Consider the following 511,178-nt stretch of genomic DNA (forward strand, 5'->3'; position numbering starts at 1 on the left):
CAAAGTTTTATTCGAGAAGCGAGCTCTTTGGAGAAGCGTGCGGCCAGATAAATGCCTAGCCCGGGAATGCAGCTTAGCTGGCTGCCCCCCTGGCCTGGACCCAATCTTGGTTTTGCCTTGGAAGTTAGTGGAGGAGGCGATTCAATTTTGCACTGGAAGGGACAGTGCAGTGTGCAAGTGGTACTTTCGGGGGGACGCTACAACTAATTTTTCCAGTTTATTATGTTCACATTTGTATGCCGCCCTTTCCTGAAGACTCACAGCAGTCTATAAAACGCATAATATTCAAAATGTGCATACATATAAATGCCTTGAAACATTTAAAATCAATTGCAGATTTACTAAGGCAAAGGGCTTTTAATTTTGTTGACTGTCCTGCAATGTGTCTGATCCTCGCGGCACAATCCTGTGCATGGTTGCTCACAAGAAGGCCCTAAATTTTTCTATGGACAAAGAGTTGGCTTCATATCCGGGTTTTCACTGCCCGAAGAAGCCCCCAAACAGTTTACAATTGCCTTCCCTTCTACCCCCACAACAGACATCTTGTGAGGGAGCGCTCTGACAAGAACTGCTCTGTGAAAACTGCTCTCACAAGACTGTGACTAGCCAAGGTCACCCAACTGGCTGTATGTGGGGTGAGGAATAAAATCCAGTTTGCCAGATTAAAAGTGTTCACCCTTTACCGCTACACCCAGATGGCTCTTACTCCTAAATAGTCATGTCCATAGGTTGGCAAATTTGGGTTGCCAATCTCAGATGATGGCCAGAGCTCTCTGGGATTACAATCTCCAGGTGACAGCTGAGCTCCTTCCCCTTCTTAGACTCTGTCTTTCCCCGGCTCCACCCCAGATCTCCAGCAATTTCTTAACCCAGGGTTGGCAAACCTTCCTCAAAAGTCTCCATCTTTGGTTGGCCTCATTCCTAACCATGGGATTTTCCATTGCTTGCTTCTCTCTTTTGCCGTCTGTCTTTCTGCCCAATGAGTATCCAAGGTGGCTTTTACAAATGACTTTCCCAAAAAATGCATATTTTTTTCCAGACTAAAATATGGCTGCTGCACCAGCAACCCCAAAATAAGGGTAGGCAATATAGTGTGCTTTGGATTTTCAGTAGACCTAGCACCAGGAAAGAGGGGGGGGGGTTTGTCTGTGTGCAATGGTAGGGGGACTGTGCATGTGGCCTGGGAGCCAAGGGGGCAGCGGCCTGAAAAACTTTGGGAACCGCCTCTCTAAAGGATGCAGAGGCATATTGTAATCAGCTTGCTTGGGGAAGAGGAAAAGGCTTGGGGGCAGCATGCCTCACCAAAGCACACCCTGATCTTGCATGAACACGAGGACCTACTGGGTGATGAGTCAGACCACTGTGGTGCAATCCACTGCATGCTTTTCCTCTGCATAAGCCAGCCTGTTTTCTATAGGATTCAGGTCCAGCGTTTCAGTTGGATTATTTACGTATTTGTTGTACGGCATGTGTCAGGTAGCCAGGAAACCCAAGGATTGTCTGGCAGTCAGGCAAGGGACCTTCAGAGGACCTGCTTCCGCGTCATGATGGCCCCTAGCATTCCTTGGAGAAACTCCATTCAAGTCCTTGGAGGTCTCCCATCCAAATACTAGCCATGGTTGGCCCTGCTTGGCTTCCAAGCTCTGATGGGATTGGGTTGACTTGGCGTATCCAAGTCAGGGCTGTCAGGCGGAGGTCTTTCACATCACCTGCTACCTGATCCTCTTTACCTGGACACTGAACCTGAGACCTTGAGTTTTATCCCTGAGCTGTGGCCTTGGAAAGGACTGCACCGGTGGTGGAAGAAAGGGCCTTCAAGCTGCAGCGGACACAGTGGCCCTATAGGGCTTTCAAGGCAAAAGACAGAGAGGGTAGTTGTCCCCTTCTTTGCTCTGGACTTCCGGGGGGGGGGGGAGTTTGATCCAAGAACTAACCAGGGCTAACCCTGGTTAGCTGGCTAGCCCGAACTATCCAGCTCAAGGCGAAGGATTGTAAGAGGGTGCATGAAATAAAAAAACACAACACAAATTAGATTTTTAAGATTGTGGGGGTGAAGGGGGATGCACCGTGGTACAAAGGCTTCAGTAAATAATAAACTGCTTTCACTGATAAAAACCATTCCACAGGAGGCAGCTCAGAGCCTGTTTTCCTGGAATTAAGTCCTGATGAGCTTCAGAAATAAGCGTGAGTGGGAGCTGCAGTCTTAATTTAGCCGCAGTGGTGTTTGCTGGGCGATGCAAGGGTGTTGAGCAGATGTTGTGTCCTGATATCGCCTCTGTACGTGTTTATGTATTTATTTTGGAACGGGATGAGCTGCCTTTCCAAAGCAGGGGGAATTTCAACTAGCTCTTTTGACTAGGAAACCTGTGGCAAGGAACAGTGTGGACAAGTTTCTGCCTTTGTTATAGGGTACCAGCTTCCTGCCCTGAATAGGCCAGGCTTACCTGATCACATCTTATCTCAGAAGCTAAGCAGGGTTGGTCCTGGTCTGTATTCGGATGGGAGACTACCAAGGGTTGTGATGCAGAGGCAGGCAAAGGCCAAAGGGTTGCCATAAGTCAGCTGTGCTTTGACAGCACACCGCACCAACTCCACCATTGACTTCCCTGGAATCAACTTTAGAAATGGATCCTTTATCACCAAGTGGCAGATGTTTGAGTTATAATCCAAGATAGAAGTGATGTGGGCTGGTAATGCCCATGTGGTGGAGCGGTCAGAGGGCTGGACTTAGACTGGGGAGATTTGGGTCAAAACCCTTCTACCATGATGTTTGTGGGGAGGGGCGGTTGAGATAAAAATGGAGGGGAGGGTGTCATGTACACAGTCCAGTACACACTTTTCTTGGATGCTTTAGGATGGTTAGGGCTGATCCTGCGTTGAGCAGGGGGTTGGACTAGATGGCTTGTGTGGCCCCTTCCAACTCTATGATTCTATGATTCTATGTCTGTTATCAGCCATATAAAATCAGAGTCCATCAGCCATGTCAGTCCCTTCTGAGATTTATTGATTTCATTCATGCCCCACTTGTCTCCCGGATACTCAAACTTGCTTACAACATTTCCCTCCTCTCCACTTTATCCTCACAACATCCTTGTGAAGGAGAGGTTAGCCTAAGTCTGTGACTGGCCCAAAGTAATCCAGGGAATTTTTGAAGCCAAGTGGGGATTTAAATTGGGGTCTTCCCAATTCTCACTCCACATTTTTAACCATTGCCCCACTCTGGTGACCCAGAGGCGCCTACTGTCAACAAGGCACATGTTTCAAAAGTTTTGTAAATAGCCCAGTGTTGTGAATGCAAATAAATTCTGGATAGGTAGCTGCGTCCGTCTGTTACAGGAAAAAGAAAGAGGAGTTGGGGGTTACCAAAAGGACAAATTGTTGCCACAAGACACCGTAAGGCAGGTGGGCTTCCAGCACCTGCGATCCTTCTGTCTGTTTGAATACCTGAAATCATTTTCTTTTCCCATTGCACATGATAAAAGTGTTTACTGAAACTCGCTTCAAAAAGAAAGTGGAGAAAATGGAGAGGGTGCAGAGGGGAGCGATGAGGATGATCCGGGGCCTGGGGACAAACCCTACGAGGAAAAGCTGAGGGACTTGGGAATGTTCAGCCTGGAGAAGAGGAGGTTGAGAGGGAACAGAATTGCTTAATTTGTGGAGGAGGGCAGAATATTGTTCCTGTTGGCAGCAGAGGAGAGGATCCCCAGTCATAGGGTCTTTAAGAAGCATGCTGACAGATACTTATCCTGGATGCTTTAGGCTGATCCTGCACTGAGACGGAGGTTGGACTAGATGGCCTGTTTGGCCCCTCCCAACTCTATGATTGAATGAAAAAGTTTTCCAGCATCCTGATTTTAAAAGTGTTACTTTACCTACCATATACCTTGTTAATGGACTCTGGGGAATGGTGGAGGACAGGAAGGCCTGGAGGATCATTGTCCATGGGGTCGCGATGGGTCGGACACGACTTCACAACTAACAACAACATACCTTATCTTTTCAGATAAATCCCCACCTCCTGAAATTAGTTTTTCAGTCTTTCTCAAGGATACATTTCAGATTCATCTTTTTCCTCCTCCTCCTCCTCGTCTTACAATTTTTTCAAGTTATTCAATACAAGCCTACCCATTCCCCCAGAAATTATAAATCCAGAGTAAAGAAAATTACACCCTTTTATTTGCGGAATAATAATACACGGAGCGAGACACTGGTTGGTTTGGGTTTTTTTTAACATAGTTGTTCATTTATTTATTTTTTTAATAAACTTTTAAATATTCCGACATGCAAGATTTTGGTGTGATCTGAGCAGACAGGGAGAAAGTGGCAGGGTGTCAGCAGCCCCCGTAGGGAAGGCAAGCAGGGGGTGCTGCCATAGAGGAGTTTGACGGCAGAGAGGCCCACAGTCCCTCTAACGATGCCCACTTCCTCTTCCTCCCACAATCCTGTCTGCTCTGTGTGGCGACAATAATTGAAGATGTGCAGTGGACTCACCGTTCCCTTAAGTGATTATATGTGGAAAACACAGACTCAAGGCCACGGACCCCAGCTAATCAAGAGAAGTGGGCAAACAAGAAACACCCCCACCCCCAAAAAATGTGCCAATAGCAGTCTGGCTCTGTCCCAATTGGCAGAACTGTTAGACCAGGGGTAGTCAAACTGCAGCCCTCCAGATGTCCAGATGTCGAATGCTGGCAGGGGCGTCTGGGAATTGTAGTCCATGGACATCTGGAGGGCCGCAGTTTGACTACCCCTGTGTTAGACCTTTGCCTACCCTTCTGGGTAGGCACGGGACATGGTTGATCAGGACATGCGAGAGGCCTGACGGCCAACCCACCTCCCTCCAGGATGATCTGAAATAATCTTCCCCGCCGTCAGAACACATACCCTGAATAAACTTGTTTCCCCTGCTTTCTAGAATGACATGGAGTCCCCATGCTCTCCGTGCTCAGTTGCAGGCTCACAGGGGAGTTGTCAGTCTCCTCTACCCCTTGAGGTCCGTGGTTTCTTTCCCGTCTTTGGCCCCATCAATGCAACCTCTCTTGTGCAAAATATTTGACAGAGGATTGGCTTCTATACCGACCAAAGCTAAGTTCCCCTTCTGCAGAACACTGACTATCAAGCCGTCCCCCTAACATTCCATGGTGACCCCAGCCTGTGGACCAACCCAGGTGGGAAATGTGTAGGAAGCCTAAGGAAGGCTGAGATTCAAGCACCGTGGTGGGCTTGGCCAGAGGAACCTGGTGGCTCTCGCCTCCATCCCACCCACGCCCTTGGGAGGGTTATGAACATGTTACGGATGTTTTGGGGGAGAGGGGAACGTTTAATGGACACCACGGTTAGTGACTAAAGCCCCATCCAGAAGTAGCTAGTAACGTAGAGGGGCTCAGCTCCCCAAGGGAACAGTAACGCTTCTGTTGACATGGACAGGTTGCTGGAAACAGGGCAAAAATATCAAAATGAAGGTGGTGACTTGTAACCCCCGTCGGGAAGCCCATTCCCCCTGCAGGAGGGGCCTTCTGCATCTGGCTTCAATGGCAACCAGCCCTTCTGGTATTTGCTTAAGGCGACGGAGGGCAGGAGAGAAGGGGGCACCAAGCTCCTAGACTAGAGAGCACAGGAGGGGTTCTCCAAAGGGGAGGGAGTGAATATATCGTTGCCTAGTTAAGTGAGTAGGACAGAGAAACAGTGAGAGAGAGAGAGTGAAGCAGCAGCTGGATAAATATACAGGACACGGAGAGAGCAGGACACACAAACAGGGCCCGTTTTGTAGCAGAGGCCATGGAAAGCCCGGGCTGCAGCATGCAGAGCTGAGGCTTCCGTCCCGGTTAGAAACTACAGAGGAGAGAGAAAAAGAAGAGGAAAAGAGCAGGTAGGAACGGTCTTTGGAAAGCAGGCCTTTGGGCTCTCCTCGTTTTCATTGCTTGTGTGTCCCTTTTGATTCAGGTTTCTTTCTTTCAGAAAAGGAAGAAGGGAAGGGAAAAGGAACAAACTCAGCCTCTAAAACAGGGGCAGTCAAACTGCGGCCCTCCAGATGTCCATGGACTACAATTCCCATGAGCCCCTGCCAGCAAATGCTGGCAGGGGCTCATGGGAATTGTAGTCCATGGATATCTGGAGGGCCGCAGTTTGACTACCCCTGCTCTAAAACATGCTGGTGGGCCAGGGTTGTGATCGATTACACTCAGTAAAGGCTGGATTCTGGAGTGACTAACTGCGGTTTTCAAATATTATCATTTTAATTTATTTTGTATCATGATTCATCTATCAGTTTTATTCTGTTTTAAATCATGTAAACTGCCCCAAGACAGTATTCCAAAAGAGGCAGTATATAGATAGATGATAGATCAGAGACAGAGAGAGATACAGAGAGATAGATGGACAGACACAAAAAAGATTGAGAAATCTGAAAATTATTATCATGAAATATATTAAATACACATTTCATTGCACAGTGCTAAACTAAGTTCATTGAAAACAATAGAATCTTAGAATCCCAGAGTTGGAAGGGGCCAGAGAGGCCATCTAGCCCAACCCCCTGCTCAATGCAGGACCAACCTAAAAACCCCTTTGGATCGCACAAAAACGAGGGAGATACTTTCACAGAAAATTTAAAATCAGTATTTAAAAACCATTTCCTATTTTACATGATTTTTAGATGGATATTGTATTTATGCATGCATTGGTAGATAACTGACCTCTGAAGAAGATCCTACTGGATCAAAGCATGTAAGATCATTACATCAAGGTTGTTTTGTTAACTATGATATTTTTTTTTGATACTGCACATGTGACCCAAAGGGTTTTTTTCATATCTTCAACTGCAATTTTAATGTATTGTTTTTAAATGACCTACATAGTTTAGCACTCTGCAATAAAAAGTGTTTGACATATTTTTATAATACTAATTTTCATTTTTCCCAACCTTTTTTGTTCCTAGTTTTTTCCCTTTGCTGTCTGTCCAGCATATCTCCCTACAGATTTAAACAGTGGGTTTTTCTGCCAGACATACAAGGATACAGTATCAAACCAACCAGTAGGGGAGCAAAACACCTATGGAGAAGGGGAAAAAGCCAAAGCAATCTGTTCCACTTAATATTTCCGGGAAGGCCTTGGAAGAGGAGCGTGTCTGATGGCTTAAGTGCCACTCAGCGCTTAACACCCACTCGAGGCGGTAGTGCCGCCCCTGAGTGCCTCCTCCTCCAACCGGCTTGCCTGTCTATCCAGTGGCCAGCCAATCGCCTTCCATCCCCCGCCCCTTCTTCCTTCCACTTGCCTCTGAGGCTCGGAGGCTGCAGATCCCTGCTGTGTGAGAGCTGCTCCTGCCAGTGAGCTCCCTAACATCTGCCTGCAGCCTTTCCAGGTCCTGGAGGGAGGGAGAGGCTGTCCGCAGAGTTCTTCCACCCCTCCCCCCCAATCTAGTGACCGTTGTATTCCTGAATGCAACAGGCTTGGCCTCTAGTAGGGACATAAATGGGATAAAAGAGTCCTCCGACTTAGCCAGGCTGTGAAGATGGAGCAGAACCCTGCCTTGAATAATCAAGCGTTTATTTTGCATCCTTGCAACCTCCAACATGCAGTTGCCAGCTTCCTTTTGGGAACTTGGTTCCCAGGCAGAGGGAAATCAATTCGGATCAAGGCCACAGCATGCACGAGGAAAGGCCATCAAGCTTCCCTCTGCACTTTCCCCCATGTAAAAATGGCCCCCGGGGGGCACGGTGGGCCCCAAGATCTTGACTACCGCCACAGAACACCCACACATCTCTCTATGATCCTACGCAGCTTGGGAGAAGAGAGTGTTCCCCAAAACGCATGGTGAATTTATACCCGGCAACTCTCTTGAGAAAGAAATAGCATGTTCAGAGTGGAGAGATGGGCAGGACAGATTCCCGGGCAAAGGGAAAAGCCCGTGTGAGAGATACTGGGGAAATGGTTAAGTGGAGATCCGAGGAGAGGAGCAGTACCTGATGGTGTGTTGAGGCCCCATGGGCTGTAGGTGGCACTGTTGTTATTAGCTGGCTGCCGTCTCCTGGTGCAGGGGGAAGAGCTTGGCTTGTTCCTCAGCTTCAACGCCACAGGGCAGATCGCTTCTACAGGACAGGAGAAGGTGATGCATGAGAGGGGGGACTGTCAGTTGCCCAGCGTGCCCCCCTCCTGGCTCTGCCAATCCGAGGCGACTGCCCTTTTCTGGATCAAGCTAGAGATTGCTACACCCACCCGCCCTGAATGGTCGGGGAAGACCACCTATTCTTTCCCCACTGAGCCTCTGTCTGGGGCCACTCACCTGTTGTCATTGATGTCTGTGGCATTTCCTGCGTGCCAGTCCAAGCAAACGACATGGGGGATTAAGAAACAAATCAAGAAAGAATCATTAGAGTCCAGAGAAGAGCTTCTCCCGATTCCGAGGGGATAATCATTGCCCACAGAGCAGCCTGCCTCGCCAGGCTTTCTGCCTGAACAGCTCCAAGAAAAAGCGGGCCTGAAGTTGAGCTATGGCCTATCAGGACTCTATTCAAAGCCAACAGTGAGGGAGACAGAAGTTTGCCAATGGGAGATTCCCAGGTCCCCCTGGACAGCAGCAGGGGATGGGGGGCGGTAGGGTTGCTAGATCCACATTAGGATACCCCTGGAGATTGGGTGATGGAGCCTGGGGACAATGCCATAGAGTCCATCCTACAAAGCAGCCATTTTCTCCAGAGTAACTGATCTCTGTAGTTTGGAGATGAGCTGTAATTCCGGGGGATCTCCAGGTCTCATCTGGAGGCTGGCATCCCTATATGGAAGTATACAGTGAGATCATCTTTAGGCTGATCCTGCATTGAGTAGGGAGTGGGACTAGGTGGCTTGTCTGGGCCCTTCCCACTCTATGATTCTATGATTCTAAGCAGCGGCTAGACAGATACTTCTCCTGGATGCTTTGGGCCGATCCTGCATTGAACAGGGGAATAGACTAGATGGCCTGTCTGGCCCCTTCCAACTCTATGATTCTATGATTTATCCTATGAGAGACAGAAGCTCAGTAAATGGGAACATCCTTATAGATTCAGGTGGGTAGCCCTATTGATCAGAAGCAACAGAACAAAATTTGAGTCCAGTGGCACCTTTAAGACCAACATTATTTAATTCTGGATATTAGCTTTCATGCACACTTCTTCAGATACACTGAAACAGATTTCCTTAAGCCTTACATGTATAGGCGGGTGGGTTAGTTGCCAGGAAGATCTAATTAGAGTCAAGATGCATAGGTAACTGGGCAATACACACTGCTTTTATTCAATCTCAGCTATACTTATCACCCAGTTATTTATGATCTTGACTAACTAGCCCTTCCAGGCAACTCCCCCCACCTCCCAACCATATGTAAGTCTGTTTCAATGTATCTGAAGATGTGCACATACACAGGAAAGCTAATACCCAGAAACTTGTATTTGACATTGTATCTGTGAAAGTGTGCGTGCACATGAAAGCTCATACCTTGAATAAAACTTTGTTGCTCCTAAAGGTGCCCCTGGACTCAAAATTTGTTCTGCTGCTCTAGACCAGGGGTAGTCAACCTACAGTCCTTCAGATGTTAATGGACTACAATTCCCATGAGCCCCTGCCAGCGTTTGCTGTCAGGGGCTCATGGGAATTGCAGTCCATGAATATCTGGAGGACCACAGGTTGACTACCCCTGCTCTAGACAACACGGCTACCCATTTGAACCCAGACATTTTGCTGGTCTTAAAGGTGCCTCTGGACTCAAACTTTGTTCAGAGACATCCTTGTTATATAGAAAGAAACAACGCGACAGTTTATGGCCGTACTGCCTGACGTAGAACCCATAGTTACCACAGTCCCTGCCAATCCCAACACCTTCTTCCCCAAAGCACCAAGCTAATTCCAGCTTTCATGCACCTCACTGGAGCAGGAGTTGCTTCAACAGGGTCCAGGAAGCATCGTTTTGAAATCTGCAGGGAGCACCCGTTTGGAAACCGGTGTCCCCATCCTAGAACGGATCTTTGGCTTGGAACCTCTCAACCTTTTGTGACTGGCCCCAGCCCCCAACAGCCGCCATTTCATGACTACCGCCCCTCCCCCAATGGTAACCATTTTATGGTGGTATCTACTATATGTCCTCAAAATCTACAAGCTCAACAAAGACTGGGGGCTCATTGGTTATGGTGTTTTTTGTTTTTTTTTTGTCAAAGACGTGGTGATGTTGATCAAACTTGATTGTGGGGTTGGGGGAGACACAGTGAAAAGATGGCAGACAAGCAAGACCCAGAATGTGGAAAAACACAGAGAGAAGATGGTACGAATTAACATTTCCTCCCGAAGAAGTGCTAAAACGTTATCATAGTACAATAAAATATTTTCCTCAGAGGCAATGCATTCAAATGTCCTTCCCTTTGAAAGCAAGCTGTTGTTTTAGTTTTTAAAAGATCAATTTTCTAGGAAGTTCCGCAGCGAGAGACTGCTTTCTAGAGAAAGGTTATCGCAAAGAGCTTTCTCTGCGAGGAAACATTCCTCCTCAGAAGATTTTTATTGAAACAGACTGGATTTTTACGCTTCTAAAGGGAGAAATCTTAATTAGCATCAGCTAACTACTTACCTCTCTCTGGGTGTTCTTCTGAGGAGAAAAAAGCAGATGAACCACGTGAGATGCTTTAAGGATGTTCCGGCACGTATTTGAGCTGCAAAAGGCAGCTGGGGGAAAGCTAAATATGGATTGAGGCCATGGCACTAAACGGGGGGAGTGGCTCTTGGTTACCAGAATCAGAGTTGGGAGAATATGGATGCAGGCTGTAAAAGCTAATGGCTATTTGTTTCCTTTCCTCTTCCAGGTATTAAAAAGCCTTACCTGTGGCCATGAGCAGGACTTAGCTTGAAAACTCTGGGTTGGGAAATACCTGGATATTTTGGAGGTGGAGCCTGAAGAGGGTGGGCTTTGGGGAGGCGAGGGACCTCAATGGGGTACAATGCCATTGTGTCCACCCTCCAAAGCAACCACTTTCTCCAGAGCAACTGATTTCTATTTTCTGGAGATCTGTGTAACAACAAGAGATCTCCAGGCCCTACCCGAAGGTTGGCAGCCTTTGTGGGCCTGCCCATTAGTTTCCAAACCAGGTGAGCGCTGGAGTGAAGTGAATTCTCTCCTTTGCCCCCTTTTAAAAAAATGTAAGCTGCTTCTGTCAGAACAGCAGCAGCATATAAATATGTCAACCTTTCTGAGCAGAATTGCTGCCTGTCCAAACATCTTTAAACTATGTAAGAGAACTGGTAGCTGTGAAATTCCTGCATTGTGTGGGGGGTTGGATTAGATCAGGGGTGGCCAAACTGTGCCTCTCCAGATGTTCATGGACGACAATTCCCACAAGCCCCTGCCAGCATGTAGAGGCTCATGGGAATTGTAGTCCATGGACATCTGGAGAGCCACAGTTTGGCCACCCAAGCACTAGATGAACTCTGGGGTATCCCTTCCAGCTTTATGTTTCTATCCTAAACTCATGTTGCCTGGTTGATTTTGAACTTAACACTGAGATGAAGAGGAGTTCCACAAGAGTTCCTGCATCCTCAACAGAGTTTCCTTGGGGTGCTCCACAACTGCTCAATTAAATTCTGCTGAGATGGATAATAAGAAGTCTTGAGTAATATAAAGGCCACTGCATCTGAGGAAGGGAGCTCTGATTCATAAAAGTTCTCATGTTGGGTCAAATATTGTTTGTCTTTAGGATGCTACCAACTTCTGTTTTGTTTTCTTACAATAGATTAACATAGAAGAAGAAGAAGAAGAAGAAGAAGAGTTGGTTCTTATATGCCGCTTTCCCCTACCCGAAGGAGGCTCAAAGTGGCTTACAGTCGCCTTCCCTTTCCTCTCCCCACAACAGACACCCTGTGGGGTGGGTGAGACTGAGAGAGCCCTGATATCACTGCCCGGTCAGAACAGCTTTATCAGTGCCGTGGCGAGCCCAAGGTCACCCAGCTGGTTGCATGTGGGGGAGCGCAGAATCGAACCTGGCATGCCAGATTAGAAGTCCACACTCCTAACCACTACACCAAACTGGCTCTCTGTCCACACTCCTAACCACTACACAGAGCTAGCTCTCTGTTACAAAAAGGTGACTGCTTGTTTGATACATTGTGCGCAGACCGACTGGTTAATATTTTCTTGTATTCAGCCATTTGCTATGTCTGTATTTTGAGCAATGAGTAAATGATTCAAGAGTAAACTACAACTTAGTTTAGTCCTTTGCAACTACTTTCAATATTTGTTGTGGTTTGTTTGGGTTACTATAGATACAGATTTTTGTTTGTGCACTGTTTTTTATTTATATTCGGGGGGTGGTCATAATATAGGCCCCTGTCTCCCCCACCTGGACCTAGGAAGAGGTCTGTTTAAATCAGAAAATTAGTTTGTAGGGGAATTCTTTTAAAAATCTTTCTGTGGAATTATGACCTCATATTCACATCAGCACAGCCAGCCCACGTCTGCTTTGTGTGTGCGTGTGCAGATCTAAACGTATTTATTTTGTATTTATTTTATTTATAATCAATTTTATTTACCGCCACTCCCAACATGGCTGGCTCGTGGCCGTTTACAATCAATAAAAAGCATAAAAACATCAATAGCACTAAAGAACATTTTAAAACATACAATAAAACCCCACAGTACCATAGGTACAAAATTTTTAAAAAAATCAAAATAATCAAGATGGCGGAAATAACCATTCACTCCCCCAGCAGCTCAGTGCCCTGGTACCAATTCACCATGGTGTCACTAACGGGTAGGCAGCCTCCAGAGGGAGATTGTACAATGGATCCAGACATGCCTAACACTCAGTCTGGAAATCCAGGAGGGGGGGGGGTTGACCAGATCTCATAACCCCGGGGCCCTGCACCCAGCCTCCACCAAATGCCTAGTGAAAGATCTCCATTTTGCAGGCCCTGCGGAACCCAGAGAGTTTAGGGATCAGATCATGGATCCTAGACCTTATGGATGGTTAAGCATAAACTCCTGATGTTTCTAATGTATTTCTAAAGCTGTCAACTGCCCTGGTTTGGTGGGCACCACTGTGGTCTCATCCAGCTGTCCAATAGAGTTGTCAGGAAAGCCATGACCCCAGTGGTGAGACCTGAGCTGAGTGGCACCTGAAGGAACTTCCTGAGATGCCAACCCTCCCTGATTGCTATCCAAGTTTCAACTTTCCTCTCCCCTCCCAGTCCCCTTACCGTTGTCCACATTGAGCTTCTGGTAGGAGGTCAGAGGGGCACTGGAGGAGCTGCTTCCACTGCTGGAGGAGCCATTGGTGAAGCTGGGGAGAGGAGAAGAGAAAGACATGAAAAACAGAGGTTGGTGGGTCTCTATCAGATGGAACTAGGGTTGCCAGGTCTGGGTTGGGAATTACCTGGAGGCTTTGGGGGAGTGGATGTGGTCTTGGGCAGGGAGGGACCTCAGTGGAGTATAACACTATGAAGCCTACCCCCAAAAGCATGCATTTTCTCCAGGAGTACTGATCTCTTTCGTCTGGAGATGAGCTATAATACCAGGCGATCCCCCAGGTCCCACATGGAGGTTGGCATCCTGATTTTGGCAGTAGGGTGACCAGGTAATCTCTAATATCTGAGCTCCAGTGTGCTTTCCTCAACACTGAAGCCTAAAAGCAGGGGAGGGCATCTAGCAGCCACTAGAAGTGATTACAAGATTCCAGAAACTAATGCCCAGCCATGCTGAACACACATACAATCTATGTACATCAGATGCTTGACTTTCTACACATGCTGAGTCTTTCTCATACGACATTCAACACACGTGCAGCTGAATGTGAGCTTTTAAACACCACATTTATCCACATGCAGGTGCACAGTTTAATTTGAAAAGTGAACATGTGTTGGTTCTTTCTAGATATACACACACTGAGGAGGGTTGTGCGCTTCAGCTGCCGAAGCGGCCGTTCAAGCCGAAAGTGGCCAGTGCAGGAGGGAGGGGTGGCGCAGATGGCAGCGTGCAACCCTGCGCCCGCACACAGGCACAGAACTGTGCACAGAGTTGCACTAAATAACTAACAAAAGGGAATACAATGCAGGGAATAAAATCGCTGGGCGGGGCTTGGGCAGGAAAAGTGTATGGAAACCCACCATTTATTTATTTGATTTTTATACCGCCCTTCCCTATGGCTCAGGGCGGTTTACATAAAGCATTGCAGGGTATTATATAAACATCATAGGCATATAACACAGTCATACTGTAACATAACAACGACAGTTCCAATAATGATTCTACGGTTAATGTCAGTAGGTTTGATTAACAATGCTGCAACAGGAATGACAACTTTAACAGAACCCCCCAGGGAGGTTAGACTAGTTCAGGTCATGGAGGGGTTGTCTGAGAGGGTACCAGTGGATGTTGTTGGGTCGAATGTTGTTAGCAAATGCCTGGGCGATGATGCCCAGTTGTAGAGACATTTGGGAGTAACTCTGAGAGCCCCGTTGCTGTGCAGAAGCAGCCTAACAAAACAGTTTGGTGTAGTGGTTAGGAGTGCGGACTTCTAATGTGGTGAGCTGGGTTCGATTCTGCACTCCCATACATGCAGCCAGCTGGGTGACCTTGGGCTCGCTGTTCTGAACCGAGCAGTGGTACCAGGGCTCTCTCAGCACCACCTCCCTCACAGGGTGTCTGTTGTGGGGAGAGGAAAGGGAAGGCGACTGTAAGCCGCTTTGAGACTCCTTTGGGTAGAGAAAAGCGGCATACAAGAACCAACTGTTCATCTTCAGTAATCTCAGGGCTCTCTCAGCCTCACCTCCCTCACAGGGTGTCTGTTGTGGGGAGAGGGAAGGGAAGGCAACTGTAAGCCGCTTTGAGACTCCTTTGGGTAGAGAAAAGCAGCATATAAGAACCAACTCTTCTTCTTCTAACCCTACCCTGCTTGGATAGCATGTTAAAAGTACCCTTGGATTCCTCTTATTTTCCTGCGATAGACTAACCCAGCCTTTATTACCACTGAGAATCCCCTGAAACATTGTTCAGGCTTTGAGAAACCCCAGAAGTGGCGAAATCATGTGGAATACGGTTAGGAAGCATAGCTGTGTTCCCACCCACTTAGGGCCCCTCCTCTTCCCACCCCCTCCAGGCCCATCATTGGCCATTTTGGGAGAGTGTGTGTACACAGCCTATACATGACCAATATATGGTTATAACATGCAATAAATGTTTAACAAATTTTTAAAAATATATAAAAATTAATAAATCCCCACTCATTCGGGAAACCTTTCCAGTGCCATCACAACACCCTGGCTGAGAAAGCCTGGACTAACCCACCTGGAATGAGCCTCCTGAATGTATCTAGAGGCAAAGGATACTCACTAGCTGTCGGGTACGGAGCTGCCAGCATTCTGCAGGTAGACATTCTGATAGTTCTGGAAGAGGCTGTTGGTGTAGCTGATGCATTCAGGATTGCGGACACCATAGGGGTTGGTGGGAGACGAAGCTGGGTAGTGCCCTGGCCGCACCGGCTTGGCTGCAAAGGGATGCAAACAGCATGGTGTTACAACACCAAGTTATTTATCTGTTTACCCTTTCTGCTCTAGGCCATGGCTAGCCTTCCTTGCCAGAAAAGGGGTAGGGTGGAATAAAGGGAGGGTGGGAGGATATCAGTAGTTTCATCAGGACTAAAGAAATTTCTAATATCTGCTTGCCGAACATGAATGTTGACGTGTTTTTATCACCTCTAGATTGCTAGTTTCAGGCAGCAGCTGGACAGAGACTTATCCTGGATGCTTTAGGCCAGAGGTAGTCAACCTGTGGTCCTCCAGATGTCCCTGGACTACAATTCCCAAATGTTGGCTGGGGCTCATGGGAATTGTAGTCCATGGACCTCTGGTGGACCACAGGTTGACTACCCCTGCTTTAGGCTGATCCTCACCAAGCAGGAGGTTGGACTAGATACGGAGAGCCAGTTTGGTGTAGTGGTTAGGAGTGCGGACTTCTAATCTGGCGAGCCGGGTTCGATTCTGCGCTCCCCCACATGCATACAGCTGGGTGACCTTGGGCTCGCCACGGCACTGATAAAATTGTTCTGACCGAGCAGTGATATCAGCGCTCTCTCAGCCTCACCCACCCCACAGGGTGTCTGTTGTGGGGAGAGGAATGTGAAGGCGACTGTAAGCCGCTTTGAGCCTCCTTCGGGTAGGGAAAAGCGGCATATAAGAACCAACTCTTCTTCTTCTTCTTCTTCTAGATAGCCTGTATGGCCCCTGCCAACTCTTTGATTCTACAAGGAGATGCTGACTAGAGCCATAACCCCTTCCTATGTCATACAGCCATATTGATGATTGTACCATACCACACCCTGTTTTAGAAAACCATGCAAACCCCAAGTCCTTTATAGTTCCAAAGCAATTATCTGATTAGAAAGGATACCTTTCTTAAATAAATAACAGGTCACATATGTTACTTCCTACATCATTTAGAGAGCCTCTTGTGGCGCAGAGTGGTAAGGCAGCAGACATGCAGTCTGAAAGTTCTGCCCATGAGGCTGGGAGTTCAATCCCAGCAGCCGGCTCAAGGTTGACTCAGCCTTCCATCCTTCCGAGGTCGGTAAAATGAGTACCCAGCTTGCTGGGGGGTAAACGGTAATGACTGGGGAAGGCACTGGCAAACCACCCCATATTGAGTCTGCCATGAAAACGCTAGAGGGCATCACCCCAAGGGTCAGACATGACCCGGTGCTTGCACAGGGGATACCTTTACCTTACATCATTTAGGGACCCTTCCCTGATCATATTTGTAATAGCTAAATGGAAAACTGCCCAGGATCGTTTGAAGTATAACAGTGATTGTGACTGATTGTGACAAAATTCTCCAGGGGAATCTTGAGTGAGTGGAAGAGGGAAATGTGTGGGCAATGTAATACTACCACTTTCAGGATGCATCAGTCCCTGCTTATTTCCATACTTCCTTGTTCTTTAAATGGAAATGGTGTTATTTCCCTGCCTCCATTTGAATATTTCCATACAGATTATGAACATCTGAAATGTTTGAATGTCTGGATGGAAAGTGATTTTGTTAGCAGCTCGAAACATTTTAAATACATTCAGCTGTCTAATGCTTCCCCACCTCTTTCCAATCCGTAAGTGAGCCTTTTGGCTCCTGCCTAGACAGGGAATAACATTTTTTTCTCATTGCAGACAACACACAATACTAGATCTGTATAAATGCACACCTATACCTACACTGAAAATTACTTCCTTGCACAGACAGAAGTAAAAAAAAGATGGTGAACAGATTTGAAAGTTCACAACTTCTATCACACAAAGACAGAAATTACAGCAGGAATCCCCAAAGTGGAGCTTGTGGGCACCATGGGGCCTCTTGACATGGCATCTGCCAACGATGCCCAAGTGTCTTTAAGAAGTGGGTGGGGCCAGGTAGGGCTTTTGCCTGGCAAGGCTTCTGACTGGCTCCTGGAGATTTGATTGGCTGTGCAGATTTCTTTTTTAATGTTGGTTTGGCAGCGGCTGTCACCGCGACATTAGGATCTACACCAGGGGTAGTCAAACTGCGGCCCTCCAGATGTCCATGGACTACAATTCCCAGGAGCCCTCTGCCGGCGAATGCTGGCAGGGGGCTCCTGGGAATTGTAGTCCATGGACATCTGGAGGGCCGCAGTTTGACTACCCCTGATCTACACTGTGTTACTGCAGATAAGCTGTGGCCATTGTTTTGAAAGCATCGTTCATTTTAACCTCTGTCTTTAATATTCCCGGAGGCAAGCTGCAACTGCATAGGAAACTGCATTACTGTCTGGTATCTTCATTCAAAACTCAGGCTTCCTTTTTGGCTCTGCCTCCTGTGCCCGCCATGCCAGAATCCCGATGGTGTCCACAGACTCAAAAAAGTCGGTTCCTCCACGTTACATCTTCGTTTCCCCATCTAACATGACGGAGCTTAAACAGTTCCGCAGGGCCTGCAAAAAGGAGCTCTTCCGCCAGGCATTTGGTTGAGACCAGACGCAATCAACAGCGACTGGAAGGCCCCTGCTCCCCTCCCCTGCCCCTCCTCAGAAGTCCACCAACATGCTCCGGACCTGTTTGTATTGTTGCATCGTTGTACTGCCTATATTATTTATACTGTCACATTGTTATACAACCATTAGTTATGATTGTAAAGTTATTCACATGTTTATAGCTTGTTTAATGTATTGTTGTTGTTCTTATGTAAACCGCCCTGAGCCCCCGGGGAGGGCGGTACATAAATATAATATAATATAATATAATATAATATAATATAATATAATATAATATAATATAATATAATATAATATAATATAATATAATATAATATAATATAATATAATATAATATAATATAATATAATATAATATAATATAATATAATATAATATAATATAATATAATATAATATAATATAATATAATATAATATAATATAATATAATATAATATAATATAATATAATATAATATAATATAATATATAAAAATGACGGCTCACCAATTTGTGCAGAGTGGTTGCGCTTCATGGTGTTCTTGTAGCGCACCGCCTCCTTGATCCGGTCCACTTCCTGTTGGTAGCGGCGCTTGTCTTTCATCGCCCCCTCTTTCGCTTCCTTCAGTGCACCCTCCAGGGCCTTAACTCTCTCAGCCGTAGCCCGAAGACGTTTCTCCAGTTTAGGAAGCTCACAACGCAAATCTGCATTGTCACGAACCAGCTGGGCCCCACGCCAACAGGAATAGGAAGGGAGGGGAGGGGGAGGAAACAGAGGAGCATGGATAAATACTAGAAATGGGACTCTTGCCCCTGCCCCCAGCCCAAGACCTGCCCCACTTGTTCCTGCCTTTGCACCTTCCACCACTCCGCCAAGAGCCCTGATTTATTTCCTAGCCTCATCTCATACACTTGCGCTTCCTGAAAACCATTGGATTCAACTTCCTGCCACTGTTCAGGATATCTCATGCCAGATAGGCCTACCCATTCTTCTGCCTAGGAACAGGCAAGGATACAGCATGCTGTCTCCTTTTACACTGTATTTTCCTAGTAATGCAAGAAGATACCTCTAATCTCAGGGAAGCAGAGGGGGGATAAGCCATTGTGGCCACAAGAACGTTTCCTGATGAGCCAACACCTGCTGCTTCCACCTGGGCCAGGCAGTCCAGCAGTGAGTAGACTGTCATCCAACCCAACCAAGCCTTGCATGGTGTGGGGAAGGCATCACCTGTGCAGGTAGGCCAGCTCTTCCTTCCTACCAACCTCCTTGCTTTGAGGGTACAGGAACCTTTTCTGGAGGCATTTCCCCTTCCCAGTGCACCTATGTTAGTGAGACCTCAGTGGGCCTTGACAGGTTGGGCTCTCTCACCTGTCCTGCTTTGGAACTCTCAACTAGCAAACCCACAATCTGATTTGCTATGGAGCTGGTTGGGACCTCTAAGACTGAAGAGGTAACAAGCATGTAAATAGCTAACACAGCTTCTATCTGTACTGCATGGGATTTAAAAAACAAAACAGGACTTTCCAAGGTTCTCTTTAATTAGGGATCTTATCCAGTATCCTGGAGACAAGCTCCCACCCACCCAAAGTTGCACTCCTTCTTGTTCCAAGACGTGGCCCCCCACATTTGTCCCAAGTGCCACAGATCCAAGCCGTGCACCATGCCAGGGTGGGGCGGGGGTCATGAGGTGGAAACCAGAGCATGAGGGGAAGAGCATCCCTCCGCCGGGCCGAGGTGACCTCCCCCTGGCTGCCACCAGACGCAAGCTCTAGTCTATGGGAGCAGGCAGCATCAGCAAGGGATGGCAGAACAGGATGGAATGGAGGAGCGGCAGTGCGGAGGGTGGGGGGGGGGGCAGCCACCAGCAGAATGGAAATGGAGAAGCGAGGGAGAGAAAATGTTTGAGTTGATAACATTCGGTTCCTGCCTCTAAAAACGAGATGTCAGGATCACCTTGGTTGGGAGCACAGAGTCGCCGACAGGCTCCAGAGGAGAAAACGTCCTGCCCCTTGAACAGAAGCTTATTGGAATGTTATTTAACTCCCCTATTATTAAGCCTTGATTTATTTTCCACGTCAAGATCTTAAGCCTCTTTTAAAGGGACAGGGCATTTTTCTCCAGGCCTGTTAGCAAGACTGGTGGGAGAGGGGGGGGGGGACTCCCCTGCTACATTCTTGGAGGCCTAATGGTTTATCAATCACGCTTCTCTACTATCGGGCTTGGAAAGACGTGGCATTTTTCAGAAGGCCTGCAAACTTTTCCACACGCACCGCAGCCTTAAAGTGAAAGAGGGAAAGAATGGCTCTTGAATATTCAACTAGGAGCAGTTTGCCTTTCTTTGTTTACCTATTTATTTCCCTATTTCCCCTGACAGTAGCTGCCGTTGTGGGGAGGGGGGGGATTTGGTCAGGGCTGCCATGGCAACGGAAATTGCCAGATGCCACGGAAGCCGCCACCAAGGAAGCAACTGAGACCTGCTCTTTTGTGCTCTTTTTTGTGTTCGCCAGGTTAGGCCGGAATGGTTAGGGTTGCCATGGCAGCAAAGTGCGGGCCTATTACCAGAAGATGCCACACACTGATAGGGTTACCATGGCAATGGTAGGCACCTCCAATTGCCACAGCAACCACACAGAGAGGAAAAAGGCTGGGGTGGGGTTTGTTGTCACGGCAGCGGGATGGTGGGAAGGAAATAGATGCCTGATTCCCACCCCTAACCCCCAGTGCCTCTCCCCAAATTTGTGCTCCCAGTTTGGTCACCAAGTGCAAACATTTCCTGCCCAGCCCAACAGGCAGGTGGATGTGTGGGGAGGAGGGCATACGGTACCTTGGAGACCCAGCGGTCCAGCTAGGGTGCAGCAGCAAGGGGAAAAAGGGGGGGACACAGACATCGACTGAGCACATCGACAGAGTCCGCAGACAGACCCTGCTCTGGAGACCCAGAGAGGAGACGAGTTACACCCCTACGGCAACTGGGCAACTGTGTGAGGGTCTCTCTCACTTTCTTCGTGGAAGAGCCGAAAGCTCCCCACCTAAGGGATGAGCTATGGGGCAGGTCCCCTCTTATGCTAAGTGGAGAGAATCCTACGGGGAAGGAGATGAGGAGGCAGGGACGGTGGGAGCAATGAAGTGGAGGAATGGACACACAAATGTACCAGGGCGGTGAACAAGAAGAAGCAGTGCAACGAATGGAGACAGCAAATGTCAAGGCGGTGTCCATTCTGATCTCCCACGGTCTCTCCCCACTTTACCACCTTGCCTGGATCAAGCCAACTTTCCACCACGCTGTTCCACCCACGATTCTCCGGTGGGGAAAGGACCAGCCGTCACATCCAAGACACAACTGCATCTTGTTAATGACTATTTGCCAACCTCCTCTTCTTCCCAGGGGGTGGGGTGGAAAGTGCCGTCAAGTCACAGCTGACTGATGGCAACCCCACAGGGCAGGGGTGTCCAAACTGTGGCTCTCCAGATGTCCACAGACTACAATTCCTGTGAACCCCAAGACATTATAACAGACTAAGTAGGTAACATTCACCATTTAAACAAAGACCCTTGCTCCTGGGGAGGAAAGCTATGGCAAATCCAGACAGCATCCTAAAAAGCAGAGACATCACCCTGCCAACAAAAGTGCGTCTAGTCAAGGCTATGGTCTTCCCAGTTGCAATGTATGGCTGTAAAAGTTGGACCATAAGGAAGGCCGAGCGTCAAAGAATTGAGGCTTTTGAACTCTGGTGCTGGAGAAGACACTTGCGAGTCCTTTGGACTTCAAGGCGAACAAACTGGTCAGTCCTAGACGAGATCAGCCCTGCCTGCTCCTTAGAAGGCCAGATCCTGGAGATGAAGCTCAAATACTTTGGCCACCTCATGAGAAGGAAGGACTCCCTAGAGAAGAGCCTAATGCTGGGAGCGATCGAGGGCAAAAGAAGACACAGAGAATGAGGTGGCTGGATGGAGTCACTGAAGCAGTCGGTGCAAACTTAAATGGACTTCGAGAAATGGTAGAGGACAGGAAGGCCTGGAGGATCATTGTCTGTGGGGTCGCGATGGGTCAGACACGACTTCGCACCTAACAACAAACTTTAGTGGCATTTTATAAGGATTTATATCAGGTATGATTTATCTTTGTAGGTTATTTCAAGCAAACATTATTAGAGAAGATTGAGTTATTACAATATTGAGGTATTACCATTTTTATTTTTGAAATTTTGATCTTTACATTGATCTTTACATGTAGCATGGGGATATATGTATATGTTATACTAGAATTAAAGCCCGTTGTAGCTGATACAACGGGCACTAGCAGGGGGAGGGGGGGAGATATCAAAGAGAGAGGGAGGTAGAAAGAAAAGAGTGATAGAGAGCGCTTGGCATTGGGAAGAGTAAGGAGAGGGGCTGTTCAGTCTGTAAGAGCATGAGGTTGAATATGTGTGTTGTGTGGGAAGCTGTGGTGGTGTGGTGACAAATGAGGGCATGGGTGTGGAGAGATGGGTGTCAAGAACCTGTGGTTTGCAGTGTTCGTTGAGTGTGGGAGAGGACTGACATTTGGGAATTGTGACATAGTAGTTACTGATGATTTTTCAAGAGTCTTGTCTTTAGATATGTGAAGGGAAAATCAGACTGGAGACTCTTCTTACGGGGAGATTACATGGAAACCAATTCCTCCCAGTTCTGCGTTCAAACTCATTTCCCTTCTTGTGTGAATTAGGCCATAGATGCTGAAATGTCCCCCTGCCCTAATCCACATGGGGTAGTCACGGTGCACAGGTGTCCACCCTGCTCCTTCTGTCTCCTCCCAGAGGGGCGTTTCACAAATATATAGAGGAACCATGGATAAGGATAATGAATTATTTATATTTAGAATTCACTGATGAAGGAAGCAGAAACGGACTATACCTGGGAATCCGTTTTGAAATTATTTGGAACACTGTGATATTTTGAACATTAAAGGACTTTGCCATCGCCAGTTTGAGACTTTTTTCTTCTACTGGTATTCACTTCCCAGCACAGAACTCGCAATATGTCTTTGATTGTGCAGATGAGGGGGGACCCATAGAAAAATGAAATGTGTCTTTAGGCTGCCAGTTCAATAAAATTCCAATGGTTTAATGCCTCTCTGTTCCTTCAAGGTCACCGTCCAAGGGCTCCTACAGCTCTCCGTAAAGCTCCACTGTATCGATTTGTGTCTGGTTGTTTTAAACAGAATGCTCAATGCCTTTTGCTTCGTGTGCCTCATCCCTAATGGCTCTCATATAAAGGACCTCTTCATAACGTCCAGGAGCAGAGTGGTATGAGGCTCCAGTTCCAGGAACACTACTTGCAACACTATAGAGGCCCGTGACTAAAGCAGCAGGCCAGAAAAGGCAGGTGGCCCCCACGCTTAGACCCCAAACACTCTGCTCTGCCCAGGCCCTGTCATCCAGGAAGACTACCTGGCAAAGGCGAGAGATGGCATCACAAGCTAGAAGACAGTGAGGGTTTTACATACGTATGTCACAACTGACTTGTGGTAGCCTCAGAAAGGAGCTTTCAAGGCAAGTGAGAGAATAATAATAATAATAATAATAATAATAATAATAATAATAATAATAATAATAATAATAATAATAATAATAATAATAATAGGTGCTTGGCCATTGCCTTCCTCAGCACAGCCTTTGCTGGTGGTCTCCCATCCAAGTACTGACCCCACTTAGCTTTCAAAATCTGTCCAGATTAGGCTGTACCGAGGGCAGCCAAATTGTGGCTCACCAGATGTCCATGGATTACAATTATCAGGAGGGGCTCATGGTAATTGTAGTCCATGGACATCTGGAGAGCCACAGTTTGGCCATCCCTGGGCTATATCATGCTGCCTTCTCTCCCCTTGGATGATCTTAGGGGCTCTTAATCTTACCCGATGTGGTTTTCTTTCAGAGGAGGGGCAGGAGGGAAGGGACCTAAGCAGATATGACATTACGATGGTTCCAGGGAAAGTGAGGATTGATTCAGGAATGGGGCAGCCAGCAAGCATGGAGCGCATGAGTCATGCCAGCACAGTGTTTCGTGCCCAGCTGGACTTGGGCGGTGGGGGAAGTCCTGACAGAGCGCACAGCAAAGAGAGTGGCATCATGAACCAACATTCAAAGCGGCTACGAGACACAGAGACAGTGCAAAATGGGGGAAGGAGAAGAGACTTCTCCCCCAGAAGAACAAGTGTAAGGAGAGAGGGTAGGGCTGAACTAACCAGCTACTTGGCCCGGCCCACACCACACCACACCACACCACTCCTCTCCCCTTCCCTCCCTCACCCGGTCCCTGCAGTTTTTCACTCTGCTTATCCGACAGTCCGATTCGCATCCCTCCACTAACCTGTTTGTGAACTTTTGTAAGTTGTTCCAGGTTGTTCTCAAGAAAGGAAATCTTCTGTTTCTGGGAATGAGCCCCCCCACTGTCCTCGGGTTCCAGCTCCGCGCTCTGGAAAGGAAGGGTGGGAATTTTTATGTGGGGAAAGGAGAAGCCAAGGGGGAGAGGGATACACCCAGGAGGCTGCAGGCTTACTGCAAGGGCCCAACTTCTATGGGTGAGCAATGGAACAAACTGCTGAGCGTCTTCCCTGATTTCGGCCACCCAAACCTAACAATGAGGCTACTGCTTGGTTAAGACCTAACCATGGTTTGCTTCCAATAGGCTTAGGAGGAACCGGGGCTTTTTTCTAAAGGTACTCACCATTATTGAGAACCAGCACCTTTGGGGGGGAAGAGGGGGAGGGACTCTTTCAGATCCTGAGAGGGGAATTGATGGAAGTGGATGCAATCTTATATATGAGAACTGGGATTTTTTTAGACAAAAAAGGGCTGGGAAGGACCAATATGAATCAGGACTGCATGGTAGTGGAAGGGGAGAAAGAATTCACACTCCCTCCCCGAACATACATGTAGACATAGTCTTTCCCTGCTGATTTGGGGAAGGGGGCAATATGGAGCATAGCTTTGGTAGAATGGGGATCTCCCCCTGCCATGCATCGTTTCCCCAAAATGAGGACCCAGGGGTATTAGATGGGTGGGGAGTCACCCTCGTTTTGGCTGTCCCATTTCCACAACTGAGCAGAGAGACTAAAGTTCTGCTTGGAAAAGTAGTGCAGGATGGAAAGAGTTAAACCCCTTCATCTCCAGAACTATAGCTTCAATCCAGATCAGACTGCTCGTGGCTATTCCAATATTCTAAAGCCAGACTAGTATTGGGGGGCTGTATCTTCAGATCTTCAATAACAGATCTTCAATATAACACGTCGCTTGGTCCTTATAAGAAACAGAACTTTGGAGTAGGAAGCTCCCCCGCCCCAACAAACCTTTCCACTATCATGATTTTACTAAGGCAGGGGTAGTCAAACTGCGGCCCTCCAGATGTCCATGGACTACAATTCCCAGGAGCCCCTGCCAGCGAACTGTAGTCCATGGACATCTGGAGGGCCGCCGTTTGACTACCCCTGTACTAGGACGACTGGCCATCATTTCCGAAGCTCAGCATCTCCTGTCCACATCTGCAATATGGGGATAGTTCTATTGACCTGTCTTACTGTGATAAGGATTACGGACACGATATACATTAAACGGTTTGACTGTTCTAAAGTGCTATATAAAGGCAAATGACTATTTGTGCAAGAGCCCCAACCCGGAGAGCCAGTTTGGTGTAGTGGTTAGGAGTGCGGACTTCTAATCTGGCATGCCAGGTTCGATTCTGCATGCAACCAGCTGATTGACCTTGGGCTCGCCACAGCACTGATAAAGCTGTTCTGACCAAGTAGTAATATCAGGGCTCTCTCAGCCTCACCCGCTGCACAGGGTGTCTGTTGTGGGGAGAGGAATGGGAAGGCGACTGTAAGCCGCTTTGAGCCTCCTTCAGGTAGGGAAAAGCGGGATATAAGAACCAACTCTTCTTCTTTTTCTTCAAGTTGAGGGCCTATGAGGATTCATGAGGGGAGGACAATTTGAAAAGACAACTCCACCCTGCAAAACCCTCCCTTGGGTTCTTGAGCAAGCTAAGTTCCCTTCCCCTCTTTTTCCACCTCGTTCTGACTTTTAGCTTGTTCTCAACATTTTGTCTTCTGTCGGGGCATACTTAGACCTCATCAGACCGGATATGTTGGTGGCCTGATTTTGCAGCTTTTGTCATACACACTAGAGAGGGGAGGGAGGGGCTGGGGAGAGCCAGGTTATAGTTAGGTCCAGTAATTATTATTAGGGGCGCAGGAACTTAGAGAAGCACCTACTTTCTTAACTCGAGTCGTGACGTCTTGAACGAACAGCTTGCGAAGGTTGTGGAGGGTCTGGAGTTCACGGGCCTGGAGGGAACGCAAAGAGAAAGATCTCCTGGGGATCCCCTGGAATCACAGCTCCTCCACAGAAAATGGCTACTTGGGAGGGCGGACTCCATAGCATTATATTTCACTGAGGTCCCTCCCCACCCCAAATCTCACCCTCTCCTGATTCCACCCCCAATGTTTCCAGATATTTCCCTTCCCAGAGCTGGCAACTAGACCAAGATGAGATAAGATCGTGGTGACCTTCAGCCTCTCCTCTGTCAAGGGGATCTCAGGTACTTACCACTGTCTCCTCCAGCCCTTTGAGGTCCTGCTTGGACTGCTCATGTCGCTCGTACAGAAATCTGAGAAACAGAATGGGGAGAGTGGTCAAGAAGAGGAGAAAGGCAGGCATAGCTTCAGGGCCAACATTCAGGTTATGTTTGACATTGTCGGGGTCCAGGAGACTGATCTGAGGGCAGGAGATTCAGGACAGACAAGAGGAAGTATTTCTTCACACAGTGTATATAAAATGGTTTTATGGTTTTATTTAAAAGTCCCCACAAGCCCTTGGGGAGGTGGTGAGCTAGAAAAGAATGAATGAATGAATGAATGAATGAATGAATGAATGAATGAATGAATGAATGAATGAATGAATGAATGAATGAATGAATGAATGAATGAATGCTGGATTCGCTGCCACAGGACGTGGTCAAGAGCCCCAACCCGGAAGGCTTTAAAAGAGGAGTGGACAAATACTAACCATGATGGATACCTACTCCCTCCAGCACCAAAGGTGGCATGCCACTTTAAATCAGTTGCTGGGGAGCACAAGAAGGATCATTTTGCAGTCATCCTGTTTGTGAACTTCCTAGAGGTAGCTGACCACGAGGACTGGGAAATACCTGGAAGTTTTGGGGTGGAGCCCAAGAAGGGAGGAGTTTCGGGAGGGGTGGAGCCCCAGTGCAGGATAATGCTATAAAGTTCCAGCCTGGTGGAATGCTCTGTCAAATGAGATCAGGGGCCTGTGGGACCTTAAACAATTCCACAGGGCCTACATCTGGCTTTATGTGGAGGAGGACTGGGAAATTAAACCTTGTTTCCTCGGTTAGAAGCTGCCACTCTTACCCACTATACCAAGCTCACTCTCCTAACATATGTAACTTGTATTATGCCCTCAGTCACACTTTATTTGAAATAGCTAAGAATCACAATCTCTTTGAGGTTAGGCCCGTGGTGGGAAATCTATTACATTTTCCCACACCCTGATGGAGAAAACTCATGGCTGCCTACACCATTATCCCCCTTGCCATTTTTTTAATCCTCACAACAACCCTGGGAGGGAGGGCTAAGCTAAGAGGTGACTTGAATCCAGGCTCGCCACCAAGCATACCCTCCACAGGGAGTTGAAGCCAAGTCAGGATCTACAATGAATGCCGCCGTGTAAACACAGACATATCTGAGCATGTGGGCATCACATTCACATGCCCCCCTTTTCAGGTGGGCGCTTAAAAATTAATCTGGAGGCCTACAACTTTGCAGAGCGATCTTCAGACGGCGGCAGTGGTAACCTACGTGCAGCAGCCTGTTCCCAGATCTAGTGATTTCCCCCCACAGCACCACCGGCTGAAAGCGGGGCTTGGGGGAGGAAAGGAAAGGGGGTCTCTCACGTCAGCTCCTGCAGCTTCTGGGACTTCTCCAGCTCCTCGCTCTTGAGTTTCTCATAGTCGGCCCGAAGCTTCTCCAGTTCCAGCTCTAACTTCTGGTTCAAGCTGCGCAGGGATAGAATACGGAGAGACAGAGATGCTAACATAGAGATGGAAAACATGCCAACTGCCCGCCAGCCTTCCTCACCAGCCTTAGACCTGAGTGTAAGATCGACATGGGAAGCAAACATCAGTGTTCAAGACAGGACAACCATAAAGCCATGCCCCCACAGTGCTTGAGAGATTTCTCCCCCACCCCCAGGGATATCGGCTTGGATCCAAAGATTTGCTTCCATCTGAACCCCCTCCCCTTTGGCCCCCTGCGGAGGAAGTCCTCCGTTGCCACCCGCTAGATGCCGTCCGGCTCATTGAAAACCCTTGATCTCGCATGAGGTCTCTTGATCTCACAAAAGTTCCTACCAAGGGTGGCCAAAGTGTGGCTCCCCAGATGTCCATGGACTACTATTCCCATGAGCCCTTGCCAGGGCTGGCAGGGGCTTCTGGGAATGGTAGTCCATGGACATCTGTTTGGCCAACCCTGTTCTAGCCCCTAGAAATGTGCTCCATTGCAGAGGGCTGCCCCTGCACTGCAGAGACAGACGAAGCAAGGCCCAGAATCCAAACCAATGTCTCTAAGAAGCGGTTTGACATTGTCACATATTCACGGTTTCCAGGACTACCGGCGGCCTGTCGTGAACTCAGGCTCCTTTCCGGCAATGCTTTAAACCGGATTAGCCATTCTGATTTCCTCTAGGAAACTATGGGAAATGGAAGGTGCTGGGGGGGACGGACACATTTGTTTTTGGGGACCCCAGCCCTCTTGAGAGATCCCCAGTTCCCAGGTCAGTGAAATTAGTTTATGTTTGCATAATGTCCTGGTACTGTGAGGGAGGAGGGAGAGGAGAGGAAGGGAAATGGAAGAGCGTTGCATTCGCAGCACAGAAATTATACAGGACGTAGAACATGCAAAGACATGCCACGCAAGTCAAAGGCAAAGGATCCCGTCCAGGAGCGGCTGGCCCTTTAACTTACCAGGAACGGTCCCAGTGGGTTGCTGCCCCCGGGATGCCACTGGGGAACTAGAGCAGTGACCATGGGCATCAGCTCACACCCCATCTCCTTCCACACCACCACCAACCAGGCGCACACAAAGAAGCCATGGCTTCATCTTGGCAGCACAGAAGGGAGTGATGCACAAGGTGATGCGTCTGAGCTGAGTGTTTCCAGAGGCCCTGGGAGCCCCCAGCTATGCTCCTGGGCTGTTCTGACTTGCCAGTCTGCTTGTTTCCCACATAATGTAACAGTAGTTGAGCCCCAGATGCTTGTTATTTGCCCAGGAACAGCTCTGGATTCATCCCGAGCCCCCACCATTGGTCCCAAGTTCTCACTCTAACTCAACAGCATGACTGGAGTTGGCCACTTCTCACGTAAGCCCCGGCTCTCCTGCCTCTCTGGTTCACCTGAGGTGGCATTGCACCTGCCGGTAAAGGAGGCCACTTCCAATAAGCCCAGCCTCCCAAAGACCCAACATGCATGACATGGTCTGCCCAGGTGGTGAGTCACCTCCCCACTCATGGAAGGGACTTGGCCCGCCCTCTGGATGACTCACTCCTTGAGCTCATCAATGATTTTCTGCTTCTGGTTGATCTCATCCCGCAGCCGCGCCAGCTGCTTGTGGTGGGCCTCCCGGTGACTCTCCAGTTGCACTTCCAGGGCCTTCTGCTGGGACAAGGAAGAATGTAAGAATGTAAGAGAAGCCATGTCGGATCAGGCCAATGGCCCATCCAGTCCAACGCTCTGTGTCACACAGTGGCCCAAACCCAGGGGCCATCAGGAGGTCCACCAGGGCTTTAAGAACACAAGAGAAGCCATGTTGGATCAGGCCAATGGCCCATCCAGTTCAGCACTCTGTATCACACAGTGGCCAAAACCCAGGGGCCATCAGGAGGTCCCCCAGTGGCTTTAAGAACATAAGAGAAGCCATGTTGGATCAGGCCAATGGCCCATCCAGTCCAACGCTCTGTGTCACACAGTGGCCCAAACCCAGGGGCCATCAGGAGGTCCACGAGGGCTTTAAGAACACAAGAGAAGCCATGTTGGATCAGGCCAATGGCCCATCCAGTTCAGCACTGTGTCACATAGTGGCCAAAACCCAGATGCCATTGGAAGTTCCACCAGCAGGACCAGAACTCCAGATTCCCTCCCACTGTTGATCCCCAAGCACCAAGAAACATCACTTCCCTGGGATGCAGCTGAGTACCTGGTTTGCATGCAGAAGGTCCACAGGTATCTCTGCTTAAGAATGGATTTCAATTGTGTGGCTGAGAAAGGCCTTGGTTTGAGACCCTGCAGAGCCATTACCAGTTGGAAAAGGCCCTCCTAGGTCACATGGACCAAAGTTCTGGCTTCAGGCAGCCTCCTATATTCATACATCACATGGACATCTCCAGATGTCCATGGACTACAGTTCCCATGAGCCAGCGTTTGCTGGCAGGGGCTCATGGGAATTGTAGTCCATGGACATCTGGGGGACCACAGGTTGACTACCCCTGCCCTACTGCACTTAGGGGAGGGCGGTACACACATGCAATAAATAAACCAATAAATTCCCCCACTCCCTAAGGCACCCTTGCTTGCAGATCAGGAAGGAGGTGCTATTCCTTTGGTACTAACTTTAACTTCGTCGGTGTCCTGGATCACGTCCTGCTCCTTGGTTGCTTCATTTACAGTCTCTGTCGGGAGAGATGAAGAACAATTGTTCAGGCGGTGCCAGTGTTAGACCAGTGAGGCTGAAAGCCAAGCGTGCATGTTCAATGACCAGTGATTGGAACCCGGAGACCCAGACCGAAATCACGTCTCCGAGACTAGATTTATCGTGCCTCCCCTTGAGGCCCCTCGCTGTCAGCCTCTGCTCCAAGGGTGCTGTGGAAGCATGTAGGGGGAGACAAAGAGAGACAGAGAGAAGCCATCAATCTGCATAATGGACATCAGAGTGGCGCGCTTCCCAGAGTCCTTGTGAGGGGGAACAATGAGGATAGCAGAAGGACAAAAGTACTTTGCAGCAAGAGAAAACAGCCGCAGTAAAGGACACAGCGGTGAAGGACTGTGTCTCAAGGACGGAAGGCATCTGAAGTAGTTTTGCTCCACTAAGGATCTCTGACCCCATCTGAGCGCTTGCTGCCAGGAAAACATGTTGTACATGTTTGAATACCCTCCCGTGTCAACCGTCTCCTTACTGTGCTGCACTGAAATGTCTGAGAGAGGCTCCAATGGAGAAACATCTCTTGCTAGTTCTCATTTGGAAAACTATCATTTGTGAATTCAATGGTGATTCAAGCACAGACTCTTTCTGCTCTGCACCTAGAATTATAGAATAACAGAGTTGGAAAGGACATCCTGGGGCACCTAGTCCAACCCTCTGCACAAAGCAGGACACTGACAACCCTATCGCTCATCCACTGTCACCTGCCACCCCTTTGCCTTCACAGAATCAGCCTCTCCCGTCAGATGGCCATCCAGCCTCTGTTTAAACATTCCAAAGATGGAGAACCCACCACCTCCCGAGGAAGCCTGTTCCACTGAGAAACCACTCTAACTGGCAGGAACTTCTTCTTTCATCCCATTGGTCCCCCCCTCAGTCGTTTCCTCTCCTGGCTAAAGAGACCAGGCTCCCCATTTCTGTGGCTTCTCACCTGGAGATCTTGCCCCTCCCACAAGCTGTTTTGCTGCCCCTCAACAGGCATGACTCTACTCATTTCTACACACAGGAATATTTTACAAACAAGATGGGGTCACTTGCGAGGAGAAGAAGATTTGTTTTTTATATCCCGCTTTTTCACTGCCCGAAGGAATCTCAAAGCGGCTTACAATTGCCTTCCCTTCCTCTCCCCACAACAAACATCCTGCGAGGCAGGCGAGGCTGAAAAAGCTCTGAGAGAACTGTGATTGGCCTGTCCACCCACCTTGGGCCTGAAGCTTAGCCAGCTCTTCACTCAGGGCATCATAGGACTCCTCCAAATGCCGTTTCTTCAGCTCCACACTCTGCATGTACTCGGTGAGTGAGCGGATCTTTGCCTCATGCTGGGGGAGGAAGAGGGAAAGACCCATCAAGCTGGGGATTGCAATTCTTAAGAACTCACATGAACTTACCTTCAGCGGGGATTCCCCGGACTCCGGCCCCCCACCTCAGGTTATTTCCCTGTTTCGGAATGAATGCGGACTGAAGAATTCCGAGAGCTGCTTTATTCATTTATTTCCTTATTTAATTCATGCCCTGCCTTTTTCCTCAGTGGGGACCCCAGGTGCCTTACATCATTGCCCCCTCCTCCATTTTGTCCTCACAACATGCCTGTAAGGTAGGCTAGGTGGCGAGTGCATGACTGGCCCAAGGTCACCCAGTTCTGATTTTATTCCACAGGTGTATGTTTTGAATGCCAAACTTGACATGACACAGATCCCCAAAAAGCTATGGAAAGTCCTTCTGGTGAATGAACAGGACCAGAGATGCCGCAGGGCAGAGGGAATGCTTGCCAGGGAACTTGAATGGCCTCTACCCAGCAAATTTATTTCTTGTGGAGTTTAGGGTTGCCAAGATCCTAGTGGAGCCTGGGACATGCCAAGGCCCTCCATCTTTCCGTCCCATACCTTTTGTCCCATTGTGTAGGACTGCAACCCTTCAGGTGGAGCCTGAAGATCTCACAGTTGATCTCCAAACTACAGAAGTCTGATCCCCTGGAGAAAATGGCTGCTTTGGAGGATGGACCCTATGACCTTATGCCCTCCTCTCCCCAAGCCCCATGCCCCAAATCTCCAGGTATCACCCAGCCCAAAGCTGGTAACCCTCGCGCTCTCTCTCTGTCCCCCAGGTGGTATCTGGAGGGGTTCAGGGACCACAGCTGATCTCCAGGGATAGAAATCAGTTCTCCCAGAGAGAATGGCCACTTTGGAAGGTGGACTCTATGGCATTAAACCCCACTGAAGCCCCTTCCCAAGCCCTGCCCTCCTCAGGCTTCACTCCCAACATCTCCAGGTATTTCCCAAGCTGCAGCCGGCAGCCCCAGTCCCAGGACGGACCTGCGAGATGAGAAGCTGGCAAGAGGACAATTCCCGGCCGGTCACCTCCATCTTGCGATGACACTCCACCTGCAGCCCCTCCAGCTGCCGGCAGCGCTTCACGACAGACTTCACCTCTGACTTGATCTTGCTGATGTAGAGCCGGGCAACCGTGAACTCCTCCTCAATGGCGCCACTGATCTCCACCGGCTGGGGGTAAGGAAGCAGGTTGGTGAGGGGGTGGGGGGTGCAGAGCTCAACCGCATCACACCCTTACCTGGAATCAAGCACCGTCAAGGTGCGGCTGACTTATGGCAACCACTGAGGGCTTTCAAGGCAAGGGGCATGAAGGCACGGCTTGCCAACTCCTGCCTCTGCTCAGGAATCCTAGGCCTCCTTGGTAGTCTCCCATCCTAGCTATAACCGTGGCTGACCCTGCTTAGCTTCCAAAATGTGATGGGCCATCCGGGCCAGGAAGTGCCCCATCTTTTCAAGTGCATTCATTCATCCGTTCGTTCGTTCGTTCATTCGTTCGTTCATTCATTGTTTGATTTCTAGACTGCCACTCCCAGCGAACTGGCTTGCGGCAGTTTACAGCATATATATAAAAAGCATCATTACATAAAAATCTTATAACAGTAAAATCCCCAAATCTTACCCCAATAAAAATACAAATGAACAATAAGATACAATAAAACAAGCTGGTTTTATTGCTGCGCACTGTGCGCTCTGTTTTATGAAAATGCTCTAGGGTCTTGAATGCTATTTTTATGCTGCTAGCTCATTTCTGTGATTGATTTTTATGCTGTTGTCTTTTATGATTCTTATTGTTTTTATGAACTGCCTCAAGCAGGTCTCTGGACAGGCAGCATTTAACATGGGCAAAAACACAGCTTAAAATACTATTCTGTTTCTCTTGGCCAGCCCATTAACTGATTTTTATAAGCTGCTTTCCTGTTAACCCTTGCCCTGCTGTTTTCTGAAATAGACTTGGCCAGAGCAAAGCAGATGCTACGAGTACAGAGAGCTGATCAAGCCCATCAGGTGTTCCAAGAAGTACCTTTGCCTTAAGCCAGGGGTAGTCAACCTGTGGTCCTCCAGATGTCCATGGACTACAATTCCCATGAGTCCTTGCCAGCGTTTGCTGTCTGGGGCTCATGGGAATTGTAGTCCATGAACATCCGGAGGACCACAGGTTGACTACCCCTGCCTTAAGCCACGGCTGGTCTGTCTCCCCAGGATTTCCCCACGTTCTTACCAGCTTGATTTCACCGTTGCCCACAATGACACTGAACTCGCTGAGATCCTTCATGAGCCCGTTGAGCACTTCGGCAATGCGCTTGCGTTGATGCGCACTGAACTCCTGCAGCCGTTGCAACTCTGACTCCAAGGACATCATGGTCGCCTGGGATGGGGAAGAGAGAAGGCTGAGCCAATGCAAGGGAGACACATGCATGCTCCCTCTTGCATTGCTCCCTCTGCAAAGACAGGAGACCTGATTTCTTTACTGTGCATATCTTCTCTCTCTCCCTCCTCTCCTCTCCTTCCTCTCCCTCTCCCTCTCTCCCTCTCCTCCCTGCCTGCAGCTCTTTTATACTTCCCCACCTCCCGGCCTGCCTTGCTCCCACCCTGCCTCCCGAGAGCTCAAAACTCCTGCCCTGGGTGTCTACTGTGATGCCACCTGCCACGCCCCTGGGTGTGTCCTGCCCGGCCACATGGTCCAAGCTGGCTGGGCCTATTGCAGCAAAAGGCCGGCTGGAGCCCCTGCCGCCTATTCGGGAGCCGTCTGCCCCGGGAGCAGCCAGCTTGGCAAGCAGAAGAGGTCTGCCAGCAGGGCTTTCAACTTCCCCGCAACATGGCTGCCAGCACCCATCCGACTGATGGTGGCCGGCAACGAGGCAAGCTGGCAAGGTGTTGGGGTAAGTTGTCCCCCTAGGGCACACTGCCAGTCAGGTGAGTGGTCTTCCAGGGTCTCTGGTCCATCCTGGGGTGAGTCTTTGGTGGGCAGTGAGAGGGGGTGGGAGCCTTGTGAGTCCAGCCTCCTGCCCGGGAGGTGAGACAGGTCTGGACAGTCCACCCTCCAAAGCAGCCATTTTCTCCAGGGGAACTGATCTGAGCCATAATTTCTGGGGATCTCCAGGTCTTACCTGGAAATTGGCATCCCTGCTTTAGGATGCTTGGGGCTGATCCTGCGTTGAGCAGGGGGTTGGACTAGATGGCCTGTGTGGCCCCTTCCAACTCTACGATTCTATGATTCTATGATTAACTTCACCAAAGTTGCTGCATCATTAATCTCCTAGTCCCAGTGTCAATGCAGAAGGTATGGTTATTGTTTTTCCACTGCTGATACGTTTTGTACCATCTTTTGCTTTGATTTCTTTCTGCCCCTCCTAACGATGGATTCATGATTTGAATGTCCATTTCATTTATTACAAGCTGCTTTGAGGGTTTTATAAATCTAATCTAGCAAAGTACTGGGAGGGGTTGATGGAAGGAACAGAGCTTTCCCTTCCAGCTTGACCCTTTGGGGCGGACTAGACTCCGCAGACATGCTTCAGAGAGAAACAGGTCATAGCTCTCATTAGTGTTAATGCAACTTGTCTCTTCCAGATGAATATTGCCTATGGAACTGATAATCCACAAACTCCAGGACTTCCCTCCAACTTTCCAAATGGTTTCTAGTAGGACTGTCAACCTTTATCTCCTTCTGTTACAATTAATCTCTAGGAAATACAGATCAGTTTCCCCGGAGAAAATGGCTGATTTGGACTCTAGGTTATTGTACTCTGCTGAGATCCTTCCTGTCCCTCATAGAATCATAGAGTTCGAAAAGACCTCCAGGCTCATCTAGCCCAACCCTCTGCAGAATGCAGGAAATTCACAACTAGCCTAGGCCAGTGGTCCCCAACCCCCAGTCCGGAGACCGGGACCGGTCTGTAGATCAATTGTTACCAGGCCACGGCTCCTCTTCGTCCTCCTCCCCGGCTGTTGCCTTGGGGGCTGCCCTGCCACTCTGCCACCGGCTCACCTTTGGTGCTCTCCGGCAGCTGCCATGGCTGGGGATCCCCCTCGGCATGGCACTACGCAGCTGCTGCTGGCAGCGCCCCTCAGCGGGCAGCAGGAAGTCAGGGGCGCCGGCGGGAAAGCAAGTGGAGCAGGGACTCAGGTGGCGGCAATGTCCCTCGGCAAAAGACTACCCCCCCCGGGCCTCAGTAAAATTGTCAAGTGATGACCGGTCCCCGGTGATAAAAAGGTTGGGGACCACTGCCCTAGGCTCCACCCCCTCCCCCAAATATTTCTCAACCCAGAGCTGGCAAGTCTGCATCTCCATCCCCTCGCAGTATCTATGGCCTCATTTCACTCACAGCCTTTGCTAAAACAGGATCTGTAGAATAATGTTGGATCGAGATTTCAATTTGACCTCCCCCTGCAAGACACAACCTCACCCACGGCACTTACCACTTTCTGGGACAGTTCGTCCACCAACAGCTGATTCTCCTGGTTTTTCTCTTCCACCTCCTGGGATTTCTGGTCATAGTTGACAGCCAGCTCCTCCAGCGCTTGCAAGACCTCCTTCACTTCCTCCTTGGCAGAGTCATTCTCAGACTGTAGGTGGCCCAGCTCTCTCTGCACCTTCTCATTGTCCCCACGAGTTGACATGAGGAGCTGGTTGGCAAAGAGAGCAGAGGGAGATGGATATGCAAAGGTCCAAGCAATACGGAAAACATCCAAGAAAGATGCCAAGCGGGAGGTAAGGAGGGGAGGGCAAAAGGAGGATATGGAAGGATACAGGATTCAGAACAGCTAGGTAGAGGGGTAACGGATACCACGGACAAATCAACCTGACGAGTCTGATCCAGGATCTCTTATTAAGATCCAGTGACCAAAACCTGCTCAAGATTCCTGGCCCCAAAGTGGCTGAACTGGCCTCAATCAGGGCCAGGGCCTTTTGGTCCTGTGCTGGCCTGGAATAACACTATACCTAATGAGATCAGGGTTCTGCAGGACCTAGGATAGCTCTGCAGGGCTGGCAAAATGGAGCTCTTGTGCCAGGCCTAAGCTCAAGGCTGGAAATAGTATCGAGATAATGGCCTCACGACCCAAGACATCAGACGAACCATCACCAAACTGTTCAATTTACATTTATATCGCCCTCTAGTCAGAGGAGAAGAGGAGGCGTTTGGAATGAATTTGTTTTAAACTGGAATATAAATTAATTTTGGATTTTAATATTATGTTTAAATTATATTGTGCTGTTTTATAGTTTAGTATGCTTGTCGTTTTGCCTTTTGGTACTGTCCATAGAGTTTTCTTGGCAAGATACTGGAGTGGCAAACTATTTCCTTCTCCAGTGGATCACCTTTTGTCAGAGCTCTCTGCTATGACTTGTCCGTCTTGGGTGGCCCTGCATGGCATAGCTCATAGCTTCACTGAGCTACGCAAGCCCCTTCTCCATGCCAAGCCAGCCATCCTTGACGGGGATCGTTGAACTCTGGTGCTGGAGAAGACTTTTGCGAGTCCCTTGGACTGCAAGGCCAACAAACCGGTCAGTCCTAGAGGAGATTAGCCCTGCCTGCTCCTTAGAAGGCCAGATCCTGAAGATGAAACTCAAATACTTTGGCCACCTCGTGAGAAGGAAGGACTCCCTGGAGAAGAGCCTAATGCTGGGAGCGACTGAGGGCAAAAGAAGAAGGGGACGACAGAGAATGAGGTGGCTGGATGGAGTCACTGAAGCAGTCGGTGCAAACTTAAATGGACTCCGGGGAATGGTAGAGGACAGGAAGGGCTGGAGGATCATTGTCCATGGGGTTGCGATGGGTCAGACACAACTTCGCACCTAACAACAACAATGTTTATCGTGACTGCCCTGAGTCCTTGGGGAAGAGCGGGTTATAAATAAAATGATTATTATTACTATTATTACTATTGCATTTACTACTCACCTCTTCCTGATCCAGCATCTGCTGCTTGAGCTTCTCCATCAGCTGGCTCTGCTGGTTAATCTCATCATCCTGGACAAGAAGAAAACCATTTTGTGTTAGCTACCTGGTGCTGGGCCTGTGGAGCAAGGATCTACATGCAGAAGCCTGGGATTTCTTGCCAAGGGATAACAGGCATAAAGAGGAGAGGATTCTGGGGAAACAGGACTAGAAGCATGAAGAAGGGCTCTGAACACTAAGGAGATGGAGTGGGTGGACACAAGCCTCTCTAACACCTGAATGGGGCCTCTGACCTTGTCGTCAAGCTGCTTGTAGAGTTTGCGGATCTCCTCCTCATACTTGTGCCGCTCTTCCTCCGAAATCCGGATGACGATGGAGGAATTGTTGTCGTTGATTGGAGTTTCATCACAGGTGTCGGCCACCACCTTCTCTTCGTTGCTTAGCTGCTCTGTTTCTGGGACGTTCTCTCCTGGAAGCATTTCAGTTGTGGGAACAGAAGAGGGTCAGCTTGGCCACCTGTGGGGAGCCCCTCCCTCCCAGCAAACCCCTTGGATTCATCACTTGCTTCACACCACTCTCTTGGTGATGAAGAAATGTGAGGGCCACTGGTTACATGGAAAGCCACGTTCCCTTACATGGAAAGTCATGTTCCCTGGGGTTTTTCCAGAGGAGGTTGGGGATGACGGGAAGTCTTCAAGCAGTGGCTGGACAGGTACTTCTCCTGGATGCTTTGGGCTGATCCTGCATTGAGCAGGGGGTGGGACTAGATGGCCTGTCTGGCCCTTCCTGACTCTATGATTCTATGGTTCTAAGCAGCAGCTGGACATTTACTTATCCTGGATGCTTGAGGCTGATTCTGCGTTGGGCAGAGGGTTGGGCTAGATGGCCTGTCTGGCCCCTCCTGACTCTATGATTCTAAGCTGTGGCTGGACAGAGACTTCTCCTGGATGCTTTGGGCTGATCCTGCACTGGGCAGGGGGGTGGACTAGATTCTGATTGTGTTTTAGGTTCAGGCTTATTGGTGCACTTCTTCCTTGCCTCCAATTCGGGGCAGTCCAGGATGCTTCTACCTCTAATACTCCAAAGGGCATATTATACAGTCTGGTACCGATTCCTGCCCACAAGGAGCAGTTCTACCACATGTTTATCCAGACGTAAACGCAAAGGTCATGGGCTCCGTGCATTTTTCCATTTGCTCATTAACTTTTAGCCTAATCAATTATTTCCTGTTGTCTCCTAGCTGGCCTTTTCCATACAACAATCAAGAATCAATGGCTAATTATAATGGTGGGGAAAATAAAAGACTTCTTTTTATTTTGTAGCAATCCAAGTTACTGATACTTTTAAAATAGGAACTGTTATTCGTTGATGACCACCATTACAAGAATAAACAATCAAAGAAAAGTTCTTTTTTATAATAGCATGATTACCAAACGATGAACATATATGTTTTTAAAAGACCATAGATTAGGATTGCCTCTGAGGGTCTTAATACACCACCCTCTGTAACAGCTAGTAACAATTTAGAGCAAGCATGGTGCACTGGCTTAAGGGCAGCAGCCTCTAAACTGGAGAACTGGGTTTGATTCCCCACTCTTCCTCCACATGCAGCCTGTTGGGTGACCTTGAGCTAATCACAGTTGTCTCAGAGCTCTCTTAGCCGCACCTCCCTCACAGGGTGTTTACTGTGGGGAGAGGAAAGGGAAGGCACTTTGAGACTCCTTTGGGTAATAAAAAGCGGGGTAAAAAAGCTACGTCTTCTTTATTAATAAGTCCAGGCAGCCAAGGAAGAGAAGAATTAATTGATTAAGCTGGCAGGAGACATATTTTTAATAGCCTAGACCAGTGGTTCTCAACCTTGGGGTCGGGACGCCTTTGGGGGTCGAACAACCTGTTCACAGGGGTCACGGCAGGATGAGCAGCTTGGCCAAGGGGGGGCCACCACTGTTGCCACTCCTCCTGAAGGCGCCCACCAATTTATAACCAATCTTAACACCGCCCGTGGCGCCACGGGCGCCACGGACTAAATAAAACGGTAAGGCGTTCTGAGGCGGGATGTGTCCGTGATGAGGAAGGGTCCGGATTGGACCCTTCCTCTGGACAGACAATCGGAGGGAGCAATCGGCAGGCGCGCAGCGCCTGCCAATTGCTCCCTCCGATTCCCAGCCCCGAGCAACTGCGAGCCGCGCACAGCGCGGCTCGCAGTTGCTTTTTTGTTGCCGCCCGCAAGGGAGCCCTCGGCAGCCGCGCGCAGCGCGGCTGCCGGGGGCTCCCTACAACAAAACTTACGAAGAACAACTGAAAGAAAAAAGAAAACCAGCCAAAAAGCCCCTACGAGCTGCGACAGAAGCCGCCGAGGAGCGCCCCTCCTCCGACCCGTGTGCACAGCGCGCCTTCCGGGGCCTCCCTGCCCTCCTGGCTGAAGAAGAAAAGAAACCTCTGAGTAGCCACGGAGAGAAAAAAAAAACAGCCAAAAAGCCCCTACGAGCCGCAACAGAAGCCGCCGAGGAGCGCCCCTCCTCCAACGCGTGCGCACAGCGCGCCTGCCGGGCCCTCCCTGCCCTCCTGCTTGCAGAACAAAAAAAACCTTTGAGGAGCCACTCAAAGAAAGAAAAAAAAACAGCCTACAAGCGCTGCCGAGCCGCGTCAGCAGCCGCCGAGGAGCACCCGTGAAGAGCTGCGGAGGCGCCGCCAGCCTCCTCTTACAGGTAGCTTCAGTCCCTCGCCTGCGCCTCGCTCTGTCCCCGTCTGCTAGAGCAGTGGTCCCCAACCTTTATTAGGCTGGGGACTGGCAGGGCATCGGGCCGCGCCCGCGGGGACCGTGCCCGCGCAGGCCACGCCCACGCATCGGCCCGCGCCCGCGGATCGAGCCGCGCCCGCGAACCACGCCCGCGGATCGGGCCGCACCCGCGAGCCACGCCCGCGGATCGGGCCGCACCCGCGAGCCACGCCCGTGGATCGGGCCGCACCCGCGAGCCACGCCTGCGGATCGGGCCGCGCGGGCGCGGCCTGCACGGGCACGGCACGGCCCTGATTCCCTCTCCCCGCCCTCCCCGCAGTAAGAAGCTTCCCGGGCCGCAAACTTGCGTCCTGGGAAGTTTTTTACTGCGGGGGGGCAGCGGGGAGAGGGAGCCGCGGCCCGCAGGTTGGGGACCACTGTGCTAGAGCCCATTGTCTTCTTTATACAATGGGCTTTTTTTACTAGTTTATATATAATCGTGAACAATGGATCTTCACGCCATTGGTCAGTTTCGGTTTAATATCTGGGAAAGAACCCATGCATAATTTTAGGGTTGGGGGTCACCACAACATGAGGAACTGTATTAAAGGGTCGTGGCATTAGGAAGGTTGAGAACCACTGGCCTAGACTATCTCGACCTCATCAGAACTCAGAAGCTAGGCAGGGTTGTTACTCGGATGGGATGCCACCAAGGAAGGCCGGGGAAGCTTTGCAGTGGCAAATCACCTGCCTTGAGGCGGAACTTCATGCGGTTGCCATGAATCAAAGCGCAACTCCATGGCTCACTTCACTTAATACTCCAGGAAGCTTCGCTAGCACTTCTTAGACTGTCCACATGGGGCACTCTCGTGTCGCAGTTACATTTAAAGTAAATCCACATCAAACTTGTTAGGCCTGCACTGCAACATGCATCCAGCCAGCATCTGCTTGGTATCGCCTGCCATTAAGCAGAAGCTGAGCGAGGTTAGAAAAACAGGATACCTTAAAGCTGCACCTGGTCAAAAGAGGGTAGATCCCCCCCCCCATTTACCCAAGGTGGCTGAGAGCTACTATGGGTCTTTCAACTAACATTCCCATTGGCTGCTCCTCACCCAGACCCAACCCACATATCATATGAAAACGTATCATGTGACTCAACAGAGACCAATAATCCCCAGGGTAACCAGCCCCCCCCCCGATTTGTCATCACCCCCCTTCCCTGGACAACACCCTCGCATTCACTTCATGTCTAAAAATTAGCTGTGACTATCCCCAAGTGGAGAAGGGGTTGAATCTCCTGCCATGAGACCAGGATGTCAATCCCATCACGACCAAACATCCTTTTTTATCTTAGCAGTTCACAGTGAAAGGCTGGGAGGATGTGTGCTACTCATAGATTTTGAGGGGAGGACACCTGTACGTGTGGCAGGGGAGCCACATGCACTACAACCCCATGGTGATGCCAGTGGAGAAACATCTCTTGCTAGCTCTCATTTGGAAAACTATGATTTGTGAATTCAATGGTGATTCAAGCACAGACTCCCTTTCTGCTCTGCAGCTAGAATTATAGAATAACAGAGTTGGAAAGGACATCCTGGGTCACCTAGTCCAACCCTCTGCACAAAGCAGGACACTGACAACCCTATTGCTTATCTGCTGTAATCTGCCACCTCTTTGCCTTCATAGAATCAGCCTCTCAGATGGCGATCCAACCTCTGTTTAAAAATCTCCAAGGATAGAGAACCCACCACCTCCTGAGGAAGCCTGTTCCACTGAGGAACCACTCTAACTGTCAGGAACTTCTTCCGGATGTTTAGATGGAATTTCTTTTGTATTAATTTCATCCCATTGGTTCTGGTCCATCCCTCCCTGTTCTCACCGTTGCGCCAGCGCCCGAGCTCGGCCTCCAGCTTGGCGATGGACTCCTTAAGGGTCTTGTTCTTCTCTTTCTCCTTCTCAAACTTCTTCTTCCATTGTTCGGCTGTCAACTCCAAGTTCACAGACGCTGTGTTCTTGATTGTCTTGGCCCTGCAATTAGAGATCCCTAGTCATGTTCAGGGATCTGCACAATACATTTGGTGTCTCTATCTTTCTGAGCATGCAGGAACCTCTAGATGTCCAACACAGCACAGCAGGCAGCACAGCCACAACATGAGGTTAGCTACCCACCAATTTACTGCTGCAGCTTACCTTCAGTCACACAATGATGAGCCATGTGCTGTGCCAAAGCGGTGTTTTAAAAATCAGCAATTAATCAAATCTCTAATGGCCAATCAGAAGCCTTGCTGGGCAAGAACGCCACCTGGCTCTGTCCACTTTCTAAAAACATTTGGTGGGTGCCAGGTAAGGCATGTAATACATTATTCCTTGCTCTATAGGTCTGCTCTGGTTTCTATCAAGTAGGTATGCTGCTCCTAGAGTTCCTAGGTGAGATGATTCCCAGGTGTGCAGGGGCCCAACAGCACAGGAGAGAGGGGTCTTCAAGCGTCACCACTGCATTACTTCCCTGACCGCATAATCTAACACAGGAGTAGTCAACCTGTGGTCCTCCAGATGTTCATGGACTACAATTCCCATGAGCCCCTGCCAGCATTTGCTGGCAGGGCTCATGGGAATTGTAGTCCATGAACATCTGGAGGACCACAGGTTGACTACCCCTGATCTAACACATGTACCAATGGACTACTTGTTTTGCCAGCAGGGCAGGTAGCACTGACCCCAGGACCATTTTACACCAGGAAAACAGCATGGGGGAAAGGCTGAAGCTTCTTCTCATCATGGGCTGTGGTCCAGAGCTGAATGGGAGCCCCAAGGACCTTGCAGCCGGCACCTATCTGCTTGAAAGGATCTGAATAACTTCACACATAACTTCTTGGCTGGATCCAGGGACCAGGAGAAACGTGTTATGTCATTAGAAAAATGTATGTTAGGTCCTTCAAGGAACTATTGATGAGGGCACAATTCTTAAGCTAAATTTGTAGTGCAGATTAGCCATTCTCGACGGGGTGCATATTTGAAGGCCCTGGCATATTTGAAGGGGGGCAGAGTCTGAAAAAATGTGAGAAGGGGAACCTAAAGGTTTTATGGGGGGCCCAGATAACTGAACTGATGAAATACTCTTTTTGTCACATATGACATCATTCATTGCTAGAAAGTTCAACCACTGTCAAGGGAAAGAAAAAGAAATCATGTCATCCGTTCCTTTATGTGTGCTTGAATTAAACATTCAAGGGAAAGGGGAAAGAATGCACATACTTCTATTGGTCAAACGTTCTAGAAATCTGTCTCACGTATATTTTATTTATTTATTTATTTATTTTTGTTTGTTTGTTTGTTTGTTTGTTTATTAAATTTATATACCGCCGTTCCCTTAGGCTCACGGCAGTTTACAGAATAAATAATTCGCAATAAAATCCCATAGTTCCCTCACTAAAATTACTAAAACCAATTAATATCAATATAGAGGCAGCAGGCGAAAAATACTATCTAAACCCCTTGTTCAGCCGGGGGACAACCATGCGACTGATCTCCTGAAGTCGTAATGGCCTAATGTGCCTATTGGGAGTGAGGCAACCAGATCGGTCATATGAACCTAGGGGGCCCAGAGCAAGTGTCAGGACCTCCTGCCCAGGCCTTAACCGTATGCCTGGTAGAAGAGCTCCGTCTTGCAGGCCCTGCGGAAAGCTGACAACTCTGCCAGGGCCCTTAGCTCTTCCGGGTGCTCATTCCACCAGGTTGGGACCAGGACCGAAAAGGCAAGGTAGATCGAGTATAGTCAGTTCACTCTTAGCTTAGGCCTTTTTTTACCCTACCTCACTGCGCAAGTGGCCAGCCTACCGTGGGGGCCCTGGAACCTGAGGAGAGCTCCTAGAAAGGCCGTGGCCAAAAAAGGGTTGAGAACGGCTCCTGTAGCTATTCCCCCAAGTGATTGGGATTCATGCTCTGCCATGTGAGAACAGGGCTTTGGGGAGTTTGTCTGAATTTTTTGTGGGGCTCTTTGCCTGAAAAAAGAACAGCATCCCGTCCAAAAGTTTGCAACTTTCAAGCAGGAAGTGGCCACATTACTAATTCTTTGGCTCTCTCTCCTTATTAAATCACCACGGCAGGATGGCCGGTCATTGGCTGCTCAGGAAAGAGACAGAACGAGACACGAAGATTACCGCTGTCCAAACATGAGAGTAGATTTGGTCTCAGCATCGTTGTAGCTGGAGGGCGAGCAGCAGATGAACATGGTCGTACGGCAGTTTCCTCCGAGGGAGTCTTGCAGGATACGGGTCATCTTGCTATCCCGGTAGGGCACGTAGCTCTTCTGCATAAGAGAAGACGGGTGGATGTATTTGGTTCATTCATGTTCTGATAAGCACAAATGCCAGTGCTCCCTGACTATAAAAAGGTAAAGGTAAAGGTATCCCCTGTGCAAGCACCGGGTCATGTCTGACCCTTGGGGTGACGCCCTCTAGCGTTTTCTTGGCAGACTCAACACAGGGTGGTTTGCCAGTGCCTTCCCCAGTCACCCAAAGGGTCAGACATGACCCAGTGCTTGCACAGGGGATACCTTTACCTTAAAATAATCTCTATTTCCAAAAGTCTAATGAGAGTGTTCACCCTTGACACAAGTCCTGTGAGAAGACCACTCACCTTGTATAATGTCAGCTGTTTTTTGAATGTTTAACTAATACGAAGGTGTATTTTGCTACTGAAGCACAATTTAAGACACCACCTTATATATCAATACACTTATCTTTCCAATACAGCCTTTTCCAACTTTTTTACTGTTGATAAACCCCTGAAACATTCTTCAGGCTTTGAGAAACCTCAGAAGTGACATGGTCATGCAAAATATGTTTGGGAAACATAGCTGTGTACATACCCATTTGGAGCCCCTCCCTTTTCCACCTGAGGCCCATAATTGGCCATTTTGGGAGGGGGTAGGTGGGTTGACATAACCATATAAGGTCATATCACCCAATAAATAGTTAACAAATTTTAAACATATATAAAAAATTAATTCTCCCTCCTGGTTTAGGAAGCCTGTTCTAACAGCATAGAATAGCTACACTGTCTCTGAATGCTAACATCTTTGTCAGCACATTATGAAGAATTGGTTTTTATACCCCACTTTTCACTACCAGAAAGTCTCAAAGTGGCTTACAATCGCCATCCATTCTTCTCTACGCAACAGGTATTTGGGGCTGTGAGGGAGGTAGGGCTGAGAGACTTGACAGGACTGCTATGTGAGAACAGCACTATCATGAATGTGACTCACCCAGGGTCACCCAGCTGGCTGCATGTGGAGGAACAGGAAATGAAGCCTGGCTCTCCAGATTAGAAGCTATCACTCTTAATTAACCACTACACCAAGCTGGCTTTCTTATCTGCCCTAAGAAAACATGAGGACTAGAAATTTCATTCAGTGTTTGTTATTGGATTCTCAGAGTTCTAATAAGAGCTTGCAGACTTCTTTAGATTGCTTTGTGGCCTCAGGATATCCATAAGATGTGTGTTGTGCCACTGAAAAGTCTATTAGTTAGAGACAATCGGTTCATACATTTGGGTATTTAGTCCAGAGTACACAAAGTGCTTTTGACACTATTTATGGGCATGCAAATTTTTACCGTTCCCTCTGCCAAAGCAGAGATGACGTTGCCAAGGGCCGATAAGGACTTGTTGATGTTCTTGGCCTCATCCAGCACAGCACCTTCGGCTCCTGTCTTGCTGACCTGCCAGGAGGAAGAAGATCTCAAGTATTATGGTGTGGTGATGCATGTTGCCTGATGCAACATGGGCCAAACCATGAAAGAAGAGACAAAGTTTCTCTAAGTGACAGAGAGCAAACAGACATAAATAGTCAGAAGATTAAAACAAGCAGCGACACTCAAGTTTTCAAATGAAAACCAGCTGCCTTTCAAAAAAAAAATCAGGACTGCAGTCAAATCCCAAAGAATGCCAAGAAAACTGAGGGTCAGGGAGCACCAACTCATCCACATACACACCCACCCACCCATATCACACCCACAAAATGGATCATGAAATCACAATAATAATGTCAAGGTTTGACTGCTCACAGGAATTCAGCCACTTCCACCTGACGGTCCTCTGCGGTCAGCAGCAAGAACTCCAAGCAGAACACCGACCAATCAAAGTGCAGACCCCTAGTATTTAGTTCAGGCCTGGCCAATCCAGAGGCTTCATACTGCTGGCCAATCACAAGGGCTAATGCAGCACAGACCTATTCTCTTCTGAGCCAAAAGAGGGCGCTGATATGTGAACATATCCAGTCCATAATGACTCACTAGGATAGACCCCTTGTGGGGTTGTCTGATCAGTAGTTTAAGTGGATGGTGTGTAGATTTCAGATATTGGGCAGTTGTTTATTTATTTATGAGAGGCAAAAGAACTTTGACTGCCACCATCCCAGTCTGGAGACACCATCTATCCACTCCCTTCAACCCCCTATAGCAGGGGTAGTCAAACTGTGGCCCTCCAGATGGCCACGGACTACAATTCCCATGAGCCCCTGCCAGCGTTCGCTGGCAGGGGCTCATGGGAATTGTAGTCCGTGGCCATCTGGAGGGCCACAGTTTGACTACCCCTGCCCTAAAGGATCCAGCACCTTCTCGCTGCCAGCCAGGTCCACCAGATAAAGCTTCCCGCTCAGTTTTTGTTCGGTCTCCATGTTTTCCTGCTTGATATTGATGAGGAAGATGCTATGACTGCGGGAGCTGTGCTCGTTCATGTCTGCAGGGGTGAAAAAGAGAGAGAGAGACAAAGAGGGAATGAAACCTGCTCTCCAAATGAAAAATCTAAGGCAGAGATCCCATGAACTAAAAATAATTCTTTTTGTTGTCTTCAGCTTCGCCATTGGGGCTTAACTAGAGACAAAATGGAAGGTCCATGAATGGGTCTCCAGCATGTTGTTTTTTTTTTGGGAGCTGGGAGGGGGAGAAAACAGGTTCAGTCTCAGTTTGCCTGCATAGAGTTGAAAGTTGTGTTGTAGAGGTATCATTTCTCAATGGTGTACCCCCTTTTTTCACTGTGGTTTTCTGCTCAACTAAAGGCTCAATCCACCACAAAACCTTGAAGAAGAAAAAAGCTTCACGTGAGATGAAGGGGGACTGAGAATGTTCACCACAGGCAATGAAGACACCATTACACAACCATCACGTCTCTGGAAAAAAATTATTTTTGTGTCTGGGATTTGGCCTCAACAGAAAGGTGGTAAAACAGTGCTTTGACTGTATCATTTCAGACAGCAGGGGTGAGGTTGAATGACTGAGGCAAAAATCACTACATATTTAAAAACAACAACACCAGGATGTAAGGGAGATGTCTGTACTAGAATCCATCCCTTGACATTTTAAAAAATTAAATAGGGTTTTTCTAATATGCAGGAGCAATTTTACCTAATGTCTTAAGTGGTACAACCCTGGAAGTGGTAGTACCCTTACAACCTCGTCCACGGTTGGAAGAGCAGGCCCACTGACCACTCAAGGTTGTGACTTCTGAATGGTCAACGGCAAGAGGGTACAACAGCAAATGTTGCCTCTGGGAGGCTGCCATAGAATCATAGAATCATAGAATCATAGAATCATAGAATTGGAAGGGGCCATACAGGCCATCTAGTCCAACCCCCTGCTCAACACAGGATCATCCCAAAGCATCCTAAAGCATCCGTGGTCCATGACAGGCAACTTCTTGGTCTTCTGGAGACCCACGTTGTACATCTCCCCATAAAGTACCGAGTTGACTCACAGAAGCCAAAACCGACCTTCCCACAGCACTGCTGTTGCTCAAAGAATTGCCTGGCCATCTCATTGGCCTTACCTTAAGTTCCACAGCCTTTTCCCATCACCACTATGTGCAGTTGAATACTATGGCTATATGATGGGTTTCTGACTCTGATGCCACTCACTTCCCTTCCCTTATCAGGCACCATTTCCCCTCACTTTTTAATGGAGAAATTATGTTCACTTCCTAAATGTTTCCATTTCCCACCCTTGAGCATTTGGGAACTGGAGCAGAAAAGACATGTGCACACCTCAGATATTTTTAAAAGATTCAGCAATCATTCCTTCTTCCCAATAATTATAGTTATATGAGGGAGGATAAGAGGTTCTCTAACAGAGAATTCACAGTGTTATCACTAAACAACAATTCCCAGAATCCTTAGGAGAGAAACTATGGACATGAAGTGTTTATAAAAGCATTGTGTGGTATAGAAACCCACAAATGACTCTTCAAGGATTAAGCACATTAAACAACATCCATTAGCAGCGTCCAAAGGTATTACTTCTGCATTTAACTCTGGAAAGCTACGGGCCCAGAATGAATTATGTGGGGCTCCTATTTCATACACTTAAATTAACTGAACCTGACTGGAAATGGGGGCCATTTTAAACTCTTCAACATGCAATGCTTCAGTTCTGAACTCTTCACTTTGAAAGTTCATTCTCTTAGGAGAGAGCCTTGCAGGCCTCAATCCACACAATCTTGGCCTTCTTTAAGTGCAAAACCAATAATCTTTCTATGAGGGAAGGGTTGTGATGCCAGGGCACAGTACGTGCTTTGTCTGAAGAAGGCTCCAAGATCGATCCCTAACATGTCCAGTTAAAGGATCAAAATGAGCAAAAGTTGAAAAATACTTTTTTTGCCAGAGACCCAGGAAACCACTGCCTGTCAAGATAAACCATGCTTAACTAGACAGACAGGTAGGTAGGCACTTTCATGTACCTTCATTTACCTCCACCCTTGAGTTTAAAACAAACCTGCCCAACTTGTGACCTCCCAAGCCAACCATATCTAAAAGAGCAGCTTACCAGGGCCCGGGGTGGGCCCTAGTACATGACCATGTTAGAGGTGGTGGGTCACAAATTATGCAAATCTAATCCAAAAGACCCCTCCCACACCACAGACTTTTTTGCCCAGTTTGCCCACTCTTAGGACTCACTGGTGACAGCCACGTGACGGTTGGATTTTCCCTCATCAATGACATCCAGGATTTCCTCAGGGCTGGACACAAAACGTTCAGTGCAGCCCTGCAGGTGAAGGAAAAGTATGGTTAGCAACTTTCCAGGTGGAGCCTAGAGTTCTCCCAGTCCTCTCCAGGCTACATGGATCAGTTCTCCTGAGGGAAATGCAGGCCTCAGATGGTAGACTCCATGGTATACCATAGAGTTCAAGAGAAAGGGATGTCTTAGAGTGACATCACAACCCTACTGAGTTTCCTCCCCAACGCTGCCCCCTCTGTAGAGATCACACCAAATCTCCAGGGATTTCCCAAGCCTGTACTGGCAACCCTAAAAGCCTATTGTTTGAAATGGCAGTGATCTTGTCTTCCCCCTAGAATCACAGAATCATAGAATAATAGAGTTGGAAGGGACCTCATGGGTCATCTAGTCCAACCCCCTGCACTATGCAGGACACTCACATCCCAATCGCTCATCTACTGTGACCTGCCACCCCCTTGAACCTTCACGGAATCAGCCTCTCCGTCAGATGGCTATCCAGCCTCTGTTTTAAAATTTCCAAAGATGGAGAACCCACCACCTCCCGAGGAAGCCTGTTCCTGATATTTACCCCACCACCACCTCACCACGCTCTACTTCCCCCTGCTTTCCCCCCACATCCCTGGAGGTTAACCAAGGCTCTTCGTAGGTAGGGTAGGTATTAGTGAACAGCTTTTTCCCTACCCCACTGTAAACTCCAGTTATTCCTCAGGAATATCTGACTCTGGTCATTGTGAGGCATAAGCAACAAACATGGAGTGGTTTGCCATTTGGATATATTTAGAAGAGGGCCATTGGGGCTGTCCATGAATCTTGCCTTCTCCCCCTACCTCAGCCTGAATATCTGAGGTAAAACTTTTCTCGAAAGGTGTCACTCAGGGGTAGTCAAACTGCGGCTCTCCAGATGTCCATGGACTACAATTCCCAGGAGCCCTTGCCAGCATTCGCCAGCGAATGCTGGCAAGGGCTCCTGGGAATTGTAGTCCATGGACATCTGGAGGGCCCCAGTTTGACTACCCCTGGTTTCACTGGTGTTCTCTCTCCCATTTTTGTCAGGGAGTTTGAATCCTTGCTCTCCACTCTCTCAGGCATCTCACCTTGACAAATGGTACACGGTTCTTGTCCTCATGAACTGAGAGATTGGTCTTGGTCACTGTGGGTGAGGAGAGAAGAGAGTTTGTAATTCTAAAAATTACCTGCTGCCTCCCTAAAGAACCTCCTTGAGGCGTCAAAGCAAAACACGACGAAACTATAAAACAGTTTCAAATCATTAAAATTAAGTGTGTGTGTGTGTAATATGCTACCAAGTCGCTTCCAACTTGAGGCAACTCTGTGAAATAAGGACCTCCAAAACATTCTATCATAATTAATAGTCTTACTTGGGTCTTGCAAACTAGAGACTGTGACTTCCTTTATTCCTTCTCCTGCTGGGTCTTTCTCTTTTCCTATTGCCTACAACTTTTCCTAGTATTATGGTCGTTTCCCATAAGTCTTATTTTATCATAACATGACCAAACTATCACAGCCTGCTGATTAGAAACTTGGCTTTAAAAGCCAGAGCACAAAGACAGCATAAAATATTTAACATCCTAAAATGATCATCATAAAACACTCCTCAGGCTAGAAACAGACAGTAAAAAACAATTTTAAAAAGATCAACCCCCTGTGGTAAAAGCCGGGGTAAGAAATAAATATTTTGGCAGGGTGCCTAACAGAAAGCAGGGTAGGTTTACCTAATAGAAACCAGGTGAGCGTCAAGGGGATAGTCATTCCACATGGCTGAGACCGCCAAGAAAACCCCGGCTTTGGTCATCACACACCTCAGCTGTCCCGGAAGGGTCACAGAGAAGAGCTGTTTTTTCATACCCCATTTTTTCCTACCTGAAGGAATCCCAAAGTGGCTTACAAGCACCTTTCCCTTCCTCTCCCCACAACAGGCATCCTGTGAGGTAGGTGTGACTGAAAGAGCTCTAACGTAACTGCTCTGTGAGAACAGTCAGAGAACTGTGGCTAGCCCAAGGTCACCCAACTGGCTCCATGTGGAGGAGGGGTAGGAAATAAACCCAGTTCTCCAGATTACAGCCCGCTGCTCTTAACCACTACACCAGGCTAGTTCTCAGATTTGCAGAGAGCAGAGCTTGTGAGAAGAGTCCAAAAAGTCATTCAACCCACAGAGGTACAATTCACTTTGGACCCTTCCATTTCCGGAATCATTCCAAGGACATGGATTCTCATCAACTCCTTCCTTTTAATTCCTGGCCTCCAATGCCCTGGTGCATAACTCTACATATAACCCTCTCAAGGATCACTCACCATCTAGCAGATCTCGGATTTTGTCCAAGTAGATTTCAAAGTAGGAAACCTGGGGGGAAAACAATCAAGTGAATAAAGTAGACACTAGAAATTTGGAACTAGGAATCCTTGTGGTGCCTTAACCCTTGTGGGCTCTCACCAGTCCAGAAATCAAAGTGTTTCAAGAGGACATATCAGCACATGATGCTGCCTTATACACAATCAACCCTTTGGGTCCCTTGGGATCAGTATTGTCTGCAGTTTGCCAAGGTCTCAGGAAGACGTCTTTCACATCACCTACTGCCTGATCCATTTAACTAGAAATGCTGGAGATTGGACCAGGGACCTTCAGAATCCCAAGCTCAACCATTGAGCCACTGTTCCTCCCCAAATATATTATTGAGGGGCACCTTGGCCCTCTGAGTGTGGACTAAATTTGAGTCCTGCAGGACCTTCAAGAGAACCAACAAACTTTTCCAGGGTATAAACTTTCATCAGTCAAATCTCACTTCATCAGATACTAAGTAACTCCCACAAGCTTATACCTTGGGGGGAAATGTTGGTCTTTAAAACACAACTGGATTCAAATTTCACTCTGCTGCTGAAGACCAACACAGCTATTATCTGAAACAATTTCATAGGTGAGGACTCTGACTCTCTTGTACAGCACTCAACACTTTTATGGCATTATACCCATTTTTTACAGTTGTACGACAAACGCCGCACCCTTCCTAGACAGAATAATCCTGTGTCAAGGCGTCAAAGCCTCAGCCCTGTTGAGAAATTTCCTTCTCCCATGATACAGATCAGGAAGAGGAATTGTTTCTCTTGTTGACTTTTGCTGCAGAGGCCTTGAGCCAGGACACTAAAACCCAAACACTCATGGGCCTGGGAAGTCAGGTGACTTCAGAGAGCCAATCGCATACCACCTCCTGCAATAAAGTTTCCAGATGTGCTTTGCTTAAGTGTGGGTAGCTTGCTGCTAAGACAAAATACCAGGCTCTTCTTCTGTGCTGGATGGCTGCCCAGCCACCTGAGATACTTGTCAGCCTTGGAACCCGACCATCTGATACCCCCATTGCAATGCCCCTTCACAACTATTTCCTTTGGACATCCTCTCTGTCACACCAACACTTGAAAAGTCTACTCATTTGTCTCCAGCACCTGCCACCATCCTGGCTAATATGCCTCCCCACCAGTTCCACACATTCCTCACCTTAATGTGGAATTCCAGGTTCTCATCCATGGAGTAGATATGGTTGAAGATATCCTGGGCAATGCGTGGGATGATACCCATGAGCTGAGGGTCATGCAGCTTGCCCTGGAAGAAGAGAAATGGCTGCCAGGATCATAACAAAAGCCCCTTCCAGCTTTCCTCAAGCAAAGCTTAGTAGCTGCCTTCCACTGGATCAGAATCGGGTCCAGCAAGGTCAGTATTGCCTACTCAGAGTGGCAGTGGCTCTTCATGGTCTCAGGCTGAGGTCTTTCATGCCTCCTACTGCCTGGTCCTTTTAACTGGAGATGCCTGGGACTGAACCTGGGACCTTCTGCCTGCAAAGCAGAAGCTCTTCCACTGACACACAGACACTGTCTTTGGGAGGGAAATCCCGTCTCCAGGAATAACCACCAGACTAGTGTTTTTCAGCGGTGGTAGCACAACCTTACCTCCATGGTGTGAGTCTTTCCCGAGGAAGTCTGCCCATAGGCAAAAATGGTGCCGTTGTACCCAGCCAGCACATCTGGAAGGCAAAAGGCAGGTGTTTAATTCATTGTCGCATCACATGTTTGGCCTACCACCCCTTTCCTTCCTATGCGATCCAATCTCATTGTCCACCTCATTCATTCATTCATTCATTCATTCATTCATTCATTCATTCATTCATTCATTGCCAATAACGAGACTAACCTTTGACAATCTGCATGGCACAGGCATGGTAAACTTGTTCCTGAGTGGTGTTGGGTGGAAAGACACGGTCAAAGACATATGGCTTGCCCTGGAGTGGGGAGGAATGGATGTAACAAATGGGACAAAGTTAGCAAGTAGCACCAGAAGATCTGAGGGGATACAGCAAAGACCTGTGTGGGATGAGACATTCCTTCTTCTCCCATTGGCCCTCAAGTCTTCCACTCTTGTTCTTGGATTCAGCTCTCCTAGGCAACCCAGAATTGTAGCAGAGGTCTTGCATGGTAGAGCGAGTGTCAAAGTGTTGGACTAGGGCAGTTTTTTTCAACCTTTTGACTGTGGAGGAGCCCCTGAATTTTTTTCTCAGACTTCGATGACCCCTGTAAGTGATGTCAGCAGGTCATCCCTTGCCATGCCTCCAGAAGTGACATCACTATCCACACCTTTAGACCTACTTTTGCTCCCTCCCCCTGCCTTTACTACTATTATGGGGGCTTCGCCTCTCGTAGGCTGCAAAGAAGAGAAGGAGCTGTGAAAACAGCATGGACCCCGCATACCACCCCACTTCAGAACTCCCGGGGAGCCCCCAGGGGTCCACAGACCCCTGGTTGGGAATCTCTGGACTAGGGTTTGGGAGAGACATGACTGAATGCCTACTCTGTTTAAAATATATGTGTGCACACTTAATAATGACCTCTGAGGAGGACCTATAAAGGTCGAAACACGTTAGGTCTTTGGATGTCTGCATATATGTAACTAATATAGGTCTAACCTATAGGAATCAGTGCCACTCCCAGCTGGTGTTGTCGCTTTTACTATTTTTTTATTCATTTATTTATTTATCACATTTTTATGCCCCCACTCCCAGCACTGCTGGCTGGTGGCAGTTCACAATCAATAAAACACCACATAAAACATCAATAACACTATAAAACATCATAAAACACACTACAAAACCTGAGTGCTACAGCTACAATCACAGCTACAAAAATCACAAGATGGCGGTAAAACCCAATTCCGCATCCTGACGACTTAGTGCTGTGGCATTATGAGGTCTGTAAATAAAATGCAAATAATATACGTATGGGCCTGTGGGAGGAGCTGTGGTCCAGAGACACAATGCCTATTCTGTATGCAAAGGGTCACTGATACCTCCCATTAAAAGCATCTGAAGTCGCAGGGAAAAACCTGCCCCAGTGCAAGACAGTGGAGAGCTACTACAAATCAGATCAGAACAGACCAGGGGTCCCCAAAGGGTGCCCATGAGAGCCCTGGGGCCCAGTGACAACTTTCCTAGAATCCACCAAATGATTTTAGAAACTGGGGCTTTTACTCAGCAAAACCACTGGAGATTTGATTGGCTTCGTGATGAAGATAAGTGGTGGCAGCCATTTTGTGGCTGCCTCTGTCCCTTCCAGCTGCCATTGTTTAGCGGCCATTTTGTGGGTGTATCCATTACGCTTTTTTAGAATTCCAAGGCTGCCTGCAGGCTGAAAAAGGCTGAGAACTGGAATAGATGATGCCAAGCTAGGTGCTCTCTGGTTAGTTTCTGTGAGGCACTGCTTGGCCTAGTCAGAGGTAGGGATGCCAGGTCCGGGTTGGGGAACACCTGGAGACTTTTGGAGTGGAGCCGGGAGTGGGTGGGATTTTGGGCAGGGAGGGACCTCACAGAGCATGATGCTATGGAGTCCACCTTCCAAAGCATCCATTTCTTCCAGGGGAACTGATCTTTGCGATTTGGAGATGAGCTGTAAAACCGGGGGACCCCCAGGTCCCACCTGGGGACCACCCCCCCTAGTCAGGGGGAAAGATTGATAACCGATCTTTTCCACTCCGTAGATCAGGGGTAGTCAACCTGTGGTCCTCCAGATGTTCATGGACTACAATTCCCATGAGCCCCTGCCAGCAAATCCTGGCAGGGGCTCATGGGAATTGTAGTCCATGGACATCTGGATGACCACGGGTTGACTACCCCTGCCCTAGATCACAATTTCTCCAGATGTTGGGAGGTCAAATGATGGACTGATCTCACATGAAAATGTGAATCCTGGCCTTGAAAGACTATCAGAGGAGAATTCTGTGCATCCCTTCTGCAGAGCAACCCGATCAACCTGTTGCACATAGACACGGAGATGAGAAAAATGTGAATTAAAAAAAAAAACAGGGCAAGGCAAGCAGAAATCAGGCAGTTCCAAATGGAGCATAAGCACCGTGAATTCACACTGTGCCAAAGCAATCAGCATTGTTCACTGGCTTTAAGTTAACATCATGACAATAGATGCAGCCACCACAGAGAGAGCAGGAAGAAAAACATCTTTGTGTGCTGCATTCACATGAAAAATACTATCCACAATTAGGAATTATATAACCCTTTGGAACAGGGATAGTCAAACTGCGGCCCTCCAGATGTCCATGGACTGCAATTCCCAGGCGCCCCTGCCAGCATTCGCTGGCAGGGGCTCCTGGGAATTGTAGTCCATGGACATCTGGAGGCCGCAGTTTGACTACCCCTGCTTTGGAATGTCCAAGGACCTTCCACATACATTATCTCAACGATCCTTCCAGAACCCCAGAGAATATTTCGCTAAAAGATTTCTCTCTCACACTCTCCAAAAGGATGCCTGTCATGGGTCAGCAACAGTGAGGGCTCCTTAGAGGAGGAGGGACCTTGTGTAGCGAGCCCACAACAGACAGAAGACAAGACTGCATGGAAATGAGGTGCAGTCATTCCCAGACTTGCAATCAAGAGCTAGTTCAGAATAATCTCTACCCCCCCCCCAACTATAATTCAGCAGGCAAAGTCAGTCAGCTGGCCAGCCCTCTGGGGTCACCTGCACCTTTGGGTTGCTGTTGAAGAAGGCTAAGAACTGATTTACAGGCTAGACAGCAAAGTGCATGTCTTCTGGCTTGCCACCAGCTGCCTATTGATAGTGAGGATGAGTCTTTGCAGGACGTTCCTGACAAGCTGGGCTTCCAGCTATAATCTCTCCCAAGAGACACTTCTGGGACACAACACATCCAGAACCGCCAACACTGCTTTGATGGACTTCTGGACACCTGACCTCAGACTGAATGACACAGCTTTGATTACTTTCCGGAAACCTGACCTTAGACAGAATGAGACTGGATTTCTGAAACCTCCTCTGGCCGTGTTATCTTTGGAAAGCAGAGAGAAATGCTGTAACCAGACACTGGATGCCGGCAAGCCCAAAGTGGCTAAAAAGGTAACAACAAAGAGTATAGTTCAAAATGAGCCTTCTCCACTTTCTAGAACATGAAGCAGGGAAACCATGTTCAAAGGAACCACAGGTAGTTCTAGAACCACTGAGGGAACATCCCTTATATCCTCTGGTCAATATCAAGCCATTTCAAAGCACTTCAATTTTTAAAAAAAGACATCTTGCAGATGCGCTATTTTTATTTCAATGCTGCTGTTCAGCCCTGTTGATCCATAGCAATGTTTTTAAGCCCACTATTTGCTGTATTTTTTAAATGACATCTGTCAGTCACACTATTGCACTCCTGCCTTTATGGGACTGAAGCATAAGCACAGACCTGCGCACTGTCTTGCTGCACCAGTATAATTTTAAAAAATAAATAAATCTCGAAATGCTTAGCTTTGTGGGTAGAGGAATGAAAATGAATCTCAGAACACAGTCCATTTGTTTAGGGTCGGGAGCAAAATTGCAGGAAGGCTGAAATGCAATTTTAAACCCACTTTCCTGCACAGCTGTTGATCGATTTAGAAACCTGATCTGAGCAGGTTTGCAAAAGCCATTCTGTTTTTCAAAGATGCACAACAGAGAGAGAGAGGGGGGGGGGAGGGGATCAAAAGCACTTTAAATGCCACATGCAAATTCAGTCTGAAGTGGCTTTCAAGCTCCTCCTTAGCTCTGATTGCTGCAGAGGTCATAGAACATCGAGGGAAGAACTGCAAGCATATAACAGTCTGGTCTTACTCGATGTAAGCCAACAGAGAAAACGAGTGCTTTTAAGGCTGTGTCAAAAGACCCTGATAGATAGATATGGGGATCTTTTGGATTATTCATTGTTTTTATTAACATGATTTTAATGCTGCTTATGCCCTGTGTTTTATTGGCTGGGTTTTTAATGATGCGTTAATATTGATGACGTTTTCATTATTAGATCTTGCTTTATTCTGAGAGCCTTCTTCAGCAGGTCTGTGAAGAGGCGACATATACATTTTCTAACGAAAGAAATGAAACAGAGTTTGAGGATCATGAATTCCGATATGGTGAGTTCACGGCAGGGGCGAGGTTTATTTATTTATTTATTTGTTAGATTTATATCCCGCCACTCCCACAAGGGCTCGTGGCGGCTAACAAGATAAAACCCCAATACATTAAAAAAACCAATAAAATAAAATAAATAACAATTTCGATCAAACTAGCCAATCAACTAAAAGTCATCCATTCATTCAGTGGCCAAAACCCCATACTAATCATTATTAAAAAAACCTCAGGATTTCCTGTTTCCCAGCCCAGACCCTTAGATAACAAGCTATGCTATCTCTTGGGAAAGGCAAAAAGCATTAGATGCTTCCGTAAAAGGGTTTCAGGAGTTCACGCTTTACTTTGATACTACATGCACTCTCTTTATGAAGAGAGTATCTCTTTGATACTACATGCACTCTACTCTTCAGAAGTCGGTTCGGTCTCTGCAAAATCTTGCAAAGATACCCCTGAGCTCTCTGCTAGCTGTCATTCACTGCCTTCCATAGTTCTTATAATTGATTGGGTCTTTGATGATTTTCAGAACCTGCAGTTCTTGGCAAACAAGTTAGAAAGGAGCCAAAGACTAGTGAAGCTTGGGCAGACTGCAGATTACATGTGAAGAAACCTGCATGCAAAAAAAGAGATTGCGTTCCTGTTTGCTGCTGTGAATGAGGAGCTGTCCAAGTGCTGGAATTATTTGACGTAGATTTTGTGGCAAACCCCACGAGCCCCGAGGCTCTTCACTGCATCTGCAGCTTCGACTGCTGTAGTTCTGGAAGGGCAAGGAGCTGACCCAAATGTATCCTGTGTCTTGCTCAGGATCCAGCACAGCAGTTACACGAGCAACCTTTAGCCCTCCCTTGCCTGGCAGCACGAAACGAGAGTGCAAGCATCTTCTGTGGTAGGGAAGGAAAAAAGCATGGATCTTGCCTGCACTGATATTATCCTGACCTGTGAAAAAGTGCTAAAGCAAGGAAAGCGCTATTTGGCACCTATCAGTGTGATGCCCCAGAGGCTGAGCAATCCTGGGTGATGACCATAACGGTCAGGGGGGTTCAAAAGATGTAGGCTGTCCTTCAGGTATGTTGACCCACAACCACATAGGGCAGCCTTTTTCAACCTTTAGACCGGTGTTCCCCAACCACTGGGCCGCGGCCCGGTACTGGGCCGTGGCGGGGGGGAGGGAGGGGCGGGCGCCGGCAGGGGGAGGGAGAGGAGGTGCGGGTGCCGGCGTGCATCTCCCTCCCCCTGCAACGCGGTGCTTGCTGCTCCAGGAGGCGGCCGATCGCTCCAGCCGCAGCGAGCACTGTACCATGGGGTGGGGGAGGAGCGCTGGCACCTGCGCCTCCCTCTCCCCCCCGGGCCTCCCTCTCCCCTCCCCCCAGTTCCCAGCCCAAAAAGGTTTGGTGACCTCTGCTTTAGACCATGGAGGAAATTTCAGAGGCCAAAAGAGCGATGGCAGGATTTTGCCAGGCATCCTTTCATTGTACCTGGTACCTGGACCTAAGGCTTTTCCGCATTCTTGTTTTCCTCACTTGTGTGTTCCTGCTGCTTTCTGAGTTTTCCCCCCATTCCCCTCCTTCTTGTGGTCGATTCGATATTGCATCACTTTAAAACTGCAGGGAGAAACACCCCCGGACAGAAAGCGGGAGCAAAACAGATGCAGAACAGAAAAATAGACGCTTAAACAATAGGAGCACATAAGAAAGAAAAATGAGAATGAGGAAATTCACCTAGTTCGAGAGATCTTGAGAGACCCCAAACAATTCCTCTTGTCATTGTTGTTAGGTGCGAAGTCTTGTCCGACCCATCGCGACCCCATGGACAATGCTCCTCCAGGCCTTCCTGTCCTCTACCATTCCCCAGAGTCCATTTAAGTTCACACTGACTGCTTCAGTGACTCCATCCCACTATCCTCCTTCAAATTGCTACAGACAGGGTGATCAGAGTAAAGGCATTGAATAACCTAGTATCCCTGGGCCATGCCTGGATCTGCTCTCTGACCGCCAGGAATATTATGTATTGAATTGTTATGTTTGTTGTTGATTTCTGTGAGCTAATTTGAGAATAAATTGCTGGCGAAAAAGCAGGGGAGGGGGCAGGGAGAGCCCACCACAGAGAAAGATCGAGGCTAGGCTGCTGAGATTTCACTAAGCATCGCCCACACATTTTCAAGCCTATCTTCACAACATCGAGAATGAGAAAAGACTTTTTATTTAAAAAATAAAAAAATTGAATTATGCACCCAATCTTGACTTTTGCATTTCCTTTGCATCTCTGAATCATGGCATCCACAGCCTCGCTTTGGGAAGTGACGAATCAAGACAGCTTGCGGTTTTACATGTCCTGGATTTCTACATCGACCAGCGTTATCATCCATCTTGAAATGAGTAAGATGGTTGTGCTTTTAGAAACAGTCTCCAATAATGCTTTCTTGTGTGGGAGAGGCAACCTTCCTTGGCGGAGAGAGGTGGATTCTGGATGCTAGGTTTCCCTGAGCTAAAAAATACTGCATTTACCTGGGAGAAAGACATCTCTGAGTGTAATGCAAAACCAAAAAGGGAACGAAACCCCAACCTTGACAAAGTCAGGAAATCAAAAGTTGAGCTTTAAAATTATATGCAGTTTTAACAATTATTTATTAAAGTGCACCAGTATTAGGTTAAAAACAAAGTAAAAACTATATTTAAAAACTATACAGATCTAACTGCACCCGAACAGACCAAACGCGTTTCAACCCTACTGGGGTCTTCCTCAGTGGTCAATAATAATATTAAATAATGTGCTCTTATCTAAAACCAATTATGAAGTATAGCTGCGTGGTCCAGGGAAATCTATTAGTTGTAGCCCCAGCTAATACTCGTATAGTGTTTCTTTTTGGAGCCCCACTTTCTAAGATATGAAATATCTAGGAACACCACTCTCAGCTATTGTTTTACTCTGCATAGAGAGTGCATCTCATGGGTGTCAGAAAAAAACTTCTGGAAGAAGGACATCCCTGAGTGTAAGACGACTCTTCCAGAAATTATACATGAAATTTCTTTTAGTTGCTGCCTTGGTGGAAAGTCCTAGTGAGTGACAGCCGGCTTATGATGAACCCATGGGATTCCCAAGGCAAGAGAGGCTTCCTCGGGAGGTGGTGGGTTCTCCATTTTTGGAAATTTTTAAACAGAGGCTGGATAGCCATCTGATGGAGAGGCTGATTCTGTGAAGGTTCAAGGGGGTGGCAGGTTACAGTGGATGAGCGATAGGGTTGTGAGTGTCCTGCATAGTGCGGGGGGTTGGACTAGATGGCCCAGGAGGTCCCTTCCAACCCTATGATTCTATGATTCTATGATTTTGCTGCTGCCTGCCTCTGTGCAGTAACCCTTGCCTGTACATACTTGTAGTCTGAATGTGAATGCAGCACCTAGACATGCCTGGAGGGGGAAAAATTAGTCTTCCTTTTGTATCAATACAGCAGCAATTGGCAACCAGCACCAGTTTCAGCCATAACTGTACTTAGAAGAATAGTTGGCTCTTATATGCCACTTTTCTCTACCCAAAGGAGTATCAAAGTGGCTTACAATCGCCTCCTCTTTTCTCTCCCTGCAACAGACACCCTGTGAGGGAGGTGAGGCTGACAGAGCTCTGAGATCACTGAAGAAGAGTTGTTTCTTATATGCTGCTTTTCTCTACCTGAAGGACACTCAAAGCGGCTTACATTCGCCTTTCCTCTCTCCACAACAGATACCCTGTGAGGTAGGTGAAGCCGAGAGAGCTCTGAAATTACTGAAGAAGAAAAAGAAGAAGAAGAAGAAGAAGAAGAAGAAGAAGAAGAGTGAAACGTAACCACTGAATGCTCTCTCAGCAATCGCTAAGCTTGTCATAAATTGCTCAGGAAAGGACCAAGGGTGCAACAGTCAAGTTGCCAACTCCAGGCTGGGAAATACCTGGAGATTTGAGGCGATGGAGCTGGGGAATGGGTGTGTTTTGGAAAGGAGAGACGATAAAGTCCACTCCCCCAGAACAGCCATTTTCTCCAGGGAAACTAATCCTGGTCATCTGGAAATCAATTGTAATAGCGGGAGATCTCCAGGTGCCAGTTAGCAACGCTAACACAAGAGGTTATGCTCCAAACTGAGCCAAAAGAATCCCAAAAAGCTCAGAAGACATAGATGTGGATGGAGCATAGATTAAGAACCTGAAGTGCACACTGATCTTTTCTTGATAGTTGACAGCAGCAGATCTAGTGTCTGGCATTTATACCAGGCCTGGCCAATCCGCATGCTTTATATTGCCAGCCAATCACAGGGTTCTATCCCATGAACCTCACAATCGTTTCCAGTACCTTCTTTGCTGCCACATATGGGAAAGCCACACTGGGAGACACATAAAAACTTAACCCAAAGCTGGTTCTTTCAGATATCTAAGGGTTTCACAAGATGGTAGCCATGGGGATAATCAGAGAGGGTAGCAGCTGGGAGCCCTCTCTTTCCCGTTCCGCCAGTTGCTCACCGTTCTCAGGAAATTAAAATCATCCCCTAAGCAATCACTAAAATGTGAATAATTACGCATGCCATCGACAGCAGCCTGGGTCCCCTGGGGATACTTGAAAGGCAATGAGACAATTCCCCGTTCGGCAACTCCTAGCTCTCCTTGCAGATGGCTCATCACCTTCTCGGCAGCCAAGACAGCATCGCTGGACAGGATGGCCAGCAGGTTTAATAAGGGAGTGAGCAGCCATTGTGATCAAAGCTGCAGTTATACCCGGCTCTCTTATTGACGTGCAGCCTACATTGCAGCCCCAGTCAAAATGGGGTGGGGGGGAGCAAGGAGCCAGCTGGCTCTTGCCCTGCCTACTCCAGCTGTTGTAGGTACGGCAGCATCTGGGTCCTATTCTGCAGTAAGAGGAATGAATGGGCAGAATTTGCTTTGGCTTTGAAGCCCTGACTATGAAATCCTTTTATGTTTGTCCATGTCATGCCACTGTATTTTACTGTTAGCTGATGACACACACGTACCAGATTATAATGGGCGATTTATGTGTGAGCATTGTAACCCTGTGGCAGGACCCCGGGTTTGCTAAATGAGCTAATATCAAACCACACAATGTATGAGATAACCCCACCTGGCCAGGGTTGATATTTATTGTCTGTTTTCCGGATGTGTTTCTTAAAACTATGTCATGTGCTACTAACCCACTGTAGAAGGTCTTTGGGGCTGCATTGTGTATGGTCTTGGGGTGGTAATTTAGTATTTATCGGCAGATTTATATGAGGGATTTATAAGAGCTGGTTTTTATACCCCGCTTTTCACTGCCCGAAGGAATCTCAAAGCAGCTTACAGTTGCCTTCCTTTCCTCTCCTCACAACAGACACCCTGTAAGGTAAGTGGGGCTGAGAGAGCTCTGACAGGACTGCTCTGTGAGAACAGCTTTAACAGGACTGTGACTGGCCCAAGGCCACCTGGCTGCATGTAGAAGTGCGGGGAATCAAACCTGGCTCGCCAGATTAGAAGCCACTGATCTTAGCCGCTATACACCACTGGCTTGTGACATAGTTTATGGAAAACTGATTCTCGATGACTTCATGCAGCCCTGAGTTTTTAATTACATTATGATGTACACGACATAATACAAATATTCCTTTTGATGCAACATTTATTTGCTGTAGCTCAGCTTCTGAGGCGTTCTCAGTAAACTTCCAGTTGAGTTTATTCCCTCCTTCTCCTCTGCTTATTATGTCAATCCATACCAGGAATCCAACTGTATGTAGACCTGCTCAGTACACGTGATCTCCATTTCCCAAAAAGGGAACGGCGCAGATTTTCAGCTTTGCTACATGCAAACCAGAAGCATTAGGGGTTCACAAAATATATAATACATACAGGGGCTAAATGCTCCCACAAAATCTGCACATTGCCCCCCTCACATGGCATGGCAACTGTGAATTCTGGGAGGACTGTGGGTATTGCACAGTCCTGACATGTATAGCTGGCAGTTCCCTGTACACACCTATAATATTTTAAAAGGGGCTCATAGTGATCACCCACATAAATACACAGTTTATATGGGTCCGATCTAAACAACCTTGTTGTGTCTACCAAATCAATAGGATAAGCAGAAGCTCAACCAGAAAGAGATTCCACGGAAGAGGAGACAATGGGTACAGGAAAAGACAGCAACCTCTATAGCCCAGACTAACCTGAGCATGAAAATTTCAAAGCTCAGTATAGGAGACTACTAGGGAAGACAAGGGCTGCTATACAGAGGAAGGTAATAGAATCACAGAATCATAGAGTTGGAAGGGGCCAGATAGGCCTCCTAGTCCCACCCCTGTTCAATGCAGGATCAGTCTGAAGCATCCAGGATAAGGATCTGTCCAGCGGCTGCTTAGAATCATAGAGTCGGGAGGGGCCAAACAGGCCACCTAGTCCCACCCCTGTTCAATGCAGGATCAGCCTGAAGCATCCAGGATAAGGATGTGTCCAGCCGCTGCTTAGAATCATAGAGTTGGGAGGGACCAGACAGGCCATCTTGTCCCACCCCCTGCTCAATGCAGGATCAGCCCAAAGCATCCAGGATAAGAATCATAGAATCAAAGAGATGGAAGGGACCAAACCAGCCATCTAGTCCAACCTTCTGCTCAATGCAGGATCAACCTATGACTAACTACCTCTGTTCCTCTCTGGTCTTTACCTCACAGGAGATCACCATGGATTTCAAGAGTCAAAAATCCCCTTATCAGATAAGCAGGAAGCTGATAAAGACAAGTTTGACTTGCGAAAGCTTGCACACACGTACACACACACAAATCTTGTCTGTCTCTAAGTTGCTACAATATTCAAGTCCAGCTCCTCTGCCACAGGCCAGCACAGCTATCCTCTGAAACTATTACCAACCTTCCTTTCTGTCAAAGACTAAGGGCAAAGCTTTGCACAGAAGGTGGTTTATTTTGACATGGAATAAGAAGGGGGGGAGGAACCTAACACAACATGGACATTCTGGGAAGGATTTCAAGGAGGGAGAAGTAGAAAGGGGAAGCCGAGTCCTTCTAGACACAAACATGGGACTGTCGAGTCTCTGGCGTAACCGTCTGTAGATGAACTCCCTTTCTGGATCCTTCTCCATTAACATCGACCCACCACGACTCTCTGTGCAGCGTCCAGAGCTGGATCTGCTGAGCTCAGAATCAATTTCCTGCCAGCCTGCCCCTCCCAGGGGAGGAGGAAGCGGGAGAAATCCTCTAATCTTCTTAGCAAGAGCCTAGCTCGCCCCCCCCCCCCGGTCCCGAGTAGCCTAATCGCAGCTCAGTCTTGTTGGGATGCTGAGTGCAGAAAAGTGGCTTTCGGGGCAACCGGGGGCCTGGCATGGATCCAGATGGTGGGAAATGGTTCTGTCTGAAGCAGCAGGAAGCTGGATGAAAAGCTAAGAGGGAGAGAGAAAATGCATAAGTATTACAGGGGGGGGGGGGCTTGGCAGCCCAGAGATGAGCACCAATGATCAGTTATGTGCTCAGCTGGAACTTTGTGTTGTAAAACAATAAAATCTGCCCTAAGCCTAGGTATGTTGGAACTGTTGTTACAAGCTGGTGAGGGAAATGTGCTTTGCGCATGCTCAGAGGCAATATCCTTGTCAGCCAGCAAGCAGTTATGGAGTAGGTTGGTGAAATGGTGAGGAGTGCGGAGTTCTAATCTGGCAAGCCAGGTTTGATTCCCCACTCCTCCACATGCAGCCAGCTGGGCGACCTTGGGCTTGCCACATCACTGATAGAGCTGTTCTGACTGAGCAGTGATATCAGGACTCTGTCAGCCTCTCCTCCCTCACAGGGTGTCTGTTGTGGGGAGAGGAAAGGGAAGGCGACTGTAAGCCGCTCTGAGCCTCCTTTGGGTAGAGAAAAGTGGCATATAAGTACCAACTTCTTCTTCTTCAGTAATAGCAGGGCTCTCTCAACCTCACCTTGGGCTAGTCACAGTCCTGTTACAGCTGTTCTCACAGAGCTGTTCCCACAGAGCTCTCTCAGCCCTGCCTGTTGTGGGGAGACAAAGGGAAGATGATGGCAAGCTGCTTGGAGGCTCCGTGGCTCCATTGAGCCTGCAGGGGTGTGCGGAGTCCCTTAAACTGGGTGACCTTGGCCTCGCCATGGCTCTGATAAAGCTGTTCTGACTGAGCAGTGATATCAGGGCTCTCTCAGCCTCACCCACCCCACAGGGTGTCTGTTGTGGGGAGAGGAAAGGGAAGGCAGGAATATCAGGACTCTCTCAGCCTCACCTCCCTCACGGGATGTCTGTTGTGGGGAGAGGAAAGGGAAAGCGACTGTAAGCCGCTTTGAGCCTCCTTCGGGTAGGGAAAAGCGGCACATAAGAACCAACTCTTCTTCTTCTTCTTCTTCTTCTTCTTCTTCTTCTTCTTCTTCTTCTTCTTCTTCTTCTTCTTCTTCTTCTTCTTCTTCTTCTTCTTCTTCTTAAGGGACACCGCAAGTTGAGGCTGGGCAGGCCAATAGGCCTGGTGCTGGCAATTATGCACAGCGCCGCCCCCCACGGCCCCAGCTTACCCAGGAAGCTACAGAAGATCCCGCGTTCGCTTAACACGGGCCTTCCGTAGCCCTGGGCTGGGAGGCGCCTGCACTGGTGGTAGCAGCGAGCATTATGGGGGATTTCCCCCGAAGCACTGCTGCCGCCAATGTAGGCAATATGGCCTGTGCATAATGGGCCTCAGAGCTTTCTCAGCCCCATCTGCCTCACAGGGTGTACGTTGTGGGGAGAGGAAGGGAAAAGCGGGCTATAAAACACCTTTCGAGAGTAAAAAGCAGAAGATAATAAACTAGCTCTTCTTCTTCACTTCTCCCTGTCGGTCAGCATGTCTGCCACACACAGTATTCTCCTAACGGTTGCCAGGCGACAAATATTTGAAGTCCTTCCTTGAGGGGACCTGTGGCTGCTGCTCGTCTGCCTTGCAGCAGTCTGTTTGCAAGGGAAAGAAACCGTTTTTTCCCCCACAACTGCAGGGATTAAGCGCAGCAATGAGGCTGTTGATCCTGCACAGCTGTTGATCCTGCTAGAAACTACTGCAGAGAACAGGGGTGGCCCTCAATTCAAAGCTGATTTATGGAGACCCTGTAGGTCTGGTCTTCAAGGCAAGAGACATTCAGACCTGGTTTGCCATTGTCTGGCTCCAAATCACGGCCCAGGTATTCCCAGCCAAATTCAAGCCAGGGCTGACCCCGCTTAGCCTCTGAGACAGGATGGGAATGGGTTTGCCAGTTTGGTATCGCGGTTAAGAGTGGAGGCCTCGAATCTGGAGAACTAGGCCTCATTCCCCACTTTTTCTCCACAGGCATCCAGCTGGGTGACCTTGGGTTAGTCACAGCTCTCTCAGCCTCACTCACCTCACAGGGTGTCTGTTGTGGAGAGGGGAAGGGGAGGGGATTGTAAGCCGCTTTGAGACTCCTTCGGGTAGAGAAAAGCGGCATATAAGAACCAACTCTTCTTCTTCTTCAGTAATATCAGGGCTCTCTCAGCCTCATCTCCCTCACAGGGTGTCTGTTGTGGGGAGAGGAAAGGGAAGGTGACTGTAAGCCGCTTTGAGACTCCTTCAGGTAGAGAAAAGCAGCATATAAGAACCAATTCTTCTTCAGTAATATCAGGGCTCTCTTAGCTTCACCTACCTCACAGGGTGTCTGTTGTGGGGAGAGGAAAGGAAAGGTGATTGTAAGCTGCTTTGAGACTCCTTTGGGTCGTAAAAAGCAGCTCTTCTCTTCTGCTATCCAGGTCAGGGACAAGCTCTCCTTACATATGGTTCTGTCCAAAACATGACTTATTCTGTGATGATACCTAGATCATGGAATTCAGTGTCCATCATTAGACACAGTTTAATGGGATTGGGGGTTTTATGGGGTATTATCATGTAATCTGCCTTGAGTCCCAGGAGGAAGGTGGATTATAAATTTAATAATAATATATCATTTTAATGCAATCCTAACCACACTTTCCTGGGCATCAGTCCCACTGAATAGACCTGAGTTGGATTGCAAGCATACCTCCTTAAGAACTGCTCTCTTGGTAGAACAAAGCAGAGTCCAGTGGCATCCTGAAGACCACCACATTTATTCAGCATGAGCTGTAGTGGCTTGTTGTCTTTAAGGTGTCAGTGGGTTTCTGATTTATACTACAGCTGGCAGACTATTTTGGCTACGCATCTTGAATTATCATGATTTATTAGACAGTTTCCTGATGAGATGTTTGGAAGGACCAGATTTGAAAAGACTGTTTGGCCCTTAGCTTGCGTCTTCTACAATGAATTTGATTTTCTATCCTGCCATGACAGCTTTATAATTGGTTCAAGTGCTTCTATATTCATCTGCAGATTTTTAATTTGGAGGTGTCGGCTCATACACTGAATTGTGGGGAAGCAGGCCATATATTTACACAACAGAATTTTAGTAGGTAGGATTTTTTTTTCTGCTAGGGCTCCAGTAGTTAGAGAAATTAATAAGGAGAATTTTAAGGAAATCTCTGGACCCAGTGGCCATTCACTTTCTTGCCACCTCACAAGTCCTGGGTGTAGTCTGAACACAGCTTTTTACCCAGTCCCAGCTTGAATAAATCCTTGCCGTCTACACTGAATTCGATTTCAATTTTGGGCACTTTAAATTTTCCGTCTGCAACATGCATGATTGATTCGGAGTGACTCAACCTTTCCCCCACAATATCAAGAAATGGATATAAACCTCAATATATGAAAAATCACCATCAGTAAGTGTGCAGGTTTCTGCTTTTTGCGAATTAACTTGCTGCCTCATGCCCCCAACGTTGTTGCAAAGCAGCCTTCCCTGATAGGCCAGGGCGTCAATTCAAAGACTTCCTGGTTCCTGGTTGCAAAGCTTGTCTTAAGGTTGTCTGCACTCCAGAAGCTCTAACCTCTCAGCATAGATTTGCCACCTCTGCTGCTTCCAATCCTCTCTCCACCCCTCCACTCCCATTCAAGAAAAGAAAGAGACTCTTGCTGTGCTTGGCTCCCCTCCCCACTCTGAGCTTCCCCAATCAAGTGCTGAACACTTTCTGTTTCACGTGGGGGGGGGAGAGGAAGACCCGAGTTCAAATCGATCTGAATTCAGCAGGATCCACAATGGAAAAAACAAAGTGAGTGCAAAATCAGCCCTGCTCTTCAGTAGGGTTGCCAAACTCAAGGTAGTGCCTGGAGCTTTCCCGGAATTAGAATTGATCTCCTGATTACAGAAATCAGTTCCACCGGAGAAAATGGCTGCTATGGAAGTTAGACTCCGTGTCATTACATACCCTGTTGAGGTCCCTCATCAAACCCCGCCACCCCCAATTCTCCAGGGATTTCCCAACCTGGAGTTGGAAACCCTACCCTCCAATCAGCAAAGCTCAGCAATACAGCTTTGAGCTGCATGTTTGACAAAGCAGGCAGCTTCATGGCAAATCCATTCAGAAAAAAGTGGTTTGACGGTGTGCAAATACCTAGTGTTGACAATTCCGGCTTAAGGAACTTGAAGGCAGTGCCTGAGGGGTTTGGAAACTGGAAGGCTATCTGTGGCAATCTACTCTCCAAATTAGCCATTTCCTTGCATGGAACTGATCTTTTTAGTCTCAAGATGAGCTATCGTTCCAGGAGATCCCCAAGTCCCACCTGGAGGTTGGCATCCCTATAGCCTTAGCAGTCTCCCAAATTTTTAATAATACAGACAATATGGGGAGCTGTAAAAGAGCCAAACCCAGCAGAAGCAGAAGAGGTATGGCCCTGAACCGAAAGTGGCCATTTTGCAGCCTTCCTTGAAAGAAACAAAGCCACCAGAGCAAGGAAGCAGTTCGAGCCGCCAACATGATCCTCTCTGACATGATCTACTTGGGTCATTTCCCCCAGAAGCCAAGAATGGTCACCCGGCCCAGCCACATGTCATTAGAGATAACAACCCCATATGCGGTAATAGCAGCAGCAGAGCTGAGATTACTGCGATTATTTTAAAAAGCATGGCTCTCACAGAGGAGGTAAGACTGTTCCTGGGGTTTAATACCTCAGACTACAGGTGGGGATCTCATGATAAGATGTTCCTTTGGAAAACCAAATCACCTGGATGTAGAGACATATTGTGCCAGGGAAACTAGAATCCTTCTGCCTAATTTGCTATGTACACAATGATGGAATTAAGGATTTTTATTAACACAGGACTCCCGCTGTCTGAAGTGGTACAGTCCAGACCTAGGTCAGCCACCCTGATAAGAATTAAGCCAAAATCAAATTTAGCTGATGTCCGATGTGTATATCCCCAAAGCCAGTAGACACAGAGTATTATTTTCAGCTCTAAGAGTCTTGGGGCTTAGTCACAATTTTGCAGGACAAATCCCCATTATTTTGGTCCTCAGATCTCCATCTAGAGCAGGAGTGGCCGAACTGTGGCTTTCCAGATGTCCATGAACTACAATTCCCATGAGCCTCTGCCAGCAGGCTGCTGGCAGGGGCTTGTGGCAATTGTAGTCCATCGACATCTGTTGAACCGCACTGTGGTCACCCTTGATCTAGAGACTGAGGATTAATTTTGTAATCTCGTGGGGAGGGAGGAGGACAATAAATCCAAGTACTCACAGGAGCTGCCGAACACAACTTCTTTATTGCAACCCAACTCCAACTAACATAGGAACTGAAAACTAAGGGGGGGAAAGACCAAATTCAGGGAGTGGAATTTTCCTCCACCCCCTAATCAGGTTCTGGTTAACTCTTTACTATTAATTTTGATACCATTAAGCAAAGGGCATTTCTGTGCGCATGCTGTAATATTACCCTTGTGCAAGGCTCAGCATCAGTGTGATGTCTATTTGGCTTTCTTCTAACTAACTTGAAAAGAGATTCGAGGCAGACTGAATAACCCCGGATGTCTGTCAAGGTACCAGTGCTCAGTAGCTACATTATATTTCCTCAGTGCTTCAGTGCAGTTCTGTACTTTAGATCGGCCTTTTTCGACAATGGAGGGGCCCTTGAAATAATCTGTCAGGCTTTGAGGAGCCCCGAAGTGATGTCATCTGGCCACGCCTCCCTGCCACGCCCCCCGGAAGAGAGACGGGAGGCAGATTAAGGTGGGAGTAGGTGTGCAGGCTCTGCCCCTTCCCGGGCACGGAAACCACGAGAGAACTCACTCATGCTCAGAAGGCGAGAAGGGGGAGCTCCCTAGCTTGTGGCCAAGTCCATTAAGGCAGGAGGGGAAAGGCCACGGGCCCACTCTGGAGCTCCCACGGACCCCTAGGGGTCCACGGACACCTGGTTGAGCATCCCTGCTTTAGATTGTTCCTCACATACATGTGTTGTTAAGTGTTATTCTTATTCTTCACTTTTTATGAGACTTCATTTTTGTATAATTAACGATTGTGGAGTCCACATCTTTAATAATGTATTGCATCGTTGATCCCCATGCCAGAATTTATACTCTGAGTATGGGGCTTGTGTCGCTACCACCTGGAAGTTGGCAACTTGGACTCTGAAGACGACTGGAATAAGAGCTTATTAAGTGATGGAAGATTGGATGTGTTCTTCCGAAGGCATCTGTTGAAAAGAAGGAATCTTTGGTGTAGTGGTTAGGAGTGCGGACTTCTAATCTGGCATGCCGGGTTCGATTCTGCACTCCCCCACATGCAGCCAGCTGAGTGACCGTGGGCTCCCCATGGCACTGATAAAGCTGCTCTGATCGAGCAGTAATCTCAGGGCTCTCTCAGCCTCACCCACCCCACAGGGTGTCTGCTGTGGGGGGAGGAATGGGAAGGCGACTGTAAGCCGCTTTGAGCCTCCTTCGGGTAGGGAAAAGCGGCATATAAGAACCAACTCTTCTTCTTCTTCTTCTTCTTCTTCTTCTTCTTCTTCTTCTTCTTCTTCTTCTTCTTCTTCTTCTTCTTCTAATCATAGAATCATAGAATCATAGAGTTGGAAGGGGCCATACAGGCCATCTAGTCCAACCCCCTGCTCAATGCAGGATCAGCCCTAAGCATCCTAAAGCCCTAAGCATCTTGTTCTTCTACTTTAAAAAAAAACCCTATACCTCTCCAAAAGTGAAGAATATATGCTGTCTCATTTAAAGCAAGCTTCAGAAGGAAAAAAAAACTTGTGACCCTCAAGATTTTGGCAATCACAGATCAGAAACGAACCTTCCATTCCTAAGTGCCTTGGTGGCCAAGGAACTCCTGATGCTTCCAGACTAAATGGAGTACTTGGATCCTTTTCAATTTGGCTTCAAGCCTGGATTTGGTACTTGGCACAGCATGGCTGACCCTGGTGGATGACCTTCCCCAGGAGAGGGGAGTGTGATCTTGTTGATTTTCCTGGATCTCTCAAAGGCTTCTGGGATTATTGCTCATGGACACTCTTTTGCACCAAAAGATTGGAAGACAGGAGGACTGCATTGCAGTGATTCTGATCCCCGTAAGAACATAAGAAGAGCCCTGCTGGATCAGGCCAGCGGTCCAGCTAGTCCAGAATCCTTTCTCACACAGTGGCCAGCCAGTTCTTCTAGAAGGCCAACAACACAGGACACGAAGGCTGAGGCCTTCCCCTGATGTTGCCTCCTGGCATTGGGATTCTGAGGTTGACTGCCTCTGAACATGGAGGTTCCCTCCAATCACCAGGCTAGTAGCCACTAATAGATCTGTACTCCACAAATCTATTGAATCTCCTTTTTCAACTATTTATTGGTGCAGTGAATCCCAGATTTTAATAATTCTCTGGATAAAGCAGTCATTCCTTTTGTCCGTCCAGAACCTACTGCCCATCCGTTCTTGTATTTGGGAGGAGAAAATGTTCTCTTTGTCAACTCTCTCCACCCCAGGCATAATTTTATAAACTTCTATCGTGTCCCCCCTTATTCGACACTATTCTGTAAAATGCTTTAACATCTACATGAAAATGCTGGGAGAGAGTCTAAAGTTTCCATCTCAATGAGGCCCTGTTTCTCCTTTACTAAGGTGACCAGAATTTAGAAACTGTAAGGTGGGATGCGTGGGTGGCGGCGCGGGCAGCAGTGCAGGTGGGGGTGGCGTGGACAGGGGTGGTGGCAGGGGCCTCCCTCCCTACCTACCTACCTCCGACTGGGCTCACCTCGCCTCCCGCGTGCCTTTCCTGTGAGCATCCCATGCACATCACCCATCTTGTGCGCCTGCGCAGTGTCGGCGCAGGCCAGGTGGGGGGCCTCTACCTGGCGCACCTGTGCAGTCCCGCCAGGGCAGAGCACCACAGCCAGCCATCCTGCTGGCCAGGGGGCAGGGGGGAGGGAGGGAGGGAGGCAGGGAGGGGGCTCCAGCTGGCGGGACTTTTTAAGACCCAGGCGGAACCCGGGACGAAGGCCAGGAAAGCATTAGTGTCCCGCGTTTTTCGGGATGGATGGCCAGCTTATCCTTCACCCATGATCCTGGTGAGGCAGTTTCATCTCTGAATCAAGACCACAAGCCATAATGGATTATTCTCCCTCGGCCACTTTGAAACGCAATCCAGATATGATGGAGTTGCTTATAGCGGGAAGCTATTATAGGACTGGTAAGAAGGAAAGGTTTATGTTTGAAGGGGATGACCCTTCTGAAATCCCAACTGAAGTCTGAGGGAGCTTTAAATTCAGTCTCTTCCTGGGTGCCCATGCTGAAGCACTGTTCAAGAAAACATTTTATCACGCTGAGGTAACATTTTATCACACCACTTAATTTGCCAGCAACCATTTCTTTCTGAAAGAAAGGATCCGAACCCCTAAATTATAATAACCTCTTGCTTGTCATACTGTAATGTACTTTAAGAAGAATAAGAATTTGGTTTTATACCCTGCTTTTCACTACCCAAAGGAGCCTCAAAGCAGTTTACAATTGCCCACCCTGCCTCTCCCCACAACAGACATCCTGTGAGGGAGGTGGGGCGGAGAGAGCTCGTTCAGAACTGTTCTGTGAGAACAGATCTAACAGAACTCACTGGGCCAAGGTCCCCTCGTTGGCTGCAGGTGGAGGAGTGGGGAATCAAACTCGGCTCCCTAGATTAGAAGCTACTTCTTTTAACCACTACACCATGCTGGCTAGCTTGACAAGGGTGGCAATTTGGAAGTTAGAACGGATCTATAATATTTTAGGTAGCTTTTGATGATAACTGCCTTTTAAAAAGTTTTATACAAATCCTGCTGTTTACAGCTACACTTTCCGAATAAACCTGAGGTGTTACTGCTTTATTTCAGTGCCTTCCACTAACGTTTTCTCCAGGTGTTTGACGGAACACTGTTTTCCCACACACTGAAATCAGCCACTAATAATTCACTGGTGGTCTATAACCTAATTCTGAGCTGGCATTCTACCACCAAATGGGCATTTTTACTTGGAAGCCACCGCTCTTAACCACTACAACAAGCTGAAGCCAAGGAAGACGCACCCTGTTGGCTTTTCAGCTGGAGATCAGTTGTAATCCCCAGAAATCCCCAGCTACCACCTGGAGAATGGCAACTCTACCAGAAACCACTGCTTCTCTGAGCAGAAAGTATGGTGCTAAATGGACCTGTGGGATCTGGAGACCTTACAATTGCTTTCCAGACTACAGAGATCTATTTCCCTCGAGAAGATGTCAATGGCAAAATACCTCACCAAGATCCTTCCCCAAACTCCACTTTCCACGGGATCCAACCCCAAATCTCCAGAAAATCCTGCCCCTGGAGTTTGCAAAACTAAGGGATCTGTGCCAGTCAGAACCTCAGCTCCTGCTCAGCTACCAAGCTCTCACTCTCTCACTTAAAGTTCCTTCACAGAGTTGTTTGGAAGGTAAATGGAGGAATGACCCTGATCCTTGGGAGATGGCAGGATTCGCGTGAGAGGGTGGTCGTTTCTTCTGTCTACACCAGAGGTATGTCCATGGACTACAATTCCCAGGAGCCCCTGGGGGGCCGCAGTTTGACTACCCCTGGTCTACGCCAACTAATTCATTTGTTCAAAGGCTATAGATCAGGGGTAGTCAAACTGTGGCCCTCCAGATGTCCATGGACTACAATTCCCAGGAGCCCCTGCCAGCGAATGCTGGCAGGGGGCTCCTGGGAATTGTAGTCCATGGACATCTGGAGGGCCGCAGTTTGACTACCCCTGCTATAGATGGTACGTGGAGAGGTCTGACAAGCAAACTCCCATGTGATGCCAAAAGAGCAGTCAAAGCTTTCCGCTTCAGGAGAACAGTTAGGTGTGTGAGCTCCGGGTTGGGAAATATCTGAAGATTTGAGAGAAGGAGATTGAGTAGTAGGGGAACCTAGGTAGGGGAAGGACTTCTGTGAGTACAGTCCCATAGATCCACCTTCCAAAGCAGCCCTGGAGATCAGTAATAATCCCAGTAGATCTCCAGACACCACCTGGAGGTTGGGAGCCTTAAGAACAGCCCTGTGAATTATTTGAATATGTCTCAGAAGGGTGTAATTCAATAAGGATGGCACCATTTGTCTGTGGTTACTTCCCTTGGTTTTCAATTATAATTAGGTACTCATGCAGGGAATGTTTTTGGCATGGCTTTGTTTTATTCCTCTAAGCCACCCTGAGGGTTCTTGAGCCAGCATGAGACAGTGATTAAAGCACCAGACTAGGTTTTGAGAGACCCAGGTTCAAATTCCCCACATGCCACATAAGTTTTCAAGCTATTCTTGGCCCAAGCTCAGCCTAGCCTACCACAGAGGGCTGTTGTGAGAAAACAATGTAAGCTCCCCATTGGGGAGAAAAGCAGGGTATAAAGGAAACAAGTCAATACATAAATCATGGCCATGAGGCCTCAGAATCTATAAATAAAATTAACAGCCAGAAAATTGTAGACTTTTAAGCTATTGCAGGACTTGCCCTGCTTACTCTGGGCCCAGCTGTTTATCCTTCTCCCCTGTTTAGTAGGGAGCAGGATTAAATCTCCACCCCCCCCCCTTTCTTCAGGTGAAACTTGGGAAGAAATTGGAAAACTTCTCCTGCCATCTTGATATGTTGATTTACACTAATCAGCCAGCTTGGCGTAGTGGTTAGGAGTGTGGACTTCTAATCTGGCCGGGCCAGCACTGAAAACCTGTTCTGATCAAGCAGTGATATCAGGGCTCTCTCAGCCTCACCTCCCTCACAGGGTGTCTGTTGTGGGGAGAGGAAAGGGAAGGCAGGAATATCAGGGCTCTCTCAGACTCACCTCCCTCACAGGGTGTCTGTTGTGGGGAGAGGAAAGGGAAGGCAGGAATATCAGAGCTCTCTCAGCCTCACCTCCCTCCCAGGGTGTCTGTTGTGGGGAGAGGAAAGGGAAGGCAGGAATATCAGGGCTCTCTCAGACTCACCTCCCTCACAGGGTGTCTGTTGTGGGGAGAGGAAAGGGAAGGTGACTGTAAGCCGCTTTGAGACTCCTTTGGCTAGAGAAAAGCAACACATAAGAACCAACTCTGCTTCTTCTTCTAAAATATCTATATATCCTTCTTTGCCCCCCAACATTGAGGTGCTCCTGAATGCAGCATATAAAACCTTAACAACCACAAGACACTGGCCAAAATGTATGCTGAAGAGCCAGAGTGAGATCGAGGTTAATAGCATGAGCTGTAATCTGCAAACTTGCCAGCTCGAATCTCATCTCAGCCACAGACTTACTGGAAGATTTTCTCCACCTCAGCCCCTCCCTCTGCAGTATGGAAATGACAACACTGGTCTACCTTACAAGGCTGTTCTCGGAGGGACTTGGAACACCGAAAGCCTTCTACTAGGGCCAGATGTTAAGATGACGCCAGAATAACTTTGGCAGTGCTTGCGATGGGGCTCAATTAACTCGTTCTGTGCCTGCCTAGCCATCATCTAACAGTGGTTCCGCTAGATCTGCAAAGGTTTAGTCAAAGCTACCGTCGTACTGAACACTATACAGCCATAAAATCAGAGTCCAGTAGCACCTTTAAGACCAACAAAGATTTATTCAAGGCGTGAGCTTTCGAGTGCAAGCACTCTTTGTCAGACTACATGCTTGCACTCGAAAGCTCACGCCTTGAATAAATCTCTGTTGGTCTTAAAGGTGCTACTGGACTCTGATTTTATTGTGCTACTTCAGACCAATACGGCTGCTCATTTGAAACTATACAGCCATGTTACGGCACAGTCCTAAACAGAGTCACACCCTTCAAGTCCGTTGAGTTTTCAGGACTTGGGCGTATCTCTGCTTACCTCTGCACTGCCAGTCCTTTCTGAAAACAGATCTCTCCCTCTGAGCCAGCCTTTTTCAGCCTTTTGACTGTGGAATATTTTTCAAGCTTTGGGAACTCCGGAAGTGACAACATGCCCCTTCAGAGAAGTGGGCGTGGAAGTAAGATGCGGGAGCCAGGCAATTGATCGATCCTTTACCGTTTCCATTGCAGAGAGAGACCAGAGCAACAAGGGAAGTTGGCTCCAGGGATATCAGCGGCAATCTGAACTTCTGGGAAACGCCGCGTAACCCCTGGGGAGTTCTTGCATAACCCCAGACCCCTGGCTAGGAATTCCTTCTCTATGGTAATGGCTACCTCTCTTTCGGTGGTATAGGCTGGCATCAGACAGGTATGAATACTATGGCCTAATCCAGTGGTCCTCAACCTCCCTTTGATACAGTTCCTCATGTTTTGGTGACCCCCAAGCATAAAATTATGCCAGTGTTCTTTCCCAGAAATTAAACCCAAACTGACCAATGGTGTGAAGAAGATCCATTATTCATGATTGTATATAAATTGTATTTTTCCCGGGGTTTCTCGGTTCAGTTCTGCCTCTTGTCCCACCATGCCGATCTCGCTCTTTTTCACTGCTCCAAACAAAAGAACGCTCTCTCTTGATCTACCCTGCAAGGCTGTTGTGTGGATGGCACCCCCTCCAGCCAAGCTGCTTGCCCTGCCGCGCCCCCTGTGAAAGGATCGTTCGACCCCCAAAGGGATCCCGACCCCCAGGTTATGAACCACTGCTTTACAGGGAAACATTACCAGTTTCCCCTCCTGAAACGAAGCAGATTGGGTAGCCAGGAAAAGAACCCAGAGGAGTGGGGGAGCTGTAGCTCAGCAGTAGAACATCTGCTTTGCACGCAGAAGGTCCCAGGTTCAATCCCCTAGCTCTCCAATTTAAAAAATACCAGATAGTAAGCGATAGCCCTGATTATAGCCTGATCTCATCAGAGCTTGGAAGCTAAGCAGGGTCGGCCCTGGGCCTAGTCTGCACACATAAGATAATGCACTTTCAATGTGCTTTGGCAGCTGGATGTTCCTGTGCAGAACAGGAAAGTCTACTTCTAAAGTGCATTGAAAGTGCATTATCTATCGTGTGCAGACTAGGCCCTTGTTAGTACATGCAGGGAAAGCCCCCCAGAAAGGACAGGTTGCTACACAGGAGAGCTGCCGGCTCCAGTTTGAGAAATGCCTGGAGATTTGGTTGATGGAGTCTGAGGAGGGCAGAGTTTAGGGAGGGGAGGGACTTCAACGGGGATATAATGCCGTAAGAGTCCAGCCTTAAAAAGCACCTGTTTCCTCCAGGCAAAACAGATCTCTGTCGCCCGATCCGTTGTAATAGCACATCTCCAGCCACAACCAGGAGTCTGGCGACCCGACTGTGCCGAGGCTGACCATGGCCAACCCCCTTTGCTCTTCTCTTGCCTCCAAAACCGCACAAGTGGTCATCATAAATCGGTTGCCCTTGCCTGGCTCATATTAGTTAGTCATGTGAACGTCCTCGACCTGTAGAGACCCTGTCGGTCAGAGTAGACAACACTGACCCAGGGAGACCAGGGGTCTGACTCAGTACCAGGCAGCTTCCTGGGTGTGCTCTTAGGAGCCAGATGGAGGGAAATGGTGCAGCAGGGTGGGGGGAAGATGCATTGGTAAAAATGGCAAAAAAAAACCCCGATGCAGTAAAAAAGAAATGCATCCAATTTTTTGAGAAGCAGATGGGCTGGAAACCCGTTTCACCTAACCAACACGTCGCAAAACGGCACAGGGGTTTGCCTGCCAAAGTAGCTGTGCAAGCCAGAAGCCACGGCTGCTTCCCAAGGGGGAGAGAGCCCCGGGGTCTGCCTGCAACCGGTCCAGCGGCGGACAAGAGCCGAGGACAATGGAGGGGAGTGGTTGCCTTCCTGCCTCTGGGATGACAAAGCAGCCGAGCCCAGGCAGGCAAGGCAGCTGCTGCATCCAGCCTCCTCACCTCTGCGGCAGATCTCCACCTTTTCCAGGCGTTTAGCTCCAAACAAACCAGGACGGGGGTTGTGGCCTCTTCCCACAGCAAGAAAGGTCTTGTAAAAAAACTGAAGTTGGTTTGCATCGGTTGGTACAGCTTAAATAAGGTGCAGATCTGTAACAGTCTGGTGAGGAAAGATTCGAGCGGGTAGCCGTGATGGTCTGCAGCAGGATAATAAAATTCAGATTCAAATGAGTAGCCGTGTTGAGTCCACTAGCCCCTTTAAGAGCAACAAAAATAGATTCAAGGCGTGAGCTTTCGAGTGCAAGCACCCTTCCTCAGACGATGAACCACCATCATATCTGGTGAGGAAGGCAGCCTTAAAAGAAACACCACTTGGCTGGAGCAGGGTTTCAGGCTTCAGCGGAGGGCAAAAGAAAACCGACCACCTTCCCTGGTGCAAAGCTCGGAGCACACACAGAAAACCTCAGTTGAAGCCACATCAGGAACGGCTTTGCAGCGCCGCTGTGCGAAATCCAGAGGCTTCCCTACGCCCTCTCTCCCAGCCCCTTGTTACGCTTCCTACTCGGTCCCTGAATGGAAAATAAACTTGACATCGTAGGGCTCCATTTGCCGGGCCAGCGGGAGCGGCGTCAGGCCCCATTAGCACGCCAATGAATAAGTTTCTCTGCAGCAGACGGAGACCGACCGAGGCGTTCAAAAACCACAAGAAGAGATGCAGCAAAAGAGGCGGGGAGGCCGGCTGAGTCCTGATTGCGGTGCATGCTGTGAAGCAGCCGGGTCACCTTGAGCAGATCCTCCCTGCACTTGAGCAGGATCCGGTGAATGGGTTGCTCGTGAGGCATAAAGAGGTCAGTGGATCACACTCGTGGCAGGGTGACCATCTCCCATGTACCCTACCCTGTGGGCGCTCCACAATTCTTCCCGGAGCCTACGTAACGCTGTGTGGCTCTCTCAAGGCACTAATGCAGGGGTAGTCAAACTGCGGCCCTCCAGATGTCCATGGACTACAATTCCCAGGAGCCCCTGCCAGCAAATGCTGGCAGGGGCTCCTGGGAATCGTAGTCCATGGACATCTGGAGGGCCGCAGTTTGACTACCCCTGCACTAATGCATCAATAGTTTCTGTGGCACGTCAGGAGAGGGAGATATAAACATCGCTCTTGGGTGCTGGGACCAGCCGGTTGGCTCTAGCAGCATTACCACCCCTCCCAGAACCTCCCCGGGAGAAGCAGGAACCCCACAGAGCGTGCATTTTAGCGACTCAAAGTTGCAAACATCTGGAAGGTAAAAAGCCCAGTTTTTTTTACTAAGCAACAAAACACAACGGGGCCGTGGGGACAAACAGGGCGGTGCCAGCTCTAAGTAAACAACTCGCAGGCCTCCTTAGCAAGGCACCTGCCTCATTCCAAAACGGTGCCATGCACGGATGCTGATTAGCGGTGAACACACTGCTGTTGCGATGCTAGTCCCTGATGAGGTATCACAAAGGGAGGAGGGAGGAAAGGCCCTTTTGAGATGCCAGTTTTATCAACTTTGAGCCTTTTCAGGGAGAACCCAAGAGCGTTTGATCCTACGGAATCATAGAACCACAGAGAAAAACCTGGGCTGGGAAAGTAAACGGACCGTGGAACAGTTAAGAATGGAAAATGGAGGGTTGTTTTTAATCTCCCCGCGTTGAACGATTCTCCCCCTCCCCCGCCCGGTAGCCCAAACCAACAGCAGAGGTAGCCACACCCAGGTCTGCAGAGCGAAGGATGGAAAAGCAGCCAAGCCAATGAAATAGAGCATCCTGCCTCCACCTATTTTCCTAGGGAAAGATGAAAAGTCTCTGCTTCGTACAGGTTCTCCCCCACCCTCAAAGATGCTCAGAATTTTCAGTTCCTGTGTTAGGAAACAACAGGAGAGACACAGTCCCCAAATATGCCGGCTGATGCTAGACCCACCAGATCTCCAAAGGGGCAGCCCACCTCACAGCACAGGCCTGGCTCAGCGGGAGGCAACCGTGGGACTCCTTTCCCCCTGGAATCCCAACCCCGCCATGCCACCCCCTCTGCCTTAACGCCCCCCCTGCCCCCCCTGTCCAAGCCTCAGCTTACCCCAATGATGACGGTGTCGTCCCCTTGGAAAACCGGGATGAATTTATCTCCTCGTATAATCTCCGACTGGTTCAAAGGCCGGAACCTGCAGAGCACCTTGATGCTGCATTCGTTGACCTCGGTGGTCATGCTGGCTGGGTTCTCTCCTTTTGTGGGGAAGAGGCAGCGAAGGGATGGAGGAGGTACGATTCCCAAAGGCAGGCAAGAGCAGAGTGCAAAAAGGCACTGGGAAAGGGGGACCCAGTCCTAGATTGTCACCCCGCGGCAGCAGAGCAGGTGGGCTCTCTCGGCCGGGCTGGTGGGTCCCTCTGTGCCTCTGCTACCCAGGGAAGCTGCTTGCAGTGCCTGTATCCCTCTGGCCTGCTGCAGGCAGCCACAGCATCAGCATCCAGCAGAGGGATGGGCGAGCCCAGCACACCGGCTTTTAAGGCGGAACGGGCCTCCAAACCCTTAAGGTGGACACGGATTGTTCTGCGGGAAACCGGCAGGCCTCACACAAGCAGCCTGGTTTGCGGGGGGCGCTGCCAACCTCAAGGTGAGGCCAGGAGATCTCCTGGAATTACAGTTGTTTCCAGACAATGTAGACCAGTTCCACTGGAGAAAAATGGCTGATTTGGAAGATGAACTCTATAACTAAGGTGACCAGATTGTCCCATTGTTGAAGGGACATCTGGGGGCACCTGGCAAATTGTACTTATGTTGCAAATAAAAAAAATATATATTACAATACTATTTTTTGCATTTTATGAAAATTTTTGTTGTTCCATATAAATTTTTACTCAAGAACCCCCCTGGTCAATGGTATCCCGCTTTACTAATGTTAAAATTTCCTCCCTTTTAATCCTCAGGGAACTCAGGTTCAGCTGCATGGCTGGACCAAAGTCACCCAGTGAGCTTCCACCAATGAGGATTCAAATCTGGGTCACCAAAATGGAGATTCTGGAGGTGGAGCCTGAGGACAGCAGATTTTGGGGAAGGGAAAGACCTGAGCAGGATATAATGCTTTGGAGCAAGGATGACCAAGCTGTGGCTCTCCAGATATCGAAGAACTACAATTCCCATGAGCTCCTGCCCTTAAGGCCAATAGGGCTCATGGGAATTGTAGTCTATGGACATCTGGAGAGCCATCGTTTGGCCACCCCTGCTACACCTTTCAACACAGCCATTTTCTTAAGGGGAATCGATCTCTGTCACCTGGGGAACAGGTATAATGCCAGGAGATCTCCTGGTCCGGTTGTACACATCCAGAGCTATTGGCAATTCCACAGCAGATCAAAATTGTGTGAGTACAGGAACCCGGGGCCTTCTGCAAGAAATTCTTTGCCTGAAATCCAGCATAGGAGAAGACAACACTTGGTTGCACAAAACATATGCTACTCTCTGAATGAGTGTTACATATATTTAATATATTTATAATGCCATATATCATCTTGGGTTATGGGGTTATGGCCATTGGGTTATGGCTCCGACCCAGAGCCAGTTTGGTGTAGTGGTTAGGAGTGCGGACTTCTAATCTGGCATGCCGGGTTAGATTCTGCACTCCCCCACATGCAGCCAGCTGGGTGACCTTGGGCTCGCCACGGCACTGATAAAACTGTTCTGACCGAGCAGGAATCTCAGGGCTCTCTCAGCCTCACCCACCCCACAGGGTGTCTGTTGGGGGGAGAGGAAAGGGAAGGCGACTGTAAGCCGCTTTGAGCCTCCTTCGGGTAGGGAAAGGCAACATATAAGAACCAACTCTTCTTCTTCTTCTTCTTCTTCTTCTTCCTCCCCTGTGGAGGTTGTTGTGGGGGGAAGGGTAGTCGAGTTATACTGCCATGTTTTTACTTTGATGCTGGTACTTCTTTGTCCTAGTTTGATTTTAATAGGATTTTATTGGGGGTTTTTTTTACTTATGGACGGTAATCTGGGAACGGCAGAAAATAAAAATCCAAATAAATAAATACATACATACATACATAAATAAATACATAAATATCGAGGAAGGCTGTAGAGGCCAAAGCGCATCTGGTTTTATGTGGTTCGTAGGACATATTCATCCACCAGGCATGCTTGCAGTCTGTAGCCCGATATTCAGCCCCCTAATGTTTTTAATTTTATATGTGCACAGTATATAACAGGGGTAGTCAAACTGCGGCCCTCCAGATGTCCATGGACTACAATTCCCAGGAGCCTGGGAATTGTAGTCCATGGACATCTGGAGGGCCGCAGTTTGACTACCCCTGGTATATAATGACAATTTTATATGTTATTTTATTTTATTGTGTCGCAGCTTGGCTTTTTTGACAACATTAGGAGACCTCCAGCCACGACCTGGAGGCTGACAACCCTAGGCCCACCATGTAGTTGCTTTTCAATGGCTGGAGGGGGGGGGAAGCCTGAGAAATCTTGACCGTGTACCTCCCTCCCTTCCTCCCATGGCTCTCATCTTCGACACAACTGGGAGCACCTCGGGTGAATCTGGCAAGAATTTCTCACGCAGTCATGAGATAAATAAGGGGGAGCAGAAGGCAGGCGGACTTTTAAAAGCCTCCACTGCTGCTGCCTGCTCCGGGCTAGGCCTTTCCCGCTCCCTCCCCCTCCCCCTCCCCGCTCAAATGGACTCAGAATTATTACTTTGTTAATCCCTCCTGCTGCCCTCCTTCCTTGTTTTCCTAATGTTCTGAATGAGCTAAATGATTCCGGGGGACATCGGAGAGGACTGGCCCAGAGAGGGCTCTCTCAGATCTGGCTCAGAGTTGTTCTGATCACGAGGGATGCGATATGTGTATTAAGTAAAGCAATGCAAATTTAGCCTTGATCCTGCTATAAGAAAAATATCCCACCTGACTGACAGCCAGGTAAGAAGAGGAAAAACTGGTCATGCTGGTGGGAAAACGGCCTTCAGGGATGAAATGCTGCTGGATTTGGGATGTGCTGAGGGGCCATCATTAGGCTGATTCTAGCATCCTGTAACAATACCTTTTTGTAAGAGAGGCGACTCTACCTATTTGGGTGGGCAGAACAATTGCCCAATCGAGGGATGCCAAAGTATATGAAGAGAATGACGAATTGTAAAGGAACGAGAAAGGAAAGTTATTTAACATCCATGTCAGCCTTGCTGTCATGAAGCCCTGTGTTTTCTGCCCTGTTGCTATGATCTCCCTATATTTGCAAATATATGCTTTATTTTTGCTTCATCTGGGACTCTTTTCTCGATTCCTTTGGATTTGGGGGGTTTTATTGGTTCTGCTGAATCTCACACCCAGAACCCAGCTTATCTAAACAAAATAGGGATGTGTTGCAGTTGCAGAGATGGGATTGATTCAATAACCAAAGAAAGAGACCCACCCCCTTTCCAAATTATACAGCCCTGTGAGTGTGTGCTCCCTTCCTCCCTCCCTCCCAGCTCTTGAGACTTACAGTAAAATGTTTTAGTCATCCCTACTGCTTGTACCTTTCTTGGAAAGTGGGTCCCATTTGGGCAGGAAGTAGTCAAAGAAGCAGAAATCTGATCCGGAATGATATGCAGAGGATGAGCAATGTAGCTGCTTCGCATAGCTAGCTCTGGCCGAGCTAAGAGCTCCAGCAGTTTGCAAAAAAACTGGGCTGAGTTGAATTAAGCCTAAAAAACGAGCAGATGGTAGAACAGAGGTTCTCAGAACAGATGTCATCAACTTCAAAACAGGACTGGATTTCTCCTAGAATTACTGCTGATCTTCAGACTACAAAAATCAGCTGGCCTGGAGGAAAAAATTACAATTTTCAAGAGGGGATATTATTGCCTATCATGAAGTCTAGAAGGAGCAGAAGTCCTAGAGTGACATTGTCTCCCTGTTGTGTTCCCTTCTTCTCCAAACTCTGCCCCCTGTAGGCTAAGCCTACACTTTTTAGGAATTGACCAAACTGTAGTTGGAAACTGTATTCACGTGGAGATTCATCCTACTTTGCTAAATTCATCCCCAGTTGGTGGTGGGGTACACCCATTCTAAGTTTAGAAGAAGAAGAGTTGGTTCTTATATGCTGCTTTTCTCTACCCCAAGGAGTCTCAAAGCGGCTTACAATCTCCTTCCCTTTCCTCTCCCCACAACAGACTTCTTGTGAGGTAGGTGAGGCTGAGAGAGCCCTGAGCCTCCGGGGAGGGCGGTATATAAATAAATAAGTAAACAAACAAACAAACAAATAAATAAATATTGCTGTTCTATCCGAACAGCTTTACCAGTGCTGTGGCGAGCCCAAGGTCACCCAAGGTCACCCTTGGGGCTCATGGGAATTGTAGTCCACAGACACCTGGAGAGCCACAGTTTGGCCACCCCTGCACATAGGAAAGGAGCAAGAGAGAGTCCTCCTCTAGTCCAACTAAGGAGGATGCAGAGAGAGGCAGGAATCCATTCCAGCTCTCATGTTGCCAGAGATGGATTTTGGCTGTGTGCGCAATAGAGGGGGCAGTAAAAGAAGCTGGAAGGAAGGAAGATCCCGTGAGAGTATCCATCTACAGATCAAAGGAGACAGCAACAAGAAGTAGAGGCATTGGGGTGTTAGAGTCCTAGCTCATCTCTCTCTCTCTCTCAATATTATAGCCCCCTCTGAAATCTAAGAGACATCGCAATCTGTAGCAATGAGCTATTAGGTTGCAACGCGGAAGGCCCTTTATTGCTCGTATTTTTGGTCATTCGAAATGGCCTTAGCCATAAGCCTGCTGGAAGAGCTCCATCCTTCAGGCCCCTCAGAAGTGTGTTAGTTCTGTTAGGGCAATGATGTTATCGGGGTGCTTGTTCCACCAGGCTGGGGCCAGGGCCAAGAAAGCCCTAATCCTGGTCAAAGCCAATCAGACCTCTTTTGGGCCAGGGATTACCAGGTAATTTGCTGTTGCGGAGCAGGACACCCTCCCAGGGACATATTCACATAGATGGTCCCTTAGATATGCAGGGCCTTGAAGGTAAGAGCCATAACCTTGAAGCAAATCCTGAACTCCACTGGGAGCCAATGCAGCTGCTGTAGTACCGGTCTAAAACGGGCCCACCACCGTGTCCTAGTGAGATCCTACGCAGCAGCATTTTGTACTAGTTGTAATTTCCGGGTTAGGGTCAAGGGAAGGCCCACGGAGAGTGAGTTACAGTAGTCTAGTCTCAAGGTGACCCTCACTGATTACTGTAGCCAGGTGTTCTGTTTATTTACTTAAAGTATAGATTCCTGGGTTGCCTCCAAGCCTGCAGAAAAATATCCTAACTCTTTAACAGAGGTTTAATGGCATGTTCCTTCATACCATGAAAAGCTTCACCAATTGATAGAGCCTCTGTCGAGGGGACAGGACGCTGTTCTGGTACATTCAACCCACTGAGCCTCTATTGATGGGACACGAGGCTGTTCTCCAGGCAAATAGGCAAGCTTAGTCTCCACTACAGAGAAAAGCAGAGTAACAAATAAAGTATATAAATATATGTGCGCACCTGACACCTCCATGTAAGGAGCTCTGGATTGTGAATGTTCTTGCTATCATCCGTGTTTTGGATTTTAAGGTGCCACGACGTTTTTAATCTGTGGGTTGCCACATCTTTTTAGCCTGCAGGTCTAACAGTGGCCTCTTAAGTAGAGTTCAGGCCTTATAAACCCATTGACTTGGACATCCTTAAAGGTAAAGGTAAAGGTATCCCCTGTGCAAGCACCGAGTCATGTCTGACCCTTGGGGTGATGCCCTCTAGTGTTTTCTTGGCAGACTCAATACGGGGTGGTTTGCCAGTGCCTTCCCCAGTCATTACCGTTTACCCCCCAGCAAGCTGGGTACTCATTTTACCGACCTTGGAAAGATGGGTCAACCTTGAGCCGGCTGCTGGGATTGAACTCCCAGCCTCATGGGCAAAGCTTTCAGACTGCATGTCTGCTGCCTTACCACTCTGCGCCACAAGAGGCTCTTGGACATCCTTAGAAGGATGTAATTCAAATTAGGGTGGGAGTGTTAAAGTGGGTTCCACTCTGGGATTTCTAGGCCAAATGCAAATGAAAGAATGAAAGCATGAAAGTTCAGAAAGGAGAACGAGAAAAGGTTTGTGATAGCTTGTGACAGATTTTCACCTCTCGTGACACGTAAGCTAACTTGTTTTGATAGCAAAATATTCGCCATCTGGCAACTTCCCCAAATATTTCTTTTCAAAAATACATTTTCTGGTTATTATATAATAAGCCTTTAAAGTGGAGTTGAACTAATTAGAGGCTTGTAAATTCCGGGAAGCAGGGAATAGTTTTCCTTTAATCTTTCATGCATCCGACTGCAAAGAAATATAACTGGAGGGTGTGCTTAATTGATCCAGTAAGTTTAACTCCTTCGATTCAACTTTTGCCTTATTTTCCCTTGCCTGTTACCGAAGCTGGAGCCAACATTTTAGTATTTTATTATCTTTATCTTTACAACAAATTATCTTTGCAACAAATCCACCCAGCGCAATATTTAGATTTACAATAAAATGCCCCAATGCATAGATATAATAAAAAACATAATACATAATTTAAAACACACACATAAAAATACACACAAAAATTCCCACACATATAACATTAAAAAGATTAAAAATTAAAATACTGAAATATGTATATTAATAATGTCATCTTACAAGGATAATGCCTACATTGTTTCTTGGATAGCAGTAAACCATTTGGGCCTAGATCAACTGAGGGTTCCTTTTACATCTGCTGAAGTGACAACGGCAGACATACATTTATTTAAACAAGGGCTTGTCTACATATTACACCAGCAGCCTAATCCTACAGCCCTGTTGGGGAAAAGAGTAGCACTGTATCTATGCTCACATCTGGGTCATACCCATTAAGGACAAAATGTCATAGTCCCATTGTATACGGCACTGGTCAGACCACCCCTGGAGTACTGTGTGCAGCTCTGGAGGCCTCACTTCAAGAAGGACGTAGATAAAATTGAAAGGGTACAGAGGAGAGCGACGAGGATGATCTGGGGCCAAGGGACCAAGCCCTATGAAGATAGGTTGAGGGACTTGGGAATGTTCCGCCTGGAGAAAAGGAGGTTGAGAGGGGACATGATAGCCCTCTTTAAGTATTTGAAAGGTTGTCACTTGGAGGAGGGCAGGATGCTGTTTCCGTTGGCTGCAGAGGAGAGGACACGCAGTAATGGGTTTCATCTACAAGTACAACGATATAGGCTAGATATCAGGAAAAAGATTTTCACAGTCAGAGTAGTTCAGCAGTGGAATAGGCTGCCTAAGGAGGTGGTGAGCTCCCCCTCACTGGCAGTCTTCAAGCAAAGGTTGGATACACACTTTTCTTGGATGCTTTAGGATGCTTAGGGCTGATCCTGCGTAGAGCAGGGGGTTGGACTAGATGGCCTGTATGACCCAACTCTATGATTCTGAGATTCTGTGATTCTGTGAAGGACCCAAAAACAAGGTAACTGCGATACACGTCTGTAGCCCTTTGCTCGTTTTTTTTCACATGGATATAATTGTGACTATAGATTTATTCTCTATCAGACAGTGTGGTATAGTGTTTAGAGCAGCCTTTCTAACCTTTTTACTGTTGAAAAACTTGAAACAGTCTCCAGGCTTTGAGAAACCCCAGAAGTGGCTTAATTGTGCATAATATGATTAGGAAGCAGAGCTATGTACATGTCCACCTTGGGCTCCCTCCCCTTCCCAGCCCTTCCAGGCCCGTCACTGGCCACTTTAGGAGGGGAGAGGGGTCAACATGACCGTATATGGTTATATCACCCATAAATGTTAAAATTTTAAGAATATATTAAATCAGGAAACCTTTCCAGGGCCATCAAGAAACCCCTGGTTTCATAAAAACCTGGTTGAGAAAGCCTGCCATTCAGACTAGGATATGGATTCAGATCTGGGAGAACCATGTATGGCTGTCCTAAATTTCTATGATGAATGGATAGATTAGACCAGGGGTCCCCAACGCAGTGCCCATGGGCATGGTGGTGGCTGCTGATACTTTTCCTGGTGCCTGCTAAGTGTCTGTGGAAAGTGGGTGGGGTCAGATGGGGCTGTTGCCCAGCAGGGCTTCTGGTTGGCCACTGGAGATCTGATTGTGCAGATTACAATAACATTTGTTCAGCAGTGGCTAGCACCACAGTGTTGGTCTGAAGTCTCTCCTCTCTCCCGGTGTGTTTTAAAAAATTATTGCTCTTTTCCCTTGCATTTGGGCTTCTTTGGTGTGTTTGCCTCCACCTCCCGTGGCAACCATTTTGCACCCACCACATTTGTCATAATTCCAAAGGTGCCCCTAGATTCAGAAAAGGTTGAGGACACTGGTTTAGGAAATTCCATTAACAAACTGTATTCCTTAGTAGATTACCTCGATGGCCCGTGGCATTCCAGATTCCGAAACGGTGATCCTTCTATTGTCTGATAACGATCCATATGTTTCTAGCAGGATTGCACTTCTTGCTCTGGCTGCCAGACAGATAAGGTCCAAGGTGATGGATGACAACTGATTCTGATCACCCGAGATATTTTGTTTTGTGGATCCCAGTGTATATGCTGTCTCCGTTGGCTGCAGAGGAAAGGACACGCAGTAATGGGTTTAAACTTCAAGTACAACGTTATAGGCTAGATATCAGGAAAAAAAAATTCACAGTCAGAGTAGTTCAGCAGTGGAATAGGCTGCCTAAGTAGGTGGTGAGCTCCCCTTCACTGGCAGTCTTCAAGCAAAGGTTGGATGCACACTTTTCTTGGATGCTTTAGGATGCTTAGGGCTGATCCTGCGTTGAGCAAGGGTTTGGACTAGATGGCCTGTATGGCCCCTTCCAACTCTATGATTCTATCTAGTGGCATGCTTTTATTGCTTATGGCTGGGGTTTTTTGTGTTTTGTAAAGGCCTTTAGCTGTGCAATAATCTTGACTCTGACTCATTAACAAACTGTTGCAATTACATCCCATGCACTTTTTATGTAGGCCTACTCCAGCTGAGGATCCATTATACATTTGCTGAAGTGAACTCTAGTCCGTCAAAGCTTAAGTCACAATACCCTGTGCTGAAAGGAAGCGTGTGCAACCTGCCTAGGGAAAAACAATTATTTTCATCAAGGGCAGATCTGCTTATCATTTACTTTCTTGGTGGCAAGTAATATTTACAAAACAGCCTTTTAAAAATCTGCTTTCTTTATTCTGTGCAGAGAAAAGTGGGTTGCTGCTTTAGCCTTTTGTTTGTAGAAAACATGAACGTATATATGCAGCACAGGGATGAACAGTGTTCTCCATTCAATGCGCAGATGCTGGTTGAGAACTTTAGGGTTCATGGTTGTGCCTTCGCACGACAGATGCCTCAGTCCTTTTTGAACTATTGGCAGTAGGATATTTGCTTTGTTATTTAACTGGGGGGAAAAAACACCCTCTCCACTTTTAAATCAGCACGGGTTCACCTATTGCAGATTATACAAACAGCAGATGGAGAACGGCCTTCAGCAATACCTAGAGCCATTTCGCACGGCTTCAAAATAGCACAAAGGTTGCTAATTGAAAACGCTACTAATTTGCCTTAACGCACGACGTCGCAGACAATCTGCAACACTCCTGAAATCAATCAGCAAAAAGCGCTTCGTTGTAGTGCTTTCAGGGGAATCCAGAAAAGTGGATTCACCCTCCGGATAGCGATACACTCCTGCAACCAATCTGCAACACTAGCGCTAAAGACCTGTGCGTTACCATTGTTGCGGGTTCTTCAAAGTCCCTCCTCCTGAGCCTGTCCTCCAAACTTCCGGCGAAGCGATCGCCATTTTTTTTTCTCCGAGCGAGCGGGGATAAACGCACCAGCGAGCCTCTTTCTGTTTAGAGGCTTCCCTGGCTTCAGTCCTTCACCTTTAGTCACTAAGCACAAACCACATAAAAACCCGTTTGCTGAAATAAAGTCCCTTTATTTTTTACACATTAATTCAGCCGAAAATCGGGCCCGTGAGAGGGGGGGGGGGGGATTTTTTTTTTTATCACTCGAGGCAGCGTGCCAACGATCATACAATCAAACGACAGCTCATATTAGGCAGCTGGATGGGTCTCTCCGTTGCAACGAATCTACCTAGATTCGTTGCTATGGGTCTGTTTTTTTTTAAAAAAACCTTTCTTAAAGGGAAAGGGGCTGTTTGGGAGCATGCTAACGGCTGCCCATTGGCTGCTTGACGGCCAGGGGCGGGACGAGCTTGGCAATAGCGCTTCCTTTCTAGCGATTTCTGCCGAGACCGGAAGCCTGTGGGAAACGCTAAAAAACGCAACTGATTCCACTACAAAGGCAGGTATGCATAACGACGAATTCCACTATTTTAAATGGCGATTTTTCATTCCGGAAACAATTTGCAACAAAGATCCCCGTGCGAAAAGGCCCCTAATAATGGAAGCTGGAGTACTCAGGCAGTGGTTTGAGAATTGGGGTGTTGCAAGTATGCCCTACACTCATCTGCAACATGTTGGAGGCTATGCAGTACATACTTTTTTATTAATTTGCTTTTGCTGCAACAGCAAAACTTAACAGTGCAGCCTATCCCCACTGAAATCAAGAACCTTAGGCAGGGTTAGCTGACAGACCTGGAGAAAACCTATCCCTTTATTAGAGGCTTAATGGGATGTTATTTACCAGGTAACTATTTACCTTCATGTCATGAAAAGCTTCACCAGCCCATTCAGGTTGTATTAAGAGGACAGGATATTTTTTTCTCCAGGACAAATCTGGAGGTTGGCGTGTAATCTAGCACTGTAACCCTTCCACACTGGCTTTCAGATCTCACTTATGCGAAATGTGGAATATGTGAGTCTTACATTTCTAATGAAGACCATGCGCCTCAGGGTGGTTTCCATATAAACTTGGGGGTGATACAGCGCATAACATCAGGAAAATAACAATAACAGCGGTTTCCACAACTGAAGATAACAATACTATAATATTTCCTATGACAGCAGGGGTCCTAATTGTGGTCCCATAGGTTAGTCAGTTTGGGATTCCGCTCATAGAGAGGGATCTCAGGGGGCCCAGCAAATATTGTTGGTCAGCCTCAACCAAATGCCTACCGACATTGTAGATGCAGATTGCAATTTGGTGTTCTTGTCCTATTGGTTGTAAATTCTGGAAGAGAGGTTATTTTGGCCATGAATAGAATGGTAAATCTTAAGTTTCCAATGGAAGCACATGGAAGCTCATCATATACCCAGGATAAATCTTAAAGATGCCACAGGACTCCCCTTTTGTTCTGCTGCTTCAGACACCAACAAGGTTAGGCCACGAACAGATCCTTCCTTGAAGGGGCCCAAAGGATATTATTAAGGAACAAATAAATATGATTTCAGATTTCCTTATGGAAAAATCTCTGAAAAGTACTGGAAATCTGAATCTTAAAAACTGGGTAAATAATGCCTGGAAGGTAGCTCAACTGCAGAGTGAAATGGTCCCATCCATTAAGAGATGGCAGATGCCCAGCTTCAGCATTTTTAAAGGATTATAAACCTTTTGGGCAGAGGAAAGCTTGCATTAAAATTTTGATACATCTACTTATCCTCCACACCTTTCTGATGAGAATTGTTCAGAATTGTTCATTTAAAATTTATTTAAATGTGTGTTGCTATCCTCCTTGCAATTTTTTGCATTTTTACATTAAGAATAAACCCCACACATACATCAACCTAATCAAATTGTGTCATAGAATCATAGATGGAAGGGATCTCCAGGGTCATCTAGTCCAAGCCCCCTGCACAATGCAGGAACTATCTGCCCACCCACAGTGACCCCAATTTCATAGCCAAGTGATTCCCCTCACCAAAATCCTCCAGAATCCAGCCTGGCCTGGTGGAAACTCACTTACCATCCCTGAATATGCAAGAGGCAAATACTGGCACATCCCTTCTTGCCCGCCTACTCACAATTTGCCTAAGTTTTAAAATATCAGCATTTCTCTGCCTAAATTCATAAAATCAGTAATTCAGCGTCCAGGGGCAACAACATTTTATTCAAGTTACGAGCCTCCATGTGCAAGCACATTTCCTCAGACACGATGCCATGAAATGGAAGCAATCAGATCATGTTCGTAGACAAAACGTGAGAGCAAATTAACATTCAGCAGAATGAAAATGGTTAACAGAGCCCAGAGATAAACAGGAAACGCCAGCCATTTGGATTTGTTTACATTCACTGTGAGACTGAATTGCATCCTGGACTCCATAAAGCAAATGCATCGACCTGGTTTAAAAATTAATGCCCTCCCTATAGGGTCAATAGCCAGTAAGTGCAGAGAAGCAATTTGTCAGTCCAGAGCAGCGCAAGCAACATGAATTTTCCGCAATGAAGGCGTAAGCCTGAACCAAGCACCCGACCAACCTCCCCATCCTTCCGAGGCGACTACAACTCCCAGCAGGCACCGCGCGCCGACACGAATCGCCTCTCCTTCCTCTCGCTCGTTCGCTCTCCCGCCAGTTCTCGCGAGAGTTGGGTTTTCCTCCCCTCAGCTGGCCTAGGCGGTTTCGTCCCATCACTCTACCTGGCGATGGCCGATCCCAAATATGCGGACCTGCCCGGCATTGTGAGTGCGGGAGGGACGGGGGTCTCCGTGGGGGAAGGGAAAGGAGGGCGGGGACAGCGGAGGACAAGGGTGGGGTGGGGTGGGGGAAGGGCGGGGTGGCTGGGGAAGTGGTTTTGTCTCGGGGTGGTAGGGATGCCAACCTCCAGGTGGGGCCTGGGGATCCCCAGGAATGGCAGCTCATCTCCAGACTGCAGAGATCAGCTCCCCTGCAGGAAAATGGGTGCGTTGCAGGGTGGACTCTCTGGGTTTGAACACCCCCCTCCCCCCCAGTCCTTCCATCCCTAAATCTCCAGGAGTTTCCTGACCTGGATATGGCAACCCCACAGCCCCAGTAACCCTGGACCTGGCAACCCTAGAGGCAAGCCAGGCGAGGAGTGGAATGGGACGTCCCTGGAGGACCGGAGAGGAGCTGCAATAAGGGTGGGTCCTGGCTTGAAGGGAAGAGGCTTAGGGGTTTCGGGGGTCTGCCAGGTCTGAAACCCCTCAGGGACTTGGGGTGCTATAAAAGAAAAAGAACACCCACGAACATGTGCAGAGTGCTCCCCTCTTCACGCCTGAGATCTTGTAGGAAGTGGGATGTTAGTGCTGTGGGATGTTAATTTCTTCTGGGAGGGGGTGATGGAATCGTAAATCGTAAAGGAAAGAGCATTCACAAGGATGTGCAGAGTGCTCCCCCCCCCCATGAAGGCACCTACAAGGCTGCAGATGTCTTGGTAACTGGGGTGCGGCTGTGGTTATTTTCTGGAAGGGTCTTATTTAATTCCTTGATTAAGGAATTTATATCCCACACCTTCACGTGAAAGTCTTAGGGTGGTTAAACAACCATACTAAATAAAATATAGAATAAAGTAATCTAATATAGATACAAACCATAACTTTCGTGCCTCCACACCCTGGGAGGACAGCACCCAGAGGAAACCAGACATCAAAGGCCTGGGAGAAAAGGTATGTTTTCACCAGGTGCTGAAAACCATTTTAGGATCTTGAAGGAAAGTGCATCCATGGGCATATGCAGCACATTTCCCCTAGCAATGCTGAGGGATTACAGGGGGATAGTGACTACTTCCTTCCTTCCTGGAGGGATATGTACTCCTCCCTGCAATTCAGATACATCTGTCCAAAAGGAGAAGAGCTGGTGAATCCTTTGGGCAGCCAATGGCTGAACATTTTTCATGTGGGATATCTTGGAGGAAGTAGAATATGGCTCACTAGGTGGACAGCTACGGAGCCCAGCTAAAATCTCCTGCGCCTGTGTTCTTCACAGTAGACCCATATCGACCTTGATATCTCAGTAGTCTGATCTGACATTGGCTCCTGAGATTGGCAGCAGTTCCCCAGGGCCTGGCATCAAGGCCTTTCCTTTTTAACCGGAGATCCAGAGGTTGAGCTTGCGTGCAAAGCAGAACTTCTATCATGGAGCTGTGACCCTTTTGCTATCTAGCTCAAACCCAAATTTGCGAAATCTTAATGTGGACTTTTCTGTTCCAAGACAGTTCAGGGATCAGGTGCTGGAGGCTGAAAGAACCTCCTAACGAGCAACAAGTACAGTCTTCAAAACTTGAAAGCCTGAGGACCAATTTCTTCTCCAGCTTTTTAAACGGGAGGAAGTGTGAGCAAGCTGTTATCTGGAATAAGTGCCAACCTGTTTTCCGAGCGAAACGATAATTGCTAAATTATAAGTTTCTCATTGGGAGAACAAAAGGGAGAGCATATGCCAGACTTGGAAGCCAGGAGTACAGGGATGAAGGATACAGTTCCAGTCTATGGGGTAGAAATCCTCTTTGGGTATTATACTGGGGCTGAGCAGATACCTTAGGATACTTAATTCTTCCCGTGTTCTCTAGCAGCACTTCTATATCATGCCCTATCATTATAGCAGAGCCTCTTGTGGCGCAGAGTGGTAAGGCAGCCGTCTGAAAGCTTTGCCCATGAGGCTGGGAGTTCAATCCCAGCAGCCGGCTCAAGGTTGACTCAGCCTTCCATCCTTCCAAGGTCGGTAAAATGAGTACCCACCTTGCTGGGGGGGTAAACGGTAATGACTGGGGAAGGCACTGGCAAACCACCCCGTATTGAGTCTGCCATGAAAACGCTGGAGGGTGTCACCCCAAGGGTCAGACATGACTCGGTGCTTGCACAGGGGATACCTTTACCTTATCATTATAGCCTCTTTGTCAATGCATTGAAAAATTACAGTGAATGTAACAGCAAAGGGCAACGGTGGGGGGTCAGTGGCACGGTCTGAGTTCCAGTGAGGTCTGGCTGGTTGCCTGTATGAACTGCAAACGCTTGAGTGTGCTCCCAGAATCCTTTGTTTGTTTATATTTCTATACTGCCCATTTCTTTGCAGCTCTGAGTAGTTTACCCTGAACATTATATAACTTACATGGAACATTATACAGATTGTAACATCAAAACAACTTTCAATAAAGCATCAAAAGATTACAAAACCTCACTTATAATATAAACTAGAAATTAAGCCCGCTGTGCTGTGAATACAGCGGGCGCTAGCTGGGGCAGCGTGAGGGTGCGGGCGGCTGTGTGGGCCGGCGCGTGTAGCACTGTAGCGGAGGGCGGCTGGTGGTTGCTGGGCAGGCTGCCACCCCGTGGTGACGCCTACCTTCAAGGAGTCCCGGGGCAAGCGTTGCGTCTTCGGACGGCTCGGACCGCTCACAGCCAGTGCGGGAGTGGGTGGGGGTGGGTGGTGACGGCGCGACGGGGATGGGACCAGGCATGCGCCGCAGTCGGCGCATGAGTGGTGTGTGCACGGGGCAGAGCAGGGTGGTGGCCATGGGGGATAGGAACCACGCATGTGTGGGCCTCCGTGCATACGTGGTTCAGTGTGAGGTAGTGTCGGCGGCCGTGCGGTTGTGTGGCCTGTCCACGGCCGTGTCGCGGCATGGGCGGGACGTGCAGCAAAGGTGGAGGCTAGTGGCTGGATAAGTCAGAGCGAGGGGGTGGTCGGCCGAGGGAGCATTCAGGCGGCGCGAACGGAGGGTGGGGTGTGGCTCAGCGACGCATCCGGATGGCTGTGTGGGGGGGTGTTTGGAGGGTGGTAAGCGACAGCGAGCAGGGTGGTTGGAGGGGCCTAGGGGGGGGGTTTCAGGGTGGGTAAGCTTACCATCAGTGTCGTGGCAGTTCCCGGCAGGCGGCTGTCCTCGGTGCTGGCGGCCGGAGCGGGAAGGTCTTCGTGGGGAGAAGGTCTGTGGGAAGGCTCCGTGGCGGCCGCGCTCCTTTCGCAGCCGGCCTCTCCCTAGGCAAGGGCGATGTTTCGGCAGTGGGAAGCGTGTGGGCGAATAGTCCAGGGCGGGTCAAGTGGCACTCTGAGGGGCCCCTCCAAGTTTTTATCCTGGACTGGTCCCGCCCTAACTCCTCCCCAGGAGCCTTTAGCCTTTTATTTATCCGCTCCGCAGGAGCGGTTAAAGATAAGAATTAACAGTAATATTGGCAGAGTCATGGGCAGGCATCTGGGGGGACCAGCAGGTGTTCTTAGCAGATAAGCTGATGTAGAAAAGATCCCCTGATAGAAAGTTTGAAAACAGCTGTTTAGCCCATACATGATTGTATGTATTGGCATAAGAACATAAGAGCCCTGCTGGTTTAGACCAGTTGTTCATCTAGTCCAGGGGAAGTCAAACTGCGGCCCTCCAGATGTCCATGGACTACAATTCCCAGGAGCCCCTGCCAGCGAATGCTGGCAGGGGCTCATGGGAATTGTAGTCCATGGACATCTGGAGGGCCGCAGTTTGACTACCCCTGATCTAGTCTGTCATTTTGTCTTCCACAATTGTCAGCCAGTTTTTCTGATGTTCACAAGGAAGGCTGAGGCCTTTGCTGCTGTTGCCCTCTTCTGTATTTTGGAGGTTTACTGCCTCCAAATATGGAGGTTCCCTGCATTCAAGTAGTAGATAGGGATGGACTTATCTTCCATTTGTCTAATCCCTTTTTAAAGCCCTCGATGTTCGTACCCATCACTGCTTCCACTGGCAGTGAATTCTGCAATTCAATTGGCTAGTCCAAAGGTAGTGGGTTATTTCAGTTGATTGTTCACAGTCAGTTACAGATCTCCTTGTTCTGTATCTATCTTCAGTAAACTCATTGAGCAATGTAGTATTTCCTTTTGGCCATCATGTGCCCAGTGTCCATCAGTTGCATTACATACCCCTGAGTTCTAGTATGATGGGAGAAAAGGCAGGTGACCAACAGATTTTTGTGGCCCAGTAACTTTTGTGGACTTTCTTGTAAGGCTGCTCTATAGTATGTGACTCTTAGTATCATAGAATCATAGAGTTGGAAGAGGCCATCGAGTCCAACTCCCTGCTTAGTGCAGGATGAGCCTAAAGCATCCAGGAGAAGTATCTGTCCAGCTGCTGCTTGGAGACCACCAGTGAGGGTGAGCTCACTGTCTCCTTTGGCAACTGATTCCACCATTGAACTAATCTGAAATCCCCCCCCCGATATCTAGCCAGTACCCGTTCCATATGTAGTTTAAACCCATTATTGTGGGTCCCAACCTCTGCTGCCACCAGGAACGCTCCCTGTCCTCTTCCAAATGACAACCTTTCAGATACTTCAAGAGAGCCATCCTGTTCCCTCTCAACCTCACCTTCTCCAGGCTGAACATTCCCTAGTCCCTCAGCCTTTCCTCCTAGGGCTTGATCCCCAGGTCTCGTATCACCCTTGTCGTTCTCTTCTGTACCTGCTCAATTTTGTCCACCTTTTGTCTCAAATAGTTTGTTCATATCATTCAGACTCCTTATCACTGGCAGTCTTCAAGCAAAGGTTGGATACACACTTTTCTTGGATGCTTTAGGATGCTTTGGGCTGATCCTGCGTTGAGTAGGGGGTTGGACTAGATATGGCCCCTTCCAACTCTATGATTCTTTGAGTCTATGATTCTATGATTCTATGAACGACCTCTTTATTTGGTGGTTTCTTGAACCTGGCACATCTTATTTCCTTGTGTTCTCTATCTGAAGTGCAGGGAATTAATACAATAATTAATTTGTAGGGAAGGGGATTCGTTTATGGTGGTTCTGAACTGAGGACAGGTCACTGCTCCCAGTCATCTTTGTGTCTGGTCCAGATCTCTGATTCTGTGTTTTTGTGTTTCTAGGCCAGGAACGAGCCTGACGTTTATGAAACAAGCGATCTCCCTGAAGATGATCAAGCGGAGTTTGATGCGGTAAGATCATGTGAAATTCAGCTGCTCCTCTGTTAGCATTCTGATTAGATGACAATTTTAAGTGGGTGTGCCAAGCCCTCAGGCAATTTCCAAAAGTTTCCTTCACTTCCTCTATGACGTGGGTTCCTTCATGCTTCTGAGGCTTTGAACATGATAGAATTTAATAGTGTAAATGTGCTTTTAGAAGTCTGAATTTCTGGATCCTTCTTAAGGTGCAGCTGGAAAAAATGCATTGACTCCTGGATTCATACATTCATAGCTAATTTTTTGAATGTGTTTTACATTCCCTAGTTTAGAATAGCTATATTAATAATAATCTTTCCTGTTGTGATTAGACATTTCTGAAATGATTAGATTTCAGAGCCTTTGAATTCCTTAATCTTATTCGCCGGGAGAGATCAAAAAGTGCATCTTGGAATTCCTAATTCTCATACCTTATGGCATTACGAGGTCTCGGGGAAATGTGGTCATTTTGTTGTTGGATGACAAAGCCCTTGAAGCCTGGGCTCAGAAGCCATGCTGCAAATGCTCCTCGATATAAACCATCACTCTTATTTAGGAGACCCTTCCTAAAAAGAACTGCTTATGAAAGCCTGATGTCACAGTGGTTTGTTTTCTGTTCCTTCAGCATGCATGTGAAAGGGGAAAAAAGCATTTCAAAGATGGTGTTGTGGTTAGGAGAAGATTTGTTCCTCCTTAATGTATACATGGGTGTCGGCTTGATTGTTGCTAACTGGAATGGGAAATTCAGCTTAGTTCAGGACAGTCCCATTTTAAACATTTGCGCGCATGAGTGTCGCCAGGGAGGCACAATGACTCAGCAGGTCCGAGCTTCTAGCCTTGGCATCTCCAATGAAAAGGATCGGGCAGCAGGTGATGGGAAAGATCTCCACCTGGAGGGCTGCTGCCAGTCAGAGTACCTGATGCTGATCTGTTCCACTTAATATTTCTGGTAAGGCCTTGGACGAGGAGCATGTCTCATGGTTTAAGTGCCATTCAGCGCTTAACACCCACTCAGGGCGGCTGTTCCACTCCTGAGTGCCTCCTCCTCCAAACAGTGGCCAGACAATTGCATTCCGTCTCCCACCCCTGACCACCCCCTCCTCCTCCCACTTCCCTCTGAGGCTTGGAGGCTGCAGATCCCTGCCCTGTGAGAGCTGCCCCTGCCAGTGAATTCCCTAACAGCTGCCTGTAGCCTTTCCAGGTCCTGGGGGAAGGGAGAGGCCATCTGCAGAGTTCTTCCACCCCAACTCCCCAATCTAGTGCCCGTTGTATTTGTGAATGCAACAGGCTTGGCCCCTAGCTTGAATATATGAATGGTGTGATTCATAAACAGCTGTGTGAATCAGATTTGCTTTTTTACCGAGTGTTAGGCTGTGTTCACACATACATTAGCAGAGCTGAGCTGGTGAGAGGGCTTTGGGGGGCTGAAGGGAAGTGACTGCGGGACGGGGGGGATTCCCTTCCCTTCGGCCCCCAAAGCCCTCTTGCCACCTCTCAGGCTTTGGGGGGCAACAGGAAGGGAAAGGCTGCCCTCAACCCCACTGTCCCCCACCCGCAGGGCACTTACATGTATCCTGGGGAGCATCCAGCAGCAATCTGCTGACAATGGCTCCACAGAACCCCTGCCAGGCTGTCCGGGTTGGAGTGGGCATGTCCTGTGCAAGGCAGGGCGCGTCCCGATTGGGCCCTGCCTCGGACCGGCCACGCCCACTCTCTGCCCACTTAGCCCTTAGTGCGCCATTATTAACAGCAAGTCCACTGTTACAGACATAAGTGTTCATGTATCTGAGGAAGCGTGCCTGCACATGAAAGAATCAAACTTTGCTCGTCTTAAAGGTGGACTCCAACATTGTTCTGCTTCCGAGCAACACAGCGACTCACTTGAACGCATCTTATATTGTTGCATCCGTGTGGTTGGTGAGGCGGCACACAGGGGTTGTGTAGCTCTTTAGTTGATTGCAATTCTGGCAATCACAGAGTGGCTGCCGCTGTCCAAAACTTTTCAGCTTCCAGTCGTTTTAAAGCTAGCACGAAAGTATGTAAATAAATGCAGGCTTCCCCTGGTTGTTACCACCGATCCTAACCACCCTAATTTCTCATAATTTCAGCACTGCTTTAAAATAATGTCAGCACTGCTCCTTCCTGACCAATGCTTCGACTGGTGATCTTTGTAACAGTTTTGATTTATTTTAGTCGTGCACTTTTTAGGGGAGGTTGATTTTAATGGTTTTAAAGTATGATTTTATCACGTGTGTTTTAAATTGATAGGGCCATTGGTGTCCCTTGTGAGGGCGTAAAGGTACGACATACATTTCATAAATAAAAAGCCGTAAATATAATATAAAATAATAAAAAAGCCATGCAAATGGGAGCCAGCAGAGAAGGCGGCTGAATAAGAAACGAATCAATCTGCTTCTGTCGAATCACGTGAAAGGAACAAAGAAGCAAACAATGACAAGAAATTCATGCTCATGCATTCTGTGGCCTTATAACAAAGCATATTCTGATGAGAAATGGGAAGCAACTGTTGTGCTTTTATTGAGGATTGCTGAGAGATATTACCATGAAATCATTGCCGAATGCCCAAAAACGTTTTTTGGGTGGCACGGCGATCCGGCACCTGAGATTTCTTAAGCCTTAGACTGCCCCAGATGCAGATAGTTGTACAACTACACTCACATAAAAACAAGGATCAAACACATTGAAGTCTGGAGAAAAAGAGGTTGAGAGGGGACATGATAGCCCTCTTTAAGTATTTGAAAGGTTGTCACTTGGAGGAGGGCAGGATGCTGTTCCCATTGGCTGCAGAGGAGAGGACACGCAGTAATGGGTTTAAACTACAAGTACAACGATATAGGCTAGATATCAGGAAAAAATTTTCAGTCAGAGTAGTTCAGCAGTGGAATAGGCTGCCTAAGGAGGTGGTGAGCTCCCCCTCACTGGCAGTCTTCAAGCGATGGTTGGATACACACTTTTCTTGGATGCTTTGGGCTGATCCTGTGTTGATCAGGGGGTTGGACTAGATGGCCTGTGTGGCCCCTTCCAATATGATTCTATGAGTTCCCATTGATTCCCAGCATTCTACGTGGAGCATCATTTTCTCAAGAGCCCGCCTGGGACTCAAAGCCAGTGTTTTCTCTTGCAGAGCTGAGTTGCCGCACCAAGCAGCAGATGCAGCCGTCAGCTGGCTGCAGTCTGGGGTCAGTTTGCGGCCGGCATTCTGTGTGCCTCCTCTGCCCAGTGGTTGTGTGTTGAGGCCCTGGCCGCTTGTCACCCTTTGAAATGCCGATGGCTGCATCTGCAATCAGCCAGAGCAGCTTTCAGGGTGGAGAAAACCATCTTTTTGGCTCCTTTTATTTGGAACGTGAGCCTTGCTGAACGGAGCAAGCCCTCTTTGTGGCTCCTTGACCTTCTCGGAGGGGTGTTGGATTATAGCTGGAGAAATGTTGCACATGAAGGTGGAAAATGCCAAGTGAGTGGAATCTGAGATCGTTGGAATCCTTCCGCCTTTCAGGGGAGGGGTTTTTAACTCCGCAATACCGCTCCTGCTTTAGAGCGTGAAGATCTAAAGCTGTGATTTCTGGCAGGAATAAAACTAAAAATTGAGGCTGGAAAAAATCTTGGCCCAAGAGCCTGGAGGAGCTGCTGCCAGTCACAGAAAAACTACAGGACTAGACTGCTGAGAGGTAACATGGCGTAGTGGTCAGCACCAAACTAGGATCTGGGTTTGAATCCCTAATCTGCCCTGGCAGCATGCTGGCTGATCCTGGGCCTGTCACATACACATAGCCTGACCGACCTCATAGAGTTATAGTTGTGAGGATAAAATGGAAAGGAGGAAATAAGTTGAGCTTGGATCCCACTGGGGAGACAGGGTAGAGATATGAACCGACTCCACCAACTTGGTGCTGTGGTTAAGAGTGGCAACCTCTGGAGAACAAGGTTAAGTTCCCCACTCTTGCAAATGCTAGGTGACCATGGGCCAATCGCAGTTCTCTTAGGACTGTTCTCCTAGAGCAGTTCTGTTAGAGCTCTCTCAGCCTCACCTACCTCACAGGGCATCTGTTGTGTGGAGAGGTAGGGGAAGGTGTCTGGAAGCTGCTTTGAGACTCCTTTGGGTAGTGAAAAGCGAGGTATTAAGAACCACTTCTTCTCTTCTTCTTCACAAGGCCTTATCGCATGTCCAGTTGCACGCCCAACATGCGAGCAATAACTGGCTACTTGGCTCTGGGAAATTCACGAAAAACACATGAAGTCATCAGCCACCCATGGTGTTGGCCCCAGCATTGGACTCCTTGTAGACATACTGCCACTGAACATGGCAATTTCTTTTAGTCATCCCAGTACCGAAAACTTCTCCATGAATTTGTGGAACCTTTTAAAGAAGGCATCATTCCACCTCTTCAGGTGGCCGTAAGTTCTGTCTGTTAATTACACTTAGTACAGATTCTCTAGAGAAAGGGTCCTCCACCTTTTTGAGCCTGTGGGGCCACCTTTGAAAAAGCTGACATCGTGGTAGATGCAGGCACAATATGGCTGCTGCAGGAGGCAAAGCTGGCCACACAATGGCCACACAAAGATCTTTGTGCTGTGGTGACAACTGCGGCCAAAGCAACTTGAAGAAGTAAGGTTGTTCTTGATATCTCACTTTTTACTGCTCGAAGGAGTCTCAAAGTGGTATACAATCACCTTCCCTTCTTCTCCCTACACCCTGTGTGGGAGGTGGGGCTGAGAGAGCTCTGAGAGAGACTGCTCGGTCAGAACAGCTGCTGTGGTGAGAACAAGGTCACCCAACTGGCTGTACGTGGAGGAACGGAGAATCAACCTCAGCTCGCCAGATTAGAGGCCGCACCTCTTAACCCCTACACCAGTCTATCAATCATATCTCCAATGGCCGCTCAGAAGACTTGCTGGAGAAAAGCACCTTCAGGCCATTTTCTAAAAACATTTGGTGGGTGCCAGGAAAACTGTAGACGGGTGTGCCATGGTGCCCACAGGCACCATGTTGAAGACCCCTGAGCCATATGGGAGGGCAGTATAAAAATCAAATGGATGGATGTATATTATTATTATTATTATTATTATTATTATTATTATTATTATTATTATTATTATTATTATTATTATTATTATTATTATTACTAGATATTAAGCCCGCTGTGGGCAAAATACAGCGGGCCCTAGGATGATGGATGGGTGGAGGGATGGGGTGAAGGAAGGAGGAAAAGGAGAAAGAGAGACAGAAAGACAGAAAGAAAGGGAGGAAGATAGAGACAGAAGAAGAGGGAGAGAAACAGGTAGCCAGAAAGAGGCAGATGGAAGAGAGGGAAGAAGGGAGAAAGGGAAAAACAAAAGGAATGCTGGGAGGAAGGGAAGGAGAAAGGGAATGCTGGGAGGAAGGGAAGGAGAAAGGGAATGCTGGGAGGAAGGGAGGAACAGAGTAAGGTAGGTGGCCTTGGGACCTTCTGCTGGGCCCAGGGGCAGGCTCAGCTGCCCCAGGGCTCGGCAGAAGGCTCGGGACGGGGGCGGCAGGCTTTGCGGCCTACTGCCGGGCCCAGGGGCAGGCTCGGCTGCCCCAGGGCCCGGCAGAAGGCTCGGGACGGGGGCGGCAGGCTTTGCGGCCTACTGCCGGGCCCAGGGGCAGGCTCGGCTGCCCCAGGGCCCGGCAGAAGGCTCGGGACGGGGGCGGCAGGCTTTGCGGCCTACTGCCGGGCCCAGGGGCAGGCTCGGCTGCCCCAGGGCCCGGCAGAAGGCTCGGGACGGGGGCGGCAGGCTTTGCGGCCTACTGCCGGGCCCAGGGGCAGGCTCGGCTGCCCCAGGGCCCGGCAGAAGGCTCGGGACGGGGGCGGCAGGCTTTGCGGCCTACTGCCGGGCCCAGGGGCAGGCTCGGCTGCCCCAGGGCCCGGCAGAAGGCTCGGGACGGGGGCGGCAGGCTTTGCGGCCTACTGCCGGGCCCAGGGGCAGGCTCGGCTGCCCCAGGGCCCGGCAGAAGGCTCGGGACGGGGGCGGCAGGCTTTGCGGCCTACTGCCGGGCCCAAGGGCAGGCGAGCCTGCCCCAGGGCCCGGCAGAAGGCTCCCTGGGCGAGGGGAAGCCGGCCGGAGGACTTACCGCTGGGGAAGGCTTCTTCCTCTGAGCGGCAACTCCCCGGCCGGCCCAGGCGAGGCTGGGCCAACCAGCCAATGGGGAGCCGCGCTTTGCGCGGCTCCCCATTGGCTGCTTGGCCCTCGAGTGACACTCGGAGGGCCCAATCAGGAGCCGCTTCGCGGCTCCTGATTGGGCCCTCCGAGTTTTTATCCCGGACAGGGCCCGCCCTAACTCCTCCCCACTTGCCCTTACTCCTTTATTCCTCCCGCTCCTCCGGAGCGGGGGGAGGGTTAAAGATTATTATTATTATTATTATTATTATTATTATTATTATATTTATATCCTGCCACTCCCTTGCGGCTCGTGGATGGATGGATGGATGGATGGATGGATGGATCGATCGATCGATCGATCGATCGATCGATAGATCGATCGATAGATAGATAGATAGATAGATAGATAGATAGAAAATGCTGCTTATAAGTGATGAATAAATGAGTTTAATGTGATGTATTTCCTTTGGCCTACTGTGGGTCAACTTCAGGGAATGATAGTGGTGGGGGAGGGTGGAGAAAACCTCTCTCTCTCTCTCTCTCTCCTTCTCTCTCTCTCTCTCTCTCTCTCCTTCTCTCTCTCTCTCTCTCTCTCTCTCCATGGCTCATAATTTTATGACCATTTGTTTGCCGTTGGGCGTTCCCTTTGTTGCAGTCACAGGGAATGCTTTTCTCTCCGCATGCTGACGTGGACCAAGCATGTTGTGTTCTGCATGCGGCAGCTGCTTAGGTTTGGAAGCTGGGTGTGTTTAGCACCTGCATTTTCCAGCACATGTTGGGTCCTCTTGGTTTCCCACATGCTGTCGCAAGCACAGCAGGACACAAAATCATGTCTGGTTGACTGTGACATTTTCTCCCTTCCCTCTTTGAAAGCAAACCCTGCAGCCGGGTGTGTTTACGTCCACCCTGAAAGGCTCGGCTGTGGGTGGTGCCCAGGCTGTGTGTTCCTTCTAGGCAGGCAGCCTCTCCCGAGGGGAATGGCGTGAGGCACATAGAGTCTCATGGTAACTGGCTGCGGGGAATGGGGGAGGGAGGGAGGGAGGGAAAGAGACACTGAATAAATCATTACCTTGGCATTGCTAGCCGAGGGCACGCCGAACAGAAGAGGTGAGGCACCAGGGTTCTTTTGTCTCTGATGTCGGCTTTGGAAAAATCCCCGTCCCTGGGTGCCTGCACATTTCATGCTAGCAGCTAGCAGTGTGGAAATACATGACATTTCAGCCTTGCTCGTATGAGCGGAGTGCCTGATGCAATGGCCACTTCTCCTGACGGCGTACAAAAGAAAATAAAGTTCTGCACTCACTCCGTGCAAAGTGTTTGCATGGCTATTTAAGGAATTGTGCGGGTTTTTTGTGTGCGCGCACGCATAACGGCATCGGCGTTACGCTAACTAAAGCCACATTTTAGCCTAAGTCTGGTGTGAGAGGGTTCTTTTCCTCGCTTCCTCTCCAGAATTTGAAACATGTTCAGCAAGGAACACCAGGATGGTGAGCTGAAAGGAAGGGAGATATAGGAAGAGGAGATCTGCTTCGCAGCTCCCGGATCTAATAGATACCTGTTGCTGGAGCTCAAGGACACGGTAGCAGTGTCCTCCCTCCTGTAGAAGCCCCTCTGCTGTGCAGCATGTGCTTAGGCGGTGAAAGAGGGTTGCAGGTGCGCAAAATGCCCCCTCCCACCAGCAAGCCACCAAACAGTCCTGATTGCCAGCACTGGCACAATGCAAGCGGCAAGGTATGGCTTTCCAGATGCCCATGGACTACAGTTCCCACGAGGCCCTGCCAGCATGGTGCTGGCAGGGCCTCATGGGAATTGTAGTCCATGGGCATCTGGAGAGCCACAGTTTGGCCACCCCCGAATGGTGGTTAGAGCAGGGTCCCCCAACGTGCTCATTATTGGAGCTCTACTGAGGTGAAAAATACATGAAAGGTCAGTATCAAGGGGAGAGCTTAATACTCATAGAATCATAGAATCCTAGAGTTGGAAGGGGCCACACAGGCCATCTAATCCAACCCCCTGCTCAACGCAGGATCAGCCCTAAGCATCCTAAAGCATCCAAGAAAAGTGTGTATCCAACCTTTGCTTGAAGACTGCCAGTGAGGGGGAGCTCACCACCTCCTTAGGCAGCCTATTCCACTGCTGAACTAATACTCTGTACTCCTGTATCATAGACCTCTGACCCCTACTTTATGTACAATTTAAACAAATGGGACCACCATATTATATTTTGCTGGCAAACATCTGATGAGACTGCAACCCTGAGGTCCTTACAATGCAGGTGGGGCCTTAGGCGATGGATTGCTCAGAAGAAGATGTGTGTTGTGTGGTTTCCTAAGTCCTTGAATAGCACTTTTTTTTTCCTGGCTGTAGAAGCCATTCTCTAGGAAAATCTGTGTTGCATCCTGTCACTGAATAAACTCCCCCACCAACGCATACGTGATTCCTGTGTGGGCTTTGCTGGTTCTTGCGTTGCCCCCTTTGCTTGTGTGAGCATAGCTGTCGTCACCCTTGTGCGTGTGCCACAGCTGCTGATCTTTCAGGGGAATCGTATGTTGGATTTTAACCAGGGAGCATTACAGATTTTAGCAACCTGATCCTGTCATAGCTCGGAAGCTAAGCGGGGCCAATACTTAAATGGGAGACCACCTAGGCAAAGCAGGGTTGCTAGATAGAGGAATCATAGAATCATAGAGTTAGAAGGGACCCCTGGGTCATCTAGTCCAACCCCCCGCACAATGCAGGACACTCACCACCCTATCGCTCATCCACAGTAACCTGCCACCCCTTTGAGCCTTCACAGAATCAGCCTCTCCATCAGATGGCTATCCAGCCTCTGTTTAAAAACTTCCAAAGATGGAGAACCCACCACCTCCCGAGGAAGACAGTGACAAACCACCTCTGTTCATATTTTGCTTTGAAAAACCCACGGGGTAAAGCTTTTGGGGGTTACCATGAGTCAGCTGCAACCTGATGGCTCTCTTGACCTTTTGTTAAAGTTTTAACCTCTATGAAAGAAATTGAATCCCCTGCTCAAATAACTTTGCCGTTTGCTTTGGAAGACCGCTGTTTGAGGCCGGAAGAGAAAAGTGACAATTTCATTTGCTGCGGATTGTTGGCTGTTAACAATGTCCATATTTTTTAAACAACGGAACCCAAATGAAACCCCCTGTCGAAGAGGAGACGGCATCCTTGCGTAAATTATTCACTCATTCCGTGAAAGTAGGTCAGGGCTTGTGGAGGAGGCATGTCAAACTTTTCTCTCTTTTCGTGGCGGGAATCACTGCTGAATAACCCTACAGGAAAAGACAAGTTGTAAAAGCAGAGACCCTTTTTTTCGGGAACAGCGTGGCGGCCGTGACTGAGAAGTGCGAAGCCGGCTTTTTGACACTCTGCTCTTGAGACCTTGTTAAGGCTGCCCATTAACTTCGCGAAAGCAAAAAAGCTACAGGGAAAAATGCAGCTAGCTGGGAACACCTAGCAAGTGTCGTGTTGATGATGAAACCGGCTTGGTAAATCATATCATAGAATAATAGAGTTGGAAAGGATCTCCTGGGTCATCTAGTCCAACCCCCTGCACTATGCAGGACACTCACAACCCTGTCGCTCATCCACTGTAACATGCCACCCTCTTGAGCCTTCACAGAAGCAGCCTCTCTGTCAGATGGCCATCCAGCCTCTGTTTAAAGATCTCCAAAGATGGAGGCAGGAAACTCATCAAATTTCTGAAGAAGAAGAAGGAAGAAAGAAGAAGGAAGAAGGAGAAGAAGAATAAGAAGAGTTGGTTTTTATATGCCGCTTTTCCCTACCCGAAGGAGGCTCAAAGCGGCTTACACTTGCCTTCCCATTCCTCTCCCCACAACAGACACCCTGCGGGGTGGGTGAGGCTGAGAGAGCCCTGATTTTACTGCTCGGTTAGAACAGCTTTATCAGTGCTGTGGCGAGCCCAAGGTCTCCCAGCTGGTTGCATGTGGAGGAGCGCAGAATCGAACCCAGCATGCCAAATTAGAAGTCCGCACTCCTAACCACTACACTAAACTGGCTCTCCAACTGATCTCCAGGAGAAAGTGGCCACTTTGGAAGATGGACTCTATGGAATTACACAGCCCACTCTGCAAACTTCACCCTCCTTAAACTCCCCCCCCCCCCATCTCCAGGTATTTCCCAACCCAGAGGTGGCAGCTGTATTTTTAGCCCCCTGGCTCTCTTATATTTGTCTGCCCCCTTCCTATCTTTTCTCTGCATTGGCCCTTAGTCCTCAGTTCCCAACCCTGTGGGCCTTGTACCTCCCTACCTCCCTACCTTCTGATTCACGGATATTTTCCTCACTGTGCCATCTGTGCCCACGAAAGCGCAAGCAATGTCCCTGAACTTCCGTTTTGTTTTGCCGCAGTGGATGAAGGCAGCTGCCTCTTTGGTAATATCCACGCACGTGCCGTTTTATAACATGAGCAGTCCTATATTTTTTTAAAGCTTTCGAAAATGTATAACCTGCGTTTCTGCTCAGATGGGTGCTCAAAGCTGCGTAAAGATTTAAAATGCAGCAATTAAAATGTCAGAAGCCAAATTAAGGAACCCAAGGAGCCTGAGCGCACAGGGAGTTGCCATGTACTGAATCAGATCATTAGTGCATCATAGCATCCTCTACTCAGACTGTCAGGGTCTCAGGTAGAGGTTTTCACATCTCCTACTCTCTCGTCCTTCTAATTCAGTGGTTCTCAACCTTCCTAATGCCTCGACCCTTTAATACAGTTCCTCATGTTGTGGTGACCCCCAACCATAAAATTAAGCAACTGTTCTTTCACAGAAATGAAATCCAAACTGACCAATGGCATGAAGATCCATTGTTCATGATTGCCTATAAATTGTTTTTTTTCTGGAGTTTCTCAGTTCACTTCGGCCTCTTGTCCCACCATGCCAATCTCGCTCTTTTCTGCTGCTCCAGACAGACAAGCGCTCTATCTCGATCTACCCCGCAAGGCTGTTGTGTGGATGGTGCCCCCCCCCCCGGCCATGGTGCTTGCCCTGCCGCGACCCCTGTGAAAGGGTCGTTTGGCCCCCAAAGGGGTCCTGACCCCCAGGTTGAGAACTACTGTTCTAATTGGAGATAGCGGGGATAGAACCTGGACCTTCTGCATGCCATGGATCCGTGCCTCCTTCTGTTAAAAACTCGCCCTTGATATGATAAAGGTCAGGTGGTTCCACAGAGCTACAGTTTCTCCAGAACAAACATGAAGCCGTCTTCTCCTGCATCGCGGACTCTTGGTTCATCATGTTCAGAATTGTCTACCCCAGGGGTAGTCAAACTGCGGCCCTCCAGATGTCCATGGACTACAATTCCCAGAAGCCCCTGCCAGCGAATGCTGGCAGGGGCTTCTGGGAATTGTAGTCCATGGACATCTGGAGGGCTGCAGTTTGACTACCCCTGGTCTACCCAGACGGGCATCAACTCTCCCATGAGATCAGGTGGTCTTTTGCATCACTTACTGCCTGGTGTTTTTAACTGGACATGCTGGGAGAATGAACCTGGTACCTTCTGCATGCAAAGCAGAGGCACTTCCACCAACCCCCCCCCCCCCCCCGTCGTCCCTCCTCCTAATGTTGATAATGGCAAGATGTTGGGGTGGGATGGGCAGGCAGAATAAGCCACATATTTATTGGTTGTTATGAAATAATTTTCCCCCATTGCTGGTTAAAATTAGTTTTCTCTGTTACTTATTTATTTAGATTTTTATGCCGCCCTTCCATACGGCTCTGGGCGGTTTACATATAACGCCATGGGGTAATGACATAGAACATTGCAACAAATAGAACAATCATAACATGACATGTCAACCGGAACAATTTTTAAACAGGAACATTGACACAGCTTTGGGTTAGTCAGATTCTTCGGTCATGGGAGGGGGTGTCTGGGGGCAGTGGGTGTTTTTCGGCTGGTCGGCTTCAATCAAATGGCTGGTGGAGGAGCTCCCTTTGGCAGGCCCTGCGGAATTGTGTGATGGTTAGATGGCAGCCAATGTTAACTTCACCCATAGGTGAAGATAGGTGAAGCTGAGCTTGAGTGACTAGCCCAACATCAACCAGTGGTCTTCCATAGAAGAGTGGGGATTTGGACCCAGGTCTCTCGGATCCTAGTCCAGCGTGGCCACTGCACTGCCGCTTCTCTGGCTCTGTCACCACAAGGGCTAGAAACATGAATGCTCACGGAGTAGAGTGTGGCTGCTTAGCTGCCCAGTTCTAGAGTTTATGCTCATCCTAGGTGGGCAGTCTGTTGTTCTCTAACCTGCCTTCCAATCTAAACTGGGAGGCCTTAAAAAAAAAGATGATTAACAGAGACTACTATACAATAGCGGTTTGTAAAAGTGAAGGTAATACATTAAAACAGGGGTAGTCAAACTGCGGCCCTCCAGATGTCCATGGACTACAATTCCCAGGAGCCCCTGCCAGCATTTGCTGGCAGGGGCTCCTGGGAATTGTAGTCCATGGACATCTGGAGGGCCGCAGTTTGACTACCCCTGCATTAAAAGGTTAAAAATGCATCAACAATAACACTTAAAACTTCTCCACCATAAAAGCCAACATGAAAGCCAACATGCCGTTGACTATTTTACATGGATAAAATGAGCCATAAAAGCAATAAAACTAATACTGCTGTTAAAATATAAAACGAAAGACAAGATTAAGAGATGTGCGATACATCTAACCAGAAAACATAAGAAGTTCTGTGGACCGATTATGGCTATACATGAGTGACCCATTCTTTCCTGATTCTTAACAGAGACCAAATAATTCTAGTGGTCCCTCTTGTTCATCAAGGCTAAGCCTGCTACTTCAAGGATTTTGTTTGCCTTCTTGTCATGCAGACTATGCAAACAAGACCCAGTAAGACTACCATCGAGCCTCCCTAATGTTGTACTTGCTTCCTTTGGAATAGCAGGCTTTTTAGATCAGTGGGCATAAAAGAGTGTTAATTCTGCAGTGCTATGTATTCTTTTAAAATAAGGTGAGCATATTGTTCTTTTAAATTTTTAAAAATGCACCAAGCTGCACAGTGATACGGGTTACATTTTGCATAATGTGTTTTACATACTTGAAGTGAGTCTGGATCCAATAAGAAAATAACAGTGTGGTCCTATACTTAGTCTAGATCAGGAGTCTCCAACCTGGCTTGTGGACACCTTTGGAATTCTGACACAATGCAGTGGGTGCCGTCACGAAATGGCTGCCACTGGAGGCAGAACCGGCCATAAAATGGCCGCTGTGGGAGGCAGAGCCAGCCACAAAATGGCCGCTGTGGGAGGCAGAGCCAGCCACAAAATGGCTGCTGCAGAAGGCAGAGCCAGTCATAAAATTGCCACTGCAGGAGGCAGAGCCGGCCTCAAAATGGCCACTGCAGGAGGCAGAGCCAACCACAAAACTGCTGCTGCGGCTTACCTTCAGTCACACAGTGAAGTTCCTTGTGCTGGGGAGGTAGCTGCTGCCAAAACAACAAATTTAAGAATCTGCAAAGCCAATCAGAAGACCTGCTGGGGAAAATGCCCCAGCTGAACCCACCCATTTTCTAAAAATTCTTGATAGGCACCAGAAAAAGTGTCAGTAGGTGCCATGACATCTGTAGGCCCCAGGTTGGGAATCTAGATCTATGCCCTTAAAATCTAGGTATTCATGAAAGAGGACCCATGGAAGAATCCTTGTGAAGAACAATGTTGGCCTGACCACTCAGACCAAAATGGTTGCACGCTCTTTCAGGCTGCACTGGTCTACACTGGGTCTTGGCATGCCCACTCGAATGGCTGTTCCCTGGGACAAGGTCTGAATTAACCGCTGTATTCTAGCCTGCTGGCATCTTAGAGACCGAAACGTTTTTGGGGTAGGGGATGAGCTACCTTCGTCAGATACAAGTGGGAACCTGACAGAAGGAGTGCGACTCTCAAAAAGTCATAAGCTGAAAACCTTGTTGCCCTCTAAGACGCTACTGGACTTGAGTTTAGCTGTTCTGTTGCAGACCAAGATGGCTACTCTATGAAATGGAGATTTAAATCATGGATTGTCTGCACCCCCACCCTCGGAGAAGAACGGCTTGAGCTCACAATTGCCTGCACACCACAAAGGAAATGTGACACAGAAACCATTCCCTCATATTAAAAAATATTTGGTTAAAAAAAGAAGCAAGAAATCCAAGCCTGCTGTCAGCTGAGTTTCATTTGTCTTTAAGAGGACATCGCATCACTCCAAATCGCCAGCTTAATTTTCCTGGCCGCATAATCTCATTGGCTCTCTGCCTCTGTAAATTGTCGAAGGGTGATAGTTAAGTTTTCATTGAGGGCTTATTGCAAGACGATCCTTTTCTAAAGTGAGCTTTCGGCCGAAAACCCATGTGTCTCGGCAGGGCACAAATAAATGGTGCGAGTTCCCTTGCTTAGATTTCAAGTGAAGCCCTCCAGAAAGGAAGTGTCTAGCTTCTTAAACGGTGGTGGTTTGGGTTTATTTGTTTGTTTTTGGACATCACACCACTTAGTAAGGTTCTCATGGATGTGAACAGAACTCATACTGATATTTCAGCATGTCCACCACAAAGGGCCTAGCCTTAAGGATTCCACCGACCTCTTTTAAGAAGAGTAGGTCTCATGCATCCCTGTCTGCATGGTGAAAACCATTCTTGGTTCTCTTGCCATGCCTTGGGCCCACCATCAATACATGGCTGGGCCTTCTGCCTCTAGGTTATCATGGCTTGTCTTCTCCACGTGTTTTCCATTCAGCTTGAGCCTGAAAGGATCTTCTACCCAGAGCTTTAATAGTTAAGAAGGGCAATTCAGTTTTTGTTGAGCCTACCTATTATATTTGAATATGGAAACATGATTTCAGGTAAGCCACTAATCTTGAACTTTGTAGAGAGAACTCTCTCTGAAAGTGCATGATGTGCATAATGGACCCTGGTCGCTACTGGTCTCACTGATGCAAATAGAACTCCCATCTGTATCAAATGCTCAGCATATTCACTAAAAACACGCAACCTTCCCATCCTATGTTCAGCAATTCATCTGTCTTCTGTCTAGGGACAGGCAGCAGGCAGAATCATGAGGCTCTCATTGACCACAGGAAGAGAGATACCGGCCCTCTTTCTCCGATGTCTTCTCTATGAGCATATGCTTTTCTTATCTGCATGGAGGTTTAAATGTTTTGGTGATGCTGCCATAATGGACTAGACCTCCAGTGTAAGAAGGAAATGAGGGTGTCCATGAGAGAACTAGCTCATGTCTTCACTCCAACCATCTGGCTGTCTACATCCAAGGAGCCCGACATCTACGGCTGTACTTGATGGATGAAGTGGAGTCAAATGAAATCACCATGATATTTCTACCAAGAGACTTGCCGGCGGATTGCATTGCTTCAGTATCCCGTAGTTGGTGCTTCCAGTAGCTGCCCAAACTTGCCAGATGCCATTCTAAGTGCACAATCCTGTTTTGGTAAAACATTTGAATTGTGTTGGTAGCAAAGCCACCTAACGCTCATTGTTATTTTGATCTCCAGATGTGGTTAAAAGGGTGAAAATGCTTAGTGGCTTCATAACGGCAGGTATTTTGTTCTCCCCCTTTGCTCCTAAACGTTGCCGGAACAGCTTTGAACTCCATGCAGCTCTGCCTGCAGAGCAACAGAGAGAGACCCAGTCTCCAAAGCGTCTTGCTTGGACCTGAATGCGATGTGATGTTCTGTCAGCGTAATTGCTAAGCGTCCTCGTAGGAACATGCCAGAGGAAATGTATTATTGTATTTGACGCAGGCCTGGACAACTTGTTCAGCACCAAGGGGCACGTCAAAGTAATATCGCAAGCTGCGGAGTCGCAGCTAATCGGAACACGACCGTTTCCCGTTTTGTGGGCGGGGCCGTGGCTCAGTGCACCTGCTCGGCGTTCAGAAGGTTCCCGTTCCGACCCTCGTCATACCTATTTAAAAAGGAATCAGGTAGTTAAGCGTTGATTGGTTGTTCTCCCTAATGTTCTATTGTCCATAATGTTATTGTTATTATTGTATTTTGTATTGCTCTTTTTTGATGTAAACTGCCCTGACACTTTGGGGAAGGCTGTGAATGAATGAATGAATGAATGAATGAATGAATGAATGAATGAATGAATGAATGAATGAATGAATGAATAGTAGGCAAAGAGAAAGTTATCCGCAGAGACTCCGAAGTACCACTGCCGGACCATTCTTGCTGTGGGGGGGGGGGGGGCTGATGTTCTGACTCGGGATAAGCCCGCTTCACTTGCTCACGCTTGTCATGCAGTTTGCATGTCAGCACGCCAACGTCTGCAGAACAAGTCAGGATCACCTGCACAGGTCACAGTCTTCTCCTGATGAGGGGATGTGTACGAGTCTCCTTCTGCCCGTTTGGCATCCTAACGCAGATTCCATTCGGCCAGCAATCAGAAGAGGCAGAGAAGAAGCTTCCATGGCGAGTCTGGCTTGTCCCCTTGTTCATGGAGGAAGAGAAGCTGCTGTGCACGTGATCTTTCCCTTTGGAACGTATAACTACCCCTTAGACCAGGAGTAGTCAACCTGTGGTCCTCCAGATGTCCATGGATTACAATTCCCATGAGCCCCGGCCAGCATGAACATCTGGAGGACCACAGGTTGACTACCCCTGCCTTAGACCGAATGAGGTTGATGCTCCAGCTGGCCAGGATCCGCCTCTTCTCACCAGGGCTGAGGCTGTCTTTTCCTACCTCTTCTCATCTTGGGTCCATGCATTATGGGGGAAATGCAGAGATCTTCTCCTCCCCGCTCATGCCAGTTGTCCGTCTAAATCAGCCTATTTCAACCATCACCTACCCCAGTGGTTCCCAGATGTTTTCGGGCTGCCGCCTGCAGGGCCCCTCATTAACCACATTAACCTAAAGCTGACTTTGCAGCATTCATTTGAAAGCATGTCGTTTGGTAAAGGAGCAAGTATTCCACTGCTGCATCCATCCCATTGCATTCCGGTGATAAGTAGAACTCTTGGGGGGGGGGGTTCAAGAAGGCATTTTTGCAGACTTCCTAAACTGGCTAGAATTCCCATCGATCAATCTCTGAAGTCAGCGGGGATGGGGGTGAGGGTGGTTTTGATCCCTTCCTGGTGACAGAAGGGAATGAAAGTCAGCTGATGCTTGAAGATATTCAGATGAGACAAACCGTTCTCTGGGCCGGGACTCAACCCCCGGGGGTTCTGCCCTTGAGCTATGCCAGGCCCCCTTGGATGGCAGCGTGAATTAATAATGCCAGGCACTTGGCATCCTTCTCCCACTGTGCTTTGGGCCCTGCACCTGGCTAAACCACAGGATTAGCAACCTGCATCGCACCACCCATCAATCTTAAATCTGTAACAGGAACTATCTAGAAGCTCCCTGTGTGCACTCCTCACATCTATGCGTATGGTTGTCAGCACATCATACAGAGCTTTGCATGTGTGAATCCACCGTCACAGGTGATGTGCGGCGGGAGGGACATTTTTATCACCCGGCATCACCTCCAGCTTGTGGCACTTCCACTCTGAGCATCCGTCACATTGTGATGTGTCGGCCGGTGCGCATTCACGCATGACTCAGCTTTTATTATTTCATTTAGTTTTTATTCAGGCACTTCCCTGGTCATCAGGGTTCAGGGTGGTTAATTAGCAACATAAGTAGAAAACATAAATAAAAATGTAAATATTCTATAAAACAATTGAGTTTACTGGCCTTCCAGCATGACAGTCAGAAAAGCGGGTTGCAGGGCCTCAAGTGGAATGCCTGGAGGGATAATTCTGTCTTACAGGCCTTAGAGAACCTAGAGAGGATAGAATCATAGAATCATAGATCTGCAGGGTATGAGTCTCTTCAGGCAGAACATTCTGTTTTTCCATGGGAAAGTGCTTAGTGGGGCAAATAAGTAACATGAAATGACTGTGGGGGGGGGAATGATAGAGGTTTATAAAAAATATGCGTAGGGTGAAGAGAGTCAGCAAAGAGAATTTTCTCCCTCTCCCAGCCATGGTGATGGAAGAGGTGACCGAAGGGAACCTCCTCATTCAGAGGCACTAAACCCCTGAATCCCGGAGCCAGAAGGCAACATCAGGGGAAGATCTCGACCTCTGTGCCCCGTCGTTGAGCCTCCAGACGAACTGATTGGTCATGGGATCAGGCAGAATGCTGGACTAGAGGGACCACTGGTCTGATCCAGCAGGCTTCTTCTTATGTTCTTGCAAAGCTTAGGGATTTTGTATGCCAGTGTTGTGTTTCTGCCAGTGACACCCATGGTTAGTTACTCCATTTGCTGAAAGGATAGGCAGGTTTCCGCACAGGCGATAAAATTGAGGCGCGTGCAGATCAAGGGTGTTAAACCTGTGCTAGTGAGATCTCTTTGGAATTTTTTTTGTTTAAATCAATCCCACAGCTATGTTGACTTTTCCGATGTGGAGCTAGTTTTGAATCAAAGAAGTGCTGCAAAAAAAAAATGGTTACAGCAACAAAGTGGAATGAATGAGACCTTCTACACACACTCACCTGTAAGGAAACAGTTCCATAAAGTCTGCAGTATTACTTTCCTGATAACATTAATGCACGGTCAGAGAACTCAAATGGGGCAACTGTCAAAATGGTGATAAGCTTCATAACCTCTGGATGTAATGTATTATGTTTTGGAATGAGAAAAGGAAGATAAGGCTGATCCATTTGCTTTTATGAATAATTGCAAATTGCAAATGTCTTTTTTTGTGGAATCGTTGTAGACTCTGTTTTTCTTAGTGAACAAAAACAAATACCCCACATAAACAGGCGATGTCATAAAGCAGAATTGCCTGTTGGTACCTGAGTGTTGAAAAGGACTCTACCTGTCTGCTGGGCTGGTCATTTTTAATGGCGGAAATGGGGACCATTTTTCTCCTCGGGTAACTGGAAACATAGAACCAGGCTGTGTTCTGTTATATTTCTGGTGTGGCAATCAGTGTATGACCAACAGTTGGAGTCCTGTATGAAAGAAGATTGTAATGGCTTGACTGTTAGGCATCTTGCTTCAACACCAAAGTAACTGGAATAATCTGTAGAAATCGCACAGATCAACATGTCCTGTCCTCTCTGCTTTCCCAAGCACTACCCATATATTATTTTTGCACCTGTCAGAACTTTTAAGTGTGCCTTTTAAAGACCGAAAGCTGAGATTCTCTGGAAGCACAATTCTGCAGCTAGAATCCTGCACATTTACAGAATCCTGGAATAAATACTGCCTTGATTTCTGCCCCAGTGGTAGGGCTTACTCACTAAAGATTATTGGGACCATTTGGAGGAGAGAATGCAAAGCTCTTCCCGATCACAATTAGTGAACAGAATGTTTTTAAAAAAATGCAAGAGAGTGATGGACTGGCTCACCAAGGTTACACTGCAGCCCTTCTTCTCTTGATGATATCACGGCAGAAGTAAACGTGGTTGATTTAGGGTTCTTCTGCATTCATTTTTTTCATTGCTTGTGTATCTTTATTCAGGGTGTTTTTGTTTGTTTGTTTTGCCTTTTCAGCGGGAATTTTTTGTGTTTGCATGTGTTTTGCTCCCTCGAGTGGTGGATTTGATATTACACATGGCATGTCCGGCAACTTTCTGCAGATTTATGCTGGACATACTGCGATGTAGCATTGAATCGGCCACTAGAGGGAGCAAAAAACATGCAGAAGGGGGGGCCAAGCAAGAAGGGCATAGGAGAGGCAAAAAAGCGAATGTGGAAGAGCCCTTAGCCATGCCCAGGTTTACACATTAAGCTGTGCCCATATTGCCTTATGAAATAGTGTTATGGTACATTAGAACCGGAAGTAACAGTTTGTTATAATGTTTCTCCAAGATGTTAGCAGAAACAAAGTGACCAGGTGGGGCCATGACTGATCTTTCAATGTTGTGTCATCACTAATGACTAACTTTTAAGCCAGCCCTGTTAACAAAGTACCTCTGTGTAGATGCCTCAGAAGATGTATTGAAATTTTGGCAACTCACCTATTAACTGTGTTTTAATTGTGTTTGTGTTGAACGTTTTCACACTTTGAACTTACCTGAGTTTTCCTAATGCTCTTCCCTGCCCACCCTTCACACCACCTTGCCTGGACACTAGTTTGCACAAGTAAGACCATTAAAATGCTTCTATATTTTCTTTTCTTTTTTCTTTTTTGCATGTTTCTAGAATGTCCTGTGTTTGCATGTGGGTTAATCTGCACCTTTTTTTTTAAGGGGAGGCTCTGATTAATTTGAAATCCTTAAGGCAATTTGGGAAGGGAATGGGGAGGAATTGCAGGCCAATTGAGATTAACTATGATCAGTCAAAAATTGGTTTTCATATGTTTTGTGTCTGATTCAGGGTGATGTTAACTTTTCATCGGGCTTTTTGCATGGAAGAGTGGGAAATACAAAATTCAAGACAGTTGATTTTGTTTTTAGAAAATGGACTGAAATTTTGGGAGAAAATAAAATGTTAACTACATTGATAGAGCTGACCTTCATATTTTCAGGAGTCAAATAATGGCTGGGGCAGGATCCTGTAAAACCATGGATAATGCTAACCGTGGTTCCCCCTCAAGCCAGAGGTTGAAGTGGATTGATAAATTCTGGTCGGAAGACATACTGATAAGCATTAACCATGGTTTGCTTGAGTACAGGTGCAACACAAAACAATAATTAAAGCTAACCAGGCAAGAGAATTGCACCGAGGAATGAGTTATCCTGGCTCATGGTTGGCCAACCATGGTTTGCAGGGATACGGACCTGATTGTAGAGTTCTTCAGGGCATTGCTTCACAAAGTCAACATGGTCTCTTGCTGGTCTTCTTGGCCCTTTAAGTGCTCTCCCCGCCAAATCCATGTCTTGTTTATATAAGAGATCATTGCCAGAGTTAAAATTAGAATGGATAATGAGCAAGAAAATCAGCATAGTAAATTGACTAGGTTTCCTAGTCTGAGACCCTGCGATGTTCCAGGTGCCAAAATCTAATCACTTCCCTTGACTCTGCCCCTACTGATTGAGTCTGATGAAAGCTCTGATCTTGCAGGTTGTGATTCCCCAATGCTTAACTTGTAAATTGTTTCTTTGGCCCCAATGTCTCTCTCTCTCTCCCCAAGTCAGGGCTTGAAAAATGCCAGCCTCTTAGTTGCAAAGCTGTCTAGAAATTCAAAGCTTAGGAATTTGAAAAAGTATAGCTCTGAGCATTGTGCAAGCTTGGCTGTGGTGTCGTGGCCAGTGGGGTGTAATGGTTGAGCAGCAGCCTCTAATCCGGAGGATCGGGTTTGATTCCCCACTCCTCCTCCACATGCAGCCAGCTGGATGACCTTGGGCCAGTCTCAGTTCTCCCAGAACTCTCAGCCTCACCGACCACACAGGGTGTCCATTGTAAGGAGAGGAAGGGAAGGCGATTGGATAATGAAAAATGGGGCATAAAAACCAACTCTTATTCTTCCTGAGAATCTAATGCTGGTATTGACCCATCTGAAATGTATGTTCTGGTTCCCGCCCTCTTGTCCTGTGATATTGCTGCCCACCGAAGCATTATGGGAAATGACTGTGCCCTTCTGACAGGAAGGGAACATGGATGACCTATGCTCTAGAGCAGGGGTAGTCAACCTGTGGTCCTCCAGATGTCCATGGACTACAATTCCCATGAGTCCCTGCCAGCGTTTGCTAGATGTTCATCAAGTACAATTCCCATGAGCTCCTGGCACCATGTGCTGGCTGGGACTCATGGGAATTTTGGTCTGTGGACATCTGGAGAGCCACAGTTTAGTCACTGCCACTCTAGAGGTGGAAGGCATAGGCCATCTTTTCTTATTCATTTCATTTCTGTTTCTGTTCCAGTTCTGGGAGCCATGGTAGAAGCTAAAGAGAGGAATATTACTCTCTTTACAGCCAACGTTATTGCTTTAAAAATGTGGTCATGTCCTTGCCCAGGCTTGATGTGTTTTTGAGTCCCCTTTGATTTCAGCGAGGAAAGTTTTAGGCACATGCCAACCATCCCATAAGCTAAAGTAATTAACTGGATCCTAGCGCCCACTGGGTGCCCCACTATCAAAATCTCTCGCGCCACCCCCTTCCGTGCCCACGAGACGGACTCTGACATATCCTTTGTTTTGTTGGCATGTACATCTCTGTCAGAAACAATTTGTCTTCATGTGCCCCCCACATCAGCTAGCTGTAGATGAGGAAAGGCCACATGAGCCCTTAAAATGCAAACTGATGAATCATAGCCCAATTGAATGCCTTGCCGAGGGCTGATTTCTTATTAGGAGGCCAGGGAATGTATAGGCCAGAGTACTGGGCATTCTGGATATCTGTGCTGAAGAAATCTCAGGCAGGCCCAAGGACGCTGTGACCTTGTTCATATTACGATGCAGCAGGTCAAGGGAGGGGGAGATCATCGAAGACAAATCACTAGGTTCAACTTGGCACTTAGGATCGCCTGTTTCATTAGCCCCGCACTGAGAAAATTAGGATCCAGTTTTGATATTGGTCCGGTCATAAGCATTTTGAGTGCCTGCAGAAGATCTGGGCATTGGACTGAAGGAAGCACCTGATTTCCATGGAACTTGAAGGGGGGCCCAAAGTATTCTCGCTCTTTCTTCATTGAAAGGTCTCCCTTAGTTTTAAGGGACTCCTTGAACCTGTGGAATGCACTGGCTTGTAAGGAAAGCAGTGCGAGGCGTCCAGTTTGCCAAAACAGTTGGTTGGCTTCTTCTGCCTCCTGTAACGATTCTCTCTCTGGCCTTCCCTACAAAAGCTTTGACGGCTTGCCTTTACCTTGCTGGGAGCAAGAGAAATGTCGGCATTCGGGGCTCGCCCCATTAGCCCCGTCTGCTTCAGTTGGATGGTGTTGTCCCAAGATCCCGCTTGTCTGTTCTCACCTTTCATCCAGCCATCAGGCAACAAGAGGGTGGTGGCTTGTCCCCTTGAGCCACGGTGGAGATGCTTTAGCACAGGTGTCTAGGACACCAGGTACTCTGGCCTGCATATTTCTTGGCCTGGGATTTGAGCTGGAATGATCATTTGCTGGTTGCATTTTGGAACGGACCTGGGTGGTTGGTAAGAAAGACGGTAAAGCAGGCCATGAAACTTCACCTAGATAAGCCGGTGGTTAACCTTGAGACTTCATTATCACTAGTGGTGGGTAGACTTGCATGCCGAGAGAGGTTTTATCCCTTTCTGGGTCATATTCCATCCGCTTGATGGCCTCTTCTGAAGCTCTCACGCCGCCAATGCATTCAGCTTTCGAGAGCGGCATCTTTGGGCATCCATCCTTCACGCAAGCATCCATTGCCCATTGCAGGGGATAGCATGGCCGCTTCCTCCGAAGGTATTTTTACTCCCTGGTGGATGCAAAGCTTGAAAGTTGACTTAATTTGAGCTCCTGGTGGTATCTGCGGCTTTAGACCAGGGGTAGTCAAACTGCGGCCCTCCAGATGTCCATGGACTACAATTCCCAGGAGCCCCCTGCCAGCGAATGCTGGCAGGGGGCTCCTGGGAATTGTAGTCCATGGACATCTGGAGGGCCGCAGTTTGACTACCCCTGCTTTAGACCCATTCAGCGTGAGTGAGGACAGAAGACTGTCACCTCTTCCCCAGTTCGTCTCGGCCTTGGGACCCCGTGAGCAGAGCCAGTGAAAGCAAGCCTTTAAGTGTGCCTCTGCAGCATCTTTACCTCCTTTCCACGTTTGTGGTTTTCCCCCCTCCCAAGTTTTAAACGTTCTCCCCTCCCCACTCTCCGAAAAGGAATGGCTCATTTCCAATCCTGAGAACGGAAGCGCCTTCTGCCGTAGGATCTTTTCCTCCCACGCTTGCTTTTCATCATCACCTTCAGCAGCCTCTTTAGAAGTCTGGGGCCTTTCGGTGTTTGATCTAGCGAGGCATCATCCCCGCACGGCAGCGAAAAATCCTTGGCCGGTGAATTATTCAAGGCCTGTTCCCTGCCCGGAGTTGAGAAAACTGTCTGGCTTTTGGGAAGCCCTGACAGCATGGCTGAGTTGGGAGGGACACCAGGGTTAGAGCGGGAGGAGGAGAAGGAGGAGGAAGAGGACATTGTGGGCGCTTGGATTCTCTCCTGTGACTAACTTGCTGTTGCACCTTCCCCGTGAAATGCTCAGGCGCATACGGTTCCATGCATGCGAACACGACAGCTTCACCTAACACCACCCCTGCCACCATCTAACCCAATAACCGCTTGTTAAAGCTTGCATGGTACATGGGAAAGCATCACTTTCTTCTCAAGAAACCCACTTTGCTGCAACCCCCTCCCAAGCGGGGGGGCCCACCAAAGGTGCTGAAAAGACTGCTTTAAAATTAAAGAAAAATCAGAGCAGGGTCGTTTGGAGCTCGGCACAGGTGGGTCTTCTTGTGCATTGAATATGTTTGAACTTTTGGTGTAAAGCGCATGTGACAACCTTCTAATCCGATTTTTGTCTTTTCTTTCCCTCCTCTCCCCTGTTCTCCCTCCCCCCTTCTTCTTAACCCCCCCCTCCCCTGCCTTTTTCCACCTCTGGGGCAACGCAAGGAGCTGGTAAGAAGCCTCGCTTTCCGTCTGCTTTGGTGTTTGTGCTGCTAACCTTTTGCCTTTACCAGATCTTGCAACCATGAAGGTGGGAGAGAAGGAAGGGGGTCTTTCGGAATAGTATTATAGGCTCCTTAGACTCATAGAATAATTGGAAGGGATCTCCTGGGTCTTCTAGTCCAACCCCCTGCACTATGCAGGACACTCCCAACCCTATCGCTCCTTGGGGACAGAGACTTCATGGCAGCTAAAGTAGAAAACCCAAGTGACTCTCTTTCTTAGGTAACTGGTTGGCCTCTGTGAGATAGGACTAGATGGGCCACTAGTCTGATCCAGCATGGTTCTTCTGATGTTTTCGTGAATCTGATATTCAGAATTATACAACCACCGTTTGAGGAAGTGTCCATGTACGTCTCACAGGTAACGGCTGGTGACAGGCCTATCCCGCTTTAAAGCCATCTCACCCAGTAGCCATCGACATGTCATAGGGCAGCCATTTTCTGCTCTTTTTGTGAGAGCCATGACATCTTTTCAGTGGTTGGGCATTCCAAACTGTGTGGCTGCCTGAAGGGGGAAAAGAGTCGAAGGTCTGGAGAAGACCACAGGGTCATGAGATCCCTTCTTCTGCCACTGAATCAAGATCTTACACGCATCAGTCTTTACAGAACTGCAGTGTGTCACAAGCAGGGAATTGGAGCTCACCATGGTTCTGTTTAGACCTCATGTTGGGCTGACATGTGCCAGACTTGCACATGTGCCTCCACCCCCTTCCTTACGCAAAGTATGATGGAGGACTCCTGGTCTGACTGGCTTCCCAAATCAGACAGGTGCAGATGCAATCTGCCAGTTTGGTGTAGTGGTTAAGAGTGCGGACTTCTAATCTGGCATGCCAGGTTCGATTCTACGCTCCCCCACATGCAACCAGCTGGGTGACCTTGGGCTCGCCACGGCTCTGATAAAACTGTTCTGACCGGGCAGTGATATCAGCGCTCTCTCAGCCTCACCCACCCCACAGGGTGTCTGTTGTGGGGGGAGAGGAATGGGAAGGCGACTGTAAGCCGCTTTGAGCCTCCTTCGGGTAGGGAAAAGCGGCATAGATGAACCAACTCTTCTTCTTCTTCTTCTTCTAATTGCATTTGCTCTTGGCCTCCGTCTCCCAGCTAGGATTCTAAATCAAAGTTGAACCCAAGGTCTAGCCAGACATCATAATAACGATCTAGTCAAGACTTTTACAATTCTCTAGCACATGCCGAACATAACTGGGGCAATTTTATACAGTATCCACAAGGGAAACGGAGTAGTAATAATACCTGAGTTACTTACACGTGAAAATGTGGGCCAGCTTTTTATCACACCTTGATTAAAATGAATGGATTTGACCCTCAAACTAATTGATAAAGGTGAATTCAGGAATGGCAGTTTGCTACTAGCAGGGCAGATTAGGATGAGAAACTAGCAGCCTTTGGGACAGAAATAGTTAACTTTCAGGAGTTTGGTCCTATCAGCTGCACACATATGGAAGTTTACATGCACATGGAAGTTTGGAAATCACCCAAGAGACATCAAGGCGAAAATCTGCCTGTTTGATGGTAGTTTTGTTGAGAAAGAGGAGCTAAAGAGCAGGGCATCTTTTGGGCAGTCTGAAATATTTGAGCATGTTGAAAGCCTGAATCGGAGCGTGATCTGAAGACCCCGATAAAGAGACTAAAAGAAGAAAGTGAAAAGACGGGAAACCTAAATATCAAAAAGACCAAGATCATGATAACTACCGGCAGTTGCACCGAAGTCACGATTGACAACGAGAACATGGAATGTATTTCAACATGGAATGTATTTCAAGAGGACATGATAGCCCTCTTTAAGTATTTGAAAGGTTGTCACTTGGAGGAGGGCAGGATGCTGTTTCTGCTGGCTGCAGAGGAAAGGACACGCAGTAATGGGTTTAAACTTCAAGTACAACGATATAGGCTAGATATCAGGAAAAAGTTTTTCACAGTCAGAGTAGTTCAGCAGTGGAATAGGCTGCCTAAGGAGGTGGTGAGCGCCCCCTCACTGGAAGTCTTCAAGCAAAGGTTGGATACACACTTTTCTTGGATGCTTTAGGATGCTTTGGGCTAATCCTGCGTTGAGCAGGGGGTTGGACTAGATGGCCTGTATGGCCCCTTCCAACTCTATGATTCTATGATTCTATGATTCTATGATTCTATGATTCTATGATTCATGATTTCATCTTTCTTGGCTCTATGATCACTCAAAGTGGTGGATGCAGCCGTGAAATCAGATGGCGAATAACCAAATATGGAAGAGTAGCAGCCTTAATACAAAGTGCTGGCTAGTCAACACTGTTGTCTTCCCCATAACAAGCTATGGATGCGAAAGCTGGACCTTGAAGAAGGAAGACAGGAGAAAAATCGATGCTTTCGAATTATGGTTTTGGGAGACGAATGCTCCGAATACCGTGGACAGCCAAAGTTACCAACAAGATAGATTTAGAGAGGAGCAAGCCAACTATGTCATTAGAAGGGGAGATATTACGGCTAAAGCTCACTTACTTTGGACACATCATGCGATCAGACTCGTTAGAAAAATCATTAATGCTCAGCATGGTCAGCAGCCAAAGGAAACGTGGTTGCCAAAGGATCCGCTGGCTCGACATGATCAAGGCCAACACAGGGATGACCATGAACCAACTGAAAGAAGCAGTCATTGACAGGACTTTCCTATAGAATCACCAAGGGTCGGACACGACCGAAGGATAACGTCATTATGATCAAAACCTGGTCCACATATAAATGTTATCAGGAATCCGATGCGCTGGAAGAGTTTGATGAGGTTAGCTGTTCAATCGAGTCCAACTCTTGGCAAGCCTATAGCTCAACCGTCGCCACGATGTTTTATTTTGCACCGCTTCTTTTGGTTTTGGAATGTTCCGGCCAGGGCCCATTTGGATCGTTGTAAGAGTTTACCAGACTTCTTAACAGAATGCAGTGTGCATCAATTGTTCTGAAAGACACCACTTTATAGGGCTTGTTCTCTCTTTATGGGTGTGTTTAAAAATCAGCATGCAGTTCTCTTTTTGAGAAGATCTCGTGAATCCTAAGGGCTGCTTGGCACTGCTATGGTGCATGGCCCTTTTGCTGAAATCCATACAGAGATGCTCAGAAGATGAGCTGGTAATTGTGGTGCAGTGTGATGCTGTAGAGCAGTGGTCCCCAACCTTTTTGAGGCTGGGGACCGGCAGGGCAACTGCCTGCCCGTGCATGCCGCGCATGCGCGGCCCCACCTGCGCATTGCACAAGTGTGGCTGGGTCACACATGCACACATGCGGCATGCACGGCTGAAACAGCGCATGCGCAGCACTTTCGCGCATGCGCAATGATTCCCTCTTCCCCCCTCCCACAGTAAGAAGCTTCCCGGGCCGCAAGCTTGCGTCCTGGGAAGTTTTTTACTGCGGGGGGTGGGTGGGGAGAGGGAGCCCCGGCCTGGCAGCGGGCCGCGGCCTGCGGGTTGGGGACCACTGCTGTAGAGTAATAAAAGGTAAATAGATTTTCTAAATAGTGCTTAAAGCTGTTCATGGGAGGTCGGGGGAAATCTGGGCTCTCCCCCCCCCCCCAATATTAATTATTGTTAAAATCCAGCTGTTTTTAGGAAATGACACAGTTGAAAAAATTCCCGCGTAAAGTAACAAAACCACAAAAAGACAGATGGCGTGACTAGTGTGTTTATATTGCTGGGAAATGGCCACAAATTAAAGGGCAAATCTAATTGAACAGGAGAACATAAACTCAGAAATCAAGGCCATCTTCAGCTGCTAACTGCTAATTTTCCATTGCATCTTGATCCCGTGAGCTTCAATTCCACTAGATTTGACAGCATCCTTTGGTTTCAGGGAACTATGGAATTAACCATAATAAGTGGATGGTCCCTGCATCCATGTAGTGAAATAGCAGAGCCTGAAAGGAGATAAAATACACAGATGCAGGCCAGCACACAGGTTCCTAGAAGTTAAAAAATAAATGAAAAAGTCCTCCTCGGCTTATACACGGGTATATACGGTAACTAGAACCTGCTTGGAAGCTCTTATTTTTGTCTACTGCCCCTGAGTGTGATACTGAGGGGGAAATTAACAGAAACATGGATCAATTCTACTTGCCCTTTTAAAACCCTGGATATTACCCATATATTTAAATAATTTGCAGGCAGCTTCTTGCTCTCTGGTTAAAGTTAACCCTTCAGCATTTAATTCAGGCCCCTTTTGGGTAGTGAAAAGCAGGGTATTTAAAAAACACCGTCTTTATAGTCCACCTTCCTTGCTGGGACTCCAGGCAGGTTACAAAATGTAGTGAGGCAATCTGAACAGTATAAAAATAAATCTGTTCCACTTAATATTTCTGGTATGGCCTAAGAGGAGGAGCTGTTTTCCTGGCTTAAGTGCCACTCAGCGCTTAACACCCACTCAGGGCGGCTGTCCCACCACTGAGTGCCGCCCCCTCCAACTGGCTTGCCTGGCTGTCCAGCGGCTAGCCAGTTGCGTTCCATCCTCCATCCCTGACCACCCCCTCCTCCTTCCACTTCCCCCTGAGGCTTGGCGGCTGTAGATCCCTACCTTGTGAGAACTGCCCCTGCTGGTGAATTCCCTAACAGCTGCCTGCAGCCTTTCCAGATCGTGGGGGAATGGGGAGGCCATCCGCAGAGTTCTTCCACCCCCCCCCCCCATCTAGTGCCCTTGTATTCCTGAATGCAACGGGCTTTGTCTCTAGTCAACATAATAAATTGTAAGGACTGGTTTGTAGGTTAGAGACCAGTGCAGTAGAAACAGTATAAGACAGGACAAGCACTGCAAAAACTGGATTACAAAAATTACTTGGACAGCTCCTTGGGGGCTCTGGATACCACCTTGGCCCCCTCCTGCTCATTTGGTCAGCAAGCAGCTGCTCAGCCGATGATTCCCGCCTTCTTTGTGGGGGTTGCTTGTGATGATCCCAGAGCAACCCGTTCTTCCATGCCGGCAAAGTAAGAGCTGCTGGGGTTGTAGCTGAAAGTCTTCACTCTTGCAATAATTTCTCCTGTAATAGCTAAGCAGGAGCAGGGCTCAAGGTCACCTTCCCCAGCAGTAGGGCAATCCGAAATGGAAAGTCAGGCTCTGGCTTACCTACCTGAGCGAGCAGAGGCGTGACCTTGACCACCTTGGATGACTTTGGGCCCACTGAAGGTGAAACCGGATTACAGAAAGTAAAAAACGATGGACAAAGAAGAGATGCATGTGATAAACAGTCCAAAAATAACAGCATTTATCTATTTATTAAAGCACCCTTCTGACCAGTTCCAATCCCCCCCCCCAGTTCTCAATTATAATCAATCTGCAGCATTCTGCACCAGGTAGAATTTCAGGGTTGCCTTTTAGGGTGGATTTGTATAGAGTAAGCTACAATAATCAAGATGGACTCTGGCACGGATCCATGCGGCCAAAACAATCCTGTCGAGGAAAGGAGCTATCCTCTGAGCTTCACGAAGATGGTAGAAAGCATTTTTTATAATTTATCAAGCTTATTTATAATTTATAACGTTCCCAGCAAGCAAAAACCAACCGAACGGACAGAATCTTTCGGAAAATCGTCTTGCCATCGTCCCGAAATCGGCTTTCTGATTGTCGGTGCTCGCCTGAGCATGATAGTCTACCACAGGGGTAGTCAAACTGCAGCCCTCCAGATGTCCATGGACTACAATTCCTGGGAATTGTAGTCCATGGACATCTGGAGGGCCACAGTTTGACTACCCCTGGTCTATCACCATCATGGTAACGGAACTGGGGCAGCTGTCCTTGTGACGCTCTTTCAGTCCCACGAGTCCCATGATGCTGTGGTATCAAGTATCATACTTTCTGGGTCTTTTTTAATGCCACATATAAATTTTATTAGCGACGGGGAAAAGATGCCTGGAGCCCAAACCCTGACAACGAGAGCATAATACACATTGGATGAGAATTTTTGATCAAATTTCATACTGACTGAAATAAAGCTGACTACATAATCTCGGGGAGTGAGGTCGTGCCTCACCCTGATAGTAACACTTCAGCATTTCAGGCAGAAGTTCCGCTTAACAGGATGCTTTTAAGGACAAGCGTCTTGTTACACGGTTTTCTTGCATGCACACCCACCTCATTTCCAGTCATATAGTGGCAATCTTTGTGCTGTGGGGGCAGCTGACATCAAATCACCTCCTTAAAAATCTGCACAGACGATCCACCTGGCCCTGTTCCCCTTCTAAAACTACCTGGTGGGCACCATGTTGGGGAATCCTGGTTTATCTGCAGAGGTGGTTCAGTTGAAGGACTGCCAACTTCACTGTCTTTTGTTATCTATAAGAATTCTATTATTGGCCAAGGAAAACTGGTGGCCTCCTCCAAAATGAAAGGTAGAGTGCATTTGCTTGAGGTAGTTAATACATTTTCAAGGGAACCTCCTCTGAGGTTTTGGAAAACAAAATAATAGTGTAGAGGTGATACAAAAAAGGATTATCTGTTCCACTTAATATTTCTGGCAAGGCCTTGGAGGAGGAGCTGGTCTCATGGCTTAAGTGCCACTCAGTGCTTAACACCCACTCAGGGCGGCTGTCCTGCCCCGAGTGCCTCCTCCTCCAACCAGCTTGCCTGTCTGTCCAGCGGCCAGCCAGTCGTCTTCCATCCCCCACCCCTGACCACCCCTCTTCCTTCCACTTCCCTCTGAGGCTTGAAGGCTGCAGATCCTAGCCATGTGAGAGCTGCCCCTGCCAGTGAGTTCCTTAACTGCTGCCTGCAGCTTTTCCAGGTCCCGAGGGGAGGGAGAGGCCATCCACAGAGTTCTTCTACTCCACCCCCCTAATCTAGCACCCGTTGTATTCCTGAATACAACGAGCTTGGCCCGTAGTATAACATAATTGTATGTATCAAGGGTAATTATATATCCATTGTAGTAAATGGCCTTTTTATTTGACAATGAGCTGTTTGAAGTCGATCGCCTCTCTTAGAGCTCCACCTTTTGTGTTGATCACCTTCTTTACTCTTGAAACTGATGGATAATATAGCAACCATCACTAATATCTTGCCAGGTCTTGATTTTCCCCTGAGCATTTACCATATTGCCATATGTTAAAAAAACAACATTTGTTTCTCATGTTCTTATCATGGTAAGCTTCTATGGGGGACATGAGCCGAGAATTTGGAGGGCTCAAGAAACTCCTGCATATATATTTCAAAGTCCATTTCTAATTATCACTTCTTTTTTGTGTCATCATTATCATTTTAATGTTCTTAATCCATAGATAATTATGTAAGCCTTCATCTAGGCCTGCTGGTTCAAGTTTGACTCCTTTGTCTTGGGTTTCTAATCCACAATCCAGACCAGACCTGACACTTGGTGATAGAATGCCATATCTGGAACTGCCAACTCTCCTCTCCTTCTCCCATCCTGTAACATGTTAAATCCTATTCTTGGTTTCTTGCCATTCCACATAAATTTGTTTATTTCTTTGCCGCTCTATCAATGCGTATGTTTTTTCACTCTGTCAAGAATCAATATTTATCATAAAGTGCACATTAAGAGGATTAAAAACAACATTAAAACATAGGAATTCGAGTCAGCAACATTGCACATATATTCCCCAAGGTTGCATATGGTATGACCATAGATCAAATGCATTTCAACCCAGAAGGTCCTCATCAGTGGTCCAATAAAATGTATGCACATGTATAATGATACAATATTGCAATATTACAATAAGTGTGGGTTGGTGGGATAAGAACCTCAAAATGTAATGCTCCCAACAAAATATAGTAATAATTCCAGGTGAGGAGATCAGAATTAAAAAAATTCAAGGCCAATGTTCAATCCTGAGTGTGTATCCCCATGTGATTTTTTAAAATTAATATTGTGAGCTGCACATCTGGAATTACTATTAATCCCATCAACCAACTCTTAATGTAATATTGTACCCTTGACACTGTACGTGCAATATTGCACAGACTCGGATTCTTAGGTTTTCATGGTTTTAATCTTCTTAATGCACACTTAATAATAAAATATTTGTATTTTAATTTTAATATGTTGTTCTGCTCGACCTTTGAGTCCCTGACTTTTCCCGCTAGGAAAAGATGCCACTGAGTTGCCATTTTAAGATCATTTGCCCCTATGATATAAAGGTAGCAAACATACAGAACCTCTTGTGGTACAGGGTGGTAAGGCAGCCGACATGCTGTCTGAAGCTCTGATCAGGAGGCTGGGAGTTCGATCCCAGCAGCCGGCTCAAGGTTGACTCAGCCTTCCATCCTTCCGAGGTCGGTAAAATGAGTACCCAGCTTGCTGGGGGGTAAACGGTAATGACTAAGGGACCAAGCCCTATGAAGATAGGTTGAGGGACTTGGGAATGTTCAGCCTGGAGAAAAGGAGGTTGAGAGGGGACATGATAGCCCTCTTTAAGTATTTGAAAGGTTGTCACTTGGAGGAGGGCAGGATGCTGTTTCTGCTGGCTGCAGAGGAGAGGACACGCAGTAATGGGTTTAAACTTCAAGTACAACGATTTAGGCTAGATATCAGGAAAAAGTTTTTCACAGTCAGAGTAGTTCAGCAGTGGAATAGGCTGCCTAAGGAGGTGGTGAGCTCCCCCTCACTGGAAGTCTTCAAGCAAAGGTTGGATACACACTTTTCTTGGATGCTTTAGGATGCTTAGGGCTAATCCTGCGTTGAGCAGGGGGTTGGAGTAGATGGCCTGTATGGCCCCTTCCAACTCTATGATTCTATGATTCTATGACTGGGGAAGGCACTGCCAAACCACCCCGTGTTGAGTCTGCCATGAAAACGCTAGAGGGCGTCAACCCAAGGGTCAGACATGACCCGGTGCTTGCACAGGGGATACCTTTACCTTTACCTTTAGCAAACATACATTGAGTAGAAAAGTCTAAAGGTCTTTGAGTCATAGGGATGACAGGTTCAATCAGCTGCTTTAAATATAGGAGATTTTGAACCTTTAAGGGAGAGGGAGAATCCTGGGCTCTGACCCCCGGTGTTCTTTCCTGACCTTCAGATGCCTGCGGTGCCTTGGGGGACCTTGCAGAGCTTGTGCTTTGAGACCGTAACCATTTACCACCCCTGCCATGATTTCATAGCCACTTTGATCTGACGCAGCTATTTTTCGCCGTGGTTTTGAGAACAGCCTATTCCAGCGCCTCTTCAAGGCGAGGGACCGAGGGGAAAAGAGGAGCAGGAATCTGCGGCTCTGTAAATAGCTCTCCAAAGAGAGTCTGGCTTCGCTGCCGCCATTGATTTCCAATCAAGAGCCCATTATCAACCAACCTTGCTGTTGCCGGAACGTTGCCAGTGTTCCCCTGTTCTCTGGCACTTAGCAAGAAGGCACAGGCTGGTGGTAGATGGGTCCATGCTTTCTCACTCACAGGGGACTCTGTGTTGCACTGCCCGGTAAGCAGAAGTCCTTGGAAAGGGGTCCCCTCTTGAGGACAGACCCACAAGACAGAAAGCCACGTTTAGCCTTCCAGCTGCCCCGATGACAAGCAGAATTGCCGTGGCTTTTTAGTACTTGCCTCCTCGGTGCGGGAGACGGCTGATGAGGCCTAGTACAAAGCTGCATTTCAGCAGTAGCAGCAGCAGCAGCAGCTTGGGTTTTCTGGGTTAATGAATGCACTCTGTCACCATCCTGGAGAGGCACCTCATTGATTCGTGGCAGCAGGCCACCCCTCAGCAGCACAGTGGACAGACGTTGCCGCTGGGGTTTGTTTAACCCCATCGCCCCCCTGCCCAAATTACCTGTGAGTTATCTCAAATCTAGCAGCCCCCGGGGTCTTGCTTTCTTGAAGCTGCTACGTCGTATTCTCAAACCATTTCGCCTCTGAGTAGTTTTGAGTTCCACCAAGCCATCGCGGGCCCCCTTGACCCATCCAGATCCAACCCGGTCATGAAAAGAAATCACACAGTTTGTCCGACTCCGTGGTCCCCCCAGGATGACACAGGTCTCCGGAATTCCCCTCAACCTCCTCCCCATTTTGCAGCAGCATTTCTGCCTGTTGGTACCTTAATGACTCTGCATCTCTTGCTGGGAAACTCTCTCAGATTCCATCTCAGTCTTTAGATTGGCGCAGCGGTTAAGAGCAGCGGCTTCTCAACTGGTGAGCGGGATTTGATTCCCCACTCCTCCTCCGCATGCAGCCAGCTGGGTTTCCTTGGGCTAGTCACAGTCCTGTTAGAGCTGTTCTCATAGAGCAGTCCTGTCAGAGCTCTCTCAGCCTTACCTACCTCAGAGGGCGGCTGTTGCTGGGAGAGGAAGGGAAGGCGATTATAAGCCAGCCATTATTTGTCATGAGTCCGAAAAAAACAGGCAAACTCAGAACTTAGGCAAAAAGACTGGAGCTTGTTTTCCGGGATCTGGAACATACAGGCGAGACGACAACTCAGGTAACCCTTGAGATGATTGAAGCACGGATTACAATAAGAAAATATATTCTATGGAGATAAATCCTCCCACCCCTAGCAAAGGGATATGCAAGTCTTTGAGTTCACCCAGGAAAAGGCTTCTCTTCAAAGCAAGGATGCAAATTACGACTCACAGCTAGGAGTTGAGAACCCCCAGCCTAAACTTCCTTTGAAACTCTAGACCAGGGGTAGTCAACCTGTGGTCCTCCAGATGTCCATGGACTACAATTCTCATGAGCCCCTGACAGGATTTGCTGGCAGGGGCTCATGGGAATTGTAGTCCATGAACATCTGGAGGACCTCAGGTTGACTACCCCTGGTCTAGGCCACTTGGCCTCCAGATGTGGGAACACAAGTAACGCCAGAGTGGTGGTGAAGGCACCAGAATACTCTAGCGAAAGGGCTTATGGGACTTTGGTTCAGCAAGTGGAACAAGCCATGGAAGGGTGTCAGTATTGACTTGAAGAATTTCAGAAGAACGGCCGTGTCCGACTCGCCCTGTCTGCTATGGATGCCCATTTAGGGAAGGGGCACAAGAATATTCTACATTTCTTGCAGGGTGGACTGATTATAACCCATCTGGGTTTTGTTTACAGCTGCCCAACTTAGAATGTTCCGGAAACAGTGGCTCTAGCATCTTCTCACTAGCATCTTACAGTTCTGGGGCTCACACTTACCTCTTTGTCCCCAAATAGCTACATCAGATATCTGTGGTGACTCATTCACCTGTCGTCCCTCCGTCCCCATGTAGAAACGATTATTGACGTCATTATTGGCCATTTCATAGAGTCGTAGAGTCGGAAGGGGACCTGCAGGTTACTCAGGTGTGTGCTCAGAACGATGCTGCCTTGCCAGAGGTCAAAGGAGACTGCTTCAACGTGCGAGTTAGACTCAAGTTTAGTAGGCAGCTGTGGGAACACAAAGAGATTTGAAAACCCAATTTCTTCCTATTTTCCCTTCTATATTCTGTTTCTCCTCCTTTCCTTTTATTGCATTTATTGTCTGATTTGAAGAGGGCAAAGGTGGTCCTCAGCATGATCAGAGAATATAATATTTAATAATATTTAATATAATCCCTGCCTCAACTCATCCTAGTCTTGTTTTAAAGAATGCTCAAAACTGCTTTAAAAAATGACCATTTATTTCTTACTTGTATAAGCCTCCTTTCCTCAGCCATTTTATCACATGATTAAAAAAAACAAAACAAAGATCTCCTGTGTTACTTGCAAGTTGGATTTTGGTATTTTAAACATCCCTAAGAAAGGTGTGCTCCAAGTAGGATAAAGGGGAGGGGAGGAGTGATACCGTCTCATAGGAGGGGTGGGAGTTGTAGTGGTTGTGGTATTGTCAGCTGTTGAATCATCTGGATTGGTATGCCAGCCTTCAGTGACAGCCCATGTGTTGCCCATCAGGGCAGCTATTAAAAATTGTATTATATTAAACAAATAGAGGGCTAAAGTTGAACAGAGGTACTTCTTTCTGTTGGAACCATTTCACACACGTTGTATAATGCACTTTCAATGTGCTTTTGCAGCTGGAGAATGTTCTAAAGTGCAGTAAATCTTATAAAGTGCAGTAGCCAGCATGTGGTTGCTAATAGTATTCTGGCCAGTGTTCCGGAAACGCTGAGAATTGTGCCACTGTCAATACCCAAAAAAGTTTATCTTCTTAAGGGTGTAAGCTAATAGGTACTTTTTTCTTCCTCCTTGACCTGTACCTGTGGCCTTCCCTGTAACCAGCCCAGTTTAGACCCATTAGGTTTGGGGTGGGCTGGAACTGTACTCTATCTGATGAGGTCCTATGTAAATTATACCACATTATGGGCATCTCAGTGACAAAGAGATAGAGTTGAACGGTCTGAACGGTGTGCTGTAGGAGAAATCAGCCTCTGGTCCCCTGCCCAGCTCACTATTGAAGTCTGGAGAAGAAAAATTCCTTTTTGATCCTGCTTGTTCCTTTCGAAACTCCATAGGAGCTGGCTCAGTGAGTCACGCTCTTTAATTGTCAGGACCTTGGTGATTTTCGTGAGTTGGCTATCCTTGGCAGCACGGCAGCCTTATGTCAGGGCAACCGAGAACAGTCAGGATTGCTGGAAGAGCTTCTCCTCTAGTCCGCTCTGCTTTTCTGAAGGCTTCTGGGTGATGCGGTAGTGATGCGGGGGAGGCAGAAAGCAAGACTGGTCTCCTTGATCTTTTTTGTCTGTCTACGCAGGAGGAGCTGACCAGCACCAGCGTGGAACACATCATAGTCAACCCCAATGCGGCCTACGATAAATTTAAGGACAAGCGAGTGGGCACCAAAGGGCTAGGTAAGTGATTCCAGGGGTCCTTGTCTAAAATGTGCCGCAGAGAGAAGCAACAGGTCCAGAGATGGTCCCACCCTCCTCAAGCATCTGGTGATGGCTCTGAACTTCCATGACAAAGAGGACATCAAGTTGAATCTATCAGGATGGCTCCATGTAGAAGGAAAATGAATGGGTCATTCTAATGTAAACCTCCAGGGGTCCCAAGATCCAAGGCACTCCAGGTGGTCCTCTTGTCCTGGTAATATTTTAGGACTTCTGTCCCAAGGTCGTTTTTTGTTTATATCATATTCATAGAATCATAGAGTTGGAAGGGGCCATACAGGCCATCTAGTCCAACCCCCTGCTCAACGCAGGATCAGCCCTAAGCATCCTAAAGCATCCAGGAAATGTGTGTATCCAACCTTTGCTTGAAGACTGCCAGTGAATCAGGCCTCCAGTCTAACACTGTAGAGGTGGCCATCTACAGGTGGGGCCAGAACTCTCAAAACCCTCCCACTGTTGCCCCCCAAGCACCAAGAATACAGAGCATCACTGACTCAGACAGAATGTTTCCTCTGATGGAGCTCTGCTCTGAATGTTTATCCAGTCCCCTCTTGAAGCTGTCTGTGCTTGTAGCTGCCACCACTTTCTGCAGCAGAGAAATCCACGTTATTTATTTATTTGCATTTATATACCACTTTCTCTTATGATTCAGAGAAAAGTAATTATTTCCCACTTTCTCTGTCCCATGCATAATTTTGTAAACCTCTGACATGCTCTGTCTCAGTCATCCTTCCTCCAAGCTGAAGAGGCCCAACCTGTTTCAATTTTCTTCATCGGGAAACTGTTCCATCACCTTAATAATTTAAGTTGCCCTTCCCTGCACTTTTTCCAGTGCTATAAAATATGAAGGCAGAAGGAGTCAGGTCTCAAAATACGCCCTCATGGGACAAAGCTCCCTCCTCAAAGAGAAGAGCCCATGGGAAAGGGTTTGTCGAGAGCCAGTTTGGTGTAGTGGTTAGGAGTGTGGACTTCTAATCTGGCATGCCAGGTTCGATTCCCCGCTCCCCCACATGCAACCAGCTGGGTGACCTTGGGCTCATCACAGCACTGATAAAGCTGTTCTGACCGGGCAGTGATATCAGGGCTCTCTCAGCCTCACCTCCCTCACAGGGTGTCTGTTGTGGGGAGAGGAAGGGGAAGGCGACTGTAAGCCACTTTGAGCCTCCTTCGGGTAGGAAAAAGCGGCATATAAGAACCAACTCTTCTTCTTCTTCTAAAAATTCTCTTGTTGTTTTCTAGATTTCTCCGATCGTATCGGCAAAACCAAAAGGACCGGTTATGAGTCTGGCGAATACGAAATTGTGAGTAGCTGATTTGTTTGGAATGAATGAATCTAAAGAGAGGAGGGGTCTTGGCTAGGACTGACCTGTCTCAAGGCACAAGGAGCGTGAGAGTAGGGCTGTCCCAGGCAAGAGAGATGAGGAAATGGAGGAATCAGTCAGCATAGGAGCCTCGGGTGTCTAAGTTCCTGCCTGACTTTTTTATACCGTTTCTTCCTGATTTCGTAGACAAAGGCAAAACCATCTCTTGACTCCATGGCTCAGAGGTAGAATACGTATTTGTGCTGATCTTATTCTCCAGAAGTGACAGACACTGGTTCGGGCAATCCGGCCACAAGCATAAATCTTATTTCTTTATTTGTACCTTTCCGAATTTGTACTCTTTGGGTTGCATTCACATGATCATGTATTCATCATTCTAAAACAGTTCCTTGCCTGTGGAAAGCCGGAAGGGGCTTTAGCTTTGTCCTTTCTCTGAAATGCTAGTTTTCTGCATGCAGGGTGTTGTTCCATGAGAAGTTTTAACACTATGTGAGTCTGTGATTGCAATCTGTGGCTGTACAGTTCAAGATATAGGTTTATTGTATCACATCTTTCTTGGCTCCCCCATTTGATGCCATCTCCAATCTGGGGTAGTTAGTGGAGGGTGTGACTAGGGTGGAGATTGTTTTTTAAAATTATATTTAATTGTAATTTTATTATTGTAATTGAATGTATTGAATGGGTTTTAATGTTGTGAACCATTCCGAGCCCATATAGGGAGGTACAGAAATTAAATATCATTACTCTTATTATTATTTGTGAGAATTAGACCATTTTTTCCCTCCACATGCAACAATATTGCTGACTTTTGAGGTTCTCGCCTGTCTTCCCAAGTCCTTCAGATCAGTGGTCCCCAACCTTTCTGAAGCTGGGGACCGGCAGGGCATTGGGCCGCGCCCATGCGGGCCATGGCCACGCACCGGGCCACGCCCGCGGGCCGCGCCCGCACATCGGGCCGCGCATTGCGCATGCGTAATTCGTGGGCGCGGCCCGCACGGGCGCGGCCCGGCCCTGATTCCCTCTCCTCGCCCTCCCGCAGTAAGAAGCTTCCCGGGCCGCAAGCTTGCGGCCTGGGAAGTTTTTTACTGCGGGGGGGGGGCAGGGAGAGGGAGCCGCGGCCCGGCGCCATGGCCTTCGCGGCCCGCAGGTTGGGGACCACTGCTTCAGATAGAAAAAAACAAAATGAATGGATGCAAAATCAACATTTAGCAGCACACCCTTTGAAAAACATCTTCCTTAAACCAGTTTTGCTGGAGGAACCGAGAAGGAATGAAATCTGTTTTAACAGATTTGAGGATCTCGTTATGTTGGTGTTCCTGTTGACAGGAGACTCTTGTCTTTTTCTGAAGCTAGGGGAAGGACTCGGTGTGAAAGAGACACCCCAGCAGAAGTACCAGCGCCTGCTGCATGAAGTCCAAGAGCTGACAACGGAAGTGGAGAAGATCAAGGTCAGAAGAGTCTCCCTTTCCCGCTCCCTTGTGGCTGCTGCTGATTTGGCTCCTCTCCGTTCTTTGCGTCAAGTTCCCACCAAACCCTCTCAGATTCCATCACAGATTCCAACTTGGTGTAGTGGTTAGGAGCAGCGGCCTCTAATCTGGAGAACTGGGTTTGATTTCCCACTCCTCCTCCATGCGCTGCCAGCTGGTTGACCTTGGACCAGTCACATTTCTCTCAGAGCTCTCTCGGCCTCTCACACAGTGTCTGCTATGGGGAGAGGAAAGGAAGGCGATCGTAAGCGTTGAGATTCATTAGAGAAGAGAAAAGCGGGGTGCAAACCCCCAGTTCTTCTCTCTTCATTCTTTGTCAGATACCTGATGCAGAGACCGTTTACCCTCAAAAGCTTGTACCCCTCCAAGGTTGTCGACCTCTAGGGCCCTCCTGGTCGCAGAAGGAGCTGTCCGGGGACGCTCTTCCAGCCACTTCTGACTTCCGTAGAAGAAAAGCAGCGTATAAATGAATTAAGACAACCTGCTGAGTGCGGGGTTTTCCTTCCTCCCACAGAGCACCGTAAAGGAGTCCACAGCGGAGGAGAAGCTGACCCCTGTGGCCCTGGCCAAGCAGGTGGCCAGCCTGAAGCAGCAGCTGGTCTCCACCCACCTGGAGAAGCTTCTGGGGCCCGACGCAGCCATCAATTTAACAGATCCCGATGGTGCTCTGGCCAAGTAAGTCGAAGCGGAGTTGGTTCTTAATCTATTGTTTTTGTTAATTTATTCCTTCGATTTTTAGACTTCCCTCTTGGCGGGCTGGCTCAGGGCGGTGCATAAGTCGTGGGTAAAAGGCAGCAGTTAAATAAAAGCTTGGATTTTAAATTAATTTAAAATAGGTAACAAACGGATTAAAATTCAAGATGAAAATTAGCACCCGCAATTTCTCCACAGAACGCTTATTATAATTATCCCCCCCAGAATCAGGCTGGTCTGGGTTTACAGATGGATAAAATAAGTGGGCAATAAAACGTAATCGACTAGAGTGGGTGTGGCCAAATGTAGATCATTGAGTAGAGGTTAATTTTGGCCCCAACCAAAAGCTTGATGGAAGCTGCACCTTACGTTTGAGCCAGGATTTCATCCGGGGGCCTGTTTTCAGTGCTGAAAGGGTAAATCCTTTGGTGTGAACACAAAACAGATTTGTTGGCACCCTAGAAGGTTAACAGATATTTCACACGCTCATGCATTCTCTCACAGTCACACGCAGTCTGTGTGAAAAGGTAATCCATTCTGGCATTCCTCATCCCAGTTACTGCAGCTAGCCTTCATGCCCCTTGTGGCGCAGAGTGGTAAGGCAGCAGAAATGCAGTCTAAAAGGTCTGCCCATGAGGCTGGGAGTTCAATCCCAGCAGCCGGCTCAAGGTTGACTCAGCCTTCCATCCTTCCGAGGTCGGTGAAATGAGGACCCAGCTTGCTGGGGGGTAAACGGTAATGACTGGGGAAGGCACTGGCAAACCACCCCGTATTGAGTCTGCCATGAAAACGCTGGAGGGTGTCACCCCAAGGGTCAGACATGACTCGGTGCTTGCACAGAGGATACCTTCACCTTTACCTTTTTACCCTGAGACTCTAACTCGGGGCTGAGTTTGAGCTCATGTAGATTCTGGTTTGGGGGTTGTGGGGTGTCTTGTGGGAGGATCGTGCAGCAGCATTCATAGAATCCTAGAATCATAGAGTTGGAAGGGGCCAGACAGGCCATCTAGTCCAACCCCCTGCTCAACGCAGGATCAGCCCAAAGCATCCTAAAGCAGTGCTGAGGTCTGATTGAATCATAGGCCAAGGGTGTGTGTGTTGTTTTTTTTTTTTTACAAAACCATGTCCAGTCTTTCCCCTTAAGGTGCATGTTTATCCCCACAAACCAAGTGGCATAGCATAGAGTGGCTGTTCTCAACCCTTTTTGGTAGCTCTTCTCAGGTTCCAGGCCCCCCCCCCACCCCATCAAACAAGGATACAACACAACATGATTAGAGAGGCAGAACATCATTTATTAATGAACACCAAGAAAACGAACATTCCAGCATACTGGATGAACGTTTTAAAAGACTCTATGAAATTAAAGTTCAGGGTGTTTGACCAAGAGGACGAAGTGCGTTCATTTTTTTTTCTTGAACGCATTAATTCAAGCACACACCAAGGAACGGATAACAGGATTTCTTTTTCTTTCCCTTGACGAAGGTCGAACTTTCTAGCCATTAATGCTTGACAAACAGGATCTTTCATCAGTTCAGTTATCAGCCCTCCCCCCCCAATCCCTTTGGGCCCCCTTTCTCACATTTTTCACTCTGTGGCCCCCCTTCAATTGTGCCAGGGCCTTTGTTGAGAATGGCTGACAGAGCACTAAATTCAGTAGGTAGATAGGAAACCAAGTTAATCGTATCACCCCTGTTATGTAGCCAGATGGGAGAGGTTTTCTTCTTTCTTTGAGTTATTCCCTTGCTTGCCCCTTGAGCTGAAATCCAGAGCATTAGCCAGGAATTATTACCTCCAGTGCAGAAAGCCATATGCCCTAGAAAGACTTGTGACCTTTTGAATTTCTTAGGCGTTTGCTCATTCAGCTGGAGTCAGCCAAGAGCGCTAAGGCCGCCCCTGCAGGTGGGAAAAGCCCGGCCAAAGCCCCAACTGGCGCAGGCAACACGGTGACTTACGAGCTACATTCCCGGCCGGAGCAGGACAAATTCTCTCAGGCTGCTAAGGTAAGAATGGGAAGGGCTTACTCAGCTTTCTAGGAAATGAGAAGGAAACAGCTTAGAGTGGTGACTGAAGGGACATTTGCCCAGCTGCTCAGTGGTTTAGAGTTGGCCTCATCTCATTTGGCCCAAACATACCTTTCTCCTGGAACAAGCTCTGGACATCCTGCTCCAAGGTGTGCACTCAAACTGTACCTTTTTCTAGAGTTTCCGTTGTAATGGGGAAATGTCTGCTGTACACAATATGACCATCAAAACCAAGCATGCAGTATAGCCATTCAAATACCCAGGAGGGAAATGACAGAGAAGAGGTTAGATCAGAAAAAGGTGACCTTTTGGTCAGCAAAACCCTCCACAACATCATCTTGTGAAGATTCTGATGTGCCTGCAGCCAGAAGGGAGAGGAGAAGGGAGATAGGAGGGTTCTGCTTGACCAGATGTGAGCGTCTCTGAGGCGTGACATTTCTGTCACCCTCTCCTTTGCCACCATACGCAGTAGCTCTGCCAACATTTTCTCAGTTGATTGGGTGGAGAGCTAACTTTTGAATGCCACACAAAGTGATCTGGGGTGCATGCTGGGAGCTGCTTTCCTTTGGCCTAGATGAGTGAAGAGGAAAAGGTTAGCCAGAATCTGGGAAATATGTAGTTTGTGTGGATGATGGCTGAAAAAATGAGTAAATTTAGGAGGGAAGATGTGTGACCAAGTTAAATTAGGGCAGCCTTTTTCAACCTTTTGACTGTGGAGGAACCCCTGAAATATTTTTCAGGCTTCAAAGAACCCCAGAAATGGTGGCATGCCCCTTCAGAGAAGTGGGTGTGGAAGTAAGATGCAGGAGCCAGCCAGCTAACGAATTGATCAATGGATCAGTCAATTGATAATATACCATTTTCCATTGTGGAGAAAGAGAATAGGCCTGTAGAGCAACAGGGGAAATGGGCTTCAGTGATGTCTAGTGATGTCAGCAGCCATCTGAACTTCTGGATAAGGCCACATAATTCCTTAGGAGTTGTCACGTAACTCCTGGGCCCCCCAGAATCCTGGTTGTGAATCGCTGAGTTAGAGAATCAAGAGTTGAAATAACAGCAATGTGACAGCAGTTCTGACTAGGAACTTACAGGGAAGAGACTGGGTTGGTGACTTGCAACGCTCTGATGGCCATGAGCTTCTTGTTAGGGGTAATAGAGTAATAAATAATCTCTGGTTGTATTAAAATTGGTTTCAGTCTGCAAGGAGCTCTTCCTGTACCAGGCCCATTGAAATGAATGTAAACTTCTCAGGCTATGAGTTCCTGTGCCCTCTCCCATTCCCTTCACTGCAGGAGAAAGATCCTTGTTGTTCCCATGACCCTTAATAGCTTCTTAAAACCTGCTGCTTGAAGCTTCTAAATCTGATGGGAATACCAAAATTGGCTGGAGCAAAAGCACCTTATTGGAGAATATTTCAGGTCTAGAAAAAAGGTTGCCAGGCAAATAGCAAGGGAAAGAGGGAACGGAAAGACCTTCATCTCTCACTTGCTCGTTCTGGTCTGTGCAGATTGCAGAACTGGAGAAGCGTTTGGCTGAGCTGGAAGTCACCATTCGCTGCGAACAGGATCCCCAGGTGAGCATTAGAGGAACAGGGTAAGGAGACACATGATGTTGATGGGAATCCCCATGTGGGACTGCACAGAAGATTGACGATGGAAACAAAGTTGCATCTACCTGTAACTATCTGTCGAGAATTTTCTGTGAAGGCACACATACTCTCCCTCCTGGTTTTAATAGAGTTAGAATACTAAGGGTAGGGGGGCACTGCTGGGAGGGAACATAGGGCCCCAGGGCAGGAACAAGTTTCTATTTCTGGAGTGCAGCACCCCCTGGAAGCTCTTAACTTTAAAGACTGCTCATGCACAGTCCCCATTTGTACCTGCACAGAAGATACCTGATAAACAGGTTACAATTCTGTGCAATTTTGTTTTCTGCTCCCCACTATGAAATAGCAACAGCTACAAAAACAAGTGAACTGTGCTAAGAAGTCCTCCATTCCATCTGCCCTATTTCTGCTATCCATCACTGTCATTGGGCTGACTCCATCCACTTCAATTTCATTATAGTAACACTCAGGGTCACCTGGTGAAATTGGCAGAGAGTCTAATTTGGACCAATATCTTTGAACACCTGATGGAATTCAGAGCTACAAGATCTGATAACGGCCCTTTAGACAACTTTAAAAGGGTATGAAAAAAATTCATGGAAGCAGTGGCTACCCATCATATTAGCTAGATGGAACCTCCCTTTGATACCTTTTGAGTATTGAGGCTCAAGGGGGTGGCAGGTTACAGTGGATGAGCGATGGGGTTGTGAGTGTCCTGCATAGTGCAGGGGGTTGGACTGGATGACCCAGGAGATCCCCTCTAACTCTATGATTCCATGAGTCTATGAATTTCATAGACAAATCATGGGTTCGGGCCATTGTTTCCTTGCGCTGTTGGTAGGCTTCCTGGCGGCCGTCCTCCAAAACAAAACTCAGAGCGATATAAACTTCCGGTCTAATCTGAGAAGGGCTCTTGTAATAACAGCTGCCCCTTGAAGAAGAGAACGTGATGAAACTGCTTAGAAGGGATGTGATGCCTCTTGGGGTCTGTAAAAGGAGAAGGGTCATCTGTAGTACGATCAGCTCCCAGGCAGCAGCAGGAGAGTCAGTGGGGCCGGTTGCCACACGTACAGCTGAGTCATGAGCCTCCCTGGTGCTCCACTGTGGTCTACATCCTGGTTTGGTATGCAGCACCACCACCCCCATGCCAAAGAGGGGCTCTGCACTTGTATGGTCATTTGTAACAACTGGCACTGTGGTGTACTTAAGTAATCCTTTGCATTTTCTTTCCTCCTTAGAATCCTCTGGCTGTTGGACTGCAGGGAGCCAGTCTTATGGTGAGGCTTGGGCTCACGTTACAGATGGCTTATGCCTTACGGTGGATGCATTGCTAAGGATTTGAACGTGGAGGGGTGTCCTGTCCACTAGAGAGCCAGTTTGGTGTAGTGGTTAGGAGTGCAGACTTCTAATCTGGCATGCTGGGTTCGATTCTGCACTCCCCCACATGCAGCCAGAAAAGCAGTATATAAGAAACAACTCTTCTTTCTTCCTTCTTCCTCCTTCTTCCTTCTTCCTTCTTCTTCGAGATGTGCCTAGGTCAATTGCCTAGGGTGCCTGCCAGCATTGTTGCCCCACTTCCCAACCCCGCCCACTGCCCAACTGACCCCAGTGGGCAGTAGGCAGGGAGCTTGCTCCTACCTTTCCCCTTCCCCTACAGTGGTAGGAGTGGGTGGTGAGAAGGCAGGCAGTGGCTTCCTTCCCTGCAGAGGGGAAAGGACACAAGAAGGGTGGGCAATCTTGTTGCTGATACACCTTGCCTTGGAAGGGGGGGTGCTGCCCTGTTATGGTGCATGCATGCACCATGCTATTTCCCTGTTCCCTGTGGCGGGGCAGTGAGGAGGGGATGATGGTACCTGAGCAGCTTGGAACTAGCAGTCAATAGATGCAAGAAATGCAGAGGAAAGGGAGGACAAAGTAGAGGTTGAAAGCAGTTAAGCTCCAGGTATCGGTTTGGAACTGGCCGGATGGATTTCGTTGTTGTCCCCTGCGCAGAGGCATTAATTCTTCTGTGCGTTTCCATTGGCTTCTCCCGCCCTCAGGAAACGGTGGAGATCTTGCAGGTGAAAGTCAGCACCCTAGACTTGGCATCCCTGGACCAGGTGGAAGCAAGGCTACAGGTGGGTCAGAGCCATGAGAGTTCCCGTCACCTCCATGTTTGGGCCGCAGGGAGAAGGGCCGGGGGATGCTGGAAGTTCGGCCAAATCCAGTTCTCTAACTGCCTGCCCTTCATCCCCAGAGCGTCTTGGGAAAAGTGAATGAGATTGCCAAACACAAGGCAGCGGTGGAGGACGCAGACACCCAAAGCAAGGTCAGGCTCTGGGGCTGCCCATAACCCACAGGGCTTCATGGCTGCATGCTTGTAATGTCTGTGCATCTCTGGCCTACGCATGGGAAACTGAATGTCTCTGGACTCCCCCTGCTGCTTCAGGGACGCCTCTGCAGCAGCACACAAGAGCTGAGTCTGGACTGAGACTCCCAGAACGGAAGCCAAAAATTCGGAGGGCTTGGGGAAAGAGACGTGTGAATTCTCCTAACCTTGTCTGGGTGGCCCCTGATGATGGTAGGACTGGCTTGCGACATTCCCAGGAAAGAAACTGGGAAGAGGCAAACAGGGACATCCTCTGCCGTGTTGATTGCTTTGCACTGGCCCTGCCACTGGGATGGGGTGGGAGGTGTCAAAGGGATCTATAAGTCCCCCTAAGGCAGCCTTTGTCAACTTTTTTAACCTTGAGAAACCCCTGAAACATTCTTCAGGCTGAGAAACCCAGAAGTGGTGCGATCGTGCAGAATATGATTGGGAAGCAGAGCTGTGGACACGCCTACCCAGGTCCCCTCCCCTTCCCACCCCCTCCAGGCCCATCATTGGCCATTTTTGGGGGGGGGGGAGAATGGGTCAACATGACTATATATCTGGTCATATGACCTGATAAATGTTTAACACATTTAAAAAATATATTAAAATTAAGCAACTCCCATCCATTCAGGCCATCAAGAAACCCCTGGGTTTTACAGAACCCTGGTTGACAAAGTCTGCCCTAAGCAAAATCGGATGCTGTGTCTTCTCCTTCCAGAGGCATGCGAATGGCTTGTTTCAGCCAGTTCACTGTCTCAGGCACGCACATCTTCCATCTGAAGACTGAAGACAGCCGCTGCATGTGTGAATCATTGCAGTGACACCAGGCACTGTCCGCAGTGTTAAATCTGTGACTGGTGGTTCACATCGGCATGTCCCTGCCAGATGTGGCAGGCCTCAAGTGACAGAGTTCCAGCAACAGCAACCTGACTACCTGTTATAGTTGCCAGCATCCAGGGCAACCTGGTGGTTTCTTTGTTCTCTTGTGGGTCTCTGGATTGTGTGTAGAGGGTACAGAGGTGGTAGCAGGCCCGGCTTCCTGTTTTGCCTCCCGCTCCTTCAGAACTTGCCTCCTCCTCCTTCCCGCAGGTGCATCAGCTTTACGAAACCGTGCAGCGCTGGAGCCCGCTGGCCAGCTCCCTCCCCGAGGTGGTGCAGCGCATGGTGACCGTGAGGCAGTTGCACGAGCAAGGTGAGCCTCTGGGCTGCTCGTGAACCGGGCCTGCCTCAGGAGAGCACCTCCACCTTCTGGGCTGGCCTTGTTTCCAGGCTGAACACCTCTGCCTTCACCTCTTGCCCCAAGCTGACTCTGGGTTCTCCTATATTACAGCCATGCAGTTTGGGCAGCTCCTGACTCACCTGGACACTACCCAACAGATGATTGCTAATTCCTTGAAGGACAACGTCACCCTGCTGACCCAGGTAGGACTTTGGGACTGACGTTTCTTCCCGGAAATAAAACAGGAGCAGCGCCTCAAAGACAAACAGTATTTATGCCAGCACAGTGTGTGGGGCAGGGGGGGGGAGTGCCATCACCTCACAGTCAACCGCGTAGAGCAGAGGTGGCTAAACTGTGGTTCTCCAGATGCCCATGGACTACAATTCCCATGTGCCCCTGCTACCCTTTGGCAGCGGATTCCACAAGTTCATCATTCGCTCTGCAAAGAAGCATTTCCTTTTGTCTGTCCTGAACCTCCTACTCATCAGCTTGGGTTCTAGTATTTTGTTTGTTTGTTTACCTACCTACCTGGCTGATTTTTGGGGATCCACCGATAGTTACTCCAGGACCTCAGCCCGGCCTCAACCATATGCCTGGTGGTAGAGCTCCGTCTTGCAGGCCCTGTGGAAAGCTGACAAATCCTGCAGGGCCCGTAGCTCTTCCGGGAGCTCGTTCCACCAGGTGGGGGCCAGGACTGAAAAGGCCCTGGCCCAGGTCGAGGCCAGGCGGATGTCCTGGGAGCCCAGGACAGCCAGCAGATTCATACCCGCAGAGCAAAATGCCCTGTGGGGGGCATAGGCGGACAAGCGGTCCCGCAGATACGCAGGGCCCAAGCCGCGTATAGCCTTAAAGGTTAAAATCAAAACAAAGAAATTAAAAGATGCTTGCTCCTGGGGAGGAAAGCTATGGCAAATCTAGACAGCATCCTAAAAAGCAGAGACATCACCCTGCCAACAAAAGTGCGTTTAGTCAAGGCGATGGTATTCCCAGTTGCAATGTATGGCTGCGAAAGTTGGACCATAAGGAAGGCCGAGCGTCAAAGAATTGAGGCTTTTGAACTCTGGTGCTGGAGAAGACTCTTGCGAGTCCCTTGGACTGCAAGGCCAACAAACCGGTCAGTCTTAGAGGAGATCAGCCCTGACTGCTCCTTAGAAGGCCAGATCCTGAAGATGAAACTCAAATACTTTGGCCACCTCATGAGAAGGAAGGACTCCCTGGAGAAGAGCCTAATGCTGGGAGCGATTGAGGCCAAAAGAAGAAGGGGATGACAGAGAATGAGGTGGCTGGATGGAGTCACTGAAGCAGTCGGTGCAAACTTAAATGGACTCCAGGGAATGGTAGAGGACAGGAGGGCCTGGAGGATCATTGTCCATGGGGTCGCGATGGGTCGGACACGACTTCGCAACTAACAACATGTTTCCACTCTTGGTGATTGGTGCCAGTAGCTGTGGTCATGTGGATAGTCCATCGCTGGTTTCTAAGCTCCTCCTCCATCCGTTTAAGTCGTTTAGCATTGGCGAGTAGCAGGCAGGTGTTCCCCGGTTAGCACGCCCCTGACTGTTCTCCGTGTTTTCCTCCCCAGGTCCAGAAGACGATGAAGGACAACCTCGCCGCCATCGAGGACAACTTTGCCAGCCTGAACGCACGAGTGCAGAAGCTCTCTAAATGAATCCCTCCCTTTAACTCCGATCTAGACCAGGCAGAAACGGTTTGCCCACTGGTCAAAATCCGCACTAACCCCTCTGCCCCTCCCCTCCCTTTCCTTGCGCACTCCGAGTGGGAGCTCAGCCTTCATGCAGGCCGGCGGACTGAGTGCTTCTTGGGTTCTCAGGACGAGCGCTGCCCTCTCCTCCCCTCTCGCGGCGTTTGCTGCTCCCGTGGCAGAAGACCACGCTGCGTTCCCAGTGGGAGGGAGGGGCCATGGCTCAGGAGGGACCCCGTCGGTGCCTAACTTCCTGGGGAGGTGCATTCCCTGCTTGGCCTGCGTGCCTCTGACTAAGAAAGACATTGCTGTCCCTCCACCTGGCATGGAGGCCCATTGTATCGGTGTATAATTATTTACTGTCATTAAACACTTAACGCTGACTGTCGTGTGCCAGGCTTATTGGAGACGAGGAGCGGCTGATCTCTTGGTGCCAGGCTGTCCTTTCTGCTCTCTATTGCAGTCCTCCCATGAACTTCAGTCCTCGTCTGCCTTGACCCAGTTTTGCTCCAAGGGGGTGTGTGTGTGACCACACAAAAGAAGAGTTGGTTCTTATATGCTGCTTTTCTCTACCCGAAGGAGTCTCAAAGCGGCTTCCAGTCACCTTCCTTTTCCTCTTCCCCCAACAAACATGCTGTGAGGGAGGTGAGGCTGAGAGAGCCCTGAGATTACTGAAGAAGAGTTGGTTTTTATATGCTGCTCTTCTCTACCCAAAAGAGTCTCAAAGCAGCTTACATTCTCCTTCCCTTTCCTCTCCCCACAACAGACACCCTGTGAGGGAGCTGAGGCTGAGGGAGCCCTGATATTCCTGCCTTCCCTTTCCTCTCCCCACCACAGACACCCTGTGAGGGAGCTGAGGCTGAGGGAGCCCTGATACTCCTGCCTTCCCTTTCCTCTCCCCACAACAGACACCCTGTGAGGGAGCTGAGGCTGAGGGAGCCCTGATATTCCTGCCTTCCCTTTCCTCTCCCCACAACAGACACCCTGTGAGGGAGGGGAGGCTGAGAGAGCCCTGATATTACTGAAGAAGAAGAGCTGGTTCTCATAAACCACTTTTCTCTACCCGAAGGAGTCTCAAAGCAGCTTACATTCACCTTCCCTTCCTCTCCCCACAACAGACACCCTGTGAGGGAGCTGAGGCTGAGGGAGCCCTGATATCACTGCCTTCCCTTTCCTCTCCCCACAACAGACACCCTGTGAGGGAGGGGAGGCTGAGAGAGCCCTGATATTACTGAAGAAGAAGAGCTGGTTCTCATAAACCACTTTTCTCTACCCGAAGGAGTCTCAAAGCAGCTTACATTCACCTTCCCTTCCTCTCCCCACAACAGACACCCTGTGAGGGAGGTGAGGCTGAGAGAGCCCTGATCTTACTGCTTGGTCAGAACAGCTTCATCAGTGCTGTGGGCAAGTGGGAAATCGAACCCGGCTCGCCAGATTAGAAGTCCGCACTCCTAACTATTACACCAAGGTGGGAACCAGGAAAAGTAGCCGGGGAGGGGGGGGGAAGTGGTTGGTATCCATGCGCACCAAATTGTGGACCCCTACCTAGGACAAAGGGTAGCATTAAAAAAATGTCATAGGTAGGGAGAGAATTTACATAAGGGGCCGTGAAGACCGGCAGGCCCCACAGGATCCCCTTGATGGACATCCCCAACATTCCCACTCTGCAACCTCTTCAAAGAGGATTTGAAAAGATCCCCCTGAACGGTCTGCTGAGCGGGGACCCTCCCGTCAAGACCAAATCCCGTCAGCCTCTTCTTTTAAATACATATTTTAATACTTGATACAAAACACACACCCCAAAAAATAAACAAATAAAGAAACAGTAACTTCAATCTAAGCGTCAAAATATTTTCATCTGTTAAATTAAAAGTTCGCTCCCATAGAAAAGCTACAATTCACAATTGTGTAAATTTTTCTTTTCTTTTTTTTTTACAAAACAAAATTTAAGCTCAAAAAAGGAAAATATTTCTCCACCTCCCCCCTCCCATTCCTCTTCTTCTTTTTCTTTATACAAAAACAAAGGCCGAAGTTGGTTGGTTGAAGGGCGGGGGAGGGACCGGGGTGGGGGGGGTGGGGGGGTGGGGGGGGGAGGACAGCGCAACCTGTACAGTATCTACACAGTGCTTTTGCATAATGCTTGGAGAGTCGCAACCAGGCAGGTGGAGCATTTTGGTCTTTCACAGATGAGAGGAAATGTAGTGTGTTTTGTGTGTGTGGTTTGGGGGCATGGGAGGGACAAGCCGATGAAAGCGGGGTGGGGGGCGGGGCGGGGAGAGTTGCTCTGACCAATTTGGATCCATTTATACTCTTAAGCCAGGGGTAGTGAAACTGCGGCCGTCCAGATGTCCATGGACTACGATTCCCACGAGCCCCTGCCTGCGTTTGCGGGCAGGGGCTCGTGGGAATTGTAGTCCATGGACATCTGGACGGCCGCAGTTTCACTACCCCTGCTCTAAGCCCAAAGGTCTCCTCCTAAACCTCCTCCGCGCACCCCCGAAGATCACCTGAGCATCCTTTTGAGAATTACATGGGGGGAGTGGGGCTGAAGAGGACATGCAGCTGAGGCCGGGTGAGCAGGTTTCCACTGGAAGTCCTACCAACCCCAGGGCCCTCCGTGGACCCCGGAAGGAAGCAGATCCTTCCTCCCGCCAGGCTCTTCCTTAACGCCGCTCTATTCCAGCGGCTTCTCCACGGCGGAAGCTGCATTGCGGGATGGGTGCGGGTGGAGTTGCCCAGCAATCGACGGGAGGGGACCCTCCCCCCGAGCGAGCGTGGCTTATTCTCCTTATTGCTTTTGTACCTTCAGCGCTGAGGCCGGGGTGGGGGGCGGGTGGGGGGATGGGGTCCATTCTGTGTGTGGGCATTTGGCGAGGCAGAAAAGACGGGCGGGCGGGGGGAGAACGAGACCGATTTCTTGTATTAAACCCTGAGCCAGTTCCTACCCGGGTGCTGCCGCGCACGCAGGTCTGAGGTAAGGTGGGAGGCAGAAGGGCAGAGATCACCCCTTCCTGGAGCGCGCGGCCCTTGCTACTCCTGCAGAGGTTCTGAGACCGAAAAAGGGGGGGGGAGGGATTTGCCAGGGTGGGGAGATTTGCACGCTGGGGGAGAGGCAAAAGAGGATGTTTCACTACTCCCCCCTTCCCTCCGTGCTGCAAAAATGGCTTCCCGAAGTGCTACGGGTGTGTCCAGCTCTGGGGCCCCCTTCTGCCCCTCCCCTCCCGGATAATGCGAAGAGCAGAGCCGCACCTTGTGCTTTCAGGGGTGCCCCTTGGGGGGGTTCGGGGCCCAGGCAACTGGTGAAGCTACAACACATTCAAGGCTAAAGCGCCGGGAGCCCGGCAGCAGCGATGGCAGCTCCACCCGGCTGGGGCTTCCCTTCGCGCCCCGCCGTGTCCCGCCCAGGCACGTGTGCAACGGGGGAGCTGGGCCGCAGAGATGAATCGGAGGGGCCGGGTGGGAGGGGAGAGAAGGGAGGTGGGTGGGAGGTCCTAAGGCTCTGTTTGCGTAGATGGCGACAGTGGTGGGTGCCCCCTCGGTTCCACGGCGCTGTTAGGTCGGCAGCTTCCTCCTCCTGTTTTTGGCCGGCCGGCCGGGCCGTGGCCGCCGTACGACAGTGTAGTCAACCTAACAGCAGCAGAGAGGAAGAAGGGTTAAAGCAGCATGGAAGGGGGGAGAAACATTGGAAATACAGAGGGGGAATTCTTGCCTATTTGCAAGTAATGCTATGTGTTGTGGGAATTCCCAAGTAGGTGGGAATTCCGAAGTAAGTAGTTACTAGTGTCTGTGGTTTATCACAAGAGGGCAGGACGTAATTTAAGTTAAGATTTGCCTTGGAACAGGGAGGTTAAGGCAAGTGGAGGAGACTAAAGGGGAGAATTTGTGGACAAGAAGAGTTGGTTTTTAGACCCTGCTTTTCACTATCTGAAGGAGTCTCAAAGCAGCTCACAACTGCCTTCCTGTCCTCTCCCCACAACAACAGCTACCCTGTGAGGGAGGTGGGGCCTGAGATAGCACTATCAGGACTGTGATGAGCCCAGGGTCACCCAGCTGGCTGCGCGTGGAGGAGCGGGGAATCAAACCCGGCTCGCCAGATTAGAGGCCGCCACTTGTAAGCATGACACCAAGCTGCCAAGGTCAGCAAATGGGGTTCAAAGCCCCCCCTCCCCAAGTTTCTTTGGGGCCAGGCTCACGTCGGTTTAGGAAATGTTCTACTGCCTGCGTAGCAATCCCCAAACCATCTTTAGACATTTTAAAACAGAGGCCGGATAGCCATCTGACGGAGAGGCTGATTCTGTGAAGGCTCAAGGAGGTGGCAGGTGACAGTGGAGGAGCGATAGGGTTGTGAGTGTCCTGCATAGTGCAGGGGGTTGGACTAGATGACCCAGGAGGTCCCTTCCAACTCTATGATTCTATGATTCTAAATTCCGTCTCAACATCCGGAAGAAGTTCCTGACAGTTAGAGCAGTTCCTCAGTGGAACAGGCTTTCTCGGGAGGTGGTGGGTTCTCCATCTTTGGAGATTTTTAAACAGAGGCTGGAGAGCCATCTGACGGAGAGGCTGATTCTGTGAAGGCTCAAGGAGGTGGCAGGTGACAGTGGAGGAGCGATAGGGTTGTGAGTGTCCTGCATAGTGCAGGGGGTTGGACTAGATGGCCCAGGAGGTCCCTTCCAACTCTATGATTCTATGACTCTATGAACTGCCTGGGAAGACACTGTGAGTGCACCCCAGCAACCTTTTGAAACAGGGTTGAAACACATACATTCATGATCCGTTTTTAGCATCCCCCGTTTCTGGAACTTACCAATGGGCTGGGCCCCGGATCTGCACTGGGACCCCGGATCCGCGTAGGCTCAGGTCGGGTGCTAGGCCGGGTGCCGCTGCAGAGACCAAGAGAGGGTTAATGAGGGTGACATTGAAAGTCTGTGATGGCGAAGAATAGCTGCTAATAACACGAAACAGCCTTTCTCAACTTTTTTAACCACTGAGAAACCTCTGAAACATTCTCCAGGCTTGGAGAAACTCCAGAAGTGGCGCAATCATGCAGAATAGGGTTGGGAAGCAGAGCTGTGGACATGCTCAACTGGAGCCCCTCCCCCTCCCACCCTCTCCAGGCCCAACATTGGCCATTTTGGGACGGCGGGGGGCCGATCAACATGACCATATTCATATCTTCCAATAAATAACATCTTTTAAAAATATATTAAAATGAATTAATTCCCACCCATTTGGGAAACCCTTCCAGGGTCGTCAAGAAACCCCAGGATTTCACAAAACTCTGGCTGAGAAAGCCTGTCGTAGGTTCACAGGTGTAGGTCCTTCATGTCACCTGTTCCTGTACTGGAAATTTATTATTATTATTATTATTATTATTATTATTATTATTATTATTATTATTATTATTATTATTATTATTTCAATTTATTTCCTGCTACTCCCAAATGGGTCATAGTGGGTTACAGTGTCTTAAAACCCCATTAAAACTCCCATTAAAAGACTTAAAAATATCACAGCATGGCGGCACAATAATAAAATCCCCTTTCTACCCCCCTTCCTAAAAAGGGGGGGGGTGGAGGAGAAGGAGGCCAACGATGTTCAAGAAGAAGACCGGGGGAGAGCAGTCGGTGTACCACCGCAGCCCCAGCCTCAACCATAGACCTGGCGGAAGAGCTCCGTCTTGCAGGCCCTGCGGAAAGTTAAAAGATCCCGTAGGGCCCGCAGCTCTCCCGGGAGCTCATTCCACCAGGTCGGGGCCAGGACCGAAAAGGCCCTGGCCCTGGTCAAGGCTAGGCGTGCTTCCCTAGGGCCGAGAATGACCAGAAGATTCTCACTCGCAGAGTGCAGAGCCCTGCGGGGGGCATAGGGCGGTAGGCGGTCCCTCAGGTATGTGGGTCCCAGCCTGCGTAAATGCCAGGGGGCCGAACCTGGGACTGTCTGCTTTAATAGAAGGCGCCCTCCTACTGAGCTGACCGTTCATCACCCATTCCAGCTTTAGCTTTTGCCATTTGCCCTTCGTGGGCCCCACTTCCCCGCGGGCGAAGGGCACTCACCTGCTTTTCCTTCTCCGGCCACGTCGGGACGGTCGCCTTCCTGGAGGGCCCTGTGAGAAGGATGACGGGAAGAAGGTGAAAATGGGCACCACCTTCTTCTTGCAAAAGTCCCAAGTGACTGATCAATTAATCCAGCGTCCCCTTCTACAAAGGGCCCAAAGGGGTTACACCATCTGGGTTCCTCATCCACCCACTCCTCGGGAACCCTGAAAAGCCATTTCTGTAAGGCCCAATTTACACGAGGGGACTTCAAAAAGTTCCCACACTTAGATTTTCATTGGAAACAGTGAGGGCGGGAGAAAAAGTAATGGGTCATGTCTTAAGTGTGTCATGTGACCAGTCTGTCCGGCAAGCCGACTGACCTTGCGGTAACAGTATAAGAGTCGTCACACTGTGGTGAACATAGCTGCGAATCTGATAACCTGCACCAAAGAGGAACGGTGTTCTGCCAGATTCAAATGGGTAGCCGTGTTGGTCTGAAGTAGCACAATAAAATCAGAGTCCAGTAGCACCTTTAAGACCAACAAAGATTTATTCAAGGCCTGAGCTTTCAAGTGCAAGCACTCTTTGTCAGACTAAGGGTGGTGGAAGGGTGCTTGCACTCGAAAGCTCACGCCTTGAATAAATCGTTGTTGGTCTTATAGGTGCTACTGGACTCTGATTTTAGTGTTCTGTCATATACTTTTTGTGGGCAGAACACATGCTGGGAGCACAAATTCAACTCCGTGTGCGTGCTCAGTATGGGGATAAAGTTCTCTCTCTCTTAGAGTCGTCTACGAAATGTTCAAAAATGGCCGTACTAATGCAACGGATGCAGAGTGCTCTGGATGTCCACACAAAGGGTACGGCAGAATTCTGTTCCTCTTTGGTGCAATTTATCCGTTTCGCAGCCATCTTCACAACAGCGTGACAACTCTTATACTAAATTGCAAAGTCGGCCAGCTTGCCAGACAGGCATGTCACATGATGCACAGACACGACCAATTACTCCTCCTCCTCCTCCCGCCCTCATCGTTTTCAACGAAAAGATAAAAGTGCGGAAACTTTCTGAAGCCCCCCTGTAAATACAGCCTGGGTCCCAAAACACAAAAGAGGGCAGGGCAGGGCAGGGCAGGGCAGGGCAGGGCAGGGCAGGGCAGGGCAGGGCAGGGCAGGGCAGGGCAGGGCAGGGCAGGGCAGGGCAGGGCAGGGCAGGGCAGGGCAGGGCAGGGCAGGGCAGGGCAGGGCAGGGCAGGGCAGGGCAAGCCATGAGGGGGGTGGGCTGGCCCAGGGCCCACCTTCAGAAGTTTCCAGACCCAGTTTTGGGTGCCAACTCACAAGTTGTGAAGCATAAGTTTAGATGGCACCACAGTGGTCTCCAGGAGTCGTTCAATTCGGCTACAGACTGAAAAAGGAACTCTTAGTGAGGTCCTTCCAAGGAGGGGAAGAGGTCTCAAATTATAGGCGACTGACAGCCTTGGTGAGTCAGCACCTGGAGTCCTGTGTGCAGTTCTGGAGGCCTCACTGCAAAATGGAGAGGGTGCAGAGGAGAGTGAAGAGGATGATCTGGGGCCAAGGGACCAAGCCCTATGAAGATAGGTTGAGGGACTTGGGAATGTTCAGCCTGGAGAAAAGGAGGTTGAGAGGGGACATGATAGCCCTCTTTAAGTATTGGAAAGATTCTCACTTGGGGGAGGGCAGGGAAAGGTTCCCGTTGGCTGCAGAAGACCCACAGTAATGGCTTTAAACTATATGGAGAACGATATCATTTAGAAATCAGGAAAACAATTTTCACAGGTAGCTCAGCAGTGGAATAGGCTGCCTAAAGAGGGGTGAGCTCCCCCTCACTGGTGGTCTTCAAGCAGCGGCTGGACAGAGACTTATCTGGATGGTTCAGGCGGATCCTGCATTGGGGATTCGACTAGTTGGCCTGTCTGGCCCCTCCCAACTCTATGATTGTACACTTAGATGAAAAAGGCCATAGAGTTCAGGAGTCTGTTTCTAGACCAGGCTGGCTGGATAATCTAAGGCAGCTCCCAAACGCACACGATGCTGAGGTGATCCCATTGGTCCTAAGCAACTAGAAATCACAGGCGTGCTGCCTCAGAAGACGGAGTTGGATCTTTCCAGAGACACTCATTTCCTGCCCATCTTTATCTCGTGCTCCAGCCCCGGACCTACCTTGATCTCCTGCACCGCAAACGCCCCTGCTTGGCCATCCGTGCTGCCGGCCACCATCTCTCCATTGCAGCGCCAGGCAGGGTGGGACGGGTGTCCCGTGCCCAACTCCGGGAGCTGGCCGTTGAAGTGCCGTCTGCCCCTGCCCCGCCCTCCGCCACGCCGTCCGGACTTGCCGCCCCGCCCCGGTCCACGTGGGAGGCTGCTGCCCGAGTCCCCGTTCAGCTCTTCGGAGCTGCGGCGGGGTCGCTTCAGGGGGGAGCCGCCGGCCTCCTGCCCCAGAGGGGCCTCCTGCGGTCCTGGCCTGGCTGGCTCGAGGGTGCTGCTGGGCGTCTCTAAGGCACTTGTGGGGGCAGTGTCCGTGCAGGGGGGCAACACAGTGCTGTGGCTGGGCTCGGCCTCCGGCGTGGGGGGGACGCTGGGCAGAGTGGGGGCTGGAGCGTCACTCGGCAGCACCGGCTTCTCCGGGGTGCCAAAGCCAGGGCTCAGCTGGCAAAGACAAAGAAGAGAAATCCATTAGAGTGCCGCCTCCCCCGAGGCCGAATCCTGCCCCAAAGGTCAAATGGCTAAACCAGCCTTTCTTAATTTTTTTTGCTTTTGAGAAATATTCTTCAGGCTTTGAGAAACCCCAGAAGTGACGCGATTGTGCAGAATCTGGTTGGGAAGCACAGCTGTGGACACGCCCACCCGGGGCCCCTCCCCTTCCAGGCCCATCACTGGCCATTTTGGGAGGAGGGGGAGGGTCAACACAGCCATATAACTAAAAAGTTTAATGACTAAACTGTGGCTGTCACAGCGTGAGAAGGCAAGAGTCACTGGCAAAGAGAATGACGCCAGGAAAAGCGAAGGCGACAGAAAGAGGAAGGAGATGTTTTTTTATACCCCACTTTTCACTACCTGAAGGAGTCCCTAAGCCACTTCCAAACACCTTTCCTCTCCCCACAACTGACACTCTATGAAGTAGGTGGGGCTGACAGAGCTCCAAGAGAACAGTTCTGTGAAACAGCTCAAAGAGAACTGTGATTGGCCCAAGGTCACCAGCTGACTGCATGTAGAGGAGGAGTGGGGAATCAAGCCCTGCTCTTAGCCTATCAAGCCCTGCTCTTGGCCAATCAAGCCCTGCTCTTGGCCAATCAAGCCCTGCTCTTGGCCAATCAAGCCCCGCTCTTAGCTTATCAAGCCCCACTCTTAGCCACTTGACCATGCTGGCTCTCAAGACCCGGCATGAGGTGGAGGGACTCCACGAGGGCCCTCGCTTTGCATGACCTTAGCAAGGTTGTTGACAACAGGACATTCTGGAAGGCGTTAATTCACAGGGTCGCCGTAAACCCGAAACCAGGTCACCAATTCTGGGATGAAAAGGCTCCTCCCCAAAGTTCTTGAAACTCAAACCCATTTTTATTACACCCTTTCACCAAGAAGCTTCCCCGTCTAATCCTCTCCAAACAACCCTGCAGGGTAGGTTAGACAGAGAGTGGGCTTAATAGGTGAAAGAGAATTTGAAACCAGGTTTCTTAGTCCAACGCTCTAATCCAGGAGCCCCCAGCCCTGATGAGCCAGTGGGAGTTTTCTGAATTTTTTTTAATACAGCGGGCAACTCTGGGTAGTTTGGGGTCTTGGTACAAAGCTCTCCTACCCTCGCAGGGATGTTGTTAGGAAGAACTGGGGTGTGGAGGCATGCAAAAGCACTCAAGCTCCTTAGGGGGATAAAATGAGAAATAATTATCCCAAGCCCTGCCTTGGCTAGCCTGATCTCATCAGATTTCAGGAACTAGCTTGGTGGAGCGGCTCAAAGCGGCAGCCTCTAATCCTGAGAACTGGGTTTGATTCCCCCACCTGCAGCCACCTGAGTGACCGTGGACTGGTCTCAGAGCTATTCTCACACAGCAGTTCTGTCAGAGCTCTCTCAGCCCCACCTGCCTCACAGGGTGTGGGTTGTGGGGAAAGGAAGGGAAGGGAAGGCGATTGCAAACCGCTTGGAGACTCCTTCGGGTTGTGAAAAGTGGGGTGTAAAAAGCAACCCTTCTTCTTCCTCCGAGATCAGCCCCACTTAGGATTTGGATGGGAGACGACCAGGAAGTCTGCAGTTGCTCTGCAAAAGCAGACAAAGGAAAATCAACTCTCGTAATTTGGCTGCCGTTGAGGGTAGCTTAAATGCCCAATTATCTCACCCTTGCCGACTCAGAAAGCTTGGATGTTGCAGTCAAAGAGTGCAGAACGCATCAGGTTCATGCAGCATTTTTCAAGTGCGTATTTCCACGTAAAATATGTCAATGCCTTCCAAGCACGGTAAGCGTGCTCTTTGAACACCCAGCCACGGCCACCCCCGCCCCTTTAGCCGGATATTGGCCTTACTTGCAAGCTCTGGAGCAGGCAGGCCAGGGGGTTGGAGCCTGTTAAGAGGGGCAGCTGTCCTTGGAAAAGCTGGAGTCCCAGGGGCCCTTGCAGGTTGGGGGGCAGGAGGGGCTGCTGGGCCTGAAGCAGGGGGCTGCCAATCAAGGAGGGTCCTGGGGCGGAGCTCAGCGCCGACAGATCACCTGGAGGAGACAGAAGACGAGGGTGTTAATTCAACAGGCTTGACAGACAATGGGCCCAAAGCACCAGCCAGAGGGATCAATAATATGTGTTTAGCCTTTCCCCAGGTTAGGAAGGAGAGACTGCAAAGGCAAGAGCCAAATAGGCCTGCCCTTGGCTTCCATTCCCTGCTCCTGGCCTGGGAGGCACAAGGACACTGCAGGACCCTTCCACCTGCTACCTGCTGGGGTATTTGGCAGGCCGCAGTGTCTAAGTGGGTGTGGGCATAAGAACCCTGTTGGATCAGACCAGTGGTCCATTTAGCCCAGCGTCCTGTCTCATGCAGTGGCCGACCAGTTCCTATGGAGAGCTAGCCACTTACAGGGCCTTGAGGCTGAGGCCTCCATGAGAACGTAAGACGAGCCATTGGTCCACCTTATCCAACCTCCTGTCAAATTCAGCAGCCAACCAATTCCTCTGGAGCAGGGGTAGTCAACCTGTGGTCCTCCAGATGTCCATGGACTACAATTCCCATGAGCTCCTGCCAGCTGGAGGACCACAGGTTGCTCTGGAGGACCAACAACAGGGCCTAGAGGCCAAGACCTTCATGAGAACATAGGAAAGGCCCTGCTGGAACAGGCCAGTGGTCTGCCAAGTCCAGCTTCCTGTCACACACAGGGGCCACCCAGTTCCTCCGGATGGCCAACAGTGGAGGTCGAGGCTTTCATAAGAAGAGCCTTGCTGGATCAGGCCAGTGGCCCATCTAGCCCAGCATCCTTTCCCACCCAGTGGCCAACCAGTTTCTCTGGAGGTCCAACAACGGGGCAAAAAGGCCTTCTCTTGATGCTGCCTCCTTGCTCTGTGATCCAGAAGATTAGTGCCTCTGAATGGAGGGTCACCATGACAAGCAGCCATCGATAGATTTATCCTCCACGAATCTCTCTAATCCCCTTTTAGAGCTGTTTATTCCTGTGATCCAGCAGGGCTCTCCTTATGGCCATGTTTGCTGGGAGATGCTAAGCAGATTGAGATACTGGTGTGGTCCCTGCTGGGATGCAAACAGCAAAGGTGACCAAGGAAGCCAGAGTTCAATGATTGTCTCAGAGCTAAATCCTACCGTAGTTTAAAAATAGTGCAACACGAAGCCAAAGAACCCTGAAGGCTGCTAAATGCATTAGTCTGCTTTGGCCGTCTAGGCTTTCATCTGACGACTGAAGCTTGGAAAGAGAGAAAACCGGGTGTTCAACTGGTGCTGGAAAAAGCTGCCAAATTGGGGCTGACTCACGGCAACCTTGTAGGAACAGGGGTGTCTTGCCACTGCCTGCCTCTGCACAGCATCCCTGGCCGTCCTTCCCACGCTTCCATCTGAACGTGAGCCAGGGCCCACCTGCTTGGCTTCTGAGATCTGCCGGCCACAGGTGAGCTTGGCCTGGCCAAGCTGAGGCTCACCGTCGACCGCCTAGCATCAAATACAACCAGTCCTGGACAAACAGGGGACTGACTCTGCTGGTTGCCCCCCAGTCCCCGCAGCCCCTGAAATGGGAATGGCAAGCCAAGGGCGGTGCCTCACCCAGAAGTGTGGTACTCAGCAGCGGGTTGACCAGCTGGGGCATCAGGGGGTTGAGCCTCCCCGAGGGGCTGGGGGTGCCGGGGTTGGTGCCCTCAGTAGTCGTCGATGTCGTGCTAGTGGAGGTAGGTGCCACAGGAGAGATAGCCAGGCCAGTCTGCGGAAGAGGCAAGGAAGACAGTCAGGCGAGGGTTAAAAAGAAAAGAACTGGGATCCGCCCAGTGGCTGACAAAAGCAGAGCAATCAAAACCTCTTGCTGGACATCAGCTGTATCGTGTCCCACCCTGGACGGGGATTCTGTGTTTACTACAGGGCAGACTGCGGACATCTTTCTTGTGAAATCCCTCTCCCTCCCTTCGACACAGTAGGCTCTAGGCCTGGGGTGGTGCAGAAGCAGAGGAGGAGCAATGTCAAGGGCCCCCAATGTGGGGCCTGGGGTGCCATGGCACCTGCCCCCTTTGCTAGCACCCACCTTTTGTTTTTTAGGAAGTGGGTGTGGCCAGGTGGGGGTTTTGCCCAGCAAGGTACTGGACTGGTGGTGGTGGGGGATCACCTGGAATTTATTTGTATAAATATTTAGATGATGATGATGATTTACATTTCTTACCCGCCACTCTTGGCATGCCAGCTCGTTGCGGGTTACAAGATAAAAACCCCACAGCAATAAAACCCTACTAAAACCTATTAAAACAACACCCAATAGAAAAATCCAACATGGCAGGAGACGATCCTTCCCCATAATGGAATGCCTGTCACCGGGCTGCAGAGGGCTGTTGAGGTTTTATTGTGAATTGCCATGAGCTGGCTCGGTCGAGGAGCGGCAATCAATCAATCAATCAATCAATCAATCAATCAATCAATCAGGCTTCTGACAGACTATAAGGCATCTGATTGGCTGTGCAGGCTTTTATTTTAACATTGCTTCGGCAGTGATGGCCACCACAGCACAATAATCTACTTTGTGTCATTGTTGTTAAGGTGGGGCGACCATTTTGTGGTTGGCTCCGCCTCCTGTGGCAGCCATTTCCTGGCTACCCCCAACGTGCCTTGACAGACTCAAAGTGGCTGGAGAATCCTGGTCCATCCAGCCAGTCAACTTTTATTATGCCCTTCCTCACATTGCCACAGCAGAAGTTCTCAGACAGAGGAAGCTCTTCCCCAACTCTGGGGGTGCCAGGAATGAAGGGTGTCTGCAAGTATAATTCCCCTTCCTGTCCTCTATGAACCCTCCTAGGGTGGCCAGCTCTGGATTGGGGAGACTTGAGGGGTGGAGCCAGGAGTGGGCAGGATTTGGGGCAGGGAGGGGCCTCAGTGGAGTCTAATGCTCTGGAGTCCCCCCTCCCAAGGGGAACTGATCTCTGTAGTCTGGAGATGAGCTGTAAAACTAGGGGATCTCAAGGGTCAACGGGCATCTCTAAGATCTCCCCCTGTCTCTGCACATCATCGCTTCTCGTCTCCGCCAAGTCCTTGGTGCACCACCTCCATTCACGACCTGCTGTCTACGCAGAACACTTTGGCTGACGGTACAATAATGCTTCTATTTAAAGAATTAATCCAGCCGACTGTCCAGAGAGAGCTCTGTGAGGATTATAAACCCTTCCGAGTTATGTCACTGTCGTTCCAAGACTATAAAGATAGCATCTGCAGGGCACGCCTTCAAAGTGTCCTGTGCATCTATCACTTCAGCATTCCCAACAACAGCCTTGTAAGGTGGCCCACTGCTATTCTTCCCCTCTTCCAGAGAGGGGAAAGAAAAAAGGTAAGACTAGCTGATCTGACACCATCCAATGAGGCTATGACGGGAGATTCCGCACCCACCCAAAAACATCTACGCTGCTGCAATTGAAATGACAATTAATCTCTAACTGCATTCTGCAAATATAAACAGATGAAAATCATAGGAAAGATATCTCACCTTTCATACTTTCCCCTCCCTCCCTTGGACCAATTACTATTTTTAACTTTCCCTATGTTTTTCCTTTGTGCCTGAGCATGCACGTGTATTGCATGCTGATTTGGAAAGGTCAACTCGACCGCTGCATATGTTTTCACTGTTCCGCTAATCCAAAGGATCTCGCAAATTTGGAGAAACACCTCCCTTATCCCTGGGTGGCTGCACTGTGCAGAAGTTTTGATCTGCATGGTAAGGCCTCCCATGCCATCAGAGGTACAACTGGTCATGCTGGAAATCCGCTGTGCACCTTACTCGCCCCCAAAGATAAGCCTCTATCTTGTATCTCCATGGATAATGCGAAGTCATTTTTAAAAGCTCCTTGGGGAAGAGTTTTACCCCCCCCCCCCCGCCCAAGATATTCTGCAGTGCGCAACGTATTTGCCATATAAAGACAGAGCGCATCCCTGCTGTTATTGCTAGAGGAATTCAAAACAACTTCTTGCCATAAAAGGCAGCCTGTGCCCTTTGAACTTTCCCCATTTCCAGAATCCCCACCTCCCAACTACTAAAATGCTCAAGCTGCAGGCATATTTCAAAAAGTTTCTTTAACCCTGTGGTTCTCAACCTTCCGTGATCCTTTAATACGGTTCCTCCTGTTGTGGGGACCCCCAACCATAAAATTATAAGTGTCCTTTCTCAGAAATTAAAGCGAAACTGACCAATGGCATGAAGAAGATCCATTGTTCATAATTGTATATAAATTGTTTTTTTCCCTGGAGTTTCTCAGTCCAGTTCTGCGTTTTGTCCCACCATGCCAATCTTGCTCTTTTCCACTGCTCCAGACAGACAAACGCTCTATCTCGATCTACCCCGCAAGGCTGTTGTGTGGACGGCACCCCCCTCCCCCGGCCAAGCTGCTTGCCCTGCCGCGCCCCCTGTGAAAGGGCCGTTCGACCCCCAAAGGGGTCCTGACCCCCAGGTTGAGAACCACTGCTTTAACGGCTTAGAAAGTGGAAAGTGATCAACGTTGGCCTGCTGGAACTTTGGCCCTCCCAACATCACTCAAACGGGACAGGTGGGCCCAGGCTGCCTGCGGGAGGCTTCCTTACCTGTGTGGGGCCTGGCCCGGCGTCTGAAGGGCCCAGGCTGGTGGCCAGCAGAGCTGAATTTAAAGCTAGGACAGCCGGAGGGGTTGAAAGTGCTGGGAAGAGGAGAGGATGGAGAGCTTCGGGGAGGCTGGCAAACGGCTCCAGCAGGGGCTCGGCGGTCGCTGCGGCTTCCCTCTCGCCCTCGCACGGCGCCCCGGGCATAGCCAGGAGCGATGCCAAGAGTCCACTTGGCTGCTGCAGCAAATCCAAGCCCGGCAGCACCAGAGGCAGCAAGGGCTGTCCCTCTGGCTCCCCCTGCAGGCTGAGCGGAGGAAGGGGCGTCTCGGGGCCCAAGGTCAGCGAGAACGGGAAGGAGCCCAGTGGGAGTAGCCCCGGAGGTAGAGCGTTCCCAAACGGCAGCGCCTGTTCCTGTGCTAGAAAGGGGAAAGTATCGGTGCCTGAGGGCAGCGGGCAGCCCAGGCCTCCCCCCTCCAGGGCGCCGGTGGGGGCAGCGACGGGGCTGGGCGCCGGAGGGGCTTTGGGGGTCAAAGGCGACACGGAGGCAGCACCTGGAAGAGAAAAACAAACACGCACTGAGACGCGGCAACACGTGCTGCTCAAAGACCTTGACCTTTCCCAGAATGCATTGCTTTCCATTTGCCCTTTCCCAGAAGGTCTGCGGCGTACTTGCAATGCGCAAGCAGAATTTTGCCATGTTTACTGATTTGGGTTTTTTTTTTATCCCATTCTTCCTCCAAGGAGTCCTGCTTGGCGTATACGTGAACACCCATGAAGCTGCCGTATCCCCCTCAGAGTCAGTATTCCTATTAGCTCCCCAGGTTCCCAGGAAGAGGTCTTTCATGACACCTACTGCCTGGACCTTTTCAACAAGAGTATATTATTTTTTGGCCGGGGGGGGGGGGGATTCCTGTGAAATATCTTCTCTTTTAGAATAAAAACAACAACAGGAAAGTCCTCCTCCTCCCCCATTTCCCCCCATAGCTTTAAAATTCCTGGGATTTTTACACCTTGTTTCCAGTCCTGGCAAAGCTCCCCACACACAACTTACCTGGGGGGCCATGGGGACCGGGTGGAGAGGCGGGAGGTTTTGGCTGCGGAGGGCTCCCTGAGATCTGTTCGGAAGACGCTGAGGCCAGCTGGCCAAAGAGACTGAGGAGCTGGCTGTTAAAGTCCTGAAAGGAAGGCAACGGGCCGGGGCCGTCTCCGGGAGGGGCCGGGGGCAGTGGGGGCAGCCCGGGGGCCGGAGAGCTCGCAGGAGGGCCAAGCAAGCTAAGCAGGCTTGACAGCGGCTGAACCGGAGCCGCCGAGCTCGGGGGTCCATTCTTGGCCTCTCCTGCCGGCGGCTGGTCCTGAGGCCGGGGGTGTCGAGTCGGCATCTCCTCCGAATGGGTGGCCATGGCCTGCCCCGAATGGGAGTCCTTGAGCAGGCGGAGGACGGTGGGGGAGCGGCGCTGGCGCCGAGGCGGCCGCCCGCCCACCACAGAGAGCAGCAAGCGGCTGGGTAAAGTGCTGACGGCCAGCTCGTCAGGACGCCCCCTGCTGGCCAGCTGGGCCTTGGCGGCTGCGCTCAACAAACTACTGGCTGGGAAAGAGCCTGGGCCCTGGGGGTGGAGGAGCAGCAGGCCGGGCGGTCCTTTGCCTTCGGGGGCAACTCCTAAGGGCACTGAGGGCAGGTTATTGCTGCTTTGGTTGATTAAGGCGTTGGCCGGGGGCCCTGCGTCCAAGCTGGAGGCTCTGGGAGCCGGCCGGTGTCCGGGGAGGCCCTGCTCCGAAGAAGCGGAGGAGTGCCGGGAGCGTTGCGGGGAGGGCTCGGCGCTGCCTGCCGGAGATGAAACGGAGGAGAGGGTGGTGGGGGCGGGCGAGCATGTGGCGCTCGTCTGCGACCCCAGAGGGACCGGGCGGCTGCTCCAGGAGTTGCCATCTTGGCCCGGAACCGCCTCGTCCGGTGAGGAGAAGAGAAGTCCACCCGAGGGATAGGGCCGGGGCGGCGCCTCCAAGACGGCCTTGCCGGGCACGAAGGAACCAGCCGCGTTCATTTCGGCGGGGAAGGTCGGGCGGGTGTTGCCGTTGGTGGTGGCGGGCAGGCGCCCTGGGAAGACGTCCCCGAAGAGGGCGTTGTGGTGCTGCGGGAAGGAGGAGCTCTGGCTGGACCAGGCGTTGCCGTAGCGATCGGAAGGGCACTGCAGGTAGGGTTCCGGGACCTTGGCCAAGGGGGCGGGTGCTTTGCTCGGAAGCGTGTGCTGCGGGCGACTGCTGGGTCCGGGTGTGGGTGGTTGAGGCGGCTGGTTCAGGGCCCCTGGAATAGACAGAGACCACGTCAGGACAGGAAGGAAACCGCCCCAAAGAGCAAGGACCACGGGCCCCCTTATATGTCAGCAGAGCCATAACCAACAGTTGATGGGGCGTCGGGGAGAATAAGACGGCCCAGAAGGTGAAAGCTATCCTTTGAGAGCCAGTTTGGTGTATTGGTTAGGAGTGCGGACTTCTAATCTGGCATGCCGGGTTCGATTCTGCACTCCCCCACATGCAGCTAGATGGATGACCTTGGGCTCATCACGGCACTGAGAAAGCTGTTCTGACCGAGCAGGAATATCAGGGCTCTCTCAGCCTCACCTCCCTCACAGGGTGTCTGTTGTGGGGAGAGGAATGGGAAGGCGACTGTAAGCCGCTTTGAGCCTCCTTCGGGTAGGGAAAAGCGGCATATAAGAACCAACTCTTCTTCTTCTTCTTTATTTACTTCATTTGCACTCCACCATTCCTCCTAGCAGAGACCCAATGCGACTTAAGGGAGAACAACAACACAAGCTGCTTTGGGTCTGCACAGGGTATAAATATGCATAAACGCTGGTGGAGACTCTAGTAGCCCCTTGATAGATTGAAGAAAACCACGCTCTATGCTACAGTGGTGAGAAACAGCAATGTCAGGGCATCTCTTGCAGCAGGAGTCCAGGGGTAGAAAGGTGCGCTTAGAGGACAAAGCCAAGCCCTGGTACCCAAGCTGAGATCACCGTGCTCAAGACGAGGGGGGTGAGGAGCAGGCCCCCAGGCAGAAGACGGCACTTACCTGGCCCCAGGGGTGGCAGGCTCAGCGGTCCGTGGCTCTCCATGCTGCGGTAGAGGGTGGCCATGGCCACAATTTTCCGGCGGTGGTTGCACAGCTTGGTCATGTCCTCGTCTCCCTTGGCGCCTTCGCTGCCCGTCACCATGGCTGCTGGGTCAAAGTTGAAAACCTACCAGCAGGGAGGAAAGATGGCTTGAGAACTTTCCACTTCTCCCTTTTCTTTTAACATTTACAATAACCTCACTGCTCAAGGAAGCCCACAACTGCTGCAAGCATCCATTCCCCCTCCCCTCCCACGTTCTTGCTCGCTCACCCTACAAGTGGACTAGTAGAATTGCTATAACATCATTCGTAAACACATGAGATTATGTCAGTTTGGGTTTCCCTAGACTTGGGGCTGTTCCTTTCCAAAAGAAAGAACAAGGAATTATGGGCCATTGTCCCTCTATAAAGCAAACATCTCCTCGTCTCCCCTGCCGAGTCCTGACTCACTGCAACCATTTGTAAATAAGAGTTTCTGGAGTTTCTGGACAGCTCCGGAAGGTTTTCCCAAATGAGTGGGAGTTAATTAATTTTTTAATATATTTTTAAAAATTGTGAAACATTTATCGGGTGATATGATCGTATCCGGTCATGTTGACCCTGCCATCCATCCCAAAATGACTAATGATGGGCTTGGAGGGGGTGGGAAGGGGAGGGGCCCTAGGTGGGCGTGTCCACAGCTCTACTTCCCAACCATATTCTGCATGATCGTGCCACTTCCGGGGTTTCTCAAAGGTTGAAGAATGTTTCAGGGGTATTTCAACGGTAAAAAAAGTTGAGAAAGGCTGTATATATATATATTTTTGTGGATGTTAATATTGGGGTGTTTTTATGGGAGATCTGTTTTATGTTTTATATATTATTTGTGAACCGCCGCAAGTCAGGTTGCTGGGAACGGCGGTCTATAAATCAAATAAATAAATAAATAAATAAATAAAATATTACACTGTTTTTACTGTGTCTGATGAGGGAGCTTTGACTCCTGAAAGCTTACACCCCGAAATGCTTGTTGTCCACTAAGGCGTCGCTGCACTCAAATCTAACTATTTCACTGCAGGGGCTTGTCGCTACTATACTGTGGTTTTGTTTATTTTATTGCATTGCCTCCTCATTCTGCAATCCACCAGGAGGCCCACTGGCAAAAGCAAGGTGCAAATAAAATAAAAAACGGCTCAGAAAGAGTCGTTCTCTTCCAGGAGATGGTGAGCCTAAGCTGTCCCAGGCTTTTAACGGTTGCCTGAAAGACCACAGGATGTGACTTGGTGCTGACTCTCTCCACTAACTCTTGCGCACACTGCAATGCCGAGAGATCGAAAAGTTCCTTTCCTGGACATGCTCTCAGCAAAGGGCAAGGTGAACTGGAATCAAGGGATATCCATGGATGGGGGAAAGGACAGCCGACCTTCAGAGCCAAGCGCATCACAGATGAACGTACACATGAAACTCCGAAGCGCACACTTCAGCCCTAATATGCTTTGCAAACCAAACTAATGTACATGTGGTTTGCATTTCTTATTTTGCTTCTGTTCAACTTCAACAGAGGGGTGAAAGACTGTATGGAGCACTGGAGCCACTCCCCTCTGGACCACGAAAAACCCTGATTGGCTTCCTTCTGTCTCCTTCCTCCCAGTACTGCCCTCTAATTTTCAGACACTTCTTTAGAATCATAGAATCATAGAGTTGGAAGGGACCTCATGGGTCATCTAGTCCAACCTCCTGCACTATGCAGAACACTCACAACCCTATCGCTCATCCACTGTCACCTGCCACCACCTTAAGCCTCTCCGTCAGATAGCCATCCAGCCTCTGTTTAAAAATTTCCATAGATGGAGGACCCACCACCTCCCGAGGAAGCCTATTCCACTGAGAAACCACTCTAACTGTCAGGAACTTCTTCCTGATGTTTAGATGGAATTCCTTTTGAATTAATTCCATCCCATTCGTTCTGGTCTGTCCCTCCGGGGCAAGAGAGAACAATTCTGCTCCATCCTCTATATGGCAGCCTTTTAAATGCTTGAAAATGGTTATCAGATCCCCTCTCAGTCGTCTCCTCTCCAGGCTAAGCAGACCAAGCTTCTTTGCAGCAAAGGCTTCTGTTGTTATTGTTTCTAATTAATTTAAATCAGGGTTTCCCCAACCATGGTACTACGGTACCACATGGTACCTCAATGGTGCTGCAGGGTTTTCAAAAATGGCAGCTGAGGAGAGACCTCCCACCCCATGCCCGCCTATTCCAGCTCTGAGTGAAGAGGAAATTAAAAGTTTTTAATTTTTTTTTTTAAGTCCCAAATTGGCCGATGATGGGCCTGGAGGAGGTGGGAAAGGGAGGGGCCCCGGCCATTTAAACCTTTGCCTCCCCAGAATTCTCTCACTTCCAGGTGGGGGCGTGACAGAGAAGGTTGGCCAGCTGACATCACTTCCTGGCACCTCGAAGCCTGAGAACGATATCAGTGGCACCTCCAAAAGGTTGGTTTAAATAAATAAAGTTGAGCACGCTGAATTCAAAATTGTGTAGTACGTTTGCTAATGTACAAAATACATCTAGGTCCAGCTTTTACTGCCTCCCTCTGCAGCAGAGTGGCCCTGAGAAGGTGAAATTAGCCATGGAACTTTCTTTATTGCTGGGCTACACAGAGGAAAGGCCATGCTGGTTACGAGCTTCCTTCCAGAAGAGCCAGCCCAAACCCCAATCTTTCCCCAGAATCCTTTTCTGCATGCAAAGGTGCACTACCAGATGTACAGGAACCCTCAGGCAGACAGCTGATACAGAGCTGGTTTCCTACCGGTGGAGCGTCTGAAAAACATTGGCTCTGCGGTGCAGCTAGGATTGTGCTGCAGGCAGAAAAGTTCCTTTGACGCAGCACTGGCCCCTGCTGCAGGGCAGCTCCACTGCCACCCAAGCCAAACACCCGCACACATGCCCAAAACTTCCTTTCTAAAATAGCTCCTGGTGGTTGGTGCAGCGAGCAAGCCGCTCTTCAAATTAAAGGGCAGGAGCTGGTAAAAACCATACAAGGAAGGGCAGGACAAGCCCAGAGGGCTGACCTTAACAGTCCATCCTTCCGCATTGAGGCAGGAGACCCGAGATATTGTTTGTCTCCCCTGCAAGGTTCCGTTCTGCCACCTTGAGATCATAGCGCAAAAATGAGCAGGCTTGCATCATGGCCCTGATTTTGCACGACAGTGGTGTTTACCCCTTTGCATCATTTCTGCTGTGTCGAGAATATCCTCCCTCCCATGGAGGCTGGAAACGTGCTTGTAGAAACAATGCAGGCCGGGGTGCCCAGGAACTGCATTCTGCAGCTAGTGTTCCCTGGTGGTTTCCTCCAACTCTTGGGTCAAGCTGCAGCACCCTTACTGCCCCGGCTCCTATCTGAAGCATCTCCAGCCAGTTATCTGCTTACCCTTAGACTGCTTCTAAGAAGGAGACTTCACACTGGCCTGAAGAGGCTTAATAATAATTATAATTATTATTATTTTTAAAATTTTATTTTGCATGCTGCCCTTCCCTGTCCGGCTCAGGGTGGCTCACAGTATGTTTAAACCAATCCGGTAATAGTTACATTTATAATAAATTGTTAATTAAGCAAAGTGCTAAAAGCAATTTAAAAGCCCCCTCCTCTTTCTCATTATATCTCTTTCATTCAAAAGAAATTCCGTCTAAACATCCGGAAGAAGTTCCTGACAGTTAGAGTGGTTTCTCAGTGGAACAGGCTTCCTCGGAAGGCGGTGGGTTCTCCATCTTTGGAAATGTTTAAGCAGAGGCTGGAGAGCCATCTGATGGAGAGGCTGATTCTGTGAAGGGTCAAGGGGGTGGCAGGTGACAGTGGATGAGTGATAAGGATGTGAGTGTCCTCCATAATGCAGGGGGTTGGACTAGATGACCCAGGAGGTACCTCCCAACTCTATGATTCTATGAAATCTCGTAAACTGTCAAAACATTTCATCTCACTTCAGGACAGTTGTCAATTGTTGTCAAATGTCACAGTTCAAATACTGAAGTGGAATGGCAAATGGCAAATACTGGAGAGTGTTTGAATAAAATTCTACCCCAGAGTTCACAGTAGGCCATTTTGAGGGAACTTCTAGGGAGCAAATTCGTGTTCTAGGGTTCATATGGAGTGTTCTCCCATAGATCTTGGCTGGGGTTGGTTTGGCCAGGACTCAGGGGAGGGCCTTATCAGCCTCCATCTGCAAACTCTGGAATGCACATCTATGGCCATCTGGAATGGGTGACAATCCTTTTTGCTCCACAGGGCCTTGAATTCTAACAGACATTTCCATTAATGGCTTTGTAATGCTTCTGTGCAGCTTTAAGGTCTCTGTGGAAATCTTAGCTGCAGAGTTGCTCTCTTGAACTGCTTTTTTTTTTACAGACTGAGACGTTAGGATTTTATACATAGCGTTGATGGGAGAGGCTTTATACTTGTACACTCATTTGACTGCAGTTTGGATGGGAAAGCAGTGCATAAGTAAAATGAAATCTTAGTGCATGCACACAGTTTGACAAATTTTTCATCCCAGGGCAGGGGTCCTCGACCTTTTTGAGCCTGTGGGCACCTCTGGAATTCTGATATAGCTCGGCGGGAGCAAACACAAAATGCCAGGCAGGGGCTCTTGGGATTTGTAGTCCATGGATATCAGGAGAGCCACAGTCAAGCCACCCCTGCCCTACAGCCTACAATTAACTCCAAATGTAACAGGACCAGGTTCTCTCCTGGGATTTGTACCTTGTGCACATTGAGGGGACACTCCAGGCCACACTTGCAGGTGCCGTCCGCCAGCAGGTACGCACGAGTCTGCTCCAATGACGACAGGCTTGTGCCGCTAGGACTGCAAGGGACAGAGTGGGGGAGAATGCGGGCAACGTTAGAGGCAGCACTGGGGGGGGGAGTGGCCCTTGTCCCAGTTGCGGGGAAAAGAGGGGCAGCTCACCTGATGTAGCGCACCCCGCCCTCTTCCACCCTGCGCTGCCAGCCCACGGGCACAGGTGCGACTGCTGGGCGCCCACCTCGATCCACACCGCAGCAATCATCGCCGCCATTCATTGTGCTCCCTCAGCGCTTGGGCACCTGAAAGAACCATTCGTCACTGAGGTAAAATAAGGAAGAAGGAGGAGAAGAGTTGGGTTTTCTCTACTTGCAGGAGTTTCAAAGCGGCTTACAATCGTCTTCCCTTCGTCTCCCCACAACAGACATCTTGTGAGGGACAGAACGGTGACAACCCCAAGCAGGCCTCACGTGTCACAAAGCGGCTGTACAATTGCCTTCCCTTCCCCGCCCCACAATAGACATCTTGTGAGGGACGTGGGGCTGAGAGAGCACTGATATAATTGCTCCGTGAGAAGAGTGCCAACAGGACTGTGACTAGCCCAAGGTCACCCAGCTGGCTGCATACAGCGTCGTAGTAGGGAATCAAACCCGGCTCACCAGATTAGAAGCCCACCAGATTAACCATTATACCAAGATGACTCTGACACCAGGAAATATAAATTATAACAAGGAATACAATAAAAAACACAAAATGCTGCAAAGAGGTGTATGGGGGTGAGATGGGATTGGATGGTATAATGGCTGAATCAGGGGCTCGACTGATATTGGCACAGTGGGGGACTAAAGGCCTGTGTATGAGTGGCATAGTGATCTGAGGGCAGGACTAGGGCCTGAGACAAGTGGGTTTGAATTCCTATACTGCCACGGAAACTCACTGGGAGATCGTGGGCCTGTCACACTTCCTGCCTAACCTACCTCACAGAGTGTTTATTTTATTTATTTTTTAACTTGGAAAATGTCTGTGCCACATCTTCAGACTCGCTCGGGAAAGCTCACGATAAAACAAAACCAAGCACGTAGGCAATAAAAACAATACAAACTAGCCATACTGATCAAAACATTATCTGTATAAGACCATCCAAGTCAGCTAAAATAAAACGTGCCAAACAAAAATACAAATCAGGATACAGAAGAACATTAAAAAAGCAGTCTAAAAAAATATATATATTGATAAAACAATATAGGCTAGGAGAAGACCACAGAACAGCTTTTTAAAAAAGATGAAACCCTTTAATTGAGAGCCTGGATAAACAGAAATGTTTCGGCCTGGCACCTAAAGGAGAGTAAGGTAGGCACCAGGTAAAGCTCTGGGGGGGGGGATTCCAAAGGCAAGGTGCCACCACAAAAAACCCTCTGGTCCTTCCCCTTAATTCTGCAGGAAGAGAAGCCTGTGGGGAAACAATCTTAGCAGATTGATGAGTTAGACCAGGGGTAGTCAAACTGCGGCCCTCCAGATGTCCATGGACTACAATTCCCATGAGTCCCTGCCAGCATTTGCTGGCAGGGGCTCCTGGGAATTGTAGTCCATGGACATCTGGAGGGCCGCAGTTTGACTACCCCTGAGTTAGACAGTATGGAAGGAGATTGTCCTTCCTTCATGGCTTTAGTGTATGCATGGGAACGTAACTAAAACCAGAGCCGTCGGGAAGGGCGGTACAAAATTCTAAATAAATAAAATAAATAAAATATAAAGAACCTGAAAGATTCCCACCTGACAAAGCTGCATGCAGCAGTTTTGTTAACTATCGAAGATTCTATATCCGGCTGTACCAATTTGTTTCTTCTTCTCCATTTTGCTTTAGTGCGGTCTTATCGGTAAGAACCAGACCTTTGAATTGAGCCCAGCAACAGACAGGTAGCAATGTGGATCTCTCAACATAGAGGTGTTGTGAGGATTAAGCACAAGAGAGAGATGGGATAAGCTGCCTTGGGTCTCTCATTGGGGAGAAAAGCAGGGTATAAATAAAATGAAATAAAAGTACAAATGTAAGTGCTCAGGGCAAATCAGAGGTGGGAATGAGTTGGTCTGGTTTTACGGGCCAAAACTGTGAGGCCTGACCGTATCAAGTAGTGGCAGAACCTTGGCCTTCAGCTAGAATGACTTTCCCAGCAGGCCTTGCAACAAGATGTTGCAGGGATTTCAGCCATAGAATCATAGAATCATAGAGTTGGAAGGGGCCACACAGGCCATCTAGTCCAACCCCCTGCTCAACGCAGGATTAGCCCAAAGCATCCTAAAGCATCCAAGAAAAGTGTGTATCCAACCTTTGCTTGAAGACTGCCAGTGAGGGGGAGCTCACCACCTCCTTAGGCAGCCTATTCCACTGCTGAACTAAGCCATGATCACAAATGTACAAGCAGAGACGGCCCGTCAGCCGAAGATGAATAAACAGAAAGAAATTTCCAAGCTGGCGATGGCAAAAAGCTTTATTCAGAACGAGTTCCTAGGTATAAAACCTCGTTTTCGTATTTTACTTCCTCAGTAAACTTACCGTATTTGCTGGCGTATAAGACGACCCCCCAACATTTCCACTCAAAATATAGTTTGTTACGTTACATTACAGTACTATGGGCCACTATGGGCAGCTATGTCTATCCCAACTGAAGTGCACCTGGAGTATAGGACGACCCCCCCACTTGGAGGCATGTTTTTCAGGGGCAAAAAGTAGTCTTATACGCCAGCAAATACTGTATTTATGAATTGTTTTTTTTTCAGGGATACAAACAAAGTCTTCAACCCACTACCTAACTCTTATATTTTATATACCTTATATTTTATATTTCAAGTCATATAATTTGGGTCTATTAGCATCAAAGGTCCTTAAAGGTAACTATCTTATAAATTACCCCAAATATGATCACAAATGTGGCATACAGTATTGTGTCCCCCTCTTAACCCTCAACCCCCCCCCCCACAAAACTCAGGTAAACGTCAAATCTACACTTGCCCAGAAAGGTAAACTCAGGAGACCTAGGATAACAAGGGGTTCTGGAGCAGGAGTGGCCAAATTGCAGCTCTCCAGAGGTCTGTGGACTACAATTCCCATGAGCCAATGCCAGCAGATGCTGGCAGGGGCTCATGGGAATTGTAGTCCACGGGCCTCTGGAGAGCCACCGTTTAGCCACTCCTGCAGTCTGGCGGGTTGCTATTTGGCAATTTGCAAAGAGGGAAGCTTAGAGCCGAGACACAGGATCGATGCAGTGACCACAGAGTCCTTCTGGGACTGTAACCAATTCAGAGTACAGCCTTGTGGAAACTGCACTTTCTAATGCATCCCGTGTAAAAACCTCCCATCGTTCGGACAACGTCTCATCGGAGGACGGTTAATTCCTAGCCCTTTCCCCAACATGGCATCTTTTTACAGGAAAGAGATTTACTTATTGATTTCTTTGGGAAATTTAGACGCCGCCTCTCCAGAGACCAGCTTGGGAAGGTCTATGACTAAAACGATGCGAGGAAGCCGCTGAAACGATCCCTTAAGAAAACAAGCCTGGCCCATTAAAAACCAACCGAGCCAGTTTTATCCTATGTGGTGGGAATTGTGAAAACGCTAAAAGCTACTGGGATAAAACACATATGGCACTACAGGAAATATTTAAGCTATAAGATTCCCACTTAAATCGGCTTGGATGTTGTTAAGTGTTCACCCAGAGGCCTTGCCGAACACAACAAGGATCTTCTTCTTCTATGCTACTACAACAGCGAGGTTGATATGGGCGAAGAACTGGAAAGTGAAGAAGAAGAGAAGAAGAAGAGTTGGTTCTTATATGCCACTTTTCCCTACCCAAAGGAGGCTCAAAGCGGCTTACATTTGCCTTCCCTTTCCTCTCCCCACAACAGACACCCTGTGAGGTGGGTGAGGCTGAGAGAGCCCTGATAGTTCTGCTCGGTCAGAACAGCTTTATCAGTGCCATGATGAGCCCAAGGTCATCCATCTGGCTGCATGTGGGGGAGCGCAGAATCGAACCCGGCATGCAAGATTATAAGTCCACACTCCTAACCACTACACCAAACTGGCTCTATCCTTCTATCCCTCTATCCCTCAATGGCTGGACAAAGTAGCCGAGCTAGCAAAAATGGCCAAACTCACTAGCATGATTAACAGAAGACCTGTGGAGGAATATGAAGAACAATGGTGCTATTATATGGACTATCTTAAGAAAGGAAGTTAGGTATACCAAATATATTATAGGGTACGGTGTAGATAGAATGAGGAGGACTTTTTCTTTATTCATAGGTATATCGCAATGAGATTCTTAATCTTTTGTATCTCTGTTACGGCTGTTAGTTTGCTTTCTTTTTGTTAATATGACTATTTTCAAATAAAACTAAAAAAAAAAATTTTTTTAAGCGAGCCAGGAACACAAAGACGGCACAAAACAAACATCGAGCATTTTGAAATGATAGTGCTAACACAAACCTCAGGCCAGAAGCAAAGTGTAAAATATAAATGATATAAAACCACTGGTTAAGCACCTAGGTATATAAAAAAAAGAATGATTTGGCCAGTAGTGTCCAAAAGGAAGTAAAATAGGTGCCAGGCAAACCTCAGGGGGGGAAAATATGACTAAAAAATATTATTTTTCCCACCACACCCGCCGGCAGCCTGAAGTGGTACAGTCCAGGAAGGACTATACCTCATGATGGAAGGACTCTACCTCATGTCTCTGCCTCAACTGGCAGATCAGCCTTCCGAACACGGACAGGACTGCCCCTGAATAACGAAAAACAGGATGGAACGAAAGTTCTACGGATGACGAGAGGAAGGGGGAGAAAACCAGCGCTCTCATAACCAGGCAGCGTCAACGGGACGTGAGAGGTCATGGGACTGTGTTATGAGGGGAGGCCGAGGTAAATCGCCATGACAGACTCCCTGGTCCCTCACCCTCGGCTGTCTGTCTCCCCCACCCCTCCTCCTCACACACTCTGCACGCCCCTGACCTACTAAACTCCATCAGTAAGGAGCTGTGCAGCAGCCAGCAGCCGGCTGATCCCTTAATCCCAGCTCTGTCCTGCCAACGGCTCCTACCTGCTCATGGCTGCAAACCTCACGGCAGGCAGTGTTAAGGGTGGGCGCGCTCCCTTCTGGCTTGCATCGTCCGAGCAGCCTTCCTTCGGGGGTCCAGGCAGTGCCTGGTCTGGTGAGCCCGGGCCCGCTCTCCGGCCACGCTAGCCGACACCTGGAAGAGAAGAGCAATACCCTGCAGTGGCTTGAAGGGTACAAAGAAGAGGAATCCACAAAGCCTGACTGCTCCAGACAGGGAGAACCTGCAGATTCTGGGGAAACACCTCAGGATCACCCAGTGCCATGATTGCCACTCTGGGCCAACAAAGTTGCTTGTCACTCTGAAACTGTGTGTGTAGAGCTTTTAGTCCTGCCCTGGATGGCCCTAGCTAGCCCAATCCTAGAATCATAGAGTTGGAAGGGGCCATACAGGCCATCTAGTCCAACCCCCTGCTCAACGCAGGATCAGCCCAATCTTGTCATACTCAGAAGCTAAGCAAGGTCAGCCCAGATTGGGCCACCAAGAGAGCCCTGGGTTGCTACAAACCACCTCTGAACATCTCTGGCCTACCAGCGGGCGTCATAAGTTGGCTGCAATTTGACGGCTCTTTACACACACGGACAAAGTACAATCAAATTGCAGCTGATTTACGGTGAGTTTTCAAGGCCAGAAACAAACAGGTGGTTTTCCATTGCTTAGGTCTGTGTAGAAACCCTGGACATCCTTGGTTGGCTTCCATCTAGATACTAAGCTGGGCCAACCCCGCTTAGCTTCCCAGATCTGACAAGATCAGGCTAGCCTGGCCCATTCAGGTCACGGCACTCTGAAATTAGCCACACGTTACTATTTTGTGCTGCAAAGAGAAGATGGGCAAAGTGCTAGGGACTTGGGACAGAAGATGCAGCATCATATGGAGCAGAGTGGTTCTCTCTTGTCATGGAGGGATGGACCAGAACCAACAGGATGGAATTAATTCAAAGGAAATTCTGCCTAAACATCCGGAAGAAGTTCCTGACAGAGCAGATTCTTCCTCGGGAGGTGGTGGGTTCTCCATATTTGGAAATTTTTAAACAGAGGCTAGATAGCCATCTGACGGAGAGGCTGATTCTGTGAAGGCTCAAGGGCATGGCAGGCTAAAGTGGGTGAGAAATAGGGTTGTGAGTGTCCTGCATTGTGCAGGGGGTTGGACTAGGTGACACAGGAGGTCCCTTCCAACTCTGTTAGTCTATGATTCTATGATCACATCTCTATATTTCCTGCTCCTCAGTCTAATCAACCAAATGTGATGTGGTGGCAAGATCTGAGAGACCCAGGTTTAAATTCCCACCCTGCTAGTGAATCTTGACAGGTGACCATGAGCCAGCCTCTGTCTCTCCAGCTAACCTACCTCACAGGGCTGTTGTTGAGAGGATAAAATGGAAGTTAGAAGCTGCTTTGGGTCCCACTGGGAAGGAAGACAGACAGTACACATATCTAAATAAATAAATACCAAGTTTGAGTCCAGTGGCATCTTTTAGATCAACGATGTTTAATTTGGGGTATAAACTTTTGTGCACATGCACATTTCATCAGAACTCCAAACTTGGTTCTATTGCAGGGATGGCCAGATTGTAGCTCTCCAGATGCTCATGGACTACAATTCCCACGAGCCATTGCCAGTCCTGCAAGGACTCATGGGAATTGTTGTCCTTGGACATCTGGAGAGCCACAGTTTGGCCATCCCTGTTCTATTGCTTCAGGCCAACATGGCTGTCCACCCGAATCGAAATAAATACCAATCGTTCTGGGAAGAACTACAAGCCCCTGGTTTGGTAGCCATGGACATTTAGTGAAATGCTAAAGTGACACACTTCTAAGCAAACTGACTTTAGCAGACTTAGGAGGGTGTAACTCAGCCTTCTTCAACCTTTTGACCACGGAAGAACCCCTGAAATATTTTTCAGGCTGTAGAGAACCCTGGAAAGGGTGACATGCCCCTTCAGAGGAGTGGGCACAGAAATAAGATGCAGGAGCCAGCCAATTGATCGATCGATCATTTCCCATTTCCATTGTGGAGAAAGGGACTAGGCCCGTAAAGAAACAGGGAAAGTGGTCTCCGGTGAGGTCTTGTGATGTCAGCAGCCATCCAAACTTCTGGGAAAGGCCATGTAACCCCTGGGGAACGCACATAAAACCCCAGGGTTCCACAGAACCTTGGTTAGGAATCCCTGGTGTAACTAATTAGCCCCCTGACCTGAATGGCCCTGATCTAAGAAAATTAGCAGGGTTGGCCTTGCTTAGTACTTAGATGGAAAACCTCCAAAGAGACCAGGTTTGCTATACATCAAGTATTTATTGTATTTATTTATGTGATTTATATCCCACCACGCCCATACAGTGGCTCGTGGCGGGTCACAAAGTCTTCATTAAAAAAAAACATTAAAACCCGAATTAAAAGGACACACCAATACAATTCAGAAAAACCACAGCAAACAAGGCGATACATAACTCTATCCTCACGCCCAAAAGACTGATACACCCACTATCGGGGAGGGAGAGGGGGCCTAGCTGGCCACAACCCAGGTGCTAACACCAGCCCTGGGGGTGGCGTGATCTGCTTCACTGCCCTGGCCTCAACCAAAGACCTGGTGGAAGAGCTCTGTTTTGCAGGCCCTGCAGAATGCAGAAAGCTCCTGCAGGGCCTGCAGCTCACCCGGGAGCTCATTCCACCAGGCCAGGGCCAGGACCGAAAAGGCCCTGGCCCTGGTTGAGGCCAGGCGTGCCTCTCTAGGACTGGGAATCACCAACAAATCAGTATCAGTATATCAATGACCCGGATGGGGGAAGCGACTTGATCCACACACAAAAATCTAGCCTTTTTGTGCTTTGTTTGCAATTCGTGAAGGTTGATTGGAAAGCACCCACACACCCCTAGTTGAAACCTTCAAAGCTAGAACTCAACCCAGCCTTCCATGGCCAGCTTTCCCAACCACTGCTTCTCCATGCCCCTCAACTTCACGTGCTATTTTTCCGGCTCTTGTGCAGTCATTGGGTTTACTTTCTCTAGCATCCTCTTGCCGAGTTCCTCTAAATTGGTACAACGCTCTCCCCGGATTGCACAAAGGGTGGTTTCTCCACACCTGGGGGAAAACGCCCTGTGCCTTTAAGCACATATGCGTTGTCAATTCACAAACTGCTTAAGGCAGCTCCAGCAAGGGGCTTTCGGGGGAGTGAGAAACAAGTGGTTGTCTGTTGCCGTTGCCTTCCTCTGCAGAGTCTTCCTTGGTGGTCTCTCATCAATGTACTGACCTTGCTTAGCTTCTGAGATCTCATGAGCTTCCCTTCCCTGTCTTAATAAAGGCTTGGTGGTGGAAAATGCCATCAATTCACAGGGGACTTATAGTGACCTCCGAGTGACCTTACAAGGCCAGAGACCTTCTGAGGTCAAGCTAGTCTGGGTTATCCAGGTCAAGGCAGTAGAGACTTAATGGTATGTTATTTACCAAATGGGTTCATTTGCCTCCATGCCATGAAAAGCTTCAGCATTTCCACTCCTTAATCCACTATTAATGGGACAGGATATTTTTCCTCCAGGCATGTTGGTAACCCTAGCCACACAATACCTTTGTGAGGAGGGGGCTGATTTCTCATCTTTCTGTTCTCCTGCAAAGGTCCACAGTGGAGTAAGTTTCTGATAAGACTCGCCCTAAAAAAACAAAACCCTTTCTTGACCTCATCCTGTGCCTCTAACGGCTACTTGATCCACACGCAAAAAGTAGGTGTTTCAAAGAGACGCGCTGGTTTATTCATTTATTATGTACAAGGAAGCCCACTGGCCCTCAACAAGGGCCAGAGCTTTCTCCTGGTGGAACCATCTCCAAGATCAGGGCCCTGACAGAACTCGAACAGTTCTGCAAGGCCTGCAAAAGGGAGCTCCTCAGTCAGGCATTTGGTTGAGGTCAATCTGAACCACCACTTCCCATTCAACAAGGGTCAGGGCCTTTTCAGTCCTGGCCCCCACCTGGTGGAATGAGCTCCCCAAAGAGATCAGGGCCCTGCCAGAACTTCCACAATTCTGCAGGGCCTGATGACTTCCATCAGGCATTTGGTGAGACCGAGTGACCCATAATATCTGCAGGTCCCCCCCTCAGACTGAGGGACCGAACCTACTGCCGGAGTGTCAAAGTTATTGTTAAAATACTGTTCTAGTTGGTATGTTATTGTTATTGTTATTGTTATATTGATTTGAGAGTGTTCTATGTAAATGTTTCAAAATGTTTTATGCAAACCGCCCAGAGCCGTAGGGAAGGGCGATATAAAAATCTAAATAAAATAAATAAACAAATAAACAATCAAATAAATAAATAGGCCCCCAAGCCTCCCTCCTACGACGACGACTACAAATCCGCCCAACCCACTGGGCCTCAGTATGAGTTGAGCTGATGCTCTTTGCAGTTTCCACCATTCTTTAACGCAGGGGTAGTCAAACTGCAGCCCTCCAGATGTCCATGGACTACAATTCCCAGGAGCCCCCTGCCAGCGTTCGCTGGCAGGGGACTCCTGGGAATTGTAGTCCATGGACATCTGGAGGGCCGCAGTTTGACTACCCCTGCTTTAACGTTATTGTTGTTGTTATGTTAACGTTACTGTTGTTATCACCTTGCTATTACTAGAAATGGAGTTGCCTGTCTCCTGTCTTGTTTCACGGAAACTGCCCTGAGCCTTCAGGGAGGGCGTTATAAGGAATACAATAAATAAATAAATAAAATTTATTTATCATATTTTCCCTTACTTGTCCACAATCTTGTTTGAGGCAGTTAACAAATGGGGGAAAAGTAAAATGCACACAACAACAAAATTCTGTGGGTCAAAATGCTTTGGGTGATTCCTGGCTGGTGAGAATTATGCCTGGCCTCAACCAGGATTAGCTCCCAGACGACCAAAGGGCCCTGATGGAACTCCCACAGTTCCGCAGGGCCTATAAGACAGAGCTCTTCCGCCAGGCATTTGGTTGAGGCCCAGGTAAGGGAAGATCCTGGGCTCCTCCGCTAAGTACCAACTTCTGGCACCTGATACCAACTCCAAGAAACACACCTCCTGGGGTGGGGGGTCTGCAGTGGGTGGGTGGGTGGCTGGAGGATTGGGTTTTAATTGTTTTAGATTCTTGTGTTTTAACCTTGTTGTTAACCATCGCGCGATGGCTGGCCAGGAGCGGAGGTCTATACATACGATAAATAAAGAAAACAATTCGCGAAAAGCTTGACAGTCAAGCTCATCAGCAACAAAACCACCTCAAGGATAAAAACAATAATAAAATCACCGAGATCAAATAATCCACAGCAAAGCGTAGGCTGCCAAACAACCGGGGTGGGGGGGGGGGGGGGAAATGCTGTCAAGCTGCAATCCACTTATATCAGCTCCATAGGGGTTTCAAGGCTAAAGACATTCAGGGGGGGTTGCCACTGACTGTCTCCACATCACACCCCTTGTATTCCTGAGATGTCTCCCATCCAAATAGCTTTCGAGTCTGCATGACACCAGGCTAGCCTGGGCTATCGAGGCCCGGAAACAGCATTGTCAAAATACTAAGGCAGCCTTTCTCAATTTTTTTACCGTTGAGAAACCCCTGAAACATTCTTCAGGCTTGGAGAAACTCCAGAAATGGTTCAATTGTGCAAAATACAATTGGGAAGCAGAGCTGTGTACATGCCCACCCTTGGCCCCTCCCCTTCCCACCACCTCCAGGCCCATCATTGGCCATTTGGGGAGGTGTGGGGCAGGTTGTTATGACCTGTGGGTCCCGCCCTACGTCAAACTGGTACATCTGACTGCCTGTTGTTCCACCATACATCGTGATATGGGTGGCGGGGTAGGAGTTGTGGAGTTATTTTTAGTTTTTTGTCCGCCATCTTGTTATTGCTAATGTTTTGGGTTGACTGTTTTATGTTTTAATTGGGGTGGGGGGAGTATTGATTTTACTGTTTTATGGCACTGACTACTGTAAAGGCTATTCGCCTTTTTATTTGTAAACAGCCCCAAGCCGACTTGTCGGGAGAGGCGGGATATTAACCTAATAAACACAAATACATATGGTCGTATCGCTCAAGCAATGTTTAACAATTTTTACAAAATACATTAAAAATTAACTCCCACCGGTTTGGGAAACCCTTCCAGGACCGTTAGGAAGCCCCAGGGTTTCGCAAAACCCTGCTTGAGAAAGCATGTACTAAGGGGATGAAAATAATATTTTTCTAAAAGCTTGGGGGCATTTGGGCTGTTGTTGCAGGGGTGGGTTGCTCAAGAGTAGGCATCAAAGGACCTTCAAGTGGGAAGAGGTTCCACGGTCAAGGCACTGCCACCAGGTTGCCAACTGCCTGGAGAAAATCATCCTGTCCCTTGAATAGAAACCTGTGAGGGTGTTTATTTACCTTCATGAATAGGGGTTATTTACCTCCACAAAAAGCTTTTGGCTGCCCATTTCCCCATGTGAAACACCTCTTAAAGCGACAGGTCATTTTTCTCCAGGCCTGTGGGCAGCTCTAGCCATCACTGAGAATACCCTGTCCCCTGTCGCTCTGCTTCCGCAGGCTCGCTAAGAAGACCTTGAAGATCTTAGCAAGTCAGGACAGGTTCCAGGTTGCCGCAACATGCCCAGAGAAGCATCGTTCTGTTCCTTTAAGAGCGGCTTCATGTGTGGAAATAGGCGGCTGAAGCATTTCAGGGCATGGAGGCAAAAAATAAAAAATCACCCAGCAGATAATATCCCTTTAAGCCTCTCTTAAAGGGCTAAGGCACCGCCTGATAGTATCTGTTGATCAAAGCGGCTGTTAAACACACAGGAGCAGAGGGCAGTGAAAAAAGTTGGCAATTCTAACAAACAGAGTCACATACCAGAGTTGACCTCCAACAGGCCACAACTGTGCAGTCTGGAAATACGAGAGGCAGACAATTCACACAAGCTGCTAGACTGCAAAAAGGGTTGGTTAGCCTGTCTGCTTGCCTGCATTTAGACCAGGGGTAGTCAAACTGCAGCCCTCCAGATGTCCATGGACTACAATTCCCAAGAGCCCCCTGCCAGCGAATGCTGGCAGGGGGCTCTTGGGAATTGTAGTCCATGGACATCTGGAGGGCCACAGTTTGACTACCCCTGGTTGAGACATTTACGGGAGCATATTTTTGTAACACTTATATCCTTGCGTGGCGCAAAGGTGATTTTTATTTGCCATACGCAGCAAGGGGAGTTGATATTTACAAACTGCGAGATCTACGCTCACCAAGCGAGCCGTGATCTCTACATGGGTCAAACACCATTTTGCTGTATTAGTCAAAACCTGGCCGCACATGGCTATTTCATTAATGTGGCCTCCTGGCCAGCAAAAAGGAAGTAGGGAGGCCACATTAATGAAATAGCCACGTCTTCCCTGTGACCTGGTACACAGACGGAGAGAAAGCCTCCCCATCTCTAATGTCTGTAGATCATGCTGCTGCTTAAAAGCATGGGAGCAGAAGTTTGCCTATGAAGCTGGCAACCGTAACCCCCATGAACTTACAGCTGGCTGGAGTGGATGCAGCTAGTGGCCAAGGAAGGTTGGCTCCTCCCCTCCGCCCACTCTCATTGGTGGAGCCAGAGAAAGGCGGGACAAAGGCACTATAAAAGAGCTACCCAATGCAAGACAAAGTGGTCTGTGGGGTCTTGCGTTAATGGGACCTCGGATGGGTCATCGAAAAGCTACAATGATCCCAAGAGGGATCAAAGCATGTCTGTTTTCTTTCCCACTGCACTGTAGGTTCTTACCCTTTGACTCCTGAGGAACTAGTAAGTACATTTTGAATTGGCATCCCCTGAGAAGCTAGTAAAAATGTTTTATGCTGATATCTTGAAGACACGGAAGGACGAGGAATTATGCGTCTTTAATGGATGAACGGATAGGGTTGGGCCTGCTGATGGCTCCCTGTCCCTGAAGAACTTAATCTTGGTATCATGGAGTATAATACACATGCCAAGTTTTCCACTGGGGTCTCGAAAGGTGAATAGCGTGAAAGAAAACCTACAAATCTTTGAGAAGTAGCATTTATGGAGCTCCAGTGAGGACCACTGCACAGACTCGCCAACAGAAAACAAGCGAGGGTGGGAAACCACTGATCGAATTGTGACAACCTGGGCTGGTTAGTGATACTCGCTGGACAATGGACAATATTAATGTTCTCAGAATCATGGAAGGGACTTACAGGGTCATCTAGTCCAACCCCCTGCACAATCCTTATTACAGTGTTTTTGGTTACGGGGGGAAGGGGATGAGACCTCTTGTGTGTTATGTGACCCCCACTAGGAACTTGAAACACGTCAGCTCAGCTAGTTATACTCCTTTGCTGGAATTTCAGTTGTTTTCCAACAGTATATCAACTTAGAAGGGTCAAGATGTGCCCAGAGTAAGATTTAACTATGAACTAGGAGCTTGCATTACACTGTTTGCATGTTATCTCCTGGATCTATGCAAACCTGCACTCCTTCGGCTTGAACCCACTGACGTCCAGGAATCCTGTTTGGGAATCCCAAGGATCCTGCTGGCCAAGGGTTTTCCGTGCCTGGTAAAATATCTTCCAGGAAGCAAAGGAGATAAAATTTGGGCAGCCTTCCCTGCAGGGAGATTACTAGGGTGGTTGTGCAAGCCAAGGGAAAATGTATATATGGGACTCACCTAGTGACCCCCAGGAAACCCTTTCTCTGGCTTCAACGGGGGACGCTGCAGTCAAGGAGGCCTAATACCTCAGAATCCCATTTGTAGGTTAGTTAAAGACAGGAGAGGGGAAGATCGGGGCTGCATCTGAGCCCCCCTCCTCCCTGGTGTCCCATTAACACCTCAGAGGGGGCTGGGGGAGGGAATTATAAACCTTGACAGGTCCCTTTCCTTTCCGACAGAATTCACCACCTGCTCTCTGGGTGTATAGGAGGGGAATTCACCGGCTGGGGCACAACTCTGCCCAACTTCTCCCCCCCCCCCGCACACACACACACACACTATTACACCACCTGATTTTTGCAGTATGCAAGCTGCACTCTTCTCCCCCCCCCCGCATTCAATTGCATGCAATCCAACTCCAGCACCCCTTAGTAGTCCAAGCCTCTGGACTAGACCGGGGGGGGGGGGGGGGGACGACGACGACCCCCTAGCCACATTAAATTGCGAGCTTCTCCCCCCACCCCAATCCTCCAGTACAAAAAGTACCCGAGAGGAGGGGGGGTCCGATCTCTCTCCCCCAACCCCCCCTCCCCCTGCTCTGAAACGGAGCGCCTTCTCCCGCCTCCCCCCCCCCCCCCCAAACTCCACAACTCCAGCAGAAGTTTGAACTGTCAGAAAAGCTGTCGGGGAAAGATCGGCTCGCCTGTGGGCGCTGATCTCGCGATCCCCGCGCCCCGTTGCCCCCATGCACCGCCCGGGCCGGCTGCGGCGAGTGCCCGGGCGCCCCCCCCCCCCTCCTCCGCTCCTCTCCTCTCCTCTCCTCTCTCCTGGCACTTACCTTGGTTCATGGTGTGCCCCCTCCCCAGCCGCAGCTGCTGGCTCGCTCCTCCTCCCGCCCCTCCCGGGAGGGGGGGACGTCGGGGTGGTGCCCCCTGCAGGGGGCGCGCGGGGCGGGGGGCTGGGGTGCAGGGGGGGGAGATCCTCGGCGCTCTCCGCCCCCGACCCCCCCGGTGCCTGTCTCGCTCCACTCCCTCCCCCCCTGGACTCAGTGCCAGGAAGAGGAGGGGGTAGAGCGAGGGAGCTTCCTCCCTGGCATGCGCACTGGGGGACGGGGGAGGGCGGAGAGCGGGGGGGGGGGGAGAGAGAGGGAGAGAGAGAGCAGCCCTGGGAATTCCGCTCCCGGCCTTCGCCTCCGCCTCCTCCGCCGCTGCTGCTGCTGCTGGGCGCTTTTGCGCACGGGGCTCGGAGGAAAACCCGGGCCGGGCCCTTTGGGTGGCCGCGAAGTCCCGGTGCGGAGAGCGCGGCGGGGATCCGCTCGCCTGGCCCGGCCGAGACAGACAGACAGACGGCGCTCCCCGGGGATCTCTCTCTCCCTCTCTCCTCCCTGCAAGCTTGCAACGCGTCTCTCTCTCTCTCTTGCTCGCTCTGTCGTTCAACCTGCGGACCTCCAGATGTCCGTGGACTACAATTCCCATGAGCCCCTGCCAGCAAACGCTGGCAGGGGCTCATGGGGATTGTAGTCCACGGACATCTGGACGACCGCAGGTTGACTACCACTGTTTTAGGGGAATAAAGGCCACGGGGCTCGCTTTCCCCGGGGGTGGGCGAAGGGGGAGGGGGCAAGGTTGCCTCTTAGCAAAAGCGGCACCCCGAAACAGAAAGGCAACTCCCACCGTCCCGGGTGGGAGTTGGCGTCCTCCGACGGGATCGGCGCATGGGGTGGGAGTGGGCTCTGCCCGCGGTGGGGGACGACGACGACGGCAGCAGCAGCAGCATATGTTGGGATTTGCATTTTGGTGAAGCCCCCCCAAACTGCTTAAGGCAGCTCCAGCAAGGGGATGGCAAAGCTGGAGCGGGCTGCGTGGATTAGGGGGGGGGGGGATAGAAAGGGCTGTTTGCCTGGAGATGTGGGAGTGGCGTGTCGGGGGTCCCCTTGGATCCACCGCGAAGAGGCCCCGGAAAGACTCGAGGCCCGGAGATCTCAAGGTTTCCCCCTCCTGCGACAGTGGGAAGCGGTGTCGGGGGACTTTGAATTGAGAGGAACAGAGCAGAAAGCTCGATGCCCCTTTCCTGGCATTACTGCGGGAACTAGTTTGCCCTTGAAGGTTTCCTTGAAGGTTTATCTTTAAATCACTCTTTTTTTTTGGGGGGGGGGGTGTCGGTTGGCACAAAGTTCCTGTTTGTTGTGACAACAACTAACAGGGCTACCCTTCTGGAATCTGAATTAAGAGCCGGGGTTCTCCATCTTTGGGAATTTTTTAACAGAGGCTGGATAGCCATCTGACCGAGAGTCTGATTCTGTGAAGGTTCAAGGGGGTGGCAGGTGACAGTGGATGAGCGAGAGGATTGTGAGCGTCCTGCATAGTGCAGGGGGTTGGACTAGATGACCCAGGATGTCCCTTCCAACTCTATGATTCTATGATTCTAAATTCCGTCTCAACATCCGGAAGAAGTTCCTGACAGTTAGAGCGGTTCCTCAGTGGAACAGGCTTCCTCGGGAGGTGGTGGGTTCTCCATCTTTGGGAATTTTTAAACAGAGGCTGGATAGCCATCTGACCGAGAGTCTGATTCTGTGAAGGCTCAGGGGGTGGCAGGTGACAGTGGACGAGTGATAGGGTTGTGATTGTCCTGCAAAGTGCAGGGGTTGGACTAGATGACCCAGGAGGTCCCTTCCAACTCTGTGATTCTATGATTCTAAATTCCGTCTCAACATCCGGAAGAAGTTCCTGACAGTTAGAGCGGTTCCTCAGTGGAACAGGCTTCCTCGGGAGGTGGTGGGTTCTCCATCTTTGGGAATTTTTAAACAGAGGCTGGATAGCCATCTGACCGAGAGTCTGATTCTGTGAAGGCTCAAGGGGGTGGCAGGTGACAGTGGATGAGCGATACGGTTGTGAGTCCTGCACAGTGCAGGGGGTTGGACTAGATGACCCAGGAGTTCCTTTCCATTATTCTACGATTCTATGAGACCGCAGTGGGCTTTTTAGTTCTGCTTTTAATTTTCTCCTCAGGCTACAGTGCTGCAGTATGTGGAATTTTTAGTGAGGGAGTTCTTAAGGAATAATATAAGAGTAAAATTATTGTAAGAATGACATGACTGGATCACACTAAAGGCACTAAATGTGTTATGTCCTGTAAGGTGGTATGTTCTGTGGCAGTATATTCCATGATCGCATAGTATCGTGTGAAGGAGTACAATGATATAGGCTAGATATCAGGGGAAATATTTTCACAGCCAGAGTAGTTCAGCAGTGGAATAGGCTGCCTAAGAAGGTGGTGAGCTCCCCCTCACTGGCAGTCTTCAAGCAAAGGTTGGATACACACTTTTCTTGGATGCTTTAGGATGCTTAGGGCTGATCCTGTGTAGAGCAGGGGGTTGGACTAGATGGCCTGAATGGCCCCTTCCAAGTCTATGATTCTATGCGCTCAGGGAAAAGGGATATTGACTGGGCTGGATGAGTTGTGTGGACACTGGCATTGCTGCAAGCGTTGTAAACACGTGTGGATGAACGAAGACACAGTGGGCATCTGCAGAATTTCGTTTGTCCTGGTTCAGCAAGAAATCGCTTCACTGAATTTGCAGGAGGCTCAAGTGATCCACATTCCACAAATTCACCTACACATTCCTACTATGATCATGGCTCTCCTCAGAGTTGCAAGAATCTGTCAGGCAAACTCAAGAGGTCCCTATGCTGGGACACTTCCTGCTGGTTTCAGTTTTACGATGCTCTTTGGAGGGGGAAGGTCTGTTGTGGAAAACTACAATGAGCCGTACTAGTCTGAGCAGGCTCACGCCTGAACAAGCCCGTGGTCTCAAGTGAGAAAAAGCAAGAGGCTGGATGTATAAATGATTCCCTAGTCTCTCCACTCTTCTGACACAGGGCACTGACATTCTGATCTGATAAATGACTAAGACACAGCAAAATACGGTGGGCCACCAAGGGAAATCTTTTCTGAATGCAGATTTGAATCCGAAGTGCAGCTTTTATTGTCTGGGATTTGAAGGGGAAACTTATCCCAAACTTTCTCAGTGATAAGACTTGTAATGGTGAATAACTGCTGCTTAAATAATTTGTTAGCTCCCTTACCAATCATTCCCTGCAATCCAGAGTTCAGGGGCATCTAGAGTGCATTCTCATTTTTACAAATGGCAACGTTGAGGCCCCACAAGCCTACCTAGTAGCACATGAGCTAAGAATTCCACAAAAACTAAGTTATTGAAACTAGCTAGCTGAGAAGCAAATATTTCTCCATGAATTCTTCTATAAAAGGATTCTGTCGTTGACATACAATTCCTCAGCAGGAAGGCAGATGTAGAAATTGGCCCCAAAAGTATGGGGATCTTAACATACTTTAGGTAGCAGGTTGCATGCATTTGGCTCTTGTTCCACAGAGAACCAAGGGACAAGTTTTGACCTGGCGAGGCAGTTTAGCCAACTCTAGTCAGGAGTGGTGTAAGGATGTGTGGGGCCTGTAGCACCGGAACAGTTTAAGGATTTGGGGCATGGGGCCCTAGCAGACTACAGTTGCAGTGGGAACAGCCAGATTGGAGGCAGAGGAGCTCCCCACAGTGGAAAGTGGTGTCATTCCAAGTGTCCTTAAAGAGGCGAAAGGGGAGAGGAGAGATTCTACCGTCCTGATCTGTGGAGGGAGGCACAGCACCCCACATGGATAAATCGGCCCTGGTTGTAGTGTGAGCACAGTGTACTACTATGCGTGCGTGTACATTCTTCATTTTAAATGTCATGCCAGGAACAATTTAGAAAACTCTGAAGGGGCTCCTTGTAGCCAATTGCCGAATTGGGGCTGGGATGCTTGCTAAATGTTCCTATTTATGTCTAAACAACAAATTGTCTTTTTTATTTTATTCCCCACCTTTATTTTATCCCCACTTAAAAAAATTAGTGTGTTCCAGTAGGGTGCAATTCTAAACACGCTATGTGGAAAGAAGGAATTCTTATTAAAATCCATGGAATTTTCTCATTCAGTGTGCTTGGGAATGGGCTACATTTCTGTACATGCCGTTCTTTACCTTCCCGGGGAATGAGATTCTTCTCCCTCCTCCTGGCCAAGATGCATTTTGTTTTTCATTTACTACAGTGCAATTTGAAGTGGAGTTACAGCCTCCTTAAGACTGTTCATCATGCTCAAAAGTGTGACACTCTGCTGTAGGTTCGTACTGTGATTGATTGGACCAACTGGCTAAATTTCCTTGGATTTTGAAAAAGAGGATCTCGATTAATCAGGCATCATTTTTACAAACCACAATTGCATTTAAAAAAATAAGGAAGTATTCCTAAATGCAGGCAGGCAGGTACCTTTATAAGAATAAGCATTCCTATTCCCTGACCTGCATAATTTATTTATTTATTTGATTTGATTTCTATACTGCCCTTCCATATGGCTCAGGGCGGTTTACATACAACATCATAGGGGATACATGGAACGAGTCAACATACAACATAGTCAATCCATGCTAGCCTGATCTTGTTAAATCTTAGAAGCTAAGTGGGGTTAACTTTGGCTAGTCCTTGGATGGGATCTTGTGATGAGGAGGCAGGGCAATGATAAACCACCTCTGAACGTTGCCATAAGTCCACTGTGAAGGAAAGAAGGCCTCTTTCATGATGGTGCTTGGTGTAACACACATTTTTTTTAAAGACCACTTGTTTTCTTTATATGCAAACAGGTACAGACTGAATAAATTAAATGTCTTTAGAACAGGTATGCTTTCATTCTCTTATAATCCCAAAGAAATGTATAAAAACAAGCCTAATCTGGAAAATATGTTGTAAGGGGAACAGTTACAGTGTTAACGCCTGTGCGGAAACTTTTTATTGCATATTGCATGGCTTGTTGTATTTGTGTGGGGAGAGGCTGTGGTTCATTTGGAAGGCAGGCTACTCAGCAGGTCCCAAGTTCAATCCCTGGCATCTACAGCTGAAAGGATCTGGCAGCAGGTGAGGCAAAAGATTTCTGCCTCAGACCCTGGACAGCTGCTGGTGGTTAGAATAGAGCATACTGAACTTCGTGGACCAATTCAGTAGAAGGTAGGGTTCCAATGTTGGTTCGGTGGGTGGGGGGAGAGGCGGGAAGGAATGAGACCTCAGCATGGTACAAAAGCCAAAATTGCAGTTTTATCCAGGGGAACTGATTTCTGTCATGTGGTGATGAGTTATCGTACCAGAAATCTCCAGGCCTCATGTGGAGGTCAGTAACCCAATCACATGTGTATCACGCGGTTTTACTATAAATTTGATATATATTTACTAGAATTTGATATCTTTATTTCCTTAAATCCAAAACAATGTTGACCATATAAACTAAGCTCGTTATTCCCCTTTGGTTGTTGCAGCTCTTAGACCACTTTTTATGCCAATCATGCTACTCACCCTCTTCCTATACATATGTGCTGGTATCTTCCATTTCAATGTATCTGAAGAAATGTGCGTGCACACGAAAGCTTATGACATGAATAAAAGCTGGCTGGTCTTTGTTGTCCGACTCAAACTTTTTTTTATGCAGGGGTGGCAAAACTGTGGCTCCCCAGATGTGCACGGACCACAATTACCATGAACCCCTGCCATGCTGGTGGCGGGGGCTGATGGTCGCAGTGGTCCATCAGCAGCTGGAGAGCCACAGTTCGGACACCACTGTGCTACAGGGTCGCAGCAAGTAGGCTGTCACTTCACAGCACTTTCCACCACCACTTGATGACAACTGACAACTGACTTGATCCCTTCATAAGTCAGAGACTGATACCGGCAGGGGCTCATGGCAATTGTAGTCCACGGACACTTGGAGATAGATTCCAGTGGCTAGCCATATTGGTCTGAAGCAGCAGAACAAATTTTGAGTCCAGTCGCACCTTTAAGACCAACAAGGAAGGAGTTTTCATGTGCATGCATGCTTTTTCTGATGCATATTTCATGCATGAGGATGCATCTGACACAGGCTGACCTTGTATCCGAGGAATTGTGCATGCATGTGAAATCTCACACCTTGAATAAAACCTGGTTGGTCTGAACGGTGTCCCTGGACTCCATATTTGTTCCAGCCCTTAAGAGAGTCCCAGTTTGGCTGCCCTGTATGACATTATTTCAAACTTTGACGTCCACCTTGATGAGAAAGGCGGGACCATACATGAAATAAGCTACCATTTTTGAAGGAGGGGCAGCGCAAGGACCCCTCCTTGGAGTGCCCCCTCCCATTTCCCTAAAAGGGGGCCTGTCCCTTTAATTGTCGAGGGGGGGCGTGGCGTCATAAAGGCGCTCCCGAGGACGCCTCGGCCTTCCAACGCCGCGAATGGCGAGGCCAGGCTCCGAGGGAGGGGGCTCCGAAGGGCTGAGGCCTACGCTTGGAGGCCTCCTACGCCGCCGCCCCTCCCACCCTCCCCCGTCGTCAAGGGTTGCCAGGACATTGCATCACCCTCCCCGCATGACTCACCCACGGAGGGTCCCGTGACCGAGAAGGGAGGGGCGTTTCGGGAGGAGCCACTTCCGGGTGCGACGCGGCAGCCGCCGACACCACCTCCTCCTCCACCATCCCCACAGGGGACTTGCGTCAGGGGGCGGGGCAGGAAGGGCGGCGGCGATTGGACGGCGCGGCCGGCCCTGGCTTTTCCTCCAATGGCGGGGCCCGGCGGCGCCGATTGGACGGGGGTGGCGCAAGGGTTGCGTCACGCGGGGCCCCGTGGCAGGGCCTCTGGCGGGCGGCGGCAGTTGGCAGTTTGGAGCCGGCAGGAGCAGCAGCTTCAGCTTGGGCGCCGTGAGGGAGGATGAGCAGCGAGAGGAGGATGCACCGCGGGCAGCGACTGGGCGGGAAGATCGCGGACGAGAAGGGCCCGCGCAGGAAGGTGCGTGCCGAGGAAACCCCCTGTCGAAATTCTTCCCTTTTTAAAAATTATTTTATGCAGCTTCACTTTAGCTGCGAGCCGTCCCGGGTCTCTGGGAAAGGGGCGGATAAATGCAGAATTAATACATTTAAGTTTACGAGCGAATAAATAAAAGAAAATGACTGATGTTATAATATCATTGATTATAATTAATGTAATAATATCGATGGGGATGATAATCCTGGGCTCTTGGGCCCCGGTGGGGAAGAGCGGCGGACTCTAATCTGGAGAACCGGGTTTGATGCCCCACTCCTTCACCTGTAGCCTTGAACTAGCCCCAGTTCTCTCAGGGCTGTTCTCACAGAGCTCTCTCGGCCCTGCCTACCTCACAGGGTAGGAAGGCGATTGGAAGCCGCTTAGGGAATCCTGGTAGTGAAAAGTGCGGTGAAAAAAAAATCAAATTTTCCGTTCTGGAAAAGTTGGGGTTTATATAGGATGCTGGGAACTACCCTCTTGTGGGAATTTGGCAGTGTCCCAGTTGAGGCTGGATTTTCCGTGGTTTGGGTCATTCGCTGAAATACAAGGGGGAAAAGGAGAGGGTTAATTGCTTCCTCCTCTCCCCCACCCCCTGCATTTCCGCCCTTTTATAGGGTCTTGAAATATCTCATTATTTCTGGCCCCTGCAGCCAATGGGCAGGGACTGTGGTGAATTTAGTCATCCCATTTTGGCCAGAATTAATACCCAATGAGGTCAGTAGGACATTTACATCAGTTGGTAACTCATCGGTGACATCTTGCAGGATTAATGACTCTTAGGTTTCCGTCTCCCCATGAGTGGCCCAAACTCATAGAGTTTCTCTTTCCGGTCTGTGCTGCAGTTCCCTTTCTCGCTGTAGAGACTGCATTCCGTGCAAACGCTGCTAAACGGGATAGATGGTTTGGCAACCTAAACAATGAGATAGACTGTAGCATGCCGGAGGGTCTAGGAAACACGCTCTTCCTTATACAAGAAGGAGACATCTCCTTAATATTATTGTGGCAATCTTTTTGACAGAGATTGGTCATATCAGTGGAAATTGTAAAATGGAGATGTTCAAGGAAAGCTGATGGCAGCCCCAATAAAATAGCGTTCCCAGTTCATGAGGTTTCTGATCCATTTGCTAAGATGCTGGGAAGTTTTATTTATTTCTGCGTAACATGGCGAAGACACTTCAGTTTTTTCATGGCCATCTTAGCTTCCAGCATACAGAATATGTCTGGTCTCTTGTTTTGTGCAGGGGAAAGGTGGAAAAATGTGAGTGAACTGCCTGCTACAAGGCTGTGTACTCTCCCAGGGTGATCTTGTGGGTTCCTAGCAAGTGACGCTCCGACAACTGGTCAGAGAGAAGCATGGGAGGGTTGGGATCGAATTGCCACTCTGCCCTGGGTGACCTTGGGCCTGATGTCCCCCGGAGGATTGTTGTGAAGAGAAAATGAAGGACATAGAAATTATGAAAGCAGTTTTGGGGCCTTGTTGAGGGGGAAATATGGGGAAGCAATTAAATGCATAAAAATGTGACTGCTTTTGCAGCAAAAGATTCCTTAGGGACAAAAATCTTTACTGACCTTGATAGACAGGCGTGCCTTGGGGGGGGGAGGATAAGAGGTACCCCACTGAGATGCCTGGGGTGAGGGATGGCCCCACATCTCCCTGCAAAGACTGCAGAGTCTCCTGCCATGGCATTTTGCCGGCTTGGAAGGGCTGTTTGCGTGGCTCCTCGGGGAGCCCTTTTCCCCCACCTGGTTGCATAACAGTTCCTGGATCCCTAACTCTGCTGCTTTGTTGCATCACTCGGGGCTGATGAAAAACCTATGGCCTGTCCCCTGCATCAGCCGCATTCCTGTGGGGTTCCCCCTGATGTTTCTGGACGGCCTGTCACCTTAGAGCAATGCCAACGCTGAGCAAGCTGTTGGGAGAGACCCTGTAGAAGAGTCGGAGGGTATGGAACCTACGAAAGTCACTGGTCCTTCAAACAGTTTAGCTCCAGGTCCTTCACACCTGGTCAGAATGCAATATCTCCCCAGGGTTTCAATTTCAGCTCAGGTCTTGAGCATATGATATTCACAGCAACTCAGCTTAAGCTACCTGTCCTGAAATATTGCTTTTACGGACTGAAGGAGACTAGTTGTATGCGTGGTGCACTAGCCTCCGCAGAAGGATGGCTGAGGCGGTAAACGACTTTTTTCCGTCGTTTCTCCCATCTTGCCACGAGTGATAAACTTAAAATAAATGAAAATCAGAGGTCCCTTGGTGGGGGCGGGGCTGGGAACAAACTTTCGTCGTGTTTGCTGCAGCCAATAGTCTCAAAGGAAAAAAAAACACCAGGTTAGCAAAGTTGTTGTAGATCCTTGAGTATGCTACCTTTAAAAAGCACTTCATCTGGAATCAGTGCAGAAAGAGAGATAACATTTCCGGCTGTGTGAATGTACCAGAATTCCCTTATTGAGGGTCTGTGGCTAAAATCAAAAGCTTGTGTATGGGGGAGGTTTGGGGGTGCATGTTCCACAGCCTTTTTCTGACCCCTGTTCCTTTGGGGTGGATAGGAATGCGTATCAGAACTTTCGGTACAGATCATAACAGTGCCCCTTTTTTCCCCTCCCTCCCTGCAGCTTCGAATGAAGACACGTGTCCTAATACATCATCACACTTGAAAGCGAGGTAAGAGTCCCGGCTGAGAGAGGGAAGAAGCCTAGATTACCCAGAATGCTGTTTGATTGCCGCTGTCATAAAAATCCGATGCTCCAAACTAACGTATTCTTTTATTTTACGATTTGTTTTAAATTATATTAAATGACCGTATTCTTTTGGTCTTTTATGTACTGACTTTATATAACTTGGTCTGAACGACTATAATAAAGTTCGACTGACTGTTTGGGTGCTGTAAAGTTAAATTGTGTAAATGGAAGAACTATCAGATTTGGGCTGCAATTCTGTACCCATCCAGAAGAAAGCCCCTTTGAACGATGTGGGTTTTACTCATGAGCAAATATGCCTAGTCCCAAGCTGCGTAGCCCAGGCTAACCTGATCTCATCAGATCTCAGAAACTGGCCAGTATTCGGATGGGAGACCATAAAGGAATACCAGAGTCACCGCTCAGAAGCAGCCAATGGCAAAGGACCTCTGAATGTCTCTTTCCTTGAAAACCTTATGGGGTAACCATAGGTCAGCTGGGACTTGACATTCCCAAATCCCGAAAGCAACTGTGGTCCTTGAGCCCAACAGAAGGGTGTACCCTGCACTATCTTTGTACAACCTTGTGGAATATGACAGGGGAACGCATTCCTGTGTAACTATGACAGATTATTTGCTGTTGTCTGGCCTCCACTGGCGTCAGTGTGGCTTTCACCGTCCCTGCGCCTGCCATGAGCGGTCATGCTTATTTGGAAAATCTGATTTAAGAGCTGCAGGTTTTCAAACTGTAACAAGCTGACCCTTTCATTGTGGAAGTTCAGTGACTTTCACTTTGGTGCTTTCCAAGGGTGTTTGCCATTTTTTATCTCATCTAAGGAACCTCTGATGATCGCTAAGGGTCCCCTGGGCTCTTTGGTATATCGTTTGGAAGCCACGTCACTGCTGTAACACGAGTCAGTGGAGCGTGTGCTTTGGTATGTTTGGTCACCATGGATCGGTCCTCAAGGGTAACTTTGATTGCAATCCGTTTAGCCCTGCCTGATGAAACGGTTTGGAGCTCGGTTGCATTGCCAGCGTGTTTACGGCTGGTTGAACTAGGGCCGTGGATTCAGTATGAGAATCGGACAAGTTTTAAAAATACAAAGGGAAGAGGGGGTGGATGTGGTATATGGTAAGGAGACGCCCTCATCTGGATAATCTAGTGTTGCCTAGTCTTGTCAGGTCTTGGAAGCTAAGTAGGGTCAGCCCTGGTTAGTATTTGGATGGGGGGGGGGGCTAAGGAAGTCCTGGGTTGGTAAAGAGACAAAACCACCTCTGAAAATCTTTTGGTTTAAAATCCCTATGGGGTTACCATTGTCTGTGACTTGATAGCCCTTGACAACCTAGGGTAGTCCAATCTGGAGGCAGCTTGGTTGTAGTGGTTAAGAGTGGCAATCTTCTAATCTGGAGAACCCGGTTTGATTCCCTGCTCCTCCACAGGTAGCCAGCTAGGGTGACCTTGGGCTAGTCACAGTCCTGTTAGAACTGTTCTCACAGAGCCGTCCTGTCAGAGCTCTCTCAGCCCCACCTGCCTCACAGAGTGACTTTTGTGAGGAGAGGAAGAGAAGGCGATTGTAAGCCACTTTGAGCCTCCTTCTGGTAGAGAAAAGCAGGGTATAAACATCATCTTGGAAGCTAAGTAGGGTCAGCCCTGAGTGGTCTTCCAACTGCCAGCAGGGATATGGCCAAAAAAAGCCATCTTTTTCTTGACTCTGTCTTATCTATTCCATCAAGGGGAGGAGCTATGGCTCAGCAGTCAGCCATCTTCCAGAGATCCCAGGCTCTATTCCCAGCATCTCCAGCTGAAAGAATCGTGCAGCAAAGCAGTGGTCCCCAACCTTTTTATCACTGGGGATCGGTCAATGCTTGACAACTTTACTGAGGCCCGGGGGGGGGGGTAGTCTTTTGCTGAGGAGCGTCGCTGCCACTGCCGCCTGAGACCTTGCTCCGCTTGCTTTCCCACCGGTGCTCGTGACTTCCTGCTGCCCGCTGGGGGCACTGCCAGCAGCAGCTGCGCCGTGCCACGCCGAGGGGGAGGCCCAGCCATGGTGGCCGCCAGAGAGCACCAAAGGTGAGCCGGTGGCAGTGGCAGGGCAGCCCCCGAGCCAGCAGCCAGGGAGGAAGACAAGGTGGAGCTGCGGCCCAGGACCGACTGATCCACGGACCGGTACTGGACCCGGACCGGGGGTTGGGGACCACTGCAGTAGGGGATGTGGAAACCCTTGGCCATAAGACCTTGAAGAACCACTGTCAGTCTTAACACACAACACAGATCTTGATGGACCAGAGGCTTCCTTCAGTATAAGACAGCTCCATCTATCCTGATAATTGTGGAAGAATCCTCACTCAGTGATTAGGAATATAACATGCCTAACTGGTGGCAGCTTTACTTATGAGCCCCCTCTCCCTACATACGGTTGTCATGCTATTTGGGCCTTTTACAACAGGAGATACGAACAAGCTTTTTAGGGTCAGTGTTAAGACAGTACGGGATCCAGTGGCTAACTGAACCAAGCAAGGCTTTGCACAGTCAGAATGATAAGCAGCGGGTGTCTTTTCAGTGGCATGCATCGGTCCACCGAAGCTGTAAAAGCAGTGGATATCTGAATTAATGTGTCCGTCCTCGAAGCAGCTTCCATTATTGAAGGAGGATATCATGGGAAGGGGCTGCAACAGCAGTGACTGTCAGGCTCTCTAGATCAGGGGTAGTCAACCCTGTGGTCCTCCAGATGTTCATGGACTACAATTCCCATGAGCCCCTGCCAGCCAACACTGAGCAAGCTGTTGGGAGAGCCCCTGTAGAAGAGTTGGAGGGTATGGAACCTATACTGGCATTTTTGTGGTATGCTAGCCGCCGCCACCCTCATCCAAAGTTGAGTGAAGTATCCCAGCTTAAGCAGCATAGGTACACTGCCTCATACATAGACGTGCCAGTGGGAACCTTGGAAGCAGAGAGACGTTTGCCGCATTCACCCAAACCACTGCAGGTTGGGGAAATTTGAAAGACCACTAGTTTCCTGGAGAGAGAAAACTCTGAGGTGGGTTCTCCATCTTTGGAAATGTTTAAGCAGAGGCTGGATAGCTGTCTGACAGAGAGACTGTTTCTGTGAAGGTTCAAGGGGGTGGCAGGTGACAGTGGATGAGCGATTGGGATGTGAGTGTCCTGGATAGTGCAGGGGGTTGGACTAGATGACCCAGGAGGTCCCTTCCAACCCTATGATTCTCTTAACCACTTGCTCTGGGAAAATATAGTTGTCGCATTGCAGGTTCCTGTGTGATTTTTGGTGTCCAGGGAGTTCTCTGCCTTTGCTTGCCTGGAGCTTTAGGATGCTTAGGGCTGATCCTGCGTTGAGCAGGGGGTTGGACTAGATGGCCTGTATGGGCCCTTCCAACTCTATGATTCTATGAGCCTTGCAAGCCTGGGAGGCCTTCTGCAAGCGGCTGATAAACTCTCCGCTGTCAGGCGTGTCCTAGCGTGCCTCAGGGCCACTGAAAGAGGAATGGCTGGCAATCACAGGAATGCCTGGCCGCCACTCCCTGCCTGTCTTATGACTGTGACTCACCTCGTATTTCTAGCAGGAGGCCCTTCCAAAGGGGAGAGTCCTCCAGTGAGTCACTGCCAGGCCTTAACCAAATCCTGGACTGCCTTCCTCAGTTTCCCTGCGATAGAGACGGGGTAGATTTGCCAGCCGGGCAAGAAGGGTCCTTTCATCCTGCTCTGATATTTGTGCCGGTTTTAAACACATTTTCTTTTTTTTAAAGAAAGCCTACTCCATTCAGGAAAAGATCTAAATGTGTAAGAACGCATTGAAGATGGCATATTTACATAGCATCGCATGTGTCCTTTGAAGTCCTACTCCTAAGAATGTAGGAGGTTTGTGACTTCGGCACAATTTAGCCTGAAGAAGTGAATTTCTGTCAGACACCCCCCCCCCCCCCCCGGGCACTAGGTGCAGTCTTTGCTTGGAAATGAACAAGTGCTCTGAGCCCAGGAGGAGTTTACCTGGACAGCAAGTATCACCCTTCTTCTGGATCTAGGCAAAAATTCCTTTAAAGAACGATGCATGATAGCATAGCCAATATCCATAATGGGCTGCTTGCCACCCTCACTCAGTTCCCTGAGCTTGAACAAACTGGTTTTCTTAGTAAGAAATTATTTCCTTGGCTGAGAGGATGGGTAACTTGACTTTAAAAAAAAAAAGCCCTCCTGTTTCTTGATGCACATTTTTTTCCTCCCCCACACAGCCTGGCTGCACGTTAACCATGATGGCAGAATCGCTGCCCTTCCCTACGGACACCCCAGTGCCCAGCTGGGAGCTGGAATCCTGGTACGAGGACTTGCAGGAAGTGCTTTCCTCAGACGTCGCCAACAGGACAGGCCCCCCTGTAGGGGGAGAGGAGCAGGTGAGTAAACTGGAGCACCCGAATCCTTTGTGTCTCATAGAGAGGTTACGCTCATTGTGTTAGGTAATCTCGTCCCAACGGTGTTTCTCCTTCTGTGTTCTGCAGCACTTCTCCGTTTTAAATTTCCGTGAAGAATTCCTATATTGCCAGACTCTTCAGAGCTGAAGGGAGCTCCGGCTTGCCGTAGTTTTGGTTTTTGTTCATGTGACATTTCAACCCTGACCAACTAATGCTTTTCCCACCATGCTTTCTTACAGCTCACAACATTAATTTGTCCAAATCCTAGTATGTTTAGAGACATCCTTTTGTTTAGCTTGTGATCTTTCCCAACCTCAACCCCTTGGAGAAATTTTTTTAAGGAGGAATTTTAATTCTGCCAGCCAAAAGCCTTTGGTAGCATCTTTCGAGGTGTTACAGAGTTTTCTGCCTCCCTCTTCAATCCTGTTAATATGAATCAAATGTATGCTAATCACAAAAGCTTAAAACTGACTCAGTATGGTTGTTGCTAAAAACGGAGGGCCACACAAACCCATGAGCAACCTGATTCACAGCACAAACAAGTATAGTGTTACCCAGTGGAACTGGGGGATGAAGACACACAAAGTGAGACTTGCATCCCTCGTAGAAAGAAAACCCCGTACTAATGCTTTGTGGAAGAGTGACTCTAAGGAATCAGTCCAGCACCACCTGCCCTGATGAGGAATTCAAGTGTCACCCTTTGTTATTACTACAGATGGGCCAGGGGCAGAATTAAGTCCTGAAAGTTTAGACCTTCAGAGCCCTAAACGGTCTGGGGCTTTAGTCTCTGCGGGGCTGTCTCTCCCTTTACGTCCCCCAAAGAAATCTTAGAGAAAGCACCCAACACCGGCTCAGGATCCCTGGACCCGGTGGTATGCTGGGCCTAACAAAATCAGCCCTGCAGAGCTTTGAAAGTTCTGCAGGGCCTTTAAGACGAGCTCTTCCGCCAGGCCTCTGGTTGAGGCCTAGAATACAGTAAGATCAGTAATCTAGGTCAGGGGTAGTCAACTTGTGGTCCTCCAGATATTCATGGACTACAATTCCCATGAGCCCCTGCCAGTGTTTGCTGGCAGGGGCTCATGGGAAATGTAGTCCATGAACATTTGGAGGACCACAGGTTGACTACCCCTGATCTAGGAGTCCTCCCTGCCTAAATCCATCAGGTTAATTTCCATCTGAGGGACAGATTCTCTCATACAGCCTGTCTCCTCTCTATTACGGTAAGACTGCACCATCCGGCGCAGTAGATTTAAAATTAATTTTAGAGAAATGGCGTGGTTTAAATATTAATATTTGTGTGCTTTAATTTTATTTTTATTTTTTTTGGGGGGGGGGAATCAATGTCTGTATTTTAGTACGCTGTGACCAGGATAGAAGCACGATATTAAATCAAGAGCGTTGGTTGCTCATTGTCTGAAGGATGTTAGTTAGGGAAAGGGTACCGCGCCTCCCCCCGAATCTGAGAAGGGACAGGCTGCCCAGTTCCTGCTGATAAGCCTGAACTGCAAGTATGCAGGCAGAAAACGTTAATTGACTCAGCTTGGTTGGAATGTGGACTTCGGAAGAGGCTGGCACACGTTTTCTCTCCCTTGGAGGGGGGGGGGGAAGGGGCGGTAGTGGCGGTGAATGAGGGAGTTGCGTGTGTGTGTGTATGTGTGTTTGCAGGCAGAGCTGGCTATGATTCTGAATAATAGTCCCTAGAGGTAGCTCACCAACTGGACTTCAATTATCATGAGCCATGGTAGTCCATGGACACGTGGTGAGCCACAGTTTGGCCACCCATGCCCTACTGGACGGCTGGTGCATGGCTATGGAAGCAGTCAGTATAAGAAGGCCCAGTCCAAGGCTGAGGGTTTCAAGGGAGAAGGGGGGCGAACCAGGCAAACACTAAAGACCGTCTGTCTTTCAGTGGGGAGCACGTGTCATTAAAATTTAAACCCTGGTGGTTGTAGAGCGTTGGCACACGTGCTTTTTTCCTCTCTCTTGCCCCCAGGCACAGAGGTGTGCCTTGAAGCGAATGGGGGAACGCCCTGCTTGCTTCCACGGTCACTAACAGGAATCCAGCCTATGGGCTGGATTGCTTGCTGCTGGCACACTGACTTTACCAAAATGTGTAAAAAGAGTTTTTAAAATCATGAAACGTTGAGACATTACAACAAGGATGTCCCCATGAGGGCTAGTGGCCCTCACCACTTTTGAAAATCCCAACCATAAGAATGATTGAATTGAGAAACGGTTCTGCTTTCGATGGTAAACCCGACTCATTTAAATCAGTGTGGTGTCAGGGAGTTGGGCGATTTAGGTGCATCCGTACAATATCCCTGTGTGGGTTCTAGTACTCCCTCGAAATCTGTGTCCAAGCAACTATTCCTTGTGCCCCTTCTATCTAACCCCCCCAATATCTTTTAGCTTTTCCACTACTATCTAACCCCCCCCAATATCTTTTAGCTTTTCCACTACTATCTAACCCCCCCAATATCTTTTAGCTTTTCCACTACTATCTAACCCCCCCAATATCTTTTAGCTTTTCCACTACTTCTAAACGCTGTGAAATTAGGAAAGCTACATTTCAAAAGGAGCACCAAAGAAGTCCTCAAGACCAGTGGTCCCCAACCTTTTTATCACCGGGGACCACTCAACGCCGGGGACCACTCAACGCCTTTTACTGAGGCCCGGTGGGGGGGATAGTTTACTCCTCTACTCTCAACCACTGCCCTAACACTCTCTGATCGCTATGGTAATGTTTAAACATCCCTTCAAAATAAGATACAGACACGCCACAACAATGAAGTGTGTTGTAAAGGGCTGGGGGGGATGAAGTAAAGGGGGGGGGAGAAGGCGTCCTTCGGGGCCCACCTCCAATTAGTTGAAGGACCACATGTGGTCCGCGGCCCACAGGTTGGGGATCGCTACTCAAGACGACCCCTCGACTTTCACAGCCCCTCCAACTTTCAGCTCTTGTGGAATTCTTACTGGACCAGTATGAAGTATGCACGTAGTGGGGGCTGCCCTCCCACCCTGCCTTTAGACATTAATAGACCTGTTTTGTCTTACGCTTTTGAAAGATTACACTGAAGTTCTCATCAAAGAACAACCAAGCAGCTTTAGGGAACCCCAGTGCTAGAAAGCTGCCCCGTCTGTCTTTTCAATTTTGAGTGGCAAACTTGAGACTGTTTCCATTTTCATCATGATCAGTTGAGGATGAGCAGATTCCTTCCACTTATGTAAAGATTCAGTTCCCCTCTACTACGGGGAACTTGTTCTGTCAAAGAGTTCACCTCATGGAGCAGAACCCTAAACTTTGGAGAAGGAATGGTCCAAAGGTGAGATGAGTACTTAAGGAACTGTGTCAAGGGCCCATGAGAGGTTCTTTGGAAGGAAGTGGCCTGTTGTGATAGTCAAGAGCCAGCTTGGTGTAGTGGTTAGGTATGTGGACTTCTAATCTGGCGAACTGAGTTTGATTCCACGCTCCCCCACATGCAGCCAGCTGGGTGACCTTGGGCTTGTCACAGCACTGATAGAGCTGTTCTGACTGAGCAGTGATATCAGGACACTTCAGCCTCACCTCCCTCACAGGGTGTGGAGAGGAAAGGGAAGGCGACTGTAAGCCGCTTTGACTCCTTCGGGTAGAGAAAAGTAGCTTATAAGAACCAACTCTTCCTCTTCAAATCTCACCTAAGCACACTTCATTTCCTCTCTCCGTAGTTACTCCAACTCCATCTTATGGGCCTGCTAGTTAATCACGTATTTAGGCCTCCTCCAGGCCTTATTATCTTTATCCACTACGCTAGTATGTGGCTTGCCTCCTGACCTCAGCCTCCCTCTGTTTCCCTTACAGGAGGAGTTTATCGAGGTGGACGGCTCCCCCCTGCTGTGGAGCCTAGAGACCTCCAGTCCCTTGGAGCTCACTGGGGGCGAGGCTGCCGGGACCTGTGAGCTGGACCCCGATCTCACAGCCCAACTTCTGGAACTGCTAGGCGAGGAGCCGGCAGGGCCCGCCGAGTCTGACTGCAGCCACAGCTCCCCAGCCCAGACTGGCACGGACGACGACGAAGGGGCGCCTTCCAGCCGGAAGAGGAAGCGGAGTGGGCAGCCTCAGGGCGGCAAGAGGCAGCGCGGCAGGGAGCGGGAACAGGAGAACGAGCGCCGGGTGGCCGAGCTGACTGCCCACAACCAGCGGCTCCAGGAGGAAATCGAGCGGCTGAGCGCGGAGGTGGAAGCCACCAGGGCGGCGCTCATCCAGCGGATGGTGAACCTCAAGAGTTGAGGGGAGGGGAGGAGCAGCTCTTCCCGTCTGCACCAGAATGGGCCTTCCCCTTTGCCCACTGGGCGTGAACAATGCAAGCTTCAGACTTTTGCAAGTTGGCAAGTGGGGAGCATCGGTGAACTTGACTCGGCAGGCTCAGGCCGAATGATATCAGTCTGCTCCGGATGGATCATTCAGCGCTTGTGTGGGCTGGCTTTGTGGAACTGGACCATGAAGCGCAGGCGAGGCTCACATGCGCCGAGCAACCGGGCTGGTGCTTGGTTTCAGGCCTGGCAGTTCTAGAGTGGGGACCTTGTCAGTTGGACCACATTTATCACTTTGGGGGGGGGGGGGCGGGGTAGAAGACGTGCATGGGCTTCCAATCATGGCTTCTGTACCGCCTGTCTAATGAAACAATAAAATATTTATTTCTTACCAGGTAAACCTGAAAGGGCGCTGACCCAGTCTATCCCGCATTACAAAATAGGAGAGGGAACGCATCAAAAACAGCTCGGTGGTGTTAAACTCCCTGGGGGGTACTTAAATAAAGGGCAAGGGCCTAAAAATCTCTTGGAGGGAGATGCTACCCACAAACTCATTTCTTCACTTTCCCCTTGGGGGCGGGATTCTTTCCTTCCACGGAGCAGAGCTGCTTCTGCAGTTCGGTTAACTTTGAAACCGCAGCATCGATCTGTTTCTTCTCTGCTTTTTGAGCCTTCAGCTGCCGCACAAAATTATCCTGGATCAGAGGGAATCGGAGGGTTAGTATTTGACAGGGATGGAGACTCACAGATCGTAAAAGCAAAAAAGAAAATGAAACCGCTTCAAATGGGGCGATATGGGAAAGCTTACAGAATATGCAATTCATAGGGCCTGGGCCAGGGCCCCTTGTACAATATGCTCACAGTGTCTATCCTTTAGCTGCCTTGTCCTGCTACTCTTCTTCCAAAGTTACTATGGCTTTTATACTAATGATGATCTTTCCGTCCAAATCGCAGGGCAAAGTCTTCAGCCCTGTGGGTTCCCCTCACCCTTCCCAGCTCCACTGTCTTCTTACGACCACCCCACTTGGGTCTCCGTCTGGTCTCCTAGCTGCGGTCAGGTGGGGGATGGCCGAAACCGCCAGGCCTGCTGCCACTTGCCCAGCAGCGGACAGGTTATTCTCCACAGACTCACCTGTTTGGCCACTTCTTCTTGAAGCACCTTTGCTCCCTTTTCTGTTACTGCTACATTTTTTTGCTTCACAGGGAAGAGAAGAAAAAGAGAACCGTGAGCCCTCCCCCTAACTGTTTCATCCTTCACTAGGCTAGGACTGTGATTAACGTACAGGACTAATTTAACTCTTGAATTCAGCTCTCTTGCTGGTCGAGGAAGAAGAATGATGGCAGTTTGACCAAAACATCCTGTTGACTGTCCTCACTAAGGTGTGTCAGTGGGGGATAAACCCACTGAACAGAACTACTTGGAAGATGTGCTCTTCGGCAGGAAGATGGCACCAGAGCGGACTTTAATCCACAGGACTTCGGCCTGTGTAGCGCAACTTTTGTGTCACAAGAGCCTAAAATGACCCCAAATCCCCTTCCTAGGGGCCCTTCTCCCCCATGACATCATAGGGACTTCTGGTGGAGGGCAGCTGCAAACATGCCCCTGCTTCTGCAGACTCAAGTCCACATGTGTGTGGGAAAGCTAAAGTTAGAAATAAGGAATGCTGCCCTTTGATTCAAAGAGCAAACAAGGAATTAGGGCAAGGGTCACACACCCCTCTGTCAGGGTCCCTGTGTTTTTCAGTACCCCACGGCAGAGAAAGGACGGCAAGGTTGCTGTTTTGATGAAGGCTTTGCTCTTAAAACCAAGTGTAATTTACAGGCCTGACTCCTAGCTAGTTCCTGCCTCCCCCATTCTAAAAACTAATCCAGAAATCAGGGCAGTGTGAATTCCTTTGGACAATTTATGGGTGTTATGGGAGATGCAGAGCTTGGTTGTAGTCTCCCTTTCATTGGAACAAGCAAATGTTGGGTTTTCGGGGAGTCCGGAATGCATCAAGGGGTAAAAGGGAACGATGCAGGGTTGGCTGTGGCAAGCATTTTGGGGGAACCCCCACCACACTGTGTCATAATTCCACATGACCACAGGTTCAAGAAATGTGGGGAATTCCTGCTCTGGACCCAGAGTGAACACCCCCATCCTCCTGGGCACCCCCCCGTGACAATCAGAAAGGTCCACAGGAAACAGCCAAATTTTACCTTTGGCTTCAAGAGGAAGTCTTCAAGCTGGAGGAGGAGGAAAGGGAAGGAGACCAGAACCACGAGGGAGAGATAGGAGAGAGACAAGCAGTCAGGTGCTACGTCAGAGGAGAGAATCCTGAAAGTAGCCTAGGCAGCTATGAACCGAGGCACACAAGACAAGCACCGAGGAGAAGGCAGGTTTGCCAGCAAAAAGAGCAGCAACAGGTTAGATATATTTAACTGTTTTACAGTACTTTTTACATGTAATATATTAACCTGCCTTGAGTCTCAGCAAGGAAAGCCAGGCTATAGATAGAATAGACCAACCAAAGCAAACAAGGAATTTCGGAGGGATGTGTCCAGCGGAGATATCTGCACTGGGAAGCCTACTGCACAGCAGTCAGGGAACACGTTTCTTAGTAAGGGGCAGGTTTGGGGAAAGCTGCCAAACACCTCTCTTTACCCATCTGATGGGGGTTAAGGACTTTGCTTCACTGTCCCCTCCCCTCCGCAAAAGCAGATCTTCCGGGAACCGATTTTTGTGCCTGGCAGTCTCCTACAACTGCTCCGGCTACCTACATGAATGTGGAAACACCCAACTATTTTAAGAAACTGGGGGGGGAGGGGGGAGGAGAAGGGCTTTTGGGTCACCGCGCCACGAGCACCCTGCGCCAAGATTAACAGTCCTTCACCTGCCACTTAAGATGCTTGAGAGGCACAGAACAGAGACACTCCCCCTTACCTGACCGCCGCCAAAGCGCTTCCGCAGGTTTTCGATTTGCTCGCTCTCCAGCTTTTGGAAGAGGGGGGTCACCTGACAGGAGACAGTAGGTAAGACTAAAATTGACTAATAGATACAGAGTCAGAATTAAAATTATTAGGACTACACAATTTGTTTACATAGTTAGACCTAATTATCTTGGCGGCAGGAGCGAATAGGGCAACTCTGTTGGAAATACACCTATGCTTCCCAACCCTTTTCTGCACCATTGCACCACTTATGGTGTTTCTTGTGGCCTGAAGGATGTTTCAGAGTAGAAAAGTGGAGGAAGGTTTGCATCGGAGACCTTCTGGAAGCACATTTTGGTCACTGTGCCAAAGAGGATGCTGCAAAACAGACCAACGGTTGGATCCTGCACAACTGCTCTTTACGTCCCCACACTGCTTATTTTTCCTTCAGTATTAGAGCCTCTGCCCCCGGCACCTACCGTTCCAATCTGGTGCCCAGCTGGCAAGGTGCAGACAAAGTCATTGGTCAGAACATTGTAATCGGCAGGAAAGCACAACTGCCCTTGGATCGCAGTGCTCACGTTGGGCATGTACGGCTGGACCATGACGGACAGCAGGGCGGAGATGTTAACGGCCACGCCGATCACGGTGCCTGCGCGCTCCCTGGCAAAGCAACACACTCCTGGTCAGCAAGAGGAATTAACTCTAGTCACGGGCCACCCTGAATGCAGCTATAGCTCATCCCTGGAAGCCTCTGCTGGTGGTCCCCATCATGGAACGACAAAATGACACCTCTGTTTGCAGGGCTGTCCAGGCCTCTAGTTTCAAGGTACCCTATATACTCGCGTATTAAGCCTAGTTTTTCAGCACCTTTTTCTCACACTGAAAAAGCCCTCCTCGGCTTATACGTTAATTGAAATAAAAGCCTGCTCCATCCAGCCAATCATTGCATTGCATTTTGCAAATGTCTACTGCAAGCTGAGCTTGCTCTGGCAGCTTGTAGGACATCAATGGTTTGACTGAGGGACTCTGATCTTTTTTTCCCTTTTGCTTTCAATGGCAAAAGGAATGGCAATGCTGGATGGGAGAGCCTGTGATGATGGAGCATTTCCCACCATCGGCTAATATGCGAGTCAATAAGTTTGCCCAGACTTTTTGGTAAAACTGTGGTAAAATATAAGCCTTGGCTTATATGCAGGTCGGCTTATATGCGAGTATATACAGTGAATGTCTCGTCTCAGGTTGTCCTAGTCTTTTGATGTTTTATTGAAACTTGTTTTGATGTTATAGTCTGCATAATGTTTCATGTAAGTTATAATGTTCTGTGTAAACCACCCAGAGCTGCAAAGAAATGGGCGGTATAGAAATCTAAAAAGCATGGAAGGGCACAGGAAATGGAGATGCTGGACTCTGGGACAAATGTGGGGATGAGTTTTCCAACAGAAGGTTCAAACTGGAAAATGCCCCAAGAGGTAAGAGAAAGGACCATAGCTCAGATGGTCCAGCATGTAGAAAGTCTCAAGTTCAATCTCCAGTTCTAAGGATCCAGTATCAGGCAATCTGAAAGTCCTCAGACTCTGCAGAGCTGCTGCCAGGCTGAGTAGACAATACTGACCTTGAAAGGTCAAGGGTCTGACTCAGTATAAGGCAGCGTCATGTATTCCAAAGTGCCCTAAATTCAACTCAAAGAAAGCAAATGCAACACATTGCATTTTTACTCGGGCACCAACTCACCTGTCTGCATCATTGCCCTTGATGCGTTTCCACGGTTCGTTGACCTGGAGATACTGGTTGCCATGGCGAGAGATGCTCAGGATACTGCGCAGGGCATCCCGGATCCTGCAAGATGGAAAGGGGGAGAAGTGGTAAGGAGAAGCCGACTCAGGTAAAATGAAGCTCATCTATTCTATGTCTGCATCATTGCAGGCTTCTAAATACCCTTTTGTCTGATCAGCTATGGCAGCGGTGGCCAAACGGTGGCTCTCCAGATGCCCATGGACTACAATTAGCAGAAGCTGCCAGCACATGCTGTCAGGGGCTCATGGTAAATGTAGTCCATAGGCATCTGGAGATTCACTGCTTGGCTGCCTCTGAGATCATGCTAGCTGGGCCAAACAAGTCAGGGCTCTTCTCTCTAAAACAACATATTGCTACTGCTCGTGATCTACCAACGTCTTTTATTTATATCCCATTTTTACATCCTGCCCTTCTTGGTGAACTCAGGGTGGACATCAGAATAAAACAACAGACATAGTATAGTATAAATATATAACAAGTTAAACAATTTTATACATTTTTTAAATTGTTGAAAACTGCCTATTTTGCATCTTCAAGCAGTCTAAGCGTTGGACAAACGCTGGCAGGGGTTCATGGGAATTGTAGTCCATGGACATCTGGAGGGCCGCAGTTTGACTACCCCTGCATTAGAAGCTGCCATGGGCCGGGAACTCCGAAGACTTACCGAACCTTCTCCAACAGCTGATTGTACTGCCGCAGTTCCAGAGCGATGTGGGCCAGCAGGCGCTTGTCATCCTGGTTCAGTTCCATGTTGGGAACACGCCCTCCGAAGAACTTGCACACGAATGATCCAGCCCTGGGAGAGGGGGGGAGGAAGGTAGATAAGTGACACGCACGAAGAACGAACACATTTTATGAACCCGCTGAACCCCTTAACGTTTCGATGGAGATTGTAAACCGCTTTGAGACTCCTTCGGGTAGAGAAAAGCGGCATATAAGAACTGACTCTTCTTCTTCAGTAATATCAGGGCTCTCTCAGCCTCACCTCCCTCACAGCATGTTTGTTGGGGGAAGAGGAAAGGGAAGGTGACTGGAAGCCGCTTTGAGACTCCTTCGGGTAGAGAAAAGAGGCATCTAACAACCAGCTCTTCTTCTTCAGTAATCTCAGGGCTCTCTCAGCCCCATCTACCTCACAGGGCGTCTGTTGTGGGGAGAGGAAGTGAAGACAACAGTAAGCCACTTTGAGACTCCTTTGGGTAGTGAAAAGCCGAGCACAAAACAACAACCCTATTTTTAAATATAGAAAATGCATAGGAGAAAAGGAAAAGCTTTGGAGTAGGTCTTAGAAACCTGAACATGCTTTGTTGGTAGTGTGATTTAGAAGGCTATTAACTAGGAAACAAAAACAAATCCACCAGGAAAGTCACCTGGTGGGTTGAGCAAACAGGCTGCCCAGCCTTCCATAAAACTGCCCAACAGGTATCTTTTGTTTCCTAGCTTCCTGTTTCTTCTGTAAACCACACGCCATCAGGTTGCTCTTATTGTGGACGGGCGGGAAAGCACGCACACTCACTCACCGTCTCTCCCGCGGACATTACCTGTTGACAAAATTGCCCAAGTTGTTGAGCAGCTCCGAATTGTTCTTCAGCAGGAGATCGTTCCAAGAGAAGGCGCTGTCCTGGCTCTCCGGCCGGACGAAGAGCAGGTAGAACCGCCAGATGTCGGCGGGGATGCCCGTGTCCTTGGCCATGTCCCCAAAGACCCCGACGCCGCGACTCTTGGAGAATTTGCCGTCTTCGTAATTCAAGTATTCTGTGGAAAGAACGGGAGGTTGGAGGGGTCTCGAGAGGGTCTCTATATCCCACCTGCACGGCCTCCGCAGGGCTCCCATGATGCAGAAAAAAGATACCCTGAATCACTTGATGCTTTGTACAGCCTCACAGAAGGCAACCAGAGAGGTCTGGCAGCTCTGGGCTGGGAAATACCTAAAGACTTTGGGGGTGGAGCCAGGAATGGGTGGGATTTGGGGCAGGGAAGGACCTCAGTGGCATCTAATGCTATGGAGTCCCCCCTCCGAAGCAGCCCTTTTCTCCAGGGGAACTGATCTCTGTAGTCTGGATGGGGCTGCCAGCTCTGGGCTGGGGAATACCTGGCGACTTTGGGGGTGGAGCCAATAGTGGGTGGGATTTGGGGCAGGGAGGGACTTCAGGGGAGTCTGATGCTATGGAGTCCACCCTCCCAAGCAGCACTTTTCTCTGAAGTCTGGAGATCAACTGTAACAGGTACGCAAGACTGTGGATGACCCACAGCGTGGCTCCAAGCCACAATGTTCTGGGAGAGACAGGTGGGATCGAGGTAGCTCCCCGTGGCTGTACCTGTTGCGATGAGATGGCTGACCAAGGTGTAGTTCTCCTCGGTACCCAGCAACGAGCACGGGAACACGACGCTGTGGAAGGGGACGTTGTCCTTCGCCATGAAGTTGTAAAGCTCAACCTGGGGAGAAGGACGGAACTGGCTGACCCAGAGGCTTGGTAGATACAAGAATCCCTCCCACGGTGGCTTTGTGAAAGACTGAGACTCAAGCCACAGTGAGTCAGGTTGACCATTTGCGATGCTGATTAGGCAGGGAAGGAAGGAGGGGGGCCTGGTATTAGATGGTCTAACTTTTTGGCTGGCCTCTGCCATAGGCCCAGCAGATAAGCTCCATCTTGCAGGCCCAGTGGAACTCAACAATTGTTAGTGCTGCTAAAGAAAGTGAAGAAGCTGACTCTGTCTGGACCGGCATCCTGTTCAGAATGCATTATTGAGAATAAAAAGTAGACAAAGAGACAAGTTGGTTTATCCCCTTACCGCTCCAAAAATCTTGCTCGGGACAGTTAACAAATGGGGGGGGGATGAGGGGGGGAAGCAAAATGCAAACGTCACAATAAAATGTCACAGCTCAAAATGACTTGTGAAAAGTTCAACAGTGAAGCTTGTGAGGGACAAAACCATCTCGATGCGAAAACAGTAAGATCGGCAGCATAAAAAAACCCAGAGCAAAGCAGAGGCCATCAAGTCATAGTCAACTCAGGCCAACTCCACAGGGTCATCAAGGCAAGAGATGGCCTGCCATTGTCTGCCTCCTCTGGGATTCCTTGGAGGCCTCCCCTCCAAATACTAGACAGGGCTGACCCTGCTTAGCTTCCAAGATCGGATGACGTCAGACTAGCCTGGGCTAGCCAGGCCTAGGAGGTAGCATTGTCAAAACCTTAAAGGGATGAAAACTGTATTTATCTAAAGCAGTGCAGTCTGGAGGACTCTGATTCCTAAAGGACACCAGTGGCATTGATAAGCGCCAATGCACCAGCAAAAAAGGAAGGTTTGCCAGCATTCCTGAAACAGGAAGTTATTGGACAACTCCCCCCTAAAGTTGCCCCTCTACAAGGGCGCTCTCAGCCTCTTCTGCACGATTAACAAGCTTCTCACCTGCTCGGGATTCTTCCACCATTTCTCCCATTGGTCGGTGTAGTTGGCTGTGATGGACAGATAGCCAATGGGAGCGTCGAACCAGACGTAGAACACCTAAGGAGAGAAAGAGGAAGTTGCACGGCAGCAGACAGGAAAGGCGGCTGCACAAACTGGAAGAGCCAGCCAGGATGTTGGGCAAACGCATCTCCTGCTCAACATCTGGCCTGAAATAAAACTGGGCGGCACCTCTCCCCCGTGCAATGTCACAATCCTTAATCTTAGAATGCCGGTTTCTAAAGCGAGACTGGCAGTGACTCATGGCCGGCTAGAAGCCTCTCCAAACGCCAAGGGTCAAATTGCAATTCGGCAAGGGTGAGATTCAACCATTCTGGACATGAACTGTGACTCCTCTTTTGCATTTCTGTGAGTCCCTCTGGCACTTTGCACACACAGCCTTAACACTTCCCCTACGTCCCTCTGTTCCCCTTCCCTGCTCACCTTGTCCCGGAACCCATCCAACGGGACGGCCGTGCCCCACTTCAGGTCGCGCGTGATGCAGCGAGGCTTCAGCCCGTCACGGATCCAGGCGCGGCTGATGAACCTGGCGTTGGGGGTCCAGTCCCCAGTGGACTGGGACAAGGTCAGCCACCTCTCCAGGCGCTCTTCAAGCTAGGGGGGGCAGGGAGACCAAAGAACAAATGAGGGTCTGTGGCAAGATGCTGAGCTAGCCGCCCCTGGTTAACAAGAATAGGCGATTGGTGCCTTTTGCAATGTTATTCGCACGGAGACTCACCTTGGGCAGGTCAAGGAAGAGGTGTTGGGAGGGCTTCACCACCGGGGTCCTCTGGCAGACTTTGCAAAGTGGTTTCTGGCGGGAGGAGACAGAGAGGGAAAGATCAGGCTGTGCTCAGCTCAAGCCATGAGAAATGTCCACGAAGCACTTTAGAGTAGCGGTCCCCAAACTTCTTGTAGTCGGGGACCACCTCTGAGGGTGGGAGAGAGCCGGCGGCCCGGCCACAGCAGCTGCACGTAAACGTGCACGCGCAGTTGCCGCGCATGCGTGTTTTCGCCACTAAGTGGCACTAACGCGCATGCGCAGAACAGCCACACGTGCACGTTTTCGCCAGCAGGGGGCGCAAACACGCATGCGCGGCGGCTCTGCGAGTGCGCGTTTGCGTCACTGGTGTGCCAGCGGCCGCGCCTGCCTCTTCCCCCCTCTCGCTGCGGGGGGGGGGAAGGCAGGCGCGGCCGCTGGCGGCCCGGTACCATAGCCTTAGTGGCCCGGTACCGGGCCACAGACCGGGGGTTGAAGACCGGGGGTTTTTGAAGCAAAAACTGGCAGGGTCTCATGGGAATTGTAGTCCATGAACATCTGGAGGACCACAGGTTGACTACCCCTGCTTTAGAGTGTCGGGGTTCAGAGCATCAGACTACAATCTGGGAGACCCGGGTTCAAATGCTACCTCTACTGCGGAAGCTTGTCGGGTAAGACTCAGGGCCAGACATATACTCTCAAGCTGAATCAACCTCACAGGACTGCAATGAGGATATGCCGGAGGGGAGAAAAACAAGGAAAGCCTCTTGGGATCTCCACTGGGGAGAAAGATGGGGTATGAATGGAAAATATAAATGAAAGAAATAATTCAACGATTGTGTAAATGCTGGGCAGTGTTGCTACAAAAGAAAGGAAGGGAGAACGATGCAGTAATCGGCTTTGGCTTGTCGATGGGGAGAAAAGCGAGGTATAAATGGTTGGCTGCTACGACTGTTATGAAGGATGGTGAGCTAATGGGTGAATGAGCTAGTAGGTGAAAGGCAGCTTCTAATCTGACAAGCCAGTTTTGATTCCCCTCCACATCCAGCTAGGTGGGTGACCTTGGGCTAGTCACAGTGCTGGTAGAGCTTGTTGAGTTCTCTCAGAGCTCTCTCAGCCCCACCAAGGACTAACCATTGCTTAACCTCTGAGAACTGATGAGACTTGGCTAGCCTAGCCACCCAAGTCATGCCAAGTGGGGATTGGCTGTAGGTAGTATGGGGGTCCTGTTAACTCACGGCCCAGGTTAACCCAATCTCATCATAGAAGCTAAGCAAGGTCGGCCCTGGTTAAAGATTGAATGGGCGACCACCAAGGAGGTGCAGGGTCGCTACGCAGAGGCTTGGAACGGCAAACCACCCCTAAATATCTCTTGCCCTGCAAACCCTACAAGGTCACCATAAGTTAATCATAGAATCCTAGAGTTGGAAGGGACCTCATGGGTCATCTAGTCCAACCCCCTGCACTATGCAGGACACTCACAACTCAGTTGGCTGAGATGTGACAGCACTTTCCATCGCCAAGAGAGGGGAGATTGAAAGGGAGATGTTTTGGTACAGGGGACTAGAGCCCCTGGGTTTCAGGCACCAGAGAAAAACATATTCTTGCCCCAGCTAGCAGCATGCTGGCAGGGGCTCATGGGAATTGTTGTAGATCCCATGGACATCTGGAGAGCCACAGTTTGGCCACACCTCCAATAGAGCCCTAGGTTCCCATAGCTGCAGAGACAGCCCTACCTTCAGTTCGGTGGCATTGATTAGTTTCCCACATTTGTCACACTGGTCCCCACGGGCTTCCTCGTAGTTGCAGAAGGGGCAGACGCCTTCCACAAAGCGGTCGGCCAGGAACCGGTCGCAGTGCTCACACTTGAGCTGGTCCACCGTCTCCGTCAGCAGGTAATTGTGCTCCAGCAGCCGCTGGAAGATGTCCTGGGCTATCCTGAGGTGCGAGAGAGAAGCAGAGGGATGCTCAGACTCCATGGTCTCACAGCCCTTCCTCCTCGCGACCCCATCGAGTCAGAGAGGACTTAGCAGGCAGGCAGCAAATGCTGAGAATTCCTGGCAAAACTATTTGCCTTGATTGGCCACTGGGCAGGAATGGGCAAAGCCTAGGTCTGACAACCTCCGGCACATTGAGCCTGTAGCACAAGACGAGCTCTTGCAGGTGATGTGGAGCATTCACAGTGACCAGTGTGGCACACCCACAGTCTCAACTGTCACATGACTAAGACAGTGACACTGAGCTCTCCAGGAAAGTGCAGGATCAGCCTAAAGCATCCAGGAGAAGTCTCTGTCCAGCTGCGGCTTAGAATAATAGAACCATAGAGTTGGAAGGGGCCAGACAGGCCACCTAGTCCCATCCCCTGCTCAATGCAGGATCAGCCTGAAGCAGGGGCAGTCAAACTGCGGCCCTCCAAATGTCCATGGACTACAATTCCCATTCGCTGGCAGGGGCTCATGGGAATTATAGTCCATGGACATCTGGAGGGCCACAGTTAGACTACCCCAGGCCTAAAGCATTCAGGAGGATAAGTATCCATCCACTGCTTAAAATCATAGAAACCTAGAGTTGGGAGGGGCTAGACAGGCCATCTAGCCCAACCCCCTGCTCAATGCAGGATCAGCCCAAAGCATCCAGGAGAAGCATCTTTCCAGCCACTGCTTGAAGACCGCCAGTGAGGGGAAGCTCGCTCTAATTGAAAAGTTTTTTCCTAAGGTGGCCTAAGAACCACAAAAGCAGGGGTAGGGGAGGGGGGGGGTGGAAGGATTTCCCTGCTCCCCTTTCCCCTGGGCTAGCATGCTCCTGGCTAGCAGTTGCCTCAACCTGGTCTGCTGGGCTGTTGTGGTACGTCCGAAGTAGTCGAAGGAGATGTTGAACCACTGGTAGATCTGGGCGTGGACGACGTGGTACTTGTCACAGATCTGCTGGGGGCTCAGCCCTTCCTCCATGGCCTTCGTCTCCGTGGCGGTGCCGTATTCATCAGTCCCGCACAGGTACAGCGTGTTCCAGTTGCGCAGTCGGCTGTACCTGGAAGAGAATCGGGAAAATCCTTTTCAAGGCAAGTGAGGCAATGCGCCCAGGGCTGCCAACAAGGACTGGAGGTTTCCCTTGAGCCATGGAGAGGAACTGGTGCACCCGTTGTGCCTCTCTTCACAGCTCTTGAGTGAGCAGAGCTTAAAGCTTGAACAAGTCCAATTGGACAGGTCCAAGGCTCAGACCAGGTGTATGGTTTCCTGGGAGGGAGGCTCAGGGGCCCTGCAGGTGCTGCCAAATCCGGTCGACCTCGACCAAAGGCCTGCTTACCTAGCAAAGGTGTCTGCACTGAGGACACAACCGATGATGTTCCCGAGGTGGGGCACGTTGTTGACGTAGGGCAGTGCGCTAGTGATGAGCACGTTCCTCATGCCTTCCACGGGCACCCTGGGAGAGAAGAGATGTGAATGAATCCTGATCAGCACAGAGGGCAAAATGTGCCTTGGTTTTAGGAGGAACAAGCTGGACTCCAAGGACATAAAAGGGGACTTCCAATTGCGGCTCGGTACAATCTCTAGTATGGCTCTTTTAAAATGGAAAATACATTAATTAAGGTGTACTGGATGGGGGGGGGGAGAAGATGCTAGAATAAGCATAGCATATGTGTTCCGTATAATATATTTCCGGTAAGGGCTTGGAGGAAGAGCGTGTCTCATGCCTTAAGTGCCACTCAGCTCTTAACACCCACTCAGGGCGGCTGTCCTGCCCCAGAGTGCCGCCTCCTCCAACTGGCTTGCCTGTCTGTCCAGCAGCTGGCCAATTGCCTTCCGTCCCCCACCCCTGACCACCCTCTCCTCCTTCCACTTCCCTCTGAGGCTCAGAGGCTGCAGATCCCTGCTGTGTGAGAGCTGCCCCTGCCGGTGAGTTCCCTGCCTGGAGGCCTCCAGGCTGCAGCCTTTGCAGGTCCTGGGGGGCGGGAGAGGCCATCCACAAAGTTCTTCCACCCATCCCCCCAATCTAGCACTCGTATTCCTGAATGCAACGGGCTTCGCCCCTGGTATACCCATAATGATGGCATCAGGGTTTTCCCTCTTGTAAAACATCCTGCCATTAGAAATAGAGAGTGAACTTTGTACAGGCTAAGATATCTGTAAGGGGCCTTGGCAGCTTCCCTAAGGGAGGGGGAAGCTGCCCGGACAGCAAAGACACGCACCACCAGGTGCTTAAAGATGGGACAAAACTAAAGTGATAAGCAGGCCATGCGGTGATTGGATAATTATTTATCTACCTCCATATAGTGGTTAATTCGATAATGACATAATTTGGCCGTGTTATTCGGACTGTATAAAAATCTGGACCCAGTGTGTCTCGGTGTGGATGCTGGATTTTAGACATGACCCAATGCCCCTCCCCCTCTTTTTTAATGCTGCAGCTAATAAAATAGTATTTTGAAAGAATCCTCTGGCCTTGGGGGATAATTTGGATCTCTCCCCGCAATGAGTTAAAACTTTTTATGCATCAACAGCACAAATGATTTTGACCGAAGGGGGAGGGGGAAAAGCTACATGCAAAATGTGGCTCGGTTCGTATCACTGCCACAAAAACACCTGCAAGGCACATACACGGGCTGCTGGGGCTTCCAAGGCTTAGGGAGAGCCGCCGTCCCTCTGCTCCAGACGTCAGCGACCACCGCGATCTCCTCCTCAGACAGGCGCTGGAGAGTTTCCTCTTCCTAGACAGACGGTAAAAAAAAAAAAAACAGGCATCTAAAACGTGTTGCAGACGGAGCTTTCCCCAGATGTTAGGCACCGGACACCCACAAGCCACGTGTGAACCGTAAGCATCTTCACGATGGCCCAGAACGTGCCAGGACCCAGCTGGACAATCAGTTCTGCTTTCAGAAGCTCCAGCTTAGCTTTTAATTTTATAAAAATGTAAATTATTTACATCCCACCTTATCTCCTCAGGCTCAAGGTGGCCAGAGGAGCTTCGGTTGGGGGGAGGTGGAGTAGTCGGTTTCCTTTACCAGAAAGAGTGGTCTGAAATCAAACCATTTCACAGTAAAGGTGATCGACAGATTTAAATAAAAATAATACCATTCATGTGCGCTCAGGCCTAGGTTATGCACCCACCGGACAAGGCTTGGGTTATACCACACTGGAAAGCAGATGGGGGGAAATTACATCCCTCCCTTCACAAAAGCCTGTTCCCTGCTAGTGATGCCAACCTCCAGGCAGAACCTGGGGATCACCCAGAATTACAGCTGATCTCCAGACTATGGAGAGCGGTTTTCCTGGAGAAAATGGATGTTTTAGAGGGTAGACTCTATGGAGGTGGACCCCGGTCTCTAGTTAGTCCTTCCCAAGCTCTATTCCCAAATCTCCAGGATTTTCCCAACCTGGATCTGGCAACCAACACCCGCCCCCATCACCTGCTGGAGGCCAAGGTGGTACCTGGTAGCCCTATTCTCTGCATATATAAAACAAGGTATCAGGAAGTCTGGGTCTAACCTTTTCCATAATCTGCTGGGTTTTTGTGTGCATTTGTATTTTCCTTCCTTCCTTCCTTCCTTCCTTCCTTCCTTCCTTCCTTCCTTCCTTCCTTCCTTCCTTCCTTCCTTCCTTCCTTCCTTCCTTCCTTCCTTCCTTCCTTCCTTCCTTCCTTCCTTCCTTCCTTCCTTCCTTCCCATCTATCAATGTATTTTCCCTTCCCTTCCCTCTTACAATTTGTCCATGTTAAAAGCCCTATTAAAACCCCATTAAAAACAATTCCAGACTTTAAAAAGGGGAGAAGCATTCAATTGTGCAGCACATACTGAGATGGTACGGTCTGCCATCCTCTTTACAACGTCCACTTGTGGTGCACATAAACCAGGTCCTGGCCTCATGGAGGAAGGGGAACCATACCTTTGGCTCATTTGTGGCAGGCTTCTCTAAGGCCAGGGTGGGACCGGGTTGCTTCTGCAGGTGGGCCTTCAGCTCCTGGACCCCTTTGGGCGTCCACACTTTTTCGACAGTCTTCCTGCAGTGCTCCTTCAGGCTCATGTTCTGGAACCAGTTCCTCAGGACTTTCAGGTCGTCTTCAAAACATCAAAGAGACCACAATTCATTCCACAATTCATTCCACAAAGAGACCACAATTCATTCCACCAAGGCTTTATAGGGCTAACCAACGGCCCACGTGAGCCACTGATACATCCTAGAACTTGCTTCAGAATCCTCTAGAAGGCAGAGATCCCAAGGCAGCTCCACAAAGAATCCACAGAAGAAGAAGAGCTGTTTTTTTGTACCCCACTTTCCACTACCCGAAGGAGTCTCAAAGCGGCTTACAATTGCCCACCTTTCCTGTCTCCCCAACAAATACCCTGTGAGGGAGGTGGGGCTAAGAGAGCTCTGACAGGACTGGCCTAAGGTCATATAGAGGGGTGGAGAACTGAACCCTGTTCTCTTCTTAAAGGGGCTCCCATATTCCAAAAAATTACACCGGTGGGATTTGGGTAGCCCTGGCTAACTCAGTCTCATTGGATTTCAGACGCTAAACATGGTCAACCATTGTCAGTACTTGGATGCAAGACCACCGAGGACAACTCAGGTGGCTACACAGCGAAAGGCATCGGCATAACAACAACTCTGATCATAGAATCATAGAGTTGGAAGGGGCCACACAGGCCATCTAGTCCAACCCCCTGCTCAACGCAGGATCAGCCCAAAGCATCCAAGAAAAGTGTGTATCCAACCTTTGCTTGAAGACTGCCAGTGGGGGGGGAGCTCACCACCTCCTTAGGCAGCCTATTCCACTGCTGAACTACTCTGACTGTGATATTTTTTTTCTTGATATCTAGCCTATATCGTTGTACTTGAAGTTTAAACCCATTACTGCGTGTCCTTTCCTCTGCAGCCAATGGGAACAGCATCCTGCCCTCCTCCAAGTGACAACCATTCAAATACTTAAAGAGGGCTATCATGTCCCCTCTCAACCTCCTTTTCTCCAGGCTCTTGCTCCGAAAACCCTACAGTCTTGGGTCGCCAAGTGTCAACTGTGACTTCTTGACAGCACACAAAATGTAACTCCAATAGCGCCTTAAAGATCAATAAAGACTTATTCAAGATGTGAGCTTTCGAGGACAACGTAACTTGGCGAGCATTTCTCACCTGGCAATACGGTTCCGTCTTGTAACAGAGGGAAGAGGGCTCCCCAGAAGACGACGTCCACTGCTGACTCAGCATCCTGGATTAAAAGATCAAAAGCGACTGATTTCTACTTATCTGCACAGAAGAGACAGCCCAAATAGGCATTGTACGGTTGCAGTGCACTCCCCAAGAAGAAATAAGAGTTTCTTTTCAGTGACAGTAGCATCAAATTGAAACCAATAATAAAATACCCATGAGAAAGCTTGGTTGAAGCGACTATTTCAGTTAAATGACACCTTGTAAATGTGATGTAGTGATATGGCTTGGACATTATTGAAAAGGGGCAAGGGGGGATTTTTGACAGTTCCCCCCCCCCACAGCAGTCCTTCAAATCTCCATGCTGCTTTGGGGGGGGGGTCCCTGTCCCCCAGAGGGAAGCACGGGGGGCATTTCAGACCACAGCACAGAATATTGACCTCAGAGTCAGAAAGAAGGAGTACAACCTCCTGCCTTAAAAGATCCTGCACTGAAGCTGTGTTTTCTAGAAGTGCACAAAATTCAGCATCCAAAGAACCTTTTATTTTTCAGCAATGAAGTTTCTAGTCCTCAAGGCTGCAAAGATAATAAGTGCACTTTCCAGGGGAGGGAGAGAGTCGCACAATCTAGGGGCAGCCAACCAGAAGAGTCCCTTCTGGGGCCCTAGGCTAAGGAACCGGGAGATATCTGAACTTGGGCTGGTTCATAAGGGGGGAGAACTTCCTCTGACCCCAAGCCATCTTAGGCTCTGGTGGCGCCCTGTAAATCATGCCTGGAAGCAAAACAGGAGCCAACGTAACACTGGTGTTGTGCAGTCATTGTGCTAACTTCCTGATCAGTTGGCTGTTACATTTGGAACCAAATCAGGTTTTCTATAATCATCTTCAAATAAAGCCCCACAACTGCATCTTACAATAGCCTTATCCAGGTTTTAACGAAGGCATATTAGGCCAGTTATAACCAAATCCAGGAGGCAACCAGTGGAAGGCCTCAGCCTCTATGCCCTGCTGTTGTCCCTCCCCAGGGGCTGTTTGGCCACTGCGTTAGATAGAATGGTGGACTCCACAGACCACCGGGCTGATGCAGTGGGGCTGTGATGTTTTTAGGTGTGAGGTATGATCCTGGCCAGGCCAACTTCCCCAGGACAGCAACTTAAACACATACAGGGCATCTGCGTTCTAGATAATACAGAACAGGGGTAGTCAACCTGTGATCCTCCAGATGTCCATGGACTACAATTCCCATGAGCCCCTGCCAGCAAACGCTCGTATTGTCTACTCATAATAAGCGCACTTTCCAGGGGAGGGGGAGAGTCGCACAATATCTCGTATTGTCTACTCAGACCAGCATTGTCCCTCCAGGGTCTCAGGAAAGGCTTTTATATCACCTACTGCCGGGTCCTTTTAACTACAGATGCCGGGGATTGAACCTGGGACGTTCTGCATGCAAAGCAGGGGCTTTACCACTGAACCACAGCCCTTCCCCTGGCGTACCTCGTATTTCCACCAAGCTCTAAGTCATGCTTTTTCAACCAGGGCTTCTTGACAGCCCTGGAAGGGTTTCCTGAATGGGTGGGAGGTAATTAATTCTTAATATATTTTTTACATTTTTAAATGTCTATTGGGTGATATGTCAATTCACCCACCCCTCCAAGAATAGCCAATGATGGGCCTGGAGGGGGTGGGAAGGGGAGGGGCCCCGGGTGAACGTGTTCACAGCTATGCTTCCCCACCAAATTCTGCACAATTGTGCCACTTCTGGGGTTTCTCAATAGCAGAAAAGTTGAGGAAGGCTGGCCTAGGCAGACCTGTCGATCCTCCTACAAGGACAACTTGACTTACCCCATTAAGGTAAGGGGTGTTCTTTTTGGTAAGCGTCTGATCAATGTAGTTTAGCGGCTGCCGGACGATCCCCAAAACCTCTTCTCCTTTCTTCCCTTGCACCACGTGATGATACAAGGCAGCAGACACCGCAGGCTAAGAGGGGAAACCGAAGACCAGGTTATTTTGTCTCTCCCTCTCCTTCTCCAGTTGCTCATCAGACTTGTGCAAATCCAGGTGGCAACTGCTTAAGAATGGAAATCAGCATCCACACTTAACATGAGAAGAATAGTATATAAGAGCCACCCTGGAGAGCTATGCATAAGAATGTCCAGCAGGCCATGTTCCCCATCACCAGCGTGATGTCAGGGTGACCTTGGGCCAGTCACAGACCTGTTCAAGCTGATCTCTGAGAGCTCTCTCGGCCCCCACCTCCCTCACAGGGTGTCTGTTGTGGGGAGAGGAAAAGGAAGGTGATCGTAAGCCGCTTTGAGACTCCTTTGGGTAGTAAAAAGCAGGGTACAAAAAACAAGTCTTCGTCCAGCGAGGGATATTTTGGCAGTGTGGTAAGAGCCGGCACGGCCTCAGGTGAATGGGCCATGCATGCTAAGTAATGAAGTTGTCTTCAGATCATCCCTGAAAAATGCCATCTTTCCTGCTCACGTGCCCCAGCACAGATGATCCAAGCTTGCCTAACCTAGTCAGATTGTGGAAGCTAAGCAAGGTCGGCCCTGGTTAGTCTCTGGATGGGAGACCATCGAGGAAGACCAGGGTTTGGACAAAGAGGCAGACCATGGCACCTCTGAAAGTCTCTTGCCTTGAAATCCCTACGATAGGGGTAGTCAACCTGTGGTCCTCCAGATGTTCATGGACTACAATTCCCATGAGCCCCTGCCAGCATTTGCTGGCAGGGGCTCATGGGGATTGTAGTCCATGAACATCTGGAGGACCCCAGGTTGACTACCCCAGCCCTACGAGATCACCAAAAGTCAGCTGTGACTTGACTGTACTTCCCACCACCATTCCCTTTCCGCCTGTGCCCTCCACAACGAGGCCCTAGGCATGCCCACTACTGCCCCCTGTTGCCAGCTTACCCACCTGCAGCTCGGTCGCTTCCCACTCAAACAACTGATTGGCAAAAGTGCTTTGCGCTTGGGTGAAACTGCTCATCTCTTTTCCGGATAAAGAGAAGAAATACCTGGAAGACAGAAGCAGAGGATAACACTTGAGAACCATCGGGCACAGATGTACACATCTGAATTCATCTCGGGGCTGGCACAGTTCTTTCGGAAGAGATATATGCCTCAGTTGGTGGCAACCATGGACCGGAGGTGTTCCCAGTCCATGGCCCATCTTTCATGCCTTCTTGCTGAAAGTCTCATAAAAGTTTTGTTTTTGAGGGCTCGCTTGTGAAATTGCAGAGATGGGTAAAGCTGTTGGATTCTGCCGAGCAAGCTGAACCTGTAATGTTTTACCCCATATTGTTGTGTTGTTTTACACCTTGAGCCGGTGTGAAGTAGACATTTTCCAAGTGAACTAATATAGGCCCCAGAGAAGTACGCCTCGAGCTGGTGGAATGAGCTCCCAGGAGAGCTGAGGGCCCTGACAAAGCTGCCTCAGTTACGCAGGGCCTGTAAAACAGAGCTCTTCTGCCAGGTCTTTGGTTGAGGCCGGGCTTCAGGGACAATGATGTTATTCTACTAAATGACGGACCCAGAAGAAGCAACTTGTCCTGGGAACACAAACTGAGCATCTACTGCTCCATACTCACTGGCAAATGGCATTTGGGGAGAAGAGGAAGGACCCTTCTTTCAACAGCAGGGCTGGCACCCGTGGGTGGGAGAGGAACGGAACCACAGCAGCTGTCAGTGGGTTGAAAAACAAAACAAACACCTGAGTTGAGGGAAAAAGTCACCCTGGGCACCCCACCCAAGTGGCTACTGTATTTCCTCCATTCACAAAGAACACAATTTTCAAACACCCCTCCAATTATGGAGCAAGTAGCCATTGCGGTAAGACAAAAACTCATGGAGCAGGTGCATTTATGCATGGATGTGGGGGAGATTTCTTGCAATCCATAGCCCGTTTTCACCCATAAACCTTGTTACAGAGCCTAGGAAATCCTCAATAACCTTTTAAGCCAGCTTCTTCTTGTCAGAATAAGCTACAGAAATCTGCCAAGTTCTTTGCCCTGCTGGGGCTTATCAACTTTTTCTGGTAGGGCTTCCACATTTTGAGCAACTGTGGGCCGAAACAGTAATTCAGTTGGGGATGGTTTTCCCACTACTAAATACCGGAGAAAACTTTGTTCAATATCTATTTTTTGTGCGTTGACTCAAGGCACAGAATCTCTGGCAGACTTTAGGCTGACAAGGAAGTTTCTGGCTGCAGAAGAGAGGTTGTTAGCATAACCTGTCCCACAAGAACAGCATCACACACAAGAGCAGACTTCTCTGACCAGTCACCCCAGAACAATCCCTGCACCTTGCTCCATAATTATCATCCCCAAGCCGGTTTAAAAGCCTCCAACCTCCATCACTTCAAACAGACGTGGAACAAGAAAGTTGATTTAGAAAATCCACCCTATTTGGGTAAACCCTGGCAGATGGTAGCAGTTTTTTAAAATGATACCCTAACCCAGGGTTAGTCAAACTGCGGCCCTCCAGATGTCCATGGACTACAATTCCCAGGAGCCTCTGCCAGCAAATGCCCCTGCCCTAACCCCTACTGGTGGTTTCTACCAATGAGGTTGCTAAGTTAGCCATAGCTCGATCTGGTCCTTTTTTCAGCAGCTTCTCTCGCTTCTACGGAACAGTCTGCTTGAAACCATGAGGAAAATCTCCAAATTCCTTCCATGAGCTGTGTAAGGTTGCAGAATTATTCAAGAGGGCTTTTGACAGGAGTGATCAGTGGATTCAGTTGTTAACTAGCTGTTGTGGGTTTTCGGGGCTGCATGTTCATGGTCTAGTCCAGGGGAAGTCAATCTGCGGCCCTCCAGATGTCCATGGACTACAATTCCCATGAGCCCCTGCCAGCCCCAGGGGCTCATGGGAATTGTAGTCCATGGACATCTGGAGGGCCGCAGTTTGATTACCCCTGGTCTAGTCATTCACCAGTAACTGTGGCTAGTATCTTCAGAGCTAGAACACGGCAAGATGGGAATCTCTCCATGCCACACAGATCAGAAACCCCACAACTGCGGTTGACTCCTCTCACGAAAGCCTTTGACAATTCAGTTATTACAAATGTTTCGTTAGATGTTGTTTTTATTGTCATAGTGTCCAGTTCTGGGGACACGTAGGTTAAAAAATGGCTCTGAATGAATAAACTAATCCAAGTTGCTTCCCCTTCCCGGCTGTTCACTTTCCTGGTAGGGTTCCTGCTCTTTTTGCACAGCTTGGTGTAGCGGTTAAGAGTGGCGGCTTTTTAATCTGGCGAGCCGGGTTTGATTCCCCACTCCCCCACATGCAGCCAGCTGGGTGTCCTTGGGCATGCCACAGCACTGATAAGGCTGTTCTGACCGAACAGTAATATCAGGGCTTTCTCAGCCTCACCCACCCCACAGGGTGTCTGTTGTGGGGAGAGGAAGGGGAAGACGATTATAAACCGCTTTGAGACTCCTTCTGGGAGAGAAAAGCGTCATATAAGAACCAATGCTTCTTTTTCTACAACTAGGGGGTCCAAACACTTACTCTAGAAGGCCAACGAACAGGAGCATAGAGGCTGAGGTGTCCCCCTGACATTGCCCCTTGGCACGTAGACTTTAAAGCACCCCCAGAACAAAGTTCGAATCCTGCGGCACCTTGAAAACCAACAAAGTTTTATTCAAGGGGTAAGCTTTCGCATGCATGCACAATAGGGATTTTCCAATCCGCATTTGGTGCCCCTGGATGCAAACTTTGTCCTGCTGCTTCGTTCAGACCAACACGGAGAAATCAAGCTCAGGCAGCCCGAGAACACACATGCACAAACCCAGTGATGCTGCCTCCCAACCGCAGGGCAGGCTCTACCTGTTGAACTTCTGCCAAGGCGTGCTCCAGATACGGAAGCCCTACCAGGAAACCCATACAAACTCAGTAAAGAAAAGGCAAGCGGCCCGTCCTCACCCTCGTGCGGAACCCACTGCAGCTCTACCGGTGCGACGGTGGCCTTGGCGGCCGCCAGCACCTTCAGCCCGCCGGGGCTGCCTTCGCTGAGGAACAGCCTCATGCTGCTGCTGCTGCGACCTCCTCCGCTTCGTCCTCGGCTCGCGGCGGCAGCCCCAGCCACGCTTCAGCTGATGCAACGGAGCCGGCCAGCCAAGCCCGCCCTCACCCCTCCCACAGACTACAAGAACCGGCATGCATCGCTCGCAAAGCCGGACGTGGTTGGTGGAGCTGCCGAGACGTCATGAGGGTCCTGACGGGGACTTCCGGCCGCCTCTCGGAGGAACCAGTCGCCATAGAGATGGCAAGGGATAGACCGACGGCGGCCTTAGCGAATCAAAGCGCTTGGAGGCTTTCAGGGTGGTTGGCGGGTTGGTTTCCAGACCGGAAGTGGAGGCCCTCTATAGAGGTTTTTTTCGGAAAGGGGACTGCAGTTGGCGTATTGCATTGAACTGAGTGGGAGTTTGGAGGGGGAGTTCCCCAAACCCGTGCTGAAGTTATAAACGGGCAGAAAGGGCTTCATAGTTTCTCCCCCTCCCCACAGCTGTCTAAGAAATCCGCTTGTAAATTATGTATTTATAATTTGTATACCGCCCCTCCCCATGGGCGGGCTCGGGGCGGCGCACAATATAAAGCCCAAAGCGAGAAGCCTCATCATCATTCAATAAAACCATCACGACAACAAGATTAGCTTTAAAAGGCCAAACCACAGACGAAAGAAGAGTTGGTTTATGCCCTGGTTTTCACTACCTTAAGGAGTTTCAAAGCGGCTTACAATCGCCTTCCTTAAGTCACCCATTCCTGTCAGGTGGATATCCTATCTCCTTTTCTAAAAACTTCAAACGAAGGACACCACCACCCTCCAAGGCAGCATAGTCTAGGGGAAGGGGATTATATCCTACCTAACAGATTGTTACATAGCCATTCTGACCTGTGGAATAATTTCTCCAGGCCCCAGTATTAATTCGTGATACACCCAGCCCAGAGCAGTCGCCCTGGGGTCTTTCTATTCAAGCATGAATATCGTGCTATCAGACTTTGCTATAGACGTATAGTGAGTTCCTTACAAAAGATATAAGAATTTATAGGTAACCTAGATAGATTGACATGATTGTAAACCAAATCAATTTAGAAAGGTCTAGCTGTGTTTAGGATTGCAGTGCAAGCTGCAGTCCTAACAACAGTTTCTTCCGAGAAAGGCATGTTGAATAAAGTGGGACTGAAATCTCAATAGACCTATTTAGGATTTCCCCCTAAATGTTTTATTATATGTGAGGATCGCCTATTGTTTGTGTAGGAAAGTGTACAGTGCCTTTAGATTTCCCCCCTTTTTAGGCATTCACTGTTGAGTTTATTAGATTATTCTTTAGGTGCTTTGTTAATTATTATCAATTCATATTTTGAATGGACAGTTTCACAATGCCTCTGAGCATGTGCCTTTTGTTAGGCAGGGAGTCGTTTTTTAGATATATCAATGTAGGTGCCTCGTTCTGAATCTGCAGATTCAATTTTTTTAAAGGGTTGGATCTCCCCAAACTTTACTTCAAAGCAACTGTGAGGACCTGATCTTTTCTTTTTTGGGGGGAGGGGGCAAATAGAATCAGAATCGCACTGAGCTGGAAAAGCTTACATAAGGGACACCTTCAATCCCAGCAGCCGGCTCAAGGTTGACTCAGCCTCCCATCCTTCTGAGGTCGGTAAAATGAGTACCCAGCTTGCTGGGGGGTAAACGGTAATGACTGGGGAAGGCACTGGCAAACCACCCCGTATTGAGTCTGCCATGAAAACGCTAGAGGGCGTCACCCCAAGGGTCAGACATGACTCAGTGCTTGCCCAGGGGATACCTTTACCTTTTTTTAATCCACCCATCCACCTTTTGGGGGATTTAAAAATCACCCATTTCTGTCAGGTGGACATCCTATCTCCTTTTCTAAAAACTTCCAACGAAGGACACTACCACCCTCCAAGGCAGCATAGTCTAGGGGAACGGTATTATATCCTATCTAACAGATTGTTACATAGCCATTCTGACCTGTGGAATAATTTCTCCAGGCCCCAATATTTATTTGTGATACACCTTTTTTTCCAAGGCTACACAGCCCGGTCTTAACTAAAGTTCCACTTTAGGTCTTAATCCAGGGCTCCCAACATGACACCTGTGGTCACCATGGCACCCACCAACACTTTTTCTGGTACTTGCCAAAGTTTTAAGAAAGAGGGTGGGGACTTTTTCTAGCAGGGTATGTAGATTAAAATTACATTTTGGCTGCAGTCGCCACCACAGTGTTGGTTTTATTGTTTCACTCCTCTTTTCCAGTGATTTTTTTAAAAACATTTCCTTCAGACTTCTTCTAGAGCTTGGCTCTCCATCCTTTGGCGGCCATTTTCTGATTGGCTCTGCTTCCCCTGGCAGACACGGGTCCCAAGACTTAGTTTAATTAAAGCTCCTTGGGTTTCGTTGCTGAGCATTATTAAGTGAAATTTTCTTAATTCCTCATTTCCCAATTTCTTCCTGAAATCCCACAATCTGTTTCATTTCCTCTTTTGAGGAATTTGGAATCTGTTCCAAATCAATTCCCATTTGATCAATGAGAAATCTGAATGGAGGTTCTGCACAAATTTAGAATTTCACCCTGTAGATGCTCAGAGGCAAGCAATGTCTTCCTAAACCTTTCAGTCCTTTTGCTAGAACGCCGATTTGTGACATGAAACAAGAACTGCAAGACGTGAAACAAGAACTGCAACAACTGAAGTTACCAAAGGGTACTTGGATTTTTCTTCAAGTTGAAATCCTTCTTTTAAAAGAAAAGAAGCAGTATAAGAGGAATCAGTGCCTATAGCTAAAAATAAAATGTCATGACAGAATTCTCTCCCCTGTAAAAATGCTGCAAAAATTGATCTCAGTGTGTCTCTTTTGGCTTCAATCCTGTATGTTGCTTTGGAGATTTTAGTTTTCGATGTGCAAAAACCTACCCTGTGTGTGTTTCAGTAAGGCTATGTTGGCTTAACTGGCCTGTGGAACAAAGATGATGCCGCCTTCCTGCCTTGTGGTACGGACAAGTGTACAAACAAGTGTGCTGCAGCCTACAGGAAACCATTAACTCCTCTGAGAACGGATGTGCGATACCTGCACTTTGTGTCCCGTGCGCTGAATTCTTTCAAACGAGAGAAATGCTTCATGTTGTGGGAAATGGAAAAAAAGAATAGAACCGATCCCAGAGCGAAAGAGCCAGCAGCTTGAAGAGGGCCATTTGACAACTGTGATGCGGAGCCAGGTAAAGCATAACTTTTAAGACGTTAGACGTGTGGGTGACGTTCCTGTAGTGATCATGACTCAGCGTGGCCTGGAGCTGTGCTCTCGGGTCTTTGTTCTCGCAAACTGGTGGGTGAGTTCATCTAACGTCCCCCTCTCTGTGTACAGAATGGTGCTTTATGACTGAGTCTGGGTGGAGGACTGCCTTACAGGTCACAACCGATTAACAGTGCAATACCTCCTCCTAAATCCATTGACTTCAATGAACTTGGAAGGGCGTAACTCTGTTTAGGATTAGACTGGAAATCTGGCACTTGAATCTAGTTAGAACTTGAGACAGTGGCGCTCTGTTGCTGGCATATTTATTGGGTTGTTGTTGTTAGGTGCAAAGTTGTGTCCGACCCATCACGACCCCATGGACCATGTTCCTCCAGGCCTTCCTGTCCTCTGCCATTCCCCGGAAGCCATTTAAGTTTGCACTGACTGCTTCAGTGACTCCATCCAGCCACCTCATTCTCTGTCATCCCCTTCTTCTTTTGCCCTCAATTGCTCCCAGCATTGGGCTCTTTTCCAGGGAGAATTTATTGGGTAAATTGTGTAATAAAAGTTAGCAGAGTTGATATATAGATGATGAGACCAGACAAAGCAGCATTACAGTATTTAAAAAAAAAGTATTTTACTAGACTACCAGGGTAGGGGAACTTGGAAGTAAAACAAATGCTTAGCTTCCTATAGCTCATCCATGGAGCTCTAGACCTTAGATGTCACATCTTTGGACTCTAATATGGATCTTTTTTCTGGCCAAAGGCTGGAAGGAAAATTACTTCTCTTCTGTCCGTGGTAGCACAGGATGATAGTCAACAATATTTTACTCTCTCTTTCCTTGGGCTTTTTGAATATTTTTTAATGCTTCCCATTCTTGTGGGGGGTAGTAATTTTTGTTTTTGGAGGGGCAGCCTTTTATCAGCTCAATTACTTCTGAGGAAATTGTTCATCTATCTAAGTCAGGGGTAGTCAAACTGTGGCCCACCAGATGTCCATGGACTACAATTACCATGAGCCCCTGCCAGCATTTGCTGGCAGGGGCTCATGGGAATTGTAGTCCATGGACATCTGAAGGGCCGCGGTTTGACTACCCCTGATCTAAGTGGTCTCTCTTGACTACAAAAACGTGGAATAAACCTTGATGGTCTTTAAGGTGCCACGGGACTCCAGGTTATTCTTGGGAAGAGAGTTTTCTAGATGCGGGATTCGTTAGTCGGTGGCTTATTAGGCACAGCAGACTGGATCAGGTTTCATTTTGAACCGCAAGGCTCCATTTGGGCTCCCAAGGTTACAACTGTTGTCCACCTTCCTCAGTGGGCTGAATGTAAATTCGGAGTGTTCTGTCCTCCAGGGAGAGGAGACCATTAGCCATTTTCGTAGCTTCAGGAACTGTGCTGGGCTCCCATCTTTACTTCTCGAACGCAAGGCCTATTTCAACTATGCTGTAATACCCTCACTTGCCTGCCCAGAAGCATGACTCAGAAAGCTGCATCTGCAAACAGGGCTAAATGTTTTGCTGTTTCTCTGGTCAGGACACCCTGGGTTCATTCCCCCCCCCCTCCCCACAGTGTGGGTCTTCGATTTGTGTTTTGGGGGTCCTAATCTCGAGACCGGTCCCCTGACGAAGCCGCCTTGTGGGGTTGCCAAGCTGCCTGGGGATTTATTGAATCCTTCTGATATCTTCTCATATTGAAGAACTGCATTCATAGTTGTGAGGAGCAAAAGCAGCAGATTTCCTTGTTATTCCTTAGCCGTTCGGCATTTCCAGAGTAACTGTGACGCTCCCAAGGATCACTGCCTGAGCCCAGGAGTATTTGCGGGGCCCATAGCACCAGAGCCAGTTTAAGTATTCACAAGTATTCACTGGCAGAGTATACCTGTGGCAGGAGGAAACAGAGGAAAGGGGTGCCACTCTGAGTGTCCTTAAATAGACGAAAGGGAGGGGGGGAAAGGAGAGAGGCAATGGCCGTGATCCATGGGGGTGAAGGCACCATGTGGGGCCCATGGAAGCGAGGAACCCATAGCACCTGCTACATAGATGAATTGGCCCAGCCTGAGCCCCTTAACTGTCTGAAGGCTATTTTCTGTCAGTTATTAATTTACTCTGAAATGCCAGTCCCTACGTAGGAGCTGAGGATCTCCCTGTTTTACAGCTCACCTCCAGACTACAGAGATCAGTTCCCTTGGAGAAAATGGCTGCCTTGGAGGGTGGAATCCATAACATTATAATCCACTGAGGTCCCTCCCTGTCCAAATCCTGCCCACTCCCAGCTCCACCCCCAAAGGCTCCAGGTATTCCCCATCCCAGAGCTGGCAACCCTACAGTAGCATGGCCTCTCTTGTCCTTTTTATCCTCATGTTGTGCCGGTGCCTCCCAGTTGGCGGTCCCAATGCCCTTTTGGTGTGCTTTCTGACCCCCATTTGCTTCTGAGTGGAGAGAAGGCCAGTGGCAAGCCCCTCTGCTGCTTTCTGACTTGAACAACCTGTGCTTGGGGCTGCCATGAGACAGCTGCAACTTGACGGACTGCAACTTGACAATCCATGGGCTGGCTGATGCAGTAACTTTCATTGCGGAGGGCAGGCAGAGGAAAAGTCTTCAAGGGATGCAGTTTCGTCCTTTCAAAAAAATGCTCTCAGGAAGAAAGCTGGGGAATCCCAGTGAACTAGGACGGGGTAGTTAAACTGTGGCCCTCCAGATGTCCATGGACTACAATTCCCATGAGCCCCTGCCAGCGTTTGCTGGCAGGGGCTCACAGGAATTGTGGTCCGTGGACATCTGGAGGGCCGCAGTTTGACTACCCCTGAGCTAGGAGAACGCATCAGATGTGTTAACGTATAGGTTCTCGAAACTGCCTCCTTAAGCCCGTAAATCAAGAAAGCTCCATGTCCAAGTACTCTCTCCACAATGGTCTTGAAGAGCTATCTGTGTTGTTTCCTGTTGCAACATCTCCCCAGATGTTTCTTATGACTTCTGTTTTTCCACTTGAGAGGGTGACCTATGGGGGGGGGGACAGATCTGATCCTGCCCCCAGCTGGTAGGCATTTCGCAGGCAGCACATATCCTGCCTCATGGAGAACCTCAAACAGAGCCAGAGAGAGAGAGAGAGAGAGAGATCTCATGCATAGGATTAGCTGGATCACTTGTTTAGGGAACTCCATCGCCAGAGTTTCTTTACATCTGTGGACACAGATGCTTACTGAGTTATAGCACAGTTGGCTTCCTCTTTCTTGGCTCTCTTTTTGAGTAATGGTTTACGCCTGTGGACCTTGAAAGACTTGAAGAGCCAGTTAGCTAGGTGCTAAAACCAACACTCATTTTGTGAATGTGGTTTAGTTTAGACCAGGGGTAGTCAAACTGTGGCCCTCCAGATGTCCATGGACTACAATTCCCATGAGCCCCTGCCAGCGTTTGCTGGCAGGGGCTCATGGGAATTGCAGTCCATGGACATCTGGAGGGCCGCAGTTTGACTACCCCTGGTTTAGACAGTAGGTGAGAGATCAGAGGGTAAGTGAGAATCACCATGTCTGAATCATAATTTGCCTGTGGAGTGAATTGCCACAGGACTTATGGTAGCCAGTAACGCAAATGGCGCTCGTCACAAGAAGATCAGCCCAAAGGGTTCACACAATCTCTTTCCAACCAAAGTCACAAACCTCAGTTGTTCTTTAGGTTACAGCTACAGAACCCTGGCTATTTTGAAACAGAGTGCTTAGGGGAAATTCTACTGAGTTTCGTATATAGAATACAATAAGATCTATATTACCTAGGACAATGTTTGAGTCCGGGGCACGTTTCGTTCAAGGTACAGGCTTTCATGTGTATGTATAAAAACTTTGTTGGGGCCACTGGACTCCAACTTTGTTCTGCTGCTTCAAACCAACATGGTGGCCCACCTGAAATTACCTAGGGCAGTAGCGAGTAATTAATTAGAGAGCCAGCTTGGTGTAGTGGTTAGGAGTATGGACTTCCAATCTGGCAAACCGGCTCGATTCTGCACTCCCCCACATGCAGCCATCTGGGTGACCTTGGGCTTGCCACAGCACTGATAAAACTGTTCTGACCAAGCAGGAATATCAGGGCTCTCTCAGCCTCATCTCCCTCACAGGGTGTGTGTTGTGGGGAGAGGAAAGGGAAGGCGATTGAAAGCCGCTTTGAGACTCCTTTGGGTAGAAAAAAGTGGCATATAAGAACCAACTCTTCTTCTTAACTAGGAGAGTAGCTGGGAGCTCAAAGTGGGTCAGAAGTTGATTGTAACTGAGTTGAGAGGCCAGGAGGCCAAGGGAGCTCTTGGAGGCATGGTTACTGATGTCGCTTATTGATGGGGTGGGTCTGATCTGTGTTCTGACTCAGTCTTGGTTCCTTCCTTTCCTTCAGCTCCACCCCTCCCTGGTCCCTCATGGTTTTTGTCTACACTGTGCCTGTGATTCACGGCACTACATTTTGGGGTAGTCAAAGTGAATCCCTTTTTCATTGGTGGATCCAACCCTCACTTTCTACATTCCAAAATGTGAAACTTTTCAGTACTAGATGACGCGAGATTCTTATATGCTTCATTTTGGGGAGAGGGAAATCAGCATGGAATTACTTTGAAGGGTCCAGAAGCATTTAGAAGTGAATCCCAAAAAGTTTGAGGGACTGATGACTGAACAGAATCAGCCACGAGCGGTTTGTTATTTTTCCGGGAGTGTGGGTTCTTACCCGAGTATAGCCCTGTACAGCAAAAGGAACGGTAATATTTCTTAATGATACTGGATCATTTCAGTGGACTTGGATGGATCTGGTCAAGCAGCCAATCAGGATTTGGTGGAAAGGTGATCCCTGCCACTACCACCACGACCATTCTTGGCTGAAAACCAGTCAGTGTTTGTGTGCAAGAAGGACAGGGATGGTTTTGCGACAGACACAACACATATCCTCTGCCTGAAGGGCATGAAGAACTTTGGGAATGCAGAATCCCTCTGGATACTGGTGGGGTAGTAGCTCCCATGCCTTGCTTTGCTGCATGTGTCTTTCTAAATCATAGAATCATATTGTTGGAAGGGACCTCCTGAGTCATCTAGTCTGACCCCCTGCACATAGCGACCCTATTGCTCAACCACTGTCACCTGCCACCCCCTTGAGCCTTCACAGAATCAGCCTCTCCGTCTCTCTCTCTCTGTTCCTTTCCTTTGCAGGGAGCGAAACCAGATAAGCACTGGGATGTAGAACTTCTCCCTGCTCACTTAGAAAAGTGGCCAGCCCTCAACAATACCAAAGTTTGAGTCCAGCGGCACCTTTAATACCAACAAAGTTTTATTCGAGGGATAAGCTTTAGTGAGCGTGCAAGCAGGCATCGCACAAAAGCTTATCCCTCAAATAAAACTTTGTTGGTCTTTATGGAACTGCTGGACTCCTACTTTCTTCTGCTGCTTCAGAACTACAGAGCTACACTCCTGAATCCTCTCAACACTGTAATCATCAACTACCCTTGGGTTTGTCCAGCTTGTTAGCATAGTCAAAGCAGTCCCAGAGAGGGCAGGTTTCTCTGCTCCGATGACATAAATATTTCCGGCATCTCAGTACTGAGCCTCACAGTCTTTCCTTTGTAGGAGGCATCTCAGAACCCCACTGGGCACTGCTGGATTCTCTAAAGCTCCCATCCCCATCTCGCCGAAATGCTTCCAGGGCGACGGTGGCTGGATGGGCTGAGCCGTCGCCGGAGCGAGTCCTCCCTATGCTCCACAAGCCCCGTGATGCTTCAGGCCCTCTACGACTACCAGTATGAGGCCGAGGACGGGAGACAGGTGACCATCGTGGAGGGCGAGCTCTTCCGGCTTCTGCGCAAGGCCAACGTGGACTGGTGGCAGGTGCAGCGGCTCGGTCAGCCCAAGCACAGGAGGCCCATCTTTGTGCCTGCCACCTACGTCGCTCAAGTGCCTTCTGGAGCAAGGTTGGCCAGGCAGCCAAATGTCACCTCACGTTTTGGCGTTGGTCTGGAACAACGTGGCGGCACAGGTGAGTTTTGTGGGGAACCAACAAACAAGGCGTATTGTTTAAGAGCAGTGGACTCTAATCTGAGTTTGATGCTCGTCTCCAACTTCACACAAGCCTGCTGAATGACCCTGGATCAGTTCCAGTTCTCCCAGGGCTCTTTCACTTCCACCTGCCTCACAAGGTGCCTGTTGTGGAGACAGGAAGGAGAAGAAGAGTTGGTTTTTATACCCTGCTTTTCTCTACCAGAAGGTGCCTCAAAGCGGCTTACAATCGCCTTCCCTTCCTCTCCCCGCAACAGGCACCCTGTGAGGGAGGTGGGGCTGAGATAGCTCTGAGAGAACCATGGCTGGCCCAAGGTCACCCAGCTGGCTGCATGTGGAGGAGCTGGGATTCAAACCCGGTTTGCCAGATTAGACACCAACACTCTTAACCACTAGCAGCCCTGCCAGAAACTGGAGGAGGGTGGTGGGACTTTTGAGTAGACAGAACTATTGCCTAGGAGGGGTGGTGGAACTTTGAGTAGACAGGACCATTCCCTAGGAGGGGTGGTGGAACTTTGAGTAGACAGGACCATTCCCTAGGAGGGGTGGTGGAACTTTGAGTAGACAGGACCATTCCCTAGGAGGGGTGGTGGAACTTTGAGTAGACAGGACCATTCTCTCGGAGGGGTGGTGGAACTTTGAGCAAATGGGACCATTCCCTAGCTATGCAGACTGCACAGCACCGTAGCAAGCTTCAGCTGATCGCTTTTGACACTAACATTCACCCCACCCCCCTTTTTCCAGCACATTTGGAAATGCTCTCCTGTTCTCTGGAGGACCTGTACATGCCGTCCCACCCGAAAATGGGGCTGGTGACCAGCCACAGCCTTAGTCTACCAGCCATGGGATCCTGTCCCCGGTCCCTTGTCAAGAGTCTCAGCATCGATGACTTATCCCAAATGGCCAATACAGATGTGGAGCAGGCAGGCGAGACCCAGGGGCCGAATTCTTCAACAAAGGAGTCCACAAAAGTGCGCCTCCAAAAGGTAAGAGCCCTTCACAGCTTGGTCGTTTTTGGATCATTGGAAATGTGTTACGTGGGAGAGTCCGTTAAGGACATAACAAGGTTTTCTGGACTGGGCTTGGCGTGCAGCAGAATGCGATGGCAGAAACCTGAGGGGGTAAAATGGATTGTACCAATGGAGAGTATTGCAAGGGGCCATTTCGAATGCGCCTTGTCAAAAACGACGACAACAAAATAGCCCCCCTTCAGGGCAGCACAGTCTATCAGGCCTTCTCAGCCAGGGTTTCACGGTACCCTGGGGTTTCTTGACAGTGTCGGAAGCATTTCCTGAATGGATGGGAGTTAATTTTTTATATATTTTAAAACATTGATCAGGTGAAATGATCATATATGTTGACCCGCCCCCTCCCTCCCAAAATGGCCAGTGATGGGTCTGAAAGAGGTGGGAACTGATCTCTGTGGTCTCAGTAGGGTTGCTAGGTCTGGGTGGGGGGATACCTGGAGACTTTGAGAGTGGAACTGGGAATGGGCAGGCTTTGGGGCAGGCAGGGACCTCAGTGGAGTCTAATGCTATGGAGTCCACCCTCCCACGCAGCCATTTTACCCAGGAGAATTGATCTCTGCAGTCCGGAGAGGGTTGCCAGCTTTGGGTTGGGGAAGACCTGGAGACTTTGTGGGTCGAGTTGGGAGTGGGTGGGATTTGGGGCAGGGAGGGACCTCAGTGGAGTCTAATGCTCTGGAGTCCCCCCTCCCAAGCAGCCCTTTCCTCTGGGAAAACTGATCTGTCACCTGGAGATGAGAAATGGAGGTATCCCCGGGTTGCAACTGGGGACTGTTATCCCTAGCTAAGGGGCCTCTCTGCAGCTTTTTCACCTGGACTTTGATGGCAAAACAAGCAGATTATCCCCGAACCAGCGTCCATCTTGTGGCAGTTAATCCCATAATTACACATTGTGTGAGATGTGTTATTTCGCCTGTCCTGAATGTTCTGCAAGATTTCGAGAGGGGTGTGCTCAATAGTCAAAACCCCCTTTGCAGAGCTTTTGAAAGCTCATCCCTCCCCTCCACCCTGTCTAGTTAGTCTTTGAGGTGCTACCGGAGTGATTTCTAGCTGTTCTGCCGCCGGCCCACACATGTACCCGGTGAAACTGTCTGCTGTAGACTGAATGTCCTCAGACTTCATCTCATGTGCTGGAGAGAAGCGACAGCCAGATCATGAAAACCAGTCATCTCCTAAGCTGCTGCTTCCCATCCTGAAGTCACGAACTGTCAGGCAAGGCACAGCACCAAAATGGCTCTCGTCCCTAGGAACTGGACCGGGTCTAGACGGCCTTGCCACAGAGGCCATGATGGCCTTGGCGGGAGTCCCAATCTGCCGTTGTCGCTTTCCAAACCAGTAGAATCATAGAATCACAGAATCATAGAGTTGGAAGGGGCCATACAGGCCATCTAGTCCAACCTCCTGCTTAATGCAGGATCAGCCCAAAGCATTACTGGAGTACATTACTGGAGAATGAAAAAGCGTTCATGCGCTCCTAAGAAGAAAGGTGGGATAAATGTGGAGATACTTTTAGTAGGGGAAGGAGAAAAGTGGCCTAGCCTTTCCCTGTTTCATTTTGCTTTTCTCAAATTGAAAGGGGCCTAGCAGTGAAAGCGGCACATTCTGACATGGGGAACCTGTAAGACAGAGACCCAGGAGAAACTTGGTCGTGTGTGCATCTGTATGTGTGTGTGTGGGGGGGGGGGGGAGTGACAGTGCAGTTTTCGGCAAAGCGACTCCAACCTTAAGCCTGTCGATTTCAGTGGCCCCACCGGAGCTGCCCTGCTTAGAACGTCCCTGTTCTTCTACTCTCGCAGAGTCTTCTGGGTGTGGGCTGCAAATGGGGGGTTGGGGGTTTCTCCGGAGGTTCGTGCAAGACTCCGGAGGTTTGTGCATCAGAGCGAGCGTTCTTCCACACCACTTCCCTTTTTTGCCCTTTCCCTGATTGGAAGGCGGAGGGAGGCCACGTTCACCCACAGGATGTGGGCAAGGCGAGAGGAGGGCCCGCTGCTTCTCAGGGTGTGTCTCTTTGCGCCACAGCTGACCCAGCACTGATGGCAGGCTGTAAGTATTAGCCAGGGAGGGTCCCCGAGGGAGGGCATCAGCCCAGCCCAGAGGCTTGGGAGAGGACAGGGGCCGGGGGTGGGTTAGATGGGGGTGGGGCACAGGGAAAGTTGAGGAATGGGAAGCTCCCCAAACTGCTAGGGTGGGTTTCGCTCTCTGTCTTCCTCTCTCTCTCTGCTTCCTCCAGAGCTTGAGCAGTGGGACAAGAGCTGTATGTTGGGTTGGCAGTTTGGTGGAATGGGACGGGATGGGGAAGCCAAGACTAGGGTTTGTAGGGGACCGACGGAACTGCAGAAGGCCCTGTAGACCCTGGTAGACTTTGGTGGGTCGAGCCACTGGAGACTTCGCATGAGCGGAGCTTGTGTGGTGGACAGAGCTGAGTGCCAGCTGGCTGAGTCTTCTGCCGTGATGCATTTCTCAGAACTCACCCTTGCTCCAAAGAGCCCTGGGCGGCCTAGATGGGAATGCCCTATGTTTTATCTTCAGGATCACCCTGGAGGTAGTTCAGGCTGAGGACCGGCCAGAGTTCATCCAGTCCCCTTGATGGCTCAGCCCAATTCCCCCAGACCTTCTTTACCAGCCTTGGCTTCTCTCATCTTGGATTCCCAGCTCCTATGGGGTGACTATCAACAGATGATCAAAACAAAAAGGAGGGGGGGAACATGAGAATTTAGAAGGAAGGATGAAAGCGGACAATATCTGCTTATGCTAATTTACAGTGACACCTCTAAATGTGCACAGAATTGCTGTGACTGGAAGAGCTGTACAATTCATCGTAGTGCTGGGTCGGCCAAACTGGGGCTCTCCAGATGTCCATGCACTACAGTTACCATGAGCCCATGCCAGCATGTGCAGAGACATTTGAGGTCCTCGGGATTTAAATTGTTTGTGATACTAAACATTATACTGACGTTTAGCTTCGATTGTTCAGCCACCTGACCCTAACCCTGAACAGGGCAGGACAACTCCTGCTTGGTCCACTCCCTTCAGTGTAAGGTTGAGTTGTGTCCGTACAGTGGACCAGAGGTTGCCTTGTGATAATGCAATGACAGTGGGCCGGCAACCTTCTTGCTCAGGCTAAAAGAGTGGGCTGCCCATGATCATCTACGACAGGGGTGGTCAAACTGGGGCTTTTCAGACGTTCATGGACTACAATTCCCATAAGCCCCTGGGGCTTATGGGAATTGTAGTCCAGGAACATCTGGAGAGACCCAGCTTGGCTACCTCTAACTACAATATCTTCTAAGGCAGGGATCTCCAACACGGTGCCCGAGGACACCATTGCACCCGGCAACATCTTTCCTGATACCCTAAGTGTTTTTTGGAAAGTGGGCGGGGCCAGGTGGTGCTTTTGCCATTGAATATTTGATTGGCAATGCATTTTTTTTTTTGAAAGGCTGCTTTGGCAACAGCTGCCAGCACAGCGCTAGGATCATCACTGTGTGATTGAAAGTGAACCATAGCCCCGCTTTTGTGGTCAGTTCCACCTCCCGTGGCAGCCTTTCCAAAAGTGCCCACGGGATATTTATGATGTATTTATTAGATTTTTGGCCTGCCCGTCTTCTCAGACAGCGATCTCAGGGCAGCAAACAATATAAAAAGATCGGGGACTCAGGCATCAAGTGACAGGGGAACATTTGAAGTGAATGTCTTTGACCGTTCCTGGGGGAACTATGGAAGCCCTCCACCGGGAGCTCCTCTCTCTTACGACCTTGCCAAAAGGACATTCAGGCTTTCTTTTGCTAGATGTTGGATGAGGCGCTTCTGTCTCCCGCTGCGGAAGCCCTCCCAGTGCATTGCAGCCTGGAAGAGAGGAATCAGCTAGCCTCCATGCTCCCCCAGCCCTCATAGTTCCCCGCCACAAGTCCTCGCAGCCTGGGAGCACCGATTGACTCCTGCTTACAGCGCAGTTACTTTTATCGGCCGGCAACGGGCGCAAAGTCGTGGGAGCCACCGCAGAGGACCAACTGGGAGATGGTGAGGCCGGTGCTGTTGGGTGTGAACATTAGCAAGGGCCCCTTCTCTCATATCGCTCTGAGCAAGTGCTCCACAGTTGCCGTCAAAACAGCAGGGTGGCAAGCCTACGGCGGCCGGCTTGTACTACATCGGGAGGCATTCAGCTACTAGCAGCCATGCTGCCAGGTGTTCCCTGGATAGCGTGTTGGTGTTTTTTTTTGCCAGATCCCAGGTTGGAAACAGCTGGAGATTTAGGGATGGAGCCTGTAGAGGACCAGTCCTCATGTGGGGTCCATGCCGTAGAGTCCAAAGCATCCACTTTCTCCAGGGGAACTGTAATTCCAGGGGATCCCCAGGCCCCACCTGGAGGCCGGCATCCCTAACTAGCAGTGCAGCCCCACAACATTACTCCCGGCCCTGACCCCATATTCCACTGACGGCAGGTGTGTACTTATGTTTGTAAGAAAGAGCCAAGCCCTGTTCAGTTTAGAATTCAAACCAGAGACCAGCACCTGAGTGAATGCAGGCTTTGTATGACATGGTCAGCCATAGGTGAGTGGAATAGATGAGTTTAATGTAACATAAGAAGCGGTCAGGGTGTGTATTGAAGAAAACCCAAGTGTACACTGTATGTGGATTGGATGTGCATTCGCTTGTAGGTTGCCAACACCTGCCTGGGAAAGATCTAGAGATTTCGGGGTAGAGCTGGGGGGGGGGGAGATGCGCTCTGGAGGGGAGACTCAGTTGAGTATGAATCATAGTATCATAGGGTTGGAAGGGGCCAGACAGGCCATCTAGTCCACTTCCTGCTCAATGCAGGATCAGCATCCAGGATAAGTAGCTGTCCAGCCACTTCTCAGATTCATAGAGATGGGAGGGGCCAGACAGGCCATCTAGTCCCAGCCCCCTGCTCAATGCAGGATCAGCCTATAGCATCCAGGAGAAGTATCTGTCCAGCCACTGCTCAGAATCATAGAATCATAGATTTGGGAGGGGCCAGACAGGCCATATAGTCCCCCCCCCCGCCCAATGCAGGATCAGCCTAAAGCAGCAGTCTGCAACATTTCTGCGGCCACGGACCGCTGTCATGGGGTGGGGGGAGAGGGCGACCCGGGCCCCCGCACACACGCGGCAGCCCCGGCGCAAGCGTGCATGCGCGGCAAGTCCGCGCATGCGCGTTTGCGTCTGGCGGGGGCGCACGTGCTGTAGCGCTGCGCATGCACACGTGCGCAAAACTGCCGCACGTGCGCATTTGCGGTCCCGCTGGCAGGCTGGCTGCCGCAGCTCCCTCTCCCCGCCCCTCCAGGCCACGAGCAAATCTGCTGCCGAAGCGGCCGATTAGCTTGCGGCCCGGCAAGCTTCTCTCCCCCCCCCCCCAAAGCAAGAAGCTTGCCGGGTCGCAAGCTAATCAGCCACTTTGCTCGCAGCCTGGCGAGCTTCTCGCTGCGGGGAGAGGGAGCCGTGGCCCGGTGCCGAGGCCTTTGCGGCCCGGCCCTGGGCTGCGGCCCATGGGTTTGGGGATCATTGGACTAAAGCATCCAGGATAAGTGTCTGTACAGCCGCTTCTTGAAGACCACCCGCAAGGGGGAGCTCACCACCTCCTCAGGCGGCCGATTCCACTGCTGAACTCCTCTGAGTCTGAATGGTTTTTCCTGATATCTAGCTGGTCCCAGTCTACACTTAGTTTAAAACCGTTACAGTGAGTCCTGTCCTCTGCTGCCAATAGGAATGCCATAGGGTCAGTGCTCCAGAGCAGCTGTTTTTCTCCATGGGAACTGATCTCTGTGATCAGGACATCTGCAGTAATTCTGCTGTGAGGATGGCAAACCTTGTTTCCGGTTTGAACCCAGCTGTTTCAAGTTTTAGACCTGGAGTAGTTCCACATTGCATTACTCGCTAGGAAGGTATGATCCGATAGCAATTTAAAAGTGATAGTGGGTCGATAAGGCCTATCCCTCGGAGAAATTTCGTAAGCGGCGGGCTGCAGTCTTCCCCTGAGGCAGCGTTTTGGAGGCCGAGGTCCTCCTGATGCTCAGCGATAATTGTCGACCGCCATTTTTAAACCAGCTCCTAGAAGCGTGGTTATTCGGCATAACCAAACGGGCAGATTCATTTCTGCCCCCCTTGCGCCTGGACGTAGATGACCATCACTGCTCTCCATTTTTGCCCCAGAGCAACAGCTTGCAGAAAGAATGTGTCAATTTTCATCTTAGCTTGCTTTAGGAATTTTTCGTTGGGTTGCCAGTAGTGAATTTGGAAAAACCTGGATATTGGGGGGGGGGGAGCCTGTGGGGGGTGGGGTTTGAGGGGAGGGGCTTCAGTGGGGTATGATGGTCCAGAATGCAGCTGTGCAGGTCCTCATAGGGACCCACTGGAGAGCACCCGTACAACCTGTTTAGACCGTCTCCAGATTGGGGACAACCAGATTCAGGGTTTTGGTCCTCATCTTAATGGTCTGGGACCTTCGTAGCTATGGGACCGCTTCTCCTCCTATGTCCCCCACGGAATGTTATGTTCTATCAAACAAGATCCTCAGCCCCAAGGAAGTTAAATCAGTCTCAACCAGGGCCAGGTGGGCCATCTTTTTGGCCCTCGCTGCGGCCTGGTAAAATTCTTTGCTGAATGAGATCAGTTCCCCAGGGCCAGCAAGGCAGAGCTGTTCCGCCAGGCCTAAGGGTGAGGCCTAGAAGAAACTTTCATCATTGCTGGCCTCTCTGCATACAACCCATCCAGCCAAAGTTCCCCTGAGTGGACATTTTACTCCCCCCCCCCTCTCTTTATTTCCTCAGAGAAGGAGGTGGCTGGAACCAGCTGGTCTAATTATTACTATTCTATTATTATTTTCAGCGTTTAAGAAAATTAGTATTTAAAATTACTATGTATTATAATTTTAAATTTCCTGTGTATTTTGAAATGCATTGTAAACCACCCTGGGCCTCTGGGGAAGATCAGGGTATAAATGTAAAAATAAATAACACCGTAGAGGCCACCTTCCAAAGCAGCCATTTTATCCAGGTGAACCGATCTCTGTCACCTGAAGAGCAGTTCCAATATCAGGAGGTGGCCACTTACCTCCCTGGCAGAAAGTACTTTGGACAGGTAAGAACACCTTCACCAGGTGGGAATGAGCCTGCTGCCCCCTGGTGGCCATGCTTAGCTATGACGCCTGATATTGAGGCTTTTGGCTGACCACTGTTGAAAACAGAATGTTTGATTGGATGTACTCTTTGGCCTAATCATAGGGCCAAAGGAATGGTTTCATTCCAGTAGAATAGCTGTTACGCCACAGTTTGGCCACCCCTGGGCTATGGAAGCAAAACATCCACACAGAGAACGAGAGAGAGTCCGGTAACCTTTGTACTATTAACTATTTTATTTAACTTAATTTATTCATGTGTAGACTTCTGTGGGCTTCCCCCTAAAACTTACATTTCAAAAGATGTGTTAGTCTTAAGGCGCCAAAGGGCTCTTCTCTTGCTCATATCTCGATACAAGCTTGCCTGCCACCTGGTGGCAGCATTGTGGTATTATAATGGGATGCTTTTCGTGACCTGGCTCTGTTCGTGGAGGAACGAATAGGGCGCTGGACTTGATTCCAAGATTCCTGGGTCCAAATCCTTACTCAGTCACAAAGTTCAGTGATTAACTGTGGGCCAATCACTGCAAGTCTTAACTTCTTCCCAGGGTCGTCTCAATGAGAAAGGGGAAAAGCCAGGTACATCAGTTGGTAAGATGAATCATGCAAATCATAGAATCATAGAGTTGGAAGGGGCCATACAGGCCACCTAGACCAAATCTGAGCAACAGTTTTTAAAAAAATGAATAGTTGCTTCAGCAATAAGGTTGGCGTATGTCCAATGCAAGCCTCTATACCACACGGAAACACTAAGCTGTCCTGTCCTGACCTTGGTCCATCAAGGTCAGCGTTTTCTACTCAGGCAGCTGCTCTCCAGGGACTCAGGCAGAGATCTTCCATATCACCTGCCTGGTCCTTTATAGCGGCAGATGCCGGGAATTGAACCTTGAACTGTCTGCCTGCAAAGCAGAGGCTGTATCACCGAGCCACAATCTGAATCTCTAGAAGGGCATCCTTTTGACCCTTCTGATCTTGCGTAAGAAACCTTTCTTGAGGAGGGGGTTCCCGGGGACTCCACCCCCCAGATCTTTGACTGAGGAGGCCGCTCGACCACTGAAGACTCCTGTTGACAGATGCCTGGCAGCGTTCCTCTCCTTTCCCAAACGACTGGCCCCCCAAAACCCATCGCTTCCTGGCACCTTACGCCACACTAAATGTTCGGGCTGCCCGCCAGGTGCCTGAGAAATTCTGCAATAATTACTCGAACGGACGAACAATGTGTCCCGGCAGAGGGGAAGGAGCGGGCCTGCCAGCTAATCTCTCGAGCCCGTCCTTTCTCTCCTCCACTGCCACGTGCCCCCTGCCAGAGCCTGAAGGCTTGGTGCGTGCCAGTGAGGGTCAGGGCAGGAAATGGTGAAGGGGGCGGCCCAGAAACGGAGGAAAGCCATATCGGTCAGAGAAGGCTGAGTGGTGGAAGCCAAGGACTGGAATAGTGTGGGAGCCCCCCCCCCCATGGATTAAGACTGCAGGGGTTGTGTAAACTGGGGAGAGGAGGAAGGTAAGCTGTTCTTTCCGGCTTACCCACTAGTATATTTGCGCAATTCTGTTTTTTCCTCTCTCCCTCCCAGAGCTTGGGACGGTCCGAGGGACACCACCTCTCACCCTCAGCAGACCCTGCCCTGGATGAAGCACCAGGCAGGGAGAAAGACAGAGGGAACGGTGAGCCGGCCAGTTGTCAGGGTCTGCGGAAGCTGAGCCACGCCATGTCCATGGTGCTGCCGGAGACCCGGGGGCCCAAGGTAAGTCCAGAGGGTTGGGCGATCACAGGGTCGGGGTGTCCTTCCAGCAAGGGGCAAGGGAGGGAGGGAAGGATGGCTTTCACAGAAGACAGAGGGCAGGTCTGGAACAAGAAGAGGGGGAAGGTGGCAGCAGCCACAAAGAAGCTGGATGTGCCAAGCTTTGGGGTACATCGCTATCTTTCTTGGCCACCTCCTAGGGAAGTCATCGCCGGAACCTTTCCCAGCACAGCTACGCGGCCTGGGTGGTGGATTACCCCTTGTCGGGGGCCACCAACGGCTCCGCATCTAACTTCCCGGAGCTGATGCACGTGAGTAGCGGCCCCCTTCTCACGCCTACCCCACTGCAGTGCCAGCCTGCTGCATTGCAAAGCACCCAAAGCACTCTGGGTTGACGATGCCAAACCAGCCCAAATCCCCTCCTTTGGTGGGGCTGGGATCTCCCCACCCCTTCCGTCTGAAGCATGCTCATTAGGACAGGAGACAAAGAGCAAGCTTAGGGAGCGGATGGGGGAAAGGGTTAGGGTTAGGGGGTGGCTCTGGAGGGTTAATGAAGCCAAAGGGGCTCTGTGTGTGTGTGTGTGTGTGTGTGTGTGTGTGTGTGTGTGTGTGTGTGTGTGTGGTGAAGAGTTGAGAAGAAGACTGTTGGTGTAGGGAGGGAGAACCCTCTGCACCACTTTTCTCCTTGGATCTACTCCCCTGCCAGCAGGAGCTCATGGGAATTGTAGTTCATGGAGATATGGAGAGCCACATTTTGGCCACCCCTGAATGTATAGCATCTTCCTCAATTTCCCCATCTCCCTTTGAGGGCCTTCTGACTATGAGACAAACTGGACTTGTGGCTGTGAAATCCCCACAAGGAGCGGAGTGGTTGTTGGTTATATTGTTCCCCGGCATCATGGACGACTGACTATAAATCAAGTTGGGGGATCTAACCCATGTCACACTGTGTCTGGTTTACGTGCCACGTTTCCCGCAGTCCCTCTCCAGGTCTGTGCCATCAGATGTATGTTCCCAGTTCTATGCCAGAAACGCACATAGACCTGATTCATGTCAGGGCCACAGAAGGGGCTTATCCTGACCTGAAATGGTCCCAGGAGGCTGGTATTCACCCCAATAGGGGAATTATCCTGCTTGTAGGCCATCAGTTTGCAGGGTACTCTGCCTCCCCAAGGCCATTTGCAAAATGCAGCATGCGGAAGAGGCCGAAGCCCTTTCTGGTCTCACAACAAGGTCCCCGTGCAAATTGGGGCTGAGAACTGAGAACCTGGGAACTGAGATGCCCACACAAACTGGAAAAAGGAATGTGTGTGTAGATAAACCCCCCAAAGCTGATCTACCCCGTCATCTGTTTTCTGGCTCCTTCCCTCCCTCCCCCTCCCCAAAGCCAACCTTCTACCTTTCCGGTGGGTGAGTCACTCTTGGGAATGAGCTTTGCAAGGGAGCTTTGGCAATCAAGCTTTTGCGGGTGATCAAGGTCTCCGTGGAGCAAGAGTTCGAGGAACGCCAAGAGAGGCCGGAGGACTGACTCACAGCCCCTGTGGATTTTCTTTTTCTTGGCAACAGATGGTGGAGAAAGCTGGACACCTGAACAAGACCAAGATCGCTGAAGGCGGGCGGAAACTCAGGTACCCGGCTCGGAGAGGGGCGTCTGTGTCACCAGCCGCTGTGACAGAAGCCAGGATGCTTTCGGTTCTCGGGCCTTCCGCACTAACCTGGCCGGCTCTCTGATTCTGGCTGCCACCGCATTTCACAGCTGAGGGGGTTTTGACAAGCAATGTCCTGGCCGTGAATGGACAAAAGCCCTAGGAAGGGGGCATTGGCGGATAATGAGGCCTTTCTCAGTTGCCCTCACAGGACAGGAGAGGGCCAGACAGGCAGCAAAGAAATCAAGGGGAGCGGAGGCTGGGCCCTGTTCGCATGAGAAGGAGGCTTGGTGGGGGGAGAGGAAGACGTTTGGGGGAAGGGGGAGTTAGGGTGGATCCAATAGCCTGTTGTGCAAGGCAGAGGAAACAGGGTATATGGATGCATTTAGAATCCTAAAGTTGGAAGGGGCCAGACAGGTCATCTAGTCCCACCCCCTGCTCAACGCAGGATCAGCCCAAAGCATCCAGGAGAAGTCTCTGTCCAGCCACTGCTTAGAATCATGGAATCATAGAGTTGGGAGGGGCCAGACTGGCCATCTAGTCCCACCCCCTGCTCAATGCAGGATCAGCCCGAAGCATCCAGGAGAAGTCTCTGTCCAGCTACTGCTTAGAATCATGGAATCATAGAGTTGGGAGGGGCCAGACTGGCCATCTAGTCTAACCCCCTGCTCAATGCAGGATCAGCCCAAAGCGTCCAGGAGAAGTATCTGTCCAGCCACTGCTTAGAATCATAGAACCATAGAGTTGGAAGGGGCCAGACAGGCCATCTAGTCCTATCCCCTACTCAATGCAGGACCAGCCTATAGCATCCAGGAGAAGTCTCTGTCCAGCTGCTGCTTAAAATCATGGAATCATAGAGTTGGGAGGGGCCAGACAGGCCATTTAGTCCCAGCCCCTGTTCAATGCAGGATCAGTCCAAAGCATCCAGGAGAAGGATCTGTCTAACCACTGCTTGAAGACAGCCAGTAAGGGGGAGCTCACAACCTCCTTAGGAAGCCCGTTCTACTGCTGAACTGCTCTGACTGAAATTTTCCCCCTCATATCTAGCCGATATTGTTCCCGATGTAGTTTAGCAAACACCTCGTGTTTGATCAGTTCAGGGTGGGCCTTCAGGCACACCTTGCTTTCTGTGCCATCCTGAATTCTCCGCCTGCTTTTCTTACCACCCTCCAGAAAGTGCTGGACATCCTCATGGCTGGTGCTGGCAGGGAACAGCCTGATGTTCTACAAGGACCCCAAAGTTGCAGCCGAATGGGTGAGCGGAGCAGGCGGGTGGCGTGATTTGGTCGATGGAAGAAAGGGATGGAAGCATTGATTGCTCATGGCACCAAAGAGGAACCATTGTTCTCCCTCCCTGCTGGCTGCTGGGGCACAGCAAGCTTGACATGGGATCTGGCCAGCTTAAAATAAACATTCTTCTTCCCCCTTACTCCCCTGCAGACTCCAGCCAGTAGCCGACCGGAAAGCAGTGTGGACCTGCGCGGTGCCCGCATCGAGTGGGCCAAGGACCTGTCCAGCAAGCGGAACGTCATCCACGTAAGAACATGAATGCTCCGGGCATGCCTCAGCCTAGGGCACGCGAGGGCCAGGAGTCAGATGGCTGATAAGAACCTTTCCCCCATCACAGATTGATTTATTCCTTCCACAGGCCGCCACAAAGTCCTCTTTTAGTGGCTCCGTGTTGGGCTTTTGGCGACTCCTTTTTCCCTTGTATCTCTAGTTCCGCACGGTGACTGGCAACGAATATCTCTTGCAATCGGACAGTGAAGTTATCAGCCAAGACTGGTATCAAGCTATCAAGGGAGTCATCCGTAGGCTGGTGAGCAGAGGCTGCTGGAGGGAGGGAGCTGTCAAGAATCTGTCTTACTCTGACCTGGGTGGGCGGATCCTTAAGTCTCAACTAAGCATTATGTGTCCTGACCTGGATAGCCCAGGGTAGCCTGATCTCGACATGTCTCAGAAGCTAAGCAGGGTTGGCCCTGGTTAGAGTTTGGATGGGAGACCACCAAGGAACATAAGGGGCGGAGACAGGCAATGGCAAGTCACCTCTGAATATCTCTTGTCCTGAAAACCTACAAGGTCACCATGATGGCAAAAAACCATTATGTGCGACCCCAGTTATGATATCTGTATTCTGAATGTGACACGTGGAACCAGAATGGTTGTCAGTTCAATCCCCAGTATCTCCAGTGGAGAGGATTTCTGCCTGAGGACCCCGAGAGCTTTGGCCAGTCAGAGTAGATAGTACTCAGCTTGATTAACCAAGGGTCTGGCTTGGTAAAAGGTAGTGTCTTCATCAAAGGGAGTGGCCGTGGCTGGGGGGGGGGCATCTGCTTTGTAGGGAGATGGTCCTGGCATCCCCAGCTCAAAGGATCAAGCAGTAGGTGATACACAATTTCAGCCTGAGATTCTGGAGAGGTGCTGCTGGTCAGAGAAGCTGGTACAGACCTTGACAAATCACCACAGCCTTTCTCAAAATTTTTATCATTGAGAAACCCCTGAAATATCCTTTAGGCCAGGGGTAGTCAAACTGCGGCCTTCCAGATGTCCATGAACTACAATTCCCAGGAGCCCCCTGCCAGCATTTGCTGGCAGGGGGCTCCTGGGAATTGTAGTTCATGGACATCTGGAGGGCCGCAGTTTGACTACCCCTGCTTTAGGCTTTGAGAAATCCCAGAAGTGGCGTGATTGTGCAGAATAGGGTTGGGAAGCAGAGCTGTGTACATGCCTACCTGGGGCCTCTCCACTTCCCACCCGCTCCAGGCCCATCATTGGTCATTTGGGGGGGGGGGCAGTTTGACATGACCATATATGGCAGCCTTTCTCAATCTTTTTACCCTTGAGAAACCCCTGGAACATTCTTCAGGCTTCAAAAAACCCCAGAAGTGGAGCAATCGTGCAGAATTTGGTTGGAAAGCAGAGCTGTGGACACACCCACCTAGGGCCCCTCCCCTTCCCATCCCCTCCAGGTTCCTCATTGGCTATTTTGGGAGGGGGGGGAGGGTCAACACAACCATATATGGTCATATCACCTGATAAATGTTTAACAAATTTAAAAAATATATAAAAATAATAATTAGTTCTCACCCATTTGAAAACCCTTCAAGGGCTGCCAAGAAACCCCCGGGTTTCATGAAACCTTGGTTAATAAAGCCTGGACCAACGGTTGGACTTGGTAGACAGTGTAGTCTGGCTTATGGGTCAAGGAAGGACGAATGAGAATGCAAGTATTTGGCCAGCTGGTGCCATCTTAACCAAGGACTCTGGACCACAGAAAGGCACGTTGTGCAGTCAGAATACAAGACGAGTATGGAATACGATATTAGGAATACGAAACTGAGCCTGTTTGCCAGCGGGAAGTGTTGTCCTGTCACAGCTCACTTACGGTGGCCCTTTAGGGACTGCAAGGTGAGAGATAAACCAGAGGGAGTTGCCCTCACTTGCCTCTGCTTAGCAACTTCTTCAGGGGTCTCCTGTTGGAATCTTAGCCAAGTTGGCCCTGCTTCACTTCTGAAACCTGACCCAGCCTGGGCTGTCCGGGTCAGAGCTGTGTTTCCAAGAGCCCCCTTTTGGCCACGCCTCTTCCCAGTCTCAGCCTGCCTCCCTTTTCCTCTCCAGGACGAGGAGAATCCTCTGGACGAGCCCCTCCTGTACCCCCTCTGCCGGGCAGGCAGCGCAGACCTGGTGGATCTCAGCTACGATGAAGAGGAGGAACCGGGATGCCAAAAGAGTGAGGCCTCAGCAGCTATATACGGACACAGGGTAAAGGGTTGCGTGCTCCAGCACACTTTGGCCACTTTGGCAAATACCGAAGCCTGAGGCGGAGGGGAAGGTAGCAGTGCCGGATGGCACGTCGCTACCGGTGCTGTCCCTCCCCTCTGTGCCGCGGTGCTGGCCACCTTGGGCTCTGGTGCTCACTGAAGCGGCCAGAACATGCAACCCTAAGAGAGGGCCAGCGTGTGGGTTAAGAGTGGTGGACTCTGATGTGGAGAACCAAGTTTGATTCCCCAGTCCTCTACGTGCAGCCAGCTGGGTGACCCTGGGCCAGTCACAGTACACAGTACTCTCAGTGGAACAGGCTTCCTCGGGAGGTGGTGGTTCTTCATCTTTGGAGATTTTAAAACAGAGGCTAGATCTGTCAGAGAGGCTGATTCTGTGAAGGTTCAAGGGGGTGGCAGGTGACAGTGGATGAGCGACTGGGATGGGAGCGTCCTGCACAGTGCAGGGGGTTGGACTAGATGACCCAGGAGGTCCCTTCCAACTCTACGATTCTATGATTCTCTAGTTGTTCTCGCTCCACCTGCCTCACAGGGTGTCTGTTGTGGGAAGGGAGAGGGGATTTGTAAGCTGTGTTGGGACTCTTTCGGGTAGTGACAAGGAGGGTATAAATAAGCAGCTCTTCTTCTTCTTCTTCTTCTTCTTCTTCTTCTTCTTCTTCTTCTTCTTCTTCTTCTTCTTCTTCTTCTTCTTCTTCTTAGCACCTTCGAGTCCTGACAGAGTCTACAAAAAACGAGTCAAGAGCAAGCTGAAGCGGTTCATTGCTAAACGCCCCCCCCTGCGGAGTTTGCAGGAAAAGGGACTCATCCGAGGTGAGTTTCCAAGACCTTCGGCTTCTGGCAGCAACAAGCAGAGGTTCTGTGCAGATGATGAATTTTCTGGGATGGTCGTAAGCATGCTGCCGTTGCCCGGGGCTCATGCACAGAGCCTGTTGTGTGTCGACGGGGCAACCCCATGTGACTGAATGCACCGAGTGAACCCCTGGAAAAGTCAAAATGTGATCCCAAAAAGGCCCTGACCCTGGTTGCGGCCGGTTTAATTTCCTTAGGGCCGGAGATTTTAATCAGATTTTGGTGTTATATATTAAAAATTAATTAGGTCCCACCCATTTGGGATCCCCTTCTAGAGCCATCAAGAAACCTCAGGGTCTCACGAAACCTTGGCTGAGAAAGCTCCTCCTAAGCCTTTGTCCTTTGTGTCCTCAGACCAGGTCTTTGGCTGCCGCCTGGAAGCCCTGTGCCACCGGGAAGGGGGGCACCGTGCCACGCTTTGTTCAGCAGTGTGTGGAGGCTGTCGAACAGAGAGGTAACTGAGCGTAGCAAGTCTTTGAACACGGCCGAAGGAACCTTTTACCTAAAGCCCTGTTCGGGCTGCTGTGTTTCCCCCAGCCCTGGCAGTACACCCCGGTGTGCATCCTACCAATCAGCAAAGATCCGTAGACTTCCTCTCGTCCTCCCTTCCAGGTCTGGACGTGGACGGTATCTACCGAGTCAGTGGGAACCTGGCCATCATTCAGAAGCTGAGATTCATCGTTGATCGTGGTGAGTGTTTTTACCGTGACGTCTGGGGCAGGTGGGTGGGTAAGAGTAAGCAGGGAAGGAAGATGAAGGCGAAGGAGGTAGCGAGCCTCCAAGCCAGTTTTTCCCAACCTTTTTACTGTTGATAAACCCCTGAAACGTTCCTTAGGCTTCAAAGAAACGCCAGAAGTGATGTCAGCAGGCCACACCTCCTGGCCACTCCCCCAGAAGTCACATGTCACCAGAAGTGGCAACACTCAGGCACTCCCACTGAATGTGACATCACGCTCACCATCCATGCCAAAAACAACGCAGTGGCCACTGGGCTGGGAACAGGGCTGGGACAGGCACCCGCTGCTCCGTCACCCCTGCTGTCCCCACCAATGCAGTAGTTAAAATGAGTGTATTTGTCTTTTTGGACTGCCCTGAATGATAAGCCTCAGCCAGCAAGGATTTTCACTATTGCAGCTCCTCCCCTTTCCTGCTTTTACAAGCCCATCATTGGCTAAGGTAAAGGTAAAGGTATCCCCTGTGCAAGCACCAAGTCGTGTCTGACCCTTGGGGTGACGCCCTCTAGCATTTTCATGGCAGACTCAATACGGGTTTTTTTGCCAGTGCCTTCCCCAGTCATGACCGTTTACCCCCCAGCAAGCTGGGTACTCATTTTACCGACCTCGGAAGCATGGAAGGCTGAGTCGACCTTGAGCCGGCTGCTGGGATCGAACTCCCAGCCTCATGGGCAGAGCTTTCAGACTGCATGCCTGCTGCCTTACCACTCTGCGCCACAAGAGGCTCATCATTGGCTATTCCCACCTAATCGGTGAAACCCTTTCGGGGTGTGGGTGGAAGGCACTTACTGTCTAGTGACCATGCTGCCCAATCACCAGGCTGTTTTGTTAAAAAAAAAAAAATGAACCAGCGTTTGATTGGCTGATACTTATGCATGTCAGGCAAGTTCTGAAGCCCGGATTCCACTGTACGGGAAGGACCCACCATGTCCAGTGTGAAAAGGCAACATCTGTCTTCTCTTTACCCCCATGGCTCTCTGTAACTATTGCGTTGCCTTGCAGAGCGAGCAGTGACATCAGACGGCCGCTATGTTTTTCCGGAGCAGCGTAGCCAAGGTAACGTTGGGTGCTTCTGGGTCCCTTGGTATGTGTGTGTGTGTGTGGGTGTGTGCTAGATCCTGGCAGCTACACTGGTCCCTTAGAGCAAGTGAGACTGTCCAGATCATCTATCTGTCGCTATTGGAGCAACTAGTCTTTCCACCAAGCTATTGGTTGGGGCCAAGAACTTAACAGCCTCTATGGCCTTCCCCTACAAAACACGCCCAGAGAGAGATATCTAATCTGGAGACTTCTGGGCAGTAATGAATCTGGAGGCTGCTGTTATGTAGATGTTGTTCTATGGTTACTTATGTTTTTGTTACTTTTTATACTATTAATGTTGATATTTATTTATTGTGTTGGTTTTAATCCATTGTGGATTCTTAATTGCCCCTGAGCCATTCTGGGAGGGCAGTACAGAATTTTTTTATGAGTCCTGGCACGTTCAATCCCATTCTCCACGAGCAGCAAGCAAAGATGGAACCAGAGGGTGATGATAGCTACTATCCAGTGTGTTAATCTGGGGTCCGATCTGTTCTGTAGAGTGCGAGTGCTGAGCTCGGGGGCCTGCTCTGACCCCTCGGGAACCTCTGCCCACACTGACTCTGCTGTTTCCCCCCACCAGAGGACAAGTTGCGCCTTTCCGACCCCCAGTGGGACGACGTGCACGTGATCACTGGGGCCCTCAAGCTGTTCTTCCGGGAGCTGCCTGAACCTCTTCTACCGTACAGCCTTTATGACGAATTCATAGATGTTGCCAGTAAGTGCCTTTCCTGTTCCTTTTCCGCTGTCACAACTAGTTGTGCCGTGTGGTGTTGAAGATTCTTTTCTTCAGTATCAGAGTTTAGCTTTCATATTCCCTGTAGGAGGAGAATGAGTTCCCCCAAACCCTCTTGACACCTTTACAGACACTACTAAATTCAAGTGCAGAACAGGGCCCGGAATAGGAGAGGGGCTACAGAGTATCTGCTTGGTATGCAGAAGGACCCAGGATAATTTCTGGAGTCTCCAGTTAAAGCAGCCGTTCTCAACTTCTTTGCCAATGAGAAACCCCTGAAACTGCAGAAGTAGCACAGCCCTGCATGATACAGTTGGGAAACATAGTTATGTATACACCTGCCTGAGGCCCCTTCCCTTCTCACCCCCTCCAGGCCCATGACTGGCAATTTTGGGAGGGGGGGGGAGGGTCAGTATGATCATGTATAGTCATATCACCCAATAAAATTAATTCACTCCCACCCATTTGGAAAGCCCTTCCAGAGCCCTCAAGAAACCCCTGGTTGAGAAAGCCTAACTTAAAGAATCTCAGATAGCAGGTACTTGGGAAAGATCTTTATCACGGACACCACACGGGATGGGATGGACAAGTGATCTGATTCGGTATAAGGCAGCCCGGTTTGAAAGCTCTCTCCCCAGTACCATTTGCACCATTTTCTGATGTCCATTTTTGATACTAAAAATATCCTCTCAATATGTGTGAAACAGCCCCCGGGGTGGAGAGTGTTCTGGCTGTCCAAGTGCACCTACAGCTCCCACTCTCCCTCCCTGGACGCTAGCCACTTTGCTCTCAGACGCTGCAGGAGCCAGTGAAAGAGAAACACAGAGAGCCCTGCCAAACCACTAACTAGCCCTGATTACCTGTTATGACTCCTGCTGCCAGGGAGAGAGAAAGAGAGAGAGAGAGAGAGAGAGAGAGAGAGATCTGCGCCTGCCAGTGTCCCCTGGGTCCTAGTGCCCATTGCATTCCTGGTTGCAATGGGCTTTCTTGCTAGTATTTAATATATTTTTAATACTTTTGTTTCCCTCAACCTCTTCGGTTCTCATTTGTTTTTCTGGCTTGGTGTTTTTGTTCTCCTTTCTTTTCTGTTGCTGGAAGACCGTGGGAGACCAAGACATCCTCCACCTGTTGCCTCACAGCCCCTGGCATTCACTGTCTGAACATGGAAGCTCCACTTACCCATCCGCCCCCATGAATTCGGCTAATCCCCTCCAAAAGCCGTCTAAGCGAGGGGCATCGCTGCATCCCGTGTATTCCAATCTAAAGTGCTTTATTTGAGGGGAGAAGCCCACTGCAACTGAAGAATGGCCTGTTGCATTTTTCCCTATGCAGAGTTGTCAGACCCCGAGGAGAAAGTATCCAAGCTGGCGGGGCTGGTCCAGAGCCTCCCCGAAGCCAACCGGGACACCCTCCATTATTTACTGGCACATCTCCGCAAGTAAGGGATCAATCCGACCACCCCCCTGCTCCCTGCTTTCCTTCCTGTTGCTGGCCCATGCTAAGTTTGATGCTAATCTTACAGCTGGCCCGTATCCCTCTGATGAGTGTGTTTCCAGCAGTCAATAGTTTTGCTATTGTGTTTGCTTGGCAAGCCTGTTCTGAGTTCAGCAACAACTGAAAATGGTAGCATTTGGCACCTGCACGACACCCGTTCAACTCTGCAGTCCTGAAAGGTCAAAACATAGATCTCTAGGCTGTAAGGTAAAGGTAAAGGTCTCCCCTGTGCAAGCACCGAGTCATGTCTGACCCTTGGGGTGGCGCCCTCCAGCGTTTTCATGGCAGACTCAATACGGGGTGGTTTGCCAGTGCCTTCCCCAGTCATTACCGTTTACTCCCCAGCAAGCTGGGTACTCATTTTACCGACCTCGGAAGGATGGAAGGCTGAGTCAACCTTGAGCCGGCTGCTGGGATTGAACTCCCAGCCTCATGGGCAAAGCTTTCAGACTGCATTTCTGCTGCCTTACCACTCTGCGCCACAAGAGGCTCAAGGCTATAGGTAGAAGGAAATAAGACTTTGTGGTGCAGTTATTAAGAGTGGTGGCTTCTAATCTGGTGAGCTGGGTTCAGTTCCCTGCTCTTCCACGTGCAGCCTGCTGGGTGACCTTGGTCTAGTCACAGTCCTGTTAGAGCTTTTCTATCAGAGCTCTCTCAGCCCCACCTCCCTCGCAGAGTGTCTGTTGCAGAGCAAGAAAGGGAAGGAGATTGTAAGCCGCTTTGAGACTCCCTCAGGCAGTGAAAAGTGGGGTATAAAACCCAACTTATTAATTGTGATGGGCAGAGATAAATCCAGGAATGGTTTTAAGCATGCGCAGAGTGCATCCTCAGGGGTCCCCAGCCCTTAAAAATTATGTATTTAGGTATTCCTAGCCCATTCTCCTCTCCCCTTGTTCTCCCTGCTTCCCTTTTATCCTTACAATAACAACCCTGGGAGGCTACTGAGGTGAGAGTAGCTGACTGGCCCAAGGTCACTGAGTAAATGGCTGACCCTCAGCTAGGATTCCAAGTGCCCAGCCTGACACTCTGGCCACTACACCACCCTGGCCGAATAGGCTTGCATAATCAGGGATGGAACTTGCAGAGAAGGTGCATCCCTTGCTTCCTTCTCCCTCCCTCCCCTCCTCCTCCCTCCCTCCCATCTGTGTCAGCCTACCTCCTTCTCTGCTTCTCCCCTTCTGACTCTCCCCCTTCCTCCCCTCCCCTCCCCTCATCTGACCACTGCCCCCCTCTCCTCCCATCCCTTCTCTGCCCCTCCTCATCTGTCAACCTACCCCCCTCAATTCCTCCCCCCTTTCTCCCCTCCCCTTATTTGACAACCTAACCCCCTTTCTCTTTTGTCCGCCCACCCCTTTACCATCAATCTCCTCCTGTCCTCCTCCGTCACATACCTCACATACCTCGGCCCTCTCTGGCTCTCTCCCCCCTCCTTCTCTGACAATCCCGCCCTCTTCCTCCACTACTCCCCCTACTTGCTAATATTCCCCCCAGCAGTCTTTCTCCCCCTTCCCTTCCCAGCCATGGCAGCTACAATGTCAGGACATTGTTCTGCACCCAGAGTGGATTCCTTCTCACTGAGCCAGGCCTCCAGGCCTCCAGGCCTCCAGGCCTGACCATAGCAACGATGGAATCTGGGAGCCTCCCAGCTCCTGTTGCTGCTGTGGCCAGACCCAGAGAGCCTCTTGGACACAGGAAAGCCTGCAATCAAGCCCAGAAAGCCGCTTGGATGGCAGTGATGCCAGCAGCTTCAGAGACAAAGTCCATTTCTGCACACAAAGAAAACCCTCCCGCCCCCAGGGTAATTCTTTAAAAGTGTCCCATTTTCTGTAAATCGGGTTGGAGGTCCCCTAAGTTTGATGGAAATTCTGTTCAATGTCAGCGTGGCCCTATTCTGTGGACTTAGATATCCGCAGATGGGGGCCATGTGAGATACGTAGATAGCTGTAGTTGTGTCAAGGGAAGGTTGGCAAAGGGAGACGTTTCTATCCCCCTCTGTCCTACCGCCTTCCTGCAGAGTGATGGAGCACTCGGACGTCAACCGGATGACCACGCAGAACATTGGCATCGTCTTTGGGCCGACGCTGATGCGACATGAAGGGGACCCGGCCAGCCTGGTGGAGGGCATGGTGTACCAGAACCAAGTGGTGGAGCTCCTCCTGACTGAATTCCCTGGCATCTTCACGGCCTCAGGCACCGAATGACCCGGCCAGTACCCGCCTCTGTCACTGACGATGGTATCCTAAAGGTATTCTGGATCGCAGATACGATCCTCATGGAATGAGCATTGACTCCACCGGGCTCCATGCGTTTGCTAATGGCCGTGCTCAGCACCAGCGGCTCCTGCAGGAGGTGGGAGGTGGCTTTAGGCCACCCACAGAGTCATCTTTCAGGAGCTATAGGCTGGGTCAAAAGCAGAGTTCCCCAAGATACCTTTGTCAGCACTCCCCAGCAGTGTTTCAGCTCCCTCAAGTGTAGCTAAAGCAAGACAGGAGGTGCAAGGGGGTGGGGCCAAGCCCTGTCCAGTCCCTCGGAGGCGGAGTCTGCTGCTGAGCGGCACTGTGGAAGTGGGGGCCTGCCCCTGGATCCCTGTTCACCCACCACCCTTGTTAGGAAGTTCCCCAAAGCTTCCAGCTCACAGGATAATGCTGTCCGAAGGCACTTGAGGCTCATAACTGATAGTTCACCTGGGAACAAGTTGGGAGCCCATTTGTTCTCCATTCACAGGGAGCTGTCCTGGTTTGCCTAGAGGCTGTTTTTACTCTCCAGGGGTGACCAGGATGTTTGCAAGCTCGCTGTTCCTTAGGGCAGCTCACCAAAAGCCGCTCCTCCTGGGCCAGGGCTCCATAAGAATGGGGAGCAAAGAGGGTGTCCAGCAGACTTTGCTCTCATCCCGATGCTGGCAGGGGCTCATGGGAATTGCAGTCCATGGGCATCTGGAGAGCCACCGTTTGGCCACCGCTGGCTTAGAAGGCCGTTGTTTCTTTACAGCACTGTAGTGCCAGGATTTTCTCAGGAGCCCTGGCCTTTCAGGAGAGGTTTAAGCAGAAACTGGCTGCTCTACACTCAATAACCATTTTCCAGCTTTGGTGCCTTCCATAGCTCCTAGTTGACCATTTGCGCACTGGGAACTTCACTGCCCCAGCTCCCGTACAGGAGCACAAATCGGGGGCGGATGAGGTGCACCAGGCCGAATGCTCCCCCATGTGGGTGCAGGAAGAGGTGGGGCAACCTGCCACGACTTAAACTCCAGCCTGCAGCACAACATGAAACCTCCAGTGCATAAATGGTTGTTCTGTGGTCTCCAACAGCTAGCTCATGAGTTATTGGTAGCTTGTATGCCTTCTAGGAAACCCAGGAAAAGAGGGCCAGAAAAGATATGCTTTGTGCTTTTTTCCCCTTCAGCTTTTATTTTACATGATTTTTCTCTTTGCTGCCGAGCAGGTAGCTTCATTTCTGGTGCTCTTCCTACTCTGCTGCTGGGACACAACAAAATGTGGGGGTTAGGGAAGTTGCTCAGGTTTCCCTTCTGCCCCATTACTCAGTAGTAGCAGTCAGAAGAAGAAGAGCTTCTAATGCAGCAGACCCTCCCCCCCCCCCGAGGGAGCTGGCTGGATGAGTCTGCAGACAGACTTGGTTGGCTGGGGGTGTCTTTGCTTCCCCGCAGTGGCTGGAGCCCTCCCCCTGACCCAACACAGACAGGCAGCTTAGTCCAGTGCTGCCCAAACTGCTTGAAACAGGAGCTCTCACCCTAACCTGTGCAACTCCCTCGCCAGCAAAAAACACGAGGCTCTTCACATCAACGAACGGCAAACAGTTTTCATGTTTGGTATTAATAAATCTGTGGCATTATCAAGTGAGCAGCAGTACTTATGGGCATTTTGTGCATTCTGCAGAGGGCAAACCCAGCCGTGCCAGAGAGCTCCCCTCCCCTCCGGAGTCTCCAGCTTTCCCTGTTCATCTTCCCCCCAGCCCCTGGCCTCCTAACCCACTTTTGGGTCCCAGTGCCCCAGTTGGAGAATCCTAAGAAGAAACCAAAGGAAGAGCGGTGAAGCCAATGAAGACTTAGAAACACAGAGCTGGGAGGGGCCTTGAGGGTCATCTAGTCCAGCCTCTTGCTTAGTGCAAGGTATTCTCAGCAGCCTCTCTCCGTGACCTCGGGTCTGTGCCCAGGGGAAGATAGAAGAGCCTCCAGGATCCCTGGGCCATTCTGGCCTGGAGGAATATTCTTTCCTGACCCCAAGGTGACAATCCTGCATTACCTAAGGCAGGGGTAGTCAACCTGTGGTTCTCCAGATGTCCATGGACTACAATTCCCATGAGCCCCCTTGTCAGTGTTTGCTGGCAGGGGCTCATGGGAATTGTAGTCCATGGACATCTGGAGGACCACAGGTTGACGACCCCTGACCTAGGGCATGTGAGAAAGGACAAGAGCTCATCCCTTCCTGCCCTCTTCCTCACGCTCTGCTGAAATCCCCAGAGTCAGCCTTGCTTGTTAAAACCCTCTAAGGAGGAGGGCCCACTGTCTGCCAAGGAAGCCTGTTCCACTGAGGGACTTTTTCGACTGTTCTTCCTAATGCTTAACTGACTAGCTTCAGAGGTGGCAATTTGGGGCCTCAAGGATGCTGGCTGCCATCCCTGGAAACAAGGAAATGCCTGGAGAAAAGGTCCTTTTCCTTAGGCCTGCTAACCGTGTCCATAGACTCCCTCCCCCATGAATGACTTTTTGCAGTTCAATTACACATCCCTGGATGGGGCGAGGGGCTATGGCTCAGCTGAAAAGCCTCTGCCTGACACACAGAAGGTCCCAGTTTCAATCCCTGGCATCTCCAGTTAAAAGGACCTGGCAGTCGTGGATATGAAAAGCCTCTACCTGAAACCCTGCAGAGCTACTGCCGGTCTGAGTAGACAATGCTGACGTTGATAGGCCAAGATTTGGGAAGCTTTGTGCAGATCCCCAGACTCAAGTAGGTTTTGAACCAGGAAGTGAAGTCTTTGGGGACAACATCTGATCGTCTCCTAAAGGACTTCATATTAAAGCAATGGGAATGAGTCTCCCCGCCCCCCCCCCCCCGGGCATTGAATTGCAACATAAGAATGGGTACTTTTTGGGGGTAGGAGGGGAAGCTACAGGGATGGACCAGAGGGCCTCCAGGTACCGAACCTTCATGATACAACTTTCTCGTAATCGATATTAAAGTGACAGTTGAAGCACACCTTTTTTCTTGAGGAAATACTTTTTAATTATTTTATATTGGTATTTTTGTCCCTAAAAAAATGACAGAGAGGGAGAAAAGAAATGGGGGGAAAAAGATTTACAGGTAAAAAATACTCGCGCACATATATACTATATACAGACCGTCAAAATACACGCCGCCATGATATGCCTAGAAAAATGTAGTGTTCGTCTCCCCCCCACACTCCCTTTTGATTTAGTACCTTCTTCCCATAGGTGGAAAAAAGTCATTTGGTGGGGCCAGGAATCCGTTTGGCTTTCAGACTAAAATATATAAAAAGAACAAACGATGCAAAAGAAGGCGGCGGCAGGGAGTGGGAGACATTCTTTGGTTTCTCAGATTGAATTGAAGTTTTTCTTTGAAAGAGAGAGGCCTGCCCTTTTGCTAGAAGGCTTGGAGGAAGGGTGTCAAAGGAAGCACCCCGGAAGGGAAGGGGGAGTCTCCCTGTCTCTCGGGCCCCCTGTTCACACACGATCAGTACAGGGAGGGTTTGGAGGCGGAGGTCTGTTCAAAGAATGACCTTGGAGTCTCTTTTGACAAATGGGGGTCAATACAAGTTTGGGTCCTATACTTTTTTCCAGCTTCTGGAAGTTGATTTCCCCCCACTTAGGGTTGCCTAGCTTCAAGGGGGTGGCTGGAATTATCCCACTGCCACAATTGATTTCCAGGTGACGGAGATCAGTTCCCCTAGAGAAAATGGCCACTGACAAAGGCACTGTACCCTGCTTTGGCCCCTCTCCTCTCCAAACCCTGGCGCCCTCAGGCTCCACCTGCCCCAAAGTTGCCAGGTAGATCCCAAATCGCCAACCCAGAGCTGGCAACCCTACCCCCATGGTGTTCCTAGGGATTCAGCCCCCTGCCCCCGGATAGAATTTCAGGATGCACAGAAGGCAGGCTGGAAGGAACGGGAACGCTGCTCCTTCTGTTGATGTGAGGTAGACGCCAAGCCGAAGACCCCCAAATGTAAGGCATTTAAATGTTACACAGACATCGGCTGTGGCTTTAAAGAGAGCCAAGAGCGGGATGGTGCAGGTGTGGCTGCTTCTGGTTGGGGTGTGTTTTTATTTTTGTCATCCCCGACAGCTTGGGTGGACAGGAGACCGCTAAGCTCCAACTGGAGAGCTCTGACAGGCCAGATCTGTTTGGAAAACTCACCTCCCGGCGCCGCCCTCTTCTATGCTCCGCATAGGATCTTGTGATTTGGTTTTGGACCTGGCAAAAGCTGGTCCCTGAGTTGTTTCAGTGCTGTGTCCTGAGAAGGGTGGAGGGGCTGGACTCCGAGCACATGCTTTGCATGCGCAGGGGTCCCAGATTCTTTCCCAGGGTCTTCACTTAAGCAGGTCTTAGGTAAAGTGCTGCGGGGAAGCCCAAGACCCGGAAGAGCTATCTTAAAAATATATATACATACATACATACTTATACGTATTGCTGTGCAGTTAGCCCACACAGCTTCTCCCACCAAAGTGCCATCAAGAGCCCGAGAGAAGCACCCGTCTGTCTTTGCTTCGGCTCCTGGGCAGCCTGGTCCTCCAGGGAGGAAGAGCCGTCACGGAGGGCTGGAACGCGCGACCTGGAGGCCGTCCATCCACTTCCTCCACAGCACCTTCATCCACCCTCCCATTGGCTTTCTGGCATGCCAGGAGCCCTGACCATTATAGCGGGTGTGTGGCTGGGGCGTGCAGGAGGAGGAGAATTCTGTGACATGGCCCAGTGGGGGGACACAGGTGGGGGGTCCTCCTGGCTTCCTGCAACATCAGGAGCCTTCAAGGCACGTGAACATTTGGGCTTGCACCCTGCCCCCCTCCTTTCCCCCATGTTATGGGGTTCCAAAGGACGGATCTGGTTTCCGGACCGTGTGTAGCAGTTGGACACGACACGCATGTTCCCTTCCACTCCCGTGTGTTGGGTGCCTGATTCTCGTTGGAATCGTGGCCCTGAGCAGGGGGTGGGACTAGATGGCCTGTCTGGCCCCTTCCAACTCTATGACTCTATTATTCTAAGCAGTGGCTGGACAGATGCTTATCCTGGATGCTTTGGGCTGATCCTGCGTTGAGCAGGGGGTTGGACTAGATGGCCTGTCTGGCCCTTTCCAACTCTTTGATTCTGTGATTCTGTGGCAAGGGGTCCCCGCACCGCTTTTCCGACCAGTCTGGTGAGGGTGGGTGTTTTTTTTAATGGCTATTTGGCTTATTGGGGACTCCCCTTGGTTTCTCCAGCACCTCAAACTGTGCCTTCGTGGGACCCTGAAAAAGTGTGAAGTGGTGCTTAAGTGCAATTTGACCACATGCCAAAATCTTGCTGGTGCAGCATGGGGACGTTGGAGAAGTATTTTTGGGACGGTTGAATGGAGGGAAACCTTACGCATGTATCTGCTAATACAAGGCACTGAGGTCTGAGACTGGCTTTTTCTCGTCCATCTTTCGTGCTCAATGGCTGTAACTAGAAGGGGGAACAATGAAAAGAGCCCAAGTCTGACGCAGACACCTGGGACCTGTATGTGAATCTTACCGACTGATTTCTCTAGGGTGGGATGCTAAAGGTGGGGATGAGCCAAGGGGCTTTTTTTTTTTTGCTGTGTTTTGATGGACAGATTTCTAGTCCTACCAGCCTGCCCTGCCTCTCCGGAGCACAAGAGACAAGGCCAACTCTAACCACACTCCCAAGAGCCCATCTGCCCTTCCTGGGGATCTTGCAGGAAGACTCCGCAAGCAGGAGTTGAGACCCCTGCCAGCTGAACCCCCATGCCTCTCAGCGTACAGAGTCCAGGCAGGGACAGCCGTCGGCCTAAAAAGAACTTCCCTGCAGAGGGTGGAGAAAAACACGTCTGTGGTCGAAAGGGCCCAAGCCAAGCTGCCAGGTCAAAAGATTCCCCGGAATTGGATGCGCCGTAGGGGCCAAAGCTGCCCTCAAACTGTGGGACGGCCCTCTGACGGGCAGCGGATTCTGAGGAAGAGGCACTTTGGAAAGAGGGTGCTGGTTTCAGTGCAGCTGTTTGTGTAGGTGGGTGGAGTGATCAGTGGAACAGGGGAGCTCCTGAGTTAGCTCTACCAGCTGAGAGGGGGCCTGAAGGAGCCCACTGCCTTTCCTACCAATGATCCTTCATCCGTCACTGTCTACCCAGCCCCCTCCCCAAAGGCCGACACCCGTTCAAGAGGTAGGAAGAGGCAGGGCAGATGCAGTCTGGCACCGAGAGCTACCCTGGAAGTGACCAGCTGGGTTTTCTTTCTCCGCAGAGACAGCCCCCCCACCCGGTTCCCAACCATAGGTTATAAAGTCCAGCCCGGAAAGGGCTACCTTGGTTACTTCTCGCACCAGTCTGGTTTGAGTTAGAAGGAAATCCCTGCAATTGCGGCCGCGGGGCCATCCCCACTAGGACAGGGTGTTCAGGAACTGGTTCTCCCCTGCCAGGGAGTTCAGCATGGAGCTCATGTCCCCCACGGCCATGTTGGCCGGGGCGCCAGGTGGGGAACTGGGGCTGATGACGTCCGCTTCATCCAAGATGGCCGTGAAGTCCAAGTGGGTGTTCTCCAAGTCCAGGGTGTCCAGGCTGTTGGACACCTGTTCCTCTGGCAGGTACGAGAAAGAGTCTGACTTCAGGGCGTCCAGCCCAGGGGGATAGGGCCCGCCCGGGTCCTCGGCCACGCAGCTGGAAGGGGGAGGGTGCCCGTGGTGGGCGCCCATCAGCTTGTGCCCGGCGGCTTTGCCCATTGGCAGGTGCAGCTGTCTGGAATAACATGACTCCTCCGGGCCGTGGAGAGGGGGCAGGCGCATGACCCGGCGGGGGCTGGCGTCGCTGGAGAGTTCATAGGAGGGGCTCCCTTGGTAGGTCAGGCTGCTCTGCCGGCTCAGGGGCTTGGGTCCACCGGGCGGGTGCGGGACCATCCCCGGGTTGTAACACTGGCTGTTGGGGCCGGAAAGTGCTTTGTTATCCATTGCTTGTGGGGGCCTGGCTGGGTAGTTGGGGTACTTGGGGATGGCGTGCAGCTGGTGCTGCTGGCACTGCCCGCCCTCCATGCCATCCGTGCCCATGAGGACATCGCCGCCTGGCTGCGCCTCGCCCCACATCAGCGCCTGCTGGGACTGTACGTAGCTCCGCACCATCATCTCCTTCACTTGCAGCATCGGGGTCTGGGATTTCCGGCCGGGGGCTTGCATCTGGGCAAAGCAAGGACCCTGCTGGCCCTCTGGCACGTACTCACCGCCTCCGCACATGGCGGGCGCCTGGCCGTACGGCAGCTGCTTCATCCCTTGGCACGAGGCGAGGGCCGGTGCGGCCGCCTGGAACTGCTGCTCGGCCTTGATGTGCGCCTGGCCAAACTGGAACGTCCCCTGCTGGCCTGCGCCGCCAGGCTCCGTGCCCAGGTGCTTGGCGTCGGGGACCGGGTACTGGGTAGAGTGGCACTGCCCCATGCCCGGGGGAGGCGGCGGATTCATCCCCGCACTGTTGTTCTCCCACTGCCGGGCTGCGTGGAAGACTGGGTTCATCTGGCAGGGAGGGCGGGCGTAGTCCGGCGGCTCGAAGCTCCCCTCTAGCTGCCCGTGGCCGCCGGGGCTGATCTGCAAGTCGGCCATGGCCCTGGGGGTGCCCCTGTGGGCCACGTCGCCCGGGAGCTCCATGCTCACGGCTTGGCACGGGTAGTTTTGTTCCGGGTAGGCGAGGTAGGGCTCGATCTCCAGCAGGTCCGGCTCTCCGGACAGGCCGCTGCCCTCCATGGCCGCGCTCTCCAGGAAGACGTTTTCGCTGATGCTCGGGGGCCGCGACGAGAAGAGGTGGCGCGGCAGGTTGGCCTCCGGGCCCCCGATAGCCGGCCCGCCTCCCCTGCCCATGCCGGCAGGGCCCACGTTGGTGAGGCTTTTGAACCGCTGCACTCTGGGAATGGGGTGCCCCTCCCCCACGGTCTGAGCGGGATCGCTGGCCCGGCGGGTGCTGTGATTCGGCGCCAGGTTGGGGTGGAGGATGCCCGTGCTGTAGCTGGGGTACTCGTTGGCACTGTGCCTCCTCATGAAAGGAGGGGGGCCGGAGCCCGAGTAATCCCCAACGAAGCCGGCCTGACAAGCCCTTTCCATGTTGGGCAGAGGGGTCGGAGGCGGCCCGCCTGTTGCGGCTGCGTACTTGGCCTTGAGACGGTACTGCTGGGCTGGCGTTAGGTTCCCCAGCCCTGGAAGCCCCCCGCAGTGGCTGGCGTCGCTGGAGCGCCTGGAGGCGTCCGGGGAGGCAGGGTCATATCCGTCAGGGGGGCCTAGCCCGTTCGGGGCGCCCCCTCCTGGCAGGTATGGAGACACCATGGAGGAACGGCGGCTGACGGTGTAGGCCGAACTGACAGTGCTGGTGGTGCTGCTGCGGCGTTCCCCCGGCACAGGCAAGGAGGGCAGGTCACCGGAGGACAGCTCCATGATGCGTCGATGCGAGACGGCGGAGGGTGGCCCACAGAGGCCCGAAATCTCTCGGGGGCCTGTGAAGAAGCAGAATGAAATTGACTAACAGGCTGAGGCAACACTTTTCCAAGGAGGGGGGGAGTTGACCCAGTCTGGAGTGAGTGGGTGCTTGTAGCCTTCTGGTGAGGAGTGTTTTTACCTGGGATTTTGTCTGGCCTGTTACCCACTGGCAGTCTTCAAGCAAAGGTTGGATACACACTTTTCTTGGATGCTTTAGGATGCTTTGGGCTGATCCTGCGTTGAGCAGGGGGTTGGACTAGATGGCCTGTATGGCCCCTTCCAACTCTATGATTCTATGATTCTATGCTTCATTGAGCAAGGTCTCTTTGCCTGGGGCTGGTTGTAGCACCCTGTGTTATTGGTGCTGGGAGGTGGGTACTATGATACTGTGAATGGTAAGGCTCCTCCTAGGAAGAGCTGAAGTGCAAGTGTCAAAGGGTTCATGGCTCGTGGCTCTTATCTCAGAGATCCTGCCTGGTGGCCCTGCATCACTCAGGAGACCTCTACATCACTAACTAGTTATAACTAGTTTTAAAGGAAGGAAGCCTGCAGAGGAGTTGAGGCTCTCTAGTTTTCTGCAGAGGGTGCCACATGTATGATTAGCTACTGGGTGGAAATCATGAGCATGTGCTCCCTGCACGGAACTCGTGGCTTTCAGAAAGCAGGTTCATTCCCTGAAGACTACGGCTGGCGACCTGGGGAAGCGGAGGCAGAGAGGGACGTTTGGGGAAGAGATCCTCAGGAAGTTGACGGAACAGATGCACTCCTGTGTTTGACAGCCCTTCTGCTGTTGTGCAGAGTGAGAGTCCTGTGGTGGTAGGGCAGGGGTAGTCAAACTGCGGCCCTCCAGATGTCCATGGACTACAATTCCCAGGAGCCCCTGCCAGCATTCGCTGGCAGGGGCTCGTGGGAATTGTAGTCCATGGACATCTGGAGAGCCGCAGTTTGACTAGCCCTGTTGTAGGGTGTCAGTCTGAGGAGGGCGATGTGATCCCTTAGAAGGGACCCCTTCCTTGGGCAATGAGTCAATATCCTCTTGTACCAAGGACACCCCAGGGTGGGGGTGGGGGGAGGTGGGCTTCTATGGCAATCCGGGGGATTCAGACCTGAATCTCCCACATCCTGGCCCAGTCCTATAACCACTCCCCTACACCTGGACTCAGAATCCAGGCAGAAACATGGACAAGCGGATTGCTACATTCCTGCTGTCTGGCTTTTGCGCTTCCGCCCGGCCTCGCCCCCCCTACCTGCTCCGGAGATGGAAGGCAGCTTGACTCCCTTCCCCAGCAAGGGCTTGCGCATCTGCTTCAGCTTGTCGATGCGCAGGTTCTCCAGCTTGCGCAAGGCCGACAGCCCCGAGGTCCCCATGGGCTCCGAGGGCTCCTCCAGCGCTGACAAGTCCTCCAGGCTGCCGCCTGCGTTGGCGTTCATCTCCACACCGCTGTCGTTGTTGTTGGCGCTGCCCAAGGGAGAGCGTTCACTGCTGCAGGACGACTGGCCTCCGGGGCTGGGCTGCGGTTTCTGGGTGGGTGGGTGGGTGGGGGGCAGAGCACACACACAGGCGTGGTTACAGGGATTGTGGCTGGAGACTTACAGTGGGGTCCTCCCATTGATTCCCTCTTATTGCTTAAGCTGCACCGGGGGAGAGGCACCCAAAGGTAGGTTAACCAACGAAACTTTTAGCCAGCCAACTCAGCCTTTCTCTACTTTTTTACCCTTAAGAAACCCCTGAAACAATCTTGAGGCTTTTGAGAAACGACAGAGGTGGTGCAATCGTGCGGAATCTGGTTGGGAAGCATCGTTGTGGACGTGCCCACCCGGGGCCCCTCCCCAACCCCTCATCACTGGCCATTGGGAGGGGCAAGTCAACATGACCATATTTGGTCATATTACCCAATAAGAGTTTAACAATTTTAAAAAATATATATAAAAATAATCGAGTCCCACCCATTCAGGAAACCCAGGGCTACCAAGTAACCCCAGGGTTTCATGAAACTCTGGTTGAGAAACCCTGGGCTAACAGAAGGGGCCAGTTGCAACGGGTGAGGATAAATTTTAGGGAGAAATGCAACCAATTATGTCTTGGCCACATCGGGGAACTCTTTCCACATCTACCAACCTGCCCAGGAATACAGTTTGCTGCAGTCAACAGGGTTGCCAGCTCCAGCTAGGGAGATTTCTGGAGACACAGGGATGATGCACCACTAGAGCATCACATAAACTTTGGGTAAATTGGCCTGTTACTTTAACAATCTGTGATGTGCCCCCCCAATTTAGCTTTTGCCTTGAAAAGCAGTGAAACTCCTTGCCCCTCCCCCACTTATTATTGAGCAACAGGCTAAGTTTAAAAAAACTGAACTGTTTTGATTTAAATCGTATTTTTGAAAAAAATTAAATCACATTTTAAAGGAAAGCTCCAGCGGTAGCGGGTTTCTCTTTTCAAAGAGGCCTGTAGAGTTTCAGCACTAGTGATACGGTTCAGATTTGTATTTTTAACAGGTTGACTGCTTTGTCCATTTCTTCACCAAAATCAGCATCTTCAGGTGCAGACCCAAATTGCCCCCTCACTTGCCCTGCAGTAAAGGAATCCCCAGAACATTGGGGTCTAACAGAGTCTAATTCAGGGCTGCCCAATGTGGAAATGCAGGCAATTGGGTTTTCCCCATTTTGAGTTGTTTTGGCACACAACAGATAATGCAATTTCAATGCACTTTAGAAGTAGATTTGCCTGTTCCACACAGGACAATCCAACTACCAAAGCACATTGAAAGTGCATTATCTAATGTGTGCAGAATGGGCCCTTGTTGCCATTCTCCCTCACCCTTAACTTCCCGCCTCCCTCCATTCCAAAAAAACCTGCCTTCAAAAAAGAAGAGGGGTAATAGCGTTACAACACTGTTTCTGTTTTTTGGGGGGAAGCAGTCTTGCACAGCAGGGATATAATGTTATAACTCAGTTTTGTTTTGTTTTTAAATTACATTGAGGACACTTTGGGGGGAAGAGGGGGAGGTGATCAATGGCATTGAATGGTGGGATTAAGGGGCCCAATGAAAACTAAGCTGCAGGCAGGAACCCTTTTGCAAAAATCACATTGTTTTGGAAAGGGGAACGAAGGGAGCAAAGCATGATGGGAGGCTGCCTCCACTGGGCTGAGTGTCGAAAGCATACAGAAAATTTCAGCCGGGGAAATAAGGAGAGGTAAGTCCAAATGCGGAAAGGCTGGAGTCGACTCGCAGCATCCAAAGGCAATCCAAAGTGAGGCTTAAACAAGGTATGTCTCCTAATGCAGAAATGGTCCTGGTTTGAAATGAAGGCTGAAGTTGGTGAAAACAGTGGTCCCCCGGTGGGGTAGTCTTTTGATGAGGGATGTCGCCGCCACCTGAGCCCCTGCTTTGCTTGCTTTCCCGCCAGCGCCCCTGTCTTCCTGCCGCCCGCTGGGGGGCGCTGCCAGCAGCAGCTGTGCAGTGCCACGCCGAGGGGAAGCCCAAGCCATGGCAGCCACTGGAGAGCACCAAAGGTGAGCCAGCGGCAGAGTGGCAGGGCAGCCCCCGAGGCAGCAGCTGGGGAGGAGGACAAGGAAGAGCCACGGACCGGTACCGACTGATCCATGGACCGGTCCCGGTCCCCGGACCAGGGGTTGGGGACCACCGGGTGAAAACATATAGGTTTGGAGCCTAGACCTTGTGCTGTGTGGGTTTCTCCCTGGGGTCCTGTGGCACCTGCCCTCTGCCCCAGAGCCCATTTCCTTTGGCACTGGACGCTTCCACTTGCGCTAGACCAAAGTGCTGCATGAAAACAACCCATGGCCCATCAGAGGACTTGCGGAGCCAAGGCAGAGGATCCAAGCCTCAATCTCTTAAAACAGACCAAATTCCCCCCCACAAAAATACTGTTCTCTGTTGTGAAAGAACACTGGGGGAAACATTTTGGCCAATCAACAGACAATAGTCCCATGTACCCATATTTTGGCTTGATACTGGGGGACAAGAACAGGCAGGCTGTTCTAAGCGATGTGCCCCACCCACCAACCTCCCTTATTATTATTTTATTATTATTATTATTATTATTATTATTATCATCATCATCATTTGATTTATTGCCCGCCACTCCCTTGCGGCTCGTGGCGGGTTGAATTCAGTCGCCTCGATCTCCGTCAACCCGCAGGACTTACCAAGTTTGAGTCTGGCACCATGAGCTTGCCCTCTTCCTTCCTGCCCTCGCTGTCCCTCTCTTGCTTCATGTCCCCGTGGAGGGCCAGCATCCGGCTGCTGGGCACCGTATCGCCACGGTGCTTCTTGGTGACGTGAGCGTCCGGCCCGTGCACCGTCTTGACGTGCTTGCGTAAAGAGCTGGGGTCCGTGTAGCGCTTGGTGCAGCCGGGGATCTTACAGACGTAGGGTTTCTGCCGGAGCACCAATGAGCTGGTCAGAACCTTTGGATGAGCTCCAGAGAAGGCATTAACCTTCGTGGCCCCTCTGCCTTGGCATGATGCATTGGGTGGTGACATACCACGAGACGTGGTGCTGTACCAAACTACCCATTACAGTGGCCATGGGTTTGATTCATACTGACCAATACCCTTTTACAGCGGAGTCTGGCCATTAAAATAATGCCACAAGGGGCCGATACTGATCAGTGGGGGAACCGAGCAATCATCTTCCCTCCGTGCCTTTTCAGGAACCAAAACAACCATGAGGGTTTTCTTAAATGGTCCAGTTCCCATGTTAAATCGTACGGGTTAAACCCATGGCAACCGTAACACCCAGTTCAGCTCTCAGTAATGGTGCGATTCTCAGAAGAGTTGCACCCTCCTGACTTCAACAGACGTAGAAGGGCAGGACTCTGCTTCAGATGGCACGACGCTAGAGCAATCGTCAGCGGGTCTACTCAGGACCTGACTCCGGTCTATTCATTGAGGTCTACTCCCAGGAAAGCAATCCCAGAATTGCACAACTTGGATGTGGACAGGCTCATGCCTGCAGGTCAACGGGCTTGGCTCCATTCTTGTGTATTAACAGCACTCAGCTTCTCTAGTAAGGCAGCTGTGGCCAAACCGTGGCTCTCCAGATGTCCATGGACCACAATTCCCATGAGCCCCAGGGGCTCATGGGAATTGCAGTCCATGGACATCTGGAGAGACACAGTTTGGCCACCCCTGTAGTAAGTTAGCTTTCTCCTTTCTAAACGTGCCTCTCCACCTGCCATACACTTGATTCAAGTAATCCGCTACAGTCTGTACTGCACACCTTTAGGAAAGCCCTGACCTGGATAAGCTGACCACATCAGATCTTGGAATCTAAGCAGGGCTAGTATTTTGGGAGGGAGACCTCCAAGGATTTGGGTAGTAATTCCTCCAGCGAACACCAGGGTGCATGCAACGGCAAACCACCTCTGATTGTGTCTTCCCTGCCTGCCAGTTAATCCTGAGATCCCCTGGCTACCCTACACACATGCCGTACAATAAATAAATACAGAATACCTGTAGGAAACAGGCCCCAATGTTTTTCTTGCAACAGGGAAGACTGCTTAATCTCCATATGGATCTGGTTAAACTTAGTTGTAGCTCAAGCTACATTCATTATTTGGAGAGGCGTTAAAGGGTGGGGACAAGATGGATATAGGGCACTGCAGTTCTGTGTCTCTGCATGCGCCAAACTATCAAGACACATGGACTCTTTCCTGCTCAGATAGTCGATTTCTAATGACCCAGGGAAGGGGATTGAAAGCCGAAGACTTCTTTCAACAGGGACAGTTATTTACCAGTGTCTGCTATCTGGGGAAAGGTCTATCATCCCTGGTCAACTGGGGTATACGCCATACCTCATTGGAATGTGTCCGGTTCTGGTGCTTGGCCCGGTCGGAGGCGTTGGAGAAGGCCTTGTTGCAGCCCTCGTGCTCGCAGACGTAGGGCTTCTCGCCCGTGTGGGATCGCAGGTGGGTCTTGAGGTTCTCCAGCCGTGAGTAGGCCTTGTTGCACCCTTCGAACTGCAAGGCGACAGGGGGTGGCGGTCGGTGGGGCAGAGGGGGAGACCCTCGGAGGGCTTCCGTCTCTCTTCCAACCCCAATGCGGAGCTTCCTTCTCTTTTCTTTACGCCAACCTGCCTACCTCCCTGAGACTCCAGCTGGAAACTAGCTAGCTGTTTTGGGGTCCCGCCTTCCCACTTACTGTGCACTTGTGGGGCTTCTCTCCTGTGTGGCGCCTCATGTGGACGACGAGCATGTACTGAGCTTTAAAGGGCCGCTGCTCTCGCGAGCAGTCATGCCAGTGGCACACAAACTCCTTCTTCTCCCCGTGGATGTGCTCGTTGTTGATGTGCTGCAGAGGTTCGGGAGAGAAGGAAGACAAGGTTGGGGGTCGGTGGAAGCCGGCCACTCATTCGGGGGATGCCTTCCCTGATATTCCCCTAGCACAGCCTGATCACAGGACCGGAAGCAACGGGGTTAAATCAACTGAATTGAGGCCACCATTCAGGCTGTGGCTCAGTGGTAGAGCATCTGCCTGGCAGGCAGAAGGTCCCAGGTTCTATCCCTCCAATTAAAGGGCTAGGCCATAGGCGATGTGAAAGACCTCTGCCTGAGACCTAGGACAGATGCTGCCTGTCTGAGTAGGCAATACTAATGTTGATGGGCCGAGGGTCTGATTCAGTAGAAGGCGGCTTCATACGTTCCTGTGGCTTTTAACTGATCCAATTGCATCTCAGTAACCTAAGAAGTGGTGCCTAAGTCAGGACATTTGGCTTGCATCAAAGCAGCCTAAGTTTGTCTATTCGGCCACGAAATTCACTGGCTAAATCGCTCACCGTGCCAGATCCCTCTCTGATTACAACCAGGGAGGAAAGGACAAGAAAGGCTGGGAGCAAGCTAGAGACAGAGGCGTACAAAAACGCAAAGGCTTCCTCTCTAGTCTGTCTCGGATCTGAGAGGCAGCAGTGTGGGGTTAAGGAGCAGGGAAATTCCCCCATCCCGGCAGCTGCACTTCACAGCCCCCCGGCAAGGGCAGAGAGGAGAGGGGTGTCTTGGGACCTGGGCATGGTCCAGAGGTGCTGCACCCAGTGGAACCTGAACAACGGTAGCGATCCCGTGTTCTGCATCATGCCAGGGCCTCATGGGTGGTGGCCCCTTTGGAGGCAGCAGAAGAGCGTGAGCCATGCCTGATGTATGGGGCAGGCAGACAGACAACTTTTTATTGGCCCTGGAGACAAGATGCTCAATTCCTGGCCATGCAAGACCAAGTCTCTGCACCAGCAGCCAGGTTTCCTGCGGCAGACTGAAAAGAGGACACCTTGGCGTGAGTTTTGCCTGGAGGACTGCCGCTACCTCATTGTCTCATGAAGACATGCAGCAACCTTTATAATCCATTATAGGCTTTTGGTTCTTATCCTGGTTTATTTCAAGGCTCAGCAGGAATTGCCCTGGGGATTGTTGGGTGAAGCTGGTCCTTTCTCAAAGCAAAGAGGTGAGCGAGACAACCCATCCAGCCGACCGGAGAGTCCCGCAGGCGGGTGCCCCATCGACTCACATGCACCAGCTGCTCCTGGGTGTCGAACTCTTTGGAGCACCCTTCCCAATGGCAGTTGGTCTCGTACACGGCCTCCGCCTCCACCTTCCCGTCTTCCTTCTCCAGCTCGTCCCGGGGATCTAGCATGCTTAGTAAGGGGTCCTGAGATGGAGGTAAGACATGACACACGTTCAGAGGTCCTTGGAGGTAACCCGGAAATCATCTGGCCTGTGCCTTCCTCACCACGTTCTCCCAGAATGGATCGCAGGAAGAGAGAGAACAGACTCCAAATGCAGTGGGAGCTTGGCTGCCTGAAGTCCAAGAATCAACATTACCCTGTTTTTAAGGGAGGCTTAACCATTTTGTGGTTAACGGTGATGACTGGGGAAGGGAATGGCAAACCACCCCGTATTGAGTCTGCCAAGAAAACGCTAGAGGGCGTCACCCCAAGGGTCAGACATGACTCGGTGTTTGCACAGGGGATACCTTTACCTTTACCTTTAACCATTTTGTTCTGGGCTCACGAGAGGGACTGTGGCTTAGTGGGAGGGCACACATGCATTACATCCCGGAAATCCCAGTTTCTGTCTATGGCAGGGGTGGCCAAACTGTGGCTCTCCAGATGTCCATGGACTACAATTCCCATGAGCCCCTTGGGCTCATGGGAATTGTAGTCCATGGACATCTGGAGAGCCACAGTTTGGCTACCCCTGGTCTATAGCATCTCCAGTTGAGAGACCATCAGGGACAGAAAACACCTCTGATTTCAACTTGGATGAGCTACCACAAAATAGACTAGATGGACCAATGGGCCGATGCAGTATAAGGCAGCACCACACATCAAGTGTGTGCATTTCATGTGCCTCTTGCAAGCATCATGTGGGCGAGCAGGCGGAAACAATGCGTCTGAGTGCTCAGCCAGGGTTTCTCCCAAGAAATATATCATCTCCCTTCCACACATTTAACTTTTTTGTGGGGAGGGGGAGAAGGCTCAGGGCAATATCAATGGGATTACATCAAACACAAACAATTACAATCCCTTCCTTTCCTCACTCCATCAGCCCCATCCGATGACCACTCGCCCAGACAAAAATGATCTTTTCCACAAAAATTGGCTCTGCTAAGCCTCCGGAGGAAACCCATCAGCTAGAAATGGAGTAGCTACTGCGGACGTCTCTCTCTCTCTCTCTGTGTCCTGGGTGTTTGAGCATGATGCACAGATAAGATTAGTGCTTTTCCAACTTCTTAAGGATCACCACTTCATATGGAGAGGGAAGCCCAAACGGTAGACCCATTTTCTTATTAATATCCCAGTGGCACCTCTGGTAACTGCTGTTACGGTATCGTTCCCCACAAATATTCTCTCTTTGCTTGGAGGTTCCCCTAGGGTCACCAGCTCTGAATAGCAGAATTCCTGGAGATTTAGGGGGCAGAGTTTGGAACAGAATGCCGGTCAGGAGCGATGTGGGGCCACAGAGCTCCCCTCCCAACCCGAGGTGGCTGTCTTCCCAGGGGAAGTGATTCCTGAGATTTGGAGATCGGCTGTGAACCCAGGAGAACTTCTGGCCCCCTTGGAGGCTGACAAACTTAGATAAAAGTTATCATTATGGGCCAAGCAGCTCAGCATCATGTCTTCGGGTTCTTTGGAACAATGGAAATCCCAAGGGATGGGAAATGCTCTTGTGTGGCTGATCTTCCTTCCCACCTGACTGCCAGAGAAGAGAATCTACCAAGCAATAATGACTGGGAAGGGGGGGGTCAGCCAGTAGCTCTGCATTTCCTGTTTGGCTACGGGCTGCTTGACATGTTTTCCCCAGGGATGCCCCGGGTTGGGGAGAGAGGCCTGGAGTTCCGTGTTTCCTGGGCTTAGAACAGGGGAACTCACAACCAAATTAGATACAAAGGTACCACTGCCATTTTAAACTCATTTAAAGATTCCATGAGTATTCTTCCCACCCCCTGCTCAGACACCCTTTAAGTGTGAAAACACCCATGGGAGATGGTATGGGATGCAACCATTTTGGTATTCCATAAGACAAGAGTGCCTCAGCCTACCGCACTGCCCTGGCCTTTGTGATCAGGTTCTCGTGGTATGTTCTAATGACTTTGACCATGTGGCAGCCATGAGAACACCATGATGGCTGGTTCAGCCATCAGACCTTTCTCCCTGAGCCCTGTGGCTGGCCTAAAATGGTCTCAGAGGGGTGCTATTTGCCCCGTTGTGAACATGTAACTAGGGATGGGCACGAATGGCGGACAAATGTGATTCGTGTCTTCAACCGAACCGGGATGTTTCATTTGCAAACCATGCCAATTTGTGGGTCCTAAAACCCTGTTGAAAGGGACTCCAGTCTATTTAAACAGGGTTTGCAGAAAGGCTGAAAAACAGCTAAGTGAGCCTTGCTGCTCGGCTTTTTTTTCGAACTGTCTTGTTCAGTCTCTTTAAAGTTTAAAGGGACTGCAGGTGACAGTCCGAAAGAGCTGAGCAATGGTGTAGTTTCTGCGTGGGAATAGAAAGCATGAGTTTAAAGGGAATCGGAGTCTCTTTAAGCCTCTGCTTTCTGCTCTATCCAGGAACTGTCGCAACCTGCCTTAAAAGTTAGTGGAAGTTATGAACTCCCATTCATGAGCCACAAACAAGGCAAAATTCGTAATGAATTCTGCTTCGTCGTTCGGTTTGTGCCCATCCCTAAACGGAAGACGTACCTCATCCATATGCAGGCAGCCCCAAATGATGCAAACAGCACTCCCTGGGGCAATTTTGTATCATGAAAACAGCATGGGTGGATGTCTGAGTCCCTTCTCCATGTGCCATGCTCCTGATTTGCATGGGACCGGCAAGCGCTTGAGAAGCATGCACCTCCAGAATGTGGCTCCCCCACCTGCCCTGGAGAGGTCTAGTTAGGCTCTGTGACACTGGGAAAGTGCATTGGCCAATGACTTCCAGCCCGTTCTACTCCTTGACCCGTCAGAGGAGAACATTCCGGGTTCTAAACAGATCCGAGCTGCTTTCTACGGGATGTGTTACCTACATGAAGTCAGATTCTCGGCCGGGAGAAACATGTACAAGAGCACAGGGTACACTTTCCCCGACTTCAGACTGCTGACACAAGAATCTCATATGTGAATGTTTCCCATCCCCTTCTCCACACACAGGAAATCAACATGCCCACAGAGAACATCAGTTCATTCATTTCCCTTGTCTTGCTGGATTACTCCAATATAAGACACCCCTCTATCTGCACGGTTCCTCGGAAGAGTCGAGGGAAAGCCGTTCCGTGTGCTCTTGCTGGTATGCTGATTGGTTCTTTTTGGTTCACCGTTAGGACCCAAGATGGGATGCAAAACTTCACAACAAGACGGGCCTACCAAGCAATGAGATTTGCATGATGGGAAAACAAGGGCCAGGGAGGACACCGTGGCTTTGTGAGGCCGGCTACGGGAATTTTGTCCTCATCGTGCAAGAACCACGCGGCTCCGGAGAGGGTGTCCGTCTGCGCAAGTGTGAGCACGTTGTCTGTGGCCTTGGTGTTACCTGTGTCCCCGTAGAGGCTGGGCTGGAAATGTCACCCTCCGAGCACTCCTCCGGGCACTTGGTGCTCAGGGCATCCAGAGGGCTGCCCAGGCTCGGCTCTGACTTCAGCTGTGGGAGAGAGACGGCGAGAGCTCCAGGTGATGGCGCCCTCTCCAACCCCGGCCCCACCCCCAGTCGAGGCCCGTTCCCCTCCTGTTCTGGCAGCCCCCCATCTTTCTCCCCTGGATGGATCGTTCATTCTAAGGGCCTACCCGAGCACCCCGTCTTTGCAAAAATGTATTCTGGGGCCTTGTTCCAGACTTTAATGCTGCACAACAGGAATGATGTGGTCACCTGAGTGGGCTTTGGTATCGACAGGCTTCAAAACAATGTGCCGAGAAGGGAGGATTTGGGACCCACTTACCTGGCAGTGCTTCAGCATCCCACAAGGGGGCGGCAAATGGTGCATCATTCCCGTCCGACCAGGCAGGTGCTCATGAGAGCCGCAGGGAACCATCGAGGGGTTGTGACCAAACGGCATCCCCTGGGCTTTCTGGTGGCCCACAGGGTTCTGGAATCCAACGGAAGGGCTAAAACAATGACAAAGGAAACATTGGCAGGACTGCACTATGGGCAGGACAATGCGTGTGCATGCATTGGGATTCCGTAGAAGTGAAGTAAACTTGTGCTACTGGACACAGAATTTGGGTTCACAAGTACTTCTGTTTTCCTTTTTATAAGAAACAAGTTTCTAGCCCTTATGCTTCAAAAGGTACGGGGGTTTCAGTGCTGAGCAGTCATTCCTCAGTGGGGATTAGTGAAAAGATGAGTCTTAATTTTTAATATGCCGAGAAGTTACTCTGTAAGCTCAAAGTACGTCCTCCCCACAAGGTATGCCTCTTCTTCCCAGCATACCTCTCCCCCTCAAGGCATGCCTCTTCTTCCCAGCATGCCTCTCCCCCTCAAGGCATGCCTCTTCTTCCCAGCATGCCTCTTCCCCTTAAGATATGCCTCTCCCCCTCAAGGCATGCCTCTTCTTCCCAGCATGCCTCTCCCCCTCAAGGCATGCCTCTTCTTCCCAGAATGCCTCTTCCCCTTAAGATATGCCTCTTCTTCCCAGCATGCCTCTTCCCCTTAAGATATGCCTCTCCCCCTCAAGGTATACCTCTTCTTCCCAGCATGCCTCTTCCCCTCAAGGCATGCCTCTTCTTCCCAGCATGCCTCTTCCCCTCAAGATATGCCTCTCCCCCTCAAGGCATGCCTCTTCTTCCCAGCATGCCTCTTCCCCTCAAGATATGCCTCTTCTTCCCAGAATGCCTCTTCCCCTTAAGATATGCCTCTTCTTCCCAGCATGCCTCTCCCCCTCAAGATATGCCTCTTCCCCTCAAGGTATACCTCTTCTTCCCAGCATGCCTCTTCCCCTCAAGATATGCCTCTTCTTCCCAGAATGCCTCTTCCCCTTAAGATATGCCTCTTCTTCCCAGCATGCCTCTTCCCCTCAAGATATGCCTCTTCCCCTCAAGGTATACCTCTTCTTCCCAGCATGCCTCTTCCCCTTAAGATATGCCTCTTCTTCCCAGCATGCCTCTTCCCCTTAAGATATGCCTCTCCCCCTCAAGGTATGCCTCTTCTTCCCAGCATGCCTCTTCCCCTCAAGGCATGCCTCTTCTTCCCAGAATGCCTCTTCCCCTCAAGGCATGCCTCTTCTTCCCAGCATGCCTCTCCCCCTCAAGGTATGCCTCTTCTTCCCAGAATGCCTCTCCCCCTCAAGGCATGCCTCTTCTTCCCAGCATGCCTCTTCCCCTCAAGGCATGCCTCTTCTTCCCAGAATGCCTCTTCCCCTCAAGGCATGCCTCTTCTTCCCAGAATGCCTCTTCCCCTCAAGGCATGCCTCTTCTTCCCAGAATGCCTCTTCCCCTTAAGATATGCCTCTCCCCCTCAAGGTATACCTCTTCTTCCCAGCATGCCTCTTCCCCTCAAGGCATGCCTCTTCTTCCCAGAATGCCTCTCCCCCTCAAGGCATGCCTCTTCTTCCCAGAATGCCTCTTCCCCTCAAGGCATGCCTCTTCTTCCCAGAATGCCTCTTCCCCTTAAGATATGCCTCTCCCCCTCAAGGTATACCTCTTCTTCCCAGCATGCCTCTTCCCCTCAAGGCATGCCTCTTCTTCCCAGAATGCCTCTCCCCCTCAAGGCATGCCTCTTCTTCCCAGAATGCCTCTTCCCCTCAAGGCATGCCTCTTCTTCCCAGAATGCCTCTTCCCCTCAAGGCATGCCTCTTCTTCCCAGAATGCCTCTTCCCCTTAAGATATGCCTCTCCCCCTCAAGGTATACCTCTTCTTCCCAGCATGCCTCTTCCCCTCAAGGCATGCCTCTTCTTCCCAGAATGCCTCTCCCCCTCAAGGCATGCCTCTTCTTCCCAGAATGCCTCTTCCCCTCAAGGCATGCCTCTTCTTCCCAGAATGCCTCTTCCCCTCAAGGCATGCCTCTTCTTCCCAGAATGCCTCTTCCCCTTAAGATATGCCTCTCCCCCTCAAGGTATACCTCTTCTTCCCAGCATGCCTCTTCCCCTCAAGGCATGCCTCTTCTTCCCAGAATGCCTCTCCCCCTCAAGGCATGCCTCTTCTTCCCAGAATGCCTCTTCCCCTCAAGGCATGCCTCTTCTTCCCAGAATGCCTCTTCCCCTCAAGGCATGCCTCTTCTTCCCAGAATGCCTCTTCCCCTTAAGATATGCCTCTCCCCCTCAAGGTATACCTCTTCTTCCCAGCATGCCTCTTCCCCTCAAGGCATGCCTCTTCTTCCCAGAATGCCTCTCCCCCTCAAGGCATGCCTCTTCTTCCCAGAATGCCTCTTCCCCTCAAGGCATGCCTCTTCTTCCCAGAATGCCTCTTCCCCTCAAGGCATGCCTCTTCTTCCCAGAATGCCTCTTCCCCTCAAGTCATGCCTCTTCTTCCCAGCATGCCTCTCCCCCTCAAGGCATGCCTCTTCTTCCCAGAATGCCTCTTCCCCTCAAGGCATGCCTCTTCTTCCCAGCATGCCTCTTCCCCTTAAGATATGCCTCTCCCCCTCAAGGCATGCCTCTTCTTCCCAGAATGCCTCTTCCCCTCAAGGCATGCCTCTTCTTCCCAGAATGCCTCTTCCCCTCAAGGCATGCCTCTTCTTCCCAGAATGCCTCTTCCCCTCAAGGCATGCCTCTTCTTCCCAGCATACCTCTCCCCCTCAAGGCATGCCTCTTCTTCCCAGCATGCCTCTCCCCCTCAAGGTATGCCTCTTCTTCCCAGCATGCCTCTCCCCCTCAAGGCATGCCTCTTCTTCCCAGCATGCCTCTTCCCCTCAAGGCATGCCTCTTCTTCCCAGTATACCTCTCCCCCTCAAGGCATGCCTCTTCTTCCCAGAATGCCTCTTCCCCTCAAGGCATGCCTCTTCTTCCCAGCATGCCTCTTCCCCTCAAGGCATGCCTCTTCTTCCCAGAATGCCTCTTCCCCTCAAGGCATGCCTCTTCTTCCCAGCATGCCTCTCCCCCTCAAGGTATGCCTCTTCTTCCCAGAATGCCTCTTCCCCTCAAGGCATGCCTCTTCTTCCCAGCATGCCTCTTCCCCTCAAGGCATGCCTCTTCTTCCCAGAATGCCTCTTCCCCTTAAGATATGCCTCTCCCCCTCAAGGCATGCCTCTTCTTCCCAGCATGCCTCTCCCCCTCAAGGTATGCCTCTTCTTCCCAGAATGCCTCTTCCCCTTAAGATATGCCTCTCCCCCTCAAGGTATGCCTCTTCTTCCCAGCATGCCTCTCCCCCTCAAGGCATGCCTCTTCTTCCCAGAATGCCTCTTCCCCTCAAGGCATGCCTCTTCTTCCCAGCATGCCTCTCCCCCTCAAGGTATGCCTCTTCTTCCCAGAATGCCTCTTCCCCTCAAGGCATGCCTCTTCTTCCCAGAATGCCTCTTCCCCTCAAGGCATGCCTCTTCTTCCCAGCATGCCTCTTCCCCTTAAGATATGCCTCTCCCCCTCAAGGCATGCCTCTTCTTCCCAGCATGCCTCTCCCCCTCAAGGTATGCCTCTTCTTCCCAGCATGCCTCTTCCCCTCAAGGCATGCCTCTTCTTCCCAGCATGCCTCTTCCCCTTAAGATATGCCTCTCCCCCTCAAGGCATGCCTCTTCTTCCCAGAATGCCTCTTCCCCTCAAGGTATGCCTCTTCTTCCCAGCATGCCTCTTCCCCTCAAGGCATGCCTCTTCTTCCCAGCATGCCTCTTCCCCTCAAGGTATACCTCTTCTTCCCAGCATGCCTCTCCCCCTCAAGGTATGCCTCTTCTTCCCAGAATGCCTCTTCCCCTTAAGATATGCCTCTCCCCCTCAAGGCATGCCTCTTCTTCCCAGCATGCCTCTCCCCCTCAAGGTATGCCTCTTCTTCCCAGCATGCCTCTCCCCCTCAAGGCATGCCTCTTCTTCCCAGCATGCCTCTTCCCCTCAAGGCATGCCTCTTCTTCCCAGCATACCTCTCCCCCTCAAGGCATGCCTCTTCTTCCCAGAATGCCTCTTCCCCTCAAGGCATGCCTCTTCTTCCCAGCATGCCTCTTCCCCTCAAGGCATGCCTCTTCTTCCCAGAATGCCTCTTCCCCTCAAGGCATGCCTCTTCTTCCCAGCATGCCTCTCCCCCTCAAGGTATGCCTCTTCTTCCCAGAATGCCTCTTCCCCTCAAGGCATGCCTCTTCTTCCCAGCATGCCTCTTCCCCTCAAGGCATGCCTCTTCTTCCCAGAATGCCTCTTCCCCTTAAGATATGCCTCTCCCCCTCAAGGCATGCCTCTTCTTCCCAGCATGCCTCTCCCCCTCAAGGTATGCCTCTTCTTCCCAGAATGCCTCTTCCCCTTAAGATATGCCTCTCCCCCTCAAGGTATGCCTCTTCTTCCCAGCATGCCTCTCCCCCTCAAGGCATGCCTCTTCTTCCCAGAATGCCTCTTCCCCTCAAGGCATGCCTCTTCTTCCCAGCATGCCTCTCCCCCTCAAGGTATGCCTCTTCTTCCCAGAATGCCTCTTCCCCTCAAGGCATGCCTCTTCTTCCCAGAATGCCTCTTCCCCTCAAGGCATGCCTCTTCTTCCCAGCATGCCTCTTCCCCTTAAGATATGCCTCTCCCCCTCAAGGCATGCCTCTTCTTCCCAGCATGCCTCTCCCCCTCAAGGTATGCCTCTTCTTCCCAGCATGCCTCTTCCCCTCAAGGCATGCCTCTTCTTCCCAGCATGCCTCTTCCCCTCAAGGCATGCCTCTTCTTCCCAGAATGCCTCTTCCCCTCAAGGTATACCTCTTCTTCCCAGCATGCCTCTTCCCCTCAAGGCATGCCTCTTCTTCCCAGCATGCCTCTTCCCCTTAAGATATGCCTCTCCCCCTCAAGGCATGCCTCTTCTTCCCAGCATGCCTCTTCCCCTCAAGGTATACCTCTTCTTCCCAGCATGCCTCTTCCCCTCAAGGCATGCCTCTTCTTCCCAGCATGCCTCTTCCCCTTAAGATATGCCTCTCCCCCTCAAGGCATGCCTCTTCTTCCCAGCATGCCTCTCCCCCTCAAGGTATGCCTCTTCTTCCCAGCATGCCTCTTCCCCTCAAGGCATGCCTCTTCTTCCCAGCATGCCTCTTCCCCTCAAGGTATACCTCTTCTTCCCAGCATGCCTCTTCCCCTCAAGGCATGCCTCTTCTTCCCAGCATGCCTCTTCCCCTTAAGATATGCCTCTCCCCCTCAAGGCATGCCTCTTCTTCCCAGCATGCCTCTTCCCCTCAAGGTATACCTCTTCTTCCCAGCATGCCTCTTCCCCTCAAGGCATGCCTCTTCTTCCCAGCATGCCTCTTCCCCTTAAGATATGCCTCTCCCCCTCAAGGCATGCCTCTTCTTCCCAGCATGCCTCTCCCCCTCAAGGTATGCCTCTTCTTCCCAGCATGCCTCTTCCCCTCAAGGCATGCCTCTTCTTCCCAGCATGCCTCTTCCCCTCAAGGTATGCCTCTTCTTCCCAGCATGCCTCTTCCCCTCAAGGCATGCCTCTTCTTCCCAGCATGCCTCTCCCCCTCAAGGTATGCCTCTTCTTCCCAGCATGCCTCTCCCCCTCAAGGCATGCCTCTTCTTCCCAGCATGCCTCTTCCCCTCAAGGTATGCCTCTTCTTCCCAGCATGCCTCTCCCCCTCAAGGTATGCCTCTTCTTCCCAGCATGCCTCTCCCCCTCAAGGTATGCCTCTTCTTCCCAGCATGCCTCTCCCCCTCAAGGCATGCCTCTTCTTCCCAGCATGCCTCTTCCCCTCAAGGCTTGCCTCTTCTTCCCAGCATGCCTCTCCCCCTCAAGGCATGCCTCTTCTTCCCAGCATGCCTCTCCCCCTCAAGGTATGCCTCTTCTTCCCAGCATGCCTCTTCCCCTCAAGGCATGCCTCTTCTTCCCAGCATGCCTCTTCCCCTTAAGATATGCCTCTCCCCCTCAAGGCATGCCTCTTCTTCCCAGCATGCCTCTCCCCCTCAAGGCATGCCTCTTCTTCCCAGCATGCCTCTCCCCCTCAAGGTATGCCTCTTCTTCCCAGCATGCCTCTCCCCCTCAAGGTATGCCTCTTCTTCCCAGCATGCCTCTCCCCCTCAAGGCATGCCTCTTCTTCCCAGCATGCCTCTTCCCCTCAAGGCTTGCCTCTTCTTCCCAGCATGCCTCTCCCCCTCAAGGCATGCCTCTTCTTCCCAGCATGCCTCTCCCCCTCAAGGTATGCCTCTTCTTCCCAGCATGCCTCTTCCCCTCAAGGCATGCCTCTTCTTCCCAGCATGCCTCTTCCCCTCAAGGCATGCCTCTTCTTCCCAGCATGCCTCTCCCCCTCAAGGTATGCCTCTTCTTCCCAGCATGCCTCTCCCCCTCAAGGCATGCCTCTTCTTCCCAGCATGCCTCTTCCCCTCAAGGTATGCCTCTTCTTCCCAGCATGCCTCTTCCCCTCAAGGCATGCCTCTTCTTCCCAGCATGCCTCTTCCCCTCAAGGCATGCCTCTTCTTCCCAGCATGCCTCTTCCCCTCAAGGCATGCCTCTTCTTCCCAGAATGCCTCTTCCCCTTAAGATATGCCTCTCCCCCTCAAGGCATGCCTCTTCTTCCCAGCATGCCTCTCCCCCTCAAGGCATGCCTCTTCTTCCCAGCATGCCTCTTCCCCTCAAGGTATGCCTCTTCTTCCCAGCATGCCTCTCCCCCTCAAGGTATGCCTCTTCTTCCCAGCATGCCTCTCCCCCTCAAGGTATGCCTCTTCTTCCCAGCATGCCTCTTCCCCTCAAGGCATGCCTCTTCTTCCCAGCATGCCTCTTCCCCTCAAGGTATGCCTCTTCTTCCCAGCATGCCTCTTCCCCTCAAGGCATGCCTCTTCTTCCCAGAATGCCTCTTCCCCTCAAGGCTTGCCTCTTCTTCCCAGAATGCCTCTTCCCCTCAAGGCATGCCTCTTTTTCCCAGCATGCCTCTTCCCCTTAAGATATGCCTCTCCCCCTCAAGGTATACCTCTTCTTCCCAGCATGCCTCTCCCCCTCAAGGCATGCCTCTTCTTCCCAGAATGCCTCTTCCCCTTAAGATATGCCTCTCCCCCTCAAGGCATGCCTCTTCTTCCCAGCATGCCTCTTCCCCTCAAGATATGCCTCTTCTTCCCAGAATGCCTCTTCCCCTCAAGGCATGCCTCTTCTTCCCAGAATGCCTCTTCCCCTCAAGGCTTGCCTCTTCTTCCCAGAATGCCTCTTCCCCTCAAGGCATGCCTCTTCTTCCCAGCATGCCTCTTCCCCTTAAGATATGCCTCCCCCCCTCAAGGTATACCTCTTCTTCCCAGCATGCCTCTCCCCCTCAAGGCATGCCTCTTCTTCCCAGAATGCCTCTTCCCCTTAAGATATGCCTCTCCCCCTCAAGGCATGCCTCTTCTTCCCAGCATGCCTCTTCCCCTCAAGATATGCCTCTTCTTCCCAGCATGCCTCTTCCCCTCAAGGCATGCCTCTTCTTCCCAGAATGCCTCTTCCCCTCAAGGCTTGCCTCTTCTTCCCAGAATGCCTCTTCCCCTCAAGGCATGCCTCTTCTTCCCAGAATGCCTCTCCCCCTCAAGGCATGCCTCTTCTTCCCAGCATGCCTCTTCCCCTTAAGATATGCCTCTCCCCCTCAAGGTATACCTCTTCTTCCCAGCATGCCTCTCCCCCTCAAGGCATGCCTCTTCTTCCCAGAATGCCTCTTCCCCTTAAGATATGCCTCTCCCCCTCAAGGCATGCCTCTTCTTCCCAGCATGCCTCTCCCCCTCAAGGCATGCCTCTTCTTCCCAGAATGCCTCTTCCCCTCAAGGCTTGCCTCTTCTTCCCAGCATGCCTCTTCCCCTTAAGATATGCCTCTCCCCCTCAAGGTATACCTCTTCTTCCCAGCATGCCTCTCCCCCTCAAGGCATGCCTCTTCTTCCCAGAATGCCTCTTCCCCTTAAGATATGCCTCTCCCCCTCAAGGCATGCCTCTTCTTCCCAGCATGCCTCTTCCCCTCAAGATATGCCTCTCCCCCTCAAGGTATACCTCTTCTTCCCAGCATGCCTCTCCCCCTCAAGGCATGCCTCTTCTTCCCAGAATGCCTCTTCCCCTTAAGATATGCCTCTCCCCCTCAAGGCATGCCTCTTCTTCCCAGAATGCCTCTTCCCCTTAAGATATGCCTCTTCTTCCCAGCATGCCTCTTCCCCTTAAGATATGCCTCTCCCCCTCAAGGCATGCCTCTTCTTCCCAGAATGCCTCTTCCCCTTAAGATATGCCTCTTCTTCCCAGCATGCCTCTTCCCCTCAAGGCATGCCTCTTCTTCCCAGAATGCCTCTCCCCCTCAAGGCATGCCTCTTCTTCCCAGAATGCCTCTTCCCCTCAAGGCATGCCTCTTCTTCCCAGAATGCCTCTTCCCCTCAAGGCATGCCTCTTCTTCCCAGCATGCCTCTTCCCCTCAAGATATGCCTCTCCCCCTCAAGGTATACCTCTTCTTCCCAGAATGCCTCTTCCCCTCAAGGCTTGCCTCTTCTTCCCAGAATGCCTCTCCCCCTCAAGGCATGCCTCTTCTTCCCAGCATGCCTCTCCCCCTCAAGGCATGCCTCTTCTTCCCAGCATGCCTCTCCCCCTCAAGGTATGCCTCTTCTTCCCAGCATGCCTCTCCCCCTCAAGATATGCCTCTCCCCCTCAAGGTATACCTCTTCTTCCCAGAATGCCTCTCCCCCTCAAGGCATGCCTCTTCTTCCCAGCATGCCTCTTCCCCTCAAGGCATGCCTCTTCTTCCCAGAATGCCTCTCCCCCTCAAGGTATACCTCTTCTTCCCAGAATGCCTCTTCCCCTCAAGGCATGCCTCTTCTTCCCAGAATGCCTCTCCCCCTCAAGGCATGCCTCTTCTTCCCAGCATGCCTCTCCCCCTCAAGGCATGCCTCTTCTTCCCAGCATGCCTCTCCCCCTCAAGGTATGCCTCTTCTTCCCAGCATGCCTCTCCCCCTCAAGGCATGCCTCTTCTTCCCAGCATGCCTCTTCCCCTCAAGGCATGCCTCTTCTTCCCAGAATGCCTCTCCCCCTCAAGGTATACCTCTTCTTCCCAGAATGCCTCTTCCCCTCAAGGCATGCCTCTTCTTCCCAGAATGCCTCTCCCCCTCAAGGCATGCCTCTTCTTCCCAGCATGCCTCTCCCCCTCAAGGCATGCCTCTTCTTCCCAGCATGCCTCTCCCCCTCAAGGTATGCCTCTTCTTCCCAGCATGCCTCTCCCCCTCAAGATATGCCTCTTCTTCCCAGCATGCCTCTCCCCCTCAAGGCATGCCTCTTCTTCCCAGCATGCCTCTCCCCCTCAAGGCATGCCTCTTCTTCCCAGCATGCCTCTCCCCCTCAAGGCATGCCTCTTCTTCCCAGCATGCCTCTCCCCCTCAAGGCATGCCTCTTCTTCCCAGCATGCCTCTCCCCCTCAAGGTATGCCTCTTCTTCCCAGCATGCCTCTCCCCCTCAAGATATGCCTCTTCTTCCCAGCATGCCTCTCCCCCTCAAGGCATGCCTCTTCTTCCCAGCATGCCTCTCCCCCTCAAGGCATGCCTCTTCTTCCCAGCATGCCTCTCCCCCTCAAGGCATGCCTCTTCTTCCCAGCATGCCTCTCCCCCTCAAGGCATGCCTCTTCTTCCCAGCATGCCTCTCCCCCTCAAGGTATGCCTCTTCTTCCCAGCATGCCTCTCCCCCTCAAGATATGCCTCTCCCCCTCAAGGTATACCTCTTCTTCCCAGAATGCCTCTCCCCCTCAAGGCATGCCTCTTCTTCCCAGCATGCCTCTCCCCCTCAAGGTATGCCTCTTCTTCCCAGAATGCCTCTCCCCCTCAAGGCATGCCTCTTCTTCCCAGCATGCCTCTTCCCCTCAAGGCATGCCTCTTCTTCCCAGAATGCCTCTCCCCCTCAAGGCATGCCTCTTCTTCCCAGCATGCCTCTCCCCCTCAAGGCATGCCTCTTCTTCCCAGCATGCCTCTCCCCCTCAAGGTATGCCTCTTCTTCCCAGCATGCCTCTTCCCCTCAAGATATGCCTCTCCCCCTCAAGGTATACCTCTTCTTCCCAGAATGCCTCTTCCCCTCAAGGCTTGCCTCTTCTTCCCAGAATGCCTCTCCCCCTCAAGGCATGCCTCTTCTTCCCAGCATGCCTCTCCCCCTCAAGGCATGCCTCTTCTTCCCAGCATGCCTCTCCCCCTCAAGATATGCCTCTCCCCCTCAAGGCATGCCTCTTCTTCCCAGCATGCCTCTTCCCCTTAAGATATGCCTCTCCCCCTCAAGGCATGCCTCTTCTTCCCAGCATGCCTCTTCCCCTCAAGATATGCCTCTCCCCCTCAAGGTATGTCTCTTCTTCCCAGCATGCCTCTCCCCCTCAAGGCATGCCTCTTCTTCCCAGCATGCCTCTTCCCTCAAGATATGCCTCTTCCACAAAAGGCATGCCTCTTCAGTCCAGCATGACTCTTCCCTCAGAGTAAAGAACTCAAGGGTGATGTCTCACGAAGTTTTCTACTCCAGTGAAGTAAAAGAAAGCCAGGATTGGTTCCTTGTTTGGGGCAAGAGGCACATAGGGGAAGAAGCAAGAGGGCCCAAGTAAGCACCCCAGCAGGCAACATGGCACCTGTGGATGCCACACAGACTAAGGGAGGCCTTGTTTCCCACAATCCTCTCCCAGAAAGGAATGCCTACCTGACGGTACCAATCGAGAGGTGCCCATAGGAGCCACTGGCTGAGGCACAGCGGGAATTGATGTAGGCCACCAAAGAATTGGGTGACGTGCGGATGACAGTCTGCAGGTCGATACTGGCATCAGAGAGGGGGGAGATGGACAATGCCCGCTTCTTTGTCAGCTTGGCTGTGCTTCGGGGTGTGGAAAAGCGTGTACCTGGCAGGAAACAGGGATCAGTTATTTTGCCTGGAAGAATCTAGTATGAACTCCAGACTTGGGAAAGGACATCACATAACAAGTCACACAAAACAAAGAACCATGATATTAATGAGCCTTGGCCCCTTTTTCTTGTGTGGCCCCCTCTTCCCTTCCTTCTCCCTTCTCATGTGACTTGGAAAATAACCAGTGGCAAACCTGCTATTTCTTTCAAATGGCAAACCACAGTTAGCGCTCTCCGGTTTGAGGCAAGAGAACAAACCACAGTTTGTGGCTTGGCTGTTCACAAAGAACCACGGTTTGCTCCTAGTGCAATCTCCGAGCCAAGCTAAAATGGAAAGTTTCTTGTGAAGCACTACCTGCTCCAATGAGATGGAGGAAAGGGAGGATGGGCTCCTTGCTCTTGAGAAGCAGCGCTCTAACCAAGAAATGAATGGGAGCCAGTTTGGGGATCATTGCTCTAGCCTCACCATCAGTATGAGCAGGGAGCTCACTTCCGGGGGCCGCCCCATAGTTGTGGTGGTTCCCCATAGAGTTGGCCTGGTGGTAATACGGCAAGTCGTTGATTCCTGCAAGAGAACAGAGTGAGCCGTAAGAAACAGGAAGGGATTTTGTCCTGGAGATCTTCCGCGAGTGAACCGATCCGCAAAGCCTCCTACTAGTCCTTCTGCTAACAGAAACCCTGTGTATCTCCAGCCGCTTCTTCACTCACATTAGATGTTACACAAGTCTTTTCTGGGCAGTGAAAGATAGAAGGGGAAAATTGCTTGGCAATGCATAAGATTTTGCATAAGCGGAATTGCGTTCTTTACGTTTCCGCTTGCACATCGCTGGATCCAGGCCACATGTAGGATCCCTAGGCCAGGGGTAGTCAACCTGTGGTCCTCCAGATGTCCATGGACTACAATTCCCAGGAGCCCGTGCCAGCAAATGCTGGCAGGGGCTCCTGGGAATTGTAGCCCATGGATATCTGGAGGACCACAGGTTGACTACCCCTGACCTAGACCACAGACTGGCAGGGACAGGGACACCGACCTTCCACCATGCTGCTGGGTTGGCTCTGCCCATGGAGCGGCCGAAGGTAGCAGTGTTCCACGTAGTTGTTGACTGGCGGATTCATTGGGTTGAACATGGTTCATCAGGAGCTGGGCGCTGTCATGGACACATCTGCTTTGCGACAGGATGAGGCAGGCAAGGAAGAGGCCCTGTTCTTGCTGAGGGATCCAGATCTGCAAGAGACAGGATGCGGCTTGGTCAGAAACCTGGAAAGACCGACACTGGGAAATCCACTGTCATGGTAGCTCAAGAGAAGAAGATGAAGAGCGGGTTTTCTTATACCCTGCTTTCTACTCCCCGGAGGAGTCTCAAAACAGCCTACAATTGCCCACCTTTCCTCTCCCCACAGCAGATGCCCTGTGAGGGAGGTGAGGCTGAGAGAGTTCTGAGAGAACTGAGACTGGCTGCGTGCACAGGAGTGGGGAATCAAAACCGGCCCCCCAGATTAGAAGCCACCGCTCTTAATCACTAAACTAAGCTGGCCCTTGAAGAGTTCTCATTGTATTTTGGCTAGGCATTCGAAGGTTATCCTTAATCCCAAATGTATGTGTTCTATGACTAGTCCCAGTCATGGTATCACCCTCTCTTAAGTAAATCGTCAGAAATACTCAACTCGTAAGTTTTAAATAATGTTTTAAGCTGTGTTTTTTTACAGATAATGTACAACTAACGCGTATTGTGAAACGCCCCAAACCTACATACAGCGAGGAGCAATATATTGATGATGATGATGATGATGATGAAATAGCAAAACAACTGTTAAAAATCTGCCCCTAAGCAGAATTTCTGGAGTGCTTATGTACTCTTCTATTAAGATAGGTCAAACAGATTCCGCACAGATTAAGCAGGCGCTGCTTCTAGTGGCTTTGGAAAAGGGTGAGGGGAACTTCTGCTTGCTTAATTTTTTTACCGCGAGTTGCTGTGCAGAATCAGAGACAGATGGGCAACCCTGCGCACGAACAGTGGCTGGGATGTACCTAGAAGAAAGTGGCCACCTTTCTCTTTGAGCTCTCACAAGACAGGCAATTGGGAATGCAAGTTATTTTCACTCCTGCCAACCGTGTGGATGCCGAAATACACTGCAGCAGCAGGCTCCGGTTACGAACTGCATCAGTTTTCATCATTTTATTTGCTGAGTCTCAACAGCCAGCAATTCCTCCTTTGTCCCAGCAGAGGGAGCAAGGAGTACAGCAATGACAAGTGCATCACCGAAAGTGTACCTATATTTTATCCCACCTTGACCTGGATAGTCTGGGGCTCATTTTGCACATGTTGGATAATGTCCTTTCCATACACTTTAGAAGCAGATTTTCCTGTTTAACCCCCGGAAGAATTTTATTATCGTCGGGACTGCTCTCTAGTATCTGAGTAACTAATTTTATGGATGGTGTGGATAACTGAAATTAGCTCTCTATTTCTTTTTCTATATTCCGTTTCTTTAATTATAATAAAAATTAAAATTGCATCCCCCCCCCCCCGAAAAAAGGGCAGGATTTATGTGTGGGCTGGGAGAGCAGGTAAAGGGAAGCATGGCTCCTGACCCCTCTAGCTGGGTCTTCCTTCAACCCAATGTCAGGCTTTTATGACAATTATAAGAGAAAGACTTGCTTCTCCCGGATCCTAGCTCAGCACTCTAACCACTACACTACGGTAAGGTGACCAGATTTTAACATTGGTAAAGCGGGACACCATTGACGGAGGGGGGGGTTCTTGATTAAAAATTTGATCTATATGGAGCAACAAAAATTTTCATAGAACGCATAGAATGCAAAAATAGTATTGTAATATATATATTTTTAATTTCAACATAAGTACAATTTGCCAGGTGCCCCCAGAGGTCCCTCCAAAAGTGAGACAATCTGGTCATCTTCCACTACGGCGGCAGAGCTCAGAAATGGTGCCATCTCCCCTCCCTACTTTTGCATTTGCACAACAGTTCCTGAAGATCTTAACTCTCCGTGTGAATTCTAAGGACAGAACTTGATGCACATTTGGAGATATGTGACCGATGCTCCTGTCAATGATTTTAAAAACTGAAATCTCAGGTCTGGTGCACCCGTGAACCCAATTTTTCAAAATTCCCCGGGGCTCTGGATGTGGATTTCCCAGTCCAAGTCTGCATTGATCCTAAGAGGCGGAATTTTCACCCCGCCCGCCCAGGGGCTGGCCTTCCATGGAGTGCCTCAGTTTGCGTGGGATCCCCTGTAACATTTGATTCACATTATGATGAAGCGCTACCAGATGTGCCTTTTTGCTTCAAAACAGCCGCCCTCCAGCTCGTTCGCCCCAAGTTAATGCCTCCCACGCAGAAACCTTTCCGGGGCCGTCAAGAAACCCCAGGGTTGAGGGGATTGAGAAAGCCTGCTCTACAGTTCTACACCCCGTTGGTCCCTCCCCGCCTGAGCCCCACCCTCCTTGGGCTCCACCCCTTCAGTCCCCAGGTATTCCCCAACACAGAGGTGGCAGACATACTGTAGTGCAGGGGTAGTCAACCTGCGGTCCTCCAGATGTCCATGGACTACAATTCCCATGAGCCCCTGCCAGCATTTGCTGGCAGGGGCTCATGGGAATTGTAGTCCATGGACATCTGGAGGACCGCAGGTTGACAACCCCTGGTGTAGGGGAACTTTGGACCAGTCGCAAATTCTCAGCCCAATTTACCTCACTAGGGACGTTGTGGGACAAAGCTGCAAGCCATTTTGAGTATTTTTTTGAAAAGTGAGATATAAATGAAATGAAATGAATGACTTGAATACCAGAACAGTCTAATATCCTGCAGCCTTCTATCAAACCCAGTCTGAGAGCCAGCTTGGTGCAGTGGTTAAGAGTGGGGGCCTCTAATCAGGAGAACCGGGTTTGATTCTCCGCTCCTCCACATGCAGCCAGCTGGGTAACCTTGGGCCAGTCGCAGTTCTCTCAGAGCTCTCACCTCCCTCACAGGGTGTCTGTTGCGGGGAGAGGAAAGGGAAGGCAATCGCCATCCATTTTGAGACTCCGTCGGGCAATAAGAAGCGGGGTACGAAACCCCAACTCTACTTCTTTCAAAATAAAAATAAACTTCAGGGAAAAATGAGCTGGAATATCCTTGAACTGCACAGATCCCACCAATTTTCCACGGCCTTAGTAGGCAAGAATGTGTAGAGAAACGCAGAACTAACAGCCATGTACAAAGTATATTTCGTGCTTCATAGGCTACTTGTGCCGTGCCTGAGAAACACATCAGGCCAAGAGCTGCTTCACACTGTTAAGGAATCCAGCCTTGTCAATCTGAGCACTTAGCTACAACCTGCAGGTTGTCGTGGGTGGTGTCAGAGTATGGTTTGCGAGACCTGGGCCCATTCTGCACTTGTTTGATAATGTGCTTTCAATGCCCTTTAAAAGTGGATTTTCCTGTTCCGCACAGGAAAATCCAGCCGCAAAAACACAGTGAAAGTGCATTATCCAACAGTTGCAGAATTGGCCCTGGTTTTAAATCCCTGCTCTGCCACAGAAGCTCACCGAGAGGCCTTGGACCATTCTCCCTCCACCTAACCTACCTTACAGGGTTGCTGTGAGGGTAAAACAGCACGGAAGAACGGTGGAGTAAGCCACTTTGGGTCCCACGGGGAAGAAAATCAGGGTATAAATACCTAGCTATAACTATGGCTAACCTCCAAGCACAGGGAAGCTCCCAAGAGTTTGACAGCTGAACGTTTGAACCTGGCTTCCAGCATCCAAATGTGGCAGGAGTCATTTTCAACAGGGTTCTGTTTAATACAACACTATTTAACACACGACTGAGGCGATATCTAAACTTGTAACCATGAGGGAAAAGATGCCTTCCCTTTCCTCTCCCCACATCAGACCCCCTGTGAGGGAGGTGAGGCTGAGAGAGCCCTGATATTACTAAGGAAGAAGAAGAGTTTGTTCTTATATGCTGCTTTTCTCTACCTGAAGGAGTCTCAAAGCGGCTTACATTTGCCTTCCCTTTCCTCTGCCCACAACAGACCCCCTGTGAGGAGGGCGAGGCTGAGAGAGCCCTGATATCACTGCCCGGTCAGAACAGCTTTCTCAGTGCTGTGGCGAGCCCAGGTCACCCAGCTGGCTGCATGTGGGGGAGCACGGAATTGAACCCAGCCTCATCTGGACCGAGTTTTCTACAGCAATCCACACTCTGGTAACATTCAGTGTAACTTTTGTTGATGCGCTAGATTGCAGAACTGCACTTTGAAGATTATTTGGGAACATCTGTTGGTTTGGGACACAACCACTATGTTGTTAATCAGGATTTGTTTTGCTGGGATTAAAATAACTTTTGTTCTGTTTCCGGGCACAATTGTAAGTGCTGTATATAACCATGAAATGAGTTATAATCAAGCTACACTTCACCTTCCCTGAAAGAATGAATGAATGAATGAATGAATGAATGAATGAATGAATAAGAAAGACCTGGTTTGTTTCTTAAGATCATCTTCAGAGGCTCTGCTCTGGGTGCCTCCCCCACCCATCTTCAGAGGTTAGGCAGCTGGTACCCTGAGGCACCCATGCTATCGACTCAGTTGTCTTTTTGATATCAGGTAACAGACTTTTTCCCTGGCCTGTCTGCACACACAGAATAATGCACTTTCAATGAATGTTCAAAGTGCATTATCCAACATGTGCGGAATTCAGGCTAGCCTAGCCTTACCAGATCTTGGAAACCAAGCAGGCTCATTCCTGGTTAGTTCTTGGATGGGACACTGACCACCAAGGAAGTCCAGGGTCGCTATGCAGAGGCAGTCACTGGCAAACCACCTCTGTTTCTTGCCGTGAAAACCCTATGACAGGTCACCCAAAACCACCTGTTACTTCACAGCCGTTTCTGCCACCAATGGGATTTTTAAAAACTGGTCTCGGCATTTGGTGGTTAATATGTTTTATGGCTGCTATTGCAGCTGTTGTTAGCCATTTTGTTATGCCTTATGGAAGAAAGGTCCCATACACATTTTTAGAATAAATAAAAGTGCATCTAGTCCAGTGGTTCTCAATCGTCTTCATGCCGCGACCCTTTAATACAGTTCCTCATATTGTGGTGACCCCCAACCATCAAATTATGCAAGGGTTCTTTCACAGAAATTAAACCAAAGATGAGCAATGGTGTGAAGATCCATTGTTCATGATTGGTTATAAATTGATTTTTTTTCCAGGGTTTCTCAGTTCAGTTCTGCCTCTTGTCCCACCATGCCGATCTTGTTCTTTTCCACTGCTCCAGACAGATGAACGCTCTATCTTGATCTACCCCGCAAGGCTGTTGTGTGGGTGCCAGGCCCCGGGCCAAGCTGCTTGCCCTGCCTTGACCCCTGTGAAAGGGTCGTTCGACCCCCAAAGGGGTCCCGACCCCCAGGTTGAGAACCACTGATCTAGACATTCATTCAGACATGCCTGTGGCTGGATCTACTGGAATATTTCTGCAGATGCACGGATTTCTGTCTGCTGAATGCAACTTTCTCTCCTTTCCCCAAATGCTCATCTTGGGAGGTAGAACCCCAAGGAACAGCATTGAGGGGTGGGGGGATTTTGATGGTAGCAGGATTGGGGTGGGGAGAAAGTCATGTTCCACAGGTGAAAACATTTCTGCCTGTGTAAATTCAACAACTGATCCAAACCCACTGTCGTGCACATGTGAAAGTTCACACCTTGTAGTCAACGTCAACCGAATGAAAAAATATGCATAAACCAGCCAACGTGGACATTCACTGGACATCTTGGAAAGCGCATAAAAATGCCCGGCGTTAGCAAAGCATCATGCAGCCTTCCTGCGCAATGCGCATGGTGCCTGTATATGGCGAGAAAACATGCAGAACATCTGACCTCCTATAGATTATTCAATCCCTTGTTTAATTATTTTCATTTGGAATTTTTCATCCTCACTGGCCAGTGTGTCTAATTTATCATCTAATAGGTTAGGAGGATTGTATTGATCAGGCAAATGTACACAGTTCCTGTTCATTGTCACATGGACTTGTTCTTGATGGCCTCTGATAAAGATGTGCAGTGGCTAGCACTCTTTGACATAGGTCAGTGTTTCCTTCTCATTCTCTTGGCTTCACCCTTCAAATGGGTAGGAGCAACAGCTGCCATAAATAAATAAAACATATTTGCACATTCTGTTACAGCTTGTGCACTTCCATCGTTCTGCAGAATGCATAAAATGAAACTGAAGATAAGATAAACGGGGGGGGGGGGAGGGTTGTTCTCCAAACGAAGACTATATTTTACTATTCTCTGTATTAATAACTTACATTGTCTCTATCCTATATTTCTATCTTTATGAAAATAAAACATATATATAAAAAAACTCTAGGGGGGGGGTTTCATAGTGTGGTTTATCACATACCTTTTTGCTTGCATTGTTTTCTAATGCTCTATTCCAGCTTTATTGCATGTAGGATACTGTTTTTTTTTTTATGGCAGCGTTCTTCTCAGTTTATAATCCAGCTTTATGGCCGTGTTTATTGTGTGTATTACATGGCTCTGATTGCATGGTTTTTCAATTGGATAATCCGTCTTGAGTCCCAGCCAGAAGGGCAGACTATAAACCAAGTCAGCGAATAAATGCCCGTGTACCAACTCGCCAAGACTACTGCAAAAATAACTCCATGTACACAAATGACAAGGACCGCTGCCAGTCAAATCCAAGATGTGGACACATGCATCAGAAGGAGACGTGGAGACACAGGGGGTAAAGTGTCGAGCTCGCCAGAAGAAAGAGTGCATTACAAAAGGGAAACAGGCTACTACAAATCCCCGCCAACATTCATGAAATGCACAGCTAAGGAGACAGTCCCGTGCTCCTCCTAGTATTGTAGTATTGGGGTATTTCAAACCATTCTTCCCTCTCCCCCTAGGCAAGTGTGGCTCAGTGGTTCTCTTCCTAATGCCGCGACCCTTTAATACAGTTCCTCATGTTGTGTTGACCCCCAACCATAAAATTATGCAAGGGTTTTTTCACAGAAATTCAACCAAAACTGAGCAATGGCGTGAAGATCCACTGTTCATGATTGTATATAAATTGGTTTTTCCCCAGGGTTTCTCAGTTCAGTTCTGCCTCTTGTCCCACCGCTTTATCTCTATCTACCCCGCAAGGCTGTTGTGTGGATGGTACCCCCTCCTCAAGCTGCTTGCCCTGCAGCAACCCCTGTGAAAGGGTCATTTGACCCGCAAAGGGGTCCAGACCCGCTGGTTGAGAACCACGGGACTAGCTGAACTGGTTGGCTATGACTTTCATCTGCCTAGCGACCCTGGACTTCCTTGGATGGCCTCCCATCCCAAAACTAACCATGGCCAGCCCTGCTTAGTTTCTGAGATCTGACAACATCAAGCTGGCCTGAGCCATTCAATGTCAGGGCTTAGAATCATAGAATCATAGAGTTGGAAGGGGCCAGACAGGCCATCTAGTCCAACCCCCTGCTCAACGCAGGATCAGCCCTAAGCATCCTAAAGCATCCAAGAAAAGTGTGTATCCAACCTTTGCTTGAAGACTGCCAGTGAGAGGGAGCTCACCACCTCCTTAGGCAGCCTGTTCCACTGCTGAACTACTCTCACTGTGAGAATCTTTTTCCTGATATCTAGCCTATATCGTTGTACTTGAAGTTTAAACCCATTACTGCCTGTCCTCTCCTCTGCAGCCAATGGGAACAGCATCCTGCCCTCCTCCAAGTGACAACCTTTCAAATTCTTAAAGAGGGCTATCATGTCCCCTCTCAACCTCCTTTTCTCCAGGCTTACTTTCAATATCAACACTATTACAAGGGGAAAAATCACATGGCCAAGCAAGTTACCAGTTCCTTGCAGAATTGTCCTGGAAAACTGTTTTCCAAAATTTTTCTTTCAGAGATTGCCGTTTAGTTCACAGCCAATTTTCTACAGGTGGAATTGTGATGTTTTTTATTTCTCCAATACTGCCCTTCCCAGGTGTTTGAAGTACTAAACCAGGAAGCGCCAGAGCTGGAGCCTGCTTAATTGGGGTGCATGTCTCAGATAAAGGGGGCAGATCTAGGGCAAAGGATGAAATTCCTGGAGATTTGGGGCTGCAGCCTTGAAGAGGGCAGATCTGGGTAGGGACCTTAGCAGAGGACAATGCTATAAAGTTCATCTTCCAAATCAGCCATTTTCTCCAGAGGAATTTTGGAGCTCTCCAGGCCCTGCCTGGAGGTTGGCAACTTTATTTGTTTGTTTATTTATACCGCCCTTCCCTACGGCTCTGGGCTCATGGCTCATGACTGAGGAAAACATGCTTTCTGAGTATATGTAAAAAAACAAACCTGGCACGCAAAACAGAACTCTGTCATTTGACAGGGACACCCTGAAGACCAACACATTTTAATCCAGCATCACCTTTTCTGAGGAACCTTTCCTCACAAAAATTTAGACTTGAAGAGCTTTGGTTAGGAGCCTTTAGGTGTATCTCCAGTTCTCGTCTCTTTTTCTTGGCCAGAGCTAATGAATCCAGTGTTGACTGAAGCCCTGGCTATAGCACATGGACTGCCAGCTGCCTGCTGGGAAATATCTGGAGATTTGGGGGGGGGGGGTGGAAACTAAGGAGGGCAGGGGATGGGGATGGGGGGGGGGACTTAATCTGTTCCACATAATATATTTCTGGTAAGGCCTTGGAGGAGGAGCTGGTCTCATGGTTTAAGTGCCACTCAGTGCTTAACACCCACTCTGGGCGGTTATCCCACCCCTGAGCGCCTCCTCCTCCAACCGGCTTGCCTGTCTGTCCAGCGGCCAGCCAATCGGCTTCCATCCCCCATCCCTGACCACCCCCTCCTCCTTCCACTTCCCTATGAGGCTCGGAGGCTGCAGATCCCTGCTGTGTGAGAGCTGCCCCTACCAGTGAGTTCCCTAAGAGCTGCCTGCAGCTGACTTGGCCCCTAGTTTAAGGTGACCAGATTTTAACATTGGTAAAGTGTGTGTGTGTGTGTGTGGGGGGGGGGTCTTGATTAAAAATGTGGTCTATATGGAGCAACAAAAATTTTCATAGAACACATAGAACGCAAAAATAGTATTGTAATATATATATTTTTAATTTCAACATAAGTACAATTTGCCAGGTGCCCCCCACATGTCCCTCCAAAAGTGGGACAATCTGGTCACTTTACCCTAGTTGGGGTATAATACTAGAGTGCCCACCATCCAAATTAGCCATTTTCTCCAGGTGAACTCTGTGGCCTGGAGGTCAGTGGTCACCCCAACTCTCCAGCCATCACCTGAAGACTAGCAACCGTCTTATAACACAGATCCCATCAAATCACAGAAAAGGCCTCTCATCCTATCCAGAACAACAGTTTGGCGCAAAGGTGCCAGGGAAAGAAGCTTAAGTCAGCCAGCATGGTGCACTGCTCAAGAGCTGCAGCCTCTAATCTGGAGAATCGGGTTTGATTCTCCACTCCTCCTCCACATGCAGCCTGCTGGGTGACCTTGGGCCAGGGACAGCTCTCTCAGAGCTCTCTCAGCCCACCTACCTCATAGAGGTGGGGAGAGGAAGGGAAGACATTGTAAACCGCTGTGAGACTCCTTTGGGCAGTAAAAAGCAGGGTATAAAAAAACAGCTCTGCTTCTAGGTTTGGAAAGAGAAACAAATAATTTTATATGTGAGCGACGGAGGGGGCGCTGGTGGGGGAGGGAGAGCTAAGCAGTTTCCCTTTCTGCTTCCCTTGCCAAAATCCAACTGAGGGTGGGTGGGTGGAGGATAGGGAGCTCCCTTACCCCCCCCCCCAAAAAAAAAGTGGAAATCACAGAATCCTAGAGTGGGAAGGGGCCATACAGGCCATCTAGTCCAACCCCCTGCTCAACGCAGGATCAGCCCAAAGAGCTATACGATTACAAGTGGGCCAAGAGCAGCAATCCCTCTCCCAAAAGGCAGATTCACACAACCGCCTCTCGCGTGGAGATCAGCCGGGGCGTGGGGGGGAGGAAGAAACGGGTTTCTAAATCGCAAGGCGATGGGCTGCGGGCGGGGTTCCCTCCCCGGGGAAGCCCTGCCCTCCCTCCCTCTCCCCGCGGCTGCAGGCGGCTGCAGAGTCCGCCTTCCCTTCCCTCCCGTCCCGTCCGGGGCTCCGCGCTCCGGTTTTGCCGCCCGCCCGCGGCCCTTCCCAGCGAGGTGGGTGTTCTCGACGCGTTTGTTATGACTTGGGAGCCGATAATGGCAGCGCTGCGAGGCGGCCCAAGAGCGCGCTCGGCTCCATCGCTCGCTCTCTCGCTCGCGGGGCAAGCCCCGGCCCGGGCGGCCAGCGGGGAGGCAGGCAGGCGGGCTGACCCGGCGTGCAAAACCGACGCCTGCTGCACGGCTTCCCTTGCAGGACGGGACCAGAACAGGACCGAAGCCCACCCGGCCGGCCCTTCCAGCCCTGCAAAACGGGACCACCGGGAAGCCTGCTTTCCAGACCGAGCGGCGGCCAGCCCTTTGCACGCGTGCAGAGAAGCTCTTGTTAGCGACCGAGTGTAACCATCCTTTCTTTGCCCATTTGGGAAGATGGCCTGTATGTGTTTGAGAGAGGGGGGGGTAGTCAAACTGCGGCCCTCCAGATGTCCATGGACTACAGTTCCCATGAGCACCTGCCAGCGTTCGCTAATAAGTAGCAGGGAATAGTTTGTTTTCATGGCTTTCATTTTCATCCCACTTGAATTTATATTTCAATTTATAGGCCAAGCGCGCCTCCATGGGGCCGGGGACTGTCAGCAAGTTGGTATTTGCTAAGTGAAGAGCCCTCCAGGCTAGGGACGTATTTTCTTCCCAACGGGGAACTACAATTGTTGACAGCATTCTCACCTTCACCATGTTATTCTCACAACAATCCAGTGAGGCTGAGAGCGGGTGACAGGCCCAAGGTCACCCAGCAAGCTTCGATGCCTTAGTCAGGATTTGAACCTGGGTCTCCCAGGTTCTAGGCCTTATACTGTAACCCGTAAACCACACTGGCTACCTATGGCACAGGGGTGCAGAAGACCCCTTAAGAGGTGTGGACGCCTCGGGTCACGCCGCTACACAAAACCTCTCACATCACCTAACCCGGCATCGTTTCAAACCGTTTCTGACTTGAGTTTGTGTGCTCAGCCCCGAATGTGAGCAGGGACGTAGAACTACGGATGCTGGGTTCATTATTTATTTACAATCCTTAGCAGCAGTTTTTGGGAGTGCCGCTCTGAAATACGCACTTCAAACACACCTCCACGCGTGCTCCTTGGCTGCGTTCCCAGTAAAACGGCAGGGCTGGCGCTCGCAGCTGTCTCAAAAGGAAGAAATAGGGACAGAATGCGGCAGTGCCGCAGCAATGGAAAAGTACTTTGCACATGCTCGCGGGCGCTTTTGTGTATTGCACAACAATGCTGCAGAAACGAACGCGGGGAGGCTGGGGAAAAAAGGTGGTGTTAATCTATAAGACTAAGTGCCAAACCAGACTAGCAAAACGAGTAAGGGGGGGGGGGGGATCAAGGGACACATGACAGTACTTTATACAGTACTTTATACAGAACCGGACCATCTGTCTTTCCTCCCGTGAGGTTTTCCCAACCTGGAACATCCGCAGGGATCTCCCGTTTCTCTGAGAACCGAATTTAGAAAATTGCTGAGAGTCCTGAACAGAGAATTCCCACAGCAGGCCTACAGGCCTCACCCCTCTCATTTGAGGACCTGAATCCACCCTGGGTGGGTTGATTAGGGGAAAAAACGACAACATTGCATTAATTCGGGGATTACTGAAGAACTTCACCAACCAACCAAAATATTACAACAAATCTCCCCCTGGCTGAGCTTCCATTCTTTGGGTCTCGCTGGAGCTGCCAGAAATGTAAATAGTGGGAAGTAGCTATGCAGAATTCATATTGTTTGGCAAAATAAAAATAGTTTATTATTATATTTTTTTAAAGAAACACTCCTTAGACTGGAATCTGATGCAGGGAAACCTCTTCCTCCTTCACCTTGTTCTCACCATGAATGGAATGGCAGTGCTGGTGCCCTATCAAGACCGGCGTAGCTTCTGATATTCAGGATTTCCATGTTGGCGGCATGCATCGGCTCTAACGTCTCTGTATCTGGGCCCCTTAGGGTTGCCAGCTCTGGGTTGGGAATTACCTGGAGATTCTGAGTGTGGAACCTGAGGATGGTGGGGTTTGGGGAGGTGGGGGGGGGGACTTCAACGGGGGTATAATACCTCCGAGTCCACCTTCTGAAAAATTCACATTTTCTCCAGGTGAACTGATCTCGGTTGCCTGGAGACCGTTTCTAATAGCAGGAAATCTCCAGCCATCGCCTGGAGGTTGGCAACCCTAATGTGGAGCTGCTTTAATGAAATATAGAAGCTAGTGTGCATGCACACACAAACACCTCCTGCTGTAAATTAAATAAATAAAAAGCTGTGGATCACAACTAGGGAACAGACCAAAATATGAATACCAGGGGTAGTCAAACTGTGGCATTTGCTGGCAGGGGCTCATGGGAATTGTAATCCATGGACATCTGGAAGGCCGCAGTTTGACTACCCCTGGAATACACTGTGAAAAAGGCTTATGAAAACAACATACAGACCTTACTGCTTATTCAGTTGTATGTTGTATGAAAACATGTTTTTGTTGTACAATATTATCAATGTGCCATAGTGTGTGATGGGGAACACCTTTTGGTGCATCCTATAAAACCAGACACTGTTTTTATAAGGTCTGTATGATGTTTTCATAAGCCCACAAATAAAAGACATCCTGGGTTCGAACTTAAAAAAAAAGAAGAGTTTTATTCACGCCCTGCTTTTCACTACCCTAAGGAGTCTCAAAATGGCTTACAATCGCCTTCCCTCCCCGCAGCATGTGGGGCTGAGAGAGCCCTGACAGGACAGCTCTGCGAGAACAGCTCAGACAGCACTGTGACTGGCCCAAGGTCACCCAGCTGGCTGCACATGGAGGAAGAGGGAGGAATCAAACCCAGCACTCCAGCTTAGAAGCTGCCGCTCTTAACCACTACACTGAGTGAGAAAGAGGAGACAGAGAAAGGATAAAACCAACATAGGAATGGCAGCCTTAAGCCAAAATGTTATTTTAAGTTGCACACCTTATCAGGTTGCCAGTGGGAAAGCAGAGACCACCAGGCCCTACCCGTTTCCTAAAAACCCTTAGTGGACATCAGGAAACGTGATGGTGACTCCCATGGTGTCCCCAGGAACCTTGTTGGGAACCTCTGCTTTAGGGCAGGGGTAGTCAACCTGTAGTCCATGGACATCTGGAGGCCCACAGGTTGACTACCCCTGCTTTAGGGAATACAATTCCACTGGTGAAGCAAAGAAACCTTGGGAGAGGCAGGAGATGGATCTGCTGTCTTCTGAGAGACATGGAGGGGGGGAAGAGATGCATCAGATAAACTTTTAGTGAAAGGTAAAGAATGACCTGCTGACCAGATTAGCCTGATCTTGGAAGCTAAGCAGGCACAGTCCTAGCTAGAGTTTTGATTGGAGGCCCCAAATCACCTTGGAGAGCCCCTTGTCTTGAAAACCCTACCCTACAGAATCGGGAACATCATTCTCAGATGCCCCATCCCAAGATGTCACGGAGGCTTGGCGGGGTGGCCCAGAGGGCTTACAATCTCCAGGGCAGAATCACATCTCCCTTAGCATCGAGCAACATTGGACCAGATGGACCAGATGTTTGCATCTCATTCGCAGGGACCAAATGATATTCCACCAGATGTTCAAGTTCTTGAGATCTCCGGTTTTGTAGGCCTGGAAGGCATAAAGAATGGAGTTGCTGGTGGCAGATCTCGTGACCGTGTTCGTGTGCATGACAAAGACCAGATCCTGAATTACACTTAAAATTTTTTGAACAGAGTATTGCAATAAGCATTGTAGGCAGAGATCCAGGGGACCATTATTCACCACCATTCGGTATGTCAATGCCTTATGCCCGGATGAAGTCAACCATTATTGGAAGAGAGATTTGGAAGGCGAAGTGAACCATTGTAAGGACCAACACTAGAGAGGAGGCTTACAGGCATTGTGCAAGATGTCCCAGATCAGCTGTGGGCCAGCAAATTGAGCCTAATTGTTTGTGCTGGCGTAAAGCCACTACAGAGGCTTGGGAACGCATCACGGAAATTAACATGTTGGAACGATTTGTGGTAGTTGTGCTCCCACTCACAACTGGGCTGTTATGTCGCCTCTTCAGAAATGTTTGAAGACACCAAATTGCTTACGGGATCATATATGTTTCCAATCTACAACCGGGCGCTTGTCCTGGGGCCTGTGTTGTTCAACGTATTTATGAATGATTTGGATGAGGGATTAGAGGGGATACTTATTAAATTTGCAGACGATACTAAACTGGGAGGGGTGGCAAACACAACAGAAGACAGAATCACAATACAGGATGATCTTGATAGGCTCGAGAAGTGGGCTAAAGTGAATAAAATGAAATTCAATAGGGACAAACGTAAGGTTCTGCATTTAGGTAAGAAAAACCATCTCCACCAATATAGGATGGGGGAGACTTGTCTTGGGAGTAGTATGGGCGAAAAGGATCTAGGAGTCTTAGACCATACATTGAACATGAGTCAGCAGTGTGACTCAGTGGCTAAAAAGGCAAATGGGATTTTGGGCTATATTAAGCGGAGTATCGTGTCCAGATCACAGGTGGTGATGGTACCGCTTTACTCTGCTCTGACTCGGCCTCACTTGGATTACTGTGTTCAGTTTTGGGCACCACAGTTGAAGAGGGAAGTAGACAAACTGGAGTGTGTCCAGAAGAGGGCAACAAAGACGGTGAGGGGTTTGGAGACCAAGACGTATGAAGAAAAGTTGGGGGAACTTGGTCTGTTTAGCCTGGAGAGACGACAGATAGTGGATCTGATAGCCATCTTCAAATATTTAAAAGGGTTCCATATAGAGGATGGAGCAGAGTTGTTCTTTCTTACCCTAGAGGGATGAACCAGAACCAACGGATTGGAATTAATTCAAAAGAAATTCCGTCTAAACATCCGGAAGAAGTTCCTGACAGAGCGGTTTCTCAGTGGAACAGGCTTCCTTGGGAGGTGGTGGGTTCTCCATCTTTGGACATTTTTCAACAGAGGCTGAATAGCCATCTAATGGAGAGGCTGCTTCTATGAAGGTTCAAGGGGGTGGCAGGTTAGAGTGGATGAACGATAGAGTTGTGAGTGTCCTCCATAGTGCAGTGGGTAGGACTAGATGACCCATGAGATCCCTTCCAACTCTATGATTCTATGATTCTATCTCTTCGAAAATGTTGGAAGCCACCAAATGGTTATGGGACTGTGTGCCCTTCACCAGTAACCGCATGCTGTGACTCCTTGAAAACGCCGGAAGCCGCCATATTCTTTATGTGTTTACGCTTTACAGCAATAACAAAGCACTACTGTCAGTGTGCTGGCACATCAGTTCCCCCACCCAGTTGAAACATACAGCTAGTGGGGGCCTCACAGCTGATCTAGTTCAACCCCTTGCACAATGCAAGAAATTCACAACTACCTTTGCCCCTCACAGAGGGGTGGCCCTAGGTGAGATACTATGGGGCTTGCTGAAATGTCCCTGATCATTGCAGATGATCATAAATAAGGCGGTTGGTTGGATCTATGCTGAACTTCCTGGTGACTGAGGACTCGCACAGTCTGAGGGCAGACCTCAGCCTTGGCTTCTCAGTCTCACAGGAGGGTCCATTTCTGTGCAGACTTTAGGAAAGGATGTTCCACTAATGATTCAAGGCTATTAGCTACAAAGCAGAGGTAGTCAACCTGTGGTCCTCCACATGATCATGGACTAAAATTCCCATGAGCCCCTGCCAGCAAACGCTGGCAGAGGCTCATGGGAATTGTAGTCCGTGAATGTCTGGAGAACTACAGGTTGACTACCCCTGCTACAAGGTACAAATGGAATGTTATTTCTGGGCCAGTGATGCTCATGTTGTGACACCGAGTGTTGGACTAGGTAGGCCATTGGCCTGATCCAATATGGCTTATGTTCTTATGTCTGCAGCAGTGATGCTCTGTATTCTTGGTGCTTGGGGCGGGCCCCACAGTGGGCGGGCTCCTGAAGTTATGGTCTTGCTGGTAGCTCTTCAGATGGCACCTGGGTTTTGGCCACTGTGTGACATGAATTGTTGTATTGGATGGGCCATTGGACTGATCCAGCATGACTAAACTTATGTTCTTCTTATCTAGTGTCCCAGGTCCCTGGGAAGAAAAGTAGTGGAGAACTAGGGAAGAGAGATTACAAAAACGGAGGAGTTCTGTTGGGCAGCATCAATATCGGGAATTTACCCATGAATCTTGGCAATAGGTGTATCGAAACCTGCTTTCTGCCCTCTGTGATGCATTCATATTATGGAGGTAGATGGCTTTACCATGATGTTAACCTGTCTGGTCCTTAGGAAATTGCATTGCAGCGGCCCCAATAACTAGTTGAGCTAACTTAAGCTGTGTGGTGGTGATCGTTAGTAGCTTCACTTGAGAAAGAGCAACTGTAAGGAACATTATTTGGATTCCACCCCTCCCAAGTTATCCTGTTGTGTTCCCCCCAAATTCCAGGCCTCTTCCCTATGCTATTCAGCATTTATACACAATCTTTCAATGAGATCATCTGAAGATCTGGAGTGGGGTGTCATCAGTACATTCATGACACTCTCATATATGTCTGTCTAAGCCACCAGATGCCGTTGTCTCTGAACATAACTTCATGTTTGTTGTGAAGTCCTCAGGTCCCCCACAAGGACGTGCAGTAATGGGTTTAAACTACAACGAAATAGGCTAGATATCAGGAAAACATTTTTCACAGTCAGAGTAGTTCAGCAGTGGAATAGGCTGCCTAAGGAGGTGGTGAGCTCCCCCTCACTGGCAGTCTTCAATCAAAGGTTGGATGCACACTTTTCTTGGATGCTTTAGGATGCTTTGGGCTGATCGGGGTTGGACTAGATGGCCTGTGTGGCCCCTTCCAACTCTGTGCTTCTGTGAAGGACTGTCAATCAGATGTGCATAGCAGGTTGCCCACTGAGCACTCAGTTCCCTGGGCCTGACTCCAACTGGACTACTGTAACACACTCTTTGTGGGGAGGCTCTTGAAAGCATCCCAGATATTTCATGCAGAAATATCTTGCTTTTTAAGAGTTACAGGTACATGACTCCAATCCGAGTATCCCGTGTCTGTTTCTAGACTCAATTCAAAGTGCTGGTTTTAAAGCCATGAACAGCCTGGGACCACATACCTGAAGCAGTGCTTCTCGTTCCCACCACTTTCCATCAGCTCAGCAATCTTCTTGTGAAGGTCTTTTCCCTTCTGTGAGGTGAGACGGGCGCTTTCTGTGGTCCAGGAAATATGAAAAGCCTCTTCTGGAGGTTTCATAAATGCCGAACGGCTGTCCTGTTTCAGAAAGCTTTTGGCTAATTCTCCGAGTCGTGATCTGTTTTGATGAGGTGTTCGGTGATTGTTTAATGAGCTTTTCTGCAGCGTGTTTTGATAATGCCGGGTAACTACGTTTTACGGGCTGTGAGTTGATTTTGATGATCGTTACGTTCTTTACCGTTCGGTTTTTATGGATTTTGTATAAGCCACCTCGAGCAATAGTGAATGATAAAAACAACCACTATGGTTATTGTTTCATCATTATTAATATTATTAATTAATCTTACTGGGAGAGACTGCGGCTTCTCCAGAGCTTCTGAGAGAACATCATGGCCCTGCTCCAAAGCCCAGTATCCTGCTCCCTGCAGATTTTGAATCAGTTTTGGTGGAATCATAGAATCATAGAATCATAGAGTTGGAAGGGGCCATACAGGCCATAGAATCATAGAATCATAGAGTTGGAAGGGGCCATACAGGCCATAGAATCATAGAATCATAGAGTTGGAAGGGGCCATACAGGCCATCTAGTCCAACCCCCTGCTCAATGCAGGATCAGCCCTAAGCTAATAGGACTCATAAGATGGGCCTGTTACAAACACCCATCTTATTGCAGATTTTCAAAGCACTAAGCCTTTAATCTTGACAGAGTCCAATGACAACTTTAAGACCATCCAAGGACCGTCCCTGCTTAGCTTCTGGGATCTGCTGAGGTCAGGCCATACCAGGGGTGGCCAAACTAAACTGTGGCTGGCAGGGGCTCATGGGAATTGTAGTCCATGGAGCCAGTTTGGGGCACCCCTGGGCTATACCATGAACAATTAATGTTTACGTCTGATCCGTGGGTAAGGAAGGGTGACGGAGTAGCTTGTAAGGGGACAGAAACCCTTCCTGCATTCCAGCCCTCTTCTGCAGACCTGGCAGTGTCATTCAGGGGAGAGAATGCAGACGTGGGTCTGAGTTCAAGCCTCCCACGTCACCAGCGGCCTTACAGCTCACATCAAACCGAAGATGATCTCACTTCCTTGAATTCCCGGTTCTTAGATTTACTGGGTGGCCTCAGGCAAGCAGCTCAAGCTGCTGAATTTTCAGCAGGTTTCCTGCGCGTTGGAGGATGCGCAGAAGCGAGGATCTCAGTTTGCCGAACAGCTTCTAAAGGCGCAGCCGGAGAAAGAAATCTTTGGCAGCCTTGCGCGTTACGCTTGTTCAAGCAGAGTCACCCCATCTAATAAAACGTAACGGCATTTGTGACTTTTCTCACAGGTGCGATGGGGAGATGCTGACTGTGGAACACATTTTGTTTTAAAATCTCTCTTACGTAAATGAACTTATATTGCATGCCCATACATATAAAGGATGGCTCTAAAAATAGCCAGTTTCTAATGTTCTTGCTCTTTGTGAGCACTTTCAGGGTCCAGGGCAGGGATATGCAGGAGGTCACCTGGCTCAGTGGTGGTTCTCTGCTGAATTCTATGGGGAAAAATGCAGTCTGGGTCAGTAAAAGGAGGGCATCGTCTGTCCCTCTTCCTGCTGCAGTCCTGAGCAGAGTTACTTAGAAGGGTGGAACTCTCCTTAGGACTGCACTGTTTACTACGGGCAGGAGATACTTTTAGCCTGTACCCATGATGGAGAATGCAAATCGGGTCCAGCTCCCCATCCTACAATACTGAGTGTAACAGTCCCATGGGAAACAAAGCTTTAGTCCAGTGGTACTTTTAGGACCAAAAGAGTTTTATTCTAGGTTTAAGCCTTTGTGTACATGCACACTTTTTCCAATACCCACGTGAGTTGGGGTTCTCCTCCATGTCCCTTATGTTGTCCCCCCCCTCAAAAAAATAGCATCCCTGTACCAGATGGCTTCAGGTTAGGAAAACGATGTAGCAGGAACATCAGAACCCCTCACTGGCAGTCTTCAAGCAAAGGTTGGATACACACTTTTCTTGGATGCTTTAGGATGCTTTGTGCTGATCCTGCGTTGAGCAGGGGGTTGGACTAGATGGCCTGTATGGCCCCTTCCAACTCTATGATTCTGTGATTCTATGATTCTCTGCATATGCGACAATCATGATTCAAATCAGGCACTGTGCATGCAGGAACTGAGGAGAGCCTGCAATTCACACGTTACACTTACACAAGACACAGCGTCCAGACCCAACCTTTGTTCTCCAGAATGTATGAACTGGCACTAATTTATCCCATGTACATATTTATGGGGCACCGGATCACAAAGCACAGCCATTGGGGACAATGTTCTAGTGGGTGCATCGGAATCCACAAACCATTACTCATCGGTGTGGGAGGCTGCTGTTTGAAGAACTAGTGCTGGGTGAACCGTTTGCACTTGGGACCCCCCCCCCCCACAAACACCCAGAAGACCTCGCAGCCAAATATATAGGTGCGCACATGCATAAAGGACTGAGCGGTATAACAGTGGGAAAGTATATTCACCTGGGAAAATATATTCACTGCAACTGATTGGAGTGGCCTTAGGGTCTCATAATGCTGTGATCCTGAAGATGAAACTCAAATACTTTGGCCACCTCATGAGAAGGAAGGACTCCCTGGAGAAGAGCCTAATGCTGGGAGCGATCGAGGGCAAAAGAAGAAGGGGACAACAGAGAATGAGGTGGCTGGATGGAGCCACTGAAGCAGTCAGTGTGAGCTTAAATGGACTCCGGGGAATGGTAGAGGACAGGAAGGCCTGGAGGATCATTGTCCATGGGGTCGCGATGGGTTGGACACGACTTCGCAACTAACAACAACAACAATGCTGTGCTAGATCATGGATGCTGTTTACAACAGACTTGTCCCCTTGCTTGTCAGAAATGCATCAAGGCAAATGCACAAAAACAAACGACAGTGAGTGTAAAAACACCATCGTGCACACACCGACGGTTAATATATTGAGCCTGACATGCGACGTGTACAAGGTAGCAATTCATGCATCTTCCAAAAAGAGACTTAGACGTGCAAAAGTGACGAGGGCCTGCAGGAATGCCTTTCCTGCTTGGAAGACTCGTGTTTACATAAACTACTGGATTGTGGCGTGCTGGACTGTGGCTTGAGATTCTCACCCAATGTGCAAAAACACCCTGTGCATACGAACAGAAGAAGACAAAATTACAGCTGTTTCCAAACATGAACTCATAAGGCTGCAAGGATGCACAGGATTCCACACGCGGCTGTGTGTTATTTCTCACAGACATTTTGCCAAGGACACGCACATAGATTACGTTTTTCTTCAGAGGAAAAATAGTTGGCCCTGAGATCACCTTCAAGTGGTAACGAGAGGTCGCACACATGAAGGCATAGCTCAGAAAACTACAAGAGGGGTCAGGGTTTCACTGAAGCTAAGCCAAAATGAGAACAAATGCCACACAGATAAATCTTTATACCTTATGGAGCCTAAAGATGGGTCTTAGGCCCCCTCTCCCTATGACAACCTGACCTGGGCTCATTCTGCAGGTGTAGGATAATGCACTTTCAGGGTGCTTTTGCAGCTGGATTTTCCTGTGCAGAACAGGAAAATCTACTTAGAATCATGGAAGGGGCCATACAGGCCATCTAGTCCAACCCGCTGCTCAACGCAGGATCAGCCCAGATCATCCTAAAGCATCCAAGAAAAGTGTGTATCCAACCTTTGCTTGAAGACTGCCAGTGAGGGGGAGCTCACCACCTCCTTAGGCAGCCTATTCCAGTGCTGAACTACTCTGACTGTGAATTTCCCCCCCCCTGATATCTAGCCTATATCGTTGTACTTGAAGTTTAAACCCATTACTGCGTGTCCTCTCCTCTGCAGCCAACGGAAACAGCATCCTGCCCTCCTCCAAGTGACTTCTAAAGTGTATTGAAAGTGCATTAACTAATGTATGCGGAATGGGCCCTGGAAAGGCCAGGTAAGCTCAATCCCATCCGATCTTGGAAGCCAAGCAAGAGACGGCCACGGCTAGCGCTTGGAAAGGCGACCTCCAAGGGTTCCCGGGGCCATGACAAGGAAGCAAGCAAGGGTTACGGCAAACCACCCCCAAACGCCTCTTGCCTAGCTGCTAGACAGCCTTAGCATCTCCTGGCTACATAGCACCTCTTCACTCACTGCAATACATGCACTAAGAAGGAAACACATCATTGAAAATTTGAGGCAGCCTTTGGAAGAGAGCTAATGACTGAAATCTAGACATCTTCCTTCATTAAATGACTCTGACACTTTACAGCTCTTCCTTTGGAGCTTTTATTGGCTGCTGTATGTATTTTCTATGTGTTAAGAACTGGTGGGTGTTAAAACCAGACCTCTGAAGAAGGCCCTACAAGGGCCGAAACGCATCGATCTAGTGCAGTGGTTCTCAACCTTCCTAATGCCACGACCCTTTAATACAGTTCTTCCTGTTGTGGTGACTCCCAACCATAAAATTATGCAGATTTTCTTTCACAGAAATTAAACCGAAACTGAACTATGGCATGAAGGTCCATTGTTCTTGATTGCATATAAATTGGGTTCTTTTCCGGGGTTTCTCAGTTCAGTTCTGCCTCTTGTCCCACCATGCTGATCTCGCTCTTTTCCGCTGCTCCAGACAGACAAACGCTCTATCTCGATCTACCCCGCAAGGCTGTTGTGTGGATGGTGTCCCCCCCCCTCCGGTCAAGCTGCTTGCCCTGCCACGACCCCTATGAAAGGATCTTTCCACGCCCAAAGGGGTCCCAACCTCCAGGATGAGAACCACTGGTCTAGTGGTTTGCATACTGCGTAGCATACTGGCTTGCAATAGCCTATGGATATATGCTTTTAATTCTTAAAGTTGTTTTTAAAAACTGTGCACCATAGAAGTCATATAATTTTAACAATAATACAGACAGTCAACCTTTGTAGGTCCTAACGGTTACCAGTTGGGTTTTCATGGCTGCAGTACGTAGCACACGTGTCGGACCCTAAATAATAAATGCAACGCAATCATGTGTCACTTGTGGGTTCTCTTGATTTCCTGTGGGTGGGGGGGCTGCGTAGGATCAGGACCACAACGCACATGGAGAAGGGGCTTCAGATTGCTTCCCTGTGCGGTTCCCCCAACTGGAACCAGATGGGGAGGAGGCAATGTTGGGCTTGCAGGGGAAAACGGTAGGCATCTTAGGAAATGGGTATGGCATTCCCTTAACATTGTTTCAGGCCTGGGCGCAGAATTCCAGGGCCTCTGCCTACAATTAGAGTAGCCCTGCCTTGGACGAAGAAAGAAAACTTGTGTGTATGTGTGTGTGTGGGGGGGGGAGAGAAAAGTGAGGTGGGGAAATAAGGAGGAGCTGACTAAGAAGGATGAACTGGGGGGGGTACGTGTGTGTATGTGTGGGGGGTTCTTGCCTGTGTGTGGCATTTGGGAGTGTCTCCCTCCCTCCCACCCTCCCTCCCTCCAGTCGCGGCTTGTCAAGACAGCGAGACAGAGAATAGCCCCCGAAAAGGGAGAGGGTGACCGAGACGGAGCCCCTCACCCCGCTGGGAGAAAAGGGCTCCGTTGCTGGTGCGGAGGGCTAGCAGCCTTCCGCATGAGTTCCCCCTTTCAGGGCTCATCTCTGCCCATTGTTGGGATGTCACCGAGGAAGAATACTGCCGAGAGGGGTGGGGGTGGGGGGCGGCGGGGAAGGGGAGAGGCGAGGTGGAGGGCAGGGGCAGGCGAGAGGTGGTTGCTGTAAATGGGGGGGGAAGGGTCAGGAGGACGGCACTGTGAAACAAATTTGGAGTTAGGGCAGCGCGAGGGCAACGGTCAGCGATGTCGCAGGCCGCTCTTGCTCTCTGCGTGCGAGGGATGACCGCCGGTCAGGCCCTGCGGATTGGAGATTGCCCGGAATCATTTCATCTCCCCATTCGTGGATCGCTTTGACTTCACTGCCTTCTTGATATAGAATTTAGTTAGAGAATTGGCCTGTCCTGGATGGCTCAGGTGAGCCTGCTCTTGTCGGATCTCGGCAGTGAAGCAGGGTCGGCCCTGGTCAGCGCTCAGACGGAAGGCCACCAGGGAGGCCCAGGGTCTCTATGCAGAGGCAGGCAAGGGCAACCCCCCTCTGTCCAGCTTGGTGTAGTGTGCAGGAGGGTCGAATTCTAATCTGGCCAGCCGGGTTTGATTCCCTGCTCTTCCACATGCAGCCAGCTGGGTGGCCTTGGATTCGCCAGGCAACTTATAAAGCTGTTCTGACTGGGCAGTGATATCAGGGCTCTCTCAGCCTCACCTCCCTCACAGGGTGTCGGTTGTGGGGAGAGGAAAGGGAAAGCGACTGTAAGCCGCTTTGAGGCTCCTTCGGTTAGAGGAAAGTGGCATATAAGAACCAACCCTTCTTCTTCTACAGGCCCTGTGCTTCCAGGGGCCCTGCTTGGTGCCTTCCCTCCACTATGGATCAGAGCCACAGCCTCTCTCTTCCCCTTCTTCCCTCTTCAGGACAATTGAAGTGACCCCCCCTTTCCAGTGGGGGGGGGCAGCCCTCTGCCCTGAGTCCGTTTGCTCCCACCCCAATTGTACTCTGCTAAAGGTAAAGGTCTCAATGGACTCCGGGGAATGGTAGAGGACAGGAAGGCCTGGAGGATCATTGTCCATGCGGTCGCGATGGGTGAGACATGACAACAAAGGTAAAGGTATCCCCTGTCCAAGCACCGGGTCATGTCTTCCCCGCAGACGGCCTTCCATGACTGACCAATCTGACCTGCCCAGGGATTGTCATTCTTGTTCAGTTAATAATACAGTCCGGGCTGTCATGTTATGTTACGACTTATGTTATACCACCTTGTGTTATGACTGTTATTGCATTGTTGTAATATTCCATGGAAGCATTCCGCAATGTTCAATGTAAACTGCCCGGAGCTGTAGGGAAGGGCGGTATAGAAATCTAAATAAAGGTAAAGGTATCCCCTGTGCAAGCACCGGGTCATGTCTGACCCTTGGGGTGACGCCCTCCAGCGTTTTCATGGCAGACTCAATACGGGGTGGTTTGCCAGTGCCTTCCCCAGTCATCACCGTTTTACCCCCAGCAAGCTGGGTACTCATTTTACCGACCTCGGAAGGATGGAAGGCTGAGTCAACCTTGAGCCGGCTGCTGGGATCGAACTCCCAGCCTCATGGGCAGAGCTTCAGACAGCATGTCTGATGCCTTACCACTCTGGGCCACAAGAGGCTCATTCTGCGCCACAAGAGAGAGGCTCATTATACTCTGCTAGGGCCCCACAAATCCTTAAGCTGGCTCTGGTACTATGGGCCTCACAAATCCTTAAACCACTGCTGTCTACACCTGACTTCAGGATCTGTTTCCTGAATAGAACAAAGTTTGAGTCCAGCAGCACCTTTAAGTCCAACAAAGTTTAATTCTGGGTATAAGCTTTCGTGTTCGTGCCCACTACTTCATACACTGAAACCAACTCTCTCATGCCTCACATATAGATGTGTGTGTATGTGTGTGGTGGGGGGGGGGCGAGTATTACTTACCAGGAAAGGCTAATTAGAGTCAACTACTTTAATCCAGAGCCTCTTGTGGCGCAGAGTGGTAAGGCAGCAGACATGCAGTCTGAAGCTCTGCCCATGAGGCTGGGAGTTCGATCACAGCAGCCGGCTCAAGGTCAACTCAGCCTTCCATCCTTCCGAGGTGGGTAAAATGAGTACCCAGCTTGCTGGGGGGTAAACGGTAATGACTGGAGAAGGGAATAGCAATCCACCCTGTATTGAGTCTGCCATGAAAACGCTGGAGGGCGTCACCCCAAGGGTCAGGCATGACTCGGTGCTTGCACAGGGGATACCTTTACCTTTACTTTAATCTAATCTCAGCTATACTTATCAGCCATTTACTTATGCATCTTGACTCTTAACCCTTCCTGGCAACCCACCCACCCACTCACGGTGTCTCTGTGTCAGGTTTGAGGAGGTTGGTTTCCAGGTATCTGAAGAAGACTTCATGCACGTGAAATTTATTTCCTAGAATTCAACTTTCTCAGACTTGAAGGTGCTGCTGGACTGAACGTTCTGTGGCTTCCGACCAACATGGCGGAACAGCCTGAATCTGTTTCCCGAATAGTTTTAGCCCATCGTTGTCATTTCTGCACCCGGGAGAACGGTCAGGAGCTCGGATGGCACAAGGAATTCTCCTGGCAAGAAACCAACTGTGCATGTCAGGAGAGTATCCAAAAGCTTAAGACGAACATCAACAGGAAACCACTGTGGTCGCTGTTCATTTTCCCCAAAAGAAGACTCCAGTCTTTTCGCCGTAGTTTCCCTCTCTCCCGTTTTATTATCGCCACGACAGCCGTAGGAGGCACGGTAGGCGAAGAGAGAGTGGCAGGCCCAAGGTCATCCGGCAAGCGTCTATGGCAGAGTGGGGCTTCAAATCTGGCTCTCCCAAATCCTATTCCAGTTCTAATGGATCCGAGGGTTCGGGAGACACAGGCACAGCTCCTCGAAAACCATCAGCTCTTTGTTGACTCAAAAATCCAGTTGGAACCACCGAATACTTATCGGCATATGACAGCAAGAGTTGCCCGTTCTGGATGGGGAAACACTTGGAGATTTGGAGGGGCGGAGCCTGGAAAGCGTGGGGTTTGGGGAGGGGACTCAGCAGGGTATAATAACGTGGGGTCAGGCCTCCAAAGCAGCCTGTTTTCTCCAGGGGAAAGGATCTTTATCAGATGGGAATCTCTAGGTGCTAGAAAAAAGGTGAAGGTATCCCCTGTGCAAGCACCGAGTCATGTCTGACCCTTGGGGTGATGCCCTCTAGTGTTTTCATGGCAGACTCAATACGGGGTGGTTTGCCAGTGCCTTCCCCAGTCATTACCATTTACCCCCCAGCAAGCTGGGTACTCATTTTACCGACCTCGGAAGGATGGAAGACTGAGTTAACCTTGAGCCGGCTGCTGAGATCGAACTCCCAGCCCCATGGGCAGAGCTTCAGACTGCATGTCTGCTGCCTTACCACCCTGCGCCACAAGAGTCTCTCTCCAGGTGCTAGTGGGAGGGTGGCAACTATGGATGCCAGCGGCCACGGGGGACCTGGGGTACTGCTGGGATTACTACAGAGATCAGTTCCCCTGGAGAAAATGGATGCTTTGGAGGGGGGACTCTGTGGCATTGGGCCCCTATGAGATGCCTCTCCACCGAAAAACTCATCCTTCCCCAGTTCCATCCCCCGAAACTCCAGGGATTTCCCAACCCCGAGCTGATCACCCTACACCCCACCCCGTGCCGGTGGTTAGGGAGCACCTATTGGCCTCTTGAAAGGCCACTCTAGTTTCACACAGAGAGACCCATTGGAAACATGCCTTTATTGCAGCCCTAGCAGAAGCCCATCGAATGCCCAATGGCAACCTTTCATTTAACTTGCGGAAGCTCCGCCGGTAAGACGGAAGCCCTGGTGAATGGTGCTCCTCCTTTTTGGGAACTGGGCAAGAATGCTCAGCAGCTCCCGACCCATCCCAGCTCCTGCGAGCTATCTGTGCCTCCCTGGTGATCAAGGCCAGGATGGTATTGCAATCCTCGAGGTTTCTCTTCTGCTGCCGTTGCCAGTGGGCAAGGCCAGGCTTGCGGCCTCTGCCAGAACGCTTGGGAGCCAAACCCAGTGAAGGGAGAATCCCGAAGGCCTCAGACCCATCCTAAAGCCTCAGGCAAGAATCTGGGCTTTCCCAAGTAAAAAAACGAAGCACATTTGGGGTCATCGTAGTCCTGCGTTACAAATAATTAGATTCCTTCTCCTGCCAAGGACTAGCAATCCCCGACACTAGAGAGGTTGTTGTGCTAGAGGGAAATCTAAGGTTCAAATTCCCCGTTAGCCACAGAAGCTTGCTGGGTGACCTTGGGTCTGTCACTCAGTCTCAGTCGCACCTACCTCACAGAGTCGGTGTGAGGGTAAAATGAAGGAGAGGAGAATGATGTCAGCTGTTTGGATACCGCTGCTGAGAACGGTTGGGCATAAACACAGTAAAGCCAAGTATCCACTTTTAATTGGAAACTGCCGTTTTGCAGATTAAAAGCTTAAAAAAAAGATCTGTGAGCAAAATATCATTCCAGGTGAGAGGGGTGTACCCACTAGTCTCACCTTGACTACAGTTTTCCATCTCCTTAAGCCCTCTCCTTGCATGGGAACTCTCTGCTTGCTTCCCCCGTTTAAGATTGGAGCCGCTCAATCAATGACAGTCAGGGCCACTTCTGCCTTCCTTGCTCCTTCTGTGACATCACGGCAGGACAACCAATCACTTTGTTGGGCTTTTGACAATGGGAATAATGAGGCAATCAGAAATGGGAGTGCAGTTCGGTTTAGGATTTTCAATGGCCTAGTGCAGCCGTTTTTCAACCTTTTGACCAAGGAGGAGCCCCTGAAATAATTTTTCAGACTTTGAGCAGCCCCGGAAGTGATGTCACCTGGCCACGCCCCCAGAAGTGACATCACTACTCACACCCTTAGCCCTCCTTTTCCTCCTTTTGCTCCCTCCCCCCCGTCTTTGCTACGACTATGACAGCTCTGCCTCATGTACTCTGGAAAGTAGGAGCTAAGAAGACCGCCCAGACCCCCCTTAGTTCCAATGCAATTCAAGGGCCTTCTGAATATATATAGTTTAAAAGAGTGTATGTGTGGGGAGAAACAGCAGGATTGTGGGTGCCTCGTGTTTCAACTCATTTGGCTGCCGGGAGGGAAGAGCAAACATTTTGCAGCAAATTAAACGGTAGAGGAAAGAAAAGCCGTTTTTCTACCCTGAAGAAAATGCTAGAGAAATGTTTAAAAACACATAAAAACAGGCATGACGGGCACTGTAAAAAGAGAGCCAGCTTGGTGCAGTGGTTAGGAACGGTGGCCTCTAATCTGGAGAGTTGGGTTTGAATTGGGACTGTTCAGCCTGGAGAAGAGGAGGTTGAGAGGGGACATGATTGCTGTTTTTAAGTATTTGAAAAGTTGGCACTTAGAGGAGGGCAGGGAAAGGTTCCTGCTGTCAGCAAAGGGTAGGACCCACAGAAGTGGGTATAAACTACGTGGAGAGCAGTACCGGCAAGATATCAGGAAAAAGTTCCTTCACAATCAGAGTAGTGGAGCAGTAGAATCAACTGCCTAAGGAGGTGGTGAGCTCTCCCTCACTGGCGGTCTTCACGCAGCAGTTGGATAGATCCTCCACTCCTGAACATGCAGCCGGCTGGGTGATCTTGGGCCAGTCACAGTCCTGTTAGAGCAGTTCTCACAGAGCTGTTCTGTCAGAGATCTCAGCCCCTCCTACCTCACAGGGTGTCTGTGGTGGGGAGAGGAAGGTGATTGTCAGCCATTTTGAGACTGCTATGGGTAGGGAAAAGTGGGGTGTAAAAACAACTCTTCTTCTTCCGAAGGGCAAGGTAGTGGAATGGCAGTGATTTCTGCCTGACTACATATATCACCAGAGTCCAGTGGCACCTTTAAGCCCAACAAATATTTATTTAAGGCGTGAGCTTTTGAGTGCAAGCACTCTTCTTCAGACTCTAGTTATGGCTACCTACTTGAATCCGGTGATTGATTGATTTATTGGGTTGTTTGTTTGTTTATTTATTTATTTAATGTATCTAGATTTCTAAGAGCCTCTTGTGGCGCAGAGTGGCAGCAGACATGCAGTCTGAAGCTCTGCCCATGAGGCTGGGAGTTCGATCCCAGCAGCCGGCTCAAGGTTGACTCAGCCTTCCATCCTTATATGCCGCTTTTCTGTACCCGAAGGAGGCTCAAAGTGGCTTACAGTCACCTTCCCTTTCCTCTCCCCACAAGAGACACCCTGTGAGGGAGGTGAGGCTGAGAGAGCCCTGATTTTGCTGCTCAGAATAGCTTTATCAGTGCTGTGGCAAGCCCAAGGTCACCCAGCTGGCTGCATGTGGGGGAACGTGGAATCAAACCCAGCTCACCAGATTAGAAGTCTGCACTCCTAACCACTGCACCAAACTGGCATGGGGATGTACACTAACACCTCAAGATGTCCTGCATGCAAAGGTATCTGCCAGTCTAAAGAGGTCCTTCCCTTCACGAAACCCTGTTCTCCCCCTGGTCCACCTCCAAAATCTCCATGAATTTCCCAACCCAAATTTTGCAACCCAATGCCTAGCAGTGTTATCTCAAACAGATTAACACGCTTTCCCATCCTGTTACTTAGAATCATAGAATCACAGAATCATAGAGTTGGAAGGGGCCACAGAGGCCATCTAGTCCAACCCCTTGCTCAACGCAAGATCAGCCCAAAGCATCCTAAAGCATCCAAGAAAAGTGTGTATCCAACCTTTGCTTGAAGACTGCCAGTGAGGGGGAGCTCACCACCTCCTTAGGCAGCCTATGATCATGAAAATATCCACCAAATATGCAGTATAATGAAGATGCTTAGCAGATTCAAGAGCCTTGCTAGAATATAAAGCTGAATTTATAAGGGTGTCAGGTTATCAGTCCTTTGGGTTCAACTCCAGTTCAAAAAACATAGTAGAGGGAATAAAACTGTCAAGATTGGTGATTAATGGTAGATGCATTCCCAGTTGTAGACCATAGTAGTTCTCTTTTAACAATCTCTTTTACTAGCCCCATCCTTGAAAGGGTAACTTCAGCGTGAACAGAATTCACCAGCAAGTATGACTATTTTCATTTACTACTCAGTTGAGACTAGGAGTTTATCCTAGTGTTATGAAGATTCCTGTTACTGCTCATAATGGCTGTTGTGAAAACCTAGATTCGAGTCCGGAAGCACCATAGAGAGGAACAAGAATTTGAGTGTATGAGCTTTTGAGAATCAAAGCTCCTTTCATCAGCTGCTACTGTAAATATTTACTGTGCTTATCTTGTTTACCATTTCAGTTTTCTGGATTATACCACTTGCCTTTCACGGTACTTTGCAACTTTGTCTCCCAATCTGTCTTGTTTGTATAATACTGCGCATCCACATATAATCTACACACATGCATCTGATGAAGCAGGTTTTGGCCACAAAAGATTATGCTAGAATGATTCTAGGTTAGCTTTCAAGGTACCTTTTTCGGGTCTTACTTGTACCCAACAAACTGATGCCCTTCTGTAATAATTCATACAGAATGTAGCTTTCTTGGCACAGAATCCTGATGCTAGTTTTTGGTGCAGAATTTTCACACTTGCAGAGGATGGGGAACTGAACTGTGCCCTATGCTAATTCAGGGCGGCAGAACAATAGGGATGCCAGCCTCCAGGTGGGGCCAGGGGATCCCCTGGAAACACAGCTCATCTCCAGACTACAGAGATCATTTCTCCTGGAGAACGTGGGTGCTTTTGGAGGGTGGACTGTACCCCACTGAGGCCTTGTCCGTTCCAGGGCAGGGCGAGGGGCAAGATGATTAGGAAACTTTTGGCTCCCAAACAGCATCCTGCAGGGGGTAAACAACAAGAGAGCACTAACAAAGCTGCCGGGGTACCAGTGGAGAGTTAGTATTTCTTAGATATTTTACAGTCCTGAACAGGGTTCCACCTTTCTGAGCCCACGGACTTCAAACAGGGCCATGCCATTGGGGACTGCACCGTAAACCGAAAACACATTTTGGAGATCAGCAACAGATTTACGAAGGGATAACTTGGCCACTAACAAACATGCCATAGAAATGGAGCATGAATCAGTCACCGGGTGGGTGCCTATAGTGCAAGTGTTGTCTTTGAAGGGAGCCTGAACAGAGCCCAAACAGAGGGATGCCACACGAGATGGAGACTGCCATGCACCGTCGACAACCAGCCTCAATTATGACTCCGAGCATCGCCGGTGCGATGGATGCTCAGCCCTGGATTCGCATCAGCCCCGGAGGGTGTCCTTCGCCGCCGTCTTGTTTGACGCACAAACACGCCCCCCTTCCCTCCACTCCACTGGCCTGCTCCCTTCCCTATTCAACAAACGCCAGCTAATTCCTGAACAAACTCTGCTATTTACTTTCACACAGCCGTCTGCCGCGATCCTTCCCCCCCCCCCCCCGCACTGGCAGCGTGACCCACAAGTGGTTTGAAGTGCCGTGTTGACAACGCTTGCCGCCTGCCCTAGGCGGGGAGGGGGGAGAAGTGGACACGAAATAGCCAGATGCGAATGCTTGGAGAAGGCCAGGTCCACCAAGCACCCAACCATGAAGAACGTGGGAATGGGATCCCAACACCATCTTCTTGGGCAGCTTGGTGGCCCATGACCTTCCATGGGCCACCAAAGCCAAGCAAGCAGGGCAGAGCTCTGTAGCACGCCCAGACTCTGGGGGAAAGCTGGAATGCAACTTCCATGCACACCCATGCAGGGTTGCCAACCTCCAGGTGGGGCCTGGCGTTCTCCTGTGCATTGATTTATTATACGGCATGTGTGCTATGGAACCTGGAGGTCCTAAGATTGTCTGACAGTGACGCAAGAGGCATTCGGAGGTGGTTTGCTATTGCCTTCCCCTGTGTCATGGCCTTGGTGTCCCTTGGAGGTCGCCCATGCAAGTGCTGGTCAGGGCTGACCCTGCTTAGCTTCCAAGATCAGGCGAGGTCAGGCTGTAATCTGGAAATGGGCACTGGGTAGTGCCGGACCATGTGTAATTCAAGATTTCTTCTAGGCTGAGCTTCCTGCCATTCACACGGATAGCTGAGAGGGAACAACGCGCGCGTGAATCCTGGATGAGAAGGCACCAAAGGGCAGCGTGCCCTCAAGGCTGTCAAGGACTCATCGCCGAATGGCAAATAGACCACAGTCAACAGTGCGCCAAAGGGATTCAGGCCGTTTAACCAGGAGCACCTGCAAGGTGTGGTGAGGCTAATTACAGCTGTCCATTTATCGGCAGCAGCTCTGAACTGAACGGAAATTAATTGGTTGTTGAAGTGCGGCTGGATTTGACGTCCCAGTCGCGCTCAGCAGTTTCAAAGTTTGACTCAGGGCTGACTCATCCGGCCGAATTTACATCCCGAGTTACAGAGCGAAGTGGATCCTCAGAATGCCTGCAGAACCAGGTCCTCTAAAGTAGTTTGGATGCATCGGAAAGAAACTTGTGAAGTGCTAGCTTTTGGGATACCCCTTACGGGGTATATATGTTCAAGGGTTTGCCTGTTAGTCAGCTTGGTGTCGTGGTTAAGGGCAGTGGTTTCTAATCCCTGTTCTTCCATATGCAGCCTGCTGGCTAATCTTGGGCTAGTCAGAGTCCTGTTAGAGCTGTTCTCGTAGAGCAGTTCTGTCAGAGCTTTCCCAACCCCACCTACCTCACAGGGTATCTGTTGTGGGGAGAGGAAAGGAAAGGTGCTTGTAAGCTACTTTTAGAGTCCTTCAGGTAGTTAAAAACCCAACTCTTCTTCTTCTAGTCAGGTGGATATACCCATGGATGTATTGTGAGTTTCACAGAAGGCGTGTGTGCCAACTGCTTGAGAAACACGACAGCCACGCAAAGGGTTAAAAGGCGCATGCATGCCGAAGTTGCATGATGCTCAACCGATTCCCGCGGAGGCTGAAAGCCGCACGGGCGCTTGGGTGGGAATCAGGCTTTGCACGTTGAGCTTTTCCTGCTGCAGGCGGGTTGCATGCTGCGTGGAACAACTGACACCTTCAGTGGCCAGCTACCCTGCTGAAGGAGAGGGAGACAGAAGGAAGGAAGCCCCGTTGATCCGGCAGTCGAGACAGCAACAAGCAGCCTGTGGGGTGACGGGAAAGCAGGGGGGGGTGGAGGGAGAAATATTAACTGTTGTCTCCCAATTTCAAAGGCTGTTGCTACTAGAACTGGGAAGGAGTCTTCTGGTCAGATCTGAGTGGCTGCTGGGAGCCTGGGTCCAGCCGGAAGCGCTACTCTCCCCCCCTCTCCCCGGCTGCAGAGCCAGAAGAAAGCTACACCGAGTAGCAGGCTAGAGACAGACCTGCGTTCCCTGGAATTTGGTAACGTATGTTCTGTGCACGCCAGCGTGGGAGCAAAGCGCAGAAACGTCAGGTAGAAATAACATGTGGGCTGCACATTTTGAACATGCCAGGTGTGCTCTGTTGGACGCCCTTCGTGTTTATTTCTGTCTGGACATCGGGACTCGCTCCCTCTGCAGGAAGGCCAGCCGGCAGCTTCCGATCTCCGGTCTTGTCCTCGTTTGACACGCGTGTCTGGGAGTTTATTTATTTGTTTGGAGGGTGTCTGTTCTGCTTTTCTATCAGAACAATGCTCCGGGCAGCTTCCAAAAAGTAACACCCCGTAAAATATGTTGGAACGTGATTTGGATGGGATTATTTTTTTTTAAAAAACCTGCCGTTCCTCCAAGGGAGGGGGACGTCGCTCTCCCCTTCAGCGTGTTACCTTCACAACAGCCTTGTGAGGTAGGTTTGGCTGAGAGACAGCAAAGAGAGCGGCTGGTCCAGGGTAACCCTGTGAACCTCATGGCAGGGCAGGGATTCGAATCTGGGTCTCTCAGATTCTAGTCCAGCCCTTGAACGACAAGATCACTTTCACAAACAGAATGTGAAAGTTGTTTTTTTTTTAAAATTCTAGCTGAATGTAGCAGAAACATAATCGTAAAAGCAACGGCAAGTCAGCAATAAATCACTGCAACTTCAAACAAGAACAATAAAGCTAGCAATCAGCAGCCAGCAAGTAAATCAGGGCCCATTCCTCACACATTAGTTAATGCGCTTTCAGTGCACATTAAAAATAGATTTTCCTGTTCTGCCCAGGAAAATCCAGCTGCAAAAGTACACTGAAAGTGCATTATCCTACACATGCGGAATGCGCCCAGGATCGTATCAAGAGATTAGGATTATCACCAAACACATGCTGGAATAACAGCTAAAACCTCGAAACCCAAGACTGATGTCCAGACTGCCAGGCTCAAAGTGGATTTCTTGAGTCCAGGGAAATCCAAAATCTGGGGTCTACAGACTTCATGCCCTAGGATTTCCAGTCAAAGGAATCCTGACTAACATAGTTGGGAAAGACATTTACCTGAGACTTTGGAAAGCCTATAAGGGCAGACTGACCTGGGCTGATTCTGCACTTACTTTATTTTTTCCATTATGGATTCTGCAGAATTTAGGTCGATTTGAACTTGGGTCTTCCTCTATCCCCCCCCCCCCCAATTGAAACAGAAGGTGTTCTACACTTGATTGGGAAAGCTCAGAATGGGGAGGGGTGCCAATTGCAGCAGGAGTCTCTTTCTTTATTTTTTTGAAGGGGGGGTGGGGGAGAGGATGGGTTGCAAGGCTTCCCTTAAAGCGACTGTGCTCCAGAAGCCCTAACTTCTCTCAGCCTTGCAACTGGGAACCAGGAAGACTTTGAACTGAAACCCTGGCCAATCAGGGACGATTGCTTTGCTTCAAGGCAGGGAGCAGTGAGTTAATTTGAAAAAAGCAAAAATCTGCACATTGACTCATGGTGGTTTTTTAAATATCAAGGCTTATATCCACTCCAGGATATCATGGGGGAAAGGTAGGGTCACCACGAATCAAGCATGCACGTTGCAGAGGGGAAATGTAAAGCGGCCCAAATCAAAGTGCAAATCGAATTCAGTGTAGACTGCATGGAATTAGTCGATTTGAGAGTGGGTAAAAAGCCCCATGCAGACTACACCCTCCTTGTATTCAAGACCTGACTCAGTACCAGGCAGCTGTTGTACACTCTACTAGACTACATATACTGAACTGCAACTGAAGGAATCTCTTTGCTAAAGACTGAGATTCAAGGGTTTGAAATTAGACTTCAAAATCGGAGAGTCGATTTTCAGCTTAGGGATAAAAACTGCCACCAAATTTCAAAATCTATTGGCTTTGACGGGTCAGATGAATGAAAGTGACTCCGAAATCGGCTACGCCTGAGAGCGAGTTGTCGGCTGGCTGCTGTCAAGACATTGGCCGCTGCCGCGCTTCAGCTGTCTTGCATGGAAATACTCACTGCTACTTTACAACAAAGTATGCCCTGACCTGGGCCTATTCCACACCCATTGGATAATGCACTTTCAATGCACTTTAGAAGTAGATTTTCCTGTTCTGCACAGGAAACTCCAGCTGCAAAAGCACGTTGAAAGTGCATTATCCCATCTGTGCAGAATGGGCCCTGGATAGCCCAGGCTAGCCCAATTTTGTCGGAGCTTGGAAGTTAAGCAGGGCCAGCCGTGGTTAATATTTAGATGGGAGACCACCAGGCAAGTCCAGGGTTGCAATGCAAAGGCAGGCGATGGCAAACCACCTTGCACCTTCTCTTGCCTTGAAAATTCTATGGTAGGAGTGGTCAAACCGTGGCTCTCCAGACGTGGACTACAATTACCATGAGCCCCTGCTACAGTACTGTAGCAGGGGCTCATGGTAATTGTAGTCCACCGACGTCTGGAGAGCCACAGTTTGGCTGCCCCTGCCCTACGGAGTTGCCGCAAGTCGGCTGCGACTGGACGGCAGTTTCCACCACCGCCTCTTTATGGCAACTGCAAGCAATCGACTGATAATTAAAACCGTAAATCAGAGAACGAGGCTGAATATCATATGGCGATATCTGTCACACATTCAGCACCATGGAACTCTCCAGTAGGTTCAGGGCCGGCAACATGAAATCCATCTTTACACAGGGAGGGATTACAGTGTGGACACGGGAATAAACAACTTTGAAAGGAGACTTGACAGGTTCAAGGAGGAGCGGCCGATCCAGGGCTACTAGCCGTGGCGACTGAGGGATGTTCGGAGGCATTACACTTCTGGGTTCCGGAGCCAGGAGGCAGGACTGGGGGAAGGCCTCGGCCTCCCTGCCCTGTCGCTGGCCCTACAAAGTTGGTTGTCCACTCTGTGAGACAGGATGCTTGACTAGATGGACCGCTGGTCTGATCCAGCAGAGCACCTCTGGTGCTCTTACAAGAATATGGGGAAAATTTTTGCCATCAAAACCGGCAAGGTAAAACGCATGTTCAAGGGGAGGGAAGGGGTCATCCTCTTGGTCTCGTACGTCCCATATCACAAGGAATTTGCCCCGGGATGGCCCTGCCTGTAGCTGATTGCATTCCCTTCACCCTCAGCGTGGAGGAGGCCCGCCTTTGTGCTGGGCCGCCCCATCACCTGCACAAAAATGACCACACAGCATTGTTGCTACAGCTGCATCGGAACGAGGTGAGCTGGTGACCTCTGCCAAGACACTGCAGAAGCGCGGTCCCTGTCCTGCCGGGGTCACTCCGGAGGCTGTTGACAAAAGGCCACACCTGTTCCATCCCCCCCTCCCCCCCCAATGAGCAATCTGTAGGATAGGTTAGCTGGGAACACATACTTTCCCTGGGGAAGACCGAAATGTGTTTTCCCTGGACGTTGAGAGAGAAGCCGAGGCCACCGGCTAGACAATAGCAGGCCCTACGGACAAGGGTCACTGGTAGGTGACACTGCCCATATCATATCTCCTTTGTTCGCCAGACTTCACCCCTTCCTGTTCAAGCTAGTGAAAAGCCATCACCTGCAGCCAGGGCCCTGATGTATTTGCCTTGGCAATCTCATCTTGCAACAAGAAAATGGTGGCCTCCCTTTTTATTTAAAAGACAAGTTTCTAGACCTTATGGGTTTGTTTAAAATATTTATATACACTACCTTTTCCTTGTGACTCAAGGCAGCTTACACAAATAGAGTTTTACAGTTTTATTTGGGACTGCGTTTGACTGAGTCGTTTTATGTTTATTTCCGGCAGTGCTGATTGGGATTTTGGGTTGTGGTTTTCCATCTGTTTTTCGCGATCGTTTTACTAGCATTGTAAACCTCCTTGAAAGAGCCTCTTGTGGCGCAGAGTGCTAAGGCAGCGACATGCTGTCTGAAGCTATCTGCCCATGAGGTTGGGAGTTCGATCCCAGCAGCCGGCTCAAGGTTGACTCATCCTTCCATCCTTCCGAGGTCGGTAAAATGAGTACCCAGCTTGCTGGGGGGTAAACGGTAATGACTGGGGAAGGCACTGGCAAACCACCCGGTATTGAGTCTGCCATGAAAACGCTAGAGGGCGTCACCCCAAGGGTCAGACATGACTCGGTGCTTGCACAGGGGATACCTTGACCTTTACCTTTAAACCTCCTTGAATTCTGCAAGGCAGAAAGAAAGGTAGGGAGGTAAGACTGAGAGAGCCTCTGGCAGAACAACACTATCAGCACTGTGACTAGCACAAGGTCACCCAGCCGGCTGCATGTGAAGGAGCGGGGAATCAAACTCGGCTAGCCGGATTAGAAGTTGCCATTCTCAACCCCTCCACCACTATGATGTCATTTGTGACAAAAAGAGTATTTCATCGGTCCAATTACCAAGGCCCCCCATAACCCCTTTGGGCTCCCTTTTCTCACATTTTTTTCAGTCAGTGGCCCCCTTCAAATATGCCAGGACCCCCCCCCCTAGAGGGCAATATGGCCCCCCATTGAGAATGGAAAAGATGCTTGCACTCGAAAGCTCACGCCTTGAATAAATCTTTGATGGTCTTAAAGGTGCCACTAAACTCTGATTTTTTCAAAAAGAAACAGAACTTATCTTGGGGACACAAAGTTCTGCTCAAAATCACAAGGGCGACCTTATCACACTCTCTAAGGTGGTTTGGGGGGGACTGATCAGGAACTCAGATGAACTGAGGCTGAAACTCTGTTCCGGGTTCTTTCTCCTTGCTAGGAAATGCTTGGCGAAAGAAACCAATGTAATTTGGCTTGATTTGTATAATGATTTATTCCCAGCGCAAGGGAGGAGGAGGAAGAGTGTAGACCAGACAGCTGGGAGCACTGGTATGGACATAGCAGGTGGGACATGCAGAAAGACAGAAGAACAAAAATGCCGTGGGTTGACGGCCATTGATGTGGCCAGGAGATTAGCTTTTCCTGCTTGGATTGCACCAGGCTTGTGACAAACAGATGCCCTTTGGAATGGGCACAAACAGCAGTTTTGTATGTTAGCCCCCAACAGGCTCTTCAACAGGCATGCTCGAGCATCTGCCCATTTGGCTCATGTCCTCCGCGCCACCTGTGAGCAGGGAGCTGATCATTCAGCCGGCTGTTTGGATGCGTCTGAATGAATTTGGAGGTGTCTATTTCTGTGGTCCCTCTGCTTTCTTGCACAAATGCGTCGCTCTTTTGCAGTTGCCCGTGGTTCAAAGAAACAAAATCACATTGCGATTTTGGAACTGAGACTTACTACTAGAGTCTCTGTGTGCCTTCCGTGTCTGCCCGTGAACCCAGTTAATCTGGCGATCATTTCTTGAATACAGAGACTGCTGACTGTAAAATGCACGCAACGCCGTGTCATCGATACTGGTCCTTTAAAGCAGTGGTCCCCAAACTTTTTGAGGCTGGGGACCGGCAAGGCAACTGTCCGCCTGCGCATGCCGCGCATGTGCGCCCGCGTCCGTGCATCGCGCATGCATGGCTGAAATCACGCATGCGCGAAAGTGCCGCGCATGTGCGATTTCGGCCATGCATGCGCAATGCGCGGTCGCGGCCCTGATTCCCTCTCCCCCCCTCCTGCAGTAAGAAGCTTCCTGGGCCGCAAGTTTGCGGCCTGGGAAGTTTTTTACTTTGAGGGGGGGCAGGAAGAGGGAGCCGCGGCCCGGGGACCGGTCAACGCTTGACAATTTTACTGAGGCCCGGGGGGGGGGTAGTCTTTTGCCATGAGACATTGCCACTGCCTGAGCCCCTGCTCCACTTGCTTTCCTGCTGGCGCCCCTGACTTCCCACCGCCCGCTGGGGGGTACTGCTATCCGCAGCTGCGCAGTTCCACGCCGAGGGGGAGCCCCAGCCATGGTGCTCCGGAGGCAGAGTGGCAGGGCAGCCCCTGAGGCAGCAGCTGGGGAGGAGGACGAGGAGGAGCCACGGACCAGTACTGACTGATCTACGAACCGGTACTGGTCCCTGAACCGGGGGTTGGGGACAGCTCATTCAAAGGATGCATCTATTAGGAGAGGTGCAAAGAAGGAACAATCTGGAAACGATTTCCTGTTTTAGGACACAAGCAGGTCATTTCAATGACTGAACCACAGCTCAGCAGATTATCAAGATGGGTATTCGGCGTGTTAATCTGTCTATAGCTGTAGAAAAGAGTTTAGAGTACAGTAGCACCTTAAAGACTAACAAAATGTGTGGCACGGTAGGAGCTTTCGTAAGTCACCACTCCCTTCTTCATATAGATCTAGTTTCGTTGTGAAACTTCTTCAGCTTTGTAATAACTGCATGCGACCAAAAAAAAAAAATTCAGAGTGCAAAGTCTGTTGAAAACAGAATAGAGGTCGTTTCACAACTAAACTAGAGACCATGCATTTCCCACTTATTTAGATCCTGCTTTTCTCCTGAGTCTCTCCCCAAGAGACTTTAGAACTTCCTTCTCCCCTCTTCTGTTTTCTCACATCAAAAGGGAGAGAGGACCAAAGAGTGCGGGGATTACATTAAGCTGTATCCACAATTCTCCCGCAGCATCTCCTGGAGAGAGCTCTGATTGCTCAATAAATATTCCAGTTTTTGAATCAGACAACTCTCAGTGTGCCTAACATGCCTCAGAAGCCTGTAGACAGTTATTGCTTTAAAAATGTTGCTTAAAAAAACTGTGAGGTTGAAAGTTCGTGACGCTTTATAGTGATGCTGAAACTTAGGGATGCCAGTCCCCAGCTGGGACCAGGGGATCCCCCGGTTTGACACCTCAACTCCAAGCAGCAGCCAATTCCCCTGGAGAAAATGGCAGCTTTGGAGGGTGGACGCCATAGTATTTTATTCCATTGAGGTCCCTTCCCGCCTCAAATCCCATCCATTCCGATCTCCACCCCCAAAACTCAGAGCTGGGAACTCTAAAGTCTACTCTTCAAGATTTGCAGACCTAGCGCAGTTTATGTGTAAGGAACAGCTCTGATAAGCCATGCAGGCAAACAAAATACCCCTCTGCACACCAAATGGTTTTACTGTGTTGGCCTTGAGTGTACTGGTGGGATGGAAGTCCAGGGAAAGCAAATGGGTAAAAGGTACTGTCTGGCCTGGAGGAAATTCACCCACGCTCCAGTAAGCTTGGGAGTTATTATATCCCCCCCCCCCAAAAAAAAAAGACACTGTGCCTCCCTTAACACTACAGAGCTTGGTGAAATGCTCAGTGCATGCTGCAGAATACACAGACAACCTCCTTGGGTGATAAGGAGCAGGACTATGATTCCCTATGCTTTAAAAAAAAAATCCCTCCCTGCTAGTCAAAACAAAAAACACCTAGCTCCTCAAGGAGAAAGGTTCCAGCCCAGCATGCGCCCTGCTCTGCTGGTTTTCTATTTGCATGGAGATTTATTTTTTAAGCAAGCAGACATTAGAGAACATTCCCAGGTGTGATTGATCTCAACCTTGCAACTGAAAGGGTTACCGACTCTTGGGGACTTGGGGATGAGGCCTGGGGAGGGTGGGGTTGGAGGGGAGGGAACTCTACAACAGGGGTAGTCGACCTGTGGTCCTCCAGATGTCCATGAACTACAATCCCCACGAGCCCCTGCCAGCAAACGCTGGCAGGGGCTCGTGGGAATTGTAGTCCATGGACCTCTGGAGGACCACAGGTTGACTCCCCCTGTTTTACAGGGTATAATGGGGTCCCCTCTCCAAAGCTGCCCTTGTCTTCAGAGGTCAGGAGATCGGCTGTTGTCCTGAGAGATCCCCAGGCCCCACTTGGAGGCTGGCAGCCCTGCCCTGCACCCCCTCTGCAGCCAGTCCCTGCTTGAACCGCAGGCTACATCGGTGATGTTGCTCTGCTTCTTCTTTGTAGCAGCACACGAGTTCGCTGAGACCTTGCAAGCCGCAGCATGCAAGGGCAGGAGGAGGAAGAGCGGACACCTTCGCAGCTCTTGGAGACTGGCAGCCGTTCCGGTAAGCTACGCTCCGGCCCCAAGAGCCAGCTTGCGCAATAAGGCCTTTTTAGAACAATCTTTTCTAACTGGTTCTGGTACCCCCAAGTGAGTTTTCTCTGAGCATGCCCAGTTTGCAACTTCCTACACTCCGGATCGATGTGCTGCAGTGCTCAAGGGGTTCTTTCCAAATGCTCGCGTTCTTTCTACCAACTAATGGCCTCACAGAGTCTTCGGAGAGGTCTGCAAGTAGGACGGGGAAGCAATATCCGCCCCCCTGTCCTAAATGCCCAGCATCTAGTTATCACAGGCGTAGCCTCTCTCTATGCTGACCGGGATGGCCCAGGCTAACCCAGCCTTCTCAGATCTGAGAAACTAAAGAGGGGTGACCCTGGTTGCAGCCTGGATGGAAGTCCCACAGAGACGCCCAGGGTTGCTAGGCAGAGGCAGCCAATGGGCAGCCATCTCTGTTGGTCTCTTGCCTTAGAATCACAGAATCATAGAGTTGGAAGAGACCTCCAGGGTCATCTAAGTCCAACCCCTTGCACAATGCAGGAACTTACCACTACCTGCCCAACAACAGTGACCCCAATTTCATGCTCAAGTGATCCCCCCCCCCACCAAAAATCTCCAGAATCCAGAAGGCCTGGAGGAAATTCACCCACCATCCCACGGTGGCAATCAGCCATTCCCTGGGTATGCAAGGAAGGGCCACAAGAGACAAGCACTGCCCGCCCACTCACCATCTGCCTAAGTTCATACAATTTGGCCATGGAGGTATCGCTAAAGTATTTTTCAGGCTTTGAGGTATCGGGATGTGATGTCAGCTGGCCACGCCTCCCAGATGTGAAAGGAGCCTTGGGTTTAAATGGCTGGGAGGTTTAAATGGCTGGGAGCCCTCCCCTTTCCACCCCTTCTAGAGCCCATCATTGGCCACTTAGGGAGGGGGCAGGGCAGATTTTTTTAAAAAATTAAACCTTTTTCTTTCACACGGTGAGAGGGCTCTCTCCAGCCGCCATTTTGAAAACCTCCATGCTGCAGTATCATTGAGGGACCTTCGCAGTACCCTATGCTACCTGTGGTTGGGAGACCCATCCCCAAGGGGTCACTGCAAGCCACCTAACATTTGATGGCCCTGACCACCACATCCTGTCTCTGGAGGTGAAAAATGTGCTTTTTGGCAACTGAGGCTAATAGGATCTCTGCACATGTCTTCTCATCTTTTTTTAAAAAAAGTACACTAGCTTTCATTGCGATAACCAATTGCAAGAAATTGCCGATTCAGCCATTACCCAGATTAGCTCTGGCGTTCCCAAAACTGTATAACTATCAGATTTGTGGATGCTCTTCAGTCATCACGGGCATGGTGCCTAATTTGGATTGGGACCACAGACGGCATGCAGAACGGGTGTATACCTTCTCCCCTGCACTCTTTTATCAACCTGAAATTGCTGCGGGTGGCACATGTTGCCCCCTATGACTGTTTAGAGGTGAGAAACGGGTGCCAAAGGGAAGGCTGGATCCCCTTCTTCACACACGCTTCAGCTCCAGTTCCAAATTGAGCATTGAGCATGCAGGAACACTGAGGAATATCTGCAAGTCACCCCTGCTTGTTACAAAGAGTTTGGATGCCAGAGCCAACCTGTACACTCTGCCATGTGTGAATCAACAGGTCAGCCCAAAATAGATGGAGCTGCGATGGAGGTGGGATGGTCCAAACGCTGTACTGAACAGACAATTTAGAAATGCATTTCACCTTTACAAGACTGGAATGATTTAACTCCTAGAACAAGGGCAGAGTCTGCACTTACTTTCTTTATTCCATTGTCAATCCTGTTGAATTCAGATTGCTTTGAACTCGGGTCTTCCCCTCCCTCCCCATTGAAACAGGAAAGTCTTCTGCACGTGGTTAGGGTAGTTCAGAAGGGGGGGAGGGAAGCCAAGCCTCTTTCTTTCTTTTCTTGAAGGTGGGGGGAAGAGGAGCCAAGCAGGGAGCCTCTTTCTTTTCTTGGGGGCGGGGGGAAGAGAGGATCGAAAAAGGCAGAGGAGGGAAGAAAAATCCAGGACCGACAGAAGTTGAGAGAAATTAGGGGCTTCTCCTTTAAGGCAACCTTGTCACATCCCAATCCGGATTTGAAAAATATTGAGCACTAAAAGCACTCCAAGATATCGCACAATAAAGGTAGGGTCACTCCGAATCAATCCTTCTTGCTGCAGAAGGAAAATTTAAATCGACCAAAATCCAAACGGAAATCGCACTCTGTGTAGAGGGCGGGGACTGAATCCACCTGGGATTGGAATAAAAGCTCCCTGCAGTTTACGCCAAGATGGGCGAGGAGGGAGGGGGGAAACCCAGCATGAGTCGCCTTTAGGCTTCAGAATATCGAGTTCCCCACCTGGCCATGAGGTGGCAACCCTGAACAGGCCAGCAAGGCATTCTAGCATCCAGCAAGGGAATGAGGCAATCCCCCCCCCCCCCCGCCCAGGGCTCCTGAGTTAGGAGGATTCACTCCCTCCCTCCCTTATCCCTTCCACCCACACAACTGGCCAGAGGCTCTAGGTGCGGCGAGGTCAAGAGAGAGTCGATCTGGAGTACATCAGCGTTTCATTAGTTGTCTACTCGATGGCTGCCGTTCTGCTCCCTGGGAGCGCGGAGGAGGTAGGGCTGTACGCAGAGCCTGCATCACGGGCAAACACACCCAAGTATGCGAATCCCATGGATGCGCACAGGGGCCCAGCCCCGTTTCTTTCGAGCTGGGACGCGAATGCAGCCCCTTCCCACATCCTATCCCATCCATCGCAAACGAAATCAAGCTGCCTCTTTCGCTTCTCGGGCAACAAGGACCACACTGTGGCCCTCCAGATGCCTATGCACTACAATTCCCAGGAGACCTTGCCAGCAGCAGCCACAGTGTGGCCACCCAGCCATAGACCAAGGGACCCCAACATGGGGCCCGTGGGCAACATGCCACCTATTAAAGCCTTTCTTGCTGTTCCATCCCCCCCCAAAGTGTTTTTAGAAAGTAAGTAGGGCTATGTAGAAGAAGAAGAGTTGGTTCTTATATGCTGCTTTTCTCTACCCGAAGGAGGCTCAAAGCGGCTTACAGTCGCCTTCCCTTTCCTCTCCCCACAACAGACACCCTGTGAGGGAGGGGAGGCTGAGAGAGCCCTGATATTACTGAAGAAGACGAAGAGTTGGTTCTTATATGCCGCTTTTCTCTACCCGAAGGAGGCTCAAAGCGGCTTACAATCGCCTTCCCTTTCCTCTCCCCACAACAGACACCCTGTGAGGGAGGGGAGGCTGAGAGAGCCCTGATATTACTGAAGAAGACGAAGAGTTGGTTCTTATATGCCGCTTTTCTCTACCCGAAGGAGTCTCAAAGTGGCTTACAATCGCCTTCCCTTTCCTCTCCCCACAACAGACACCCTGTGAGGGAGGGGAGGCTGAGAGAGCCCTGATATTACTGAAGAAGACGAAGAGTTGGTTCTTATATGCCGCTTTTCTCTACCCGAAGGAGGCTCAAAGCGGCTTACAATCGCCTTCCCTTTCCTCTCCCCACAACAGACACCCTGTGAGGGAGGGGAGGCTGAGAGAGCCCTGATATTACTGAAGAAGACGAAGAGTTGGTTCTTATATGCCGCTTTTCTCTACCCGAAGGAGTCTCAAAGTGGCTTACAATCGCCTTCCCTTTCCTCTCCCCACAACAGACACCCTGTGAGGGAGGGGAGGCTGAGAGAGCCCTGATATTACTGAAGAAGACGAAGAGTTGGTTCTTATATGCCGCTTTTCTCTACCCGAAGGAGGCTCAAAGCGGCTTACAATCGCCTTCCCTTTCCTCTCCCCACAACAGACACCCTGTGAGGGAGGGGAGGCTGAGAGAGCCCTGATATTACTGAAGAAGACGAAGAGTTGGTTCTTATATGCCGCTTTTCTCTACCCGAAGGAGTCTCAAAGTGGCTTACAATCGCCTTCCCTTTCCTCTCCCCACAACAGACACCCTGTGAGGGAGGGGAGGCTGAGAGAGCCCTGATATTACTGAAGAAGACGAAGAGTTGGTTCTTATATGCTGCTTTTCTCTACCCGAAGGAGGCTCAAAGAGGCTTACAGTCGCCTTCCCTTTCCTCTCCCCACAACAGACACCCTGTGAGGGAGGGGAGGCTGAGAGAGCCCTGATATTACTGAAGAAGACGAAGAGTTGGTTCTTATATGCCGCTTTTCTCTACCCGAAGGAGGCTCAAAGCGGCTTACAATCGCCTTCCCTTTCCTCTCCCCACAACAGACACCCTGTGAGGGAGGGGAGGCTGAGAGAGCCCTGATATTACTGAAGAAGACGAAGAGTTGGTTCTTATATGCCGCTTTTCTCTACCCGAAGGAGTCTCAAAGTGGCTTACAATTGCCTTCCCTTTCCTCTCCCCACAACAGACACCCTGTGAGGGAGGGGAGGCTGAGAGAGCCCTGATATTACTGAAGAAGACGAAGAGTTGGTTCTTATATGCCGCTTTTCTCTACCCGAAGGAGTCTCAAAGTGGCTTACAGTTGCCTTCCCTTTCCTTTCCCCACAACAGACACCCTGTGAGGGAGGGGAGGCTGAGAGAGCCCTGATATTACTGAAGAAGACGAAGAGTTGGTTCTTATATGCCGCTTTTCTCTACCCGAAGGAGTCTCAAAGTGGCTTACAGTTGCCTTCCCTTTCCTCTCCCCACAACAGACACCCTGTGAGGGAGGGGAGGCTGAGAGAGCCCTGATATTACTGAAGAAGACGAAGAGTTGGTTCTTATATGCCGCTTTTCTCTACCCGAAGGAGTCTCAAAGTGGCTTACAGTTGCCTTCCCTTTCCTTTCCCCACAACAGACACCCTGTGAGGGAGGGGAGGCTGAGAGAGCCCTGATATTACTGAAGAAGACGAAGAGTTGGTTCTTATATGCCGCTTTTCTCTACCCGAAGGAGGCTCAAAGTGGCTTACAGTTGCCTTCCCTTTCCTCTCCCCACAACAGACACCCTGTGAGGGAGGGGAGGCTGAGAGAGCCCTGATATTACTGAAGAAGAAGAGTTGGTTCTTATATGCCGCTTTTCCCTACCCGAAGGAGGCTCAAAGCGGCTTACAGTCGCCTTCCCTTTCCTCTCCCCACAACAGACACCCTGTGGGGTGGGTGAGGCTGAGAGAGCGCTGATATCACTGCTCGATCAGAACAGTTTTATCAGTGCCGTGGCGAGCCCAAGGTCACCCAGCTGGTTGCATGTGGGGGAGCGCAGAATCGAAGGCTCGCCAGATTAGAAGTCTGCACTCCTAACCACTACACCAAACTGGCTCTCTTTTGCCCAGCAACACTTATGACTGGCCACTGGAGATTTGATTGGCTGGGTAAGTTTTTTAAAATGTTGCTTAGGGGGCAGCTTCCCCCACAGCACAAGGATCTTCACTGTGCGACAGAAGGTAAACTGAGGCTAGAGCTGCCACCCTCCAGCTGGTACCTGGGGAGCTCCCACTATTACCACTGGTCTCCAGGCGACAGAGAGCAATTCCCCTGGAAAAAATGGCAGCTTTGGAGGGTACATGCAGGGGTGGCCAAACTGTGGCTCTCCAGATGTCCATGGACTACAATTCCCATGATCCCCTGCCAGCATGCACTGGCAGGGGATCATGGGGACTGTAGTCCATGGACATCTGGAGAGCCGCAGTTTGGCCACGCCTGCTTATAGCATTATACCCGGCTGAGACCCCCTCCCTTCCCCAAACCCCACCCTCTCCAGGCTTCGCTCCCCCAAATCTCCAGTTATTTCCCAACCCAGAACTTAGAATCATAGAATCATAGAGTTGGAAGGGACCTCCTGGGTCATCCAGTGCAACCCCCTGCACTATGCAGGACACTCACAACCCTATTGCTCATCCACTGTAACCTGCCAGCCCCTTGAGCCTTCACAGAATCAGCCTCTCCATCAGATGGCTATCCAGCCGCTGTTTAAAAATCTCCAAAGGTGGAGAATCTACCTACTTGCAACTCTAGCTGTAGCAGCCATCTTGTGGCTGTGTCCATCACACTGTGTTGATCAAGCTGTGCTTGCAAGCTCATAAAGGCTAGAAGAAGAAGAAGAGTTGGTTCTTATATGCCGCTTTTCTCTACCTGAAGGAAGCTCAAAGCGGCTTACATTCGCCTTCCCTTTCCTCTCTCCACAACAGACACCCTGTGAGGTGGGTGAGGCTGAGAGAGCGCTGATATCACTGCTCAGTCAGAACAGCTTAATCAGTGCCGTTGCAAGCCCAGGGTCTCCCAGCTGGCTGCATGTGGGGGAGCGCAGAATCAAACCCGGCATGCCAGATTAGAAGTCCGCACTCCTAAGCACTACACCAAACTGGCTAGACAGACCATACCATAGATAGTCAGTGTGATATAGTAGTTAGAATGGGGAGACCCGAGTTCGGATCCCTATTCTGCCATGAAAGTATGCCAGGGGATATTAGGTCAATCACATCCTCTCAGCCTAATCTACCTCACAGGGTTGTTGTGAGGATAAACTGCAGGAAAGAAGAGCAGTATAAGTCGATTGGGGTCCCCACTGGGGAGAAAGGAGGGTATAAATCAATAAATATCATAGTCATATCCTTGTAAGCATGAGCTGTGACCACAATGGACACCAGTAAAACGTGCCCACTTTCTGCACCCATATCTGAATCCCATGCTTCTTTGGCTCACCTTTCCCAAAGGACTATGCCCGTTCCCCTTGTTCTGTGTCCTATTCAACAGGGTGCTCTCAATGTGTGTCATCCAGATCTGTTTACTTTGCTGACAGAATTCCAATAGTGACTGGTTGTTTGCTAATATATCATGTCTTTTGACATTCCTAAAAAATTCTACTTGTGGTGAGCCCGGCTTGTTAGATTCCCTAGAAAAGACAGAGGGAGAGAGTGATTTGTGCTCTTGAAATGTGAAAAATGCATTTCCTAGGAGACAAGAAAAATGCGCTTTTTAAAAGCAAGTTCTCCGCAATTCCTTAATGGGGAGTGTCCGGCGCTGAATCCAATGGAAAACAGTAGCTCGTACCCAGGCCTGCGTGTTTGACGATAATTAAGTTGGGGGATTCTCTTTCTATTACTTGAAAATTCCAGCACTTTAAGGATCTCAAATGTCTCCAGTTCACCTCACTGCAAAACAGGCGATGGATAATAGAAGACAGAGATGACGGCAAGCAACGCCTGCAGACCTGCAAACATATTGGCCCAGCCGTACTGGTCGGCCTCTTGCTTTTTGCACTGAACACATCAGTCTTGCATCCCTCAGGAATCACAGCGTGCCACTTGGCTTGCTACCCCACTGAAATGCCAAGGCACTTGATGCTTGACCTCTCCATGTAAAAGGCGACAAATCTGGCAGATGCTGGACTGCAAAGACCGTTTGGCTCAGGAATAGGACGTCACTCAGTGGCAGAGCGCTTGCTTTGCATGCAGAAAGCTCCAGGTCCACTCCCCAGCATCTTCAGTTGAATGACCCAAATAGGAGTTGATGGGAAAGACCTCTACTTGAGACTCTGGATGAGACTCTGAGTAGACAATGGTGACCTTGATGGACCGACTTATAGTCTAATTCCAGAAAGACGTCTTCCCAAATGCCTGGGTGGCCTCTGCCAGTCTGCGATGACAATAGTAATCTTGATGGATGGACTGAAGATCTGATTCAGTATAAGGCAGCTTCTACGCACATCACGGCAGAAGACCCAATGGCTGGCCATGCGAAAAATATTGATGGTGGGAAGCCCTGACAAGTCACAACTGATTTATGGCAAATGGGTGGGGTTTTCGAGGCTTTCAGAGGTGGGCTTGCTGTTGCCTTCCTCCGCATCATGACACTGATATTCCCTGGTGGTCTCCCATTGAAATACTAGCCAGGGTTGACTCTGCTTAGCTTCCAAGATCTGATGAGATCTGGCTAGCCTGGGCTGTTTAGGTCAGGGCAACATGAATGACAATAGAATCATAGAATCATAGAGTTGGAAGGGGCCATACAGGCCATCTAGTCCAACCCCCTGCTCAACGCAGGATTGAGACAATGACAACGAAAATGACATGGTGGGAAAACCTTAAGATATTACCAATAGAAATGCCAGTCCCCAGGTGGGACCTGGGGATCCCTCTTGGAATTTCAGGCCACCTCCAGATGACATAGATCAGTATCCCTGGAGGAAATGGCTGCTTGGGAGGGTGGACTCCATAGCATTAGACTCCACTGAGGTCCCTCCCTGCCCCAAATCCCACTCACTACTGGCTCCACCCCCAAATTCGCCACGTATTCCCCAACCCAAAGCTGGGAACCCGAGTTACTGAGCAGATTTGGAAGACAAGGAAAAACGTAGATATTGTGCTAGTAAGTGTTTGTCAAGTAGATGCCCTCTGGTAGCATCAGTAAGGAGAGTCTTTTCAGGGTTACGAACAACACCAATCAGGGTCACAAAGAGAGGTGGTGCAATTTCAAGTCTACTGAGATGTCTGCAGAACCCCAGTATAATGCAGCCAATATTCAGAGCGTCAGATTAGGGCTGGGAGACTCAAGGACAGGGGTAGTCAAACTGCGGCCCTCCAGATGTCCATGGACTACAATTCCCAGGAGCCCCTGCCAGCAAATGCTGGCAGGGGCTCCTGGGAATTGTAGTCCATGGACATCTGGAGGGCCGCAGTTTGACTACCCCTGCTCAAAGACTTAGCTATAAATTACATGGTCCTTTGGGCGTTATCCCCATGCCTGTTTCTGCCCCGGTTCTGTCGACCAATCACGTGCTGGGAGGTCTGTGCTTGGAACTCAATCCCCAGGTGTGTAAGGATCAGGATCGGAATTGCCACACGCAAGGAGGGGGTTTCTCCTCTGCGCCATTTCCCCAACCTGACACGGCCCTGTGGAATCACTTTTTTGACCACTGGGGAAATGTATGTGTACTGACGGCCTACTCGTGTCCCCAGCAAGGCAAGTGATAGTTTCATGGAGTCATTTGGGGTCAAGGAAATTCATCAAGAGGAAGGCTTAACCTCCCACCATCTCCCCAGGGGTCATGGACCCAACCTCAGTCAGGTCCCCAAACTAGGAAACTATTGGAAGCCAAGCAAGGGGGTTAAAGGTAGAATCATAGAATCATAGAGTTGGAACGGGCCATACAGGCCATCTAGTCCAACCCCCTGCTCAACGCAGGATCAGCCCTGTAGTGGAGGACAGTGAGTAGTGGGAGGGATGGATCAACTGTGGGTGGAGTTGGAGTGAGGGACTGTTCTCCGAGGGGTGGAACAGGGTTGGGGAAAATACTCCAATGGAGGTTTTATGCTTTGCATTCAACTCAGTCTTACAAGGGGTGGGGTGGGGGAAACCAACCTCAAAGCAGTCTTCAATAACCCAGAGATAAATCGGGCAGAAAGCAAATAGAAGGGTGTAGTCGGGACATAGTCGCAGAAGGCAAAATTAATCCAAAATGAGGTGTGTGATGATTGTGACGGGAAAGCAGAACGGCTTTTTTTTTTTTAAAAAGAGGGAAATTGACTGTGAACGTGATAGAAACAACCGATGCAAAAAAGGCCATAGTTGGGTCCTCATCTTCAAATCACTGCAAAGCCTTGGATCACTGCTTTGCTAACCGACCTCATGGGGTTTCTGTGAGGCTACCACGAGAAATGGGAAAGCCATCTACGCTACTCTTTGACAGAAGGGTGGAATAAATGTAGAAAAGGATCCAGTTTTCCAAGAGGCTGGATGTGTGGAGGTGCTTGTTATGCTCTTGTCACCTCCGGGCTAGATGACTAACGTGTTCGGCGTGGAGGCTGCCTTTGAAGATGGCTTGAAGACTTCTGTCAGTTCAGAACGCAGCAACAAGTTTGGATTTTCGGGAGATGATGAATGCGCACAACATATGACACCGGTGGCAAAGACGTTCACAGGTTGCCTGGAAGTTTCTCAGCCCCGTTTAAGGTGCTGGTTTCGACCTATAAAGCCCTAAACCAGGGGTGGTCAAACTGTGGCCCTCCAGATGTCCATGGACTACAATTCCCATGAGCCCCTGGTAGGGGGCTCATGGGAATTGTAGTCCATGGACATCTGGAGGGCCACAGTTTGACCACCCCTGCCCTAAACGGCTTGGGACTGGGGTACACAAAGGTCTATCCCTTCCTGGAAGACTCAGACTGAGGTTCACACTCTATCACAGGGGTAGTCAAACTGCAGCCCTCCAGATGTCCATGGACTACAATTCCCAGGAGCCCCTGCCAGCAAAAGCTGGCAGGGGCTCCTGGGAATTGTAGTCCATGGACATCTGGAGGGCCGCAGATTGACTACCCCTGCTCTATCATCTCCAGTTCTGTTTCGTGTCCCTCACTTTTGGAAGTAAGGCAAAGGACCAGGATGCAGGAGGTCATTAGGGTCTCGGGATATTGCCGGCAGAACACCGTTTCCCTGTCTCTTTAATCGGCCCTTGAGTTTGCCAGAGTTTTTAAGGCACCGGGGAAAGAGTCCTTTTTTTTTTATACAGGCAAGCTTTTAATGAGCAGGTTTCTCTACCACTGATACTTTGGTTTATCTCCCTGGGATTATATTCTTAATGATGCTGCTGAGACTTTAATTTCCTCGCTTTCTGATCTGGATGAGGTGGAACTGCTGTCAGAAGTGCTAAGTTGTCCTTTTTAAAACTTGTCAATTTTATTTATTTACTAGTAGTAGAGCCCGCTGAAACCAAAATTCAGCGGGCGCTAGGGGCCTGGGGAGCTTTTTTCTTCCCCCCCCCCATCTTGAAAAAAGCTCCCCAGGCCCCTGGGAAGGCGCTCCGCGGCTCTGTGAGCCGCGGAAAACCTTCCCTGGAGCCTGGGGAGCATTTTTCTCCCCTCCCGATCCTGCAAAAAGCTCCCCAGGCTCCGGGGGACAGGCAGGAAGGACAGGCAGGAAGGGAGGGAACCTTACCGGACCTGTCGTTGAGGGCGGGCAGCGGGGCATCTTCGGCTGGCTGGCTGGCGGCGGCCATTTTCGGTGGTCGGGAGTCCCCGGCAGCCGCACGCCGGGCAGCTGCTGGGGGCTCCGCTGGCTGGTTGGCGGCAGCGTTTGGCTGGCGGTGGCGGCCATTTTTGGAGGGGAGGGGCGTCCCTTTTTGCAGGTCCGTCTGAAGAACGGACGGGAGTCCCCGGCAGCCGCACGCTGGGCGGCTGCTGGGGGCTCCGCTGGCTGGTTGGCGGCGGCGTAGGTGGGTGGGTAGGCGGCTGGCGGCAGCGGCGGGCATTTTCGGAGGGGACGGGCGTCCCCGGCAGCCGCACGCTGGGCGGCTCCTGGGGGCTCCGCTGGGTTGTTGGCGGCGGCAGCGTCGGGTGGCTGGCGGCGGCGGCTGGCTGGCTGGCGGCGGCTGGCTGGCTGGAGGCGGCGGTGGCCATTTTCGCAGGGGACGGGCGTCCCCGGCAGCCGCACGCTGGGCGGCTGCTGGGGACTCCCTGGGCCGTGGCCTGACGTGGCGAGAGGCGCTTTGCGCCTCTCGCCGCGTCAGGCCGCGGCCCAGGGAGCCCCCAGCAGCTGCCCAGCGTGCGGCTGCCGGGGACTCAGTAGCCGGCGGCCTGACGCGGCGGGAGGCGCTTTGCGCCTCCGGCCGCGTCAGGCCGCCGGGCAGGGAGCACCCGGCAGCCGCGCTATGCGCGGCTGCCAGGTGCTCCCTTGCTGGCGGCCTGACGCCTTGGGAGGCGCTTCGCGCCTCCCAAGGCGTCAGGCCGCAAGGCGTCAGGCCGCAGGCCAAGGAGCAACTGCGAGCCGCGCTGCGCGCGGCTAGCAGTTGCTCCAGCAAGGAATCGGAGGGACCAATCGGCAGGCGCTTCCCTCCGATAGTCTGTCTGGGGGAAGGGGCCAATTGGCACCCTTCCTCATCCCGGACACAGCCCGCCTTCCAAGGGCTTACTGTTTTATTTAGTCCGTGGCGCCCGTGGCGCCACGGGCGGTGTACAGATGGCGCCCGTGGCGCCACGGGCGGTGTACAGATTTAGATTTTTAGATTGTTTAACGACATTCCTTTGTCGGTTCTGTTTGCATTCGCCCTCACTGGAAATCACCCTGGGGTGGAACAACCATAGTGGGGTGTCGTACTTGGGTCTGGGAGAGCCACCTGGGAGCCACCAAGCTCATTCGCTGGCCACAGGCCAGAAATAGGGATGCCGGACTCCAGGTGAGACTTAGCGATCCCTTGGAATTATGGCTTCTCTGCACACTACGGAGATCAGTTCTCCTGGACAAAAGAGATGCTTTGTAGAGTGGGGTCTACGGCATTGTTCCCCAGTGAGGTTCTTGTTTTCTGCAGCCTCAACTCCCAGATTTTGGAATTTCCCAATCTGGAGCTAGCAGTCCTAATCCACCCCCACCTCACCCCCCCCCGCTGGAGGACTGGGCAACACTAGGCGGAAAATTATTCTTCAGCCTTAAGTTATAACACAGGGTTGTTGTCAGGATAAAATGGAGGAGGGAGAAAGACATGTAAAAAGTTTGCTATTATTTGAATAAAAAAGCTCCTGGCTTCCGTAGTGTGCAAGAAAATGTTTTTTTCTGCTTTTGCAGCACACTGTAGTTTAACCTGGACACCTGACAAACTATGGTTTGTGCTCTCTCTGCAAACTGGGGTTCCAAACCTGGGTCAAGCCGCTATCTGGAATTAGGAAAGGGGCAAACTGTAGTCTGCCAGTTCTGATGCAATTGCAAACTGTGTGCTACACAATTTGAACTAATTATCTAACCACATACAAAGTGAGGAGGATTTGCACAAGCAAGGCTGATGGTCTTTCTTTGCTCACTTATTCTGCTCTAAACTATGATCTGCTGTATCTGCACCCAGGTCCATATCTAGAAACTTCATGGCGAGGGACTGTGACTACACTAAGGGAGGGGGCTAAGATTGCTGGGTCCCATTCAACCTAAAACTTGATGCTCATTGGTCAGGACCTGATGATGCCGTGGGCGGAATCCAGTGATGTCATGGGGTGTAGCCTGATGAGGTCACTTTGGGTAGGTTGGGGGGTGGAATGGATTTTAATGCTTTTAGTGTTGTTTATGTTCAACTATGGTTTTAAATCTATGTAAACTGCCTGAAGCCCACCTTTAGGTGCAATGGGTGGGGTGAAAAAATCCAAGGAATGAATGAATGAATTAATTAATTAATAATTGTAATATACATCTGCATACCACTAGGCATGAGCCATCTGGTATCTCTGTGTGGCCATAATAAGTGGCTCTGAAAAGATGGCCTATTTTTACAGTACCATGGAAATTAACTATGTGCTAAATGTAAAATATGCCCTGATCTGGATAGAAAAAGAGTTGGTTCTTATATGCCGCTTTTCTCTACCCGAAGGAGTCTTAAAGTGGCTTGCAATCGCCTTCCCTTTCCTCTCTCCACAACAGACACTATGGGAGGGAGGGGAGGTTGAGAGAGCCCTGATATTACTGAAGAAGAAGAGTTGGTTCTTATATGCCTCTTTTCTCTACCCGAAGGAGCCTCAAGGCACCCAGTGAGGGATGTCAGGCTGAGAGAGCCCTGATATCACTGCTCGGTTGGAACAGCTTTATCAGTGCCGTGGCGAGCCCAAGGTCACCCAGCTGGTTGCATGTGGGGAAGCGCAGAATCAAACCGGGCTCACCAAATCAGAAGTCCGCGCTCCTAACCACTACACCAAGCTGGCTCTCGCCCGGCTACACCCAGGCTACCTGGCTCTCACCAGGCTAGCTCGCTGTCAGATCGGAGAAGCTAACCAGGGTCTGCCTGGCTAGTATTTGGAATATCAGGGTACCGACGCAGAGGCAAGCAATGGCAAACCACCTCTGAACATCTCTTATCTTGAAAACCCTACAGGCTCTCCAAAAGTCAGCTGCGACAGGACAATAAATAAAAAAAAATTTAATTGAGTTGTTATCACCCATTATTGCCTCCTGTCTCCAAGTTTCCCATGCAGGAGTTATCTCCAGTGCACAGAAGTCTTACGGTAAGGCATACTGTATCGGCAATATGGTATGCCATTGGCTATCCGGGGAGTGCGGGTTTGCTTATGATCACAGCAGGAGTCCTGTCTGAATTTAATTATGGTAACCCACATTCTTCTCTCAAGAAACGTTGCAGGGCACAAGTCTGCCGGGCAGGATTCAAAACGGTTGGGAAAGCTGGGGGTGGGTGAGATAACAGCTAATCAGTGCTTTAATTAGCAAAATTGGGAATTCCTAAATCAAGCCTGACTGGCAGATCGCTTCCTCCAACCTGGAAATGACCCCCTAACACCAGACAGATACCGTGAGGGGGGGGGGAACCTCTCTGCTTGGCTCTTGTGGCCCTTTCTTGCATGCCCAGGGAAAAGCCAATCGGCACTGTGGGATCGGGAAGTGAATTTCTTCCAGCCCAGACTGGCCAGGGAGTCTGGACTTTTTTTTGGGGGGGGGGGGGTCAGCTGGGCATGGAATGGGGGTCACTCTGGGTGGGCAGGTAGTTGTGAATTTTCTGCATTCTGCAGGGGGTGGGACTAGATGTCCCTGGAGGTCCCTTCCAACTCTATGATTCTATGGGCAGAGGGTGTGAAGTCTGAGCACTCAGAAAACTGATTGTTATTGGGGCTGATTTATTTATTTATATATATATTTGCCATCAGGTGGGGGTTTCTGAGGTAAGAGAGGAACGGAGGTGGTTTGACATTGCCTGCCTCTGGGCAACAACCCTGGAATTCGTTGGAGGACTCCCATCGGCCTGGGCCGACCCTCCTTAGCTTCCAAGATCTGATAAGATTGAGCTGTCCTGGGCTATCCTGAGCTATCAAGGTACGTTTATTTAGATCCTGTCACAGACCTGATTTTTCTGCCCTGGGAAGTGATGGAGCTTCATGCTGCCTGGATCTTTTGCCAGCCGTTTGGCCTCTTGTGGTAAAGGTAAGCTGACCAGATTGTCCCACTTTATTTTTGCATTCTATGCATTTTATGAAAATTTTTGTTGCTCCATATAGACCAAAATTTTAATCAAGAACCCCCCTGGTCAATGGTGTCCCGCTTTACCAATGTTAAAACCTGGTCACAGGACTTCTTTCTCCGTAGTGAATGGTTCTGGGAGTTGAAGCCTCCCTGAGCTTTCTCTCTCTTCAGTCCTTTAGATTTAAGTGGAGTGGAAAGGACAGCTGTTTAACAGTGCTGATTCATAAAAATGTAAGAGAAGCTGCGTTGGACCAGGCCAGTGCCCTGTCCAGTCCAGGTCAAAGAGGTTAGGGCTCTTTGGCTTCAAAAAAGGTTACAAAATTATTCATGGGGCAGAGATGGTGGAGAAAGAAGTACTTCTCTTTCCTTTTCGCCCAACACAAGAACAGGTGGGCACTTAATGAAATTAATGAGGAGTAAGCTTAAAACAGATAAAAGGAAGAACTGCTTCACCCAAAAATTAAGCCACCGAATTCACTGCTGCAGGAAGTGGTGGTGGCTTCAAACATTGACAGCTTCAAGAGGGGACTGGACAAACATTTGGAGCAGAGGTCCATCAGTGGCTCTTAGCTACAAGGTGGCTCCTAATGGCCTCTGGCTTTGGGCCACTGTGTGACACAGAGTGTTGGACTGGATGGGCCATTGGCCTGATCCAACATGGCTTCTCTTATGTTCTTAAAGCTGCTGGTGGGCCTCCTGATGGCACCTGGGTTTGGGCCACTGTGACACAGAGTGTTGGACTGGATGGGCCATTGGCCTGATACAACATGGCTTCTCTTATGTTCTTAAAGCTGCTGGTGGGCCTCCTGATGGCACCTGGGTTTGGGCCACTGTGACACAGAGTGTTGGACTGGATGGGCCATTGGCCTGATACAACATGGCTTCTCTTATGTTCTTAAAGCTGCTGGTGGGCCTCCTGATGGCCCCTGGGTTTGGGCCACTGTGTGACACAGAGTGTAGGACTGGATGGGCCATTGGCCTGATCCAACATGGCTTCTCTTATGTTCTTAAAGCTGCTGGTGGACATCCTGATGGCACCTGGGTTTGGGCCACTGTGTGACACAGAGTGTTGGACTGGGTGGGCCATTGGCCTGATCCAACATGGCTTCTCTTATGTTCTTAAAGCTGCTGGTGGACCTCCTGATGGCCCCTGGGTTTGGGCCACTGTGTGACACAGAGTGCTGGACTGGATGGGCCATTGGCCTGATCCAACATGGCTTCTCTTATGTTCTTAAAGCCCTGGTGGACCTCCTGATGGCACCTGGGTTTTGGCCACTGTGTGACACAGAGTGTTAGACTGGATGGGCCATTGGCCTGACTCAACTTGCCTTTCTTACGTTCCTGGGTTCTTAATAATTTAAACAAGAGGGAAGCCAGGCATTTGTTTAGCTATTCCCAAACTCTCTCCTGTGGCCCCCTTTATTCCCAAGAAAAATTCCTCAATGCAAACCTCCAAATGGTACAAATCTCACTGCAATTTTTCACTTGAGGTTCTACTCATCTGTCACTGTGGGCATTAAAAGAGGAAAGAAGTAAACAATTAAGAACAAAGAGTCCAGGGAGAGGAAAAGTGTTGGGATAGAGCAGAAACAAATGGATTTTGTTAGGAAGGGGTTAATTAGATCCAGCCAGCTTTCATCTTTCCCACCCCCCATGCCTTCATTGCAATCAGGATAAAAATGCTTGCACATTTCACCTTCTACCTCTGCAATGTAAAGGGCTACAGAATTTCTTAGATGAAAGAAATATAAAGGTGGAGCATGGCACATTTGGTGGGAGGGGCAAAGTGTTGCTCCCAAATGCTTTCCCCATAGATATGGGTCTGTTTTCAACATGCAAATATCTCTGTGGCCTTAAGGGAGGTAACTGCTGGGCTCAGCTATAAGCCTCTGCAGTCCATAGGACATGGCTATTTGTCAGGCCTGTTTCTAATTATGCAGTGGGCAGTCGAATATTAAGACGAGACAAAGGACCAGTTTGAAACTATAGCAAAAAGGGTTCCAGATGGAATTATGGCTCTCATCCAGTCTACAGGTAGGAAGGGCTTCTTCTAAAAACAGCTGCATTCTGGACTATAGATGGTTCTAAAAAAGGTTTGCCAACTCCAGGTTTAGAAATACCTGGGGATTTTGGAGGTGGAGCCTGGGGAGGGCGGGGTTTAGGGAGGGGAGAGACTTCTGCAGGGTATAATGACATCGAGGCCACCCTCTGAAGATGGCATTTTCTCCTGGGGAACTGAAAAGATCAACTGGGGGGGATCTCCGGGGAATTGCCATTCCATACCTGGAGTTTGGCAATCCTACAATCACTCTGAGAACCACCGGGACACTTTTTCTTTGATCAACATGTAGGTGATGTGTATGTATATGGGAAATACCAACTACTATATGACATGGAAGGGACTGTTTCCAGGTTCAGATCTTGGTGTCCAAGACACAAAATAAAGCAATGGACAGGATCAGAGGCGGCCATTAGGAAGGGCTGGCCCACCACCCACTTTCAGAGGCCTTTAGAAGAAGAAGAGTTGGTTCTTATATGCCGCTTTTCTCTCCCAGGAGGAGTCCCAAATTCTTGAAGTCTCACCTGGGTTGCTGAACCCCAATGGACCTGCCTTCTGGGTCTATCCTTGCGCCGAGTAGCCTGCTGAATTCAGTGGTACTTACGTCCGACAAAACATGCTGTTAGGCTAAAATTCCTTGCGTGCTTCCTTAGGAGCAAGCCCAATTAAAGTCAGTGGGACTAGCTTTCAAGGAGCGAGACGAGGGTGCGGAGTTTCGTTCATTTGGTGACGCTTCTCGTGGCAATTTCGCCTCGGTCATAAGATTATCACAAGAAGCCTTTGCACACGGTTGGCTGGCCTAGATTTCGCCTTGTCCACAAGCAAGCCCGTGCATTTAGGGCTACCATTATCTTTTTCTACGTCTGGCCTAATTATTCAAGGCTTTGCCGTAAGCAGAGTTACCTGCACCCCAACCCATTCATTTCATCCTCTCCTTACAGACTCTTCTTTTCACCTTAAGTTATCTGTTCTCTCTCACACTGGCCTTTCTGTACGTTTTCTCACAATCCTTATCACATTCATTATACCAGCCTACCCTGCTAGGCAGGGTAGGGTTATACATATGTAATTCCTCGCTGAGCGGATGGGAAACAGGCGGTCGGGGTAAGGACTTGCACAAGAAAAATGAGCTAAACCCCAGAATTTGGGAGACAGCGAGTCACCTTTCCCCAACCTCCTCAAAATCAAGAATTTCAGTATAACCATTAAGAGAATTTTCAAAGCTTTCATTTGCCTTGTAATTTAAACCAGGGGTAGTCAACCTGTGGTCCTCCAGATGTCCATGGACTACAATTCCCATGAGCCCCGCCGGTGTTCGCTGGCAGGGGCTCATGCGCATTGTAGTCCATGGACATCTGGAGGACCACAGGTTGACTACCCCTGATTTAAGCTACCACAACTGCAGTGTTTTCCCAAAGGAAGTTACGTGGACCTGAATTTTTGTCAGGCTTGGGATGCAGACAGATGTGGGGAGGGGATTTACAGTTCCCTGGCTGTCAGCAACATGTATGGAGTGCCTTGCTGAATTCACTGGCTATACTGGCCCCCAGATTCTAATCATGGCCATCCAGTTCCCCCAAGAAACGTGCAAGCAGAGTGTGATCATGGCAGCCCTTCCCAGTTTATTTCCAGCATCTGCTAATCAATTTTTCAAATGCCTCTGAATCAGAAGGCTCTGTTCATAGCTCTTACTGCTAATGTTGATTGACAGTCCTATTTTTTTCCAGATTCGATCGATCTAAAGCCATAGCAACAATACAAAGTAAAATGCAAATATTTGTCTCAGATTTATCCTGACCACATTTAAAGCCATCCAGGCCAATGGAACATCATCGCACACAGAAGCAATTAATGTCAAAAGTTGATTATGCATTGCATTCAGAAGAATTTCCCTTTATCAAGGCCAGTTAACTTATTTTGAAGGCGCCACATTTTGAGAGAGAGAGAAAATTCCATTGGGGTAGTCGTGTTACTCTGTGTCAGCAAAGTTAAGTAGAAGAAAGTCTAGCAGCAATAGAAGTATACAGGTATTTCCCTCAGGCGTACTGGAAGGCCAAATCAGGTGCCTAGCGTATTCGGACAGAGTTTGCAAATATGGATCTGGTCAGCTGGAATCCTTAGAACATATTTTGTTGGAATGTGAAGTCTGGTCTGATTTGAAAGAAACGTATTTGCCCTCCCTCTTAATAGGTAATGTGAATTCATCATTTCAAAAAAATCATCCAGTTTCTCCTTGTAGATGAGGATTGGAAAACCACCTTATAGAATCACAGAATCACAGAATCATAGAGTTGGAAGGGGCCATACAGGCCATCTAGTCCAACCCCCTGCTCAACGCAGGATTAGCCCTAAGCATCCTAAAGCATCCAAGAAAAGTGTGTATCCAACCTTTGCTAGAAGACTGCCAGTGAGGGGGAGCTCACCACCTCCTTAGGCAGCCTATTCCACTGCTGAACTACTCTGACTGTGAAAATGTTTTCCCTGATATCTAACCTATAGCATAGGCTTGCCGGGTCTGTTGTGGGTTGTGAGTGAATTTAAAGGGACTGTGTGTGGGGGAGAAGCTGGAAAGAAACGTGACATGCCTACTTTACCCAGAAGTGACGATGGGGCCGATGTTCTGGTTTGTGGGCAAAACCTCTATGGTAGAATTAGCTTCCTACCATAGAGTTCTGCCCAAAAAAAGGAGTGCTGCTCATCACATTTATTTTTGGATTCTTTCCTGTTTGCAGGGAGTAATTCTCACCTGCTGGCCAGCTGGTGGGGGACCCCCATCGGCGCCGGGGGATCTGTCACCCCTACCTTAGTAGATGCTAAATATTTAGCTGCAGTGATTATAAAGGATCTCAGTCTTTTCAAGACCTTTGAGTCAAAAGAAAAGTAAGATGAGTATAAATATATCTGTTTTGGATTTACACTTGAGGCATCTGTAGAAGTAAGCTCTGGCTCATGAAAGTTTACGCAAGAATAAATTGTGTTAATCTTTCAGGTGCCACAAGACTCTTTGTTTAAGTGAGAAATTAAGTGTCAGAAAGCTATATTAATACATACATGAGTAGTACAGAGCAGTCTTTTTCAACCTTTTGACCATGGAGGAGCCCCTGAAATAATTTCTCAGACTTCCCGAAGAAGTCCCGGTTTCTTTTCAGACTTCAAGGAGCCCCGGAAGTGAAGCCAGCTGGCCATGCCTCCGGCATTTGGTTGAGGTCGACCCAAACCATCGCTTCCAATTGGCCCCCTAGCCCCCCACTCCTACTACAACTGCTATGAATCTATCCAACATACTAGGTTTCTGTAAGAGTTGAGATGAGGCTCCTTGTAGTTCCACCATTCCAGAATGTTGTTATTGTTATTAATGTTATTGTGATTCACTTTGTTGTTCTAGAAATGAGGCTACCTGTATCATTTTCTTGTTCCATGTAAACTGCCCTGAACCTTCGGGGAGGGCGGTAGATAAACACAATAAGCAAGGTAAAGGTAAAGCCAAAGGTGCAAGCACCGGGTTATGTCTGACCTTTGGGGTGACGCCCTCCAGCGTTTTCATGGCAGACTCAATACGGGGTGGTTTGCCAGTGCCTTCCCCAGTCATTACCGTTTACTCCCCAGCAAGCTGGGTACTCATTTTACCGACCTCGGAAGGATGGACGGCTGAGTCAACCTTGAGCCGGCTGCTGGGATCGAACTCCTAGCCTCACGGGCTGAGCTTCAGACTGCATGTCTACTGCCTTACAACTCTGCGCCACAAGAGGCACAGGTACTGGACCACTATTTCATGTTGAAAGTGAACATGCGTTGGCATGCTCAGAACGGGGCAGAGAGGTCCGCATGGTATAGCCCAGTCTTCTCAGATCTTGGAAGCAAAGCAGGGTTGGTACCACCAGGGGAGACTCTGCAAAGGAAGGCAATGGCAGACCCAGCTCTGCTTCTCACTTGACTTGGAAGTCCCTTGCTGGAGTGCAGCTTGACAGCACTTCACGCACACACGTGCACGCAAGATGTACATGCATGAGTTCATTGTAATGTGCAAAAACTGGGGGGGGCGGGATTAAGGGATGGACAGAAATGTATCACTTCAGACTGCAGGTGAGGAATCAAATGTTCAAATGCTCCCTTAGATTTAAAAAAGGAATCCTGCAACTGGAAAAGTCAGCACAGTGGAAAATACAGTAGATGAAAATGGCTCTCCCAGCTGTGCTGGGTTTTTTCATTCTTTTATTGTAACTTGGAAGAGAGGGTTTTTTTTTTAAACATAAGGGAGGGTTTAAAATGGGACTCCCCCCCACTTGTGCGCTGAATTGATATGGCCCGTTCTGCAGGATATTCCATCTGCAGGCGAAACTACAGAAATTGCTTGTTGTTGCTATTATTGTTCATTGAATGTATAGGCCACCCTCCCAAGTTTTAATGGCTCAACAATACCAAGTAGAAAAATATACCAAGAATAAAAATTATTCTCATTCAAATTTGCAGTTTACCTTATACCAGGGGTTGCCAAACTGTGACTCTCCAGATATCCATGGACTACAATTCTCATGAGCCCCTGCCAGCATGTGCACGTACAGCTTGAACGGGTGGATTGCATGTGCTGGCAGGGGCTCATGGGAATTGTAGTCCACGGATATCTGGAGAGCCACAGTTTGGCCACCCGTGCTGATGATAACAAAACACTTAAGACAACAGTTAGCAGCTGTCCGGTCAATTGATTAATCCCAGGTCACCTTGATGTCCTCCGTTGGACATTCCCGAGACAGAAATGTCAGAACTGAGCAACCATATTCCAAATTAAGGTGAACCACTGATTTACATGTGGTACATGTGGTGGTCGTGGGAAGTGCCGTCAACTCATGGTCGATTTACAGTGACCCGTGGGTTTTTCAAAGCAAGCTAATAACAGAGGACATCTGCCATGGCCTGCATTTACGTAGCAACTTTGGACCTCTTTGGTAGTTTCCTATCCAAGGACCAAGCAGGGCTGACCTTGCTTCACTTCCCAGATCTGACAAGAAGGAGGAGGAGTTGGTTCTCATATGCCGATTTTCTCAACCCGAAGGAGTCTCACAATGGCTCACACTTTCCCTTTCCTCTCCCCACAACAAACACCCTGTGACGGTGGTGAGGCTGAGAAAGCCCTCATATTACTGAAGAAGAGTTGGTTCTTATATGCTGCTTTTCTCTGCCTGAAGGAGGCTCAAAGCGGCTTATAGTCATCTTCCCTTTCCTCTCTCCACAACAGGCACCCTGTGAGGGAGGTGAGGCTGAGAGAGCCCTGATATTACTGAAGAAGAACAAGAGTTGGTTCTCATATGCCGCTTTTCTCTACCCGAAGGAGTCTCACAATAGCTCACAGTCACTTTCCCTTTCTTCTCCCCACAACAGACACCCTGTGAGGGAGGTGAGGCTGAGAGAGCCCTGATATTACTGAAGAAGAAGAGTTGGTTCTTATATGCTGCTTTTCTCTACCTGAAGGAGGCTCAAATCAGTTTACAGTCACTTTCCCTTTCCTCTCCCCACAACAGACACCTTGTGAGGTGGGTGAGACTGAGAGAGCCCTGATATTACTACGCGGTCAGAACCCAGTGCTTGCACAGGGGATACCTTTACCTTTACCTAATTCACACAGCCCTTTTTAGTGTCTGTTACAGGGGTGGCTCTCTAATTTCAGTAAAGTTCTCTTCTTGTTGAACCCCTCAGAGTCACCCTTACATGTCCTCCCCACCGGCCATCAAACCCAGACTGTGAGTTGCTAAATCTGCAACATGGTTTGTCTCCCCATGTCCCCCGTCTCATGGCACTGTCTTCTCACGGATTGGGACCATGGTGGAGGGGGAAGGGGTCTGTTCACACAACTGTCATTGTCAACTTTTGTGTAGTTTGGCATATTGAGCTGGTCTCTCATAAATGCTCCCACACAGGGCTAGTCAACCTCCAGGGGGAGGCTGGACTTAGGGTTGCCAACCTCAAGGTGGGGCCTGCAGATCTCCTAGAATTACAACCAATCTCCAGATGACTGAGATCAGTTCTCCTGGTGAAAATGGCTGCATTGAAGGGTGGACCCTATGAGATTATATACCTTCCCCATCTCCACCCCACAATTTTTCAGGTGTTTCTCATCCCAGAGTTAGCAGCACTAGTGGGGTGCTCCTAGAATTACAAGTGGGGTTACCAACCTCCAGGCAAGGCCAAGAGATCTCCCAGAATTACAACTGATCGCTTTGCTACAAAGCTCAGTTCCCATGGAGAAAACGGCTGCTTCGGAGAGCGAATTCCTGCCGAGATCCCTCACCTGGCTCCACCCCCAAATCTCCAGGAATTTCCTAACCTGGAGTTGGCAACCCTGCTCTCACACCTGTCCAGGTTGAAACACGCCACACCTTGGAGAACCTTCCACAAGTTGGTTGACAAACCACGGTCTGCTGAGTCATGAGTTGGACACGTCTGAGCAGTTTGGAAAGGTTGGACAGGTATCTGCCGTAAAATGCTTTGGGTTTAGGATCCCTTGTCTCGGAGGGAATTACGCTAGATCATCCCGTGGGTCTGTTCCAAGTGTGATTACGCAAGAGAAAGGTTCCGTGCGTAGAAAAATCCTTGCCTCTCTTTGGCCACCTCGAACCAGTGGTGTGGCTCAGTGAGTTCTTAACCCTCTGTGCGGCGAGACCTTCTATGAGCCGCTTTGTAAGATCTTTCACGGCACAGACGGTTTTTAGATGTCAAGAGAAAAGAGAGGGAATTTTGGAAAAGGTAGCTCTTGGCATGACAACTTTCCTCTAACTGGCAGTAGCAAACTCTGAAGAGGTACAAGGGGGTGGGTCAGAAAATTCCTCCTCTCCTCTCCTCTCCTCTCCTCTCCTCTCCTCTCCTCTCCTCTCCTCTCCTCTCCTCTCCTCTCCTCTCCTCTCCTCTCCTCTCCTCTCCTCTCCTCTCCTCTCCTCTCCTCTCCTCTCCTCTCCTCTCCTCTCCTCTCCTCTCCTCTTTTTTTGTTTGTTTGCAATACCTTGCTTTAATTTTCATAACAAACAAGTCCTCTAACACCCATTGCCTCAGCAGTGTTCCAGCAACTCGGACTTGCGATCTTTGAACATTTGCGCAGAACGAATGAATCTGCTACGCAAGACTGGCGCAAGAGGACTTTGCATGTGCTGCAGTATCTTTGCCTTTCCCCACAGCCTGAAGCGACACAAGAGGGGCCTGGGAGTTCACACAACAAGCGTGGGGTCTGTTGCGTTGTGCACCAAAGGTTGTGGGGACGCACCGCCCCGTGAATGTTCTCAAAATCCCCCTTCGGAGAGGAGAAAGGCAGGGAAGGCGAACCGGGATATATATGTGTGTGTACGCGTGCAGGCAGAATGCAGCCAATGGGGAGGGAACGCCTGTTCTTGCGTGGAGTCGCCCTCCTCCCCTCCCTCCGCACAGCCGCCTCTGGCCCACCCAAGTAGCAGCCGATGGGCATAAATTTGAGAACCGAGTACTAGGGCTGGATTGAAGGGAACCTTTCCCTCTCGGCCTCCGTGCCTGCCAAGAAACTCAAACCGAAACACATTCCCTCCTGGCTCGCCTGCCAAGAAACCACGGCGAGAGGCCAGCAGCGCTGAGGCTGCTCCACGTAAACACCACAGGGGGGGGGAGGCAGGGCTACCGCCCCCCCTTCCATTACCAGCCTAAGGAGGAGCATTAATGCTTCGTTCTGGATTGCTTACGCCCACCACATATGCACATCTGGCTCCCTAGAGAGAGCCGGAGTCATCCCCCTTCCCTCAAGGTTTTGGCTCCTCCAGGCCTTTGTTAAGAAGAAGCATTTACGCTGGATGTATAAATAAATATCCTGTCCAGAAAAGAAGAGCAGGAGGCAGTCTGAATTAGGCCCCAAAGCTCAGAGACACCCCCTAAAACTGACATTTTGAACTATGGGAGGGGAGCCTCCCTGCCTAAGAAGCGCATGAGAAAATTCAGTTTCGTTTGGCTCGCAACGTTAGGGAAGGGGTAGGCCGCAGTGAGGAATGGTTAGGCTGCAGGAAACGAGAAGAATCAGACCCCCAAATTTCCACTGGCGGAATCAGAGATGTACCAGGGAGGTTTACTTCCATGGATGGATCTGGCTGGGCCTTGATCTTCTCAAGTTAGCCTAAGTTCTGTCTTATTAAATTCCTAGAGTTGCCAGCTCCCCCCTGGCTACCAGCAGGAGATGGGAGGGTTGAGCTGCTAGACCCAGGTTAGGAAACTCCTGGAGATTTAGGGATGGAGCCTGGGGAGGACAGGTACCTCAGTGGGGTACATTGCCCTGGAGTGCAAACTCCAAAGCACCAATTGTCTCATGGGGAACTGATTTCTGTAGTCTGGAGATGAGTTGTAATTCTGGGGGATCCTCAGGTCCCGCCAGGAGGCTGGCATCCCTATTACTCTCCCCGCACCTGGTGATATTTCTAAAGACCCATTTCACAGCTGGCGTGCTACAGATTACATATGAAACAGAAACCTGCTGCTGAGCAGACACTTCACAGGCCTGTCCAACTAGGGGCACCAGATCGACTAAAAAAGCTTCACGGTGAACCGACTGAAGAATATCGTGTTTAAGGAGACGACCGAGAGGAGATCTGATAGCCATCTTCAAGTATTTAAAAGGGTGCCATGTAGAGGGTGGAGAAGAGTTGTTCTCTGTTGCCCCGGAGGGATGGACCAGAACCAATGAGATGAAATTAATTCAAAAGAAATTCCGTCTCAACATCTGGAAGAAGTTCCGGACAGAACGGTTTCTCAGTGGAACAGGCTTCCTCGGGAGGTGGTGGGTTCTCCATCTTTGGAGATTTTTAAACAGAGGCTGGATAGCCAATCTGACGGAGAGGCTGATTCTGTGAAGGCTCAAGGGGGTGGCAGGTGACAGTGGATGAGCGAGAGGGTTGTGAGTGTCCTGCATAGTGCAGGGGGTTGGACTAGATGACCCAGGAATTTCCTTCCAACTCTATCATTCTATGATTCGAAGATTAAGCCCTTCAGCAGAGCAGAGCCCTCTGATCAGGGGCACCGAAACAGGGTCACCTACAGGCCTGGAGGAAATTGTCCTGTCTCATTCATAGAAGTTCCCCGTGTGGAAATGGGCAACGGAAGCTTTTCAAGGCGTGGAGGTGAACGAACCAGTAAGCAAATCTCTATGAAAGTAGGAACGCCACCCTCCAGGTAGATCCTGAAGATCCCTTGGAATTACTTCGGTATGCTTTGGAAGGCAGACTGTTGCAGTGCATCTTGCTTAGGTCTCTGTTCTCTCCAGATTCCATCCCCAAATCTCCAAGGATCTCCTAACCTGCATCTGGCAACCCAATAGGAAAGGGATATAACAAGTTTACCTCTGGGCAGTCGGCAACGTTAGCAGTGAATAACGAATCCTGTTTCAAGGATTCGTACCCAAACAGACCACATCAGGCTAAATAACCTGGATTCCCCCAATTGCAAACTGTAATCTTGGAAATCAGAAATGCTCTAAAGGTGAAGGAACTGTCATGATGGTCAGTTCATAGCCTGAGGAAGGGTGCTTGAACTCGAAAGTTTATGCCTTGAATAAATCTTTCTTGGTTTTAAAGGTGCCACTGGATTCTGATTTTGTTTTGTTAAGGAAAACCTAAATCATAGTTCATAGTCATAGACAACTGATAGGGGACCATACCAATCGATCTTCTCTGTCCCGCTTACTCCAAAGCTGCCAACTGAACGTAACTGCTCATGTTACAAACTCTCCGTTAAAGACCCTCTGCCCATTAGAAATCGAAGACAAATTTCTTATCGAGAAAGCCTTGTTTAGAGGTTTGTTTTGCCTTTCTTCCCTTAGGTTTTTGCAGAACAGTAAATCTGAGGAAAGAAACCTATCGGGGGCACTAAAGAGAAATAGTGTGTTTTCTACGCCCACCACCACCACCTAATAGAGGAGTGGTTTATGGAAACAGAATGAGTAATCTGAATGATCTGGTCTATCGTGCCAGCTGTAAAAACTGAAAGTGCTTCATGGGAAAATAAAGGGCAATAATGTCCAGTTTCGCAGTGTCCAGTTTTCCAGCTGTACGTTGAGTCGCATAAGTGCTTTAAAATAATGCGTTTTGTAGGTGTGCGTGATTGGGTGATACCGTGATTGCACTAAGCCAGCCTTTCTCAACTTTTGTGACATTGCCCAACCCCTGAAACATTCGTCAGGTTTGGAGAAACCCCAGAAGGGAAGCGCTTGTGCAGAATATGGTTGGGGGGCATAGATGTGTACACGGCCCCTACCCTTCCCACCCCTTCAGGCCTGTCATTGGCCATTTGGGGAGGAGAGAGTGGGTCAACAGGACCATATATTGTCCTATCGCCCATAACAAATTTAACACATTTAAAAAATATATTAACATTAATTAGCTCCCACCCATTCTGGAAACCCATCCAGGGCCGTGAAGAAACCCCAGGGTTTCATGAAACCCCGGTTGAAAAAGCCTGCACTAAGCCTTTGTCACCTTTCCCCAGGGTACATTGAAAGACCAGACTGTCTATAACTAGTCAAATGAAAAGTGAAAGCTCATTTGTCACCTTTGAGACAGAGCCTTCTCCCATCCCCCCTTCCTTTACGGTGTTAGCTGCCCTGATCACAATGATGTGATGTCTGGCCTTTATTTCCACTCCTTTCCAAGTCTAGGAGAGCCGGCTTGGTGTAGTGGTTAGGAGCGCCAACATCTAATCTGGCGAGCTGGGTTTGATTCCCCACTCCCCCACATGCAGCCAGCTGGGTGACCTTGGGCTCACCACAGCACTGATAAAACTGTTCTGACCGAGCAGGAATATCAGGGCTCTCACAGCCTCACCCACCTCACAGGGTGTCTGTTGTGGGGAGAGGAAAGGGAAGGCGACTATAAGCCTATAAGCCGCCTTGACCCTCCTTCGGGTAGAGAAACGTGGCATATAAGAACCAATTCTTCTTCTTCTTCTTCTTCTTCTTCTTCTTCTTCTTCTTCTTCTTCTTCTTCTTCTTCTTCTTCTTCTTCAAACCCAGAGTCAAACCCGGCATGCCAGATTAGAAGTCCACACTCCTAACCACTACACCAAAACTGCCTCTGTTCGTCCCTTGCCTTGCAAACTCCAAGTTGTCCCCATAAACGGACTGAGACTTGATGGCCGATCAATGAGCACCAAACTCAGGTTTCAGTGTAATTCATTGCTCCTTAATTCTTTATATTCTTTTCTGAGTCAGTCCAGGGAAGCCGGCAGCACCTCCCACCTTGGGGCAGGAAGAGGGCGGAGAAGGGGGGAGAAGCAATCGCTCCTGCAGCGGGATAACACAGTCAGAGCTATACCCATTGTTGAATCGCCTCTGAAGCTGAGATAACAGCTGTCTCACTGGGCAGAATAAAAAAGCACGCGGTAAGGAAGAGCTATCCAGGCAGCGCTACCAGAGCTAGAGGAAAAGGCACCGTTTAGACTGGGGCATTGCAGCGGCAGAAGGGTTAATAACCTCCCCCTTCTCTCTCTCTCTCTCTCTCACACACACACACACACACACAAACACACACTCACACACACTGTGGAGGAATGTGATGTCATGGCTGGATTAGCAAGGGCTGCTGAGATCCCAGGCTCGATAAAAAGGCAGCTCAGAGCTGTGTGTGGCAAAATCTGTCTTCCCACCGATGACAACGCAGGTCCCCCTGCAGTGTGCGCCTGTGCATGCAGGCATGGCCAACCCTAGACGTGCTGCTGGAAACTGTGCTGAGTCTGACCTCCTGCTGGGGTTTCTGGGTCCCTTCCCCCAACACACACTCACACACACACACACTCCCCAGTGGGAGGGATGAGGGACGAGGGAGGCCACGTCCAGATTGTGAAACCCCTGGAGATTTGGGGATGGCGCCTGGAGAGGACAGGGACCTCAGTGGGGTACAATGCTATAAAGTCCATCCTCCACATTAGTGGTGTGGAAAGTGATATCAAGTCTTCTTCTGACTTCTGGTAAGCCCTGCGGGGTTTTCAAGGCAAGAGATAGTCAGAGGCGATTTGCCATTGCCCGCCTCTGGATCATGATGCTGGTATGCCTTGGAGGTCTCCCATCCAGATACTAGGCTGATCCTGCTTAGCGCTGAGATCTGACAAAAGTGAGCTAGCCTGGGGGACCCAAGTAAGGTTGCACCCTCCAAAGCATCCACCTTCTCAGGGGGGGGGGGACTGGTCTTTATAGTCTGGAGATGAGCTGTAATTTCAGGTGATCCTCAGGTCCCATCTGCTTGCCAGTAGTCCTACCTCCTGTGAATGTGCAGGTAGGTATGTAATCATAACATCCACATATAGGAGCCCACTTCAGTCATTACACATATATGGGGAAAGCATGCAACACAGGGTCATCCCAATTTGTGCAAGTGACATTTGGGTGCACAGGGGTAACACACCTATTTTCAACCTAGGTGTTTTGTGTACTAGAAGAAGAAGAGTTGGTTCTCATATGCCACTTTTCTCAAAGCGACTTACAGTTGCTTTCCCTTTCCTCTCCTCACAACAGGCAGCCTGTGAGTGAGGTGAGTGAGGCTGAGAGAGCCCTGATATTACTGAAGAAGAAGAAGAGTTGGTTCTTATATGCCGCTTTTCTTTACCCGAAGGACTCTCAAAGCGGCTTACATTCACCTTCCCTTTCTTCTTCCCACAACAGACACCCTGTGAGGGAGGTGAGGCTGAGAGAGCCCTGATATTACTGAAGAAGAAGAGTTGGTTCTTATATGCCGCTTTTCTCTACCAGAAGGAGTCTCAAAGCGGCTTACAGTCACCTTCCCTTTCCTCTCCCCACAACAGGCAGCCTGTGAGGGAGGTGAGGCTGAGAGAGCCCTGATATTACTGAAGAAGAAGAAGAGTTGGTTCTTATATGCCACTTTTCTCTACCAGAAGGAGTCTCAAAGCGGCTTACAGTTGCTTTCCCTTTCCTCTCCTCACAACAGACACCCTGTGAGGTGGGTGAGGCTGAGAGAGCCCTGATATTACTGAAGAAGAAGAGTTGGTTCTTATATGCCGCTTTTCTCTACCAGGAGTCTCAAAGCGGCTTACAGTTGCTTTCCCTTTCCTCTCCTCACAACAGACACCCTGTGAGGTGGGTGAGGCTGAGAGAGCCCTGATATTACTGGTCAGTCAGAACAGCATTATCAGGGCTGTGGCAAGGCAAGGTCACCCAGCTGGCTGCATGTGGAGGAGCGGGGAATCGAACCCAGCTCACCAGATTAGAAGTTTATTTATTTATTTATTTATTATATTTATATACCGCCCTCCCCGGGGGCTATGGGCGGTTTACATAAAAACATAAGAACAATACATGGTGCTCCTAACCACTACACCAAACTGGCTGTCTCCTTGGATGTGCATCTTCAGCCGTGCTGCATGCATACCAGAACCCCTGCGAGTACCAAGGCTAAAAATACGTTTTTAATACAGATTTTTAAAATTATTCTATTAGAATATCACAAAATATTGATATTAATAACTACATTAGTAAAATTATATAAACAGGCTTCCTCGGGAGGTGGTGGGTTCTCCATCTTTGGAAATTTTTAAACAGAGGCTAGATAGCCATCCGACAGAGAGGCTGATTCTGTGGAGGTTCAAGGGGGTGGCAGGTGACAGTGGATGTGCCATTGGGATGTGAGCGTCCTGCATAGTTCAGGGGTTGGACTACATGACCTATGAAGTACCTTCCAACTCTATGATTCTATGACTCTATACTCTTCAAACATTTTAGTATAAAACCCCGTTCTGTTCCCGTGTCACCAGTTTTTTTTTTTTTTTGCAAATTCAGCAATTACTTTTGGTGTTACATACCACCTATAAAACATTTATACCAGTTCTCTCTGTTTGACTGTTTGTAAGCTTGGGAATTCTAGACCATACATATTCCCATTGTTCTACTGTTACATTCATTTTGATATTTTGCATCCAAGGCTAAAAATATGTTGTGTTGCCCTTTTGTGACAAAATGACACAAATGAATAGTTGTGAAAATATTCATCTGCCAGCTTTTTTGGACCATCCATTGAATGTGCATGGGGAACAGTTGTTAACACTGTATCGCTACCATGTACTGAGTTCTTGTTTATGAGGGTTTTAATGGGGAGATTTAGTGTTTTAATGTACTGATTTTGTACGAAATATTGCAAACCGCCGCTAGCCGGTTCTCCGAGACCGGCGGTCATACAAACCTAATAAATAAATAAACAAATAAATAAATAACCTTCAAACTGTGAAACGGGAGACTGCTGGGTCCTCGTTTGGGCTTCCGTTGGAACTAGCCCGTTTAATTGTAGCCTGGACTAAGTTTCGTATTGCATTGTTGCACACAAATTTACAACAAGCTGTTTGGTTATTATTTATGATTGTCTTTATGGTACTTTTTGAACGACTATTTTGAACTTTTGGACGCATTATGTACTACAGTTTCAAAGGCATGATTATACCACCTGGAGGTTGGCAATGATTACACAAATACACAGCCCCCCAAGTTCTTTCTGGTATTTTCCATTTACCGTGTACCCCAGTTTTTCTTTTGTTGTCGCTTCCAAGTGGTAGCTGGAGAGCTCCTGCTGTTACAACTGATCTCCCAGTGACAGCTCACCTGGAGAGAAAATAGCCACTTTGGAAGGTCGACGCTATGACATTATACCCCAGTGAAGCCCCTCACTTCCCCAAATCTCACCCTCCTCAGGCTCTACCCCCAAAATCCCAATTCAGAGCTGGTAGTAGCAACCCTAGGGAGGAATCTCAGCAGTCTGAAGATTAACTGTAAGAGCAGAAAATCTCCAGGCCCCACCTGGAGGTTGGCGTCACTACCTAAGATATTTTTTCACATTTGAAGCTTGAGTGTTTCCTTCCTTTCTTCCTATCCATCTATCCATCCATCTATCCTTCCTATCGATCTATCCTCCCTCCTTCCCTCCCTTTCTCTCATCTCTCTATCCAACTATCTCCTTCCTTCCTTCCTTCCTTCCTTCCTTCCTTCCTTCCTTCCTTCCTTCCTTCCTTCCTTCCTTCCTTCCTTCCCTCCTATACATCTTCCTTCCTTCCTTCCTTCCTTCCTTCCTTCCTTCCTTCCTTCCTTCCTTCCTTCCTTCCTTCCTTCCTTCCTTCCTTCCTTCCTTCCTTCCTTCCTTCCTATTAATACTGTAACAGAGAGAAATTGGAGGAGGCATTTATAAAAGGAATGAGAACTCTGGCCAGTCTAGGATTTTCCATTCAAATTCAGGGACGATTTTCCACAACTTGTTTATTTAAGGCTTCTGTGAGAAAACGCCCCAAACCTGTATTATCCTGCATAATAAAATTAATCTCTTTCAAGTCAGTAAACAGAGCTATTATACAGGGGAATTGCTTGGCCCACTATTCTTTTCAAACCTTTGCACTGCGATTTTGGGGCAGCGGAGTGCCATTATCACACAATGATTTTAGCCCCAATTTCTTTCTTAGCACTCATGACTCTGCAAACTGAGACCGGCGAAAGAATCTGGGTAAACGGACGAGCCAAAAATCTAGAAGCCCAAGATGCAAATCACAGAGTGGGTGAGTTGTTTCAGCAGCAGCCAGGTTATGCAGGGAGATTAAACCTGAAAGTAATTTAATAAATTCTTTTTTTTCTCCTGAAGTCCATGACCTCCCAGTATTATGATGTGAAAAAATGAACTTATGAGCACTTCAGCAGGGGCTAAGAAGGACACCACTCACCACAAGGGGATGAACCAAGACAACAAGGCTTGGGATCCTACCTGGGCCCACTCCGCACACGTAGGATAATGCACTTTCAATGTGCTTTGGCAGCTGGGTTTTCCTGTGCAGAACAGGAAAATCTACTTATCATTGAATCATAGAGTTGGAAGGGGCCATACAGGCCATCTAGTCCAACCCCCTGCTCAATGCAGGATCAGCCCAAAGCATCCTAAAGCATCCAAGAAAAGTGTGCATCCAACCTTTGCTCGAAGAGTGCCAGTGAGGGGGAGCTCACCACCTCCTTAGGCAGCCTATTCCACTGCTGAACTACTCTGACTGTGAAACATTTTTTTCCTGATATCTAGCCTATATCGTTGTACTTGAAGTTTAAACCCATTACTGCGTGTCCTCTCCTCTGCAGCCAACGGGAACAGCATCCTGCCCTCCTCCAAGGGACAACCTTTCAAATACTTAAAGAGGGCTATCATGTCCCCTCTCAACCTCCTTTTCTCCAGGCTGAACATTCCCAAGTCCCTCAACCTATCTTCATAGGGCTTGGTCCCTTGGCCCCAGATCATCTTCATCGCTCTCCTCTGTACCCTTTCAATTTTATCTACGTCCTTCTTGAAGTGAGGCCTCCAGAACTGCACACAGTACTCCAGGTGTGGTCATAATAGATACTTGATTATGTGTAGAATAGGCCCTGATGTCCGAAAACTCTCTCAGTATGTCAGGACAGTATAGACATGCCAGCTGGCTGTGAGTTCTTTGGGTCCAAAACAGCCTGGTGACTTGGCCTTGAGTTTCAGTGCAAATTGTGGGACTGAAGAATGACCAAAAATAGGGGAAATGACAAGATGGGTTGACAATGGATGCTTCCACAACAGCCTTTTCCTCCCACAAGGACCTTAACCATTCACTCCTTTACCCCCGAGAATCCAGAGGACCTCTTCATGTGCAATTACATTCTCATGTCTTTCCTGTTGTCCCATTTCTTTCTACTGGGAGTGGGCTGCCTCTGTTTTGTCGTCTCTACCGCAAATTGCAACACAACTGCTTCAAGTGTGACCGGTCATAGTGTTGTTGTCTTATTTGGCTTGCAAGTGAGGCTTCTAATCTGTGGACAGTGTGCAATCGTGTCTTTCTATAACACCGACTTGCCAGACCGTCTGCTGTTACTTTCTCCATCTCCCTCACTCTTCTGCTATGGAGCGCTTGGAGAAAGCCCATCTCCCTTTCATCTCAACACCTCAAGGGTTTTGTGGTGTCCTGCCGGGAGAGAGGTGGGGGAAATCTGTCGATCCCACTTTCACTATTAAAAGCAAGTGCTGGGTGGGGTGGGTGCCACAAACACCGGTGATAGTGGCCTTTGCTTCTGTTCCTTTGTAGCAGCAATTTTTGGGGAACGGGAATCTTATGCTAGGCAGTGTTAAAAAATAAGCTCTATTATTTCTTAAAATGGAGGATGTGGGAGAAAGACGGTTTGAGTCACTTAAGCGCATGTGAAGTGCTTGAGAACGGCAAAACACCGACATTTTGGTTGTGGGGTGGGGACCTTTGGGGGGTTTGTCCCGGGAACGCAATGGCAATATTTCTTTTGGGGAGGATGTGTTTTTTTTAAAAAAAAAGGGTTTTCATTTTATAAAAAGAGAACGTGGGAGAAGCACGCTTAGTTCTCCAGTGTATTGCCTCGCCGAGGTGCGTGTCCACCTATTCGTTGCTCCAGGCAGTTAGCCACTTTTAAAAAGAAATAAATTCCCGTTCCCTGGAAGAAGGGAGGCGGGTGTGTAGGCGGGACATTGCAGAGGTGGATATAACCCTACTTCTCCTCCATACATTTCTTTTGCCAGTGGCTTGCTGGTTGTTCTCTGGTAGCTAGTGCTTTTTAGGAAGGTGAATCCACTTTTTGTGATTCCCCAGCTAGTGCAATAAAACGGCTGAGGTAGTGATAGGTTTGCTGGAAAGAAGCTGGATGTGGGTGACATCATGTGAAACGCCAAGAATATAGTGTCTTCATTAGGTAAGTATGGTGCTACATTTAAAGCGTGCGGAAAGACCCTCAGTCATCCTTCTCATAGACTTCTGTTCCTACCTTGGCACATCAGTGCACCTTGGACATCATTAATCTATAGTATAGGCCAAGGGTAGTCAAACTGCGGCCCTCCAGATGTCCATGGACTACAATTCCCATGAGCCCCTGCCAGCATTTGCTGGCAGGGGCTCATGGGAATTGTAGTCCATGGACATCTGGAGGGCCGCAGTTTTACTACCACTAGTATAGGCTTTCAACGAATACATAGCAGCCCAAGTTTGTTTATTTTTTTAATTTACCTACTTTAGAGCCAGCTTGGTGTAGTGGTTAAGAGCGGCAACCTCTAATCTGGAGAATCTGGTTTGATTTTTCTCTTTTCCACATGCAGCCAGCTAGGGGGACCTGGACCAAGATCACCCGGCTGGCTGCATGCAGAAGAGTGGCAAATCAAACCCTGTTCTCCAGATTAGAGGCCACTGCTCTTACTACACCAAGCTGACTCTCATGAGGCTGAACATTTATCCACAGACAATTATACCATGAGACTGAACAATTATCTCCCAGCACCACCTTTTAATACTGATTACTAAGCAGCACAGGGCTACTAGGCTACCGACCCTCCAGTCCCCAGTCTCAACTAGTTGGCCAAGAATGGGTGAGCAGATCTGTGGTATAGCATCTGATTTGCATGCAGAAGGTCCCAAGTTCAATCCCCAGCAATTCCAGTGAAAAGGATCAGGAAGCAGACTGTAAGTCTCAAAGCGGCTTACAATCGCCTTCCCTTCCTCTCCCCACAACAGACCTTGTTAGATGCGTGAAGCTGAGAGAGCCCTGAAGAGACCTGTGACTGGCCCAAGGTCAGCCAGCAGATGCATGTGAAGGAGGAGTGGGGAATCCAGCCCGGTTCTCTAGATTAGAAGCCATCGCTCTTAACCACAACACCAAGCTGGCTCCTCCAGGTAGCAAAAGGCAGGGTATAAAAAACAGTTCTTCTTCTACTGAGCAAATTCTGCAGCAGCAACAGAGGAAAAGGGTGGACCAAGGAAATGACTGCCATGGCGGAAATTCTACAGAAGGGGAGAAGGAGTCAGCTGTGTTGTTTCCTCAGTATCTAGGGTTGCCAGCTCTGAGGTGTGAGATACCTGGAGATCTGTGAGGGGGTGGTGGTGCCTCGGCAGGGCAGAGTTTGGGGAGTGGATGGTCCTTAGCAGAGTCTAATGCCGTAGCCCATGTGCCAAAGCAGCCATTTTCTCCAGGAGAACTGGCCTTGGTCATCTGAAGACCAACTGTCATAGTGGGAGATCTCCAGGAACCCCCTGGAGATTGGCAACCCTGCCTGTGATATTTGCTCGGCACATCGACAACGCTCATCCAACACCATCAAAATGTAACATCAAATACAAACAAAACTATCGTCGTCTGTAAGATCTCCGATAACATCATCAGCCGGACGTTGCCTAAAGAATGGTGGACGGCATGAACAAATTAAGAATAATTACCCGCCCTGATTTCCATTTTCTTACTCTCTAATGCAGAACACGATCCTTAAACTTCACGCAGACATGAAAGGGTGGTGTGGGGGGATTTTATACTCATGGACCATCTCATTATGCTGGATAGCTTTTTTGGAATGGTCATTTGCATTAAGCACTCCTGACTCTTACACTGAGGACGTTATTTGCCTCTCCTGGTGACCTGAAGCAGGTTGACCCATTGACCAGAGAAGAGCTCTTTGATCCAGAGGTCTGAGGTTTCAATGGGTCTGTGGCTCACTTCCCCAAAGGTCCCTCCTCTTAGAGCACCCTGAGAGAGCAGCTGAATTCCCTAAAAGCAGCACGTAGCTCTGCCCTACCCCTTTGGGGCTTGGGTGTCCTAGCCAACTCCTCCCTGTGGAACAGTGGCCCTAGGCCATAGGGCAAGCCCGCTTCCCAAACCTGCCAGCGTGGCACTCCCAGGGCATGGCCTTAGCGCAGGCAAAATGCCCAACCCCTGCTGGTAGGCCAGCTGGCCTTGCCCCATTATACAAATTCTATCACATCCATTGGGAGGGGCAACGAGAACCTGACCCACTCCTGAGACCCAGCAGTGTTCCCATCACAGCTCTGTTAACCTGAGTTTCGGGTCTGGATGACCTGTTACCATGATCAGTTGCGTGAGTATGTGAGAGGAGGAGAAGGAGGAAAGCATGTGCATGTATGTAAGCACACACAAGTGTGCACAAACCCACACGGAATTCAACTTTGGTAATGACATTCCCTACCAAAAGAAATGACGGACACACACACACATCACCAACCATTGTCAGGACTAGAGCCCACACTGGATATGGAACCTAGGGTTGCCAACTCCGGGTTGGGAAATTCCTGGAGGCCAGGGAGGGGCGGGGTTTGGGGCAGGGCAGGGCCACCGTGAAATATAATGCTATTGTCTCCATGTTCTCCAGGAGAACTGATCTCTGTCTAATGGAGATAACTGTAATGCTGGGGAAACTCCAGTCCCCATCTCCTCCCCCCTCCAGGCCCATCATTGGCCATGAAGGGGTGGTGGCTGACATGACCATATATATATAACCAATTAACTTCTAAACATTCATGAAACCCTGGTTGAGAAAGCCTGTCCTAGACAGTCCACCCCATTGCGCTAAGGGGTAGGCAAACTGCGGCCCTCCAGATGTCCATGGACTACAATTCCCATGAGCCCCTGCCAGCAAAAGTTTGACCACCCCTGCGGCTAAAGCATTATGCTTTTTCTGTCCAAGCAATTTTTTCCACTAAGGGATTGCCTGTTGCGTTTTCAGACTCTTCCCATCAGCCAGTTCCTTCTTTGTCACCTCTCAGGATGGTGGGAGGGAATATGGTTGTCAACCTGGAGAGCAGAGGGAGGAGCCTGGAAAGGCGGGCTTTAAGCAGGGGAGGGTCCGAAATAAGGTGTAATGCCACGCCATCCACCTTCCAAAGCAGCCAATTTCTCCAGGGGAATCGAAATAAATGTTTGTTGATTGATTATTTATTTGTATTGAATATAGTGCTATATAATCTGGCATTATAATCAGTGGCAATTCTGGGGGGGGGGTGTCCTCCAGCCCCCACCTGGAGGTTGGCATCCCTAAAGGAGGAATTACTTTCACCTATATTTTTCCTTGTAGATTTGACATATCATCTTCAAGCCTTATTTCCCCTTAAATACTTACAACCGGGGGGAGGGGGGGTGAGCTGGCTTTGAGCAAGAGATCCTGTATATGTCTTATGCACCTTTTATTGCCTGTCATGATTCCGTTGCAAATTTAAGAGTCCAGAGGCATCTTTAAGACCAACACATTTTTATCCGTGGGATGAGCTTTCGCGTGCACGCACACTTCGTCAGATACAATATGAACCAATAAAACAGTGTTGTTCGTAAAGGTGCCCCTGGACTCTGCATTGCTTCACACCAGGGGTAGTCAAACTGCAGCCCTCCAGATGTCCATGGACTACAATTCCCAGGAGCCCCTGCCAGCGAATGCTGGCAGGGGCTCCTGGGAATTGTAGTCCATGGACATTTGGAGGGCCGCAGTTTGACTACCCCTGCTTCAGACCAACGCTTGAACTGGATTCAACTGCGTGAGCCAATGACATTTCTGCAAAATGGTCCCACAGAAGAAGAAGAAGAAGAAGAGTTGGTTCTTATATGCCGCTTTTCCCTACCCGAAGGAGGCTCAAAGCGGCTTACAGTCGCCTTCCCATTCCTCTCCCCACAACAGACACCCTGTGGGGTGGGTGAGGCTGAGAGAGCCCTGATATCACTGCTCGGTCAGAACAGTTTTATCAGTGCCGTGGCGAGCCCAAGGTCACCCAGCTGGCTGCATGTGGGGGAGCGCAGAATCGAACCCGGCATGCCAGATTAGAAGTCCACACTCCTAACCACTACACCAAACTGGCTCTCCAGTGGAGAGCAGTGGAGGGGAATTGATCATGTGAAAGAACATGCAGCCTTTGACCGCGTTTCCCCTCTCTGCTGCAGAGCTTTTGATGAAATGAGGGGTATCCTTTGGCTGATAATGAGAACTACGAGGGAGGAGGCACCAGTGACCCTTCTTCCCCACCCCCCACCCCGTGACCAACTGCAAGGAAATGGCCTCAAATGCCATTTCCAGGTACCTTAACTGCGCCCTCACAATTATCCGGAGATGTGAGGTGCAAGGCGGGAGGAGAGGAAGCCCTGTGTGTGGGGGATGTGTGTGTGTGTGTGTGTGTGTGTGTGGGGAGGTGCATTTGCACATGTTCCCAGTTCTTTCTCGAAACCGAGGCCAAGCTCCCACTCCTTGTGTGAGCCAGGCTGGGTCTCCCTCCGACCTGAATGGGGGGTTTTGTGTGCCCCCACCACGACAGGAAAGAATCCCTTTTGCTCACCTCCGCTGTGAGCCCGACCTCTTCTGTCTCGCCCACCGCCCTCATTCTCTCTCTGCTCCCCTGATGTTCCTAATCCCCCCTGTCGCAGACAGCTGCCTCAGACCCTATTGTTTCAGGTTCATGGGCTTTGAAAAGGCCAGGCTTCCCTGAGCTGGTGTTGGCTGGAGCCCTCGATTCAAGGTGGTCCAGGCACACTACGAGGGAATCTGGAAGACGGGAGGAAGGCTGGCCTGTGCCTGGTGGAGTCTTGGCTCCACAAACTCCCTGATGCCCCATCTGCGCCACCCACACCTTCCAAACCAGTAGTTTAATCGGCTCAGTTCCAATTTGTAATGCACGGATTCTGAGGAGTGCCCTGTGCATGTGGGGCAATCGAAACTTTATCCCATATTTTCTTCGATGGTAGGCTGACGGGACCCTTTGAGAGGTCTGCAGATACAGCCGGTATTAGTTTCTAGGGCTCCCCTTCTGTCTGCATTTCTGGCATGACTCTGGCTGTGGCTAAATGTTTGGCACCGGTGGCTTCTAGGCAAGGATGGAAATATAGGATGGTATGAGTAAGACTGGTTCTGCCCAAGGCCACTGGGTCGCTGGCTTGTTAAAGAAAGAAAGCATAGCAAATTTAACCATGCAGAAACCACGTAGTCATCACCTAGGCCTATTCCCTGCTCTCCTGCTGTGGCGCTAACCTGGAAAAAAGCAATCGTGGATTTCTATCTAAAGGTGGTAACAATCCACAATTCTCAAGAAATCTGAAAATTATTTCAGAGGAGCATCCTGTTCATAGGACCATCTTTGTCGTCAATCTGGGGCTATATGATAAATATATTCATAAAAGAAAGAAAAATGTCCTATTTTTGTAGTTTTCCTTGTTTCTTTTTCCCCATACCTATGTGAGCCTGAGGCCAGTATTATACTATTAATATATATAAGGACTTGTCACTGATGAAAGAATCTCACTGAAAATGGATATTACCTGGTTTACGCTTTGACAGAAGTCCTAAAGAATAAAGAAACAAGGAAAAGTACAAAAATAGGACATTTTTCTTTCTTTTATGAATATATTTATCATATTGCCAATGGATAGGTCTGTTTCTCTCTGTTTGGTTCAATCTGGGGCTACCAGCTTATATGTGGTGGCTGGAGATCTTCCGGGGAATTTCCGCACATTAGTAAAAATAGCTTCACGCCTGCGGAATGGCAAAGCGCTAAATCATATCACGCCTCTCAGGCCATTCCTCATCTTTTTGCTGTCTTGCCTTTGTCTACCGTCTTTTTGTGTATCTTACCCTCCTCATCTGCTGCTGGAAGAGGCGGAAGAGTGCAATGTGTCCTATACATGTCACGCTTCTGCCTGTCAATCACTTCAGACAACCAATCCCCTTTCTCCATATTTTAAAGGACCCACAATGCCCGCAATTTTTAAAAAATTCATACTTCTCAGTTATTTAGAGAGATACGCTAACATTTATTGTGTATAGCCAAAGGCCATTACAAAACATAATTAAAAACAATACGGTACAAATATGTATAAAACAATATTTCTCCAATATTGTGTACATAAAATTGTAGATGAGGGCTACTGAGTTACAATTTAAAAAACTCATAGAATCATAGATGCATAGTGGTTTTTGGACGCCACCCCTTATGGGATCATGAGTCCTTTGATAAATTAGAAAATTAATACTGTTCCTGATTTTTTTGGGGGGAGGGACTTTCAAGAGGTATGCTTTGCTGAATAAAATTTTCTTTTATTTCTGGCATCACCTACGCACGTGTCCACTTATTCGTTGCTCCAGACATACTGCCATTTTTAAAAAGTAATTCTCATCCCTAGGAACAAGGAAGAGGGAGATGGGTGTGAGGGCGGGGTGAAACAAGCACCTTTAGCTTGTTTGAGCCTCATTACATTCCTTCTCCTGTTTGCCTGCTGGTTGTGCTCCAGTAGCTAGCACTTTTTAGGGTGGTGAATCCACTTTATGTGATTCCCAAAGAAGTGCTTTAAAATGGAGGATGTAGCAAGTTGTCAGCTGGATGTGGGCGACGTCATGTACAGGGGCTGGAATATTCAGCTAACAAACAACTGGTATAACGCTACATTTAACGGGTGCGGAAATGCCCCTGGAATTACAACTGATCTCCAGGTGACAGAGATCAGTTCCTCTGGAGAAAATGGCCACTCTGGATGGTGGACTCTGTGGTATTATATCCTATTTAAGTCCCACCTTTCCCAAACCTTGCTCTCCCTGGACTCCACCCCTCCAAATCTCCAGACATTTCCCAATCTAAAATTGTCAGCTGTCCTTTGATCAAACGGGTTTAGAAAGTTTGCAAAAACCACGGTTACCCATTTCCTCTTCCTGAGGCTATTTCTGCCCTAGTGGAACTCCGGGAACCGTGTCAAATGCTGAGCTGTCCAGCAAAGAGCTGTGCCTCTGCAGAGGTACAGCACAGGGCAACAATGCCTTCTACAACTGCACCGATAGAGCTGTTGGCACAGAAGGAGCTCAAATGGTGAATCCGCAAAGGACACTTACTTTTAAGTGCATAACAAAAATAGAGTCCAATAGCACCTGTAAGACCAACAAAGATTTATTCCAGGCGTGAGCTTTCGAGCGCACGCACTCTTTTTCAGACTAAATGAAAAACCATCATAACGGCAAAAGCAAATCGCGACAAATTAGTAAACTGTGCCATAATATCCAAATTAAGCCATATGATAATCCTTTACTAAAACAGCTAATCAGTCCTTTCGAGTTCAGTTCACAAAAACATTGGAGAAATAAAACTGTCCCCGTTAGTAACTAATGGCAGACACTTTCCCAGTTGTTGCTGGCCCCATCCATCTCCACCCAAGCGTGGAAACATCTCTGCAAGTGCATCTGGTCTGCACATCACCCGTGTCATGGAACTGAGCCCGCAAAAAGTCCACAAATCCTTTTTGAATTTTTTTAAAAATGCTATTTAAATACTTCTTTATGCCCCCCCAATGTATGCTTCAATAGCTGAACTATACTACTTATGCAAAACCTTTTGAAAGTCCTTTCAATGATAGTTTCCATCTTACCATCCTCCAAAATTCACTTCTATGACTACACGCTCTCTTTCTTTTTTTGTCTCCCCTTTGGCGGCTTATGCTTAAATGCTTTGCCACCGGCTTCCTTGGATCAGCTGTCTCCCAGTCCCAATTACTGCCGAATTAATTACTGCTGAATGGGAATTACTGCTCAAATCGTAATTCATCAAGAACTCTGATACCATCACGGGAGGATTTCAAGAGGGCTTGGGACTCCGAAGTCATTACAGGTGTCAACCAGCTTAACAAAACCTGGGGTTCTGTAGCTATTAGAGGTGTCAACTAGCTTAGCAGAATTAGGGAAACTGTGTCAATTACGGTTATTGTGCCCAGGTGTCTGTGCTCTTCTATATTACAGGTGAATTTCGCCTGATTACATCTCACCTAGGGCTTCCTGCAGTGACCCTAGTGGTTAAAAAAAACAGCTGATTTTACAGCCTCGGCATATACCTGTCTGCCTCATGTGGACCCTAGTGAGGACTAGGTGCTTTTGACAAAGTGGATTCTAGTCCATTAAAGCAGTGGTCCCCAACTTTTTTATTACCGGGGACTGGTCAACGCTTGACAATTTTACTGAGGCCTGGGGGGAGTGGGGGTAGCCTTTTGCCAAGGGACGTCGCCGCCACCTGAGCCTCTGCTCCACTTGCTTTCCCACCGGCACCCCTGACTTCCCGCAGCCCGCTGGGGGGCGCTGCCAGCAGCAGCTGTGCAGTGCCACGCCGAGGGGGAGCCCCAGCCATGGCGGCCGCTGGAGAGCACCAAAGGTGAGCCGGCGGCAGAGTGGCAGGGCAGCCCCCGAGGCAGCAACTGTGGAGGAGGACGAGGACGAGCCGCTGCCCGGTACTGACTGATGCACGGACCGGTACCGGTCCCCGAACCGGGGATTGGGGACCACTGTACTAAAGGACCCATCTCTTAAAACAAAAATCAGGGGGATTACAATACAGAAAGAAAGCCAACAAAATGCTTTGGAAAATAAATGTATCTTCATTCAGCATCGTAAAGTTTGGCACCAGGCAAACCGATAAGGGGAGGGCTTATCTGAGGGACCGCCACTCCCGATATGTTTGCTAAAGAGCGCTATGCTCCACCAACACCAATTTGTTGGTGGCCTGTGGCCTCAAAGGCCTGGCCTGGCGGAATGAGCTGCCAGCTAAGATCTGGGCTCTGAACAGTGCCGTCCAAGTTCCTCAGGGCCTGTAAAACAACACTCTTCCGCCAGACCTGGGAATAATACAGATCTCCCTCTTTCGCCTTCTCTTTGGCTCCTGCTTCCAGTTTTATATCATCTTTATTTTACATTACTCCCAGTCTGAGTAACTGATGGGAGGGGCATTTAAACGGGTGGGAGGAGATGGGCTGGCTTTAACGGGTTTTTAATTGCATTTTATTACAAACTGCCCTCGGCCTGCTTGTGGGGAGGGGCAGTATAGAAATGAATTAAATAAATGAATAACAATGGCATGGTGGGACACCACCACGCCTCTTCTGGCTGCAATACCAGAAGTGATGTCACTGTGTCACATGGTATTAGGCCTTCCTGGAGCTCTCTCATAAAAATTCATAGAGATTGGGGATGTTCCAAGAGCAATGCATAATGGAGTGACATAATTTCCCAGCTCCTAGTCAGAAGGGACATGGTGGCATTTATTGTAAGGTTGGCAACCTCCAGGTGAGGCCTGGAGAGCTCCTGAAATTACAGCTGATCTCCAGACTGAAATCAGTTCCCCCGGAGAAAACAGCTGCTTTGGCCGAAGCACTCTATAACATTATGCTCCACTGTGGTCACTCCCCTCTCCAAACCTGCCCTCTCTCAAACCTCCAGGAATTTCCCTACCTGGAGTTGGTAACCCCCCTCTCTTCCTGCCACTCCACTGGGCACCAGCAGGGGGAGTGGGAAGCACTGGGAGAGTTGCTTCACCAGTACCAGGTATTGGGCAACCATAACCAATAACTTGGCTAGCGAATTTTGGTACTAACTAATTTCCAAACCATCTTCAAAGGTAGGCACTGGTTTCGAAACTCCATTGGTTTAATGTACTACAACGGAAGAGGAGAAATTGAGTTTTTAATCACATATTAAAAAGCTAAAGGTAAAGGTATCCCCTGTGCAAGCACCGAGTCATGTCTGACCCTTGGGGTGACGCCCTCTAGCGTTTTCATGGCAGACTCAATACGGGGTGGTTTGCCAGTGCCTTCCCCAGTCATGACCGTTTACCCCCCAGCAAGCTGGGTACTCATTTTACCGACCTCGGAAGGATGGAAGGCTGAGTCAACCTTGAGCCGGCTGCTGGGATTGAACTCCCAGCCTCATGGGCAGAGCTTCAGACAGCATGTCTGCTGCCTTACCACTCTGCGCCACAAGAGGCTCTTAATCACATATTAGAGATACCTAACTCCATAATCTTCAGTTGATTGTACCCATTTGTTTCATATAAACATTAAAAGAGGAAGTGGGATACCATGGAATTCCGAGGGGACTCCATAGCAGCAGCAGCAGAAGAGCTGTTTTTTTGTATACTGCTTTTTACTGCCCAAAGGAGTCTCAAAGCGGCTTACAATCACCTACCCATTATCTCCCCACAATGGTCACCCTGTGAGGTGGGTACAGCTGAGGGAACTCCGACAGAACTGTGACTGGCCCAAGGTCACCCAACTGGCTGTGTGTGGAGAAGTGGGGAATCAAACCCAGTTCTCCAGATTAGAGGCCACTGTTCTTAGTACATGAGAGCTGGCTCTCATGAGGCTGAACAATTATCTCCCAGCATCACTTGCGAATAATGATAACCAAGCAGCACAAGGCTACCAGGCTACAGACTATCCAGTTCCTTGTTGTGAACAGTTCAGTAGTATAGCATCTGATTTGCATGTAGAAGGTCCCAAATTCAATCTCCAACGTCTCCAAATAAAAGGGTCAGGTAACAGGTGGTGCAAAAGATCTCTGCTTAAGACCTTGGAGATGAGCTTCCAGTCAGAGAAAACATTATCGATAGACCCAATGGCTTAGAATCATAGAGTTGGAAGGGGCCACACAGGCCATCCAATCCAACCTCAGTTCTCAGTGCTGGATCAGCCCTGGTACTAGAAGCCCCTGAAGAAGAATCGACATAGTCGTATATCCACATCCCTCTCCAAGTTCTTATGATGCATTTGGGCAACTAAAGCAGTTTTGGTTCCAAAACCAGGCCTGAACCCAGAATGAAAGGAGGAAAAAAACTGGGTAAATGTTTTCTAGGATATATTCTACATGATCTACAGTGCTTTCCTAGGTAGTGTTTATGGATATCAGACACCAGGTGGGGTCTGGGGATCTCCTGGAATTATAGCTCATCTCCAGATGACAGAGATCAATGCCTCTGGGGGGGGGGGGGGAGGAATGGATGTTATGGAGAGTGAACTCAATGGCATTGTACCCCACTGAGATCCCTGTCCTCCCCAGGCTTCATCCTCAAATCTCTAGGAGTTTCCCAACCTGCAGCTGGTAACGTTAGCAGAAGGCACACCCTTTTAAGTCAACAGAAGTCTTTCACTGTGGCCTGTTCCCTTAAGCCAGGGGTGGCCAAACTGTGGCTCTCCAGATGTCCATGGACTACAATTCCCAGAAGCCTCTGCCAGTCCATGGGCTTCTGGAGAACCACAGTTTGGCCGCCCTTGGTTTAAACCAGTGGCCCCCAACCTCCGGTCTGGGGACCGGGACCAGTCCGTGGATCATTAGGTACCGGGCCGCGGCTCCTCCTCGTCCTCCTCCCTGGCTGCTGCCTCAGGGGCTGCCCTGCCACTCTGCCGCTGGCTCACCTTTGGTGCTCTCCAGCGGCCGCCATGGCTGGGGCTCCCCCTCAGCGTGGCACTGCACAGCTGCTGCTGGCAGAGCCTCCCAGTGGGTGGCGAGAAGTCAGGGGCGCCGCCGGGAAAGCAAGTGGAGCAGGGGCTCAGGTGGCGGTGACGTCCCTGGGCAAAAGACTACCCCCCCCCCGGGCCTCAGTAAAATTGACAAACGTTGACCGGTCCCCGGTGATAAAAAGGTTGGGGACCACTGGTTGAAACTATCTGCTGTAGCAGCTTCCTGGGTTCTACTTTTAATTATAGGTGAGACTTACTGTTGGAAAAGGCAACTATTAGTTGGAAAGTGAGGACAGCACCTTCCCTCTCCTGTTAAGTATAATTTCTTGTTGGGCTCCAGACTGTTACTCTTCGGGCAACTGCTATTCTTGTGGCTCTTCAGATTGCTAATCTCCCTCTTTCTTCTAGGGTTGCCAACTCCAGGTAGGGAAATTTTCTCTCTCTAAGCTGGAGATGTAATTAGGAGCCAACCCAGGGGTAGTCAAACTGCGGCCCTCCAGATGTCCGTGGACTACAATTTCCAGGAGCCCCTGCCAGCATTCGCTCAGTCTTCCTGTCAAGTATATTAGTTCCTTTGTCTTTATCTATTATTATTTTATTCTTTTATTTATAATTCAACTTCTATCCACTCCCATGAGCCGGCCCATGGCAGCTAACATTGTATAAGACCTCACATTAAAACCCACCCTAATACCCCTTAGATTTGAAAACATAACCAGTTGAAGACAGCAGCTGCCAACCAGCTCATACAGACAGATAATGCCTCATGGGGGGGGGGGGTGTTAAAGGGGAGCCGCACTGATCTTAATTTGCCCAGATCTTAACCACTCCGGCCTCAACCGAAGACCTGGCGGAAGAGCCCCATCTGGCAGGCTCTGTGGGACTTCGAAAGCTCCTACAGGACCATCAGCTCATCCAGATGCTCATTCCATCTGGGTGGGGCCAGGACTGAAAAAGCCCTGCCCGGGGTTTGGTCTTTAATAAGGCCCGGGTCTTTCATCAGGTTGTGCACCATTGCTATGTTCCTCTGCCAACACTGATTTGTTTTCAGAATTTGTGCATCTCTTCTCAAGGGGCAGATGCAAGACGTTTAACACAATTTCATAAACTAAATTTGGCTTTGATATGCGGACGCAGGATAGCACATGCGGAGAGTACGCTTGGCAGCAAGGGACCTGTAGGAACACGCAGTAGCAGGACGCTGTAGAGTTTAAGCTGGGCTTTGCCATGGGCTTTCGATGGGCACCATGACTTCTACACACACATGTTTCAACTTAAGAGTTTGGCAGCCTATTAATATGCTAAACGGCTATGCAGATCTGCAATATCCACCTATACACAGGAATGCAGATAGGTTTAATACTTTGTTTTAATTGTTATTTTATGCAGAGATAACGCTGGCGCACCTTTCCGACAAATTCTTTCATCAAGCCTCATGGAGTTCAGGCTCTTGCCCGTATCGCTTTCTGCGGACGATGTAGTCGGAGATCTTTTGAACTCATCAAAACCTGATATGAGACAACCGCACAGTTTTCCCAGTATTGAAGTGTTCTGTCTGGTGGTGCATTAGACATTATAGGGGGAAATACACATTTGTTTCAACCCGTTTCCCTGAATGGTGCACATTGATCATACAATGAGGGGGTTAATTTTTAGAGAACATGTTCCTCAGAAGGTAGCCAATGAAGGAGAAGAAGAAGAAGAAGAAGAAGAAGAAGAAGAAGAAGAAGAAGAAGAAGAAGAAGAAGAAGAAGAAGAAGAAGAAGAAGAAGAAGAAGAAGAAGAAGAAGAAGAAGAAGAAGAAGAAGAAGAAGAAGAAGAAGAAGAAGAAGAAGAAGAAGAAGAAGAAGAAGAAGAAGAATTGGACATTCAGTGTTATAGCGGTCCACAGTATTTTCGCCTAAACATCCAGAAGAAGTTCCTGACAACTAGAGCAGTTTCTCAGTGGAACAGGCTTCCTCGGGAGGTGATGGATTCTCCTTCTCCTTCTTTGAAAGTTTTAATAGGGTTCTCCTTTGGAAGTTTTAAAGCAGAGGCTAGAGAGACATCTGACAGAAAAACTGGTTCTGGGAATTTAGACAGATTGTGAGTGGATGGGCAGAAAGGATTGTGTCGGTGCTTTGCTTTTGTGGCTCTTTCTTGCATGCCCAGAGAAATGCTGATTACCACTTTGGGGTCGGGAGGCGAATTTCCTCCAGCCCAGAGTGGCCAGGCATTCTGGTTTTTCTTGGGGTGGGGTGGAGGGATCATCTAGGCATGGAATTGGTGGGCAGGTAGTTGTGAATCTCCTGTATTCTGCAAGGGGTTGGATTAGATGACCCTGGAAGTCCCTTCCAGCTCTATGATTCTAAATGTTCTTGCTTCCAAAACCACCAAGACGGACTAATAAAGGCCACCAAGAGGGCCACGCTGACAGACAGCAAGTCATGAGTGATAGCCACAGAGCGCAGAGGCCGATTAATTACGAGAACTGATTTCCGGAAACCCGACACGGCTCGAGTTAACTATTACTCTTTATCGGGGCAATAATCAAAATAGGTGTTGACACAGAAGTATCGCCCCACAGGCAGATGAATGCAAATGACTGAGTCACCCTTTTATCAAATGGGATTGTTATGCTCAACCTCGCAAAGCACTTTCAAGTTGCTCTTCATTCTCTCCACACACTTGCTGACTACATCTCTTTCTCTTGGGAACTTAGGCACATCTCTTCGCCGCTGCGCTAAGAGCAGGTCCAAACCCTTGGGAAACCTTCTGCAGGCCGTACCCACCGACTACACTTCTTCAATAGAAAGACGGTTCCCAGCCAGACACGGCAGAAACACGACCCATCCCTTGGAAGGTGGTGGCTCTGCCCTACTCTCCTATGAGGCAGAAGGTGGAGCAATAAAGAACAGAAAGGGCATGGTGGTAAGGTGTGCTGGATGCTTCCCATGCTCACCACATGTTTCCCTCGGTCTCACAGGCACTTTCCCAGAAAATCTCAGAATCTGAATGTGGCTGAGAGAAACAAAGTCTGTGGAAAGATACTGTGGGGAGGTGAAGTACCGAGAGAGAAAAAATGCATGTGATAAGATACTGCGATGAGGTGAATTGCCGGTGATGGGAAGGTTTGGCATTTATCATGTGTCTCCTTTGCCCCTACTGTTCAGCCCTTCCTCCCATGCTTCAAACAAAATGAAGGAAGACCCAAGTGGACAGCCGTGTTGGCCTGAAGTGGCACCACAAAAATTGAGTCCAATAGCACCTTTAAGAGCAACAAATATTTACTCAAGGCGTAAGCTTTTGAGTGCATGCACTCTTCCTCAGACTAAATGAACAGCCATCATAAGTGTAAAGATATAAGGCAAAATAAATTGAGGAGATGGTTGTTGCTCTTAAAGGTGCTATTGGACTCAATTTTTGATGGAAGACCCAGACATTCCACATTCATATGCTGGCTTGCTGACAAAATCTGTTAAGGTCTCATAACACTAGATGACCCTGGAGGTCCCTTCCAACTCTGATTCTATGTTCTCATAATGCGTGCACACTGGAGTGAACTCAACTGGTACTGAATGAAACATGTCAGACAACAAAACTGATTTTTTGATCCTGTTTTATTTGGGAACTAGATCTTAACTCTTCTATTTTTTTTAGCAGTTATTGAACTCTGAAATTGGTTTCCCTTTACAAAAGATGTATATTCTCCTGAAATTATCTCATATTCATTTGGTACCTCCTATCAGCAGAACAAAGAATTGAGGCTTTTGAACTCTGGTGCTGGAGAAGACTCTTGCAACTGCAAGGCGAACAAACCAGTCAGTCCTAGAGTAGATCAGCCCTGATTGCTTCTTAGAAGGCCAGATCCTGAAGATGAAGCTCAAATACTTTGGCCACCTCATGAGAAGGAAGGACTTCCTGGAGAAGAGCCAACTGAAGTGCACCCGGCGTATAGGACGACCCCCCCACTTGGAGGCATGTTTTTCAGGGGGGGAAAAGTAGTCTTATATGCCAGCAAATACTATACTTATTTTTATGTCCTAATGCTGGGCTATGGGGGTGCAGAATTGTGCCATGTCCTCCCTATGTACCAACCTTTTCCCCCCCACACACACACATACACATTCATTTATCACATCTGGGACTCCCACTGACCCATTGTCGGTAGGATCATCAAAGGTGCGTGACCAGTAGTTAGTGGAAGTGCGAACATGAACTAATCTGCAGGCAAACCTCTGCACTGGGAAACAGGTTATGACTACAGTGAGTGTGTATTAAACCGGGGGCAGGATTGAGGGACATCAGGAAGATCACTGCCAGGGCACACGTGGGAGGACAATACCACATCTGGAATAACAGGTGTTTTAGGTGGGAAAGCCTGAAGAACACGAATGTGGAAAATGTGCCACCTGCCTGCTCTATTCTCGGCTCGTTTCTGGCCATGTTTCTATTATGGGAACTCGAACCCTTCTTGCTAACCAAAAAGCCAAGCATTTCCTGGAGCTGGGCAAGGCGGCCACTGCCTCAATAGGTGGTCCTGGGGCCACCGTTCGGGTGGAGATCACCCTGGACTGTCGGCGTGTTTGCTTTGGCACTCGCCACAAAACCTTACACATTTCCCCTGTAAAGTGGCCACAGGAATTTGTGTGCTGTGTGGAAAAATGCGAGTCAGTGAGTGTGTGTGTGTGTGTGTGTGTGTAAAAAAATGTGGGATTAATAAATCAGTCTGTCTCACGTTCACCTGCCTGATCTCCTTCCCTCGTTGTCCCCAAAAGCCGTTTCTCTGGTTCTGTCCCCCTCTGGAATAAAAGAAACATATTCACGTTCTCCTGCCACATGTACAACGTTATCCGAAAGATGTCATAAGACATATTGTGGATATATACTTTAAAGGTAAAGGTATCCCCTGTGCAAGCACCGAGTCATGTCTGACCCTTGGGGTGACGTCCTCTAGCGTTTTCATGGCAGACTCAATACGGGGTGGTTTGCCAGTGCCTTCCCCAGTCATTACTGTTTACCCCCCAGCAAGCAAGCTGGGTACTCATTTTACCGACCTCGGAAGGATGGAAGGCTGAGTCAACTTTGAGCCGGCTGCTGGGATCGAACTCCCAGCCTCATGGGCAGAGCTTCAGACAGCATGTCTGCTGCCTTACCACTCTGCGCCACAAGAGACTCTTCAGATATCTTTAAACCACTTTAAACCATTTTAAATTGGTGATCAACTAAAAAGAGGGGTGCTGCCTTCATATGCTGTTTATGGGTTTCCCAGAAGTTATCTGGCTGGCCACTGCTAGAAAGATCACTGGGATAAATGAGCCATTGGGATGGTCTGACTGGGGTCTTTCATCATCCTTGCATAAAATTTTAAGTCTGTTAGTCAGTGAAGCCCAGGTTTGATCTACAAAGCTGAGAACTGGCACACATTTATTGTAAAGGTAGTTTATTAAAACTTAAATTATTTTTTTTAATGTATACAGTGCTGATTCCTGCAGCTACTTTGGTTCTGGCGTTTACTGTCACAATATGAAAAATAAAGCATAAAAGAAAGTCCTTCTAAATGGGAATGACGGGAAGTCTGTGAAAATCCACATTTTCTCATACTTTCTTCAACGTCTCAGGAGGAGACCTATACTGAAATTTTAGTAATATGCAAACCTGGGGGGCATACCGAAATTCCTGTCGAAGAGAGCTGGTGGAGTGGGCTATGAAGTGAGCTGTCCTTCCCCCCCCCACACACACACAAATACACACACTTTCCCATAAAGACACATGTTCAATTCAATCCAAATGCTGATTGCCACATGATTTCCCTCCTCTAGGTTTTGACAGGCTTGCTTTTTTCCCTTCAGCACTTACTGTTTATCCAATCAAATGTGTGTTCAATGCTTTATTGTTTATTTAAGGCTTGGATACATTTCTTTAAAAAGGCAGCCTAGGAACTCTAATGAGAAGAATGGTAGGTTATATGTGATTGGTTGTTATGAGAACTGGCCAATCAGTGCTGTGCAAACTAAGCCTTTCCTCAAACGGGGTGGGTGACAATTACCCTGGATCCTGTGATTCGGGCTGCTGGATCTCCTCTAACCAATGGTGAGGGGTGGGGTGAAGAAGGTTGCCAGATCCAAGGGGAACTCCTAAAAAATTAGGGGTAGAGCCTGGGAAGTACAGGGACCTCAGTGGGGTACAATGTCATTGATTCCACCCTCTGAAGCAGCTTTTCTCAGCTTTTTTACCATTGAGAACCCCCTGAAACTTCCTTCAGGCTTCGAGAAACCCCAGAAGTGGAGCGATCATGCAGAATAGGGTTGGGAAGCAGAGCTGTGGACACGCCCACCCGGGGCCCCTCCCCTTTCCACCCCCTCCAGGTCCATCATTGGTCATGGGGGGGGGCAAGTCGACCATATATGGTCATATCACCTAATTAATGTTTAACCATTAAAAAAAAAACCTAAAAATTAATTCACTCCCATCCCTTCCAGGTCCATCAAGAAAGCCCAGGTTTTCACAAAACCCTGGTTGAGAAAACCTGTTGTAAAGCATCCATTTTCTTCGAGGGAACTGATCTCCGTAGCCTGGTAATGTGCTATAATTCGAGTCCCCACCTGGAGACTGGCATCCCTGCTGACATCCATGCATCATAACCACAGTGATTATACTTCCGCAGCTGGCTTGCTGCTATTAGCCAACCACTCTCCGCACCCATATTTAAATCCAACTAATTAATTGGCCTGGTGGCAAATAATTAACCAACTAAAAGGGCTTATAATTGGTTGACACAGCCATAAACATTACATGCTCCGATACTGCCTGCTTAATAGGAATGGTGCCTATCCTGCCCTTTTGGGTATCCGAGAGTTGCTGGCGTGTGCTAAAGCTGAACCTAATATTGAATAGCAGCCTTCTCCTAGCACAGTGGCAGGCCCAAGATGGCTCAACCAGGTAGGTAGACTAGACAACTATGCCGGGCATCAGCAAATCTGGGTTCTCACACTGTTTCCAGTATGGCTGGCACCCCAAGTGAGCTGCAATCACGCTCCAAATGCTTGAGTGATAGTAGGAGGGAGTTAAGGAGTGCAATCTCAGATTTGTCATTGAAGCTGCAAAAAATTCCCTTGAGAAAACCCTGGTATTCGAAAGATAGCATTGCCGGCTTTCTGACGAGGCTACCAGAACTACTAATTCTGCTTGTAATTCTTACTATTGAGTTTTGCCGCAAAACCAGAGTGTGGCCCCAATGTCACCAAAGTCTGGGTGACACAGGGACACTGGGTTTACTTCCTGGATGTTCCCTCCGTGCATCAGGTAAGTTCCCCCTGTTTCTTTTAGCCTTAGAACAGGGGTAGTCAAACTGCGGCCCTCCAGATGTCCATGGACTGCAATTCCCAGGAGCCCCCTGCCAGCGAATGCTGGCAGGGGGCTCCTGGGAATTGTAGTCCATGGACATCTGGAGGGCCGCAGTTTGACTACCCCTGCCTTAGAACAAAAGACATCCTCCAAACTAGGGGCTCCTCTGGTCCCAACTGGAGATTGGCACTCCTAGTTGCAAAGCCAGCAAAGTAATTAACAGTAAATTTAAGGCAAATTGTACTATAACTAAATTATCACCCTTTAAAACGGGAAGGCACTGGCAAACCACCCCGTATTGAGTCTGCCATGAAAACGCTGGAGGGCGTCACCCCAAGGGTCAGACATGACTCGGTGCTTGCACAGGGGATATCTTTACCTTTAAAACGGGATAAGTTCTTTTTTTTTAATTAAAGCTAATGTTTATTTCTGAAGTGTGAAAAGACGGCATGGATTTTGTGTAGCAGGAACGTGAGGAGAGGAAAAGAAAACCCACACCCTGCTTTAATTCAAACATTTCTTTCAGCCCCGAAAGGGATCTCCAAAAGACCAGCAGTCTCATCCCTGCCCTGCTATGGGTCAGGCTTAATTCCACCCAACCCACGGCTGGCAGATCATTATCTAGCCTACACCTAACACTCCCCATCGATGAGCATGCCGTACCCTGTTGTAATTCTCAGCATTCGCCAGCACTGTTGCTACTCAGCCACCTCACTCTGAAAGTGTGGGAACAAAACACTACCATCCTTGGCCACATCATTCTGAGCTAGATGGGAGAAGAGCTTTGTTGAAGTGTCAAGAATTTTAAAAGTTCAGCATTAGCTCACCTGCCACGCAGGGGGCTTCAGAAACACTGGCAGGTAGACAGAACAGTTGCAGAGGCTTGGGGTGAACGAGGGGGGAGTAGATATTGGTTCACCACCAAACCGCATTCAAGGCACATTCAGTGATAGCCAACATTCAGTTTACTGACACCATGACCATCCAGAAAACATAAACACATGAGACAGACCAGCCTTTCTCAACCTTTTTACCATTGAGAAACCCCTGAAACATTCTTCAGGCTTCAAGAAACCCCAGAGGTGGTGCCATCGTTGGGAAGCAGAGCTGTGAACATGCCCACCTGGGGTCCCTCCCCTTCCCACCCCCTCCAGGCCCATCATTGGCAATTTTGGGAGCAGGACAACAGGTCAACATGATCATAGATGGTCATATCACCTGATAAATGTTTAAGAAATGTTTTTTTTTTAAATAAAGAAATTAACTCCCACCCATTCAGGAAAACCTTCCAGGGTCATCAAGAAACTCCAGGAGTTCAAGAAATCCTGAATGACAAAGCCTGAGTCAAACCCTTGGTCCAGAAAGGTCAATATTGTATGCTCAGACTGGTAGCGGTTCTCCAGGGTCTCAGGCAGAGGACTTTCACATCACCTACCACCTGATCCCTTTAACTGGAAATGCCAAGGACTGAACCCAGGACTGCATGCTAAGTAGATGCTCTACCATGGAGCAGTGTGTGTATAATGGAGTTCAAACTCCAGCGCAGTCATTTTCTCCAGGGGATCTGAGCTCTATTGCCTGGAGATGAGCTATAATTCCAGGGGATCCCTAGATTCCACCTGGGGATAGGCATCCCTAAATTGGGATTAGGATTATCCCAGCCAGCCTGGTGTAGTGGTTAAGAGTGGTGGCTTCTAATATGGCAAGCCAGGTTTGAGTCCCCGCTCCTCCACATGCAGCCTGAGCTCTCTCCGCCCCACATACCTCACAGGGTGTCTGTTGTGGGGAGAGGAAGGGAAGGTGACTGTAAGCCGCTGTAAAACTCCTTCGGGTATAGGAAAGGAGGGTATAAAAACCAACTCTTCTTCTTCTGTTCAGGACAAGAGATGAACAGAGGCGATTTCCTTTGTTCTGCATAGCAACTGTCAAGTAAGTACAACAATAGCAGCCAGTTTAATACCTAACACTTTTAAGAATAGCATTAGGCCACACAGTCTTAATTTCTCCCGATTGTGGGCCACAGTTCAAGCATTCTTCTATGTAGCTGCAGCAGACCATAGATGCAGACTCCTGAAAATCCAAGCCAACCTGTCCTTCTCTGATCCCTAGGGCAATTAGAGTTTTTTGGACCACCTGAGTTAGGCATTGACCATGAACGCATCAGAATCCATCACTGGTAGAATCCTCTGGAAAATTACTTCATCCCTCTAATGTTCCCCCTCCCATCCTGAGTCACTCTGGTTCTCACATCCTTGAAGGTGATAAGAGAGGAGTAGGCAAGCAGGCCTCAATTAGGAGCACCTGCAAGATGGAACCAGCTTGATGTAGTATGCATTAACCATTGGGAGGATGGACTGGGGGTTGCTTTGCATGACAATAACCCAGGACTACTTTGGTGGCCTTCCGTCCAAGTATAAACCAGGGCTGACTCTGCTTCACTTCTGAGATCTGATAAGTTTGACCTAGCCTAGGTCTTCCAGGGCAGGGCCACCATTTCCTCTACATACTGCTTATACTAACATACCATCCTTCCCCCTAATACAGGGGTAGTCAAACTGCGGCCCTCCAGATGTCCATGGACTACAATTCCCAGAAGCCCCTGCCAGCATTCGCTGGCAGGGGCTTCTGGGAATTGTGGTCCATGGACATCTGGAGGGCCGCAGTTTGACTACCCCTGCTCTAACATATCTTCACTTAAAAGATTTTCTTTTCTTTTTTGAGGAAGCCAGATTTGGTTCTGCTCTGAGCCACATTCAACTTTAGGACTAGGGGGTGTTGAATCTTGATCCAATGCAAACAAATAGGTCAAAGCAGAAAGACTGGCTTTCCCCCTGTCACGTCCATTCCTCACATGATGGATAATGCACTTTCAATGTGTTTTTGCAATTGGATTTTCCTGCGCATGAAAATCTATGTCTACAGTACATTCCTGGTGGAAACTTCATCCCTTGACCCAGTCCAGTCGGGTTTCCGGCCTGGCCATGGGGTAGAAACAGTGCCTGCATGTGTGAGCTGGACGGTACATCGGCACCCGCGCCTCCCCCTGCCCCCCGCGGTGCTGGCTGCTTCGGGCACGAATGGCCACTTCATCCAGAGTGCAGGCTCCTTATTAAAAAAAATGAACACAGATGTGTTGATGTAGCCATACACACTGGTAACATCCAAGTGGCCTGCAAAGGGTATGTAAGTGTCATCTTGGAACAGCCAAAGTTCTACAAAACAATAAACAACTCCCCGTCCTGCCCCCGAAAGAGCTGCCAAGAATCACCATACTGAACAGATTAATATATTCAGAACCAGCCTTAATTAAGGAGGTAAAAGCTTTAATAATGAAAGAGGGGGCTGTAGAACAATAGATGGAATGAAGGACGTCGCAAAAAGTTTCTTCGAGCAGCAGAAAATCTCTTAAGTGGCAAATGAGCATTCCGATGTTATAGTTCCTTCAGAAACTCTTCTGGTCACAGACCTGTGGTCCATGTAATCCAGCATCCATGTAATCCTGTGGCCAGTAGTAGTAGTAGTAGTAGTAGTAGTAGTAGTAGTAGTAGTAGTAGTAGTAGTAGTAGTAGTAGTAGTAGTAGTAGTAGAAGAAGAAGAAGAAGAAGAAGAGTTGGTTCTTATATGCCACTTTTCTCTACCCCGAAGGGGTCTCAAAGTGGCTTCCAATCACCTTCTCTTTCCTCTCCCCACAATAGACACCTTGTGAGGGAGGTGAGGATGAGAGAGCCCTGATATTACTGAAGAAGAAGAGTTGGCTCTTCTATGCCGCTTTTCTCTACCCGAAGGAGGCTCAAAGTGGCTTACAGTCACCTTCCCTTTCCTCTCCTCACAGCAGACACCCAGTGGGGTAGGTGAGGATGAGAGAGCCCTGATATTACTGAAGAAGAAGAAGAGTTGGTTCTTATATGCCGCTTTTCTCTCCCCGAAGGAGTCTCAAAGTGGCTTACATTCACCTTCCCTTTCCTCACCCCAACTGGCAGCAAACTCCACATTTCTATCCCTTCAATGGCCATTCCCATTTTATATATATTTATCAGACACCGATTGTGACTTACTGATTAAAACAAATCAGTAACCAATATGCAAATACGTCATGAAGATAAATAGAGAAGTCATTCCCTCCCTTCCCACCCACAGGAGTGGAAATGAAAGCAGACAGGACAATACATCAAAATACAACATTTAAATTCAATCATTAAATAGGGGAGGATGTCTGTGCCATGTACCCATTATTCAAAAACAAGATACCCCACAGGGAGATTAGTGCTTGCTTGATTGTGTGCTACCTTTTAAATAACAAAGCAGATCAGGATGAGTCTTGTGGCAATGTGGACTGCAGAGGCCGTTACCAGGATCTCCAGATCCAGACAGCAGGACAATCAAGCGTAAGGCGACCAGATAAGTCCCACTTTTGGAGGGATATCTGGGGGCACCTGGCAAATTGTACTTATGTTGAAAGTAAAATATATATATTACAATACTATTTTTGTGTTCTATGCCTTCTATGAAAAAATTTGTACCTCCATATAGACCAAATTTTAATCAAGACCCCCCCCCCAGTCAATGGTGTCCCACTTTACCAATGTTAAATCTGGTCACCTTAATCAAGCAGGTCTACGGATATCTACAGGGATGATTCAAGGCAGTTTGTCACTGTAGCCGAGTGAAAATATTCCTTTCCTTCCACCTGGTGGGATGCTGGAAAGCCTCATGCGGTTCCCTGGGACACTTCTAAGGTTATGGATAGCCAACACCTGTTCACCCAATTTGAAAATTAAGCCCTTAGATGGAAAAATAAAGGTGCAGTTGTGCCTTTTGAAAGTTACAGAAATCTATGGGCTTAGACTGAAGTAACACTAGCGTGTTTCATTGTCAACCACCTCACCTCTCTGGCTTTCTAAGATGACTGCCCACCAGGGAATTATAGAGATTGGGCTGCCCTCCACCCCACCCCCCCATCTTAATGGAAATAGAGATGGGGTGAAAAGATTATGGCGATCAACACTGTACGAATTCATATATCACACTCTAAAGCGCAAATTTCCCTCTTTGGCATCATTCGCGCCCTTGCGAAACTCAAAAATATCCAGAATTCCCTACCTGTAGGACACAGTGATCCAAACGCCAAAATGGTACAAAATGGTTCAACCCCTGATTCAGGGTACAGAAGCCAAGTGATCTTGGGTATGCAATCACCAGGGATTTGTGTCCATTCTCCATGAACATGCACTGAAAACTGTTATAAAAGTACAGCGGAAGCACGTTCTGGTGATCCATGTTCAGTGGCCTGATGTTACATACTCAAATTAGAATACTGTTCACAAGCATGCACCTTCACCCAACCTCTCTATTCTGGAAGGTCTGGGGAGGGCCTTAATTGCTTGGTGATGTTCTCTCTAATTCCATAGAAATTATCCCAGCAGACCCGTCACCCCCACCCTTCCCCATGAATTCATAGGGAACCCAGGGACACCTATCCCTGCAGCGACAGTGGACAAAGGGGCTCACATAACAGCTTTCTGCAGGGCCTACAAGACGGAGCTAGGTTGAGGCCAGGGCAGAGTCCTGGCATTCCACCTGAGGATCCCCCCCAAAGGTCCAAGCAGATATGGCACCCACTCCTAGCGGAAGAAGACTTGGCCATTGGCTGAACGAGGAGGGATAGGATCAGGAGCAATTAGAAGGGTATTGACCGCTTGGTGCCTTTGTTGTAAGGGAGGCTTTTATGGAGTTTTATTGTATTTTGATGGTTGTTTTATTGTTGTGAGCCACTGCAAGACCACTGGAGGAGCAGCGGTATACAAATTGTTTCATTTTAGACTATGTCACTATTATCAATTAATTATGAACGATCCCTATTTTGACGATGTTTTTATATGCCATTAAAGGTTTTTTGAAATTTGAAATTTGGTATACAAATTGAAAAATGAATGAATGAATGAATGAATGAATGAATATTTAAGCTGTAGCCTTATGTGGATTTACGTAGCCCAGCCCTGCCCTGCTTGGCCCAGGCTAGCCCAATCTCATAGGATCTCAGAGGCTAAGAAGGGTCAACCCTGATTATTGCTGGGACTGGAGATCACCAAGGAATTTCAGGGTTGCTATGTAGAGGCTGGCAACGACAAACCACCTCCGTTAGTCTCTTGCCTGGAAAACCATGTGGGCCTGCCATCATTTGGCTTTGACCTGACGACACTTCCCACCACCAGCAAAAATAAAGATAAGTCTTGGGGCACCTTAAAGACTAGCAAGGTGCATCAGAAGAAGTGTCCTTTGGTCCACAAACAGAGCAACTGAGCAGCTGGCACCAAATAGCAGAATGAGAACTAATACAAACTGGACAGGCATAGAATTCATTGCATGTTCTTAACCAGCTGGAACAGGCAACAGAACCTGTGCACACAGGAAAAAGACCCCCAAGGATTTCCATGGCAGAATCTGGAAGACAGGGGGATGACTCACCTTTGTGGGAGCCTCCCTACTATATTGCCCCAGAAAAATAGCCCTCCAAGGGTGAATTCTGGAACACCAGATATGTTCAAACCTGTAGCAACAAAAAGTATCTGTGCTGTGAGCGGCATGGCCCACTGGGATTTTTCTATGCGCATGTGTGTTGCATTTAGGGGGAAAGCTTGGACGCCTTTTCTATCCAAATCCTTTTCAAACATTCAACCCACCTCTACCAGGAATCCACAGCTGGAAGCACTACCCCTTTCACATGAAACGGTGATCGCATGTGTCAAGAGCACTGGTGCACACTCCCACTGGGGATAATCCTTAAAAAGGACCACGGTTGTGTGCGATGAGGACATGGATATCTATTTTGCACACAAGCTAAGGGAAACAAGGGCAACTTCCTTCACCGGGCGCATAAAATGAACAGAGGTGACAGTCAGCATACTTGAGCCTTGTAAGCAAGAGCTTGCAAAGAGCTTGCTAGCCCAAGCTCACACCTCTGTGTCAGTGGCACACTGTCAGTGTGAACAAATTGCCACTTCCTTGTCAGGTTGCTTGGATGCAATGACATGGATCAGGACGGACGGACAGAATGGAGTTGCACTGAAGGAGAAGAATCACTTTTCTTCACCGTGACAATTTTAGACCATTCTTTTCTCAAGAGTCTTTAGGCAGTATCCCTCATTCTTTCCTTGTCCCCACTTTATAGTCGGGAAAGTTAGGCTGGAAGAAGAAGAAGAGTTGGTTCTTATATGCCGCTTTTCCCTACCCGAAGGAGGCTCAAAGCGGCTTACAGTCGCCTTCTCTTTCCTCTCCCCACAACAGACACCCTGTGAGGGAGGTGAGGCTGAGAGAGCCCTGATATCACTGCTCGGTCAGAACAGTTTTATCAGTGCCGTGGCGAGCCCAAGCTGGTTGCATGTGGGGGAGCAGGGAATCGAACCTGGCATGCCAGATTAGAAATCCGCACTCCTAACCACTACACCAAACTGGGAAGGTGGCATGGTATAGTCTAAGCTTATCAGAGCGTGGAAGCTAAGCAGGGTTAGCGCTTGGAAGGGAGTTCACCAAGGAAGACTCTGCAGAAGAAGACAGTGGCAAATCACCTCTGCTTCTCCCTTGCCTTGGAAGCCCCTTCCAGGATTCACCATACATTGGTTGGGACTTGATGGCCCTTCACGCGTATGCACAGAGTTAGGCTGAAAGTGAGTGACTGGTCCAAGATTACCCAGCAAGCTGGAGAGCCAGTTTGGTGTAGTGGTTAGGAGTGCGGACTTCTAATCTGGCATGCCAGGTTCGATTCTGTGCTCCCCCACATGCAGCCAGCTGGGTGACCTTGGGCTCGCCACGGCACTGATAAAACTGTTCTGACCAGGCAGTGATATCAGGGCTCTCTCAGCCTCACCCACCTCATAGGGTGTCTGTTGTGGGGAGAGGAAGGGAAGGCGACTGTAAGCCGTTTTGAGCCTCCTTTGGGTAGGGAAAAGCGGCATATAAGAACTTTTTCTTCTTCTTCTTTGTGGTTAGATGGGATTTGAACTCGGGTCTGGTGTACTGGCTGAGGAGCAGCGGACTCTAATCTGGAGAACCAGGTTTGATCCCCTGCTCCTCCACATGAAGCTAGCTGGAGGATCTTGGGCCAGCCACAGTTCTCTTAGAGATGTTCTCTCAGGGTTCTCTCAGCCCCACCTCCCTCACAGGGTGTCTGTTGTGGGGGGAGGCAGGGAAGGCGATTGTAAGCCGCTTTGAGACTCCTTTGGGTAGTGAAAAGTGGGGTACAAAACCCCACTCTTCTTCCCTAATTTCATTTGATGGCACTGGAACTGCCCCCCTCTTCAAATAATGACCGTCAATTGAGCTTCAGACGGGCAGGTAAAAGAGTTAATGGATTTCATCTAGGCTCCATTCCTTTCACGGGTTCACTGCTAAGACCTGCCTTTGCCGTTCAGAGACGCTGGGAGAGACATGTACAGGTATAGCGCAGTCCCAAGGCTGGCCTCTCGAAACCTGCAACGTGTGATCCAAAGAAAACAGGAAGATGCTACTGAAGATTCCATTTGAATGGGAGATAAGCATTCAAAGGGCCACAGACGTTACCTCAGCAATCCTTGTGACTGCAAAGCAGGCCACCCGCCTGCATACTGGGGCCCTGGCGATCCGGAGACGGAGACCCAGGGACTCACGGGCTGGCACCTATGAGTCAGGGATCCCGCAGGTCAGGTGAAGGGCAGACGGCAGCAGAAGTAGGCCGCTGAAAGAGTCTCAGGGCCAAACCAGCCTTGAGGCTACCACTATGTTCAAGTCACTCAAAAATACGATGTGGGTCCAGTCCTGGTCGGACTCCTCCCGGTATAGTAGGATGAGGTGCTCTTCTCCGTCCCCCCAATACAATTTATCAAGTACTGAAACAGCTTTGCTTCCCTCCACACTTCAAGAGACACAGGGTGGAGGGCAAGAGAACTGGCCAGAAAATGGACCTTGCAGCACTTCAAAATGGCGGCATTATCCATGTGGTGATTCCAAAGATGCCATTCTCTCTAGTTTGGCCCTCAGGCATAGGGAGGTGGTTCCTGACGGGACTTGTTGGGCCAAGGATAGAATCTGACGAAAGGAAGAACCAGCAGCTAAAGCTTTGTTTGGAAGGCTGGCAGCCTTCAGGTGAGGCCTGGAGGACTCGGGAATTACTGATGACAGGGATCAGTTCCCCTGGAGAAAATGGCTGCTTTAAGTGGGGGGATGCTATGGCACTATATCCCCTACTGAGGTTCTTCCTTTGGCTGAGAACGGGTGGTGGTCCTGGGGTTTAAGTTCGGGTTCCCCCTTCCCCTAAAGGTACTGGGTCAGTATTAGACTGGCCTCGACCCATGGTAATATACCCTGGCGATATCAACCTTGGCCTACTCTACACACAATAGATCAGGGGTAGTCAAACTGCGGCCCTCCAGATGTCCATGGACTACAATTCCCAGGAGCCCCCTGCCAGCATTCGCTGGCAGGGGGCTCCTGGGAATTGTAGTCCATGGACATCTGGAGGGCCGCAGTTTGACTACCCCTGCAATAGATAATGCACTTTAGAAGTAGGTTTTCCTGTTCCGCATAGGAAAATCCAGCTGCCAAAGCACATTGAAAGTGCATTATCCTATGTGTGCGGAATGGACCCTTGATCGTCACATCTGCCAGCTCTTGGCCCAGCCAGTGGTCTCGCTGTGTGGGATGAATTTTTAACTAAATTAATTGATCGTGCCATCAGTTGTCTAGCTGAGTTTTTAGAATTATGTTTTAATGGGGCATTGTTTTAAATGGTGGATTATTTGCATGGTATATGTATTTGTTTTGGGTGTGTATTTATAAGTCTGTAAAGCCAGTTCACTGACAGCGGCGGTTATATAAATCCCAACATAACTAAATAAATAAAATAAATAAATTTCCGAACTCAGAGTTGGCAACGCTGTTTGGTTACGGATCGTCCACACGTGATTTATAATAATATATAGCGAATAAATCTCATGGATATTGCTAATTGGCAATCTACACAAATTTATCAAGAGAGAAACACTGGGGGAAGAGAGGCGGTTTAAACATCTGAATAGGGAAGGGAGCAGGGCGAATTCCCCACGGAAAGCAGCTGCCCGTTCGCCTCTGACATCTCGCCCCACCCTTCTGCGTCCAGGAGGAGGGTAAAGCCCTGAAACTTCAGCTGTATCCCTGAGATCTTGCAATCCTAATTGTAGACAGCAGGCCGGGGCGGCCAGGGCTCGCCTAAGGCCACCCAGCGAGTTCACAGCTGAGTTGAAATGTGAACCGGAGACTTCCGAGTTAATAACTCATGATCTTAACCGCTAAACTGCACCAGCTCCGAGTTACCTTGGCTCCAGATGCAAGAGCTGGGAAACACACTGGTTCGGGTTTCTCAGACCTTGCGACAACCCAGCCTTCCTAACGGAGCCCTTGCGCCTCGCTCGCTGTCGAAGTTGCTAAGCGGTTGGAGCCTTGCGACTGACCGTGCTGCGGTGATCAAGTTACCCTCGCCAGACCAAGCAGGCAATTAGGAAAGGGCTGGCCACAGCCTGGATCCTGGCCCAATATGCACATGAAAACTGGAGTTGGGGGTACCAAGGAGACACTTGCCTCTCTCCGAGCTGCTGGCTACACTTCCTTACGCCCTGCTAAACTGCAGCGCTGGAGTATACGTGTAGTATACTTGTAGTATACTTAACTGTGCACAAGTGAGTGAGATTTTTCACTATTACCCCTTTTCTACCATTTTTCCTTGGAATCCTGCCTCCACACATACACATACTCAAAAACACAAATCCTACACTACTAGTGAAATTTGTGGCAACTAGCATCACCCCCCCCCCGGGAGTTAGGAAGTGTACATCGCACCCCTCCATTCTCTCCGATATTAGTATGGGGAGGGATGAGGATTTTCTGCCGTCATGTTAGTATCTTATAGTTTTAATGGGGTTGAGATTATGGTTACCCGCCTCGAGCCTATAGGGAGAGGCGGGAAATAAATCGAATAATAAATAATAAATAATAAATAATAAATAATAAATAATAAATAATAAATAATGAATAATGAATAATGAATAATGAATAATGAATAATGAATAATGAATAATGAATAATGAATAATGAATAATGAATAATAAATAATAGCATTATTTGGAGAAACATCTATAATGAGGAGATTCCAGATGACATTATGATAGGGTTGCCTGGTGCCTCCTGTCCCTCAGGGGGGAACAGGCGGATAGGGCTGCCACACTCTTGGAGATTTGGGCACGGATCCTGGGGAAACAATGCCAAAACGTCTATCCTCCAAAGCAGAGGTCCGTGGACTACAGTGCTGGCAGTGGATCATGGGAATTGTAGTCCACGGACTTTTTCTCTTGGCTGCAGAGGAGAAGACATGCAGTAATGGGTTTAAACTTCAAGTACAACGATATAGGCTAGATCTCACAGTCAGAGTAGTTCAGCAGTGGAATAGGCTGCCTAAGGAGGTGGTGAGCTCCCCCTCACTGGCAGTCTTCAAGCAAAGGTTGGATACACACTTTTCTTGGATGCTTTAGGATGCTTTGGGCTGATCCTGTGTTGAGCAGGGGGTTGGACTAGATGGCCTGTATGGCCCCTTCCAACTCTATGATTCTGTGATTCTATGATTCTATGACTTCTGGAGAGTCACAGCATGGCCACCTCTGCTCCAAAGCATCCATTTTCTCTGTACTCTGGAGATGAACTCCAGGGGATTCCCCAGGTCCCACTTGGGGGATGGCATCCTTACATTATAATCCAGCCACTGTTCTCCCATGCGTTCCCTGTCACGCTCTTCTTTTTTTCTAGGAACTGTTTGGTGGCGATTCTTTTGGTTTTGTGCAGCACAGAAGCCCGTCCAGTGCCTGCAAAGATTGCTGTTTGAATCCAAAGCAGCTGGCAATAACTGCAAATATAACCTCAAAAGTTGTATAAGGGCTGTGGAATCCATGACTAAACTGTTCACAATCTGAAGAGGAAAAAGCAGGTAGGAACAGGGGACATGTTGTTGTGGTAAATAATGCTCCTTGGCTCAGAAAGGGGGGAAAAAGGGTTTACGTCTGCCAGTGTCCATGGACAAAAAAGGAAGTTGATTCCCAATGGTAATAAAAGAACCACCCGTGTGTGGATCGGAAAATACAGGTGGTCAAAACAAGGAGCTTCGGTGGCAAGATATCTAGCAACATTTGGATCCTGTGTTCTAGTTCTGGACATAATAATGACATAGCAAAGTAATTTCATTGTGGAAGACACCCCTGGCGTGGAACTACCCATATTCTCTCCTCCAGCAGGAAGGAGGCCAGAAATTTTGGGGTGAAGCACACAGGAGGTGAGAAGGCCCCCTCCTTGACTGCTTTTTTGCTGCAAATAACCCTTCCCCAAAGGCTGCTTTAGAGTGATGGTTGTAAAGGGGGGGACCGACTGATAAATTTCTCTGGGCTGTTAAGGTCTTGATAGTTGTAGGCAGGGATTATGCTGTTTTCAAGGGGCTGTTGGGTGGTGGGTTGGGCTCTGAACACCTGGAGCTGCTTTATACCCATGGTCTATCAAGGTACGTAGATTTCCTGGCAGGGGCTCATGGGAATTGTAGTCCATGGACATTTGGAGGGCCGCCATTTGCCCACCCCTGTAGCTCTCCCAGGGTCTTAGGTCAAGATTTTTCACATCACACGATCCCTTTAACTGGAGACACCAGGGACTGAATGGGATATCTTCTGCATGCAAAGCAAGTGCTCAACCACTAAGCCACATATTTCTTTTTTACAATGTCATGAGTTACCCGGAGCTACTGGAACGGTCGTTAAGTCTCAGGGTTTAACTTGGTTTCCAGGTTTTAACCTCCAGGAAACAGCAGGTGACGGGGGAAACCCTGTGTCTGGAAAGTTCCTGTGGACAGAGATTATTTGTTTGTGCACAGATGTTTTCAGTCTCAAAAACCCCATCATGAAGGGTTGAGTCCACATGCAAGTCTGTTCCCTGTGACATCTAGGTCCATTCCGCACAAGTTTAATGTAGCAGAAGGTTTGCAAATTGTAAACGCTACAAATTTGCAGTTCCGCAAGACGTCGTACACAATCTGCAACAATCCTGCAACAGTTCTGCTAAAAATGATTTGTTGTTGCGCTTCTAGGGAAATCGGGAAAAGTGGATTCACCCTCCGAAAAGAGGTACACTCTTGCAAGCAATCTGCAACACTAGGAAAAAAGACCTGTGCGTTAACATTGTTGCGGTTCCAACAAAGTCCCTCCCCCTGGCTCTCTCCTCTGAACTTCTGGCGAACTGTTCTCCGTTTTTTTTTTTTTTGCGGGTACCAATACCAACGAATAAGTGTGGAAGCACCTGGTGTATGGGAGAACTAGGCTTCAAGATGTCCAGGCAAAAGACTGGGATCTCAGGGTCCGGCTCCAAAAACATAGGCTATTTATCATCCACCCTTCTTCATCATTACCCATGCTAGTGTAAGGTATCCAGTCTGGCGCTTCCTCTCTTAATTATTTATCATTTATTTTAAGTAGCACATATTTATCCTGCCCTTCCTTATCCTGCCCTTGGTGTACATAATTCTCCCCATCTCCATTTTGTTGTCACAACAACCCTGTGAGGTAATTTTGGCTGAGAGTGTGCGACTGGCCCAAATTCACCCAGAGAGCTTGCATGGCAGAGTAGGGATTAGGACCTGGGTCTCTCACATCCTAGTTAAATACTCTAACTCAGGCTTTCTGAACCAGGGGTTCATGAAACCCTAGGGTTTCTTGATGGCCCTGGAAGGATTTCCTGAACAGATGGGAGTTAATTAATTATATGTTAAAGATTTATAGAGTGATGGCAAACCACCCCATATTGAGTCTGCCATGAAAACGCTAGAGGGCATCACCCCAAGGGTCAGACATGACTCGGTGCTTGCACAGGGGATACCTTTACCTTTACCTTTTATGACCATACATGGTCATGTCAACCTGCCCTCCCCTCCCAAAATGGCCAATGATGCGTCTGGAGGGCGTGGGGAGGGGAGGGGCCCTGCATGGGCTTGTACACAGCTAAGCTTCCCAGCCATATTCTGCATAATCACATAAATTCTGGGGTTTCTCAAAGCTTGAAGAATGTCTCAAGGGTTTCTCAACAGCAAATCAGTTGAGAAAGACTGTACTATACCATGCTGACCCATGGTTCTACCTGTTTGTCCACCAATCCTGCTCCAGGTGTGTCATCTGTTACCTGATTCTAGCTCTTGTCAGGCATCCCTAGACTCCACCCATCTGACCAGGCTCAATTATTTAAAATAAACATTTTGGACATGCAAACAAACCTGGAACTTATTTGGCATATTTTTTAAGGAAGGAGAAAGAAAAAGGAGCAATAACATCTATAAAGATCAAATTACATATGTAGAAAAAGAAATATAAGAACAATTTGTTAATGTTCTTTCAGGACTCTGCAAAAGAAGTTTGTTTGAGCAGATGGAATAAGACAATATTTAAAACACATTCCAAATGTAACATTTACACCAGAGTACAGACAAATTCTAAATCAAACAATAATAATCTAAGGAATTTCTCAGGCAATAAAAAATATGAAAAAAGACTAAGCTCCAGGCCCAGATGGACTAACACCAATGTATTATAAACATTTTGAAGAAGTATTAATGCTACCACTATAAAAATCTATGAATGAGATAAAAGAAGGAAAGATAATACCTCTGACTTGGCAAGAGGCGTATATGACAGTAATGCCTAAAGAAGGCACTGAAGCAACATTATCGCAGTCATACAGCCCGATATCTTTATTGAATGTAGACTTTCGCTACAATAATGAAAAGATTAAGAAAATGCATACCAGATTTAATGCATACTGACCAAACAGGTTTCGTACCAAAGAGATATAAGAAAGATAATATTCTATTAATAATAGCTGCAATTGAATTTGTGAATAAGGAAAAAAAGAAGCATTTCTATTCTTAAATGCAGAAAAAGCATTTGATAACATAACTCTTTATTGAGTTTATTTCGGAATATGGGCAGTTACTTGGAATTCTGGGAATGGATGACAGTCATATGAGAGTCATACAGTCTTCCTCGGGAGGTGATGGGTTCTCCATCTTTGGAAATTTTTAAATAGAGGCTAGATAGCCATCTGACGGAGAGGCTGATTCTGTGAAGGCTCAAGGGGGTGGCAGGTGACAGTGGATGAGTGATAGGGTTGTGAGTGTCCTGCATGGTGCAGGGGGTTGGACTAGATGACCCGGGAGGTCCCTTCCAACTATTGTTCTGTGATTCTATGATTCAAACACCCAAAGCGGCAAGCAAAGATGTGAATAAGCAGAAAATTAACAGAAGCAGTATCGATTGAAAAAGGAACACATTGGCGCTGTTTCCTGTCACCTTTACTCTTTGTCTTAGCAACAGAGATTCCAGCAATAACACAAGATACGAGGATTAAAGGCATAAAAATGGATGATATAGAACTCAAAATGAAAAGCTATACAGACAATGTGGTTTTAACAGTTTTGGTTCCACAACAATCATTACCGTATGTCATGGATTATATTAAATAATTGGGATCCTTTTCAGAATATAAAATTGTTAGTAGGAAAAAATGACATTTTTTAAAATGCTACAAGAAGATATTACAAAAAGTACAGAATGTACAGTAGCTACTGATCTTCTTAGATATTTGGGAATAAAAGTGGCTGGACAAGACTAATCTTTTCAAAAATCATTATCAGAAGATGTGGAAACTGATACAAACAGATTTAGCCAGATGGAAAAAATTAAAAATTCCCTGGCTGGGAAGAATCGCAGCCATCAAAATTAATGTATTGTAAAAATGACATTTCCTATTTCAAATGCTACCCATATATATAGAGAAGAAAAAAACTTTGACAGCCTGGCAAAGACAGATAAAGAAATTTATTTGGAATGGCAGGAAACCAAGAATAAGTTTCAAAATGCTTCAAGATGAGGAGAAAGAAGTGGGCTAGCAGTTCCAAATACAAAATTATATTATCAAGCAGCAGGATTGAGATTGAATTCAAAATCCAAAACAAAGAATAGTAGAGCTTGAATCAGAATACCTGGATGAAGTCGTACATAATCTCATAAATCAGTCAAAAATGAAAACTTTCTATTGAATAGGGCCAGGAACATCTTTGGACTAAAGTGATAGATATACATTTCAAAATCATAATTTATTACAAATCAGATTAAAGGAAAGAGGGGTCCCATTTTCACCACCCAAGAAGGCTGTGCTGGAGATCATGGGACCTGAATGGACAAATGCTATGTCAGATGGGGATCCAACCCATGTCTGACTGGATCCAATCCATTTTTGGCTTCTAGACACTGGCTTTCAAGTTCAAGAATGTCAAAACTGCACACACATGAAAATGAACTGAAAGAACCGTCTGTCATGGAAGTAAAATCAGGAATGCACAAAGCTGCTTTATACTGAATCAGACCCTTGGTCCATCAAAGTCATGATGTCTACTCAGATTATCAGGGTCTCTCCAGAATCTCAGGGAGAGGTCTTTCACGTCTCCTATTGCCAGAGCCATTTTATCTGGAGATGCCAGGCGTTGAACCTGGGACCTTCTACATTGCAAGCAAATGCACTACATTCCAGGTAAAACTCACAGCCCCTCCCTGTAGCTCCATGTATGGCCCTGAGCCCTCCAGGGGAGCATTTGCTTTGTGCAGGTGAAGTTGGTCAGGGTGCAAGGCCAGGTCCTTCTTTATAGTGCCTTCTACATTCTGGAACAAATTGCCCAATGTAGGTCTTTATTACCAGCCTTCTGTCAATAACGAAAACAATGTGGCTGTTTAACAAGGTGTTTTTTTGAATGCTGTCGGCAATTTATTGTATTTTATTAAAAGTTTAAAATGGTTTTAATCTGCTGGTTTTGTTACTTCTTCTGTAAGGCAGGTACTATGTGTGACTGCGGGTTTTATTTTGTGTAAAAAAATGTTTTTAGCGGTATATGGAGAATGCTTCTGAAAATGCCTTCAATACATAAAAAGAAAGCAAACTTGGAATCAATGTGCACAGTAGCAATCCAGCTCCCAACAGCAGCATCCAGAGGCAAGTGCCAGGGCTGATGTGTTCATACAACATGCTTTTCTAGGTACACCAATGTGGGAGTGACTCCAGGAAGCATCCCAGAACTGCAAGACTTTACAGGGGATGACATGGAATAGGCCACTTTCGAAGGACACTTTTAACCAGCAATACAGAAATCACTGGGTAGCTATGAGCCTTCACCCAAGAGGTGGTCAACTGGCCGTCAAGCAGCCAATGGGCGGCCGTTATCATGATACCAAAAAGCCCCATTCCCTTTAAGGAAGATTAAAAAAAAACACACGTTGCAACGAATCTGCGTTGATTTGTTGCAACGGAGAGACCCATCTAGGTAGCAGATGTGTTTGAGCTGCCATTTCATCATTGCCATGCTCCCCCCGAGTGAAAAAAAAAATAACCCCCTCCCGGCACGGGCGCGATTTTCGGATGAAAATACAGTAAAAAATAAAGGGAAAATAAACCAGCAAACTGGGCTGTGTGTTGTTTCGTGTTTAGTGACTTAAAACAGCTCTGCAGCCAGGGAAGCCTCGCTGGGTAAACGAAGGCTCGCCGGTGCGTTGATCTCCGCTCGCTCGGAGAAAAAAAAAATGGCGATCGCTTCGCCGGAAGATCAGAGGAGAGAGCTAGGGGGAGGGACTTTGCAGAACCCACAACAATGGTAACGCACAGAACTTTTTCGCTAGTATTGCTGATTGTAGCGCTTTCCAGAGGGTGAATCCACTTTTTGGGATTTCCCTGAAAGCGCTACAACGAAGCGCTTTTTGCGGATCGGTTTCAGGAGTGTTGCAGATTGTCAACGACGTTGTGCATAATGGCAAAACTGTAGCGATTTCAATTTGTAACGATTGTGCTATTTTGGACGAGTGCGGAATGGCCCTGAGAAATCCCTGATATTACTGCCTGGTCAGAACAGCTTTATCAGTGCCATGGCGAGCCCAAGGTCACCCAGCTGGCTGCATGTGGGGGAGTGCAGAATCGAACCCGGCTTGCCAGATTAGAAGTCCATACTCCTAACCACAACACTAACATGCCCTAAGCTTTCCTATGGTAGCATTAGCACAGGGGAAGACCAATGGCAGCAGGCAAGCTAATTTTCAGTTGAGTCTGCAGGCCTCTATGGCTTTTTTCCCAATGGGGAACCCCTGATAAACTTCCAGGAAAAAAACAGGACTCTTTGGAGCACAGTTTGAAAAGCACTGGCTTAGGATATGCTTCTAACTGTTATTTGGAAATTTAAAATATCTGTCATCCAGTATTTGTCTAGGAATCTGATTGCTGTTAATGCAGAAAAAGAAATCCAAGGGTGGGCATTTGTAACACAAATGAGCATTCTTGCCAACATTTAAGCTTCATTTTCATGTCACAAGACCTGCTTTAAACCTTCTGTGTGAAAATGGCAGAGAAACAGATAGTCAGACGGGCAGATTAGATGGACCGACAGACAGACAGGTTCCACACGTTTCCAGCTGTGAAAGACTATCCCTTGCTCTCATTCAGATTTCTCTTTAAACCACAAGCAAGGATAACCAGGCCACTTTTTAAAATGTTATTTGAAAGAAAAAAACAGCCATGGCTTTGCCCTCCTTCTGCTAGTGAACCATTCATTACCCATTCAATGTGTTTTTCAAACACTGAGTTTAATTCAAAAGGAGCACAAGTGAGAACGGCTTCTAAAAAAACACATATATAAAAGGCTTGAACAGTTATCCCTTGGTTGCAGTTAGTCGTTGTGAGAACACAGTAGTTTGATTGAATTACATGGTCTTGAGCAGGGGTAGTCAACCTGTGGTCCTCCAGATGTCCATGGACTACAATTCCCTACAATGCTGGCAGGGGCTCATGGGAATTGTAGTCCATGAACATCTGGAAGACCACAGGTTGACTACCCCTGGTCTTGAGAATGCCCCTGGAGACTATGCACCTACTTAAAATAAAGAAGAAGAAGAAATGTGCATGCTTGAAGCTTGGCTTCCATTGCACACAAGTTGTGCAAGGTACCGTTAACTGATTTGCGCCGGCTTCTCTCCGTTTTTTTCTGCTTCCCAGCTGCAGTCACCCTCATACATCCAATGCCTGTCCTGAGCCAACTGGCAAGGAACAGGACAGGCAAATACGCAAATAAACAAACAGACCTTGAGCACAGAACTGGCTGGGCAAGGCAGGGCAAGCAAAGCGGGTCTCTGTCCCAGAGAGATGGGGACCTGCACAAACTCCAGAATTGAGGGAAATATAAGAGCTTTTGCTGTGTATCCCAGGATTGAACGTGGGAATCAGAAAGACTGGTTTCTCTTCTTGGAGAGACAGAGGGGGCTATGCCATACAGGAATAACATGAAGGGCTCCTTTGGAGGAGCTAGCTGAAGGCTTTCTCAAGGAACATTTGGTTAGGGAGCCTTTTCTACTGCTGTCCCTTCCCAGCCCCTCAGATGTCAAAATCTTAAAGAGATATGTAAGCAAGAACTCTTCTGACAACAGGACTAAAGCAAGAAAAGAGCAGGAATGCGACGACCATATATTGTTGAAATTCACAGGTTGTGTCCTTGACTGTTCAAGCTATACTTCCTTCGTTCATCTAGGGACAGAATCCGAATCCGTAATAGACAAGGTTGCCATCCCTATTCTGTGTTCTGTAAACCCTCTTTGGTGTTTCTAAAGCACCCCTCAGTCATTTCTCCTTTGCGCATACGTTCAAAGTATGCACTTCAGGACAGCTCTTTGACTCATCCTGAAATCTGAAGTCATAAAATCGAGCTGAGCCGGCCATTCGAATTCACTGGCTGTGCTATTTCCTCATATTCTGACGGATCTAGCACAGTTCTGCAGGGCCTGCAAAATGGAGTTCTTCCGCCAGTGAAACCGGCAACATCTATTGGGCCCTCCGGAACCCGCCTCCCGATCTGACCGATCTGCGGGTTACGGTCGAAATGTTAACAGTTAAACAATGAAAAATTAAATATTCAATGTTCAGTGTTACTGACCTCCCCTTCTCTTTAGCAAGCACAGGGACAGCATTTTGACTGGGATGTCTTCAAGGTTGCCAGGGCCCGATATGATACATCTGCCACATGGAAGTTGACAGAAAGTACCACACAGAAGTGGACAGGAATACCATGGCCTTTCTAAATGGCAAGCTGACTGTGGCAGGTTCGTAATAGGCACATGGTTTAGATCAGACACAACCACCCTTCCCCACGTGGCTAAATGGGCTTTCTTTTCAAGCCAACCGGCTGTGACTCCCTGTTCCTGAATCCACTTATTATATGTATTACAGCCCTACGTGTCGATTCAGATGAGTAGCCGAGTTGGTCTGAAGTAGCACAATAAAATCAGAGTCCAGTAGCACCTTTAAGACCAACAAAGATTGATTCGGGGCGTGAGCTTTCGAGTGCAAGCACAAAGAGTGCTTGCACTCGAAAGCTCACACCCTGAATCAATCTTTGTTGGTATTAAAGGTGCTACTGGACTCTGATTTTCTAGCCCTATGTGTTGAGATCCTGTTGTTATACTGATTGCCAAGGCTAAAGTGCCTTTGGACTCACATTTTGTCCTGCTACTTCAGACCAACACAGCTACCCACCTAAGGCTAAAGGGAAGCAACCCTCTTATTTTTGTGAGTGTTTTTGTGACTCTGGGATTCCTCCTCGCATAAAGATTTTCAAAGCATCCTGTAGACCTGGGTGGATCTGCTTTCTGCCTACGTATGAGATCTGCCAGCCATTTTAGCCTGGGCCTGGAATGCTGAATCACCAGCCAAATCAAAACATCTGATTTTGCTTTCCTGCAAACGTTTGTTGAATTGACCTGTGTACTTTCTGCATTGTGTCTTGTCAGCCTATTCAAGGGAATTTTTTAAAGGCTAAACAGAGTTCGGTCCTCTAAATGTCTTTATTATTTCTTTTAAAGATCTCTCTACCCACGTTTTTAAGAGTCTCAAGGAGATTCACAACAGGTCATCATTGAAATGTTAACATTAAAACAGAAAGCTATTACACAAGGAGGAGCTTTTCATGAGGCAGAACATTTAGGTCATGTTTATGTGTTCTAAACCAAAAATCACCACAAAAATACCTGGAATGATACACACAAAATGATATTGTTGTTGTTATTTTGCATTCTTTAAGATTTCGTTGCAGGTTGAAAGGATTGCTCTTGATGGTCTCCCCAATAAAAATGTAATAAAGAGATGATAACACAGAGGTAACACGGAACCAAGTAATCTCAAGTGAACAATGATGAAGGTTAAACCGAATTCAGGAAGAACCCAACCATTAAACGTAATGGTCTCGGGGAATAACACAGACATGTAGAATCTTACAGTTTGCCAAATCACACAAAGATATTTTACAGCTATCATTTCAAAATCCAGCTTTATATATTTAGAGAATTCATATTTTAACCCACTAAAGACCACAAAATAAGCGTAAATCTGACCTATGTCCTGCAATCCAGGTGCTCGTTCATAGCAAAACATTCCAACAAGCTATTTCTACCATAACCCGCAAACTCTCAAGAGATATAGTCTCAAGAGCAGGGGTAGTCAAACTGCGGCCCTCCAGATGTCCATGGACTACAATTCCCAGGAGCCCCTGCCAGCATTTGCTTGCAGGGGCTCCTGGGAATTGTAGTCTATGGACATCTGGAGGGCCGCAGTTTGACTACCCCTGCTCAAGAGAATTACTCCATGTGATTAACATGACTATGCATGAATAATGGAGGAAAGTTGAAACTCGGGTGACTGTGATGGGAAGTCCAGATGAAGCCCTCCTCCTGCACCAGGGGTGGCCAAATTGTGGCTCTCCAGATGTCCATGGACAACAATTACCATGGTGCTGGCAGGGGCTCATGGCAATGGTAATCCATGGACATCTGAAGAGCCAAAGTTTGGCCACCCCTGTCCTATACCACGACAGCAAAAATATATAGTTGGCTTCCCTGTAATAATTTACACCAAAATAGAGCTACATCCCTTCACCCTGCTTCACACAAGCAACACAGGCATCAATGTACAGGTTACTCAATAAATATCCATCCTAACCAGGAAGATGTCAAAACTTCTTGCAGAGAAAGGTTTCCTTCCATCCTTCCAGCAGATATGGCAGCAGAGAATCCCAATAAAATCTGAAACAAATCTGGATCTGCCTTAAGAGTTTTTCTGCACATCAGACTATGTCCTAACTGCATTTTAACCTCCTGCATTTTAACCTCCTTTGTTTTAGGATGGAAAAGATAGGATTGGAAGTTTGAGCTGAAGGTCGAAGAAGGGCTGAGCAAAAGTGTCAGACAATGGGATGCTTTCAGTTCTTACGTAACAATCCCAAAGCATGAGAGTTAGTGTATTAAAATGTTTTCAGGTGGGTCTGTTGCTCTGAAGCATCAGAACAAAGTTGGAGTCCAGAGACACCTTTAAGACCGACCAAGTTTGATTCAAGGTGTAAGCTTTCATGCGCATGCACACTTCTTCATATATGAAAATGTGTTTAGTGCACATCATTCGTCCAGCCCGTGACTATCCTTGGCACGTTAGCATCATTTTTTTTTTAAACTCAGAAATATCTAATGTTACGCTCTGAGCTAATTTAAAGGCCTTCTTTCCTGTTCTGTAGTAACATGCCACGGAAGCTTGCTTAGCAGGGCAACTAAAGGAATAAATAGAAGTCCCCAGTTCAAATGTAACCTCTGCCACAAATTCAGTCGAGTGGCTTCAGGCAGGCTGCTCTCTCCCCCAAACACCCTCCTCCCCCATCTGGCATATGGAAATAATACAGGTCTACCTTACAGACAGGTTGCTTAGAATCACATACTTGGAACAAACACAAAGAGAGCCATACAGGTGCTCATTACGACTACTAGACCTGGAAAGTACAGGCAGTGTTCAGAATGGGACTGATGTCGAAAACGACATGCAAAAAAAAAAAAAAGGAGAGAGAGATGGAAACAGAGAGTGCTACAAGGGGTGGAAGGAAAGCAAAGAGAAGAAAGGTCACAGAGCCACCTTGTTTAACTCAACAACCGGCTACTGGTTCAGGAATGAGGTTTTAAAAGCAAAAGGTCTAGAATAGGCTTTCTCAACCAGTGTTTCGTGAAACCCTGGGCTTTCTTGATAGCCCTGGAAGGGTTTCCTGACTGGGGGGGAATTTTGTATATATTTTTTAAATTTGTGAAAAATCCTCAGGGGTAGTCAACCTGTGGTCCTCCAGATGTCCATGAACTACAATTCCCATGAGCCCTGAGGACCATACGTTGACTACCCCTGTATTGGGTGATATGGCCATGGGTGGGCTTCCCAACCATATTCTGAACAATCACACCACTTTGGGGATTTCTCTAAGCTTGAAGAATGTTTCAGGGGTTTCTCAATGGTAGAAAAGTTGAGAAAGGCTGTCCTAGAAGACTGAAATCTTGAGCATATGCTCCACTTAAAAAAAAAATCTTTGGTATGTACACACACACACAATCACACAGATGCTTCTCATCAAATTTGAAGACACCTGACTTGCTTATCTAATCAAGGAAATCTCTTGGGATCAAATTCTTTCTCGGTTTAACCCTGCAGCAGATGGCACGACATCTCACCCAGGAAGTTGGCTCCGAGGAGCAAGGGCACCTAGGAGTCAATTCCGGGGCTGGGTCGCAAGGTTCCCTAGGCGGAGCGATCCCATCGTTTTCTCCGTCCCATGGGATCATCGATGCATTCCTGGTTCTGGGAAGCTGCCCGGGGCCTGTGAAAATTTCAGCCTCACCCCAAAGGACGCTTGCCTGCGTGGCACAGCAGCCGGCTGAAGGCGGCCGTTCCCAAGATAACGCCCAAAGTGTCCCGTCGCCATCTGGTGCCCAGGGAGTGTTGGTTGGGTGTGCCAACCCCCCAAGATGGGATCTCAGGGTGTGGGTTCCTGACACAAGGCCACCCCCTTCCCAATACATGCTACGAAGGTAAGCAAAGGCCTCTCTTTAGACGCCTAATGGCTAAGAGTGCCGCAGTGGGGAGAGTAATAAGGGGCAAGGAGCTAAGAAGTCTCATGCAGATAAAATGCTAGGGAGATGCGACTCCAGTGATAATCCTGTTACGTAAGGAGGAAGAGAGGTAGGAGAGATTAAGTGAACAGGTAGCGCCAAAGCCTTTCCCAGCCAGGGAAACGAATATTTCCACACTGATAGGGTACCATCGGTCTGACCTGGACAGCTCAGATTAGTCCAATCTCATCAGCTCTTGGAAGCTCAGCAAGGTCAACCCTGGTCAGTATTTGGATGGGAGACCACGGAGGAGTATCAGGCTTGCAACATGGAGGTAGGCAACAGTGAACCATCTCCAAATGCCTCTTGTCTTGAAAACCCCAAGGAGCTGCCATGAATCAGCTGGCTTGACGGCCAAAACAGGGTAGCCGTCTTCATATATAGTGATTTACAGAGTAAGGAAGACAAAATCACCACTCCGAGATCTTGCGATCAAAAATTAGACTGGGCAGGGAGAACAACAAGCAGGAAAAGAAAGAGGAAGAACACCACCCTTGGGTGCCCCCGGAATTTAGAAGTTTGAGAACTTTGCCTAGCCCAGGGGTAGTCAAACTGCGGCCCTCCAGATGTCCATGGACTACAATTCCCAGGAGCCCCTGCCAGCATTCGCTGGCAGGGGCTCCTGGGAATTGTAGTCCATGGACATCTGGAGAGCCGCAGTTTGACTACCCCTGGCCTAGCCTCTGTCTTCGAACCTAATACTACCTTCCCAATGACTACCCATACGGAGACTGGCATCGACACATACGAAATAGTTTTCCAGTCCTGGGCTAGAGGGATAAATAGCCAGAGGTCATAGATTTAAAATATTAGGAACCCTATCATGACACAGAATGTCAGGAATCCAGCCACCGTTTCACCAGCGTCCAAGCAAAAGAAAAAGGAAATCTTGCGGCTGATTAATAAATACGTTTTCACAATCTAATGAATTGTTCCCTTGTGTTATTTACTGAAACCAATATAAAGGCTGAAGAATCGTGAAGTAATCAGAAGTCATCAAAACGGGGTCCAAGGCAAGTGCCCAGTTTCAACAGGAATGCTTCCGCAGTGATTACGCGGTTTGGGCCCCGTGTATTTGAGAATTTCCCCGCCCCCCTCAGAACACCACCTATACACTCTGGACATCTTTGTATGTTGCAATGTTGTATTGTTTATTGGTTATGCAATTATAATGTTATATGTTTACAATTATCAGTTATTATTGCACGGTTACCCAAATGTTTTATAAGACTGTTCCATGTATTGTTCTTGTGTTATTATGTAAACCGCCATGAGCCCCCGAGGAGGGCGGTATATAAATATAAATAAATAAAAAATAAATAGAAACCGCCTCCCTGCCTATACCCCCAAAAGAGCATTACGCTCTGCTACCTCCAACTGGCTGCAGATCCTTGGCCCCAGAGAAGCATGGATCTCAAGAAGGACCAGAGCCTTCTCTGTCCTGGCCCCACCTGGTGGAACAAGCTCCCTGAGATCAGAGCCCTGCCTGAACTTCCACAATTCCACAGGGCCTGCAAAAGGGAGCTCTTCCACCAGGCATTCGCTTGAGGCTGACCTACTCAGAACATCTGCAGGTCCCCGTCCCCCCCCCAAACGCCCATGACTAAATAATTTGATCGCCCAAGGGGTATATCAGAGTTGTTATTCATGTTGTGTTGTGATTGTTACCTGATATTTTGTTGGGATGTTCTATGAAATTTGTGCAACGTTATAGACTGTCGTAACGTTCTATGTCATTTTGTGCAACGTTCCACGTAAACCGCCCAGAGCCATCGGGAAGGGCGGTATAAAAAATCCAAATAAATAAATAAATTGATAAGGCGATGGCTTTTACAACTAAATTCAGGTCTGTCTAAGAGTCTCACTTTGGCTCACAGCTCATATCATTCCGGGGTACATTCGGTGTGTACCCAAACACTAAGAGAAAAATAGCTATTAGTTCTCTTGGTATTTGGGTATACACCAAATGTACCCCGGAATGATATGAGCTGTGAGACACAATGATAAATGGACAAATATTTAGTTGTAAAAGCCATCACCTTATCAAGGAAATAATCTCCGAGGAAAAATTTGTTGAAAGCGGGCACTTGCCTCGGACTCCATTTTGATTACAGTATTTGCTGGCGTATAAGACTACTTTTACCCCCTGAAAAACATGCCTCCAAGTGGGGGGGTCGTCCTATACGCCAGGTGCACTTCTGTTGGGATAGACATAGCTGCCCATAGTGGCCCATAGTACTGTAATGTAACAAACTCTATATTTTGAGTGGAAATGTTGGGGGGTCGTCTTATACGCCCAGTCGTCTTATACGCCAGCAAATACAGTACTTCTGATTGCTGCATGACTCCTAAGCCTTAATATTGGTTTCAGTAAATAACACAAGGGAACAATTTATTGGATTGTGAAAACATGTTTATTAATCAGCCGCAAGATTTCCTTTTTCTTTTGCTTGGACACTTGGAGGAATCGACGGTTCTTGGGCTTTCTTTCAACAGTGGCAAGATAAGTATATCCACAGCAATGGGCTGTAGTGATCAGGCCTGGCAAGCCGCAGAACTCTGTGATTGCTGCGGCCAACACAGAGGCCCGGAACCTAGGGGGGAAATAGCAAAGCCAATGTAGGTTGGTAGAAAATTGAAGGCCATTATGTCAAGTGGAGAGATGGAAGATCTCACCATCTCACCAATTTGGACCCACTTAGAATGATAGAATCCTAGAATCCTAGAACCATAGAGTTGGAAGGGGTCATACAGGCCATCTAGTCCAACCCCCTGCTCAACGCAGGATCAGTCCAGAGCATCCTAAAGCATCCAAGAAAAGTGTGTATCCAACCTTTGCTTGAAGACTGCCAGTGAGGGGGAGCTCACCACCTCCTTAGGCAGCCTATTCCGCTGCTGAACCACTCTGACTGTGAAAATTGTTTTCCTGATATCTAGCCTATATCGTCGTACTTGTAGTTTAAACCCATTACTGCGTGTCCTCTCCTCTGCACTTCTCCATTGCAGACCTGCCAAAAAGTAAGGGCTCCTTCTGAGAGTTCTGCCGGTAACCTGGCCTGCTGTGAAAGATCAGGGGGGCACCGTCCTTTCCTAGGCCCGGTGGCCAGTCTGTTCTTGTTTTCTCCGACAGAAACGATTCCGGGAGCCTTTGGGCAATCCTGGGCAAAACTAGACTGAAATAACCTCTTGCCAATAACCGCCTCTCCCTATTTAATTGCCCGACAATGCAAACCCTTTGCTACGCCTGGATGGGCCACTACACCACAAGGGCCACTTCAGACTGCTGTCTGGAGGACGGCAAAGTTCGCAACGCTCGGGGAGTCAAGTTCTGGGATGAAGCTGGTATCAGCCAGGCATAAGGGCTTCGGGAGTATGAGAAGTGTGGTTCTCAGACAATCGTAGGGCTGCTTGGTGAAAGAAGGCTTCCAAAGGCCGACCGGCACTGGAAACATGGCCCTCTCAGAAGACGCACGGTGTAGGTACTCAAGGGCTTAGGTCAGGGGTAGTCAAACTGCGGCCCTCCAGATGTCCATGGACTACAATTCCCAGGAGCCCCTGCCAGCAAATGCTGGCAGGGGCTCCTAGGAATTGTAGTCCATGGATATCTGGAGGGCCGCAGTTTGACTACCCCTGGCTTAGGCCAAACGCACAGCGTCCCATTGCTTCGAAGCAAAACAATCACCACTTCGATTCAAATTGGCTAGGACCACAAGGTGAGGGCAGAAAATCTGGCCTGTGGACGGCCAATTGGCCAAGCCTGCGCCCTTTGAAGCACAGATCTGCCTTTTCAGCAGCCTCTGTCTCTGGGAGCCCGAAACGGCCGCAGCTTAGCCGTCTTCCTCCGCCTTCCTCGGCCAGATGTTCGCCCACAGCCTTCCCCAAACAATTTGCAAGCAGCAAAACCCGCTCTGATCTCAGCCTTTTCTCCTTGTGTGTCCCAAGCTCCGAGCCAGCGACTTCTGTTACAAAACCCCGAATGGACGGGAGTGGGTTTTTTCCCAACCGGCAAGGTTTTGGGATGCTTGGAGCCCTGCCTCCCATCCCTTTAACACTCCCCCCCCCCACCCCAGTCGATCCTTCACCCACAGCAAAGTGATCTCAGCCTAATCCGAGCCGTGGAGTCAACAGGCATCCCCGGCAACCCGATCCCCCCCCCCTTTAGCGGTTCAACAAGTCCACACAGGTCACTCCATCTGCCTACTGCAGCAGACAAGGGAAATGGATTCTTAATTATTTTTCCAAGCCTGTCACGGAGGGCTTTGTTTCCCTTCTTTTCTCTGTTGTGTCACTGAATGTTGGCCGGTGAGTCACGCTTGGGGATTCCTCGGGGGGGGGGGGGGGGGAGATGAATTCTTCCACATTGTTAACCTGAACAGAATAAGGTTCTGGCTTCTTAAACTGAGGGGGGGGGGGTCAGCTGGGCTTCCTCCCAACAGTAGAGAGCGTTTTCAGATGGGACGTGAAGGACGCCTCTATACTACTCAGTTTGCACTGCATTCAACCCAGTTCAGCCACTGCAGCGTCCTCCTGAAGCGTGCTGGGAACCAGGGGACCACCCTGATCCTTGCAGTGGGGATTCCCTAGCTCTCTCCCCAAATGACAGCCCCCGGGGTTCCCACGTGCGAGTGAAGCAAGGCTGAAGTCCAGTTTCACCCTCCCGCTTAGGCATGCCGTGTGAATGGCACCCAGCCTGGAACGCGGCGTTTGCGTGAACTTTGTTTGGGCAGGATAGCAAAAGGGCAAGAATGAACGCATGCCTGCAAAACCCATCAGGAGTTGTGTCTGAACTAACAGACACAGGAGGTGTCAAAATTGGGCAGGGGGGGAAGGGGAATTATGCATAGAAACAGATTCAAGGGTGGCTCGAACTCTTGTGTCTCGCTATGGAAGCCTATATGAACCACAGAACACAGCCCAAGTTCGGCGAATATGGAATAGATATGCCAAGGTTTTGCCAAGCTCTCACGTCTGCAGGTCTGCCTCGATTTGCCCTCGATTCACGGGGACGTTTGACCTGCTATGAAACAACCGTGGCATCCGTTTGCCTCTACCCAAACCCTGCGGATCCTGGCCTGCATGGTCGAGGGAGATTTCAAATCCTGCCACCCCTTGTCCACGCAAACACATCCTGACCCCGGAGTCTCCTGAAGCATCGAGCACCCACTGAGGTGTGAAAAGCAAATACGAGGATACAACCTGGAGAACGGGCACTGTCCCAGTACATATCCGCTCCCTAACAATCGGTCATTACAGCACAACAATTGGCTATGGGTTTATGGCTGCTCCCGCCCTAGCATTAATTGGATCTGAACTGGTTCCAGAAGTTTGGGTGAAGAGACTAGAGAATCTTCTTGGACTTGTTTGGCCAAAGAGAAAAAAGACTGGGAAAGCGGGGGTTGGGGTTGGGGGTAGAAATCTGCCCATTTTTTTCTTGTTTTCTATCTGTGGTGGGGAATGAGAAGAATTTCCACTCACAACCTGGAAAACGCGCCGTTGGGTAATCTGTGCACGGCATCGACACAAATGGGACGCTTTCGGAGATGGGACTTCTTCAGCAGTTTCTCTTTACAGATGTGCCTTCTAAAAGTACCCTGGAGCAGAAAAAAGCGCTCGGGCTAACTTGACCCCCGTCAGAAAAATAAAAATCCCCTTTCCCGTTTTTTCCGAGACTTAGTCATAAACCTTAAAACCCTTTGAAAGGCAACTCTGCGGTTGGTCTAAACCCCGCCTGACAATCCGAGCGAACTGCAGAGAGAGATTTACTCTCTCCCCCCACCCCTCCCCAAATTAAGTTTCAAGCAGTCAAAGATAAGGCATACCTTTCAAAGGCTGGGAGGGAAAGGTCGGAGAGTCATTCGAGATCTGTCAATCCTGGCTTTCTGCAGCAGGGCGGCCACCCCCCAAGATCTAGATCTGGTTCTGAAATGCCACCTTCTCTGCTGTAGACTTTCTTCCCCAAACAGCAACATCCAGGGTGAAAAATAAAAAATAAATAAAAAATAAAATTCACTTTGGAAAACAAAACAACGCAACAGCGGAGTCACACCGAGATGGTCCCAGTCTTTTCACCAAATGCCCCAAATCTTCCACATCTTGATCGCACTTGCTTTAAAAAAAAAAAAACAAGAGAGAGATCCCAAAACGAGAACAAGAACGCTTACAAAAATAATTGTAAAAAAATATATAATAATAATAAAACGGAGGCGATTTGGGGGTGCCGCTTTGCCCCACACAGGCAGCATGCGTTATAAATATTCTATGCTCCAGACTGCAGCCGGGGACCACCTCGAAGCAGGAAGTTTTGATTTTCTTTCAAAACTTTCCCGATGCTCGCCTGAGCTTTGGCACATGGAGCCAATCAGCCGCTCCGCCTGCGCCGCTGCTGTCTTTTGAAGGCGGACGACTGGCTGGCTGGCTGGCTGGGACTTTGCAGAGAGGGGATAGGATGGAAAGAGCCTCGCTTGCGCCAGCCCCCCCACCTCCCTCTCTCCCCTCTGCTACTTTCAAGCTGCTCCGAGAAGGCGGAGGGGGAGTTTCTTTTTGGAAAAGTTTTTAAGACTTTTTTTTTTTGCTTCTCTCTCTTTCTTTTAAGGTGGGATTTTTAGCAGCCGGAGGAGGGTAAGCTGAGCCCTGTGTGAGGCTGCGGATGAAGGAGCCCCTCTCCGGCGGAGTTCTCACAGCATGCGGCCCGGGAGTTCCGGAGAGAGGTGGAAAACCTGGCGTGGAGCTCCGCGCGTATTTATGCAGGCATCCTCGCACGCAGATGCGCCCACGCACGCCTGCCTGGGTTGCAAGGCCCGTCCCGGGCGTTTGTTGGGGTGTTTCTTCTCCCCCCCCTCCCCTCCCCTCCTGCTCACTTGCTAGGGAGCCCCAGGTAGGGATCCTGCAGGATTGCGCTGGGAGCGAGGGGATCCCAAGGCACTTGGCCCCGAGGGTGTGCCCGCTGAGCTTTGCGGTGAGATCCTAAGAGGGTTTCTTTGAAGGCGTGAGCCTCGGGGATTTCGACATGACAGATCTCTCCAAATCAATAGCCACAGAGCCTGGGTGGCGCGGAGGGTGAGCAGTGGGGCAGCGATGGGATCGCTGGTAACAGGCTGCTTCCAGAGGCAGATCCATTTAGGAGAGGTCTGTCAGCGGCTACTAAAGGGAACCTCCACATTCGGAGGCAGTCAAGCTCAGAATACCAGTGGGCAACGCATTCAGGGGCAGTTGGCCTCTGAAAACTAGGAGGCAAGGTCAGGGGAAGGCCATCTATCTATCTATCTATCTATCTATCTATCTATCTATCTATCTATCTATCTATCTATCTATCTATCTATCTATCTATCTATCTATCTATCTATCTATCTATCAAATCATAGAATCATAGAGTTGGAAGGGGCCATACAGGCCATCTAGTTCTACCCCCTGCTCTACGCAGGATCAACCCTAAGCATCCTAAATCTATCTATCTATCTATCTATCTATCTATCTATCTATCTATCTATCTATCTATCTATCTATCTATCTATCTATCTATCTATCTATCTATCTATCTATCTATCTATCTATCAAATCATAGAATCATAGAGTTGGAAGGGGCCATACAGGCCATCTAGTTCTACCCCCTGCTCTACGCAGGATCAACCCTAAGCATCCTAAATCTATCTATCTATCTATCTATCTATCTATCTATCTATCTATCTATCTATCTATCTATCTATCTATCTATCTATCTATCTATCTATCTATCTATCTATCTATCTATCTATCTATCTATCTATCTATCTATCTATCTATCTATCTAATCTTTGAGTTTGTATACCGCCGCTCCCGGACAGGTCTCGAGGCGGTTCGCAACATAAAATTCTAAAAATAATAAGATCCCCATTACCCAATTTACACAATCAAACAGTATCACAAAGATGGCAGTAATATCCTAATTTAATCCGTCCCACCTCGTTCAGGGTAGGGGTCCTGATCTTCCTCTAGTGACGGTGGGAGCTGGTCTGGGGGAACTTGGGATCCAGATGGGAAAACTCTGGCCTGTTTGAACTAGCTGGCCACTCTGTGAGGCAGGATGCTGGATGAGATACATGAATACATGAAACTGTTTTTTCCTGAATCAGACCATTGAGGTCAGTGTTCACAGGGGTAGTCAACCTGCGGTCCTCCAGATGTTCCCATGAGCCCCTGCCAGAGTTTGCTGGCAGGGGCTCATGGGAACATCTGGAGGACCACAGGTTGACTACCCCTGCTCTACCAGACTGGTTGAAGTTCTCCAAGGTCTCAGGCTGGGGTCTTTCACATGAGCTCCTGCCTGGTCCTTTTAACTGGAGATGCTGGGGATTGAACCTGGGACCCCCTGCATGCCGAGCAGAAGCTCTGCCATTAATTACTAACGTGGTCAGTTTTATTTCTCCAATGTTTTTGTGAACGACAACTGAACTCAAAAGGACTGATTAGCTGTTTTAGCAAAGAATTGTCATGTGGCATCTTATGGCTTAATCTGGATATTATGGCACAGTTTACTAATTTGCCATGATTTGCTTTTGCCTTATATCTCCCCAGTTATGATGGTTGTTCATTAAGTCTGATGAAGAGTGCATGCACTCGAAAGATCACACCTTGAATAAATCTTTGTTGGAATTAAAGGTGCGATTCGACTCTATTTCTGTGAAGCTCTACCACTGAGCCACTGGTCTGATCCAGCAGGGCTCTTCTTATGTTCTTAATAGGATCTGGTAGACCTAGGTTCGAATTCCCTGCCACTGTGTCAGGGAGCTCACTGGGCAATCTAGGAATAGTGACACACTCTCAGCCTAGCCTACATTACAGGGTTGTGGAGAGGATGAAACAGAAGAGAGAGGAAAAGTGAAAGCTGTTTTGGGTCTTCATTTGGAAAAAAAGAGGGTACGCATACATATATACATGTACATATACATGCACATACACATATACATATACATACATAGAGCCTCTTGTGGCACAGGGTGGTAAGGCAGCTGACATGCTGTCTGAAGCTCTGCCCATGAGGCTGGGAGTTTGATCTCCGCAGCTGGCTCAAGGTTGACTCAGCCTTCCATCCTTCCAAGGTCGGTAAAATGAGGACCCAACTTGCTGGGGGGTGAACGGTAATGACTGGGGAAGGCACTGGCAAACCATCCCGTATTCAGTCTGCCAAGAAAACGCTAGAGGGCGTCACCCCAAGGGTCAGACATGACCTGGTGCTTGCACAGGGGATACCTTTACCTTTACATACATATATACATACATACATACATACATACATACGTGTCCGTGTTTGTGTGTGTGTGACAATTGCCTCTGGGGCTGGTTCTATGACTAAGCACATGAGGAAGGTGCAAATGCATCTCAAGGGTTTGGCTTGCCCCTAGCCATTCAGGTCACAGGAGGTGACATGCATCCCCTAGGCCCACAGTGGCGAGACCCAAGCCAAACCACTGGGGCAGTCCCACAAGAGACCTGGCTGCCAACAGCCCTGGGGATCCAGGAGCTGACAGGGGCACCATACTTGCAGCAATCCCTAACTGCCTCAGTTAAAATTTTGAACTTTAGGGGAGAAGTTGTGTTGAGATCAAACTGGATGGAGTTCCAAAATTCTAAGCAAACAAAACTGAATCCTCTCTGATGTGCCCCCTGGATGTGCTCTCTGATGTGCCCCATGGGGACTTTGGGACAGGGATAGCCCAGGAAGAAAGACATATGTTGCTATGGCCAGCAACGCTTCCTTGCTGGGACAGATCGAAAGACCACCTAGTTCAGCACTCTGTCACTCTTATTTTTATTTTTTTATAATTTAATTTCTATCCCTCCCCACCTGACAAAATCGACTCGAGGCGGCTTACAACAAGACAAAAACAGAACAAAATATAACAATCCAATCCAATCCCTCTCAAATTAACCCCCCCCCAGTAATCACAACAAGTTAACCATCCCACAGATGGCAGATAAAACACCCTTCCCTATCCCAGTCAAACAGTTCACATTTCCAGCTGCATCCACCCACTGAGGTCACTCAGGCCATGATCTGCCTCACCAGCAATACCGCTCAGCAATAGGCGGGGCCTCCAGTCCATAACTCCTGGAGTGGTCAGTAAGAGTTGAGTGGAGGCTCTTTGCAGTTTACACCAGGGGTAGTCAACCTGTGGTCCTCCAGATGTTCATGGACTACATTTCCCCTGAGCCCCTGCCAGCATTTGCTAATCCGGAGGCCCGGATTGACTACCCCTGGTTTACACTGTTCTTTAATGTTACTGTTGTTATTATGTTAATGTTATTGTTGTTATCACCTTGTTGTTACTATAAATGATGTTACCTGTATAATTTTCTTGTTTCATGTAAGCCGCCCTGAGCCTTTGGGAAGGGCGATGAATAAACAAACAAACAAATCTAAATATGGAGGTTCCATTTAGCTTTTAGCCATTGTCCTTCATGAATGTAATCCTTATTTTCTGAAACAGTCTATGCTATTGACTGTCCAAACATACCATGCAATGAATTTCACAAAACTGAGAAGGGGGTGGTGGTGGAAAGATTATAGGATCCTTTTTCGGCATTAGTATCTCTGCGTCTTTATTCCTGAAGATGGCAGGGTTGGGGGTGGGGTGGAACCTCAATAGGAGATCGTACCATTGAGTCCACCCTGCAAAGCAGCCCATTTCTCCTGGGCAACTCCCTCTGTAGAGCTGAACTGAGAAACTCCAGAAAAAAACAATTTATATAGTGAACAATGGAACTTCATGCTATTGGTCAGTTTTGGTTTCATTTCTGTGAAAGAACACTTGCATAATTTTATGGTTGGGGGTCACCACAACAGGAGCAACTGTATTAAAGGGTTGTGACATTAGGAAGAACCACTGCCCTAAACAAAAAAATTGAGTCCAATAGCACCTTTAAGACCAACAAAGCTTTATTGAAGTTTTGAATGAAGCTTTGTTGGTTTTAAACGTGCTATTGGACTCAATTTTTGTTGTGCTACTTCAGACCAACATGGGTGCCCTCTTGAATGTACCCTAAACAAAGATTCACTGTGGACTGCCCCTCAGTGTCCAACCCAAACATCAGAAGACAACATAAGCATGACTTACCTGCCGACGTGGAGTTTTGTGGCCCTAAAGCCCCCCCTGTCTTGGAAGCACACCTGCTTTGTGCTCGCTCAATGGACCCAAACTCTGCCTTGATCAATGGTCAGTCCAAAAGTTCAGATGGTTTGAAAGGGTTGCCTGGCATGATAGTTCCGCTTCTTTTTTTTTTCATAAATGGAGCTCAGCCCTTGATGGAAAGCCACTTCCAACAGAGTTACCACATTCTGAAAAGCAAGAAAAGAGGATTCCCCCCCCCCCGATGGGCTACTTCTCCTACTATTTAAACTGTGATAATCACTATGAACCAGAAATATTCCTAACCTTCCAACCCCAAAAGAGGGCATTATTTCAAATTGGTGGCCATATTTAACGACGCACCCTCAAATGTTCACCACCCATTTCTTCCGCCACAAACATGCATAAAAGTTGCACTTTACATAATAGCCTGATGTGGCTAGAAACTTCCACCAGGGCTTAAACAACCACCTTATATTTCAGGTTGGAGCTGCACCTTAGGCTAGGTGGCCTCACCTGGCTGGTAGGCCTCTGTTGCTAGGAGCTGCTTGAATCAGGTGGACCCATCTAGCTGGGAAACCTTTGAGGCAGCCAAGCAGCACCCACAGCACCCCCAATGGTGGGGAAGACTCACTGCAGAGCTTGGATACTGATATGGAAGGCAATCCCCCAAGAGTTACCATACAGTGTTGCCAAAACCCAGGCAGGGACTGGATTTCTCCTGGGATTACCACTAATCATTAGACTACAGTCATTAGTTTCCAAGGGAGAAATGGCAACGCTGGAGGATGGGCTGAACTCTACTCCCTCCCCAATAGAGCTTCAAGCCCTCCCTTTCCCCAAATCCCCAGGAATTCCCCAAGCCAGAGTTGGCAACAGAGATGCCAGCCTCCAGCTCATCTCCAGATGACAGAAATCAGTTCCCCTGGAGAAAACGGATGCTTTGGAGGGTGGCTTTGCACCCCACCTGTCTGCTCCAGGCTCTGTCCCCAGATCTCTGGGTGTTTCCCAACCTGGATCTGGCATCCCTACCCTCCATCGCCCGCTGGCGGCCAGGGGTGGACCTGGCAAACCTAGCTGGCAACCCCAGCCACATCGCTGAAGCCTAGCTATTGAATGATGTTCCTGTTTTCACTATATCCCTCATTTCAAGGCATCTTCTTTCTGGTTATCCAGGGACTCCTGTTCTTTGCTCTGGTGGGGTAAGGGTTGGCAGGCCGGGGTTGAGAGATTGGGGGGCTGGGGAGGGTGGTGTTTGAAGACGGGAGAGACCTCAGCAGGGAGTGTGGTACCGCCATGTCCACCCTCCAAATGAGCCGTTTTTCTCCAGGGAATATGGCCTCCATATTCCAGGAGATCTCCAGGCCCCACCTGGCGGGTGACAACTGTAGTGGAGGAGCAAATGCAAAAGAAAACAAGCTACCCTGGAGAATAGCCTGGAGAAAAGGAGGTTGAGAGGGGACATGATAGCCCTCTTTAAGTATTTGAAAGGTTGTCACTTGGAGGAGGGCAGGATGCTGTTTCCGTTGGCTGCAGAGGAGAGGACACGCAGTAATGGGTTTAAATTTCAAGTACAACGATATAGGCTAGATATCAGGAAAAAGTTTTTCACAGTCAGAGTAGTTCAGCAGTGGAATCGGCTGCCTAAGGAGGTGGTGAGCTCCCCCTCACTGGCAGTCTTCAAGCAAAGGTTGGATACACACTTTTCTTGGATGCTTTAGGATGCTCTGGGCTGATCCTGCGTTGAGCAGGGGGTTGGACTAGATGGCCTGTGTGGCCCCTACCAACTCTATGATTCTATGATTCTACCCATAGTAGTTATTCCTGTAATAAATGGGTAGGAAATTTGGCAGCTCTTGCCTATGCAGGAAGCTACATTTGCTGAAATCTTGAGCTCGGTTTCAAGGGAGTAAATCCCAATGAATTCAGTTTCTGAGGGCAGCCGTGCTGGTCTGCAGTACAACACTTACGATTTGAGGCCTGTAGCAGTTTAGAGACTCACAAGAGGGTGAGGATATAAGCTTACTAGAGTCAAAACTCCCCTTGACAGACACAAGTAAAGCTGTCAGTCTGATGACAGCTGGCTGCATGTAGAGGAGGAACAGGGAATCAAACCCGGTTCCCCAGATTAGGCTCTTATGTATACTAGCATTTCCTACCACCAGTCTGGTGTAGTGGTTAGGAGTGAGGACTTCTAATCTGGCATGCCAGGTTTGATTCTGCACTCCCCCACAAGCAGCCAGCTGGGTGACCTTGGGCTTCACACAGCACTGATAGAGCTGTTCTGACCAAGCAGTGATATCAGGACTCTTTCAGCCTCACCCACCCCACCGGGTGTCTGTTGTGGAGAGAGGAAAGGGAAGGCGACTGTAAGCTGCTTTGAGACTCCTTCGGATAGAGAAAAGCGGCATATAAGAACCAACTCTTCTTCTACTTCTTCTTCTTCTTCTTCCTCTTCTTCTTCTTCTTCTTTCCAGGGGAGATCCTCATTTTTTCTAGGTTGGTGTTGCAAGTTACGCCCCTAAGCAGAGGAAACATTATCTTAGAGCGAGGTGCCTTTTGAAGAGGACATCTAAATAAAACCAATCCTTCGCTCTTTCTGGACCTGTGTTTGAGCCTCTCTCCCTTGGGGGGAAAAAGAAATTAAAACAACTCCGGCCCTAATGCCTGGCCAGGTTCTGTTTGTGCGGTTGGAAGGCCCCACCCAGCGCTGAGATCAGAGCTCAGTGTCTGTCGTCACATCTGCCAGTGCCTGTGGGTGGCTTTGCATGCCAGCAGAGTCCCTCCCCCACACCCCTTGAGTGGCAGGACCGGCCTCTGAACAGCTGAGCGGGTGGGGCTCTGACTGAGCGGCCTCCGGTTGGCCTAGAAGCAGCCTGACTGCAGAGGGAGGCACCAGCCAGATGTTGCCGTCCTCTCTCGTTCTCATTTAGGTGAGGAGTTGGGTGGGTCTGGAGTTTGTGTCCAGAGGCACCGAATGGAATGACAGCAAGGCCAGGCCAGAGCATAAATAGGGATGCCAGTCCCCAGGTGGGACCTGGATCTCCCCTGGAATTACAACTCATCTCCAGGTGGCAGAGAACAATTCCCCTGTCTGCTTTGGAAGGCGGACTCCATATTATTAGACTCCTCTGAGCACCCTTCCCATCCCAAATCCCACACGCACCCAGCTCCACCCCCAAAGTCTCCAGGTCTTCCCCAACCCAGAGCTGGCAACCCCATGCAGACTACAGAGATCAGTTCCCCTGGAGGAAATGGCTGCTTGGGAGGGGGGACTCCATAGCATTAGACTCCCCTGAGGCCAATCCCTGCCCCCACTCCCAGCTCCATCCCCAAAGTCTCCAGGTATCCCCCAACCCAGAGCTGGCAATCCTACATATCCAAGAAATATCCACCTGCTGTTGACAGGGATCAATGAATCCCCCTTTTGTGGAAATCCCATAACTTTGGCTCCATGAACAAAAAGTCCCCCTTTTCAGCTCACCCATTGTCTAACCTCAGATGATGGAAGCACCCAAAGCAAACGTACTCACTAATTTGTTTGTTTGTTTATTTGTTTATGTATGTATTTATTTATTAAAATACAGCCCTCCCCTGAGGCTCAGGGTGGTTTACATGGAACTGGAATAAAAAAAAAACAGTACAGGTAACATGATTAATTGAACAGTAGTGAAACAGTCAAGGCAGGAGAACAGCAACATAATGGAACAAACATGGTGAGAACATCCAATGTTTACTGTAACATACTGACTGCCCCATAGGATGGACATGTAGGCGGTGGTTCTAATGGGAGGGGGGCTCAGGGGCCAATGGGAAGTGATTGGATTTCGTTTCCCGATTGAATGAAAAGGGTTTCTTAAAATTGTATTTGTAATCTGCCTTGGGTCCCAGTGAGAAAGCCAAACAAGAAATGATGATCATATGTACGTAGACTGGTGTAGGAAAATATGCACATTGCCCTGTTCACACAGATGAGCATATGTGAGCGCACATATCCAGAGATTCATGTGCAGCGCCCTCTTCTGGTACATGAAGCTGCCTTGGTCCCTCGAATGTCTACTCACACTCCCCAGGGACTCAGGCAGATGTCTTTCCCATCACCTACTGCCTTTTAACTGGAAATACCTGTGATTGAACTAGGGACTTTCTGCATGCCAAGCAGATACCACAGCCCCTCCCCGAAGTTGGCCAGAATGGCTACAACTGGAAAGGTGGTGAAGGAACTAACAGTATTGTTTGTTTCTGTTTCTAGAACTAAGCATTGCTCAAAGCTCCACACTGGATTACCAACTTTTTAAGCAGCTGTTGGATATGTCAGATTTTAGTAGGAATTGGTTACCTGCTTCGTTCCTGCACGTCAGTTGATTGTTAAAGGGGCGGTCGTCCTGCCAGAGAGAAAAGAGGGAACTCTCAGAGAGAGTATCAGCAACACTAACTTAAAAAAAAATGTAATCCTGAGGTTAAATAAAGGTGTGGTAATTCAGGTTGACACAAATATCAAATAATTAAACCACAATGATCTAAAATACATGGATCAATACAATTGCAGCGTGAACTCCACAATATAATATAATATAATATAATATAATATAATATAATATAATATAATATAATATAATATAATATAATATAATATAATATAATATAATATAATATAATATAATATAATATAATATAATATAATATAATATAATATACGTATACGTATACGTATACGTATACGTATATTGTGGTGCAAGGCAGCCGACATGCTGTCTGAAGCTCTGACCATGAGGCTGGGAGTTCAGTCCCAGCAGCCGGCTCAAGGTTGACTCAGCCTTCCATCCTTCCGAGGTCAGTAAAATGAGTACCCAGCTTGCTGCCGGGGGGGTAAACGGTAATGACTGGGGAAGGCACTGGCAAACCACCCCGTATTGAGTCTGCCATGAAAATGCTAGAGGGCGTCACCCCAAGGGTCAGACATGACTCAGTGCTTGCACAGGGGATACCTTTACCTTTACCTTTAATACCAGACAGGCCAGCTTGTGGTAGGTTACATACAAAGTTCAGAACAATAATTCAATCCCCAATTAAAACCTCCATTAAAACCCGCTAAAATTACAGAAAAATACAAAAAACGTACTGAACATATAGTAACACTCCATCTTAACAGCCCTCAATAACAGCCGGGGTGGCTAGGAGAGGGGTGTGACAACCAACCAACCGAAAAGGCCCTGGCCTGTAGTTGAGGCCAGGCATACTCCTCTGAGGCTGGGAATGACCAACACGTTGGAACCTGCAAAGCGCAAAGACCTGTGGGGGGCATAGGGCGATAAATGTTCCCTCAGATACATGGGTCCCAGACCACAAAGGGCCTTAAAGGTCAAAACCCAAATCAATTAGTGCTAATGTATTTTCTCCTTATATATGTACTCTGATGGTTTCTATTCAATTGTCTGCAGAAGTGTGCATGCTCACGAAAGCTCACACTTGGAATAAAACTCGGTTGCTCTCAAAGTGCCACTGGATTCAAATTTTGTTCTGCTCCTTCAGACGAACCCGGCGACCCTCCTGACTCTATCACCTTTTATGTCACTCTATAATAAATATTATAATTGGGGAGTTCATGCTACTATTGTATTGATCCGTGTATATCAGATCACTGGGGTTTAATTAGTGGGTGGTTGTGTCATCCTTAATTGCCGTGCCCATGTTTACTCTCAGTATTGCATTTTTTTTTTGAGAGAGAGAAATTTGGCAGCCCTCCTTAGCTGCACCCAGCTAAACTCTCTCCGTGCTTCAAAGTGAACATTGCTGCCACCGTGTGGCCCAGGCAATGCCGCTGCCGCTACCACTTTTCGGACGTAACATCCGATCGGACACAGAACAATGTTCTTTACGGATCCAGTGTTTGGGGCAGCTATTTAAAACCTAGTTCTGATCAAATGGTGCCTCTGGAAGAAGATGAACATCTCTCTCAAGACCATGTTTCGTCTCTAATCCTGCCAACCCCCCTAAGATGGATCAGAAACATGAACTTTACTAAAACCGGACGTAGTCAAACTTGAGATCTTCCAAATGCGATGCCTGCGACAGATTCTGGGTGTCTCTCTATGTGATCATTTGGGCTGTATCAACAGGAGCATCACATCAAAATCACAAGATGTCATAGTCCCATTGCATACGGCACTGGTCAGACCACACCTGGAGTACTGTGTGCAGTTCTGGAGGCCTCACTTCAAGAAGGACGTAGATAAAATTGAAAGGGTACAGAGGCTGGATACACACTTTTCTTGGATGCTTTAGGATGCTTAGGGCTGATACTGCGTAGAGCAGGGGGTTGGACTACATGGCCTGTATGGCCCCTTCCAACTCTGTGATTCTGTGATTCTGTGATCATCATCAAAACAAGACAATTCGGACACGATGTGACAACCAGCTACAAATTAAAGGACAAATCCAAAAGTGCAGACTGCAATGGTTTGGCTATGTCTGCAGAAGGGACACCAGGGCCTAGTCTGCACACAAAGGATAATGCACTTTCAATGTGCTTTTGCGGCTGGATTTTCCTGTGCGGAACAGGAAAATCTACTTCTAAAGTGCATTGAAAGTGCATTATCTCTTGCATGCAGACTAGGCCCTGCAGACTGCCTCATGAACTCCTCTGGTGAGAACGACTGACTGAACGAAAGATCCAACAACTGGCGACCAACAAAACTTGGCTTAAAAGGACAGGGGAAGACCTTAGAAACCAGTGATTGGCTAGCCACATGGCCAAAACTACTGCCACCAGTCGTCAAGAGTGGAAACATATTATAAAGAAGGCAAAAAATCCAGCGGCACCTACAGCAGCATATTGGCTGAGAGGACAACCTGCTCCACCAGTCGCCAGCTAAAGGCTAAAAAGAAGAAGAGGGCTCTGAATCATTTAAAATAAGATTACTCAGAGAAGCAAAAGAAGACAGCAGTTGTCTTTAAGGAACAATCTGTGCATTGCAAGCAGGATGGCAAGGAGACAGCCAGTGTGGTATAGTGGTAAAGAGCAGTGGCTTCTAATCTGGTGAACTGGGTTTGATTCCCCACTCCTCCTGCACATGCAGCCAACTGGGTGACTTTGGCCTAGTCACAGTCCTGTTGGAGCTGTTCTCACAGAGCAGTTCTTCCAGAGCTCTCTCAGCCTCACAGCAGCTGGCGGGGGCTCATGGGAATCGTAGTCCATGGACATTGGGACAGCCACAGTTTGGCCACCCCTGCTGTAGTCAATAGGGGAAGCCCCTGCTCTTGAGGAGACTGCCAGATTCAGTCATCACCATTGATATTCCCTGGAACAAAAGAAAATGTTCTCGTGCATCTGAAGCAGTAGAGACCATCTTACATGTGATGTTACATCGTCCTTTGTTTGGTAAAGCTGGGCTTGGGATCTTGGTCATGAGAACTTGTGTCAGCTCTGATGTTCAGTGGTCTCGTAATTATATTATTCCAAGACGTGTCTTCAAATGATCCAGGCTGGCTGGAAGCTGTTGCTACATTTACCGCATATGTTTTCAGATTATCTTAATAGTTATCGTTTCACTGATTTGCTCTTTTTTAATCTATAATCCCGCCAACCTATGGTTGAAGGGACTGAAAATGAAATAAAATTCTCTCTCTCTGTCTCTCCCGTGACCATTAAATAGAAAAGCCAAAAAGTTGGGACCACCAAAAGACCAAGTGAGTTCTAGATAGGATCGCCAGCTCTGGGTTGGGAAATGCCTAGAGACTTTGGGGGTGGAGCCGGGAGTGGGGCGGATTTAAGGTAGGGGGGAACCTCAATGGAATATAATGCTATGGAATCCACCCTCCCAAGCAGCCATTTTCTCCAGCGGAACTGGCCTCTGTAGTCTGGATGGGGCTGCCAGCTCTGGGTTGGGGAATACCTGGAGGCTTTGGGGGTAGAGCTGGGGGTGGGTGGGATTTGGGACAGGGAGGAACCTCAGTGGAGTCTAATGCTCTGGAGTCCACCCTCTAAGCAGCCATTTTCTCCAGGCGAATGGATCCTTGTTGCCTGGAGATGAGCAATAATTCCAGGGGATCCCCAGAGCCCACCTGGAGGTTGGCATCCCTAGTTTTAGGCCAAATCAAGCCTGAACTAAGAGCCTCTTGTGGCGCAGTGTGGTAAGGTAGCAGACATGCAGTCTGAAGCTCTGCCCATGAGGCTGGGAGTTCAATCCCAACAGCTGGCTCAAGGTTGACTCAGCCTTCCATCCTTCCGAGGTTGGTAAAATGAGTACCCAGCTTGCTGGGGGGTAAATGGTAATGACTGGGGAAGGCCCTGGCAAACCACCCCGTATTGAGTCTGCCATGAAAACGCTAGAGGGCATCACCCCAAGGGTCAGACATGACTCGGTGCTTGCACAGGGGATACCTTTACCTTTACCTTTAAGCCTGAACTTCCCCTAGAAGCTAAAACAAGTAAAGGGAGGCTATTGAATGTCCATCACATTATGGCTGAAAGGGCAGTATTTAGCATGTGTGTTTCCCACTCTGAAACCATCTGAATCACTGGAGGATGGAAACATTTTTATTCTCTTGTAAATTTCCTTTCTCAATAATTCCTGAATTAATTTGTGAAATAATTCCTCCCTTCCCTTCTGGTTAATAATTATTGGAGACATTGGAGTAGTGGAATGATCCTGCCAAATTCTCTGTGTGGATTCTTTGGGGAGAATCGCCTCCCTTCCTGCAGCTCCAGGCAGCCTGAGTTTTGGGGTGTTCTATGATGGTTATGCCTTTTTATTTCCTTTAGGCTTACAGATTCTGGGTGAAGGAACAAGAAATGGGGCCACATTGGTCATTATGCCGAGTGGATTTGTTAGGCGCTTTGTCAGGGAAGCCAAGAGAAACTCAGAGAAAAACACTGTCCTCCGTATCCAGGAGGGGGCGCTTCCTCCAACCGTTTAAGCTGCAGCACCCTGGAACCACTGGGAAAGGAAATTGCATGGGAAGTGAATGGAAATTTCCATTCTTCTCTGGCATGTGTATTTGTTGCCCAATAGACAGCAACAGAAAACATTAGGGATCGATGCATGGGAGGAGTGTTTGGGGGGGGGGCTGCATTACCCCCATGCTACAAAGGGAAATGTCAGGCTTTGATACGCTACAGATTTTCCCCAAAGCAAAGAGCTAAACTTGGCTTGTCTCCAGCTCTTTGGAAAGCCATAGGTGCTTCTGGAGGCCTGCAGAAAATGGGTGCTTTGGGGGTGGGCTGTGCGACTTTGTACCCCACTGAGGTCTCTGCCCGCCCCAGGCTCTCTCCCCAAATCTCCTGCCTTGATCTAGTTCAGCAGTGGAATAGGCTGCCTAAGGAGGTGGTGAGCTCCCCCTCACTGGCAGTCTTCAAGCAAAGGTTGGATACACACTTTTCTTGGATGCTTTAGGATGCTTTGGGCTGATCCTGAGTTGAGCAGGGGGTTGGACTAGATGGCCTGTATGGCCCCTTCCAACTCTATGATTCTGTGATTCTATCTGACAATCCTGTCTCCTTATCTATTGCTAGAAGGTGGGAGGGGGGGAGGAGATGGGGTCTTGGTAACCTTAATGGAGTTCTCTCTAGGGAAGTCCCCTTTTTTCTGCACCTGACCACACTGTTAAATGAAGATGGGCAGAGCACATACTAATACCAATACAAAAACGAATACAGATATGGATATTCTTACAGCCCACCCTTCCCTGGTAGGCTTAGGGCAGGTAACATCAACATTTAAAACATTCAGCTCCATAAATTCAAATAAGTTACATAACAATAAAACACTAATACATCTAATTTAGGTTTTTAAATTAAGTTAAAAGCCGTCTCTTCTGTAATTAGAATATTTGGGGAGAGGCTTGGTTGGCATTTGGGCAGATTTTCTTTTTAGGTGGGTTCTTAATTAGGTTTTCCAATAGGAAGGCCAATATTTTGATCATTTCTGGCCTCAGGCCTGGCGGAAGAGCTGTGTCTTACCAGCGCCCCAGATTTGTTTACGATCCCTGAGTGCCCAGATCTTACTAGGCAGGATGTTCCACCAGGCCAGCGCCAAAGCCAAAAACGCCCTGGCTTTGGTCAAGGCCAGTTTTACTTCTGAGCAACTTTTGACCATTTGGATCAATGATATCTGATGAAGTGTGCATGCACAGGAAAGCTCATACCTTGAATAAGACTTGGTTGGTCTTAATCAGGGGTAATCAAACTGCGGCCCTCCAGATGTCCATGGACTACAATTCCTAGGAGCCCCCTGCCAGCATTCGCTGGCAGGGGGCTCCTGGGAATTGTAGTCCATGGACATCTGGAGGGCCGGAGTTTTACTACCCCTGGTCTTAATGGTGCCACAAACTTTGTCCTGCTGCTCGAGACCAACACGGCAACACAACTGAATCTATCTACAGTGGCATGATGTTCGTGTGCAGGAGATGTTTTTAATTCTCCCAGACCCATTTCCACACCTGAAAGTGTCCCCTGGTCTGCTTTAAGACCTGGTGGTGCAGGTAGACTATCTATACCTCCCTAACAAAGTTTTCTTTATGGGCAGAAAAGTGTTGGTGGTGGGGGTGGTCCGAAGAGCATGAGCGTATCTTCTTGCGTGGCATTATGACACAGCAGCAAAACATCTGCCCTGCATGCAGACGGTCCCAGGTTTGGTTCTCGGCATCTACAGTTCAAAAGGATTAGGTAGCAGATGAGTTGTGAAAAAATGTCCGTCCGAGACCCTGGAGAGCAGCTGCCAGTCAGAGTAGGTCTGGAGAGACGAAGGGTCTGACTCAGTAGGCAGCAGCTCCATCTGTGTTCTGCCTGAAAGGGGCCCCTGTGTGAGAACTCTTTAAGCTGCCCTGAGAAGCAGCTTCAATGGAGCAGAAAACCAGTAGGGAACAGGTATTGCTTCTCCTTTCCCCCTCCTGGCTCGGCTGCCCATCATGAGCCAAAGTCAAGTGCCACGTTGTATGTGTTTATGTATAAAGGCTAAGCAAACACTTACTGTTATGGTTCATAGGGCTGTGAAAGCAAAGGAGTCCTGTTGGGCAATGCCATAGATGGGTTGCAGTTCCTGTCATCTCGGTGCCTCTTGCAGCCAGAGAACCCGACATTCTGTTCCTCAGAAATTTGGAAATTTCCCTTGCCCGTGTTTCCCTGAAATGGCTGGGCACGTCTTCATGGATGCTTTAGGCTGATCCTGCACTGAACAGGGGGTTGGACTAGATGGCCTGTCTGGCCCCTTCCAACTCTATGGTTCTGTGATTCTAAGCTGCAGCTGGACAGAGACGTATCCTGGATGCTTTAGGCTGATCCTGCACTGAACAGGGGGTTGGACTAGATGGCCTGTAGGTTCCCTTCCAACTCTAGAGATTCTATCTCTTCTTGTATGATGGGTCCTAAGGCGAGATGTCAAAGATGATGCATGCACTTTTTCCAAATGAGGCTTTGAAATTTCGTAATTGACTTGAGGGACCAGCAACCATTTTTAAGAGAGCCAGTCTGTGGTGTTGTGGTTAAGAGCTGTGGACTCTTATTTAGAGAACTAGGTTTGATTCCCCACTCCTCCTCCACACAAAATAATCTGGGTTTATTTGGGGCCACCATAGTTCTCTCTTGTGGCGCAGAGTGGTAAGGCAGCCGTCTGAAAGCTTTGCCCATGAGGCTGGGAGTTCAATCCCAGCAGCCGGCTCAAGGTCGACTCAGCCTTCCATCCTTCCGAGGTCGGTAAAATGAGTACCCAGCTTGCTGGGGGGTAAACGGTAATGACTGGGGAAGGCACTGGCAAACCACCCCGTATTGAGTCTGCCATGAAAACGCTGGAGGGCGTCACCCCAAGGGTCAGACATGACTCGGTGCTTGCACAGGGGATACCTTTACCTTTTACCTTTACCTTTATAGTCCTCTCAGAACTCTCTCTGCCTCACCTGCCTCACAAGATGCCTGTGGTGGGGAAGGAAGGGACGGTAATAAGTAAGCCACTTTGAGAGTCCTTTGGGTAGAGGAAAGCAGGGGATAAAAACCAGCTTTCTTCTAGAATGCAAGAGCCACATGGCATAGCCCGGAGAGCTGGCAGCGAGCCTGAGAAAAATGCATTTTGATAGAGGATTAAGGGTTGATATGGTTGAACTCCGTGTGGTGAAATGTTTCAGCTGCCCAGCATGAGTATGGTCTGTTCAGCCTGGAGCAGAGACAACTGAGAGGGGATCTGATAACCATCTTCATGTATTTAAAAAGCTGCCTTATGGAGGATGGAGTTGTTTTCTCTTTCCCCAGAGGGACAGACCAGAACCAATGGGATGAAATTAATCCAAAGTAAATTCTGTCTAAACTTCCGGAAGAAGTTCCTGACAGTTAGAGCAGTTTCTCAGTGCAACAGGCTTCCTCGGGGGGGGGGGGGGCTCTCCATCTTTGGGGATTTTTAAACAGAGGCTAGAGAGCCATCTGACGGAGAGGCTGGTTCTGTGAAGGTTCATGGGGGTGGCAGGTGACAGTGGATGAGCGATAGGGTGGTGAGTGTCCTGCATAGTGCAGGGGGTTGGACTAGATGACCCAGGAGGTCCCTTCCAACCCTATGATTCTATGATTTTATGATTCTATGAAAGGAATTTTATTCTCCAGCCCTGAAAACAAGAGAGCAACAAAGAGCCAGTATAAGAAAGCCTGCTTTATCCAACTGAAGATATAGAATTTAACCATACTGATAACGGGTAAGTCGACTGATAACCCATCAAGTCTCTGCGGTTCCAGCACTGTCCTTTATTAGGAAGAGGGACAGTGATGGTGTCACAGTGAGTAATAAATATATCAGGCTTAAGAAGAGCCAGCTTGGAGCAGTGCTTAAGAGCGATGGCCTCTTATCTGTAGAACCGGGTTTCTGCCCAAGGTTTGCACTTGGATTACTGGCAACTGTGTGGCTCCGTCATTTCCCTTTCTGCGAAGCATCTCCAAGAATCCCTTTAATCCCATAATCCCATCAACAACTTGACCTGCCATTCCCTTCACGTTGTGGCTGTGCTAGCATCACACCTCCCCCCCCCCCAAGAGAAAAGGGAGAGTCTCTTTAACCATGTCTGAAGCAAAAGAAAAGGAGGGAGGGGGGAAGCTTCCTGTCTTTTGGATTCTTTCGGGAGCAGCTAACAAAATTTTTGAAAGCCTGAAAGGGGGAAAGTGCCAGAGGTAATTTTATTAATTTTATCCTAGAGGAATGGGAAGGCGACTGTAAGCCGCTTTGAGCCTCCTTTGGGTAGGGAAAAGCGGCATATAAGAACCAACTCTTCTTCTTCTTCTATTTGTTAAATTTTTATACCGCCCCCCCTTACGTCTCAGGGCGGTTTACGACAAGTGTTCGTAGCTTGCAAAGTTATAGCTTGCAGCTGAAGGGACATAGAACAAAGGACACAAGAGTGCAAGAACAGTTTGGATGTGTAACACGTTGAACATAACAGTACACAAATATAAACAGTTTTGGCTTATCGCAATTCCAGACTTAACCGCAATTGAACAGTTCATAATGTGCAGTGGCCGGCCAGGCGTTGCCCAATGTTGTCTCTGGCGTAACTGATGACTTGGAGGAGGTTTCTGAGTTGGCGCTTGTCCACCGGCCTCAACCAAAGGCTTGGTGAAAGAGCGCCATTTTGCACCTCCTGCAGAACTGTTTTAACACAAGTCAGAGGGACTTCTTATCTCCCCCACGTAGTCTCTGTCCACAATTCCTGACCAGCTCTTTCCTCGAATACGTGGATACACATGGAAGCTGTCTTATACTGGATCAATCCAAGTGGATAGCCGTGCTGGTCCAAAGGAGCACAACCAAAGTTGAGCCCAATGGCACCTTGAAGACCAACAAAGATTTATTCAAGGCGCTAGCTTTCGTGGGCATGCACTCTTCCTCAGACAATGGAACAGGGATCATAAGAGTACAGATATAAGGGGAAAGTAAATTAGTAGCAAATTAGTAAACAGCATCGTAAGTCCAAACATGTAGTATGATAATGTTAGAAAAGCAAATCAAACCTTTGGGTTTAATTGTCGTTCACAAATACATTGGGGCAATAAAATTGTAAAGTTAGTGATTAATGGCAGACCCTTTCCCAGCTGTGAAACATTACTTCTTTTCTAGGCCAGATTTGGCATCCTTAGAGGCATGCAACTATTTTAGACTAGATTGCGGAAGACTGGCCTAATCAAAGGCCATTCGTCCTGAATTTATTTTTATACCTTCTTATTATATCCTTCATACCTAAAGTTTCCAATGTTTGAGTCCAGTGGCACCTTAAAGGCACATTAAAGGAGCCACTGGATTCAAAACTTGTTCTGCTGCTTCAGACCTGAATCTGAAGTTTCCAAAATATCTACCATAGACTATAAATTCATTGCCCTATCTTGGGTGCAGTCCCCCATGGGAACAGCCCTTATGCAGGCCAGTCTATGCCAGTAAAGCTCCCATGTTGAGCTGCACAGAAGAACACTTGAAGAACAACAATTCCAGGTAGGGATGCCAGTCCCCTGCAGGGGGGACGTAGGTCTCCCCCAGTTTTACAGCTCATGTCCGGGCGACAAAGATCAGTTCTCCTGGAGAAAATGGCTGCTTTGCAGGGTGGGCTCCATAGCATTAGACTCAAAGGTAGTCCCTTTCAGCCGCAAATCCCACCCACTCCTGGTTCTACCCTCAAAATTGCCAGATATTTCCCAACCCAGAGCTGGCAAGCCAATTCCAGGTAAATACAATTGTGTTTTATCTCTGTCACTTTTGGCTCACCAACAAATGCCCGTTGGGAAAAGAGCCCAGGGGACCAGCTTGCGTTAGGGATACCAGCTCCCTGGACAAGGAAAAAAATGTCTCGTTCCTTTGATAGAGACTTGAGGACAATATTTCGCAAGGGAGGTTATTTACCTCCATGCCAAGAAAAAGCCAACTGCCGATTTTCACACCTTAAACTTCTATTGCATGGGCGGGGCTTTTTTTTCTCCAGGCTGTTGGCAACTTGAGCTTGCACCCCACCCTCCCCCACCTCGGAGACAATGAGCCACAATTTATTTTCTTAGCCAGAAGGTCTGACCACCCCTCCAGGAAGTTTCAGTTCGGTAAACACTTTCCCCTTTCCAGTGCCCACCCCACTGGGAATAAAAGCTCTGCTTGTTTGCTCTCAATTTTGTATTTGGACATATGTAAAGATAAGGGGTGGGGGCCGAAAGCCCTTTGGGGCTGTTTCCCAAGTGCCCCCTATTTATTTTTACCTGCAAGGACATCACCTTTGGCTCTGGCCTAGGGGGCCTTGATCTCCGCTGTTGCCATGGTGCTTGAATGCAGGGCAAAGGGCCTTCCCCGGCAGTCGGGAAAGGAAGGACGTGTCTATTTCGGGGAGCGTGGCCTTTGCCCGCCTGGCTCCTGACACAACATGACATAACATATCGCAACCAGAAGGTGCTTCCAAGGGGGCAAAGTCCCCTGCCGGGCATGGCCAAGCTTTCTCAACCCCGCGCCTCTCCGATGAGACGGGCAAGGAGTCGTTTCTGTGCCAGAAATAGTTCCCTCGGCCCCTCAGCCATGCCCCATGATCTCATCCTCGCGGCCTACGGCGGACGGGACACCTGTCTGCTTTTTGCCCGCACACGCTGAGAAGTCTGTCTCACACGTACACAGGTGTGATCAGACTATTGGCAAATAATATATTTTCCCTGAGCTCTGGCTTAGTGGAAGAACACTGGCAGGCCAACAGCTATGGTACCTTCATCTTGGCCAGTCATGGCCAAGGTTTAGTCTGGAGAGAAGGCGACTAATAGGTGATATGATAACCATCTTCAAGCACTTGAAGGACCGTCATATAGAACACCACTCCCCAACCCCCGGGCCAGGGACTGGTACTGGTCCGCAGCGACGTCCCTCGGCAAAAGACTACCCCCCCCCCAGGCCTCAGTAAAATTGTCAAGCGTTGACCGGTCCCTGGTGATAAAAAGGTTGTAGACCACTGATATAGAAGATGGAGCAGAGGTGTTTTCTGCTGGCCCAGAGGGTCAGGCCAGAACCAATGGGTTGAAATTAATTCAAAATAATTTTTGGCTAAATATCCAGAGGTTCCTGAAAGTTAGGGTAGTTCCTTGGTGGATCAGGCTTCCTTGGGAGGTGGTGGGTTCTCCTTTGGAAGTTTTTAAGCAGAGGCTAGATAGTCATCTGACAAAAATGCAGATTTTAGGAAACCTGGGTAGATTGTGAGTGGGTGGGCAGGAAGGGATATGCCAGTGTTTGTCTCTTGTGGCCCTTCATTGCATACCCAGGGAATTGCTAATCGTCATTATGGGATGGTAGGTGAATTTCTTCCAGACCAGACTGGACTCTGGAGATTTTTCGGTGGGGGAACACTTGGGTGTGAAATTGGGGTCACTGTGGGTGGGCAGGTAGTTGTGAGTTCCTGTATTGTGCAGGGGGTTGGACTAGATGACCCTAGAAGTCCCTTCCAACTCTACAGTTCTATGATTCTATGATTGTACAATTCTATGATTATAAGACTCAAAGTATCTAAGAAGAAAAATTGCTTTAGATAGTTTTTAGGAGATCATAGAAGGATCAGTTGGCCCAAATGGGTCATGACTGGTCATAATTATATTGTATTGTTTTGGGCCAGCTATTAGAATTGGATGAAAAGCTGGAAAAAATTTCCATCTAAACCATTCTTCCTGTTAGTGGGCATGGGAATAGTGTATGCCTTTCCACAAGGGGAAAAAAGGTGGGATTACATTGCAAGCTGAAATCACTGCACCGTAATAAAATATTTCACAGAATATTAAACTAATTGCAAACCATTGTAAAACCTTGACAGAAATCATAAAATGTGCTCCAAAGATAAATAGCAAAAATATCAACAAGAGTAAGAAAAAACATACAAAATATATGCGAAAATAGGAAAATATGTGCAGGAGTGGGAACAGGAATCTTGGGCTTTTAACCTTGGGTGCTTCCGCATTCTCCTTTTACTCACTGGTAAACTCTTGGGATTTGGGGGATTCCCCCCCCCCCCGTTTCATGTGTCTTTTTCTCCCTCTAATAGTCATATTCACACCACACAGGTTTATTTCCAGTTTACATCCCTGTGCAGGGAGATATGTTGTGAAATATCAAATCAACTACCAGGGGGAACAAAACATGTTCAGAACATACCTCTCCGATCCCAAAGAAACATTAATTTAACAGTGAATAAATGAGAATATGAAAGAAGTTTCTGTTTCAACAGTCTTCATCAGCTGAATCCGGGTTCTTAATAGACTGAAGGAAATTAAGAAGAGCATTTTTAATTACTTGGTAACTGAAAGGAGCACAAATGTAGCAAAAGCTAACACTGACTCTCCTTGCTGATTCTTTTTATATTTACCTGCCATTCCACAAAGGTATCATAGGATGGGAATGGAGTAGGGGAGCAGTAGGATTAATTTGCTTAAACCATCTTTATTTCATCAAGATGAAATAAGGAAACACAATGCAAACCTAGAATCAGTCATAAATTCATATCCTGCCTGGCTGTTGTGGAACTCAAAGGCCTTGGTGGGTCATAGAGCTGATAAGCCCCTGGTCAATGTCTAGTTGGGGTTTATAAAGAACAGATCACAAAGGAGACCGGACTAGATTTAGATGAAGGTGGAGTTGGTGGAAGGAACATCAACAGTTTGAGCCAACTTGGAAGGGTCGGCTATAAAAATCAAGTTATTATTATTGTCATTATATGTCGATGATACCACATTACAGGCAAATAATAGCAAAAACTTAAAAGGACTACTGATGAAGGTTAAAGCAGAAAGTGCCAAAGTAGGATTACGGCTGAACATCAAGAAGACAGAAGCTATGATTACGGGGGAACTATGCAGTTTCAAGGTTGGCCCTTAAAAAATTGAAATTGTTCACGATTTTCTATTCCTTGTCTCCATCATTGACCAGGAGGGAGGCCAAGAACACTGAAGGAGATTGAGCCTGGAAAGGGCAGCCATGGAAGAGCTGGAAAAGTTTCTTAAGTGTAAGGAAGTGTCGCTGGTAATTCACATGTATGAGTGTGAAAGCCGGACAATGGGAAACGTTGACAGGCAGAAAGTGTTCTTCAGAAATGTGGATTCAGATAGGTAGCCATGTTGGTCTGAAGTAGCAAAACAAAATTTGAGCCCAATGGCACTTTTAAGACCAAAGATTTATTCTATCTGTACTTTTACAATCCCTCTTCCATTGTCTGAGGAAGTGTGTACACACACAAAAGCTCACGTTTTGAATAAATCTTTGTTGGTCTTAAAGGTACCATTGGACTCAAATTTTCATCTGAAATGTGGTGTTTGTGGATCCCCCAGACCTAAGATTACACAATGTTTAAACAGGAAATATATACAGAAACACTAATCTTTAAGGTATTTGTCTAGGATTTACAGTTTTTGCTTGTTGTATTTTTATGGTTTTAACGTAAGTTTTAATTCAGAAATTAAAGTGCACCCTTCCCAAGCAGTGAGGAAAAAGTCACTTCCACGATATCTCTGTGTTTGATTCAATGAAAGGCACCGAAACAGGACTAATACGAAAATTAGGAGCATTGATGGATCTGAAATATTTTAGGGATCACAGAGGTCCTTTTTGTGCAAGAGCAGATTTTAATTTTAAAGTTGACTTAGCTTTTGGTCTGATTTTATCTGGATATGTGTCATTATTTTAATGTCTTAAATGTCTTTTATTTGTTTGTTTGTGTCGAGGTTTATGTTCCTCCCTGTTTTCAGAAACTCAGGGCGAATTACAGAGTAATATAAAATGCATATAAAATTCCACAAACCATAAACTTTAAATGAATCAAACTAAATTCAACATGGAAATGTTCAAATGTTAAAATACCAAGTTAAATATTAAGTGTTAAAATATTAAAATTGCTCATAGTAGGCATGCGAGGGGGAATCATACTGAAGGGTTCAGTAAAAGTTTCCACCTGGCAGAGTTGGACAGAGAGGCTGGTAGTTTCTCTGGCCTCAATTGTAGGCCTGGTGGAACGGCTTGGTTTTGTATGCTCTGTAGAACTGTTCGAGGTCCCAAAAAACTCTGATCTTATTTGAGTGTTCCACCAGATCAGGCCCAGGGCTGAAAAAGGCCTGGCTCTAGTTGGGGCCAGTTTAATCTCCTTGGGCCCATGGATTTCCCTCACTAGATTGACATGTCTTGTGGGGGACATAGTGAGGGAAGAGTTCCCTTCAGAGGAGGTTCTGACTTTTGAACATGGTTTCTGCATTACTGGGCTTTGTTCCTAGAAAAAACTGTGTGGATTCTTCAGTAGGGTTGCCAACCCTGGGTTCAGAAATACCTAGAGATTTGAGGCTAAATCTTGGCAAAGGGGGGTCTAGAGAGGAGACGGACCATGTTAGAGTATAACGCCAAGTAATCCACCTTCCAATGCATTAAATTTCTCCAGAAGAAGTGGAATATATGGTTTCAATTAAAAAAAATAATGTGTCATTTATGTAGTTTGGAGATCAGCTGTGAGAGATCGCCAGTTCTCACCTAAAGGCTGGCAACCTTGTCTCCTGAGGCCCCGAGCTGCTCACCCCTGAGTGTTCTCATGACTTTGTTTGCCAAGAATAAACCCTAAATAGATCAAAGGTGACAGTAAGGCTCTGGAAACCAGGGCAAAGGTAAAGGCCCAGCCAGGGACAGGGCACGCTTTTAGATAAGTAGCTATCTAGGTAGGTGAGGTTGATGTGACAAGCAAGGCCAAACTATGGGAAGAGGGAGCTCGAGGTGAAATGCCCTGAGCTCCGTTGAGTTAGGGTGGAATAATGAACTCAGTGCATTGCTAGCGGCTTGTGTGGTGGTTAGAATAGGGTGGCCAGCTCTGGGCTGGGAAATACCTGGAGACTTTGGGATGAAGCTGGGAGTCAGTGGGATTTGGGGTGGGGAGGACCTTAGAGGAGTATAATGCTATGGAGGCCCCCCTCCAAAGCAACTGTGTCCCTGGCATGACAAAATCGAGTTGCGTCTCCAGGACAAACTTGAGGAAGGTGGCTTTGGCCCTCAGCGATGAAACTCACTGGGTGCCTCAGGCCACATTCTCCCTCAGCCTAAATTACTTCACAGAGTTTTTCTGAGGAAAAAAGAAGCTGCATCGGGCCAGTTTTCCTCACAAAATCTCACCTAATCGCTTTTCTAGCGTTCCTGCCCCACATTGCTTTAGTCAGTGCAGGTCCTACAATTCCCAGCATAAGGTTTCGGCATCAAAAGAGACTCCTTTTTTCACCAGCAGAAAAACTGAGCAGATCTAATTGCGAGGAGAGGAGAATTAACCTGCTGTGAGGACTTAGTTTAGGCTGAAAATGTAACGTAAGTGCTTTTGAGAAGCTTGTCAGTTGAGCTGAAGAAGGGGAACCAACTGCTTCATAATCAGGCTAAATGTTTTGTCGATTTGTAGGGCACGAAGCATCGATGACTGTTGAAGGGAAGCACCAACTGAGAAGCAATGGATGAGGGAAGCCATGGAGATTTGTGAGGTGTGTCTTCAGCGGTTAATGTTCCCCTCCCAACTTCTCCTTCACGCTGGTGGAGATCTTCATATGTGCTGCTCTCTGTAGTTTGAGAATCAGGTGTAATTCCTGGAGGACTCCAGGCCCCACCTACAAGATGGCAACCTTCAGCCAAGATCAAGGGCCAGGTAATTTTCCCAGAAGCCTTTGCCCCGTTAAGGAGCTTGACGTGTGTCATTTGGGACGATGTTAATCCACTTAGCCTGGGTTTGTGCCTGAGCTGCTGGGAAATGTTGCCCCCTCCAAAATTACCCAACTATCCCATTCCCAAAAGCCATGAGTTCCAGATGCCGTCCATGCCATAATCCGGTGGTACTACTAGGCTGAGGAACCCCCACATCCTTTTGGATTTCTTTTTTGCTGCAAATGCATACCAGAATTTTTTGTAAACCCCCCCCCCCCGAGGGCCAAACAATTTGGCTCTTTCAATTCAGGCTTCTCTGATCTGTTTATAATGCTCCGCGGGCAGAGAGGAGGCAGATGAGTTAGGGGGAAAGGCAGAGAGGGATGCCTACCCCTGCCCTCCCCTTCCTTTAATCTTGGCCTGTCACTGTAAGAAAGTTAAAGAGGCTCAGATACAAGGGAGATTAAGGGTTTAGTGACTCCAGACCTGGGCTGTTAAGTCAGTGTGTCAGTGAGTTGCTGTGACACATGCACATTCATTCCTCCGACTGATGCTTCTGTCCCCAGATTCCCTGTCTTATCTGCTGAACTCTGACCTCTGCCCCCCAACTTCTCTGCACCAGTTGATGCCTTTCAACCCCCCCCCCCATTCCGTCAGCCCTTACATTCCCAGTTTTGTCATTTATCTTAGCCCTTAGAACTGAACAAATAGATTTTAGAACAGTGTTCGGTTTACTAGCATTCCATTGCAGGTGGAAATTAAGTATGAATTGGAAAATAAGTATGAAAACCGAACGGCCTGTTCTTCTTAATATCTAATTTGCAAACGCAGTGGCTCAAAGTCGGATTGGTGGCTGGGGAAAACAAAGAGAACTAATCTCAGTCTTGCTTCTGTTTGTTCAAAATGCAAAAATCAAACTATGTGCAGCTGCAAACTGAACATTGTCAAATAAGATCTTGTTGCTATTAACACTCCCCACGGGTGCCTTTGCGTCTTTCTGTGAGTGGGGATGGGATGGGATTCTTAGTTTGCTGCCAATTTTATTGTTCTGGTTTTTCTTGAAGTCTTTATGGGGATTTTATTGAGGGGCAGTATCTATTGTTACCTGCCACAAGTCAGTTATGGGAGTGGCGGGCTATAAATTAAATTATAAATAATATATTATTGTCACCTGCTAATAGTTATATCTCCAACTCATGGGTCCACAATGTGTCATGTTGCTCACTGACACCTTTCCTGATACCTGCCAAGTGTTTTTAGAGAATAGGCGGGGCTTTTCTCCAGCAACGCTTCTGATTGGCTGTGGAGATTTTTTTTAAGTGTTTTGGCAGCAGCAGTTTCCACAGCAAAAGGATCTTCATTGTGTTACTGAAGACTAGCAATGGCGGCCATTTTGCAGCTGGTTCTGCCTCCTGCGGCAGCCTCCTGCGGGTAAAATTTAGTCTCTTTTAAACCTCAAAGCGCTGTGAGTCTGGATCTGTGCCTTATCCACAAAGATAACTAATAAGTGCTTACTTTCAAAATGCTGTGTTACTTTGCAGCTCTGCTTCTCTGGAGGGACTCAGGACTGAGCTGAGTTCAAAAGTACCAACCACAATGAAGAGCCCAAATTGCACTGGATACCAGCTAGCTGCTTAGCGGGGTGAATCATGAACGCCGCCAACTACACAGATGGAAAAATACCACATAAACGTGAGAGGCGTTTCATTTTTAAACTGTGATCATCAGCAATTCAAGGGTATGGGGAAATGGACTCGAAAGAAGAATAAGCAGTATTTCATTTGTAGGGCACGTTCAGTTTTTGAGCCTGTTATTTGCACAGTTCACAGCATCAGTAAACTGGAGCAGAGGTAGAAATAGACACAATTGTAAGGGATTGCAAGTGGAAAAATGGGATGCCAGACATGCAGGGTGAATTTGGGACAGGCAAGCAAAGCTGTGCAGCGCTCAGGGCTGAGGGAGCAGAATGGCCACTGTGTGGGAATGAGAGTGGAGGGTCAGCAGACCCAGTAGAGCCTCTGAATGGAGAACTGGGAGAGGAGGTGTGTGTTCGAAAGAGTGGAGCGTCCAGCTTGCAAGGTGGGGTGCAAGCCCCTGCAGAGTTGGGGCAGGGTAGGGAAATGTCCCAGGATCTGCACTTCTTCCCTAATGCGCTGGGGCAATGGTCACATCGTGATCCCCTCATGCACAGCGCAGCCAGAGCCATGGATTTTGCACGAAGCGTCCCGGCTGATGAAAGCTGCCCTTTGGTCTCTGAGCTGTACTCTGCTGAGCAACAGAGGGGCCAGGGCCATGGGGGGGGGGGACGGTGACAGGCCAGGCTTTGGAGGCGATAATGTGCACCTGAGCTGCCATGCAACACTGGACTTTGAGCCACTTTCCCTTCACAGGTGGTAGTGGGATTATTGAAAAATACACCACTTGCAGGAAAAGCAGAAGGAAATCGGGTGCATTCCGGCATTAAGCACAGCTTCACTTTCTGTTCCCGGATGGTTGCAATGTGTTAATTTCCCAGGCACCCAGGTTGTCTATTCTGCACACATTGGATAATGCACTTTCAATGTGACTTGGCAGCTGGATTTTCCTGTGCGGAACAGGAAAATCTACTTCGAAAGTGCATTGAAAGTGCATTATCTATTGTGTGCAGAATAGGTCCTAGTCTAAAATTGTTAGCCTGCAGGTGGGGTCTGGAGAGTTCCCAGAATTAAAACTCCAGACAGCAGAGGTCGATGTAGAAAAGGGCTGCTTTGGAGGGTGGGCTGTACTGGGCTCTGGGATGGGAAATGCCTGGAGATTGGGGAGGTGGAGCCTGGGAAGGACTGTGGGGTATAATGTTTTATTTATCATAGCATCCTAGAGTGGGAAGGGGCGAGACAGGCCATCTAGTCCAGCTGCTGCTTAATGCAGGATCAGACCAAAGCATCCATGATAAGTCTCTGTCCAACCACTGCATGAAAGCATAAAATCCTAGAGTGGAAAGGGGCCAGACAGACCCCCTTGTCAATACAGGATCAGCCTAAAGCATCCAGGAGAAGTATCCGTCCAGCCACTGTTTAGAATCATAGAATCCTAGAGTTGGGAGGGGCCAGACAGGCCATCTAGTCCAACTCCCTGCTCAATGCAGGATCATTCTCAAGCATCCAGGATAAGTATGTGCCCAGCCCCTGCTCAGAATCATAGAATCCAAGAGTGGGGAGGGGCCAGAGAGGCCATCTAGTCCTACCCCCTACTCCATGCAGGATCAGCCCAAAGCATCCAGGAGAAGTCTCTGTCCAGCCGCTGCTTAGAATTCTAGAATCACAGAGTTGGAAGGGGCCAGACAGGCCATCTATTCCCACCCCCTGCTCAATGCAGGATCATTTCCCACCCCAGAGCTGTCAACCTTACCATGTCCCCATCATATCCACATGACAACCCTTCCACAGCAGCCTTATATCAAATGATTTGGCCTGACATCTGCAGGAGAGCAAGGTAGTAAACCTCAAGTGAGAGACCAAAGGCAAGGTCCCTCCACTGAAAAAGCTCTGCCTCTGATTCGTATTCAGGAAGATGTTCTTAACAGTCAGGCCGGAGAGGAGAGGAGAGGAGAGGAGAGGGGAGGGGAGGGGAGGGGAGGGGAGGGGAGGGGAGAGGAGAGGAGAGGAGAGGAGAGGAGAGGAGAGGAGAGGAGAGGAGAGGAGAGGAGAGGAGAAGCCAGTCTTTCCACTATCCTGGCCCCAAGCTTAAGAACCAGCACTTTGTCTGTGGCTGGAAACACTCCAGCAAATGTAGATCTTTCATCACAGGGATAGAAAAGAGCCAGAGTCCAGAAGCCAATTAAAGACTAATAAAAGTTGTGGTGGGATATGAGCTTTTGTGAGTCACTTCTCATTTGTTTATTTGTTTGTTTATTTATTAAATTTTTATGCCGCCACTCCCAGCATAACCGGCTCGTAGTGGTTTAGATTCAATAAAACATGATAAAATACCATTAAAAAACATCATGGATCTAGGCCAGGAATCCAGGGGAGAGGGGAGACCCGATCTTATAACCCTGGGATCACCACCCAGCCTAACCAAACGCCTGGCGGAAGAGCTCCGTCTTGTAGGCCCTACAGCAAGGTTAGTCAACCTGCTGGCAGGGGTCCATGGACATCTGGAGGACCACAGGTTGACTAACCCTGCCCTACGGAACCCAGAAAGCTCCCTTAGGACCCACAGCTCTTCCGGGAGCTCATTCCACCAGGTAGGGGCCAGGACTGTGGTCTTGTAATTCCCAATTCATTGTGTGCTGTGTGCACAAAAGCTCATACCTTGAATAAAACGTCAAGGTGCCGCTGGGCTCAAGATGCCACTGGACTCCAACTCTGTTCCATTACTTTAGACCAACACAGCTACCCCCTTGAATCGAAGTTCATTGTAAGAATTTTACAAAGAGCCCTCCGGCGTAGCAAACACATCAGTTTTGATAGGTCTGTGACAATATCTCTCAGACGGACGCTGGATGTGTGAGAAATGCAATCCACACATCTGTCAAGGTGTTGTCATCATGGAAGATCGCAGTCCCTTTAGCAGCCTTTCAAGACCGATAACATCTCATAGCTCTTGAGTCTCCTCCCCAGAGCCCTTACCAGTCACAAAAGCAGAGGTCTCTGCGTGCTTGGGGGATTTTCCTGTAAAAAAGTTATGGTCAATCAAACACCCTCTCTCCCCACGAAACTCAAGCGATTAGCTGACTAAACATGCCCAAGAGGCATGTTAAGGGGGCCACCAAAAATGCTTTCTTCTTCAGTTTGGCCTGGAAGATGGCTCCCTACCTTGACATGGCTGATCTGGCCCCCTGGTCTCCTGACACAAGAACATCAAGACTAGACTCAGGAATGTGCTTGACATAAGCCGTCATGCACAGTCAGGTGGGGGACAGTCCGGTTATGCAGGCATGAGCTCAGTTGTTAGTAGGAGTGCGGTGTGTGTGTGTGTTAAAGGTAAAGGTATCCCCTGTGCAAGTACCGAGTCATGTCTGACCCTTGGGGTGACGCCATCTAACGTTTTCCTGGCAGACTCAATTCGGGGTGGTTTGCCAGTGCCTTCCCCAGTCATGACCGTTTACCCCCCAGCAAGCTGGGTACTCATTTTACCGACCTCGGAAGGATGGAAGGCTGAGTCAACCTTGAGCAGGCTGCTGGGATCGAACTCCCCGCCTCATGGTCAGAGCTTCAGACAGCATGTCGGCTGCTTTACCACCCTGCGCCACAAGAGGCTCTTGTGTGTGTGTTAGGTGCTGTCAATTTGCTTCTGATTTAATAGAATCATAGCATTGGAAGGGACCTCCAGGGTCTAGTTCAAATCCCTGCCCACCCGCAGAAACCCTAATTCCATGCCCAGATGATGCCCTCCCCACACAACCAGAATCCCTGGCCACTGTGGCCTGGAAGAAATTCACCTTCTGCTCTGAGGGTGGGCAGTATGACATCATAGCTCTGCTGAGCTCCTTCCCCTCCCCAAACCCTGCCCTTCCTAGGTTCTATCCCCCAAATCTCCAGAATTTTCCCCACAGAGTTGGCAACCCTACATGGCACTGTAGGCCAGCTGCGATTCACTGTGGTGAAAAGTGGAGTATAATAAAACAGCTCCTCTTCTTTGGCTCTTCATCTGTTGCCTTGAAAAGCCCATGATTGACATGAGTTGGTTCCATCTCACAATAATGAGCAGCTATTTTTAAGGATCTTATAAGCCACTTTGGACGCTTCCTCTGGGAAATGCTTTAGTTAAGTGCCCAAAACATCGTCTGTCTCTATCTTAAGTCTATGGCTGAGTCTTGCCTTGTGTTGGGAGCTACCTGAGCTCTCCTGTCCCTCTCCTACTTAAGCCTTCATACGTAACCTCCTAACTAAGCCCTGGCCTGCAGGATGGATCCCATTGAGCCACAGGCAAAAGGAGGCAAGAGGTTCCTGGGCCCAAGGAAAACACTAATAGAACCGATCCATGGGATCCAACCCATTGTGCAAATTGGTCTTCATATACACCCCACCCCATCCCCCAGTTGGAGATCAAGATAAAGGTGACATTGAAACTGAATTCGTGGTCTTAAGGAGTTCCGTGTGTCAATGTTGTGTGTTTTGGGGTTGGGGAATGATGTTGCAGGTTGGCTGCAGAGGAGAGGACATGCAGTAATGGGTTTAAACTACAAGTACAATGATATAGGCTAGATATCAGGAAAAAAAATTTCACAGTCAGAGTAGTTCAGCAGTGGAATAGGCTGCCTAAGGAGGTGGTGAGCTCCCCCTCACTGGCAGTCTTCAAGCAAAGGTTGGATACACACTTTTCTTGGATGCTTTAGGATGCTTTGGGCTGATCCTGCGCTGAGCAGGGGGTTGGACTAGATGGCCTGTATGGCCCCTTCCAACTCTATGATTCTGTGATTCTGTCAACAGGGTGGCTAGCAAATTGGAAGGAGAGCTGTGTTTGGGGTGGTAAACACAGTGGAGCAGAGGGGGAGCTGTGGGGAGGGCTGCTGGTAAACCATGGATACTCATAAGGATCTGGATGTGTGGAAGCAGCCACAATGACCACTGGCACATCCTCCTGTTGAATGTCATAGTTTAGAGAAATGCACCTCCACCGTTTTACAGGTGGGCCTCAGTCCTCAGAGCGCTGATGTGGTTGTTTTTTTTTTTCCCAAACACACTTTTATTTGTGATGTCCTTCAAAAATATAATAATATAGATACATACATACACATAAGTGCAACGAACAAATGCATACAGACACACACATGCAAAACAAAAAGGCAGAAAACGGTATCAAGGACCCCTTTGGTGTCAGCGCCACCAACTGGACGCCTGCACATGCCTACTTGGTCTTCTGGGCTTTTTCTCCTGCAGGGCCCAAGCATGGCTTTCTCTAAGTAAACATTCCCCGGAGACTGACTGGAACACTGTAAAAACCAGAGTCACAACATGATGCACCATGGCGATTCCCCTTTCAGGGCAAGTACCCACTGTTCTGTCCCCTGGTCTCCCACTGGCCAGGATGTGCAAGTGTATCAGAACGAAACTTTTCAACTAAATTAAATGAATCGAGACAGGTATGCAATGCAGTGGGGCTGCAGGTTCCCCTGCTCCTTGCTGATTCCCTCCCTTGTCCCAGATTTCCCCTTCTAACTGGTATCTGGCCTACCCCCCAGCTCAAGAAATGGGGTACGAGACAATTTGGAGGGGTGCACAGCTCAGCAAGGCTCTTCAACTCTCACTGCCAGTGGGGGACCCAAACACAGACAGAACCCTAAGAGAGAAGAAGAGAAGAGTCGGGTTTTTATGCCCCGCTTTTCACTGCCCGAAGGCATCCCAAAGTGGCTTACAAACAACTTTCCCTTCCTCTCCCCACAACAGACACCCTGTGAGGTAGGTGGGGCTGAGAGAGCTCTACAAGAACTGCTCTGTGAGAACAGCTCTGAGAGAACTGCGACTAGCCCCAGGCCACCCAGCTGGCTGCATGTGGCTAACACACAGTCACCCTGCTTAGCTCTCTCTGTGTTGTTGATAGCAGATGTGTTGGACGGCGGCGCGATGTTACGGCCTCGGGCAGCTGGCTTTTGCTCCACACGAACCACAGTTTGCTCTCTGGATAAGAGTCTGTACCTAACTGAGGCTGGAGCACCGTGACAGACATGTCCACCCTTCCCCCTCCACCCCTCGCTGCCACGCCCACCTCTCCCCTTAGCTGCACCCACACGCATCCACCACCATGTCAGGGATCTCCTTCTTGTTGAGGTTGCTGTTGGGGTCAAAGTAGAGCAGGGACAGGGCCCGTCGCTGTGTGGGGACGCAACACGAGCGGCCGGCAGTCCGGATATTGTTGGCTTTGACTAAGTTGAAGACGGTGGTGTGGAAGGAGGCCGCCATGCCAGGCGCGCCGGCCAGGTGGACGGGGCACTCCCCCATGCAGTAGTTTATTTGATAGCCATCTGGCTTAAAGATCCAGTCGTTCCAGCCAATGTCCTGAAAGCTGACGTAGTAGTCTTTTCGGCAGCAGACGTCGGAGTTCTGGTCACAGTTGAGGCTGCGCTTGGTGACCCGGTGACCCGGCTCTCGTATCTTGGCCTTCACCACCAGGAAGGGCTGGTGGGAGCTGCCGGCGTGAGTGGTCAGACTCGAGACGCCGGAGGGGGGACAGTCTTTGCACTGCAGCTCAAGGTTCAGGGCCTTCTCCTCCCTCTCGAAGAAGTTCTGCATGGCCGACGTGAGGGAGAAGGTGTGCCAGCCCTTGGTCCCCAGCCGCTGCTCTCCTAGACGGCGACCCTCTCGGTAAACCTGTAACGTGACGTTTTGGTGGGCCTTGAGGTACAGCCACAGCTGGGCCTGGTGGATCTGCATGTCCTGGCCTTTCGTGTGGGAGAACTGGAACTGCATTTTCCCAGAAGGACCTGGAGAAGAGAAAACAGTCAAGGTGAAGCTCACAGGAGGGCTCGTTCTAACCTGCTTCATCGCCACCACCATAGAAGAAGAAGAAGAAGAAGAAGAAGAAGAAGAAGAAGAAGAAGAAGAAGAAGAAGAAGAAGAAGAAGAAGAGCTGTTTTTTTATACCTTGCCTTTCACTACCCGAAGGAGTCCCAAAGCAGCTTGGAAACACCTTTCTCTACCTCTCTCCATAACAAGCCTCCTTTTTGAGTAGGTGGAGCTGAGAAAACTCTAACAGAGAACAGCCCTAAGAGAACTGTGAGAACAGCCCTAAGAGAACTGTCACCCATCAGGCTGCATGGGAAGTCAAACTTGGCTCTCTAAATCAGAGGCCACTGCTGTTAACCACTACGCCACGCTGAACCAGAATCTTTCCATCATCGATCAACATTGGTGCCTCCTCCTGCATTTATTTTTGGTATTTGGATTAAACCACAATAACCCTGTCCAAAGCCACACATTATTCTTTTCACCTGTGAATGCCTTTGAACTTGGGTTTCACATAAGGAAACCCCGTAGAAAAAGATGACAATGCATTATTATGACTGTTGTTTATGTTATGGATTATGCAGGTTGGATCTAGTGTCCCCACTTTGTTCATGATTGATGGGTTCTCCTTGGTACCTGATTTAGACCAGGACTGTGGTTCGCTATCATCCCCATCTGAATCGGGCACCATACATGTGAGAACTGAGAAGATTCCACCACTCACGTCTTGACTGTTACGCAGGGTGGGAAATCCATGACCCATCTTTAGCGTGGTCATGGCTTCATTAGGAGCACCCAATGGCCAAGTACTAGGAGCAAGAACAGATCTGGCATGTAACCCCGTGTGAGCCCCACTGAGCTGGACAGAGAACCTTATAATAAGAAGAACCTTATAATAATAATAATAATTGTGTGTGGTCGAGGAGACAAGGCTATGGGGTTTGGAAGGTGAGAGATGAGAAGAGGTGGTCTGCCATGGCCTCCCTCTGCAAAGCAACATCGGTCTTCCTTGGTGGTCTTCCATCTCTCTTGAACTTCCAAGCTGTGATGAGAGCATGCTAGCCTGGGCTACTCAGGTGCCACAAGAGCCCAAAACAAAGGAGGAGGTCAGAAAGATGGGCAGATGTGCTCATGAATGCAGCTAGCTAGACAGCAAGCAGGGAAGCCCAGCAAAGGTACGGGCTGGGGGGGGGGTATTCCTCTTTAAGCTGGAGACTAATTGATGGGTGAGGTTTTCAGCAAGGGACACTTGACCACTGGGGAGAACTCAGCTTGTTAATTTCTGCTCTCTGCCGGCTGTGCAAAGCACAGAGCATCCGTTCATAAGGAGATGACTACTCTCGGTAGCCCATTGGCCTCGTCCCTTTCACTAGAAGCTTCAAGTTAGGCATACCTCTATTGCACAGCAAGCAGGAAAGAGCATTTTCATTATAAAATAGGCAGACAAACAAAACTCCAGTGGCACATCAAGCAGAGAAGAGAGAAGAGGACCAGACACGCAGGGCTGAGCCGGAGGCTCATTTTTAAGAGCGTGATGCAAGACAGCAGGGATGGCCCAACTGTGGCTATCCTGATGCCCATGAACTACAATTCCCATGATCCCCTGCCAGCACATGGCATAGAGGGATTTTTTCCATCTATGGTGCAAGAAATGGCCAATTCATCCATGTCTTTGCGTCCCCTTTTTGGCTGCTGCAGTCCAGCCATGTGGTGGGAATTCCATGCTGAGACCTTAGCTCCCAGGCACAGAGGGATCCAATTCGGATTGGGGCTGAAGTAGGAAGAAAGAGGGAGCTTAAGTCTTCCCTCCATGCCAGAGTTGAGACCCAAATGAACCCCTTTACTCTCTGCCCCACTGGAGAAACCATATTGCAGAAACTTCTGTGCAACCCACAAGTATGTGTGTAGCCCCCACTGGGGCATGTGGCATCTCCCTGGGGCTGTTTCAGGTAGGGAAAATAGTACTGGGGGGAATGAAAAATAAGCCCTCTTTCCCTATGCACCCCAAGCCCACTCTGTGCATTCATCTCTGAGCATGGAATTCCCATGCACCTCTGGCTGCCAGGACTGGGTGACCATGTAGGGGACACAAGGTCTTCCCAGCCATCTTTGATCAAGCAAACTTGGCAGATTTAACACACACACACACCCCGCAAACAGACACAATGTGACCGTCCCATCGCAGACCACAATACCACTTTGTCTGCCGTGGGGCAATCGCCCTGTCTTCTGTTTCCAGCCAGAGACATTTCCCAGAAGCCTGGATGTGCTGAGCGATCTGAACCCTGCACAAAGACTCAGGGGCATGAACCAAGCAGCCTGAACCACTGCAAAGATTTAGTGGCATAAGCTCCCATGAGCCGGAAGTCACCGTGCCTGTGAGCTCTGACTCATGAAATCCTGCACTACAACAAAATGTTAATCTTTAAGGTGCCACAAGGATCTTTGTTATTTTGGCTATAGCAGACTAACACAACTGCTGCCCTGGAATCTGAGCAATGTAACGGTCTATTCCCTGTATGCGTGCAGCGCATGTCTGCCTTTGCGCTGCACGATCAGATTCCAGCCGTCACTGGCATGGGTAAGAAATAGCACTGGTGCGGACGGCTGCATTGGTTTAATTATTTGGTACATTTTAATCCTGTCCTGTCTGCAAAGGGCTCACAACAACCCTGTGAGGGAGATGGGGCTGAAAGAGAGAGTCACTGGCCTAGGATCGCTCAGGAAACCTCGTGGCAAACAGGGATCCGAACGCTGGCGTTCTGATCATTACACCACACTCTATCCTTGGAGCCGCTTTCTATGCAACACTGAAATGTGGAAACCTGGGCCGTGCCTTTTGCTCCCTGCACTTGCCAGTTTTGGAAACTGCTTTGAGCTCTCTTAAGGGCCATTTTTTGCACCATAGATGGAAAAAATGTGGCGAACAAATGCTCGAAAGAAATAAACAGAAATAGATTAAGAGCCAAACACCCCCCCTCCAAAAAAAAAAAAAATAAGGAAGTTGCAATGACTCACCTGTCTCTGCAAAACTGATGATCTCGTAGCCTTGCTCATCCGACTCGGTGTTCTCCCAGATGGGCCCCCGCCCGTCCGTCCCGCTTTTGCCCATGTGCAGACGCCGCAGGGCGTTGTTCACAGCCACACGTGGTATCGGGTGGGTGATGTTGGGCCTCTCGCTGAGGTGCAGCTTCTCCAGGATCTGCTGCTTGGCCACTTCGATCAGGAAGGCTTTCTCAGCGCTCGGCTCCAGAGAGGGAATCCCGCAGGAGGGGCACCCGGGTCTCCCCTCGGTCCAGGCCAAAGAGGTCCATAGCAGCGTCAGCGTGGCCAGGGGCGTCCAAGGACATGGGGGGCTGTAGGGAGGAGCCATGAAGCAGCCGAGGCGTGCAGGTGTCAAGATGCCTCGGGAGAGGGAATGGGTTTGTCTGAGAGTCCTGCAGCTGCGGTGTCTTTAGCTCACAGGGGATGTCCGTGCCGTGCACAGGGCGTTTGCATCTTAGCCTGGCGGCTGACAGTCTGACCTGGGTGCAGGAGGGTGCAGCTGGCCTCTGCTCTTCGCGGCCAGGGCTGGCTGCTGGAACCAGGAGAGCGAGGCAATGGTCTCCTGCTCAAGAGATCTCTCCTCGTGGACTGGCTGCTCACGAATGCCACCCGGCCAGGTCCCCCCCAGTATTTGTCACTAGGCCAGCCTGGCCCTGCCCTTTGAACTGCACGGATTGGCTGGCCTGCTTGCAGTGCTGGGGGGGGGGAGTTTGTTTCTCCAGCTGGGAAGGGAGGGGGGATTAAGGGGGAGGGGGATTACGGGCTCCCTGCCGTGGGAACAGGTGTCAGGGAAGGGGAAAGGGAAAGGGAGCGCCCGCCAGCCTTGATGCAAAGAAGGTGAGGAATAAATGGAGGGGAGTGTTAGCCAGGTTCTCCCTGATCACCGAGGGGGGTGGATTGAGGGACAGAGTTGCCAGTTCCAGGTTGGGAAACTTCTGGAGAATTTGGGATGGAGTCCAGGAAGCACAGGGAACTCAGTGGAGCGTTATGTCCTAAAATCCACCCTCCCAAGCCTCCCTTTTCTCCAGGGGGACTGATCCCTGTCGTCTGGAGATGAGCTGTAATTCCAGGGGATCCCCAGGCTGGCATCTCTACAGGAGAACTGGGCAGGGAAAATGGCGAAATGGCAAATAAGGAGGGCATCCCCTTGACTTTGGTTTTGGGACAACCAGGTGCCTAGAACGTTGTTTGGACGGCCAGCTTGAGTTGGGGACGTTCCTGGAGGTTTGGAGGGGGATCCTGGGGAAGGACCTCAGTGGCTTACAATGCCACGGAGTCTTCTCAGGAAATTGTTTTCTGCAGGGGAACTGATTTAAGTCAGTTGGAAGTCATTTGGACTTCCAGGAGATCCTCAGGCCCCACCTGGAGGTTGGCAGCCTGATTTGGTGGCGGAGATGGTCAGGCAGGAATGTCCAGAAAAAGGAATATGCCTGAGGCTTTTTCTCCCTGCAGAGAGAAAACACCTGAGAATATCATGCAAGACCTTACCCAAGTCAGTGCCTACATGCCAGGGAAGTCCCGGTGAGGAAGAAATGTGTATAAATACAAAAAAATACAATAAACGCCCAGCAGCTATTTACCCCATCTCACTGTGCGCTCCCTCTGAAGATGCCAGCCACCGTTACTGGCAAAACATCGCAAACCTGAGGGTTTCCAGGGCTGTCTGCTGTAATGACAGACTGTGGTTGTCATTTTCTCTGAACAACGCCGCCCCCTGTGTTTAAGAGATTCTTCAGAGATTATTTCTCTAAATTGAAGCTCCGGTTGAAAACATTGAAATTGATGTCCCTCGAAAAAGCCACACAGCGAAACGCGTTGGGATTTTAAAAATATTCTGGACATAAAAGAACTACTGAAGTCTTAAGACTCCGTAGAAGTCTATTCATTATACTGTAACAGTTGATACACAATACGGGTATCCCAGTGCCAGCTTGGTGCAGTGGTTAGGAGTGCGGACTTCTGATCTTGCGACCCGGGTTTGATTCCCCATTCCCCTACGTGCAGCTAGCTGGGTGGCCTTGGGCTTGCCACAGTACTGATAAAGCTGTTCTGACCGAGCAGGAATATCAGGGCTCTCTCAGCCTCACCTCCCTCACAGGGTGTCTGTTGTGGGGAGAGGAAAGGGAAAGGCGACTGTAAGCCGCTTTGAGACTCCTTCGGATAGAGAAAAGCGGCATGTAAGAACCAACACTACTACTTCTTCTTCTTCTTCTTCTTCTTCTTCTTCTTCTTCTTCTTTTTCTTCTTCTTCTTCTTCTTCTTCTTCTCTTGTGTCTGGTCCTTCACTGGATCCTACCCCTCCTATTTCATTTTTGACCCCTGTGTTTCAGCATCGTTTTGAAGAGATGTTCCCAGGTGGGACTTGGAGATCCCCCAGAATGACATCTCCAGACAGCAGAGATCAGATCCCACCAGAGGAAAGGGATTCTTTGGAAAGTGGACTCAGCAGCATTGTACCCCTCCGAGGTCTTGTCCTCCCCAGACTCCATCCCTAAATCTCCAAGAGTTTCCCAACCTGGAACCCTACGCCCCCATTCCCTGTTGCTGGCCAGGGGGGGACTTGGCAACTCTGTCCTCCCAGGCTGTGGGGGGAGGGAACCACATCCCAGGGCAGAGATACAACCCTCAAGCAACACCCCTCCCCCCACATCCCACTGAAAACCCGATAAAGGGCCCCGGTGCTGGCCTTTATGTGTGAGAAACAATCTCTGGCAGCTTTCTCCTAATCCTGGCTTCCCCATCCTTCAGAAGCCGCAGAGCCCTTATCTGCCGCTGATAAAGCCTCCAGCGATTAGCACAAGCAAGGAGCCAACCCTTTCCCCTTTCCCGGAGGTGACGCTGGCCAGCCATTGCCACGTTAGCTGCACAACTCAGGGTCCGGTTCTCCTTGAGACATCACTTAAGCTTTGCCCGGGGGGGGGGGGCAAGGGCCTCCACCAGAGCAGTCAGTTTCCACTCCTCCCATAAGGAAGCCCTTTGATTTTAGCGCAGGGGACAAATCCTGCTGGAGAGGGACCACTGGGGTTGGTTGGTTGGTTGGTTGGTTGGTTGGTTGGTTGGTTGGTTGGTTGATTGGTTGGTTGGTTGGTTGCCGAAGGGGATCTTGTGGCACCTTCCAATAGCAAAAGCCCATAGCAAGGAAAACCCATGGAAACAAATGCCCCTGTACTCACTCACTCACTCACTCACTCACTCACTCACTCACTCACTCACTCACTCACTCACTCACTCGATTTATAACCCGCCACTCTTAGAAACAATCCATACAATAAAACCCAATAAAGCCTCAATTAAAACCCAAATTTCTACATACAACAAAGAGCTCAACAGATGGCAAGAAAAACCATAGCCCTCCTTAAAGCAGAAAGGCCTTTTTGAAGGCAGCATATAGTCAATTATGGCAGTGGCCTCCAACCTTTTTATCACCGGGGACCGGTCGACGCTTGACAATTATACTGAGGCCCGGGGTAGCCTTTTGCTGAGGGATGTCGCCACCGCCTGAGCCCCTGCTCCACTTGCTTTCCTGTCAGTGCCCCTGTCTTCCCACCAACCACTGGGGGGCGCTGCCAGCAGCAGCTGCGCAGTGCCATGCCGAGGGGGAGCCCCAGCCATGGCGGCCGCTGGAGAGCACCAAAGGTGTGCCGGAAGCAGAGTGGCAGGGCAGCCCCCGAGGCAGCAGCCAGAGTACAAGGAGGAGCCGCGGCCCGGTACCGACTGATCTACGGACCGAGACCGGTCCCTGGACCGGAGGTTGGGGACCACTGAATTATGGGGTCAAATTCGGGTTGCCAGCTCTGGGTCAGGAAATACCTGGAGATTCGGAATGTGGACCCTTGGCTAGGCAGGATTTGGGACGGGATGGGAACTCAGCAGGGTATAATGCCATTGGTCCCGCCCTCCAAAGCAACCATTTTCTCCAGAGGCCACTTAGAGATCAATTGTAATAGTGGCAGGTTTCCAGGTGCCACCTGGAGGTTGACAACCCTAGACTAATTACTCATGTTTTCCATGGGGAGGTTCCTGGATTGGGTGGAGAGACGTGTTCTGAAGGTCCACTTTCCCCATAGGTGTGTGGGCCCAATTCATCATCACAACCCTGGTGGCTTCGATCTTCCCTGGGGGTGCCGTGCCCCATTGGGGGCTGCAGGAGCAACAGGTTACATTTTCATAAGAGGACAAACTGCACTTCCCTCTTGTTCCATGTCAAGTCAGTAAAATGGCATAGGGTCAGGGTGGCCAGATGTCCACGGACTACAATTCCCATGAGCTCCTGCAATCTGGAAAGCCATACTGGCCACCCCTGGCATTCCCTCTTTCGGAGTGGTAGGGTCTCAGGTAAGAGCAATCCACCAGTGTATTTCTTCATTCCCTGGTGTATATCAGCCATTCCACCCAAGAGATTGCAAGTTTGGCAAACACATCAGGTCAGGTTGCCAGGTGGAGCCTGGAGACCTCTCCCAGAATTACAACTGATCCTCAGACTCCAGTGACCAAGTCCCCTGCAGAAAGTGTGGACTTTGGCAGACGAATTGTACAGCATCATACCCCCCTCTGAAGTTCTTCCCTTCCCAAACCCCTGCTGTCCCTAGGCTCCACTGCCGTAAATCTCCAGGAATTTCTCACCCTAGGTTGGCAACCCTAACAGCAGGATCATTTCTTATGCTACACTTGATGCGTGTAAACTGTGCATGGGATCCTGGGATGAGTGACATTGGATCTGCTTCCAAGAGGAGATGTGTGTATTTCAAAATGAAGGGGGCAAATTTGTAAGGAGTAGTGTTCTCTCAAGAATGTGAGCCTGACCACACGACCCGTTTCCCATACACCAAAAGGTGAGTTCATGTCTCTAACAGATTATGTGGGAAGAGAACTGTCATAATTACAGACTCCGTGCAGGTTAGATTATAGTAGCAATGCCACTGTTACAGTAAGGCTACTGGGCTTTCTTTCTTTCTTTCTTTCTTTCTTTCTTTCTTTCTTTCTTTCTTTCTTTCTTTCTTTCTTTCTTTCTTTCTTTCTTTCTTTCTTTCTTTCTTTCTTTCTTCCTTCCTTCCTTCCTTCCTTCCTTCCTTCCTTCCTTCCTTCCTTCCTTCCTTCCATTGCTTCAAACAGTTGTTCACTTATGTTGCAACCTGCAGAGTTTGGCCATACAGTTTTTGACCACCTGGAGGTTGGGAACTGTAGTGCACTTGGGCAGATTGTGAGTGGGTGGGCAGAAAGGACTGTGCCGGTACTCGGCTTTTGTGGCCCTTCTTGCACACCCAGGAAATGCCAATCGCCAGTTTGGGATCAGGAAGAAAATTTCTTCCAAGCCAAACTAGCCAGGGATTCTGGCGCAGGGGGTGGGGTGGGCATCATCTGGGCATGGAATTGGGGTCACTGTGGGTGGGCAGGTAGTTGTGAATTTTCCACATTCTGCAGGGGGTTGGACTAGATGACCCCGGAGGTTCCTTCCAACTCTACAATTCTATGATTCTACGAAGCCAAACCAACCGCTGCTGCACAAAGCAAGGTGTGTGTTTCCCTTTGTCACCTCAGGGCCTCCCTATTGCAGGGACCGAGTCTTGAACCGGAGATGTTGAGTCTACCATCTTGGGACCGGTTCAGCAACTTGCTTTGCAAGGGGGCAGAGCTGATGATTGGCAAAGCTCCGGCTGTCGGGCGGAGGCTCCTTTAGCTGAGCTATACTTGATGGTTGGTTTTGGCTGGAGAGGTGGAGGTAAGGTGTAAATACGTCTGTCTGGGAAAAAAGAGCCCACGCAACATGATGCAACCGTGGAGCCGGGGCCGAAGTCCGCGGCATACAAAGTCTGCTGGCAGTTCTGCTCCCAGAATAGGCCAGGAAAGTCAACAAATTAGCAAACAGCCCTGGCATCGGTTGGGGGCATGTGCTCCACAGGGGCCAGATCTGCCTAGAGACGCCAGCCGCTGTGCATGGAGGAGCAGTTGCGCTGGGACCAGGTCTATCAAGCCCCTGAAGACCCCAAGCACAGAGAGGGAGCAAAATGAACGATACCATGGCTGAATCCGCAAGGAGCTTTTTCCTGTATTTTATTGAATTTTAATGGGGGTTTTAAATGGGGATTGTATTATTATTCTGAACTAACCCACCACAAGCTGGCCTGTCTGGCAGTAAAGGTGAAGGTATCCCCTGTGCAAGCACCAGGTCGTGTCTGATCCTTGGGGTGATGACCTCTAGCGTTTTCTTGGCAGACTCAATACGGGGTGGTTTGCCAGTGCCTTCCCCAGTCATTACCGTTTACCCCCCAGCAAGCCGGCTGCTGGGATCGAACTCCTAGCCTCATGGTCAAAGCTTCAGACAGCATGCTGCCTTACCACCCTGCGCCACAAGAGGCTCACTAGAGCGTATATAGCCAGATATATCACCGCAAGGCAAAATCACAAAACTCCAGCTCACTTACTTTTTGGCCATATCATGCAATCCAACACAATGGAGAGAGCAGTTATGCTAGGACTGGACAGGTGTAAAAGGAAAGCAGGCTGACAAAGAACACGGTGGCCAGATACGTTCAAAATGGACACCGGCCAGAGCATTACACAATTTGATGAAATGGTGCAAGTACGGAAGACGAGGGAACAATTTAGCCATAGGGTCACCAAGAGTCGATCATGGCTGAATGGCTAACAGCCATTTATGGGGGTTTTATTGTATTTTATCGATGTTTTGTGAACCGCCGCGAGACGACTCATCGTGAGAGGCGGTGTATAAATTGTAAAATTAATAAAATGAACGTGTGCTGTGACAGATGTGAGCTAAACGTGTGGGCGGATGGCAGCCAGGGAGATGTATAGAAAATGGTGGGTGTTGCGGGGTGTCGTGGTTCGGTCCTTGGTGGCTTGGGAACCGGACCGAACCCCGACATCAGAGGCGCCCGCGATCACGGAGGTAGGGCATGGTGATCATAGGCAAGCCGGCAGCTGGGCGCCCCACCCGATCGTTGAGGTGGCAATGGCCGCTAAAGAACCTCAATGTCCCCCTCCACCTTTTGACAAGGGCCCGGAGATGGCCCTTTGTTCCAGGAAAATGGGCCATCAGGAACCCCGGAAAACCTCGCATATGTGCATGAGTCATGATTGTATCAGCATGTTCCCTCCGCAAGTACTGGGTGGGGCAATACAGCCTAAGGAGGTGGGTTTTGTATAAAAGGGAGCTTCCACCTGGAGTTCAGTGGAAGCTCTTACTCCATACCAGCGGACTCCACGTTGCTGAAATAAAGCTTGTTCCTGTTGTATCGTTCACCAGGCCTGGCGTGACGTTTTCTTCAAAGGGGCACCCTGTTTTTTCAGTTAGCAAGCGGGTCCCCGACATCGTAAGAGCTTCCCACCGAACTCCAGGGTCGGCATCGCATCCGAGCGCTTATCGGGACGGATCCAGAGATGGCGTTTTCAAGCAACGGGGCGGTCTCGACCCCCACGAACCCCGGGAACATGAGTTTAATGTCCCCGGGAGATTTCCTCCGAAAATCGGGGGGCCAGGAGCAGCTGTCCGGGACCCCGAGACCCTCGGCAGCGGCGGCCAAGGGAAGGCGCCGGGCCATGGGGTTCCCAAGCACGGCGGGGAGCGCGCCGAGGTCTGGGGGGTTGGCCCCAACCTGGGACACCCAGCTGAGGCAGGCGCTTCGCCCGGTAGGACCTGAGGAATCCCTAGAGGACCTGCGGCGGGCCATGGCGGACTTGGCCAGGCGCTTGCAGGCAGCTGAAGCCCGTGAGCAAGCTCGGGCCGGGCCCGGAGGGACTGGTAATACAACGGCGGAGGGGATCGCGTCGAGTGAGGACGTCTCCAGCGACGAGGACGAGCCCGGCACTGGTGAGCGGGCCCCGGACCCCGACCCGGAGCAGTTTTCAGTCCCGAGTAGGCGAGACGGCCAGCGGAGAGGCGAGACAGCAGAGGATCTCGGGGGAGCGGGTGAGCCGACGGGGCGGCGAGAGCCGGACCAACGCAGGAGCGACGTGCAAGGCAGGGAGCGGCACGGCGTCATTGGGCAAGTTGGTAGCCGGTGGAGCGGAGCAGGACGAGACGGCGGACGCCGAGAATCCCGGATCCGGAGGGGGTCGGACTACTCTCCAAAACGTTCCCCCCCAGAGCTTAAGGCGCGTTTCGACGGGACGCCGGACGACCTCCCGCAGTTCCTCCTCCACGCGCTGACGCATGCCCGGAGGTATGGAGACCGGTATGAGGACTCCGAGGACTTGGTCTGGGGGGTGGCCTCGTGTCTCCAGGGCAAGGCGGGTCAGTGGTACCTAGGGTTGGCCGAGCGCGGCGACCCGGCAACTCGGGACCTGCAGGACTTCGTGGTCGCGCTCCGCCGACGATTCCAGGACCCCCAGGCTGAGGACAAGGCAAAGAGTCGGATCAAGGGACTTCGACAGGGTACTAGGGGGGTTATGGACTATATAGACATTTTCCGGAGGGAAGCAGGCAAGGTGTTCTCCTGGAACGAGGAGACCCAAATCGAGTACTTCCGGGAGGGCCTTAACCCGAAGCTCAGGGAATGGGCCGTGATCAAGGGGACGGAAGAAGATCTGTCTACACTGGAGGGGTGGTGTTTTGTGGTCGCCAAGCTGGAAGCCAGCCTGGGTTGGGCCGCCGCACCCCCCCGGGAGGCCAAAGGCGGGTCAGCCGAGGCGCCGAGACCGGGCCCCGACAACTCTCGCCCCAAACGACCCCCGAACCCCGAGCGGGAAAGGAGACGCCGGGAAGGTCTGTGCCTGAAATGCGGGGGGTCAGGACATTTCGCAGCAGCGTGCCAACGGCAAGGGGGGGAGGACCGCGGGCTCTCCCAGGGGGGAGGTGCGACACGCCCCCAGCAGGCACGCTGGGCGGAGGACCTCCGCAACGAACCGGGAAGCGCCCAGGCGACGGGAAACGGCCAGGACCTGCTGTAGACGGCGCCGGGCAGCAGGTCCCGCGGTGCGAGGGAAAACCCCTACAGCATGAGGCGCGACCTCCGAACGTGGTAATTTTAGAGCTCCGGAACCCGGAGAACGGACTAAGTTGGGTGGGGGAGGCTCTTTTGGACTCTGGATGCGACCACAGCATGGTCCACCCCCAGATAGCCCGGGCTTTGGGGCTACCGAAGCGCATTCGGAAGGTTCCCCTGGTTTTCGTCCAGATGGACGGCAGCCCGATTCAGGGGGGACCTTTCGGGGAGGAGGTGGGTCCTATCGCCATCCACATAGGGGACCACCAAGAGCTGCGGTGGCTGATCCAGGTCCCCGTAGCGGGATATCGGGCGGTGTTGGGCCTGGATTGGCTGAAGGAACACAACCCCGTGGTGGACTGGCGGGCGGGGACCCTGAAGTTCGACTTGACGGTGGGTGCACGGCATCGGGTCCCCCACGAGAATTCCAGCCACAAGAGGACGGCGGCGCGTCCCAGGGGAATGGCGGCGGCGCAGCAGGAGATACCAGAGCCCGAGGTCCCGCCAGAGTACCGAGACCTCGCAGCCGTTTTCAGCGAGCGGGAAGCGGACGAGCTACCCCCACACCGCCGCACGGACTGCGCTATCAACATCCCAGAGGGGGCGGTACTACCCAAAGGGCGCATCTACAAGATGAGTGAGGGTGAGCTCAAGGACCTCCGGGAGTTTTTGGGTAAAAATCTGGCCCGAGGTTTCATCCGGCCCGCTTCCAGTCCCATGGGAGCTCCAGTCTTGTTCGTCCGGAAAAAGGATGGGTCCCGACGGCTGTGCCAGGACTACCGGGGCCTCAACGCCATCGCAGCGGGGAACGCTTACCCCCTCCCGCTGATCCCGGATTTGCTGGCCCGGCTGGGCAAAGGGACTCTGTTCACTAAGCTGGACCTAAGGGAGGCGTACTACCGGGTACGCATCCGGGAGGGGGATGAGTGGAAAACAGCGTTTAACTGTCAATTGGGACAATTCGAAATTATAGTGATGCCGTTCGGTTTAAGCGGGGCACCTGGGGTTTTCATGAGTCTAATTAATGAGGTGTTGCAGGACCTTCTGTTTCAGGGGGTGGTTGTTTATTTGGATGACGTCCTGATCTACAGCCAAGATCCCCAAGAGCACGTGACCCTGGTGAGGGAGGTGTTAAAGCGCCTGCTGGCAAACCACCTATACGTGAAGCTGGCTAAGTGCGAATTCCACCGTCCCTCCCTGGACTATTTGGGCTACCGCATCTCAGCCCAGGGCATAGCTATGGACCCCGAGAAGGTGCAGGCGGTGCTGGCCTGGGAAAGGCCCCGCACCCGGAAACAGCTACAAAGCTTCCTGGGGTTTGCTAACTTTTTTAGAGGCTTCATCCCCAGATACTCCTCCGTAGTGGCTCCCCTCACGGACTTGCTAGGTACCAAGGGGAGAGGTCCTCGTGCCACGCGGCCCAGCGCAGCGCTCGGCTGGAATGAGAAATCGGAGGCAGCGTTCCTGGCCCTCAAGCAAGCTTTCGCGTCTGAGCCCACGCTACTGCACGTCGACCCAACCCAGCCGATGGTGGTACAAGTCGACGCCAGCGACGCAGCAGCCGGGGCGGTTCTCCTGCAGCGAGACAAGGCGGGACAGCTGAGGCCGGCGGCCTACCTCTCACGAAAATTCGCCGAAACGGAGCGGAACTGGTCTACCTGGGAGAAGGAGGCGTTTGCGATTAAGTTCGCCCTCCCCGAATGGCGGCATTGGCTGGAGGAAACAGAGGAGCCGTTCGAGGTCTGGACAGATCACAAGAATCTGGAGGCGCTCCGGCAACCGCGATCCCTGAACGCCAAGCAGATGAGGTGGGCGGAGTTCTTTTCGCGGTACAATTTCAAGCTTGGTCACATCCCCGGCAAAGAGAATTTCCTCGTGGACGCCCTCTCCCGTCTGCCGCATTATGGGGAGGGGTACGCTCCCTGCACCAGGTCCGTGTTTGGTGAGGAGCAGCTGGGACGGGGGGTCGTCACTAGGCGTCGGGCCAGGGAGGAATGGGAGCCCGACCCGGCGACCGCCCCGCTCCGAGACCGCCTAGTGGCAGCCTACGGGACAGACGAGGAGCTGGCTGAGCTCCGGGACTCTTTGATTTTGGACTCCGGTCTCTGGCGGAGGGGGGAGGCTGTCTACGTCCCGGAAGGGCTACGACGGGAAGCCCTCAGCCTCTGCCACGATGCTAAGACCGCCGGGCACTTCGGTTTCGTAAAATCCTGGAAGTTGGCCCGGCGGCGGTTTTGGTGGCCCAGTCTGCGGCGGGACACAAAAGCTTACGTCAGTGGTTGTCCTGTCTGCCTGACCTGCAAGCCGGGGGTTGGCAAGCCGAAAGGTCTGCTGCACCCGCTCGAGGTCCCGACCCGGCCGTGGTCAGTGATCTCCATGGACTTTATAACAGACTTGCCTCCCAGCAAGGGGAAAACGGTGATCTGGGTGGTGGTAGATCTATTTTCCAAACAGGCCCATTTCATTCCTTGCGCCAGTGTCCCCAGTGCTTCACAATTGGCTCGGATGTTCCTGGATCACGTGTTCCGACTGCACGGGCTGCCGGACAAGGTGATTTCCGATCGGGGCTCACAATTCGTGTCCCGGTTTTGGCAAGCTTTCCTGCGCCTGTTAGACATCGAGCAAGGGCTGAGCTCCGCTTACCACCCCCAGACGGACGGGCAGACCGAGCGGGTTAATCAAGTACTGGAGCAGTACTTGCGGTGTTTCGGTTCCTATCATCAAGACACCTGGGTGCCCCTGCTCCCCCTGGCCGAGTTCGCGTACAACAACGCAGACCACAGCAGCACGGAGATGTCGCCTTTTGCCGTCGTCTACGGGACAGACCTGAGACACTTCCCGGAGCTTGGAGAGGTCCCCGCCCGGGAATCGGCCGACCTTCGCGAGTGGGGGAAGCGTGCCGGGAGCTGCTGGAAGTCGCTGCAGGAGCAGCTCCACAAAGTCAAGGCAGCGCAGAAAGAGGACGCCGACCGGAAGAGACGACCAGCTGAAGAGATCCGACCGGGGGATCGAGTTTACCTTTCCACCCGGAACCTACGGTTGAATTTGCCCAGCAAGAAGCTAGGCCCTCGGTTTTTGGGGCCTTTCGAGGTCTTGGCCCCGATCAACGAAGTTTCGGTCAAGCTCAAGCTCCCCAAGAACCTCCGGCACATCCATCCCGTCTTTCACGTGAGCCTTCTAAAAAAAACTCCGGACGGTGACGTTTGGCACCCCGTGGTTTCCCCGCCAGCGCCCGAGGTCCTGCCGGGGGGGGAGCACCACGAGGTGGCGGATATCCTGGACTCTAGACTCCACAGGGGGAAGTTGCAGTACCTCGTGGAATGGAAGGACTTCGCTTTGGGGGACCGGGAATGGGTCTGGGCAGCGGACGTCCTTGCGCCCCGACTCACTGAACGTTTCCACAAGCGGTATCCTGGCCGTCCCGGGGGGTTGGAGAATGGACCTTTGGGGGGGCAGAATGTCGTGGTTCGGTCCTTGGTGGCTTGGGAACCGGACCGAACCCCGACATCAGAGGCGCCCGCGATCACGGAGGTAGGGCATGGTGATCATAGGCAAGCCGGCAGCTGGGCGCCCCACCCGATCGTTGAGGTGGCAATGGCCGCTAAAGAACCTCAATGTCCCCCTCCACCTTTTGACAAGGGCCCGGAGATGGCCCTTTGTTCCAGGAAAATGGGCCATCAGGAACCCCGGAAAACCTCGCATATGTGCATGAGTCATGATTGTATCAGCATGTTCCCTCCGCAAGTACTGGGTGGGGCAATACAGCCTAAGGAGGTGGGTTTTGTATAAAAGGGAGCTTCCACCTGGAGTTCAGTGGAAGCTCTTACTCCATACCAGCGGACTCCACGTTGCTGAAATAAAGCTTGTTCCTGTTGTATCGTTCACCAGGCCTGGCGTGACATTTTCTTCAAAGGGGCACCCTGTTTTTTCAGTTAGCAAGCGGGTCCCCGACACGGGGATGTCAATTTCATTGCGCTATTGCATCACCATGCCTGTGCAAACCCCTCCCCCCAGAAAGAAAGGCATGCTGGGAGTTCTTAGGCAAAGGCGGACAAGCGTATGGCGAAATGCATCTCAACAGAAAGAGGAAATCTTGAAGAAAAAAAGCACAACTGCGGTCTTTAAGCAGCGTCTGGTCAGGTATTTATCATGGATGCTTTAGGCTGATCCTGCATTGAGCAGGGGGTGGACTAGATGGCCTGTCTGGCCCCTCCCAACTCTATGATTCCAAGCAGCAGCTGGACAGAGACTTCTCCTGGATGCTTTGGGTTGATCCTGCATTGAGCAAGGGTTGGACTAGGTGGCCTGTCTGGCCCCTCCCAACTCTGAGATTCTATGATTCTAAGCAGCAGCTGGACAGATACTTCTCCTGGATTCTTGAGGCCTATCCTGCATTGAGCAGGGGTGGGACGAGATGGCCTGTCTGGCCCCTTTCAACTCTATGATTCTGTGATTCTATCCCCATCATCTGAATTTCAAAGAATCCAGCAATAATAGGAGACATGAAAGACCCCAAGTCCCCAGAAAGTAGCTTCCAGTTAGAGAAGGAAAAATTGGCCTTGATAAACCAATGGATTGATCCAGTCATAAGGTACCTTCACGTGTTTATAGGACATGACTAGATGGCCTGTATGGCCCCTTCCAACTCTATGATTCTATGAAACGGGACCAGAATATTCTGACTAGGGTTGTGTGTTTTGGCTGCCAAAGTGGCTGTTTGAGTCCGAAGCAGCCAGTGCCTCAGTGTGGGAAAGAGGGGCGGCGCTGATGGTGATGCGCAACCCTGCACCCACACACAGGGTGCATGCACTGATTGGCACATCAGCGGCGCCCCTCTCCCTCTCCCCTGCGCTGCATTGCTGCCCGCTTCAGGCTCGAACAGGTACTTTGGCGACCGAAGCACACAACCCTAAATTCCTGACGCTACATGCAGCTTGGACAGTGGCAGCTTTCGTCATGTGTCAGTTGGGATCTATCACTTGGGGTCTTGATGTGTTATTCATTCCCTGCCTCTGGATGAGGCCAGTTCTGGAAAATTCTGCTTGCCCTTGGAGGCCTTGCTGATCAGCAGTGGATAGCCATGGCTGGCCTTTGTGTGATTAAAATTAGGAAGCATAGTTTCTGAGCCAGAGGATTATAGAATCATAGAATCATAGAGTTGGAAGGGGCCATACAGGCCATCTAGTCCAATCCCCTGCTCAACGCAGGATCAGCCCAAAGCATCCTAAAGCATCCAAGAGAAGTGTGTATCCAACCTTTGCTTGAAGACTGCCAGTGAGGGGGAGCTCACCACCTCCTTAGGCAGCCTATTCCACTGCTGAACTACTCTGACTGAGAAATATTTTTCCTGATATCTAGCCTATATCGTTGTACTTGTACAATTACTGCGTGTCCTCTCCTCTGCAGCCAACGGAAACAGCATCCTGCCCTCCTCCAAGTGACAACCTTTCAAATACTTAAAGAGGGCTATCATGTCCCCTCTCAACCTCCTTTTCTCCAGGCTGAACATTCCCAAGTCCCTCAGCCTATCTTCATAGGGCTTGGTCCCTTGGCCCCAGATCATCTTCGTCGCTCTCCTCTGTACCCTTTCAATGTTATCTACGTCCTTCTTGAAGTGAGGCCTCCAGAACTGCACACAGTACTCCAGGTGTGCTCTGACCAGTGCCGTATACAATGGGCCTGTGACATCTTGTGATTTTGATGTGATGCCCCTGTTGATACAGGACATGATAGCTGGACAAACACCCGCCTCGGCGCCAACACTTTTAGAAAGTCCCCATTGCATTCACCCTTTGAGGCTTCTCCGCTCAACAGGTAGATCTAGAATCCTGCTACGTTTCAAAAATAACATTTGGGGGTCCGCAGGGACCAGGAGGACGGGCTGTCTACAGCGGAATGGCCTCAAGCCCCAAAGCATCTCTCTAGTTTCCCCCGTTCCAAAGAGCACCTAAGGGAATCTAGGCCAGAGGTCAGTACAGTATTTTGAGAGCCATTGTCCACATTGCATAAGCCCCCAATCGATGGAACGTTTCCCAGAAAGCCAACCTCACACCCAACCCATGCGCTAACGAGAAGCATAACAGCATGCCGGACTGTTAACACGAAGGATAACGGCACGCCTGGATTCTCCTACATGGGCCCATGACGTCTGTGGCTGTGTGGAAAAAACAGCGCCAGGGTACAGATTCCGGAAGGGCACAGGTCCCTTGCAGCCAGAGGTATCATAATTGGCACAGCGCAAAATAACGAAATTGGCGAAAGAAGTCATTTCCCAGAATTTAAGACCAAACTTATTTCCTGCTACATCCTTCGTGGGGCGTTCTAGAACTTGGGTGATGGCAGTGAGAACATCCAAACCATCTCTTGACCCTACTTCTCCTGACCCGACTCTAGCATTAAAGCCCCTGCAGAGAACGATATGCGATTTTGGTTATTGGGATCGTAACAGCTCCAAGGTTTCAGATGGGGATTCCTGGTAACGTTCCGGAGCACAGATCCCTTAGGTGGTTGGTTCTGTCCACTGTGATGGATGCTTTAGGATGCTTAGGGCTGATCCTGCGCTGAGCAGGGGGTTGAACTAGATGGCCTGTATGGCCCCTTCCAACTCTATGATTCTATGATTCTATACAGATTGCTACACCACCCTTTGTATATGTGTTCATTGCAGGAACAGAAAATGCCCTGAAGCCTTGAATAAAAGGCTGGTCTGAGACCAGGGCTGAGACCAGGGCTGCTTCTTCGTTTACTTTGTTTTTTCTGTTGTGGATCCTGCTGAATTCAGATCGGTTTGAACTCAGATCGGTTTGAACTCAGGTCTTCCTCTATCCCCTCCCCCCCAATTGAAACAAAAAGTGTTCTGCAGTTGATTGGGGAAGCTCAGAATGGGGAGGGGAGCCAAGTGCAGCAGGAGCCTCTTTCTTTTCTTGACGGGGGGGGGGGGAAGGATTGGAGACAGCAGGGGAAAGGGAAATAACAAGAGGCAAATCTCTGCTGAGAGAAGTTAGGGCTTCTGGAGCGCAGTCACTTTAAGACAAGCCTTGCAACTGGGATCCAGGATGTCTTTGAACTGACACCCTGGCCAATCAGGGAAGACTGCTTTGAGCAGTGAGTTAATTCGCAAAAAGCACAAATCTGCTCATTTACTCATGCCGGTTTTTGAAATATCGAGGCTTATATCCACTCAAGGAGTGGAGGAAAGGTAGATTCACCACGAAACAATCATGCATATTGCAAAGGGAAATTTAAAGCGCTCCAAATCAAAATGGAAATCAACTTCAGTGTAGACTGCAGGGATTTAGTGGATCTGGGAGTGGGTAAAAAGCCCTGTGCAGACTACACTCAGGTTTTCTGAAAAAGAATTCCTTAAACATATCTCAAGTATGTATTTGGCCACTGGCTCAGATGTAAAATGGAGAACCTCATCTATTCTATCAAACTCTCTGAAAAGGGTCTCAAAGGGCTAGCAACGTACCATGGCCAAATAAATATTGAAGGTACATACATGGCTAAACTGATTATTTTTTATTGTTTCATTTTCCTGTATTATTATTATTATTATCACTATTACTATTATTATTATTATTATTTCGATTTATTTCCCGCCACTCCCAAATGGCTCGTGGCGGGTTACAGTGTCTTAAAACCCCATTAAAACTCCCATTAAAAGACTTAAAAACCATCACAACATGGCGGCACAATAATAAGATCCCCTTCCTTCCCCCCTTCCTAAAAAAAGGGAAGAGGTACCTTTGTGCTGTTGACTCTGACCTTTTTTGTATTATAGGATCATTGTTCTATGTGAAAAATATGAATGAAATGACTACTTGAGGTATGTTGAAGGTGGGATTCTTTTGGGGAAGTCTGAGATACTTGGCATGACATGGACTATGTGTCCAGGAGCACAGCACCTAACTAAAGCTATTGGTCGTGAAAACGAGAGTAAACTACGGACCTTGTTCTGGCTGTGCTCCTATTTATGTAAAGAACATTCAAGACTTCTTGATGATTCGAGGAACTTCCTTGTACCGCAGTATTCGCATCCTACTTCTTTGTTCACATTGTTCACATCTTTGTGGGACCGACAGGTCTACGTTCTTGACTACTGGGAGGCTGGCAACCCCAACTAATCAAAACTGACCTATAACATGAATTGCTAACGTAGAACCTGAGCTGTGTTCTAGAATTCATGCAGCCTAGACAATCTGCTTCGTGCTATAGCTGTCTGTCGCCTGTATGGTTCTAGTTCCATTTGCTAGATCCACACAGCAGGCAAGTCTATGGCATAGCTCAGGGGAAGTCAACCTGTGGTCCTCCAGATGTCCATGGACTACAATTCCCATGAGCCCCTGCCAGCAAACGCTGGCAGGGGCTCATAGGAATTGTAGTCCATGGACATCTGGAGGACCACAGGTTGACTATCCCTGGCACAGCTCATGGGTGGCCAAAATGTGGCTCTCCAGATGTCCATGGACTACAATTCCCATGAGCCCCTGCCAGCACCAACAGGGGGTCATGGGAATTGTAGTCCATGGACATCTGGAGAGCCACAGTTTGGCCACCCCTGAGATGGTATCCCCCAACTGCTCTAAATAGGATCTCATAGCACTTTCGCCATTGGGAGCTCCTTTCCTACATAGTTTTCTTTGTACGGTTGGAAGACTCCTGCTACCTCGATGCTGGAGCTGCTCTCAGGTCACTTTAAAGGGACCAGATGCTACCTAGAGAAGTGCAATTTCTTGCAATACTACTGCCACCCAGCGGCCATGCTGGGCTTCATCTAATCTTCTTGTCCATCACAACCAAATAGATTTCCAGCCATGGCAGGTGCTGTGACATGCAGGGATTTCCAGTACTTTTAAGAACACACGACAAGATGTTTTGACCATCATCCAGAGATAATTATATCTCCCCTGGTCCCCGGTGGTATTTGCCTGCGCTTTTAGACAATTTAATCTATACGGCATTCCCTCAATTACTGGCCATATGAGACCTTAGCTAGCAACGCTATCGAATTTCCCCGTCGTTGCCATTTGACTTGGAACGGGTAATTCTGCCCCATTGTGATTATGCACAGGATGGGACAAATAACATTTTTTCTTCGCGGTCGCCAAGGCAAATGTACAGATGCATCTTCTGGAAGAATTTCCCTCTGCAAAATGAACTGTATTTCGGCAGTGTTTTCATGCACATCATTCCTCACCGTTCTGAAGTTCTGCACAAAGGTACGTGTTTACCAGTGTGGTGTAAAGGTGAAGGGCAGCTGCCTCTAATCTGGAGGGCTGGGTTTGATTCCCCACTCCTCTACCTGCAGCCAGTGGAGTGACCTCGGGCCAGACATAGTTCTCTCAGAGCTCTCTCAGCCCCACCTACATCACAAGGTGTCTGTTGTATATATGCCAATAAAGGTTTATCGTATTGAATATATATTGTGTCTGTTGTGGGGAGAGGAAGAGGAGGTGATTGTAAGCCACACTGAGATCCTTTCAGGTGGTAAAAAGCGAGATATAAAACCCAACCTTCTTTCCTTGTACCCAGTTTTTAAGTGTATGTTGCATGCACACAAATACTAGGTATTTCTTTTTAATTTAGGGGTCCATATAAGGGGATGAGAGCCTCTTGTGGCGCAGAGTGGTAAGCGGCAGAAATGCTGTCTGAAGCTGTCTGTCCATGAGGTTGGGAGTTCGATCCCAGCAGCTGGCTCGAGGTTGACTCAGCCTTCCATCCTTCCGAGGTCGGTAAAATGAGTACCCAGCTTGCTGCTGGGGGGTAAACGGTAATGACTGGGGAAGGCACTGGCAAACCACCCGTATTGAGTCTGCCATGAAAACGCTGGAGGGCGTCACCCCAAGGGTCAGACATGACTCGGTGCTTGCACTGAGGATACCTTTACCTTTACCTTTATAAGGGGATGGTGATGAGCAAGGGCAGCCCAACAAATTGGGCTGCCTGCCCTCCTCACTTTCTGGTATCTCCATATGACAGAGATCCCTTCCCCTGGGGAAAATGGCTACTTTAGAGGGTGGGCTCCCAACCAAAGCGTTGTCCCCCAACCAAAGTCCCTCCCCAAACCCTACCCTCTTTGTTCTCTACCCCCAGATCTCCAGGGTTTTCTCAAACGAGAGCTGGTAACCCTGTGCCTGGTGAGATGAGGCAGCAAGGGGGAGGGGGAGGAGGAATAGGTTCAGGTTGGGAACAAAGAAGAGGAAGAAGAAGAATGGATGCTTTGGGCTGAACCTGCATTGAGCAGGGGGTTGGACTAGATGGCCTGTATGGCCCCTTCCAACTCTATGATTCGAAGAAGAAGAAGAAGAAGAAGAAGAAGAAGAAGAAGAAGAAGAAGAACACGAACAAGAACAAGAACAAGAACAAGAAGGGTTGGTTCTTATATGCAGGCCCTGCAGAACCGTTTTAGCTCCGTCAGGGCCCTGATCTCCTCCAAATAGTCAAATATTCCTCCCAGTGTTTTTGAAAGTCTTTAGGTGGTCGATGAATAACCAAATTCATGACTTTCATGACCATAACAGCTAGTTCTCTGAGTTTGGTGCTCCAAGACTCTATATCAGTGGTCCCCAACCTTTATTAGGCTGGGGACCGGCAGGGCATCGGGCCGCGCCCGCAGGGACCGCGCGGGCCACGCCCACGAGCCGCGCCCGCGGGCCGCGCCCACGGGCCGCACCCGCGAATCGAGCCGCGCCCGCGAGCCGCGCCCGGCCGCGCCCGCGGGCCGCGCCCGCGAATCGGGCCGCGCCCGCCAGCCGCGCCCGGCCGCGCCCGCGAGCCGCACCCGTGGATCGGGCCGCACCCGCGGGCCGCGCGGGCGCGGCCCGGCCCTGATTCCCTCTCCCCGCCCTCCCGCAGTAAGTAGCTTCCCGGGCCGCAAGCTTGCGGCCTGGGAAGTTTTTTACTGCGGGGGGGGGGAGGGGCGGGGAGAGGGAGCCGCGGCCCGGCGTCATGGCCTTTGCGGCCCGGCGCCGGGCCGCGGCCCGCAGGTTGGGGACCACTGCTCTATATGTAGCGCTTGCTGCTGCTTCCAGGTGGAAGCAATGAATATCCTTGCTGCAGTTGTTGCATGAAAGAAGATTTCTGTGCCATGTTTCGGTAGACCTGTAGGTAAATACTCCACAACATATTTGTTTTTCTCTCAGCACTGACCAGATCTCGGACGTGCAAAAAATCTTATTTCTTACAGCAGTAGTCCCCAACCCCCGTTCCGGGGACCGGTGCCGGTCCGTGGATCAGTCGGTACCGGGCCGCGGCTCCTCCTTGTCCTCTCTGGCTGCTGCCTCAGGGGCTGCTCTTCCACTCTGCCGCTGGCTCACCTTTGGTGCTCTCCAGTGGCTGCCATGGTTGGGGCTCCCCCTTGGCGCGGCACTGCACAGCTACTGCTGGCAGCGCCCCCCAGCGGGCAATGGGAAGTCAGGGGCGCCAGCGGGAAAGCAAGTGGAGCAGGGGCTCAGGCACCAGCAGCGATGTCCCTCAGCAAAAGACTACCCCCTCCACCGGGCCTCAGTAAAATTGTCAAGCGTTGACCGGTCCCCGGTGATAAAAAGGTTGGGGACCACTGTCTTACAGTCCCTTTGAAAATAACTTTTAGTGGCAAAGCTCTCAGACTGATTCTTGCACTGTATTTACTTGATATCTTCTGAGTTATTTCCCTCGCAATGGGGACCCACAGACAAAGGATCAGCCTGAAGATGGAGAGAGACATGTAGGGGGGATGGAGGGTAATTACTGTGGTTATGGTTTTTATGATGGCTTTATTGATGTTGATGACAGTGATCTTTTATTGTTGGTTGTTTTATGTACACTGCCCTGAGCCCATCCAGGGGGAGGGGTGAGATGCAAATCATCATCATCAAATTATCATTAATTGTATTATTATTAAATTAATAATTATTAAAATTAATAATAATGGGCAAATGGCCCCCGGGACATTTGCTTGGCCTCAACCAGGGCCAGAGCCTTTTTAGCCGTGGCCCCAACCTGGTGGGATGAGCTCCCGGAAGAGCTAAGGGCCCTGACGGAGCTTGCTGGGTTCTGCAGGGCCTGCAAGATGGAGCTCTTCTACCATGCGTTTGGTTGAGGCCAGGGGGGGTGACCGGAGATGGCATCTGTGGATCCCTTCCCACGTGTATGATCCGCCCCCTGGATGCACAGGATTATAGGATCATCCACGCTGTCCTGGCTGGAACAGTTATTAGTTTGGGAGAGATTATGCCACCACCTGTCTTTTGGCTCCTATTTCTATTTTACTGTATAATTGAGGGGTTTTATGGGGGTTGACTGTATTTCATTGGTTTTATATTGTGATCCGCCCTGAGACAATTTGTCGTGAGGGGCGGTATACACATTTAAATATAAATAAATTAATAATAATAATAAAAAAAAATAATAAAAATACTGACTTTGCTCAGCTTCTGCGAGCTAATGAGATCAGATCAGGTTGGACCATGTTGCCTTCCCTCCCCTAGCATCTTAAGCAGTGAAATAAAAGAGAGACTTTCCCAACATCTGTTTCCTGAGATCCTTCTTGTTGGAGGCATGCAAAACAAACACCTGGCCCTTCCTATGCTAAAGCCTGATAGGTACCGTGGAACTCCAGTCCCTCCAGAACAGACATGGACCAGCCTTGTACTAAATCAGGCCCTTGGTCCATCAAGTTCCATCCACATTGTCTGCTCAGACTGGCAGTGGCTCTCCAGGGTCTCAGGTGGAAGCCTTGCACATCCCCTGTTGCCAAATCCTTCGACCGGAGATGCCTGGGATTCAACCCGGGACCTTCTGCATGCAGAGCAGAAGCTCTTCCAGAGCCACGGCCCCCTCCCCTCGAAGATCGAACTAGTAAACAATCAGCTCCCCAGGGAGGGGGATAATGATGACCTTGATGGAGAGGTTGAGCAATATCCTTGATAGAGGAATTAAAAATTAGCCCTTCATAGGACAACGGTGGAAAGGTTATAAAGATTACAGTCGGGTGTCCGACAAAGCAGTGACTTGGACCTTGGCAGTTATTGATGTTGGCAGAAGCACCATAAAAACTACCAGTGCAAAGTAGATATGTGCCTGGGGGCTGTCATATGGAGCGTGAGAAATGGCGCCCCGGTGACAGTCTATGTCTCAATGTTCGGTGGCCACTGCACTGCTCCATTCACACTTCAGAAACGCTAGCAAATCCTGGCCCGGATAAGAGTTGGCTGTCGTGAGCCCTACCCTGACCCAAATTTTGTTGCTCCAAAAATTATTCCTGTGCCTACAGGGATGGTTGGGAAGGGGTATAAATGTACCGGAAGCTTGAAACGATCCCTCGAGAAATGGATTGGATAAGCATCGGTCAGAGAGGGCTGAGACCTAAGTAACCATACTGAAGGACAGCTAAATTTGTCACCAAGAGATAGTGAAGCGGTATCCAAAGTACCTACCTAGGCCATATCCTGCAAAGCTACTTGAAGGATGACGTGGCGGATGATGGCCCATTCCCTACCGTCCTTCCCCAAAGGGGGATCTTGGCAAGTCCCGTGCCCACATCCTGCATATGCCTCCCTAGCCTGGAGTGGGAACCAGATGATACCAAATGGAGAAGGGATGATACCAAATCATGAGGCTGAGCCTTGTAACATGAGCCCCTCTAGTGCCCTGCTAGGGTGCTGATATGGTGCATCCTACTGGGAGTCCATAGCAGGCCCGGTTTAAGGATTTGTAGGGCCTGTAGCGACAGAGCCCATTTAAGGATTTGTGGAGCCTTAGCAGAGCACAACTGGCAGTGTTATTTGTGCTGCACAAGTTAACTGTGGGGTGTTCCCTCCCAGGGATAGTTGGAACTTGGGAAGCAACTGGCATCTTCACTTTGCTGAAAACATTTCTCAAATCTTGGTGGGATGCACAAGCGCAGTGCCCCAATATTGTGGTCCGTATGTATACTCAATGAGGGCTCACTAAGACCGTTTATGCACTGGAGGTTTCATGCTGGGCTGCAGGCTGGAGTTTTAATCGTGGCAGGTTGCCCCACCTCTTCCTGCACCTACATAGGGGAGCATTTGGCTTGGTGCACCTCATCCACCCCCGGTCTGTGCTCCTGACAGGGGGATGGGGCAGTGAAGTTCCCAGTGCATAAACGGTCTAACAGAGCATGAGTATCACCCTTTTTTCATTCTTACCCTCCACAAGCCACACAAGTGTGAAGAACCTTGAACAAGCACAGTGTGAAGGCCCCCCTAACCTATAACGCTATGGGGCCCCTGGAAACATGGGGCCTGTAGCAAATGCTACATGTGCTACTTGGATAAACCAGTTCTGGTCCACTGTCCATTCCAAAGTAAAGAATCAAAGCAAGGAAAATGGCACGAGCATCTTTGATGTGGAGGAGAGACTTTATTTTTGATGCCAATCCATCTTTATTTTACGGGCATTCAGGGCAAAACTTTTGATGCCATTTTGTTGGTTCTTTTAGTTTCCTGTTCAGTGCAAGCCACACATGGCAAATTTAGGATCATCATTAACAGCCTTATTCAGGTCTCGCCTACTGAAGGCCATGGCTAAATTTATTGAGTCGATCAATCGCTTTTCCTGCCACCTTTAACTTGCTTACCATTGCTGCCGTTTCCAGTGAGTCTTGTCTTCTCTTGATGTGACCAAACTACAGCATTCTGAGTTCAGTCATTCTAGCTTCTAGGGAGAGTTCAGCCTTGATTTGATCTAGAACCCACTTTTTGGTGGTTCGTGATACCCATAAAACTGTCCTCCAGTACCACAGTTTTCTTCACTGTCCAACTTTCACACCCATACAACATTTATAATCCACCTTCCTCCGTGGTAGGACTCAAGGTGGATTACATAAAAATCCCATAAACTCCCCAGTCCTTTCAAATTATAAACCTCCAGATAGCAGAAAGAAAATACTCCAACTCCCCCCCCCCAGGGGACCCCAAGGATCATAAGCAACACAGCCTCAACCTAAGACCTTGCAGAAGAGCTCCATTTTGCAGGCCTTGCAGAACTCTGACAGCTCCATCAGAGCCCTCAGCTCTCCCTGGAGGTCATTCCACCAGGTTGGGGCCAGGACTGAAAAGGCACTGGCCCAGGTTGAGGCCAGGCATACTTCTCTGAGGCCAAGGATCCCTAAAAGATTAGTACCCACAGAGCGAAGAGCCCTGTGGAGGGCATAAACAGATAGCAATGGGGAATAGCATAGTATGAATTACCTTGATCTTGGTCACTAATGACAGGGGTAGTCAACCTGTGGTCCTCCAGATGTTCATGGACTACAATTCCCATGAGCATCCCTACCTCCTGGGAATTGTAGTCCATGAACATCTGGAGGACCACAGGTTGACTACCCCTGACTAACGACACATCCTTACACTTAGGATTCTTATCTAGCTCCTTCATGGCTGCCCTTACAGTCCTCCTTTTGATCAATGAGTGAGCCAAGAATAGAAAATTTGTAATAATTATAATTTCTTCATCATCAACCTTAAATCTGTGAAGTTCCTCGGTAGTCATGACTTTGGTCTTCTTGACATTCAGCTGTAATTCTGCTTTGGTGCTTTCTGCTTTAACCTTCATCAGCAGTCCTTTCAAGTCTTCACAATTTCTTGCCAATAACGTGGTGTCATCGACATATCGTAAATTATTCTCTTCCTTCCACCAATTTTCTCTCCCCCTCCATCTAAAGGTTCAAGGTTCGGATCCCTGTGAGTGGAAACTGTCTCAATTAGGATTTGATGACTCAAGCAATTATTGTTCTTGATGATTTATTTTAATGGGATACATCTCAAATGGCCGCAATGGGGAAACAGGAAGAAGATTCAGGCAAATCCAAATGTTGTCCCTTTGATAAAAATTATTGTTAACACATTACATAATTGACCTTCACTTCCTGCTTTTATGGTGTCTATTATTTGTTGACTGGGGTGACTACCTCATTTCACCTCATGGCAGAGCCATGAGGTTACAGTTAGGGGAAATTTGTTGTTCAAGGCTGACAGTTGAGATTTCCAGAATAAATAGTATACAACACAGGCAGCTTTATCTGCTGGAGGAAAGTTGATTCGCTGCCACACAAGCTCAGTCCTGAGGGAAGCATGTCTGCATTTACTTCGATCATAAAATATTTATTAACGAAAGGCACTATCTATAAGATACCATCCAGTGTCTGTAATATATAGTAAACTTCAAAGTTATATGGACCTCTTTAACCTTATCTAGCCATTCCTGCATACCTGGTATTTAGCATGCATTATGCTTTATTTACGTAGTCATAATGAGATTTAAAAGGATTTCCAGATATTTCACAGGAAAACTAGATACATGATTAAAAAAAAAAGATTTCTGGGTTTAGGGGCACACTAATCTGTAGTCCTTTTTTCAGTTCTTCCAGTATGTAGAAATCGTGCCAGCTGATGATGACTAAACCAACAATCACTAGTGGTATTATACATCTTTGCAAGCTTCTTGGGAACAGCTAACATTTGGTGAATCCTCTTAAATAAATTAAATAAATTTTCCACGTAATAGAGAGATATAGGAAAACACGAAGACTGAGACGAAATGTATTTCCGCAAACTCTTAGATGACTCATATTTCAAATCATAATTCCATTTGGTAAAGAAATGTGAAGTTTCACCCACAGGTAAGTTTTGCCAGAGCAGCAGCTCATAAACCTTAAAAACTCTTCTACCCTTCATCTTTGTATTCTAAGAGGTCTCTGAAACCTGCCTATAGAGAATTTTTTTAATAAATAATTTTTTATCTGGACATATCATCCATCCATCCATCCATCCATCCATTCCTCCCTCCCTCCCTCCCTCCCTCCCTCCCTCCATCCATCCATCCATTCATTCATCCCTCCATCCCTCCCTCCCTCCATCCATCCATCCATCCATCCATTCATCCCTCCCTCCCTCCCTCCCTCCCTCCCTCCCTCCCTCCCTCCTTCCCTCCATCCATCCATCCATCCATTCATCCCTCCCTCCCTCCTTCCCTCCATCCATCCATCCATCCATCCATTCATCCCTCCATCCCTCCCTCCATCCATCCCTCCCTCCCTCCCTCCCTCCATCCATCCACATTTAGAGTGCTGTACCGCACACACACACACTCTGCCCTTGTCCAATCATGCTGAGTTGCTCACCCCAACACTCTGCTCATCCATTTTCTGTGGTTTCTGTTTCCAAAATCTGGTTTGACTGCAGTTCAAGCTCATTTACATGCCACGTAGATAGGAAGGTTTGCATCTTCCGAGTTCCTGCCCATATCAGTGCCATTTTCCTTACCTCACTCCCCCCTCCGTGTCCGCCGTTTCTTCCTCTACACCACTGGAGACTTCTCCAGATTTTGTTTTGGTATAGCATTAGAATTACGGGTTTCCTTTTCTAAAAGCATACAAGCCCTTTGGGGGAATTGAGGGAGGCTGGCATCTGGTGGAGGCTGCAATATAAAAACTGCATGAAAAATGGAATGCTCTGTTGCCACACCGAACCCTCCCGCATGTACGTACAGTGACAGTGAAAACTATGCGGAATAACCCATGTGCAGAAACGACCTCTATGTGGTCCTGCCTGCACCTTGCCAGGACTGCTGCTCTCTGCATTCCCAAACCTGGATGCCTTCTCTTTGTTTGCATTGCTTATGCGACAGCTGATGAGGATGTAAACAGGTGAAATCTACTGCTCCTGGTCTGATTTTGGATTATTTTGGAAGAGGCAGACATTGGTGGAATACACGTGACGTATTTTGCTTACACGAGAGGCCGTTTGCAGTCACAAAGGTCGGGTCAGAGAGGAGGCAGCGCGAAGTTGCTTCATCTTGAACTCCATAGGCAAGAAAACCGTGAAGCCAGATATCCCTGGGTTGGGGAATACCTGGAGACTTCAGGGGTGGAGCCAGGAGTGGGTGGGGTTTGGGGCAGGGAGGGGCCGCAGGGGAATCTAATGCTATGGAGTCCCCCCTCCCAAGCAGCCATTTTCTCCAGTGAAACTGATCTCTGTAGTCTAGATGGGTTTGCTAGCTCTGGTGTGGGGGTGGAGCTGGGAGTGGGCAGGATTTGGGGCAGGGAGGGACCTCAGTGGCATCTAATGCTATGGTCCCCCCTCCAAAGCAGCTCTTTTCTCTAGGGGATCTGATCTCTGTAGTCTGGATGGGGTTTCTAGCTCTGGTTTGGGGAATACCTGGAGACTTTGGGGGAGGAGCTGGGAGTGAGCAGGATTTGGGGCAGGGAGGGACCTCAGTGGCATCTAATGCTATGGAGTCCCCCCCCCCAAACAGCCTTTTTCTCCAGGGGAACTGATCTCTGTAGTCTGGATGGGGTTGCCAGCTCCGGGTTGGGGAATACCTGGAGACTTTGGGGGTGGAGCCTGGAGGGGGTGGGATTTGGGGCAGGGAGGAACCTCAGTGGAGTCTAATACTATGGAGTCCATCCTCTAAGCAGCCTTTTTCTCCAGGGGAACTGATCTCTTATGCTTGGAGATAAAATTTTAAAATGGGGGATCCCCAGGTCTACTGGGCTTTCTTGAGTGCTCACATATTACTGTGCATGCAAGATATATGTGTTGGTAAGAAAGACCCAATGTGCGTTTATAAATGAAACTGGGGATGAGTACTAGGGCAGTTTCAATCATACATTTATCTGTACATGAATTGGACATAATGACACTCATCTAAAGAAAAAAAATCAAGTGTTCATTATACACGAATTCTACATGCATTCCCTGGAACCCGTGAACAGGAGCACATCATGTACACGCATCTTGATGCAGATTTTCTGAGCAGTAATCCTTTAATTTTGACTTTTTGATTCTGTTCCCACCTTATGCACCATTCTTTTTCTTCCCGTGTATTTATTCTGCGGCTACCATTTTAAAAATTCACTTTTCTAAATTGGGGACATCCAAAGGTTGGGGACATCCAAAGGTTATTGTTTTAAATTATGCTGTTGTCCAATTACAGTTGTGCAGTTGTACAGTTGTACAGTTGTACAGTTGTGCAGAAGCGTCCAGCAAGTGCTTTCCATTTACATTCTTGTGGTTCAGGTTTTGGGGGAGAAGCTTTTTTAGTCTTGTGCCACTAAATGGAAAAAAGAAAGGAGGCATTTTCACGGATGCTCTAATTTGATCCTGTACACTGGTTGTGATCTTCGCAATTTTTCAGAGACTCTCCTGAGTGCATTGCACTGTGTCCTCCAACTGGATCGATCCCGTTCAGCAATTTGCAGAAGAGAGAACGTGAAAATGCAATCCCACCTTCCTGCAAAAAAAGAAAAGCAAAAGCCTCAATCAGCCCACAGGACTAGGAAGTGCCGTGGAATCAAGTGGGGCATTTTTTGTCCCTTCTGGGCCTCCATAGGATGGGGAGGAGGCCCGGCGCTTCTGCATCCACATGGGCCTCTGCTGAGTTAGGCCCCTTTGACCCCCACGGTGAAAAAGTGAATGCGAATGCTTCTGTGTTCCCTTTGTGTGGGTCAATGAAAGGCTTGATCGACATCTGGCTCAGACCTGGGGTCGGGATGGCGGTGATGTTGCATGGCTGCGGGGATTAGCCTAAATTGGTTAGGGGACATTTTCATAAAGCTGACAGAGCTAGTATTGGAATTTCTGGTTAATAGACCAGAGTTTGCCCAGTCCAAGAAGTGTGATATGGAATGTAGTAAACCCCCTAAGAAGTATATTGCAAAAAAGGGGTAAACTTATATTTATTCAAATAGATCCAGTTCACATTAGGAGGTAGTGGGTTCTCCATCTTTGGAGATATTTAAGCAGAGGCTGGATGGCCATCTGACAGAAAGGCTGATTCTGTGAAGGCTCAAGGGGGTGGCAGGTGACAGTGGATATGCGACAGGGTTTTGAGTGTCCTGCATTGAGCAGGGGGTTGGACTAGATGACCCAGGAGGCCCTTCCAACTTTATGATTCAATCATTCTAGAAGTGATTTGGCAGCCCTTTAGGGCACCCCCCCACCACATATTCCAGAACTAAACCGTAGCGTAAGTAATTGATTCCTAGGCTTATCCTGGGACTGCAAACAGTCGTGCTGATAGGAGACCCTAGCCTAGCAGAACGTGAACTGTGCCAAGTATGCGTGAGGGTGGGCTGAATGGCCCCTGGAGTGTAGGATGGACAGAGGCACGGGATGGGATGTTCATGGGTTCCAACCAGCAGATGGAGCCAGAGGTACCGCTATAGGTTTCTTTATTTGTTGCACTTCATGCATAGGGTATGTTCTCCTCCTCATTAAACCTAGCTCCTGACACCTCCAGGGTATCCTGGCGATTTCGCTTTTAAAGAAACCTATTTTTTTACAGAGTCACCTGCTTCAGGACTAGGCTTGGGTGCCTGCCTGCCCTAAGTAGCAGCGGGAGAATTTGAGGGTCATCATTGCGTTGGGGTATATCTCGACAGCTCTAAAAGGCATGATGATGTCACTACTGATTTTGTACAGGAAGTCACGCACCATATCGAATCCTTGCCTTTCCCCTCTCACCTTTAGAAGAAGAAGAAGAAGAAGAAGAAGAAGAAGAAGAAGAAGAAGAAGAAGAAGAGTTGGTTCTTATATGCCACTTTTCCCTACCCGAAGGAGGCTCAAAGTGGCTTACAGTCGCCTTCCCATTCCTCTCCCCACAACAGACACCCTGTGGGGTGGGTGAGGCTGAGAGAGCGCTGATATCACTGCCGGGTCAGAGCAGTTTTATCAGTGCCGTGGCGAGCCCAAGGTCACCCAGCTGGCTGCATGTGGGGGAGCGCAGAATCGAACCCGGCATGCCAGATTAGAACATAAGAACACAAGAGAAGCCATGTTGGATCAGGCCAATGGCCCATCCAGTCCAACACTCTATGTCACATGGTGGCCAAACCCAGGTGTCACCCGGAAGTCACCCGGAAGTCCACCAGCAGGACCAGAACTCCAGAGCCCTTCCAATATTGGACCCCCGAGGCACCAAAAATACAGAGCATCACTGCCCCAGACAGAGCGTTCCATCCATAGCTTGCAGAGGAGCCACTGATGGACCTCTGCTCCATATGCTTATCCATCCCCTTCTTGAAGCTGTCTATGCTTATGACCGCCTCCATTTCCTGAGGCAGTGAATTCCACGTGTTAATTACTATTTGGGTGAAAGAAATAGTCTTGCATAGTGCAGGGGCTTGGACTAGAACAGGGGTAGTCAACCTGTGGTCCTCCAGATGTCCATGGACTACAATTCCTATGAGCCCCTGCCAACAAACGTGGCAGGGGTTCATGGGAATTGTAGTCCATGGACATCTGGAGGACCACAGGTTGACTACCCCTGGACTAGATGACCCATGAGGTCCCTTCCAACTCTATTATTCTGTGGTTCTGTCGGGAACCCGCTTGCTAACTGAAAAAACAGGGTGCCCCTTTTGAAGAAAACGTCACGCCAGGCCTGGTGAACGATACAACAGGAACAAGCTTTATTTCAGCAACGTGGAGTCCGCTGGTATGGAGTAAGAGCTTCCACCGAACTCCAGGTGGAAGCTCCCTTTTATACAAAACCCACCTCCTTAGGCTGTATTGCCCCACCCAGTACTTGCGGAGGGAACATGCTGATACAATCATGACTCATGCACATATGCGAGGTTTTCCGGGGTTCCTGATGGCCCATTTTCCTGGAACAAAGGGCCATCTCCGGGCCCTTGTCAAAAGGTGGAGGGGGACATTGAGGTTCTTTAGCGGCCATTGCCACCTCAACGATCGGGTGGGGCGCCCAGCTGCCGGCTTGCCTATGATCACCATGCCCTACCTCCGTGATCGCGGGCGCCTCTGATGGCGGGGTTCGGTCCGGTTCCCAAGCCACCAAGGACCGAACCACGACATTCTGCCCCCCCAAAGGTCCATTCTCCAACCCCCCGGGACGGCCAGGATACCGCTTGTGGAAACGTTCAGTGAGTCGGGGCGCAAGGACGTCCGCTGCCCAGACCCATTCCCGGTCCCCCAAAGCGAAGTCCTTCCATTCCACGAGGTACTGCAACTTCCCCCTGTGGAGTCTAGAGTCCAGGATATCCGCCACCTCGTGGTGCTCCCCCCCCGGCAGGACCTCGGGCGCTGGCGGGGAAAACACGGGGTGCCAAACGTCACCGTCCGGAGTTTTTTTTAGAAGGCTCACGTGAAAGACGGGATGGATGTGCCGGAGGTTCTTGGGGAGCTTGAGCTTGACCGAAACTTCGTTGATCGGGGCCAAGACCTCGAAAGGCCCCAAAAACCGAGGGCCTAGCTTCTTGCTGGGCAAATTCAACCGTAGGTTCCGGGTGGAAAGGTAAACTCGATCCCCCGGTCGGATCTCCTCAGCTGGTCGTCTCTTCCGGTCGGCGTCCTCTTTCTGCGCTGCCTTGACTTTGTGGAGCTGCTCCTGCAGCGACTTCCAGCAGCTCCCGGCACGCTTCCCCCACTCGCGAAGGTCGGCCGATTCCCGGGCGGGGACCTCTCCAAGCTCCGGGAAGTGTCTCAGGTCTGTCCCGTAGACGACGGCAAAAGGCGACATCTCCGTGCTGCTGTGGTCTGCGTTGTTGTACGCGAACTCGGCCAGGGGGAGCAGGGGCACCCAGGTGTCTTGATGATAGGAACCGAAACACCGCAAGTACTGCTCCAGTACTTGATTAACCCGCTCGGTCTGCCCGTCCGTCTGGGGGTGGTAAGCGGAGCTCAGCCCTTGCTCGATGTCTAACAGGCGCAGGAAAGCTTGCCAAAACCGGGACACGAATTGTGAGCCCCGATCGGAAATCACCTTGTCCGGCAGCCCGTGCAGTCGGAACACGTGATCCAGGAACATCCGAGCCAACTGTGAAGCACTGGGGACACTGGCGCAAGGAATGAAATGGGCCTGTTTGGAAAATAGATCTACCACCACCCAGATCACCGTTTTCCCCTTGCTGGGAGGCAAGTCTGTTATAAAGTCCATGGAGATCACTGACCACGGCCGGGTCGGGACCTCGAGCGGGTGCAGCAGACCTTTCGGCTTGCCAACCCCCGGCTTGCAGGTCAGGCAGACAGGACAACCACTGACGTAAGCTTTTGTGTCCCGCCGCAGACTGGGCCACCAAAACCGCCGCCGGGCCAACTTCCAGGATTTTACGAAACCGAAGTGCCCGGCGGTCTTAGCATCGTGGCAGAGGCTGAGGGCTTCCCGTCGTAGCCCTTCCGGGACGTAGACAGCCTCCCCCCTCCGCCAGAGACCGGAGTCCAAAATCAAAGAGTCCCGGAGCTCAGCCAGCTCCTCGTCTGTCCCGTAGGCTGCCACTAGGCGGTCTCGGAGCGGGGCGGTCGCCGGGTCGGGCTCCCATTCCTCCCTGGCCCGACGCCTAGTGACGACCCCCCGTCCCAGCTGCTCCTCACCAAACACGGACCTGGTGCAGGGAGCGTACCCCTCCCCATAATGCGGCAGACGGGAGAGGGCGTCCGCGAGGAAATTCTCTTTGCCGGGGATGTGACCAAGCTTGAAATTGTACCGCGAAAAGAACTCCGCCCACCTCATCTGCTTGGCGTTCAGGGATCGCGGTTGCCGGAGCGCCTCCAGATTCTTGTGATCTGTCCAGACCTCGAACGGCTCCTCTGTTTCCTCCAGCCAATGCCGCCATTCGGTGAGGGCGAACTTAATCGCAAACGCCTCCTTCTCCCAGGTAGACCAGTTCCGCTCCGTTTCGGCGAATTTTCGTGAGAGGTAGGCCGCCGGCCTCAGCTGTCCCGCCTTGTCTCGCTGCAGGAGAACCGCCCCGGCTGCTGCGTCGCTGGCGTCGACTTGTACCACCATCGGCTGGGTTGGGTCGACGTGCAGTAGCGTGGGCTCAGACGCGAAAGCTTGCTTGAGGGCCAGGAACGCTGCCTCCGATTTCTCATTCCAGCCGAGCGCTGCGCTGGGCCGCGTGGCGCGAGGACCTCTCCCCTTGGTACCTAGCAAGTCCGTGAGGGGAGCCACTACGGAGGAGTATCTGGGGATGAAGCCTCTAAAAAAGTTAGCAAACCCCAGGAAGCTTTGTAGCTGTTTCCGGGTGCGGGGCCTTTCCCAGGCCAGCACCGCCTGCACCTTCTCGGGGTCCATAGCTATGCCCTGGGCTGAGATGCGGTAGCCCAAATAGTCCAGGGAGGGACGGTGGAATTCGCACTTAGCCAGCTTCACGTATAGGTGGTTTGCCAGCAGGCGCTTTAACACCTCCCTCACCAGGGTCACGTGCTCTTGGGGATCTTGGCTGTAGATCAGGACGTCATCCAAATAAACCACCACCCCCTGAAACAGAAGGTCCTGCAACACCTCATTAATTAGACTCATGAAAACCCCAGGTGCCCCGCTTAAGCCGAACGGCATCACTTTAAATTCGAATTGTCCCAATTGGCAGTTAAACGCTGTTTTCCACTCATCCCCCTCCCGGATGCGTACCCGGTAGTACGCCTCCCTTAGGTCCAGCTTAGTGAACAGAGTCCCTTTGCCCAGCCGGGCCAGCAAATCCGGGATCAGCGGGAGGGGGTAAGCGTTCCCCGCTGCGATGGCGTTGAGGCCCCGGTAGTCCTGGCACAGCCGTCGGGACCCATCCTTTTTCCGGACGAACAAGACTGGAGCTCCCATGGGACTGGAAGCGGGCCGGATGAAACCTCGGGCCAGATTTTTATCCAAAAACTCCCGGAGGTCCTTGAGCTCACCCTCACTCATCTTGTAGATGCGCCCTTTGGGTAGTACCGCCCCCTCTGGGATGTTGATAGCGCAGTCCGTGCGGCGGTGTGGGGGTAGCTCGTCCGCTTCCCGCTCGCTGAAAACGGCTGCGAGGTCTCGGTACTCTGGCGGGACCTCGGGCTCTGGTTTCTCCTGCTGCGCCGCCGCCGCTCCCCTGGGACGCGCCGCCGTCCTCTTGTGGCTGGAATTCTCGTGGGGGACCCGATGCCGTGCACCCACCGTCAAGTCGAACTTCAGGGTCCCCGCCCGCCAGTCCACCACGGGGTTGTGTTCCTTCAGCCAATCCAGGCCCAACACCGCCCGATATCCCGCTACGGGGACCTGGATCAGCCACCGCAGCTCTTGGTGGTCCCCTATGTGGATGGCGATAGGACCCACCTCCTCCCCGAAAGGTCCCCCCTGAATCGGGCTGCCGTCCATCTGGACGAAAACCAGGGGAACCTTCCGAATGCGCTTCAGTAGCCCCAAAGCCCGGGCTATCTGGGGGTGGACCATGCTGTGGTCGCATCCAGAGTCCAAAAGAGCCTCCCCCACCCAACTTAGTCCGTTCTCCGGGTTCCGGAGCTCTAAAATTACCACGTTCGGAGGTCGCGCCTCATGCTGCAGGGGTTTTCCCTCGCACCGCGGGACCTGCTGCCCGGCGCCGTCTACAGCAGGTCCTGGCCGTTTCCCGTCGCCTGGGCGCTTCCCGGTTCGTTGCGGAGGTCCTCCGCCCGGCGTGCCTGCTGGGGGCGTGTCGCACCTCCCCCCTGGGAGAGCCCGCGGTCCTCCCCCCCTTGCCGTTGGCACGCTGCTGCGAAATGTCCTGACCCCCCGCATTTCAGGCACAGACCTTCCCGGCGTCTCCTTTCCCGCTCGGGGTTCGGGGGTCGTTTGGGGCGAGAGTTGTCGGGGCCCGGTCTCGGCGCCTCGGCTGACCCGCCTTTGGCCTCCCGGGGGGGTGCGGCGGCCCAACCCAGGCTGGCTTCCAACTTGGCGACCACAAAACACCACCCCTCCAGTGTAGACAGATCTTCTTCCGTCCCCTTGATCACGGCCCATTCCCTGAGCTTCGGGTTAAGGCCCTCCCGGAAGTACTCGATTTGGGTCTCCTCGTTCCAGGAGAACACCTTGCCTGCTTCCCTCCGGAAAATGTCTATATAGTCCATAACCCCCCTTGTACCCTGTCGAAGTCCCTTGATCCGACTCTTTGCCTTGTCCTCAGCCTGGGGGTCCTGGAATCGTCGGCGGAGCGCGACCACGAAGTCCTGCAGGTCCCGAGTTGCCGGGTCGCCGCGCTCGGCCAACCCTAGGTACCACTGACCCGCCTTGCCCTGGAGACACGAGGCCACCCCCCAGACCAAGTCCTCGGAGTCCTCATACCGGGTCTCCATACCTCCGGGCATGCGTCAGCGCGTGGAGGAGGAACTGCGGGAGGTCGTCCGGCGTCCCGTCGAAACGCGCCTTAAGCTCTGGGGGGGAACGTTTTGGAGAGTAGTCCGACCCCCTCCGGATCCGGGATTCTCGGCGTCCGCCGTCTCGTCCTGCTCCGCTCCACCGGCTACCAACTTGCCCAACGACGCCGTGCCGCTCCCTGCCTTGCACGTCGCTCCTGCGTTGGTCCGGCTCTCGCCGCCCCGTCGGCTCACCCGCTCCCCCGAGATCCTCTGCTATCTCGCCTCTCCGCTGGCCGTCTCGCCTACTCGGGACTGAAAACTGCTCCGGGTCGGGGTCCGGGGCCCGCTCACCAGTACCGGGCTCGTCCTCGTCGCTGGAGACGTCCTCACTCGACGCGATCCCCTCCGCCGTTGTATTACCAGTCCCCCCGGGCCCGGCCCGAGCTTGCTCACGGGCTTCAGCTGCCTGCAAGCGCCTGGCCAAGTCCGCCATGGCCCACCGCAGGTCCTCTAGGGATTCCTCAGGTCCTACCGGGCGAAGCGCCTGCCTCAGCTGGGTGTCCCAGGTTGGGGCCAACCCCCCAGACCTCGGCGCGCTCCCCGCCGTGCTTGGGAAACCCATGGCCCGGCGCCTTCCCTTGGCCGCCGCTGCCGAGGGTCTCGGGGTCCCGGACAGCTGCTCCTGGCCCCCCGATTTTCGGAGGAAATCTCCCGGGGACATTAAACTCATGTTCCCGGGGTTCGTGGGGGTCGAGACCGCCCCGTTGCTTGAAAACGCCATCTCTGGATCCGTCCCGATAAGCGCTCGGATGCGATGCCGACCCTGGAGTTCGGTGGGAAGCTCTTACGATGTCGGGAACCCGCTTGCTAACTGAAAAAACAGGGTGCCCCTTTTGAAGAAAACGTCACGCCAGGCCTGGTGAACGATACAACAGGAACAAGCTTTATTTCAGCAACGTGGAGTCCGCTGGTATGGAGTAAGAGCTTCCACCGAACTCCAGGTGGAAGCTCCCTTTTATACAAAACCCACCTCCTTAGGCTGTATTGCCCCACCCAGTACTTGCGGAGGGAACATGCTGATACAATCATGACTCATGCACATATGCGAGGTTTTCCGGGGTTCCTGATGGCCCATTTTCCTGGAACAAAGGGCCATCTCCGGGCCCTTGTCAAAAGGTGGAGGGGGACATTGAGGTTCTTTAGCGGCCATTGCCACCTCAACGATCGGGTGGGGCGCCCAGCTGCCGGCTTGCCTATGATCACCATGCCCTACCTCCGTGATCGCGGGCGCCTCTGATGGCGGGGTTCGGTCCCGTTCCCAAGCCACCAAGGACCGAACCACGACAGGTTCTATGATTCTAAATCCTTCCTTCTCTCTGTTATAAGCCTACTGCAACCCTAAGAGGCCAGGCCTAAGCCAGGTTTAGAAAACCGTCTGGATGTCTCAGGCCTATTGCAAAATAGGTGACTGTTGTTTCATTTGGGTGCTAACAAAGCAGCCCAGTTGCCCTGCATCCTGTTACCCCGGAAAGGCACAGAAGGTGGGGATGTAGGGGGATAATTTATGGTTCTTTGTTCACACTTACGCTGAGGCTTGTTTAAAAATACAGCCCTTTGATTCTTAGTCACTTTTCATGCGAGGCTCGTTACAGTTAAAAATACCTCAGCCATATGCCTTGCCAGTCTGTTGGCCTACGTGTGGCCTGCTTCTGGGCGTCACCTGCACAGTGACAACCGAAAAGGGCCGTCATTCTTTCCCTTCGGCCTTGCGGGAGGAAATCCTGCACTGCTCCTGACCCAGAATTTGTTCCCTCGAGAGGGGAAAGGCCACATTCAAGCCTGGCTGGAAGCCACATCTGCTGGTTCACGAGCCATAATTTCACCTGAAACGAACTCTCCGGAACTTTCCCTCTTCCGGAACAACCCACCACGGAATGGCAGCCAATGGTTTCAGAGCCAGGATATGGCCGAGGGATGGGAAAGTGGAGCGTTGATGGCTTTATTGCGTTTTAACTCGAATTTTAATAAGTCGTAAACCGCCCCAAGCCTGCTTGCAGACAAGGTGATCTATACAAACCCTCTTCCTCCTCCTCCTCCTCCTCCTCAGCAGCAGCAGCAGCAGCATCCTTACCACAGTTCCTCTAAATATTTGGGGAACGGCCATCTGGGTGGTGGCACTGTCCAGGACACAGGAACCAGCTGTCCGGTCTGTGTTTCCGCTCGAGTGGGCCAATCTGTATGTACCTAGCGAAGCTGGGTGCGTCTGGATTGGGCCGGCCCCTGGAGCGCCCGCCTCCATAAGCCCTGCACGAGCTGCTCACCCAGCCCCGCTGCCAGAGGCTTTCTGGATGGTGAGGAGGGCACTTGGCCTGCGAGAGTCAGGCACGGCGAGAGGCCTTTGCGGGCCAAGCAGCGGATCTGATGATGGCCCGGCCACCTTGGGGGGGCTTTCTGCCTCCCTTTGGCCCGCGAGGAAAGAGTCCAGTTGGGAAAAGATAAAGTTCCCAAAACTCTATAGCTGGAGGCCCATCCACCCTAATGCTCACGTTGTGTATTACATATAAATGATAACGACAATTTCCCTCCTTTGTCATAGAGCAGTTCAGCAATGAAATTGGCTGCCTAAGAAGGTGGTGAGCTCCCCCTTATTGGCGGTCTTCAAGCAGTGGCTGGACAGATGGACTAGATGACCTGAATGGCCCCTTCCAACTCTAGGATTCTAGAGCACTATGGTACCTTGGGCCTCTACCTTAGAGTTTTGCACAAATACCAGAACATTGCCCTGACATTGCTGATGTGGTGATAATCACTTCCGGGTCATATCAGGAAGAACAGCTGCGTACACGCCCAGGGCCCCTCCCCTTCCGAACCCCTCCAGGCCATTGGGTGGGAGGTGGGTCAACATGCTCATATATGGCCATAAAGGTAAAGGTAAAGGTATCCCCTGTGCAAGCACCGAGTCATGTCTGACCCTTGGGGTGACGCCCTCTAGCGTTTTCATGGCAGACTCAATACGGGGTGGTTTGCCAGTGCCTTCCCCAGTCATTACCGTTTACCCCATAGCAAGCTGAGTACTCATTTTACCAACCTCGGGAGGATGGAAGGCTGAGTCAACCTTGAGCCGGCTGCTGGGATCGAACGCCCGGCCTCATGAGCAGACAGCTTCAGACAGCATTTCTGCTGCCTTACCACTCTGCGCCACATATCACCTGATAAATGTTAAAAAAAAAATTTAAAAACACCCATCCATTCGGAAAACCCTTCCAGGGCCGTCAAGAAACCCCGGGGTTTGACGAAATCCTTGCTGAGAAAGCCTGCCATGAGCAGGTATCGTCTCTTGGGGTTTCCAGCATCCGCCTTTTGTTCTGTGGCAGATCGACAACCGATGCGACAGAACTCTGGCCTGTGACCTACATTTGCATAGCAATAAAGCTAACAAATTATCGCATTCATTTCCAAGTGGATCGTTTTCTGCCAAGCGCACCCCTCTCTCTTTTTCGCATGTTTGCCGAGCAAACACAAGTCATGAAATCTAAAGCAAGGGGGAGGAAAAGAGAAAACTGCCGTATCAGTCGTTGTGTAAGCGTGCCCTTGTTTTCCCAGACAGCATTGATTCCCCCTTTGTTGGACAGCATCGATTCCTTTCTTGTTCCAGGTGTCCCAAGAGTGTCCACTCCTGTTTCCAGGCCAATCCAGTAAGCTCATCTAGACATGAGCTTCCCAGACACCCTCTAGCGTTCATGAGAACCATCCTCATAACGGAAAGGCACTCTCCCCAATACGACATCCCTTCAATTTAGCATGGGAATCTGCATGGGCACCATTTAGGGCAGTGGATCTCAACCTGGGGGTCGGGACCCCTTTGGGGGTCGAATGACCCTTTCACAGAGGTCGTGGCAGGGCTAGCAGCTTGGCCGGGGGGGGCACCGTCTACACAACAACCTTGCAGGGTAGATCGAGATAAAGCGTTCGTCTGTCTGGAGCTGCGGAAAAGAGCGAGACCGGCATGGTGGGACAAGAGGCAGAACTGAACTGAGAAACCCCGGAACAAAAACAATTCACATACAATTAAGAACAATGGATCTTCACACTATTGGTCAGTTTATCTTATGGTTGGGGGTCACCACAAAATGAGGAACTGTATTAAAGGGTCGCGCCATTAGTAAGGTTGAGAACCACTGACTTACGGCATGTAGGACCCTGCCAAACAAGCTATCTTCTGCCCAACATGTGAACAGCAACATTTCGGGCTGGCTGCCCAATGTTGTGCACTAAAGGACTCATGTTATATGGTGGTAGAAAGTGCCTTCTAGTCACAGCAAATCTATGATGCCCCCCTAGGATTTTCAAGGCAAGCAATGTTGGGAATTGCCTCCAAGTCACGATCCTGGTATTCCATCGAGGGCTCCCATCTGAACATGAGCTAGGGCCAACCCAGTTGAACTTTCAAGATGGGAAAAGTTCAAGCTGTCCAGGTCAGGGTAGTGTTGTATATCAGGAGCCCCTACCAGCAAATTGTAGTCCATGAACATCTGGAGGACCACAGGTTGACTACCCCTGTTGTATATGATATGCCAAATGAACAACTCTCTTTGCTTTAAAAGGGGGAGGGGTGACTAGGGTTGCCAGGTGTCCCCCCCCCCCCCGGCCATCAGTGGGGAATAAGGGGTAGGGTTCCCAGATCCAGGTTGGGAAACTTCTGGAGATTTGGGGGTGCAGCCTGGGGAGGACAGGGACGTTGGTGGGATCCAATGCTACAGGGTCCACTCTTCAAAGCATCCATTTTCTCCAGTGGAATTAATGTCTATTCTGGAGATGAGCTGTAAATCCAAGGGATCATCAGATCCTGCCTGAGGCAGCAATCCCTAGTGATGACTCCTATCACGACTGTATCCTTCCTCCCTCCCTCCCTCCCTCCCTTCCTTCCTATACACCTATCTTCCTTCCTTCCTTCCTTCCTTCCTTCCTTCCTTCCTTCCTTCCTTCCTTCCTTCCTTCCTTCCTTCCTTCCTTCCTTCCTTCCTTCCTCCCTCCCTATCTATCTATCTATCTATCTATCTATCTATCTATCTATCTATCTATCTATCTATCTATCTATCTATCTATCTACCTTCCTTCCTTCCTTCCTATACATCTTCCTTCCTTCCTATACATCTTCCTTCCTTCCTTCCTTCCTTCCTTCCTTCCTTCCTTCCTTCCTTCCTTCCTTCCTTCCTTCCTAGGGTTCTTTTATAGTCTGCCTTTCTCACATGGACTCAAGGCAGATAACACAGAGTCAGCCAATATAACCAAACCAGGCTTTTTCAACCGGGGTTTTGTGAAACGCTGGGTTTCTTGTCAGCCCTGGAAGGGTTTCCTGAATGGCTGGGAATTATTTAATTTTTCATATATTTGTTAAATTTGCCAAACATTTATTGGGTGATATGACCATCTATAGACATGCTGACCCGCTCCCACCCCCAAATGGCCAATGATGGGGTAGAAAGGGGAGGATCCTCAGTTGGGAGGACAGGGTTTGAGGAGGTGAGGTGAGGGGTCTCGGCTGTGCCTATAATGTCCACCTTCCAAAGTAGCCATTTTCTCCAGGGGAGCTGATATCGTCATCAGGAGGCCAGTTGTAATACTAGAAACTCTCCAGGTGCCACCTGGAAGTTGGCAACATCAATCTAAGAATGTTGTGTTGACACCATGACTTCACTTCTGGTTCTCCTTGGAAGCGGCTGTTGTGCTTTTGGAGTGATGGCGTTCCCTTGAGCTCACGACCCAAGTCACCCATTAGGCGCCAGCTCCCCTCTGGCAGGTTGCATGGTACCCTTGTTGTCTACTTATCAGATCCTTCCAAAAAAGGAAGCAAAATAAAGTCGGTAGGGGCTCATGCCCAGCAGAAGGGGTTCTGGGATCAGAAGGTCAGAACCCCTGGGGAGAAATCCACAGGCCTAATGTGCTGCCTGGGATGGAGACAAGATTAAGACATAGACCTGGTCATAGCCCAGCTTCTTATCCACTATCCAGGGGTGGCCAAACTGTGACTCTCCAGATGCCAAGAGGGGCTCATGGGAATTGTAGTCCATGAAGATCTGGAAAGTCACAGTCTGGCCACCCCTGCATGCCTTCCCAGCCTCACAGAGCAGGGAGAAAGGAATGAGAGGAGCATCCTCTCTCTTTGGGCTGATCCTGCGTTGAGCAGGGGGTTGGACTAGATGGCCTGTATGGCCCTTTACAACTCTATGATTCTATGATTCTATCCCTCCACAACCTCTGCCTGTTTCTGCACCTCTCCTTCCACCTTGCCCTTTATGCCTGTGAACAGCAAATGTGCAGAGATGGCAAGAGGGTCTTACTGAATCATATCATAGAATCATAGAGTTGGAAGGGGCCATACAGGCCATCTAGTCCAACCCCCTGCTCAACGCAGGATCAGCCCTAAGCATCCTAAAGCATCCAAGAAAAGTGTGTATCCAACCTTTGCTTGAAGACTGCGAGTGAGGGGGAGCTCACCACCTCCTTAGGCAGCCTATTCCACTGCTGAACTACTCTGACTGTGTGAATTCACTACTCTGACTGGATTCACCTTCTATCTCCCCACCTTGCATCCTCCTGCAATTCCTCCCTGCCTTCTCGTGTGTCGCTCTCTGACCTTTCCTCTCTGGCCTCATTTGATTTTCTAACGCAACGCAAGGAGTGCTTTGAGCATATGGTTGGCAGGCACCATACATGTTTAAACAGGCCGTTCCGCGGAGACTCACAAGGAGCATGCGAACAAGAAGCCAGTCCCCGGAATATTATATAAGAGATATTACGTGGGTGGCATCCCTGGCACAAGTGACGCATGGCCTTAACCCCAGAGAGTTGTGGCGTGCAAACATGGACTCCACCCCTAAACAATCCATGGGGCAGCTGGACCAAGAAGATAAGGGAGGAAACCTGGCTCCAGGGTCCCTGTGTGTTGTCATCTTCTCTTGCAGCACAGCTGCCTGCCTGTGTCCCCTGCTGATGTAGACATGCTGGCAAACGCAGGCAGCTGCGTCAAATGCCTCCTGAAATTTTTAAAAGTCGAGACCAAGGCTGCATGTGCTGTCCACATCTGGCTGAAAGTAGGCCAGTCTGATGACTAAAAAAGTTTATCTTCCACTGGCTGAACTTCCCAACCAGTGCAGGAGCTGCAAGAGGTGGGTGAGGCTGAGAGAGCCTTGTTATCACTGAAGAAGAAGAGTTGGTTCTTATATGCTGCTTTTTGCTACCAGAAGGAGGCTCAAAGAGGTTTACAGTCACCTTCCCTTTCCTCTCCCCACAACAGACACCCTGTGAGGGAGATGAGGCTGAGAGAGCCCTGATATTACTGAAGAAGAAGAGTTGATTCTTATATGGCGCTTTTCTCTACCCAAAGGAGGCTCAAAGCGGCTTACAGTCCCCTTCCCTTTCCTCTCCCCACAACAGACACCCTGAGAGGGAGGTGAGGCTGAGAGAGCCCTGAGATTACTGAAGAAGAAGAGTTGGTTCTTATATGCCGCTTTTCTCTACCCAAAGGAGGCTCAAAGCGGCTTATAGTCGCCCTCCCTTTCCTCTCCCCACAACAGACACCCTGTGAGGGAGGTGAGGCTGGGAGAGCCCTGATATTCCTGCTCGGTCAGAACAGCTTTCTTGCAAGTGTCATGGCGAGCCCAAGGTCACCCAGCTGGCTGCATATGGGGGAGCGGGGAATCAAACCCGGCTTGCCAGATTAGAAGTCTGCACTCCTTAACCACCATACCAAACTGGCTCTGTGCTGTGAAACTCCAGGCACAGCTGAGCTGGCAAAAAGAAAAGAAATCCTTTTACAGGAGGGTTGCCAAGGAGTGGGAGGCAGGCCCAGCCTAGGCTGCTGGCGACATGCAGACGTTACTGTCAGTATGTACTGGAACTGATGTCATTGTGCTAGGACGTCCCGGTGATGTTCTGGAATTTGGCCAAAGACTGCATGGCAGCCTTTCTCAACTTTTTATATCATTGAGAAACCCCTGAAACATTCTTGAGGTTTTGAGAAAGTGCAGAATACGATTGGGAAGCAGAGCTGTGGACACGCCCACCCAAGGCCCCTCCCCTTCTTACCCCCTCCAGGCCCATCATTGGCCATGCTGGGAGAGGGAGGCGGGTCGACATGACCACATATGGTCGTATCACCTGGTGACTGTTTAACAAATTTAAAACATTAATGAACTCCCACCCATTCAGGAAAGCCTCCCGGGGCTACCAAGAAACCACGGGGATCCCTGAAACCCTGTTTGAGAAAGCCTGCTGCACGGGAAAAACATCTTCTACAATAGAGTTTTCCCCAAAAACTAGAGAGTCTCCACGTTGCCGCCAATATAGGCTGGGCCTCCCTCCAGGTCCTGGTAAGGCCCCCTTGTGGCCCAGCTGATTGGGGGTAGGGGGTGGGATCAGCAGTGAGCATTCCCCTGCCTGTAGTTGGGGCCTGGCAGCCAGGGTTCTGTTGAAGCTGGAAGCCGCCCTCAGCTGCAATCCGGAGCCACACAGGGCCTTGCACTGCTCAGTGCCCATTTTCAGATGATGACCGTTCTCCTCTGCTTAGGATGTGAATTGCTCCGCTCATTGTGTGTGCGTGTGTGTGTGTAGGCGGGGGGGATGAGAGGAAACATTGCTAGCAACCCTACATTAGAGGGCCAAAGGTGCCTACGGGCTAGAATTGCCAGGTCCCCCTAGCCACATGGGGAGGCGGGGGGATGAGGGGCTTAGGGTTGCAAGATCCAGGCTGGGAAACTTTATGAGATTTGGAGGTGGAGCCTGGAGAGGACAGAGACTCAGAGGGGCATAATGCCATTGGGTCTACTCTCCAAAGCCTCGGTGTTCTCCAATGAATTGATCTCAGTCTTCTGGAAATAAGCGATAATTCCACGAGAACTTCAGGTCCCACCTGGAGGGTAGCATCTCTATCACAGGCTCAAAATGGTTGGGACCCCTGAATTAGGAGGAGCTTTGAAATGGCAATGCAATTTGCTCCATTTAAAATCATAGAATCATAGAGTTGGAAGGGACCTCATGGGTCATCTAGTCCAACCCCCTGCACTATACAGGACACTCACAACCCTATTGCTCATCCACTGTAACCTGCCACCCCCTTGGACCTTCACAGAATCAGCCTCTCCGTCAGATGGCTCTCTAGCCTCTGCTTAAAAATCTCCAAGATGGAGAACCCACCGCCTTCCGAGGAAGCCTGTTCCACTGAGGAACCACTCTAACGGTCAGGAACTTCTTCCGGAGGTTTAGACGGAATTTCTTTTGAATTAATTTCATCCCATTGGTTCTGGTCCCTCCCTCCGGGGCAAGAGAGAACAACTCTGCTCCATCCTCTATATGGCAGCCTTTCAAATACGTGAAGATGATTATCAGATCCCCTCTCAGTTATCTCCTCTCCAGGCTAAACAGACCAAGCTCCCCCAACCTTTCTTCAAACGTCATTTCCTCATTTAGCACAGGTACTTTCTGAGTCACTGGCAACAGAAGATGGTGCCCAGCGTGTTTGGGGCTCGGCCCCTCCAGGGGGCAAGGGGAAAGGGTGCTGCCACTGAAAAGAGATTTGGGACAGCTGCGTGGTTGTTCTGGCCAACCAAGGAACATGAGAGCTTGCAAGCATGTTCTTTCACAATGCCTGTGCAGTGATTAAGAGTGGCTCTCTCTAATCTGGAGAGCTGGGTTTGATTCCCACCTCCTCCTCCACCTGAAGCCAGCTGGGTGACCTTGGGCGAGTCATAGTTATGTTAGAGCTGTTCTCCCAGAGCAGTTCTGTCAGAGATCTCTCAGCCCCACTTCCCTCACAGGGAGGCTGTTGCTGGGAGAAGAAGGGAATGCAACTGCAAGCTGCTTTGACTCCTTCAGTTAGGGAAAAGCGGGGCATAGAAACCAACTCTGTTAGTGTCCTGCATAGTGCAGGGGTTGGACTAGATGACCCATGAGGTCCCTTCCAATTCTATTATTCTATGAATCTTTATGCTCCTATGCACATAGCCACCGAGCATTTGCCATGCACCTGCCATCAGCACTAGGGGTGGTGTGAAATCAGTCACGCTATCTTTCAGGTGTAAATTTTCTATGTAAAATAGGAAGAAGTGAGGTTAAAAGTGTGAAGTGTTGGAGACCTCTGGTTTAAACTTTTCTACGTATTTAGAGAGACCAGCGGCAGCTACTAAGGTCAGAGGGGTTAAAACTCCTCTTCCTTTTGTCTCCCCCAAACCCTAGGATCAAAAGCTGAAGTCAGATATATCTTTATTCCTTAGCTCTGATGAGCAAAAACAGACACCGTGAAGGAGAGACGTATTTAGTGGGAAAGAACAAGCCGTGCCTTGGGTGAAAGGGTTGATAAAAGAGACATGTCTCTGAACGCATAAGCCATTAGAGCAGTGGTCCCCAACCTTTCTGTGGCTGGGGACCGCCTCCGGGGGTGGGGGGAAGCCAAGGGCCTGGGCGCCGAGCACGTGCGGCAGCTGAGCGAAAACGCGCATGCGCTGTTGCTGCACGTGCGTTTTTGCCAGCAGGGGGCGCTAACGCACATGTGCAGGGTTGCCACACATGCACGTTTTCGCCAGCAGGGGGCGCAAACGCGCACGTGCAGCAGCTCTGCGCATGCGCGTTTGTGTCGCCGACGTGCCGGTGGCCACACCTGCCTCTTCCCCTCCCTCTAGCAGCGAGAAGGTAGCCGGGCCGCATGCAAAGCTTCTCGCTGCGGGGCAGGGGGGGAGGTAGGCACGGCTGCCGGCGGCCCGGTACCGTGGCCTTCTCGGCCCGGTACTGGGCTACGGACCGGGGGTTGACGACCCCCGCATTAGAGTAGGCCGAAGGTAGCCTCAAAAAGGAAGAGATGCTCCCATCATCTGCAGAGTTGGTTGGGATGATGGAGAAATACACTCTTTTTGATACCGCAGTAGCATCATTGATATTTTCTCCTTTCCATGGATGGCTCTCCTCTTTGTGTTAGGGATGCCCACGGGCAGTCACAACACTGTTATGAATGGTATATCTCTCAGGCATGTATTTCCCAACAGCAATGTTGACTCTGAAGCTGCGGAATTCAGTACGGATGCGGCAGGGTGCAGCCTTCCACATCCCCAAGAGAGCTGATGGTGAGATTTTGGAAGTAGGTGTCTATATCACAAAAGGCAGAAATGGTTGGTATGAATTCCGTGAGGCTAAAGTAGCCAGGGACTCCAGCCGGTCTCTCTGTTGTTCCATTCAAGGCCCCGATACTGAACGTGATGTATGGTCACTGTAAAAGCCTGGGGAGAATCAGAGTGGTCCAACTGGAAGGGAAGAACTTGCTGGCTTTCCAGCTCCAGAACTACTGGCAGCTTCTGTTGAGGTAGGTCTGGAATGTGGGGCCCATTTCAATGGCAGATCGCCCTCTTTCCTACATCTCCAGTTTGGATGCGTGTCCGTTTGGAACCACGAAGGGCGTTAAGGTGGAACCATGAGGATTCAGGATCGGCAGCTTGGGCACAGCCTTCTATATATGTCGAGTGGGGCTGCCCCAAACATGTGTGGGCTAGCTTGTAGAATCGTCACACTCATACTTTGGTGCTCTGCAGGGGTTTTGTGCGGCTTTCTGAAAGTCCTGTAAACATACAGGGAGGAAAAAAAGAGGTTCATCCCTTTGTTGAAATAAATAGGTTGCATTGTCTTTATAATTGGCGTCATTTTTTTTCCGGTTTGCTGTGATTAGGCCACTAACTGTGAATGAAAATCGACAGCAACTGGGGAAGCAGACCGTCTTAGCCACTGGCGTTGTCAACCTACCGTTACCCACAGGATCTGTGAACTTGCTTTGCATGCCCTGCACATGGGGCATAGCTATCTTCCAGCCCCAGTTTTCTGTCCAGAAGAACTAAGGAGCAGGGGGGAAATGGCTTCCACACAGCGATGCTCTAAGTATCTCCCTGTGTTTTAAGGCTAAAGACTAGAGAGGCTAGGGCAGTCAGCTTAGGCCCCCAACACTGTGTCTGTAGAGGCCATGGTAGTACTTCCCATGGTACCTGTTAAGTATGTCCATTCTGTCTTCAAGATTTCCTTCTTCCCTGGAGGAAGGTTTGGGTATGCCTCCTGTGGCAGCCATTTTGGATTTGGCTCCACCTCCTGTGACAGCCATTTTTGTTTGGCCCTCACCATCCCCTCTCAGAATTCCAACGGTGCCCAGAGATTAGTGCATTGGTCAGAAGTCATTGGACATTGTCCCCAGATTCTGCCTTCCCCAGGCACCGTTTCCCAAATCTTCGAACATTTTGTTAAAGCAGCGATCGAAACCCTAAAAAGGGGTAGTAGAAATAGCTAAGTGATAGAACAGGCTGTGCCATTTCAGCCTGCAGGAAGAAAGACTAACATTCTTCATGCTCTTCCTCTAAAATCGCCCGACACATTAAAACTCAGCATATCTACAGTCATGACCCTTGGCTCTAGAGCAGACGTGTCAAACCCATTTGCTATGAGGGCAGGATCTGATAGAAATATCACTTCGTTGGGCCAGGCCATGGGTGCCATAACAGGGGGGGGGTGGTCTGTGGCCTTTTACCTCCTGCCTTAGTGGATTCAACCACAAGCAAGGGAACTGGCCACCTCATTTCTCCCCTTCGCCCCAAGCGTGAGTTCTTTTGTAGTTTCTGCACCTGGGAGGAGATGGAGCCTGCCTGTTTACCTCCCACCACCTCCTGTCTCTCCCCTCACCCTCAGTCCTTCTCGAGCCTGCCTGTTAACACCCGTAGTGATGTCACTTCTAGTTGAGATGTCACTTCTACTCCTGGGGGTGTGGCAGGGAGGCGTGGCTGACAACACTTTCGGGGCTCCTTGAAACCTGAAAAATTATTTCAGGGCCTCCTCCATGGCCAGAAGGTTGAAAAAGTCTGGGCTAGCTTGCCGGATATTCTTCTAGATTTTAATAAGTGTGTGTGTGGGGGGGGGGGTGTGGTCCTGGGGAGCACCCCCTTCCCCACTGATAGCACGGCAGCCCCAGCCAGCAAAGGATTATCTGCACATCATACACATGTCAACGCAGATACCCATGGCCATCCACAACAGCATCCCCGGAGCTGCAGGCCAAGCATGCAACCTCACTTTGGAACTCTGAGCTGGCATGAATGCAGCTAGGGCAGCTCCCAGCATAGCCCTGAGGCTGCCACAGACATGCTGCAGTTGTGGTTGTTCCACCACGCTGAAGCCACGGTCGGAGGGGCTCCGCTCACTCCCGCCCCAGCAGTCTCCAATTCCCTCCCTTGCACCAGTTGCTTGTGGGTTGGCTTAGAGCCCTAGACAGGCCAATTCTAGCCTCTGGGCCTTATGTTTGACACCCTTGCTCTAGAGCCAGATGGGTCAGGTAGGGGAACCTATGACTGCCAACCACCAGGTGGAGCCTGTAACTCTCCTGCTATTACATAGTTCTAGTTGACAGAGATCCCTTCCCCTGGAGAACATGGCTGCTCTGGAGCGTGAACTCTATGGCATGGAACTTGGCTGAGGTCCTTTCCCAGGTTTTACCCCCCCCCCTCAGAGCGGACAAACCTAGCAAAAGCAAATATGGCTCTTAAACAGAGAGAAAATATTCAAGACATGGTATACTGGAGGGGTAGATGGGATCTTTCCATAACCAGCATGTGAAAGGAATGGCAGGCAGGGATTTTCAGAGGACGTTGGAGATGCTCTACAGCAGGGGTAGTCAAACTGTGGCCCTCCAGATGTCCATGGACTACAATTCCCAGGAGCCCCTGCCAGCATTCGCTGGCAGGGGCTCCTGGGAATTGTAGTCCATGGACATCTGGAGGGCCGCAGTTTGACTACCCCTGCTCTACTGAAAAGGAAATAATAGAAGTGAACAGATACCAGAAATCCAAAATGTGATTTATGGATAGATTTATGCCTGCACACTCAAGCAATTGCTACTGGAAGTTTATGTGCATAGGCATTACTGATTGTGAGATCTCCTGCATGACACTTCCTAATAAAAGACCAATGGGGAACAACCAATGTGGGCAAAGAAAACTTTATGGCTTATCAACATATTAATTATCAGTAATGTTCGGTTGCATCGTTTCCGTTATGCACATAGGCTTTTTATTTTGTCTTTTTGCTAGTGAATTATGGCATAGTTGCAAAAGGTTGCAGATGCCTAGAGACTGCAGGGAGACTTTATCCGTCAATGGATCTGTTTACAATATTTCCCTTTCCTTTGTGGCTCAAACTGGTATTACCAATTCCAAAACCTAGAGACGTACAAAGATACCATGAAGCCCCATTTATTTCTTCCTCAAGAAATGCCTTCAGCTCAAAAGGCCCCACAAATAACATGACACTGTACCACTTCCTCAGGCCTTCTGAAGACACAGCATCCCTTGTGTCATCAGGGAGCAGGTTCCAGAATATTGGAGCCATTATGGAGAAGGAATGGTCTTTTGCAGATGCCAAGTAGGCTGCTTTGGGCAGAGGAACAACTGGCAAAAAGCATAGTAAGTGCAGGGGACATGCTGAAAACTTTCATTCCATTTCTACTGTCTAGCATTAACATTTTCGGTCCTGGCCCCGACCTGGTGGAATGAGCTCCCGGGAGAGCTGCGGGCCCTGCGGGATCTTTCAACATTCCGCAGGGCCTGCAAGACGGAGCTCTTCCGCCAGGTTTATGGTTGAGGCCGGGGCTGTTAATAGATCTATGCCTCCCCCGGGGACTCGGGTTCTGGACCCGAAGCAAAACATCATCAGGACCTCCTCTCCACCCGCTAGTAGTGGGAGGGAGGGGGGGGGGGGAGTTGAGCTGCCATTCTTGCCATGCCGGCAATATTAGCAATGTTATTATTGTTTTATGGGGTTTTAATGGGGAATTGTGATATTGTTCCCCGCCACGAGCCGCAAGGGAGTGGCGGGCTATAAATCTAATAATAATAATAATAATAATAATAATAATAATAATAATAATAATAATTTACCTGCTAAGTGGTAGGCAGGCATCTCCTTCCTACGGGATTCCCTCCTCTGGAGTAAGAAAAAATTACTGCCAGCGTGACTCTGTTACATCACTTCTGGGAAAAACCCAGAAGTCATGTCAATGCCTCTCTAGGAATCACTGGAAACTCTATGGTAACACCATATGGTATATCTTGTATTAACAGGTTTTAAGCCATGTTTTCCTTCTGGCAGATCGTTCTTAAGGCCAGTCCGTGCAAGCAAATGATGGGTTGAAAATATTGGGGGGGCTGGGAGGGAATCAGTGCAGAGTTCATTGTATGAGAAAGCACTTCTGTGCATTTCCAGGCAGATTTACCACACGGGCAGCGGACAGAACGCAGTCTCCATTGACCCATGAGGATCCATTGTGGCCATTCACAAGGCAGCAGCTGCAGACTCCAGACTGTGCTGGTCAGTGGCCACAAGGTGATGCCTCAGGCCAGAGTTGCATGGCTACATGTCTTTCCACGTTGATTTAACTACAGTGGCCGGCATAGCAGAAGAAGCTGTTCACCTCTTAAAGGGGCAAAGCCTGTACTAAGTGGAATAAGAGCCATGGTTAGTTTTGAATCAGACTTTAACTACAGTTAGAAGAGGGCTTTGAACTCTCTTTTGAGTCTGTGGATTTGTATATATCACATCTTTCACTTTAGCGCTCATTCTGGGGAATTTGGTTTAAAATAAAAGAATCTTAAATAAATCACTTTGCCTTGAGTGGAGGTGGACAAATTGTAGTTCTCCCGATGCCCATGGACTACTATTCCCAGGAGCCCCTCATGCTGACAGGGGCTCATAGTAATTGTAGTCTTTGGACATCTGGAGAGCTACAGTTTGGCCACCCCTGTGTGACTAGAGGAAGGCAACGTGGCCCACCTTCTCCCAAAGCCTTTTTTGCTCCATAGAATTGCACATTGGTGATTTGGTGGACAGCAGGGAACTGTGAGGGGGCCCAAATAGGGATTTACAGTGGAAGAGGGAATCAGCGGAACACATCCTCCTCTCCTCCTCCGACGGAAATGTCATTCCGTTGGTGGAACTTCTGTTATGCCAATAGAACAGCAATTAAGCATCTTATCCATAATATAATGATTAATAATACATAATAATAGGAATGACTGTCCACTTAACTAAAACATGAGTTGTCACAAAACACTCTCGTATGGCCTGGGGCCTGGGATGGAAGCTAGAGGAAGTGTGGAAAATAGCCAGGGATGAAGTCCAGATATTTTGGGTTGTTCTATGGGCAGAGTCCAGAGTCAAAATTCCGTATTCAGGTGTGCTCTACAGTTTAATACAATGGAGAAAAACAAAAAGCTTTGCCCTTGCTTTCCAGAAACTACCGAATGTGCAACTATGCCCCCGTGAGCGGTGCGTCGGCCCACTTTTAAAATTCCCGATGGGTTGGCATTTCGAAGGGAGATCAATGTAATGATAGCTCATTTTTCGCAGTGCCCATCTTCATCCAAGGCATTCTTACCATTAAACAAGAAAGATGTTTGTCGTCTCTTCCTCCACCCTCAGTGCTCAGCTCAGGAAAGAGACCTTTGCACTCGGATGCAGCCTACACAACCACAGCAAAACCACAAATGACAGTGCTGATTGCCGGGGGAGCTTCGCAGGTGTCTCTGAGGAACAGAGGGATGGATCTTGCAGGAGCATGCTTCTTTCGGAGTCGCCCGAGTTAGGGGCTAGACATTTTAATGATCCTGTTGAGTCAGTTCCTTTGGTGGTTTCAAGAGGATGAAGTTCAAGAATAGCTTTTGAGAGAATTGACAGGGGCTTGAGAAAAGAAGAAGAGTTGGTTCTTAGATGCTGCTTTTTTCTACCCAAAGGAATCTCAAAGTGGCTTACAATCACCTTCCCTTTCCTCTCCCCAGGACAGACACCCTGTGAGGTAGGTGGGGCTGAGAGAGCCCTGATATTACTGAAGATGAAGAAGAATTGGTTCTTAGATGCCACTTTTCTCTACCCAAAGGAGTCTCAAAGCGGCTTACAATCGCCTTCCCTTTCCTCTCCCCAGAACAGACACCCTGTGAGGTAGGTGGGGCTGAGAGCCCGGATATTTTAAAAGGCATTAAATTTCTTTTGTGGGTCCCTAAAAGTAGTGTGGGCCCTAGGCACTTCGCCCAGTGGATGTTGGTGCCATTACCCAGGCAGGCCTAGAGGATAAAACATAGCCATTCTCAATATAAAATAACTTCCTTGCCCATTTTTGGTCCCCTCTTCCTTTCTAGTGGTATAAGGGCACCATTATCTTCCTAATGCCTGGCTATCAAGAAACTCCTGGTTTTGGAGTGAGGAATAGCAGCCAGCCTGATCTCATTAGGTCCTGGAAGCTAAGCCGAGCCACTTTTCTCTTCCCAAAGGGGTCTCAAAACAGCTTACATTTGCCTTCCCTCTCCTCTCCTCACAACAGACACTCTGTGAGGGAGGTGAGGCTGAGAGAGCCCTGATATTACTGAAGAAGAAGAAGAGTTGGTTCTTATATGCCGCTTTTCTCTACCTGAAGGAGTCTCAAAGCGGCTTACATTCGCCTTCCCTTTTCCTCTCCCCACAACAGGCAACCTGTGAGGGAGGTGAGGCTGAGAGAGCCCTGATATTACTGAAGAAGAAGAAGAGTTGGTTCTTATATGCTGTTTTTCTCTACCCAGAGGAGTCTCAAAGCGGCTTACATTCGCCTTCCCTTTCCTCTCCCCACAACAGACCCCCTTTGAGGGAGGTGAGGCTGAGAGAGCCCTGATATTACTGAAGAAGAGTTGGTTTTTATATGCCACTTTTCTCTACCCAAAGGAGTCTCACAGCGGTTTATAGTCACCTTCCCTTTCCTCTCACCACAACACCTGTGAGGCTGAGGGAGCCCTGATATTACCTGTGAGGTAAATGAGGCTGAGAGAGCCTTGATATTCCTGCTTGGTCAGCACAGCTTTATCAGTGCCGTGGCGAGCCCAAGTTCGCCCAGCTGGCTGCATGTGGGGGAGCGTGGAATCAAACCCGGCTTGCCAGATTAGAAGTCCACACTCCCAACCACTACACCAAGCTGGTTCTCATTGGATGATAGACCCCCCCAAGGAAGACCAGGGTCGTGACCTGGAGGCAGGCAATGGCGAACCACCTCTAAAAGTCTCTTGCTCCAAGTCAGCTGTGACTTGACAACCCTCCCCTCCCGCCCAGCGACAGCTTACAAATCTAGTTTAGCCATGCTTAGGAAACCAGGCTCCTGTTCTTCCCTCTGTGAATTCTTTCCAAGATGTGATGCAGCTCCTCCAGACCTACCTGCAAAGCGGCTCCTCAGATTGGATGCGTGTTGTTGGGCCTCTTCTTCGGGGGAAGCTCGGAAAAGACGGTCCACTTGGCTTACTCAGCCTGAAACTGCCTCCCTAGGTCTGGAACTCCTGGCCTGCAGGTATGGTGGTTAGCTCCTGAGCATTCTGCTGTTCCCAGAAGCATTACAGTTCACAGGAGAGCCACCCTCTCCGAAGGAGAGCAGGACAGCAGCATGAAGCACATAGCCTGTTCCTGAAACAGAGCTGATACGATCTCTTAAAAGGGACTGCTGGGAGACTATAGAATGCCAAATAGGGCCTTATTTCCAAGAATGGCTTTTCGGCGGCTTATGATGCTTTTGTAAATATTGGCTGATCCCCGCTTAGATAACCGTCCCTCGGGCTGATGGTCAGTGGTTCCTGGATGGATGCTGTAGAGATTAGTGGGCCAGGCTAGCTTGATCTTGTTAGATCATGGAAGCGAAGCAGGTTTAGTGGTTGGATGGGACCACCAAGGAACCTGAGGGTGGCTATGCAAGACAAATCCATGGCTTGGACAGTTTAATGTAACAGAATTAACTTTTGCTTATACATTCCGACTGTTATGAATACCTACTTCGTCAGTTCTTAGTCTGAGGAAGAGTGCTTGCACTCGAAAGCTCACCCCTTGAATAAATCTTTGTTGGTCTTAAAGGTGCTACTGGACTCTGATTTTATCGTGCTACTTCAGACCGACACGGCTACTCATTTGAATCTATCCTTATGGAAGGCACTACATTTATCCATCTGAAGTTAACTTAGGGGTGTGCCTGAAGGGGGAGACCACAACCCCGGTGGAACTGGTAAGAGGGAGCCGTGAAGGATGCCGTGTGGGGCAGCTGTAGAGAAGCATCGAATCTGAGCTGAGGGGAAACAGCATTGCAGGTATGTTTGGAGGGCCCTGCGGTTTCATCGTGCCTGGGAAACACTAGAATGAACTCTTCAAGTTTCTGCAAAGTTATTTATTTATTTACTTATATTTCCTAAGAACGGGCCTTGAAAGGGTCCCCTCCACTGTCCCCTAGCCAGGCAGCTTAAGGTGGCTTTGGGCCGCAGCTCACAGCCGGATCAACTGGGGTGGGCAGGGGCTGGGCAGCTCGTTAGCAGGGCCGGGACAGAGCTCCTTAGCAGGCAGGCAGCAGGCCGGGAGGCCCTTGTTAGCAGGCCCTCCACCACGATTCTTTGCCCAGGGCCCTCTCCTCTTACCTGCTGCTGACTCCAGGCACTGAGGCACGTCTGAGAGCAAAGAGGCGAGAGTCCAGGGACAGAGGGTGGGAGCTGCAGGGGCAGGGCCAATCAGGGCGCAGCCATCTGCACTCTGATTGGCCCTATTCCAACTTGGACAGCCAGACACGTTCCACCCCCCAGGCTGTTTCACAAATATATAGAGGAACAACAATGGATAAGGATATGCCCCCTCTCCCTCGCGGCTCAGGGTGGTTACAGCACCTTGGTTTGAAACGCATAACATTTTTTTAACAGGAATAACTTTTCATAATTTTCATAATGCAGTAATACAGAGCAATTGGTTCTGTCACTGCAGTTTGATGTTCAACAGGAGGACTCAGTTTTGCTGCATGGTTGATTCCGATTTTTCTGAGTGCAGTTGGCAGTGGGAGGGGCCTTTGGTTTGTAGTTGGTGCTGGCTCACTAGCCTGACTGAAAGCCTGGTGGAAGAGCTCCAGGTTGCGGGCCTTGCAGAATTGTTTTAGGTCTGGCAGGTGGGGGCCAAGACAGAGAGAGCCCTGGCTCAGAACTGCTTAGAAGATATAATGTGAAAAGGCCTCAAGCAGAGACCCCCACCCCCACCCTGAGAGCTGCTGCCAGTCAGAGCAGCCAATACTGACTTCGAGAGACCAGTGGTCTGACTCAGAAGGTGTCTTCATGTGTTCATTATCATAGAATCATAGAGTTGGAAGGGGCCATACAGACCATCTAGTCCAACTCCCTGCTCAACGCAGGATCAGCCCAAAGCATCCAAGAAAAGTGTGTATCCAACCTTTGCTTGAAGACTGCCAGTGAGGGGGAGCTCACCACCTCCTTAGGCAGCCTATTCCACTGCTGAACTAGTGAATTTTTTTCCCTGATATCTAGCCTATATCGTTGTACTTGTAGTTCAAACCCATTACTGCGTGTCCTTTCCTCTGCAGCCAATGGGAACAGCATCCTGCCCTCCTCCAAATGACAACCTTTCAAATACTTAAAGAGGGCTATCATGTCCCCTCTTAACCTCCTTTTCTCCAGGCTGAACATTCCCAAGTCCCTCAACCTATCTTCATAGGGCTTGGTCTCTTGGCCCCAGATCATCCTCATCGCTCTCCTCTGTACCCTTTCAATTTTATCTACGTCCTTCTTGAAGTGAGGCCTCCAGAACTGCACACAGTACTCCAGGAGTACTGTCGAGGAGAGGATCTGTGGCTCAGTGGTTGAGCACTTGCCTTCCATCCAGAAGATCTCAGTTTTGCCTCTTAACCAAAAGGAGAAGGTTGCAGGTGACATAGCCCAGCAAATCTGAATAGGCACCGCAAACCTTGGCAGGCTAATGACTAAGTAAAAGCATTACAGTTCAACTCAGGACTATTTATTTACTTTTTATTTATTAATTGGATGTATATCCTGCAGCTCTTGGGGACTGGCTTGTGGTGGGTTACAAAAAGCAATCCAGACAATAAAACCCCATAAAATACCCACTAAAACCCCAATAAATTACAGTTATAACCACCCAAGATAGCAAAACAAGGGTGGCATGTGGGAAACCAAACTGCACCAAACTCTCCGGCACAAAGTACCAAGGGCGACCCATACTGTTTTCTCTAGCACTGGCCCCGATAATAAACCTGGCAGAAGAGCTCTGTTTTACAGGCCCTATGGAAAGCTGAAAGTGTGTCTAGACCAGTGGTTCTCAACATGGGGGTCACAACCCCTCGAGTGGTTGTTCGGCCCTTTCCCGGGGGTCACTGGTGGCAGTGGCCACATGGCGCTGGCCTCCCCCACACTGCTTCAGAGCTAATGGAAGCCACAGAGGAGGCCAGTGCCACGGTGAGCACCACGGCGGGCAGGAGCGACCCCTGCTGTATGGGTCGTGGCATTAAGGTGGTTGAGAACCGCTGGTCTAGACCTAGCCTGAAACAGTAGACCAGACATATATCTGATATTTATTCTTCACTTTCTCCTTTATGCCTTTTCCCCACCCTCTTTTCCTCTCTTTCTCACTGTTTCCCATCTCTTTTACGCTTAAACACAATGGCAAGACTAACAATTATGGCAGGATTGCTAGGTTGGGACATAGCCCATTTGTAGGCCTCTACCTTCCCACTGAAGACGAATGATCCAATGGGCAGGTAATTTGATTTTGCGGCGAGGTACCTGACTTCAGGCCTCTTAAGGAAACATGTGGTCTTCATGGTCACCGTATTCCCCTGTCAGTTCCTAATCTATAAAAATGAGGATTAGAGCAACATAATGCCGGTTGTTCAGTTCAGGCCAGGATGTGGTTACCGTCTACGGCCTCTCCTCAATAGAACAGAAGCCCCCATTACAAAAATTATTATTATTATTATTATTGTTCGATTTATTACTCGCCACTCCCTTGCGGCTCGTGGCGGGTTACAACAGTATAAAACCCCATAAAATCCATTAAAATCCAATTGACACATCTGCAATTAATAAGCTACCTGGCAAGAACTGCTAATCGACTACCCATTCCCCCACTAGCAGGTGGAGAGGGGATACTGATGGTACCCGTCTCTAATCCCAATCCTCAGGTCCCGGGGGGGGGGGGGGGGACATAGATGTTAAGCCTGGTCTCAGCCGTAAACCTGGCGGAAGAGCTCCGTCTTGCAGGCCCTGCGGAACGATGGAAGGTCCCGCAGGACCCGCAGCTCTCCCGGGAGCTCATTCCACCAGGCGGGGGCCAGGACCGAAAAGGCCCTGGCCCTGGTCGAGGCCAGGCGTGCTTCCGTAGGGCCGGGAACGATATCAGGATCCTGGAGACTTTGACATATATTTATTAGTATAAGCAACCCAAGTTGGTTTGTTTACTGTAAATTTATGTTTTTATTGGAGTTGTTTTACTGAGTGTGCTGGTTTTTATGGTTGTGAGCTACGGCGAGCCAGTTGTGCTGGGAGCAGCAGGAGAGAAATCAAAACAAATCAATACATACATACTTCTCAAACCACGTCTTCTAGTATATTCCCACATGCCTCCTACACTGACCCCGATCTTCTATTGGTGCTTTATTTTAGGACTGTCCTCATGGTAAGAATTAGCTCACGGACTTACTCTGTACCGGGTCCAGCGTTTGGAAGCTATGCAATGTGTCAAGTGTTTTAGGCCTGTCGAATCATTTAAAGCAGGGGTAGTCAAACTGCGGCCCTCCAGATGCCCGTGGACTACAATTCCCATGAGCCCCTGCCAGCAAATGCTGGCAGGGGCTCATGGGAATTGTAGTCCATGGGCATCTGGAGGGCCGCAGTTTGACTACCCCTGATTTAAAGTATGGTTTTGAAGTGGTATGATTGGAACGTGCCTTTTCAGTAGGAGTCTATGAATCTATTTACTATCTTTCTGCCAACTGCAAAGGCAATAAAGCTAGATTTGAGTCCAGGAGCCTTCAGAGGCCAACAAAGTTTTTTTTTTTTTTATGTGGAGGGGGTCTGAGCTTTCAAGAATCAAAATGCCCTCCATCAGATACCTAAATCTTGCTGGGACTCCTGGACTTCAATCTAGCTAAAAAAAAGGGGGGGAAAGGTGGGGAAAGAAATCTTGTAGTGAAATTGGCCATTTCATGGAAAACCGCGTCAGTTTCCCAGAATCAAACTGTTTGTTCATTAGTTTCTCCATAGCAGTAGTGATGCAATGGACAATAGTCCCCTCCCCCCCATGGCAGCTTTGGAAAATAGGCTCCATAGCATTATACTTCATTGAGGTGCTTTCCTGTCCCAATTCCCACCCACTCCTGGCTCCACCCCCAAAGTCTCCAGGTATTCCCCAACCCAGAGCTGGCAACCCCATCCAGAATACAGAGGTCAGTTCCCCTGGAGAAAAGGGCTGCTTGGGAGGGGGGAGTCTGTAGCATTGGACTCCACTGAGGCCCCTCCCTGCCCCAAATCCCACCCACTCCTGGCTCCTCCCCCAAAGTCTCCAGGTATTCCCCAACCCAGAGCTGGCAACCCCATCCAGACTACAGAGGCCAGTTCCCCTGGAGGAAATGGCTACTTGTGAGGGGGGACTCCAGAGCAGGGCTAGTCAACCTGTGGTCCTCCAGATGTCCATGGACTACAATTCCCATGAGCCCCTGCCAGCAAACGCTGGCAGGGGCTCATGGGAATTGTAGTCCATGGACATCTGGAGGACCACAGGCTGACTACCCCTGCTCCAGAGCATAAGACTCCATTGAGGTCCTTCCCTGCCCCAAATTCTGCCCACTCCCAGACTCCCCAGATATTCCCCCCACCCAGAGTTGGCAACCCTACCAACAACCCAAGGTAGGGGCCCCAGCCTCCAGGAGATCCCCTGGCATTAGAGCTCCGGGAGAAAATGGCCGCTCAGAGGGAGGTCGGTCCAGCATTACCCCCCACGAAGCCCC

General features: G+C 49.5%; 8 protein-coding genes and 2 long non-coding RNA genes across 19 annotated transcripts; 4 read left to right on the forward strand and 6 right to left on the reverse strand.

Moving 5' to 3' along the window:
* Positions 1-4,154: 4,154 nt before the first annotated feature.
* Positions 4,155-81,724, reverse strand: KIF5A (kinesin family member 5A). Of its 7 annotated transcripts, none has more exons than XM_077329182.1 (30): positions 81,342-81,724; positions 53,880-53,967; positions 53,639-53,712; positions 53,190-53,294; positions 51,995-52,043; positions 50,779-50,834; positions 49,624-49,711; positions 47,290-47,414; positions 46,292-46,396; positions 44,837-44,985; positions 42,556-42,704; positions 38,251-38,426; positions 37,961-38,029; positions 36,477-36,683; positions 34,276-34,422; positions 33,039-33,227; positions 31,928-32,045; positions 30,639-30,697; positions 29,575-29,684; positions 27,930-28,124; positions 26,564-26,624; positions 26,230-26,301; positions 24,330-24,434; positions 20,806-20,826; positions 18,488-18,704; positions 15,341-15,494; positions 13,210-13,292; positions 8,282-8,309; positions 7,962-8,087; positions 4,155-5,832 (listed from the first exon to the last, which is right to left on the reverse strand). In XM_077329182.1, exons 1-29 carry the CDS (start codon positions 81,468-81,470, stop codon positions 8,009-8,011), a joined length of 3,207 nt encoding a protein of 1,068 aa, XP_077185297.1. In that variant the 5' UTR covers positions 81,471-81,724; the 3' UTR covers positions 4,155-5,832; positions 7,962-8,008. The 7 variants fall into 7 exon arrangements, with proteins under 7 accessions (XP_077185297.1, XP_077185299.1, XP_077185296.1 ...); XM_077329184.1 differs by having other exon boundaries at positions 27,930-28,031; positions 29,575-29,687; XM_077329181.1 differs by having other exon boundaries at positions 29,575-29,687.
* Positions 81,725-93,696: 11,972 nt separating this feature from the next.
* On the forward strand, positions 93,697-149,278 carry DCTN2 (dynactin subunit 2). Its single transcript, XM_077329188.1, has 14 exons — positions 93,697-93,849; positions 98,963-99,031; positions 136,357-136,453; positions 137,732-137,793; positions 139,164-139,262; positions 139,816-139,976; positions 141,841-141,994; positions 143,523-143,588; positions 144,860-144,898; positions 145,661-145,738; positions 145,858-145,929; positions 147,064-147,166; positions 147,305-147,396; positions 148,776-149,278. The coding sequence occupies exons 1-14, from the start codon at positions 93,814-93,816 to the stop codon at positions 148,860-148,862; spliced, it is 1,215 nt and encodes a 404-aa protein (XP_077185303.1). The 5' UTR covers positions 93,697-93,813; the 3' UTR covers positions 148,863-149,278.
* Positions 149,279-151,318: 2,040 nt separating this feature from the next.
* Positions 151,319-193,313, reverse strand: MBD6 (methyl-CpG binding domain protein 6). Of its 2 annotated transcripts, none has more exons than XM_077329191.1 (13): positions 193,232-193,313; positions 177,152-177,302; positions 172,225-172,361; positions 172,020-172,122; positions 167,251-167,416; positions 165,235-166,482; positions 164,187-164,734; positions 161,187-161,340; positions 159,458-159,639; positions 157,106-157,591; positions 154,946-154,995; positions 153,700-153,775; positions 151,319-152,522 (listed from the first exon to the last, which is right to left on the reverse strand). In XM_077329191.1, exons 3-13 carry the CDS (start codon positions 172,335-172,337, stop codon positions 152,448-152,450), a joined length of 3,201 nt encoding a protein of 1,066 aa, XP_077185306.1. In that variant the 5' UTR covers positions 172,338-172,361; positions 177,152-177,302; positions 193,232-193,313; the 3' UTR covers positions 151,319-152,447. The 2 variants fall into 2 exon arrangements, with proteins under 2 accessions (XP_077185306.1, XP_077185305.1); XM_077329190.1 differs by lacking the exon at positions 193,232-193,313 and adding an exon at positions 186,627-186,904.
* Positions 193,314-193,465: 152 nt separating this feature from the next.
* Positions 193,466-205,344, forward strand: DDIT3 (DNA damage inducible transcript 3). Its single transcript, XM_077329194.1, has 4 exons — positions 193,466-193,640; positions 196,269-196,317; positions 200,576-200,734; positions 204,591-205,344. Exons 3-4 carry the CDS (start codon positions 200,594-200,596, stop codon positions 205,017-205,019), a joined length of 570 nt encoding a protein of 189 aa, XP_077185309.1. The 5' UTR covers positions 193,466-193,640; positions 196,269-196,317; positions 200,576-200,593; the 3' UTR covers positions 205,020-205,344.
* A 60-nt stretch (positions 205,345-205,404) lies between these two features.
* On the reverse strand, positions 205,405-227,228 carry MARS1 (methionyl-tRNA synthetase 1). 2 transcript variants are annotated; one of them, XM_077329192.1, is made up of 22 exons: positions 227,019-227,228; positions 224,684-224,774; positions 224,011-224,110; positions 222,934-223,068; positions 221,078-221,153; positions 219,833-220,005; positions 218,549-218,658; positions 217,257-217,373; positions 216,777-216,980; positions 215,690-215,891; positions 213,933-214,007; positions 213,638-213,808; positions 213,158-213,253; positions 212,065-212,182; positions 211,288-211,501; positions 210,414-210,545; positions 209,687-209,791; positions 208,432-208,615; positions 207,966-208,037; positions 207,242-207,268; positions 206,175-206,237; positions 205,405-205,737 (listed from the first exon to the last, which is right to left on the reverse strand). In XM_077329192.1, exons 1-22 carry the CDS (start codon positions 227,119-227,121, stop codon positions 205,594-205,596), a joined length of 2,712 nt encoding a protein of 903 aa, XP_077185307.1. In that variant the 5' UTR covers positions 227,122-227,228; the 3' UTR covers positions 205,405-205,593. The 2 variants fall into 2 exon arrangements, with proteins under 2 accessions (XP_077185307.1, XP_077185308.1); XM_077329193.1 differs by lacking the exon at positions 207,242-207,268.
* A 2,947-nt stretch (positions 227,229-230,175) lies between these two features.
* On the forward strand, positions 230,176-261,661 carry ARHGAP9 (Rho GTPase activating protein 9). The gene is given in 18 exon segments (XM_077329197.1): positions 230,176-230,332; positions 235,945-236,350; positions 237,115-237,356; positions 246,099-246,269; positions 246,467-246,577; positions 247,833-247,894; positions 249,086-249,167; positions 249,353-249,448; positions 249,633-249,731; positions 251,531-251,642; positions 252,391-252,501; positions 252,895-252,938; positions 252,940-252,994; positions 253,153-253,230; positions 254,277-254,330; positions 254,938-255,072; positions 256,423-256,528; positions 258,599-261,661. Coding segments are annotated over 17 exon segments (2,085 nt in total). The 5' UTR covers positions 230,176-230,332; positions 235,945-236,010; the 3' UTR covers positions 258,786-261,661.
* A 172-nt stretch (positions 261,662-261,833) lies between these two features.
* GLI1 (GLI family zinc finger 1) lies at positions 261,834-415,623 on the reverse strand. 2 transcript variants are annotated; one of them, XM_077329195.1, is made up of 12 exons: positions 414,963-415,623; positions 290,660-290,853; positions 290,095-290,193; positions 289,429-289,624; positions 278,691-278,856; positions 278,288-278,395; positions 274,774-274,914; positions 273,421-273,570; positions 273,075-273,239; positions 271,426-271,656; positions 268,502-268,775; positions 261,834-267,271 (listed from the first exon to the last, which is right to left on the reverse strand). In XM_077329195.1, exons 2-12 carry the CDS (start codon positions 290,754-290,756, stop codon positions 265,188-265,190), a joined length of 3,711 nt encoding a protein of 1,236 aa, XP_077185310.1. In that variant the 5' UTR covers positions 290,757-290,853; positions 414,963-415,623; the 3' UTR covers positions 261,834-265,187. The 2 variants fall into 2 exon arrangements, with proteins under 2 accessions (XP_077185310.1, XP_077185311.1); XM_077329196.1 differs by lacking the exon at positions 278,288-278,395 and having other exon boundaries at positions 261,835-267,271; positions 414,963-415,622.
* A 24,559-nt stretch (positions 415,624-440,182) lies between these two features.
* LOC143831381 (uncharacterized) lies at positions 440,183-443,059 on the forward strand. Its single transcript, XR_013228864.1, has 3 exons — positions 440,183-440,539; positions 440,628-440,867; positions 442,405-443,059. It is a non-coding gene; the product is annotated as an uncharacterized LOC143831381 (long non-coding RNA).
* A 4,457-nt stretch (positions 443,060-447,516) lies between these two features.
* Positions 447,517-452,968, reverse strand: INHBE (inhibin subunit beta E). Its single transcript, XM_077329198.1, has 2 exons — positions 452,308-452,968; positions 447,517-449,267 (listed from the first exon to the last, which is right to left on the reverse strand). Exons 1-2 carry the CDS (start codon positions 452,660-452,662, stop codon positions 448,561-448,563), a joined length of 1,062 nt encoding a protein of 353 aa, XP_077185313.1. The 5' UTR covers positions 452,663-452,968; the 3' UTR covers positions 447,517-448,560.
* Positions 452,969-497,561: 44,593 nt separating this feature from the next.
* On the reverse strand, positions 497,562-507,729 carry LOC143831382 (uncharacterized). Its single transcript, XR_013228865.1, has 3 exons — positions 505,562-507,729; positions 503,766-504,067; positions 497,562-498,920 (listed from the first exon to the last, which is right to left on the reverse strand). It is a non-coding gene; the product is annotated as an uncharacterized LOC143831382 (long non-coding RNA).
* Positions 507,730-511,178: the final 3,449 nt, after the last annotated feature.

The sequence above is a fragment of the Paroedura picta genome, chromosome 3 (genome assembly GCF_049243985.1).
Source record: "Paroedura picta isolate Pp20150507F chromosome 3, Ppicta_v3.0, whole genome shotgun sequence".
Classification (NCBI taxonomy): Eukaryota; Metazoa; Chordata; class Lepidosauria; order Squamata; family Gekkonidae; genus Paroedura; species Paroedura picta.

Coding starts and splice junctions, on each gene's coding strand:
- DDIT3 (XM_077329194.1), top strand. CDS start 200,594: ATGATGGCAGAATCGCTGCCCTTCCCTACGGACACCCCAGTGCCCAGC. Junction 200,735..204,590: donor CTGTAGGGGGAGAGGAGCAG/GTGAGTAAACTG, acceptor TTTCCCTTACAG/GAGGAGTTTATCGAGGTGGA.
- MARS1 (XM_077329192.1), bottom strand. CDS start 227,121: ATGAGGCTGTTCCTCAGCGAAGGCAGCCCCGGCGGGCTGAAGGTGCTG. Junction 208,038..208,431: donor CTGGGCACCAGATTGGAACG/GTAGGTGCCGGG, acceptor GTCTCCTGTCAG/GTGACCCCCCTCTTCCAAAA. Junction 207,269..207,965: donor AGCGCTTTGGCGGCGGTCAG/GTAAGGGGGAGT, acceptor CTCCTCCTCCAG/CTTGAAGACTTCCTCTTGAA.
- GLI1 (XM_077329195.1), bottom strand. CDS start 290,756: ATGTTCAACCCAATGAATCCGCCAGTCAACAACTACGTGGAACACTGC. Junction 289,625..290,094: donor GCTCCCTGCTCATACTGATG/GTGAGGCTAGAG, acceptor GTTTCCTGCCAG/GTACACGCTTTTCCACACCC. Junction 273,240..273,420: donor AGAAGCCCCACAAGTGCACA/GTAAGTGGGAAG, acceptor GTCGCCTTGCAG/TTCGAAGGGTGCAACAAGGC.
- KIF5A (XM_077329181.1), bottom strand. CDS start 81,470: ATGACCACCGAGGTCAACGAATGCAGCATCAAGGTGCTCTGCAGGTTC. Junction 28,125..29,574: donor ATCATTGATGAGCTCAAGGA/GTGAGTCATCCA, acceptor TCTTACACTCAG/GTCTAAGGCTGGTGAGGAAG. Junction 8,310..13,209: donor GAAGCTCAATGTGGACAACG/GTAAGGGGACTG, acceptor ACTGGCACGCAG/GAAATGCCACAGACATCAAT.
- INHBE (XM_077329198.1), bottom strand. CDS start 452,662: ATGGCTCCTCCCTACAGCCCCCCATGTCCTTGGACGCCCCTGGCCACG. Junction 449,268..452,307: donor CATCAGTTTTGCAGAGACAG/GTGAGTCATTGC, acceptor TCTCTTCTCCAG/GTCCTTCTGGGAAAATGCAG.
- MBD6 (XM_077329191.1), bottom strand. CDS start 172,337: ATGAATGGCGGCGATGATTGCTGCGGTGTGGATCGAGGTGGGCGCCCA. Junction 172,123..172,224: donor GGCGGGGTGCGCTACATCAG/GTGAGCTGCCCC, acceptor TGTCCCTTGCAG/TCCTAGCGGCACAAGCCTGT. Junction 154,996..157,105: donor TTGCGGTGCAGGAGATCAAG/GTAGGTCCGGGG, acceptor TCCTTCTCACAG/GGCCCTCCAGGAAGGCGACC.
- DCTN2 (XM_077329188.1), top strand. CDS start 93,814: ATGGCCGATCCCAAATATGCGGACCTGCCCGGCATT. Junction 145,739..145,857: donor AGGTGGAAGCAAGGCTACAG/GTGGGTCAGAGC, acceptor CTTCATCCCCAG/AGCGTCTTGGGAAAAGTGAA. Junction 147,167..147,304: donor GAGGCAGTTGCACGAGCAAG/GTGAGCCTCTGG, acceptor CCTATATTACAG/CCATGCAGTTTGGGCAGCTC.